The 576,716-nt window shown below is 41.9% G+C and overlaps 6 protein-coding genes, 2 long non-coding RNA genes and 1 other non-coding gene across 12 annotated transcripts; 8 read left to right on the top strand and 1 right to left on the bottom strand.

Moving 5' to 3' along the window:
- Positions 1-98,846: 98,846 nt before the first annotated feature.
- Positions 98,847-339,114, top strand: dph6 (diphthamine biosynthesis 6). The gene is made up of 15 exons (XM_078563270.1): positions 98,847-99,362; positions 101,379-101,473; positions 108,684-108,868; positions 169,288-169,361; positions 179,347-179,465; positions 203,677-203,738; positions 208,352-208,446; positions 210,509-210,602; positions 219,549-219,696; positions 230,603-230,725; positions 234,234-234,363; positions 241,553-241,727; positions 283,683-283,928; positions 316,708-317,104; positions 338,135-339,114. Exons 1-15 carry the CDS (start codon positions 99,340-99,342, stop codon positions 338,251-338,253), a joined length of 2,085 nt encoding a protein of 694 aa, XP_078419396.1. The 5' UTR covers positions 98,847-99,339; the 3' UTR covers positions 338,254-339,114.
- On the top strand, positions 231,268-231,386 carry LOC144693584 (5S ribosomal RNA). Its single transcript, XR_013579567.1, has one exon. It is a non-coding gene; the product is annotated as a 5S ribosomal RNA (ribosomal RNA).
- Positions 339,115-372,153: 33,039 nt separating the features above from the next.
- Positions 372,154-393,216, bottom strand: LOC144693520 (uncharacterized). The gene is made up of 3 exons (XM_078563366.1): positions 392,651-393,216; positions 382,925-383,110; positions 372,154-373,331 (listed from the first exon to the last, which is right to left on the bottom strand). The coding sequence occupies exons 1-3, from the start codon at positions 392,754-392,756 to the stop codon at positions 373,264-373,266; spliced, it is 360 nt and encodes a 119-aa protein (XP_078419492.1). The 5' UTR covers positions 392,757-393,216; the 3' UTR covers positions 372,154-373,263.
- Positions 393,217-408,514: 15,298 nt separating this feature from the next.
- Positions 408,515-463,882, top strand: aqr (aquarius intron-binding spliceosomal factor). Of its 3 annotated transcripts, none has more exons than XM_078563271.1 (36): positions 408,515-408,576; positions 410,802-410,968; positions 411,548-411,604; positions 412,028-412,068; positions 412,947-412,982; positions 413,103-413,223; positions 415,669-415,809; positions 418,804-418,872; positions 419,114-419,214; positions 419,480-419,556; positions 423,283-423,347; positions 423,594-423,710; positions 425,643-425,756; positions 428,619-428,722; positions 429,138-429,240; positions 429,343-429,463; positions 429,586-429,727; positions 431,315-431,493; positions 431,921-432,088; positions 432,676-432,845; positions 434,457-434,698; positions 435,213-435,356; positions 437,755-437,824; positions 438,045-438,155; positions 442,052-442,161; positions 443,523-443,658; positions 446,613-446,822; positions 449,726-449,863; positions 454,059-454,130; positions 454,563-454,750; positions 455,567-455,738; positions 455,971-456,141; positions 456,899-456,984; positions 461,044-461,218; positions 461,323-461,436; positions 463,421-463,882. In XM_078563271.1, exons 2-36 carry the CDS (start codon positions 410,894-410,896, stop codon positions 463,622-463,624), a joined length of 4,344 nt encoding a protein of 1,447 aa, XP_078419397.1. In that variant the 5' UTR covers positions 408,515-408,576; positions 410,802-410,893; the 3' UTR covers positions 463,625-463,882. The 3 variants fall into 3 exon arrangements, with proteins under 3 accessions (XP_078419397.1, XP_078419400.1, XP_078419398.1); XM_078563274.1 differs by having other exon boundaries at positions 463,424-463,882; XM_078563272.1 differs by having other exon boundaries at positions 408,517-408,588.
- A 16,495-nt stretch (positions 463,883-480,377) lies between these two features.
- LOC144693521 (uncharacterized) lies at positions 480,378-491,080 on the top strand. Of its 2 annotated transcripts, none has more exons than XR_013579558.1 (4): positions 480,378-480,447; positions 484,759-484,873; positions 489,048-489,172; positions 490,531-491,080. It is a non-coding gene; the product is annotated as an uncharacterized LOC144693521 (long non-coding RNA). The 2 variants fall into 2 exon arrangements; XR_013579559.1 differs by having other exon boundaries at positions 480,443-480,465.
- An 8,883-nt stretch (positions 491,081-499,963) lies between these two features.
- Positions 499,964-501,461, top strand: LOC144693522 (uncharacterized). The gene is made up of 2 exons (XR_013579560.1): positions 499,964-500,875; positions 500,977-501,461. It is a non-coding gene; the product is annotated as an uncharacterized LOC144693522 (long non-coding RNA).
- Positions 501,462-512,869: 11,408 nt separating this feature from the next.
- LOC144693397 (actin, alpha cardiac muscle 1) lies at positions 512,870-517,244 on the top strand. The gene is made up of 7 exons (XM_078563275.1): positions 512,870-512,929; positions 514,013-514,154; positions 514,500-514,824; positions 515,222-515,383; positions 515,476-515,667; positions 516,407-516,588; positions 516,910-517,244. The coding sequence occupies exons 2-7, from the start codon at positions 514,026-514,028 to the stop codon at positions 517,051-517,053; spliced, it is 1,134 nt and encodes a 377-aa protein (XP_078419401.1). The 5' UTR covers positions 512,870-512,929; positions 514,013-514,025; the 3' UTR covers positions 517,054-517,244.
- An 11,786-nt stretch (positions 517,245-529,030) lies between these two features.
- Positions 529,031-530,654, top strand: LOC144693523 (gap junction delta-2 protein). The gene is made up of 2 exons (XM_078563367.1): positions 529,031-529,115; positions 529,802-530,654. The coding sequence occupies exons 1-2, from the start codon at positions 529,045-529,047 to the stop codon at positions 530,637-530,639; spliced, it is 909 nt and encodes a 302-aa protein (XP_078419493.1). The 5' UTR covers positions 529,031-529,044; the 3' UTR covers positions 530,640-530,654.
- Positions 530,655-545,465: 14,811 nt separating this feature from the next.
- Positions 545,466-571,811, top strand: LOC144693426 (uncharacterized). The gene is made up of 7 exons (XM_078563303.1): positions 545,466-545,560; positions 546,170-546,278; positions 553,438-553,679; positions 566,092-566,244; positions 571,335-571,412; positions 571,528-571,698; positions 571,803-571,811. The coding sequence occupies exons 1-7, from the start codon at positions 545,510-545,512 to the stop codon at positions 571,809-571,811; spliced, it is 813 nt and encodes a 270-aa protein (XP_078419429.1). The 5' UTR covers positions 545,466-545,509.
- The last annotated feature ends 4,905 nt before the right edge of the window (positions 571,812-576,716 follow it).

Below are 576,716 nucleotides of genomic sequence, written 5' to 3' on the forward strand. Positions count from 1 at the left end.
GCAAGAGGTTTCCTTAGTAACCAGCAGTTGGACCTGTTAGAAAACAGGTGAGGGGACTGCTGATAGGAGGCAACCCAGCACACAGGGTGCACAGAACCAGAATCACTTTCTTGGATCTATTCAAGGACGGTGCATCTTGAAGATATGTAAGTTATTGTTGTGCATCTTATAGATGATACACACTGCAGCCATTGTACACCAGTAGTGGAAGGGGCAAGTTTTTAAGTTAGTGGATGGGGTGTCGATAAAGCGGGCTGCTTTGTCCTGGATGGTGTCAAACTTTTGTTGAGTGTTGTTGGAGTTGTACTCATCCTGGCAAATGGACATAATTCCATAACAGTCCTAATTTGTGCCTTGTAGATGGTGGACTGTCTTTGAGGAGTCACGGAATCACAGAATCACACAGTGCAGAAGAGGCCCTTCAGCCCATCGAGTCTGCACCGACACGTGAGAAACACCTGACCTACCTACTTAATCCCATTTACCAGCACTTGGCCCATAGCCATGAATGTTATGACATGCCAAGTGCTCATCCAGGTACTTTTTAAAGGATGTGAGGCAACCTGCCTCCACCACCCTCCCAGGCAGTGCATTCCAGACCGTCAGGACATGAGTAACTCGCAGTAGAATTCCTAGCCTCTGACCTGCTCTTGTAGACACAGTATTTATATAGCTACATATAATAGCATTGAAAGTCAAAGAGATACTCTCTTGTTGGATATGGTCAATACCTGGCACTTGTGTGGTGCAAATGTTACTTGCCATTTAACAGTTCAATCTGGATGTTGTCCAAGTCTTGGTGTATGTGGGCATGTATCTGAGGAATTATGAATGGAACTGAACATCGTGCACTCATCAACTTCTGACCTTATGAAGGAGGCAAGGTCATTGGTGAAGCAGCTAAAGATGCTTGGGCCTCAGGCTCTACCCTGAAGAACTCCTGCACTGATGTCCTGGGGCTGAGATGATTAGCCTTCAACAACCACAACCATCTTCCTTTGTACTAGGTACTACTCCAACCAGTGGAGAATTTTTCCCCTGATTCCCATTGACTTCAATTTTACTAGGGCTTCCTGATGACAAATTTGGCCAAATGCTGCCTTGGTGTCAAGGGCAGTCACTCTCACCTCACCAATGGAACTCAGCTCTTTTTTTTCCATATTTGGACCAAGGCTGCAATGAGATTAGGAGGAAGAGTCCTGGTGAAAGCTAAAATGAGCTTTGGTGAGCAGGTTATTGTTGTGTAAGTGCCACTTGATGGCACTGTCGAAGACACCTTCCATCATGTTACTAATCAATAAGCTGACTGGGCAGTAATTGGCTGGGTTGAATTTGTCCTTCTCTTTGTGGGCAGGACAATTTCCTGGGCAATTTTCTATTTTATTGGTTAGGTTCCAGTGCTGTAGCTGTGCTAGAATGACAAAACTACAGGCATGGCTAGTTCTGGAACACAAATCTTCAGCACTACACCCGGGATGTTGTCAGGCTTTGCTGTATCCAGTACCTTCAGACATTTCTTGATATCACGTGGAGTGAACTGAATTGGCTGAAGACTGGCATCCGTGATGCTGGTGGTCCTCCGGAGAAGGCTGAGATTATAATCCACTTGGCACCTCTTTTTGAAGATCGTTGCAAATGCTGCAGCCTTGTCTTGCACACTGATGTGCTGGACATTGCCATCATTGAGGATGGGGATATTTATGGAGTTTCCCCCTCCCGTTAGTTGTTCAATTGTCCAACACCTTTCACAACTGGATGTGGCAGAGTTTTGACCTGGTCTGTTGGTTGTGGGTTTGCCTAGCTGTGTATATAACATGCTCTTTTGGTATTTTGCCTGTTTGTAGTCCTGTGTTGTGGCTTCACCAGGTTGGCATTTTCAAGTATGCTTGATGCTTAGTGCATGCTGGTCTACATTCCTCATTGAACCAGAGTTAGCTCCCTAGCTTGATGACAAAATAAAGTGAGGATTATGCCAGACCATGAAGTTACAGATTGTTGTGGAATACAATTCTGCCACAGCTGATGGCCCATAGTGCTTCCTGAGCTGCTAGATCTGTTCTGAATCTATCCTTTAGCACAGTGGCAATGTCACACAACGTGATGGAGGGTGTCCTCAGTGTGAAGATGGCATGCTGCATATTGTGCATACATAGTGGCTTTCACTTGGAGAAGGCAGAGCAACTGTGACAACTCTGATCAGACAAGGAAGACCGGAGGATAGTGAGGAAGCAGCAGATAAAAGATAATCTCCAGGGGCAATGGAGGGATCAGATAATTACTCAGTACTTCCAGTGAACTGTTCATGCTGAAAACATGCACAGAGCTCCTCAGCTTGAATAGTCCTTGTTACAGCCTTCACTTTCCCTTAACCCACCATTAAAGAACATTCAACTTCTATATCAATTACATGCTGACAATGCTGGGTCAAAAATTGCTATTAAACCAGACTACAGACCAAATGCAATAAAAGTGATTAATTTAATGGAAAATATAATAATTGCCTTCCATTAATTTCTCACCCAAGCAATCAACCGTGTTTCTCATAAAAGGTTTACTAACATTGCTACTCTTATGAAGTGGTCCCCTAGTGGCCTCGGTAAAGCTATTGTTCCTCCTGTGGCAATATCGCGTTGCTCATGTGAGTGGCTCCTCAGTGCTTGTGCTGGTGCCCGTGAGGGCTCGGCTGCAAACTGCTGCCCTTCCGCTGATCTCAGGGTATTCTGGCTCTGCTGAAGACGGTGCCAAGGTATTGTTTGAGGAGTTGGTGAAACAACAGAAGTGTCGGTGTCCTGAGAGAGGGAAACACATACTGCCCCACGTCACCACTGCCACTCTCATGGGTCTGGGACTTACCACCTCCATTAATCTACAAACTGCAGAAGATGATCGACTCCTCAAATGTCCCTCTTTCCTCAAGGCTATCAATCTGTCCGAGGTGGAGACCAGAAATGCAAATGGCAGCTGTTTGAGCATTCACCAAAGCTGCAAAGCCTGCTGACACTGATTCTCTTTGAGGGAGTCGCAGTGCAGTATTCCAGAAGGTGACCACCTACACCAGAGGAGACTGCAGACTGCTGAAGACACCACACCTGTTGGAAGCAGACTCCTCCATATATTCAGTGGAAGAGCTGAAACTCTGAGGCAAGCTTTGCAATATCTCGTTAACTTCTTGTGTGAGGTGGGCAGTTTTCTTTTCATGGCTGGCCCCAGTCTCTGTCCTGATGCAAAAGTGGGTGAGAACCTGCTCTCCAGTGGTTCTATCCCAGCTACCAGTACCTACTGTTGGTCATTGGTGCTAGGTGTTTCACCATGTCCAAACTCCTCTGCCCTGCCATCTAAGCCATGTGGAGTGTCAGTGTTTGAACTGATGTCATAAAGGATAGAGCCAATAACACTGAGTAAGATTGTTCTCCTTCCAGGCGTCTTCTGTTCTTGCTGCAGAGAAGGTACCTGGAAGAGAGAGAAAAGAGACAAGATTTGGAGTGAAGCTGGACCTTACCAGGTAAAAGTCTCATGAATGCAGGTTAAACCTGTGAAACTTTCTGAATATTTGCTGAAATGAATGAAGAGTCACAAATAATACGCAGGCACCCAACTACGGTAAGCAACCAGAATCACCCTCCCTTATGCTCAAGGCTCCACATGGCTCATAGAACTTCAGGACTTGTTGCATGGATAAGTCCCCTGGACCTGATGGGTTGCATCCTAGGATATTAAAGAAAGTAGCTACAGAGATAGTGGATGCACTGGTAGTAATCTTCCAAGAATCCTTAGATTCTGGAAAAGTCCCAGAGGATTGGAAAACTGCAAATGTAACACCCTTATTCAAAAAGGGAGGGAAACAAAAAACAGGTCAGTTAGCTTAACATGTCATTGGGAAAATGTTAGAGTCTATTATAAAGGATGTAATAGCAGAGCATTTAGAAATGCATAATATAACCAAACAGAGTCAGCATGGCTTCATGAAGGGGAAATCATGCCTGATAAATTTATTAGAATTCTTTGAGGAGGTAACAAGCAGGATAGATAAAGGGGAGCCAGTAGATGTAATATATTTGGATTTCCAAAAGGTGTTTGATAAGGTACCACATGTAAGGCTATTTAATAAGAAGAGCCCATGGTGTTGGGGGTAGTATATTAGCATGGTTAGAGGATTGGCTAACAAATAGAAGATAGAGAGTTGGGATGTGGGGGGGCATTTTCAGGATGGTAATCTGTAACCAGTGGAGTTTCACAGGGATCAGTGCTGGGGCCTCAATTATTTACCAAATATTAATGACTTAGATGAGGGAAGTGAATGTACTATCACCAAATTTGCAGATTATACAAAAATAGGTGGGAAGGCAAATGGTGAGGATGATGCAAAGACTCTACAGAGGGATATAGACAGGTTAAGTGAGTGGGCAAAAAAGTGGCAGATGGAAAATAATGTGGGAAAATGTGCAGTTATGCACTTTGGCCAGAAGAATAGAGGAGCTGAATATTATTTAAATGGAGAAAGACTGCAGAAAGCTGCAGCACAGAGGGATTTGGGAGTCCTTGTGCATGAATCCCAAAAAGCTAACATACAAGTTCAGCAGGTAATAGGGAAGGCAAATGGAATGTTGGCCTTTATTCCAAAAGGAATGGAGTATAAAAATAGGGAAGTCTTGCTAAAACTATACAAGGCACAAGACCACAACTAGAATACTGTGAACAGCTTTGGTCCCCTTATCTAAGGAAAGATATATTGGCATTGGAGGCAGTCTAGTGAAGGCTCACTAGGTTGATCCTGGGTATGGAGGGATTTTCTTATGAGGAGAGGTTGAGTAGGTTGGGCCTGTACTCATTGGAATTTAGAAGAGTGAGAGGCAACCTTATTGAAACATATAAAATTCTTAGGGGGCTTGACTGGGTAGATGCTGAGAGGTTGTTTCTCCTTGTAGGAGAGTCTAGGACCAGAGGGCATAGTCTCAGAGTAAAGGGTCACCCATTTAAAACAGAGATGAGGAGGAATTTCTTCTCTCAGAGGGTAGTGAATCTGTGGAATTCTTTACTGTAGAGGGCTGTAGAGGCTGGGTCGTTAAGTATATTCAAGGCTGAGATAGACAGGTTTTTAATCACTAAAGGAATCAAGGGTTATGGGGAATAGGCAGGAAAGTGGAGTTGACGATTATCAGATCAGCCATGATCTCATTGAATGGCAGAGCAGACTCGATGGGCCAAATGGCCTACTTCTGCTCCTACATCTTCTGGTCACCATATGGTCTTATGAGAGTTTTAATTTTGAGTCCTCCTCTGCACTCCCCCCAGCTCACCCCTGTGCTAATCCTGTCCTTAGCATTATGCGGTGTCTTGCCTGCAGAAAGAGAGGGTGAGAGTCAGCAAGAGGGTGTTGAAGAGGGAAGTGGGGATCTATAGAGCTTGTGCATAAAGCCCATCAGTGAGCGATGCAGAAGAATCCAGATGGAGTGACGATAGGAAGATGATGAATGTAAAGTGATGTGAAATGAGGGAGGAGGGTGACAAGGAGATGGAGGTTGGTAAAGTGTGAGGATATGAGAACAGAATGCTTAATGTGTGGTTTAGAGAGAGTAAAGGAAATGTTGAGTACATAATATAAGGAAATAAGAATTTTTAAAATTCATTTATGGGATGTGGACATCTCTGGCTAGGCCAGTATTTATTGCCCATCCCTAATTGCCCTTGAGAAGGTGGTGGTGAGCCGCCTTCTTGAATTGCTGCAGTCTCTATGGTGTAGGTACACCCACAGTGCTGTGAGGGAGAGAGTCCAGGGTTTTGATCTAGCAACAGTGAAGGAACGGTGATATATTTCCAAGTCAGGATGGTGAGTGGCTTGGAGGGGAACTTCCAAATGGTGGTGTTCCCATCTATCTGCTCCCTTGTCCTTCTAGATGGTAGTGGTCATGGGTTTGGAAGGTGCTGCCTAAGGAGCCTTGGTGATGTTAAGCAGTGCATCTTGTAGATGGTACACACTGCTGCCATTGTGCCTTGATGGTGGAGGGAGCGAATGTTTGTGGATATGGTGCCAATTAAGTGGGCTGCTTTGGCCTAGGCGGTGTCAAGCTTCTTGAGTGTTGCTGGAGCTGTACTCATCCAGGCAAGTGGAGAGTATTCCATCACACTCCTGACTTGTGCCTTGTAGATGGTGGACATGCTAGGGGGAGTCAGGAGTTGAGTTACTCGCCTCAGGATTCCCAGCCTCTGACCTGCTCTTGTAGCCACAGTATTTATATGGCTAGTCCAGTTCAGTTCCTGGTCAATAGGAGCAGGAATAAGCCATTCGTTCCCTCAAGACTCCTCCGCCATTCAATAAGATGATGGCTGATCTGACGTGGCCTTAACTCCACTTTCCTGTCTGTCTGTCAGCCCATAACCCTTGACTCCCTTGTAGATCAACAATCTGACTAGCTCACCCTTGAATATATTCAATGACACAGCCTCCACTGCTCGCTGGGGGAGAAAATTCCAAACACTAACAACCCTCAGAAGAAATTCCTCCTCACCTCCATCGTAAATGGGAAGAGACTTTGGCCCGTAACTTCCGGTGGAGTGGAAATTGGATCAGATTGCCATGCTGCTTGTGATGACTTACCTGGAAATGCTGCCTCTCCTATCTTGCCCGACCTATCGACTCAGGCCGGGTGAGATCTGTGTGGCACAGAGGGATCCCGGGGCCTACAGTCAAGGGCAGCTCAGTTGGAGGTAAGTAAGCCACGGCCCTTTTTTACAGCACTAGCTGCCATAAAGCAGGTAAGTTTAAAGGACCAACCAATGAGAAGCCAGGGAGATGGTAAGTGTAATAGCATAAAAGCAAAATACTGCGGATGCTGGAAATCTAGAACAAAAACACCTGGAAAAACTCAGCAGGTCTGACAGCATCTGCGGAGAGGGATACAGTTGATCTTTCGAGTCCGTATGACCCTTCATCAGAACTAAAACATATAGAATGAGATGAAATATAAGCTGGTAGAAGGGGGTGGGACAGGAGAGCTGGATAGGGGGCCAGTGATAGGTGGAGGTCAAGAAGAGACTGCCAATGATGTCATAGACAAAAGGACAAAGGGGTGTTGACGGTGATGATATTATCTAAAGGATTTGCTAATGGGGACATTAAGGGTAGAAAGCAGGACAAGCTAGTGACAGATGGCCCTAGTGGGGGTGGGGTGGGGGGAAGGGATCGAAATGGGCTAAAAGGTGGAGATGAAGAAATAGATCGAAATAGATATAGATGGAAATAGAGATAGATGGTAAGTGTATAAGGTAAGCAAGCAGGATTGCGAGGGTGGTCCTGTGGGGGGCCGGGGAGTGGGGGGGGTAGTTGGGGTGGTCCAATGGGGTGGGGTAGGGGGCATCCCATGGGGAGTCGGCGGGTGTAGTGGGTGGGGTGGTGGTTGGTGGTTAGTCAGGGTAGTTGTGATGGGTCAGGGTGGGTCAGTGCTATAGTTACCCAGGAGTTGGAAGTGGTTTTAATTCTTCTAACTTTTTTGGGTAACTATAGGCAGATGGGCAATTGCCCTGCGCTGGGAACCATTGAAAAATGCGATTTAAATTGCAAACTTTGGATCTTCCGACTGTCTTGCAACAATAGTTATCCAGAAGCTAGCAGTGGTTTTAATTCTTCAAACTTTTTCTGGGTAACTATTGCAGTAAGACAGTCGGAAGATCCAAAGTTTGTGACTTAAATCACATTTTTGGATGGTTCCCAGTTCCGGGCAATTTTTAAAAATTCATTCACGGGATGTGGGCTTCGCTGGCTGGGCCAGCATTTATTGCCTAACCCTAGTTGCCCTTGAGAAGGTGGTGGTGAGCTGCCTTCTTGAACCGCTGCAGTCCATGCCCATCGGAAGTTTGCACTTCCCGGGCAATTGCCATGCAAACCTTATCTGGGGCCTTCCAGGCTGGTTGGGGGGGGGAGGATTCCCAAGCGCATCTTTAGGGTTCCCCTAGATACACTTCCCCAGAGCTTGGAAGTTCCGTGCCTTTATATTGAAACTGTCCCCACTAGTATATTTGGAAGAGCGTGTTCAATGTGTCCCTGAGGAGCTGTTCTCAGCCTTGCTGCTCTCCTGATGTGACTGAATCTCTTCCTATGTTGAAGCCAGTTACTGGGGGTGATGCTAGTGTCACTGACCCTGTCAGCCATTTCTGACCAGATCTGCAGAATCATTACCTTGTGGAGGCTCCTGCTGGGAACAGTATCTCCCTTCTTGTTCTGACCCCCTCCACCAGCGAATCATGAAACATCGAGGCAGCCCTACAACTCCAATGTGCTGCCACAGGATTCTCCACCACTGTTCAAGCAAAATAAAATTAGGGAATACAACATTGTTCAAGAGGCCCACCTGAGATTTATGCTGGGTCATGGAGATAGGCTGCCTGATGCACTGATACAGGCAGGAAGACAGTCTGTTAATCAGATGGAAATGTGGCCCCCAGGCCTCTTACTCAGTATTATAGGGGCTTCTCACACACCCTGTCCACCTAACGCACATTGTGAGTTAAAACTGGTGCTTAAGTGTCGGGATCCCTTTTACCATAAGGGATATCGTAGAAAAGTCAGATTCTGTTCTCAGGTATCTGTATTCCCACGGACTCCGCAATGGTCTCTCAATAGTTGTCAGGAAAAGGACACCTGAAGCACAGAGTCCAATTGTAATACCCTTCTCTAATCCACCTTGTCAGCCTGAATTGAGTTCAACTAAACTAGGAGATTGAGGCTGATCAACTGCTATTCACTGACTTAGCCAATTGAAACCATCAGGGAGCCAAGATAAGTAATCATACCAGAGACAAAATTAGCACAGAGACATGAAAAGAGATGGGTTATCTCCTAGGACTTACCCCAGTATTAATCAACCCTGAATGGAAGTAGGACCTTTCCTGTTGTATATTAACATCATTACTCTGAGACACCTGTTCTCTGATCTGCAATAATTCTAATTAGATGTAAACCTTTGCATTTTCATGAGAAATGTTGCCTCTGCTCAGGCAGACCGATTTATGAAAATCAGCCAAGATAGTTTTGACTGTCGCACTTTGGTTTTAGCAACTGTGGTAACACCCAAGATGTTACGATCATAAATAGATATGAAAACGTTTGGCACAGTGAGATTAAGGTGACCTTTAAGAGGTTTATTTTTACTGTTGCTTAGTGTGTCCCTTCCTGAACATCATTTTATCTGTGGTCAGTAAGTAACACAGCTACCGGGATAATTTGTTTATACTTCATTTGCTTTTGTGAAAATGTCCCAGAAGGAAAAAACAGTAAAAACTGGGAAATAAGAATACTGGTCCAAATTGGTCTTGTATACCTTAAAATGGAACACCAGTAAAAATTGGGAAATAAGAATACTGGTCTGAATTGGTCTTGTATACCTTAAAATGGAACACCAGTAAAAATTGGGGAATAAGAATACTGGTCTGAATTGGTCTTGTATACATTAAAATGGAACACAGAATACTGGTCCAAACTGTTTTTTCCTTCTGGGGTTTCAAAAAATCACCAGTAGGAACCTTTCTCACCATTATTTTTCTTTTCTTCCCACTTCTGTTCTAAATGACTAAAATCCTTGCTTTGCGTTGGAACTCCACAGGTATCACTCATCCTCTGATCCTTGCCCAAGAGGACATTTTTAGAGCAGAGAAGATTAAGGGGGAGATTTAATAAAAATGTTCCAAATCATGAGGAGTTTTAATGCGAAGATGGGGGTGACGCTGTTTCCACTGGCAGAAGGTTCGATGCAGAGATAGGAAGAGGCGAGGCCAGAGGGGGGTTTGAAAGTAAGGATGGGAATTTTAAAATGGAGGCATTGCTTAACCAGAAGGTGATGTAGGTCATGAGCAAAGGATTGATGCACGAACAGGATTTGGCTTGAGTTAGGACACGTGCAACAGAGTTTTGGATGCCCTCAAGTTTACATTGGGTAGGATGTGGGAGGCCAGCCAGGAGTGCATTGAAATAGAATTTAAGATAGTTGGCAAATCTTCCCCCAAATCCAGGGGGGGGATAAAAAGATTTTATTTGCACAATGAGTTGCAATGATCTGGGATACTCTGCCTGAAAGATTCAAAAGTAACTTTCAAAAGAGAATTGGATATCTACTTGAAAGGGGAATGTCTGTAGTGTTATGGGGAAAGAGCAGGGGATTGGGACTAATTAGATAGCTCCCAATGGAAAGAATGGCCTCCTTCTGTGCTGAATGATTGTACAATTCTATTCACATGTGAGGTTTAGTGATGAATGGTTGCAGGCTGTTGTAGGTTGTGTCATCAGTGAATCTTAAAACTTGTGTAAGGAGTATTGATAAAAGGGCACCAGTAGAATCTTGAACCGCATTGCCTTAACTCTTCCTCTTTAAGAACTGATGAGGGAGTTACTCTCAACATCTCAGCTTTATTTGGTGTTTACAATTTAGCTTGTTTGAATTAACTCACAGTAACGGTTGAAATCAGTCTTCAGCAGTTGCACAAAAGGAATTGTCATGGATCAGGTGCCTGTTTTATACCATGTCTGGGAAAGAAAGCCAGTTGGAGTGTAAAATAGACTGCCAATTCAACACCGCAGAAGTCCAATTTCACCCAATAGCTCACTGCTGAGCGAATGAATTAACCTCTTATTGACAAGTCATCCAAGAAGAAGTCTGGCAGTAAAATCACCAACTAATGTGCTTTTTATTAACACACCTGTGATAACAGGATTAACAACATTTTAAAACTAAATTTTACAGAGTATATGAGGTACTTGAGAAAATGTTATTAACTGATAGGATTCAAAATGCTAAGATTCATGTACAAAAGCAGTTTAAGTGCATTATTAAGCTTAGCCTCAGCTAGGCTTTACTTGTTACAAAATAAAATTGTGCTCACTGCCCAAAACTGACAATCAGCAAGTTTAATTCATGGTTAGTCTCCTTGTACAACTGACAAGGTAACAGCTTCAAAGATGTTTTAGGTCTAATTCAGCAGGATTGTGGACAACTCCATTTCAAGGCATCTTTAGGTTATCACTCCACATCATCAGCCAGGGAGTAATATTATCTTCATGGTGACCTCAAACTGGACCTCATTGATTGGTGACATTCCAGTGAGGGACAGCAGATTTATACAATCATTTGTAAGACATCGACTCAGCAAAAAAAAAGCTGCTTCAGCAGAATCACAAAATGATAGCAAGTCGATCACCCTCGAAATGAAAAAGGTTAATATTTTGGTGGTGACCTTTCAGAATTCGTTGATTGTACATTCTGTCTTCTTTGGCCAGGAATTTCCAGTCCCAATAGTGGTGGGTGTAATGGCGGGTGGGGTGGGGCGGGGGTGGGGAGCTGAAATGACAGTGGGAACGTGCGCTCCCGCTCATCCTGGTGGGTCGCCATTCCTGCCAGAGGAATGAAGCCATTGTGCATCCCGTTTATGAGATGCAGATGAAGCCCCTAACTGGATTTGTCGACCCCTGTCCAATTCTCCGCACTGCTGGTGGGATAGCACCTCAGTCAGGAACACATCTGGACCTACGCAGTGTGGACATGTCATGATTCACTTGGAAGAAAGCCTGGGGCAGCTTGCGGAGGGTGGAAGATGGAGGCCGCTAGCGATCGTGGACCCTGGAACACCACGTGCAGTAGTGGGTGGGGGGAGCATCAACCATGTGGACCTTCACTCCACAGGAGCCTCCAGGATGTGGATCTTCACTCCACAGGAGCCTCCAGGATGTGGATCTTCACTCTGCAGGAGATTCCAGGATGTGGATCTTGACTCTGCAGGAGATTCCAGGATGTGGATCTTCACTCTGCAGGAGATTCCAGGATGTGGATCCTCACTCTGCAGGAGATTCCAGGATGTGGATCTTCACTCTGCAGGAGATTCCAGGATGTGGATCCTCACTCTGCAGGAGATTCCAGGATGTGGATCTTCACTCTGCAGGAGATTCCAGGATGTGGATCTTTGATCTGCAGGAGATTCCAGGATGTGGATCTTCACTCCGCAGGAGATTCCAGAATGTGGATCTTCACTCTGCAGGAGATTCCAGAATGTGGATCTTTGATCTGCAGGAGATTCCAGGATGTGGATCTTCACTCCGCAGGAGATTCCAGGATGTGGATCTTCACTCTGCAGGAGATTCCAGGATGTGGATCTTCACTCTGCAGGAGATTCCAGGATGTGGATCTTCACTCTGCAGGAGATTCCAGGATGTGGATCTTTGATTTGCAGGAGATTCCAGGATGTGGATCTTCACTCTGCAGGAGATTCCAGGATGTGGATCCTCACTCCGCAGGAGATTCCAGGATGTGGATCCTCACTCCGCAGGAGATTCCAGGATGTGGATCCTCACTCCGCAGGAGATTCCAGGATGTGGATCCTCACTCCGCAGGAGATTCCAGGATGTGGATCCTCACTCTGCAGGAGATTCCAGGATGTGGATCTTTGATCTGCTGGAGATTCCAGGATGTGGATCTTCATTCTGCAGGAGATTCCAGGATGTGGATCTTCACTCTGCAGGAGATTCCAGGATGTGGATCTTCATTCTGCAGGAGATTCCAGGATGTGGATCTTCACTCTGCAGGAGATTCCAGTGTGTGGATCTTCACTCTGCAGGAGATTCCAGGATGTGGATCTTCACTCTGCAGGAGATTCCAGGATGTGGATCTTCACTCTGCAGGAGATTCCAGTGTGTGGATCTTCACTCTGCAGGAGATTCCAGGATGTGGATCTTCACTCTGCAGGAGATTCCAGGATGTGGATCTTTGATCTGCTGGAGATTCCAGGATGTGGATCTTCACTCTGCAGGAGATTCCAGGTTGTGGATCCTCACTCCACAGGAGATTCCAGGATGTGGATCTTCACTCTGCAGGAGATTCCAGGATGTGGATCTTCACTCTGCAGGAGATTCCAGGATGCGGATCTTCACTCTGCAGGAGCCTCCAGGATATGGATCTTCACTCTGCAGGAGATTCCAGGTTGTGGATCCTCACTCCACAGGAGATTCCAGGATGTGGATCTTCACTCTGCAGGAGATTCCAGGATGTGGATCTTCACTCTGCAGGAGCCTCCAGGATGTGGATCTTCACTCTGCAGGAGATTCCAGGTTGTGGATCCTCACTCCACAGGAGATTCCAGGATGTGGATCTTCACTCTGCAGGAGATTCCAGGTTGTGGATCCTCACTCCACAGGAGATTCCAGGATGTGGATCTTCACTCTGCAGGAGATTCCAGGATGTGGATCTTCACTCTGCAGGAGATTCCAGGATGCGGATCTTCACTCTGCAGGAGCCTCCAGGATGTGGATCTTCACTCTGCAGGAGATTCCAGGTTGTGGATCCTCACTCCACAGGAGATTCCAGGATGTGGATCTTCACTCTGCAGGAGATTCCAGGATGTGGATCTTCACTCTGCAGGAGCCTCCAGGATGTGGATCTTCACTCTGCAGGAGATTCCAGGATGTGGATCTTCACTCTGCAGGAGATTCCAGGATGTGGATCCTCACTCTGCAGGAGATTCCAGGATGTGGATCTTCACTCTGCAGGAGATTCCAGGTTGTGGATCCTCACTCCACAGGAGATTCCAGGATGTGGATCTTCACTCTGCAGGAGCCTCCAGCACGTGGATTGTTGCACTGCAGGTGGTTGGCTTCATGAGGTGCTGCTGGGTGGCAATGGTCTGTGTGGTGTGGGGATTAGATGGGGAGGAGAGGAATGAAGAGGTGGGGCGGGTGTGGTGGCCTGGGCCTGACGGGTGGGGGAGGTTGGGGGCGGTAGGGGAAAGAGGGGAATGGGTGAGCCAGTATGGAGCAGCAGGGTTGGAAGGGCCATGGTAGAGTGCTGCAAGGGGGCTGGGTATGCAGGTGTAAATGGGCATGGGGTGGTGAGCAGGTGTTAATGGGCAAGGGGTGGTGAGCATGTACGAACGAGCGTGATGGGACGTGCAGGTGTGAATGGGCATTGGGGAAGAGGAGAAAGGGAGGTGTCCATGGTGTCAACTGATGAGTTCATTGGGGCATACTGAGGGAATTGGTGATAGGAAGGGATGGTGAGGGTTAAAGGGGCATTGGGAGCCATTAGGGTGGATGGGTGAGTGTCCTGTGATGACAGGTGAAGGGGCGCTGAGGATTGTTTGAGGGGTCACGGAAGTAAAACTGGATTCTGTGGTTCAGCAGGATGGATCAGCATGTCTATTGTCATGGTGGGGCATTCCTCAGGATGGTAGGGCATGTGGACATTCACCTGTACAGGACGGAGGGTGATGGGGGAAGGTTGTAGGGTGACTGTGGGGAGGTCTAGGTTTCACCAGGAGGGTTAATAAATATGGGGGGTGTATATGGGTCACAGGAGGAGGTTGGAAGTCTGAAAGGTCACATGTACCACGGCCGTTCACATCTACCCAGAGCCTCGAGATGGAGTTGGGTCAGCGAGGGTGGAGATTAACTGGCCAACTGAAGGGGAACCCCAGCATGTAGTACTGACAGTGCTGGGACATTTCAACAGATGAGTGTGTGAAGGGCAAAGGCTCAGTCTGCACGAGAGGCTTCTTCCACACGGCTCACAAGGGCCCTGGCAAAGACCCTTACCTCCCTGCACATGCCTCATTCTGGGCGACATAGACCCAGCCTGGGCTGTCCCCCTGAAGATGGGGGTGGGTATGCACAGGCTTAATGAATACGAATTGCGAATAAACCACATCAGACCTTATTAAAGTGCAAGTGTAGTCTATTTACAAAAGTGTAAGAACATTAACAATTATAGAGCACCCGTGTGACCACGTGTGAAATCATAACTTCTTAACCTTGTGCTCCCTACCCCTTCTTCTCAGTGCTCCCCCGACATCCACAGCAGGGGTGGGGGCAGCCTGCTGTCCAGCTTGCCCTGTGGAATGACCTTGGCTGATGTCCTCTGGAGACCCCAGGCCTGGAGGGCCCCAGCTTACGTTCATTGTCCTGCTGTGGGGCAGCTGCTCCCTCTATGGCCACAGAGGACGATGCTGAAGGCAAGGGGCGTTCCGAAGGGCCAGACCCCCCTCAGAGAGTCCTGAATGGAGGTCCCATGGGTGTCCAAAAGCTGCTTCCACTCCTTTTGGGTGCCTGAGGGGCCCTGTCTGGCTCCTTGAGAAGAGGGGACACCTGGAGGGAAGTCGAGATGCCCCATCCCCCCTCTCGCATAGCCACAGCAAGATCTCACCGATGGCTACAGCGATAGAGTGCAGGTCTGTGCGCATCTCCAGCAGAAACTGGGCGTTCTGCTGAACAAGGTTCTATATGGCATCTGCCTCCCTCTCCATGTAGACCTCCATGTACACACAGGTCAGAACCACATTTAACAGGGAGCAGGGGGATTGAACTCCTCCACTTCATGTGCCACTCTGTTGAGGGCCTCTGATCCCTCCACCTGATGTTCCCCCGCCTCTCGCAGCCTCTCTAGCTTCTCGTGCAAGGCCGGTCCCAGAAGCTCGTCATCAGACTCGGGCATTGCAGACACCTCTTCCCCAGCAGTCCTCCGAGTGTCGGTGAGCTTGGCTGACTCTGCCTCCTCCTGCTGTGGACATGTATCCATGCGGTGACCACCAGAATGTGAGACCCTGCCTGAATGAGATCTAGTACGCACCGAGGTGTGTCTCTGCGCTGGTGGAGGGTGCAGGTGACGGCTGTGCTGCCTCTATGGGTGCACTTTCTTCCTCCTCCCCAGTGTCCTCGGCCCTCTGTGGGCTGGAGGCACTGCTGGACAGGGCTTCTTCTTCAGGCCTACCCTTCTCCCCGCTGGCACCTGTAAGTGAGAGAGGAGAGAGCGAGTGATTGCATAGGCTGTGTCCAAATTGGAGGAACACATGACCCTTAGGTTTCTATGTGACTACATTATGCATGGATCCTTGGAGGCTGCCCACCGACCTCTCCATCCACATAGGCTTGGTCTGGTTCCTTCCCTTCAAGCTGGGCTGCCCATTCCTTGAACCCAATTCAGGCAGGCCCCTGCCCTTCTTCTCTCTTTCTCTCTCCTGTTGTGCCTCAGCCTTTCCTGTGTAAAGAGAGAAGATGGGGTTGAGAGCGATTGGGTTTCAGGTATCTTTCTCATGCCTCCACTCTTACAAATAACCCATTGGACTGTGTGCTGTGTGATTGAAGCCCTGCAGGTTGCCCACAAGGGTTCTGGGGCAGCACTGTCCAGAGCGGTGAGCCCATGCAGATAGAAGGATAAAGCTCACAGAGACATGTCATTAGCGCTGCTCGCTGCTTCCCTCGATGCCTAATCCCCTTCCGCCCGACCTCCCTCCCAGACAGCATCCAAGCTCTCTGAGTGGAAGGGTCAGGGACCCACAGTGGCCTCTCCCCCTGCAGACTAGACGGGCTGCAGTGAGGCTATGAGGCATCACCTCATCACATTGACTGGCTCTTTTCTGTATGGGCCACACGGATGGTGCCCTTGCCACTGAGGCCCATGTCCCCTCTACCATTCAGTGAGGTGAGTGTGAGCAGTTGGGGGCTCACTTACCCTGGTGACACAGATGAGGTCATTCGTCCATTCCCGGCACAGCGGGGCAGTCCTCTAGTGGAGGCCGTGGGCACCGACCACCCTGGCAACTTCCTCCCATGCAGGGTTGGCCACGCGGCTTAGCCTCCCCCTTCCATCCTCTGGGTAGAGGACGCCCCTCCTGGCCTCCACTGCATTGAGCAGCACATCGAGGGGATCATCGCTGAACCTGGGGCCTGATGCCCTGGGATTGCTGGGCTGCCCTCTCCTTCCATGGCGGGTTCGGGACAAAGGAGCTGATGTCCGCATGCCTTTTAAATATGGCGCCCAGATACAACAATGGGGCACACGTCACCCAGCCCGTCCCGCCGCGCAATATGCCAGGAAACCCCCGACCGCGAAATTAATGCTCCCAGCACCGTGCAATTCGGTGCGAATTCCCACCGGGCTCTGCAATGGGAAACACTCCCAGTTCCTACCCCTGCCATGGGACTTAGAATGGAAAATCCCGGCCTTTATCTTTCCTACATTTAGATATTGGACTTGGTGCAGTGTTGGCACTGCCATCTCTAGGTCAGACTGATCATAGGTTCAAATCTCACTCCCGAAACATGAGTTCATAATCCCAGTTTATACTCCAGTGATGCGTTGAGGGAGAGGTCACTGTCCGAGATGCCCTCTTTCAGATGAGACTCCAAACCAAGGTCCCATCTACTCTGTCAGGTGGATGTAGTAGCCCCCATGGCAGTATTTGAAGAAACCAGAAGGGTTATTCCCAGTGTCCTGACCACTGTTACCTTCAAACAACACGTACCAGTTTATTTGGTCATTTTCCTAATCACAGTAGTGTTTGTAGGAGCTTGACGTGCAAAAATTGATGGCTGAATTTCTCTGTATTACAACATGGCTCCAAGTTCAAATGTGTGTCAGTGACTGTGTAACACTTTGAGATCCTGAGGTTATGAAAGGAACTATACAAACTCAGGTTCATTCTTTGATGAATAAGTTTCTTTGACATATTTAGAGGATATAACATGATATCTGACGTATAGTTTATACACCAAATTTTACATTAATTTAGATTAGAACTAGTGAAATGTAAATAGTCACTGAAATTCCTGACTAGGTATAGTCTGCCTGCTGCGAACTAACATTGTTGTTGAGGTAGCTCTACTCAGAGACCAAGCATTAGACCATTCGAGTCTAAAATAAGCTACCAGACCTCGGTGTAAATAAGTCTAAACACTAAAGATCAATGAATTATTCAAAACACACTATAAAATTACAGTGTTTGGGTTCTGTAAGCGTGCTACACAATGACTCAGAGGTTAATAGATTATGAGTTACACCAGTAGGTTGTAATAAAAAGGTGAATTTTTTTTTCCAAAATGAGTTGATGCTCAAAGGATTTTCTATTCTACTGACTGTGATTCCAAAACTGAATTAAATTTCCACGAATTGTACTACCATTACTGTGATTGTGCCAATGTACAACTTTATTACTTTCTTCAGACTTGTGTTTCTTCAACAGGATGTTGGGTCCTTTGAAAGTGCCTTAGAAGATGCACTCATGTTGTAACATTTTGGCTTCTATTGACAATGCCCACAAAGGAAATCAAATGCAGCGTTTTTGATTTAATATTAATCTGCTGACAAGGAACTTGTATGGTGACTTTCAATGATTTGAGCTACTAATTAGAATTATAGAATGGTTACAGCACAGGAGACCCTTCAGCCCATTGTGTCTGTGCTGGCTGTCTGAAAGAGCAATTCAGCTAGTCCAACTCTCCCACCTTTTCCCTACATTCCTCCAAGTGTATTCTCTTCAGATCATTATCCAATTCTCTTTTGAAAAACTTGACTGAACCTACCTCTACCGCCTTCTCAGGCAGTGCATTCCAGACCCTAACCACTCACTGGGTAAAAAAGGTTTTCCCTCATGTCACCATTGTCTTTGCCAATCATGTTAAATCAGTTTCTTCTGATTCTCGATCCTTCCACCATTGGGAATAATTTCTGCCTATCTACTCAGTCCAGATCCCACGTTATATTTGCATACCTCTATCAAATTGTCTCCTAACCTCCTCTTCTCTAAGGACAACAGCCCCAACTTCACCAATCTAGCCGTGTAACTGAAGCCCCTCATCCCTGGAGCAATTCTTGTAAATCTTTTCTGCACCCTCTCTAATGTAGCTACCTAAAGAAAGATGTACCAGTGCTCCATTTACTATGCAACCTGTACATTGCAATCTGAAGATAATGGCAGATTCCACTGGGCAATTAACTAAAATGATCATTGTCATTGAGAAACATTTAGGAGCATCAATAAAGGTGGTTTCCTTTGTTTTTGGCCAACCTTAGTGCAATATATATTAGAACCATAGAACCATAGAAAAGTTACAGCACAGAAGGAAGCCATTTGGCCCATCTTGTCCATGCCAGCCCGAGGACACCCAGGTGCCCTTTCTAATCCCACCTTCCTGCACCCGGCCCATAGCCCTGCAGCTTACAGCACTTAAGGTGCAGATCCAGGTACTTTTTAAAAGAGTTTAAAGTTTCTGCCTCTACCACCAACTTGGACAGCGAATTCCAGACACCCAAAACCCTCTGCATAAAAAAGTTCTTCCTCATGTCCCCCCTACACCTATGGGTTAATTAATTCTAAAAAGGCTCAGAAGGTGAATTTCCACTCAGCTTCTCCTCATTGTCTTCCGTAACACCATTGAGTCACAGAAACACCAGTAAAAGGAATGAACACCATCAATGCTGTTTTCTCAGGGTTGCCACGACTAGTCCTCTGATGAACCATCGCTGAATGAGTGCTGACAATCACTGTCAGGGTTCAAGTATGAAAAATGGCTATTTGGGCAAAATACTTGAATTACTTGCGAGAGGGTTACCAGAAAGGAGACAATGATGGGACAAACGCACACCCCAAAAGTGATAAAACTATTTCTTAGCTTGGTCTCAACAATTGGTTTAATTGAAGTCCAAAATAGAAACACAACCACTTTGATATGGCAGCAAACATGGCCTCTGTGACAACGCAAACATGTCACTGGGCCAGTGATGGTGTCTTCAATGGTTTGTAGGAAGCCCACTGTTCTGTCAGCTAAAGAGAAGTCCCCAGTACAATGTCAGCAGCCTTTCCTCATCTGTTCTTTCCTCCCTTTCAGCTATATTTAAACACCTTGGTTTTATAAGGGGCTAAATAACCTACTCCTGTCCCTGGAAGAGCAAACCTGGAACTTATCACAGGAAAAGCAGCCCAGAGAGAGATGGCTGACAATATTCCCTACTTTCTTTGAGGTGGGTCACCTCCACCTTTTCTCCAGGCTGCAGAAAGGTCAGTGACATGCCCTGTGGGAAATAGGAGTGAACCTCTAATGAACCTTTGCATAGGACAAGACACCACAGCAATGCATTTCACATACCTGCTCTTTTTTTAATATTTGGAAGTTGAATTCTTACATGTCCAGCTCCAAACTATGCCATTTAACCTTGAATTAAAGGAGACAATTTAAAACATAACCGTTTTATACAGTCCAGAGTTCATACCAACTTTTAATATTGGCTATAATTTGACGACATTCCAACAATTGTCCAAACCAATTCCTAGGCCACTATGGTGTAACAAAAATACGGGAGCAAGGGCTGGTGCAGATTCTCTTTTGCAAATATACCAAACAGCAAAGTTTTGTTGATCTCAGTGGGTGTAATGTTGACTGTGCATTAGCATAAAACAGGTAATGGCGAGTTGGGAGCCCCTGTTACAACTCTCCCAATTTTATATTTCTGTTGACTTCAACGTAAATTAAACTGGGAGATATATATAAAACTGGTTGCTGATTCACTATCACTCATCATTCAGTATTGCACAAAGTCAAAATGACCTCCAACTCCTCTGGATCATTATTCGAATTTTTTCCTGCAGACTGCATTTTTCATTTTGTTTCCTCAATGATTGTGATCTTGTCTTTATTTTTCCTGTATCCCAGTCAGAGGGACAATTTGTCCAAGAAAAGCAATTAAACTGTTTAGGATATTTTGCTTAATAGCAAAACCAATACAAATTTTCACCTGCCTCACACTGACATACTTCATTAACCCAATTATCTTGCAATGAGCTTTGTACTTTGAAAATTGCTGGCTTGGTGATGCCTAGTTACAACCCCATGGAGGATGCACATCTCTTCCTGTACTACATTGGTTTCGTGACCCAGTATATGTCCCAGTTTTAAAATTACTGCAGTCTGTAACTGGGTTATTAATGGCACACCAACACTCATTTGTTTGTCCGTTCACTCAGTCAGCCTCCACCTTTTCTTATTGGTAGATTATTTATTTCTCAACTTTCCCCTCCAATGTGCAACAATCTTTCTTGTAAAGTGCAGAATTTCCTGTGGGTAATGCGTCACTGCAGTCTTTCCTCCATTGTCTGAAAGCAGCAGAAAAGCCTTGCAGATCGATAGAAAATCATTTGTAAAGAATACCTGGATGGTGCAAGCAGCTTTTTCAGTAAAAAGGACAGCAAAAGATTTTTATTTCCACAAGAAGTGAAAGAAACACCCTCCATTCTTGCATGGAATGCTGAAGTTCAGGAGTATGTATTGTTTTAATATCAATTAGTCACTTAAGTCATTAACCCTTCGTTGGCACAAACACCACTGTTCATTTTCCCAATGTGGTGTACAGAAAGATCATACAAATGTTGCTGAATACTGTGCCTACTCAAGAACCAGCGAATCTCCCAGATTACCATATAAAAAGAAATAACACCATTGATCACTGACAAAGTAGTGATGTGCCCTCTTCAATTCAAATACACTATTATTGTTACTGCACATACGAATTCTTTGCATAAGTGTTGTTACACAGGGTAGTCCCTTTGTTCTCGTACCCAATTTACCAGTGAAATGGATGATATTAAATGGTCTCATACAATAACCAGGGTTATAAGTACAAATCGCAAACTATGGAAATAAGATGAAGAGGAAATAGAAAACGAAACCAGAGAGAAGCAGAAGAGACTGAGGCAGTAAAACTGAGGTAAGAATAAGCAAGAAAGTAGTGATGATATAATCAGTGGTAAGTATCCGACCAATTCACATCTAAACTGATTGTACAAAGATTTACAGCTCATTGTTTAAACCCAGGCTAAGTTGTGGCTCCTTAAGACACTGTCATCTTTCATATGGCACAATGAGATTGCTTTTTTGGATTGGACTGACTGACTGACGACAGGCTGACTTTGTGCAGCAGACCCAGAAGCATTAAAAAGCTACACCATAGATTGACCCTGAGGTTTATGCTTTAATTTTTATAATTCCAACAAAAAGCTCTGAATGCAGTTTTTCAATCTAAGAATAGATGGAGGAGCCAAAGAAATCCGCACTGGCGTATTCACAGCATAAATCTGTTGGGAGTGTAATGAAGGGCCTGGCAAATGTTCTACAAACCAGATACTCAATACCTCATCCATCACTCAAAGTTTCTGGGAAGAAGTATCTCTTCGGATTGGAACCTCTGCCTGCCCCAATTATTATCCTTGATTTCAGAGGAAGTAGGGTCAGGGGTGGATGTAGATGCTTTTTTTGCTTCTTTTTTTGGGATGTGAGTGTCACCACCACCTTCTCAAGGGGATTACCCTTTAGAGGGTGATGGTGAGCTGCCTTCTTGAACCGCTGCAGTCCATGTGATGCAGGTACGACCACACTGCTGTTAAGGAGGGAGTTTTAGGATCTAGGATTTTAGGATTCAGGACAGTGAAGGAACGATGATGTAGTTCCAAGTCAGGATGGTGCGTGGCTTAGAGAGGCTGTGGTGTTCCCATGTGCCTGCTGCCCTTGTCCTTCTAGATAGTAGAGGTTGTGGGTTTGGACAATGCTGTTCAGGAAAGCTTGGCAAGCTGTATCTTGTCAGTGGCACACACCGCTGACATTGTGTGTTGGTGGTGAAGGGAGTGAATTTTTAAGATGATGGATAGGGGCCAATCAAGCTGTGGAGCAGGAGAATGAAAACGGGGCACCCATCGACAGGCCAGCTGCTTACATTGCTGACTGGGTGGGAGCTCTAATATCACAAATGTTCACCGAGTATGAAACATAAGGAATGAAATCCTGTGGTCTGCTCCCACTGCAGTACCAACATTCTCTCCTGCTCCCCCCCCGATATGTGCTTAACAGTCCTTCAACCTTTGACCTGCCTATTGCATGGCAGTGGGTGTTGGCAATTATTGACATTCATCATGAAACAAGTGAAAGGGTGAGTTGGCCCTCAGGATGCAATAATGAGCAAGATGTGGAAAATTATTACATTTTATGTGAAAGTATAAAATAGGAAACTTAACAGTCTAACATTTTGTTAAATACCCAAATGCATACCCTTGGGGAATTACAATTTCTTCAACTTAGTGCTTCCTATTGCTTCTGCACAGTGCATCCCGTGTGGCTTCAGCAGACGGAGAGACAGCTGGATTGCTCAGACTGTCCTCTGACGGCTGAAATGCTTACAGCCTCTGACCTTATGATTTGTGCAGCCCCCGAGGGCCCTGTGAAGGATTAGTTTACCTGTCCCTGTGCAGGGCCAGTCTCAGCAGGAGGTAAGGCAGCCTATTGGGCTGAGGGTGGGGGCAACAGGCAAGATGTTGGAACACTTTCCCTGACCTGGTTAGGTCACTTAAGCTACTTTCTACATTGTATCCGTGACCTGAGCACCAGGCTCCTGCTGTTCACCTCCTCAGCTACTTCCAGCCGTGCCTTCTTGGTGAGCACAACGGTTTCCTTCCGTCCAATGCTAGGAAAAGTTACATTCCCCCTGCTACTGACTACACCCAACAGTCGTTCCAGCGAGGTGTCATGTCCTTGCCCTATGCCCAACATTCAAGCTGAACATCTTCAATTTGCATTTGTGGCATGTCCCTTTAAACACGGTTGAGATTGTGTCACGCGAGGTGCACATCAAGCCCACCGCGCCGCTTGGCGATGCAAAACCCGGAAGTCAAGAATCGAGGGGTCAATGGAGTTGAGGCTGCAAGTTCAGGCCCACTGAATTGACATCCCCGATGTCACCCACATCTCATCGGAATGCCACCTTCAGACTGATATCAGAGCCAAAGGCCGGGATTTTCCTGCCCTGCCCTGCCCCGGGTGAGGCGGGGCCCCAGCCAGAAATCCTTTGACTTGTGGCGGGACTGGACGATCCTGGTAGCGGGCGGGTCCAGAACATCCCACCCAAACTCTCTGTCCTCAGCATGTGAGAGTCTGACTGCCTTTTAACTGGATAATTAACACACTGCACATGCAGGAAACTCAGCTGATCCACAAGCCCCCCCCTATTCAACCATATTTGGAATAAGATTTGAACTTTAATGACGCTCTCGTACACCTTGTGCAAGGCAGTGCGGCCGGGCGCCTAGCTCAGGAATTTGAAGGGCAGGTCAGCAGGGAAAAAAAAGAAATAAAAACAGAAAATGCTGGAAAAGCGCAGCAGGTCTGACAGCGTCTGTGGAGAGAGGAACAGAGTTTCTGTTTTGAGTCCCGTACGATTCTTCTTCAGAGCTTTTCCAGTCACACGGACTCGAAACGTTAACCCTGTTTCTCTCTCCCACAGACGCTGCCAGACCTGCTGAGTCTTTCCAGCATTTTCTGTTTTTATTTCAGATTTCCAGTATCCGCAATATTTTGCTTTTATCAGGAAAATGGGAATTTGTTGACTTGAAGACCCCCTAATTTCCAACCCTCACATGTGGAATTTCGCTGCCATAAGTACTTTCACCAGTAAGAATGTATAGATTATTACCTTCTGTGGCAGGTCAATAATTATCCCTGTAATCTACTGTAATTATCCCAGTAATCTACTGTAATCTATTATCCCAGTAATCTACTTGTGGTAATTACGGTTTTAGCTAATGTGTAATATACCTTTAAGAAGAATGCTATTAAGGAAATGACATGATCTTGAGTAACCAATAGCACAGGCTACATCGGCAGTTAGTCGTCAGTAGTATGGCGATAGGGTTTGAAGTGAAAGCACACTTGTAGTTGCTGCTGAGTACCTTTATAAATAAACATAATGTTTTCCACCTGAGAAGTGTCTGCTGGTCAACTCTATCTATAGTACCAACTTGGCCACCACTTCCAACAAGGATCCACAGATCCGACACTACTGTAATCTATTATCCCAGTAATCTACTGTAACCTATTATCCCAGCAATTCAGGACTCATCATGTTCCACAATGCATTTGATTATTTCTCTCTGTGTTTAACTTTAATCCTGTTCCTAGTCAAATGTGCATTCAACTGGAGCTGTTAATTGGCACAGCATTTACCGCTTTACTTGAGAATCTGATAATCCACACATCCAATCTTTTGTAAGGGCGATGGAACATCTTCAACAACCTCATATCTTAAATAAAAACAGAAATTGCTGGCAAAACTCAGCAGGTCAGGCAGCATCTGTGGAGAAAGAAACAAGAGTTAACATTTTGAGTCAGCATGACTCTTCAGAAGAGGAAGAGATGCTACCCGATCTGATGAGTTTTGACAGTATTTTCTGTTTTTATTTCAGATTTCCAGCATCCAGAATATTTTGCTTTCATTTTAGATCTCGTACCTTACTTGAGGATTGTTCATTTTAAAATTCTAACCCTCAGTTCTGTGTTCGCATTTCAAGTAGTATGTGTTCCTCCATTGTTGGAAATGCTGTTAATCAGTAATGTCCAGGTGGATGCCAAAGATCCCAGAGCACTCAATAGGGAATTCTCCTAACGTCTTATACAAAACTTCCACAGCTTCTACCAAAAAGAGATTGACGGATTCGTGAGGAGGTTATCTCATTTACTGTTTATGGGATCTTACTATGCGCAAAATTAACTAACACTTTCATCTCCAGTGAGGTCGACAATTGCATGTGAAATGCTCTGAAATGGTTGAGGATATGAGAAGACACTATTTAAATGCAAGTTCTTTGTTTAAATTATCCATTAGTCTAGGCATTTTAAATTCATGTTCCCTCCATTTCCCCAGTGAAAATAGATTCTGTTCTTTGAGACTTTTTTCATAGCTTAAAGCTTTGAGAATCAGCTTTGCGATTCTCTCAGGAAACTGTCAGGTGCTTCAGTACTCCAAACCACACAATTTTCCAAATAACACCTCAACAATGGTGTACATAAGGTTAGAATTTTTATTAACTGAGACTCATTGCATTCAATAATTGGATACAAACCCATAGACCAAAGACAAACACACAGTGTGATAACCTATTGTGTATCCAGTCACAAAGGGTTTCTTCATAACATAACATAGAATAAGTGATTTGAAAAACACTAGCAAACATTTTGGAATAAACCATGATTGGTTTATGATATAAATTGATTCAATAAGAAACAGATTTCACATGGGGTTGTCAGGCAAAATGGTCAGTATATGCTTCTATAAAACACTGCAGGTTTATCATATAAATAGATAGGAATTTATGTTTTATTTCTGATAACTAGCACGTAAGCCATTTGCTGATTTATTTAGTAGTTTATAAGTAAAGCAATACAACATTTCTTTATAGATGATCTTCAAAGAAATCGGAAAAATCTAATCAAAATGTCTGACTTTTAGTAATGCGATGAGGTTCAGCTGATGGGTCTTGTCTATAAGTTATATAGCTAAAACAGATCGAAGAAAATGTCACCAGGGCCTAGATTCTAGATCATGTCTATGATCATTCTTGACATAATTATTATTCATTCCGGTCATCAGTGATTAGTTTGGCTATGACCTTATTCTGATTTCTAATTTCTGGGTTGTACTGTGGCAAGATTCCACTCAGTGCAGAAAAATTAGGCTATTTAGATTTTACTCAATGGGAAAGTGCAGAATATGAAACTTATCCCCGGAGGAAAGAAGGCCCTTATAACTTGTGAGTAGCAAAATCATGAATTATAAAGGTATCTCTTACAAATGGGATTTACTTTATATTCATGCTTTCCGACTGAACATTCTGTTTATTCTATGGATGCGGTGTGTATACTATTTTAAAACAATTCTGATATTTGTACCTCCATCTTAAAGGCGTCTTAAGGCCTGGATTTCCGCTCCCAGGTTGGGACCGCTGTGTTGGGACATTTTCCCGGCTCCGCAAACCCGGCCTGGATGAAAGTTTGGATTATCATCCCGGGGTGGCGAGGTTCTCCGGGAGTTGTGCCGGGCAACTCCGGAACAAACGCGGAGGCTGCTGGGTGTGGAGGTGGGCAGGCAGAAGGCCTGCCTTGGTGCACTGGCTGGCTCTGAAAAAGGGTCTAACGGACTCGAAACGTCAAGTCTGTTTCTCTCTCCATGGATGCTGTCAGACCTGCTGAGTTTTTCCAGCACTTTCTGTTTTTGTTTCAAATTCCCAGCATCCACTGTATTTTCCTTTTACAATAGTTTTATTGGCAGTTCAAATAGGCTATTAAAGGATTAGCATGTGTTCGATGTGGCTGCTGAGGAGAAGTGCGTTTGTTTTTATAACAGACAACCACTTGAGGAGATTTAAAAGCTTTGAATGGGTTTCTTGAATGGGAGTTTTTTTTCACTCTCAAGTGTGCATGGGTAAGAGCTGTATCAGATTGTTAGAAGCCTTTTTCACTTTGCCACGTGGCTCCTGTGGTCTCTCCATGGTGGATACTGGGGTGGTCACTATGGAGGTGCATGGGGGTCATGACAGGCATGGTGGGGACGGGGTGGTGTGGTGTGAGGAGAGGAGGGGGTGTGAGAGGTGAGGGCTGGAGGGCCTAAGAGCTAAAACAACTGAGACAAAGTCCCAGCGAACCAAGGTGGGCCTTCAGCCAGCCTGCCTCGGTACTCACCCACTCCTCGTGGCCTCCTACAATCTGCTTTGGGGTCGGCCGGCCCAACTCTATCCCACCATCGCCTCCCCAGAGTGAAAACTGGATCCAACAAAGCACTTTAAACGAAGGCGGGTCTGCTGATCGGGAAATTTACTGTAGTTCTAGGAATCCCTGGAAGCTGTCTAAAACAGGCAAACTTACCCTTTGAATACGTCAATAGAGGGCCCAATTTTTGGAAAGAGTCTATCAACCGGCCTCATTTACGTATTCAAAGTGCTTAGAAATTAAATACATTTTTCCGAAGCAGCAAAGTGCTTTCCCTTGCAGCTCTCCTGGATGGGGAAGACCAAGGGCTTCCTTCTCATGCCAAAGGCACATCAACTCAGATAAATAGTAGTCAGGCAGCTGGCCACTTCATTAACTGTGCGATGATATCTGGCATATAGAAGGAGAGAAACCCCATAAAGAAGAAAAGAAAATACAAAACAACTGCTCTTACCCGCCCCCCTCACACACACAAAAAATTTAAAAGGTGCAAAATTATAGATAAAAACAGAAAATGCTGGAAAAACTCAGCAGGTCTGGCAGCATCTGTAGAGAAAGGATCAGAGCTGACGTTTCGAGTCCGTGTGACTCTTCTTCAGTTTTTCTCTCTCCTTTGTTTTAGATTTCCAAGATCTGCAGTATTTTGCTTTTAACTTACTGCAAAATCATAGTTAATTTGTGCAAGGCTATTTCAACAACTTACCTCATGCATTCTGGAGAGCGCAGAGCATTCTAATCATGGTAACGATGTTACTTTAAGACTGTTGCATGAAATGATAACCATTTTATCCTCAATAAGCGTAGAATATTATAACGGTTTTAAACCGCATTAAACTGCGATCCAATTTCTAAAAGCCCTGCTTAAAACACTTGTGCTAAATTGATTGCTTCAATGGAAAAATGAATCTATTCTCTGGCAACAGTTGTAAGTGCTCTAATCAGCTGCATATGATTCTACAGGAACCTCTGACCAGGCTTCTTTATGTGTTGCGATGACTTCATTTCTGTATCCATACAACGGAAATTTCTATCAAAAGTTGAACACTATCGAAAATATGATGGTTCTGCTGGGTCATTTTTTTATTTAAGGAAAGTTATATTTGGTGTTTTAAATTAGAAAACGGATTTTAATCAAATGCCTCAAATAAGAAAAGATTGCCAGTGCAGAATGTTTCCAAAGGCAGGCTTCAGTAAAAGCATTGCTTCCATAGGTGAATATACACACAGTTGCTGGTCTAAGAGCTCTAACTTCAGTTCTGCTTCCAGCCAGGCAGAACCTTGTTTATGTTGTTTGGCTCCTGCCTGGCTAGAACGTTAACTGTTCAATTTAGGAGAGCTCTCTGCAATGTCTGAAGACACACAGGGGTGGGGTTGTCCTTTAAAAGCAAAAAATGTAAACATTTATAGAGAGTGCGAAATGGGGATCCTGTCTCTAAATACTTAAAGGTCAGGTAGATATAGGAAGTGAACAGAGTGTGCAGCGGGTCCCTGGGCACTTTTCAAACCAGGTATGACTTGGGGCATTGGATTTCGGCTCCGTGCATTGTCAAACTGAAGCAGTGGAAATTGTCGTCTCTAGGTTGTCTCACTCTGCTCTGAGTCAGGCTAACCCCTGACCCTGGATTTATGCTACAAGGTTAGTGTTAATACAAAGCTAAACTTCTTCAAAGCAGTAGTGCAAATGGACCCCTGGCGATGTAACTTTAGCAGAATTAATCATTTGGACTTTTTTGCTTAAGTTACTATTACTAACAATTAAACGAATCCCTTCCCATAATGTGACACTGGAGTCTGTTAAAAGATGTTGTGGTGGTTATTCAGTCAGAGAATGAACAGTGTTTGTATGTTATGCACATTGAGCAAACAAACACCTCCAGGGAGGGTGTAGCAGGGGGTCAGAGAGAGCCGTCCAGCCCTACTCTGCATGTTTCAACACAAAATCCAGAGGATGCAGTCCTGCTCTTCCTGATACATGCCAACCTACAAGACTCAAAAAAGCTGACAAACCACTTCAAAAAAAGCTAAGACAGACTCAAAAAAAAAACTGACAGCTTAAAAATCAGCATTCAGCTAAAAAAAGGAGACCTGAATAAAGGTCAACGACCAAGGGCACTACCTCAGAGTGACTTAACTCATTACCTTTTTATATTACATCGGAGTTCAGCATTATTGGTGCTTGTGGGATGACGATTTTCAATAACTGCAGCAGCAATTTCGACCCCTGCCCAGCAGAGAGTGAGCGGTAGTTAAAGTTGCATGTTTGAAATTCCCCGTGTGGCCAGGAGAAACAGGGTTTTTTTTTCCCTTTTTTCTTTCTTTCCGCTCGTACTCAAAAGGATTAATCGTACTTTGTAATTCTGCATACACCGATTCCTGTTTTCATTCTTTTAACCTGCGAAAAGTGACAGGTTCAAGTCACCCCGAGCACAGAAAAATTCTGGGCAGAATTGTCAGATTTGATCAGGTGTAAGATGAGCAGCATTGGAATTGCTGGAGGCCAAGGATACCCCAGACACCAGACCACCAGCGTGTGCCGCGGGAGGAAGACATCGTTGCTGCTGCAATGTGCACGGAGTTGACAACATCCCAGGCATCCCGCCCACAATTAAAAAATACACTAGAACCATCTGTCTTTGTGATATACAGGCTTGATTTCATGTGAAAAAAACATTGATAAGAACAATAAACTGAATTGCAATGCATCCCAAGCGAGTGGTTGAGTTTTAGGCTCCTATATTTTGCAGACATCCTTTACATGCTTGCCTCTTAACTGATTCTCTGCCCTAATACATTGGACATAAAGGCATCTGCTACCAGGCAATGGAGAGATCAGCTGAAAACCACACTGTCCAGTATAAAAGCGGACGAATGGCCAGCCTCGATTTGAAACAGTCACCCATTGTTCACCTGCCTGACTAATGGGCAGAGGTTTCAATCGGCCATTCCTGCGTCCCCTCCAAATTGCATTTTTTGGTTATTTTTTAAAATCGTAGGTCCTAAAAATTTCTCCTTGCACACCTGCATGCTAGTCATTTCCAAATTTCATTCGGACGGTTCACATTAGCACTGCGAAAACAGACCATTCTCAGGGCTGCTAAACTGGCCCCCAAAATGCACCTCTTCTGTACATGTGCACATTGCAACAGCAGAGAGAGAGAACGAGGACCTGTGGGAGAGAGAGAGGAGCGGGGGAGTGGACTGTGGGAAAGAGAGAGGGGCTGGGGAGTGGACTTTGGGAGAGAGGAACGGGGGAGTGGACTGTGGGAGAGAGAGGAGCGGGGGAGTGGACTGTGGGAGAGAGAGAGGAACGGGGGAGTGGACTGTGGGAGAGAGAGAGGGGCTGGGGAGTGGACTGTGGGAGAGAGAGAGGGGCTGGGGAGTGGACTGTGGGAGAGAGAGAGGAACGGGGGGAGTGGACTGTGGGAGAGAGAGAGGAACGGGGAAGTGGACTGTGGGAGAGAGAGAGCAGGGGAGTGTAGTGTGTGAGAGAGAGAGAGCAGGAGAGTGGACTGCGGGAGAGAGCGGGGCCAGTGGACTGTGGGAGAGAGAGAGTGGGGGAGTGGACTGTGGGAGAGAAAGTGGGTGAATGGACTGTGTGAATGAGAGAGCGAGGGAGTGAACTGCGTGTGAGAGAGAGCAGGGGAATGGACTTTGTGAGAGAAAGCGGGTGAGTGGACTGTGAGAGAGAGCGGGAGAGTGGACTGTGGGAGAGAGAGCGGGGGAGTGGACTGCGGGAGAGAGAGCGGGGGAATGGACTTTGTGAGAGAAAGCGGGTGAGCGGACTGTGGGAGAGGGAGAGCGGGAGAGTGGATTGTGGGTGAATGAGAGGAGCCGGAGCTTCAAAATCAACATAAAGAAGACGGTGATGTTCCAGGGCACAGGTTGGTGATTGACGGGTGAACATTGCAGTTTAATTTTTGCTCTAAGCTAGGGAGTTGTGTCAAACTCAGAATCTGTGACCTACAATTTTAAAACTAGGTAAATTTTTTGGTGTACATGTCTTTGATAAATCTTTAGTTTATTTATGTTAAATCTAACTAGTAACTAGAGACATGGCAGGGCAGCTCAGTGCCGTGGAATGCACAGCTTGTTCCACGTGGGAACTCCAGGGAGAGGATTTTACATTCCATGCTGGCACATTTGCGGGTGGGATGCTTGTAAAATTCCTCAGATCAGACGGCCACTGTCTCCCACCGACCCCGAACTCTCCACAATTTCATGGTGGGACAGGTGAGGCCTAGGCTGGCCCCATCACCCTTGCCCTTGCCCTGTTGAGGCCCTTATGTGGCCAATTAATAACCACTTAAGGGCTGTTTCTCACTCAGCCTCAGGCTGGCTGGAGGAGCTCAGGGGCAGAGGGGAAGCCCGGGAATTAACCCCCTTCAGGCCTCAGGTAAGAAGGGGGTCGCGCCTCTATTAACAGCCTCCTTTCATTCTCGGGCACCCCCACCACAAGGTCTGGCTCATGTTGGTGCTCCCTCGCCCCCTGGCCTCTCCACCAACACCCTCACCCCTTTATGCCCACCTCCCCCATGTCACCTCCCCTTCCCACCCTGGGTCCTGCACACAGTGACACCAGATTCCACTCAAGCTCCGAAACCTAAAATTCAAGCTCCTCTCCAGCTGACAATAATTTCTGCCCATTAACCTGGTCCTGCATCCCTGGGACTTGGACTCTGTGGTCACCTTGCAGCCGCAGGTTGGCAGCTCTGTGAGGTGGGTCCTCCTGACTGAGGGGCGGAAGTCCTATCTCCAGCCAATGAACACTTCTTGGAGTGTTAGATACAGCCAGTATCGGCCGTGAAGCATTGGCCACTGATTATTTGAGTGGCAGGAAGGGAAACACTGCCGTAATAAAAATCCTAGACCCGGAATCTTTTGTGTGTCCAGGATAAGCACATTTGCAGAAATGTGCAATCAGTATAGGCCCAACCTGCTCTAACTTTCCTCATAAGACAACCCCTTCATCCCAGGTATCAACCTCGCGAATTGCCTCCAATGTAGGTATATTTCTCCTTAATTAAGGAGATCAAAACTTTGCACAGTACTCCGGGTGCAATCTCAATAAAACCCTGTACAGTTGTAGCAAGACTTCCCTACTTTAATACTCCAACCCCCTTGCAATAAAGGGTCAACATTCCATTTGCCTTCCTAATTACTTCCTCAACCTAAACTGACATTTTGTGCAACAAAAACAAAAAATGCTGGAAAAACTCAGCAAGTCTGACAGCATCTGCGGAGAGAGAGACAGAGTTAACGTTTCGAGTCCATATGACTCTTCAGACAAGGAGAAGAAGAATACTGCATCCGCAGTATTTTGCTTTTTTCTTGACATTTTGTGATTCATCTACGAGATACCCTGAACTCTCTGTACCACAACATTCTGCAGTATCTCTCCATTTAAATAATATTTTGCTTTTCTTATTTTTCCCACCAAAGTGGATAACTTCACATTTTCCCACACAGGCAGTCCTCAGACTTACCACACAACTGGTTCCTGAAAATCACGTCATAAATCAAAACGTTGTAAATTGGAACCGATTTTCCCATAGGAACAATGTTATACTTGGGAGATTGGTTCGTGAACCCAGGCCCGATATTCTATTTACTAGTTACCCATTTCTCCTTTCCAACTTAGTCTCAGGAGTTTATGTTCGATATTTTGGTTAATGATTTCACACTTTTCAACCCATTTTCGGGATTTTTATGTGGGTCTTTTGGGGCTTAGTCTCCGAACGTGTTTATGAACGGGAATCCACGGGCTTAGTCTCCGAACGTGTTTATGAACGGGAATCCACGTCCGCGAACCTGGGGAACATCATTCCCCATAAAGAGCGATCTCCATCCCCATGTGTTTTACTGCTTTGGCCCAGTGAATTCAGGCCTCTCCCTGACGGCCGCCCAGGGTCCGGCTAACTTGGCTTTGGCAGCATTTGGACAACACTTGAGCCCGGCTAGGGCCAGTGGGTTGCACAGAACCGATCAGGTGCGATGTTCCGGGATGATTGTGTCAGGCCACAGGCGCCAGAACCCCATTGTAATCAATAGGAAATCAGGCAGAGAGCCAAGGCCACGTTTTTACTGGGAAATCGCGACATCATTTGCCATGAGTTTTAGTTTTTCATCCCAATGCATTCAGACCTCTGCCAGAAGCCGATTTGTTTTTGGGACCATTCGATATTGGCCGAGCCCAGCTAGAACCCTCCAGTTGGATGGCGTGGCATCGTTAAGTCAAAACCGACATTGTAAAGTCGTAACAGGGTGTCAATTTGTAAATGCGTAAGCGCCATTCATCGTAACTCGAACGTCGTAAAATCGCGGGCTGCCTGTACTATACCCCATCTGCCAAATGTTTGTGCATTCGCTTAACCTATCTATATCCCTTTGTACTTGTCCCTCACAACTTGCTTTCCCATTAAGACTTGGAAGTACTATGAACTGTGAGGAGGATAGCGGTAGATTTCAAGAGGATATAGACAGGCTGGTGGAATGGGTGGATGTGTGACAGGTGAAATTTAATGCAGGGAAATGTGAAGTGATACAGTTTGGTAGGAAGGACAAGGAGAGGCAATATAAAATAAGGAGTATAATTCTAAAGGGGATGCAGGAACAGAAAGACCTTGGGGTATATGTGCATAAATTGTTGAAGGTGGCAGGGCAGATTGAGAAAGTAGTTAATAAGGCATATGGGATCCCAGGCTTTATAAATAGAATAATAGAGTTTAAAAGCAGGGAAGTTATGATGAACCTTTATAAAACACTGGTTCTGCCTCAATTGGAGTATTGTGTTCAATTCTGGGCACCGCACTTTATGAGGATAAAGGCTTTGTAGAGGGTAAGAAATGTTTTATAAGAATTGTTCCAGAACCTGGGACTTGAATTATGAGGATAGATTGGGCCTGTTCTCCTTGGAGAAGGGAAGGTTGAGAGGAGATTTGATAGAGGAGGGGCCTGGACAGAGTAAATAGGGAGAAACTGTTCCTATTAACAGAGAGATCAGATCTGGTTTAAGGTGATTGGCCAAAGAACCAACGGCAACATGAGAAAACCTTTTTTTTAAACATTGCTGGGGTGGGGGTGATGTTTAGGATCTGGAATGCGCGGCCTGAGAGTGTGGTGGAGGCAGGTTCAATTGTAGCCTGCAAAAGGGAATTGGCGAGGTATTTGAAGCTAAAAAGGTGCAGGGTTATGGAGAAAGGTGGTGGAGTAGGACTAGCAGAATTGTTCTTACGGAGATCTGACACAGACTTGATGGGCCAAATAGACTTCTGCTGTGCTCTTACCATCAATGGTTCTATGATATGTTTGGGATGTTAGTCTGTTAGTTGGTGCCTGCATAGGGGCTATAAATGCTGATGTTTGCTGCAAAGGTAGATAGATGCATACCATCTATTCTAGAAACCAACATCATACCTCTTTGAGTCAGATTTTCAGTTTAGTGTCAATTATTGCCAAGAAATGGGCAGTGTTACACTCTGGACTCAAACCCATTACAAATGGAACTAAGGGCCGTCCCAAATTCATTTCACTTAAGCTATTGACAGTCATTAGAGCATTTGTGTTGGATTTTAACCCCAGTGCCAAAGGTGAAAGGACAATGTTTTAAAATGCTGTGTCACATTGTCTGACCTATTATTTCATTTCAGTGAGCCTGCCACTATTTTATGGGGAAAAATCAAAAGCCAAGACATTACAGGATAGTTATTAAACATCGCCTTTTATTGGCTACGTAACCTTTCAAATCTTACTGTTCTCCTTTCACTTCTAATGAAAGGAAAGGAGGTGAAGCTAATGTTTAAATACAGCAAGAAAGCAATTTTATGAAACAAAAGCTGCTATCAGCTGTTAGGGAATTGATTCTTTGGATCTTGACAATCTATTACAAGCATTGTACATTTAAGCCATGATGTGGTAGGGAATATCCAGTGTCCTAAGTACTGGAAATGAAAGCAATTAGGCAATGGATTATCTAGGCAACAAAATACATTATAAACACGTTTGAATTGATAACAGTAAGATGGGTAACAAATGGGGGAAAGCAAGTAGATCTCTACACTGCCAAGGTGAAGGGGGTTTTTATTTTTATTAACTGAGTTAAATAATGCCTTAACTTGAAGAGCGGTTTATAGGACAGCGATCAGGAGTTGAAATCCTGCCCAATTTTTCCCCTCCATAACCTAAGGACAGGACCAGTTGGCTCAGTTGGTTAAACAGTTAGTGTGTGGATCAGATTGATGCCAACAGCACGGGCTTCAAATCCCACTCAGGCTGAGGTAGACTCGGGTCCTACTTCCTCACCCTACCTGAAGTAAAAGATCACAGCACCCTGCTGCGATTTGGCGAATTATTGGCAAGGACCTGCCTTCGGGCAGGGATACAGGGTGTCCATTTCTGACACCCCACTGCCGGCTGCCGGGGACCCCACATCAATCCCTACCCCATCCTGACCTAATTGGAGGAGATTTTCCTGTTGCCAGCAGACTGACATGGGGCCTTCCCCATGATTAAGTGGGCCTGGTTCCCACCATGATGGGCAGCATAAAATCCAGTCCATGGTATTTAGAGACAGTTGCCTTCTTCCTAAATCATAGGCATTATATGGGAAATCACAATCCTTACTCCTGTTTCGCTTTCAACCCATCATCAGTGACAAAATGCTAACCAAGTACCAATATTTTAGGGTATGTATAACTTCAACTATTAACTTATTCATTTATGGTACTTGGTAGTTGCCACTCATTTTGTTTTACTGAGCATAATGTTGCTAATCTGTGTCTTAGAACCTCGATATTTGAGACAGTGCATGCTATGCTATTGGATTTCTCAAATACATCACAGACTTAATTATGCCAGGTCTGGGAAGTCTTGCTTTAAATTTCCTCAAGAAGCTTGTTTGCATTTGTTAAGTCACAAACTGATACCTGTAGACTGTTATCATTTTGTGGTTTTGTATGGTCAAGTCAATTAAATACCCTGTGGTCTTGTTCATGGGCAGCCCAGGGTGTTTACCATGGTCCCACAGTTTGCCCTTTGCTATAGCACAGCAAATATAATGGGGTAAGTTTACATTTCCACTGCCTGGGTGGTAACATACATTTGGACAAAACACACATTCTGTACACAGCACCTGATCTTCATTCCGTTGAAATCATTGGCTGGTTCTCTAGTGAGCTGTTCTGTCCCACCCATTTAGCACTCAAGTAGGCAACACAAACATCTTCCCCAACATGTCACATGACTAAGATGAAGCAAAAGTAGTATTTTAGTTATGGATAATGAGATAAACAGGACTCACTGATACATTTGTAATCCCAATTCCTTCTTCAAAACCTCCTCATTTTTTTTCTCAGTATGGGGATAAGGGCGTCACTGACGAGGCCTGCATTTATTGTTCATTTCCAATTGCCCTTGAGGAGCTAGTGGGCCTTCTTCCTGGATGGTGAATGTCCATATGGTAATGGTACCTCCATAATGCTGTTAGGTAGGGAGTTCCAGCACTTTGACCAATCCTGACCCAAAACCTTGCAACTGTATAACTTCTAATGGTAAGGAAAGCAAGCCACCACTATGTAGGGTACACACTTAGGCATGGCACTCCTGACTTATCAAAACAGTCAATCCTATCCTTCAGGACCTCTCTAGTTCTCTCAATGATCAATTGTATTGAAGAATAGGCCTCGTTGCGATGCTCTTTAAGTTTCTGTTCTTCCAACTCCCTAAAGGGTCATGGTCCATGGAAGCAAGGCCCAGGTTTTATTGCCCAAAAGCCATCAGGCAATTAATTCTCTTTCCTGAATAGAGAAGAGAAGCTTTAATTCCTGCAGACAAAGATGTCATGACAACTGCCTGTAAAATTTTCAGTCACGTGCGTAATTCTTCGGAAGAAAGCTGGTCGCAAACCATTTGCTAATTAAGCAAGTGGTGTCCCACACTGCTGAGAAAATTTAAGTGGCGATTGTTGAAACCCACACTACAAAACCTATTTCAATGTTAATTTTATAAAAACCAGCAACATGACAGAACTGCACTGCCCTGTTGTCCTGCTGCCCTTTAGTCATCCCAAAATGTCTGAATTCTCCTCTTCCCCTGAAGATTGGAAATGCAGGTGAACGGGCTACTGCTTGCTTGAACAGCCTGGCCCTGGTTGATGTGCAAAGTTCCCCTGTTGATGCTGCCAATGAGTCGGTGGCAAACAAAGTCCATGTTGTGTGACTTTCACAGTAACTGATAAAGCTGTTTGGCGAAACAATCTTGGTTGGAAGTCATTTGCAGCAAATGGCAGTGTGCATCTGCAGACTCTTTAGTGAAACTTACTCTTTTCATACAGAGAACCTTACTCAGATTCAGTAAGATTTGCATGATCTATTAAATCTTTGATTGGCGGATAATGTGTGAGGTTGTAGCATCTTCCTCAGATGCTGCCTCAGCATGCTATTCTAGTTCCTTTTTCCCTCTTCCATTTATATGACAAAGGAATTCCCATAGTGATGCTTGATACATAAATATCCCTTAATCTGGTGGCATGGAGGTCTTGTGCCTCTCAGCCAGAATTTTCAATTCGAATCCCACCCCAGGACCTGATGGCCAAAGAGGGTCCATTCAGAACATGGCCAAACAGGTTAACTATCAACTTGTAAATGCTCCCAGCACACGCCATTGGCAGGCGGTAAGAGAGGGAGAGATTCCAGAAAGAACATTGGAGCCTCTACCATCACTATATATAGCTCCAGGTGACAACATGCATGTAAAAGTGCATGTTACCACAGCAACGCAGACACCCTGAGTGAACTGTAACGCACCCACCATCACCAGCCCGGTGACAGGCATCAGCTCCAAGTCCTCCTCTCCCAATCACCAAAATAAAAGAGCAATGTTTACTGAATGATTTGGTAGGAAAATCGAGGGGAGGCAACATGAATATAAAGATTAAAAAAGGGGCAAGGCTTGTAGGAACAGAGACCTGGGTATATATGTGCATAAATTATTGAAGGTGGCAGGGTAGGTTAAGAAAGTGATTAATAAGGCATGTGCAATTCTGAGCTTTATAAATGGAGACATAGAGTATAAATGCAAGGAAGTTATGTTAAACCTTGGTGAAACATTAGTCAGGCCTCAACTGGAGCATTGTGTCCAATGTACACACTTTAGGAAGGATGTGAAGGCATTAGAAAGGGTGCAGAAAAGATTCACAAGAGTGGTTCCAGGGATGAGGAACTTTAGTTACGTGGAGAGAGGAAGTTAAAACAGATTTCTTAGAGGTGTTAAAGATTCATGAGGTGTCTGGACAAAGTGCGCTGAGAGAAACCATTCCCATTGGTGGAAGGGTCATGAACCAAAGGACTCTGATTAAAGGTGAATGGCAAAGGAAGCAATGACAACATGAAGAAAAACTTAAGCAGCGAGTGGTTAATGTTACAAGATGTTGGCCATAGTTTGGTAGGTCTTATTACAGTATTCGTAGTCTTAAGTGGATCAACAGTAAATATTTATTAACTGCTAGAAACTATATACAAAGGTACTGTAAAGGGTCCAAGCTAGGAACTGTCTCCATGCTTGCTTCTACACAGGGCTGTCCAGCACTACACTGACCCCCAGGTGTGGGTCATGTGGTCTCTTACAGCACTGTGTGGTTGGTATTGTACTCAGTCCCACATTAACCTTTTACGTGCCAGACCCTTACACTACACTTTCCCCCAAGGGCAGAATCTTCTGTTCGGCATGCAGGCCCTGCCCCCGCACGCCGACATGTAAGAAAATGAGCGATGACGTCGGGCTTGCTTCCCAACGTCATCGCGCGTCATTCTGATCTTCCGTTCGGCAGGCGTGCACTGGAGTCGGCTGCGCTCCCGCAAAACTGTCAAAGGCCTGTTAAGGCCATTAATCAAACAATTAAGACAATTGGGAAAGCTGCCCGTCCAACCTTAAGGTTAGCGGCAGACAAAGAGCCCAAGCGGCCTTCGCATTCTTCATGAAACCACATCCACAGATGGGAAGAGGTTTCATGAAGGGTTTATAACATTAATAAATATTTCTGGAACATTTGAGAAACATATCCCAGCTCATGTGATGCTGTCACATGAGGGGTTGAGGGGACATGTGTAAATGATTTTTTTAGGTTCTTTATTTAAAGTGCCTCAGGGAGATTTCTGCGCTCTTTCGCGTGCATGCCCCAACTCTCCCTTTTCCCCCAGCCCGCACAGGTAGCGCTGAGCGCTACCAGGCGCACGTCACGCTGGGCGGGCCTTAGTTGGCCTAGCCCACGCAAAATGGCAGTGCGCAGTCGATCTCGGTCAGCGATCGACTCTGCGCCCGCCCGCGCCCAACCGGCCAATCCGACGGGGAGAAAATTCTCCCCTAAGTCTTTATCCATTGTATTTACAAGTTATCCCAGTTTACCCTAGGTATTGCATCATTACCTCTATCCTATCTCCCCCCTCAAGCCTCTGGGTTCATAGGTTCTGGTGGTCTGGAGGTCTTATAACCCTTCCATATTGTGTTCTCATATCGATTCCCCAATTGTATTGATAGATGACGGTTGGTTTATCCCTGTCTTTCCGGGGTGGATGAACTCTGGGCTCGTCTCTATAGTGTTATTTTCTCTTCCTCCTTTTTGTGCGGCTCACCGTGATGCATGCTGGGATGGAAGATGGCTCCTCCGGTTGTGAGGATGTGACTTGGCAGTAAGCTCGCCCTCACATTTTTCTGTGTGGTGTGTTGTCATCAATGGATGGCTGCTACTCAGTTCCAGCATCGTCTGTGGCACTGTCTTGCTGGCTGGGGATTGCAGCATCTGCTCTGTGGTCTCAGGGTTTTCTCTCCAACTGGTGTTGGAGCCAGAGGTTGAGGCTCTTCTCGTTACCGGTTCCTCTCTTGACTGTCATCTACTCAAGATGTGGTAACCACCTGAGTGGTTGGCTGGTCTGACCAATGAGGGGCTTCTGGCACCTGTAATGAAAGGGGTCAAACCTGCTCTGCAAGGAGAGAAGACAGTTCAGAGCTGAAATCCCAGTTGAGAGAATCTTTCTTGTTGGAACTGTCAGGAACTTGCAGTTCTGTATAATTGACGACAGTGGTTGTCTTGTCATCATCATTTTGAGGAGATTCAGGGCTACACAGGTATCTCTGCTCAAGAGAGAAAAAGACGGGTTAAGGATGATTTGTTTGCTGCCATACCTTAGTGGTTCCAGAATCATGTCTATGACCGGAAGTCAGATTTCTCCAGACCCATAAAGTGATGTGTCTGTTGTTCGTAACCAAAGGTCTCTCAGTCACGGTTCTTTGTCCGATAGGACCATACCACTGGCTCCTGTGTCCAGTTTAAGAATTGTGAGATGGCCATTAACCAAGGTGTCCAAGTTCCAGAATGAAAATACAGGATCTTTGCCCTCATTCAAGAATCATGGTTGTGTCCTCTTGATGTGCAGTCTCAACCGTGAATCGTCTTAGGATCTTTTGGGCTTTTTGATGTTTTGTCTTTGCACAGCTTCCTGAAGTGTCTTATTCAGATATCCTGAAGTGTCTTATTCAGATACATTGAAAGCATTGGGCTGAAATTGCCGGGCAGTGATCACACCTGCGGGGGCACTTTGCTCCACAGCACTGGCATGGTGGCACAGTTACTCTACTGGTCGGTTCAGGTATTTCTTCCCCTGTCCTGGACTGTCCCTGCTTCTGTTCTCTCATGTGTTCTCTTACACCACTGTGTGGGCGGTACTGTACTCAGTCCCACATTAACTTTGTGCCAGACCCTCATACTACAGTTAGGATCTGGAACGCACTGCCCGAGAGAGTGGTGGAGGTAGATTCAATCTTGGCTTTCAGAAAGGAATTGGATAAACACCTGATGAGAAAATAATTGCAGGGCTAGGGGGAAAGGCAGCATAGTGGGACAAGCTGGCATGGATACCATGGGTTGAATGGTCTTCTGTGCTGAAGTCCCTGTGCTTTCATCATTCTCTTCACACAGGTCTGTGAAGGTCATGATGTTGCACGGTGCACCAGTGTCTATCTGACACTTCATGCTCTCCTGCGGTCATCACTCTAATAGTTACAAACCATTTCTCACCTATCGACTTGACAGAACCAACCTGTTGTATGGTGTATAGTGCTTCATCAGACTCTTCAGCTGATAGCTCTCCAGTGGCTATCTGTATAGGCTTGTTTTCTTTCTTTCTGGCAAACACCTGTGTGCAAAGTGATTCAGCTTCTTGCAGTTAAAATATTGCTTTCCCCACACTGGACAACCCTTTTTATTTTTGTTATGATGTCCTCGTATCCTGCCCTAGAGGGCACAGATTCAGAATAATTGGCAAAAGGAGCAGAAGTGATGTGAGGAAAGATTTTTTTTACCTAGAGGGTAGTTGGAGTCTGGAACAAACTGACTGAAAGAGTGAGGGAGGCAGGTTTGATCAAGGTATTCAAAGGAGAATTGGATTGCTATCTGAAAAGAGAGAATGTGCAAGGTTATGGGGATAAGGTGGGGGAGTGGGTTAGGTAGAATGCTCTTTCAGAAAGCCAGTACAGACTCAATGGGCTGAATGACCTCCTTCTGCACTGTAAAGATTCTGAGACTGTGATTCTTTGTCCACAATTATTCTGCTCTTTCGGCCTCGAATGCCTCTCAGCATAATATATCTCCTGGTCTGTCCTGCCGTACATGTGCTCACGCTGATGTTTTACAACCCTCATGTTCCTGCATACATCTATCGCTTTCTAGAAAGTAAGTTTCTCTTCTCTCAGTAGGCTTGCTTTTACTGATTGATCTCTTAGGCCTAAGACAATTCTATCTTTAATGAGACCATCTTTTAGTTGCCCAAATTCACATGATTCTGCAGTTACACACTGAGCAATGGACTCCTTTTATCTTGAGCTCTAATGTTGAACACATATCATTCATAAGTCACGTCCTGTTGGGGTTCAAAGCATGCCTTTAAGGCTTTCAAAATTTCAACAGTCCGTTTTCTCTGTTCTTTGGATAGATTTAGGATGGAATAGAATTTGTAGCAGTCTCTCCTCAGCAGTGCTAAAAGTGTTGCTACTCATATCGGCTCCTGCTTGTTAATTAGATCTGTTGCAATCTCATAGTTTTGCCATTGCAAGTGGGAAAACTGCCAGTTCTGTCACATATCTCCTTTCATTTCAACAGGAGTTGAGAGTGGAATATTTTTAGCCATTTTGTCTCACCCAGTATTTCACTTGCAGCCTTCAGCTTACATTAGCTTTTTCATGTCTGTGTTTTTTTCAGCAGCTTTGAGCAAGTTGGAACATTCTAGTATTCCTCTTTCAGTAGCAGTGACTTCCCTTCCAGCTTTTCAAAACTCAATCTCAGCTCCACTCCTGACACCATGTTACGAGCTCAAAGACCTCAGTCTTTCCAGTGTAATGTCTTTATTGAACTGAATGTAAGATGGCTGCCTGCAGGGAGTCCCTCATGGCAGAGGTCACATGACTATGACAAGCCAGATAGGATATATAGTGGTGATTGCATTTCAAAGCCCAAACACTCATAGCCAGATCCAGCATTACACTGCAAGAGGAACAGAAAAGAAACTTGGCAGTGAAGTGTCCTGTTACAGTTTGAGAGACACAAATTGCTGTTGTATTATTTTTACAATAGCACAAATAACAAATAAATTTAAGCAATTTAATTTGTAGATTATTTTAATAACAAGCTATGTGCAGCCTTTATAAAGGGTTGCATTGCCTCATCTACTTATGTGAAATCAGATATATGCTAGTTTTTTGTAGAATTGGCATAGAACAGTTATTATAATTATATTTACAATTATGCTTGCTCTTTTATCTCCAAAATATTGTTAATACAAAACATAAACTCATTCTTTCTGAGGACCTCAGGGTACAAAACTCAACACCGCTTTCTGTCTTTCCTTTCTTCTACAATCTAATAGCTTTTTAAACTTATATTTGGTATGATTTAATTACAACTCCCTCATTCCTCTCACCTTTACATTTACTTTTTTCAACCTTGGTGGTGGCTGACACCATAGCCCTGATTTCAACCTAATGTTCTGGTGGTATTGGGGTGCATTTGGATCGGAGGCCTGATTTATATCCAGATTGAGCTTTAGCTCCATTTCAACCTGAAATTTGGCCAGGTTTAATCAGCCACCCAACTCAAATGCAAGGCACATTCATTCAAAATCATGACTTGTCTGTCTTGGGATAGAAATTCGTCTGCATTGTGCCAGTTTCATGAGTCCAAAATTGGCACAATTTTGGAAGAGTATTGCCCTTTGCCCAATCAGTGTAAAGGGTACGGATGCTACCATTTTGGCAAAGGTGCCCTGGCTGCCCACAACGCCTGCCTGAAACAAATCTTAGGCCCCTGATGTAGATGGGAATGGCAAAATGCACAAAAGTGCTCGGCAACGAGTGAAGTCGGCTCTGAACCTGTCCAGCTCAGGATTCTCCAGTGCACATTTTAGCAAAGCGACAATCCCATTCTATATGTTCCTGTGAAGAATGAGAATGGTCCTTCCATCCCCTCAGCCACCCCCAGTCCACTCCATTCCCGAGGGCCTCCGCCAGCCTGTAATCAGCCCCCCTTCCATTGTCTATCTAGCCGCCTCCTACCCTAACCCTGGGACTTACCTCAGAGCAGCCGCCAGTGAGTCAGGTGGCACCAAACTGAAGTCCTTACAATTGTTGAGCTGCCTGTGGATGCCTCCAGATTCAGGCATGTGCTGTCTACTCAGAGTTGGTTATGCGCCCAAAAAACTGACCAACTTTTACCCCTCAGATATTTTCGTTTGGTTTCTCAATAAACAAAAAAGCCAATTGTACTTTACTTATTTCTAACATATCCTAAATGTAGCATCTAAAAATAAGCTACATGTGTTAGACAACAACTCGAGGTACACTATAGCTGCAATAGATTGATCAGACCGGCGACATATTTATAAAGAGCACTCAGGTTAAGTTTCCAACTTTGTACAGACGATGATGCATCATGTCACAATAACAAACCGCTTCCTTTCTGTTTTGGGGACATGATTTGTAATTAGTCTGACCCAAGTTCAGTGCCTTTATAAAAGCTGGTTCAGATAAAGTTATACACACAGGCCTCTGTTAACAGAAACAGGTGTTGGCCATGATTAGGGAGAAATTACATCATTCGAACAAAACCACAGCCAGACACAAAAACATTTGCAGATATAAAGCTGCCTTAATGAGAGCCAAATTGATCTGGCATCCAGGAGAGATTTTTTGCCAAGAAAAGCACAGAGGCCCACACTGGTCCAGATTCTGTTTACTGAGTGTCATACTTCATCATTAGTAAGACCAATAATAGCAATGAGAATACCTTTGAAGCAGGGAGTATGAGCGAAGACTGGGTGGCTACCTCTGATGTCAGATCCAATATTCTGATTGCAAACTATTTCCTGGATAAGGATCATGTTTGTCAGATGAAATGGAATTTAATCAGCACAATGCAGATCATAGAGCAGCCATCCTAATTACAACATCCACCAAATCACTGATAAAAATTTCTGATACATGTATAAGACACAATGGCATTCTTTTGCACTACAAAGGCTAATTGTAAAGTAGTATCCTATGTAAAATCATTAGTGCTAATCAGATGCTGGGATGCCATCAGATCTGGGTCTCTGTAATTCTTCAGATGCAGCAAGTCCATTTAAGTTTAAGGATGTTGAGCAGTATTAACTCCTTTGTGACTACATGGTCATTTTTTTTTTTAAGCAGAGTCTGCCTCCTGCCTGGTTCCTCTATCATCAATAACGCATCGTGTTAAATTCTGTGTACGTTATAGGAAACTCAACGTGGCAATAGAACCACGTTTCAATGTGCTTACCGGATTTGCATCCTGCAGTAGAAATTAAAATATAAAAAGTGAACTTCATTTCCGCACAATATCCAAAAATGGACTTGGAAGTTTTGTTTTTAATTGATGACAGGATCATGGACCTCAAACATTGAAACATGTCAAAGATTTCTTGCTCAAATAAATCATATTGACAAACAATAAAAGTGATGATGTATGAAGGGGGAAAAGACCTTAGATTGCTAAGAATGGTTCCATCTGATAGAGTTGCTGCTGAAAGATACAGGACTGAACTGTGCAGGAAGATACAATGTGGATGGGATGGGGGAAAGAAACAACAGATTGTAAAACACATGTAGAAATGAAATGAAATCATTTTTATTTAATCTGTGCTAACACCATTGCTGAGGTAGTCTTTCACAGTACGTTAAACATCAAGTATATGATAAAGGCCAAGGCATGACTTTTTCAATTCAACCTCAGGATGTGGCGTCACTGACAAGGCCAGCATTTCTTATCCAATCCCGACTTGCTCTTGAGAGGGTATTGATGATGCTTCTCCTTGAATCAAGCAATCGTGTTGTGAGGGAGCTCCCACAAGGCTGGTGTTCCCGGATACTTACCCAGTCATGAAGGAATGGTGGTAATTGACCAAGCCAGGATTTGTGTGACTTGGAGGGGAACTTGGTGGTAAGTCTATTACCATAAACCCACTGCCCTTGCGCTTCTTTCTACTGGAGCCATGGGTTTGGGCGATGCTGCCAAAGAAGCTTTGATGAGCTGCTGAGGTGCAGCCTGTAGGTAAAATATGTTGCACACACAATATGGCCCTGATGTTTCAGCTAGTGGATGAAGTGTTGATTAAGTGGAAAGTTTTGTCCTGAATGGTGTCAAGCATCTTCAGAGTTGTTACATAGCACATAAGAACATAAGAAATAGGAGCAGAAATAGGCCATTTGGCCCCTCGATCCTGCTCCGCCTTTCAATAAGATCATGGCTGATCTAAATGTGGCCTTAACTCCACTTTCCTGCCAGCCCACATAACCCCTTGTAGATCAAATATCTGTCGAACTCAGCCTTAAATATATTAAATAACCCAGCCTCCACTGCTCTCTGATGTCAAGAATTCCAAAGATTAACGACTCTCAGAGAAGAAATTCCTCTTCATCTAACTCATAAATGGGAAACCCTTTATTTTTAAACTGTGCCCCCTAGTTCTAGACTCCCCACGAGGGGAGACATCCTGTTGGCATCCATCCTGTGAAGCTCCCTCAGAATATGTTTCACAAGGTCACCTTTCATTCTTCTAAACTCCAATGAGTAAAGGCCCAGCCAGCTCAACTTTCCCTCTTTCATCCTAGGAATCAATCTAGTGAATCTTCTCTGAACTGCCTCCAATGCAAATATATCCTTCCTTAGACTACTGCAAGTGCGGTCTCACCAACACCCAGCGCAGTTATAACAAGACTTCCTACTTTTATATTCCATCTCCCATGCAATAAAGACCAACATTCCATTTGTCTTTCTAATTACTTGCTGTATCTGTATGCTGACCTTTTGTGGTTCATGTACAAGGACATCCAGATCCCTCTGTACTGCAGTATTCTGTAGGCTATCTCCATTTAAATATGCTGCTTTTCTATTCTTTCAATCAAAGTGGACAAGTTTACATTTTCCCACATTATTCTCCACCTGCCAAATATTTGCCCACCCAATTGTCAGCAAATTTGGCTGCAACACCCTTGGGCCAGGATTTTATGGCCCCTCTGCGGCATGTCTCCCCCTGGTGGATGCGGCGAGCCATTTAAATCTCCATTCAGTTCGGCGGGACCGTAATATAAAGTCCGGGTGGGAGGGGCCATAAAATCCTGGCCTTGGCCTCCTTATCCAAGTCATTAACATGGACTGTAAATAGTTGAAGCCCCCAGCACTGATCCCTGTGGCACCCAATTTAGGTCCAGTTTACCAACCTGAAAATGACCCATTTATCCTGACTCTCCGTTTCCTGTTAGTTAGCCAATCCGCTATCCTTGTGAATATATCATCCCAACAGCATGAGCTCTTTTCTTGTGCAGTGATTTTTTTATATGGCAGCTTATCAAATGCCTTTTGGAAACACAAAAACACTACATCCACTGGTTCCCCTTTATCCACCCTGCTTGTTACATCCTCAAAGAGCTCTAACACACCTGTCAAACATGTTTCCCTTTCAGAAACCCCAGTTGGCTTTGCCTGATTGTATTTTCTAAATATTCTGCTACTACTTAATAATGGATTCTAGCATTTTCCCAATGACAGATGTTGGACTAATTGGTCTATAGTTTGCTATTTTCTGCTCCTTCCTTTCTTGAATAAAGATGCTACATTTGTGGTTTTCCAATCCACTGGGACTTTTCCAGAATCTAAGGAATTTTGGAAGATTACAACCAATGCATCCACTATCTCACAGTCACTTCTTTTAAGATCCTAGGATACAGGCCATCAGGCCCAGGGAACTCAATTGTCAGCCTTTAGCCCCATTAGTTTTCCTAGTACTTTTTCTCTAGTAATAGTGAGTGTTTTTAAATTCCTCCCTCCCTTTTACCCCTTAATTTTCTGTTATTCCTGGGATGCCTGCTATATCTTCTACTGCGAGGACAGATACAAGCCACTGTTCAAAGTCTCTGCCATTTCCTCGTTTCGCATTATTAATTCCCCAGTCTCATCCTCTAAGGGTCTTTTGCTGCTCTCTTCCTATTCTATACTTGAATTTTTTTTTTTATAGTTCTTGCTATTTCACTCTCATATTCTAATTTCTCCCTCTGTTATTTGTTAGTCATCCTTTGCTAGTTTCTAAAGTTCTCCCAGTCTTCTGGCCTATCGCTAATCTTTGCAGCATTGTATATCTTTTCTTTCAATTTGATACCAGCCCTAACTTTCTTAGTTAGTCACAGATGGTGCATTCTTCTCATAGAGCCTTTTCTTCTTGATGGAATATATCTTTGTTGAGAGTTAGAAAATGTCTCCTTAAATATCTGCCACTGCTTATACCGACTTACCTTTTAACCTGTTTTCCCAGTCCGCTTTTGCCGACTCTGTCTTCCTACCTTTGTAATTGCTTTTATTTAAGACACAGGTTTCAGACCAGTTAGTCCTACTTCTCCACTTTTTTGCCATACAGATACAATTTTGTTTCTCCTTCAAATATTCACTCAGTTTCCTTTGGAACACTAATGTTGAATTTCTTTCCACCGCCCTATTAGCCAGCGCATTCCAAATCCTAACCACTTATTTTGTAAAAATGTTTTTCCTCATGCCACCTCTAACTCTTTTGCAAATCACCTCAAATTTGTAGCCTCTGGTTATCAACCTTTCAGCCATTGGAAACAGTTTATTTTCCTTTCCTCTACCTAAACCCTACATGGTTTTAAACATCTCTGTCAAATCTCCTCTTAGCCTTTCCTACTCCAAGGCAAACAAACGCAGCTTCTCCAATCTACACGTAACTGTCATCCTTCAACCATGGAATCATTTTACTCAACCTCTTCCGTACCCTCTCCAAAACCCTCCTATCCTTCCTAAAGATGTGTGGTTGTAAACACAATACGCCAACTGGGGCCGAACTAGTGTTTTATGTAGGTTTAGTGCAACTTCCTGGCTTTCGCATTCTGTGTCTCCATTTATAAAGCACGAGATCCTATGTGCTTTATTAATCACTTTGGTTAACCTGACTTGCCAGATTTAAAGATTTGTGCACAAACACCCCCAGCTCTCTCTGTTCTTGCACCCCCTTTAAAATGTTACCATTCAACTTTTTTTGCCCTTTGTCTTTCATGGGATGTGGGTGTCGCTGGCAAGGCCAGCATTTGTTGCCCATCCCTAATTTCCCTTGAACTGAGTGGCTTGCTAGGCCATTTCAGAGGGCAGTTAAAAATCAACTCCATTGCTTGTATTGTCTCTCCTCATTCTTCCTAACAAAATATATCGCCTCCCACTTTTCTGTGTTGAATTTCATCTGCCATGCGTCCACCCATTCCACCAATCTGTCTATGTCCTCTTAACTCTTCACTGTTTACTGCACAAGTTTCATGTCATCTGCAAATTTCAAAATTGTGTTCACGTCATTAATATATATCAAAAACATCAATGGTCCTTGTGCTGATCCCTCGAGGACACCACAGTTTACCCCTTTCCAGTTCGAAAAACAGCCATTCCCACAGCTCTGTTTTCTATTGCTAAGCCTGTAATTCTGTATCCAGGCTACTCCTATCCCTTTTATCCCATGAACTTCAAATTTCCAAAAAAGCCCATTATGAGATACTTTATCAAAATGCCTTTTGAATCTCCGTACGTATACACGATGTCAACTGCACTGCCCTAATCCTAATACCTTACCAAAAAGTCAATCAAGTTGCAAAAATAAAAACAGGAAATGTTGGAAATCTGCAGAGGATCTGTCCATAATGAGAAAAGGCAGGTTAAACTTTTCATCGGAACTGGACGTAGAGAAGTGAGACTCAAACAAAGGGAAGGAAAAGGATTGGAGATAATTCATGGAATTCCCTGACAAGGTTTTTGAGTTGTTGAAAAGAGGTTGTGGGCGGTCATCCAAGTGGAGTAATTTTAAAAAAAAGTAAAAGAACAAAAGGCAAATTTTAAAAAGGAATGAAATACAAACAGAACAACGATGGAGAGCATCTCCGTTGTCGTGGAAATGGCAGGCGAGCCCGAAAATCAGTAGCCCCGCCCCCAAACAGGGCACCTATCGTTTTCGCAGGAGCTTCAGTGGGGTCAGGTCGCGTCTCGTACATGAGTATTTTGCAGAGGCAGCTGCCCATAGAAATCAGCAGCTTTCTCCACTCGGGCATGGTTTTGGTGTGAGAGGGGCCTGAACTCCGACATATGCAGATCAGACCTGGTGTGAATGGGTGGACTTGTTTGGATAGCCACGGTACCCTTCTGGAGAGGTAAGGTACCCCTTTGGATATGGTCCCAGGACACCTTTTGGGGGGTGGGGTCATCTGCTCTTTGGGAGCAGCTAGGTGCCCTTAGGAATTTCTAAAATTAGGCACAGATGTGCATAAAAATGGCATAGGCTCATTGGAACTGTGAAGCTCGCTGGAAATGTCAAAAATAACTGTCAGGAGTGTCAAGGTGAATTGTCAAAGGGAGCTGTCAGGCTATCAAGACATATAAAACTCCTGTTCTTTAAATCTTAAAAAAAAAAACACCTTGCTGGAGTGTTTAAAAAAAATATTGCTTGCGATTTCATTCTGTCTGTTGACCTAAGCCTTAGGTCCACCGTTGGGTGTCTGCCATTTCACAATTTGATTGACAGCTCCAACTGGTTATGGGCACTTTGAAGTGGGACTATGAATTCCAATGCTTGATTTTAGAACGGATAATGCAATTGAATGAAATGTTTGTTGTTATAAGGGATAATGTAGTTGGAGGAAATAAATGTAGAAAATGCCTGTTTATAAACAAGTGTTTTTTTTCTAAAGAAAATACGTTTCTCGCCTGACCTTCCGTCCCAGGCCTGGTGAGAAATATGCAGCGTACCTGGTTCCCAAGGCATGTAGGGCAGCAGCACCAAGTAAAGTGAAGCCATGACCCCTTTTAATGCACTAGCTGCCGTAAACCAGGTAAGTTCAAAGATCCCTGTGTTTAAATCCACTTTAAGAAGCCAGGAAGAGGTAAGAGTATAAGGTAAGCGGGTGGGATAGGTGTGGGGGTGGGATGGATTGGGGGGGTGTTGTAGGATGGCCGGGGAGGGTCAGGTGGTCAGTCAGGGGGTAGTCAGGGGTTGGGGCAGTTAGTGGGGGGTATGGGAGGGTAGTCAGGGGAGTAGGAGGTATTCAGCAGGAGTTTCTGGAAGGTAGTTGAGGGGATGGGAGGGTGGACAGGGGGTGGGGGGGTTAGTTGGGGAGGTTGCGAGGGTAATCGAGGGGGTGGGGAGGGTCAGGAGCGTAGTCAAGAGGGTGAAAGGTAATCGGGAAGTTGGGGGAAGGGGGTGTCGAGGTAATCAAGGGGGTGGGGATACAGTTCTGGTGTTGTCAGGTGGTCAGGGTTGGGGTTTGCAGTGGGGGGGTCAGGGAGGGTCATTACCATAGTTACCCAGGAGAAAGAAGTGGTTTTAATTTTTCTAAATTTTCCTGGTAACTATTCTGCTAAGAGGGTCAGAATCATCTGAATTCTGGCGATTTATTCGGAGTATCGGATGGTTCCCAATGCAGGGTAATTGCCCAGTGGAAGTTTAAACTCCCTGGGCAATCCCTGTGCAGTCCTTGCATGGGATCTTCCAGGGAGGTCTCCCAGTGCATCTTCTGGCCTGCCTCTGGGGTACAACCAGAAGTTCTGGGCCATTGTTTACCCAGGTTGAGGAGAATGATGGGGAAAATATAAATAAGGTAATTGTATAACGCTGATGGAATTCCTCACGTGATATTCATTTGATTGGGATTGGTTTGAAAATTCTGTATTATAATTTTAGGATGACTATGATTAGTCTGTGGCTTTGGTTAATATTTGCTCGAAACCCTGGGATTCTAGTGCAGGCTGATATAATGAGGTCCATCAATTCACTCAGCATGGAAGCCTTTGGCACAATGAAGGATCATTTCAGCTGTCTAAATAAGCAGGTGTTCAACAATCTGCTTCCAAGTTCGCACATGCTAACCTACAAAACTTAAAAAAAAATTGATGAGCAAAGCTTCAATAAGGCAAATAATTCAAACAAAAAATATGCAACTAAAAAGAAAAAATTCACCTCCCAGCCACAGAATGATTTAGATACAGTACATTTGACACACAAGCCCCAGTTACTGGCCGGTCTTCTTGAGGCATGTCCAGTGGGAGATTTTCTGCTGGAGTTTTGGTAAGGGGTCACTGTGGAATCGGTCATGTGTGCCATGTATAACTTAGACAATTAGGCACTTGCTGGGCTGTTGCTTTCAGAATTCTTTTTTGAACACTCAGGTGACCTGAGCCTCGGGTTTACACACGCTGCTGAATGGTTCCTCTAGAACTGGCATCTTCTGACTTCCAGTTCTCCATTTCAACAGCACACACAGGAGCTGGAAAGTTAAAACCCATGCAAAAAGCAGGTGGTTGGCACTACAATGGAGAGAGCTTTACTTTACCTTTCAATGGTGTGGCAAAAGATTTTATATCTGAGGCACCTTGTGATGAGGGTTCTCCCTCCCTGTATATTCTCTCAGATTGGGTCCATGTCCGTCTCTCAAGCTCAATACTAATAGTGCCTGTGGCACCTGATCTCTCAGTAAAATTGTGTTCAAACATAACTGTTGTGCCTGAGATGCTGCCTGACTCTTCAGTGCATGAGAAGCAAACCAGCTCACCTGCTCGCTGTAGCAAATCAGAGGATTATACAAACCTCACAACTGCATGAGATTTTCACTTTCTTGTAAAACAGGCACTAGTATCTTAGAGGGTGGAATCATGTACAGTTACAGTTAGTAAAATTATTCCAATGAATATTTTATTAACACTGGATACGACTGGAAAGTTTATTAAAATCTGCTTTAACTGGTGTCCCGGACTTCAAAAATCTAAAACGGTCATCCAGACCACACTTCCCCAACTATGATAATGAAATTAATTACTTAATGGTAAAAGTAAGTAGAGTTTTTTTTTTAAATTCATTCACGGGATGTGGGTTTCACTGGCTGGGCCAGCGTTTATTGTCCAGCCCTAGCTCCCCTTGAGAAGGTGGTGGTGAGCTGCCTTCTTGAACCGCTGCAGTCCATGTGGTGTAGGCACACCCGCATTGCTGTTGGGGAGGGAGTTCCAGGATTTTGACCCAGTGGCAGTGAAGGAACGGCCGATATATTTCCAAGTCAGGATGGTGAGTGACTTGGAGGGGAGCTTCTAGGTGATGGTGTTCCCATGTATCTGCTGCCCTTGTCCTTCTAGATGGTAGTGGTCGTGGGTTTGGAAGGTGTTGTCGAAGAAGCCTTGGTGAATTCCTACAGTGCATCTTGTAGATGGTACACACTGCTGCTACTGTGCGTCAGTGGTGGAGGGAATGAATGTTTGTGGGTGTGGTGCCAATTAAGTAGGCTACTTTGTCCTAGATGGTGTCAAGCTTCTTGAGTGTTGTGGGAGCTGCACTCATCCAGGCAAGTGGAGAGTATTCCATCACACTCCTGACTTGTGCCTTGTAGATGGTGGACAAGCTTTGAGGAGTCAGGACTAATTGCTAAACTAATAATGAAATTCATGGTCTAATTGAATTAATTAAATGTGGTGACTAATTTAGTTATTATATTTAATGAATAATGTAATTAATTCTTAAACCTAGACTTCCATTGAGATAAAAACCAGCCTCCCATACATGGGTTCCACCTCACACAGATCATAATGTATACTCAAGTCAACGGACACAGAAGTCCAACACAAATCATCTAAAAAGCTGCACTCCATCCTTCAGACCCACAAAGACAAGAAACTATCTCACAATAAATCAGGAATTTACAGCATATCATGTGTTGTGGGCTCCTCTACACTGGGGAAACAGGCCGCAGCCTACACACTAGACTCAAGTAACACCAAAACTGCTTCAAACACAGTGAATGGGTCAAATCAGCTATTGCCAAACACGCTCAACTTAATAACCAGCACATCCAATGGACCAACTCAGAATTTATCTCATTTGTCTCACACTGGCACACAAGACATGTCAGGGAGACTATGGAGATTGACCAACACCACAGCAACCTTCTCATCAATGACATCTGGCTACCTTTACTCAAGAAACACACTACCATCCATCCTGCACAGTCAACCAATCAACAGCAAGAATGTTAACATGTACTGACCTATTATGAACACAATAGCCTGACCAATCAGCAGTAATATCCCACCCATATTCCAAACCGCGACTATATATAACCATCATCTGTTCCAGTCATTCCTCCAGATGACAGGCAACATATGCTGCCTGAAATATTGAGACCTAGAAGTTCTTCTAAGGAACTCTCTTCAGGTAGCAACTGCTCATTTCAGAGCAATGTTTTTGTGGGGTAGCTGTAAAATTGTCTTACTCACTGTTACCAATGAAGTATTCTGTTAGCATATTGCCTAAAATCTAACAAAATGTTATCAATAGTTCCAAGCAAAAGATGACTGGGCAGAATTTTCCCGTTGGCGTGCGGGTTGGGTCCCGTATGTCTGCGCGTACAATGACACGCGGTGACATTGGCCGAGCGTCCCGACGTCACCGCGCGCCATCGCGATATCTCATTGGGCAGGCGCATGATGATGTCCGACGCGCACCCGCCATTAATTAACAGGCCACTTAAGGCCCTTGACTCACCAACTGATGTCAATTTTTCAGGGCCCATGCAATCTTTGGGTCGGCGCATGAGCGCAACGGGCAGGACACATTTGCAATAACCTCATCCACGGGCAGGATAAGAGGTCTCAGTGTGCACAGTCAAGTATTTATTTTTGAAAGTTTTTGAAACTTGCCTGTGTGATCTACAGTACTTCAAAACGCATCCCAGCTGCTTTTTCTGGACTCTTAACCTTCAGGTCAGCACTCTGCACTGAGGAATCTTTTCTGGGCCTACATGTTTCAGGAAGCCTTCCCTTAGCCTGGCTATGGGAGCTGAACTGTCCACTAGAGGCAGCTCCTCTGAGGAGGAAGGGAGGGCTAGAAGGGGGAGGAGGCCAGGTATCCACATTCAGCCTCCAGAGGAGCCACCTTTGGGAGGACAGGCGCAGGCACAAGGGGCGCAGGGCCAAGAGGTTGTCCAAGGCGGAAGGGGCCGCAGAAGATGGCACTATCCTGCTGCCAGGGTTTACAGGCGGTGAAGCAGCTACCTCAATATGTCTGAGGTGCAGTGCCGAAGGAGGCTCCAACTCTCAAGGGAGACAGTCAACTATATCTGTCAGATGATTGGCTCTGAGATCTCAGCGAACTGTGTGGGTGGACACCCCATGCCAGTGGCTCTGAGAGTCACAGCTGCCCTCAATGTCTATGCCTCAGGCTCCTTCCAGGGCTCGGTGGGTGATCTTTGCGGTGTCTCCCAATCAGCTGTCCACACTTGTGTCAAGCAGGTTACAGACGCTCTGTTCAGACGGGCAATGACCTTCATCCACTTCCATTGGGACCAGGCCAGTCAGACACAGTGAGCCAGAGGCTTCGTGGCCATTGCTGGCTTCCCCCATGTCCAGGGTGCTATAGACTGTACACGTGTGGCCATCAAGGCACCAGCAGGTGAGCCCGGTGCCTTCACCAACAGGAAGGGCTCCCACTCCATGAACGTGCAGATAGTGTGTGATCACAGGATGCTGATTCTACAAGTCTATGCAAGGTACCCAGGCAGCTCCCACGACGCCTACATCCTCAGACACTCCCAGGTGCCGGGGCTCTTCAGTGCTCCAGCCCGGCTGGATGGATGGCTGCTGGGTGACAAGGGCTATCCCCTCAGAAGGTGGCTCATGATGCCTCTCCGCCATCCAAGAACAGAAGCTGAGCAGCAGTACAATAGGAGCCACGGCACCACAAGGGCTGTGGTGGAGAGAACCATCGGTCTTCTCAAGATGCCCTTCCGATGCCTGGACCACTCAGGTACTCCCCAGATCGTGCGTCGGTGATAATGGTTGCATGCTGCACTCTCCACAATCTTGTGCTGGAAAGGGGGGACGCTGTGGACGATGAAGATGTAGACGGAGTGGCTGCGGCTGCACACGATGAGTCCAGCAGTGAGTCCGAGGATGAGCACGCACAGGGAAATGCTGAGGGGGTAGACGCTGACCCGGGCATACTCCAGGGAGACAGGGACACCCGGGAGGCTTTAATCCAACAAACCTTCAGCTAGCCCACCACAGATGGACCTCCAGGACAAGCCTGGGCTGTAGGCTTGATACTCGACACCCAAGTGCAAAATCTGCCTGGTTAGGAACAGTCACTAAGAGCCTTGTTAATAAAGCTGAATGTCCAATAAAGCACTCATTACAGTTTTGGAATCCATATACATGCAGAAGAAAAGAGGCTCCCTCAGCCATGGTGACACATCTGAATTTAATATGTCAAGCAAACCAACTTATTCCAAAAAAAAGTCAATAGTGTTACAAATCAAAACAAATCATAAGGACCTCATCTCGGGCCAACACAAAGGCACCAATGAGACACCCGTGGGGTGCCTAAGGTGCCTTATGTTTACGTTTCCGGGTGCTACGTCTTGGTGCTGTCCCCTCGCTGGGAGTGGTATCTGAGCCAGCCTGCTCACTCTGCTGTCCTGTTGGCCTCGATGACCTTGGCGGTCGTCCTCTTGCCCGTGGAGCCTGTGCTGGACCCGCCTGGGAGGGAGCTGCCAGTTCCACAGCTGGCATCTCACCAGTCGCCACCCTCATCCGGAGTGCCCTGAGAGGTGCCCACAGAGACGCCAGGCAGCTGCTGCGCCGACGCGAGGTCGCTTCTGACCTCCCTGCTCACCGTGGATGGATGGGCACCGAGCTGGGAAAGTCGATGCCCACACCATCTCCCACACTGGCACTGACCAGCTGAGGTCAATGCCGATGTGAGGGCTTGCTGGTCAGAGCGCAACCCCAGGAAGCCCTGATGGGTCTCCTGGAGGACACTCTCCACAAGAGTCGCCACTCTCTCCATGGAGGACGCATGGCGCTCGGACATGAGGCTCATTGCTTCGGCGATTGTCCATGTAGACTCCTCCACCACGGAGACCAAGCCAAGCATAGCCTCATGTATCTCCCGCACACCCGGCCGAATTTCCTGTACCTGATCTGCTGGCCTACCCTCCGGACTGGCCTGCTGACCAACAGCCCTCTGGTGAGCCCTTCCTCCTGCCATTGTGAGCAGCCTTGCAAAGGCTGCCAGCGCTTCTGATAAACAGGCCGCCGGATTGCCGTTGGACCCGGCAGACAGTGCACTCCCGTCGCTACCTGCCCACTCCCGCTGTCCTCGGGGGTCGCGCATGACGTTGGGTGGGCCTTAATCGGCCCGCCTACGTAAAATGGCGGCGCGGACCCAATCGCGGGCGGCTATTGGGTCCTCACCCTCCCACGCCCGCTCCTGCCCCACACCCCCACCACCACCTCCCCCTCCCCCCCGCACCAACCAGAAAATTCAGCCGACTGACTTGAAATGTTGGCTAGAATTCAATGGAGCCTTTGGGGACAATCTTGGATGTGGGAAAACAGGTGAAGTTGTGTGGGTAGGTGTCGGGTTCATGCTTCTTTTCTTCTCTCTGCCATTCCATTTTGCCAATGGTGGGAAAGAAGTCAGGTGGCCTACCTGCCTGGAGCCCAATCGAGCCACTTAAGTGGCAAATTAATGGCCTCTTCCTGCTTCTGGCATTTTACTAGTGGTTGGGCAGGGGGTGGGCGTGCGGGGGTGCTCTGCCATGTGGGGATTTGGCCAGGTAAAGCCTTGCTGCTGCCCAGTAGGGTCTGGAGGGGATGGGGGGGCTCCTTTGGGCACCATTTAGCCCATGAAGTGGACCCCTGGCATCAATGGCCACAGCTGTGACATTGATACTGCTTTCCCCCAGAAACACACCAAACCCCCCACCTCACCTGGGTCTGCTTAAATGGCCCCAGTGCCCCTAAACCCCACTTACCTTATTTTGTGGACGCATGTCTGTCAATGTGCAGTCTTCCTCTAGGTGTAGCCCAAAGCAATGGCCACCATTAATGGAGGTGCTGCTGCAGTGCCAGCTCTCCGATTGGGCTGGCAGCTCTTGTTGGCTGGCACCATTAATAGAGACCACAGTCCCGCTACTTAAATGGCTACCACCAGTAAAATGCCCTTCCCTCCCTCCACCCCCTCACTACCCAAGGCCACCATGCATCTCAATAGTGAAGATACCCCTGCCTTCACTCCACCATTGAGATCTCTGCTGCCTCTGGGAAGCCTTGGCCATTTGCACTGTTTCTCTTTCCTCCAATGCTGCCTGACCTTCCGGCAATTTCTGGTTTTTAGTTCAGATTTCCAGCATCTGCAGTATCTTGCTTTTGTCTCGATTAATGAGTGACACCAAAGCTGAGAAATCGATCTTGCATCAAAAGCTGACAAAGTGGGTGGCAGGCTCACAATACAAACCCAAAGGTGAAGGCCCAACATTTGCTGTAAGTTGGGTCTTGGGCCTCATCTAGATAATAACATCGTCCCGCAAACGCCCACCAGGAGACCTGATACAGCCCTAGAAAACTCACCCAGTTTAACACAGAGCCAGCCCACAGGTAAGCCTTGGGAGAGGGGTAGCAAACGGGAGAGGGGATGTATCGAAACCTGCAGTGGCTCACAATATTCCTGTTGAACCCAAGGGGACCCTGCTGCTCCTCCTGACTCCACAGCAAAAAACTAAAAACTTATCTATTCTTCAGCAACCTCTCGCAGTTTCTTTAAGGGCCACTGATTAGGTGATTGCAGACCTGCAGTAAACACAGGAGGCCAATTACGGTGCATGTTCTGCACAGTTTTGCCAAATTGAGATCCCAGGACTGGTGTTATCAGGATTAATCTCCACACTGCACACCCGCTCCCCCTCCCCACACCAGCTCTGCTTTATATGGAGCCATGGTTTAGTGTCTAGACTACTCTCCTTGCTTAAGTGACAAACTGCTTGCAATTAATCCAAGGCATTTTTCTGGGTGTGTGTGTGTGTGTGGTCCCATTCGCACAAGTGCTGTGGTATTATAAAGATCAGCTTATAGGAACTGAGTTGGCATCATCGATGTTGCCTTTGATAGTATTTGATAATATTTTGATGTGGTTTGTGTAATCTTGATGTTGGCGTCAATTTGATTTTTGAGGCTTAGGTTTTTACAGCTGGTTGTGATATTGTAAGTTGAATAAATTATAATTGTGTATATAATTTTATTGTATGTTTTTATAATACATTAACCTGAATAGGTTGGTTTTTAGCATCTGCATCAAACTTACAACAAAGTTGAAATGTTGCATTCATTTCACCGCTATCAAAAAAATGTTGTTTCTCCCACAGTATGGGGAATCCAACATAGACTAATGGAGTATCTGTGTAAATAAGTACCATATATAGGCTATCTTGACAGGTATGTTATATTTTAATTGTCTGCGTTTTAATGGCCTTCTTACATCTTTTAAGTAGCTGACTCTCCTTTCCACTGCGTGCCTCAGGCTAAAGTTTTAAATTATGGAAAATCAAATCTTCTCGGCAAACCCCTTTACAATGCATGAAGTCCCTGAGAAAAGGGCTTTGGAAGCAGCCCATGACAACAGAAGTTGGGCATCATGCAGGCTGAGGTTGACAACTGGCAGGCACAATGGCACAAGTGCCAGCTAAGGGCCATCCTTGATCCTCAATGGCACCTCCATGACCAGACTTCCCCACCAGCAACATCTTGAGGGTCACCATTAACCAGAGGCTGAATGAAACACGGCATATCAACACTCTGGCCAAAAGAGCAGTGCAGCAAAATGGAGCTCAGCTCCTGACTCCTCAAGGCATCTCCACTATCTACAAAGCTGAAATCAGGAGTGTAATGGAATACTCACCACTAGGTTGGATTAATCCAGCCACAACAACACTCCAAACCTTGGCACCATCCTGGGCAAAGCTGACCGCTTGATTGCCATCCCTCTTCACCCCTCAAGATCCTGCCCTCCTCTACCTGAGTACTGGGGCTGTAGTAAGTAGAGTTAACAACATGCACCAAAACAACCCACCATGCTTACTTCAACAGCACCTCCCTCTCTTTGACTGCTATCATGAAGAAGGCCCAGAGCAGCAATATTGTGGGAATCCTGCAACCCTCAAGTTCTTCTCCAATTCACACACAATCCTGACTCTGGCATGCTTTCACCGTTCCAATATCTATGGTTCAAATTCCTGGAATTCTCCACCTGACACCATCATGGCAGCACCATCATAACAAGAACTGCAGCAATTAGTCACCACCACCTTCTTAGCGCAATTAGGCACGGGTAATAAATATCTCCTTATGAATGTTTCCCACACCCAAAAAATAAATTTAAAGAAAGAGAACAGATTTATGTAATTCAACTAAATTTAATTGTAGATGAAGACTAAGGTAAATCATGGAGAAGATTGTGTCAGCCTGTTTGAATTGCTAAAATCAAATCTAACATAAGTCAGGTACACTGGACTCACAAGTTATGGAGTGGGAGCAAAATTAATAACATGTCTTGTTTTTATTAATAGGTTTTTAGTACTATATGACCACTGAAGCTGATTAATTTTCTGTCACACTTCTGCATGGTGGATCAAAGAATTAGTTGGACAGAAAGTGTATCTTCCATCTGTGAATGTCCTGGAATTATGGCACTGTTTGTTGTCATGGGAAGTGCAGCTAAAATATTTGTTGAAAATATGCTAGACTGTTCCCTGACTTGACTTGTTAGTAAGAATTAAGAAGTTGAAAGCGGTTGGAGGAGTCAGGCTGGATGATAGCGTTCTGACGGTCCTCAGGGGATGGGACAGGTGCTGTATTTTTAACAGCTCACGGCACTCTGGGGTGGTTCCTGTAGACTAGAATTAAGCCAATCAAGTCCCTGCATGGAGGTCTTGTGGCACAGTGGGTAGCGTCCCTACCTCTGGGTCAGAAGCTCTGAGTTCAAGTCCCACTTGATGGCTGCGGAATGTTCATAATGTGGCCAAACAGGTCGATTACCAGAATGTAAATCCTTCCAATACACCTGATGGCAGGTGATAAGAGCTGGAGAGTTTCCTGGTCAGCCATACTGCAATAGGCAACGGCAAACCACTGCAGCACTTTGCCAAGCATAATCATGGACCAATCCAATGGAAGTCTATGATTGCCAATGCCCTCTTAGGGCATGGTACCTGAAGGAAGAGGAGGATTGCCTGTATGCTATGGCAATAGCAAGTTGCATTTATATAGCTTCTTTAAGATATAAAAATATCTTGAGATGGTTCACAGTGGTTTAATGACAAAAAATGAATGTCAAGGCAAAGGAGACATTAAGAGGGGTGACCAAAAGCTTGGTCAAAGAGGTAAGGTTAAAAGAGGAGAGGTAGAGATGCAGATGGATTTACGAAGGGGATAGCAGAATGTGGGATCTAGGCGGCTAAAGCATGGCTGCTTATTCTGAGGGGATGAGAAAGAAGCCAGAGTCAAAGGAGTTTTTGGGAGGTGAATTTGCAGCATGAGTAGGTTACAAGTAGCAACACAAGTTGTTTTATTTCAATAAGGTCAACTGAGGAAAGACTTGCTCATTTAAATAGATTGTAAAGAGAGGCATGAATGTTTTAGTTGCTTTATGGGAACAATGTGGAGTGTCAATCCTGACTGCTTCTTTTTCCCTCGTTGGCCCAAGGGCATTGAGGCCAATTGTCATGCCCTCATTGCTGCTGCGGTGCTAATCAGCTAACTCAGCACAGACCAAGGATCAAGTCTGGCCCCTTTTTTGGTCCAAAGGGACTATCAATTTATATTCAGCTTTCAGTTTCTTTAAAAATTGCTCTCAATTGTTTTTTTAAAACATTTGCCCCAAAGGACAAACATTCACTGCATTGACTGAATTTATTTATTACTTTTTTTATTTTTTTTTAAGCTCCACAATTTAAGAAATGCTCTCAATGGAACTGATATCTCTCTCCTTGTTTAACATGTCACTGGAGATCAGTCAACAACCACCCCTGATTGGATAGTAGTGCTGTAACAGTTCATAACAATGTGCGTATACTTTGCAGCTGGCTTTGTCTTTTTGAATCATTATTCCTGGTTGTATTTCAGGAACATTGTACATCCCACCTGGTTCATTTTCACAACCTTTTCCTTGCAGTAAAGACAGTTTTGGAGCCCACTAACCTTTAATTCAAAAATAATGCAAGTATTTCCCACCTCAGAAATCCAATGCAAACAAAAGGTAAGGTTAACTTTTTCAGATGCTAATTTCCAGTCGTTTTGGTTTTATCATTATCTTTTATGATAAAAACCAACCTTTTATTGCCTGGCATATTTTTGGCTTCATCTCATTGTGCCAGGTTCTGCAGTCGGCAGCAATGAGATGGCACTTGCCGCTGACCTTGAAGAGCAATCTCCATGAATGTCACCTTTCCATGCGTTACTTTCATTCAAAGACCAGCTATCGGGGATCTCTGGCTTCTAGCAACAACATAGTCATCAAGCAGGTTAAGCAACTAATCGCACTGAAGAATTCTCAGACAGTTAGCAAGGAAGTAGCAAGCAGATTTTTTATCATTCACTTTTTTTAGTTTTGCAGAAAAAGAAATAGAGTAAGACACGAACATGGAATGAAGGGAAAAACTGAAATATCATCAAATTAAATATTTTAATATTTTTAATTATTTTTCATGGAATGAAGAAATTTGACATTTTACAAATATAAAATTGCTTTTTCAAGGTCAGAGAGGTTGTTCAGCAGAAATTATGAACTTAGTACACCATTAAAAACATTTATGACTTGTTTGACAAAGTGTAACTTTTTCAGAGGTCTTACACTGGTATTACAGTTTAAAAATTAGAAGTTCAAGTCAATTCAGTGATTTCCATGTAAGAACTTCAATAGCACAGCCTGCATAAGAACAAGGATAGCAACTTCTGGATTCTGGATCACGCATGGTATGTGTGCCAGAAGTTGGTGTCCGCTTTACAGTGTAATAACAGTGAAAGCTTTAAGTTTCACCAACATTACAACTGCAAAATTAGTGCCAGTCGCACAGAGCAGACTCGAGGTGTACCATGACTCCAGAGGGAACCCAAATGAGGCCCCCTAGTAGAAGGTAGTCTTACATCAAATGGGTTTGATATCATAGAATCATACAACACAGAAGGAGAAGAGCTATCCTATTACTCTGACTGTGCTGATCTTTCCCCATAGACCTGCAATGTTTTTCTTCTCAAATGCTCTTTTGAAAGTTACCAATGAATCTGCTTCCAACACCCGTTCAGGCAGGACATTCCAGATCATAACAACTCACTTTAGAAAGAAAATTCTCCTCATCTCTTCCTTTGTTCTGTTGCCAATTGTCTTTAACCTGTGCTTCTAGCTACTGACCCTTCCACTATTGGAAACAATTTCTCCCTATCTACTCTATTTAAATGCTTTATAATTTTGAACGCTTCTACTAAATCTCCCTTTAACCTTCTCGGCTCTAAGGAGAGCAATCCTATCATCTCCAAACTCCCTACATAACTAAAACCCCTCATCCCTAGTACCATTCTAGTAAATTTCCTCTGCAACTCTCCTAAGCCTTTAATATAGTAGTGCATTGGAGCATTTGGCAGTGTAAGATCTGCTTTTTAAATAAATGTTTGTGGAGTTCAATTATTCAAACCTACCAGATAATAATAACTGATATAACAATTTAGGAAGTGAGACATTCCTGACTGCTCAATCTGAACAGTTAAATTCTAAGCAAAAACAAAAATACCTGGAAAAACTCAGCAGGTCTGGCAGCATCTGCGGAGAGGAACACAGTTAACATTTCGAGTCCGTATGACTCTTCAACAGAACTAAGGAAAAATAGGTGAAATATAAAGCTGATTTAAGGGGGGTGGGACAAGTAGAGCTGGATAGAGGGTCAGTGATAGGTGGAGATAACCAAAAGATGTCTCAGACAAAAGGACAAAGAGGTGTTGAAGGTGGTGATATTATCTAAAGGGATGTGTTAATTAAGGGTAGAAAGCAGGATGAGCAAGGTACAGATAGCCCTAGTGGGGGTGGGGTGGGGGGAAGGAATCAAAAAAGGCTAAAAAGTCGAGATAAAACAATGGATGGAAATACATTTAAAAATAATGGAAATAGGTGGGAAAAGAAAAATCTATATAAATTATTGGAAAAAACAAAAAAGGAGGGGGAAAATCGGAAAGGGGGTGAGGATGGAGGAGAGAGTTCATGATCTAAAATTGTTGTATTATTCAGTCCGGAAGGCTGTAAAGTGCCTAGTTGGAAGATGAGGTGCTGTTCCTCCAGTTTGCATTGAGCTTCACTGGAACAATGCAGCAAGCCAAGGACAGACATGTGGGCATGAGAGCAGGGTGGAGTGTTGAAATGACAAGCAACAGGGAGGTCTGGGTAATGCTTGCGGACAGACCGAAGATGTTCTGCAAAGCAGTCACCCAGTCTGCGTTTGGTCTCTCCAATGTAGAGGAAACCGCATTGGGAGCAACGAATGCAGTAGACCAAATTGAAGGAAGTGCAAGTGAAATGCTGCTTCACTTGGAAGGAGTGTTTGGGCCCTTTGATGGTGAGGAGAGGGAAAGTAAAGGGGCAGGTGTTGCACCTTCTGCGGTTGCATGGGAAGGTGCCTTGGGAGGAGGTGCCTTGGGAGGGGGTTGAGATGTAGGGGGTGATGGCGGAGTGGACCAGGGTGTCCAGGAGGGAACGATCCCTGCGGAATGCCGCCGGGGGGGGTGAAGGGAAGATGTGTTTGGTGGTGGCATCATGCTGGAGTTGGCGGAAATGGCGGAGGATGATCCTTTGAATGTGGAGGCTGGTGGGGTGATAAGTGTGGACAAGGGGGACCCTATCATGTTTCTGGGAGGGAGAAGAAGGTGTGAGGGTGGATGCGCCACCCACGGTGGTTGACAGGGCCCTCAGCCGTGTCCGGCCCATCTCCCGCATGTGAGAAGCCACCTAGCCCTCTTTTTGTTTGAAGAAACTGTTTTCTCCAGACTACAGACAGAAGAAGTTTGGGCGTGGATTATATTCAGGAGTTCCAATCTATTATTTTTGCCAGTATTTCTTCAATTAGTTGTGTAGTTAACAAACTCTTTACGTACGTTTTGTAGAAAACCACTTTTCGGAGCTTCACTTCACATTAGCTTCACACTTTTCAAGCAACTAATGAGTTATTTAAAAGAAAAGTGAGACATTTTTCAGGTTCAGCTGTTTACTCACGTGAAGGGAAGGACAAATCAGTGCTAATGATGAAAGTCAGTATATATGGGGCATGTACACTCTGCTTCATATAAATGTGTGTAACCCTCACCCAAATATTCCTATACCACTGCAGTTCAACCCAGTCCCAGCTTTGTGGCAAGACCTACTAGCAACTTTGATTTTGGTTCTACAACCAGCCCTCAACTTAACATCCTCCCATTAAAGTCCTCGATGGAACCATTCCCCCTGTGACGACTCCCAATGAGACACCAGTTGAAAACCCACAGACTGAAATGAATTATGGTTGATTTATTGGCCGTTTATTTCTGTATGCGAGTCCTTTGCTGGTTCCATTCATTCCTTTATTTCTGAAATTAGCCCTTGTAAATCAATTTGTTCTCTTCAAATTAAGAGTGATTGACTTATCAATGAGCTTGCATCTCAGAAGGCGGTCATTCTTAAATGGAGAGGACAGCCATAAATGCTTCAGATATCATAATAAACATTTCATTAGTTGTACCACCACAAGGAAAATATAGGCCCTATGTGTCAATTGAATATTTGATTTGCCAATTAAATTCTGCAGAAAGACATTATCTTTAAAGGGCAGCTGAGTCCTAATTAAAACTGTGGATGAGCTGAAAGGTCACTTACCATTACTGTCAATTTTTATTTGTGTCTAACTGAATAAAATTGCTGTCATTGGGCAGCACTATGCCCACCTCAGGTTATCCAGAGGACACCATTGTACAAAGTGCTCCTGATGTAAGCACGCGTTGTGTTGGATCTAACTGGCAACAATTTCTGGAGCTCGTGTTGCATGATTACAATCACCGATTTAGATTTTTGCATAAACAAAAAAAAATGACTTAGCGTAGAAGAATTTTCTTCCATCACTCAATAAGGTGGTGGCGACCTAATTTTCAAATATTGCCAGCACTGTAACCCCACTCCAGAGACTTGAGCACATAATCTAGGTTGACACTTCAGTGCCGTATGGAGGGAGTGCCACAATGCCAGAGGTCCTGTCTTTTGAATGAGGCATTAAACCAAGGCGCTATCTGCCCTCAGGTTTTTGTAAAAGATCCCATGGCACAATTCAAAGAAGAACCAGGGAGTTCTCCCTGGCATCCTGGTCCAATGTTCATCCCTCAACCAGCACTTAAACAAAAAAAAGCAGCTGATCATTCTTTCATTGCTGTGTGTGAGAGTTTGCTGTGTGGAAATTAGGTACTGGCATTTTCAACATTAAAACAGTGACTTCAATTCAAAAGTCTTTTATTGGCTACAAGGTGCTTTTGAATATTTTGAGATTATGAAAGATGTTTTATATATATATTTGTTTCATAGTACAGGACTTGAGTATTGCTGAAAAAAGAGACATGCTATCAAAGCTTTTCGTCTTGCACTCATCAGGACAGCTCACAAGAATTTTCTTGTGAAAAATGGAAGCTGTTTCATGCTTTTATTATGCAGTAGCAACACGAGTGGTATTCTCCACTAACAGGGTGCTGCCATCAAGCCAAAGAGGTGTTCCGCCTATCACACAAATGAGCAATATTGAATATGAATTTCAGTGCCGGTGTGGTGCCAGGTATATAGGCCACACATCCCAACAATTGGTGGATCTTATCAAACAGCATGTCCCTTTGGCTGTTCATAACAGGTAAAGTACTGACCTTACCCCACCAGCCTGTGCTTACAAAACTCAAAGCATCCAGTGTCCAACAATATTGGATGTGATTCCACGATTGGACAACGCCTGTTAAACAATCCTGATTGTGCGAAGAATTACACTGAAAACCAATTTAAGATAGTCAGTCAGGCTCACAGTGTGGCTTATTTATGCATGCTAGAAGCCACATTTTTCACACACAGGGCCCTGTGCTTTGCGGACAAAAGGAATATGTTCACACATTGTGCTTTTTTCCCTGGTTCATTCCCCATGGGCAATGCCTTGACCAATCAGAGTTGACCTGTCCAGCTTGAATTTGAATAAAGCTGGGCAGTTGACTGTTCCATGCTGCATTCTCCATGGCAATGCCTCCACCAATCAGAGTCCACTGACCAACCAATCAGTGCTCTCTTATGCAGTATAAATGGTTGTTCCCCCGTTACTGTTGGAAAAGTGCTGTGAGCTGTCCTGATGAGTGCAAGATGAAAAGCTTTGACAGCATGTCTCTTTTTTCAGCAATATATTTCAAATATAAATGTACATGTATGCAAGTATTTTCTAAGCAGTAAGGATGCAGATATTGTAGTTCATGTACAGTTATTATTCACCAAAAAGATTACTAATTTAACCCAAGCTGGTAGATTTTCCAGAGCATTCACTTCCTCATAATGTTGATTAAATGTATGAGGTGTTCAGATGCCAAGCGGACTGCCTGAGAATGCTTCACACTGCAATGGAGTTCTGTATGCAATGTCAAGCCTCGGCAGTGAGATAGGGTATCCCTCAAAGGATGTTATGCCCCTTAACCACAGTACCTTCCCAGAGTCAGGTCAGGACCTGGCCTGACTCCAGACATCAGCTGGTTTTGCATCAATGTAATGGTGATAATTTATCTTGTTGTTTAGATAATTGGGTATGTATGGCAACTTTACAAATAGCTTCATCATGAATTTTAAAAATTGTGGGAATATCAGTTGAGTTCAGTTTCTCTCCTATTACATAATCAGAGAAAAGTTTTACAATAGTTTATGAGTGAAGTGAATTCATCAAATTCTGAATCATTGGCTTTTAGAAAAGATAAACCAGGACAAAACTATCAGTCACTTGGGCAATGTGGATGAAGTAAGGAAAGCTAGCATAGATTTGTTAAGGGAAAATCATGTTTAGCTAATTCTCTTGAGTTTTTTGATGAGATAGCCATAGAGATCTACAGCACAGTGGCCTTCGGCCCATCGAGTCTGTGCCGGTCAAACAAGTACCTAACTATTCCAATCCCATTTTCCAGCATTAGGCCCATTGCCTTGTGTGCCATGGCATCGCAAGTGCACATCCAAATATTTCTTAAATGTTATGAGGGTTTCTGCCTCTACCACCCTTTCAGGCAGTGAGCTCCAGATTCCCACCACCCTCTGGGTGAAAACATTCTTCCTTACATCCCCTCCAAACCTCCTGCCCCTTACCTTAAATCTATACCCCCTGATTATTGATCCCTCCACCAAGGGGAAAAGTTCCTTCCTGTCTACACAATCTATGCCCCTCATAATTTTATACACCTCAATAAGTCCCCCCTCAATCTCCTCTGCTCCAAGGAAAATAACCCCAGTCTATCCAATCTCTCCTCATAACTAAAACTCTCCAGCCCAGGCAACATCTAGTAAATCTCCTCTGCACTGTCTCTAGTGCAATCACATCCTTCCTATAATGTGGATTCCAGGACTGCATGCAAAACTCTAGCTGTGGCCTAACCAGCGTTTTATACAGTTCCAGCATAACCTCCCTGCTCTTATATTCTATGCCTCAGCTAATAAAGGCAAGTATCCCATATGCCTTCTTAACCACCTTATCTGCCTGTCCCGCTATCTTAAGGGAGCTGCACAAAAGGTCCCCCTGATCCTCGGTACTTCCCAGGGCACTACTATTCATCGTGTATTCCCGTGCCTTGTTTGTCCTGAAGAGAGAGGGTTGATAATATTGTTGATGTGATGTACATGGACTTCCAAAAAGCATTTGATAAAGTGTCGCACAACAGGGCTGACAACAAAGTGAAAGCTCATGGAGATAAGGAACAGTGACAGCATTGGATGCAAAACTGGCAGACAGGAAAGGGAGAGAAGTGGTGAATGGTTGTTTTTCAGACTGGAGGAAGTTTTACAATGATGTTCCCAGAGGTCAGTACTAGGACCACTGCTTTTCTTGATCGACATTAATCATCTAGACTTTAATGTGCAGGGCACAATTTCAAAATCTGTTGATGACACCAAACCTGGAAGTATTGTGAACTGTGAGGAGGATAGTGATGGACTTCAAGAGGACATAGGCAGGCTGGCAGTATGTGTGGACACATGGAAGATGAAATTGAACGCAGAGAAGAATGTAGTGAGACACTTTGGTAGGTAAAATGAGCAGAGGCAATATAAAATAAAGAATACATTTCTAAAGGGTTGCAGGAACATAGGGATCTGGGGGTACATGTGCACAAATCATTGAAGGTGATAGGGAAGGTTGAAAAAGTGGTTACCAGGGCATTTGGGATCCTGGGATTTCTAGATAGAGGCAAAAAAGGTTGTGGTGAACCTTTATAAAACTCTGGTTTGGTCTCAATTGGAAGATTTTGTGCAATTCTGGGCACCGCACTTTGGGAAGGAAGTGAAGGTGTTAGAGCGGGTGCAGAAAACATTTCTGAGAATGGTTCTAGAGACCAGGAACTTCAGTTACATAGATAGATTGGAGAATCTGGGGGTTTTCTCCTTTGAGAGTAGATTTGATATATGTGTTCAAAATCATGAGGGATCTGGACAGAGTAGATAGGGCAAAACTGTTCCCGTTGGCAGGTGGGTCAAGAACCAGAGGGCCCCGATTTAAGGTGCTGGCAAAAGAACCATCAGCAACATGAAGGAAATCTTTTTCATGTATTGTGTAGTTAGGATCTGGAATGCACTGCCTGAGAGTGTGTGGAGGCAGATTCAATCATGGCTTTCAAAAGGATATTGGATAATAATCTGAAGGTGAATGATTTGCGGGGCTATGGGGAATGGGCGAGGGAGTGGAACTAGCTAAGTTGCTCTTGAGGCGAGCTGGCACAGAAACAAAGGGCTGAATGGGCTTCTGTTCTGCAGTGATTTATAATTCTATGATCAGTGTTGGTATTTAACTAATATGTGGCAATATCAAGTCCAGGAAAGGAAATACAGGCTAAAGGCAAAAAACTGCGGATGCTGGAAATCCAAAACAAAAACAAAAATACCTGGAAACACTCAGCAGGTCTGGCAGCATCTGCGGAGAGGAACACAGTTAACGTTTCGAGTCCGTATGACTCTTCAATAGAACTAAGTAAAAATAGAAGAGGTGAAATATAAGCTGGTTTAAGTGGGGGGGGGAGGGCAATACAGGCAGTTGTCCTACTCCTGGAACGCTCAAAGCTTATATTAGGGTTTAAGATTCTTGAATCCTAGACCAATCCACATTTTTCTCAGCTAGCCACTTAGATGACATAACACATGTTTGCAAATATTATTCCTACTTTTCTATCAGTCTGTTATACTGACAGCATTTTCAAACAGTGCTGCCAAGCTGCAGGCACAATGGTAATGTTTACACAAGCACTACTGTTCTAATCAGATGGGAAGGTTGGAAAGAAATCTGTGAATATCTTATCACCTGTAGCAGTTAGTTCCTTAATCTAGAGCCAGCTCACAGCTATGGGGAATGTATCGAATCCTGAAGCCTATTGTCACTTCTGCAAAGGGTGATCTCTGTGCTCTCTGTTGTCTAGCAATCGTTGCAGACTGAATCGACATTGGTTACATGCAATGGCGCTTAAATTGTTTTTCCAACAATCAGAAGATTGTGTTTTTTTTCATTAAGTTCTAATTAAAAGTGAATCACATCTTTAGTGTTACCAAAACTGCTGAGCAACTACCCTCCCGTGTAGCTGTGAATGGGAAATTATACAGATTCAGTCATCATTCCTGGAAAGCCCTGTTTACCTGTTGAGATTAGAATGCGTCTTAAGAGAATTCTTTCTATAGATCAGTGTAAATTTTTTCAGTAAAGGCCAAAAGCACTTGCTGATTAGTTGCCCCTACCTAGTTGATTAATATTTTCAACTAGCGTAGTGCATGTAAAGAACATGTAGATAATAATGAACAGTAAAACATCTATGCTGATTTTGGTGATGGTCCTGATCTCTGTCACAGATGAAAACAGGGAATAAAGTTTCTAATGAACAGAAAAGCAATTCTGTGGTCATGGCAAGGTGTAGCTATTGCTCTGGTGTCACAGTACAAGCTATTTTGCTGCACCTTGTGATGGTAAACTGACCTTAATTCTAAAATAATTGACAGCTTGGATATGACATAATAATTGACAACGATGTCAAAAAGGTGCAGCCGTTTGAGCTGGTCCTTCTCAAAGGTAGCAGCTATGGAATTGACGGTATATGTTGAATATTTCACTCTCTGCTTTGCTCTTTTTCCTCCCTTCCCCTCGCTATTTCTAGCCCTGTAGACCTGTAGACAGATGCCAATAACTTGTGAAATAATGTGGAATGGCGCAAAGGTTGTTGACACAAATTCTTTTGAAAATAATTGAAATTGAAATGACAGGGTGTGGTGAGTAAATGGGAGAATGAGATTAAATTTATGTGGCTCATGTGGGGAAAGGTAACTCATGTTGATGGGTTAAATGGTCCATTTCAGTGCCGTCATGTTCTATGGGGTGAATTTACAGATCTTGTATTTTTTTTTCTTGGGATCAGAAAGTCACTGGCAAGGCCAGCATTTATTGCCCACCCCTAATTGCCCTTGAGAAGGTCGTGGTGAGCCATTACTATAGTCCATTTATTGTAGATACATCCACAGTACCGTTAGGGAAGGAGTCCCAGGGTTTTGACTCAGTGTCAGTGATAGCCTTAGGCTATCCCCTATTTATACGTGCTCAAAGACAATTAATATCTATCACCTCTTTCTCTGAACCCAAACAATGCATTTAACAAACATTAGCAAGGCAGCACAGCTGGCATGCATGAACAGCTTTTTCCTTTTCTTTTCTTTCTCTTCTTGGTGTCCCATGACTTCTTGAACTACTCAAGAGCGTTAGACCAAAGCCACCTTTGACAGTCTTTCTCCACTGCTTAACTGAACTGAGCTCTCCCAAAATCTCTTACTTTCTACCCTTTTTCAGGGATGGACCAAGATGGATTATTGACAAGATCTTATTGCCCTATAAAGATTTCCTTTATTACAAGATTCCCAATGGTATATTGAGTTCTTTGTTTAAACCATGAGGTAACAGGCCACCCTAATGTTATCCACCTACACATATCCTCTGTCCTTGATCTCTACATCAGATTTCCTTATCTCACCTCAAGCTGTTCCCCCTAATCAGCTTCATCCTCCCAAAAAACATTCCATCTAAGGCCTTCAAATGAACTTTCAGAAGGTTCATTATTCATGTTGACCTATTAATTATTTAAACCCAAAGCTATTCCTAAGTTCTTTTAAAGAGTTGTTCATAATAGTTATTCAGCCCAGGATCCTGTACTTCTTATCGGGCTATTGAACCATGGTGATTCACTAAAATAATAGCTATTCCTTAATTTTACATGCCAGCAAACATCTTAGTCACGCAAACTTAAATGCACAGCTTTGTAGTATGAGTATCTATTTACACATTTTCACAGCTATGACCCCTTTCCAGGCTGAGTACTATTATCTAAGAATAATCATTCCATTCGTTCTTGCTTCTAGTACAAACCAATTCCAAGTAGTATCCAGGAGGATGAAACATTCAGCACTGACCTGTTCTTTTACCTATTTCAGACTGACTACTGAATATGTTTATTCAAAGTATATTTTTAATTTCTAACAAGGGGACCTGAAAAGGTCTCTCATTTACATATGTATGGGCCCTAATGCCTGTTTTAAGCAGCTGCCTGGGACGTCCAAAAAACGAGGCTGACAAATGTAGCACTGGCTGGGACACTGGCTCAGGTTGGGGATAAGGTCCTCCCACTGCTTCGTTGGTTATTGTTGGTCCCACTTTACGCCTGAAAAGCAATCGTACGAATTTCTGTTATTGTGTAAAACTGAAGGAATGAGTGGGCTGGTGAGCGGAATGCTGTGAGGACAAGGTGTGGGGATGGCGGGGCAGCAGTGGGAGAGAGAGATGAATCAGACCCATGCACGGGGAGAAATGGAGAGAGAGAGAGAGAGAGAGAAGTTCAGGCAGAACAAGGAAGAAATTTAGGTGTAAATAGAAACGGAGTCACCTAGGTTTCAGAACCTAGATTGCCAAAGATTGTTGCTTAGATGAGGGTCCACAGGCTGGAGTTTAAATACCCTTGTCACAAAAGAACCAATGCAAGTAGCCCTGCAGTATTCTACAGGGGAGCCTATAAATCCGATAGGGTTTGTGAATAATTATAGTAGTGATTAAGATCTCTCTCAATTTTCCAAACATGAAAAAAATAAATAGAATGTTTATTTATATGTAGCCGAAAAACTAGATGCCTTTTATCTCTCCTTTGCATTCATGCATGCAGTAGCTGTTGAAATGTTAATACTTGTCATCTCTTCAAGAACTCTAAGTTTGCTGTTTTTACACTGGGAAAATTGTTTATGCAACTGTGGAAATCAGCCGTGATATTCTCAGGCTCTTTTTAGAGGGGCCAAGGTTACAACTGAGATATGTTCAGCTCTGGTTTCTCAATGTTTATGTCTCTCATTCCTCGTTCATTGCCTCAGCTGCACTGTCTATCAACACCTTAATTTTTCTCTGTTGTGCTGTAAGTAGAAAAGCATTGAGTGAAATTTTGTAGGGCCACATTTTTAGTACAAATACAAACAAGCCAGACAACGTTGCTATAATCCATTACTTCGTATAAATACGCAGTGTAAACTAAACAAGAATCATCTTTCCAATGCACAACAGGAATATGTCAATGTGTCTTAAAGACACTAAAGATCTTCATTTAAATTATTTATTAGAATTTCCTAGGCAATTTTTCTCCTCTTTTTCTAATCTGAAATTGATGGTGTCTCACTGGGATACGTTATCATTGCTCTGCAATATCTCACCAAGTCTCTGCATGTTTCTCATGTTAGAGTCTCAGTGGGAAGGTTTTTTTATTCAGCTATGTGGGAGAGCACAGTGATTCTATTCCTGTTCTCACCCATCACCCCAAGGAGGGACAGACTTGCATTGGAAGCAGTTCAGAAAAGGTTCACAAGTAAGGTTGCCAACTGTGGCTGGACATATTCCGGGAGTCATTGGTGGAAGCGGTGTCATGGAAAGCCAGAGGCATGTTGGAAGCAAGTCTGGGAATGCTTGAAAATACCAACACATTCCCAGGGCATCACCTCTGTCTGAAATTCTCCCTGCCTGAAGAAGTTAAGATGAGAAGTACACATTATTCTGATGACAAGCCCCCTCCCCTTATTTTGGGCTGTAGTGTCTAAAGGAGGATCTCACCAGTAAACTCCCAGCTCCAGTTCCCACTGCCCCCCGGAGCAATTAAAACTCCCCTCCCCTGAGGTTTGTCGTAACCAATCACAGCCGCAGCACTACATCGCACTTTCCACTTGGAAACAGCCAAGCCAAACAGCGGCCATTCGGTAAACTCTGAGGGCACAGCCTCAGACCCCACACATGAGCACCTGCAGTGTCAGCTATCTGCATTAAAGATGGTGCAGACCAAACATACACAGATGAAAGAGAAAAGTTCTGCCTCGGCAAGTCCGGGTCAGCCTGCCTGTTCCCTTCGCCACTGGGGTTGCAAAATCTCCCAGGCGGCCTTCTTTGGTCATCAGGAGGTTAATGCCGATTCCTGGAGACCCTGGCCGTTCTGGGAGGGTTGGCAACCCTATTTACTGGGCTGATTGCTGGGGTGAGGGATTTGTCTCATGAGGAAAGGTTGAGCCGGTTGGGCCTATACCCATTGGAGTTCAGAAGAATGGGAGGTGATCTTACTGAAAACATACGAGATTCTCAGGGGTCTTGACAGGGTCGATGCTGAGAAAATGTCTCCCCTCATGGGGTAATCTGGAACTGAGGGCACGGTTTATAAATAAGGGGCCTTCCCTTTAAGACTGAGGTGGGGAGGAATTTATTTTCTCAGAGGGTTGTTAGTCTTTGCAATTCTCTTCCAGAGAGAGCGAAGGCTGGGTCATTGTATATATTAAAGACTGAGTTGGACAGACTTGTGATCGACAATGGAGTCAGGAGTTATGGGGATAGGCAGGAAAGTGGAGTTAAGGCCACAATCAGATCCGCTGTGACCTTATTTAATGGCAGAGCAGACTCGAGGGGCTGAATGGCCTACTCCTGCTCCTATGTTCTTATCACGGAGACTCCAAAAATGTCCCCATCCTCAATTATGTGGCTGCCCAGCAGAACAATGCATAAGACAAGGCTGAAGCAATCATCTTCAGCCAGAAGTGCCAAGTGAATGATCCACCTCAGCCTCCTTCTGACAGGCCTAACATCACAGATGTCAGTCTTCAGCCAATTTGATTCACTCTGCATGATGTAAAGAAACAGCTGAAGGCACCGGATACAGAAATGGCTATGGGCCCTGACAACATCCTGGTAGTAGTACTGAAGACTTGTGCTCCAGAACTAGCCATGCCGTTAAGCAAGTTGTTGCAGTATACCTATAACACAGACATCTACCAGAGAATGTGGATAATTGCTCAGGTATGTCCTGTACACAAAAAGTAGGGCAAATCCAATCTGGTCAATTACCAGCCCATCAGTCTACTCTCCATCATCAGCAAAGTGATGGAAGGGGTCTCAACCGTGCTATCAAGCAGCACTTACTCAGCAATAACCTACTCATGACACTCAGTTTGGTTCTGCCAGGGTCACTCAGCTCCTGACCTCATGACTTGGTTCAAACATGGAAAAAAGAGCTGAACTCCAGAGGTGAGGTGAGAGTGACTGCCCTTTTCATCAAGGCAGCATTTGACCGAGTGTGGCATCAAGGAGCCCGAGCAAAACTGGAGTCAATGGGAATCAGGGGGAAAACTCTCCACTGGTTGGAGTCACACCTAGCACAAAGGAAGATAATTGTGGTTGTTGAAAGCCAATCATCTCAGACCCAGGACATTGCTGCAGGAGTTCCTTAGGGAGTGTTCTAGGCATTGCCCTGCTTCATCAATGCCCTTCCATCCATCATCATGTCAAAGGTAGAGATTTTCATTGATGATTGCACAATGTTGAGCATAATTCACAACTTCTCAATTACTGGGGAATTCCAGGCCCTCATTCAACAAGGCCTGGACAACAGTTAGGTTTGGACCAATAAGTGGCAAGTTCCATATGAGTGCCAGGCAATGACTATCTGTAACAGGAGAGAATCTAATCATCACCCCTTGACGTTCAACAGCATTACAAATGCTGAATCACCCACCAACAACATCCTGGGGGTCATCATTTAGCAGAAACTTAACTGGACCAGCCATATAAACACTGTGGATAAAAGAGCAAGTCAGAGACATTCTGTGGTGAGTGTTTCACCTTCTGACTCTCTAAAGCCTGTCCACCATCTACAAGGCACAAGTCAGGAATGTGATGGAATATTCTCCAGTTGCCTGACTGAGTGCAACTCCAACAACACTCATGAAGCTTAACACCATCCAGGATAAAGCATGCCATTGATCACCTTGAACATTCACTCCCTCCACCACTAACAGACAGTGGCTACAAGATGCTCTGCAACAATTCACCAAGGCTCCTTCGACAGCACCTTCCAAACCCACAACCTCTACCACCGAGAAGGAGAGAGGCAGTAGATGCATGGGAACACCACCACATGCAAGTTCCCCTCCAAGCCGCATACCATCCTGATTTGGAGCTATATTGTCATTCCTTCACTATCACTGGGTCAAAATCCTGGAACTCCCTCCCTAACAGCACTGTGGGTGTATCTACACCACATGGACTGCAGTGATTCCAGAAAGTGACTCGCCAGCTTCTTCTCAAGGGCAACAAATGCTGGCACATTTGATGAATGAAAAATAATTATGGGGTACAGTGTAAGCTGCTGCACCTGGAAAGGAAGTTTCAGCAGAGCCGAGGCAAGGCATCAACCGGACAGGAATGGCCCAATGCTAAATTTGACTCCAAACATTGAGTTGCTCCTGCAGTGTCCCTGCATCTCACCAAAAGCAACATAGGCCAGGGTTTCCCGGTCGGTGAGCAGGGGGGCGGGGCCCACTCGCCGATGTGTAAAACGACGCGAGATGACACCGGGCGGAACTCCCGACGTCTCCGCGCCTCATTTCAATTTTCCGGTAGGCGGGGGCTCAGCCGAATCAGCTGTGCGCCCGCCAACCTGTCAACAGCCATTGACAAAGTAATTAACGTAATTAGTGGACCTGCCCGTCCAACCTTAAGGTTGGCGGGCAGGCCGGGAGCCCTGGCAGGAATTAGAAAAAGCATCAAACCTCATCCACGGGCGGGATGAGGCTCCATGTAGGTTTTTAAAAATTTAATAAAAGTGTAACTCAAAGTGATGGACATGTCCCAACTTGTGTGACAGTGTCACATGAGGGGACATGTCAGGGAATTTTTTTTTTTCTGTTTTTAGCATTTTTTAATGTGGATGTGTGAAAGAGCTCACTCTCAGCTCAGGGAATTCCATCCCCGCCCCCCCAGCCTGCACAGGGAGCGCATAGCACTTCCTTATGGACGTCACGCTGGGCGGGCCTTAATTGGCCTGCCCACGTAAAATGGCGGCATGCCCCCGATTTGCGCGCCCGCTCCTGAACTTCCCCCCCCCCAAACGGGGGGAATATTCTGCCCATGGAGTGTGGAATATTTTCAGGTGTCGAGGTTCTTGCTTGCCAGCTGGAGAGCCGGTGAGAGACCCGTGCTGCCACTTTTCGGGATGGCCTGCTGAACCATGCCCGCTGAACCATGCCCGCTGAACCATGCCCGCTGAACCATGCCCACTGAACCATGCCCGCTGAACAGACTGAGGATACAGGGTGGACCATTTAGGACTGAGATGAGGAGAAATTTCTTCACCCAGAGAGTGGTGAGCCTGTGGAATTCGCTACCACAGTAAGTAGTTGAGGCCAAAACATTGTATGTTTTCAAGAAGGAGTTAGATATAGCTCTTGGGGCGAAAGGGATCAAAGGATATGGGGAGAAAGTGGGAGCAGGCTATTGAGTTGGATGATCAGCCATGATCATAATGAATGGAGGAGCAGGCTCGAAGGGCCGAATGGCCTACTCCTGCTCCTAATTTCTATGTTTCTATACGTTAACCACATGCCAATCAGGCAATGGTGAGGCCAGCGTCAAGCCTTCCCTGGAAACAAGACTCCAAGGGGCAGATATCTCACCTCCAACGAGCTGCCGGCAAATCAGAGGTCGGCAGCTCCTGTGTTCAGCGGTGCCACTGGGAAGTCCATGGCTGCAGCTACAAGGATAAGCACTGGAGCTCCAGGATCATGGCGCGAGATAGGCCACAGCTAAGTAATGTTGGGGGCACAGGGGTGTCACAGGGAGAAGGGTCAGTAGTGAGGGCAGAGGGGTGGCTCTCAACTGCCCCCTACCCCACTTCCTGATGGCTTAATTGGTCCCTTGATCAGGCACAAAGTGCCTTTGTGGTGACGAGCTGGCTGCATGGTTTTTAGCTGCTGTGCCTGGTGACAAGCCCACCCACCACTGGCTTAATACCAGCAGCAGCAGGATGAGGGCCTTAAGTGGTCATTGACTGGCTGCTTAAGGGCCAGAATTGGTGGTGGGACGAGAAGGTCACCATGGGCCCTCCCATCCAGAATTTAATTCAGGGGAGGTGGGAAAGTGACAGAGTTCAGGTACGCTGCCATCCTGCCTAATTACATGCCCCCTCCAAGCTCACCACCAGCAACAGCACAAGATTCCCTGTCCTTTCTGGCTGTATATGTCTATTTCAGTTAGCGCGTGCTATAATTGTTATAAACAAACAATTTGAAAATCACTTTTTTGTCCCATTGGTGACAGTATTTATATGTGGATTCTGTATTTCTCTCATCAAGGCCACGGGTCAAATTTTCAAAGTGGGGCTGGGAATTTGACACCAGGATGAATTGCGGGTCCTGACACGGGCCTCAATTGTGTCGCTCTCGCAATAATATTTTTGAATGTTAAATGCCCTAATTTGGTAGGAGGGAGCTCGGTGCCCGATTAGTGGTGCTGAGTGCCTCCAGGAAGTGGGAGCTGCCTGCCCGGCACCAACGGCAAAAGTAGGCGGCAGCCATGTTGGGACTGCCACTGCTTTGCTGATTAGAGCAGGCAGTTCATCAGAAGGCCATCGAGGATAACTGATTGCTCAAGTGGCTGACCGGGCCAAACCAAGGTAATGCATTGGTGATTACCCAAAGGCACAATAACTTTCCTTGTCACAAATAAACTTTTCTTTTGGCCACATGGAAAACCCAACGTGCACCAGACTGCTCAGGTTCACCAAAAGAAATATTATAATTTAATTCCTGACCACGTGGACCCCTTAACAAGCTCCTAAAAGTATTAATTGACAGCGAGTGGATTTACGATACCCTAACCGCACCCACCCGCCCACCCTCACGCCCCCCACCCCATCTCCCCCCACCACCACCCCACAGCCCTTTGAAAATGACATACTGCCCCACATGCATCGGGATCACAAGACGACCTCCGGGAGGGTGATTTTCTAGTTGTGTCCAGATCGGTTCCCAATCCTGCAGCCATTTGAAAAGCCAACCCTCTAACTATTCTCTTATAACAGCCTCCCTGATTTAATGTTGTATAAAGTTGTAGATTTCTGTGACAAAAAGCATGTAAAAGAAATGGGATCCATTATAAACTGAAATGTGTCATTCTAACTTTATGTGGATCATTGGTGAGGTTGCACTAGACTATCATATGCAGTTCTCACCACCCTGCCTTCAAAGTGTTCTTGAAGATTCACGAATGAATTCAGGGCTTGACTTAAGGCTAAGAGAAACTCAACAAACTTAATTTCGTTAGGAGAATAAAAGTTTGAGATGAAACCGATCTGGGTTTTGAGAATGTAAGGAGTAATGGACAAGCAGGTTATTTAACTTGGACTATGGGTGTTGAACTCGAGGGCAAGCATAAAGTTAGCAAGCCTCTAGCAAGACTTGAAACTAGACGTATTCGTCTTTTCTCAGTGTGTAACTGATATGTAAGCTAGACCTCCAGTTTAAATAGGCAATGGAATGCTGCTTAATGTATTTAAGAAGAGTTGGTCAGGATTGGGATTGAGGGTTACACGGATAATTGCAGAGGGAGGTAATCAAATGCTGTGTAGATTATAATACTTCTTGGGCTGATGGCACCTTGAAATCATGCCAAAAAAGTAACTATGTGAGTATACAATGCAGAGTACAAGGTTCCATAGCTATTCTGGAGGTTTGCTCAACATGCCTATAAGGGAAGGGAAAGTTTGTAAAATCTTTCCCTCAGCAGATTAAAAGGATTGGGCCTGATCTGTGAGGAAGTGATCTGTGGAAGGGATGATTCTGATGACCATTTCTAATTCTGTGCTTTCTTAACCTCCTATGATGTAATTGGGACACTGGCCCTGAAATGACAAAATGACCGAACCTGGTAGGTCAAGAGAGCTGAGTAAACAGACACAATTAAAATGTTAGGTTCGTTGAAGATCCCAAAGTTGATAACTATCTCTGTTGATATCAGTTCAACCCATTCATTATGTTGGGCAGACCCAACCCAGCTTCTCCCACTGATATCAGCAGCGATAACAAGAAAAGAGAATTTTTGTCCTAATTGAAAAGTAGTATTTGAAAAGAGCACATTATTTTTTATTGAAAATAATGAAGTTGCATAAAATGCATTTATTTTCTTTTTGTTACTGCCTTAACAAGGTTCCATTGAAAATAAGTTTGACTTATGTATTGAGGGCATGTACAAGCTAATTGTAATTTCTACATACCAGACACCAGAATATTCATCATTACTTTAATTGTGATAGACTGTTGCTCACCATCCACTCATACCTTGATCTCTAAATCATATTTTTTTGTATTCTGTTTCAAAACCAAACCATATTTTGTTACGTTTGTTGAAGTAAAATTAAACAGGGAGCATTTGACGAAAAGCAAACATCTTTCAGATTCTAGGTTTTGTACACCACCTCAGATCAACTTCCAAGATCATATTCATACTCACCCATCATCTTGTGCAACCCCTCCCTCCCCCACCTATAATCTCAGGCACATTCGGCCATCTTAACACACACACATTCTCAGAATCCCATCCACTCCTGCCTATTACCCAACGTCAGCTCCAGCATACCAGGTACAAGGCTTCATTGCTTCACGCTCCATCAGCTGGCTAAACATGTTTAAATGTTTTTAAAATATTTTAGAAGCATCCTATCAGCCCCCCAGCCTGTGAAAATAAGAAAATTACAAGTGAAGTCATATGATGCCATCCACCTGCTCCAATGCGCTGTAGCAAGGACAAACTGGATGTTGGTTGATACCGGTGGTGACCCACATCTTGAGCCTTCATTCATAACTGTGTTAGCGCGGCTGGGGCTCATGTGGAACTGGGGAAATGCATCATTCTGACTGACACTAAGCTATTCTTCAACCTCCTTCCAGTGGCAGGTGAACAGCATCGTAAGCTGAGTTAACTTCTTCCTTAGATGGAAAAGGACAGCATCACAGGAACGTACCAAGAGCAATGAAAAAAGTGAAAGTAGATTGAGGAAATTAATGAATTTGTTCCTATGTCAGGGTAAAGGCCCAGAAATGAATGGCAGATTGTTTTTGTCTTTTGGTTGATTTTTAAAAAATAATTCTGTACAGATATTCAGTCTTAGCCTTTTGTTCTGCATCAGATCAGTAGTTTTCCACCAGTGTTAACTTCAACCTGAATAATGGTGAAAGTTTTGCAATGATCTGCACCCAGGGATAAAAATACTGCAATTGGGGGAAATACAATTTTTATCTGTAAAGCAATTTGCTCTATAGTTGTTTTAAGCATTGGAGCAGAATCATTTCAGTAGAAACGTTAGCTATATGTGTTTTTATTCAACATCCTTAAGATGATACTGGAAACAAGATATGAACAAACCACATATTTCCTTATTAGGCAGTTATTCTGCAAGATGTAAAACCTTGTGGGAGGCAATCTAAACCTTGTCAACCAAGCACTCACGATATACAGCTTGATCTAAGAATAATAGGCAGATTTTAAAATGAGTTGTGATTCCACGAAAGCACTTGCAACTTCTCCTTATTTGCAAGTCCTTTTGTGGGATTTGTGGTGAATGCAGCTATTTCAGTCAGGAAGAACAAAAACCTTGAGGGGGAATAAAAACGTTGTCAATCTGGAGATATTTATTAATTGGAACAAACATTACAGCTTTTCTTTTATTTGTACTGGAAAGTATTTTCTAAAACATCCTTGACTTGCAGTGTAATCACTTAAGAATGTTTACACTTTAAAAAAAACTTTCAAAAGAAGCTTTAAATTGAGAAAATAATATGAGTATTGATTAGGGACTCATTCAATATCTGCAGAACCATTCATCATAACAAACAATTATATGTATTATACACTGAATAGAATAGTTCAACCAGTGAAATACGCACTAAAATTTGGAGGAATTGTGCACAGGTGTCATATCCTATTAATGCATCCGATGACAGTATTAACCAAAGAATTAAATGTTTATCTTGATATCACAATGCGGAAAACTGAAATTTAAATACTGACAGAAAATCCCAGTTCTATATGGGGGGCCACTCAAGCTCTGGATGAAATCTTTACAGTCTGGCAATCTATATCACTCTTGTTCTAAGCACAAAATAATGCTTTCTCCAAATTAGGAATGACATTTCAAATCAAGACACGAAGGAAAGCATCCATGTCAAAACTGTCAACTCAGTGACAATGAGCATTTTTTGTGGCTTTGTAGTTTTGTTGTGCATGGGGTTGTACGTCCAACCCCCTGCAGAGATTTTACTTATTTTTTGCAATCATTTTATAAAGAAACTTTCCCCGATGGGAGACTTGGGTTCATAACCAAGGAACCCCTGTCCTTATATCAGCGTTCACTGAGTCTTAGTGACCTTAGCTTTGCTTATGGTCCACATTATTTTTCCTGACACCTTTGATAAAAACACAGGAACAGTCGTGTAGAGGTGTCTGTGCTGATAGTCAGCCTTTATTCAAATCAGATAAAAGATATATTTCCTTAGAAGCACTTACAGCGACTACACCCGCCATTAAGGAGGGCACTATTGAACATGTGGAAGACCACTTGGCACTTGTGTAATGCTTTGACTCAAGGACTTGAAAGTCAGAAACAACATCTACTTTTGAGCCACCCAATAATGTACCAATGGCCTAAAAATACAGCCCAGCAAGGAACCAAAAGATGACGATCCTTTAACCAACTTTTACCAACTTTTCTCCTTACAGAATTGAATCCTCGATGCTAATGAAGGGTTGAAAGCAGGTTTGATGGTTGTCACACTCATCTCCCTGGGAGATCTATAAACGTGTTGCAGATATCTAATGTGTCAAATGAAAGAATTTTTAACAATATCTCCTGTGCCCATATGACACTTTAGAAAAAAATGTCTCAGATTTGTAGGTAACTGCTGCCGCTATGAAAGCGAGCCATGAATACTGGACTATTTCTCATGCAAAGTATGAAAGTGGAGACCTGATTACATTATACATGAAACAACTCACAAGAGACACTGGTCTTGGCTGTGAAGTAACATTATGAATGTAAGATCAAGTAGGTTGGTGTAATGTCATTTAATCTTTGAGCAGGATTGTGTTATTGTAGTTGGCTGGCATAAATAATGATCTGTGGAAAAACAAATCCTATTAATGAAACCGACTTGGAAACTGTGCGGAATGAATATGCAAACATTTATTTACATAAACCCCCAGCAAGCTTAAATATAGCTGTTGCAATGTCAATTTTGAAAGTTCACAAAGTGTAAAATCTGATAGGTAAAAGAACCACTATGTGAACACGCCCCCACACTGACATCTGAATACCCGCGTTGCATAATTTAGTAATCTGTTTATGCATGACCTGGGACATGGATTGTTCAGTATTAATTTCCATTTGAAATTGATGGCCTTTTACCATCACTAAACCACCATCAATGTAATCTTTATAATTGTTTCACAGAATTGGCATAGTGTGAGAGCCCCGATGGATCAGTTGGTAGTTGTGCTGCCTTTATTGTACTGAACAGGACTGACTCAGAAGGTCCCAGATATAATTTCTGCTTTGTGTCGAGTCAGACAGTCTCTATCAGGGAAGTAATGAGAGTGCTTGTGTTCTCTTCAGCACCGGTGGGTTGGGGATGGATAAAAATCATCCAGGTTCCCTGCTACCGCTCACTATCTCTTTGTCTACAAAAAGCAGGACAAATCCAATCTGGCTAATTACCATCCCATCAGTCTACCCTTGATCATGAGTAAAGTGATGGTAGGTGTAGCAACAGTGTTATCAAGCAGCACTTACTCACCAACCAATAACCGGCACACCAACGCTCAGATTGGGTCCTGCCTCAGTACTTGGCTCTAGACTACATCACAACCTTGAGCCAAACATGGACAAAAGAGCTGACTTTCAGGGGTGAGGTGAGAGTGACCGTCCTTTACACCAAGGCAGCATTTGATGGAGTGTGGCATATAGGTCCCTGGGTAAAATTGAAATCAATGGAAATCAGGGCAAAATCTCTCCACTGGTTGGAGTCATACTTAGCACAAATGAAGATGGTTGTGGTTATTGGAAGCCAATCATCTCCGCCCTAGGACATCACTGCAGGAGTTCCTCAGGGTAGTGTCCTCGGCCCAACCATCTTCAACTGCTTCATCAATGACCTTCCCTCCATCACAAGGTCAGAAGTGGAGATGTCCGCTGATAATTTCACAATATTCGTACCATTCACAACTCCTCAGATACTGAAGCAGCCCGAGCTCACATGCACCACATAAGTGAAAGGCAAAGACCATCTCCAACAAGATACAGTTTAACCATCTCCCCTTGACATTCAACAGCATTACCAATCCCTCACCATCAGCACCCTGGATGTCATCATTGACCAGAAACTGAACTGGATCAGCCATATAAATAACGTGGCTACCAGAGCAAAACTGAGTACTCTGCTGAAAGTGGCTCACCTCCTGACTCCCCAAAGCACATCCAGCATCTGAAAGGCACAAGTCAGGAGTGTGATGGAATACTCTCCACTTGTCTGGATTCGTGCAGCTCCAACAATACTTGAAGCTTGACATCATCGATGACAAAGCAGCTGCTTGATTGGCACCCCATCCACCACCTTAACCAGTCACTCCTTCAACCACTGTGCACCGTGAAAGCGGTGAGTACCATGTACAAGATGCACAGCAGCAACTGCTAAGGATTCTCCGACAGGACCTGCTAGATCCTCAGCCTCCAACACCTAGAAGGACAAGGGCAGCAGACACATGGGAACACCACAACCTGGAAGTTCCCCTCCAAGTCACTCACCATCCTGACTTCGAAATGTATCGCCGTTCCTTCACTGTCGCTGGGTCAAAATCCTGGAACTCTCTTCCTAACAGCACTGTGGATGTACCTATACCACATGGACTGCAGAAGTACAATACAGTGGCTCATCACCATTTTCTCAAGGCAATTAGAGATGGGCAATAAATGCTGGCCTTGCCAATGATGCCTACATCCTGTGAATGAATTTAAAAGAAGTCTCATCAGTAGAAGTGTCTGGGATTTGATGTCAATAGTGTTTGGCTTGGTTTTGATGCTTCCACCAGTTTATAACATGGTTCACACTCATTGTCATGCCTCATACACGGGTGAGATACTTCAGACACCTGCAGAGTTCTACCCTAGAGTGAATCAACTTCTTCAGCTGAACAAAAGGGAGGAAAAATTAAAAATGTTAAAAAATTAACATAAACTGGAAAGATATGGCATGTAGAGTAGCACATCAGAATTGTTATCCCAATATGCCAATGTGCTCATAAACAACAAGCGAATCAGATTCTAGGCTAGGCTGCGCTGTTACTGTTGATGTTTTCTCTAAGAATGGGTACTTGTGTATCTTTCTCATGATGCAGGGAACGTCAGCATTATAACATCTCATTGCTTGGGTTTGACAAAACGGAGGCCATTGAAGCAAAGAAAGGCAGCGTTAAAAACCCCAAGAACAATAAATAACACCACATCAAATTTCAAATAGAGCTACGTGGATGTTGACCTATTTTCCATGGTTTGTCATTCAAAATATGCAACTTGTGCGAATAAACCATGAGAAAATGAAATTTAATGACCAAGCATCAGGAAGTCTTCAAAGGAACGGAAAGGCCCCTGCACCCACTAATTCATCCCAACGTCTCACCGACACTAACGTCAGCCAAGAAACTGCGGCTATTTGTGACTCCAATTGCTATATAAGCCAGTAAGCGAACTTGCTGATGCAAAATTCAGTGTCCCAGAAGACACAGTCTCTTCATTGGTGATGGCAGTGAAAGGGGATAGAGCATGTCTGTGCATTGATCAATGCCATTTAACAAAGGTGCCAAAGGCATTCACTATCCATCACAAATGTATTCACTTCAAATCATAGATGATGTTTTACCTCCAATAGTGAAAAGGAAACTATTCATAGCCATTGCAGATGATTTTTCAGAATCTCTACAGTTCATGTGGATTTTTCTAGAAAATGTTATTTGGCAACTTGAAAATTAGTAAGGGGCTACTGTCATGGAGGATGGCAGTGATGGGACAGATGAGCAGGGCCATCATTAGAAACAAGAAGTGCTTCGAAAGTCAGTCCAACAAAAACGGTAGCAACTGATCAAGGATAGAATGAAGAAAATTCTTCATTCGAGAGAAAGGAAGCTTATGTCTTCACTAATACAAGTTCAATTGTCTGTGCAACTGAAATAAGACATTTTTGCAGACATATGTAAAGAATTTCTACCTCACATTACTAGAAAAGTTGACAACAAGGTCAGTTGAACCATCATAGGAAAATGAAAAGGAGATCAAAACTAGCAAGAGAGTGTACACCTACCTGAAGCCGGAATGATGAAGATTTAGCAAACTATTGGATTAGATAAAGAGGTTAAGTTGTTGAGAATGGCAATTAGCAAAAGAAGGCCTGACACACAAGAGACTCCTTGTATTTCAACATTAAAGACAAACTAAGCAGATGGGATGGACTAATATTCAAGGTAGATTGAACAGTTACACAACTCCACATGACAGAAGAGATGAAGCTTAGAATTCATTCAAGCCACATCGGGACCCAAGATTGTCTTTAGAGAGCTAGAGAAGTTATTTGCTAGCCTTACATATTTAGCTATGAACAAAGACTTAAATATTTAGCTATGATATATGCAACCAGTTCTATGTCAAACAGCAAATGAAACCATTTATTAGGCACCAAGTACCAGAAGTGCCTGGGAGAAAATAGGGTAAGCTCTGTTTGAAGTTAATTGAAAAAGCAATTGATATGTTCCATTATTCTGATTTCTTTGATAAAATAAGTTATGGATAAGATTTTAAAAACTTGCACACCCTGGTATTCCACAAAGACTATTACTAATCACTATTTAACTCAAAGCAATTCCAACAATTCTGCAGCAGGGTGGGATACTTTGTACATTCGAGGTGTCAGCTGTGGCTCAGTTCATAGTACCTTCGCCTTTAAATCAGAAGGTTGTGGGTTCATGTCCCACTCCTGGAAACCAAGAACTGTGAATGTACTCGAAAGAGTTACATGCGATCTGTTGATAACTCAAAAGAGTTACTTTGTACATTCACTGATTGGGCAGTAAACTGGTGAAGTGGATCACCCACCAATTGTAGAATCTGCCCAATTTACATTGCCATTGATTTCTAAATTACCCCCTGTGAGCTCAGTCATGCCATTAGCTCAGCAATGCATCCACAGTCAAGGCTGTTATAGTTGCTAAAGCACTTCTAGAAAAAGCATAAAAGCATGCACATTTTTTGAACTGGTACATTATAGCAAGTGATATTGGAAAACTCAGTGGGTGAAAGCCTATTTGACCGATGAACCAGGACACTCTTTGCTAAAGCAAACTAACATCTGAGACCAAACTAGTAAATGATGCAAAGGAGAAGCTATGATCCAGATTTTACTTTTCATTGGGTTTAGCTCTAAGATGGTACCAAGACTGCATTTTAGCTGGTCCAAGTGACCCTACTGTGAATCCACCCACTTTTTCTGGGTCTGACCCCTTGTATGATTGTTGATGAGCTCCCATCATTATTTTCACTCTTTGTTAGTGGCTAATGTGTGGGTGGGAGGCAAATCCAGTGCAGGTGCAGCATTTAACTCACTGCAGCAGCAGGAGCAGCAGCCATGACATTCATCTTCAAAATAGAGAAGCTGAAGAAACTAAACAGGTCGTATTCCAGGGACAGAGACCCCAAGCTCATAGAATACTCTGGGAGTGGTACAGCCTGAAACAAAGGGAAGGAGCAAAGGTCTGCTTTGCACAGTGGACAGTAAACCAGCAAGGTGTACAGTACAGGCCTAGCTTATCAGGGCAGCAGAGAAAGTAAATGCCAATGACCTCACCAAGACTGAACATTAATAACTTTCCGTTAGTATGGTGAATGCATTAGAACTAGTGTCATCAAACTTTCTTTAGCCGCATATCACACCATCTTCTTTCTCTCAAGTCTCCACAAGGAAGCAAATGATTCTTCACAGCTTCTTCCTCGCAAGAAAATATTCCTCAACTCATATGCTCCATGTGCAAAGGATTTCAGTGATTTATTCAATCTCATATCTCTAATCAGTCACATTTAGGAATCTTCACTGATTCCTGGGTTTGTAATGAAAGTATAATCATTTTCATGATATTTTTCTGGTTTATTGTGAAGTGGGTTTATGGGGGTAAGTATAGTTGGGTCTGTATGTGATTTAATTATGTTTGGAGTCAAGTGGACTGCAAGTTTGAGATCATCAAAAGAAGCTAGGTGCTTGACATGCTAATGAGTAAACATGGATACTGGCTTAGCATGTAAGGTGTGAAGGGGAATTTGTATTTTTAGATAAATGAAGAGATTTGGATTTCAAAGGGATCTTAATCTGATTGCAACTAGCCAGATAAGCAAGGCTAAGAAATGTGTTTATTTTTCCCAAATGCTACTGACAATATATTGGCAACATGAAAGATTTTATATGATGAGGAAGATACACTTTCAAAGACATATGGAACAATAGAATTTACATTTTAAAAAGAGAAACATATATAAAGGAGAATGAAAGGCTATGTGTTAAAAGGCAAACTGAAGTTGGAGAAAAGCCATTTGGAATTCCACTGTCAAGTGGGTATTGTGTTAACTTGCTGAGTTGTTTTAAATCTAAAATCTATTTTGGACTGTTGCCTTAAAGGGAGTATAATTGGGGGTTCAGGTTAATTAGGAATTTTAGGAGTTATGATAGTAGTAAGTAATTGTAATCTTATATATGTACTTGAAATCATTTATATTTTGTTAATAAATATATTAATTTAATTTTTAAAAATCTTTAAAGCTCTTGGTGGACTTATTACTTCTGAAGTCAATGCACGCATCTCATAATAAATACAAATTGCAAAACCGTTGTGATAGCGCAACCAAGTTTCCCTTGTGGATTTGGTCCGCCTGGCACAGATCATCTGCCGCATCATAACAGGCTGGACTTTTAATAAATGATGCAGGCAGAGTGCTTTCCTACACTGGACCCTTCCCTTGAAGTAGCAGCATGTATACAATTTAAAAAAAAAGCATGCAGGGGGCATATGAAAGCTAACAGGGCCTTCGAGGAGAAAAACCTGCAACAACTGAACAGGCAAATGGAGGAAACTTGGAAAGATGGAGAGCTGATGAGGGAGTGGGGGGCTCAAAAGGGTTGGGGTGGAGGTGGATATGATAACCACAAATTTGTCAGGTAAAATCTTCACATCAAGTCTTATCAGAATCTGTCACTCAAATACAATCATTTGGCATAAGCATCTGTCAAGCTGTTTAGAAACTACTTTTAGCATTTTCCATTTAAGGCATCCAAGCAAGTTTCTCCACTTGAACTGGGAGCTCAGTTGGTTGCACTCTTGCCTCTCAGTCATAAGGTTTGGGGTTCAAGTCCCACAACAGGAGCTCAAAATGAAGGCTGATAATCTAGTGCAATGCTGAGGGAGTGCTGCGCTGCTGGAGTTGCTGTCTTTTGGATGAGATATTAAAACTAGTTCCCATCTGCTTGCTCAGATAGATGTGAAACAACTCATGGCACTATTTTGAAGAAGAGCAGGCAAGTTATCTGTAGTGTTCTGGCTAAAAAATTATCCCTCAATCAACACCACAAGAAAGCAGATTATCTAGTCATTACCGCAATGCTGTTTGTTAGAGTTAGCTGTGCACATATTGGCTGCTGTGTTTCCTACAGGACAACAGTAAGTACTCTTCAAAAGTATTTCATTTCCTGTAAAGTGTAATATAAAGGGTTAATAGCTATTATGCTAATAGCTAATATACATCATCAGTGATGTCAGAGCTCAAGCGAGCGATGGTCCTTGAAGGAGCCTCGGGCATTTCTATCCCTGTGCACAGTTATACATAGTTAATAAATATTTGAAAGTGCCTAGAGGCCCTGTTTCCAGCAGTCTATGTTAAACACATTCTGGGACTGTTTACGATGACACATCATGGTGGCAGCGGTAAACCTACCGAATACCATGGAGCCCCGGGGAAACTGACAATGGCGTGAAAGTGAAAGCCATGGAATACAAGACAGGCAGGGAATGACGGTGGCTGAGAATCGGAGGGAAAAGCTTCAATGGAGTTCCAAGACAGTCAACTAAAAGTAACAGATAATCATGGAGCAAGTCCCACCTCTATCCGAATCCTTTGGCCGCATGGATGGGCCCAACCAAACAGCACACTGGGAAAACTGGCATAGCAGATTCAGCGAGTATAGAACTGCTTCAGGGTTAGCACAGAAGCCTGGTAAAGAACAGGTCAGCACACTCCTCTATTTTATTGGCAGCAGCCCAGATGACATTTTAATAAGACAGGGTGTTAATGAGGACACAGCAACCTATGAAGAGATTTTTAAGACCTTCGATTTGTATTTCCATCTTTGGAAGAACACTGTTATAGACCAGGTGAGGTTTGACAGGCACACCCAGGAATCTGGAGAAAATATTGATTTTTTCATTAATGGCCTGTATCGATCAGCTGAAGGTTATGAGTATGAGACTCTAAAGGATGAACTCATCCTAGGCCACATTGTGGTGGGAGTGCTTGATGAAGCCTTATCTGATTTCCTGTAGTCCAGAGAGGATCTAGTGAGACAGACTGAGCTATGGAAGTAGAATTGAGTTTTAATGCGGGGTGATGGAGAACCTTGATGGAGTCAGAGCGCTGACTCAGTCCAGTTTGTGAGCAATAGAGACACCAGTGCACCCGCTAAAAAGCAAACCCGGAATGAAGAGGGGCGCGTCGCTGCCATTATCCAGTGCTCCTGTTATGACCCCATCAGCGAGAAAACACCATCAACGCGATGACTGTCCCGCCATAAACGCAGAGTGCCATTCCTGCAGCAGGCAGGGCCATTTTTAAGGGGTATGCCACAGCAGAAAGCTTTCAATTCCAGCTCAAGAAATTAGCGAGAGACCAGTCCGGTCAATCAGTGTCCAAGAAATACAAGATACGGACTAGCATGACGTGCCTTCCTCAGTCAATATTGCGAAGTTCAAGGGGAATTTTTGGAGGACAGTTAACATGGTTAATGGCCATGAGATGAATATTCAATTAGACACGAGAGCAGGCGTGTCAATTCTTTCTGATACCGAGCAGTGGCTGAACTCTCAGATTCTCCAGCCCTCTGCCATTGAGCTCCACGGTCCAGGGTGCATCCCACTGAAGGTGCGAGGACAGATGACTGCTATATTTCATGATACGGAAAGAGAAATTACAGAAATTCTTTATGTTATCCAAAGTCAGGAGTGCTCATTACTGAGCTGGACAGCCTGCTCAAATTTGCAAATTATTTACAAGTTGGAAGAGCTGAACAGACAGGACAAACCAGATAAATTCAACAGGGAATTCCCAAAACTATTCATAGGTCTGCTGAAGCTCCAAATGGCTTACCACATCACCTTAAATCCAAATGTCAATCCAGTGCGTTTGCTTACTTCACAAAAGGCCCCACACCCACTCTTGGAAAAGGTGACAAGAGATTGATCCAGGGGGCGATATCACCAGTAACACAACTGGTGCTCGGGCATGGTACCTGTATCCAAGTCGAATGGCGCATTGGTGTTGACCTCACACAGTTGAACAAGGCAGTTGAAAGGGAGATCCACTCTATGGCATCTGTCAACGAAAGCTTGGTCAAGCTCACGAGGAGCTCGGTTTTCACTAAACTGGATGCTAACAGCGGTTTCTAACAGCTCTTATTAGACAAGGAATCCAAATTGCTAACAACATTCATCACACCTTTCTGGAGGTATTGTCTCAATCGACTTCCATATGGAATGGCCTAAGCACCTGAGATCTTTCAACTTTCCTTGGCTGGCATTTTGGAAGGGCTGGAAGGAGTCATCTGTCATATGGATGATATTGTCATTCATGGATCCACCACTTTGGAGCATGACTCCGAGTGTGAATAGTGTTACAATGTTTACAGCCGTGGGCCTTACACTCAATCATAAATGTGCTTTCTCTAATCCACAATCAGCTTCAGAGGCCATATTGTTTGCACATCTGGCGTTAATGCAGATCCCCAGAAAAATGCAGCCATCAAGGATTTCCCATGGCACCTTAACGTCACAGAGCTTCAGTGTTTCAAGGGCATGGTCAATCAGTTGGCTAAATTCCTGCCCAATCTTGCACACATCAACAAACCATTACGACAAATCCTCAAGCAGGCCCGGTGTTGGGATGAACACCAACAGAGGGTGTTTCACACAATCAAAGACAAACTCACGTCCAGGGAAACACTGGCCCCATTATGAACCCAACCTACCCATCATACTCGCAGCTGACATATTGTCCATTGGCCTAGGGGACGTATTGTTCCAAATTCAGCCAGACGGCTCTCACAGACCGGTATATAATGTCTCGAGGCACTGACTGATACAAAGAAGCAGTAAGCTGTCATTGGAAAAAAGGCCCTGGCAGTCACCCTGGATTGCAAAAGGTTTTTGGATTACATCCTGTGACTAAGTTTACCATCCAGACAGATCATAGGCCATTAGCCACGCTGCTTAACACTAAAGAATTAGTGAAGATGCCACCTTGCATTCAAAGGTTTCGATTACCACTCATGAGGTTTGATGCTACTCCTGAATATGCCCCAGGTAAAGACCAAATCACAGCTGATGCTTTCTCCCACATTCCTGTAGGGAAGCCTTCACCAAATGATGTACACTTTGTTGAGGGCTTGGAGTCCTAACATCTCCTTGCCCACCAAGATCCTCACGGCGACCATCAGAAACGAGAAGAAATTCAAGCAGCCCAGGAAGCTGATGCCGAGTGTGAACGGATATGGGAGCAGTGCGGACTGCATATGTTCCCGGCAATTGTATACTGAAGCAATACTCCAAACAGTGACGACACCTTAGTCTTATGAATGACTTGTTGGTCTACAGTGCCCGAATTGTCATTCCCACGGTCCTCAGGCTAGACATTCTCCAACAGTTACACCCGGGACCTGGGTATCACCAAGTGCAGGGTTAGGGCTCTCAATTCGGTCTGGGGACCAAGCATCTCCAAAGCTATTGAAGCCATGATTTCCAATTGTACTACTTGTGCCATCCATAGACAAGGTCGCAAGGAACCACTGATGCAGTCCCCCCTCCCATCCTGACTATGGGAATGCTTCAGGATGGACTTTTTTGTTTTCAAGGATAAAACCTCCCTTATCATTGTGGATTATTACTCTCGGTGGATCGATGTCAAATGGCTGCACGAACCCACCTTGGCAGCCGTTAAGGTTATGCTCAAGGAATTCTTTGCATGGCATCCCTGACTTGGTTGTCTATGACAACGGTCCACTGTTTGCCAATGACTGCTTCAAAAGCTTCACTGAGACATACGGCTGTGTCCACCTTGCCCAGTTACCCACAGGCCAATGAGAAGGCTGAAAGAGGGATTGTACGGTCAAATCCTTGTTGAAGAAAAATAATGACATCAACCTGGCCTTACTGAGTTACCGGTCTACACCACTGCAAAATGGTCTGGCTCCATCAGGACTCTTAATGGTCAGGAAATTACACACACAGCTCCCGAGTCTCCTACATACCAACAGAGATAGAAAATATGCAGGAAAAAGAGGACCACTATCGTGAGAACCAGGCTGCGACAAACAACCATCGCCACAAAGCCCAGGATCTAACAGCACTCTTGCCATGGGAGTCCGTTTGGGTCTGAGGCCATGACTGGCCAAGCCAAGTTTTGAGTCATCCATTCATCCACACTCCCACCTTGTGCACAGTGACCATGGCATCTTCAGACAGAACAGACCTGCACTGGTATCCACCAATAGATGGCCTTTATAGGATTGGGTTAACTACCCAGACAACCAAGAATACTACCTGACCAACATGATGATACTTCATAATGTGCTTGAGACTTCTGGTGGTTGTGAAAAGCTCTATCTAAATGCAAGTCCTGCTTTTTATATTTCCTTCCATTTGAGCCTCGGCAACATCAAAAAGCTGCTACCATTGGAACTTGTACTTTCTTCACACGTAATTAGCTTATTTAGTGCATTATTGTTTTCCCCTCAGCCACGAATCAGTTAGTGAGCGACACCTACCCATGAGGGATTAGTTGCTGTTAGTTGACGTCGGATTTCTTAGTGAGGCACAGAGCATTGGTGTTGAGGAAGATAATCAGATTGTTGCAAAGGGATCAGCTGTAGCTCTCCAGAGGATCTGAATACATCGATCCTTGGCTGAGGAGTCATGGGACCTGAATCTCAGAAGTCCTGCAATGAAAAGAGAGTAGCTTCCAGAAAGTCCAGCCCATTGTGAGGCTGTCAGTGAAGAGTCCAGGCTTGTGTGAGTCCAAGCTTGTGTGGGGTCACATGGAGGGGTCCATTAACTACAAGCACTGCATCATGTTGGATGTCCACAGTTGAGTCAAAAGTGCTGGGAAGCTTCAGGGCATTGGCAGCAGATGGCACATAAGCAGAGGATGGGTAGTCATTGCTGCAGGCATGGCAGCATACATACTGTTGCTGAAGGTCTTGGCAGTGATCTGTGAGTTGATCATGATATCTCCAATACTTCGCAACCCATTGGGCCTGGAATCCAGACAAATCTCTCTGAGGGCTTCAGAAATCTGAGTGGTACCACTTGGTCTGCTTTCTTGTTAATCAGTGACCCAGTATTAATGGATTGGCAATTGGAGACATGCATAAATGTGCTGCCTCTAAAGACTGCTCAAGGTGTGTGCCCATTTGTCAGCTCCTCAATGCTTGAACAGTTGGTGAAAACAACCTGGGCAAGGGTGACCATGCCATTGCTGATGAAATGCAACCTTGGGCAGGTCTCTCTCTGGGACTTTGGGTGTATCAGGGAGAGAGCCATCTAAGGCCTTAAAGGCTTTTATGGCAAAAGATCAGCCTTCCACCTCTGAACCTCTCACCCTAAGGTCGCACTGAGAAGGAATAGGAGGTTCCGGGTAAAAGATAAAATTAATACAGGACATGTAATAGTAGAAAGAGTCACATTAGAAAGCACATTATACATTGTTATCCAGTTTGAACAATGTGATAGGATAGAATGATGAGATGGCAGTTCTCATCCTAAGGAGAAGTAAATAGAGAGGGTCACGTGTTAGTGTTATTGAGACTTAATTTTTATGGAAAATCCCAATGTAATATCTGTGCCTAGACTGGGTAGAGAATCATGTTACAGAATGTTGTTCCTTATTACAAGCTTCTATATTTGTCTAGCAGCTGCCATGAATTCCTTATTGTTCTCTTGGTTTTCATGGTTTTGGAAGCTTCAGGCTGCTGAGCTCTCTACTCTTGGTCCTGCTTGTCTTCCTCCACCTTTATAAGATGAAGACCCTTTCCAATGGTGAGATTGTAAAGGACACAGCAAGCCACAATGAAATTATAGTGGATCACAACTCTCAACAATTCGATTAGTCCAAATATCAAATTGAGCCTACAGAATATCACTATCCTCATGACCCGCCCTGTGCCTCACTGCATGAAGTTGTCCAGGTGTTCTGAGGTTTTGCAGTTGGGTTGTAAAGGGTAGCTGTTGTCCCTGAATATCAACCTGATCCCTGACCTCAGCCAGTGAATGGCCTGGGATACTTGACTTCCTTAAAATGAAAGCTATGTGGCAGCTATTTGGTTGGCAGGTATTGATACGCATAATGATGTGCTTGGAATCACATCAACCTGTAGGATCACTGCTTACCGGATTCTGCAAAGGAGAACAAATAATGATTTGAGTACCATAATGGCTCCTTGGAAGGGGATCTTGCCAGTTTGTAAAATTGGATCACCCTTTTCCTGCTTTTGTATGACTTCCATAGAGAACAAGATGACAGGGTAACACTACTAATGTAGCTTTTGTAACCAGCTCAATGCAGATTGACTTAAATGTTATGTCCCCTTGTATACCCTGGAAAGATCTATGGCAATGAAATTAAGTGCCATTGTCATTTTTAACTACATCACTTAGTGCCATGCCAGTATTGGGTGGAGGCTTGAAACATCTGGTAATCTCCCTGGTAAATCACAGCAGTGCTGTCTGGGCAACTTAAGATAGGAATGCTTTGATCTACAGATGTGGCGTAGCAGATAACTGTAGATTTGTGTCAGCCTTTTTGTATGGTGTGATAACCCCTCTGACCACCATCCACATCTTCTTCACCCTCTTCCAGGCAGTAGAGGGCTGCCACAGAGTAAAGGATGTTTTTGGAGGTGGAGCAATTGGCAGCTAGAACTGGAGACGATTGTAGCAAACATGGTACAAAAACAAAAATTGCTGGAAAAACTCAGCAGATCTGACAGCATCTGTGGAGAGATGGAGAGATTCTCCACAGATGCTGTCAGACCTGCCGAGTTTTTCCAGCAATTTTTGTTTTTGTTTCAGATTTCCAGCATCTGCAGTATTTTGCTTTTATCTTAGTGTAGCAAAGATGGTACCTGGAGCAGCAAATGTGTAGTCAGTAACCAATCCTCCTCCTTCAGCTACCATGCCCTAAGAGGGCATTGGTGACCATGGACCTCCATTGGATTGATCCATGGTTATGCTTGAAAAAGTACTGCAGTTGTTTGGCATTTCCTTTTGCAGTATCTGACCAGGAAACTCTCCAGCTCTTTACCACCTGCCATCTGGCACACAATTACAGGCCGATAACCAACTTGTTTGGCCACAATATGAATGCACCTTCCTTGACCATCAAGTCCTGGAGTGAGACTTGAACCCAGAGACTCCTGGCCTAGAGGTAGGAACACTACCCAATGCACCACTAGACCTTGCTGCCTGTTTAACCAATAGCACCTCAAATTATTGAATTAAACGACAGCAGTCCAAATTGGCCATTAAATACTTCATATTTTCTAGCATCTCTAACAAGCTGCAGTTTCGCTGATAGCTTGGTGTTGAATTTTGGAGTCAGTTACAATCTGTGCATGTGGATTTTAAGAGTGGGGTGTGTTTTTGAAGGGTACTGTAAGGGTTAATTCTAGTGTTATTATAGAGTTAATTAGCAATGTCATTATTTATAGGGTTATATCACAGACACATTTCTTGAAAGTCACATGTAACAATAGGATGAAATGTAATATGACTATTCCATTGCTCAGCAGCAAATGATCATTTCCCACATTGATTTGCCTCTTGTTTTTTGTTTGGCCAAACAGAAATTGATCTTGCACCTCCCCTTTAAATGTGATAGTCGGCCGCATCGTTGCCACATCGGCATTTCCTCGGGTTTTAAGCTGCCCTCAGGATCCCCTCGCCCGGGGGATTTCGCGGCTGCTCCTCCCGCTCAGGGAGTTGGCGGCGGGGTTCCCGGGGCCGCCGCCAAAATCCCGGGAGTTTCTTCCGTTCAGGCGCCGCGAGGGCAGCAAAGTCCCGGGGTCCTGGCAGCGAGGACCCGGTCAGCGGGATAGAGAGAGAGAGAGAGAGACTGGGATAGATAGAGGGAGAGACTGGGATAGAGAGAGAGAGAGACTGGGATAGAGAGAGAGAGAGAGAGACTGGGATAGAGAGAGAGAGAGAGACTGGGATAGAGAGAGAGAGACTGGGATAGAGAGAGAGAGAGAGACTGGGATAGAGAGAGAGAGACTGGGATAGATAGAGGGAGAGACTGAGAGAGAGAGAGAGAGAGAGACTGGGATAGAGAGAGAGAGAGAGAGAGAGACTGGGATAGAGAGAGAGAGAGAGACTGGGATAGAGAGAGAGAGAGAGAGAGAGACTGGGATAGAGAGAGAGAGAGAGAGACTGGGATAGAGAGAGAGAGAGAGACTGGGATAGAGAGAGAGAGAGAGACTGGGATAGAGAGAGAGAGACTGGGATAGAGAGAGAGAGAGAGAGAGACTGGGATAGAGAGAGAGAGAGAGAGAGAGACTGGGATAGAGAGAGAGAGAGAGACTGGGATAGAGAGAGAGAGAGAGACTGGGATAGAGAGAGAGAGAGAGACTGGGATAGAGAGAGAGAGAGAGACTGGGATAGAGAGAGAGAGAGAGACTGGGATAGAGAGAGAGAGAGAGACTGGGATAGAGAGAGAGAGAGAGACTGGGATAGAGAGAGAGAGAGAGAGAGACTGGGATAGAGAGAGAGAGAGAGACTGGGATAGAGAGAGAGAGAGAGACTGGGATAGAGAGAGAGAGAGAGACTGGGATAGAGAGAGAGAGAGACTGGGATAGAGAGAGAGAGAGAGAGACTGGGATAGAGAGAGAGAGAGAGAGAGACTGGGATAGAGAGAGAGAGAGAGAGACTGGGATAGAGAGAGAGAGAGAGACTGGGATAGAGAGAGAGAGAGACTGGGATAGAGAGAGAGAGAGACTGGGATAGAGAGAGAGAGAGAGAGACTGGGATAGAGAGAGAGAGAGAGAGACTGGGATAGAGAGAGAGAGAGAGAGACTGGGATAGAGAGAGAGAGAGAGAGACTGGGATAGAGAGAGAGAGAGAGAGACTGGGATAGAGAGAGAGAGAGAGAGACTGGGATAGAGAGACTGGGATAGAGAGACTGGGATAGAGAGACTGGGATAGAGAGACTGGGATAGAGAGACTGGGATAGAGAGACTGGGATAGAGAGACTGGGATAGAGAGACTGGGATAGAGAGACTGGGATAGAGAGACTGGGATAGAGAGACTGGGATAGAGAGACTGGGATAGAGAGAGAGACTGGGATAGAGAGAGAGACTGGGATAGAGAGAGAGAGAGAGACTGGGAGAGAGAGAGAGAGAGAGAGAGACTGGGATAGAGAGGGATATAGATAGAGATAGCAAAAGAGAAGATAGGGAAGGGGAGGGAGAGAGAGACTGGGGATAGAGAGTGAGGGAGACTGGGCTAGATTGAGGGACTGGAACTCGGACAGCCAGGGAGAGAGTGTGAAAGACCACTGCATCACGCAGTCCAGCAGTGCTGGAACCCCATCAGTGACCTTAACCCTGCACGATTCACTTCCTCTGCACAAAATGAAAGTAGTTGCTTTAATCAGGTAAATGAACATGTCCACAACAGAACTGGCTCTTTGTAACATCTCTCCTGTGTGAAATTAACTGTTCAGTACATCAGAAAACTACCTGCTTTAACCATTGCCAGATCTGGCTGGCTGAATTGCATCAAGCACTATTGGGCTCAACTGTTCAACCACTCACTCCAGGAGATCATCCTGGGATGCAAAGATAAGACTCCATAACTACCCCTTACCTTTACCTTGCCTCTCCACTGTCCCATCCACTTTCTCCAAATGTGAGGAGCTCATGGACTTTTTTGCTCAGAAGGTTGAGACCACTTGTTCTGCATTCCTGCCCCTTCTCTAATACCAAACCAGCATTTTAAAAAAAAATTCTCTCCCATCTTCCTTCATGGCCTCTTGAAGCTCATCTTGTTCATGAGAGCTCTGTCTTGCTCCTTTGATCCCTTTCCTATGGAAGTGCTGTTCGTTCAGCTTCCCCTCAGCCCTCGTGTGGATTGATTATTGTAATCAGTTCCCTCTCCTCAGGCACTGTCTACCTCCTTTTCAGAACTGCTGCTATCGCATCTGTCGATCAAACCCACCCTCAGTCCTTGCAAACTACCATTCCATTTCCCCGGTTCCTCTTCCGGGTGTTATTTCCTCCCCATTCCCTGAACACCTTTCCCACAGCTTCATGTTTGAATCTCTAAAAAGGCTTCCCCTGACACAGTACTGAAATGGCCATTAGTTAAAGTTAAAAATGACATCCTCTGTAGTGGATTATTCCTTCTCGTCCATCTTAACCTGTTGGTGTTTTTCGTGTAATTGACCATAACATCGTCTTCCAACTCCTCCTTCCTGCCCATCTCAGTGGAATACCCTCTTTTGGTTCCACACTTATCCAACCACAACCAGAACATCTAGCAATGGGTACCCTTCCCAGACCTGTACCGCTACCACGAGCCCTCCAAGGATCTGTTCTTGGCCCACCCTCCTCTTCCTCATCGACATGCTGGCCCTGGGTGACATTAGTAGACACAGGATCAGCCCCCGATTGCCGAAAGCACTCAACTCTCTCCAACCCTCTGGAGACTCCATTGTCAGACCGCATACATCTAATTGTCAATGAGCTTCAATTTCTCCCAGTCAAACATCGGGAAGTCTTTTCCCCATGCCACAAACTCCGTTCCCTTGGCACTAATTCCATCTCCTTTTCCAACAACTGTCTCAGGTTGAACTAAATTGTTTGTAATCCTTTTTGACCCTTAGATGAGTACTATGTAACATCATCTCTGCCTATGCTTCAGCCCATCTGCTCCTGAAACCTTCCTCAATCAATCCGTTCTGAACTCTTCATCCGTGCCTTTAGAATCTTCAGATGACAATTCCAATCCTCTTGTGCCTGCACTTCTAAGCTCCATCCTCCATAAGCATGGCCTTGCTGTGCCGATGCTGTACCAAACGTTCTACTCACCAATCATCCCTGTGCTTGCTGACTAGTGCTGCCCCTCCTGTTCAAATTAAAACTCATCCTGATGCTCAAATCCTCCAATGAGCTCGCCCCTTCCTATTTCCCTGGCCTCCTCCAGCCCTACAATCCCCTGAGAACCTTTTGTTCCTCCAACTCTGTCCTTTTATGTAACCCACATGTTTCTTTGCCCCATTGGCTAATGATTTTGCTGGCCAGACTTCTGGAATTCCCTTCCCGATTCTACCTCCCTTAAGAATCTATTTCAAACCCATCTCTTTTAATCACTCCTCCTAATGGCTACTACTTTGGTTTGGCGTTGATTTTTGTCATTCATGTTACACTTCTCTAAAGCACCTTGAAACTTTCTCAGCTGTTTAAAGGCGATGTATAAATTTAAGTTGTTGATACCGACATTTGTATCTGCTTATCATTAAAGTTTAACAAGGAACTGAGCTGACGTCCTGAATATTTCTGCAAATGAGCTGAAATACTTTAAATGTGAATGTGTAGTGATGACGGTAATAGACTGGCTTATGGGCTTTTCTTAGTGTCATGAAAGTAATTGATGTAACTTTTTTTTGCAGTGGTGGAAAGGACAGCTGTTACAATATGATGCAGTGTGTGGCAGCTGGCCATGAAGTTGTGGCATTAGCTAACTTAAGGCCCGCTAATCACAAAGGTAAGCCTTTTCCATTAATTGCGGCAGATATTCAGCCTTTTTTCAATGTTGCCTGCCCTTTTCCAGCTTGTAAAAGGAGGGAGATATATACGACACAACTTCATATGTGCTGTTCGCCAAGTAAACAGACCGGGAGAAGCACTAATCCATTGCCAGGCCTGTTATAATTTCCTTTATGGATGGAGCTAAAATACGTAGACAGTGCGGGTGGTGTGCATTGCTCACAAGTACGGTTGCTGCACTTGAAGGGGAATTATCGTGTAGCGGTCCAGCCCTGATGTTCAGAGATCCCAAGACGATCCCCTCAGCACTGCCACAACCTGGAACTCCCTTTCTGCCAATGCCGCACTGATCACCCAGACTTTCAAATCCTTCCAGGCTACTTCCATACTCCATTACCGCCATCCCAAATTTGAGCACCCCCTTCCCAATTTTCCGACATCTCAGTCCAAACAATTCAATTTACTCCACATAACATTCAAGAAGAGGCTGAATGAACTGCACGCAGTAAAGGCAATGGGCTCCCGACAACATCTTATCTGACAACAGCGCTGAAGACCTGTTCTCCAGAACTAGCTGTGCGTCTAGCCAAACTATTCCAATGCAGCTATGGTACTGGCACTTAACAATATGTGAAATTGTTCCAGTCAGTCTTATCCTCAAAAAGCAGCACAAATCTAGCATGGCCAATTACTGTTCTGTCAGACTACTTTTAGTCACAAGTAAAGGAGTCATCAATGTATCAAACAGCACTTCCTCAACAATAACCTCATTGATGCTTATTTTGGATTCTGCCAGGACCACTTGGCTCCAGGTTTCCTCGAAACCTTGGTCCAAACATAGATACAAACTGAATTCCAGAGTTGAGGTGAAATTGAGTACCCTTGGGTGACATCAAGCCAACATTTTATTGAGTGTGGCACCAAGGAGGCCTAGCAAAATTGAAGTCAGTGCAGATCAAGGGAGCACTCTTCACCGGCTGGATTCATACCTAGCACAAAGTAAGATTCTTGTGGTTGTTGGAGTTGAATCATCTTAGCCCCAGGATATCTCCCAAGAGTTTTCTCAGGACAGTATTGTAGGCCCAGCTAGCTTCATCACTGACCCTCCCTCCATCATAAGGTCATAAATTTCTCAGAATAAATCAATCCATATTCACATATGGCAAAACTTGGACATCATCCAGGCTTGGACTGGTAAGTAGCAAATGACATTGGTGCACACAGGTACTGGGCAATAATTGTGTCCAGTAAGAGAGAGCCTAACCACATCCCTTTGACAATCAATCGAATTACTGTTGCCATGTCCCCCATTATCAAAACCCTAGGGGCCTCCGTTGAGCAAAACTCAACTAGATCAGCCACATAAATGACATGGCTATTAGAGCAGGTCAGAAGCTTGATGTTCTATGGTGAATAGCACATGAACTGATTACCCAAAAGCTTCTCCATCACCTACAAGGCACAAGTCAAGAATGTGATGGAACACCGTACACTTGCCTGGATGAGTGCAGCTGAAACAAACTGAAGAAGCTCGTCACCAACTAAACAACAACCACTTGCTTGTGTATAGTGCCTTTAATGAGGCAAAAGGTTCTAAAGTGCTTAACAAGAAAAAGTCTTGGCACCAAGAGATATCAGGACTGATGATCGAAAGTTTAGCCATAGAGGTAGGTTTCAAGAAGCATCTTGAGGAGAGAGAGGCAGAGAGGTTTAGGGAGTGAACTCTCGAGCTTTGGGTCAAGGCAGGTGAAAGCATGGTCATCAATGGTTGAGCAGTTAAAGGAATTGGAGGAACACAGAAACCTGAAGGCTTGTAGCGCTGGAGGAGGTTACAGAGATATAAAGAGGTGGGTCATGGAGGATTTGGAAACAAGGATGAGAATTTTAAAATGGTCGCATTGTCACACTGGGGCCAGTGTACATACAAACGTATGAAATAGGATCAGAAGTAGGCCATTCAGCCCCTTGAGCTTGCTCCGCCATTCAATAAGATCATGGCTGATCTGTTTGTGTTTCAAACTCCACATTCCCGTCTAGCCCTGATATCCTTTGATTCCCTTGCCTAACAAGAATCTATCTACCTCTGCCTTAAAAATATTCAATGACCCCGACTCCACCACATTCTGAGGCAGAGAGTTTCAGCAGCCTGTAGATGAGCAAGCACGGGTTGAAGGGTGAACGAGGCTTGGTGCGAGTCAAGGTATGGGCAACGAGGTTTGTTTGTGCAGGTTGTTTATGTAGGTGGGAAGGCTGTCTGGAAGAGCATTGGAATAGTCAAGTCTGGGTGTAATAAAGGCACGAGTGAGGGTTTCAGTGGATGAACTGAGGCAGGATAGGAGTCACAGTATCATGTACTCCATTGAAGGAGGCCATTCAGCCCATCAAGTCAAACGCCAGCTCCCCACTGGGCAATCTGGTCAGTCCCACTTCCCTGCGATTTTACAGAGGTGGAAAGGAGGCCTTCCTAGCGATGGAGCAGATTTGTGGTCTGTAGCTCATCGTGAGGTCAAATAGATTAGTAACATTGCAAATGGCCTGGCTCAGGTTCAGCCAGTTGCTAGGGAGAGGAAAAGTCAGGGAATGAATTTGTGGCAGACACCAAAGATACTGGCTTCATTCTTCCCAATGTTTAGTTTGTGGAAATTTCTGCTCATTTAGTACTGGATGTCAGACATGCAGTGTGACAAACCAGGGACCATGGAGCGATTTAAAAAGGTGGTGGTAAGACACAGCTAATGCTGTCAGTGTAGATGTGAAACCTGCTGTGTTTTCAGTTAATAGCTCTGAGGGGCAGCATGTAGATAAGAAATAGAAGAGGGCTGAGGATAGATCCCTGGGGGACACCAGATGTCACAGTGTTGGAGTGGGGAGAAAAGTCAATGCAGGTGATTCTCTAGCTATGATTCGATAGATAAGAATGGAACCAGCCAAAGGCAGTTCCACATAATTGGAAGAAGAGGAGAATGGAGGGGAATGTTGTGGTGAGCTGTGTTGAAGTCTGCAGATAAACAAAGAAGGATGATGAGAAATAGTTTACCATGATCACAGTCACATAGAACCTCATTTGTGACTTTGAAGGTCATTTTAGTAATTCCAAAGGAGAGAGTAATTTGTTTGATTGAAAACCCATTCATTAACCATCCATTCGCTCTCCCGCGCACCGTGACTACAGTATATATTGTCTATAGGATGTCTCTGCAAAGATGTCACCAAAGCCTTTTTGACAGCATTTGTGAACCTGTGATGTCTACCAGGAGAGAGATAAAGGCAGCAGATGCATGGGAACACCATCACCTCCAGGTTCCTCTCAAAGTCAAGTCTATTCCTGGCTTGGAAATCTTATGTTTATTTTTTTCTTAAATAGTGTTTGCTCTGGTCATCACAGATGAGCTTTCGGGTGGAAGTTGCTGATCTTGACTAAGCCAAATCAATTAGCAGGAAGAGATATCTAAAGTACCCCATATTAATGCTTGAAATTACTGATAATCATTTCACTTCAAAACACTCAAGAGACCAGTGACCTGCCCGAGCTAGCTCTGAAGATGTTTCTGTATCTTGCCGTTTCTATGGAAATAAGCAAAAACAGAAGACAAAAACAGAAAGGAACTTTCATCTGAAAGCCAATCTGTAATGACCAGAGCAAACGCTGTTTAAGAAAAAAGTAAGCATTAAAAACATAAGGAAATTAAATAGGTGGTACACAGGATTAACCTGCCAGCTATCCTCTTGCCTCAGTTCAGATGTGATAGAAGTCTCTTTCTGCTGGTCATTAGGTTCTGGATTAAATTAGCTTCAGTAGACTCGAATCAGTTGACAGTGGCAAATAGTAAAGAAAGACGTGTATTTATGCAACACCTCATCATGTCGCAAAGCACTTGAATTAATTATTTTTGAAGTGTAATGACCTATGTAGAAAAATTTGACAGCTACTTTGAGGGAATTCCACCACCAGCAACATAATGAATAAGCAGTTAATCTGTTTTGGGTAGTGTTGGTTAGGGGCTGTTCTCCCAAACCCACGACCACTACCCTCTAGAAGGACAAGGGCAGCCGATACATGGGAACACCACCGCCTGGAAGATTCCCTCCAAACCACTCACCACCCTGACTTGAATATATCACCGTTCCTTCACTGTTGCCAAGCCAAAATCCTGGAACTCCCTCCCTAACAGCACTGTGGGTGTACCTACACCACATGGACTGCAGCGGCTCCAGAAGGCAGCTCACCACCACCTTCTCAAGGGCAACTAGGGATGGGCAATAAATGCTGGCCCAGCCAGCGACGCCCACATCCTGTAAAATGAATTTTAAAAACACGATCTATAAAAGCCACACAGATTGGGGTATCTCTGGAACTATTCCCTGAGTACTGAATGGGAAAGCTTGTGAGTTTTTGTACTCAAATCGTGGAGTGGGACTTGAACTTACAGCCTTTTGACTCAAAGATGTGTTTTACCAACAGAGCCAAGGTGACTGGTAACATAAAAGGTCACAGACACAACATTGCCAATCTCACTCCTAGAGTCTATCAGGATTGTTGGCCCATGAACTGAAAGTTTCATAATAGCACAGTTCAGACACCTTTCTAAGGTTAGGGCTCAAACACACTGCTAATGAAGAACACAGACAGCTATCCTCTGCTTTATTTGCTTGTGCTTTATCTGTACTGGAATGTTCAATGTTTACAGTGGGTGCTAAGAGTGGAAGTATTCTCTTCCCATCCTTGCCTGAAAGAGCTTCCAAAGTCCATTTCATAACATGGATGGGCATTAGAAGCTTTAAAAACTTCCAGTACAGTTTAGTGCTACTGCTTCAATTTCACAGTCTAATTATTTTTTCTTTTTTAATAAGATATTTTCATTCCTTTCTGTTGCTAAAATTATTCCTAAACATGCTGCTTTTCCTTTTCCCATCATTTGTGTCATTCTCTAATGCTTGTTTGTTGGTGTCTCACTGTAGCTGTCTTTATCCCTTTTTCTCTAGCTTTCTCCTTCTCTCCATTTCTCTTTTTAACCCTTGTATTTCCTTCTTTTAACTGACTTGAGTAATTTTAAGGTCACCTAGCTACTTTAAGGTCAGCTAGCTATTTCTTCCTAAAATACTTATTGGCCATGAGCAGGAATGTTATACCAGTCATTAGGAATCCTTTCATGTTTGGTGACACATCTTGCTGAATCAGGGTATGTAGAGCTTGACAGTAATAATCCTTTTTTCAAAGCTGCAACACCAAGGTCAGCTTTATTACTGCAGCAGCCACATTGTTAGCAGTATATACAATCTATATATCTATCTGGCATGACTGGCAGCTGCCTGTCTTAGAAGATGATGATATAAGTGCCAAAACAGTCTAGTTAGTTTGCTTTGCAGTAACATCATGAGTAGCTGAAGAGTCCAGTTCTCGAACAATAACCTTGTCACAGATGGTGCAGGAATAAATTACAGAGCCAGAACATGAAGCTACAGCAGCTTTCTGCTCTCCTCTTTCCTCTTTCCCAGCAGTCTCTCTCCAACCTTTTGGTTCCCCGATGTCCTTCAGTGTGGCTTGTTGTTAGCTACATCTTCCCAACTCGTGGCATTAATGTTGAAAATGTTCCGGTCTCTTTTACAAATATCTTTGAACCTGAGCCTGCCCTTTAACCATCTGCAAGTTCTCCATTCGAGAGATCCATTGCAGTTTTATCATCTTCTATCTGATATAGGTGATAAAGCCACTTGGGGCGTTCTCTGTTTGAGAAATGTTATTAGACTTGGCAACTTTGCTTCATCAAGTACTTTGGTGAAAGGAGCTTTGCTTTCAAACTAGAGTATGGCTGTGACAGAGTGTTTGGAAGGGTTCAGCTTTCTTTCATACCTATCAGAGGTGACCTCTTCTACCATATAGCAGCATGCTTAGTGTCTTGCATTTCTGACAGGTGTGATATTTGACTCTTTGGTGAAGCTGGGGCCCATATAAACATTTTTTATACTTGTTACCAATATTGTTTACCATCATCATTTAGGTATTTTTCATCCTTCATTTAGGTTCACTCCATGTCACAGTCAGTTCTTAGACAAGAGGTCTCTGCTTTGTAATTGGCTTCTAGGAATTGCCTCAGAGATGCCAGGAATTTTTCACTATGATTTGTTGGCACCCACTTCACCCTGTGGAAACTTGCATGCCCTCTGCTTAGTACGCTCCTGATCTAATCACAGATTATGAATTTGCAGTATAAATGATTCTATAATTATATGCAAAGTATATTAAAGCACCCGAACCTCTAAAACTGGGCCTTTTCTGCAGTTTATAATGTTTTGAACTGTACTCCAGGGTTGTATTTATTGTTCTAAAACATCATCATGAGCGGAGTTACATATATTTAAGGCAAAAGTAAGGAAATACTGAGAGAAAACTTTTGTGAAGCTAGTTTTCAAAAAGTTTTTAATAACTTTTATTTTTAATTTCATGGACATAACAAAAAATAGAGTAGCATTGTAAAAAAAGTCTCATGGCCAGAAATTAGGTGAGAATGATGGCCTAGTGAATTGGGAACACAGGAATGATGAGTTGAAATTCCACCATGGCAAATTCTAAAAATGTATTTTAAAAACCTGGTCATTTTTGGCCTAGCCTTAAAAGATTGCTGTGAAACTCAGCTGGCCCACTGCTTCCTTACCTGACCTCGCCTACATGTGAGTTCAATTCCACAATGCCTTGTTCACTTTTAAGATCGTCAGAGCACCAATGGATAGGCAGTAAATACTGCCTTGCCAAAGTTGCTCATGCCTCAAGAACAAATCAAAAATATAAAATAGAGTTTTTTTTAGCAGTGTAGGAAAACTAACTGTAGAATAACAAACAAGGACCTGACAAGGTAACGGCTTAAGAAGCCTCGACACAGTTTGGATCCTTGGTATAAGGCTAAATGAATTTAAAGGGACAGGCCAGTTCAGATCCCCAAAGGGATGGTCCAAGCCTCAGAGACCCGAGACAAGCACATTGCTTCCAAAACTGTGAACCGGATGAAATCCAAATGCTGCATTTTATAAAATAAGTTATTTTGTTCTCTTTAAATATTGCTTCATTCATAATTTTTAAGCAAAACATTTGCCTTGACATATCAAAATATTCTGTTTTTATTTAGAAGTAAGAGAGTACAGATGTCAACCAGGTTCACTGTCTTGGTTCTCCTCAAGCCACTGTCTTATTGACTTATTGTTTATTCCTGCAGATGAGCTTGACAGTTACATGTATCAGACAGTGGGACATGAGGCTATAGATCTGTATTCAGAAGCCATTGGCCTGCCACTCTACCGTCACACTATCCAAGGTAGCAGTCTAGCAATTGGAAGAGACTACACCAAATGTGAAGGCGATGAAGTGGAAGACCTCTACCATCTTCTGAAGCTGATTAAGGTACTGATGAGAATATTTTGAACAGTCTTGAGTTATTTTTAAAGTATTAATGAACTTTACTATTGTAGCTCTTTCTCATAAGGAATCAAATCAAAATAGTATTGTGCAAATATACATATTTTACAACCTACGGTTTGATTTTGGAATGCGTAAGTCAGAGTGCCCACATTGTAGTTTGTTACTGAAGCCCAGTACATGCTGGTTTGATACATGTTGTATTTTGTAGTACACTTGCATTTGTTCAACCTTAACAAATGTGTAGCTTCCCAATGAATCTACATTTGCATGATTTACAGACCAAAGGAGTCAAAAATCTTTATGCTGCACTTCATTTAATAATTGACTCAGCAATTCAAAGTAAACATAAAATAATTTCATAAAAGCAAAATACTGCAGATGCTGGAAATCTGAAACAAAAACAGAAAATGCTACAAAGACTCAGCAGATCTGGCAGCACCTGTGGAGAGAGAAACAGAGTTAACGATTCGAGTCCGAATGACTTAAAATAATTTCATATATTTTTCACAACACTGTTAAACAAAATAAGTGCTGCTATGCCTCGGTGACATTATCAATGGGTTGATTATATTTAGGGTGTTGTCACATTCTGAGACCAGGTTAGGGTAATTTGTGGCTGACAGACCGAATCCCACACTACCAGCAGCCTCATTGCTCTCTGAACATGTGTCTGCAGAGTTGCTCGGTAACGATCTATGTTTTAATGTTAGCAGAGAGGCAACTGGACAGTTGGATCTGTATTACAAGTGAAGTTTAAAAGATTTGCAAGATGATCAATGTTTTAAGTTTAGCTGTGCATTTAATTTAAGTTATATTGTGTGGGTGTGGGTGTGTAGCCAAAATGGTACAAGGTTGCTTTATAGAGTTGGTTTCACACTACTCATGAAGAGCACTTCACACCCAACTTGCACAATATCTTAAAACCCAAACCATTTTATGTTCATCCAGCAATATAGTATCAAGGGCTTCTTAACATGATAAAAAAACTCAACTGTTGTGGATGATTTTATAAAAGCAAAATACCGGGGATGCTGGAAATCTGAAACAAAAACAGAAAATGCTGGCAATACCCGGCAGGTCTGGCAGCATCTGCGGGGAGAGAAAAAGGGCTAACGTTCCAATTCCAATCTGATTCTCCTTTGGATGATTTTATGCTTGAATCAGAAATTCTTTATAGTAAAAGTGAAAAGGAGGTGATTTGTGAATGGGCAGCCCAAGATTAGAAGAGGTATGTATATGCCTGAGGTCGACCCTTATTAGTTGATTCACAACACTGCATAACAATTGTCACATTTTAAATAAAAATGATTCTACTTTGAGCATGAAAAATCACACAGTATTGCTGTGCACCAAGTCTTCATAATTACTTTTTCCCCCTGTGAAGCACTTTATCTTCACTTGTGCAGACTAACTAATTGCTTTCAAGTCCACAAGAAGTTGGATTGAAATTCATTGCGGATACTTCATTAGTTCAGGATCTTAATTGTCCTTAACCATTTATTCCCTATCCCTAATGTCTGGGGTGTTTGATGTATTTAATTAAATCAGCATCAAATTTTACTAAATAGTCATACCGAAAAGCTGCAAATATCCTGTAATGACATATTCCCAGTTAACAAAAAAAGGGAGAATGCTAGTTTGCCTCTCTGATTCATGGTTTGCTAATGAAATTGTATGTTTCCAAGCTGGATGGTTCTGTTAATGGTTGTTAATTACAAGCTTGCTCACTTTTTTATATTGAAAGAGGAATTTCAATTGTGCTTTTGTTTGAGAAGTTGTTTGGATAAAACTCTATCCCACTTGCTTTGCCCTAGACCTAACAGAAGAAGCTTACTTTAGGAGCAATAATCACTTATTCCCTTTTCCAAACATGTAACATTTTTGCTGTTAACTTTGGTCATTCTATTATCTGTAAAAATATCCATTTAAATTTAAAAATCATTTTTCTTTGGACCTCCGTCCTAAAGTTTCAATTATCCATGTCCTTTATTAGTCTATTCTGGCCCTAGAGATGATCCAGGCTTCTTCTGTTAATGTAGGGTAACTGGTTATCATCAATCTAGTAATGCCTAAGTTTTAAAATTCTCATTCAAAAGTTGAAATCCTATCTGTAACCTCTTGCACCCATTCGAGGACTGTGTTCCTCCAATACTGGCCTCTTGTGCATCCCCCACTCCCTTTACCCCACTATTGGCAACTGCACCTTCAGCTCTTTGACCCTTAGATACGAAGTTCTCTCCATTCCCCTCTCCTCCTTTACGACTCTTCTTAAAGTCTTCCTCTTTGATCAAGTTGTTGCTCATCTGATGTCTCTTTCTTTGGCTAGGTGTCAGTTTTTAGCTGATTGTGTTCCTTGAGATGTTTTACCATGTTAAAGGCACTATGAAAATGTGAATAATTGTTGGATGCTACATGTTAAGAGCCACTTTCCTTCTCGATTTTCTCCTCCTTGCTTGTATATGAAAGCAGAGGTCTCTGTTTTTAATCTTATCAGCAGAGGTTGTAACATTCACTAGGGGTTAATTTTCATCTTTGACATCTGAGCAGTATGTGGCTAACTGGGCAAATTATGACTGAACACATCATTTCTCCAGTTAGGAGACTTCTCCTGGACTTTGCTAGTGTTGGTCTGGAAGCAGTTCTTTGAATTGCCTATTGTTAGGCTAAGTTGACTCAGCCCTAACTTTTCTCAATGTGCATGAGGAAACTAGCTTAGCTGTCAGTGCATCTACTGGAAGTCTGGCTCAGATCAGAAAGTCATCACATGGAGAATGTAGGTTTGAACCCACGCTACAACACTCTGTGGACCACAATCAGACCCTCCGCAATTTTGATTTGTGAAATAATTTAAGTCTCACCATCTTCAAATAATATTCTGTAGCTACTGTGTGAAGTGCAATGGTGATTACTTAAATTAATGGGCCACTATAATGTGTATGAATTAGCTTTAATATAAATGCAACAGAAAACTTGTCCACCCCAGGTTGATTGGAAAAAGATTTTACTGTAAGATGACTGTAATATTACATGACTGAAGTAGATCGAGATGGCTGAAATTATGTGAACTGTATAACAATACTAAAGCTTGTAAAATATAAATCCTTTAATGTAATATAATGTCTGAAGGTGATTCACAGAGGATAATAAAACAAAATAGTGAAGAGATATTAAGGTTGATAACCAAAGGCTTGGTTAAAAGTAGGGTTTAAGGAGTGCCTTAGAGGAGAAAGTGAGGTAGAGTGTTTTAGGGATGGAAATCCAGAGCTGAGGGTCTAGGCAGCTAAATGTACGGCCTCCAGTGGTGGAGCGATTAACATCGGGGATGCTCAAAAAGCCAGAGTTAGAGGAGCGTGGATATCTTGGAGGATAGTGGGGCTGGAGGAGATTACAGAGATAGGGAAGGGTGAGGCCATGGAGGGATTTGAAAACAAGATTGAGAACTTTAAAACTAAGGAATTGTTTAACCAAGAGCCAATGTTGGTCAGCGAGAATGGCGGGGGGGATGGACGAATGGCATTTGGTGTGAGTTAGGACATGGGTCACAGAGGTTTGGATGAGCTTAAATTGTCAGAGGGTTGAAAGTGGGAGGCCAGTCAGGAGTATATTAGAATAGCCAAGTCAGGAGATAACAAAGGCATTGATTTAAGAGTGTCAGCAGGGGTGCAGATGGGTGATATTATGGAGGTAAAAGTAAGCAGGCTTAGCATAGATATATGGTTGAAATCTCATCTCAGGGTCAAGTATGATACCAAGGTTGCAGTTCAGCCTCAGATAGTTGCCAGTGAGAGAGATGGAATTGGCGGAGAGGGAGCAGAGTTTATGATGGGAACAGAAGTCTTCCCAATATTTAATTGGAGGAAATTTCTGCTCACCCAGTATTTGATGTCGGATAAGCAGTCTGACAATTTAGAGACAGTGGAGGAGTTGAGAGAGGTTGTGATGAGGTAGATCTGGGTGTCGTCAATGTACACGTGAAACCTAATGTCTTTTCGGCTGTTGTCACTGAGGGGCAGCATGCAGATGAGAAATAGGAGGGGGCCAAAGATAGATCCTGCAGCACAAAGCTATCAATGAAATGCCAGAAAAGAAGGAACTTGCCTTTCCATTTCACAGTCAATGAATTAATTGCTTTTGAAGTATCATCACCATTATTTTGTAGGAAAACATGGAATCTGAGCTGCCACATCCAGCAATGAGATAAATAACCAGTGAATATAGCCCTAGTTAAGGCACTTGTAATATGTAATTGAGTTGTTGCCATTGATGTCAAAGCTGACCAGGTAATATTGTGCAATGAATAGAGCTGCAATAAGGAAACTGCAATTATGCAAGATTCATATAAACACACTTGGTCAGAAGTTGTGAATGGGACATGAAGCAACTCCACATGTGTGTATTTCGCACATTTGCAATTAGTTACAAGTCACATTTTGCCAGCTTGACCAAAACCTACCCTTTGCTGGGGGTAAGTCAGCAGAGACCAGTAATGGTAAAAACACATTGACGGCTCGAGCTGCTCTGAGTTGTCAGCTGCTCGGGCCGAACGGTACAAGAAATAGAATATTCACAGTGGCCTGATTGGGGAAGAGTGCAGGCTTATTGTTAGGAATAGTTTAGATGGTGCATGCAACTTATTTGTTGTAGATACAACCTGTGCTTGATGGCAACACTAGGCACCCTGATGGCAAAGTGTTCATTTTCCACCATGAATATGTTACCTTAATGGTTTCACCATTTTTATAAAGTTGTGCTACAGCTCATCATTATATAAACATCAGTGTCTTGCTTCTTGTATATATATATATGTGCATCTTGCTGCCTGTAGAAGCAATGAAAATGAACATATACAAGAAAGTGTCATTAAAAGTAAGATTGTTTAGGAGAAATTACTACATTAAAAATACCCTAGAAATGCAGTTACTTCTGCTTTCAGTTAAAAATGTTCAGTACTTTGAAGAGATGGGGAGCATTTTATTTTTAAAATAATTTTATGTATTTTACGTGCTCCATTTTGATCAGTTAATTTAGGGTACAGGAGATAGTGTAACGCACTAAAACTGTTTGCTTGGATTAAGCAAGCATTTATCCTGCATTTATGGTATTGAAGAAGCTAAATTTATTCACCGTATTCAGAATACTTTAAACACAGTTTAAAAACAGTAAGAATAAGTTGGTTAAAGTGTAGGTAGGCCTTTGGGACTATATATGAATGTTTCAAAAATCTGAAATGAAGGCATCATTTAGAGAAATACAGAACATGGCAGCAAAAAGACACCGCTTGATGAGAATAGTTACTAATCCCATAGTGCTTGCTTAATAGGGATGACTTTCTAATGGAATTGTCTCACATTACCTGCTGTAAAATTGTTTTTTAATAATTTAAAATTCACTTGAATGATTGCCAGATTTCTATAAATTTGGTTACCATTTTTTATTGTGAACAAAGGCATCAGGTAATAAAGACCACTGGATAATAAAGAGCCTCGGGTAAAAAAGGTTCTTGTGACTATTTTGAAAACTAATGGAATTAATAGTCAATCTCTGAAAGGTTTTGTGTTATTCTTGCTAATATCCTTTAAAAATACTGCTCACCCATTTTGGGGAGGCAGTGGCATAGTGGCATTGTCACTGGACTAGTATTCCAGAGACCCAGGATAATGCTCTTGGGGACCCAGGTTCGAATCCCATCATGGCAGATGGTGAAATTTGAATTCAGTAAAAATTAAAATGAATTAAAAGTCTGATGATGACCATGAGACCGTTGCTGATTATCGTAAAAACCTGTCTGGTTCACTAATATCCTTTTAGGGAAGGAAATCTGCTGTCCTACATGTGACTCCAGACCCACAGCAACGTGGTTGACTTTTAAATGCCCCCTGAACAAGGTGAGTTAGGGATGGGCAATAAATGCTAGCCTAGCCAGCGATGCCCACATCCTGTGAACAAATTAGAAAAAATTGGGGTACCTATGTTGTGCGGCCCAAATGTAGGCAGGTTTAGGTTCTCTCTTTCCTCTTTTCTGGGTTATCATTACCTTGTAAAAATAATAAAACATTGCTATTGATTTCACTCCAGGTACAGTACAGATATATTAGTGGAAACTGCGAAGCAGTTTTATTTTGCTTATGAATTATGGCAATTGATATTGATGGAAGATTGTTGTTTGTGAATTCTTTGCGTAACACAAGAGTCTTTCTTCTGAAGCATGTTTGCCTTTTACACTTACTGTGCTGTGTGTCTTAAAATTAGGCAAATAATTAATCATCAAAATATTTAAAATTCTTTTTTAAATTGAAAAGACAGAAGAATTATTAATGTGTTCAGGTTTTCCGTATAATTACAGCCAACTGGGGAAAGGTTAATTAGTGTTGTAAATTTGCAGCTATTCAGGCCAGGAAATAGCTTGATCCTTTAATTTTTTAATTAATCATTTATCAGACAGTTATGTATCTAGTTAGCAACAGTTGCTTTAGAAGTTCTGCTATGTAGCCAGAAAATTTATTGAAACTTCATTTGCACACATTGTAATTTTCTCTCCAAAACGGAGTCAGAAAGATTTTTCTGTGTTCAAAGTTGAAGAGGCCATTCTGTCTCACGTGCTAAGACATTTCACCATTTGATTATGGCAGGTTTTGTAGCTGTGTTTTTTATTTACCCTCTTCTCAAACTGGTACCTGATGATGGCATCTGATTCCGGTTTTACTGGTATTCCTCTTGCACCTTGTACAAATGTGTGTTATTAGTATGTTGGTAACGAGCATCAACTCCCTATTCAACCACTGAGGGAATCCCAGCTGAGTCTCACCCTATCCGCACCTGATGACAGCAAAAACACACCCTCTCTCTCTCTCGCACACAAACATGTGCACACACACTCACTGCCAAACACAGACACTCACTGTCACACACACACACTCACTCTCTCACACACTCTCTCATACACGCACTCACTCTCTCACACACACTCTAACACAGTCTCTCGCTCACACACCACACTCTCTCTTGCACACACACACACATTCTCTCTCTCTCACACACACACATGCTCTCTCTCTCTCTCACACTCTCACAATCTCTCTTTCTCTCTCACACACATCCTCTCTCACTCACATACACACACGCCCTCTCTCTCACACACTTTCTCTCTCTCTCTCTCTTTCTCACACACACACTCTCTCTCTCTCTCAACACACTCTCTCTCAACACACTCTCTCACACTCACTCTCTCTCTCACACTCACTCTCTCACACTCACTCTCTCACACACTCACTCTCTCTCAACACACTCACTCTCTCTCACACACACTCACACTCTCTCACACACACTCTGTCTCTCTCTCTCTCACACACCACACACTGTCTCATACTCATACACACTCTCACACGCACACACTCTCTTACTCACATACTCTCTCACACACACACGCATACTTCTTTGTGCCAGGGTATCAGCTGGATTGTGATCAGATTGCAGCTGAAAATTGTGTTTATTTCTGTTGTCATCAGGTGAGGACTCTGCTTGATGTTTTAAACCTCCTGCTTAGTCCAGGATACTTAAGACTAATTGTAATTCCTGTGCAGCCTGGGCTGAAATTGACAAACTCGACACAAATCAGCATTCAAGTCTTTTCTGGCCTATATGACTGACTCAGCACTAAATCTCCTTGTAGCAAGGCATAAAGAGGGAATGCACTTAATGCTTGACTCCTCGCCCATCCAAATTTTCAAGGCCTTTCCCTTAACCTTTCCTGTTGGGAGAAGAATTATAATGCATTATAATAGAAAAGAGTTAAAGCCTTTTTTTTGTATATAATTATACCATAGACTTTGAGTAAAGAAGTTCCACAAAACTTGTTTCAAGACCATGTTATCTGCTTCTGGTATTTAGTTAGATGTGGCCACGTTTGTAAGTAGTTATTTAAATGTCCCATAAACAAATGAGGTATTGGAGTGAATATTTCAGTAATGTTAATGATGAAAGCATAGAGGCAGACATTGATACATAGCCCTAGCACAGAATATAATAAGTCTTAACTCGCAATGCACCTGATCCAAAGTTAAGAATGCAGCACAAAGACTGACCACAAATGCCCTTGAACTAGATTCAAGAGTACAGATAGTATGCAGCCTAGGCGATGCAGGGTTTTGTTTTGGCAACTTTAAGATCACTCTGATGTTAGAAGTGATTGTATTCTGAATAATTTGCAAATGCAGTTATTTATTTTGATCTATTCTCAACATTGCATGTGTTACTATAATGTGGTAGTGGGAAGTGTGTTTTATACTTTGATCTGTAACCATAAGCACAAGCTTGACGCTAGCAGTGTTAATGCTTTACCTCTTGTTATCAGCTATAAATTATGCCATAATTGTTAGGATGTTATTGCTTTGGCTGCGTTCACTGCCAGTGCGGCATTCACCGCCGTCACAGTGCCTATGATATCACTGCCAGTGACACGGCAGGTCGCTGTCTGTATCAAAGAACACCATTTTGGATGCCTGCCGATTATTGCCCCACTCCCAACCCCTTGCTGCTTCACTCAGTGCCGCCCCTGTCATTGCCCCGGCCATCACTTTGCTCGCTCTACCCCTCGCTGCTTCTTTCACCTCTCACTCGCTGCCCCTCTTGTCAATCCTCTCGCTGCTCCGCTCGCTGACCTGCCTTCAACCCTTGGGCCTCGCCACTTCGCTGACTGCCACGCACCCTGAGCAAAGTGGCCAGTGTTGCAACGAATGGGGGAGCGAGGGCAGCGGAAAACGGGATGAGGTGGTCAGCGTGGTGAAGCGGTGGGGAGGCACAAGATGGGTGGTGAGCAGGGTGAACAAGTGGGTGGTGAGCATTCAGTGGACAGTTGGCACACAGTGATGACATTAACAGCACCACACATACACCCACAGAGTGGGTGCCAATTTCCTGCTCTAGGTGCACAATGATGACGTTAGTGGCACAGATTTCCTGTTCCAATGTGGTGGCAGGATATACAATGTACTGCTTCAAGAAGATTCCATATCGCTGACTTTGTTTTGTGTACATCTTTGTACTCACTGAGGCCAAGAAGATTGCTGCTGGGAATGAGTTACTTCTGTTATAAGTATCCAGTGCTGGTAAACCTTTCCCCAACATTGTGCTTAAACCTCGCAAGGATTTATAGCACTAGTGTTATTTTTTTTCTATTTTCCACACCAATCATGGTTGGCAGGCAGGATTAAGATTGATACCCACAAGAAATTTAGTTCTGATTAAGCTGATTCCATATTGGATCCTTTCATCCATGTTGGCAGAGGAGACTTTAATTCTGACAGATGACTATGGGAATTCAGAAGCTATAAAACATTCTGCCATTATGATTGTATACTTTATTTATGGCACTGTTTTCAAATATACACCTTGATGTAAGCAGAAAGAAAGAACACAATTTTACATAGCACTGCATCAGATCCCTGAGAAAGCCCAAAGTATATCAAAAAGATTACTTTTGAAATGCTGCCATCAATTTAAGCATGGCAAGGTCCTACTAGAATTATAGGAAATGAACCTGCATTTGATGGTCTTGGTTGAGGGAGCAATGTTATTCGGGACACTAGACACTTGCTGCTCTTGTTGAAATCTTTCATGTTCAGCCAAGTAGGCAGATGGGCCCTTAGTTTATGAAAACTTATCTGAAAGACAGCACCTCTGAGAGAGTGCTGCACCAAGGTCTCAGCCTAAATCTTGTGCTTAAATCCTGGATGGGGCTTCTTTGGCAGTGGGAGTATACATTTATCTTTCCATTCCTGGTTGGGATTTCTCTACAGTCGAAATTATTGTTTTGTTAAGCAGGTGACAGAGCCTATTCCCATGCCTGAATCAGTACCATGTTTGAGATGGGTGGTTGGAGGTACTTGAACCAAATACATGTTGGCTTTGCAATTTAACTTGTATTAATACAGGCAAATGCGAATCTTCCAATGAGAACCACTTTGTAGCCTGACTGAATTCAACCACTCACAGCACTGGAAATGTCAAAGCATCTATTTTCTATTCATTGTCAGCTACTGGTTAGGTGGAACAGTAGAGTGTGTTGGGGAGATGTAAAGAGAGAGGGAAAGTGGAGTGTTAAAAACAACGTCCATTAGAAACAGATTTTCTGATCCCCAGTTCACCCTTATTGGCTGTGAGGAAGTTCCCAGCTGTAGATCCAGCCTCTCAGTTTAAAATAGTCTCACAAAAGGCTGTGAAGTGACAAACATGAAAGAAAAAATAAAAATGGGCATGTGTGACAGAGTTAACAATGAGGTTATAGTTCCTATGCACAAGAATAATTGTTTGAAATAGCACCGTTGCTTTTCCAATATACTTAATTTCCAATACATTCAATTTCCTATCAGACTGAAAACTGCATTTAATCACCCATTTCTTTGTTCCTCCTTGCATGAGAACCATCCAATATTGTGTGTTCAAAAGAGTTGATAGAGTCACAGTGCAAGATTTTCTCCCCTGCTAGGCTTTAGTAGTATTGATGTGAACAGTCAGACAGGGAGGCTGGCTGGCTAAGGATGGTGTGAGAAAGCCTTGAGGCTGTACTCATCAGTTTAAACTTGCTGATTGCCAGGTTTTCCTAATTTTGCATTTCCAGGGCACTGTTGCCATGACCTTGTCTGCAATATATGAGGGTCTGGGTCTCTGAGCATCTCACGTGGTCATGGAATGGTTAGGCATACATTGTTTACCAGACTCCAAGTGAACTGTGCACTCGCAGCCAGTTTGATAAACACACATTTCCTGCCTTTATCAGGGAGATCACAGAATGTGAAGTATGAGTTTCCAGTTTTACTTATTCCCTTCAGCTCTTTTCCTGTTTAAAGAAACTTACTAATGGGGTGTTGAACGGTTCCCATTTGGATTTTAGTTACTAGTTGTTAAATACTTGTTCTTCTAGATGTCTGGCAAATCTTCAGGGGGGAAAAAGAGAGAAAAAAACAATTTTACTTTTAATCTTTTAGCACAAAATAAACTGTGAACCTTTCCTTTGGATTTATTTCAATTGCACAGGTTGTACTTGCATTTGAAAGTTGAAAACAGAATAAGTGAGGCAAAATATTTGAGCAGATGCAAGCCTTTTGAGTAATTCTGTTAATATTGCATGTAAAAGATGGTGCTCCTTCCAATACCAAGTGAGTAATCTGATTTAATTGTTTCATTCATATAATTGGAGCTGTTGGATCCTTAATTTAAGCACTGATTAAGTAATTATGGACTCGATTTCCCATAGGCTGCTAAGTCTGTTTGCTTTGTGTTTTACCTGATGGTAATAATAGCCATCAGGTAAAACCAATTTACCTGGTGGCATCCCCTCAGTTACCAACAGTCTGGGCTTAATAAGATAATCAAAGGTCCTTCAACAAATCAGGCGTTTTCATCAATGCATGTGGCTAGGTACTGTTTAAAACAAATCAGCTTCTTTTTAGTTGGATAAGGCTGGCTGTTTTCAGCAAGCCAGATTTCCAGCTGTCTGCTTAAACAGGACTGGGGAGGGAGGCTGGCGTTGAAACAACACATTTTTAGTTTTTCCAGCTGGCTTGCACTTGGGGATGTGGGGCTGTGCCTTCTGCCCGTGCCTGGCAGTATCCATTTTTTTTGTACTTAATGACTGCTGCCCGAGAAATTTAAAATCTGTAAGAGGGAGTTTAAGGTGGCCAGTGTTATATAGCTCGTGGTAGGTGTAGCCTTTTTTTAAAAAGAAAGATCACTTTTGGTGAAAACTCCTTACCCTTAGCAATTGCAGGAATCCAGAATAAAAGAAGTAATGGTGTGTCCCTGTACAAATCATCCGAGTGGGGGCATTGCTGATCTCCAATTGATCTTTGAAAAATTCTTTCGAGTTATCAACAGTCACAGATTGCAACTCTTTCGAGTACAATCACAGTTCTTGGTTTCCGGGAGTGGGACATGAACCCACAACCCTCTGATTCAAAGGCGAGGGTGCTATGAACTGAGCCAGTCATTTCTCATTAAAATCAATGGCCAATTAAAATGCTGCCTACCATTATGATCACTTTGTGTTTGTGTTAATGGGTATAATTTTAAAGTGCCAGAAATTGCATTCAGACCACCCAGGTTTTAAGATGAGTGTGCAGACATTATTTGTTACTTCAGGTCTGCTTTAACTACCCATAAGCAAAAATTCCTGTTAGTACATTCTGGAGGTGATCATCAACTGATGCGTGTTGTAAAGCTCTTACCAGGAATTTGTCAATGCTATGTCTATAAGACAATTTTGGACGTAGTTATGTGAAAGACACATAAGCTACCAATGGTATTGGACTAAAAGAATGGTTCAGGTGGGAAGCTTACACAGAACTAGACACTGGAAAAGAAGTTGAGGTAAGTTAGTTGGAGAAAGACATGAAAGGAATAGGTCTGTATGACAGGATCAAGCATGCTGACTTGTTACAGCTGTGTTGCAACATATTTATGTTGAATAATGGAGAAGTAGAATCAACTTTTAAATATATAAGAAAAACTTTAATCTAATTGTTAGTTTCCTAATATTCTTTGAATAATGAGAAATGTTCACCCTTAATGCATGCTAATCTATATTTGAGGGACATAGGACGTAGGAGTAGGAGTTGGCCATTCAGCTCTTCGAGTCTGCGCCGCCATTCAATAAGATCATGGCTGATCTGTTTGTGGTCTCAATTCCACCTTCCTGTCTGCCCTCCACAACCCTTGACTCCATTGTTTATCAAAAAACTATCAAATTCAGCCTTGAATAAATTGACCCGGCCTCCACAGCTTCCTGGGGAAGAGAATTACACAGACTAATGACCCTTGGAGAGAAAACATTTCTCCTCATCTCCATCTTTTATTCTTAAACTGGGTCCCCTAATTCTCGTCTCCGTTGCTATTCTGTGTGGCTGCATTTTGTGATCAGTGATGAAGTAATGGTGCTCTGACCTTGCAGAAAGCTGCTCACAAAATGATCTTTATGGCGTGGGCTTCCCCTTTTCCATGTCAGTTTGTTTCTGGCACCAAGTCAAGGGGATCTTCAGGCATCCAGCAGTGGTGGTGATGTCGAATGGGGTAAAGCAGTTGGAATGTTCTTAGACAGATAGCCATGAAGTAAAAATCACTGAATTGCTTTGCTTTTAATTTTAAATTTTAGAGCTAGTGAAATAAATAAAGCACATGGGATTAAGGTAGAAAATAAAATATCATAAACTTTAAAACAAATTGAAAATATGTATTTTTTTATCATAATGGAGAGTTTTGACATTCAACAAATGTAAAACTGTTCATTCAGGGCTAGGGAGCCTGTTTAATAGTAATAATGAAGTTTTTATGCTGTTAAGAATTACACCTTATTAAAGAAGGTGCAACTTTCCAAAGGTTCTTACAGTGTGATTAAATTCTTGTCAGTTCATAGATCTCCAAGTAGTTGCAGTCTGGGGAGACCTCAACAATTCACCCTATGGAAAAGCAGCTTCTGGATTTCCATGTTTAACTCTGCAAGTGCAAATGCCAGAAGTTGCTGTCATTATCAGGAACGATAACCGCGAATGCTGACAGTTTGACTGTCATTACTACTGCAAAATCCAGGCCTTGTAGCTCTGACCAAGAATAATGGGATGAAATATTCCGCTGCCTCCTGGCTGTAAGAAACTAATGTTGTTAAAGTCTAATTCAGAATTTTACTTCAAGAAGACAAAGGCTGCCTGATGTGGCGCATTGAAAGTTGTCACACTAGTGTGGTAGTGGATACTCATCTGAGGATGAAGCAAATGCAACATAGAAAGATGGGAATAAGAGGGAAAGGCAGAAAGAGCTTTTACAACCAACAAATTCTGAAATGTTACCAAGAAATAACTTTGAAGCAGAGGATGCAAATTGGTTCAAGAGATATTTGGATGCTCTTCTCGAGAGATAAGATTTGAGTGATATGGTGAGAAGGTGGGCAGATCCAAACCTGTGACTTCTGTTACCTAGAAGGACAAGGCAGCAGATGCATGGGAACACCACCACCTGCAAGGTCCCATCTGAGCCACTCACCATCCTGACTTGGAAATACAACGCCCTCCCTTCACTGTCGCTGGGTCAAAATCCTGGAACTCCCTCTGTAACAGCATTGTGGGAGTACCTACACCACATGGGCTGCAGCAGTTCAAGAAGGCAGCTCACCACCACCTTCTCAAGGGGCAATTAAGGATGGGCAATAAATGCTGCCGATGCCCACATCCTGTGAAAGAATAAAAAGAATGGGATTAGCAAGTGGAAAACGTGTGACACGTTTGTTGGGCTGAAATCCCCTGTCCTAAAAATCCTTTCATTATGAAAATGAAACCATGATTTGAACTATAGGGTTAATTTTACTAGATATTACAATGGAATAGCCTGCCTAGTAGCTAGTACATATTTGAAGCTTGGTCTTGATATATGTCCTTCTAGGTGGTGGAGGTTACAGGTTTAGATCTACCCATAAATGTCACCAAACCTGTATTTAGGAAGTAACGTTTTGTGTAATTCATTTTTGTTTCTCCAGCCTCTTACATAATTATTTGATTCCATTGTACATGTGCTCAATAAGATCCAACTAAAGTCATGGCCACAGCACTATATTTTATTTCTAATGTTGAGTTATTGCACATTCAATTTACCGGCTGGGGACTGAGCACAGAAGTGTGAAGAGCATTGTTGTAAAAGGTTTACAGGATTTTGAAACCTGTACTGTATAAATCAACTTTGTTTTGATTTGTCCGCAGATCTACAAGTCGCACCTTACAACTTAACTATGTGTCTCTCAACTAATTAAACGGAATACAGTAGTTTTAAAATATCCATTAAACCAGGGGCAGGGAACTTTTTTATCACGGGCCATTCACACACACATAAGATCAGTCGCAGGCCACACACACAAAAATTAACTTAATTTAGTTTCTTTAGAGAGAATGCAGAAAGGTTCAACTCACCCGCTGTTTTAATGCGATGGCTGAATTTGAACATTATATTGTTAAATATTATTATGGTAGTTTAGCTGATGATAAATGCCATTTTGAAGGTGCTATTAAAGGTCTATATTTTTAGAAACCCTGCTGCAGGCCAGATGAAATTGAGCAATGGGGCAGATCCAGCCCATGGACTGTTGGTTGCCCAGCCCTGCGTTAAACACACACAATATCCCACACAGATGACAGGAGAGCAGTTAGGAAGCAATTTTATGCTTACAGTATTGGGAGTTTGGATCCACCGCAGAAGGACTGTGATATATTTAATACTTAGACTCATAGACCAACTGCGGCTCCGATATTTTATGTTAGTGGTAGTTCATGGAGGCCTGCCTCCTTGCCTTGCCTTATGCAGAGCGGTGCCCCTCAAGCTATTTAATCACTTGTCTCTCCCTGACAGAGCGATGCCTATGGTCCCTCATTGGACAAAGGCTAATTACCAGTTATTGTATATGCTGATACCTATTATTTCCTGTTTGACATATTTATGTTACTTTTTATGTGCAAACAGAATATACGTGCACAGAATTTGCACTCACATGCCAAGTCAACATCATTATCTCTAATATCCTCTGTGATTTGAAGGATTTTCTTCTGGGAAATCGAGAATATTTTTCCTACATATTTTCATTCCAAAAAAGTACTTGGCAGACCGCATACTGCATTCAACATCACCTACAGAAAAATTTCTGTTTACAGTGAAGTCAGAGTGTGGTAACTTTTAATAGATTACTTTTGAACATGCATGTCTCAGAGTTAAATATTTATAATTAATAAATTACATCATTTTAAGGGATGTCAGTGTTTTGCTTATGTTAAAAAGAAAATTAAGAACAGGTACCAGATAAAAATAGCCACGTTGAGAAATATTGCAGAATGTTAATTGTAAAATGGCTAATTCTTAGATTGGCATCACCAGGCACCTCTATTTTCGTACTAAAATTTCTAAATACTACTTGTGCATTTTATTTGCATGCAGGAATTTCTGCATTTCACTAGGCCAGTCTATTATGTATTGTGTATGTGGTATCTTTTTTCTCTCGGGTTGTTGATGTTACACCAGTGCCCTCTATGGCTCACTTCTGAATAACTGCTATAATGTGAGGTTATCAGATGCTTCAGTAACCTTTAAGTCAGTGTGGTAAACTGAGTTTTTCTCTGAACTCATTAACTATGAAAAGCCAATTTGGATTTAGAAGTAATTTCAGCTTCAGTGGGGCCTCTGAGCCAACACAGGAAACAATGGTCCGTTTCGAATCCTTACTTGTATTAATATTAGTTAGCTCTTGTTTGCAAATGTAAGATTTTTCTCTCCCTTTCATCAGGGTAATTTGAGAACGACAGAATCAAATCATACATTCAGTTAATGGAGCTTGAGTTTGAAAGTGGCCATCGAAATATATTGGTTTTGGGGTGGGAGGAGGGATGCAAACGAGTGAAAGGCCTTTTGCACGAGAGTATTCTTAAGTAAGGCTTACTTTAGGAATTCAGGGCAAAGGAGTGCAGATTATTGGTATTAATAATGTTTCTTGGAGATGAACAAGAGGCATTGGCTGCTTTATAGTTGTATAAAACATAGAGCACTTTGTTAATTAATGCAGTCATCATGCTAATCCTGTGACATTTTCGATGCTGAAAATTTTCCACATTAGGGTAGTCCTTTGAGGATCTGATTTCAGCATTACTGCATTCTCAGTTTAGTGCAGTTGCCAAAAGTTGTAAGGTTCTGTGCCAGAAGTTACATTTGCCTCTAAAATTAACAGCCAGTTACACTGGGAAATGTGTGTGCTGTCACAGTTGCACAGCATGGTGACTACAGTCAAATTATGTCTGTATTTTTCTGCTTAATATGCTCTGCTTAATCCTGTTTAATGATGATGAGAAAAGATAACATTATTGTGGTTTGCCAGAAGTAGACATGCCATCAGCATTTATGTACAATATAAGAGATTTCTTGGTGTTATTTTTTCACTGTGTCCAATGCTTCTTTTGACATTTGAATATTTTAAATTGTATTACCTGGAAAGGCTAACTTAATATTAAAGAAGAATCTACATTTTTATTGGGATTATTTCTGGAGTTCCGTTTCATAAATGCGTTGATTTAATTATATCGGTGAAAACGTCTAATTTGACGAATTAGAGTGGGGTTAAAGGTAGTCATCATAAACAATGGTTGCCTAAACCATATTGAAACTCCAGCAATGTAACAGAAATCTAGCTGTGACCAGTGGGAAATATGCCTAAAATTATGGGTTTTTATGATGTACTTTGTTAATTAGTTGCAATCTGAGCAATATCAGCCAAACCAATGCAAAAGATAGGGGTAGGTGAACTATGTCCCAGACCACTGGCACACATGTTTTCCTAGATCTTTTACACTGATTCAAGATTCAATTCACCCTGAATCAGCCTCTGCCCACATTCCAGGTCAAAATTGAGAGATTCCGCTGTTGTATTGGCTCAGGAAGCCTGTTCTAAGTGTGCTCATTTTTTTAGGCACCCAGGCACTAGCACTACTACAACAACAACTGGTGTTTATATTGCACCTTTAATGAAATGAAACATCCTGAGGCTTTTCACAGGAGCATTACAAAACAAAGTATGAAGCCAAGACACACATTAGCTCAGCTGACCAAAAGCTTGGTCAAAGAGGTAGGTGTTAGTGTCTTATAGGAGAAAAGCAAGGTGGAGTGGTTTAGGAAGGATATACCAAAGCTTGGGGCCAAGGCAACTGGGACACTTCCCAGTTACTGCCCTTGGTGTTTTCATATTAAAGCATGTTTAATTTTCAAAGGAACTGACTAGTGTACACCAGTTAAAGTATTAAATGGTTTTTAATAGTTTTCATTGATGTTAAATCAGGTTACTCAAAGGTGGACACCTCATTGAAAGAGAATATTTTTGACAAATCCAATTTCAGCTGTATTAATGAAACTGCACCATGTCACCACACTTAAATATATCAAGAAATACTTATTACTGAAAAGAAAAACAGTTAATGATTATTTTCTACTACTCTTCACGATTGCACTAGTTCATAAAAGATTATATATGATTATGTGATTATGCAAAGGGGAACTTGAAACGTAACCTGATCAGCCTGATTTCAACTGCATTTGGATGCAATTTCCCGATTGCGTCCAAAGCGGAAACTCCACCCCACTATTTCTAAAATATTGCTAGATTTGGTATCAATGTTGGTTATAATATTTTTTGTTGTGACCCTCATAGAAGACTGGTAATGCTTAAAAAGAAATCCGAACTTCCAATTAATAGCTAAAAAGGATGACACAGCAAGATTTCAGGTTTTGAAGCTTATACTGTAACAGATGACTGAAAACGCTATTAACTAAACACTATTTTCTTTTTGTAGCAACTTATACTTTAAACTATAGAAAGCAACATTCCTCTGTTATATTTATAACATATCACACTCTCCATGGAATTACAGTCCTTATAGCAAACAGTCCACAGTTGCTTCCAGCTTCTAATGAGTTAACATTTTCCCGTTTCACCCAATAGTAACTTTGAGTGACCATCTCCAGATGCTTCCCTCAGTTTTGGAGAGTTTTTCAAATTGACTATCAGCAGTAAAGCCAATGATTCTTCTTTCCCAGGGCCATGTCAGGCCGAATCTCCTGGATTCCTTAGATAGCTGTGGAATGCATCTCTTCGATGAGAGACCATCTCCCTCCCACATTGGGCTTCGGTAGCTTGCAAGGAACCTGAAGCCTCTTCTAAACTCAACCTGCTGACCACATCGACTGCTGTTCTATTCCCCTCTCTCTTCTCCTTTTGCCCCAAAAGCTTGAGGCTGGCAAATCTATTTACTGTTAGCACAGCTGTTTCCAGATGTGAGAACTTTGTACTTTGCTCAGTGGATACCTTGACTAAACCAGGCTTGGTTTTTCACACAGCGAGTGGCTTGGGACTGGAATGCACTGCCTGGAAGTGTGGTGCAGGCAGGTTTAATCGAGGCATTCGAGACGGCATTAGATGATTACTTAAATAGAAACAATGTGCAGGGTTGTGGGGAAAAGGCAGGAGAATGGCAATGAGAAAATAATGCTCGTTCGGAGAGCTGGTGCAGACACGATGGGCCGAATGGCCCCCTTCTGCACTGGAACAATTCTGAAATTCTGATGTCGGGCAGAATTTGGAATTGTCACATGACCCCCCTTCATTTTAACATAAATTTAAAGACACAGTCCAAAACAATAATCTTATAAACCTCATAATTGTAACATTCTGTAACCCAGTGCTTTTCACATTTGTGGGATATCTATGCAACATATTTCTGTATAAATATAAAAAGTGTAATGTTTTCGTTTCATCAGCTATTTCATTGCTTAAACTCTGATTCACCTTTGAATACTAATTTGCTTCAGCAATAATTGAAGGGGGTAAAATCTTCACGAGAAACGTTTGCTACACCATTTTTTACTTGTTCAGGAGGTTTCAGTCACGTTGAATGCACCATCTTGTAATTTCCTTATGACATCATTGTGATGGAAATGATGCATAATCCTGTGACTTCTTTTCCATCTGAAGCAACCTTTCAAAATAAAAATGTCAGATTTAAACGGAATTAATTATTTTGGCTGCCATACATTGAGCATTAGCTTGGTTCCTATTATATTCTTCTTTGAAGATGATCATGTGTCCATCCATAAACATAGTCATATAGAGCCATACTGCACTATACCATAGGGCAGTAGGACATGGCTTTATGCATATGACCTTCAGCATGATGAATTCATATAGGATACTTTATTAGCCGAGGCTTAGAATACAAGAGCAGGGAGGAGATTTACCAGGATGCTGCCTGGGCTGAAGAGTCTGAGCAATGAGAAAAGATTGGATAGGCTGGGGTTGTTTTCCTTGGAGCAGCGAAGGTTGAGAGGGGACCTGATAGAGGTGTGTAAGATTATGAGGGGCATAGATAGGGTGGATAGGAAGACACTTTTTCCATTATTAGAGGGGTTGAGAACCAGGGGGCATAGATTTAAGGTAAGAGGTAGAAGGCTAAGAAGGGAGTTGAGGAGTAATGTTTTCACCCTGAAGGTGGTGGCAGCAGTCTGGAACTCACTGGCTGAAAGGGTGATTGAGTCGGAAGCTCCCGTAACATTTAAGAAGTATTTATATATTCACTTGCGTTGCTATAGCCTCCAGGGCTATGGGCCAAGCGCTGGAAAATGGGATTAGTGTAGTCAGATCTTTGTTGACTGGCACAGACACGATGGGCCAAATGGCCTCCTTCTGTGCTGTAGACGTCTATGAGTCTGAGAATTCCTCTGATTGATGCACACTATATAGAACTGTAAACCCTACAGGCATGTAGGCAGTAACATGTATGTAAAATACTTATTTTTAAAAATGTCATTTCCAAAAAAAAGCAAATAAAATGATCACACATGACCTGAAACAAATTTTTTTGGTTAATAATGAAACTTAACAATTGGTGAGTTATTTAGATTGTGGTACCTTTATATCCTACACAGGTAAAGGCTGACCACTTGGCTCCTGTCCCTTAAGTGATGCAGACTGCTTCATCAGTCCACTTGTGAGGGAATGTTGTCCTAATGGGGCTGCCACCTTTAAACTGGAGCCCCATCTGCCTTATATGGGATACTTTCCTATCACCTGGCTCTGTTGGAAGACAGGCAGGGGAGTTCTCTGAATAAATTTGCTGTGTATTATAACAGTAGCTACATTCCAAAACTAATTAATTTGCTATAAAACACTTTGGAATATCTTGGGGATGTGAAAGTGCAACACTAACTTAAAGGCTTTTTTATACAATCTTCTTGTTCTCCTCAAGCATGGGCATACTTGTAGCCAAATTCCTTTTTACTGATGCATCCTCTCCTCTGCTGGTGTCTTTGTTTACTGCCCTCAATTAGTTTGTGATACCTTAATTAAAGTTATCTCTCCTTCAGAAACATCCTGTGCAGCAGCTGGCATATAAAACAAAAGACTTTGTTATCTGGCTTCAGAAATGGGACATTTCCCCTTAGTTCACCATGATAGTTCATTCTGGGTTTTGCCACCTAAAAATGTCAATTTGCAAATAGTTCAGTATCAACAGCTTGTATTTATGTAGCAGAGTATTATTCACTTACCAGTAATACACTGAACACTATATTCACTTTAAAATGCAGTTATTAGTATCCTGATTCTTTTTTTAGAAATGACACTACTTAAAAAATCTCATTTGGAAAACAGTCCATAAAATTGGCCAGCTGTCTGCAGCTAACAGACATGTATTGGAAAGTTAAGTTTTTGGCGATTTACAAGACCACTGAATTTTTTTTTCTAATCTTCGGACAATGCGACACCCTGAGACAGGGGAAAGAAAGATTTGATTTGTATACTTGTTCATGTAACTTGAGAGATTCTCTCAAATTCACCAGTTGAAACATATTTTAATGAGGTGGTGGTGGCGTGGTTAGTCACCTGAGAGTTAAAATGTGGAAACATACAAAATAAAGAAAATTTAGATTCTAACAAATGTTGAAGCACTGGCTCTTGAGTTTGGTGCACATGTACACATATGCAACTTTCATCCTATTACATTTTATTTAACTCCTAATTAAGTCATTTCCAATCATCTTTCTGGTATGGTGTGAGGGTGGCAAGGAGGATTTCTACCAGATATCATTTTCAAGTTTACTTGATCAAAAAAAAACTAGTTTTATAACAGTGGCAATCATGAATTATAGATTAAAGGCACAAAATCCCAGTACCCCACATTTTATAATTCAGAAACGTGATCCAAACATTGGAAAAAAAATCAGGATACTAATAACTGCATTTTAAAGTGAACATAACGTAGTGTTCAGTGTATTACTAATAAATGAATAATACTCTGCTACATAAATATAAGTTGTTGATACTGAACTATTTGCAAATCGACAGGTATCACTCATATTTGTTATTCACAGCAATTTTCTGTCTTGATTCAGTAACTTTGAAATGGGTGAAACATGCTGTGTTTTTTAAAGCCAAACATACCATTTGAGAAACAATTTCACTTTTCAAGCCACTGTTTCTCTTTTATTTGGTTTGTTTATTTCTCCTGTTTTCTTTATACAGCCATATTGAATACATTCTGTAATTCACCATGGTTGACCACAAGAATTCCGGTTGAAGGCTGCAGTACCTGCTAGTGAAGTGTTCCTCCTGAACACTGTACCACAGAAGGCTGTAATGCTGGTATTTGCCCTGGGTTTGAGACCCCAGTCTTGGCTGCCCAATCAAGAATAGATAGGAATGGAGAGTAGCCCTGCAAAGTGAAATTTGAAAGTTCATTAAAATGTTTTTTTTTTAATATTAGCAAATCTCTCATTGAAAATGCAACTAAGATTTGGAGACTGATGAGTGGAAGTTTATGAGCATACAGGCAAAACTTCATTTTGAATGAACAGAAAGCAGTACTGGGGCTGAGATTGTGACACTGTGCTACCAGCGTACCCTGCTTTCAACCAAAGAGCAGTGGCAAACTAGGAGCTGCAGTTGAACAGGACCAGGAAGTATTATATGGATTATTTGATAGTACACTGGTGTTTTTAGGAGGGACATGGGAAGATAACCATACTTGTTGTTCTGAATTATTTTAAAGCTTATGTGGCAGAATTAGAACTAAAGCTTTAAAATTCTTTCGAGTTATCAACAGTCACAGATTGCAACTCTTTCGAGTACAATCACAGTTCTTGGTTTCCGGGAGTGGGACATGAACCCACAACCCTCTGATTCAAAGGCGAGGGTGCTATGGACTGAGCCACAGCTGACACCTCCTTGAGGGTGGGAAACTCTTTCGAGTTATCAAGTGCACTAGTAATCTCTTCCTTCAAATAAATGTCACCTGATATTCATGGAATTTATACCACAAACAGGCTGTTGATGGCCAACCAGCCCTTATTGCTGTTAATCCTTCACATTAGCAGCCGTTTTAATTTCATGTGCCTGTCATATTCCCTATATCCCTTTATTACCCCCTCCACCCTTTTACATCCAACATCTACCTAACCTATTCTTAAATATTGCTATGGCCCCTGCTTCATTCACTACACATTGCATGGCCTCACAATCCTCTGTGTAAAAAAAGTATTTCCTGCTCTACATTTGAAACCTCTTACATTTAATGTTATATCTATGTCCCCTCATTTGAGAGACTCTTCAACCATGGGGAAGTTTGTTTTTATTTTCCTGTCCCAAACCTTCATGATTTTAACCACCTTAATCAAATCATTTGATAATCTCTTCTGTTCTAATGAAAACGTCCCTATTTTCCCAATCCTAATTTGTATTTCCTTGTTTTAGGCAGTGTTCTAGTGAATCTGTGCTGTACCCTCCACTACCTCACCATCTTTCTATAAGTGTGTTCCAACTGTGGTGTTAATAGCGAGTTGTGCAGATTCAGCATTAAGTCTCGACTTTCATATTCTACACCTCTTACCATAAAACCTAGTTATCCCATTAAGCTTTTTTATGGCCTTATTCACGTGAGATGCTGTATACAATTCTCTGAATTCTTCCCTGAATACTTCTCTGGATTATAACTTGAAAGGTATGTTTAATGAATCTGAACGCCCAAATCTCTCTGCTCTTCTACATCACTCTATCCTTCCTTGTTCAAAGTATAATTATTACATTTTTTAACCAAAAATGTACTGACTCTCACTCAGTGACACTGAAATATATATGCCGCTTTTTCGCAGATTTTTCACTACCTTCTTGCAGTTTCATTTGGTTCTCAAAGTTATTTATTATGTTTCCTACTTCAGTATCATCTGCAAATTTAAACACCACTTCGAGTCCTGTATCCAAATTGTTGAACAAAAGCCTGTGGGATATTCCTGTGAAAGAACAGACATGTTCTAATTTTAATTACGATTATGATTTCTGTAGTGTTTCACAATTTATGATGTGTCCTGTATTCAGGAATCCTGAACAGCAGGTTTGTGTGTGAGTATATGAAAAAGAGAATGATGTCCTCCCAAATTGAGGATATGCAGCACAATTGAAGAATGAGAGCTGAAGGTCACATCCATCATTCTTTCAGACAATCCTCCGAGCTACTATGCTCTACAAATAGTTGAACAGATTTTGCATAAGTACAGCAGCTGACTTAACCTCAGATTGAATTAGTTACATGTTCGAACTTCGCTTTGCGGTCTTCATTTTGATCTCGTGTGTCCTGTGTACTATTTATTGAGTCTCAGTTCTCAAAGCATTTTTTTTTCATTGCTGAAAGAAACTAATATTTCAAGACTGAGTTTGTTGAAATTTATAAATTGAGGCCCAGGTGATACAGGGAATCTTGATCTCTTGTTTTACAGAAAGTTTTGTCCACCCCCCAAACCAAATGTTTTGCCAACGTGATCTGATGTAATTTGCCTGAATTGTGCACTTGAAAATAAAATAGACTAATTTGTAGTGCACACTAATTTTATTTTAACAAGTTAGCACATGCGAAACTAGATACTTCTCTGAAATCCAGCCTGAAAGGTGTTTCTTATGTTCAAATCATTTGTACTTCTATATGCTGACAAACCTGTTTAATGAACTGATGTGTAACAGTAGCATTTTTACACCAGACTATAAAGTTGATTTTTTTTACATTTAACAAATATGACAAATTAAGACATATTTTGTACTTTTGTTCAGCTTTGATTTCTTAATGGTATTAGAAGTTTACAGAAAATAGCCTTTCCATGTCAATGGTGCTCATATTTTATGCCAAAAGAATTTAAGAGAAATATTCAAGCTTGAAATGTAGTGTTCTCGGGTTTTTCTGAATATGATTGTGATAGAGGATAGCTAAAGTTGGCACTTGTATCTGTTTTTGGAGCATTGCATGCAAAAAGCATTGGGTCCTCCTGTCCTACTTGTACTGCTTTCAGGTAGGACAATGCCAAACATTTTAATTCTGAACATAACACTGATCTGAAAAATAAATATTTCTGTTTTTTCCAGAAGTTTGGACTTAATACACACAGAAATTCTGGTTGACATTCAGGCAGTGATTCATATTCCCATCAAGCATGCAGGAATGAATGCCATTAAAATGCACTGCCCCATTGTACCTTGTAATTTTTACTACCGATATGTTAGATATTATGCATAAAGTATACTGTTAACTTAGGAATTCCCTTAACTTGCTGGAGCGAAATATTGTGTTGTCAAAATCTTGAATTTAAATATTTTGCTTCAGCTCTGTCTTAAATAGCCATGTTATTCTAGCCACATGTCAAAGGTTCTCTGTTTAAATCAGTCTTTCTAGCAATGTACTTTGTATGGACCTCAATGAATGGCCATTAAAGGGATATCTCATGTGAGGGTGTGTAGTATTGAATTTAAAAATCACTTTCTTTAACAGTAGTCCACTATATATTGCAGGATATTTTCTATTGGGGTGGTAATGTATGTTGTGAATTAGCTTCTAAACTGCAAAATATATTTTTAACTCTGGAGTAACAAATAGATTTGTTAATTTATCCTAAATGGTTCAAAACCAGTGAATTATTATTTCTGTAAAGTATGTCCATACCATCTATTCCAGTTGAATAAATGGGTAGTTATTAAACACTTGATTTGCAATTAAACAATTTTAAATACATCATATGCATCATCTGTAGGAGGATATAACTATGCTGCACAGCTGTACTCTAAACTTAACTTTACTTGCTTGCCTTTTATTGAATAATATTTGTGATGTGGAGAGCCCTATCTACATACTACATATTTGAGAACAGTGTAAAATTTAACATAGTGTTTCGCCCAAAGCTGAACTAGCTACATTTCTTTGAATGTGCTTATTAGTTTTTAAAAAATTTTAAATATTGTACATTTTTAACTACAGGCACTGTTGCATTCTTGTGTTGGTTGTGTTTAATGAAGGAGGAATTGATCTATTAAATATTTTTTACTCTGCTGTGCTGTGCTTTGCACCACAGAAGGCAGTTATCTGAGATAGATCATGTGCTGGGAGACTCTGTCAGTTTACAGTGTCCTGCTTCAGGGCACACTGTCAGTCAGCTGGAAGATTCATTAATGGGAGTTAACAGCCAAGGCACTCCGTCATGCTCTTTGGGCAAGATATACTCAAGAAAATGTTTGCTTAACTTTTTGTAAATGTAAAGTTTTGTGTGCAGTCAGTAGAACAATTTTTGCCCTTCTCAGAAAATATAATTTAAACTTAAAGAGAACTATGACTCTTTATTGAAATAATCTTTCTAGTACATTTTCCACTTCTAATTTAATATGCTGTTAATCTCTCAATTGTTGACATGTGGCCAGATCACTTTATGCTCACTTATTTCGACCAAGATATAATAGCAACACTGTGTATTTTTAATAATTAAAAATGCTTTCTGACTTATGACATAATTCCAGTTTAGTTAATGGAGTTGCTTCATGGGGGTGACTTTATACCTGGAGCAAATGGCCAACAATGGCCAAGGTTCTAGTATTTCTCAATGTTGCAAATACCAAATGTCATAGTAAATTTAGCTGTTAGCATGGTGCTTGCACTACCAGTAGCTTTGCAGTTTTCACCCCCTATCAGTTCTGACTGCCCAAACGGAATCTAGTAAATCAACTTTGGAGTTGCCTTGCTTTGCGAGCTAGCACCCTACTATAGCCAATATCAAGGAAGCTTAAAATGACAGCCGGTTAAACAGCGAAAGCTGTCTTGTCAATCCAGAGCCCAAAATGTAGTTCTCTTCCAATATGTTAGAATGTCCAGATGGAAACTTTTTTTTTAAAACTGAATTGTACTGATTCAGTTCTTGTGGTTAAATTACTGCATAGTTTTAAGTGGTTATCGCACTGCCGCATAGTTGTTTGATATTTAACAGTGCTGTAACAGTGTTATCAAACCACACAGACAACTGTGCCCTCAAATGTTCCTGCAATTAATTCTTTATGAAGAGTCAAACAATATTGTTTGCTGGAAGGATCTACTGAGGAAATTGGGCACATTTCTGTGAAAACATGAATCATTTATAATATTGTGTAATTGTATGAAAAATGTTTATAGCACTGGTTAGAGTCCAGTCTCTAATCTGAGAGCGATCTCTGTCAAGTCCATTTTTTTTTACTCCAGGTAGAAAACATGTTGCCCTATAATCATGGATCACCATCATGCATATTGATATGTGCTTTCAGCAACAAAAAAACTGAATGGGAGGGAGGAGGATATGATGATGCCAAGCTTTTCAATCTTTCAGTTGTCTCATTGGAACAAGAGGAATTTAGACCGCTAGTGTTGGAAATTAAATCTGTGGTTGGTGTTTGATAAATATCTGACATGGGTATATTTATCTTTTGTAGCTCATGTAACATTGCCTACCTAACAGTGACTCACTTAAAGTAATTCATTGGTTGTAAAGTCCTTTCAAAAGACTTGAGCAATACTAGAGGAACAATTTTTAAAAATCAGGTTGGTAAACGGGGAGTTTACACAGAATTTTCTTTAGACTATGTTAGATATACTGGGTGCAGTTCTGGTATCTACACTCCAAAAAGGAAATTGAAGTAAATGCAGAAGAGATTTACAAAGATGTTACTAAAATTAAGAGTATGCAACCATCGGGAAAGACTCAGCATACTGGGGTTCTATTCACTGGAAAGAAGAAAACTAAGAGGAAATCTGATGGAAAACAAATTGAAGCTGATATTTCCTGTGGGAAAAACAGAGGTCTAATTTCTTGCAGCGATCATTGTTGCACCAGCTCAGTGATGGGACACTGTATTTTGCCTTGATGAGGTGGGGGACAAGTTATGTGAGGCAATTACTGATTTAAGTGACAAAACTTCATGTGAAATTCTGAGTGACGTTTGAAATGCTATAGTTTGGACCTTTTAAAGGAAACGTCAACTTTGATGCAGCACATAAACTAAACTTGTCTGCTATTCAAATATAAAAAAATAAATTGGCAGCTGTTACGACTACTTACAATTAAATTACCTCTGTTGTTAAAACTTTTGTTTAAGAATTCTATGCCATTTTCCCTGGGATTTGAATGTTTCTGGTAATGCTAAGCTTGGTTTTGTTCACAATAATCAGGAGGAAGCGCTTTTTTCTAAGTGAACACTTTGCAAAAGAAATGTCTACAGTCAAGTTTTATTTTACCAGCAGAGGATTTAGACTCTGTGACTGAAGGGTAAGACAGGTCTTATTGTGAGTCTGTACCTACATAAAATGCATGTTTTTGTCCTGGGGTGATGTGTTGCATGATTACAGCTCAGTTGTTACTTTTCTGCATGTTCAGCCTGCAGGTGCCCTCCAGCATGCGACTTAGAGCTCTGAGGACTATATGTCCTCAAACCTCCAGTAGCCATTGTTAAATTAAAGTATACCTTTAGCTGAATATTGCAGTTTTTGTAAACTTTACCCCGCCTAAAATAAAGTTCTAATAGCTCATTGCTTTTCCCAGGCGCTGATGAACAACTGATAATAGTTTTTCAGCTGACTTGACTGACAGCTCTAGTTGAAAGTAGCCTTAGCCCCCCAAGCAGAGCAAGCCATTTAATTAAAGCACAAACATATTTGAATTGTCTCATATACTGGGATTAGCAATACATAAATAGAAAATTACTAGTTGAACAAGAGGCAGATTGCATCCGAATAGAATAACTTCAAAATTCAGCACCAGCTGCTTCAAGAAAAGCTAGTAACTTTTTAACAATTTCCCCTCATTAGCAGCATGTAAACTTTATGGACAGCAGTGTACAAAGATGTATTTGAGGTGTACGAGTTAATTGCTAGTCATGTGTAAACTCAGAATTGACAAGTTCCAGAAGAGAGTTTCAGTAAGATTATTGTGAAGATTAGACCAAACCGTTCCCTTTAACTTCAGCCCTCGAGCCAGTTTAGATGTTAGTGTGCAAAAAATGTCAGCTTTGTTTTTATTTAGCAATTTCTGCATTGCAAATGCCGAATGTTTGCCACACTTTTAAATGTGCTAGAGAAAATTCAGTGTAGCATCGCGCTACTGTTTGAAGCACAATCTGGTGCAGAGTCTGGAGATTTAGCTGAAAATTTTTTATGACTCTGGATAGCTTCATGGATTATTTCTGCACCTCTGCACAGTAGCTACAGTAACATGAAATCTTGTCTGAAAATTCATTATACTTAATGGACTTCCCATTAATTTAAACTCTTAATGAGTATGCACTTACTAGACTGTTGCAAAAAATGTTTATTGTTCAGCTCTGGAATTCTAATTTAGCGCAATTAATTTGGCTCAGTTTAGGCTAACACCTGGATAATGGTGATTTGGACAATTGCCTGACAATACCTGTGGAAACATGTTTTATGAGCATTTTCAGTTGGAAATTAGTAGGGAAATGGACAGCAGAATTTTTGTAGTGCAGTGAAGCATCAGACAGAATGGAGTTGTGACCCTCTGCTCCAATAACCCTTACTGTTCCAGATCACATCCATGTTGCTGCTTGGTTTGGCAGCTCTGGTTTGCTGTATTCCTGAACATTTGATCATGTAACATTTAATCACATGACATTCGACCATGTGACACTGCTCATGATGTTTAATCACATGACATTTCCCATGTGACATTTGCTCCAAATAAAGTATTTGACTTTTTGTTTTTATAAACAAAAAAAAGTATTTAAGGATGGGTAATGTTTAAACAAAAAATACTTCTGATGTTTCTACAGTATCGACTGCAATGAGAAACAGCAAATAAATGCCACTGATTCAACAAATTTGATACAAAATCTTTAAGTTAAAAGTTACTTTTGATTTATGACATTTTACAATACAGAACAAGTTATAAAAAATAATAAATAAAACCAGATCTAATGCAAGTTCACTTCCTCTCACACCCCACCATTGAAATACAGCGTCAGGGAGATGAGGCTGAGTCCTCAGAGCAAAGAGCCAAAGCTGCCTGACTTCTGGGACAAAACACATCAATATAAACAGGAACACAGCACAGGCTGACATGAACCCTCCCTCCCTCCAATTTGAATTGCTATCTCCCTCCCTCCCTCCCTCCAGTTTGAATTGCTTTCTCCCTCCCTTCCTCTCCCAGTGTATGTTGCTCTCTCTCTCTACCAGTTTGTTTTTCGTGCTCTCTCTCCTGCAGTTTATGTTCTTGTCTCCCTCCCACCAATGATCATCTCCAACAAGAGAGAGTCTAAACAACTCCCCATGTCATTCAACACCTTTCCATTGTCTTATCCCCCACCATCAACATCCTGGAGGTCATTATTGACCAGAAACTTAACTGGACCAGCTGCATAGATACTGTGGCCACAAGTGCAGATCAGATGCTGGGTATTCTACAGGAGTGATTCACCTCCTGACTCCCCAAAGCCTGTCCACCATCTACGAGACACAAGTCAGGAGTGTGATGGGATAGTCTCCACTAGCTCAGTGCAGTTCCAGCAAGACTCGGGAAGCTCAACACCCCTCAGGACAAGGCAGCCCATTTGATCGTCACCCCATCCACCATCTTAAACAGTCACTGCCTCCACCAGCGGTGGACCATGGCTGAAGTGTGTACCATCTACAAGAAGCACTGCAGCAATTAACCAAGACTTTTGCAACAGCAGCTTCCTAACCCACAGTTTCCATTACCTATAATTACAAGGGCAAGCAGGCACATAGGAACACTGCCACCTCCAAATTCCCCTCCAAGTCATGTACCATCCTCGCTTGGATCATCATGCTGGTTCATCATCACTGGGTTAAAATCCTGGAACTCTATATCTAACAGCATTGTGGAAGTATCTTCACCACACAGATTGTAACGCTTCAAGAAGCTGGCTCAACACCACCTTCTCAAGACAATTAGGGATGGGCAAAAATGTTGGCATTGGAAGTGATGGTCGCATCTCATGAGTAAATAAATATAGGTATCCCCTGGTTTGTGCTTTTGCTCTCGCTCCCTCTCCCAGTTTGTGTTTTTTTTCTCTCTGTCTCACTCATGCACTTGTTCTCTCAGGATTCATGGAGTTTTGAGGTAATTTTCATTGGCTTCAAAGACACCATCCTCACAACTGGCAATGAAGTGTTTTTCCGATAATGGGGAGAAATGCGGTTTGGGTGCAAGCCATGACAGCAAGGTTACTACGCATGTGTGAACTGTACATACAAGGTCCATTCCTCCTGACTCACCAGCAGCAACACTCTGGGACACCAATCGCCCATTCTGGTTGGGGGAGTGTTGGGAACTTGCGTTGCAGCAGGGATAAATGGTCAATGGGACAACTCTCAGCTAATATGCCATCATCAGGTTATTCCTCGCTGGTTATTTATGTGAAGCTTTAGACCTGGTCACCTAGAATATAGACCCTACACACTTTCCTGATAGTCCTTGCCGTTACTCTGGCTTTCATGTGTAAAAAGACAGACATGTTTCTGCAAAAGGGGATAGCACATCTGATTGGGAAACTTCTTTACTTCTTTCTGGCAGTCAAATTTATTTTCATGGTGAGATTACGCAATGGATAAAGGGTTCAAATTGACTGAGAACGTTGGAATATGACTTTACAAGTTGGTTAGAGCAGCTTCTGAAGTTAATAGTGTCGTCTTCAGACTCCTTTAGCAAACACCTGCCAATTCTGCAGTACATGAAGGAGAAAACAGACTTGCTCTCTGCTTGGATATTGGAAGGATATCTCTCTCTCGCTCTCTCTGTCACCCACTCTCACACACACACACGCACACTCTCTGACACACACACACACACACACACGCTCTCTCACACACACACACGCTCTCTCTCTCACACACACACACACACTCTTTCACACTCTCTTTCTCTTTCTCTCTCTCTCTCTCTGTTACGTTTGCATCAATGACAAAATTTGAATTTCTGCTGGCCCCGTGTTGTGATTTATAATTAAAAACGGGATCTCAACATTAATTTAGCTGAAGAGAATCATTGCAGTAACCATCTGTGCAGTGCAACTGAAAATCTCCCTTGTGCACAGAAACAATTGCACAGATTTCTGAAGTATGAAATTTGACTGGAAACCTCAGTATCACTGTTCAGAACTCTGCTGAGCTTGGTTCTACAGACTGTTTTTCATGCCTACTCAGCTGGGAAACAGTTCTAATGCATAGTCTTGCACAGTAGTAAACATCATGCATTGATGAAACAACATTTTTCTTTTATTGCTCTAAAGTTGTTTTGCACTTTCAACAGTGAACAGAGTCACTGTTGCATTGCTAACCTTACAGAAAAACCTCATTAAAACCACAGCCTAAAAATGAGCGTGGGAAGTATTAACAAATGGGCATTTGATGTGTTCATGTGACATTGCTTGTGCCCTATTTTAGTAGACGAATGTTATATGAACAACACTTTGCATTTATATAGTACGTTCAACATAGGGGGGAAAAATTTCCAAATCGCTTCAGAGGCATGAGGGGGGAAAAAGGATGCTAAGCCAAAGCAGGAGAAATTGGGAGATTGGTCAAAGAGGTGAGATTTAAAGGAGAAAGAGGAAGGTGGAGGGACAGATAGCATAAGGCAGGGAATTTCAGAGTGTGCGGACTAGGCTTCTGAAAGTATAGCTGCCAATAGTGGGGTGAAGGGAAGGGTTTACTCGAGCTAGATTCAGAGGGATGTGGAGTTTGGAGAAGAGGGTCTGTAAGGCTGGAGGCAGCTATAGAGATAGAGAGGCTGGGAAGGAATTTGAAGACGAGGATGAAAATTTTAAATTTGACGTGCTGAGGGACCAGAAGCCAATGTAGCCCTACAAGGGAAAGGGTGATTAGTGAGAGGACATGAAATGGGATAGGATACAGCCAGGAGAGTTTTGCATGAGCTGAAGTTTGTAAAGGTTGGAGGATTGGAGGCCAGCCACAAGAGCATTGGAATCATTGAGTCTGGAGATGATAGAGGCATGGGTGAGGTTTTCAGTCATAAATGAACTGAAGCAAGAATGTAGGCCACTGTTAGAGAGGTGGAAAGGGGCACTCTTTGTGATGGAGAAGATATGGAGTTGGAAGCTCGCTCAAGGTCACATAGGACATCTTTTGAAGGCAGAAGCATTTTGAAGGTAGAAGCAGTAGACACAACCTAATATCTGGATTCAGTCTTAGTGATAAAGTGCACAAACTCTTCACGCTTTCTGTTGGAGCTGGTGATGGAGGGGGCTGGGGAGAAGGTTTAAAGGAATGGTTACTACTGGAGAAAAGAAGTTGAAAGTTATTTTTATTCTCCAGGATACTCCTAGGGTAATGGCTAGTTTTGGCAGAGGAGAATGAGGCCTAATAGTGCTAGTAGTCCAGAATGATCTGGTACTAGATGGCCAAACCGGTGTGCAGCAGATACACTCTGCTTCCCTCTGTATGGTCCCCATCTTTCCTCTTCCAGGTTCACAACTATCAGGGAGGGAGAGAGTTAAAAATTTGGCAGGAACATGTGCATCAAAGATGGAGAGAGAGAGAGTGATTGAGCAGATCAACAGCTAAAGAAGTTGCTGAATGGGAAGCTAGGCAGGAGTTTGAAAGTGCAGTTTAAAGTGATTTTTGGAAGATTTGTCTTCCAGAGGTGGATGGATGCAGAAAGGAATTGAATTGGAATGGGATGATGCATGTGATAATGAACACATGGGAGGTGGCCGGAGTTGGCCTTGTGTGATAGAAGACCATGTAAGCAGGGAGGCAAAGTCGAAGGAACGGATGTGAAAATGGGTATGAGAGTTTATATAAAAGAGGAGATTTGTGGAGGGCAGGAGGTCAAGGGCAGCTGAAATAGAGATTGAAATCATGGAGGATGAGCGAGGAGGAAGGGAAGGTGTTGTGGAGAGAGCAATTAACAGCAAAGAGTTTTGAAGAAGCAGCAAGGGGGTGGAATGAGCCAAGCTGCTCAAAGGAGTAGAGGAATCATTTGGTGATAATGGCCATGTTGCAATCAGGGTGATTTGAGGAGGGCAAATAGTGATCAGTATAACTAGCTGGAAAGGTTTTGGGAAGGGAAGGGCCTTGCCACTTGTGGACCACATTACAACAAAGCCAATATGGCAATGCTGTTATCCACATTATGGATGTGGAAGGCAGGGGACTTTTTTCACGAGCGTACAAGTATAGAAATGGAAGCAGGCCATTAAGCCCCATGAGTCTGTTCAGCCTTCTCTTTCACGAGGTCTCTCCCACCAGATCCTTGACCTGAAAGATGAACTCTTTTTCTCTCACTTCACTGACGCTACCAGACTTGTTGAGTATTTCCAGCATTTTCTGCTTTTTATATTATAAATAATATCGTAACTAGTCATTTATTTGCTGCTTGTGAGACCTTGCAATACAAATATTGGCTGATGGGTTTACCTACAAAACAATACGCTTCAGAAGTAATTAATGGGTTATGAAATACCGTGGGACACTTCGAGGGCATGGAAGGAATTATGTAAGTGCAAGTTGTTTCCTTCATGACCATATTATATTTAACATGGGCACCCTGGATACAAAAATACCATCATGGCAGGAGAAATTAATGATGTTCAACCCTAGAAGAGATAAATTCCCCATATTTAAATACTCCTTTTTTGCGCATCCTACTACGTAACTAAATGTGCTGTCAGTTTAAAAGCAGAGTGGCTGTTCTCACTTCTGATTATCTTCTCCTCCAGCCAAACTATATTTTATTCAGCCCTGGAATATTTCATTCTTTTGCATTATAGTCATTGCAGTGAAACCATAGATGGCAACTGAAAATTCAAATGTTGTTTTGTAGGATAAACTAAAGTGCTTCTATCTATCAGTTTCAATTAATTAAATGTGTGCATTTAACTTGAGCTTCAGTACACCAGAATTTGTTCAGCACTTGGCATTGGTTTGTGCCAAAATGTCCCTGGTGTCTTAAAACCCACAATAAGCGCACACTTTCATGTTCATTATTGCCTTGTTAATCATGGATAATTGAAGTGCCTTAATGTGGAAACACTAGGATTTGGAATCCTGTGATAGTTTAATTATTGTACAAGGTGTGATAACCAGAATGTTTTGAATCAAATACATTCATTACTGATCTATTTCAGAAAGAATTATTCATTAGCTGGAGAGTCCTTTATAATATATTTTAAAATGCTAAATACTAATTAATAAATTAATTCCTAACTCCCTTCCATTCTTACCAAATATTGTCATTTCTTATATGATCAAAAAAACTGCGGAATTATTGCACCAAACTAATAAAACCGGAATCAGTCTGGTCATAAATAATAACTACTGTCTTGGAAACCAGAAACGTGCTCTTCAAACTTAACACCCAAGAACAAACTACAGAAACAACAATGTTATTAGCAGCACAAGGAGCTTTTTAAATATAAGTTTCCTAGTTCATATGCAGTGTGCTCAAGACAATGCGGGTGTAATTACAATGCTATCAAGAGTGTGTCAGATCCAGATGCCAGATTGACGCTGCTAATTTAGCGTTGGTGTAAAGCCTGAGTCATTGACACCTACGCCAAACCTTGCAGCCTACATGCACCTATATTTATAATTTAACTTCAAGTTGTTACTAGTCTGAAGCCATACAGTATTCTGCCGTTACTTTGGTGCTGAACTGTCACCCATTTGCTGCTGATGCCTGTTTGTATTGGGTCCCTGGTATCTCTCAAATATGCTCCCTGAAGTGGGTGGTTAATGGCACTATCTTTATACCCGCACCAACAGTATCATTGGAGAGCAGGTGCACAATTTGCTTTGATAATCAAGAGTTTTAGTAGGCACTGGTTCAACACTGCAAGATCGTACTCCAGTCTTAGAAGCAGGCCAGGGATCATCACATTTGAACCGACATTATATTCATGTAACTACAGTAATATAAATCTGGAAAGATTGAAAAATGTGTCCCAGATGAAATCTGGTTTGAGGCCTATTTCCCCAACTAAATCAGGGAAAAATAAAGTAACCTTTATATTACAGTTCAGTTGAGTCTCCATAATAGTTAAATATATGACATCACTGTAACTGTGGTTTATAGTTGTGCTTTGAGAAGGACTGTATTTATTAAAAAAAACAGGAGCTGAGTAATTGGGCTTGATGCCAGCTCTCGTTCCTGACGGAAACTGAAGAAAGCCTTTGCACTTTTCTGGCTGTTTAACTCTGCTTTTTGTATAGTATAACCCTAGCAACCATTTAGTAATGAATAAACAAACTTGGTAACTGAAACAGATCAGTATTGTAGTTATGAACCTCCTCTTTTATGTCTTTGATCTAAGTGGAATACATCAATCTTAAAAGGTGATCTCACCTTTTATAGCATGGTTTTATTTTGGTGTTTGTGATGCAAAGCTGATGCTTGCCTCAAAATAACTTTTTCTCTCATTTGCATTTGAAATCCTGCTGTGTTTGAACAGCGCGTGTGATCAGAATTGGAAAGCTTTGTAATTTAAAAAAAAAGTTTTTCTGTATATGCTGTATTGAATTGAATTAGTCATTTAAATATAATTTCTGTGCCTAAATTCAGGTTTTTTTTTTAACGGGATGTAATTTATTTTGCACAAAACCATTTGTTAGGATTAACAAGTTGGGATGACTGACATATGGGCTTTGGGCCCTTTGAAATGTGGATGTAGTGCTATGCCCGTTCATGTTCTCTTTTCACAGTCCCTTCCATTAGTCTCCCTGATGGAGGGCTTCAAATGTTACAGCCTTGGTCAGAAAGTGGGGCGGGATAAACCCCTGGACTGACAAACTGTTCAACATAGCAACAGTGGGGTCGGAAACTTTTAGATGCCATTAATTTGGGATGAAATTCATTTTTACTTAGAACAACACTGGTTAGTTAGTGACAGCCAACACAAGCTTGTTAAAAAACAAGTCCCAATCTGATAGACAGGATTGAGCCCTTCGATTAAGCATCAGAAGAGACTGATGAAGGAGATGAAGGAAGGTTGATGTTGTAGATATAGGACGGAATTTTCCCAGATTTGCACTAAGTATGGTCGCAGGCGGGTAAAACAACGGGATGTCCTCTGCTCCCACTCTGTCCACAGGATGGGCAGCAACAGCTCTAGCCCAGCTTGGGAGGTGTGGCAGCAGTGGTCAGCGCCCAACACCCGGCAAAAGAGGACAGCTACCCACAGTGCTGCAAGAAGATGAATGACCTCTTCTGTTCCACCAGGGTAAGTCACTCTCCTCATCACTTTCAACCCACACACTCACAAACCCAGCACACATCCACAGTGATCTCACTTGCAGCCAGTTCAAGGGACATCACCATTCACTCTCTCACATACACCGTTATTGTTCTCATCCCGTCCATGGGACCACTCACCACCCACGCATGCCAGGCATACTTATCATCTGCCAGGCAGGCGTCCTGCTTACACTTTCTCCATCTCTATTCGTGCAGGACAAGCTGACTCACAACAAGAGGGAGAGGCTATTGACTGATGGCGGAATGCCGAAATCAAGGTCCTCACAGACTTTGAAAACAGAGCCATCCTGATGTGATGTCAATGGAGGGCCTTGACTGCATCTCCATGACAGGAGCATTCTCACAGAGGGTATTTGTGCTGCCAGAGGCCAGACTGGAGTCAAACTTTCACAGATGCGATGTGAGGATCTATGGCGTCACCTCACTGCATGTTGTCATCATCCTCCACAAATCTAGCAGCTGTGAGGGCCTCCCAAGCTCACCTGCCTCATCGAGCCAGTGTGAGGGCCTCATCACCATTATCGTCACCTTCCAGGACCTCCTCACCCTCATCCCCATTGACATCCTCCTCATCAGAGGTCACCTCCAGCTCCTCCATCTCCTCCTCAGCCAGCTCCTCTCCCCGTTGCATCGCCAGGTTGTAAAGGGCGCAGCAGACGATGGCAATCCGTGACACCCTCTGGGGACTGTATTGCAGGGCCCCACCAGACCGGTCCAGGCACCGGAACCTCATCTTCAGCATCCCAATGGTTTGCTCCACCAAGTTTTGATCTGCAGCATGAGCCTCATCATACTGTCGCTCTGCTGCAGTCTGAGGCCGCCGCTCGGGTGACATCAGCCACAGCCTCTGCAGGTAGCCCTTGTCCCCGAGGAGCCAACCCTGCAGCTTCTGTGGACCCTGGAAGACTCCAGAGATCTATGACCGACTAAGATGTAGGTGTCGTGCACACTCCTTGGAAACCGTGTGCAGGCCTGCAGGATGTATTTCTGGTGGTCGCATACCAGCTGCACATTCAGCAAGTGAGACCCCTTGCAGTTGATGTTATCCACCATGTGTTGCGACGGAGATCTGAGCGCCACATGAGTGCAGTCAATTGAACCCTGCACCTGTGGGAAACCCGAGATCTGGGCGAATCCAACCGCTCTTGCATCCTGGTTGCCCTGGCTCTGGGCAAAAGGCACAAAGTTGTGTGGCCCTCGTAAAGATGGCATCTGTGACCTCATGGATGCATTTGTGGGTGGAGGCTTGTGAGCTCCCACAGAGGTCACCTGTGGAACCCTGAAAGGAGCCGCTGGTGTGGAAATTGAGTGCTGCGGCCACTGGCAGTGGATGCCCTCCATGTCCCCCTGGCACCAAATCCTGCAGCAGGGGCAGATATGACTGACCAGTTCCCTAGACATGCCCAGTCTTTGTCGACACTGGTTCTTGGTCATTTGCAGGAACGAAAGTCGGTGTCTATAGGCCCTGAGGGTGCTGCTCCTGCTTCTGTGCAGCCAGGAGCCTCAGTCGCTCTCTCGTCTGTCGTCTTCACTCTCTGTAGGTCATCAGGCATACAGCTAGTTCACCAGGCTCCGTGAAACTATGGAATCCTACTGGATGAGAGAGAGAGACAGGTGGTTAGCATGGGTGTACTAAGAACCTGTCCTGGTTAAGTGTGAAGGCCCCTTAACGTTTCCCAGAGAGTGCTGGCCACCACTTGGATGACCAGTGTGTAGTGCGTTGCATGGCTGCCCGAAACCCCTCTACTTCCACCCCACCCGACCTATTGGCGGCAGCTTTGTCCACTGGACTGCAGGCTGTGCTCTCAGCTCAGGCACAGGCGTCTCCTAACCCGCACTGCAAGGCTGCACTGTTAGCTTGAACCATGGGGGAGACTGGTCCAAACCGGGATGATGACATTGCCAAGGGGCTGTGAGCATCTCCACCAGGGACTGCACCATGACCAGCTTTAGCGAGGAGATTGTACAATATGTGCAGTCGCCCAACTGTTCTACCGCCCACTAAAATGCTCATGACTTTCAGTCTGTGCCAGGGGGTGGGGGTGGGGTGCTGAAAAGCTTTGGAGCATTTGGTAGCACTTTGATGCCTCTGCATTGCTTGAGTGGAAAGATAGGCTAGAAGCCCGACCCCAGTCATAACAATGTGGCTGTGCCTGAACTGTCTCAGTTGTAGAGGAATGGTCACTTTATACAAGTTTCCCTAAGACATGGCCACCTCAAATGCTTGAGCGCTGTATTCAACGGTAGGCCCTTGGCTCCGCCCTCCACAAGTTGCCTCAACAGCAGGATTGCCCTTGCCCCACCCCCACCCCCACCTCAGGTCGCCTCAACAGCAGGGCTGTGCAAGTTACCTCGCCCCCCCACCCCCACTTCACGAGTTGCCTCAACAGCAGAGCTGCCCTTAACCCTGACCACCCCTGACGCCCCTCAAGCTTGAAGTCCAACAGGGGCCCCGGGCGAGTGCCGCACAATGTTACTGTGCACTCACCTCCGAGTTCCCCTCAAAGTGCAGCCCGCCAAGTGCACGCCTTTTATGTGCTGTTGTGAAACACGTCAGCGTGAACGGACAATCCAGTGGGGGTGGGGTGGGGGGATGATTCGGGCGGGCTGACCTGATAATGATATGCTGATGTATTACAGTGAGGTTTCCGGCGTCTGATGGCGGGAAACGCGGCTCACCATCAGCGGGCTGAGCGGACAATCGCAAATTGGCTTCATGCCGTTGTGAAACCGATCGCACCATATTCCTGCTCACGCCATTGATCACGCCTGACACCAGCGGGCAGGGCAAATTCCACCCATAGACTTTCAAAAGGCTTTTACTAAAGTGTCACACAATAGATTTGTTAGAAAAAAATGAAGCCCACAGAATTAATAAGACAGTGGCGGCATGGATGCAAAATTGGATTAGGGACAGAAAGCAGATAGTACAATGGTGCCCCCAGGGACCACTGTTCTTTTTGATATCTATTAATGCTATGGACTTGGATATATGAGGCACAACTTGAAAGCTTGATGATGATACAAAACTTAAAAATGTTGGTAAATGGTGAGGTAACAGTCTTCAGGAGAACATTGACTGGTGAAATGGGCAGAGTGAGCAGATGAACTTTAATGCAGCAATGTGTGTGGTGATGCATTATGAGAGGGAGATTCAGGATAGACAATATGAACTTGATGGTCCAATTTCAAAGGGGCTGAAGGAACAAAGACCAGCATGTTCACATAAACAAATTTGAGAAGGCAGCAGGACAAGCTGATAAGGCCGTTTTTAAAAAATATACACCTATTGGATCCTTGGCTTTATAAATAGAGACACAAATGCAAGGAAGTTATGATAGATCTTTACAAATACGGTTTAGGCCTCAATACGAGTATTGTGTCCATTTCTTGGCAAATTTAACACAAATGTCAAGACCTTGGAGAGCAGATTTACTAGAATTATACTGGGAATGAGGGACTTCAATTATATGGAAAGACTAGAGAAATTGGGATTGTTCTCCTTAGAATAGAGAAGGTTATGGGGAGATTTAATAGACGTGTTGAAAATTATGAGGGCATTTGCTACAGTTAATGGGCAAAACTGTTTACATTCACATGTCGGTCGGTAACCGAAGAGAGAGATTTAAGATAATCGGCAAAGGAAACAGAAAGTGAAGAGAATTTTTTTTACGTAGTAAGTTGTTGAGACCTAGAACGTACTGCGTAAAAGGGTGGTGGAAACAGATTCAGTAGTAACTTTCAGAAGGAAATTGTATAAATACTTGAAAAGGAAACATTTGCAGGGCTATGGGGAAAGCGAGGATGTGAGATTAATTGGATAACTCTTCCAAAGAAGCACGAAAGACCAACTTTCACTTTGTGCAAAAAAAAAACATGGTGTTCAACCTATAAAACTCATGTAATTTCTGAAAAAGATCCTAAGAAGACCAAATGTGTATGGAATGAACACTGACCAGTTGAAAACATTAGGGCCTGTAGTTGCATTAGCCAATTACAATTAAATAAGCATTTAACCACTTTTTAGATTTAGTATAAATTTCACTCGATTTAGCACATGTTTTGTTCAGGGTTGTTTGCAATGTCTTTAGATTATCAACACAATGGATTATAGTGTTTCTTTTTCTTGGTTTTCTGATATCACTGATGAGTGTCACTGTGTTTGGTAGGTAATTCAGATCTTTGGCTGTTATTTCAAGGGCTGTTTAAGACGTGGTTAGTGATAAACTGTTAAATTATAGCCAATTCTAACTGTGTAAAATTTAACATTGACATACGGTTTAAACCATTTTATAAAGGTCATTATTGTTTGAAATTCAAAACATCCATCTCCACAAGAATGTGTTCGCTTAAAATTTATAGCAAATCACATATTAAAACATTTAATTTTAATACTACAGGGAAACGGTTTTATAACCTTGATTGCCATGACAAAATATCACCACCAGAGTTTCGCTATTCCAGATACAAGCTGAGTGACAGTTTGATGAAATAGAGAAAGCTAGAGATGCAAGGCTAAATCTGATGCATATAGTTACGGATATTATATGCAGTAACTAAAATCTACTTCCTGAACTGTCGATGAACTCTGGGAATCTTGATGAAGAGTCAAGGTGCTGGCCATCATCAGGGTGGAAAACAGAGGAGAGAGGATGAGATAAATCAAGAAGTAATGGTTAAATAACATTAATATGAGTTTTTAAACACCTGTAGATTGTATAAGGGAGGGAAGATTGGGGAAAGGATGCGTTAGTGTAGGATACTATGTGAATCTTGATTTGGAATGAGGATCCAGAGTATTGGAAGGACAGGTCTAATTTGAACTTGTTCTGTCCGTAAAGCTTCATGTTGCTTTTGTTTAATTCAATTAATGGTGCCTCAAGAGTTGCCTTTCTGTTAGTGACACTGGGGCATCCCAGCATCACCGCCTGTTATTTCTTCTAAAATAAGCTACTTAGGCACTTCCTTCTCTGCAAATTAAATCATAAGGTTGCCAATGCAACCGTAAACTTAATATAATTGTGGAAGCTTACGGTCCTCATTTCTTGAAAGGAAGAGTTTGTTAGAGGGCTAAATGAGGCAAAGGGTGATATGAAATTGAGGACCAGGTCAGCTCCGACAAGATCAATGAGGATATAGATGTAGTGTTTGGTGGAGTGGTGGACTTTCATAAAATGGCATGAGCAGTGGTTAGAAAAATGTTGACTATAACAGAGATTTTAATGATTGTGGGTAGATCTAAAAGCTGTAAATTTGAGCTGGAATCCATGAGAATGAGTTGGAGCTGGAGACAGACCCTGAGAAAAGCAATGTGACTGTGCAAATGAGTCAGAGCAAATACATGATTAAGAAAAAGAAAGGAACGGAATAACAATGAGGGTAAACAAGAGTAAAAGAAATGATCAAAATTCGGGCTGAAGAGAGGAAGAGGGCATCATTCCCAAAAGAGTAACTATATTTAACTAAACATTGGAAACAAAAAAAAATGCAGATGCTGGAAATCTGACATAAAAACAGAAAATACGGGAAACACTCAGCAGGTCACCCAGCATTTGTGGAGAGCAGTTTTTAACATTTTGTTCTTGGGATGCAGAGAATGATGCCGAGGCCGCATTATTTTTCATCCCTCATCGTTCTTAGAAGGTGATGGTGGACAGAGTTCCCTCTAAGCTGCGCGCATTCATTGCAACCCAGCAATCAGGAATGTGTGCACAGGGACAAACCGAGTGTGCACAGCCAGAGGAAATCAGAGGGAACATTGGTGATGGGCACTCTTGAATCAGCCCTTGTGCTGGTGCCCATGAATGATGTTAAGTAGGAAATTCCAGGACATTATCACTGTGATATATGTCCAAGCCAGGACAGTGTGTGACTTTAAGCAGAACCTGAAAATGGTGGACTGTTCCCGCAATGTTACAGCTTTTGTTCTTTTGGATGTGACAGGGGATGAAATAACATTGGTGAGTTGCTGCAGTTTAAGTTTCAAGTGTTAGACCCTTTTTCAGGTTATCTGCACATTGATTAGGTAAGTTGGAATATCTAAGCCTATTTCCAGTAGCCAAACTAGAATAATTGGGACATAATTTGCTTTAACAGGGCATCTTAACACAAAATCACAGAATTGTTACTGCGCAGAAGGAGGCCATTCAGCCCATCATGTCTGCACCAGCTCTCTGAATAAACATTTTGACTCAGTGCCATTCTCCTGCTTTTTCCCCATATTTCCCTGCGCATTGTTTCTATTTAAATAATCATCTAATGCCCTCTTGAGCGTCTCAATTGAACTTGCCTCCGCCACATTTCCAGACAGTGCATTTCAGATCTGAACGCTGTGTGAAAAAGTTTTCTCTCACATCATATTTGCTTTTTTGCAAGTCATTTCAAGCCTGTGCCCTCTCGTTCTTGATCCTTTTATGAGCGGGAACAGTTTCTCCCTATCTACTCTGTCCAGCCCCCTCATGATTTTGAACACCTCTATCAAACCTCCTCTTAGCCTTCTCCTCTCCAAGGAGAACAGCCCCAACTTCTCCAATCTACCTTCATAACTGAAGTTTCTCATCCCTGGAACCATTTTTGCAAACCTCTTCTGCACGCTCCCCAATGCGTTCATATCCTTCCTAATGTGTGGTGCCCAGAATTGTACACACTACTCCAGCTGAGGTCTAACTAGTGTCCGATACAAGTTCAGCATAACTTTCTTGCTCTTGTACTCTATGCCCCTGTTAATAAAGCCTAGGATACTGTATGCTTTATTAACTGCACTCTCCACCTGTACTGCCACCATTAATGACTTATGCATATACGCACCCAGGTTCCTTTGCTCCTGCACATCCTTTAGAGTTGTACCTCTTAATTTATATTGTCTTTCCATGTTCTTCCTACCAAAGTGTATCACCTCACACTTTTCTACATTGAACTTCATCTGCCACTTATCTGCCCTCTCCACCAACTTGTCTGTGTCCTTTTGAAGCTCTGCACTGTCCTCATAATTTGCAATGCTTCCAAGCCCTGCTCACCAAGACCTATATCATTAATATAGACCAGGAAAAGTAAGGGTTCTTATACTGAGCCCTGGGGAACTCCACTACAAACCTTCCTCCAGCCTGAAAAACATCTTTTAACCGTTGTTCACTGTTTCCTATTACTCGGCCAATTTTGTATGCGCATTGCTACTGTCCCTTTAACTCCATGAGCTATAACTTTTATCGCAAGTCTGTTGTGTGGCACTGTGTGGAATGCCTTTTGGTTGTCCATGTACACCACAACAACAGCATTATCCTCATCAGCCCTTTCTCTTATCTCTTCAAAAAACTCCAGCAAGTTAGTTAAACACGGCTTTCCCTTAAGAAATCCCTGCTGGCCCTTCCTAATCAACTCTCATTTGTCCATGTGACTATTATTTCTTGTCCCTAATAATTGTTTCTATAGGTTTCCCCATCGCCGAAGTTAAGTTGACTTGTCTAATTGCTGGGCTTATCCTTACAACCTTTTTTTAATAAGGGTATCATGTTTGCAATTCTCTAGCCCTCTGGCACTTCCCCTGAGTCTAGGGAAAATTATTGCCGGTGCGCCTGCAATTTCCACTCTCACTTCCTTCACTATCCTTGGATGCATCTCATCCGGTCCTGGTGCCTTGTCAACTTTAAGTACTGACAGTTTATCCAATGCCTCTTCCTTATCAATTTTGAACCCTTCTAGACTTTCTTCCTCCTGGCCTGGATAGCATTTGCTTCCTTGGTAAAGACAGGTGCAAAGTATTCATTGAATGCTTCTGCCATGCCCCCTGCCTCCATGTACAAATCCCCTATTTGGTCCCTAATCAGCCCTACTCCTCCTTTTACCACACTTTTCTACTTGCATGCCTGTAGGAGACTTTGGGATTCCCCTTTGTGTTAGCTGCCAGTCTTTTCTCATAATCCCTCTTCGCTTCTCTTATTTGCTTCTTCACCTCTCCTCTGAACCTTCTGTATTCAGCTTGGTTCTCCATTGTATTTTCTACCTGACACCTGTCATAACGTGTCTGTCGTTAGTTAAGATTTGTCCTTGCACATTTTGATTTTTAGTTTTTCTGGAATGGCAACATGCTGGACATGCAAGCTGACAACATTGCAGTGAAGGGAACAGGACACCTGGGAGCAGAGTGAATGGGACAACAAGCTATGTATCTCCTAAATCAGTCAGATTGAAGAATTATGAGATGGAAATGCAATTTAGAGTGTGTGAGTTCCAGATCAAGTCCAGGACAGAAAGAGAAATAAAGAGAAGGAAAGAAAAATTTGGGTTAACAGAAAGTAAAGAAATGAGGGAAAAGTAAATTTAAATAATATATATAAATGTTACTTTCTAAAAGCCTCCAACAATTAAAACCTGAAGAGATAAGAATCCACACTTGTGCTAATTAATTTTTAATCCCAGAAGCCGATTGGCAATAATGAACAGTGTCAGTAGACTACATGGACTGAAATGGACAAGCCTGAAATTACTGCAGCAAGTCTAACCGTGTATCTGCCCATGCCTGAAATTGCTGTACAATTTGCAGGTAAATAATAGCGAGTGCCATTAGCGTCATCATTATTTTTCCAACAAATTCTGGCCCAAAAACTTCAAAAATGTAACTAAAATATTCAGGCAGAGATTCAATTGGAAAACTTGTGCAGCTTTCAAAATAGCTCCTTTGTATTGTGGGAGGATTGAGGAATGTAAATGCAGTGCAAGTGTGGCAGGAGCATTGTGGGAGAGCCAAGGAGCATAAATAAAGCATAGTCATGGCGACAACATTGCAAAACAACTTTGGGAAGGGAAAATGACAAAGTGATGTCGCAAATGGCATGGAGGGTGCAACTCAAGGAATCACTGATGCACGTATTTAGGGTAAGTAGTTGGTGGATAGTGTTGAGTTAGCTTAAGTGTTTAATTTATTGTTTAGTGTTTTTAATGAATTAGGGTTTTGGGGGACTAAAATCGATATCCCCCAAAATAATTGCAGGCATTGCAATATGTGCCTGTTGAATGCATTGCAGACAGTATGCCAGCTTCATGTTGCCAGCTTATCTCAGTGATTTCAGCACCCAGTTTGCACTAAGCGTGCTGCTTATTGGCTGGATATATCAGCCGAGGGTCAATATCATGAGTGGCTAGTCTACTTAAAGCTAGCCTTCTTAAAGTGGTGGGATGGGGGGGTGTGCATTGTGGCTGGAGCAGGTGCTGGCAGTTGTGTAGGAGGTGACTCTGACCTGGGAAACTTTGAAAAATGGAAGAGCGTGGGCTCCAAGGTTTTCGGACGTTGCACTGCAGGCCTTGGCGGAGATTGTGGAAAGGAAGAGATCAGAGGGCCTGGAGACCCCCCGCCCAGGTACACACTCAGAAAGCAGTGGAGGTCAATGCCAGGAGTCAAGCTCCTTGGATGCAGAGCTCCAAGATGTTCAGTGATTGCACATGAGTGGTCAGGATCAGTGAATGTGTTTTCAAATGCCATATCCTAGCAACTGCACCATGAGCTTCAGACACTGCTCAATTCACTAGACCCCATCACTCACCTACCGACAATCTTGATCAAGGCTCATACCTGACACTCACATATGTCACCTCATCCTCACCCATTTAGCACTGCTGCAAACCTCACACCCACATCTCACAATTTACTCGCGCTGCCAGTTACTCAACCATGACAGCACATAATTCAGAAGATATGATGTTGTCCAAAATTGGACCTTCTAGGCCCAGAGCTGCTCAAGCTCATTCTGCATGGCCATCTGCAATCTCCTGAGCTTAGATGAGTTCTTCGTGGACGGCCTGGCCAGAAAGGGCCTGTCTTCTTACCACATCAAAACTCTGTAGATGCTGGAAATCTGAAATAAAAGCAGAAAATGCTGGAACTACTCAGCAGGTCTGGCAGCATCTGTAGAGAGAGAAATAGAGTTAACGTTCCGGGTTCTGATGAAAGGTCACAGACCTGAAACATTAACCCTGTTTCTTGCCCCACAGATGCTGCCTGACCTGCTGAGCATTTCCAGCACTTTCTTTTTATTCTATTTTTGCCTTCTACCACCACTACTATGCTCTTTCTTCTTTCTACTCCTTCCTGAATTACCAGGCTTCTCAGGATCTGGCAGCAGAAGCATTGTTTCAGCACGCCAATGATCTGTTCTATCATCTTTGCCATGCAGGCGACACTGCAGAATAAAGACATCGTGACTTCTTCCAGGATACCTGAATGCTGTGTGATCTTCAGTAAACATTTCTACTAGGAAAGGCCGTTGACGAAGCAGCTGAAAATGGCTGGGCCACAAGAACATGACCCTGAGGAACTCCTGCAGTGATGTCCTGGAACTGAGATGATTGGCTTTCTACAGCCAGAACCATCTTCCTTTGTGCTAGGTATGACACCAACCAGTGGAGAGTTTTCACCCTGATTCCCATTGACTTCAATTTTACTAGGGCTCATTGATGCCACACTCGGTCAAATGCTGCCTTGATGTCAAGGGCAGTCACTCACCTCAGGAATTCAGCTCTTTTGTCTATGTTTGGACCAAGGCTGTAATCAGTGAGCAGGTTATTACTGAGCAAATGATACTTGATAGCACTGTCAATAATACCTTTGTCGTTTTCTGATGGTTGAGAGTAGACTGATGGGATGGTATTTGGCCGGGTTGGATTTGCCCTGCTTTTTGTGGACAGGAGAAAACAGGGCAATTTTGCACATTGCCGGGTGGATGTCAGGTTGTAGCTATATGAGGACAACTTGGCTAAGGGCCCAGCTAGATCCGGAGCACGTCTTCAGTATTGCAGCCGGGATGTGGACAGTCTTTGCCAATCCAGTGCCTTCAGCTGTTTCTTTATATCATGTGAAGTAAAGTCTTCGTGACAGGATTTACTACCATTTGGAAACAAATGGGCATATTAGTGAGAGGCAGCATGGTTTTGTGAAGGGGAGGTCGTGTCTCACTAACTTGATCGAGTTTTTCGAGGAAGCGACAAAGATGATCGACGATGGAAGGGCAGTGGATGTTATATACATGGATTTCAGTAAGGCCTTTGACAAGGTCCCTCATGGCAGACTGGTACAGAAGGTAAAGTCGCACGGGATCAGAGGTGAGCTGGCAAGATGGATACAGAATTGGCTTGGTCATAGAAGACAGAGGGTAGCAATGGAAGGGTGCTTTTCTGAATGGAGAGCTGTGACTAGTGGAGTTCCGCAGGGATCAGTGCTGGGACCTTTGCTGTTTGTAGTATACATAAATGATTTGGAGGAAAATGTAACTGGGCTAATTAGTAAGTTTGCAGACGACACTAAGGTTGGAGGAGTTGCAGATAGTGAAGAGGATTGTCAAAGGATACAATGGGATATAGATCGGTTGGAGACTTGGGCGGAGAAATGGCAGATGGGGTTTAATCCGGACAAATGCGAGGTAATGTATTTTGGAAGGTCTAATACAGGCAGGAATTATACAGTAAATGGCAGAACCTTTAAGTGCATTGACGGGCAGAGGGGTCTGGATGTACAGGTCCACAGGTCACTAAAAGTGGCAACGCAGGTGGATAAGGTAGTCAGGAAGGCATATGGCATGATTGCCTTCATCGGCAGGGGTATTGAGTATAAAAGCTGGGAAGTCATGCTGCAGCTGTATAGAACCTTGGTTAGGCCACACATGGAATATTGCGTGCAATTCTGGTCGCCACATTACCAGAAGGATATGGAGGCATTGGAGAGGCTGCAGAGGAGGTTTACCAGGATGCTGCCTGGTCTGCAGGTTATTAGCCATGAGGAGAGGTTGGAGAAACTCGGATTGTTCTCACTAGAGCGACGGAGATTGAGGGGCGACTTGATAGAAGTTTACAAAATTATGAGTGGCATGGACAGAGTAGATAGTCAGAAGCTTTTTCCCAGGGTGGAAGAGTCAATTACTAGGGGACATAGATTTAAAGTGAGAGGAGAAAACTATAGAGGAGATGTGCGGGGCAAATTTTTTACGCAGAGGGTAGTGAGTGTCTGGAATTCGCTGCCAGAGGAGGTGGTGGAAGCAGGTACGATAGTGGTGTTTAAGAGGCAGCTTGACAAATACATGAATAGGATGGGAATAGAGGGATACGGACCCCGGAAGTGCAAAATCTTTTAGTTGACGGGCAATATGATCGGCGCAGGCTTGGAGGGCCGAAGGGCCTGTTCTTGTGCTGTACTTTTCTTTGTTCTAATTGTTCTAAATTGAATTGGCCACTCAACACCAGACTGAAGATGATTGCAAATGCTTCAGCCTTATCTTTTTCACTGATGCACTGGGCTCTCCATAATCGAGGATGGGGATGTTATGGAGCCCCCTCCTCCCATTAGTTATTTAATTGTCCACCGTGATTCATGTATGGATGTGACAGGGAGTGTGGCGCTTGATCTGATTTTTTGGTTGTGGGCTCACTTTGCTCTATAACATCCTGTTTCCACTGTTTAGCATGCTTGTAGTCCTTTGTTGTAGCTTCAGCAGGTTGGCACCTCATTTTTAGGTATGCCTGGTGGAACTCCTGGCATATCCTCCTATTCTCTACATTGAACCAGAGTTGGCCCCTTGGCTTGATGGAAATGGTAGAGTGATGAATATGCCAGACCATGAGGTTACAGGTTCTGGTTGCATCTCATGGGTACCCAGTTTTGAGCTGCTAGATCTGTTTGGAATCTATCCCATTTAGCACAGTGCGGTGGGGTGGGTTAAGATCTGAATGGGCGGTATAATCAGATTCCATAGAAATTTTTAAAAGTCACACTTATTTGAAGAAGACCAATTTTTAAGATTCTGGAAAAATAGAAAGCTCTTTCAAAGAGCCGGCACAATTGTGACTGTCCGAATGGCCTCCTTCTGTTCAGGAAGATTTTATGTATTGCATAACATATATTGTATATATAGCGTATTGTGACTAAATATTAGAGCAAAACAAATGTAGGTAAGTGTAAGTTTGCTAAACACTTAAAAGAAAAAGTATGTAATGTTATAATATTTTTGTGTTAGTGTTGAAATAATCCCATCACCATCAAGACATGAGCAAAAGTGGTTTACATCTTGAGCAGCAGCTGTTTGTGTAGAAGGTGCTTCCTGCAATTCTTCTTGGGTTCATTAAACAATTTTCACCGTAAGTGCGTAGCATTGTCATTTATAATAGTGCTTTTCGGCCAGTTACATGATAAGTGACATTGTGATATGATTTTACGACAGGTGGGGTTCCACTGTATGTATTTCAATTATGTGATGGGGAATAAAAATGCACGGACGACAAATGCATTTTAAAATTGCAGGTGATGTTACTTCGAACATAAAATTTATTTAAAAAAAACCACAAATTCCACGTTGTTGATCGGTGCTGTTTGTTTAAGGCATGCTTTGGTTTTCAGTGTAAACTTACATTATTGAACGAGACCTGGTTACTCTCTCGGTGATCATTTAATTCATTATAATATAAATGACTGCGCTCTCATTAATACAGTTACATTAAGTTCCTTTGATTTTAAATGAAGTGTTATTAGTGTCTCATTATAGTAGACGTGGTGTGCTTTGTCAGTTAATCAGCATGAAGAATGCTGTCAAGACAAAAAAAGTTTTATGTCTCAAAATTATTGCTTTCATTTGGTGCTGATTAGGTAGTAATTGAAATAATATTTCTGTCACTTTTAAGCCACTATTGAAATGATTAAGTGAAAAATACAGATGATATCGCAGAGCAGAATTATGAGTTTTCATTTTGCTGCTTTTATTACTTGGAAAGCATTATAGTGAGTGTAATGATTTTATTAAAGCAAAATTTGAAATATGGCAGAATTTTTTGCGAAGACCTGTATTTCTGTTTGGATTTGAAATAACTCATAAGAGGCTTATCTAAAAATTTAAAAAGTATGAATGAACTTGCATTCATATATTGCCTTTCATAACCAATTATTATATTCTCTTCCTTGTTTTCAAATCCCTCCATGGCCTCACCCCTCCCTATCACTAATCTCCTCCAGCCATACAATCCTCCAAGATATCTGTGCTCCTAATTAGGCCTCTTGAGCATTCCCAGTTATAATCATTCCACCATTGGTGGCCATGCCTTCAGCTGTCCAGGCCCTAAACTATGGAATTCCCTCCCTAAACCTGTCCACCTCTCATCCTTACTTTCCTCCTTTAGGACAGTCCTTAAAACCTACCTCTTTGACCAAGCTTTTTGCCATCTTCCTAATAGTTCCTATGAGAACTAGATGTCAAATTTTACTTAATATGCTTCGAATCACCTTGGGATGTTTTGTTGCATTAAAGGCATTATCTCAATACAAGTTGTTATACAGGCAAATACATTAGCCAGTTTGTGCACAATAAGGTGTCAAAAACAACAGCAAAATGCATGAGCAGTTGATCTATTTTGGTTATGTTAAAGGATTAATATTGGGCTGGATGGTGAGAGAACTCCCCTGCTCTTCTTTGAATAGCGCCATGGGATCTTTTACAGACTCTCAGCTGCATTACTGCCTTGGAGTTGTCTCACTGAGTGTACAGCACAGAAACAGGTCATTGGACCCAACTAGCCTGTGTTGGTAGTTATGCTCCACACAAACCTCCTCCCATCCTACTTCATATATAACCTTGACAGTATATCCTTCTATTCCTTTATTTCCTAAGTGCTTATCTAGCTTCCCCTTAAATGCTATGCTATCTATACTGTTCTGTATCTATACTGTTTGCCTCAACTACTCCTCGTGGGAGCACCTTTCACATTCTTACTACTTATTGGGTAAAGAAGGTTCTCCTGAATTGCTGATTGGATTTATGAATAACTCTCCTATATTTATGACCTCTAGTTTTAGACTGTTTTTGAAGTGGAAATATTTTCTTTATTTCTTTCTTATCAAACCCTTTCATTATCTAAAGACATCTATCACATCATCCCCTCAGCCTTCTCTTTTCTATAGAAAAGGTCCCCAGCTTGTTCAGCCTTTCTTGATAAGTGTATTACCTAAGTTCTAGTTTCATCCTTGTGAATCTTTTTTGCACCTCCATATTCTTGGTTAAGGTTAAGACCAGACCTACTCCAAGTGTAGTCCCATCAAGGTTCTGAACAAGTTTAACAGAACTCTGTTTTTCAATTCTGACCATCTGAAAACAAACCGCATGCTTTGTTTGCTTTTATTAATGGCCTTATTAATGTGCATTATTGCCATTAGTGTTTTATGCATCTGCACCCCGAGATCTCTTTGCTGCTGTACTCTATTCAGACCTTTGTTCTCCAAGCAGCATGTAGCCCCTGTATTCATCCTGCCAAAATGCACCATCTCACACTTAACTTGCAAATGAATATTAATATAGTTAACACCCATTTTGCAAGCCAACCAATGGCTTCCTGTATTTTGTCACATTCTTCCTTCTTATTAACTACCTCCAAATTTGGTGTCTTCCACATTTTTTGAAATTATACTTTTGATTCCCAAGTCTAACTCATTAATGTAAATTGTGAGCAGCAGCAGTTCCAGCACTGATCCCTGTGGAATGCCACTTTCCACCTTTTGCCAATCTGACTAGCTACCTCTAACTCCTACTATCGGATTTCCATTTTATAGCCAGCTTGCTATCCATTCATTTACCTGTCCCCTGCCTTCGCATACTCAGACCTTGGTCATGAAGTTTAATGACTTATCCAAAAGACAGCACCTCTGTCAATACAGTACTCCCTTAGTTGCTCGAAGTATCAGCCTAGATTATGTGCTGAAGTCCTGAAGTGGGGTTTACAATTGCCACTTACTGCCCTTAAGATTTGAATGCTACTAACAAAGGGTTTTGCAGCAAAGGAATTAATTTTGTAGCTGTACTAAGATCGGGCTTATTGTGTTTTGAGAAAATTACCATATTCAGTGAGACAACTTTACATCTAATTATCGTCAATGACATAATCTTATTTTATAATACTCTTCTGCTTAGCTGATGTTTGTGAGCATTTAAGGAATTTGAAAGCAAGTTTCAACTTCAAAGTAAGTGTGGATTAGGGTTTAATTATACAAGGAAGTATTTATCAAAACCAGAAATAATTCTGTATCATGTGCTCCATGCAGCAGAACCTCTTTAATGTGGGCCTTCTAGTGATGCAGCATTGAAAATTCCTGGAAATCAAATTCTGACAGTGAGCTTTGCCACATAAACTCATCTGCTTCAAAAAATATGGAAAGGTGGTCAATGAAATTTGCAGTAGCATCTTCCCAGTTTGTTGAATGTACTGCTGTAAGCTATCACGCTAATGGGTGCCTTTATCAATGGATTAAGTGACCCATTGGCTTGTTTTGAAAATGTACATGCTGGGAATTGTTTGATTTAAAAACAGATCTGTTTCCATTTCCTACCTCTGCCTGTTTTGTTTAAAATTGTACCTATTAACTTTGTAAAGAACTTCCTCACTTAAGATCCTTTCTCATGCTGAAATAGAGGAAATTTTACAGGCAGTTGCCTGTGTCCAAAAAGCTTCAATTTTTTGCTTCAAGGATGGAAGCTTACCGGTTAATCTTTGGAAAACTGGATAGATAACCTAGTTTTATTGATCTCTTCCCTTGAAATAAATGGCAAGCAAAGAAACAGGCACATTTTGTTCTGAGACTTTGGCTGCCTGTTGAAAATGAACTGAACAACTGAAATAACTTGGGCCTGAGCCCAGGATGATTTTCAAGTTACAGGAAACACTAAAGATGCTGGTTTATCTTTTGCTAAATTGAGTTGAACCTGAGACAAAAGTTGACATGTAAATTGTAACAGAGTAAGGTTTCGATCTCAGATAATGTTGTTTTTAATTTTAAATAAATCAAGTGTCTCGGAAGAGGCCTGAGGAACAGTTAGCTGGATTTTGCAGGAGTATTTGATGACGAACTATCAGTGCCTCTGAAATGGACTGCAACTTTAGGTTTAAGTACAAGCACAGATCAACAGGAGAATGCTGGAGTTGCGGACTATCATTCACTACTCTGCAACAATTCTGCGCTGTAGACCCTTCCCAGAGCCAGAATGATTGAAATCAGATAAAATCCAGCCCTATGTAAAGTTTGTAAAAAGTTATTTGACTTTTTAGTGCTTTTCATTTTCTGGTTGACTGTCCGTGAAACTTCTTTAATGTGATTGGCTGCTTGGACAGTTTGATAATATTACTCCAGGTCCATGTTGGGAAACCCCATTAATGAACTTCATAATCTGTTAGAAATATGCTTTGAATAAACATTATATTTAGTAGTCAGTTTGAAGTAGGTAGTGAATTAGAGACAGCTGATTATTCTTGGGTAATGGTACCTAGCCTAGAAAGGGGCCATGGTCAAATGAAGCCTCTGTAATAGTGGGAGAGGAACTGGACTGATACGTAAAACATCATACTGCAAAGGTGTGTTTGGGTTTTTAGTTAACCGTGCCTAATTACGATGCTTCCTGGAATTGTGAAAGGTAGCTAGTGTGCGGAAATAGAATAGGAGTTACCTTAGTGAACCACTCCATGGTTCAATAGACTGGGAAGGAATTAGAATAGTTAGACTAGGTAGCCATTATGAATGGAACGGGCGAATATGAGCAGTGAGACCTTTGACTGCAAGGAACCTTAAGGTCAGGGATGATATGTCCTAAGCTTTGAAACTAGCTATAGGGAACAGGACAAGTGGTAAGGGAAGCAGCTCTGAAGATGGTGTATGGTCAGAGGGTATATGGAAGGCCTATAGAATCTCGTGGAAGGTGAAAGATAACTTAAGGGCAGGCTTTTACCCCATGATGTAGGCAAAGAACTTGACACACCATTGGCATATTGTATTAAGAAGAGCTTTGACAGCACTTAATTGTTCTGTAAATATAACACCCTCGTCCACCTGAAAAAGGGTATAAAGGATAGGTTTTGAATGAAGCCTTTGCAGTAGGTGATGAAGAGGAGGACTGTCAAAACTAGATCCATGCTGACTTCAATCTAACCCTCTTGAGTACTTCAAGAAGTTGTGAAGATGTGAGGTACTAAGAAGAGGAAAAAGGGAAGAGCTGTTTGCACATGCTGCTTGCCCTGCCTGAGCTGGACCAGTAGTCAGTAGTAATTATTGTTTGAAATTTAAAAAACACAATGAAAAAAAAAATGCCTCTATTTTTTTTAATCTCTTTAATTCTGTTTTTCCCTTTCTTTACTTACATTCTTCCCTGATTTGACATTGAATTTACTATTCCGACTGACACTTCCAGGTTCTGACCCAGTGCATCTTGTTAACTACCCTTCAATCTGATTGGTAATGAGATACACGTTCAAAACTGCTGCGCCTCTGAACTTTCCTAAAAAAAACTTCCAAATATTTTGTATAAATACTTAGGAATAACACCTCCCAACTTTCCCAGCAAGGGAAAAAAAAAACATGCCCAGCACAATGTATTGGTTTTGGGAAATTTGGCAGCACTTGAGTTTTTCAAAGTGATGCCTCTCCCCACCCCCTCCACCACCCCTCCCAAGATGAGCTTTCAACCACATACCTGTGCTATCACTGAGACTGCCTACTTCCACCTTTGGTAACATCGTGTGAATCCACTCCTGCTTGAGTTCATTTGCTGCTTGAAGACCTCATCCATGCCTTTGTTAACTCTAGACTTGGCTATCCCAGTGCAATTCCGACCAGTCTCCCATCATCCGTCCTCCATAAACTTAAATTCATCCAAAACTCTGCTACCTGTATCCCAACTCGTACCAAATCTTGTTCACCTGCCACCCCTGCACTTGCTGACCTACACTGGCTCCCGGTTAAGCGACAGTCCCGACTTTTAAAATTCTCGTCCTTGTTTACAAATTCCTCCATGGCTCATCTCTATAATTTGCTCCAGCCCTGAGATCTCTGCACTCGTAAGAACATAAGAAATAGGAGCAGGAGCAGGAGTAGGCCTTTCGGCCCCTCAAGCCTGCCCTGCCATTCAGTAAGATCGTGGCTGATCTGCCCCAGGCCTCAACTCCTCTTTTCGGGCCAGCTCCTCGTAGCCCTCGACTCCCCGATATTTCAAAAATCTATCTAACTCCTCTTTAAATACTTCCAGTGATCTAGCCTCCACAACTCTCTGGGGTAGAGAATTCCAGACATTCACTACCCTCAGAGAAGAAATTCCTTCGCATCTCAGTTTTAAATGAGTGTCCCCTTATTCTGTAACTATGTCCCCTAGTTTGAGATCCCCCCACTCATGGAAACATCTTCTCAACATCTACCCTGTCAAGCCCCCTCAGAATCTTGTACTCCTCCAATTCTGGCCTCTGGTGCATCCCTAGTTTTAAATGCTCCACCAGTAGTGTCAGTGCCTTTAACTGCCAAAGTCCTAAATTCAGGAATTCCATCCCTCTGTCTCTACCTCTTTTCCCTTCTTTATGACATTCCTTAAAACCTACCTCTTTGACCAAACTTTTGTCAACTGCCCTAATATCTCTTTATTTGGCTCCGTGTCAAATTCTGTTTGATAATGCTTCTGTGAAGCACCTTGGGATATTTTACTATGTTAAAGGCGCTATACAAATACAAGTTATTTCCCCAGAGGAGATAGAGTAGATACCAAGAAATTATCAAATCATTGTAACATTTTAAACACTTTGATCAGATCAGCCCTCAAACTTCTATTCTCACTATGATCAGTTCATAACGCGTTGCTATGGTCTGATACAATGAAAGATACTGCTGATCCTGTGATCTACAGTATAGCTTATATTACTGACTAGTACTGTTCAGAATCTAAGCACCAGCTGTCTTGATGGTATTAATGGTGTTTAAAGCGCTAGTGAGTATTGAGCAGTACAGTCAGTGAGTCATCCTTGGGATCCTTCACAGTTAACCACTTCAGGCCAATTGAGGATAATTACCATATATATTCGTGTAAAAGTCAACCCCATGATTTTTGGCCTAAAAAACGTAATTTTTCGTACACCTCATGTAAAAGTAGGTTTTCCAGGGATGTAAGCCCAAAAATTTCAGAACCGGAGTATTATCCTGGTGATGCTAATGATTCATTTTCATTGTAAATGTATAAATACTGATGAAAATGAGTACCAGCAAATAAATGCTTGAAACCCATACATTAAGTTTTGATTTTATTTATTCAAATGATTAAAGCGATCAGATTACGAATGACAAACCGTGTTGTGAGTATTAATTACTTACTGGTGATTGCTGTGGTTCATCTTTAATTACTACAGTTCATTACAGTCCTTTTCGGATTCACTTGGGCCCAAATGAAGCAAGCATGTCAACCCCTGGACAATATTACCCACGTAAAAGTCAAGCTTATGATTTTGACCATAAAAATTTGGTTTCAAAAATTTGACATTTGCACGAGTACATATGGTAACAACTATTACCATATTGTTATAATCATATGCTGGATCATGTAAATAAAAATGTCATAACTTAAGCAGTTGTCTATAAACGATGGGGAACTTCTATTAATGTTATCACTGTCACCGAGTTAATATAAAATGTTGCAGTGAGATCATATCAGTAGATTGCGCTTTTGTAATATAGATTTTATTCATTATAAGTGATTGATTTTTTACAAATAATGAACAGCATAACAGGATTCCACCACAAGGATTTGGGCTTCTTATGTTGCCCATTGTCTTTTGATGGAGAGAATGTTTGTTTGTTTTCAAGCATAACCCACATGATCACCCTTATGTGAACTCTACTAAGTCAATGATCTGGAACATTTTAGGAAATGGATCTTCATCATAAATATGGCAAAATGTACTTTAAGGTTTTTTTTTATTGAAACTTTTACAGTAATACAGTTATGATTTTTCTACCACAGAAAGCCTTACAGTAATTCAGTGAGAATGTTCAGTACCAGTTGCAACTGCTCAGATATTGAAGCCAAACATGCTCACATGCAGCAAGACATGGGCAGCATTAAAACCTGGGCTGATAGTGGCAGGTAATATTCGTACCACACACATGCCAGACAATGCTCATCCCTAACTAGAGAGAATCTCACCATCTCTCCTTGATGTTCAATAGTCTTAATACGGCTTAATCCCCCACATCAACATCCTGGGTGGTTCCCAAAATTTACCTGGACCAACCATATAAATACCAGGACAACTAGAGCAGGCCAGAGGCTGGGAATTCTGTGGTGAGTAATTCATCTCCTGACTCCCCGAAGCCTATTCACTATCTACGAAGCACAAATCAAGAGTGTGACGGAATACTCTCCACTTGCTTGGATGAGTGCAGCTCCAACAACACTGAAGAAGCTCAACACCACCCAGGACAAAGCAGCCTGCTTGATTGGCACCCCATCCACAATCCATTCACCCACTTTAAATAGTCACTTCCTCCACCACTGGCACACAGTTGGCAGCAGTGTGCACCACATACAAGAGACACTGCAGCAACTTGCCAAGCCTCCTTCAACAGCATCTTCCAAACCCACAACCTCGACCGCCTAGAAGGACAAAGGCAGCAGGCGCTTGGGAACACCACCACCTGCAAGTTCCCCTCCAAGTCACACACCATGTTATCTTGGAACTACATCATTGTTCCATGATTGTCATTGGATCAAGATCCTGGAACTGCCTCCCTCACAGCACTGTGGGAGTACTTACAGCACATGGACTGCAGCAGTTCAAGAAAGTGTCTCACCACCACCGTCTCACGTGCAATTAGGGTTGGGCAACAAATGCTGGCCTAGGCAGTGATGCTCATGTCATATGAATGAATGAAAAAAAGGTGAGATACAGTTGAAGCATTAACCCTAGGGCTGATAGGTCATTTCCTTTTTTGTGCCCAATCTAATGATATTCATGAAAAGATAAGAGCTCAGACTTTTTCACAATGTGACCACTGGTGCAACATGAAACATGGTCATCTGAAGATAATTTATTCAGGAAACTGCTCTCCCACCTCCCAACTTATTGACCTCCTTAATGTCGTCTTAAGAGGACAAAGCACCCAATAAACGCAAGTGCAGAGAGTGATCTGTGTCATCCAGCTCCTTATATGTAGATAAAAGACTAAGCACAGAGTAGCTAGCTGGTCCTGTTTTTCTTTCAAAGGCATATATAGAAAATCATTGGTGAGGATATGAACAGAAAACACAGTGACAAATGGAAAGACATGATCCCAGCTGTCCTCTCTTGCTGGCATTCAAACCTGGCACTGGTGCCTTAATTCTGCTCAGCACGTTACTAATGTATGTGAAGTTTTTCAACAGAGATAACACCCGACCTCATGAGTGGAGCCTTAAGACTAAGGTGGCTTGTTTCATTTTTTGAGTCATCAACTTAACCAAATTTCTTGTGGTCACCTCCCAGAACAGGATAGTTACTTAGATTTCATTGTCGCTTACTTGGATAGTAGCTGTCAATCTATTTTCTGAAATAGGAAATTAGTTTATTTATTTTCCTCTTTTCCCTTCATAGCAAGCATCTTTCACATGATATGAACAGAAGAAAGCAAAGAGGTTGCATGAATGAGATGGATGTCAAATTGCCTAAAACATGCGATGTTCCTTTTTCCATTCGCAAAACTGTCCAGCCTGTGCTTTCATTCTTTTATTGACTCAGTGCAGCTTGGAAGTTGTTTTAATTTTGGTTGATCTTTCTGGAAAAGTATAGATTTCAATGCTACCATCTCTGTGGCCAAAGAACTAAGAGCATTAGTTCAGGATGAGGTTACTTGTCTTAAATGGTTGTGCAATGGTGCATATTTTGGTATTTCAAGATGATTTCCCTTTGGGACAATGGGAATCCGTTTTCATGTGGACATTTGAACCTCCTCCAAACCATGAGGAAAACCAGCAAAACGGTCGTTAACTTAAGATTTAAAAGCTCTGGTTTTCTTTTGTAGCATTTCAACTCATTTCGTAAGGTGCATCAGAACCAGAAAACATTAGTTGTACATTTGACAATCTACTATGTTTTTAAAAAAAAGTTTCAAACACAATTCGACTTACTTTACTAAACAATGCAGACAAACAAATGATTGTAAAATTCAGTTGTCCTCGGGCAGCCATGACTAAGCAGCTTGTTGTCTGGACAACTATTTAAGTTGTCTCAAAATTATTTGTGGAGCCGAAAAGATGGAAGCAATATGTTCTGAGTAGGAAAGTTTTACATACTCACAGTGCTGTGGTCCTGGAGACATAGTCAAAACAGAAATTGTTGTACTTGAGATCACTGGGCAGTTTTAAATTGCTGTTGAATTACCTCTAGCACTGTAGTCATTTCAGGCTGGATGACAAGAAGATTTTTTGTAAGCAAAATTCGCCATTAGTGATTTTCTTCCTCTCATTGTTTTGCAGGAAAAGAAAGAAGTGGAGGGAGTTTCAGTCGGTGCCATTCTTTCTGACTACCAGCGGGTCAGAGTAGAAAATGTGTAAGCCCATTGTTAATTTGTTAAACCGTATTTAGGTTACTAGATAAATGGTTTGAATTTATTGACTCCGAGCTTTACAAAAAAATAATCTGGAAAAAGCTATGCACCAACTTTAGGGATTTGGTTAATATTGCAATAATCACTGGAATAAAAACTTATAATCAATTACAAAACAATGTTTATTTTTAATGTTGCTTTTTTTTTTATTCATAACTCTTCAAATCTCTTTCACAGTTACAGGCGAAAAATGGTGATGGAAATTGTATGAAAGCCAAATACTGCACATGCTGGAGCTCTGAAATATAAAGAAAAATGCTGAGAATGCTTAGCGGGTCAGGCAACATCTGCGATGAGAGAAACGGAGTTAACGTTTAGATTGATGATACTCACGACCTGAAGCATTGGCCAGAATTTGACCTTCGGCGTGCGGGCGCGTGCTCGACATGCTGGGCGTAAAATGACGCGCGATGATGTCGGGGCGTGCGTCCCAACGTCACCGCGCACCGTCACGATATTTTGTTGAGCGGGCGCACGCCGGAGTCGGCTGCGTACCCGCCAATAATTGAAAGGCCTATTAAGGCCATTGACAAGCTAATTAAGTTGAAATTTACGCCGCCCGTCCAACCTAACGGTTGGCGGGCAGGTGAAAAGGCCTAGCCACCTTTACATTTTTTTAGGGAACCTCATCCACGAGCAGGGTGAGGTTCCCTAAAGCTATTAGAAATTAAATAAAAACCCTTTCTTGAAATTAAAAGCATGTCCCATCTCATGTGACACACTCGCATGAGGGGACATGTTTCATTGAATTTTTAATGTATTTATTAATTTTTTTCAAAAAGCGCTTCAATCTCCTTGAGGCAGCTACCGAGCCCCAGGGAGATTGAAGCGCTCTTACACGCACATGCGCAAACTGCACGCCAGGTCCACCCGCCCTCCTCCCCTACGCTTGCACAGGTAGCGCTACCGCTCATGATCCACGCAGGATTGGCCTTAATTGGCCCGCCCGATGTGGGAAAAATTCAGGCCATTAACTCCGGTTCTCTCTCCACAGACACTACCTTACCTGTGATTGAAATTGTGTCAGAAACATGAATGCAAAGTGCAGATGGGGCCAACAGTTAAAACTAGGAACCAGTTAAGTTCTCTGCTCAGTGACTTGATGGAAGCACAGCAGCAGGAAACTCTGAAGCCTTGACATTTCTTCCCTGGGTCTGTCTGTATTGGTTCTCCAATTGAGATGAAGCTGGCCATCACTCCCATCATGCGATGATGGAAAATCCAAGCCTCTTTAGCAGCAGTAGGAGCATTTGTAAAGGATGGTCTGCGAAATTGAGATTTCTGCTGTACAGCATATTCCCATTCCTCCATGCTTATTGGGGTGGGGCCTTGCCATTTTTTATTGTACAATGAGGCAAGTGGCTCCTCTGCACCATCCTGCTGCTATGTTTGCTTCAGTTTTGAAGCTGGCCGACTGTGATCTATATCACACAGCGTTCTGGACCTGCTTTCATATGGTCCATCATCACGCAGCCACTGCTCCTGTCACCAGACACTGCCCCACCCTATCGTTCATCCTGAACATCACTATCTTTTCTTGAAATCTGTGATGATTCAAGTCTAATCAGTGCTCTGGTTCATGATTCATATCAATTTTGGCAAAAGTCAATGTGTCCCTTTGCAAAGAGAGAATACAGCACATTACTGGTAGATGAGCATAACTATATATGTGCACATTACATTGTCAGTGCTCGTATCTATTCAAGCTTGTGTGTGGACGGATTCCAAGGACGTAAATTATTGAATATATGGTGCTTACCATGAATTCTTTGCTGCCCTATTGTCTTACAGACCCCTGTGCTTGCCCAAAATATGTTACAAGATATTACTCATATAGGTCAGGGAAACTCCAACTACTGTTTTGCTCTGTGGCCTCTGATTGCGTGCCAATTTTACATTGCAACATAAGAGCGGTGAAATTCAGACACTTATGATTTGGCCCATGACAATTGCTTCTTGCAGAAATTGTCTTCCTTTCATGGCATGTATGTTGTAACTTATATTTGCCATTTTAATCTCTTCTATCTTGCTGCATATTTATTACCATTCTTTTGTGTCAGTACAACTTTATACATATATATATATACACTTGTACTTCAAGCTTACCAACTTATCCATCTTACTCTGCTACTTCACGGTAATCATAGGATGGTTACAACACAGAAGGAGGCCATTTGGCCCATCAAGCCCATGTTGGCTCTCTTTGCAAGAAATATTTAGGTAGTCCCACTTCCTTGCCAAATATGTAATATTTGCACCTTGCCTTTGCTCATTTAGGTTGTGTAGCTTTTTTTTCTCTTCCTTCCATAGAGGTTTTCCCACCACTCCCAGCCTTGCATCTGCCTTTCTCAGAACTTTGCTGCCGAAAATACCTTTGTAATGCTCCATTGCAGAATGATGAGATCTTACAACACCTGGATATTAAAATAAGATTTTCTCCATTGGTGCTGAGTGATTGTAAAGTGGTAAAACGATGTGACAAACAAACTTTGCAATATTTATGTCGCTTAAGTGACTTGTTAGTTGTGTGAGAATTATTGATATATCTACTATAGTGTTGTTTTTTGATTTTCCTTTTTCCTAACACATTTAAAATTTGCCTATTCCTAATGATTTGTTCATTTCAGTGCAAAAAAGGATTTTAGAACATTTTGAATTTCAGCCCCTTTATATTAAATATTTCTGAATTCTAGGATATGAGAACTACAGCGTGTTTAAGAATGCTACAGCACCATTGTGGTCTATTTTAGATTGGTATCTCATCTGGATCTATGGACACGAGCTCTATATGAGAGAAGTAATATCCCTCTACTGGTCAGACCAGTTTGTACTGCATTAGAACTCTAAGTGTCTATTAGATAAATATATTTGTCTTTATTTAGATACAATTAAGAATTAGTGCTTTCTACCATGTATTTAGGAACGAAGGTGAAAGGTTTAGGACAAAAGTCAGCTGTACATTGATTTGAACCTCAAGCATGAATTGTTTATGTTAGGGAGTTGTGAAGGAAAATAATTATATCAAAAAAATAATGATTTGACTTGGTACTCAGTGCATTGAGTGACTGTTTTAGGACTGGGATTTTGGGTTGAATGGTTCTTTAGACCCTAGAAACATAGAAAATAGGATCAGGAGTAGGTCATTCGGCTCCTTGAGCCTGCTGCGCCATTCAATATGATCATGGCTGATCCTCTATCTCAACCCCATACTCCCGCTCTCTCCCCATATCCCTTGATGCCCTCAGAGTCTAGAAATCTATTTCCTTCTTAAATATATTCAGTGACTTGACCTCCACAGCCTTATATGGTAGAGAATTCCACAGGTTCATCACCCTCTTGAGTGAAAAAGCTTCTCCTCATCTCAGTCCAAAATGCCTTCCCCCATATCCTGATACTGTGACCCCTTGTTCTAGACCCCCCCCCCCGCCCAGAGGAAACATCATCCCTGCATCCAGTCTGTCCAGCCCTGTCAGAATTTTATACGTTTCAATGGGATCCCCTCTCATTCCTCTAAACTCCAGTGAATCCAGGCCTAGTCGACCCAATTTCTCCTCATACAACAATCCTGCCATCCCAGGAATCAGGCTGGTGAACCTTCGCTGCACTACCCTTTGGCAATTATATCCTTTCTTAGGTAAGGAGACCAAAACAGCGCACACTACTCCAGGTGTGGACTCACCCAGGCCCTGTACAGCTGCAGGAAGACACCCTTGCTCCTGTACTCAAGTCCTCTTGCAATGAAGACAAACATACCATTTGCCTCCTTAACCGCTTGCTGCACCTACATGCTTGTTTTCAGTGATTGGTGTACAAGGTCACCCAGGTGCCTTTGTATATCAATGTTTCCCGATCTATCACCATTTAAATAACACTCTGCCATTCTGCTTTTCCTACCAAAGTTATACTGCATCTGCCATGTATTTTCCCACTCACTCAATTTGTCTAAATCACCTTGAAGCCTCTTAACGTCCTCCTCACCACTCACTCCCACCAAGTTTCGTGTCATCAGCAAACTTGGAAATATTACATTTGGTTCCCCCATCCAAATTATTGATATATATTGTGAATAGCTGGGGCGCAAGCACAGATTCCTGTGGTATCCCACTAGTCATTGCCTGCCATTCTGAAAAATACCAAATTATTCCTACCCTCTGTTTCCTTTCTGCTAACCAATTCTCAATCCATACCAGTATATTACTCCCAATCCCATGTGCTTTAATTTGCACACTAACCTCTTATGTGGGATTTTATCAAAAACTTTCTGAAAATCCAAATACACCACATCCACTGGTTCTCCCTTACCTATTCTGCTAGTTACATCCTCAAAAAACTCCAGTAGGTTTGTGAAACATGATTTCCCTTTCGTAAACCCATGTTGACTTTGGCTGATCCCGTTGATATTTTCTTAAGTGTCGTGTTATCATATCCTTTATAATAGACTCTAGCATTTTCCCTACTACTGATGTTAAGCTAACTGGTCTGTAATACCCTGTTTTCTCCCTCCCTCCATTTTTAAATAGTGGGGTGACATTTGCCACCCTCCAATCTGCCAGGACGGTTCCAGGATCTACAGAATTTTGGAAGATGGACAACCAATGTATCCACTATTTCTATAGCCACCTCCTTTAGTATTCTGGGATGTAGATTATCAGGCCTTGGGGATTTATCAGCTTTCTGCCCCATTAATTTCTCCAGCACTTTTTTTTAGTAATACTAATTTCCTTCAATTCCTCCTTCTCACTAGCATTTCTGAGAATTTATTTGTGTCTCCATCCGTGAATCTGCCATTTCCTTGTTCTCTGTTATAAGTTCTCCCGTTTTGGACTGTAAGGGACCTACATTTGCCTTCACTAATCTCTTTTTACATATTTATAGAAGCTTTTACAGTCCACTTATATGCTCCTTGAAAGTTTACTCATACTCTATTTTCCCCCTCCTAATCAATCTCTTTGCTTAAATCTAAACTGCTCCCAATCCTCAGGCTTGCTACTTTTTCTAGCATCTTTATGACTCCACTTTGAATCTAATACTATCCTTAATTCCTTTTGTTAGCCATGGTTGGGCCGCTTTTCCGGTTTTTGTACCAGAAAGGAAGGTAACTGTTGCAGTGCATACATTCGTTCCGTAAATATTAGCCATTGTCTATCCACCGCCATGCCTTTTAATGAAGATCCCCAATGTAGCTTAGCCAACTCATGTCTCATACCTCCGTGCTTTCCTTTGTTTGGATTTAGGATCCTAGTTTCAGATTGGACTACTTCACTTTCCATCCTAATGAAGAATTCTATCATGTTATAGTCATGGTTCCCTAAAGGACCCCGCACAACAAGATTATTAATTAATCCCTTGTCACTGCACAATACCAAATCTAGGATAGTCTGTTCCCTAGTTGGTTCTTTGATGTACTAGCCTACAAACCATCTCGTACACACTCCTGGAATTTATCCGCCATAGTATTATTGCTAATTTGGTTTCCCCAGTCTATATGTACATTTAAGTCACCCATGATTACTGTAGCACCCTTGTTACATGCATCTCTAATTTCCTATTTAATCACAGAATCACAGTGCTAAAGAGGCCCTTTGGCCCATCAAGTCTGCACCGACACGTGAGAAACACCTGACCTACCTACCTAATCCCATTTACCAGCACTTAGCCCATAGCCTTGAATGTTATGACGTGCCAAGTGCTCATCCAGGTACTTTTTAAAGGATGTGAAGCAACTCGCCTCCACCACCCTCCCAGGCAGCACATTCCAGACCCTCACCACCCTCTGGGTGAAAGTTTTTCCTCACATCCCCCCTAAACCTCCTGCCCCTCACCTTGAACTTATGCCCCCTTGTGACTGACCCTTCAACTAAGGGGAACAGCTGCTCCCTATCCACCCTGTCCATGCCCCTCATAATCTTGTACACCTCGATCAGGTCACCCCTCAGTCTTCTCTGCTCCAACAAAAACAACCAAAATCTATCCAACCTCTCTTCATAACTTAAATGTTTCATCCCAGGCAACATCCTGGTGAATCTCCTCTGCACCCGCCCCCCAGTGCAATCACATCCTTCCTATAATGTAGCGACCAGAACTGAACACAGCACTCCAGCTGTCCTCTGCCTTTTTGCCTGCCCTTCCTAAATATTGAGTACCCTTGGATATTCAGTTCCCAGCCTTGGTCACCCTGCAGTCATGTCTCTGTAATCGCAACCATGTCATACCCATTTACATCTATTTACGCTGTTAATTCATCTACCTTATTGCGAATGCAATCCTGCAAATGCTGATTCTCTGAAGCAACATAAAACAGGACATTATTACAACTTTTTCCATCTTCACTCATATCCCCTGTACCAGATTACTCATAAGGCAGCAATTGACTGCATCCCAGGACTGCAACAGTCAAGTAAATGCATCAGCAGCACGTGGTGATAAACTGCACTTATTTTATAATGGTAGATTTTTATTCACTGAATACTGATACAGAAAATAAATTTGGTCTAAGAGTAGCTCATTGAATGCCTGTATTTGGTTCCTTTTATTGGGTAGGAAGAGTTTTCATTTGTGTGCCTGTAGAAATTGGAATAATAAACTGCACAAATAAAAGAGATGATACAAAGAGTCTGCAATGGTATATAGATAGTTTAAGTGAGAGGGCAAATATTTAGCAGATGGAGTAAAATGTGAGAAAATGTGATGCTGTCCACATTGGTGGGAAGAGTAAAAAAACAGAATGTTATTTAAATGGAGAGAAACTACAGAATGCTGCAGTGCAGTGGGATCTAGGTGTCCTTGTACATGAATCTCAAAAGGTTGGCATGCAGGTACAGCAAGTAAATAGGAAGGCACATGGAATGTTGGCCTTTATTGCAAGGGAGATAGAGTATAAAAGTAGGGAAGTCTTGCTGCAACTGTACTGGGTATTGGTGAGACTGCACCTAGGGTATTGTGTACAATTTTGGTCTCCATTTAAGGAGGGATATACTTCTGTTGGAAGCAGTTCAGAGAAGGCTCATTCAGCTGATTCCTGGGATGGAGGGATTGTTTTATGAGGAAAGGTTGAGCAGATTTGGCCTATACTCATCGGAGTTTAGAAAAATGAGAGGTGGACTTTACAGGGTAAATGCTAAAAGGATGTTTCCCCTTATGGGGGGAACTAGAACTAGGGGGCACAGTTTAAAAATAAGGGGTCTCTGATTTAAGACAGAGATGAGGAGAAATCTTTTCTCTTCTGAGATGGTTAGTCTTTGGAATTCTGTTCCCCAGAATGCTGTGGAGGCTGGCTTATTGAATATCTTCAAGGCTGAATTCAACAAATTTTTGATTCACAATGGAGTTGAGGGTTATAGGGGACAGGCAGGAAAATGGAGTTAAGGCCATAATCATATTAGTCATGGTCGCTTTGAATGGCGGAGTAGGCTCGATGGGCCAAGTGGGCTACTCCTTTCCAGATGTCCTGATGTGACCATAAGATATGCCACTTTAATGCTTTTGTAAGTTTGGCAATTTAGAACAATTGGGGAGGGGAGAGTGGGAATCATAGAATTCTTTTCATCCATTTTAAATTACAGGTGCCACCCTTCCAATGTTATATACCATTCCATGTTGCAAAACTAGAAATATTTGGAAGGGTATCTGATTTTTGTATTATATCAGGTGGACATGATATCAGAAGATGAGATTAGAAATGATATGAGCACATTTAAAACAAGGGAAGAAATATCAACTAAACTAATCAAACTCAAAGAGGATAAGATCCCTTGTCCAGATGGTTTGCATCCGTGCATTTTAAAAGAATCTAGGAAGAGATAGTGGAGGCACAGTTATGCATGTTTAATAATTGGTTAGATGAATGTGTAGTGCCAAGGTCCGGTGGTTAGCCAATGTTATATATGTACTTAAGAAGGAAAACAGAACGTGCCCAGGGATCTATAGGCCAGTCAGCTTAATGGTGGTAGTAGGAAAAATAATGGAATTCTTACTAACGGAGAAAATAGAAGGACATCTTCTAATTAAAAATATAATGATGAATGGTCAGCATGGATTTCAAAACAGCCTTTCTTGACCAAGCTTATTGAATTTCTTGAAGAGATAACAGAGAGAGTTGACAATAATAATGCAGTTGGGGCAATATATCTAAATTTCCAAAAGGCCTTTGATAAGGTAACACATAATAGACTAATGAATAAGGTCAAGGCATGCAGAGTCAGGCAAGTACCAGAAAGGATAACTAGCTGATGAGTGTTTATGATATGGCAGGTGGTATTTGCTGGGCTGACCAAATCCCAAAGGGAAACTTAGTCAAACGATCACAATGATTTTGCAATTTGTATTTATTATGAGAAGGTATGTGTACTGAAGTCAGAAGTAACGATTTCACTACCACTTTTGGAGATTTTAAATATCGAATTAAAACATTTTTTAACAAAAGAGAAGAAAACTTAAACGCACAAGATTAGAGTTGCACAGTTAAATTGAGTCTTATAACATTTTCTAAAAGATTTCTATTTAGTTAGACTCACAGATAAACACCCTTTTCCAGGCAACAGTCCCGATAGTTTCTTAATCGATGAAACATCTGGCAATATTACCACAAGGCATCCACTGTTGCTGTAAGGGAGGTATTCACAAGCTTTTCTCAACCCTCTCACTTGACAATGGAAACCCAAGGCTTGTAACAAAACCTTGCTTTCTGGAACAATCAGACATTTCTCTGGGGTGGCTAGAAGCTGCTTCCTTCATAGGACACTGTTCGCACAGCACACTCTTCAAGATCACATGGCCACACACAGCTCATACAGCTTTCAATCTTTCCTAAAATATATTTCTTGCTATTCATCTTTACCCTTTGTTCTTAACTTTCTTTTGAAAGTTAGCTTTCCCAGAATTTAAAAGTCTTTCATGTTGTCTTCATGGTCACAACTTTCGGGAAAAATAAACATAATAACTTTGCTTTACTTATTTATGATCTTTGCCAGTTGTAAAACTTCCTTTTTTCTCTGTTTGAAGTTCGATAGCTAAAAACTCACTTCTTATTTATCTCCTAAAGCAAATTTCTATTCATGCTATATCTACTGGTATTCCATTTTAGCTCATTCATCTCCACTTCAAAAATGTCTGCTTTACGCTTAACCCTTTGATGATTTAAACCTTGCTGTCTGACTGTCTTCAGTTTAATTAAATTAGTCACATACACACTCAACATACACACAGCCCCCACAAGCCTGCTTCATAGTATCCCACAGTAATGTTGGAAAAAATGATATTTTCTTTGCAGATGTATCTAAGGAGAACCTAGATAAGCATATGAGAGAGATGGGAATAAAGGATTATACTGCAAGAGTTAGGAGGGGAAGGTTGAGAGGAGGCTCAAGATTAGCACACATACCTGTCTGGACTGCAAATGGTCTGTCTCTATGTTCTATGTAATGTATCAGTATCATTTTGTAACCATTTAATAGGAGGTGAATAAGGGGACCAGGGGAACTCTCATTCCAGTTTTTCTTCCTTTGAAAAGAAGCTGCCTACTTTTGGTCGTGTCCTCAAAATTTTTAATCTGCCATGTGATAAACTCTGGGAGGGAAGCATGGCGCTAAACATTCTGTGGGATCACATCATGCACTTAGATCCATTTCAGTTGCACAATCGTTTCAAATTTTCTTGAAAGTTTGTCTACAGACTGGGAAATAAGTGAACTAATTGTATAATGTTGAAATGAATGTGACAGTCCCTGCGTGTTTCTTAGTTAACTCTCTTTTTTTAAAAATCATAAACTGATGACTTTTTTATGCCGATTTAATGATTTTAGTTCCTGGATACCGTACACAACCTGATCCATTCCTACATTGTGAAAGTAATCAGGGTTAAAAGATTTACCTGAAATTGTATCAGCACTTTTGAAATATATCCAGTTTAAACACCTTTTTTCCCCTCACAGGTGCAGGCGGCTTAATCTCCAGCCTTTGGCTTACCTCTGGCGTCGAAAGCAGGAAGATCTGCTGAGAGAAATGATATTGTCTAATGTTCAAGCCATGATAATCAAAGTCGCAGCTTTTGGTAGGTATCCAGGCTGCATGGGAGCAGTCTATTAACACAACATAATCCCAGTTCTTTGTATAACCACAACCTGCAAATGAGCAGCTGTCAAATATCAGAGAAAAAGTTCAAATCATCAATCATTTTTTTATAAAACTGTAAAGAGATCTGCCAGAGGCGAACAAATTTGAGCACAAAACAATTTGGAGAGATAAGGAAAAGGCAGGATGTTGGAAAATGACTGCCAGAGGTAGGTAATTACTTTTAAATGCCTTTAATCAAACCTGTCAATATCACATGTTATTAGACAGTTTAAGAAGCAGAAAGAGAAGAATTTTATTAGTCTGCATTCCTTTAAAAATAGTAAACAGAAAGTAGCTTGAAATCGATATGTCTACTGCACAGATTAATGAGCCTTTAAAGAAAAATGTGATCATGTTGTATTTAATAAACCCACATTGCGTTTTTTTTTATGTTAGTCGTATTTATTGAGAAGACAGCCTTTTTGCACATTGAAGTGGATAGCTTGTAGGCTGTTTCATTTCGTAGTTTGCTGTCAGTCAGTATGTTTTACATTTGCTTCAGAATGAAGATTGATGCTGTTTAAAAGGCGTTTCCACAAAATCTATTTTCTGATAAAAGGTCATGGCACATTCCTGGTCTCTGAATTCTATGCATTTCTTCCTTTCCCCAAAACCTATCTTAAAATATTTTACCAAGTCAGTGTCAGTGAAAATACATTACAAGCAATGTAGGGAATTGTATGGAGCCCATACTTAGTTGAATTTTATTCTTTAGCTTTTCCTCTTTTTGAGTGGTCTATTGTCCCAGTGGGAAAAAAAACCTTGTGATATTCTTATATTTGCTTCTGTTACTATATTCAGAATACTATTGCTGTTTCATCTCAAAATGACGACCATGTTGAATGAAGGAGGTGTTGCACTACTGTAGTTATTACTTTTTGATCTGTATCATATGATACAGTCTAGTTTATGCATTTAAAAAGACAGTATTCTAATAAGACATGGTACCTCTGCAGCTCTGCGCTCACTTGTGTCTGAGCTATCAAAGGTCATTCAGCCCTTAAGCCTAATCTGCTTCACCACTTACAGGCAATGGCTCATGAAAAAGGTTTCCTCACACAATTTACTGTTTTATTTCCTAAGTCTTGTTGCTCTAAGTCCCTATTAGTTATTTTTCACACCTGTAAAAATAAAATCATTTACACCTGATTCCTGCGTAACACTTAGTTGTTTGTGTACAACAGGAGATCCCCTCTTTCTGAGTGCCAACATTTTTAAAAGCAACAGGACCTTCTCTATCCTACCCTTAAAAAGACATTCCATGCTAAGCTTATAAGGTTTTCATGGGGTCCAGGAATGCACAATCCAAAAGGTAGTCTCACAATTTTGCAGTATGAGAGAGATTGCAAAGATGATTTCTGAATTGAACCACTACTTTTATGTTGATGCAGACCTGAAAGTACTTTTCAACACAAAGGAACAACAACAACCCAGACTTACTTCTATTATACTGAACTTTCATTTGAAGAAAGCACTATTAGCTAATGAAGCACTATCCATTAGTTGATTTATAAATCCCTTAATACTTGTCAATTTCCTTAATGATTTGCACATAAATATCCTTTATCCAATTTTCTATTTTTCTGTTAGCATCGTTTGTCTCACTCATCCATTTGTGACGCAGAGAGTGGGCAGTGATCTCCTCCCAGGTTTTGTCTTTTTATCCACTGTCTCTGTGAATAACCAAGTCAGTTAATGTTCCTTCCCCACATCTGCTTGGTGCCTCTTCAAAAAGTGGAAAGTGAGGTCTGGTCAGTTTTAAGTCTGAATCCTACCCCTCAATGATACACCACTTCATCACACTAATCTGTTGTGCCACCAGTTCATCTACCTACTGAAGATTACTCTGGTAGTGCGCAGAGCTCCATTGTGAAAGCGGTTGAGTTACTGCCCATTCTAAAAAAAAGAACGTCTGAGGTTCGAATCACAAGGGAAGTGAGATTAAATAAAAGGGATACAAAAGCTGAAGTTCACTTTATAGCCATAAATGAGATTCAGACAGTAGCAGAAATCTCTGATTGACTACATGAGCTGTGCATCAACTGCCCTTTATGTTATCTGGATTCCTAGGTTATTCAACTGCTTTGTAACTCATTCACTTATTACTGGAGCTCAAATTATAGCTTGCACTGTAAATGCTTTGAACATGCCTGTATGAACACTGAAGTAGTTTTTTGCAATTCCCTTTATTTGTTTTGGCGCAAAGTTTAATTTCGAAGTAACAGCTTTCAAAGCAGAAATGTAATCAATATAAAGAGAGCTGGCAGAAATGACATTGGTAGTGACCTGAATTATCCCTTTGGCTAGACAAACCTGTTGTCTATGACTAGCTCATACTGTGAAATACCAGAACGAGTTGGTCACAGACAAAGATTCTTTTGTTGAATAGCCACTTTGAGCCCAAATAGTTCTAGATAGTAATTAAATAGAAAATTACTACTGGTTTTGGCTTTAGGCAGAGTTAGATATTATCTGATTTGGTTTCTCACCTGTCTGGAGCTGCAGTAATTATGCAAAAGCCAACTTGGCCCTTTGAGCTGTGCTATAATTACGCAGTGGCAGAATAATTTGAACTTTCTTAAAGCAGATTTGGGACCTGAAGATCTTTGTTTAATGTATCAGATTGTGGGGGACTGATGTTAAAAAATATTTGCTTACAGCAGGATAATGTATATGTCAATGCTAAGTTATTGTGAATATATTTCAGATTGTAGTAATGATCTGCCTAAGTGCAGGTTCACTCTCATTTCTCCACGCCTCATGGTCCTTTGTTTTCCTCTTCAGTTGCTCATGAGAGCCTCCTGTTTACAATTTCAATGAGCAATATGACTGGGGAAAAGAATACATGAGGTGGTTTCCCAATGCTTTCCTCATGTCTGCTTAAAGGAAACACAAGTCCTCTTTCGATAAGCAGTCCCTCAAAGTTCTAGCTGTTTAGCCATCACCATTGAAAATTCACTGGTCCCACCACCATTGGCCATGGCTTGTAACCCTGAGCATGGGAGCCTTACCTGGGCCTGAGGTAACTCACTAAAGGGCAGGGACGTCCACCCTCTCAGGTCTCAAATTACCCTGCTACCCTAATATTGCAGATAAGCGAATAAAAAAAATTTCAGGGTCAACTTGCTGTATATTTTTACTTGATCACGTGTTAAAGAGATGGATTCGTGGATGTAAATTGAGTCTGGAATTTTGACGGTTGGTTTAAAAAAACATTGGAAACTACCGAACTACCAGCAAAGAGCAGTTGTTTATGGTAACCGTCCTGTGCCCAGGGCTTTGGAATTAAAGGAACACCCAGGGTTAAGGCCTACAGTGGCAGATGGCCTGTTGAAAATTGCACCCTGTAACTAATTAATAATTGAATTAAAAATCTTTGAAATGGAACCCACCAGAAGATAGCTGATCTCTGGATCAGAGTGGATATCTTTGTCACATTCCTGAGACCAGATGCAAAAACATGATCATTTAACTTCAGCACAAGGAAGAAATATTGATTTAAGTGAAGCTTCTTTCAGTTGGATTGGATCTTGGGTTAGATTAATTTATTCGCAGTACCCTCTTCGAGGGGCCGCTTATGGCACTGACTGGTCCAATTAAACTAGGCCCAACACATCTCACTCGTGAGGCTAAATGGTCATTTAGCTTTAAAGCTTGGGTTTAATATTCAGACAGATATTCAAATTTAAGGCTGCGGGGCCTTTTCATGGAATATTTGCATATTTTACAAGGCAAATAATTATGTACATTTAAAAGATCACTTAGAACTAATGGAATAGCAATTAAGAAGACCTTTTTGTAGATTTTACAGGGTTTTCATAGCAATTTGCACCACACAGCCACAGTTACATAATAATTGGGCAAAAAGGCAAAAATTGGAAGCTCATTGCCAAGTATAGCAGCAATACTCGTTCAATAAAGTTAGTCTTATTTCTGACAGGAGCATAAAAAATCAGCCTGTCCACTGGAAGACCAGATAAATTCATTGGAAATGTGCTGTTTCTTTCCTTAAGCGATGACAGATTTGGAAACAAATTCCGTTTTTAAAAATCTTTTGGAATCATCATGAAGTTAACTGTTGGCAGCTAATGTAATTCAATGATGAAATTAGAGATAATTGGTGCTGAAATTACCCCATTAATATTGCGTGATAAGGCGATTTTGATAGTCTTTTAAAGAGAGAAGAGGCACTGAATGAAAGTTTTGTCATGAGAACTCTTGTTTGTAATCTTCATTAAAACTAATACAATTAAATTGAAATAACCCCATAGGTGTTGTCTGAATTGAATACCCAATGAAGGAAAAGCAGAATATTTTTGCTGTCTTTGTGATGAATAGCTGCACGTGATTTTTTTTTTTAAATTGTGAAATAAACAAGCTGTTCCACTATTCTCTATTTTATAATCTTCATCTGGATAGCCAAGCAGTTGAATAGAAGTGAAGTAATAGTTACTGTGTATGTACTTTCCAACTGGTCCTGATACATACGTAGTATACAGTCCATCTGAGAGAGATGTTTTCTGGGAACAGTTTTCATCTTTGAATTGTACATCTGTTTATATCTCAGTGCTAAAAATGACTGGATTTTTACTCAGTTTGGAATATTAATTTCGTAAAGGACCATTTCATTCGCTCCCAGCTGATTTCTTGTGACAGTGCTCTTGCAGCAATTTTTTTCTCTCTGCTTGTCACTGTGGTCTGAATTTTACAAACCCTTTGGGGACTGGCTGGGAGGCCAGGAGGCTGGCAAAATGGTGAGGGAAGGCTAAGGGTAGCATGACTGTTGTTTTCCTGCCACCAAGCCATTTTTCCAGCAGCGGGGAAGGTGGCAGATATCCTGGCCACTGGAGCCCAACTGAATATTTTACTCTGAAGAAGAGTTGTACGAACTAAGAACATTAACTCTGTTTCTCTCTCGACAGCTGCTGCCAGACCTGCTGAGTTTTTTTTCCAGCATTATCTGTTTTTATTTCAGATTGCCAGCATCCGCAGTATTTTGCTTTTACTTGAGTATCCTACCAGCTGCTGGAGGGCTCTAAGCCATGTCAGGACACCGTCCAGTGAAACCTGGTGGCCTCCCCACCTGGTGACCACCCACACAGCAGCGGTACCGCCTGCCCTTAGCAACCCCACCATCCCCTTGTTGGGGGCCTACTTCACTGGTCCCAGCAGCCCCAGACCCCACTTACATGACTGTGAGGGCAAACGGCCATCAGCGTGCCATCATCTTCCTCCTGCAGCCCCAGCAATGGCCACTGCTAATAATGGCGCTGCTGAGCCGCCAGCCCTCAGATTGGCTGGCAGTTCGTGGGGGGTGGGATGCTCTTCTTAACTGGGGACAGCTACCGCTGGCAAAATGAAGCTCTGGGTCTCACCACAAGGGGCCTTGGCAGCGGGACCCCTGCCGCCTATGTAGAATCCAGCCCCCTGTCTCTGCTCATCTAATTCATTCATCCATCTTGCGCTCTCCCTTTGTGGGGCTCAGTAGTTTTCCCTCATCATCTCTCTGTCTCTTCATTTGTTCATCTCCAGCATTTTTTTTCTCCGGCATTTTTTTTTCTCCGTTCAATAGGCCCTAAGAAAGAAAAAGATAAAAGGATATGGGAAGGCCAATCATGGGATTAGACTAGGCATCTGTTGCAAAGGAGAAAACACTGGTGTAAACCTGATGGGCTGAATGGCCTGTTCTGTGTTGTAACTTTTGAATAATCTTTTTCAAACAACGGTCTAATTCCCTTAAAAAAAAAGGACTTTGTTGCAACAACTTATTGCAGTACAGAATTTCACATTCTAACATTGGTCCCTGTCTAAAACAAATTTTCCAGCTGCTCTTACAATTATTTTGTTTGTGATTTATCTTAACTTTGTTTTTTTTTATTATCCTCTTATTGACTATTGGGAAAAACCTACTGCTAATTATTTATCACTTTATCATAATCAGATTACTCATCAACCACCTCCGCCTTGATATAAAAAAGCCCTAATTTCTCAAGTCTTCATAACTTCAATCCTTCACCCCATTCAACACTATTCCACATTATACACTTTCCATTGTTTTTGTAGCTTTAACAGGGTTTTACCTTCATATTTATTTTACATTGAGCTGCATCTGCTGCCCTTCCAGTCAATTCATCTATATTTTCATACAGCCATTTATAATCCTCGTCAGGATTTGCCATAACCCTCAATTTGTGATCATCCAATTTTGAATAACAATAATCCCTGAGCCCCTAAATCCAAATCATGTATGTTTACAGTAATTAGGCGCAGTCCCATCACAGACCTCAGTGGAACAACACTCATCGCATTCTTCTAATCTGAGAAACTTCCTTTTACCCATACTCTTGAGTATAAAGTGATATTCTCTACTTTTTCACAGAATTTAGCAAACAATGGAAAATATTCTCATAGAGAATTTAAACTGCAGCCAAAAAAAAGGAGGTATTCTGACATTTTGTATAGGCTGAGATAGCTAAGTCTATGTATTTCATTCCTGGGTACACAAAGGATAAGTGAGTTCACATTTCTAAGGGATTTGACTTCTTTTTCTACACAACATTGCTAGAATATTTCATGGGGCCACTTTTTAAAATTTCAGCTGTAGTCTCAGGAAACAAATGTGAGAAATCCTTGTATTTTCAGTGTGATCAGTATGACAGATTTGAGATGAAATATCATAATGAATTTATAGCATGTTCATTGTTTTATTAATCAGAATTTTTATTGTTACTGTTTCTTAAGGTCAAAAAACTTATTATTTAAGTTGTACCCTGCTGTAACTTGTTTTATTTACAGCATTTCAGAGAGCTGCTTTCCTGACTTTGAACAGTAGCTACAGATACCATGTCCCAACTTGCCTACTGCATTTCAGTTGTTCCTACAGCTATTAGGAAATACCAATAGGTTTGCTGACAGCAGAATTAAGTACAGAAACATTTTTAAGTGTTCTTGCTTAGTGTTGCAAAATACAATGGTCTATATACAAATAAAATTTAAACATTACTTAACAATTCAACTCTATTTGTTAATTTGAGGCATAGATAATGATATGAAATACATTTAATTAAACCGTTTTTACTCTACACCTGCTATGAATTGATTACTTATTCAGAAGGAATAACACACCTGTACCTGAAAGAGAGTTTTTAAACGACACCATAGGATTTTTTATCCCTTGCATTCTACAGAGCCATTCCCAGTTATCAGCCATTCTTTACTCTTCCACAGTTGATATGCTTGCTCTGTCTAAGGAAAATATTGTATTGTCATTTTATCTCTGGTGCACTCCTCTTGAACCTGGGTTGCACTGCAGTGTTGGCTTGCACAGGACCCCTACAAGCTCCTGGAAGTTGAATGCAAAAAGACTAAGCTTTTTTATTCTTCCTGCCAAAATGGCTAATTTCACATTCACTCACATTATACTCCATTTTCCAGGTCTTTGCCCAATCACTTAACCTATCTATGTCACTTTGTAGCCTCCTTACGTCCTCTTCACAACTTACTTTCCGATAGGGCTCACTGAATTGATTAAGTCCCTTCATCAAAGACCTGGCAAATGGAGTATAATGTGGGCGAATGTGAAATTAGCCATTTTGGCAGGAAAAATAAAAAAAGAAGCTTATTACCTAAATGGTGTGAGACTGCAGAGCTCTGAGATGCAGAGAGAATCAGCAAAGTCTAGCATCTAGGTACAGCAAGTAATTACGAAAGCTAATATTATCATTTATTACGAGGGGAATTGAATACAAAAGTAGAGAGGTTATGCTTGAGTTGTACAGTGCACTGGTGAGACCACAGCTGGAGTACTGTTCAAAGTATTGGTCTCCTTATTTAAGGAAAGATGTAAATGCGTAAGAAGCAATTCAGAGAAGGTTTACTAGGCTAATATCAGCAATGGTTGGGTTGTCTTATGAGGAAATATTGGACAGGTTAGGCTTGTATCCATTGGAATTTAGAAGAGTAAGAGGTGACTTGATCGAAACCTTTAAGACAGGGTGGATGTGGAGCAGATGTTTCATCTTGTGGGAGAATCTAGAACTAGGGGTCATGGTTTAAAAATAAGGGGTTGCTCATTTAAGACAGAGATGAGACATTTTTTCTCTGAGGGCCAAGAGTCTTTGGAACTCTCTTCCTCAAAAGGCAATGGAAGCAGGACATTTGAATATTTTTAAGGCAGAGCTAGATAGATTCTTGATTAACAAGGGGATGAAAGGTTATCGGGGTAGGTGGGAAATTACAATAGGATCAGCCATGATCTTATTGAATGCCAGAGCAGTCTCCAAGGGCCAAGTGGCCTGACCCTGCTCCTAGTTCTAATGTTCGTATGGAATAAGATAAAGGTCACCATCCAGGCCTATCTAGCTTATTGTGGAACCAGAGCCCCAACAACATAGTGGCCTTACTCCCCAATTTTTAATACTAACCCTTTGTGGTTTGTGAGAGAACATTTTGAGTGTCTGCATCTCGACATGTTCTTCAAGCCCTTTCAGGCTTCCCAATCATTGGATTGAGACACTGGCATTAAAGCAATTCCCAGTTAACTCATCAAGTTTGCAAGAGATTGCTCAGACATTCGGGCTCCCATTTTAAGCACTTATACAGAAGTATTTATTAGTTAGTACACTTTGCTTGCAATGCCATGAAAAGATTCAGTGTAAAATATAGTTTCAGGTTTCTGGGAACTACACAGGTTGTGATTCCATCCATGGCTTTGCTTTAGGCCTCTGTAGTCCAGAAGATGACACTTATTTGTTACCACAAGATTGAATATATTGGCCTGGGTAGTTGTAAGGCAGATTATTTGTTTTCAAGTAGTGGATAAAGCATTAACCTTCAGTAACTCCCTGTGTCAATGTTCTTCACAAGGCTTCACAACTGCTGCATGCCCAAAGCTTTAAATGCCAAATGTATGCCTTTATCTGATTTATAAATTAGGCAAAGACCACATGTACTGGAATGAACCCACATTACATTATCTCTAACAGTGAAGATTTTCGCTTGGCTACACCTCTGTGAACTGCAAATGGTCGCAGCTGTAACTGTCATGCAACCTCATCTCAAACTTTAAACCTGAGACCTTCTAATGGAAAGGAAACATAAAATGGTTCTGCCCCCAAAAGTTCCTAGAGGTATTTACATTGTTTTTTAGAGCTGAATATGTGTCAGTATCCTGTATCGGTTGGCCCAGTGGTAGCACACTCATCTTTCAGTCAAAAGGTCATGGGTTCAATTTGAGCACATAATCAAGGCTAACACAGTGCAGCATTGTCAGAGGAACCATCCCTTAAATAAGATGTTAAACTAAAGCCCTATCTGCATCTACAGGTGGGCATTAAAGATTCCAGGGCTCTATTCGAAGATGAGCTAAGAGTTAGAGAATTACTTGCTAGCGGATGTTTTTATTGACAGCTAAAACAATTTACTTTTTAAGAGCTTCCATTTATGCAGTGCCAAGGTACTGACAGAAAAGTAATTTACATCAACTAAATTGCTTTGAATTGCAGTCACTGCTAACTTCCTATAACATTTTTTCCTACCTTGTCAACTTAAATTTTACCATATTGAGATAGCTGGGGTCAGATTTGTGAAGAGCTGTGGAGGGGAGCACAGAGGTGGGAGAGCCCGCAATCTCCCACTGCGGGCCAGTGCGCCGATTTTCTGGCATTTTTTCATCGTTGGCCATATTTGAACAGACAAGGCTTGGGGAGGGGGGAGTGGGTCTGACAGGGAAGTGGCAGGAAGCTAATTAGGTCATCTGAAAGGCTTATTAAGGCTAATCTGACGATACCGACTGGAATTTTACGGTTGGCGGACGAGCATCCTGCTGAGACTGCAACCTAGGTGAAGGATGGAAAGGTGGGAGCCTGCAGTCCACCCTACAATTTAAGTTCCCCCCCACCCCCCGCCTCCACCCCTCAACCACAATTGACAGAGGGCCATAGCTGTAGCCCCTTTGTAATTTTAAGGCTTTAATAAGTAGTCAGAGTGCACCTCCACCTTGAGACACCCTCTCTTTCATCTACCGACATCAAAAGCGCCCGCTTCTCATGGTGGGGTGTCCGATCTGTCAGTGCTATTGGCTCTCCAGACTGTAACTGGGCTGAGCCCCTGGGCAGACACTAAATTGGCCGATCTCACAAAAATCGGTTCCGGAGTCCTACCACCAGCAGTTCCCAGTTCCCAACGCGGGACTCAGCCTGGTGTCGGGATCAAGATCCCGAGAATAAAAATCCAGCCCCTGGGCTTTAATTGCAACTGCTGTTTGTGGGTTAAGAATTGTATGCTGTCGTGTAGAAATAAAAGTTTAGAATTTATTGGATTGAGTGCAGTAATGTACCAATAGAGAATAAAACTACATTTTATGAAAGAAGAGTCTATTTTTTAAAAATCCAAAATGGGTTTAACTGAAATGTTTAAAATCAATTTTTTGTAAATGAATTTATAGATTAATATGTGGCATTTGTTAAGTCATCATGCAATTTTTTTTTTCCCAGGTGCATTTCAATGTATCTGATAAGAGAAACTGTGTGATAGTTCATTGGTACAGACCTGAAGTGAGAGTAGATTTTAATAGAACTTGCAGGAGAAAATACTGTACACACTCGAGTGATGAGCATCTCATGCATAAATCGACCCCAAACTTGCACCCAAAAATCCAAACTCTTTGTACTCACCACCTGCTTGCCGCTGAAGTCAACCTACTCATTGATAGAATTATCATAGAATAGCACACCACTGAAGGTGTCTGTTCAGCTCCTCGTGTCTGCACACATCAACGCATGATGTCAAGGCTACTTTTGGGGGGTGGGATTGACAGGAACTCTGATAGTGAGACAATAGGGTTTCAACCCCTCAAAACTCTTACTCATGTAAAAGTCAACCTCCTACCTTTTGGCTAAAACATTAGTCTTAGAAACTCGATTTTTTACATGAGTATGTATGATAAGAAGAAAAAACTGCAAAGAATTCAGTGAACAAAAGAGGTGCAAGGAAAATATGAAGTAATTGAAGGCATCAGATGACAGAGTGGGCTATGAGCTTCGTTGGATTCCTAGGATTGGATTAACATATTCCCAACAGGTATTAAAATAGTGAGTTTTAGTAGTTTAGTTAGCAATTCTGTGCATTTTTCTAGCTGAGATATGAAGGCAGTTGAAAAAGAATGATGGTTTGAACTGCTTTATTGATTATTTTTAAACAACAGTGGCCATTTTATTAGTATATGCACCTACTATAATAGGCCTCAAGTAATTAAACAAAGTTTCTTTTTCTTTTTCCATGTTATTTGTGGTTTTCTCACCTCTGTTAGACCCCTCTTAATCACTTGCCATTGACCAGTCACATTTGTCTACTTAAAAAAAAGTGCCTTACACAGAGCATATTTTAGTGAATATTACAGCAACATTTCAAGCTAAATTCAGGGATACTGTCAACCTTTATGATCCTTTGATTTCATACATTAAGATTAACTCATTCTTATTTAGTTACCCACTGTTTAAGAAATGCTACTTGTTCTTTGGTACCCAGAAATATACAGGTTGACCAACTAATGTACAATATTTCAACACCAATGTTATGTGTACTTGAAGTAAATATAAAAGGCTAATTGAAACTCTTGAATACTGTACTTTAAGTTTTTTCTTCACTTTTTTTCATAAATTAGTTTTGAGTTGCTATGGATACGATGTCGGGAAGTCATAGATAAAAACCTATAATTACCATAGATGTTAATGCTAAGATTGGTTATTTAATTATCGCATAAGAATTCTTTAATTAGATTTCAATTGCATAATTTTGCCTAATTTAGTGACATTGATGTCCAGTTCCAAAACCCTAATTATTTTGGCTGTAAATTGTCAGACAAACATTTCAAACATTGTGGGCTGTTCATAGATTCTTTTGCTTATAGGGGGTGGGGTTGAGGGGAGAACAGGCACTATTTAAAAGAAGCTCTAAAATAAGCTAATTTAATAACACATCTTTCCCATAAAAGCTTCCAAACTTCAGTAACTTGATGTTTAACTTTTTACTGGCTGCTTTAATTGTGAAAGCAGGATACAGATGCTTTTTTTGCAGTAAAATATAACTGAACCAATGATTTCTGAGCCACTTTGACTCCTCTCCTTTATAGATGGCCTTTTATAATCAACTCCAAAATTAATTTCCGCAGAGAAAAAACAGGTCGCGCATAAGTAATATTCCCTTGAAGATGCGCATGTGTTCGGCCTCGTGTAAATTTTCAGGAGACTGTGCAGTGGAACAAGCCTGCTGTGGCTAGCAAACAGAATTTAGAGGAAATGTTGATCCTGGTAACATCCTTGTAAATAGCTTCTGCATCCTCTTTACCAATAAGATATTGCAGCCGCTCACTATCTTTTAAAATATATCATAGATGTTCACTACCATTTCTATAGAACAGTTCTATAGTTACCTGGTTTATCCCTTTTTCCTTTTTTGACCAGAACAGCTACATGGCAGCCCTCCCATCCTTGGGCACAACTTCCAAATCTAGCGATGTTTGAAAGATTGTGATCCTAGCTGCTGTCATTTTCTTTCTGCCTTCCCTGACCATTCTAAGATGTTCTGCCATAGGGATCCATTGACACCCATCAACTTTTACTACTAGTTCTTTATCTCTAATTATCTTTTGTCTTTCACTCTCATTTCTTTTTACAGACTCTTACACAGAAATAAATAGAAGTTACGTCTTTGTTAGAAGACTTCTGTTTTCATCTTTAATTGGCCCGGTCCTTTCTTTGACTATTCTTTTACTTCTTATATGTTTGTAAAATACTTTACTATTTCCCTTCAGGTTACCCATTTTTTTATGAATGCAGTAATAAAAATGGAAAATGCTGGGACACTCAGAAATTATGGGGGGCCGGTGGTGTAATGGTAATGCCACTGGGCTAGTAACCCAGAGGCTCAGGATAATGCTCTGAGACCAGGGGTTCAAATCCTACCATGGCAGCTGGTGGAATTTAAACTCAACTAATAAACCTGGAATTATAAAACTAGTCTCTCTGAAACTATCAATGATTGTCGTAAAACCCCATCTGCCCTTTAGGGAAGGAAATCTGCCATCCTTACTCAGTCTCACCTACATGTGACTCCAGACCCACAGCAATGTGGTAGACTCTTAAATGCCCTCTGAAATGGCCTAGCAAGTCACTGCATTCCAGGACCATTATGATGGCCAACAAATGTTGGCCTTGCCCATGACGCCCACATCCCATGAAAGAATAAAAAAAAAAGGTCGGCCAGCATCTACGGAGAAAGAAACATAGTTGACGCTTCAGGTCAATGACCTTTCCTCAGGACTCCTTCATCAGAACTTTTGATGAAAGGTCTTTGACCTGAAACATTGGGCAGAATATTGCCATCAGAGTGCGGGGCGGGCCCGACATGCCGACAAGTAAGATGACGTCGGGCATGTGTCCCAATGTTACCCCGCATCATTTTGATATATCGTTTGGAGGGCGCGCACCGGAGGTGGCTGTGCACCTGCTGAACTTTCAAATGCCTATTAAGGCCATCAGAAAAAAGTAATTTACCTTATTAACAACGCTGCCCATCCAAACTAAATGTTGGCGGCAGGCGAAGAGCCCAAGCGGCCTTTGCTTTTTTAAGGAAACCTCATCCACGGGCGGGATGAGGTTTCCTGAAGGTTTTATAAAATAATAAAATAATTTTTGCTAAATTCACAAACATGCCCCAGCTCATGTGACACTGTCACGTTTAAATAATTTTTTACTTATAAAAAAGTTTTATTATCAACTTAATCTCCCTGAGGCAGCTCCGTGCCTCAGGGAGATTGCTGCGCAAAAGAGTGCAGGCCCCGACTCTCCCTCCTCCCCCCGCCCGCACAGGCAGCGCAGAGCGTTACCGACCACGTGTTACGCTGGGCGGACCTTAAATGGTCCACCCACGTAAAATGGCGGCGCGCAGCCAATTACGGGCAGCAATCGGCCCCGTGCCTGCTCCCAAACAGCCTGTCCGCCATAGGAAAGATTTTACCCATTAACTCTGTTTCTCTCCACGGACGCTGCCAGTCCTGCTGAGTATTTCCAGCATTTTCTATTTTTAATTCAGATTTCCAGCATCTGCATTATTTTGCTTTAGCTAATGCTTTTACCTCTTCTTAGTCAGAACTAACTGTCCCAGTCTCCTGTTTTTCCTCTTTATTTTCGATATTCGCATTTATTTTCTTGTTTTATTAGCACGAAATTTGTTATACGTCTTAATTGAATTTGAATTTCTCCACTTATCCAAGGAGCTTCAGCTTTGTTGCACCACCTATGCTACTGCGAAGATACCTAGTTTGCATCCTAATAATTTCCTGTTTGAATGTTTCCATTCTTTTCGCCTTGTCTTATTTGCCAGTTGTTATTTACACTTTAGCTGTGTTAAATTCCTTTCTGTCCTGTTGAAATCATCCTTTTTATCAGTCAACTATTTTAGCTTTGACTGTTCCCTTTCCTTTTCAAGTTTAAATCACACCTCATTATGTTATGGTCACAGTTTTTGAGATGTTCCCCTGCCCTAATATTATGCACTAGCCTGCGTTATTTCCTGGGACTAAATCAAGCACTCTCTTTTTTGGACTAAATGGCCCACCACCTTTTCCATTTACATTAATCTTCCCCAACTGCATTGTTTGGTGGTCTATATTACACTCTAACCAAAAAGATTCAGCTTTTGTCCATTCTCTATATTGCCCATATGTTATTATGCTGTAATGAAATCTTTGACTGCTTTCTCTCTTCCATTTTTTCTGCTCTAAATCCCCTACTCTGGCTTATGCTATATCTCAGTTAATGTAGTATATCATTTTTCCTCCATAGCAATTTGTTCCTCCAGTGCACCAATTTTCTTCACAACATTCTGTGTGTATTAACATACATATAACTTGAGCCTTTGTCTGTTTTAAAATTGTGGTCATTTTACACAGCTCTTCTGATTTTTTTTTCCCCCACTTTATCTTTTCTATCCTCTGGGTCACTTCTGCTCTACTTATTTCCTCATCTCATGTTTACTCCTGCCATATTAATTTAAAGCCTCTTCCACAGTGCTAGCTACTCTTCCAGCAATGACTTTTGTTGCAGTCCTGTTCAGGTGAAACTTATTCATCATGTACAGATTACACCTTTCTTAGAACTGGTCCAATTGTGTGTGAAGCACTTTTGAAACGTTTCTGAGAGACGTGATAAGACAATGTATAGATGCAAGGCTTTATTTTTAGAGTGCTTGTAATTAGGAATTGTTAAAGTCCATGAATGTATATTAAATAAGTGATTAAAATGAAGAGGATACTTTGGTCTGTTATTGACAATTTGCACCATGTCTTGTTTTTGAGAAGGATTGGCTAAGGGGCGGAGGACAAATTGAAAACATGCAAAACTCCTAGATTTTCATGTCCTTCAGTCAATAGAAAGCTCCTTCACACCTGGTATCAAAAGGCTGCAGAGGGCCTTTGCAAAATAGATAGTGGCTGCTTCAAAGCTGTTTGACAAAATGTAGTTTGAATTTGTTTGCATGGCAGATGAAATAGCAAAACTGAACTTGCGCTGGAAATTTTAGAGTCGAGGAGCATGTGATAAATATGAATTATTTTGGAGTTTCGAGGTTGCTCTTAATATAATATTTATATTGACCTTTTACTTAATCCCTCAAATCTCCTTTTGTTTCCCTTTCATCGTACATGCACTAGAACCTGTAAAGGACTCTCGATGAGGCAGATCCCAAGCCTACCTCAGCAGGAATTTCTGTTGGCCTTATTCTGAACCATGCGCTGGCTATTGCTGACTGAGCCAATGGGCCTCCTGGTCTACATGCAACCTTAGCGAAATGCCGACGTCAACTAGTTGATTCGTGCATTTCCTGCAGACACTGAGCAATGTCAGAAGCTTTACATCTGTAAGGACCTTGTTTAAACTTCCTGTATTCTAACCTGCAAGAAGTATGGAGTTCCAAGCCCCAGTATGGATTTTGTGACACTTCTGGCATTTAAAATTTTATATCCATCTGCACTGGCGATTTCATGTATATTTTAACTACTGCAGTATAAGCATTAGCTTGTCTGACAGAACAGTTAGCTATACTCACCACAGTTCATGAAGATCAACCCTACTGTATTAAGGCCTTTGTAAGATTAACTCATGAAAACAAAACACTTTCTGGGCATGACATTATAACATACAGTATCAATCCTATTTCAACAAAATATTTCACTGTAAAATTGGTCCTTTTTCTTACTTTATACATCCTTAACTTTTGATGCTTATTTCTGGCTAGATGGAAATAATGCTTAGCACGTACCCCTGTACTTAACTGTAGATTTCTCAAGTATTCATTGTTAACAATTTACGTGTAGTAATTACAAAATCACAAACTACATCTCAGCACAGAAAAATTAGCCTTGCATTAACTATTTTCCTATGTATAAAATGACCTCCAGGTCGAGATAGAATGAAATGGCAGTTTTTTTGAGCGGACGCTCATTTGCACACTGTCTTTTTCTATCTGTTTATGGACTCAAATCCAATCCAAACTGCTGGAACGAAATCAGCTCTTCTGTGCTAATTATGAGTGCCTATTGTGAATTTAACTTGGGTTTTCTCCACCAGGTTCCAAGTGGGTGTGGACCCACAGAGTTCAATAGACCATACGGCTTTCCAGCTGCTTTCATTAAATGCTCAACTCCCACTATGTGTGGTTATAACCTCAAACTGGTGGAGGGCAACCTTTCTCGCGAAGAAGAAATCTTACAAAAATGCACAGTGCAAAGTTCAGATCAGGAGTACCTCTTTTATATACAGCAGTAAACTAAAAAGGCGGGAAGGGGTGAGGGGAAGTTTATAAACCTAAAGATAATTAAGGCCATCCAGCAGTGTAGTGATTTGGATGAAGACAAAGCAGAATATGACAGGAAGGGGGCGAAAATTTTAACAGTAATAGTGCACCAATGAATAAGGTCAAATCGGGAAATGGCAAAAAAAAATTAAAATTAAAGGCACTTTATTTAAATGCACAAAACATTCTTAACAAGTTGATTGAATTAATGATACAAATAGAGATGAATGGGTTTGATCTAGAGCCATTGCATAGACACGGTTGACCAAGATTGGGAGTTAAATATTCCTGGATCGTTGACGTTTTGAAAAGACAGGCAAAGTGGAAAAGGAAGGGATGATGAAGAATGGCAGGAGCACAGTCGTGAGGTGGAGCAGGAAGTAAAATCAATACAGATGGAGATAAGTAATAGCAAGGAGCAGAAAATGCTGGTGGGAGTTGTTTACAGGCCCCTTAATGGTAGCTATACTTTCGACAGTATATTAATCAAGAAATGAGAGGAACTTGAACCATTGGCAATATAACCAATTATGTGAGACTTCAATCAAATTGGCAAAAGTAGTTTGAAGGACAGGTGCATGGAAAGCATTTGTGACAGTTTCCGAGAGTGATATGTCTTGGAACCAACCAGGGAAGTGGCTATTTTAGATCTTGTCTTGTGTAATGAGCCAGGTTTAATTAATAATTTGATAGTAAAGGGATCCTCTGGGGATCATGATGCAATAGAACCTCATACTGAGTTTGAGAGTGATGTACATAAGTCTGAAACCGGCTCATTAAAATTAATAAACCCAATTACATAGGAATGGTTGTGAACTGACAAAGGTAGATTGGGAAATTTGATTGAAAGGCATGATGGCAGATAAGCGATGGCAAACATTTAAAGAAATATTTAATAATTCTCAACAAATATACTTTCCATTGAGAACTAAAAGCTCCACTGGAAAAGTGACCCCTGACTATGACTAACTAAGAGGTTAAGGACAGTAATGGATGAAATGAAGAGGCTTATTATATTGCCGAGAGGAGTAGTATGCCTGGGGATTGGGAGAGTTTTAGAAATCAACAAAGCATAAGCAAAAATTGATAGAGGGAGAAATAGAGTGAGAATAAATTGCAAGAAACATGAAAACAGATTGTAAGAGTTTTTACAAGTACCGTAGATCTCAGCCTATAAGTCGACCTTTGAAGCCTTGAAAAAATGGGGGTCAATTTATATGCTGAGTGTAAATGTGAGCTACCAGCATGGGTGTGGGTGGGCACCATTTTGAGATGTCATGGGATTCGATGCAAAGAATGGGCGACTCTTAAGCTCCCGCGCATCTTCACAACACAGCCCGTATTGCCTGCTTGATCCCTTGCGCCCAACTACAAGGTACTAGTGAATAAAACATGCATTTGTGAGGTGAAACATTGAAGCTGACAACTAATATTAGTATAGCATGTCGTGGCTGAAAAGGAGTGCCTACTTATATCTATATATGAGTATATGCAAAAACATGGGCCTGAATCTTCTGGTTGGCGTGTGGGGGTGGGCCCCACACGCTGACGCGTAAAATAATGCGCGGTGACGTCGGGCGTGTGTCCTGACATCACCGCGCGTCATTCAGATCTGCAGTTCAGCGGGCGTGCACTGGAATCGGCTGCGCACCCTCCGAACTGTCAAAGGCCTATTAAAGCCATTAATCAACTAATTGAGGCACTTGTAAGGGCTGCCCGTCCAACCTTAAGGTTGGGGGGCAGGCGAAGAGCCCAGGCGGCCTTCACATTTTTCATGGAACCTCATCCACGGGCGGGATGAGGTTTCATGAAGGCTTTATAACTTTAATAAAAAATTTTAATAAAATTCATAGACATGTCCCAGCTCATGTGACACTGTCACATGAGGGGACATATCTGGATGTTTTTTTAAATTCTTTATTTCAAGTCTACACAATCAGATTAATCTCCCTGAGGCAACTCCTCTGTGCCTCAGGGAGATTTCCGCGCGAAAGAGCACAGGCCCCAACTCTCACTCCTCCGCCCGCACAGGGAGCGCTCAGCGCTTCCAGGTGTGTGTCACGCTGGGTTAAAGACCTTAATTGGCCCGCCCATGTAAAATGGCGGCGCGCAGCCAATTGCGGGCGGCAATCGGCTACGCGCCCGCTCCCGCCCAGCCCGCATGACGGGGAAAAAATTCTCCCCATGATTTTTGGGGCTGGAAAAATGGGGTCATCTTATACGCTGGGTAAACTTATATGCTGTGATTTACGTAGATGTAAACAAGGAAGACAGTAACAAAAATAAACATAGTTCCCTTAGAGGCAGAGACAGGAGAAATTATAATGGGGAATAATGAAATGGCAGAGATGTTTAACACAGATTTTATGTCTGCCTTCAAAGTAAAAGACACAAAAAATATACCTGAAATAGTGGAGAACCGAGAGTCTAATCAGAGTGAGAAACTTGAAGTAATTAATATTAGTAAATAAAAACTACTGGAAAAATGAATTGGACATTCCTGCATTCTAAAAGAGGTGGCTGCAGAGAAAGTGGGTTCACTGGCTGTGATCTTCCAAAATTCACTAGATTTTTGGGATGATTCCAGTGGATTGAAAAGGAGGGAGAGAGAAAGTAGAGAAGTCTGAACCTGTTAGCCTGATATCAGTCATTGGGAAAATGCTGGAATCCATTCTTAAGAAAGTGGTAACAGGGCACTTAGAAAATCATAATATGATTAGGCAGAGCCAACATGATCTTATGAAAGGGGAATCGTGTTTTATTAAACTATTTAAGTTTTTTGAGGATGGGGTGGGGGTAGTTTATTAGCAATGATAGAAAGAAACTAGCAATTGTTTTCAGGTAGGGATGCCACAAGAATGGGTGCTGGACCCTCAGCTATTTGCAATCTATATTAATGACTTAAGTGAAGATATAATGTATCCAAATATGCTGACGATAGAGCGTTAGATGGGAAAGTAAGATACAGATGCAAAAAGTCTACGATATATGGATAGGTTAAGTGAGTGGGCAAGAAGGTGGCAGATGGAGTATAATGTGGTGAAATGCGAGGTTATTCACTGCAATGGGAGGAATAGATAAAGAGAATATGTTTTAAATGGTGAGAGACTAAGAAATGTTGGTGTTCAGAGGGATTTGGGTGTGGTGGTACATGAAACACAAAGTTAACATGCTTGTACCACAAGCAGTTAGGAAGGTAGCTGGCCCTAATTGCAAGAAGATTGGAGCACAAGAGTAAAGGTTTTGCTCCAATTGTCTTTGGTGAGACCACGCCTACAGTTTTGTCCACACCCAAAGAAGAATATACTTGTCTTACTTCACCCTACTGATATTGTTCATGCTTAGAGTACTGAGTGATGGTTTAATCATGGAGGACCATCACAAGATTTTTGACTAATTGACCAAGTAGACATTTCCAGTTCATTTATATTAAGTTGCTGTTTAAAAGTTAAGTTCAGCACAGTGTGTGTTAGATTTATTCAAGACACACACAATCTAGGAATGCTGGTTCAATCCAGAAGCTGGCTCTAAGTGAAGTGCTTGGTGGAACTGTGTTTTTTACATACCTTAGCAGTTTGAAACCATAGGAAATGTGATATTATAGTGACATTCACATTTGAGCATGGGGGAAGTTGTAGGGGGCTCGATCAGCTCATTTACCCTTAGTGTACGTTCTTGACTTTAGGATTTTATAAAGGACAAACTCTCAGGGATATGGGTTTAGGCTCAACCACAAACGTATTTATTGACAGAACACCTCCACTGCCCCTAATAGAAGAGCTCTAAACTAGTGTAATGACACCTCACAGCGCTCTATACCACAAACTCGTTTATAAAACTCCACTGAAAAGTGGAACCGCAGGCAAATCCCCACGTTTCTGCCCCAAAACTTACTCGGTCCAACTCAAACCCCCTTTCAGTATTTAGTTCGTACCCTTAAAGCTATCCTTAATTCTCAGCCCCAAAATCGGTGGATCTGGCTGATACTTACAACTCCCCACACGGTTGGCCGTTCCAGTGTGAGCTGTAGGTCCGAGAATCAGGTTGACCGTTCCTGACCCTCCTTGGTGACAGCAGTGCCAGACCCCACGGCCTTGGCCATTTTATTACAAATCGTGTTTATAGTATCAAAGTACATTTCCTGGAGCACATTCTGTTTGGATGGCCGGTGCTTAGCACCCCTTAATCTCTTTAGTCTGGTTCCTGCCTTGGTTCAGACAACCCATTCATTGCGACGTTGTTTCCACAACCGAAACAGTGGATCCCATCCCAAAGTGATGTCTCTGGATCTCCGGTTAATGTGCATGTGATAAGATCCATTTCTCCTTAGCTGTTGTGGATGTTTGTTTGTGTGATGGCTGTTGTCTAGGGCCATTTGCTATGATGGCCTCCCAGGTTCAGATTTCCAGCATCCGCAGTATTTTGCTTTTTTCTTTAATTGGATTGTCTGATGCTACCTGCTTTGTGTCTTTGAGATGATCACACCGTCTCCATTTGGTTTTGGTATTGACACGTTTGAAGATTAACCCCTTGCGGTACAGCCTGTCTCTGTGTTGAGGTTTGGCCTGTTTTATTTTGCAGTGTTTATGGCCATGAAGCGAGGTCTTTGGGGTTTTTATATTTAATAAAGTCCAGTTGGAGGGGATTCTGATCCTACAAAGTGGCTTCCTGTTGTGCTAGAACAAGAACAATTTAGACATTTGAGATGGAAACCGTACCGGAGAAACAAAACTCGATTCATATGGTTAGATCCAACTAGTTTGAACAATTTGCTACTCTGTGAAGTGAATTTAGCCCATTAATGTGGGTAGAGTAACATGCTCTGTTGTTCTCTATGTTACAAGAAACATAATGAAATTGAAAATTCCCTGAAAACTGTTTTCTGTTTTAATTTTACATGTAATATAAGATTTACAATTGGCAATGTCTCACTAGATCCTTGGCCAGTTCACCTTCGAGGTTTCACCTTCGAGGTTAGGAGTAACTTAGGAGTAGCAGCATGTGCAATATTACAACATCCAGCGTGCATGAGGGTTCATTGTTGTGGCTCCTGGATTATTGTATGACTAGATATTGGGCAGCAAAGGTAAACTGGAATAACTGGCGATCCTGCCCCTACCTGCTATCCACCTATTCACACTTTACTGCTGAAGACTTTGGATAGTGATCAGGAGAGAGAAGCCTGGGTATGTTCTTACTTTTATACTCCTTAGCCCAGAGCACTGAGGCAGACTGCAGTGTTGCACCAGTTAAGGCTAGGTAATGAAACATAGAGAGAGAATCGAACCAGGGAATGTATGCTGCCTGTAACATAATGAGTCAGTGGTTGGTAGCTTTTACAGAAGAGAGTATCAAGGGATCTGTGTTTTTCTATAGATGGCAGGGGCAGGTTTGGGCTTTGGTCTTTTTCCGCGATGACTTCAGGATTGCTCAACAGAAACTTGCAATTCAAGTTTGAGTTTTGTTTTAAGATGACTTAAGATGTAATTTTAACTCTTGTGTGGCAAGCCACCTGAAAATCTGGGTCAGAACAGATACATTCACTTAGCTGAGGGAACCAGTGACACTTAGAGCTTGAAACCTTTTGGGAGTCAAATGCCCAACAATTTGAACTACACGAATGCACTAATCTGAGGGGGATTTTTGAACAGGAAATGACTTAGTGAAGTGAAAATTTGACTAAGACAGAATAACAAAAAACTCTCAAAAGTAGAAGATGTAATTATTAAAAAAAGATACTGGCCAATTTTCTTGTAATATATATTTGTGTCCACTCATATTAGCTGCTCAATAATATAAATTTTACTCATTATGCTGCTGCAGTAAGAAACAAATGTTACTGAGCAACAGATAAATTTAGATGTTTGATGTGTTGTATGCTATTCTAATAAATGGATTTAATTAAGGCCATAACTCCTTTACTTTTAATGAAAGTAAACGGTTATTGTTTTTTTTCTCTACTCTGTTGTACTTTATTTCAAGGAGCCCCTTTAATATTGACACATTCCTCAAGATCCACTGTGAACATTGCACAATCTTGGGAATCCCAACATGTATTGACACTCTCCAATACCACTTCTGTTCTAATTTATGAAAGACCCCGGCAAGTAGAAAAACAGGGCTTCTGTTCTAGAAAATGCTATTTTAATGCAAACTTAAAAAATTGTCAGTGTTAGTAAATGCCACAAATTACAGAAATCTGAGTAATAAGCAAAATTGATGACCTTGGGGACCCCTTGACGTTCTCTTGTGGAACTCCAAAGATCCAGTAACCTCAGTTTGATAAACAATGGCATAAGATCCAGAAGATTAGGCCCTTGCAGTTTCTTGGAATGATAGCTCACGTTAGACAATGTTCTGTCCCTGGGAATTTAGAATGGAACAGTGGGAATGAAATTATCATCCTTTGTACACTTGAACGGTGAAAAACACCTACTGTTACAGTGAGAATGAAGTGATGAATAAAGATTGTAACAAGACAAGCATATAGAATATACGAACATACAAATTAGGAGCGGGAGTAGACCACTTGGCCCCTCGAGCCTGCTCCACCATTCAATAAGATCATGGCTGACCTGATTATAACCTTAACTCCACATTCCCGCCCACCCCCAATAACCTTTTGCCCCCGTGTTTATCATGAATCTATTAAGGCAGTGCCTTAAAAATATTCAAAGACTCTGCTTCCACCATCTTTTGAGGAAGAGAGTTCCAAACACTCACAACCCTCAGAGAGAAAAACATTTCTCCTAATCAGAGAAGAAGGCATATAGGCATAAGATTGGTGTGTTGTTGAAATGGAATGTTTTCCTTTGCATATTAGTAGCAATATGCAACATTTTATATTGAAGCAAGATATTAAAAATAAGACTAGCCATTTTATTCTTTGATTGGCCCCCTTCCTGTATCTTGGTCTTGAGGGTTTCACCACTTGAGATTATTTCAAGGTGTAGTTTCTTTGTATATCAGATAATTATCCTTGCCTCATCTTTTGCTTTCCCTGTTTAAAAAAAACCTACTAACCTGTCACTTGCTTTAACATTTCCAATTTACCTGGAATTATGTTCTGTGCTTACTGAGTATGATTCAGACTGATGACAGTCAGTGATGCTCAATATAATGACCAGACCATCTTGTTTTGCTATCTAGCTCATGAGTCCTTATTGTCCCCTTTTGTGCAGTCATTTTTTTTAAATTTGAGCTTTTCTTTTATTTGTAGAACAAAATGTTTCAGTATACGTTCATAAACTTGCCTTTTAAAAATGTTTGATTTAAGAAACTATTGTTTTATTTGGCAGGTCTAGATCCAGAGAAACATCTTGGGAAAACATTGGATCAGGTAGAACCATATCTGAAACAGGTAAATTTGTCTCCAAATTTGAAGAGAAAAGGGAGATTAATTAATTAGGGAGCCATTGTATAGTTTGTGCAAGTAAGAATGCTTTCAACTGCATAAACTAATATTAGTAATTGCTTTGAATGAACTTCTGCTGCTGAATCTTTGACAGGTTCCAACACAGTTAAGTCAACTTGCCTGAGTTCATCAGAATGTTATGAGGGGCCTATGTTTGCAGAACATGCTGATGGCAGCCAATTGCAGTGAATTATTTACTAAAGGCAGAGGGCCAGATGCTGTCTCTGAGTATTAGCTATTCCTTCGGATTCAGGCGATGGCAGGGCTTGGAATAGATGGTGCCTAAGATTTTTTCAAACTAAAAATCTGTCAACGTCTTAAATGAATCTCTATTTGGATTTGGCTGTGGCTTCCAAAGAATGTGTCCCTTTTGAAGTGGCTGTAAGATCAAATCATCAAAACCCCCCACCTTTCTGACATTATCCTAAAAGGTCAGGTGACCTACCTTTGCTGCAGTCTTCTCAGTCATCGAAAATATTTTATCATCATCATTATATATAAGTCCTAACATCTATAATTTTGTTCTTTTACTCCCTGATTTGAAGTGATTGGAGATTATCAATTTTTTTTTAATGTATTATCTAGTTAACTGTGTCATAATTGTCTACATAGCAAACTGTCTCTGTTAAAAAGAAATAGGATCTGGCCTAGAACCATGGTTCTTATGTTACATGGGATCATATGGTTTATGGGAGATGACAACACTGAAATCTCTTAAAGAGGTACACCCCCTATGATTTTTCCCTGCACTGGTCATTGGACCTATTCTAGTATATTTGTATGACTGCATTCAAAGAGTAAGCCTGCTGAAGTTAGGGACTTAAGTTTCCTTACAAATAGAAAATTTAAAATTTGCTGTTGCAGCAAAGGTGAGATTTCTAATCTTAGACTTTCATCAGCTCATGTCATGTGTCTTTCCTAGCTATAAATGAGATTTTTCCCAGATCAATGCCTTAGCCCACATCATGGAACATTGGAATTACTGTTACAAGTATCATTCAGAACAGAAAAAAAAACCAAAAGAAACAACATTTGAAGATGATGATTACGCTTGCAAAGATTACCAGTTTATTGGATAACTTAGAGCCAGCAGACTCCCTGTTGAAAATGAACTGGGTGACTATTCCCTTGAATCATTCCAAAATTTCATAATGCTCCTGTGTTTCAATAGAAAGAATGGATACTGCTACAAATAGATATCTGATAGAAAGCAGTTCAAACCTGTGGAAAAAAGTAAGGGCAATATTTAGCTGACTCAATAGTAATTTCAAAAACAATATACTGTGCCCCAAAGTTTCATTGTTGGATCATCTGTGTGCTGTTCCTCAGTGATATTATCCGTAAGCATGAGGTCATCTTTTATATGTATTCTATCAATACTCAGCTTGTTTCTCTATCACAGTTCTTGTTTCCAAGGTTATTGATACAATCTATGATTGCTTGTCCATCATGACCCTCATGATGATGAATGAGCCAAACTTTCTACAGTTAAACATTGGCAAGATCAAAGCCTAGTCCCTATCAGAGACATTGTTCTTTAGCTTTGATCCTACCCTATTCCTGGTTGCTTGTCCAAGTTTGCCACAACAGTATGTAACTTGTTTTCCCTGTTTGACTCTAAGATGAGCTTTAAATCCCACATCAGTTCACTGCCAAGTCTGTCTGCTTTCACCTCTGCAATTTGTCTATCTTTATTTCTTCTTCATTTCCATTATCATTCATTTATACCCTTTTCACCTCCTGATCTTTTTTTCCAAAGATCTCCTTGTCAGTCTTCTAAGTTCCATCCAAACAAAACCTGCCTTATTGATAACTCTGTTGCCTGTACACGATCCTATACAAGGCTCTACTCATCTACTTCTCTTGCTAATCTTCACTGGCTTCCCAACCCTTAGCACTGTAGCTTCAAAATCTTCATCCTTATCTAAAATTCCTCCTGGCCTCTTTCCTTTGCCTTGCAATTCAATCTGTCCGGTTCCTGTACCTTTTGCTTTTCCAACTCTGACTTCTTTGCTTTCTCAGCTCTACCATGATTAACAGAGCTTCCAGCCTTCTTGGCATTTACCAGGGTCAGACACATGAGAACAGATATACGTAGGTATAAAGCTTGAAGACATCAGAGCTGTGTGTTGTGCTCTGCTCAAAGCAAAAGTGAAACTAAGACTTGATTGCATGACAAATTTCCCTTCTAGTGATGTCATGCTGCTATCCCGTAAAGGCATGTTACAACACATGGTTTGTTAATTTGATTAATCAGGAGTTTGAGTGACATTGGGAGGGAGTGTGCTTGATTACATCTCTTCAGATGATAATGACTTTTCCAAGGGAATTATGAGGCATGATTCTTTTCCTTAACACTAAACCTGATGGGACACAATCATAGCAGACTTGCTTGGAAATTCTGCACTTTGAGTAGACAAGTTTTACAAAAGCTTTCAACATGAGCCAGTGCCTTGTTTGTTGGAGGCAGATTTCAATCAAGTCATAATGGCACTTAAAAGCCATTGTGTACACGTTGACTGTTAAAATGATACAATCTGACAAGGTGTGCAACAAATTTGATTCAGTGCCTCATTTGTCCAACCAGGTGATCCATTCTGGTTATGGAGAGCCAATAAGCAGATTTGTTTCTTCAACCATCAGAACATCACATTTGCTTTTGTGATGGAATCTGTGCTTTCAAATTTTGTATCTGTTTGAGGCAGACCCTAATTGAAAACAGAAACTGTAAAGGGGAACAGAGAAAAGAAACTGACCCTCCCCGTTTCTAAGGAAACAAAAATAGAAACTGAGATCTGGAAATGCAAACTTCTAGACAGACTGAAACTGGTTGAGGCTATATAAAGGGACACAAAGCCAAGCTGGGCCATAGCAGTTCACAAGTCCAGTGCTGCAGTTTGGGCGAGCTGGAGAAGACAGAATCCAGATCCAGAAGCTGAGAAGTTGCTGCACCTTTCTGTTACTTGAAGACACTTGAAGATTGTGTTACTTGTGGGCCCAGGCCATCCAGACCAAGTGGAGGAGCTTCTACAGGCGTGTGCCATTTGTGTTGAAGACTGTGCCCATGGGTTGGTTGTGCGCTGCTGGTGGCTGGGGATCAGTCTACCTCCTAGAAGGAAAGGAGCTGCAACTCTTCATAAGGAAGGCAGAGTTTTGAAGGATTTTGACTGAGTTTGTTGCCCTATATAGTGGGTGGATTGCTGAGCCAATTAGTAAGATCTGTCTTGGTTGTATCTGTCGTTTAATGTGTAATAGTTTATAATCAACTGCAATTTGCCTGTTAATTCATGTTTAACTTATGTTGATTCTGGATGTAAGTGTATAGGAGATTATTTAAGATAGTATTTACTGTTTGCTTTGTTTGACTCTTATATAGTAAAATCCTTCTATTTTTAAACCGTGGAATCCTATGGCTTCATTCTTTTAGTAAATAACTGGGATTTTAGATTTTTTTTTAAACAGTTACTGGTCTCTGTTGAGATAATAGCACTTTAATGGTGTGACTCTAACATCACATTAAAACAAATAAAAGTGTATTTAAGGAATGCATGAAGTTTTCCATCATGCTTGGTCTCTTTCTAAAGCATGCTTGGATATGCTGATTGATGCTGTCAAAGGGTCAAGGGTATGATGCGTAGATACTTGTGCATTGATTTGGCACATGAAGCCATGTTAGGCTTGATTGTCTGTTACATTACATGAGATGAAAGCCAAATACCAGCAGTTTAATCGACTAATAGGACCAGACATTAAAAGGCAGCTTCTTTCGAACCATACCTTCACCTAACTAACTACCATTCTTCCCGCATAACCTCAATTACTATCCAGAGGAGGAGGCTTTATCGTTCTAAAATGGATAAAGGAAGCTAGCAACCAAACCTTTCCACTTCAGGTTGATGACTTACTGTTAAATCGGAAAGCCTGATATTTACTGGAAGTGTCTTCAAAGACACCTTCCATCTGGCCTGTTTATAACAGTAAATGGAAAATATTTGTCCCTTGATAGCAAGAGCATCAGAACAACCCCCTACTGTTTATGGTTTTCCTGTGATTCTTAACTACTTCAGTAGTCCGATTGATTTTGAGTTGAAACCCGACTCAGTTGGAGTACATGCCGTCGCCATCTCATCTTTTCATGCTTCTATTCAAGATAACCCAGTAGATGTACATTCTATGCTGTCATGCCGTATGAGAGGATTAGACCAGATGATAGAGAATTTTGATAACAAAGAAATGTTTAATGTTGAAGTCTTATTCTTTAAAATATTCATAATTAGTAGTGTTTTGAAGACTGCATGCAGTGAAAAATGTATCGCTGTGCTGTGATGCCATTGATGTGTAGTGCTTCTTGTATTTAAAAGAAACTCTAGACTGTATATAAAAATGATAAAAAAACATGCTGATCATCAAAATTAAGGCTGCTTCACTTTTGAACAAGTATCATTAAGGGCAACAGAAACAAACTGTTTCAACAGGACAGAGCATAGTACCAGTAATATCACAGCATTGTTTCTGTTATGAGAAATTTTATTCACAAATATATGTTTTTGTTAATGTAGGTTTCTGAGAAGTATGGAGTACATGTGTGTGGAGAAGGTGGAGAGTATGAAACCTTTACACTGGATTGTCCTTTATTCAAGAAGCGAATAGTTGTGTGAGTGTTGTTTCCTCAGTTGAATAGTCTACCTCCGTACATTCATGCACTTTTACACAAAGGCAAATTGTTATCATGAAGAACAACGTTAGTTGGCTGATAGTAAGGTTTTCTTATAACTGTTACTATAATACTCAGATTTTGGCTGTCGAGACTGTTTTGATTGGTCATTTTAAGGAGAGGGAGTCAACAATCTTCATGTGGTCCTCCTGTTAAATTAAGTTTTCGAACCTGAAAATGAATGTTTGGTAAATTCATTTTTGTAAACTGCAAAATTTTAAAATGGAAACATTTGGTTCTACATTGAAATGTTCATTTGTTTCTGGTAGAACATTATTTTGCTGTCACACTGTATAAACTTACTGACAATAAAAACATATTGATAGTAATGTTTGCTTGTGACTGCAGAGACACTGATTAGCTCAATTTTAACACACTACCCAATGGTAATCTAATTGAAAATTAAACTGAGACTAAGGAAAGACTTTTGAATGTAAAAGCACATTCAAGCGTCTTCTCAATGGAAACTTCCTACCTGAGCCACTATTGGTTGGATAACCATAATATATGTGAATTAGGGTGTTTTTTGTTACAAGTAAAAGTCTTGCTGATTAATATAAAAACAGAAAATGCTGGAAGAACTCAGCAGGTCCAACAGCATCTGTGGAGAGAGAAACAGAGTTAACGTTTTGAGCCCGTATGACTCTTCAGAGCTCCAGCACTCGGTCTGTAGCCTTACAGGTTACAGCACTTCGGGTGTAGATCCAGGCACCTTTAAATAAGTTGAGGATTTCTGCCTCAACCACCAATCCATGCAGTAAATTTCAGACACCTACCACCCTCTGGGTAGAAAAGCTTTTTTCCCAATATTCCCCCTAACCCTTCTACCAATCACCTTAAATCTGTGTCCCTTGGTAATTGACCTCTCCGGTATGGGGAAACAAGTCTTTCCTGCCTACTCTTATCTAGGCCCCTCATAATTTTGTGCACCTCAATCAAGTCATCCCTCAGTCTCCTCTGTTCTAAGGAAAACAACTCCAGCCTATGTAACCTTTCCTCATAGCTGCAATTTTACAGCCCTGGCAACATCCTTAGTGAATCTCTTCTGTACTCTCTCCAGAGCAGTTATGTCCCTCCTGTAATGTGGTGACCAGAACTGTATGCAAAATTCCAGCTGTGGCCTAACCAAGGGGTTAGGCATATAGAAAGAGAAAGAGGTGCAAAATGTGAGAATGTTGGATAGTACTAGAGAAGGAATTGTACCATGTTAGATAGGAACAGATGAAGAAGAGCTGTGAGGAATACAAAGACAGGTTAAGGATGCAGATATGTAAACGCACTAAATGTAGTGGATAAGATTGTTGAGCTACAAATGCAAGTAGATGTGTGGGAATGTGGTGTAGTAGCAATAAGGGAAATACAGCTTAAAAATGATGAGCACAGGGTACTTAATATTCAAGGATAAAAAGTGTTCAGAAAAGATAGGGGATAAAAGAGGGAGATGGGGTGGCAGTACTGATTAGAGACAACATTGTCAAGTTGGAAAGAGAGGATGTCCTTGAGAAGAGAAGGACAAATTCATTTTGTCAGAGTTGAGAAGCAAAAAGAGTATGATAACACTACTGGGGGCATTCTATAGGCCTTCAAATTGTGAGAGAGAGAGAGATAGAGGAACAAATCTGCAGGGAAATCCGAGAAATGTAAGAGCTATAGTGTGGTGACACTGGGGGACTTTATCCCAATTAATTTAGGTAACTAATGCAGAGCAAAGAGAAAGGAGGGGGGAGGAATTTTGAAATGTGTTCGATCTCTACATAGAAAAACTTGTAGGCAGTAGCGAAGGTAAATAATTGGCCATTTTGGTGAGCGAATTAAACATTCAAACTAATGATGCGACCTGTGGAGTAGTGGGACTTGATAAATTACGCACTCCTCCCATCCCAGTCATAACACAATACTTGCCAGAAATATTGCATGATACCTAGTTGGAGTTGTCATTGCATTTGGTTCAGGTGATTTTACTGGTATGTTCTGCAATTATGCCCCATTATTTTTTTTACAGCGACTCCACAGAGGTGGTTGTACATTCTGCTGATGCCTTTGCACCTGTGGGCTACCTCAGATTATTGAACTTACATCTGGAGGATAAACCCAGTGTGAGTTACTATTAAGTTATTTTCACTGATGAATGTTTAAGTATCTAAACTGAAAGACGATGTACTTAGAAGAGTGTTTGATGTACTTTGACCCCAAAAAAACTTCTAAAGTTATTCAATGTTGGGATAAATGAAGCTTACTTAATTTTGATTGAATGTATAAATTCTGCAGTTGTGTTCAGAAGTGACTGCTGAGTATGATGCCAGGACAAACATTTCATTCTTAATTAAATGAAAGCACTCTGTTGCATGGATATGTAGTTATTAAATTATCAAAAAATGTTGCTTATTTTTATTTGGCACGAATAATTATTCAACATTGCGCTATAAAATATAGTTTTCTAGTTGCCCACAGCTAGCTGAGCTTAAATTGCTAATCAGTCTCCTTCTGAGGTTAACACGGGTCAGCCTTCAGCCGATTTGATTCATTCCACTTGATATTAAGAAATGGCTGAGTGCACAGAATACAGTAAAGTTATAGGCCTTGTCAACATCTCAGGGCTAGAACTGAAGACGTGTTTCAGAACGAACTGTATCTCTGACCAAATTGTTCCAGTATAGCGACATCACTGGCATCTACCCAACAAAGTGGAAAAATGCCCAGGTGTCTCCCATCCACAAAAACAGGACAAATCCATTCCAGCCAGTTGCCACCCCGTCAGTCTATTCCCAATCATCAGCAAAGTGATGGAAGCTGTCATCGTCAGTGCTACCAAGAGGCACTTAGCAATAACCGGATCACCAATGCTCAGTTTGAGTTCTGTCAGGACCACTCAGCCCCAGATCTTGGTTCAAACATAAACAAAAGAGCTGAATTCCAGAGGTGACATTAGACTGTTCTTGAAATCAGACAGCATTTGACCGAGTGTGGCATCAGGGAGCCCTGGTAAAATTGAAGTCAATGGGAATCGGGGCAAAAACTATACACAGAAGGGAGTCGTACCAAGTACAAAGGAAAAATGCTTGGAGGTCAATCATCTCAGCCCCACGATCTTTCTGCAGGAGTTCCTCGGGGTAGTGTCCTAGACCCAACCATTTTCAGTTGCTTCATCAATAACCTTCCCTTCATCCTAAGGTCAGAAGTGAGGGCGTTCACTGATGATTGCAGAATGCTCAGTTATATCCACAGTTACTCAGATAGTGAAGTAGGCCATACATGCATGCAACAAAATCTGGAATGCTTTCAGACTTGACTTCTAAATAGCGAGCAACATTTCATGCACAAGTGCGAGTCAATGACAATGTTCAAGAGAAAGTCTCATAACTTCCTTTGACACTCAATGGTACAGTATTATCATGGTTGGATCCTTACCATCAAGATCCTGGGGATCACCATTGACTAGAAACCTAACTGGACCAACTACATAAATGCTGTGACCGTAAGAGCAGGTCAAAGGCTGGAAATTCTGCCACAAGTGCCTCACCTCCTGAATTTCCAAAGCCTGTCCACTATTTATAAGGCACAAGTCAAGATTGTGATGGAATACTGTCCGCTTGTCTGGATCAGTGCAGTTCCAACAACACTTGAGAAGCTTGACACCATCCAGGCAAAGCAACTTGCCTGATTGGCACCCCATCCACTATCTCAAACGTTCACTCCCTCCATTACCGGTGCACAAGGCAGTGGTGTGCACCATCTACAAGATGCACTACAGCAACTTGCCAAGGCTTCTTTGATAGTCCCTTTCAAACCTGGGACTTCTATCCTCTAGAAGGAGAAAGGCACAACACCACTACCTCCAAGTTCCTCTTCAAGTCACCCACCATTCTGAACTATATTGCTATTCCTTCACTGTCACTAGGACTTCAAAATCCTGGAACTCCCTAACTGCACCGTGGAATATCCACACCTCAATGGTTTGGGAAGCTGTGTCACCACACCACCATCTTGAGGATATTTACCTAAGAGCAATAAATATTGGCTGTGCCAGCAACACCTACATCCCATGAATTAAAACATTCTATTTAAAAATTGACTCTGGCACCAGTTGTGCCTTGCCTTTCCCCACTGAGTGACTGGAGAAGTCCAGGACCATTTTTTAAAACCCTCATGAGGATTTTTCTTTTGGTAAGAACTCTGTAATGAGCTAGCTTATGGCTACCTGATACATCTTCCAGTATCATTTTTCAAACTAAAGAACTAGCTTCATAAGTACAATGTAATAATATGTTGGAGCAAAATTGTTTCATGGTAGATTCATCAGCCCCAATACTGCCCCCAAATTTTTTAACTTTCACCATTCTCAGCTTCGTAAGCACTTTGGGCAAGCCAATGCAGAATTGTCTAATGAAAGAACTGATGCTGTGTTATTATGTAGAGTTTACAACACAAATACAAGCCATTTGGTCCATCTGGGGGTCCTTGGCATCGTTTATGCTCTATACGATCCTCTCCACTTCATCCAACACTATCAGCTTAACCATTTATTCCTTTCTGCCTAATGTATTTATCTAACCTCACATGCTGTGTTATAGATTTCTATGGTTCCAAATTACATCCAATGCAAGTAGAGTTTTTGCAATCTGCTGTGCTAGTTATAAAAAAAACTTGCTCAGAAATTGTCCTGCCTACTTGCTGGCCACAGTTCCAGATCAAATTAATCATATCATGGTGCATTTTCACTCCATTTGCAGACCTTCAAGGAGGCTCTTAAAATTAAGCTGGGTTTTTTTAGATGCAAGGGACTAATAGGCACGTTTTAAAAGCTTTTCTTTTAATTTACTAAGGAACTGACTAGTGCACACCGATGAAACTAGCAAATGGTTCTGTGTAGTTTTTCAGTCATTTTCAGTTGTTTAAAATTGGGTTCCTCGTGTGATGGACCAGACACTCTGATTAAAAGTGCTTATTTTTGGCAGAAACCTATTTTCAGCTGTATTAATAAATTTCCATAAGGTTACCACTCTTAAATATATCAAGGAATATTATTTAATGCAATTTAAAAAAAAATAGATTTTGTTCTAAAACACTGCCCAGTTGCACTAGTTCATGGAAGATTTTATATTTGATGAAATGCAAATGAATTTCATCGGAAATTTGAGCTTAAAGCTGGTCTTAAAACTAGTGCAGTTCGCGTCCAAGGTTACCAGCTGTGCCCAAAGCAGAAATTCTTGGCTGAATAATGTAAATAATTCCAGCTATTCGATCTAGCAATTGAATTGAAAAGATTATTTTGCAGTGTAAGGGGCATATAAACTCCTGTTGTAAATAACAATTCCAACCCTGGGAGATGCATGATTGAAACCTAAAATTCCAGAGTTACAAAAAGCCATCTGAGATTGCAAATCATACATATGAGTATTAGTTCAGTTTTTTTTTTGTTGGGGTTTGCAGTTCCTTTGTTTTGAATGTTTTTGTGTATTGTCAAATATCTATTGTTGGGCTATTTCTTATATTACATTGCTTACCAGACTGCAAGAATCCATACGGTTTGCAGTAATTTTCATCCTTTGCTCCTCACCTAAAATCCATCTATTTCAGATTTCTATTGAACCCTTGAGTAACATCCAGTTCAAGGTTAAGAGGTCCATAGAAATTTGTTTGAGATTGTTTTAACCTTTCATAGAAGACGTTGCTCCTTTGGGAAAATAATTTCTTACCTTCTCCGATACAAAATTACTGCGTTTTTTTTTTAAAAGAGTGTTTTTTCCGCATCATATTAATAGGTTCTCTTAGCAGTTGTAATGATGCCATAGGTCGACATTAGTTCACAATAAAAGTGAAATCGATTGTCCAATTGTTGCAAATATTTGCCGAGGCCAAGCAGTTTTCCTGTTGTAATAACTCCATATACAGTTCAGAACACTCGATAGGTTTCTTATGAAGCAAATGATGTTGTGCTCCAGTAAATACTTCATATGGGAAAGCCTGGGTCACATACAACACATTTGAACTGCACTTTTCCAAATTAATATGTTGGAGCATTTCTTCTGAGCAAAGATGTGTAAAAAACCAAGACCGTAAGGTGCAGATATTCAAGAAGAAAAGGGAAAAAAATCTTTTTTTTAAATTGGAAGTTAAATTATCACATTTTCTGTTCGATTATTGCAGATAATTTTTGTGGAATAATCATAGGAGGGTTTAAAGGAACTGCAGTACAACTTCTTATTAGCTGACATGAGGATGGTAACTGTAATACTGAAGACAATTGGTGTGTAACATTTCTACACCAATTATAACCTTGTTTCTTCAATATTAACATTTTATTGAATGAAATGGCATGCCCTCCTCCTCACTATTAGCTCACATTAAAATGTCACAATGATAAATAATCATAAGCATTGTTCCACTAAAAATAACCTGCCAAAGTCAGGCATGAAGACTGACAAGAGTGCAAGATAAAGAACATACCAATAGATCACAGGTACTCGTCCTGGTACTCATTACTTTCACAGATTGAAACGCAAAAGCGAGAAAGATAGCATTTCTTGGAGATGGTTCCACTAGCACTCAGCCCTCTTAAATGGTACTTATTTGTTTTCAATAATTCATGCTGTCCCCTTTCGTCGGACAAGTTCAGAGATAGGACTCCCCATTTTTGTAAAACAAAATGTAAATCTGAGGTTTTTAAAAAAATTACTTTGTTCTTTGTAGCAGTAAGAAATAAAAAGCAAGAACCTTTATATAGTACCTTTCATGTTTTCCCAAAGCAATTCATTATGAATGACTTGCCCTTAAAAGTGTGATCACTTGTCATAACGTAGGCAAATTTTGCAGCCAATTTATGCACACCAAGGTTCCACAAACTGCAATGAGATAAACGATTGGTTACTTTGTTTTGATGGAATTCATTGAGGATAAATTTGGCCATGATATCAGGAGAACTCCATTGTTCTTCACATGGAGACTTGGGATCTTTTATGTCCACCTGAGAGGGCAGATGGAATCTTGGTTTAAAATCTCATACTAAGTCAACACTTCCAACCATGCAGCACTCCCTTAGCACTACTTTGCAGTAATTCATGGACCTAATTCTTCTTCTTGAAATTTTTTCATTGCCTCACGCACATCTTAGGGGCTAGCTCACCACACATAAATCCCTTTGCAAACTAAGCCTCATCCCAATTGCAAGTGTTGTGCACGGTCTAATTTAACTAGTGTCTGTCAATGCAGACAATCATATAGCACTCTGTGTATCTGTTCCTCTCTTGTGTATTTTGCTGCTAAATAAATTATCTGCTAGAGAAGCAGTAATCAGGTGTAATTTCAAAAAGGCCCAATACATTTTGCCAGTTTGGATTGGTGTTTGTTTTTACATAAAATATTACATTGTAGTGTTTGACTACAGCAACAGCTAACTACTTTCCAAAGTGTTAGACATCTTTAGTAGATTACTCAACTTTATATCAATTGAATACTAAAATATTGGATGCTCAACAGGAATTTTGGTTTGGGAGCAGCAGAATCTTAAGAACATTCTGTAAAATACATTAAATATAATGAACACATTGCGCAGTGGATGTGCTGTAGTGTAATTCCCATGCCTTGCATTAACCTACTATTCCTGCTCACTTTAAATGGATATACATATGGGCAGGGCATTATTGCTTGATGCTTTCGCCATTAAATTTGCTAAGATATCTGTAAACCTGCTAAGTTTAACTTTTAAAATTTCACTTAGGACGAAGACGGGCGACTCCTGAGACCATACCCTAACAAATATAACCCAAACTTCAAACTTGTTGAAAAGGGACAAATATCTGCTGAAGTTTGGTTGATATTAACTATTGAATATAAACTGAAAAAAAAAGACAGTAACTGCAATATTCAAGAGAGATCTGCCTCATAAGACTCCTCAGGAGCAGGTTGGCTTTATTGAAGTTTGTCTATTCTTAGATAATTCCAGTAATTTATTTCAGATAATTTGAAGGACCCACTTATTGAAGGGTCTGTCAGTGCCTGTTTCCTTGAATGAAATTAGGGTGATTGATAGAGAAGGAGGAGGACATATGCCATTTGCATTGGAAAGGTGGAACATTGGACTAGACTTTTGCAGGTGATTTAGCTTACTCCTGCATCATCTAGCACCAGCTACACCTCTTTTCTCTTTAACTAGAGAAAATGTCAGACAGGATTGTCATTTGCCACCTCCATTGATTGTTCTAGTTCTTGAGCCTTTGGCAGTAGCTATGTCATGAACAAGGCTAATATGGGAAAAGGGCTCATAAATTTTCCTATAACTAATGTCATCAGGGGAAAAATATTTGTCCATCTAGCTTACCCTTCCAAATCTCTCTTCAAGTGTATCCCCCGATTCTAGAGCCAATACCCCAGTGGATGACCTTTTCATTATGTTATAGAACCTGCATTCTTGTTTCTGTGTTGAAGGTAACTGAATATTTCATGTTGTAAGAGTTTAACCATTTAGATGGCTAGCTGGAGACATAGCAATTATATCCTCGTTCTATGCCACAGTCAGTCTAATTTTTATATTTCTGTAGTAGCATTTGACTGGGCTGAGCTGCTCTCCAGATATGTGGAGTTACAAGATTAGTTATCGGCTAGCAAAACTTTCCTTAGATATTGGAAAAAATTAATTGATCTCATTTGAGAAACTCTTAAGATTTCTTTGGGCTAGGAAAAGCCACATAATTTAGTATTTCGAAACTGTAAACTTGGAAGGGGAATTTTCTTGATCCGATAGTTTATAGGACTATGCTGAGGCCCCTTGCCAGGACTATGTCCTAGAACTGAAATTTGAGAGGCCTATATTGTTGAAACTGATATAGTTCTTTGGAGGAAATTTTCTGCACTGAAGGAAAATATATTAAGCTTCTCACTCAAGCCTTGAGACCTATTTCTGAGTATCCAAATACAGTTTTGGGTGAACCACTTAAGTTCTCCAAGAATGCAGTTGTGGAAGAATCATAAATATTTGAGGCCCTAGGTGGATTAATTGGAAGATAAGTGTGTATGGGGCTGTTTTTAAATGCTTCTAAGACTTTTCTTCTGCAAGGAATATAATTTACTGAGTTTCTCATGATAGCAAAGTTATTTTCCAGGTATCATCCAGGTGACTCTTCAGTGGACTTTCTGTACTTAAGAACATAAGAAATAGGAACAGGAGTAGACCATTTGGCCCCCTCGAGCCTGCTCGCCTTCAATAAGATCATGGCTGATCTTCTTGTGTTTCAATTTCCACATTCCATTCTAACCCTGATAATCTTTGATTCCCTTGCCTAATGAGAACCTGTCTACCTCTGCCTTAAAAATATTCAATGACCCCACCTCCACTTGAGGCAGAGAATTCCAAAGTTGCACAACCCTCTGAGAGAAAAAATTTCTCCTCATCTCTGTCCTAAAAGGGCGACCCCTAATCTTAAAACAGTGCCCCCTAGTTCTGGACTCACTCACAAGAGGAAACATCCTTTTGATGCCCGCCTTGTCAAGGCCGTTCGGGATCTTGTATACTTCAATCAAATCACCCCTCAGTCTCCTAAACTCCAATGGAAACAAGCCCAGTCTGTCCAACCTTTCCTCATAAGACAATCCACTCATTCCAGGTATCAATCTAGTAAACCTCATTTGAACCACCTCCAATGCATTTACCTCCTTCCTTAAATAGAGAGACCAAAACTGCGCACACTTTTGTCAGGCCAGTATAATGTTGGGGCATCCAGAACTGAACTCAGTAGCTCAAAGGAGCTCCAACCATTGCTCTTTGTACTGAAAGTCATGATTCTCCCACAGCAAAACCTGTAAAATTGGTTCACTAAAAGTTTCACATAAGCATTTTTTTGTACTTGGGACATAACCTTTAATGATTTATTGGCTCAAAAGTTGTTTGATGTACTATTGCTGTCCCACCCCACAATTTCTCATCTGCTAATCTTATATCCAAAGCATAAGACCTCACGTTTGTTATTCAAACCGCATCTGCTGTTGTTCTGTCTACTCATTTAATCTATGTTGAAGATGTCCAAACTCTGGTCCATGGGTTGTGGCAATTTAACTTCTCTTACTTGTTTGTTTGCATTGTTTCAATTTTGTGGACTTGAAGGTGTGGAAAGGGCTTTACTTAGTACTGCTGTCTCATTGGTAAATCTTGAATTCGAACAGTGGGATCTATTGTCATCTGCAACCTAGAGACATATGCAGGTCAATGGGAACGTGAATTTAAACTTTAAATGTAGCGATTACAGATTTGCTTTGCTTTATATCAAGAGACATTCTTTTTTAATATTTCCCAATACAGACTAAACTACATTATGTGTGAGTGAACCAATTTTTCAAACTTGCATCAACTAAACTGTGACAAGTATGTTTTTGGAATGTTTTGTTTCTGAAGCGCTATCTGTATTTAGCATTAATTCTGTATATGCCATGATGTGCATATAACACATATATATAAAATACTATAAGCAACTTTTTTATACATTATTGGCACTTCTCATGCACAGAATTTAAATAGATTTAGAAAAAACATGGTGTTGCAATCTTTGCAAAAGTTTGCAATTATGGCAATGCAACAATTTTTTAAAAAACTATTGGGAAACGTCAAAGGCACAATACATGGGGTCAGAATTGCTGCAAATTCCAGAACTCGCAGAAATGCCTCTTGCTTATAACATGATTTCAGGGTTTGAAGGGATGGGGTCAATTTTAACTGTCCTTCCAGGCAGAAACCAGGTGCAAGGGCACACTTTTTATAGTTTCCTGTGAAACGGGAGGAGAAGGAATGCCTAACTTGGAAACACTGGGCTTCCTCCCCCCTCACTCTGGAACTGGGATTCTCCTCCTGGAACACTTACCTTGGCAATTAGCATGGGTCGCTCATGGCAGCCTGCTGCTGCTGGATTCTAGTGACTCAGCCGCCATTCCCAAAGACCCATATGATGCCAGTGACGCCCTGCTGTTCAAATTGGCTTTGCTAAAACCAAGCCCTTGTAGTTGTGTGTACTTTGTGAAGAGGAAATTAATTTTTAACTGCCATTTTTTCCCTATAGCGTATACCTTCCAGCATGGCGCTTAATGAAATGAAGCCCTGTTCGTCTTGCTATCATCAGGAGATGAGCACAGAAAATGAGGATTGCAGAGAGATGTCAAAACCACAGATCACCTGGAATCTCACCTCAAGTAGTTCCTGTGAAGGTGGTGAGTTTATGACCAAAAAGTAACTTTATAACATAATTAATAAATTGACAATCAGTGAGAAACTATTTGAATGAAAAGTTATTATGTTTAATTGTGTGACTTCACATAGAATCATAGAATCTCGCGGTGCAGAAGTAGGTATTTGGCCCATCTTGCCCGTGCTGACTCTTTGAAAGAGCTGTCCAATTTAGACCCATGTCCGAACTTTTTCCCAATAGCACTGCAAATGAATCCTCTTCAGGTATAGATCCAATTGCCTTTTGAAAGTTTCTATGTAATTTGATCGCACCCGTTGTTTCAGGCAGTGAATTCCAGATCATAGCCCTACGTGTAAAGACATTGCTTATTTCCCCCGTAGTTCTCCTGACAATGATTTTAAATCTGTGACCTCTGGTCACTGACCCTTCTATCACTGGAAATAATTTCTCCTTATTTATGCTACCAATAGTGTTCATGATTTTAAACAGTGTTTTAAAGGGGTTTAGCATAACTTTCTTGTTATGTACTCCATGTCTCTATTAATCAAGCCAAGGATTTCGAATGCCTTTCTAACAACCTTCTCAACTTATCTGGCCATCTTCAAGTATTTGCATACCTAAACGTTCAGGCCTCCCTGATCTTGCACACTCAAAGTTTTATCATTCTGTTGATATTGCCTCTCCTCATTCATCTTACTGAAATGTATCCCAGGTATCATCCTCCATAACAACAAAGGAATATAAAAATGAAGAGCAGGTGTCAGCCATCTGGCTTGCTGTGCCATTTAATACGATCGTGGCTCATCTGCCTCAACTCCACTTTCCACCCCACACCCCATATCCCTTGATTCTCTCAGGGATTAAAATCTGTCTATCCAGCCTTGAAGATATTCAATGATGGAATATCCACAACCCTCTGGAATAGAGAATTCCAAAGATTCACAACTCTTTGAGTGAGGTAATTTCTCCTCCTTATCCTGAAGCTGTGCCATGATGCTCTAGGTTCTAGAAACAACCTCTCAGTGTCTACCCTGTCAAGCCCCCTCAGAATCTTGTATGTTTCAATGAGAACACTTCTAATTCTTCTAAACCAAAGAGCATAAATTAAATTTATTCAGCCTCTCATAGGACAGCCCTCTCAGTCCAGGAACCAATCCAGTGAACCTTTGCTGAACCCCCTCACATGCAAGAATATCCTTCCCTAAAAACTGGGCACAGTATTCTAGGTGTGGTCTCAACAAAGCCCTGTAGAATTGTAGCAAGACTTCCTTGTACAAGTGCATCCAAGTCTCTGAATATCATTTAAAAGTTTCACAGCTTTCAAAAAAATTTGCTTTTACTCTTATGGCCAAAGTGAATAACTTCACACTTCCCCACATGACACTTCATCTAGCACCTGGTTGTCCACTCACTTAACCTGTCTGTATTTCTTTGCAGCCTCTTAATGTCCTCTTCACAGCTTACATTTCCACCTAACCTTTCATCATCAACAAACCTGCACACATAATTCTGGTTCTCTTTGTCGAAGTCATTAATATGAATTGTAAATAGCTGAGACCTTAGCACTGATTCTTGAGACACTCCACTAGTTAGAGCCTATCAATTTGGAAGTGCCTTATTTTATCCTACTCTTTGTTTTCAGCCTGTTAACCAATCCTCTATCCATACTAATACATTTCAGCAACTCCATAAGCCCCTATCTTGCATATTAATTTTGTGTGATGCTTTATCGAATGCCTTACTTATCAAGGCCTCGACATCCTTACTGAAATGTGGTGTCAATAATTGTATAATAACTCCAGCTCTTGCCTAATCAGTGATTTGTAACAATTTAGCCCGACATCCTTGCTTTTGTTTTCAGTGCCGCTGTTTACAAATCCAAGTATCCCAGGCACACTCTTAGCCGCCTTCTCAGCTTGCCCTGCTATCTTCAAAGATTTGTGAATATGCACACCCAGGCATCTTTGCTCTTGCAGCCACCTCAAAATAGTCCCAATCTCTTCGCACTAACCCACATTAACTTGCATCTGCCACGTGTATGCACATTTCACCAGTCTGACTGTGGCCTCTTGAGTCACCAGAGAAATACATTTTAGAAATGAGCATGTATAACTAACAGGAATTCCAAGGCTGGATTTTACAATTGCCATCATTAAAGTGGCAGTAGGGTTTGTTTGAGAAGGGGTGGAAAAGCTGGTTTACTGTGTACCTGCTGAATAACAGCAGAGACTGTCAGAATAAATGCTGAGATTGGCAGCTGTTAAGGTTTAAATTCAGACTCCAGCTTCTTAATTTTTAAGCATTATCATAATGAAAGGGAATGTGTTAATTGTCAAATTTATTTTGTACATTAAACTTAGGAATGGATTTCATGAACAAAGGTGTATGGCATAATGCGTAAATATGTACAGATCTTCAACTTTTAATGAATGAATAGCTTTACAATTAGAGATATGAAGCTGTCATTGCATTATAGATTTTACTTGCACAAAAAAGGACTTTTTTTTTTAAAGAGTGCTGTGAGTAGCATTGCATGATGTGGTACTGAGCTAGGCCAGTAAAGCCTGCATTTAATTCCTGATAGGTATCAATTTAGCTGACCTCAGAGTGATAGCAATGGGTGTGTCAGCTCAGTGTGCAAATGAGGGGAAATATCAGCCAGAATTCCTGCAAGCAATCCTTGCTGCAAAGTGGGCGTGGGCGTGTGTGGGCATTGGGTGAGGGCAGGATGAGGCTTAGCTGTGATGGATCCCAAAACTCAATGGCTGGCAACCATTGATGAGCTCACACTTGACACGCAACCACATGGACAACACGGGTTTCTTGCACCCGTGGTTGGATATAGTTTAAATCCCTTATTAAGGGGTCAGTGAAGCAGCTTTTGTAAAAAAAATTATACAGAAAGCATGAAGTTGTACATTTCATAAAGAGTTAATGAATTGTCTATTTTTAAGGCTGTGATTGTTAGAAGTGTTCAGCTTAAAAAAAAAACATTGTCATAACTTTTTTGTCGGTTTCATAAGTTTAAGTTTGCATGTTAACTTTTAAACTTGTTTCAAATGTTTGGACCCAGTGAGCCATACATTGCATATTGGATACAGATTAGATTAGAAAAAAATTGTGTTTTTTATAATTTATCTCAGGATGTGGATGTGGTTGGCTAGGCTGGCATTTATTGCCCATCTGTTATGACTGATGCAGTTGGTAAAGCTGAGTTATTTTTAAAATCCCAGAGGGAAACTTTAAACAACTGCCATAACCTATAATTTTAAGTGATACGTTCAAGATGTGACTATAAATTCAGGAATCAGATCACCAGTTCTCGAGGTTATACACTAAACTAAATGAAACATTGTATTAATTTACACCGGTTAAACTAATATATATATATATACACTTGGCTACAAGTTACTACTATCATAACTTTTAACAAATTCCCAAACTAATCTCCATTAAGGCAACAGCAACCCATAGACTTAACCAGGCAGCAGGCAAAGTATTTTCACCGTATGAATTCAAAATGAGGTTCTTTTCACTTTGGTTCCTGTGGAGCCAGTTGGAGGATTACAGCTGCTGTTGATCTCACATTGCCTCTGCCCTGCACACATAAAACTGCTGAAGTTATACCTAGCACCGCTCATTGAATGTAAATTCTCATTGTATCACCAGCCTCTTTGAACTCCAACTTTTAACAATAAAACCCCTTTCATAGAACCAATTTTATTAGTAATATAAACATATTGCTTGGTATTTGCTAGCTAGGTGTCAGTTTTCACCCCACTTCTTGAATGCTGTATTCAAAAAATGCAAATGCACGCTATCTCTCTTACATATCAAAACTAGTACACATCAAAGCACCCAGACTAGCTGTCTTTAATCCAATTAAGACACACCCACAAACTAAACCTCTATTTTAAAAGAAAAATATTTTCCAATAATATGTACATTAATAACTTCTTGACATCACTCTCCTTATCAGAAACCGTCATGATTCTCAAAGACGGCTTCATTTTAATAACCCATCTCACACTATTTCCTATACTTATTACACTATTACATTACTAGATGCATGCATTAACATAATATATATGCATACACAAATCCTTAGTATCAACAGAAATCACTCCAGTTCAGTGCCCAGGTTTTTTAAAAAATGTCCCATTTTCCTTTAAGCTTCAAACCCCTGATAACGCATCTGCAAACAGATTTTCTCTTCCACCAATATGTATAATACATAGATTAAATGGTTGTAATAATAGGCTCCATTTGAAAAGCCTTGCACTTTTGTCACGAAATTTGTCCAAAAACGTCAAAGGATTAATGTCTGTATAAACAATTGTTTCTGATGAATTGTTTGCAATATAAATTTCAAAATGCTGCAATGCTGACACCAAACTCAAAGCCTCTTTTTCGATTGTAGAATATCTTCTCCGTTGTACATTCAGCTTTTGTGAAAAATACCCTATCAGTTTTTCAATTCCAGTGTCATCATCTTGTAACAGTACAGCCCCAATGCCTATATCGCTTGCATCAACAGCCAACTTGAATTGCTTGGCATAGTTGGGTACTACCAACACTGGTGTCATAGGTAATACAGTTTTCAAACTATTGAATGAGTTCTGACACTCTAGTGTTCATTAAAACTTTTGTTCTTTTTCAATAGTTCAGTCAGTCAAGCAACCACTTGGCTAAAATTTGGTACAAATTTCTGGTAAAACCCACTCGTGCCACAAAATCTCAAAACTTCTCATTGTGTTGCAGGCACTGGGAAATCCACAATAGCCTTGACTTTCACATCTCTCAGAACCACCTTACCGTGTCCAATGGTATGGCCTAGATACGTAACTTGCACTTTTGCAAATTCACTTTTAGTCAAGTTCATCACCAAATTAGCTTCTTGAGTAAATAATTTTCCAGATGCTGTAAATGCTCCTCCCATGTCTGACTAAAAACGCTTAGATCATCAATATAAATGGCACAATTGCTTTGTTTGTCAGTCTTAGAAATGTAGCAGGTACATTCTTCATACCAAATGGCATTACTTTAAACTGATATAGCCCACTTGGCGTTACAAAAGCTGATATCTCCTTTGTTCTCTCCGACAACGGTACCTGCCAATATCCTTTTAGAAAGTCAATCTTCGTGATAAATTTCGATTGCCCCAATTTCTTAATGCAATGCTCCAACTATGGTATGAGATATGAATCCGCTTTTGTCACCGCATTAACCTTTCGGTAGTCCACACACAGTCTTTGTATTCCATCCGGTTTCGGTACCAATACAATCGGCAAACTCCAGTTACAGCAACCAGGCTCAATGATATCATTTTGAAGCATGAAATCAATTTCTCTTTGTGCTTGTGATAACTTTGCCGGATTTAATCTATACGGTTGTTGCCTTATTGAAGATGATATTCCTATACATACATCATATAAAGCTAAATGTGTCTTTCCCAACTTATTTCCACAAATAGGTTTGTGTGACTGCAATAGCTTTTCCAAATGACTTTGACATTTGCTTGGAAGGTAACTCAATATTTCATTTAAATTTTCTAGCACCCCCTCATTATCCAATTTGATTAGAGGAAAATCAGATTCAGAGTCCTGCACTTCTACCTCTTTCTCATCATCCACCATCACTAATACTTCTTTTTGTTCCTCTTCCCTGTCAAAGTACCTTTTAAGCATATTTACATGACACACCCTCTGCTTCTTTCTTCTATCTGGAGTATTTATTAAATAATTTACTTTACTCAATTTCTTTTCAATCCTGTAAGGCCCACTAAATCTTGCATTTAATGAATCACCTAGTACTGGCAACAAAACTAGTACTTTCTCTCCAGAAACAAAACTGCGAATTTTAGACTTCTTACCTGCTTTTACTTTCATCACTTGTTGTAATATCTTTAAATGTTCCCTAGCCAGCTCACATGCTGTGTTCAATCTTTCCCTGAAATTTAATATGTAATCCAGGAGAGTAGTTTTTGGACTATGATCCACCAATTTCTCATGAATCAATTTCAGTGGTCCCCTTACCTCATGACCATAAACTAGTTCAGAAGGGCTCAAATCAATCGATGCATTAGGAGCGTCTCTGATAGCAAATAACAAAAATGGAATTCCTGTATCCCAATCCTGCACATAATTCTGACAGTATGCTCTTAACATAGTTTTTAAAGTTTGATGCCACCTTTCCAAAGTTCCTTGCAACTCCGGATGATAAGATGTTGACTTAAACTGTTTTATCCCCAAACTGTTCATTACTTCCTTAAACAGCTGTGACATGAAATTTGACCCCTGATCTGATTGTATTTCCTTAGGTAAATCATATCTTGTAAAAAAATTTAATTAACTCCTCCACAATCTTCTTAGTTGTAATATTTCTTAAAGATATCACTTCAGGAAACCTAGTAGACACACCCATTGTTGTCAATAAATACTGATTTCCACTTTTAGTCTTAGGGAGGGGTCCTACACAATCATGACCCTGGTAAAAGGTTCTTCAAATGCTGGTGTTGGGATTAAAGGTGCCGACTTAATCACTGCTTGTGGTTTTCCTGTTATTTGACATGTATAACAGGTTCTGCAGAATTTGACTACATCCCTATGCATTTCAGGGCAAAAAAAATACCTCTATCATTTCCTGTGTTTTCCTAATTCCTAAATGTCCCCCCATTGGAATTTCATGAGCAAGCCTCAGAATCTCATCTCTATACCCTAATGGGATAACAATCTGATGCACCTCCCTCCAGTTTTCATTTGCTGAGACATGATCCAACCGCCATTTTCTCATCAGAATACCTTCCCAAAGATAAACATTGGAATACATTTTGCTTCGGTTTCTGAATAAGCTTTCTGATACAACTGTTTTAATTGCAAATCATTTTTCTGTAACTCTACTAACCTCTTTGAGTTAAACACTTCAACTGAACTGTCCTGCATTCCTTCCTCCTGAACAATGTTATCAAATACAATGCCAGCTAATTGGATTTTGACACTTTCTTCTTGCCTTTGAACTGCCTGCTTATCTTGTTTACCTTCCCGATGAGCCTTTGATCTCATTATAACACAATCAGGAAACAATCCAGGATATTCCTTCTGTAATGCCTCTGTTGAAAACACTTCTACAGGCTGCTCAACTACCATAGGCATCACCCACATTTGTGATCCAGCTATATCATTACCCAGAATAAATTGAACCCCTGCAATGGGCAATTTTTCCACCACTCCAACTGTGGAGTCTTCCATTTGCTCTTTAAATTTACCTTCCACAATGGAATAGGTGTAGCATTTCCATGAACCCCAGCTATTATTACCTTCTCCTGCAACACTCCCTTTGAACAACAGATATCACTATTCCACAACATTAAGGATTGACTAGCCCCTGTGTCTCTTAAAATTTTAACATCTTTACCTATTCCACCCTGTACACATGAAAAGACTTCCCCTTCACATACAAAATCTTTAAACATTTTTGTAACCTGCCCTTCAGAATTCTCTTGAGTAAACTGTGAACACAATCCCACTTCTTCACCTTTCACTGATTCTCCCTGTTTCACCTGTATACAAACCACTGGTTTCTCCTGTGCCTGAACCTCAGAACTCTCAGTACTTTTACTTCCAGAGCTTTTCAGTATCCCTACAATTCCTACAGATTTTCCCTGCAATCACCAACACACTGATTTCTTGTGCCCCACTTTATTACAATGAAAACACCTCAATTTTCGAATGCCACTTCTCCCTTCAACACCTTCCTTTTTATTCTGAGATAAAACTTCCTGGGAATTTCCAGCTACTCCCCCTGACTACCTACCTTCTTTTCACCTTCCCACTTTTTACCTTTTTTCAATTTGAAAGAGTGACAGATAAAAGGTTTAGCTCTATGATCTAACTCATAATCATCAGCTATCTCTGCTGCTTGTCTTACAGAATCAACCATCTGTTCCTCCACATGAGTTCTCACTACCAAAGGGATTGAACCTTTAAATTCTTCCAAAAGAATGACTTCCCTAAGCGCTGCATAGGTTGTCTCTATTTTTAATACCTGTATCCACTGGTCAAAAGTACTTTGTTTTACTCTTTCAAACTCAATATAAGTTTGCCCAGGCTGTTTTCTCATATTCCTAAATTTCTGCCTTATGGTTCAGGAACCAACTCATAAGCATTCAAAATCATTTTTTTCACCACATCATAATTCACCGACATTTCTTCTCAAAGCAAAGCATATACCTCAAGTGCCCTACCTAACAACTTGGACTGTAATAATAACATCCAGTTTTCCTGTGGCCATTTCATCTGTATAGCTAGCTTCTCAAATGAGATAAAGAATGGTTCAATATCTTTTTTCTCAAACTTTGGAAGAGCTGTACAAATTTAAACATATCCCCACTGAGTTCTACTCTAGAGATAAATCCTTCCTCACCTACTGACATCTCTTTTCTAACTGCCAGTATTTTCATTTGGAATTCTCTCTTTTTCCTCCTTTTCCATCTTCGCAATTTCTAATTCCCTTTTAAAAGCCATTTCTCTGTCCTTTGCTTCTAATTCAAGCTTTTTTCATTTGCATCTGAAGCCTCACTACCTCCAGCTGTGACTCACTAGCGTCAGGTTTCACTTTCAATTGTAGATGCTGTGCTATATTTTTAACTATATCTGATTTCCTAGCCCCCGCAGGTAACCCCAATTTTAACTTATCTGCCAACTCTTAACTTACTTTTGGTTATTTTCTCCAACCCAATCAGAGTTATCTCTTCTACTCCCAGAGAAGTCTTAGCAATTGCCAAAGCCATCTTGCAGTCTCACCTCTTCTAAAATACGTCACCAACTCCTGAATTCAAAGTGCCCTTCACACTCGTAAGTTTTAAGATTCACCAATTCCAAACCAATTAAGGAATTAGAAATATAATTTATCCCGCTAGAGCCCCCAATTGTTAATGACCGATGCAATTGGTAAAGCTGAGTCATTTTTAAAATCCTAGAGGGAAACTTTAAACAACTGTCATAACCTATAATTTTAAGTGTTATGTTTGAGTGCGACTCTAAATTCAGGAATCAGACCACCAGTTCGCAAGGTTTTACATTAAACTAATTTAAACATTTTATTAATTTACACAGGTTAGAATATATATATACACATGACTACAAGTTACTGCTCTCATAACTTTTAACAAATACCCAAACTAATCTCCATTAAGGCAACAGCAACCCATAGACTTAACCAGACACCAGGCAAAGCATTTTCACCTTATGAATTCAAAATTAGGTTCTTTTCACTTTGGTTCCTGTGGAGGCAGTTGGAGGATTACAGCTGCTGTTGATCTCACATTGCCTCTGCCCTGCACACACACAACTGCTGAAGTTATACATACCACCGCCCATTGAATGTAAATTCTCATTGTATCACCAGCCTCTTTGAACTCCACCTTTTAACAATAAAACCCCTTTCATAGAACCAATTTTATTAGTAATATAAACATATTGCTTGGTATCTGCTAGCTAGGTGTCAGTTTTCACCCCACTTCTTGAATGCTGTATCAAAAAATGCAAATGCACGCTATCTCTCTTACATATCAAAACTAGTACACATCAAAGCACCCAGACTAGCTGGATTTTATCCAATTAAGATACACCCACAGACTAAACCTCTACTTTAAAAGAAAAATATCTTCCAGTAATATTATATACATCAATAGCTTCATGTCATCATCCCTAGTTGCCCTTGAGAAGGTGGTGGTGAGCTGCCGTCTTGAACTGTTGCAGTCGATGTGGTGTAGGTACACCCACAGTGCTGTTAGGGAGGGAGTTCCAGGATTTTGATCCAGTGACAATGAAAGAACGCTGATATATTTCTAAGTCAGGATGGTGTGTGGCTTGGAAGGGAACTTGTAGGTGGTGGTGTCCCCATGCATCTGCTGCCTTTGTCCTTCTAGGTGGTAGAGTTTGCGGGTTTAAAAGATTCTGCCGAAGAAGCCTTGATGAGTTGCTGCAGTGCATCTCATATATGGTATACACTGTGCATCAGTGGTGGAGGGAGTGAATGTGGTGGTAGATAAGGTAAGTGGGCTGCTTTGTCCTGGATGGTGTCAAGCTTCTTGAGTGCTGTTGGAGCTGCACTCATCCAGGCAAGTGGGGAGTATTCCATCACACTCCTGACTTGTGCCTTGTAGATGGTGGACAGGCTTTGGGGAGTCAGGTGGTGAGTTTCTTGCCTCAGAATTCCCAGCCTTTGACCTGCTCTTGTAGCCACTGTATTTATATGGCTGGTCTAATTCAGTTCCTGGTCAATGGTAACGCCCAGGATATAGATAGATCAGCGATGGTAATGCCATTGAATGTCAAAGGGAGATGGTTCGATTCTCTCTTGTTGGAGATGATCCTTGACTGGCACTTGTGTGGCACGAATGTTACCAAACATTGCTAAATGGCATAACCTGAAATATGGCAACTAAAGGAGCATTTTTCATACGTACTGACACCAAATACTGCTCAATATCCTTTCATCATATTCTTGCCTATTATGTTTAGTTGAGTATTAAACTGTTTTACATAAGTAGGTTAACACTAACCTTCAAGTTCAAATGCCCCATTAGAAGAAAAATGATTTTATCACAAGAGGAACATATCACACTGCAGTTAATTCTTGCTACAGTAAATTAATTGCATAGCTTCAATAACTACCTCTGTAGACCAGTCATAATTTATTTGATATCAGTATAGGTTGTCAGTGTGTGTGTGTGTGTGCATGCGTGTGTGTGCGTGTCTGTGTGTGCATACGTGTAATGCTGGGCATGTAAATAGACTTTGATCTAGCTGCTTCAAGCTGTTCCACTCTGGGATGAGGTCTTCCAGATTTCTAAATGATTTTAGATGTTGAATGACAGAAGAACTCACCATCCTGCACATATTCATTTGTGATTTGTTTTCTTTCAGAGAAGTTAAATTATTGGTCTGGGAAAACAAAAAAAGGGTACCAGTGGATTAGTGGAACGTGTTTTCCCGTGGTAGGGAAAAGCGTTAAGGATGCAGCAAAGCAGACGTTTTCCCTGCTACAAGGTATTTCCTTAATTCTTTCATTTCAGTGTGTGTTTCTTATCAGTCTCAGAAGTTGGAATAATTTCTTATTTCAGAACCCTTCTACTTGAAAAGTTTTAGAATAGCACAATCAGCAAAGTTATAGGTATAAATTTGCAAAATGCCATTGTCCTCAGCCATTAGGCTGAGATGAAAACTTGACCCTTATCTGCAGAAAATGGTGCATTTAGCCTATTTTTTCCCGATGCAATGGTATACTTGACAAAGATATATATTGGAAAACTTCAACCAAGGCATAATACGTCCTGATGGAGCTCATCCCTCTTTTATTGTGCATTGTAGAATAAAGGTTATATTAATCATATTCTGGGATTTGGGGAAAAAAATGCTGTTAACTCATAGAATCATAACAGCACAGAAGGAGGCCATTCGGCCCATCAAGGCTATGCTGGCTTTCTGTTGAGCAATCCATCAGTCCCATTTTCCCTGCAGTCCTTTAAGTTTATTTCCCTCCGGTGCCCATCCAATTACCTTTTGAAATCATTGATCATGTCTGCTTCCATGCCTACAGCCATACTAGTCTGAAAACACCCAATCTCATCTAATCTTGGAAGCTAAGCAGACTCAGGCCTGCTTAGTACTTGGCTGGGAGACTGCCTGGGAATACCAGGTGCAGTAGGCTTGACCGGGGTTCAATTCCCCGACGGGGAGGCAAGTCCTTGCTCCAAACGTCTGCCATGAAAGGAGGGTTCGTGCTTTGCCAAGTTGGCCATTAACAGGTCCAGGCAGCGGGTGATCGAGGGGGTCTTCCAACCTGACGGTCTAGACACCCCTCTTCCGTGGCTACGTTCACGGCCAGGTGTCCCTGGAGAGGGAGCACGTGGTGTCTGCCGACACCATCGAGGCCTTCTGTGTTCGGTGGGCACCGCAGGGACTGGTGTGCTTTATAGACCCTTTTGATCACATTTTGGTTTGATGTTTGTAAGTTTCCTTTGAATTTTACCTTTTGTTTTTAAGTTTCCCTTTAAGGGGCTGCTTTTACTTTGTCCCTGAGTTTGTTCATTTAGTTTAATTGTTTTGACTCAAAAGAGTTAACCTCGTAGGCAGTGTGTTCCAGGTCATTACCAGTGACTGTGTAAAAAAAAAAAGTTCTTCCTCACCTTCCACCTGTTTAACATCAGTGATGGGTAAGATTTTGCCAACAATACCCAGGGAAAGATTCAACAGGCACTTGGGGTGGTTTGAGTTAATTAAGGAGAGACAGCATGGATTTATAAAAGGTAGATTGTGCTTGACTAATATAATTGAAGTTTTTGATGAAGTAGCAGTGAAGGTTGATGAAAGGAATAGCATGGATGTTCTTTAGATAGATTTTAAGAAGACATTTGCCAAAGTACCACACAAAAGGCTGGTTAACAAAATGGTGGCTCATGGAATAGGAGGGTCATTGTAAGCTTGAATAAAAACTTGATTTAAGGACAAAAAGCAGCGAGTTGTGTAAATGGTTATTTTTCAGACTGGCCCAAGGCTCAGTGCTCAGACTACTGCTTTCTTTTTGTAATTTGTAAATAACTTGGATATTGGAATACAGAGTAAAATTTTGACATCTGCTAATGACATCACACTTGGAGAAGTGGCAAACAGTGAGGATGGCACAAATTGATTGTAACAGGATATAGATAGGCTAGCAGAATGGGGAAGCAGGTGGCAAATGGAATTTAATACAGAGAAGTGTGAGGTGATGCATTTTGGCAGAAAGGATAGGGAAAGACAATATAGACTGAATAACACTTCTAAAGAGTGTGCAGGAAGAGAGGGACTTGAGGTGAATGTGCACAGGTCTTTGGAGGCGGCAGGACATATTGAGAGAGCGATTAGCAAAGCATATGGGATTTGGGGTTCCATAAATAGAGTTATTGAATACAAAAGCAGGGAAGTTATGCTGAACCTTTAAAAAGCTCTGGTTAGGCTAGAACTAGAATATTGCATCCAGTTCTGCTCACCACACTTTAGGAAGGATGTGAGCGTCCTTGAGAGGGTGCAGAGGAAATTTAACAGAATGGTTCCAGGGATAGGAGATCATAGCTACAAGATTAGGTTGGAGAAGCTAGGGTTCTTCTCCTTGGCGCAATGAAGATTGAGGGGAGATTTAGTAGAGGTGTACAAGATTATGACAGGTTTGGATAAAGTAGACAAAGAAAGGCTGTTCCCATTGGCTGATAGTACAAGGATTATGGAACACAGATTTATGGTTTTGGGCAAGAGATGTGGGGAAGAACTTTTTTAACACAGTGATTCGCAATGCCCTGGAACTTGCTGCCCACGGGGATGGTAGAAGCTGAGACGATAAATGATTTCACAAGGAAATTTGATGGGCATTTGGAAGGAATGAACTTGGAGAGCTAAGCAGATAGAGCAGGGGAACAGGCCTGGCTGGATTGCTCCCAGGAGAGCTGGCATAGACTCAATGGACCAAATGGCCTCCTTGAGTGCTGTAAATGACTATGACTCTATGACTGATTCTTATGCTACGATGATCATACTTAAAAGTGTTCTCACACAGACACTCGGTCCACTTGGCCCACCTTATTCCCCAGCACCAGATTCAGCAATGCCTCCTTCCTAGTTGGACTGGGAACATACTGGTCAAGCAAGTTCTCTTGGATACATTTCAGAAATTTCTGCCCCTCTTCATCCTTTACTTTAACATCATCCCAATCAATATTTGGTTGCTAAAGCCCCCTGAAAGCACCAATCTGTAGTTCTTGTACATCTCTGACTTCTGCAGATTTGCTTCTCTCTCTCCTAATCACTCACGCACTCACTCAGTATTTGCAGCTCTGTGGAATAGCTCCAGTAATGTGATTATATTCTCATTGTTTCTCAATTCTAGCCAAATGGTTTCTGCCCTTGCCTCCTCAAGGACATCCCCGCTTTCCAGTGCTACAACGTCTTCCCGAATCAGTCCTGCCACCCCAGCTCCCTTTCTTCCTTCCTCTCTTCCAAAGTTTTTAAACACTTTGTATCTGTGAATATTAAGCACCCAGCCCTCACATTTTGAGCCACGTTTCTGTTTTTGTCATTATGTCATGTCTCCACATGACTGTTTGAGCTTGTAGCTCATCAAGTTATTCACCACACTTTGTGGGTTTATGTCCATGCGTTCTATTCCTATTTTTGTGTTCCTTGTAGTTCTTCTTAATCTGGAAAAAGAGAATAATAAAACCACCATGCTGTGATGGCAGGGAATCCTCTTCAAGAATTACCAAATTGACTTTTACAGTGTAATGGTTTATGTGAAATAAAGATGCATATCACCATAAATGCACTGTAAATTGGCAGCTGTTTCCTCCAATAACAGTGCTCACTTTCCTACATAAATGTTTCACATCATTGTACAATTGAGTAGCAGTCTTTTTAAATCAAAACAGAAAGAGAAAATAAATGTAATGAGTGAGAGTTCCTTCAGAATATATTTCTGTAACTTTTACTTGTTTGGTTGACAGATGATTACTTTGCTTTGTTATAGCGGAGTTGGCAGTGAAAGAGTACAAGTTATCGGATGTCATCTTGCTTCACCTGTACGTGAAGGACATGAGAGATTTTGGTATCATAAACTCAATCTATGAGACCTACTTCAATCTAAGCCCACCTGCAAGGTAATATATCAGGTACATTGTAAAAGTCCATTTTGCTGCTTAGTCTTACTATTTCACAGACTTGAATATCCTTACATTGCAAAATATTTGACAAGATGAGACTGTGAGAAAAACAACTGTAATTTTCTGAAGTGTCCTTAAAATTTACACGTTCATATGTACTGATTTCTGGGCTAACCCCTAAAAATTATGCAATAAAATATACCCTGGCTTGTAATGGTATTTAATAGTTTTTCAAGTTATCAAAAGAAAATCAAGGTTAGCATAACCTCTTGTTGCCAGAAGAGAAGAACGAGGATGATCAAAGTGCAGGTTGTAATTCTTGATCCAGTCCTACAGAAAGAAGAGCGCAATATTTCCGTTAATGATCATTATCGGACAATTTGTGTTATATTCAATCCTTACTGTTTCCATGGCACAAGCAGGAGAAATTTGGCCTTAATTCCATTTGTTTTTCACAGTTTATAAGGGGCTCAGTGATGCCTAGTGAATAATTTAACCTTCTTGTTTGTCCTTCAAGGTGAAGATGACTATGTTCACCATCTGTGGTGTTTGGTAGGGTTCTGGTGGGTATGTAGGTGAACGCTAAGGCGTTCCATTTGAACGTATTCCATTTGAACGTTGAGGCGTATCCATTTGAACCCTCTATTATTGCCATTTCAGACTTCCTGAATCTGTACAGCCCCACATATGCCTAACTGACCTTTTATGGAGATTCTCTTCTGGAAGAAGGCTCTATTTCTTCAGAAAATTATGAGTTGTCCCCAGCTTTGAATCATAGGCTTTGATAGTAGTGGAGGAGCTGTGCACTGGATTTTACTGCAAAACAGATTTGTCAGTGTATCACTTCTTGGACTAAAGGCAATGTTAACCTCTTAAGGAACAGGAAGGAAAGTTATTGAATGGTTCGGAGGTATTTTGTGCTCAAGTATTTGATTCTTTCTGGTTAATAAAGGCTGCTGTAAGGTTGAACACTTCAAAGCTTCATGGCACATGAATCAGTACAGTAAAGAGAGAAGTTAGATGCACACCTTACATTGTTGGAAACTTGTTCTGCTATAACCCAAACAGATCATAAAGCACAATTCTGTTCAATGGAATGTTAACCAGAACCTACATGCTTGATGCTTGATATTAATTTAACCCTGAACTCAGCCAATCACGTTACTTGTGTTTAAATTCATTTTCCTGATGACATCACCTATCTTAACCAAGTTGATGAACTGGGTGGAGCAGGAGGCCTCAGAATTTTGAAAAATAAGGTGATGATTGATCGTGCATTTGATCTCGCTCTTGCTCTTTCCCCATTCTACCTAATCTGTGTGATCCTCTATTTCTGATTGTCCCATGGGCCAAACCCTAACTCAGGCCCAAATTAGTAACTCTCTTAAATTAATATTTGTGATGTGAACCTTGCAATAAGCTGTTATGTGAATATGGGTCCAATTTATAATTGGAATGTGGACAACATTTCATGTAAACATTGGCTCTGTTTCCAGAAATTCGACTCTGAACCGTGATGGGAAATTCAGCTGTAATTCATGATGTAATAATACAGACTCTGATTTGTCATCAGAATATGGGATCTATTCTCTTATGAGAAGGTGACTGCGATTGGTGAACAGAACATAGTCCTTAATTTGTGATCACAATGTGGACTATGATTTCAGAACAGAATGTGGGCTGAATTTGTGACCAGACTGTGGGCTGTGATTTGGGATTAGAATCTGGGCTGTGATTTGGGATTAGAATCTGGGCTGTGATTTGGGATTAGAATCTGGGCTGTGATTTGGGGTTGGAATCTGGGCTGTGATTTGGAGTTGGAATGTGGGCTGAGATTTGGGATTGGAATCTGGGCTGTGATTTGGGATTGGAACCTGGTCTGTGAATTGTGTTTGAAATCTGAGCTGTGAATTGTGATTGGAATCTGGGCTCTGATTTGGGATTAGAATCTGGGCTGTGATTTGGGATTGGAATCTGGGCTGTGATTTGGGATTGGAATCTGGGCTGTGATTTGGGATTGGAATCTGGGCTGTGATTTGGGATTGGAATCTGGGCTGTGATTTGGGATTGGAATGTGAACTTTGATTCCTGAGTAGAATGTTAGCTTTAGTTTATTGTGAGATAGTTTCAGATTGTGATCTCTGCTTTATGAAGTGAAGGTGAGGTCTGATTTGTAATGTGGATTTGGACTCTGATTTATGTTCATACTCTGGCCACTGACTTTGTTCAGTATGTTGTCTCTGATTTGTGGTCAGAAACTGAACTGTGACATGTAATGTGAAGTTTGTCTCTGATTTGTGGTGAGAATTTGCATCAAATTTGCAATTGAAACTTGCAAGGTTTTAAGGGAAATTGATAGAGTAGATTTGGACAAACTATTTCCGTTAGTTAGAAATCCTTGGTGTAGGGGCATAGTCAAAAAATTAGAGCCAGCCTTTCAGGAGTGAAATTAGAAACTACTCCTTCATACAAAGGTTGGTTGAAGTTTGGAACTCTCTTCCACAATGACAGTTGATGCTCGATCAATTGTTAATTTTAAAACTAAGATTGATAGGGTTTTTTTTAGATAAAGCTATCAAAGGGATTAGGAGCAAAGGCGGGTGTATGGAGTTAGGACGCAGATCAGCCATGATCTCACTCAACGGTGAAACAGGCTGCAGGGGTAAAATGTCTCCTGTCCCAAAGTTCCTAAGACCAATTTGTAATGATGAAAACATACAGCATTACAACAGCCCATACATTATTCCAAAAGCAAAATACTGCAGATGCTGGAAACCTGAAATAAAAACAGAAAATGGGAAAGGTCATCGACCTGAAACGTTAACTCTAGTTTTCTCTCTACAGTTGCTGCCTGACATGTTGCGTATTTCCAGCATTTTTGTTTTATTCTCATACAGTATGTTGCTTTTGTTGACTGCAGGGATTCAGCTGGTTAAAATAAATCATAACCTGAATTTTCAGCTCATCGGGTAAGCGCAATCGGTGGGACCAGAAGCGGTTGCGAAATCTGCTCCCGCCCACAAATGGCACCAGAGAGCAATCACGTGCTGGCTGGTCTCTTAACAGCCGGCCAACGCAAAATTTGTGCTGTGAGAGGGCCAGTGCTGCCTAGGGTGGGGAGAGGGCACGGACAGGAAGAGCGCAGACGCCTGAATGTGCTCAGCTGTGGGCGGGGGGCTTAAAAGCAAATGCATGAGTGCGTGTATCTGAAGAAGAACTGTGAGAGAGAGTTTTTTTGCAACTTTAAAATGGCATTGAAAACCGAAGTCTGAAAGTGAGGAGGAAAGAAGTGTGCCCAGAGGATAGCGATGCCCTCAAGAGCCGGAAGCCGGGGCAAACAGAGTGGAACTGGCTGATGCCAATTAGCCCCCCCCACCCCACCGCTTCTCTGATGACTGCCTACAGGTTCTAATAAATGCTGTCAGTGATCTAGGGGAAATATTGCTACCACAAGTTGCCAAGAGGGGACCTCCACAACTAACGAAGAAGACTTGGTCAGAGGTGGCAACTCTAGTCAGCGGCCGGGGGATAGTCCGTGGGACCTGGATGCAGCACTGGAAGAGGATCAGTGACTTTCTCCGCTCTGCTGAGCCCCAGGCAGATGATAAACCTCTGGAGTCATCTGTTAGGTGGCAAACACTAGATGTCCAGTGGGATGTACGTGGAGATTCCTGAGGGTTTGCGTACCATGGTCTGTACAATGGAGGAGTCCATGCAGAAAGGAACACTGTGTTGACCTTCAGCTCTGAATAAGCAGCATCCTCCATAGAGAGATTGGCAACTGTCATGGAGCAGCAGCTCCAGGAACTCAGAGGTTTCTGGGGGTGTGTTCAGCCCTGTGGGCCCACACACTGACATTGACCTCAGCAGCTCACTGCCAATGGATGAGGCACCTAGTGATTCTGCTAGCTGCACGTCCATCTATGGTGAGCAGGGAGATTCAAGCAAACCTTATGTTGGCAGATGACCTGCAGCTCCGTGCATCTGAAGGCTCCTCTCAGGGCGTTTCTGATGATGGCAGCAGCTCCTCTGCTCCTCTGCCAGTGATTGTCGCTTCTGAGGAGACCATGATGACTGAGGAGTGCCCAGCCATGGCGCTGGGCTCTCCCATCTAGTCGGGGCCCACACAGGCCCCAGCGACCAGAGGACAGCCGCCAAAGTCATCAAGGCCGACGGAGTGTCCGAGTCAGCAGCCTGCCTCCAATGCAGCTGCCGGCAAGGGGGAAGCACCTAGACGCAGCACTCGCAAGCGGAAATTTATATCACTACAATCACAGAAGAGCTTTGACGGGTGAATTCTTTCTCATTGTCACTTGTTGTATATATTCTGTATAGCTGGCATGCTTCACTATTAAAATGTGATGTTAAGTCAAATGGCCTTATTGTGCTTTATGTTATAGTGAGAGGGGAAGTCTGCATCTCTGTGTAAGACATCGATTGGGCTGGATAGTGTATTTCAGGAGAAGGAACAGGGCAGAAGATGGTGCCAGGAGTGCCTCATGAGTCCTAAGCAGTAAAGTGACTATCAGTTTGCAAAGCTTTGGAGTCCTGACTTTGGAGGCCTACTGGAAACTCCTTTGAATCAAGATCTCCCTGGCTCCCAAAAGCTGCCTCATTGCTGGATCATCTTCATGATCCTGTGGCTGATCAGGCTCTTCCTCAGAGTCACCGCTAGATTCATCCTCAGCAGCAGCTTCTGGAAGGATGTCGCTTTCTTCACCCGCCATCTGACCTCCTTGACAGATCCAGATTGCGAAGGGCGCAGCACATAACCACTATAAGGGAAGCGTGTTCTGGAGTATATTGCAGAGATCCTCCCGAGCAGCCAGCCATCCATCCAAACGTGCAGGGGCTATGAACAGCCTTATCACCTGGGAGTGACGTAGAATATATGAATTACGGCAGCTCCCAGGATATCGAGCACAAACCTGCAGGATCTCCTGTTAGCGATCGCACACTAGCTGGACATTCGGAGAGCGGAACCACTTTTGACTTACGAAGGCCCCCGGCTCTACAGCAGGTGCCTTGGTGGGCACTTGTGTACAATCGATGACTCCTTGAATCCTTGGAAAGCCTGCAACTGACGCGAGTCCTTGGATCGCTCTGCCTGGCTGTCCTCACCTGTTTTGTAATGTATAGAGGTGCTGACCCTTCTGAACAATGAACCTGTCACAAGCCTTGTGCAGCTGTGCGCTGCAAATTATGAGACTCTGCAAAGTTCTCCCACAGACCCTTGGAACAAACCCGAGACATAAAAATTAACGGCAACAGTTACCTTTAGCGCCACTGGCATTGGGTACTCACCTACCCATTTGGAACCTATCTCGGGCCCTATCATCTCGCATATTCCGGTCACCCTCTACCTTGAGAGGCGGAGCCTTCTTTGGCACTGGATTCGGTCAAGGCAGCTGGATCTCAGCCTGTAGATTCTTCCAGCAGGGTATTGATGCTTTCTTCTGCCCCTTCTCCCTTGCAATGCTTGCTGGCCTTCGACCCCTTCAGGTTCCACTTCTTGGACTTGAGAGCAGACTCTATGATGCTATTTGCGGCCAACCATTCTCCTTTCCCAAGCCCTCTCATCCTCATCAGAGGAAGTCCCTCCAACAGAATAAACAATGCCCATCTCAGACCCTCTGCTTGGCGAGGTTTGACCTTAATTATGATGAGGCCTGTCTGCAAAAAGCCTCTGAAATGATTTAAGCCTCCTAAACTAATGCCAATGAACAGGATGATTCACTAAATAATCAGTAATGCACAGACTCACAACTCATTTTTAACCCCACCTCCTCACTTTTCTGTTCCTTCTGGCCCTTATATCCCACCCTGGATCCAGAAAGTTGAAAATATGGGATTCCCACCTGCCCATTGCGCCTGTGCGCCAAGCGTAAAAATGAACGGACGTCTCATAATTGGAGTCGATTGGCCCTTTAATTGATGGCGGGCATGCCTCTGACATTCACGTATACCTGCCTAGCGTAATCCCGCGATGTAGCGCAATGGCATTCGGGAGTCCCCTCCCCCCGACGTCACCGCATGCAATTTGACACTGAGTCGGGATTGCCAGGCACCCGCACGGGCCACGGAAAGTTCTGGCCCATGCCTGTGATTGGCCCGTGAAAGGTAACACTTTGCAGAAAGAATGGGGATTTTGGATTGACCTATGACAGAGGAGCAATTTGATCTGGAGTTTATATTTTACCTAACAGTCTAATATGACCTAGCTATCTCAGCAGATACTATAGGCTTAATCCAGTTATTCTGAAGGTACTGTACTAGATAGGTTATGCTTGTTTTCCAGTTATATCCAAAAACCACCCTAAACTGAATTGCCCTTTCCTCCTTTATGATCAAGAATCTTGATTGAAGCAGAGAAGGAATTTTTGACAATTTTTTTAGAATGCTACCACAAATTAATCTATTTTCATCTCAACCCAGGAGAACTGCCTCCTCTGAGGTGCTTTACTGCACTTGAATTCATGCCATTGTATGTAAACAGCTATGTAAATTGAGATGAGAGCCTCTTTCTTTCACTTTCTATCCACTGCCTCCTGTAATCCCAACCTGCAACCACCCTTGGTCTCATCATTTATTTGCTTTTAATTTTACAGCTTTCAATCATTTAGTTGTTGATGATGGGTTTTATGCTCTACGTGGTGAAGCAATTTCTTCATAATCTGAAGGCTTCTATGGTGGTCTGGTGCTGCTTGGTTTTATATTGGTGGTGAGGTGATCAAATCTTGATTTAGTCAGTATTGATTTTCTTTATTCAGCAACCTACTGGCACTTATTCCTGTAGCTATGGACTAATATAAGCTTTCTGTAACTACAGTATAGCACAGTTTTCCCTAGGCGAGCTGACACTTCCCTTCAGCAATTCAGACAGGAGCCTCAGAGTTGCCCTCTACATAGAAAAGTTTAAAAACCTCTTCTAAATAAATATGAATAACTTGGTTGCAGTTATTTGTTTATTCAAACAGCACAAACGATATGCATTTTGAAGTAACGATTAGTTCTCGAGCTTTGGTTGAATTATTACAGGTTCTAAATAAATTAGCTCTCAAGGAGGGTTGCGGGGGTGGAAATAAGAGTGAATTGTCTCAGAAAAATGTCTGGGACCAAGTGAAAGTGCTAAAGTTGAAACAATGCATCAAGTTATACTAATTTTATTCCCCTTGTGTTTTTCCAGGGTTTGTGTGGAAGCCCCACTACCAGATGGAGTACCACTTCAAATCGATTGCCTTGTGCACAAAAATGAGTTAACTTTGCAGGATACAATCAAACAGCAAAAGGAGGTCATGCATGTTCAAAGTATTTCACACTGGGCTCCTGCTAACATAGGACCTTACAGCCAGTCAATCAAGGTAAGCAAGGATGGTGGCTAAGGACTGATTAGGTAAGCAAGGAATATCCTTCCTGTACTAAATTGCAATAGTTAAGACCTGCATCATTTTTGATCTTAATAAGTACCTTCTCTCCAGAAGGTATCTGTTATGTTGTGATAGCAAACTCAGTGCATAAGGAAGCAAGATGTTTTACCAACAGAACTTCTCAACTCTGGTAGCTAATTACCATAGTAGCCTGCAGCTAATGATGTTCCTGTAGGGAGATGAGAACTACTGCTGACTATGTTAGAAACCGCTAGAGAAAATCATATGTTGTTGTAGCTGTGTGTGTTGTGCTAAGAACAAGACTGATGCATTGATGCAAAATAGCCATTTTAATCACAGCATGTTAATAACGTTTAAGTGATTTGAGTCATTAAAATTGATTCAAAACATCATATCTTTAATATGTAAAATTATATACTACAACGGCATTGGAGGTATTTATCGACAGAGCTCTAACAACTGTCGCCTCTGTTTGGTACTGTAATCTGCTGCAGGCAGCTGTAGGTACCTGGAGGCAGGAGCCTTTTAGTTCTGTTAATAAAGCCCATCCAGGTGCCAGAATCACCAGTGGGCTGATTTTCTGCTTTAAAGAATGTTGCCTCTTTTGCTTGTCCTCCCATACTGTTGTGCCTTGAGTCACAGTATGATATCAACTCAAAAGATCTTTTGAAAGAACAGCGGAAAGGAACACACGGTTTTTATTTAAGTATTAATTGTTGCTAAATGTGGAAATGGTTTTGTAATGTGGATTCGTTTCCAATATAAACTGGAATGGGACTACGAAAATCCCAATCAGGACTCTTTAAAAATAAATCTGAGAGAGACTTAAATCCAACCCACTCAAAGAGGATTCAAACCCAGAAGCTCAAGGTGTAAGAATTTCTACTGTACATCATCCAGTTTTGGAGACGTGAAGGCAATCTTTGTGGTTTACAGTGAAAATGATAAAATAATGATTTTCATACTTTAGTAATCTCTGGAGAACATTTTACCTAAAGCCATGGTCATAATTATTGTAGGGGATTATAATTTATAGCTCATTAACTTTTGGTTTGAGTATTTTAGCCAAATTGTTGATTTTTTAAATATTTGTTCCCCTTTAGTAGTCAATAAAATTGATGAGATAAATGACAAACTCTTATTGATACCAAAGCTGATGGTTGGCAAAAATCATTTTAGGTGGAATAAAATTCAGACTAAGTCAGGAAAACGATCAGCTTAATTTGCCAGCAGAAATGTCTTTCTCAGTTATCAGTAGAAGATAATTAACCAAGAATCAGCATAACAGAGTATAAGGAAGGTTATAAGGTTTTCTGCTGAAATACTGTACTGTGTGTACAGATCAATTAGGATGCTTAACTTCATTTATAGTACGAAAAAATTAATCCCATAAAAATGAGTGATCTCAGAGGAGTCAGTTGTCAGCTTCTGGCAGGATCACTTTGCCATAATCTATTAAAAAGCAGCTTTTATCAAGGCTTTGCCTTTGTCATATTTTATGGATTTTTTTTCATAAACACTGCCTATACTTCATAAATGTCTCAATTTCCTAGTCTATTAACATTACTTCAAAAGTAATTGATAAAAAGACAGTGCATGCATGAAATAATACACCAATAATTCGAGGTGCTAGAGGCAATAACAGTGGTTAACATCTTCACATGGCTGGGGAAGTAAAGCAGCACACGAATATAGCCTATTGCTGATTGACTAAAAGGATTAATCACATTAATAGGAAATTTGTAAAAAAAAAAATCTGTTCCCAGTGAACTATAAAATATTTTGTTTATTGTTACTGAAATACATTTATAAAAATAGTTTAAAACTAGCTGATCAGCATTGTGCAAACCTAATCACATCTCTTGAATTGTCAGCTATTAGAAAATGATTCTTGAAGTGTTGAAGTGGACATTTTACTCAAACGCAAATGCCATTGTGAAATAGAATGCAGTCTTTGTGGATGTGTTAGACCCTTTCTAGGGAAATGGAGAACTATTTTGCAAAAGTTCTTAAGACGTGAACAAACCACACTGTTCCTGTTTATTTTGAGCAAGTTGTGTTATTCCATTTAAAAAAGTTACATTATCCAGTTCAATGCTACAATAGAAAGCAAAAGTAAAACACGCACAATTGCTGTGAAGAGACTGTATAAGATTTTTACAGACCTTATCAACAGCAAGTGTCTAGATCTAGACTATCTAGGTCTTCCGCTCTGCTTGCCGGATGTTGCAGAGTAGTCTTGCAACATACGTCAAACCAGTGCCTAACCAATATAGAACTGATGTGATTGTTCATTTTTCAAACGATTTTGACTTTGTGTCATCTGCATCAAGTGATATAGCTGTGTGACAGACGGATACTGCATAACAAAACTGCACAGGTTGTGGCTGATATTGATTTGAGGTAGGTGTAAATCATAAACAGCCCAAAATGTAACAGATAGCTGTTGTGTCAAAGAGTTGTAACCTTTTTTAAGAAAGCTGAAATGTTGTTTGATTGTAGTTGGAGGTATTTGAAGAGAACGCGATCAGGTGTAAGAGGACAGATGGATGAATAATAAGACATTAGAAGTCATGCCTGTATTTAGCCTTGGCAATGTGCAAGAACCACAAAGACATCACAACACAAGATGGGTCATTTGTCTTCTGTTGGTGTTTACATGCCATGCAAGCGAATAATTGTTTACCTGTTCTGTTATAAATCCCTTCACACACTTTTCCCTTGTCCATCTAAATAATCTAATTGCGTATGTTGGCTTAGTTTCTGCTTCAAGCATTTTCACTTGGAGTGAATTTCATAACCTCACATAACCTCTGTGTGAAGATCTTTCTCCTGTTCCAAATCCCTTGCATTTAATTTTGTATCTATTGTCCCTCATTGAATACCCTCCAAATACTGGAAAGAATCTGTTTCTATTTACCCTGCCCCATCCTTTCATAATTAAAAACGCCTCAGTCATAATCTAAGTTGTTATACTGAAAAAATATGCTACAAATTAAAAAACTTTTTTATTGAGTCATGAAAACACTAAAACTTCGAGATAGATTCTGATTCACTTTTTGCAGGTAAGAAACAAGAATATACTGTTCACCTTGCAGCTCAATCCATGTATTACTTTCTCCCATTTCGCTCAGGTCCCTTAAGGAGCTCACTATTTCATAATTTAAGTAAATATTGTTCTCAGGGTTTAGGCAACACCAGCAAGATCACATTTATTGTATGTTCCTTTGGTATTTTGGAGAAGTGTTGGCGGGCTGCCTTCTTGTATCGCTGCAGCCGTGTGGTGATGATGCTTCGTAGAATTGCTCTTACAACTGAGTGCCTTGCTCGGCCACTTCAGGTGGCATTGTTCATCAACTGCAGAGGGTAGGACTAGAAGTACAGGGGCAGCAATATTATAGTCAGATTGCTATAGGTTAAGATTGACAAAGGGACAGTATTAGTACTTACAGTCACTAGGCTAAGTTTCAAAGTTAAACCTATTATAACCCGTTATAGGTTGTGCTCAGACTCTCTTATTTCAATCGGATGTTTAAACTGGAACTATTTGAATAGTCTCAAGCAGGAATGTTGCGATCCCAAACTGGCCTTCCTCCCACTACCTGTTGGTAGATACAGAATTTCATCCAGGCAGGTCCAAGCAGATCATGTTTAATGCTGGAGAGCATTGTATTGTATTCAAATTGCTAAATATTGGCTTTGGGCTACAGTTTGGATTTAATAAAAATGATGCTGCAGCATTAGCTCTGAAGCGGTGAATGGAAAAGATCAAACAACCAATAGGGCAAGGTTACCTTTCCCTGTGCTGAACGGCGTGGTATGTATAGACTCTATCACCCGATTGCCGGAGGACTGAGATCAGCGGCATGTTGCATAATTCTCAGACATCTAGTTCCACCCACTATCCTCATTCTTTAAAAGGATGATGCCACATGATATCCACCTGCCGGTTGTATAGGTTCCTTGAGCTAGAAATGCATTAAAAAGCAAGATCACAACACAGTTTCCATCCAAGAGTTATAAAGTACAAATAAGTTTGATTTTAACTCCCCCGCCTGGCAGAAACCAGGTTTTGTGGTGGGGGGAGTTGCTGGGAAGACTGGGGCTGGGGACTTATCTCCTCCTTTCCTGCCTGATCTGCCCAACTGCATTAAGTGCAGGTGGTAATGAATTGGTGCCAAGCTGAGGGGGGAAGGGGGTCGGGGGGGGTTTTTTTTAGGGGGGGGGGAGGTGGGGGCAGGCTTACTCGTTATTAAGTTTGCAGAATGGGCTCAATGTCCCATTCTGTTGTTTTAAACTGAGGCCTGAGCAGGGGAGCAATAATAACTTGCCCACCAAGCCTAACCTGTTGGCGACAGGAGCCAAGGAAAGAAGAGGTGAGTTTTACATTCTCTGTTTAGTTGTTTTGAGGGCCAGGAGGAGCAGGCATGCTTCTTCGAGCCCCACAGGAAAACACTGGACCTCCCCTGCTCTGGGATTCTTTATCTGAAGCACCTAGTTTGTGCCAAGGACCTCTTTTGTGGGTCCTCAGCAGTGGCCCCTTGCCACCCCATTATAATGGTAAGGCTGTTTTGTCAACAGATTGGCAAGCGGCACTCTATTGAGGCCCAGCCGATTAAAGTTGTCTGAAATTCCCCGCTGGAACTCACGGACAATTTAGCTGCTTTGCCATGTTCCTGTCAAGGAGTTCAAATCAAACCCAGTGAGTCAAATCAAGATCTGAAACCAGAAATAAGAAGATTCTCCTTCAGAAACATGGTTGTGAAGAACCAGCAATCCTAATGGTATAGCTGCTGAAGATGTTAAAGTGCTAACCAAGAAATTGGTTACCTCTGTATCTTACCTATTTCAGTTGATTAGACAGTTGATATTGTCTCATCCAAATGGAAAACATCCAACGTTCTGCCATTCACAAAAGGTTAGACCCTAGTAATTACAAATCATTATCCCTGCTGCCAATTTCATTAAACCACAGTGATTTAAAAGCTCATAACATCAAAAACCGGCTGTTTAGTCACTAATTTGGTTTCAGAGTGAAATGATTTTTGATCTCTCAATCTAATGGTGCAGAAATCGAAGAACTTTATTGTCCAACTCAATCAGAGTAACACCTCTCAACATTTCTAGAATTAAAAAATCCTCGCCGCATTTAGAAGCTGATCTCATGTCACTTATCTAATGAGTTACTCGTCTGAATATGTAACTTCTGGGACAACACAGACATTGCACCACCTTTAAGAGACAAATGCTACACAGTCACAAGACTTTTACAGGGTCCCCTCAGGGAACCATACGTAGCCCCACTCTCTTATACGTTTTGTTAGTAAACTGTTAGATGAAATGAAAAATTTGTCTACTCTGGTGGTAAGACCATTGTCTGAAGAAAGATTACCTCCCTATTGGAAAGGCAAGCATAAGTGGTGCCAGTACAAACCATTGTTGGATACTGGATGGATAAGAGATGTATTGTCTTTATTGCTGAACTGACAAGACAATGTATCTCTTTAAAGAAAGGTTTATCCTATTCCGCATACACAGGTTACAAATTGGTCAGTTACAAACCTTCAGCACCCTGGCTTAGTAATAAAATGAAATCTATAGGGGTAAAAGCACTGGCAAAGATCTCTGGAAAAGAATAATGTGAATTCTTTGAAGGCTCAACTGTAATAATAGCTCCAGTGCCTGTACGATTACATATGAAATCATGTACACCTGTTTGGAAGATAACAAAGAGAATTCATCTGTTGTTCCTGGACTCTGTCCAGCCCAAAGCCATGAACTCCTTTAAGCCTTAAGGAGAATAGTCTACAGAGATGGAAATAGGATTAACATTTCTGATCGATTATCTTTCATCAGAATGGGCTTCAACCTGAAACATTAACACTTTTTTTTTCTCTGTAATTGCTGCCTGAGTTGCTGAATGCTTCCAGCATTCTCCGTTTTTATTTTAGATTTCCAGCATTGGCAGTATTTTCCTTTTGTTCTAAGCAGTTAACAGATGAGTTAGCAACATGAGAATTGTAAGCCCTTAAGAAAGGGTTACATGTTCATGCCAGCAACATAAAAATTACAGCATGTCCACTTCTTGTTACACCCGGGATGGGAGGAGTGTGCGGTTGATCTAACCCCACTACTTCACAGAGCACACCATTAGTTTAAAAGTTTGATCCGCTCACCAATATGGCCAATCATCTATCTTCACTACTATTATGTAGAATAAAAGAGACTTTAACCAGGCTTCTTTCAATAAACAACGAACTTATTAGTTATAAAACCAGTCTTGTTGAATAGAAAGGCAAAGCTTATCAACATACAGTATGGAATATGAAAGTATACTAATTACTCTAAGTAATTGTCTGATTGGCACAGGATCGGGTTGGGGCTACCAGAAATGGCTGAGGCAGTGTTGTCCCCAGCTACTGCTGCCCCAACAAAATTCGGCTCAATGTCTCTTGTTTACAGCACTCTGTCCCGTTGACTGTGTCTGGAATTATGTCCCTTCCTTAAACAGAAAGTTAACTATCATTTACAGAGCAGGGTTTCTGGAGAATGCGTTAGACTGTAGGGCATCTGTGATCTTGCACAATTGCACCAAGTCTTTCTGTGCTCCCAATGACCACCATTAGTCTCATGAAATAGCTGCCCTAGGTGCAGCTATCTCTAGCTTCACCATGGCGTGTCACTTAAATTGTAAAATAAAAATTTCAGATCCATGCTGACGATGCCTGTAAAGGAGCTCAGCATGGAGTTATGTCCATTAGACAGTCCTGAATTTTATCAAAAAACAACAGGCATCTCTCCATTTTAGTTTTGAACCTCCCCTTGCTCGGTTTTATATTGAAGTGTGTCGTTACCTTCAGGTTCCCTTTAACAGATACTAGACATCAATAGAGTATCCTATTAAAATGTAAGTGTTTATTCATTTTATTTTGCTATCATGAGGCAATCACTTCAGAAAGTACTCTCATGAGGCATTCACAGTACTAAACTTATGATGGATTGTGGACAGAATTTAAGTTTCTATCTTTTTTAGTTTATATGTAATGCTGATGCTTCATTTGTATTTGTGTTCATGTATATACATATCAACATGTTTCACTGATGAGAGTGATATCAATTACTGCAATAGGGAGAAGGTCCCACTTATGAGAAGGTTCAGATATATTATACATTTTCTATATATCAAGATGCAGGTAACAGAACATTATTGAAGGCAGTGTTTGATATAATGTGCAGATCTACTGATCAGCATGATATAAGCAATGTTCCTTTAATGTATATTATAGCCACAAAATATTCACTGACCCTTAAAAATAAAACATACCTTTGTATGAGAGAATTGTGCAGCGTGACTAAAAGTGAAGGTACATGTAGTGAGACCAAATGAAAATCTGGTGCTATACGAGCACTGCATTGACAACAGGGCTCATGGCACATTTATTATGCAGCTGAATTCTTGTTAATGTTATTAATTTGATTTTGGTCTTTTTTTTTGCATATATGCAAGTTTTCTTGACTTGTTTAAAAAAAACCCAGGAGGATGTTAGCCAGGTATGTTCACCCACATCCTTTGGATTCCTCAGAGCAAGTGTTTCAGCTCGCAGTTATTAAGAATTTTGCATGATATTCAAAATCAACCAGAAACACAGATTGCTGATTGTGCAGGGAATAAAATTTTGTTGAGCTTATCTTCGCATTTTCTTGTGAGTCTCATCTGTAAGAAAGATAGATGAACTGGGTGTGTTAAGGACACAGTTGGTTGGAGAAGGAAGAGTATGGCAAACTGGTAATTATTAGCTGGGTAACCTTATCTGCAGTTGAAGTGAGATGGACTAGCAGTGGCAGCAGTCATTTTGCTGAATCAAAGTCCATGTTAGTTGCATTATACACTGCCACAGTGTGTTGTTAAGACTGGTATTAGCATGTACTGCTGAGGACATTGGAAGGACTCGATCTGTCACACTAAATCGCCTTCTCGCCCTCAAATGCTGAGGTCTGTGGCTCTGCTGACATGTTCCTTCATTAATGGTCCAGCCTTGACAACTGATCCTAATTGCCTCTGAACAGCACTTCATGTATTATTGGTTTCTGCCTGCCCTGGTTCATGTCAACAAGCCACAGCAAGTGTAGGGTGTGCCTAGTGCCTTTTTCTGCAATGATACTAAAATAGTCACTTACTTCTTAAGGTGCTGAACTTGCTGGAAGCAAAGTGAGAAACCCAAGATCCCTTCATCCCACAGCAATAAATATTGAATGTGCATCTGTATAATGTTGTAAAAGTGGGCCTGCATAAAGGCTATAAAACATGAATAGAGGGAACATTATGAACAGTGTTTTAAAGTGCATAGTTATGAATATCTTTCATGTGCTTTATTCCTTTGAGGACAGGGTGTTTTTTTTTCACTTTCTGAGAAATATATTTTTCATTCTGTGGTGTTCTTTTTTAAATTGTATTCTGGAGAAACCTAATAACTAATATTAATTTTTTGCAAAATATAGCAAACAACGGCAGCCTGGATTTTCCACTAAGCATTAATGGCATTGGCCAATTTTAAGACGGGCATACTTTACCCCCACCGGGTGAAAGGTTTTCCGCTGCGTTCCAAAATTCATAATACTTTAATGTGCCCAGTGGAGAATATAATAATCAGGAGTGGTTGGGGAGAGATTTCAGGCTGCTCAAAATGTTGTCTGTTATAATCATTTACTGTGATGATGAAAGAGAGCAGCTACTGTATTAGAAATGATTGCACGTTTTATGTTTTTTAAAAGAATAATTAGGGTGGAGGTGTTGCTGGACTAGGTATCCAAAGTGAGACATGTTTTCAGCCATGAATTTTCAAAGCAGTCAGTGTGGATTTTAAAGAGTCACCTGATACTGATCACTGATTTTGGTTGTAAATTCCCTTAGTTTGTGGAAGGTCAAAATGAGCAAATGGCAAGTATATTTTGATAGACATACATTGTAACGTATATCTTTTCTCCTGATTTAAAGATCAATTCAATCAATGCTGGGACTTCTACTGTTGTGATTTTTGATTGTCAAGGGTAGTTGGGGGCAGACAGGAAAGTGGAATTATGACCACAGTTAGATCAGCCATGATCTTATTGAATGGCGGAGCAGGCTTGAAGGGCTGAATGGCCTTCTCCTGTTCCTAGGTCCTACGCTTAAAAATGCTACTTCTGCCACGAATAAAATCAATATAAGAACAAACTGGTAGCACTGCCACCCTGCCCAGATTGTTCCTGAATGGACCCAGTCAAACTATTTCCTTCTATTTCCACCTGCACTGCTTGGTGCAATACCTTGCCCTCTTAGTAAACTTAATGTGCAAACAGTTTATGGTAAAGCTAAATGATTATCTTCAATAATCAGCTCTCAGACTGACATTCTCCAGAAGTTATGGAATAAGAATCAGATTAAAATATTTTTGATTCTGTATATGCGCTTGTACAGTTAGGAGCCATGATGTAAAGGCAGGTATCATTTATTCAAATAGGGAAAATAATTTTCAAAAAATTGGCCCAGTTGCTAACCTTTTTTTTCACAATTGTTCATGCGTCTTTACTAAACCACAGCTATCACGGACCTCCCTTACGTTTAAAACATGCTCCATTTTAAAGCTGAATCACAACCTCGCCCTGAAGCAAGCCTTGCCTTTGAAAGTGTAGCAGCATTATATCTTTTATTACAAAAATAAGAATAAATTAAAAGTTGATTTTCAAAAGTGTACCACCATGTGGCAGGCCATCTGATTGGAGCTGCCATTTTGCACCATTACAGAGTTCGAGGAAGGCTGGGAGCCCCGAGGCACTAAATGGCATGACAGCACGTAAGTTAAGATTCCCTGCACCCTCTGCTGTTCAATATACTATTCAGTGGAGCATCTCTCAGACAAAGACAAAAGCTCAGGCACTGACCTTAAGCCGTTTTGTTTTTATATTTAAAATGGTGACTTACTGTGTAACTTTCATGAAACCTCAAAGAGGGGAACTCCATTGGTAACACTTAAAAATACAGCTTCAGCATTCTGGTCACTGAAATTATTAAGGTGTAGCAGGAAGTATTCTTATCAGCCATAGTGATGCAGAGAATCAGTATAAGTCAGTGTTAGTTTTTAAGAGGTTGCACAGCAAGTTTTTATATACTGAGTATTGCTCATAGCATCAGACTTATCGTATTAAACATGTTGACTTACTCCAGTAAGCTTTTTTTGTTGCCAATCAGATGACTATGGAATTAAATCTATACTGTGACATCTGTAACTCTATCTGTCTTTGGTTTACAAAGATGAACTTTCAGTAGTCTGGAGGGGACATTTTATTGGGAGAGGGCTTAAACTAAGACTTTGTACCCAGTGCTGTGAGTTGAAGGTACCTACATTTAATTAAAATTGATCTAGCCTATGTATGTAAGTGTGCTGTCACAATTTTTTGAAACTTGTTAATATCTTTGTTTGTTTTTAATCTTTTTGCCAATTTAATTCATATAGACAAAATGCTGTGGCTCTTATCAGTCTCAGACACAGTCACACACTTACATAGATAGACTTAGGGCATTGTAGTAGAGTCTGTTCAGGCCTAACTAAAAATATCTTCTGTCCGAACAAGTTAATGTCCAGATATCTTTTCTCAGTGATTCAAGACAAAACCATAAAATTTGCATCAATTAAAACAGTAAAACACACATTCCATTCATCATGTCTCTTAGGAATGATTCTCATTATGTCTAAAATCACATTAAAAGTTTTTTAAAAGGAAAATTCTTCAAACTGTAACCGAGCGAATTGAAAATTGTAGGATGGAGTAGAAATGCCAGTGTTAGAGCACACCTCTTTTGTACCTGGCAGTTTGGTTTTACTGCACTGTATTTTAGAATTATTTTGCTTATTTAATGGAGAAAAAATTGACTTATTTTCTCCTGTTTTGTGTCTATATTCTATCTGTAATTTTTCTACCAATAGCATAAATATGAAGATTCACTGACAGTGCACGCACTTCATGTGCAGAATTGTTGCATCTTCAGAAGGAATTATGTTTGTGTCCAGAACTAAAATGTTCTGATGATGCTGTAGCTTTAAATCCCGCAGTTTAATAACTTGGAATCCTAATTGAGTACAAATTTGCATATATATTGGAGAATATTGAATTTGTTTGCCATGTTGTGTTGGCTGATGTTCTCGTCCATGCAGTAATACTGCCACCTTCAGAATCAGAGCAGTATTATCGCCTAAAATGAGGTTGTGAGCTGGAGACTTTTTTTTAATGTCTTCTGCAGGTTGTCCAATTGCTGAAAGCAAGCAGCGTAACCTCACAAAGTCAACTTGCTGAGATCGAGAATTGCCTGAATCCCATCTTCTAAATGATTGGTTCAGAAGCCAGTGTGGGAGAAGTCCTAGCTTCTCAGTGTGGTTGCATTCCCAATGTGACAGTCTGACAGGCCTGGGAAGTCAGCAGGAAGAGGTAGAACTCAGTTCATTAACATTTTCCATCCAAAATATACGCACATATTAGCATGGAATTAAAGCACTATTAATTTCTAGTATATTAAACATGAGAGGCTAAGTAGATGATAACTTAATTTTTGTGCAGAAGTTAAAGGAATGAGATGCGTGGTGCTTTGAGGGCAGAGGTGGGCACAGCTGGGATTAAGAGGCAAAAGCGATTGTGGATGTTTTTTCACCATCATTCAATCAGACAACATGCCCTTCAGCAGAACAACGAGCCTCCTGATTCTCTCGAATTAGGGAGATTAGCATGAAGCGCATAATGCGGGATGATGGAATTTGTCATAATTTGCATTGTTCTGGAAAGATGCGGTTTGATAGAGTGATGCATCTTGGAGCATGTCATGTCCCACGGGCAGGTCACGAAGGAAACTTGGCAGAAATGATTTTCCGATATGTGCATCAGTCGTAAATGCCTCACAACCAATTTGTCAAAAGCTGAGGTCCAGACAGTTGAAAACAGTGGGCATTTGCCCTAATACAAGGAGAAATGAAGTCAGCATATATCACCAAATAGCATATTAATTACAAAGTAATCTTGCTGTATATAAAATATATAGCCTGTTAGTCATGATCTTTGTCTGCTAAATTTAGCGAATAATTTTGTTGCATATTTTACACTCTTAGCTATTAAAGCTTTTTAAAGTAAACAACTAAAAAGAATGAAGTCCCTTAATTTCCGCTTACCATTATTCTAATAACAGATTGCCTTTGCTGAAAGGAGTCTTCTCACTGAAATCATCATTAACTATAACAGCATCAGGAGGTGTCTTCTGAGTGATTGCTTCTGACCTTGATAATGTTCACAAACTGCCAATAGAAAGGATAATCAGCATGTAGTTGACAAAACGGACATGACAGTGTTACTTATCTGCTGCGGCATTTCTGGAAATGGGCATGAGGAAAGCAGACAGGCAAGGGAACACGCTTATTTACAGTAGCGTAGCAAGAAGAAAAGGTCCAATGTCATGAAATGACCACAATCTATTTATGGACGAACTACTATGATGCCATTCTTTTGGCATTTTATATTTTTCCCTCCACTAAACTAATGCACGCACGGGTTATGCAATTTACCATATAAATATTGAGCAAGATTTGGTGATATTTTACAAGACATTCAGCCATGTCTGCCTTTTCGTTTACTACATATATTGAAATAACAAGGTTTAGAAGGCCAGTTAAGTAACACTGATCGTATGTGACAGTTGAGCATTCGCGGGTTGGGGATTTCAGAAGTGCTAAAAAATATAAGAAATAGCGTGTACATATATAGTAAGACCACATATATGCTATACCACTATCCGAGAGAGAAAGGTTACAATTTTTAATTCTTTTGGAAAGAATTTTATATAATGTTTTTGATTTGTAAGGTTCCACAAGCACTGTACTATAAAAATACTTTAATAGGATCATAGGAATATCTAAATCAAATGGAGCTCTCCCAGTCCTCCATTTTATACCAAAAAAGTGAAAGAGAAATAGCAACGTGGTCAGTTAGTTTATTTATTTGACTCCTATTACAGGTAAGCAACACATTAGAAATAATTAACACCTCCATATCTTTACCACTACATTGCAGTACGAACTCATTATCCAACCACACATCTATTTCCAGATAGACCAAAAGCAGTTGTTATGGAATTAGATGGTTGACCAGATTCTGATTGTACAGAAACCAGAAAATATCCTTTCAAGATTATCTGCGCTGTTCAAGCCATACATTATGTCATATTCTTGCCCCTTGGCCAAGTTCTTTAATTGATAGTGTGTACAAAGTATATCAAAAGTCTAAATATTTGATGAATAATCATCCCAATTGAATCAACAAACCACAAGACTTGGGAAAATCCTCAATATAGCAGGATTGAAATATTGTAGTTCCAAAAAGATAATTGTTGATAATTTACTGTCTGGGTATTTGGATCGATAGTCACTGAAGTGAATTTAAGGAGTAAAGAGATACTTATTTGGATGAATCTCCGATTATACAAATAAATACGATGGAAATTTGAAAGAAAAATGGCTGCTGACTGTCAGAAAACCTGAAAATAATGGAAACAGTGGCAGGTTAGTTAGTGTTTCTGAAGAAAAGAGATGAGTTAATGTTTCAAATGTAAACCCATTATCAGAAATGGAAGAAATCACAGAACAGCATTTAAAAAGTGGCGGAGAAAAGGGGAAAATAAATACGCAAAATCACACTCAGCAGTAATGTCATCTCTAGAAAATCTTGCTCTTTTTGCAGCCATTGATTGACTTGGTTCAAAGCTGTGAACTGGTATTCGTGCAATTGGTTATTTCTTGACGAATTTGGATGTCTGTAAGATTTTTGAGTTTTAATTCTTTTAAGGAAAGAAAAAAAGTATGTGCTTTTTGTATTAAAGTTTTACCCTGTCAGGAATTAAACATAAAAGTAAGGATGTTATGTTCCTGTTATACAAGGCATTGGTGAGACCACATCGCACATACCGTGTGCAGCTTTGGTCTCCTTATTTAAGGAAGGATGTCAATGCGTTGGAGGCGGTTCAGAAAATGCTCACTAGGTCGATACCTGGAATGAGTGGGTTGTCTGATGAGGAAAGGTTGGACAGACTGGGCTTGTTTCCACTGGAGTTTAGGAGAGTGAGGTGCTGAACTGACTCGACAAGGTGGATTTGGGCAGGACGTTACGTCTTGTGGGTGAGTCCAGAACTAGGAGGCCCTGTTTTAAAATTAGGGGTCGCCCTTTTGGGACAGATGAGGTGAATTTTTTTCTCTGAGGGTTGTGCGACTGGAACTCTGCCTCAGAAGGCGGTGGATGCGGGGTCATCGGCTATTTTTTAAGTCAGACGTAGATAGACTCTTGTTAGGCAAGAAAATCAAAGGTTATCGGGGATAGATGGGAATGTGGAATTTGAAACACAAACAGATCAGCCATGATGTTGTTGAATAGCGGAGCAGGCTCAAGTGGCCTACTTCTCCTATTTTGTATACATGTATGAGCGAAATATGCACAGAACCATAGAGAGCAGTACAGTACACGGAGATGCTCATTATACCTTGGTGTATTTCCACTAAGCTAAGAAACGGTTTATCATAAGTAAATATCATTACGTATAGAAAACAGTGAAATTAGTTGAACTCCTTAAGCACAGAGCAGGCCAGTGAGGGACAATGAGTTTTTATTATTCCTTAATGATTTAAAAAGTAAACAGAGCATGCAACTAAATGTAGAGTGTAAGATTATCTGTATGGGTATCCTCCTACTCTGTTAGGTACCGTGCCCTCAGAGAGCATTGGCGACCATGGACTTCCATTGGATTGGTCCACGACTATGCTTGGCAAAGTGCTGCAGTGGTTTCCCGTTGCCTTTTACAGTATGGCTGACCAGGAAACTCTCACACTCTTACTGCATGCCATCAGGCACATTGGAAGGATTTACAGCAGGGGTGGGCAACCTTTTTCTTATCACTGGCCATTCACACACAGACAAAACCAGTCGCAGGCCACCCACACATAAAAATCAACTTAATATTTTTTTAGAGAGAATACAGAAACCTTCAACTCACCCGCTGTTTTAATGCGATGGCTGAATTTGAATATTATATTGTTAAGTATTATTGCAGTAATTTAGCTGTCGCTTTTATCCAAAGCAAATTCGTAACGATGATGATAATGCTATTTTGAAAGCACTGCTGTCATTGGTCTATATTTTTTGAAATCCTCCTCCAGGCTGGATCCGGCCCATGGGCCCTCGCTTCCCCACCCCTGATTTACGGGCTGATAATCAGCCTGTTTGACCATCTTATGATCACACCTTTCGTGCCATCAAGTCCTCAATTGGGACTTGAACCTGTTAAAACAATACTAAGATGTTTTAGATCTTAGTCCAACCAGTGTGTACCTTGAATTGGAATGATATAATGATAGTCCTGTGTAATCCTTTTGAAAGATATGCTAATTCTATGATTAGCCTAGTTAGCTGCCTTTTATCCAAAAATTGTTTTATCTATTTCTGCCATGATGGATTTTGTTAACTGAGGAGAAATTTACCAGTTGGAGAATATTTATTGAAATTCAAATGGAAATATGTTACTCATTGCACAACATTTCCATCAATGCACTGTAGTAAAAGAGATGGAACAAATTAATTGCATAATGCATGGCGGGGGGAAAGAGATGTAACATTTGCTGAAGAATGTGACTGTATAATTGTGCTGTAAACAAAGTAAATATAATCAAGTCCAAGATGTGGGATTTGCAGTACAACTGAAGTTATTCAGATAGCAGGAAAAGGATCCACTTTTATTAACAAGGGGTCTTGATTTTCATTAATTCACAATTTTATTGGATTTTACATATCAATATGTACAAACTGTTGTAATGTGGCACACCAAACATATACATTAAAATTAACTTCAAAAGACCTCAATTAATACTGCAACAAAACCTGAATAAAAATTAAATGCAGAAAGGGGAATAGAGTCCCAAAGGACAATTTTAGCAAACTCAGGGTTTCAGTTGGGTAATTGCTACAATATAAAAGAATAGCAAATTGGAGTAAAATATGATTGTATGATGTCTAGTTTATTTTTTTTTCAATTAATCATCTCTTTAAGTCTTTATTATCTTATGCCGGGAAATTCATGGATATTTATGAATTGTAAAACTCCCAAAATTAAGGAAGAAACATACTCTTTTTGAAGAGTGCTCTTGGGAATTGGATACATACTTGAAAAGGCAAAATTTGCAGGGCTATAGGGAAACAGCTAGGAATGGGACTAATTAGAAAACTTATTCAAAGAGCAGGCACAGGCACAATGGGCCGAAAACCCTCCTACTGTTCCATATGTCCCTGCGAATTTCTGTTGAAGCAAATAAGAGTTGTATCTGATTATAACTGCCCCATAAAGTTTTTTTACTGTAATTTGTCAGCACATTTCATTGTTAAACTTTGCGTGAGGTTTTTGGGAAGAGCAGTGATTCTACTACAATGTTTAGTTTTGAATGCATATATAGAATTATCCAATTGGGCATCGGTGAGATGGGCAGAGAAGAAAGAGTCCAAGCATATTAATTTTTGAGGTATCTCTGTAAGTACCATGTGCTGGTTATCTTGCAGTAAGAATAGAGCGTACAAACATAAGAGTACACCAGCAAATAGGTCAAAGTAGGGAAAAATGGTAAAAAAGACTAAATGAAAGGCTCATTATCTGAATGTACGCAGCATTCTTAACAAGTTAGGCAAATTAATGTATAACTAGATAAAATGGTATGATCTGATATCCATTGCAGAGAAATAGTTCCAAGGTGACCCAGGCTGGGATCTGAATATTCTGGGGTACTTGACATTTTGGAAGGATAGTCAGAAAGGAAAAGGAAGTGGGTTAGCTTTGTTAATAAAGGATGAGATCAGTACAGAAGTGAGAAATGATCTTGACTCAAAAGATCAGGATGTAGAATCAGTTTGTGTAGGGAAAAGAAATAGCAAGGGAAAAAGTCTCTGGTGGAAGTAGATACACTGCAGGACAGAGTATAATTCATGAAATAATAGTGTCTTGTAAGAAAGATGCTGCAATTATCATGGTTGCCTTTTTATTTTCATATAAATTAGGCAAACCAAATTGGCAAAGATAACTATGAAGGTGAGTTCACAAGTAAGTATTCAGGACACTCCTTAGAGTAATACATTATGGAAACAACCAGGGAAACTCCGATTTTAGACTTGGTAATGTGTAATGAGGTGGGATTAATTAATGACCTCAAAGGTAAAGGATCCTCTGGGGAAGAGTGATCATAACATGATAGGATTTCACATTCAGTTTGAGGGTGAGGAACTTGAGTCTTATATTTTAAAACTTTCAAAGGTGCTAAGAGGGCACCTCAAAATTCTTTGCAGTTTAGAAGAATGAGAGGTGATCTCATTAAAACATACATGATTTGAAGGACCTTGACAGGGTAGACACTGAGAGGGTGTGTCCCCTAGCTGGGGAATCTAGAACATGGGAGCAGAGTCTCAGGATAAGGGGACGATCATTTTGGATTGAGATGATGAAAAATTTCTTCCCTCAAATTTTTTTTCAAATTCCTTCATGGGATGTGGGCATCACTGGCTAGGTCAGTATTTATTGTCTACCCCTAATTTTCCCTTGAGAAGATGGTTGTGAGCCGCCTTCTTGAACTGTTGCGGTCCATGTGGTGTAGTTACACGCATAGTGCTGTTAGGAAGGGAGTTCCAGGATTTTGACTCATGACAGAGAAAACGTTGTGAATCTTTGGAATCCTCTACCCTAGAGGGTTGTGAATGCACCATCATTGAATGTATTTAAGGCTGAGATAGGCAATTTTTTTTTTCAATCTCAGGGAATCAAGGGATATGAGGAAGGGATGGGAAAGTGGAGTTGAAGCTGACGATCAGCCATGATTGTATTGAATGGCGAAACAGGCTTGACAGGGCATATGGTCTACTCCTGTTTTTATCTCTCATATGTTTTATGCCCTCGCTCTCCCTTACCAGTAGCTGCTGGCTATAGCTCCTACCTTGCTGGAAAGCCTTCTATTGGCCCCCCAGCTTCAAGAGCCTGCCTGCTGTCCTTGGATGGCGAGCATGCCCTGTGGACACTAATTGGCTAATCCATGCAAAATCCATGTCAGAAGACTGCTCAGGGCCGACGCTGGAGTCCTGACCCAAAAAGGAAACTCCGGCTCCAGGTTATGTAGTTGAGGCTGCCAGGTTGTTTTTGGTACAGAGGGAGAGATGAGGCTATTATATTTTACTACAGCTTAACCATTGCAGTGGCATGAAATCCCATCCATTGAGGAGGCTGACACCTTGGCGAAGGGATCTTGCTGAGACATATGTGACAAAAGTAATTCTCTGGTAACATTTTGTATAAAGTATATAAAGCAGTGATTGAGTGATGTGACGCTAATAAGGCTACTGGATATTTAGCAGTGGTTATAGTTGCAGAGAAAATCACTATCAAAATGTTGGACTGTTGGATACGGAATTAATATGGATGAATTACCTACTTACTGTAAAATATTATTTTTCTTCAGTAGTGACAGCCTTGTTAGTGCACGTTATGCACCAACTGGCCAAATGCCAACAGAACAAAACCACCAACATTTCAGTGAAACTTCTGAAAAAAGGTGAAAATTGACCCTGATTTAGAAATTTATGATGCAGAATTCAAAAATTTAATCTTTTATTACTGCAAAGGAATTTCATTTATATTATTCACCTCCTTTTAAGTTACTCCCTTTTCCCTCATGGTTGTTATCTTTTTCTTCCCTCCATTCTCCTTAATGTAGCAGCACCTCACCCTGAATCAGCATTTGTGGTGTGTGAATGGGAATGGATGTTGGCGAACTAGTATATCCATCATTGCTGGGGAACACCGTAACTGAGCTTGATCCAGCCTTAACCCCAAATCTTCAAATATGCCTTTTCCAGTGGATAATTCAGTGGTTCGTGGTTAGGAGTCGGAACCCTGACTGATTTTTCTTCTCCTTCCCCCTTCCCCCAACTCAATTAGAGCACCATGTTATCCCAGATAAAATCACTTAATTCAGCACAGATTCTGAGAATCAAGCTTTCTTCATCTCCCAGACCAGCACCATCTGTGGAAATTCTGTATTACTGACATTTTAGCAGTCATTTTCAGCTAGACAACTAGGTTTTGTATTTAATAATACTGCTTTCCTTCCACTTGTCCCAAGTCTGTGAATGGAAACCTTTGATGCAGAATATTGATACAGGACTTTTTTGTATTAAAATGATTCAGTAATAAGGATCTTCAGATGGAACATTTTGTGGACTTACGACTGAAGTGTTCCTTCATTAATCTCCTGTTAAGATATGTCCGGAGCAAAGCTGTTTCATAAAATACTCCTGAGTCCTGGTTAATGTAGGCCTCAGGTATCTGTAATCACATCCTTAGAATTGCAAATTGCACCATTTTAAAAATGTAAATGATACAAAAATACCACCCAGTCAGTTAAATTACAGAAAAATATACATTAAATGGCCCTTAGATCAACCATATTAGAATAATCTTGTTTTACGTGATGGTATTAGAATGAAGCTATGATAAATGATTTAAAGTCCCTATCTGGAACGAATTGAGTGTCATTGATGCATGCGCAGTCAGTACAGTTGTGCGGATATATTTCAGGTTATTTAGCAATGTACCTGAAAATGGGACAAAAAATATTCCAAAAAGTGAGATTTAAATGGTGTTTTCAAAAAATGTCAGTATCAAGATCATTGTAATGTTTCTCAATAAACTGTTTGAAAAGAAAAAAAACACAGCAGACTCATTAATCAGTTAAAATAGTGCTGAATAAATATGAATACCTTATGCTATGCCCTAACTTGGTAGCAGTGATGGATGCATGGTGGTGGGATTGGGGGGGGGGGGGCATGGTGGGATTGAGGGGGGGCGTGGTGGGATTGGGGGGGTGCGTGGTGGGATTGGAGGGGGCGTGGTGGGATTGGGGGGGGCGTGGTGGGATTGGGGGGGGGCGTGGTGGGATTGGGGGGGGGGCGTGGTGGGATTGGGGGGGTGCGTGGTGGGATTGGGGGGGCGTGGTGGGATTGGGGGGGGCGTGGTGGGATTGGGGGGGGCGTGGTGGGATTGGGGGGGGCGTGGTGGGATTGGGGGGGGGCGTGGTGGGATTGGGGGGGTGCGTGGTGGGATTGGGGGGGCGTGGTGGGATTGGGGGGGGCGTGGTGGGATTGGGGGGGGCGTGGTGGGATTGGGGGGGGTGTGGTGGGATTGGGGGGGTGTGGTGGGATTGGGGGGCGCGGCGGGAGATTGGGGGCGCGGCGGGATTGGGGGCATGGCGGGATTTGGGGCGTGGCGGGATTGGGGGCACGGTGGGATTGGGGGCGTGGCGGGATTGGGGGCATGGCGGGATTTGGGGCGTGGCGGGATTGGGGGCACGGTGGGATTGGGGGCGTGGCGGGATTGGGGGCGCGGTGGGATTTTGGGGGCACGGCGGTTTTCATATTCAGCAGTTCAGGCAGCATCTATGAAATTTTGCAATTTTAACATCAGACCCTGCATCATTTCTTACAAGCAGGTTTCTGCCGGGATGCTAGCCTGATTGACAGGCTTGGGTCCCTGTTGGGTGGGAACAAACAAGAGGAGGTGAAAGGACGGGTTTGGGCGTCGCTCAGGAAGAGGAGGAAGGGGAGGTCAATGATTCCAGTGGTCTTTGGTCATCAGTCAGGAGAGTGAGAGAAGAGTCAATCTCTGACTGAGGTATGGTATTGGAGGGTCAGTTTCAATCTCTTAACCTGAGTGGAGGAGGGGCCGTGTGGGTGTTTGATTGCAGGCTTGGGCTGTGGGGAGCATTGCTCCTCTTGACTCACAAGCAGTGCTGTAAAAGACACATCTTTTCTACTCAATAGCCTTCACCTCTCTTTGGCTATTGGGTGAAACCTGAGGGCAGGTCAAACCTGAGACCCAGAGCGTCATCACAATATTTAAATAACCAATCCCATCCCATCTTCCGTGCTCTGTCTCCGTTAAAACGCCTGACTCAAACTCACATTTTGCCGGAGGTTAAACTATCCCCAGTAGTTTCAAATCGATGACCCGTAGTCACAACCAGAAGTGATAGATGTAACACCTTTTAAGTAAGTACAGAGGCAAGGCATTTATTCCTGTGCTGTGTCAGGTAAGAGAAAGTGATTAGGTTATCCTGTATGAAGTAAGTTTATTCTGGATGGTGCAATATATGAATTGGACGACTGCCATATATTTATTGCAACAATTGATCTTTTTGTATATTGAACCAGTGTTTTCATATTTTGATTTATTTCCGCTCCTGGTTGGATTTATTATTCCATCAGAGGAAGTTTTCTTTGGCCAGACTTGGAACATGCATTAAAATTTCAGACAGAGTGATCATAAAATATGTTAATAATTGACATCTGACAGAATTTTTATACATATAATGATGTCCTTTAAAGGACATTAGTGAACCAGATGGGTTTTTAAGATAATCAGGTTAGTTTCATGGTCACCAATACTGATGCTAGTTTTTTACATCAGTTTTATTTAGTTGAATTTAAATAGCCAGCTGTTATTGTGGGACCTGAACTCATGTCTCCTGATCATTAGTCCAATAACATAACTACAGATGCTGTCATACCCATATATGTTCAGCATGTTCTTGCTCTTGGATCTTTTATGTGAAGATTTCTGTGTGTGAAGTTATGTTGCATAATTTTTCCAGAATCCTTGTGTAATATTTTCCATTTTAAAAAAAAATGTCCTCCTTTTCATTCCAATTACCCACCGTGGGCCAGATTTTCGCTACCGAGGCAGGTCACATGAGTCTGGAAATTTCAAATCGGGACAAGCTTCAGCCTGTTTCTTTCATGTTTAAAGAGCAGGGGATTTAAAAAACATCAGATCACGACCCTTAAACAGATCTTATCCACCCTCCAAGAGTTTGGATCTACTCCATCAATTCGTAACTCCCGCAGTGCAAGTTAAGGCACTTGGACCAGCCAGATAGGTTTTGTGTGAACTCAGCGCTAAGTTTAAATGGCCTTGCTGAGTTCAGCTTTCCCTCCTGTGTGAGTAACACCCCCTCCCTTCTCCCACCAGCAAAAATTGGATCTGTCGGAAATTAAGGTGGGATTTCTGCCACTCCATCTCGTGACTAAGAGAAGCAGGGGGCTTGCCGTAAATGTATATTTGTACCCTACACAAACTGGATGCTGGGAAGGTAAGGATTGCAGCACAGACTAACTCACTATCTGACTGAAAAATTCGCCAAGCCTGCTATACCTACAAAGATCTTCGATCCTATAACATAGGCCCCTACCTCACCAGCAAGCAAGGTTTATAAACATAAGCTAGAGTAAGTTAAAATAGAGAAAGGATCTTTGCACCCATTCCATACAGTTAACTTTATGCTTACGCTGATTGGAGAAGACCACAATTTGCCAGCTGCTGAAGATATCCAGCCCTTCTAGGGTTAAATTTGTTTCAGTGAATTCACAGATGTAGTTTCAAAGTAGATGAAAATCTCTGGAGGCAACTCTGTCTTCCCTCCCCCAATCCCCACGGCAATTTTAATATTTGTAAGTTATTATCCTGCTGAGTTTCTTTTTTAAGGAGTTTCCAGAACACTTCCTATAAATTTGTATGCAGGCTGTGTTTTTTGTGTGCATGTGTTTGAGGTGGGGGTAATAAGCAGATTAGCATTTTTACAACTGAGTTCTTTTTGAAAGAAGTGGAAACATAGAAATCCTTAGTTTTAAGCAATGTGTGTGCTTAAATAAATTAATGAAACACAGTAGTTCTAGCAGAGGCAATCCTAATACCAATAATAGTTTAGGAGAATTCTGCATTTACTTTTATTGCCTAGTTGAAAAACAGCGCATATTTAAACAAATACCTAACACATTAAAAATGTACGTTATATTCTGATTGTTGATTAGTTTATGAGACTAATGCAAATGTTACTTTCTTCCTGTCAGATTTAGAGCTGTATTATGCAGTCATGTTGTATTTTTAAGGACAGATCATTGACAGTCAATTAACAAGTTTGATTGGTGTGTCATATCATTCTTTTGAACTGTTAATAGTATGTTAATAACATTCTTTCCTTTGTGCTATCCCATTTGTGGTTTCTCAGTAGCACAGCTATTTTTTTATTCCAACCAATCTAAAATAAATCCTAAATAATAGATTATTAAGCACCTGTCTGATGCAGCTTGGGGAGATTTTTTCTGCATTGGGAGTTCACAGTGAATCCCTTTGATATTGAAATTAAGGAGTGATAGCCTTTTTATTCAAATCATAACTTCTTTTGATGGTAGCTTGTTAAGAAATATTCAGTGAAAGTCTGACCTTATCTGGTTTCCTGTGGAACAGAACTCTGATGCTGTCTGAAGGTTCATAAATGGAATGCCAATGACAATTTGTTGTTGTCGTTTTGCTGCCTCAGCCCTCAGTTGCGGGTAGTTGATGTACAGCTCTCACTTTACCAAATAACCCTTCCAAGTAAATGATCTTCTGATTGATCTGATGGTTTCAAAGCACTAGGTTCTCATTTATGGTTTGCAGTCATAGTAATTTAAGCTTGTACTGTTGCTCTGAAAAATGCATCAAAGTTGACAGCCAAACTTGACAGACAGGCACAGTATCATGGGAAACGTGATATGGGAAGCAGGCTTCTTCTACACCCATTTTTTTTTAAAAGTGCGCAGTGCTCTACTACTGGAATTGCAAGGAAGTGCTGAATAGTTGCACGTAATAATAAATTTGAACATACTGCAGATTGGAAAAAACATGGTCTTCATTATTTTAGTGTGAAAAGGCTTGAAACTGTTTTAGCCTGTAATGCTTTTGTGATGTAATGTTGCTGTAATACAGTTTCCTCATCAGATTGAAAGTATGGTATTAAACTGCAGTAAATTGATAGGGACTTTCTCTTTATTCGAAGATGAATTCAGTCCTTGGCATTTCTTCTTCAGTTTAGGTTTTAATCTATTGTTGGAAATAAATGAAACCTTGCTCTATTACCCTGAAATTGTGCTTTTTGTACAGAAGGGACCATCTTTAATTTGTCAGACTAAGTTTGGTGCTTTCAAAGTTTATTGTCAAGTATTTCAGCGCTAATTATGTGCTCATAAGCCTCAATTGCTGTTTGGTACGTTGTTTTCAACAAAGTTATTTGCAAATGAACCAAAGCTGCTGCTGTTATTTTTCAAGTTGATTTAATATACCAAAAACTGCATGAAATAAAAATTTCAGAGATCCTGTTTTTCCACAAGTAATTGGCCATCATTCACAATCAAATATGATATCCTTCCTTGAGCATTCTGAAACCTGATTAATACCAACTTCACTTGAAGGGAGGGTTTCAGCTTTGTGCACTTCAGTTGCCACTTAAGTCCACTTCGTGCTTGGGGGAGAGGGAAAGCATTTGAATTTGTCACTTTCTGTATGTTTCATGTTCCCTGCACACAGTTGTCACAGCACACTTCCTGTCAAAAAAATTCAGGAATGCAGGTTACCACATGGACTGCAGTGGTTCAAGAATGCAGCTCGCCACCACCTTCTCAAAAGCAGTTCGGAATGGGCACCAGAGCACCACCCATGTCTCGTGAAAGAATAAATAACAGTTAATATCAGGATGCAAAAACAGAATTACCTGGAAAAACTCAGCAGGTCTGGCAGCATCGGCGGAGAAGGAAAAAGTTGACGTTTCGAGTCCTCATGACCCTTCAACAGAACTCAGTTCTGTTGAAGGGTCATGAGGACTCGAAACGTCAACTTTTTTCTTCTCCGCCGATGCTGCCAGACCTGCTGAGTTTTTCCAGGTAATTCTGTTTTTGTTTTGGATTTCCAGCATCCGCAGTTTTTTGTTTTTATATCAGGATACTGTTGGATTGGTGACCCCATATAACCTTTTCCCTGTTTGAATGGGCAGAATGCAAATTACATCGATCATGCTGCATTTCAGAAGTTGGGGCGGCTCCAGTATCAACCAATGTGCCATTTGGCATGGAGTATAATCCTTGTGAACCAAGGCAAATGGAGATTAATGAACCCCAAGTTGGATGGATCTTTATTTCCAGTTTGCCTGGAAACTTCCACCAATATGCAAACAACAGAGCCTTAAATTTTCCTCATTCAATTTTTCTAGAATTGGAAGCCAGACAATTCCGATTCCAAAATGGTCCCAAGATTATGTATAACTGCAACAATCTCTTTTTAACAAAAAAAAAATCATCTTTAGACCTGATGGTCCCTGTTCCGTTCATTTGAAATCTGTAATGAATGATGATTTTTCCAAAAGTTCCTAATTTTAAAATGAGCTCATTTTAGTCCCAATCATTTTTCTCTTGACAAAATGTCCCCCGCGCCCCCCCCAATCCTCTCCTGAAGTCACTGATTCTGTGCTGGTTTCACAGGAGCCAGCACTCATAAGATCCCTTGCGCAGAAGATCATTCTTATAGCCTCAGAAATCAGCCTCAGAACACCGCTGTACTGTGGGAGAACATTACATCCAAGTCCCTCCCTAATTGAGTGCTGTTGAGGCTAATTGTAGTGTCCTCTGCCTACGGCTGATATCAGTCAGCTCGGCACAGACTCAGGTATCGAAACTGGAAGCACCTTGCTGCTTTCAAACTGTGATCAATGCAAGTGATTTTTCTCAACCAAAGTCATTAGTGCCTCTCTGCGTATCATTATATACATATATGAAAAATAAATTTTACTAAAACATGTACATGCAACACTGTTGCAAGGTTTTAAGGTATTTTTGCATCTTTTTTATTTTATTTTCTGTACCTTTTTTATTTACTGTATGATAGCCAATGAAAGATCTGAAAGATGTATCAAAACTGTATGTACCTAATATACCATAGTGTGCTTTAAGTGAATGTGAATGATGCACTCCTCAGTTCATGTATACCTGACACTTGGGACTAAATCTATTTAGATGAATTGGAAAGCCGACAGTAAACTGCTTGATGGTTAAGATCAATGAATGCATTGACAAAGGTTTACCATCTTACTTTAGTGACCATTATTTCAGATTATATAACACATCAACTTTAAATTGATTAAAATGGTTTATCTCAGAAATAAATATAGCATTCCAGAGTCCGTTCTTTTCTGATTGACCTGAATTATCAATCTGTTGGTTAACAGCAATGAATCAATTTGGAAATACCAAAACAGGGAACAACCATGATCGTTCTAAGTCAGCCTCATCTGTGGTCCATGACCAGCCCGTTAAACATGAAAAATAGAAGCACGCTAAAAGGAATCACCTGTGAATTCTCATGCATCACTCATAATTCTATCTACTCAATCATACTTTCCATCTCTCGCCTCAAAACCTCTCCCTCAAGCTCAGCGTTTTTTTCATCTCCTGTTCACTTTCATATCTGTTCTTCAGTGGCTCTGCCCTCAGACCCTCCCCAGCTGCTCCTGCTGCCCAAATACCTCAAACCCGCTGCCTTCCTTGGGGCCATGGGATGATTGGTGGCAAAAGAGGTTGGAGTCATGTGAAACCCCATAACACAGAGCCCAGCTCTCCCACACTGCCTGCAAGCTTTATTGCAAGACATTCACTGAAGACTGAGACCCCATAACCAACGTCAAAAAGTAGTTTCTATTGAACATTAGAACAGTAACAGATTGTTATAAAGTGACTAATAAACTTAAAAAAAAACTTGAGTATTGCTGAAAAAAGTGGACAAATCTCCAGGTCTGGATGATTTGTGTCCCAGACTGCTGAGGGAGGCAAGAGAGGAAATCGCCGGGGCTCTGACCCAAATTTTTAATTCCTCTTTGGCCACGGGGGAGATGCCAGAGGACTGGAGAGTAGCTAATGTGGTTCCGCTATTTAAGAAGGGTTGTAGAGATAAGCCTGGGAACTACAGGCCAGTGAGTCTCACGTCAGTGGTAAGGAAACTATTGGAGAAAATTCTGAAGGAGAGAATCTACCTTCACTTGGGGAGGCAAGGTTTGATCAGGGATAGTCAGCATGGCTTTGTCAGAGGGAGGTCATGCCTAACCAATTTGATTGAATTTTTTGAGGAGGTGACCAGGTGTGTAGATGAGGGTAGTGCAGTTGATGTCGTTTATATGGATTTCAGCAAAGCCTTTGACAACGTCCCACATGGGAGACTTATAAAGAAGGTAAATGCACATGGGATACAGGGTAATTTGATAAAGTGGATTAAAAATTGGCTTAGTTGTAGGAGACAGAGGGTGATGACAGAAGGATGCTTTAGTGGCTGAAAGCCAGTGTCCAGTGGTGTACCACAGGGATCTGTGTTGGGTCCTCTATTATTCATCATTTATATAAACGACATAGATGACTATGTGGGGGTAGGATTAGTAAGTTTGCGGATGACACAAAGATTGGCCAGGTGGTTAACAGTGAGGTTGAGTGTCTTGGACTACGGGAAGGTATAGACAGGATGGTCAAATGGGCAGATAAGTGGCAGATGGAATTTAACCCTGAAAAATGTGAAGTGATACACTTTGGAAGGAGTAATTTGACAAGGAAGTATTCAATGAATGGCATGGCAATAGGAGGTTCTGAGGAACAAAGGGACCTTGGCGTGTGTGTCCATAGATCTCTGAAGGTGGAGGGGCATGTTAGTGGGGTGGTGAAAAAGGCACATGGGACACTTGTCTTTATCAATCGAGGCATAGATTACAAAAGTAGGGAGGTCATGTTGGAGTTGTATAGAACCTTGGTGAGGCCACAGCTGGAGTACTGTGTGCAGTTCTAGTCGCCATATTATAGGAAGGATGTGATTGCACTGGAGGGGGGTGCAGAGGAGATTCACCAGGATGTTGCCTAGGATGAAACATTTAAGTTATGAAGAGAGGTTGGATAGACTTGGGTTGTTTTCAATGGAGCAGAGAAGACTGAGGGGCGACCTGATCGAGGTGTACAAGATTATGAGGGGCATGGACAGGGTGGATAGGGAACAGCTGTTCCCCTTAGTTGAAGGGCCAGTCACGAGGGGACACAAGTTCAAGGTGAGGGGCAGGAGGTTTAGGGGGAATGTGAGGAAAAACCTTTTTACCCAGAGGGTGGTGACAGTCTGGAATGCGCTGCTTGGGAGGGTGGTGGAGGCGGGTTGCCTCACATCCTTTAAAAAGTACCTGGATGAGCACTTGGCACGTCATAACATTCAAGGCTATGGGCCAAGTGCTGGTAAATGGGATTAGGTAGGTAGGTCAGGTGTTTCTCACGTGTCGGTGCAGACTCGATGGGCCGAAGGGCCTCTTCTGCACTGTGTGAATCTGTGAAAAAAGGCATTATGTCGAAGCTTTTTGTCTTGCACTCATCAGGACAATCACAAGATTACCAATGTCAGAGGAAGCAACAACTTTACGCTGTATGAGAAGAAAGTGCTGATTGGTTGGCAAGTGGACTCTGACTGGTGGAGGCATTACCATGGAAAATGCACCAGTTAATGTCTCTGAAGAAGAGTCCTATGGACTTGAAACGTTAACCCTGTTTCTCTCTCCACAGATGCTGCCAGACTGCTGAGTTTTTCCAGTACTTTTTGTTTTTTTATTCTTGCGATCGTCCTGATGAGTGCAAGACGAAAAGCTTTGACAAAATGTCTTTTTTCAGCAATACTCAAGTTCTGTGCTACCAGACGACTATTAATAAAATTTAGTTATCAGAGATGCGATTAAAACCTGATCCTACTCAAGACTTCGTAAAACAACTTTTATTTGTTGATCAGTTCTAAAGCTTTCTTTCCAAAAAGAAAACCCCTCTATCTCTATACCAAAGGTGATACAGATTTGGAACTATTCTTCTTGCAACTTGAGGGAAAAATGCACCTTTGTATGGATGGAGATGAACTGTGTCATATGATTTGAACTGCAATTTAAGCAACTTATACTGAGGTATTTCTACCTTTTTTTTGTCAAATCATGTCTATCTTGTTTTGTATTACTTGCCAGCACTTTGCACTATCATCCATCTGATCCTGCACCCATTTGTTTTCCGATGCAGGAATTTGAAGTTTGCTATGAATGAGCAGCCTTGCTTTCTTGGCAATGGGGCAGCCGACTCTTGGCACAGGTTGTGCATCATGTCCCCAGGTGCTTTTACCAGCGTAACATGGGCTTGTGTCAGGAGCCAAATGATGCAAAACTTAACTGCACATTAGACCCATTTTAATTGTTTAACTTTCAATGTATTAAACTTTAAGATTACTATATATTGTTGATGGCACTAACTCTGGCTCTTATAGTGGCTAAAACTGGCCCTTCGAGCTTACCACCAAAGTAAAGAACTCCATTTAGCAGTATAAATGCTGGGAGCCCAGCTCATGCCTTCAATCTAAGCACCGATGTAAATAAACAACATCACGGCTAAAGAATGGCAACATGGGTGAGATTCTCAAGGGCACTTATGGAACTGTACTCAAACTAGGAGACACCATCTTCAACAAAGAGGAGAAATAAATGTAGAAAAATTGCTGAGGAAAAGAAATCCAAATTAATCTTAAGATTACTTTTAATTTGTTGTAAATTATTAAAAGAACAATCAGCAGCTTACACACTTAGGATATTTTTAACATGGCAAAGCATCAAAGCTCCCTCAGAGTTGCTGGGGGCTGCTGAGGTGGGTTGCAGGAATTCCGACAAATGGAGAGACATTTGAACTGAGGTGCCCAAAAGTGGGGTGGAGAGTTAGGTTTCTGGATGGCTTTTATAAGTCGTAAAAAAAAAGTAACAAGGCAGAAAGGGTTTGGAAAGAACTCTAGAGGACTGAGCCATGATACTTGAAGGTAGTGGAGTGATAGAAACACAAATCATCCAGAATCAGGACAACAGAAGTCATGTGGTGGACATATGGTTGGAGGAGATTGCAGAGACAGAGTGCAAGAGGGACAACATGCTGAAATTTGTAAAGCAATGGATTTAACATTTTAGTCTAATGGGAGCATGAAGCAAGGATAGAGATAATCGGTGAGCAGAACCTTGTGCAAGGTAGGACAGGACAATGTTCTAGATAAGTTAGAATTGGTGCAGAGCGCAGTTTGGGAATCTGGTGGTGAGAATGTTGGAAAAAGTCAGTGAACGGATGAGGGTTTCAGCAGGGTTGCTGGTCAGGTAGACAGGAATGGGTGGAGGGGAATATCTTTTTCTCAGATGTTGACATTTGTGTAGTTTGGCACTCTAACATAGTAAAGTATGGAATCTGGGGAAAAAAACATTGCTTTTGTTTGAATTCACAGGAATGAATATATTATTACTGAGGGAAAAGTAGTTCTTGGAGGGTAATGACATTTAATTTGGAGGTTCTCGTTTATATTGAATTATGCAGTCAGGATCTACTTTTCTCCTGTTCTCCAAATATTTCTTCTTGTTCATAATAATTACTTGCACTTAGCACAAATGTCCTGCTTACTGCACCCCTAAATAATTTTTCTGTAGGGACAATGCTATAATAAATCAAATTAATTTGAAGATGTTCTTTGACTGTAAACCTCTGTTTTGTAAAAACTTATTGCCCAGATTACACATTTTATGATGCTTTCAATTCACACTGTAAACATACACTTGTGTTTAATGTTCTCTTCGTCTTCTAATTGCCAGACGGTTTGTGGCAGAAAATTCTCATTAATATTTCACTGGTAATTTGTGGCAAATTAATAAAGTGTTGAACACATACAAAGATAAAACAATATCTGATAATTTCATAAATGCCTTGAAAATAGAACAATAAATTTTCTTTTCAGAATTCTCACCATCATCTTAAAATGCTAATTTATGGAGATTTTTATATATCTGTAAAATTGATGGACATTAAATTGTAATTTATATTCAGTACATTTAGACATGCTCAAGAACTTAAAAAAAAAACATACTTTTATTGTGTCTAACACTGCTTTTCACTTCTATGTTATGTCTTCTGTTTTTATTCAATTATTAACTCTTCTGTTGTGTCTCAACTTTCTTGGGTCCACATACTTGTCTGTCTCTTCTTTCTGATGTTGCATTCAGCCAGTCGCCGGGTATCCGACATGCAGTCTTTGATGTCTACACTTCCTTTATTGCTGCTTGAATGTCTGCACCAAGCTTGAGTTGTCCAGTCAGACAGTTGGAGATAATAGAATTGTCTGTTTTCAGATGGACAGTGTTTAGTGCAGCATGTTCGTACCATTGCAGGCATTTAAATGCCGAGTCTATCAGCAAGGGCTGGTACAGCACAGCCTGTGAAGGGGCACAGTAACTCTGACAGCAAGATCTGGATTTCCACGTTTAACTGCGCCTGTGCATACTTTGCTGTCAGATTTCCTTCACAATGCTGTTTAGGGATGATAACCTCACAGGTATCCTATCGCATAGGCTAAAGCTATTCATTAATTTACTAATAAGTGTTGAAGATCTATATATAAAAATGATCTCCTTCGCATGCCCCTTCTAGTTTTCCTTTCCTTACTCAAATCACTTACTGGATGCATGAAGTTTCATTCCTGAAGGTAGTAAATTGTTCTTAGAGATTTTTTACATTTACATTTTTTTCTTTATTTTCTTTTCTGTCCCTTTTCTCCCTCTTGATCCAATTTTTTCCTCTCTTTATTTCTCTCTCTCTACCTAATTTGACTCTAATTCACCCTATTTCCATCTCCATTGCTCTTCTCTATCCTTAACTCTCATTGATTAAGGAGATAGACTGTTGGTCCTGTCATTCATCAAGGTCCCAGATGGCCCGTTGACCTTGCCACACTGTTATCAGCTCGCACTTCCAGCAATAAGAAACCCTATTGTCAGTAAAGACCAGGATTTGAATTCAGGTTTTCAGTTTTATGATCCAATGTCTCTACAGCGAGAGCTACTCAGCTCTACTCAACTGTCCTAAAATAAATTATTTAATGCAATAGGTCTACAAAACAAAATGGGAAAATATAACAAGTATGAAGCTCTGATTATTCATTTTACTATAATATATTTGGTTAAAATAGATAAAGGTGCACCTTCATTGACTTGTGTAAATAGCAAACATTTAGACACTGAAGATAAAATGCTTGGTTTAGTAAAACAGTTCCCTGAAAGCTGAGTGGATGAAGGTTTTTGCAAATTGAGGCTTTTTAATGAAAAACATGATTTGATTTTCACAAGCTTCAACTACAACAGCCTAATTAAAACCATATTACCCAAGAGCTGCGGAAACTAGTTGTTTGATTATACTAATTATTAATATCTGAATTTCAAGCTATTGAATGAATATAATTATAGTTTGCTTTTCATTTGCTAAATTTAGTCTTTTGAGTGGAACACAGACATTCAAGAAATATTCAATTTATGGCTCTCTGGCTTTACGAAGGATAGACATCTTGTGAATTGTAATTTTGATCACTGTTTATTCTGGTTCTGTGATTGCCTTTATAGAATAGGAAAAATTAAAATAAATGGTCGTATTTGCAACAATTAAGACACTAATTGAACCTGAAGAGCTGGGATTATTTACCAGTGAGGCTACAAATTTAACATCCCTAATCTTGTTATGAAAAGATTTGCTATCTGCGTATATCAATGGGTTCTTAGCCCGAGGTTCTAATTGATCCAGCCATTGAGGTCTACCCTAAGGTCATAAGGTCACATGGCTTTGCAAAAGCCAGCAATTAGCACATTGTCACTTGTGATTATTTACATTGGCAGCATCTTGTAAGCAAGTATTTGACTGACAGGTCAGCAGGTCAATGGGCCTTCTCTGAACCTGTGACCTATTGGGATAGCAGGGATAACCCAAACAGCTTGCAGCATTAATAAGACAAGTTTTAATATATTACAGGTTAAACCATACCCTTCAAAAACATGTGTTTTAAGCATGTCATTCTGGAAGAGATCACTTTCTTTAAAAAAAGTCAACCAACAAAGCTTTGTTGCAAACGTCTGGAATGGTCAGTGATCACCAACGTATAGAATATCCCTTGGGTGTGATTTGTATCATTACGTTTTCCCTGTACAAAGTTCTATTTTAGAAACATCATCAAATTTCAGAGCTGCAGGAATCCAGAGGAGTTTATTTCTCTGCTCAGGTCAAATTACTGAAATCTGGGCTTCATTTTAACTTTGATCACAGGACATTGTTTACAGTATGAATGTTGAGGAAGAGAAGATGGGAGGAGAGGCCATGATGGAGAGAGGTCAGAGGGCAGAACAAGGGAACAGGAAGATATCAGAAGTGGAAAATAGGTTCTGCTCGTTAGAAGTTTGCTTACAGAAGCCAAATCAAGTAGATAATAAATTGGATGTTTAATTTTTTTTCTTTCAAAGAATGTGGGTATTGCTGGCAAGACCAGCATTTGCTTCCCATCCCCAATCGTCCTTGAACTGAGTGGCTTGCTAGACCACTTCTAAGGGCAGTTACGAGTCAACCACATTGCTGTGACCAGGAAAGAGTGGCAGATTTCCTTCCCTAAGGGACATTTGTGAACCAGATGGGTTTTACGACAATCGATGATTGTTTCATGGTCACCATTACTGAGACTAGCTTTCAATTCCAGATTTATTAATTTAATTTAAATTCCACCAGCTGTCTTGGTGGGATTTGAACCAGTGGCCCCAGAGCATTAGCCTGGGCCTCTGGATTACTAGTCCCGAGACATTACCATGACAACACCATCTCCCTGTAGTTAATTCACAATAAGCAAAACCTACTTTCACGTTCAACATCATTTATTTCAAACTCAAAGCTGTTGCCACTCCAGGTATATTGCATATTTGTACAGTCCTATTAACATTGGTAGGCTCCAGAGTAGAAATTATAGTAGGTAAAAATGTGCAGCCACTGCCCATGACCTGTGTCCCTCTTAACAGCTTTAGTAGCACCAATCTATACTGAACCATTTCTCAAAGCACAATTCAGTTTTCAAAAGATCAGTGCTGTATATCACAAGACAATGAGGCAATTAGTGAGGTTTGTGTTCCTAAAACAGCTAATAGGAAAAGCAGGTTAGCAGCAACAATATTTCTTTAATTGCAGCAGCTAGTGTTTATCACTCCTGTTTGTGAAACTGTTCGTTGATGTAAACACTAATATTTCACATTGGCATTGCTTCTGGATACTCAGAACTCCAGGTCCAGAATTAGACATAGCACACAATTGCATGTTGTGAGAGGCAAAAAAAATAAAGTTAAAGGAGACAGGAAGGAGAGAAAAGGGATTTAACAGCAACTTTGTGGTAAAGGACCCTTTCGACATAAAAAGAGCAAAATACGGCAGATACTGGAAAACTGAAATAAAACTGGAGGAAGGTTTTTAGACCAGAATTGTCTACAGACATGGTTTTTTTTGAAGAATGCTGCTGCCAGTCTCCAATGTTTTCTGTTTTTTATCGTGTAAAGCTGCAGTGTCAGCAAGCTCAAACTCCTGCATTTAGATCCAGTGCTCTCTACTCCACCCCGATTATGTTGTGAAATAATAGGCTCAGAAAAGCACCACCTGCTGCACGTGTAATATTTCCAACTTGCTGCACCAACTATCTTGTGGCTTCTCTGAGTGAGATTGCTAGTTTTATATTGTGAAGCCAAGCTCACTCGGGACTAGATTGAAATTGCCCAAACGTATCAGACAGGGAAGATGTGCATCCAGATGTGCATCTGGATTTGAACCCAGACCATTTCATGAAAAGTCTGTATCTATTACAAAGTATTCTCAGCCCAGACACAGGCCATTCGGCCTCAGGCGTCCATGACGCTGTTGATGCTTCACCTGAGTCTCCTCCCACACTACTTCATTTAACCCTATCAGCATATCTTTCTATTCCTTTCTCCCTCATTTGCTCATCTAGTATCTCAATGAATGCATCAATGCTATTCATCTCGGCTGCTAACGGGAACCACGTTCTAACCACACTCTTGTCCCCTGAATTCCCTTTTGGATTTATTAGTGACAATCTTATATTTATGGCTTCTAGTTCTACATCTATGCTATCTGCCAAACCTTTTCATAATCTTGGAGATATTTATTTGGTTACCCTTCAGTCTCTTTTCTAGAGAAAAGGTCCCCTAGCCTGTTCAATCTCTCATGGTAGGTGTGACCTCTCAGTTCTTGTATCATACTGGCGAATCTTCCCACTTTTTCCAGTGCCTCTGTATCCTTTATATAATATGGAGACCAGAACTGTACACCGTGCTCCAAAATTGAGGCCCAGCAAGTTTAACGTGACTTCTCTACTATTAATGCTATCCCTCTAAATTAACCCCAACACTTTGCTTTTTTTCACATGGAGCCACCGATTCTGTAGCTAACGTAATTAAAACCTCACTTCATGTAATCTGTGCATTCACCTCCTGCTCCTTTCATAATTTGTGCAACTTATTTCAGTTTAATCAACAGAGTGCAGTGATAAATTTAAACAAACCACTGCAAATGGAGCGGATGAAAACCGTTACTTCCTATTATCTAAAATAAGCCTAAAGCATGAAGTTTTAAGAATTTAGATTTTTCTTTTATACAGATATAACTGTCAGTAACACATTAGTTAATTTAAAAAGTTGTTGAGAAATGTCTGTAGCACTCTCTTTCTTAACTCATGATGCTCATTTTATCTTCCTGAGTTCTTTCTCAGGCTGTCGTTGTTGGGGTTTATACATTTACTCCGCAACATTTAGGGTTTTTTTTTAACTTGCACCTAAGTAGGAAAGGGAAATTATTGAAAAAAATTAATGTGGAAGAATTTATTTCATATATTCTTACATTCCAGAGGGTTCATCTTCCCAAGTCTTAGGAACTAAATAAAATTATGCTTTTATCTCAATCTAACTGTTCCTACTTTCTTTACCTATGTTAAAGTGTTTTTCCTAAAATGGTATAAATATTTTTATTTTTTCAATGGAATAAAGTTGATGTACTTCCATCTTAGACATCTACCACATATCACCTTGTCCTTGAGATGTACCTCCTGCTGCCTTGACCTATTCCTAACAAACAGCAAAATACACAACATCCTTTCCTGGCCCTTATATTAGCTGATATTGTTAATGGTTCTCTCTGCTCTGGTACTGTTCCCACCCTTGACCCCTTTGCTCTTGCAAATTACCACCCTGTCTTCAAACTCCCTTTTCTCTCCAGTCTTTGAACGTATTGTCAACTCCCAAATCCACACCCACAACTTTCTCACAACTCCATGTTTGAATCCTGCCAATCAGGTTGCTGCCTATGGCAAAGCATTGAAACAGCCCTTGTCAAAGTCACAAACAACATCCATGGTAAACAATCCCTCTTCATCATCCTTGACCTTTATACAACCTTTGCTATGGTTTGCCACACCATCCTCAACCGATGCCTGTCCTCCTTCATCCGGTTGGGTAGAACTGTCCTCACCTGGTTCCATTCTTACTAATCAAGTCGTAACCACAGAATCATCTGCAGTAGCTTCTCTTCCCACTCCCACACCGTTATCTCTGCTCTACCAAGGATTTATCCTTGGCCCTCCCCACTATTTCTCATCTGCATGCTTCCCTTAGCGAAATCACCTAAAAACATGTCAGGATCCACACACATGCTGATGACATCCAGATCTACCTCATCCCTTCTGATTTGTCACATTTTCCGACATCACTATCCATAGCTAACTAAGGAAGATAAGGATAGTATCAAATTTAAATAAAAAATGTATAATACTACGAAGATTAGTGGTAGGGCAGATTATTGGACAGATATTAAAAACCAGCAAAGAATGGCTAAAAAAAATGAGGAGGGAGAAATTATAGTATGAGAGCTAGAAATATAAAAACATAGTAAGAGTTTCTATCAATATTTAAAAAGGAGTAGAGTAACTAAAGTGAGCGTTGGTCCCTTAGATTGGGGAACCAATAATGGAAAATAAGGAAATGGCAGAAGCGTTGAACAGGTTGTTGTGTCTGTGTTCACTGTAGAAGGCACAAAAATCATCCCAAGAATACTTGAAAATCAAGAGATAAAAGAGAGGGAGCAACTTAAAACAATCATACTCGCTAGGGAAAGGTTACTGGGAAAATAATTAAATCTAAAAGCTGACAAGTTACAGGATCTAATGGTCGCCATCCTAAGATCTTAAAAGAGGTAACTACAGAGATAGTCGATGCATTGGTTGTGATCTCCCAGAATTCCCTAGATTTGCGAAAAGTCCTAGTGCACTGGAAAATTGCAAATGTAACACCACTGTTCAAGAAAGGAAGGAGACATAAAGCAGGAAACTAAAGGCCAGTTAGTCTACCATCTGTCACAGGGAAAATGCTAGAATCCATTATTAAGGAGGTTATAGTAGGACATTTTAGAAAACCATGATGCAATCAGGCAGGGTCAACATGGTTTTTTGAAAGGGCAGGCATGTCTGACTTATTAGAGTCCTTAGAGAAAGTGACAAGCAAAGTGGATAAAGGGAACCTGTGGATGTGGTGTACTTAGATTTCCAAAAGGCATGAAAGAGGTGGCTGACAAGGTATGGGAAGTGCTCAACATAATCCAGTGTCTCTCCTTCAACATATATAGAAGGTAATATATATATATAATATATATATTATATATATGTATATATATGTGTGTGTATATATATATATGTGTGTGTGTGTATATGTGTGTATGTATATACATATATAAATATATATGAGTTTTGTTTTGGCAACATTCAAGGACAGGATCAATGACACATAAGAGGAAGAGAGCCCATCAGCAATGCCTCTGTTGCATCCTCCAGATTCAATGGGAGACCCGTCGAACAAATGCTAGTGTCTTCTTTGAGGCCAGGCCCTTAAGATTCGGGCAAAATTCCTGTAAAATCAACTTTAATGGACTGGCCACTGTGTCCCGATGGTGGAAAACTGGTTCTCGTGTTCTCGGCTCTCAAATGGCGAACATTCCAAGGAAGGGCAAAGAAAACGCTTCAAAGACAGCCTGAAGCCCTCAGTGCTTGAAGCTCAGCAGCATTGACATCAATGGCTGGGAGGAGCTTGGTACCAATCATTCAGAATGGTGACAACTTGTCCATCAAGCTGCATCACACTTTGAGTCCCATCACCTTAATGGTGAGACAGAGCGCGGGCAGAGAAGGAAAGGAAGCAAATCCTGCACTCTGACCCCACTACCTCCTAGGACATCCAGCCCCATGTGTCCATAGCTCAGTGGTCTGTTCAGTCTCATGGAGACACATGGGTGAAACCCGTGACCCTGAGTAGATGTGATCCTCGAATTGAGGGACAGCTGAAAACCATGAACCTCTAAGCTCTGGAATTCTCTCCTGAAACCCCTCTATCTCTTTTTTTTCTCTCCTTTTTTAAGATGCTCTTTAAAACTTACCCTTTGACCAAGTTTTTGGTCATCTGTTCTACTATCTCCTTCTGTGGCTCGATATCAGATTCTGTTTGATTGGGCAGAATTTAGCCCTTGGTTGACAGGTGGGTCCCACCGGCTCGGCGGCGGGCGGGCAGCCGAACCCTGCCGCCGAAACGGGGCCCGCTGCCATTTTGAGTGGGCGGGCCAATTAAGGCCCATCCAGTGGCCTGCCTGACAGGAAGTGCGCTTCCTGTTCCGGGGGGGAGGGAATCCCCATCTGTCAAAGTGCGCTCTTTCGCACATGCGCACGAAAGAGCGCACTGCTCCCTGAAGCAAAGTCCTGTCTCAGGGAGTTTAGTGAAAGGTAAGTAAACTCTAAAAATAGAGACATTTTAAAATGATTAACATGTCCCCCTCATGTGACAATGTCACACGAGATGGGGCATGTTGATAACAAACTCATAAAATTTATTACATTTTTACAAAACGGTAATGAAACTTCATCCCGCCAGTGGATGAAGTTTCATTAATAATCTACAGGCCGCTGGGGCTCCTGGCCTGCCCACCAGCCTTAAAGTTGTCCCGGGCAGGGCCTTTAACTATCTTAATGAGCCTGTCAATGGCCTTAATTGGCCATTGACAGATCTGCGGGCGGACAGCTGATTTCGCTGTCCGCCCGCCTTCCTTAAGATTTAAATGGACCGGGATGACATCAGGGATTCCTCCAGAAGTCATCCCGCGTCATTTTCCCCTCGGTGACCGGATCCCGCCCCCAAATCGTCGAGGGGAAAATCCTGACCATAATACTACTGTGAAGCACCTTAGGACATTTTGCTATGTTAAAGGTGCTATATAAATGCAAATGGTTATGTCTAGAGTTCTCAGAATATGACACTTGCACAGTGTGACTAGTACATGGTTTTTATATCAATACAATATCAGAACATATTGAAAGCCGATAAGTCCCCTGGACCAAATGGCCTATACTATAGGATTTTAAACGAGATAGCTACAGAGGTGGTAGATGGATTGGTTTGATCTTCCAGAATTTCAATTTTAGAACAGTTCCCACAGATTGGAAGGTAGCAACTGTAATCCTGCTATTCATAAAAAGCAGAGAGAAAACACGGAACTACAGGCCAGTTAGCCAGACATTAATAGTAGGCAAATTACTAGAAAGTATTATTAGGGACTTGGAAACAGGGCACTTAGAAAACCATAACCATGATAATGTTGAGCCAGCGCAGGTTTATGAAAGGGAAGTCATATTTGACAAATCTGTTACAGTTCTTTCAGGTTGTGGCTAGCAGGTTAGGTAAGCAGAACTAGTGTATCTAGTGTATTTGGGTTTTGATAATGTTCACTAGACTGATTCCTGGGGTGAGTTTGTGCAATTCATCTGAAAGAATGCGGAGACATAAGGGCTCGGATTTTCATGTTGTAATGATAGTGAGCCTGCCATAATTACTCTGCAAAAGTGCCACCAACACCCGTCATCCACACTGGTTTAACGTGAAAACCCAGAGGCTGCAGTTAGTGTTTCCCATTCCTCCTCGGGGTACACTGATGAAGCCCTCACCGATGGAAATCATCTAGAAATCATCGAATTGATGCGAACTTCCACATTTTAGGCTAATATCCTCACCATAAAATCCCTTGGAAAAAGTTGCACTTTATTGAATGAAGTGTGATTTTTATTTCATGGAGTACAAAGTCATAATTATTGCTGCACAACTTCTCAGGCCCTGAAAAACTAATTTTCTACGTGATGAATGTCAAATTTTTTTACTCCATGATAAAAGGAGAATTCCATAGCTTTTTAAAGTAAAATTATTTTTATCTCAAAAATAGTTTGATATTTCAGCTTCTAACACTATCTAATATATATGCCTCAATCTTTAATGATTTTACAGAAAGTGAAATAAAAATGAATGATAAAAACTGCTGGTCGCTTTCTGGTTTGCAGTTTGTGAGAATCCTTCAGTGTGATTGGCTGCTTAACCTGCATCACTATTTCTAGAATGCAGAGATCCCCTACAGCTGACACTGGTATGAAATTAATTCCAGGAAAGGTGAAATCCACGTCATGGAGCACATTAGATCTTTGAGGGCAGCTTTGTTCAAAGTCAGTGACAAGTGTCATCACTTTGCCACGAACTACAAAATCTGGGCCAACACGGTATTGTCCTCAATTTTGCACACTTACTCAAGGCCCAGATGCTGGTGGAAGCTCTTTGAGCTTTAGGTCCACTCACAGGGGAAGAGGAACAGAAGCTTCAGTTTGCAGCCAACCTTACTATAGATAGGCCAGTATTTTTCAGTTGGCGTGTAGGCTCGGCGAGGGCGATCGTGAAGTCGATCGCCGCCATTTTATGTGGGTGGACCTTAATCGGCCCGCCCGGCGTAAGGCGCGAGCTGTAGCGCTCAGTGCTACCTGTACGGGCAGGGGAAGGAGGGAGAGTCGGGGCCAGCGCTCTTTCGTGCATGCCTGCGAAAGAGCGCTTCAGTCTCCCTGAGGCACGAAGCTGTCTCAGGGAGATTGAATCACTATTGTAATTAATGAATAAATGGCTTAAAAATTTATTTAAACATGTCCCATCTCATGTGACTGTTCCACATGAGATGGGACATGTTTTTATACTTAGGAAATTTTATTTATTTAATTAATAAAAGCTTTAGGAAACCTCATCCCGCTCGTGGATGAGGTTTCCTAAACAACGTGAAGGCCGCTTGGCCTTTTTGCCTGCCCGGCAACCATTAGGTTGGACAAGCAGCGTTAACAATGACATTAATTCTCCCTCAATGGCCTTAATAGGCCGTTTATATATCAGCGGGTGCACAACTGACTCTGGCACGCGCCCGCCAAATTAGATATTGTGGGACTGTGCGATGACGTTGGGATGCAGGCCCAACGTCATTTTACTCGTGGGCGTGTTGGGCCCACCACCTAACGGCAACTGAAAAGTCCTGCCCATAATCTCAGACCTCACCCTTGATGCTGATTACCAAGATCATAACAATTCCTCGTCTCAACACCATTCACACCTCATCCTCATAAACAAAATTCACCTGTTATGTTCTTTAAATAAAAAAATGAGGAACTTTGCACAAACTAGTTGATATTGTTAAGCCAAGCTGTCAAAGAAAATTGCTAATGTTTAGAAATAAGGTGGATATCTCAGTTAATTGGGTTCATATTTTAGTGCAAATGCCAAAAGCATTTACAGCCCAAGGGGTATGTAGGGAAAAAGTTTTCTTCACTTAGTTTGAACTTATTTCTCTGCCTGTATATATTTTTGAATAGAAAACTTGGGTGCAGTTAAATTAATTAAGTTAGAATAAATGATGCTTCATGCTTATTACCACACAGCTGCCATTGATAATGTGGCTGGATGTGCTCATTTTCTTTGCAATCTTCATCTAGATTGTTGGACATAGATTTCTAAGCAGCATTAATTATCTAGCCCTTTTTGATCTGCACTACAGTTAAATGTTTATTTGATACATGTATATATATATATGTATATTTAGAATTCATGTACCTAGACACATCGTTCTTAATATAAATTTGTTTGATCTATTTGCTATTTTGAAATATCTAATTTTGGTAGAGATCACATTATTATTGCCTATTATTTATCCTCTTAGGTTGGAGATGAAATATTTTGTGCTGGTCAAATTGGATTGGTCCCATGCACCATGCAACTTAGCAAAGGAGGTGTCAAATCTGAAGCTGCACTTTCTCTGAGACATATCCAGAGAGTTCTTGAAGCTATGAAAAGTGGAACAAATTTAAGCAATATCCTACTGGCAAACTGTTATGTCACAGACAAGAAATATATCTCTGTTGTTCAAAACCTCTGGCAAAAGAGTCTAAAGGAACACATACAAGAGGTAAGCAATAGTGTCCTGTGATAATTGCACTTGCTCAGCAAAGATGTTGAAAATATTATGTTATTTGTATTGCATGTCATTAATCCAAGTCTAACGTCATTAAAAATTGCATTTACTTAACTATTTATCTGCATTATTAATAGTAATAGATCCCCAAGCTAAGGTATGCAAGCTAAAACAACTCATTGATGCCAACGTCCATCCAGGACCCTCCATCCATTCACCTCCCCCTGACCCCCATCCTGCCTTCCAATCCCAGCCCTTGCCGTGTATTCACCATACCCTCTGACCTTCCCCTTTCTGATGCTGAACGTTCTGTACTCAGCAAAGGTCTCAGTTTCATACCCTTGCGCCCTCACCTCAATGAATTTCAGGCTCGGCACGATGCTGAGCTCTTCTTCTGCCACCTTCGTCTCCGTGCTCACTTCTTTGGGCAGGAGTCCTCCCTCCGTTCCTCGGACCCTTTCACCCTCCTCCAGTATTCTCCCTCCACCTGGACCCCTCCCTCTGGCCTCTTACCTGCTCCTGATCTTTTCATTGAGAACTGTCAGTGTGACATCGGCCATCTTAATTTCTCTGCTCCTCTCACCCACTCTAACCTGTCACCTTCTGAACTTGCTGCACTCTGTTCTCTCAGGTCCAACCCTGACTTTGTTATCAAACCTGCTGACAAGGGTGGTGCTGTTGTTGCCTGGCATACTGACCTCTACCTCGCAGAGGCTGAGCGCCAACTCGCAGACACTTCCTCCTAGCTCTCCCTGGACCATGACCCCACCACTGAAAATCCTCCCCCACGGAACTCATTTCTTCCTATTTTGACTCCATTCTGTCTCCCCTTGCCCAGTCTGTTCCCATGTACATCCGTGATTCCTCTGATGCCCTACGTCATATCAACAATTTCCAGTTGCCTGGCCCTAACCGCCTCCTCTTCACTATGGACATCCAATCCCCCTACACCTCCATCCCCCACCAGGATGGACTGAGGCCCCTTCGTGTCTTCCTTGAACAGAGGCCCGAACAATCCCCATCCACCACCACTCTCCTTCGTCTGGCTGAACTAGTTCTCTCACTGTACAACTTCTCCTTCAACTTAACTCACTTGCTCCAAATAAAAGGTGTGGCTATGGGTACCCGCATAGGCGCCAGTTATGCCTCTCTATGGGGTATGGGGAACATTCCTTGTTCCAGTCCTTCTCAGGCCCTCTCCCACAACTCTCTTTATCGGTACATTGATGACTGTTTTGGTGCTGCTTCATGCTCTCGTCTGGACCTGGAAAAATTTTATCATTTTTGGTTCCAAATTCCACCCCTCCATCACTTTCACATGGCCCATCTCTGACACTTCCCTCCCCTTCCTTGACCTCTCTGTCTCCATTTCTGGTGATAGACTGTCCACCAATATTCATTACAAGCCCATTGACTCCCACAGCTACCTCGACTACAGCTCCTCACACCCTGCTTCCTGTAAGGACTCCATCCCATTCTCTCAGTTCCTTCGCCTCCATCGCATCTGTTCCGATGATGCCACTTTCCAAAACGGCGCTTCTGACATGTCTTCCTTCTTCCTTAACCAAGGTTTCCCACCCACGGTGGTTGACAGGGACCTTAACTGTGTCTGACCCATCTCCCGCGCCTCTGCCCTCGCACCTTCCCCTCCCTCCCAGAACAATGATAGGGTCCCCCTTGTCCTCACTTTTCACCCCACCAGCCTCCGCATTCAAAGGATCATCCTCGGCCATTTCCGCCAACTCCAGCATGATGCCACCACCAAACACATCTTCCCCTCACCCCTCCGGCGGCATTCCGCAGGGATCGTTCCCTCTGGGAAACCTTGGTCCACTCCTCCATCACCTCCAACACCTCATCCCCTTCCCATGCAATCGCAGAAGGTGCAACACCTGCCCCTTTACCTCCTCACCATCCAAGGTCCAAACACTCCTTCCAGGTGAAGCAGTGCTTCACTTGCACCTCCTATAATTTAGTCTACTGCATTCGCTGCTCCCAATGCGGCCTCCTCTACATCGGAGAGACCAAACGCAGACTGGGTGACCGCTTTGTGGAACACCTTCGTTCTGTCCGCAAGCATGACCCAGACCTCCCTGTCGCTTGGCATTTCAACACTCCACCCTGCTCTCATGCCCACATGTCCGTCCTTGGCCTGCTGCAATGTTCCAGTGAACTCAACACAAACTGGAGGAACAGCACCTCATCTTCCGATTAGGCACTTTACAGCCTTCCGGACTGAATATTGAGTTCAACAACTTCAGATCATGAACTCTCTCCTCCATCCTCACCCCTTTTTTCAAAATTCATTTTTTTATCCACTTATTTTTATTTTTATTCATTTTTATTTTTATTCATTTATTAATTGTTTTATCCCCCCCTTTTTGCCCCATTTTCGATCCTTTCTTTCCCCTCCACCGCCCCCTCCCCCAGTCTACCCCAGCTACGGCTATCTGTTACTTGTTCATGTTGTTCTTTCCAGAGTGCTTACCCTTGTTCTGCTATTATCACATTCTGCTTTCTTACCTTTATGCCACTATCAGCACTTTTTATTTAGCCCTTACCACTACTATTAACACTCCCTTTGTCCTTTTATTCATGACATCTTTCTCACTCTATCCTTTGCCCCCACCGATCACTGGCCTTCTAACCTGCTGCATCTACTCCACCCACCTCAAGCAATATAAATTTCATCACATTTCTACTTCCCTGTAGCTCTGAAGAAGGGTCATACGGACTTGAAACATCAATTCTGTTTTTCTCTCCACAGATGCTGTCAGACCTGCTGAGTTTTTCCAGCATTTTCTGTTTTCCTTCTTTTATACTCCCTCAACTTTTTTTCTGTGTCAAACCAAACTTTACCCTGTCCGTCAAAATGTATCCAACATGGACTTCAGGCTCGTTTCTCAATGTAAACTTGTGTGGCTCACAGATGCAAAAAAAACTTTGAATTTCTTTGTGGTAAATGTTCAAGTGTAACAGATATTTGCATGTAACTTTTCCTCCAGGAGAAAATACTTCAGAGAGATGAGCAGGAGTCTGCCAAACTGTTAAAACACTCTATACAATGAAATGTTATTTTATGTCCTTAAAGGGTACTTTTTGTTGCAACTTGAGAACTGTGATGCAACAGAAAAAGATCTGGTATCGTTCTATGAAATTGCAATTGCCTGACTCCAAAGGGGAGTATGTTAAGAGTGTGTTAATACTTTTCATTATTGGAAAAAATATCTTGTGCATTCCCTGTATAGTTGTACTGGGAATGATGTTAGATAGATGTTGAGATGTTGTCCATGACTCAGTGCTAATTTTTGAAGTGCTTAGCTGAAAATCAATTTTTAAGATTGTTTCCTGATCTTCCCATCATATTTTTTGTGCTGCTTTCCTATCCCTACTTTATCCTCTTTCAACCAAAAGTATTTGATGCTCAGCACTAAAATCTTCCGTAAATGCTGGTTCACATTGACTGGCTTGACTTCTTCCTCTTCCCCAGTATGATGCATGGTGCTTCCACACAATACTGTCATTAGCCTGACCCAGGGTCTATGAATTTTCATCTCTGATGCCGACTGGGTTCAAAAAAACATTCAAGGCTGAGAACCTAGCTTGAGTCTTGAACACTAAAGTCTAATGTTCTACAACGAATGTGATGCCTTGGGGTAATTTTTAAAAGCATTCTACATTTAAGCTACATATCCAAATCACTTCTCATCTGCTAAAGTGGAAGCTAAATTCCAATATTGACCTACGCTAGCAGATCATTGAAAACTATCAACACCGCATATGCTTAGGTTTCGGTGTGAGAATGGTTCCTCGGTATGAAACTTAGTCTCAATTGGGTTTGTACTTCAAGTGAATAAATGTTTAGATAGTTGTTTTTTGCCCTTTATTTAACCACAAATATCTTGTCTGTTTCAAAAGTCTTCTCTGATGGAAAGTAATGCATAATTTGAAAAACCATTCCTCATTTTAGTCAAGTTTTGCTTAGTCCAAGGGATAGGAGTTGCTGATTGCTGCTGTATGAGGCCCTTTGTGTGTTTCTGGAGTTGACAAATGCGACATTTTTCTTTTTCTCATATGGAACTCTTGCCCAAGTAATTAATTTACATCAGCTACCGTTAGCACATTAGAAACATTCAACGTTTTATGCACCTGAAGATTAAATTCCACAGTTTGGGGTTTGATATTCCCCAAAGTAGATACAATTCCAAACTAGAATGAACAAAGCTTTTTAAAATGTAGCTTTGCCTCGCCCCCTAAAACCCAAAGGAGCTAAATTTAATTCTTTGTTTGGTAACAAGGATTAACAGTAGGTAAAAGATGAAGCTAAAGAAAAAAATCAGAGGTATGTGTGATATATTAATCCATTTGGAATTCGTGTGACTTCTATGTCAGATGGCACAGAACGGCGCCCTCAAATGACGCTCTTCAGTTTTTCATTGCTTCGCTTGTGCAACAACTATAGTTGTGCTGTCGCAGCAGTGGAACAATATTATTGTATTTATTCCCATGTCTGCTTTAGCTGCAGATTTCAGGATTATCCCTGCTATTTTTCTTGCTGTGTTACGTATTGGAAAATTATTGAGTCCATTTCCTAACGTCTACACCCCTGTGCAAGGAGAAGGGCCTTTGCAAAGCCTTCTGTTACTACCCCCACCCCCTCCCCACTACCACCCCACCAATTTCACTTCAAACATTGTTAGCAGTTGAACAGGCTGCTCTCTTTGGAAGGAGCAGAGTCTGCTTGCAGTGCTGATGCTTTCAAGCCACAGAAATAGAAGACTGCCAGGGCTTTGTATCCCAAAATGAATGAAGGGATCAAGAAGGCATGTGGAGCAGTATTCCAGGCAAAACTCTAAGGCCTGAATTTTCAGCTCGGCGGGCGGGCGCGATTGGCGGGCCCGGGAGCGGTCGGGAAACGGACCGCCAACAGCGATTGGCTTCCGACCACGACTTAACACTGGCTGACCAATGAACGGCCAGCCACCGTGAAGCGCACACTGACACAATCAGTGCTGCCTGGGTTGGGGGGCGGGAGGAGGGCGAGCGCTGAAGTCAGCGTGGGTGCAGTGGGGGGAGTGCGTAAGGAAAGCCCCCTGAAGGCAGAGAGCTGCCTCAAGGAGCTGAAGAAATTAAATACAAAATGTAAAGATTTTTAAAATCGGGGGAAAAATGCCCAGGCATCAGAAACAGTCACCTGAACATATACAACATGAAAATTCTGTCCAAACATTTTTTTTTTTTTAAATTTAATGACGAAAACCTCATCCCGCCCTTGGATGAGGTTTCCTGAAAAATGCAAAGGCCGCCTGGCTGATTCGCCCACCATAAGGTTGGACGGGCAGCGAAAAATCCCAGTTAATTGCGCCATTAATGGGCTTAATAGCCCTCTTAATTGTCGGTGGGCACATGCCCCTCCCTCCCCCCGACCAAAATATCGCACTCGCCCAACACCATCGCGTGGTATTTTATGCTCGAGCATGTTGGGCCCACGCCTGCACACCGAGTGAAAAATTCTGCCCTAAGTGTGCATTTATATCCAAACAGAGCCGGCTGTGAGCGAATTTAACCCTAGTTTGCTGCAGATTTGAAGTATCAATTTACACCACCTGTTTCAAACCAGATATCTTCTTCCTGACATTGAAATTAGTTTTCACTCTTTCCGTGTCCTGACATCATGATGTTTCTTTCGCCTGACTACTGAAGTACACAAAAAATACAAGCAAGATTGTTAACTTGCCATTATTCTAAATTGCAAATTGGTTTGATGTTGGATCAGTGAAACTTGGGCCACAAGTACCATGAGAAATGTAAACCCACCTACAACTCTGCACCTCTGACCAGGGCTGCAGAAATCTGTGTTTACACTCTGATCTGAGATGGTCAGTTTGGGTGTGAAATCCTCAGCTGCTGGGATTTCTAGTTCCACTGTTGCAGTAGGATCCAGAAGGGGGGCTTTTGGACAGCTCCCTGTTTACACACCAATGTTAGCATAAGAGCAGACTAAACGTTACTTCACTGTGATGCTAGAGTTGATGAGTATATTCACCTCATGGAAACGTGGGTGCTACAACATAGTGTAATTATGAAAAATGGTGAATCAGACATGTTCCAAGACCAGACACTTTCCTCAATAGCAGAAAACCATAGCCACTTGAGTGATAATTGACCTTTCAGCTAATTAGGATGGACTTGCACTTTAAAGACTCAATCATTATTTCCCAATTAACAACACATTTCAAAATCAATGAATCTCAAACAAATGTAATCAATTCTAATGCTTGTGCAATACACAGCTCAGTGACTGATATGACTTTCATCACTCCCTGAAACTCGCCTGGAAACTGAAATGCAATAACTTGGGGACCCAAACACGTTTACAAAGCACCAAACGTGCAAGGCGATCTCTTCACTGTTACCTATACAATGAGAAAACAAAAATATGTTTCATTTTGCAATCATGAAAATAACTCGAGCTTAATCCCAACTCTCAACATTTTAAATTAAATGTTTTATTCTAATTGCAGTGTAAAATTAATAGTTTTAACCACTTTTGCTGTTCTGCCATTTCATATTTTTTGAGTTTCTACAGACAGACTATTTCTTCTGGAAAACTAAAAATTGCCGTGGACCAGATCAAAAGGTCAACCGTGCCTCTTTCAGCTTTTATGTTGTGCATCCCTCTTGTATAATTTTGTAACTTAGCTTGTTAGCTTTTGATAATTTGGTTAAAGAAAACCAAAAACCCTCCGATAGAAATGGAGAGTGCCTTTTGCGTGTTTATGCAAAACTTCATTCACCTCCGAGGGTGGTTGAATCTGCAAAAATGTTTAAATTATTTGATAACGGTTCACTTTTAGGAGATTTTTAAAAAGTCTTTCACGGGATGTGGACTTTGCTGGTTGGGCCAGCATTTATTGTTATTTGTTATTCATTATTGTTCATGACAGCATTTCGGGACTGAAGATAGACCTCTATTCTAAAGACCAGGTCCTGATGCTACACTGAAATTTCAGTCATGCTATTTTGAACAATATTAGAAGCATCATCCAAATCAAGTAGTTGCAGTGAAAGCAATAGCTGTTCAAAAAAAAATTACATGCATGATTTACCTGTGCCTGTTGCTTCCAATGCAGGCAGCGCACAAACTTTGTGCTGTTTGCTCATTAATTTGATTACGTTATGCAGCCAGTGTTAAGTTTGCTGTTGAGGGGCTGCATGCCTGAGCAGAGAACTCAAAATGGTGTGAGGTTAGCACGTATTCAAGTTAGCCTGTGCTATTTGAAGCTAGCATGCACCTCTTAAAAGGACAGTGTATTTTGGCTGGGGCAGGCGTTGCAAGTGGCTGGAAAGAGTCTGGCCTGCAAAAAGAGTGACTATGGCACAACAGGAGAGAGCGTGAGTTACGAGGTTCCCCGGCGCAGCACTGGAGACTTGATGCAGTAGTTGGACAGGCGGAGAGTGACGGGTTCTCTACAGGCAACCAAATGGCCCTCCCAACAGACACTGTGAAGACAGTGGGGGAAGAAAGCCATCGCGGTCAATGCCCAAGGACCTGGATGCAGTGCCACAAGAAGCGGTATGAACATCTGACTTGTATGTGTGACTCAAACTGCCTTCCATCTAGTTGTAAGATGGTGTACCAGGGAAGTAATAGGAATACCTTGCCAGTTAACTCAGGTGGTTAGATAGCTAGAACTCAAAGGATTTGCAATTTTTTTTCTCCTTAAACTTCTGAAGCAAACATTTCCAAGAAAGATATTTAAACGAACAGGATTTTTTTTTTCGCAAGGAAGAAGTTGAAGCCTGAGTTGCTCATTTTTATGAAGAAAAGACCCATTTCTTGACTCAGTAAGCTGATTTAAATTGTGGAGCTTTACATTGGGTGAGGCACAGACGCCATTTTAAAGTCTGTGAGAGAGAGGCACAGCATTTGTTACTGTACAATGCACATGTAAAATTGCTTTCCTTGTCTCTGGGTTTTTTTGAGTGAAGAATGCAGAACGCAATACTTACCCTGTAGGAGGCTGACTCTGCAATTCTCTGATTAGTTTTGGAGCCTGCAATTTGGCTCTTGTTCAGCTGTGAGGCAGAGGGGCCATTTTAAAGCCAGTGAGAGAGCCCAGCATTAAGGCACTAATCACACAAAGCCACCTCCACTGAAATGCTTTCGGGATGCCCTCAGAGGATCCCTGAAGAGGTCAAACATCTACAACAACTCATATGAGTGACCAAAATGGGAGAAGGTTCATTTGGGAAGGCACCAAACACAGAGAGACTTTGTCGGGAACGTGCAGTGACGAAGTCAGTGTGGCGGAGAGAGCGCAAAAACCTCCAAACGGCTTATCTACCTGACCCTCCAAGCACCACCTTCCCTGCATTTGACAGCGCCTGGAGATCGTGCTTTGGACTTAGCAGCCATCTCAGAACCCATTGAAGCAGAGTGGAAACAGGTCATCCTCAACCCCGAGCACTTCCTAAGAAGAGAGACTGGTGAGCGTTGTCTAATTTAAATTATGCAATTTTTAAAAATATTTTGTGGTCTATTTTAGTTTGCATGTTACTTCAGCTAGGAATGCACTGCACTGCACACGTACGGTACAGTATTTCCACTTGTACATTGGTTTCTCCAGGTGAGAAATGTCCAAAGGAACCTAACTCTGGTTTTAACATTGATCCCTATGGGAACCTATGATTCAATTAAAGTTGTGATTTTCAGGAACACAGGTATCGCGTTGTGAGGATTTATTATATGGTTTAAAATACGATGAGTGAGAAATGACCTTGTGTAATGTCACTTATGGAGGATTTATGCTGCCCTCCATGTGTTTCCTGTGCTGCTAGCCATTTCCTGCAGCCATTCTGTGAGAGTAAGGGCGTACACAGATGTATTCCCAGAAGGCTTTGATTCAGCGCTATCCTGACGTCACATTGCCCAACCAGCTGATGAGGCCAGGATCACAAATTGGGCAGTGAAGGTCCAGGAAGCCGCTTTGTTGTTTATTTGCGGAAAAACAAACATCAAACTACAAGATGAACCCTGCAGGAGCAGGGTACCCCGATTGCAAGCAAGATCGTTTTCTGGAACTTTTTATTTTGCTATGTGTCAGGTAATACTCTGGGGTGTTCTGGTGAATCCCTGGATTTGTCAGAGTGTTGCCGTATCCTCGCAGTGGGGTGGGGGCAGAAGAGTCAGTTACTTGTACACACAAAGGCTGCAGCAGGGATGGGGGCAGCAGTGTCAGTGTGTTTGGGTCAGCAACCCCACGGGGAGGTGAAGCAGAGACTGCAAAGCGGGAAAGCTCCACACGTACCCTCTGCCAAGTTGTATCTGAATTGCACCATGCTCCTCGACAGCAGACTGTCTGGCAGCTCAGCCAATGCACCCAGCACCTTGATGTGCATTCCCATTCAGTGTCCTCTCATACACTGCCCCATTGAGGTTTTCATCCCACTCTCCTGTGGCACAACTTGTCTACGACTCACCCTTAGATGGACTGGAAAATCAACCACCCTTTATTCTACCTGGGATGGGCGGGCTTGTCTTGTGACGAAGGTTGGAAAGGCTAGGCTTGCAGTTTAGAAGAATAAGAGGTGACTTGATTGAAACATAAAAGATCCAGATGGGTCTTGACAGGGTGGACGTGGAGAGGATCTTTCTGCTAGTGGGAGAATCTAGAACTCGGGGGCCACTCTTTAAAAATAAGGAGGTGAGGCAAATTTTTTTTCTCTGAGGGTTGAGAGTTTTTGGAACTCTCTTCCTGAAAAGGTGGTGGAAGCAGAGTCTTTGATTATATTTAAGGCAGAGGTGGATAGATTCTTGGTAAGCAAGGGGATGATAGGTTATACAGTAAATCCTCACAACTTTGGATGGTTCCCTGAGCAGACAAAGTCATTTGGCAGGATCCCTCAGAGTGCTTACCAAACAACTTTTTTTTCACAAAAATATACTTTATTCATCAAATATCTGAAAGAATATTACAAACATTTCAAAATGGTGTTTGGTAAGCTTCCGGCTTGAAACACTTCTTGCTGAGTTTTGCTTAAAAAAGAGACATGTCTAAGCTTTTCGTCTTGCACTCACCAGGACACATGCAAGAATACCAATATAAGGGGGAAACAACAATTTATACTGTATGTGAAGAGAGTGTTGATTGGTTGGCAAGTGGCATTGCCATGGAGAATGCACCACTGATGGTGACTGACAGTTAACTGCCAAGCATTGTTTGAAATTTAAACCAGGCAGCTGTATCTTGATTTGTCAAGACATTGCCCTGAGGAATGAGTCAGTGAATGGCTGTCACTTATTTTGTTTAGCTGTAACAGATGCGATGTATGTACGTGTTCTTTCTGTCTGCAAAGAACAGAGCCCTGTGTATTATATGTAGCATCAAGTACACACACATGAGCCACACTGTAAACCTGACTGACAATCTTAAATTGATTGTCAGCGTAATTCTTAGCACAGTGAGGATTATTTAGCAAATGTTGTCCAATAACACAATCACATCTAATGTTGGACACAGTGTTTTGGGCTGGTCGGGTATGGTCTGTACCCTGCCCGTTGCAAACAGCAGCTGGGACATGCTGTTTGATATGATCTGCCAATCTTTGGGATGTACGGCCCACATACCTAGCGTCACACTGGCACTGAAATTCATATACCACATTACTCATTTGTGTGATAGGCAGAATGTGTTTTGGCTTAACAGCAGCATCCTGTTAGTGCTGAATACCACTTGTATTGCTACTGTATAGTAGCAACGTGAAACAGCTAGCTTCACCTGTTGCTCAGATTTTTGAGATGCCTTGCCCTTCCAGGGGAATCTGAGGTAGACTGGGCACTTTTCAGGGCCGAAAGTGATTCCCTTAGGCTCGTTTATGAGTTTGCGTGATATACAGCATGAAATGACCTTATCAGGGTAGCCATTATCCTGCAGGATGCCTTTGATGCACCCTATTTTAGAATCAAGCTTGCATGGGTGAACAAATGGCTCAGGCCCTATTTACACTTGCAAGTGTCCTGATGAGTGCAAGATGAAAAGCTTCGACATGTCTCTTTATTCAGCAAAAAAAAATCTCGGGATGAGGTTGAGGAGGGAGTTGAAAAGGAGCATAAGGCTGCCATTTACTTCCATCCTGGAAACCCTCTGCTGTGCCTAATGCCACCTCTGGCTGCAATACTTTGGTAGAGTATACTATCTCCTCCAGGAGAGGATAATTAAGGAAAGCCAGCATGAATTCAGTAAGAGAAAATCATGTTTAACTAACTTTCTGGGATGTTTTGAGGAGCTAACAGAGAAGGTTGATAAAGGCAACACTATTGATGCGTTGTGTATGGATTTTCAAAAGACATTTGAGACAGTGCCACACAACAGACTTGCTAGCAAAATTCCAGCTCATGAAATAAGGAGAGTAGGCACTTTGATAAGAAATTGGCTGAATGAGAGGAAACAAAGAATAGTGGTTAATGAATGCCTTTCAGATTGGAGGAAGGTTTGTAGTGGAGTTCCCCAGAGTTCTCCATGCTCTTCCTGATATATATTAATGACCTAGACTGTGGTGCTCAGGGCAAATATTTCAAAATTTGCAGATGATACGAAGCGTCAAGGAAACGTCAAGTGTGATGAGGATAGTGTTGAACTTCAAAAGGACATAGACATGTGGTGGATTGGGCAGACAAGTGGCAGATCAAGTTCAATGCAGAGAAATGTGAGGTGATTCATTTTGGCAGTAAGGATATGGAGAGACAGTATAAAATAAAGGCAGTTAGCATAAAAAAAAGGGAGAGACTCTAAAGGAGGTGCAGGAACAGAGGGACCTCATTGTTTATGTACACAAGCCATTGAAGATGGCAGGGCATGTTGAGAGAGCAGTTAATAAAGCATATCGTATCTTAGGCTTTATTGAAAGGGGCATTGAGTACAAGAGTAAGGAGGTCATGTTGAACTTGTGTAAGACACTAATTAGGTCTCATCTGAAGTACTGCGTCTAGATCTGGGCGCTATACTTAAGGAAGGATGTGAAGGCATTGGAAAGAGCACAGAGGAGATTGATAAGAATGATTCCAAGATGAAGGATTGTAGCTATGAGGATAGACTGGAGAGGTTGGGACTGTTTTCCTTGTAGAAAAGAAGGTTTAGAGGACATTTGATAGAGGTATTCAAGATCCTGAAGGGTAAGAGGAGGGTAATTAGTGAGAAACTGTTCCCACTCAAGAGAGCATCAAGAACTAGAGGGCACAGATTCAAAATAATTGGCAAAAGGAGTAAATGTGATGAGAGGAAAGATTATCTCACCCAGAGGGTGATTGGAGTCTGGAACGAACTTCCTGAGAGGGTCATGGAGGCAGGTTCGATCGAGGTATTCAAAAAGGAATTGGATTGCTATCTGAGAAGAGAGAATGTGCAAGGTTATAGGGATTAGGCAGGAAATTGGGACTAGGTGGAATGGTCTTTCAGAGAGCCAGTGCAGAGTTGATGGGCTGAATGGCCTCCTTCTACACTGTAAAGATTCTGTGATTCTTGACTCTGGCGGTGTAGTCTTGGAGCCTCCTCTCTTCTCTCCCCCCACCCCTCTCCAAAGACCACCTGAAATGTTACAGTAAATAAAAAGAATGAATTTGAGAATAAGCTTGTGCAGGAGTATTATTTTCAAATATTGATCTTAGAAACACACCCAATATCATGTTTTAACAACTAGTTAATGTAGCCGCTCTCGTGATTAAGGATGCAACAGCTGATCGCAGAAACATGCTGTGTCTTTTCTGAACTTGCTTCCTCGTATCTCACTCCATTGAAACCATAGAGCAAAAGACGGGACAGGTAGCTAAGGCCAAGGAGAAATGTGTTTCATCGCTTCTTGTCCCAAATGCATAATCGGTGTTGGGCTTAATAGAGAGGCCAAGATGCCTTTTCAGATTCACTTCGAATTTTTTTGTAATCATATAATGGGCTACATTTTCAGTAGAATGTCCAATGATGTGCCAGTGGGGGAGATTTACTGTGGATTATCCCTTTTATCTAAACATCTGGCATCTCCCTTTGTGCTGGTGGTTCTCCATGTGTGTGTGTGTCTTGAATTTATACAATACAGGTTGAGTGATCCCAAGTGTTAAAGTAAATTCCAGGCCACAATTGTAAACACCAAACTTTTAAAATTCTGACAGTAATAGAGATCCTATATTAATTCCATAATTATTTCATGAAGCCATAACGATTCTACATCTTGGATATGTATTCAGTGCTATCAAATTCATGTGGCTGCTGTGTTTTCAGTGGACTGTTATTTCTCAAAATGCTTTTCAACTCATTTCCATCCAGTGGAACGGACATAACTTTAGAAAAGAAAGAAACAACATAATTTGGTGAACGGTGTCCATTTGTCAATGACAAAGCATTTAAGACACAGAAGCAGGCCATTCAGCCCAACAGGTCTGCACAAACCTCTCCCACCTTGTTACACCACACCCTGTCAACATGTCCTTCTACACCTTCCTCCTTCATGTCCTTATCTAGGTTGTTCTTAAATATGTCAAAGCTGTCTGCTTCAACCATTCCACATGGGTAAAGAATTTATCCTTAGTTTCCAATTCCTTATTGGAATTATTAGCGACTGTTTTATATTTATGGCCTCCCTAGTTTGGACTATGCACAAGTGGAAACATTTTCTGTGCATCTACTCTATCAGACTGCTCATTTTAAAGACCTCCATCACCTCTTAGTCTTCTCTTTTCCAGAGAAACGAGCTCCAGACTTTCTCAGCCTTTCCTAATGATTGTATCTTCTTACTTCACGTATCACTCTACTTTCCCCAGTGTTCCTATGCTTTTCATAATATGGAGATCACAACTGTGCACAGTCCTCTAAGTGTCATCTAACCAAGGTTCTATGCAAGTTTAACATAACTTCTCTGCTTCTCAATTCTGTACCTCTAGAAATGAACCCTCGGGGCTTTGTTTACACTTTTTGATGGCTTTGCTAATCCGCATTGCTAATTTTGGTGAGCTGTGAATATGTACCCCTAGATCCTGTGTTGCTAATAAAGACCACAAACCTGAGACATTAACTGCTTCTCTCTCCACAGATGCTGCCTGACCTGCTGAGTATTTCTAGCATTTTCTGTTTTTGTTACCTGTAGTTTCCTTTGTAACTCTACCCCATGCAGCAGACTCTTATTCAGGATTTTGAATTTTTTTTGTTACTTTTTTCATACATTAAGGAACACTTAAGATGCCGAAATATTCTACGGATATTTTGAGATCTGGAATTCCCCTTAAACTTTATATCCTAACCAGCATGCACTGTTCTCATTAATTAAGATTCTATTTTGTCGATAAACATGAATTTCCATTGTTGTAATAATTAGGCAGAATGGAGGGGTGTGACAAAAATCAAGTATTAGCCATTCTTTTGAATTCAGAATAATTGCAGAGGGTTTTGTTTTGTTGCACTGCAGAAAAAATGTCTGCAACCAATTGAAGAGCATGGACAAGCAAACCTGCAAACAGTTGTGTGTGCAGCCAGCCCTTGGTGGCCCAAAGTTACATGCCCTCAATTTTTGCCCCCTCTTCATGGGGAAGTGCTCTAACTGCAGAGGATTCCCTTGGACAGTGTGGTGACCTTCAATGTGGCCAAGCACCTTGCCACATGGTTAAATATGCAGACATAATCATATTTCACATCAAAATACTGTACCTCTAAAAAAAAATGTTGATGCCTCTTTTTTTTACAATTGAACAAAAAGGAACAGCCATTTAAATTATTAAGTGTTCTTTTAAGTCATCCCAGGTCCGTAGTTGAAATGAGAATCTCAGTCATATTGTTTTTCCTGTCAGGTGATTGACCTAGTTTATACTGTTACGATGCAACTCATTATAACATACAAAATGCTTGGCTCTCAAAGACCACTTTTAAAAGGTTGGCATACTTAAATGTGTAAATGATGACTTTGTTTCGCAGTTTTGACCAGGTATCATTTCAGTGCCGCTTATCAAATAGTCATAACATAACACAGGGTGAGATCAGTATTCATCTGAAATAGTGTGTGATAGATCCTTTCACACTTTTGCTTACTGACTCTTACCAAATCTATTACTATTGTTAGTTACCACACTTTTCAGTATCACAGACACATAGAGGAAAGTAGTTTAGACCTCTGTACATTATTACAGTGCTACCTTTGATTTTGCAATGTTTTTAACCACTGAAGGCTCTGGCAGCTTTCCCATGGGGCATCCCATCTATTTTTTGTTTGCTCTTGTGTAAATTGTCTCGAGAGCTTCCAATAAGTTAATCCTTCCTCCAGTTGCAACCAGTCACCAAGATTCTAATGAAATCTCACCAGAGAAAGGTGGCAGCAACTGAGAGCTACCCAGGAGAGAAATGAACCTTAGGCATTAACCTAATGAGCATGAAATCAGGCCTTAGTCCTGAGTGCATATATACAGAAGTGTTTAACAAATGGTAATAACCTTGGCTGGAAACGCAGCTTTTTGAGAAATTATGTTAGTTTGCTTTTTTATAAAAAAAAAACTGCCAATTAGCCACTGCTGTGCTGTGTCTGGCACAAAAACTGCTAGATATAATTTATGTCTTTTTTCACTCTCGTGCCCTTACTGATGTAGCTTCTCTGGTCATTGTCATTTCTAAAGGTCTTTTTATAATCCATGTGAAGTATGAACAATGAATTCAAAAGGCGTAAGAGTACTTGGCTTTTATCTGTTGTGCGGTATATTTGATTTCCCTGGGGTCCAGATTAAACCAAAGTTTTGTATTCTTTTGAAGCAATTGTAATGAAGATATTTAGTAGAGGTCAAATGCAGAACTCTCACATCTAGTATTTTTCCTTGACTTTCTTGCATTTGAGTCATGGTCGGTCATTTTTTTTTAAAGCAAGGACTAGAATGAGATAAACTATATTAAACATGCTGTGTGTTATTATTTCTAATCATGGCTACAGCAATATTATTAATCATTTTGAGTTCTTGTTTTTGTTTCAAGAAAATAAATGACTGCAATCAGTTTGTCATTCAGCTGGATGGCCTTTTTTTGTTTAGGATTTGGGAAAAATATGTTTTTTTTGTCCTGTCGTATGCTTTATCACATCAACTGCCCCGATATTTACAGGGGTGAATTGTTGGGGGTGGGGGGGTTGTATTAAGCAGTGATTGGGCAGCTCAGAGGCCCTGCTGACTTTTACAGCACACACCACAGCCAGGGAACAAAGAGGAGAAGGTGGAGATATGGCAAGGACCTTGGAGAGAAAGAGGTCGGGGTAAGGGGAGGTCGGAGATCGGGGGCCATAGAGGTTAGGGTGGAGGCAATCAGGGGTTGCGAAGAAGCTAGCGAGGCAGATTGGTGGGATATTGGGCCTGGTGGAGGCGAGATCAAATCATGCGGGGATTGGCCCACGTGGTGAGGGAAGCAGGTCACCTTAGTGGCCCAGGGGGAAACACTGCAGCTTGTCCTGGCCCACAAGCAACACTGGACAGCTGCTTACTTTATTTGGTCTAACAGCATCTGTGGAGAAAAAAAAACAGAGTTAACGTTTCGAATCCTTATGACTCTTCTTCAGAGCTAAAGAGAAGTAAAATGTAATGGGGTGGAGCAGGTGAAGCTGGATAGAAGGCCAGTGATAGGTGAAGGCAAAGGAGAGATTGCCAGAGATTAACTTACTTGATTTGTTTGGCTTTTTTGCCTCCCTCCAGCTGCTGGGTATCCTGAGCTCTGGATTAAAAGTAAAACACAGCTCAAATCTGAGGCAAGCAACCATGCTAAAATATTTGACTTACTGACCCACCTCATCAGGTTAATCACCTACACCCACAACCCATCTCCCTTCTCCCTTATATGCTGAGATAACTTCCGGTTAAATGCATGTGTACTATTTGACTCAACAACTCTCTCTGATAGCGAGTTCCTCGTTCTCACCAATCACTTGGAAAAGGAGTTTCTTCTGAATGCCCTATTTGGGTTTCTTGATGACTATCTTATATTAATGGCCTCTAATTTTGCATTCTCTGTCTCTTACTCTTTTTCAAAACCTTTCATTAATTTAATGACCTCTATCAGGACATCCTTCAGCCCTCTCTTTTCAAGAGAACAGAAGCATAACCTGATCATCCTTTCCTGATAGGTATAACTTTGCAATCCTGGCATCATCCTTGTAAATCTTTATTGCACTCTCCAGTATCTTTGCATTTTTTATAACATGGTAACCAGAACTATACACAGTCCGCCAAGTGTGGTTGAACCAAGGCTTAATTCAAGTTGAGCACAATTTCTCTACTTTTAAATTCTTTCCCCTCTCGAAATAAACCGTAGTGTCCGGTTGCTTTTTTATGACCTTATTGACCTGCGTTACAACTTTTATTGATTTGTGTGTTTGCGCTTTGTGATCCCTTTGCTCTTCTGTCACATTTGGATTTCTGTTTTCCAAGTAGCATGTGACCTTCTTATTTCTGTTACTGAAAGGTAATACTTTACACTTAGCTATGTTGAAATTAACTTGATTTATTCATTCATTCACGGGGTGTGGCCATCACTGACAAGGCTGGCATTTATTGCCCATCCTCAATTGCCTCTTAGGAAGATTGTGGTGAGCTACCTTCTAGAGTTCATGAGTGGCTTGCTAGGCCTTTTCAGAGAGCAGTTAAGAGTCAACCGCATTGGTGTGCATCTAGAGTCATATATAGATGAGAAACATAAGCAATGTATGGGACAGAACAATGCCATTCAGGCCCTCCAGGAACAGGTAACAGCAACAGATTTCCTTCCCTAAAGGACATTAGTGAACCTGATGGGTTTTTACGATATTGGATAATAATATTCACAGTGACCATCACTGAATATAGCTTTTTATTCAAGTCTTGTTTCAAATTTAATTAATTGAAATTAAATTTCCCAGTTTAAACTTGAACCCATATCGCCAGAATATTAGTCCAGGCCTCTGGATTGCTAACCCAGTAATATAACCACAATCTGATCTCTCCTTACTCTGACCTCTGGCTTCAAGGTCCTTCCTATCTCTCCATCCAGCATTATTTATAATTTACTAATTGCATACCCATTTGCATTAAGTGTGTCAGTGTTTTTTTACCTTGACTATCGGTTTTTAAGTATAATTACAAAGCTCCCCAGTAGAACTGTGTATCTCCCTTTTAGCTCAGTGAGCCTACCAGGCTGGCACAGACCACAGATCTGCTTGTAGCATTGTCAGGTTCGCACCACTGAGAGTCCGGAAATAAAAGCGGGAAAAGCTGTAAAACACTCAGCAGGTCGGGCAGTATCTAAGGAGAGAAATGAAGAGTTAACATTTCAGGTCAATGATCTTTCAGCGGAAGATGTTTATAGATTTAAAGCTTCTAAGCAAGTACAAGCTGGGAAAAGTGTTTGGGGTGGTGGGGGAGGGCAACAAAGAGAAATGTCTGCGACAGGTTGGAAGGCAGAAGTAATGAAGTGATAAACGGGATATAGGTGCAAGTGAGCATGCAGAATCAATGTTTCTTGGCAGTAATGCTGATTTAATGCTAATTTGCTTATTCCTGCTAAATATTTGCTCATTTTAAGGTGCTGGTGTATTTTATTCATTCTTGTTTGAAGCAACCATTCTCAATCCATCCCAAAAACAGTCTGTCCAATGTAGAACATGCAATTACTCACTGTATTTCTTTTGCACATTCCAGACAATAGCCTCACTGTATTTCTCTTGTATATTCCAAACAATAACCAGACAAAGAAAGTCATTAATCCAATTAAATGACTTTTTTTATCTCCTAATGAGAATATTCATCAATGGAATGTCCCCATTAGGAGCAATTTGCACCTTGTTGCTAATACAGGTGGGTCAACGAGCTTCTCACTTCAACCCCAGACTTGGCATTGTTCATTTGTCATTGTTCTAAATGATGGGAGTGTTATTTACTTTGGAATCATGTTGTACAGAGGAGGCCATTCAGCCCATTGCACCTATTTGTACAATTTCTTTGGGAACTGAATAATTCAGTTATGGAAATAGTTTCATTTCATGTAGCATCTGTGGCATCTGCAGAAACCACTTTCCGTGCAATTCTAATGCTGAGAACAATAAAGTCAAATTGAGCGACTCTGCAAAACTATGAAGTGCTTTTCAGCATTCTCAGACTGAAGTTAGGTATTGATGTCATAGTTTTGATCTTGAGTGCAGATCTCAAAGGGTTAAGTGGACAATAAGATTAGCAGAGTTCAACAGAAAGTTAAGAATTTGGAACTCGAGCATTATTTTTGTTCAGCTAGGTAATCAAAACAGGTAAAACCAAATTAATGTTCAGCAAATCATAAGTGTGCCTTTACAGAAAGGTGGTTGTCAGGTGATGGATTAATGTTAATATGCTCATCAATATTTATTATACTAATGAGTCCAATTCATGGTCTTAAGTACTATAATTAAGAAGCTATTAAACACTGCCTTTATATGATAATGTATCAAATGCTCTTTATTTATATTCTCAGTCATGAATGTCAAGGTGTGAAAATATTAAAATATGCTCCCTCTGCTGAATGCAGATAATCTATTTTTGGGGGGGTTTAAAGATGAAAATAATAACGCCACTTATGATCTAGATCATGGCAACAAATTGCTCAAATTATATTCATATCAAAAATTGGTGTTTTGAGTGCCATCATTAGCATATTGATACTCAGTGGTGTAGTAATGTGAAATAAATTTTCTCCCAAATTTGCTTCTATAAGATCAGTATTTCCATAAAGCAAATAAAATTCAAACAAAGAAGACTTCAAAATGACAATGTCACAAACTACTTTTGTTAGATTTGTGTACACAAATCACAAATTATTTAATGTACTAAAATGCTGAACGTATTTCCTGTTGCATTTCTTTCAGATATTGAAACATTGTCAGTGCGTCCCTTTACTTGTTGCATTCAGATAGTCCTGTAGCACATGTAGAGCAATCTGAAGTTTATAAAAGTAAACCGTTTACTTAATTCTGCAGTGAAGCATCAAAGCGAAGGAAATGGGACTTGCCGTTGCTTAAACAACAGCCTTGCAGTGTGCTGAGGAACTATTTCACGATGTGATTAGAAACCCTGCTGCGTAGGAAATGTAGGGGGATCTCACATACTTTGTCGACATATGCTCCCTGCTGCTAATAGGCTTTAACCTGTTTCCTGATTATTACATTTACCATGCAAATATTACCGTTGTGAGACTAGGCCGCTATCCATGAGCGAACATGAAAGAAAGAGTTTCATGTTTCATGATTTAAAAATTAAAAACTATCATCCAGGGAGATTAAAAAAGATAATGAGCAAGGATTCTGCTTTTCAATATGGTGGCAAGGGCTCCTGGGGATTAAAGTCCAGATGCTGGGTTGAAAAATGTTTTGGCAGAATAAAAAGAGTAAGAGCTGGATGGAACAAACCCAAATGTCAGGTTTTTAATCTAGGGTGAAACAAGTTTCAGAGTTATCATGTATACTCTTCACCTAACCACTCCTGTACTTTATATAGCCAAAAATATTTGGTCACCTTCATCATGCAAATGCCACTTTTTACACGAAGAAACTCTTGCGTTTTAACTAGTAAACTCTGGACTAGGCACACTAATAACTGTGGAGAATTGAGTTAATTTTTTTAAGGTCCAGAGTTCAACAAAAGTGCCTCTCTTTTATTTAAGTATTTTATTGTATTTTTTATGGTCAGGCCCCCTCAGAAATTGATCTGATGCCAATTGGCATCCTATGAGCAGGTAAGATTAATAAACAACTTCCTTTTCATCACATAGAAGAGAAGAGCAACTAACATGTTGAGTGTTCTGTAGGTGAATTTATTGGTCGCACTCTGCTGATTTGCTTTGACAAATTTTCTTTTAGGTCTGGTAACTTGGTTTTGATTTGCTTTTTTCCCCCCATATTAGTTAGCTTTTTGCATTTTTATGCAAAGTCCCGATAACCCCTGAATGGAGAGACAGTTTAAGTTGCATGTATACTGGTGCTACCAGTGTAAGGCTGGTAGCTACATCAGCATTACCGATTCACAGCTGGCAGTACCTAATTCATATCGTAAATTAAACTCTTGGGACTGGGAAACGTGTGTGCTGACAGGCATGGGTGGAGCTTTGCTCCTACTCTGCAAATTTTAAATGTTTCAAGAGGATGTAAGCTCGAACTCGCGTTCACTCAAAACATTTTTTTTGAAACTCTAGTTAAGTTTACAAAGTGCCCTGATTGAATTGAGGCCAGTTCCCCCCTAACATTCCAGCGGAATTAGATTCCATGTGCTCAAGGGGTTTCATCCTCAGGCTCTCCATGCTCAGGTGAGACCCTCCTTCAGAGTTAATCTGTCACTTTTTATCACTGAGAAAGTGCAAACTACCTTCTCACCAGGAATAGAAATTGTCCATTTACTCTCTCATCCTGTAATAGTAAATGTTCTTTATGAATTTTTTAATTCTTATTTCCTAGCCTTTGACACAATCTGTCACACTTATAGATTGTTCAATCTTAGCTGAGCACCCTCAGCGGAAGACACGTACTTCACCACCTTCAAACGCAAAGGGCATGAACTTCAGAGATCCACCAGTATTGAAGCCCCGCTTTTTCATGTTGGTTTCGTAAGTTTAGAAGATTGAAAAGTGACCTGATCCAAGTGTTTAAAATGTTAAAAGGATTCAATCGGGTAGACGGGAGAAACTATTTCTTCTGATGGGGGAATCAAGAGTGAGGAGACATGATCTTAAAATTAGATATAAGCCATTAAAGAGAAGAATCAGAAAGCACTTTTCCACACAAAGGATAATAGAAACCTATTTATCCCAAAGCGAAAAGGCTGTGGATGCTGGGACAGTTAGAGAATTGAAGTTTGTGATCCATATAGTTTTTGACAGCTAAGGACAGGAACTAAGGTGGTTAAATAAAATGGCCAATATCAGATAGATAGAGTGGTATGTATACATTCAGCCTGATTTTAAGTCTAGTAAAGTGAATGGTTTTGATGGGTCAAAATTAAGTCTATCGTTACCACGCACCAGTAAAGGAGGGATTATAGTGATATCTTTATTTATCATCAACTAGAATTACCTTATTTCTAAAAAGCAAATTGGTAGTGATAGAATGACAAATTCACACAGATTAATGTGAATTGCAGAAAGAATGGAAGATGATATTGTCCTCTGGGTGATGAAACAGAAACCATGTTCCAAGATACATTTTTATTTGTAGAAGGAGGTTTATGTGTAATTTGTTTTTTAGTTCTCTTTGGCAAATGAAGGGGGAAAGGGAGTGAATATATTAAAATAAATACTAGACTGTAATGGACAATATAGCAAAAACATGGAGGAGATATTTATACAAGAAACAAATTGAGCCAGCATTTGTATGCAAGGCAATAAACTTCAAAACTACATTGTGAAAACAAATCCATATCCCAGTCAAGGAAAGAAAAGAATTGTCACAATCGAGCAGGTCATGCAACAACATTGTCCTATTTATAGGTAAACACTTGATCCAAATAGAGAAACTGGGGCAAATTGTTGAAAAACTGGATAGCAGTTGGAGTGGTTAACTGAAACTCAAAGAATGTGATTCTCCTATGAAGGTATTTTCCCCTGGCAGTGTCCTCATTTTGGAACCTAGAGAACTTAACTGCAGCCAATCTCAGATCACCGGATCAAAGTGTTTTTACGGCAGCCAACATTTTTACTCTTCTATGGAGACAGATAAATATTTCATGAACATGGTTTCTGCCTTTTCTTATTTTCTAATAGCTCTTTTATTTTGTGCAGGTTGGGAATTAAAAATTTACCCTGGATCCCATACTGCACATAATCTTGAATGATGTAACCATTGGCCAAGAACTTTACAAACTATTGCCAACTGTTGGGACTGTGATGAGTATACCACTAAAATAACAGCAAGTTTTACTTATACAGTCTTCCACATGAAATAAATGTTTCACATCCCATAGTAAGGTAGAAAGCTTTATGTGCAGGAAAAATTAAATGGGGGCTAGTTGGGAGAGACAGGGTCCAAGAGAAAGGAAACTGTTGAAGGCAGATACGGAGGCAATAGGATAAAGTGGTTTTAAGAGACAATTCCAGTAGGAAGGGTATAATGAGTAAAAGATTGGTCTCCTCTTAAGCAGTCTCTTGGGATCAAGGATGACTTGCTTCCACTTTGGTCCAATGAGTTCTGAGATGGCTGATAAGTCCAATGCACAGCCACATGTGGAGCAGGTGGTGTTTGAAGGGTTGGTAATGAGTTATTTGGGGGTTTGTGCGTTCCCTCTTACACCTCGACTTCGCCTCTGCACGTTCCCAACGAAGTCTGTCAATGTGCTTGGTGCCTTCCTGAATGAACCTTCTCTGTTTTGGTCAGTTGGAAGCCAGACACTCCCTTGAGTTGGCAGGCATGTTTGACCTCTTCAGGGATGCTCTGAGGTCATCCCTTAAGTGTTTCCGGTGTCCTTCTGGGAGTCTCCTGCCACAACCAAGTTCCGAGTAGAGCAGTTAATTTGGGAGTCTGATATCAGGCATACGAGCTAAATGCCCTGCTCCGTGGAGCTGGTTTTGAGTGATTAGCACTTTGATGCTGGGCATGTTGGCTTAAGAGAGGATGCTGCAGTTGGACCATCTTTCTTGAAACCAGATTTGGAGGATCTTGCGAAGGCACTGCTAGTGGTACTTCTCCAGTACTTTGAAGTGCCTGCTGTAGATTGTGCAAGTCTCTGAAGCATACAGGAGCGTATAGATTGGTATGGCCAATGTGTGTTTCCACTATCTTTCCTTATGCCTCCCAATATGATGTGTCTTCTCAAGTAAGTTAGCTTCTTGGCAAAGTAAATTTATTGAATGCAGTTGCATAGAGTAACCTAGGTCAAGGAACAATCTAAGACAGTGTCAGTTTCTTACTCCCATGATTTCAGGTGAACATTGTACAAGGTTCAATGCAGGAGCAGCTTTGGTTTGCCATCTTCAAAACAAAACTAAGAGGTGCTTTCTGATGTTAACTGATATCTTTAATTTGCAATGGAGGGCAGTGGTCTGGGGGAGAATAATCTGTTATTCCTTTTCCTGAGAGAAAGAACAATTCTGTAAGATTCAGTCTCTGGAGGGCAAATGCAAATGACTTGAGTGAGAACACAGTATGAAAGCATCAAAGGTGTGCACAAAGCTGGTCAGTGGCCTTTCAAGTCTTGTCAGATTCAATGATCATTAATGCTGACTTTTTCAAATGTTACAAAAATTTGCTTAATCGGAAGTGTGCACCAGAAGACATAAAATTGGACTCCATAGCACCCATTTCTGTGCTCTGGTCTGTTTTGGTACCAAAATACCAGTCATGTTCCATGTGCACACTTCTGACATGGCACATGCTGCACTCTATCTTGGTGAGGGTAATATTAGCGCAAGCAATGGGAGTATGCACCAGAATTATGCAGAGTAGGCAGACCGAGACATCATTCAGTGTGTAACACTGATTTGATATCAGCACTACCCAAGTCACCACTTGTTAAAATTACAATCCCCCTTGGGTTGCAGCATGAGAGGGACATGAAGCAGAGGCAGCAAAGAAAAAAGCACACAGCTTGTCGAGGGATGAGTGAGGAGAAGGGCTTTCAGCAGGAGGCCATATCTTTCCAGAGCCTTCCAGAAGCACTTACTTCTCTGACCTCCACCTAATCCAGAAGAAGTGTGCATTGTCCTTCCTTAACAAAGGAGGTACTCACAGTACTCTGCCGCCTCTTGCCACCACACCTCCAACCTCAGAGTAGGGCAAGGGCAGCAATGGCTGTGAAGGGGACCATAGTCCTGAATTTCTTCCCTTTGGGATCCTTTAGACTGAAGCAGTCTAAACATCTGTCACATCTCCCTGTTTGTCATTCGCTGATGCATCAGAGAGATGGCCGATGCTCTTGATGTGAGGAGAGGGAAGGTTATTGCTTTCTTCCTAAACAGAAGCAGGCAGGGGTGTACGTGGCTTCCCCATGGTGCAGAGTCCTATCGACTGCATATGAGCTGAGATGTACCACAACCACAAAGGCTACCACTGGCTGAGTGCGCAGTTGATGTGCAACATAGCTCAGATATCATGCTGCTGAATGCCTGTTATCCAGGCAACAATCATGATGCTTTTATTCTGTGCCAGTCTGCTGTGCCTTAAGTATTTAAGCCACCACATCAAACCAGAAGTTGGCTGCTGGGCGTAAGGGCAGGAGTAGGCTGTTCAGCCTGTGGAGTCTGCTCCATCATTCAGTTAGATCATGGCTGATGATCTACCTCAATGCCACTTTCCCATGCTATCCCCATACCCCTTGATGTCGTTAGTATCCAGAAATCTATTGATTTCCGTCTGGAGCATGCTCAATGATTGAGCTTTCGCAACCCTCTGGATAGAGATTCCAAAGATTCACCACCTTCTGAGTGAAGAAATTCCTCCTCATCTTAGCCTTAAGTGAATTGACCCATATACTGAGACTGTGTCCCCCTGTTTCTAGATTCACCAGCCAGGGAAAACATCCTCTCTACACCTACCCCGTTCATGCCCTGTAAGAATTTTGTATGTTTCGATGAGATTACCTCTAAAGATTACTTCTAAAGCCTAGAGAATACAGGCCAAGTTTCCTCAACCCCTCCCCATAAGACAATCTCGCCATCCCAGGGCTTAGTTTAGTGAACCTCCGTTGCACTCCCTCTATGGCAAGTATATCATTCCTTAGATAAAGAGGCCAAAGCTATACACAGTACTCCAGGTGCAGTCTCACTAAGGCGCTATACAATTGCAGCAAAACATCTTTACTCCTGTACTTAAAAATCCCCATGTGATGAAGACCAACATACCATTTGCTTTCCTAATTGCTTGCTGCACCTGCATGCTAGCTTTTAGTGCCTCATGAACAAGGACATCCAGGTCCCTTTGGACATCAACACTTCCTAACCTCTTACCAATTTCTGGTTTTTTTTTACCAAAGTGGAGAACTTCACGCTTATTCATATTATATTCCATCTGCCATTTTCTTGCTCATTCTCTTGGCCTGTTCAGTTCCCTTGAAGCCTCCTTGCATCCTCCTCACATTTTTATGAGTAGGAAAAAGGAAACCCTTAAATTAAATAGAAATAGACTTTTTCTCTTAACCACATTTCCCGCCTGGTCTTACACTTCCTCTTTTCAAAGTTGCTGCTGGGGGAAAATTAATCAAAAATGGACTTGGCCAAGTTAGTAATAAGGGATGTTAGGAATTCCTGAGCATATATTAAACTGCATAGCATTCCAAGGTAGGACACTAAGCTATTGATTTGTGTCATAGTCCCTGAACTGATTCATTTCTCCATATAACCCCTGGATAAAACCCAATAATTCCACCCTCAGGAAATTCCACCCTCAGGAATAACTTAGAAAATTCTTAGCCTTAACTTTTCAAAGATATATTCTATGAAATTTCACCATCAGCAGAAGCTTGATTAAAAGATCTTATTAATATCAAAGCCCTGTCTTTAATGCCAGAAAACAGAATGTTGTTTGATTTCTGTTCCATTTAGAACAGCTGATGACAGTATCAGATGGTTTCCTCAAGCAAACTCCAGCATCTGCACAGCATTTATTCTTTTTACTTTCTTGGGCAATAACCCACTAACTATATATCTTGTAAAGTATGGTTTTCTTGCTGATTATTGAAATGAGGCATCTGGGAAGTTTTTATCTGCTTCATATTCGCGGTGATGTAGGGCTGCGCTGACGGGCTACAATGTGAAATACCGAACACTTAGTCCTAGAGCCTTCCACTAGGTAATCTTTCAGGAGGGTAGATAGATCAATCATTTAAACCTTTCATGAAGGTTAGGCAGTGCATTAGCCCATCAAGCCAGGCCAAATAGCCCATCAGTGTTGAAGTCTTAAGAGTAATGCCTTCTCATGGAAAAAATTCACACTTTATTGGTCAAAAATAAATGCCATCTTACTGTCTTCAGATAGAATGGCATTTGTCAGATACTGGGGCACATTTTCTGCTTTACCACCTGCCAAGTGACCTGGCCAAAGGTGTTGGGCAGAATTACAACAAGTAGGTGATCCACTCTGTCAGGTTATTGCCCAGATGGCAGTATCAAAAATGACCCCCTTTGTCTTGAAATGATAGATATACTTTCAGTTGTGATAAAATAACTTTGATCAATTTTGATAAATTAGAGAGTCATAGAGTCATTTACAACACAGAAGGAGGCTATTCAGCCCATCAAGTCTATACCAGCTCTCTGTGGAGCAATGCAGTCAGTCCTATTCCCCCATCCTATCCCCGTAGCCCTGCAAGTATATTTCCTTCAAGTGCCCATCCAATCTCCTTTTGAAATCATTGATTGGCTGTGCGATTGGCTGTGCTTCCATCACCCTCATAAGCAGTGAGGTGCAGGTCATTACCACTTGCTGCATAAAGAAGATCTTCCTTAGCTGTTGTGAGATGCTAATTAAACGTGTGCCTGACTTTGCATCGCATTCTATCCTGGCCTCACATTGTGTTTGGTGATAAGAACGTATGAATTAGAAGCAGAAGCAGGCCACTCAGCCCCTCAAGCCTGCTCTACTGTACAGTATGGCTGATCTTCAACCTCAGTCACACCTTCCTATGTTATCCCCATGTCACTTGATTCCCTTAAACAGCTGGACATTGGTCATGTTGTCCCCGTTTGTAACCTTGACCAATGTAGGCAATACCAGGTGAATCTTAGTAGCTGCCAAGCCGAGATTGAAAAATTGTATTCATTTGGACTTTGAAAAATAATCTGATGCAAGGTTGTGCTTTATTGGCAGCCACCGTTGTCAAGTTTGAGTCCGCAGGCTACCTGTCATCGTAATTGGTTTGCTGCATTTTCATCAATTCTCAGTCAGATGGCAACATCATAACCTGAGAAAGCGGACACTTTCACTTGAATCCTGCCTCCTGCTGGCTAGCCTTTGAACAGCATGAGTGGAGATATCCCTGACTCTGTCTGCCAAGTTCATTTAGCTGGAGGACAATCGTGGTGTAGTTTGACTTGCCCAGGGGAGAAGCAATTGCTGAATTGCAAAACATTAAAATTGATGGAAAACATCAGAAACCGTCCCTGACTTTTGTTAGACATTTTTCCGAAAAAGGACATTTTGAAAAACTTTTTAAAACCGCATTAGTTTACTTTCTTATTAACGTTGGTCTTTCCCACAGAAATCCACTTTTTAAAATAAAACGGTTTCGAAAAAATTTCACTCGGGGCGGGGGCTGCACCGTGTTTTAAAATATTTTCTCCAGTCTATAGAATACGGTTAATGCTGGCAGAGGACCAGTCTGTTTAAGTGGAAGGATATTGACATTAAAACCTGTGACAGGTTGAATAAAAAAAAATAGAAAAGTTTACAGTGTATGAATGGGTTGACCTGGAAGTTGTGGAAATGTTTTCGAGCTGCACCTCAGCACCTTGGGCCAGTCGAATGGCCTTTAAGCTTGAGCGAGCTTGGTTCTTTCCAGCACATAGCTCTAATTTTCATCTTTTCAAACTGTTTTCTACCACTTGGAGTAAAATTAGTATTGACAAGGATAGAATTTGTCTCCTGAAGGAGAAGTGCCTGCCCGTGTAAGTGCTAATGCAACATTTGTCTGTCGGTAACTTTACACTTTACACCGCTTCCATGCCATACCTAATATACCAAGAGCAAACTGCTCTCTGTGAAATGTTATTGTGTCTGAAGTGCTAGCAATTTGAGACAAAATTATTTCTATTTTTTTTTGCCATCCCTCACACAAGGATACTTGTGTGATTGTTTGCTGTTGATATACAATTAGTCTCTCCTAACGTTTAATCCACAAGTGATGGTGATTTTCATTTAAACAGTACACTACAATCAAGCCGCAATGTATTTCACTGTGGAAAAATGCTGTGGGCGTTCTTTGCAGTAATTTAGTAGCTGAGTTGCGAAATGGAGTATGTGTAACCTATTATTATGCACCACTCACAAAGTGCAAGTGGATGAAAATTGATCCTGTCAGTTGAAAGAGGGATAAGTGTTGTGCCCTTACTGATGGGTATGCAGCTTTCTCTTTGCTTGGTAATTTGTTGATTTCGTTCTTGCCCCATTTTAAGACAGCAAGTGGGAAAGCGATTTTCAAAGGCTGGTCCAATTTTTGTTGAGGGTCACATTTAGGTCCCTTGCTGCGATGTCACTGTAGTTAACACTTGTTTTAAAATGCTCGACTATTAGATTAAAGCTTTTACAAGGAAAGATTGCATGTGAAGTGGTTTGAGATGAAAAATTTAATGAAATTTACCGTGGTGAGATGTGAAGTCCTTTTCGTGATTCGAGAGATCCAAATGTGAACATTCTTCATTAGTGTTGCAGTATTGGTGCTATATGATATACAATTCTGGTTACTTCCATTATGCTGAAATAAACTTAAAGAGTATTAAACATGGCTTAGACTTTTGTGTTTGCCTGTCAGTTTAATGGTAATTTTTTAAAAAACCCAGATTAAATCCATTCCCCTACATGTAAAGAAAATATTAATATGTGACCTTTTACCACCTCATGATATTGCTTTTCATCTGAAGAGAAAAAGGCTTGGCAAACAACAATAGTTAACTTTTAAGACAGGACATGTAAGAAAAGCTCACACCTGTTTCACATTGGTTCAAATGTTATAGAATTAAAGAATACCTCCAACGAAGGTTGAACAAACCATAAATAAAGCTGTAAGAAAGGCACCAATGAACATGCGGAAGTGAGAATTAAGAACTGACGAGCTGCAATTTCAAAATTACTCCAGTTAAAGATAAACAGCTTGGAGCTTGCACAGCTTTGCCAGACCTTTTTCTATTCCTCTTTCGCAGCCAGGCCAGCATTTAATACCCTTCAGAAGGTGGCCGTGAGCCGTTCTTATGAACCAGTGCAGTCCGTGTGGTGGAGGTGCTCCCGCAGTGCTGTTAGGTAGGCAATTTCAGACTTTTGGCCCCGCGGTGATGAAGTGTCAAAAGTTGAGAAGACCCTGGAAGAGGCCACTGGAGGTCTCTCCAAAAAGTTAAGTTTTGCTGTGTTGTTTTTCAGACTTTTGTGCAACCAGGAGGAATACGCCTGGTCCTCTGGACCCCGCAAAAGCTTCCTGTTCACCCTGCCCTTTCTCGTGCTGTCTGGCATCTCTGCCCTCCCCCTCCTGCCCCTCCCCACCCCCGCCAACTCCTCTCCCTCCCCCACCTTATGTAGAAGTGGAGGTAGGACCAGATGTTACTGTTACTGTCTTGCCTAATTGCCCTTCATAAGATCATAAGAAATAGGAGCAGGAGTAGGCCATTCAGCCCATCGAGCCTGCTCTGCCATTCAGTGAGATCATGGCCGTTCTGACTAGAGCCTTAACTCCACTTTCCTGCCTCCCTCTCCATTATCTTTGTCTCCCCTGTCAATCAAAAATCTGTCTAACTCAGCCTTGAATATATTCAATGACCCAGCCTCCACTGCTCTCTAGGGAAGAGAATTCCAAACGCTGGTGACTCTGAGAGAAGAAATTCCTCCTCACCTCCATCTTAAATGGGAGACCTTTGTTTTAAACTGTCTTCCCTAGTTCTGGACTCCCCTTTGAGGGGAAACATCCTCTCAGCGTCGACCCTGTCAAGTCCCCTCAGAATCTTATATGTTTCAATAAGATCACTTCTCATTCTTCTAAACTCCAATGTGTATAGGCCCAACTTACTCAACCTTTCAGCCTAGTGAACTTTCTCTGAACTGCTTCCAATGCAAGTATATCCCTCCTTAAGTAAGGAAACCAGTGCTATCCTTGGAAGCCAGAGAGGAATTTCCCAGCTTTTATTTTCCTAAATTGGTTGAAGTTTTTGTTTCTTCTGCCTCTCTCAGGAGATTATATGACTGATGGAGAGGCAGGCGGAGTCGATTTTAAACTCTACTTTTTTCTTAAAGGTGACGAGAAAGATCTCTTTGTAGCTGGAAGAACAGTAGTGTCAGCGGTGGAGGGTATATTTGGTGGTGCTAATCTAGATTGTTTTCTTTGAAAAATCCAGAAATGTCTTCAGTAGTTTGTGGTCGTTCATTCCAAATGACATCATTGGTTTGGCAATGCATCAATCGGTACATTCATTGTGTGACCCTCCTGTTAACATACCCAGCAGTAACATCCAAGGGTTCAACTCCCAAAGCAGTTCTACTGGTAAATTAACTTTGCTTCAGCCCTTGTATTTATCAGTAGACCCGATGATTGATACAAGATTAAGTTTATTACACAAAGAAGCTTCTGTATTTTAATAAAGTTTCATGTTCAGAGCTGAGGTAGTGGAACTCAGCCAGGTTGGCAGCAGAGCATTAGAATTGCCTTTGCTTTCCTGGGTTAGGGAAGGGAAAGTTGGCCAGCATTTCTGCTCCTCAGTCCCCGTCGTCAATCCCTGTGGCCATGGATGTGTGATAACCAAATGAGGGCAAGACTGTCGGGCTCAGTTTCAGTACCTCCCACAGTTGAATAGCATGCAGACACCCTGTCAATGCTGGCAAGTGGATAATGGTCACTTGAATGAGGTAGCAAAGACGCCTTTTATCTATAGAAGCATGCTCAATGTGATTTTATTTTTGTTTTAACCCTCAAAAATTAGATTCCATAGACTAAAATTAGCAGAGTGAGATCTGCTAAGGATTCTCAATGTGGGCAATTGGGTGTGTAACATGGGAAATTGGAGCCGCTACAAAGTGAAGGAAACACTCAAGTAACATTGGATTGTGGGAACTCCGCATTTGGTGTGGCTGTGGCTGGACCCAGGAATGTTTGTCACAGTCAAACCGTAAGATACTTCTGCCTCCATTTCTGCTGCTGCGCATCAGTTTGTCTGAACATCAACAAGATTGCATTGAGGTAAATGGCTCGAGGACAACAGGAGGTTGGAAACAATTAAATACTGGCAGCTATTTATTGATACTGCTACAATTATGAAATTCATGTTTAGATTATAAACCTAGAAAATAAAATTTAAATATGCAATCCTCACGTTTGTTTCTCATGAAAAAAGAGATGTTCTGATGCAATGTTATTTTCGCTTTTAAGAGCGATGATTGCACTTAGTGCATTTGTTTGCATTTTAATGATGGTTGGGAGACGTGCAAATGGTATTCCTCAAATGAACTTTCAGTTATCTTCGGAGATGAACCCGGCCCCATCACTATACTCCCCTGAATTAGAATTGATGTATTAAGTTCACATGGCTGCATTTGCCACAGGTAACTGCTACTTCTGTCATTGAGTCATGCTGATTTCTTAATTTTTTGACTTCTGCAAGCAGGACATATGTTTTAAGATTTGCTATATGGAAATGATGAGGGCAAGCATGGTACCGCAGAAACGATTGTGGGTCATATGTTGTACATTGCTCAGCTACTTGTCCAGTCCACCTCGATGGACCCATACACTGATTGAAAAGTAAACAACCTTGGGAATGAAAACAAAAAGCTAAAAGCTACTGCGGATGCTGGAAATCCAAAACAAAATAAAAACAGAATTACCTGGAAAAACTCAGCAAGTCTGGCAGCATCGGCGGAGAAGAAATCAGTCAACGTTTCGAGGGCTCGAAACGTTGACTGATTTCTTCTCCGCCGATGCTGCCAGACTTGCTGAGTTTTTCCAGGTAATTCTGTTTTTAACCTTGGGAATGGTTTGATTTCTAGTTTACAGATTGCAAGAGCCTTATAAAAATTCACAGTGATGCCCCAAACTTGTCAATTTATGTGGCATTCACTCATTTTCCTAATATATTTTCATTATGAATCACAGGATGAAGTTTATGGAGAGACGGAGGCTATTTCTGGCCTACTCATAGTAGCTGTGTTCCCTCATCTGCCGAAAGATGCTGCAGTGGAATGGCATGTCATTGCCCTAACAGATGATCCCTGTGAGAGAAAATCCTTCATCATAAATAAGAAGTCCGAAGATTATGTAATTGACTGTGAAGTGGTTATGTCAAGTTCGCTGTTAAGTGCTGCTATCTCATTGGCTGTAAGTCTTCTCTCACCATCAGTGACATCTTTAGATCTGAAGGACATACTGCAAGAACTAGCTGCTGTATTCCGGCAAGCAATGGACAAACTCCCTCAAGAAGTTAACCAGCTTCCTCTATGCTTCAAAACCTTCTATTGTGAAGACACCTTTGATCCCAGCTTTGTGCAAAGAGGTAAGGCTGTCTCATTGATAGAAGTTATAGTTTAGTTGAAAATATGTAAAACAATGTGATATTGTTGAACCATTGACTTTGAGACAAGAGTTCGAATCACAGGGTTGACTGACATTTTTGGATGGATATTTCCAAAAGGTGAATGCCATAACTAATGGCCAGATCACCATCATGGCCTCGCCTTTTTAAAACTCTGTAACCTCATCCATCCCTCCCAAACTGTCTTTTCATTTGACTCTGGCTCCTTGTGCATCCTTCCCCTCCTTTTGCCCCACTATTGGAAGCTGTACCTTCAGCTGCCTACACTCCACTTCCCTGGACTTCCCTTCCTAAACCTGTCTAAATCCTTCTCATTCTTTAACAAACTCCTTAAAACCCACCTCTCAGATAGAAGCTTTAAATCACTGCTTCTAATATCCCATCCCTTTCATTAACTTCATGTCCATTTATTTGACTTTGCCTCTACAAGGTGTTTTACGCCGTTTTTCTGTGTTTAGTGTACTATGTAACAGCGAGTTGTTAATGTATAAGGCGAGGGAAGGAAATTGGATTCCATATCGCTCAGGTATACACTCTGGATAGTCAAATCACCACATCAATGGCAACATCTAAGCTGGAATTTTTTATTTTCCTATCTTGAGGAATGTGATTTGGATGCAGTGGTAAAGTGGAAGTGGTGTCTTTGTTTTTTTTAAAGTTCAAGAGACATCAATCAATCAATAGACTTTTATTGTCCCAGCAGAAACATAAAAGAGAATGACATCAGCATAACAGCAACCAGTGTCACTGTATGCAGCGCCAACATCACAGCCAAGAAATAGAATAAAGAGATGGGAAAATAGAGCAAGAGTCTTAGGCCTTCTAGCTTCTTCCCCGGCACAGATACAGCCAATGGATACAAATGTGGCAATGTCCTCCAAAATGTCCCTGTATCAGGCATTGGTAGGTAATTGGGAATGGAGATGAGACAAAACGCAGAGTTTTGGGAAGCTCTCCAATCCCGAGTAGGTAAAGTCCATCAGCAGACACTTGAAATCCTGCTATTCCTCTGCTCCGGAAAGCTCCAGGCTGAGGAGATTGCTCGTTTTTGCTGAACTTTTTGTGAATATGCATTTGTTCAGCTGCTCGGGTGCCTTATAATCTAATGCTGAATTTGCACCTTTACGCAGAGTTCTATAATCTTTGAAACAATGAGACTGGTATATTAACCTAAGCAAATTTGCTACATGGTGTAGAGAAAACTCAGCTGGGAGCATTAAACAAGTTTTTTATGATGATATGGATGGGGAAACCCCATCCACAAAATTGACTCGGCATGTTCATAATCTGAGATTCAGTAATTCCTCAGGGCAAAAGTAGTCTTATGATGTCACCTTAATTCCAGGTCTTGTTGCAATATTTGGTGGGATGATAACAAGTAGCACGGCATCAAGTGGTTGCACCAGTGGTGGAGCTTGGGTTGGCCTGTACAGGGTGGGGGAGGGGCGGTGTTGTAATCAAGATTTGGCCAACATGGCAGTGAGGAGACTGAGTTGGGATATGCCAGTTTATCTCATTGGAAGGCAGAGCAGAGAACTGCATAGATTTGATGGCCAAACCTGGAGGAGAAGATGGGTGGCAGAAGAACCCGGGAACAAATTGGAGGTGGTTCGCCAAAGTTGGATTGGCTGACCTCAAAATGATTGGGGAACGGATCATGACCCCCAACTGCTCAGTTACTCAGAAAGTAGCCTCAAGTTTTCCCTTTCACCCATTTCCAACCAACAAACTATTGTGATTTGAAATGAAAAGCATATTGGATAACATGTTGAACATTTAGGTTTACTGAATGCCTCGCATTATTTTAATGTAGCACCTTTTACAACCTCAGGATGTCCCAAAATATTTTTCTTAATTTTGAAACGCATCCAAGCAGCAAGTTTCAGTAGAGATGGCATGAAATAACAACATTGGTCAAGACGTACAAGGCCCTTTGGCACTTCTGCTTTCATCCTTCTAGAATACCAACCCTTCCATCTCCCCATTACAACACCTTAAATAAGTTCAGTAACTCTTTCGAGTACGTTCACAGTTCTTGACTTTTTTTTTTCCGGGAGTGGGACATGAACCCACAACCTTCTGACTTAAAGGCGAGGGTGCTATGAACTGAGCCACAGCTGACACCTCATAAGTTCAGTAATGATGCCCTTGGCCGCACTTACTGGCAACCAATTCCAGCTGTTGTTCATTCCATACGTTAATTAGGAGAAAAGGTATTGTACCTGAAGCTTCTGATAGTGTGCAATTAGTACTATATTATGACCGGATACTCCCGTTGCCAAAACTGGACTAATAAGACCCACTGGTTCTTCTAACCTGCCCTGTAAAGTTATGCTGCTTTTGCATCACAGTAAACATTCCCAACCCACCCAGAGCCATTCCACAAGTCCACTTCCTTGAGGATAAGAAGAACTACATAAAATACATCTCAGTTTGAGGTGTATGGTACACATAAAAACAACCTAGCCCCTTAATTTTATAAAACATAATCAAATCACCCAAGTCTATTCTTATTTGTACCAATCTAGTGATCCACCTCTGAACTCTTTCCAAATTCTCAATATTCCCCACCATGTGAGGAGACCAAAAACATAATAAATAGTTGCAAGAGTAGGCCATTTGGCCCTTCAAAGCTACGCTCCCATTCAATAAGATAGCTGATCTTCTCCCTCAACTCCACCCTTCTGCACAATCCCCATATTCTTAATTTGTTTAGTACCCAAAAGGCAAACACCCTCTGTCTTTATGCTCAACTACTGAGCATAAGCTCTCTGCAGCAGAGAATTCCTAAAATTCACAACCATTTGAGCAAAGAACTTTATCTTCATCCGTGTCCTAAATTGCCAGCCCCTTATGCTGAGACCTAGGCTCCATGTTCTAGATTTCCCAGCCAGGGTAACATTTGCTCAGCATCTACCCTGCCAAACCCCTGAAGAATTTTATGTTCCGATTTGATCACTTCTCATTCTTCTAAACTGTAGGAAGTATAGTCCTAGTCTACTCGATCTCTCCTGATAGGACATGGGGAGATGTGTCCAGAGTGGTAATGTCACTGGGCTAGTAATCTAAAGGCCCGGGCTAATGCTTCAAATTCCATCATGGCAGCTGGTGGAAATTTAAATCCAATTAATTAATTCAAAAAATCTGGAATTGAAAGCTGGTCTCAGTAATGGTGACCATGAAATTATCATTGATTGTCATAAAAACCCACCTGGCTCACTAATGTCTTTTTAGGGAAGGAAATCTGCCAAATTTACCTGGTCTGGCCCTCATGGGGTTCCAGATCCACACCAACTCTTGGTTGACTCTTAACTGCCCCTTGAAATGTCCTAGCAAGTCACAGTTCAAGGGCAATTCGGAATGGGTAACAAATACTGACCTTGCCAGCGACACTCACACCCCACGAAACAATGAAGAAAAAAAATCCCAGCGTCCCAGGAGTCAGCCTAGTGAACGTTTGTGACACTCCCTCAAGGGGAAGTATATCCTTTCTTAGGTAAAAAGGCCAAAACTACACAAACTACTCCAGGTGTGGCCTCACCAATGCTCGGTATAATTGTAATAAAGCTTCTTTACTTTTATAGTCCAATCCCTTTGTAACAAAAGCTAAAATACCAATTGTCTTCCTTATTATTTGCTGTCCCTTCATGTTAACTTTCTGTGATTCATGTACAAGGACATCCAGGTCCCTCTGAATGCAAGCATTTCCTATTCTCTCGCCATTCCATTTTTTTTTGTTTTTCCTCCCAAAGTGGATAACTTCACACTTTTTCACATTGTATACTATCTGCCAAGTTCTTGCCCAATCACCCAACTTGTATGTATCCCTGTGCAGCCTCTTTGTGTCCTCTTTACCATTTACTTTCCCAGTAAACTTTGTATCATCAGCAAACTTCAATATGTTACACTCAGTCTCCTCATTTAAGTCATAAACATGGAATGGAAATAGCTGAGGGCCAAGTACTGATCCTTGCGATACCCTGCTAGTTACAGCCTGCCAACCTAACCTGTTCATTCCTACCCTGTTTTCTGTCCATTAACCAATCATCAATCCATTCCAATAAATTATCTCCAACCTCATGAGTCCTAATTTTGTGTGGCACCTTATCAAATGCTTTTTGAAAATCCAAAAACCACCGCATTCACTGGTTTCCTCTTATCCGTCTGACTAGTTACATCCTCAAAAACAATAACAGATTTGACACAATTTTCTTATCATAAATCTGTGTTGACACTCAGTGCCCTATTATATGCCCCTAATGATAGATTCTCGCTAACTGGCCTATAGTTCCCCATTTTCTCTCTTCCTCCTTTATTAAATTGCGGGGTTATGTTTTCTACCTTCCGACCCTTGAGAAACTGTTCTAGAGTCTAAAATATTCAGGAAGAGAAAACCCAATACATCTTCTGTTAAAACCCCAGGATGCAGGTCGCCAGATCCAGGGGATTTGGCACCACTTAGTCCCATTAATTTCTCCAGTACTATTTCTTTACTTATACTGATTTCTTTAAGCTCCCTGTTCTCACTAGACCCTTGATTCCACATTATTCCAGAATGTTTTTTCACTCTGTAGACATGAAGTTGTGAACAAACTGGACACATTATTTCAGCAGTGGCCTAACCAGGTTCCACACTCTAGAATCCTGTTTGCTTTAGCTGTGCCTTCCTCATAGCACCCAGATCTTTCTTTTGCTGCTGGCTTCAATTCGATTTCCCCTGCCCACAATGCTACCAATCACACATAATACACATTGTAACTCAGTATCAACTTTGAATTAAACCGCTTACAATTTAACTTTTAAGTGCCTTTGGATGTTTTACTAAGTTAAAGGCTCTAAATAAATGCAAGTTGTGATTTTATATAATTGCTTCTAATTTTTTTAGGCAGTGTAATATGGATAGACGGAAGGAGGATTAGAGTTTGAGGAAGCTTCTGTAGAAAAAACCATCAGCATAGAACCATTGGACCAAGTAGCCAGTCTCTGTGCTGCAGATTACGTGTAATTCAACATGTGCTCATGGGCAGAACAGTCACATGAAAGAATAAAACAATAGTGCAGAAATGCAGTGAATTTCTGTTATCACTGTTCTTGGTTTGTCAGCCAGCAAGATGACTGACAGAACTTGAAAACTGCACGTTCTTCCTCTTCTTCCTCATGCAATCACTTCAGGATTGTTTGCATTAAAATCATTCAAAAATACTGGGACGTCTTGTAGCGAATATAGTTGCAACTTTGTTAAAATTCTGATTATATCAGTCATTTTAGAATGAGTTGCAAACCTTGCAATCTTGACAAGTGTGATAAAAATCTTCCAAAATGTGCATAAATACAATGCTGTACAAAATGTGACGGAGAACTATGGATTAAATATGACATAAGTTTTTTTTTTAAACCGGAATGTCAAATTTATTCACGAGGGCTAAACTTCAGTGTGCAGGGATTTAGTAGATGAGAGATGGGATGGACCATATTGTCTGATGTATTTTAGAAAATCATCAGTACTATGACACGTGTTTTTTCAAAGGAATCTGCTTCACGATTCTGCAATGCTAGTCTGTAGGCACGGGGAGCAATCAATTTGATAATGATATTCAAAAGCACCTGTTAAAAGAATCCTCTCAAGGAAGCTGCTTTCAGACTCAGACTAAGTCGATATTAGGACTTAATAGCTTTGCTGCTTTGTTTTATTTTACTTTTGTGAAAATGATACTCATGGGCTTTCCCAAGGTTTGAAATAAGAACAGGAAATGCTGGAAGTACAGAACAGCTCTATTAGCAGATTTTAAAAAACAGTTTCACTTTGTAGATGCTAACAGAACTGCCGTGTGTATCCAATGTTTTTATTTCAGGTTTCCATTTGTTTTTAAAATAAGGTGATGGTGAAAGGCTGTATTGAGCAAGCCAGGTCAGCTATTTTTCCTAAATCCACAACATGGCCCTTACATAGCAGCGTCCCAATAGCTGCTGCCTCCACTGAACAAAACAGTTTACAGAGGTTCCTTCAGTAATTCTTATGACATTACCATAGTGCTGTTGTGGCATGATAAATCATATAATTCATCAGCCTGAGGTGTCATCTACCACAGTCAAATGTCCACTGTTGCAACTCACTTAGGATTATTGGTCATCCGCTCTAATTAGAATATAGTTCAAAAGTCTGCCGCGTTCAAATCTGACTCCATCCCCTGGGCTGAAGCAAATTGCAGTTTTAAGTTCGATATAGTCAAATTTCAGTTACGATTTCAACTGTGATTTTAACCCATTATCACTTAAGTCAAATGCCCAGGCAGCTTCATTAATGTATTGTCACAAGGACTTGTTGATTTGATAATTGTGTGATGAACAAGGTCCTGCATAGAATTTTTGTCTTTAACCCTTTTTTAAGAAAAAAAAAAGCAAGTGCATTTTTTTGTGAAGTAACCGTATAGTTTGCAACAGGGTCCTTGCAGAAGGGTGTATTAGGTTATTAAATACACTGTACAGATGTTGGGAACAGCATGTTTTTTTGGGAAGGGGTCACAATATTCGAACAGGGTTCCTTTGGTCTTGCTTCGTTCATGAGGGTATTGAGGATCTTGCAAATTTAGCGATGGACTTCATAGGGTTATAGAATTGCTTTTTGAGAAGCACAAGGAGTGAGTAGTTGGTGTATATTTCATTCTGACTTTCATGGGAATGTATATCCGTGTGGGAAGTAGCTGGTTTTGTGGGCTTCCTGGAATGGAATCCAGACTGTGTTTGCTGAATTCCAAACGGTTTGTATACATCACTTTTTCTGTATGCTCCACAAATGTCCTACCACATTTCTGTTGCATGGAGGGTTGTACTTTACCACAATGCAGAGTGGTCTCTTACAGATGGGAACAACAGCGGCATTGACCTGCATAGTGCAGGGAAAATGTCCTCCCAATAATGGATAGGCTGAATGGATTCAAATCTTCAGGCATTGTGGGGCCAGTTGATACTTTGGCTTCTTGTATGCTATACAGAATGGTTGAATGAGGGAGGAAGACTGGAATGTATGCAGTAATGCACCTCTCGGACTCTCTCAGACAGCTCTTTCAGCTTCTCTCTCCCAGAGAGGTGTGAAATTTGTCGATCAGTTGTGGAATGCTGTGTATTCTGTCCTCTAGCATTCTATTGCAGATAGTGGCTGTGATGGTCTCCTTCCATCCTTTCCTTCATTCCCTAGTCTCTTTAAGTGTTTATACGCTGCTTTTAGATTTGGAAGCAAATATAACCAGAAGATGGGAGATCTGTTGCAGGAATACAAGAATCCGGAAGTCCAGATATGGTTCCCTGGCGGAATGGCTCGTTTTGGAGTTCTTTGAGCACAGCAGAGTCCTAATAACTTAGTGAGGTCAGTTGTTCAATCTGATTTCTTTTCTGTTGTCCTAGCCTAGTGATGCTTTTCTCGTACAAAGTTCAGAATTGAACCTAAGGAAATGTCTGTGATGGTTCCTCTGTGAGCCAGGTTAGAAAAGAGAGCTTATAAAGTCTGCGAGATTTTCATTGGGATCCAGCAATCGCTCCAGAAAGATAGTTATTATTGGGTGTTTCTGGGCCTTTGTCAGACTTTTCTAGGGGTTGTGAAGGGGAAACAATGCAAGTAGTTGCTAAAAGTTTCAGCACTCTGTGGTCAGGCAAGCATTGTCGGGGGGCAGCCTATCATTCCTGATATAAAAACAGAAAATGCTGGAAAAACTCAGCAGGTCTGACAGCATCTGTGGGGAGAGAAACAGAGTTAACGTTTCGAGTCCGTATTACCCTTCTTCAGACCGGCTGAGTTTTTCCAGCATTTTCTGTTTTTATTTCAGATTCCAGCATCTGCAGTATTTTGCTTTATCATTCCTTGTGCTGGCCAAGAATAGTTCCTGAAGTTGGGAAGGTTAAACCTGTCTTAATGCCTTAATTCCACTGGTGCACACAAGTCAGCACTTATGGTATTGGCAATTTGTAACAAATTTCATTGACAGCATTGTCACCTGTGCTAATGCAATGTAGTTCTGATTATCGATTAACACAGTATAGAAGGTTTAAACGAGCTTGTAATGTTTCCACCTCCTCTACTGCATTTGTCAGATACAGCTCTATCTTTTCATAGAGATACTTTTTCAGCACAGGCCTTATAAGGCATCATTGTACACGCAGTATTGTTCTAACTTAGTAAACCCATGTCATCGTGTTGTGTATATAGCACTTCCTTTGGAAGCCTGGAGAACTTGCTTGTTAAATTGTTTTCTTGTCAAATTGTTTTTTTTAGTCATTCTGACTTGCATTTAGGCACCCTGATCTCCGTTGCACACAGAAGCAAGCCCTGATGTTGATGACTGTTTGTTTCTTTTCCCCTTTCCGTATTTCAGTGGGTGAAAAAGGAAGCCCCTCTGTGTAGTGGATCACAGGTGGGAGTCCACTGCTCATTCAGCCACCGCACCATCCCCTACAGTTCTTCTCTTTCTTGGCATTTGTAGGGTAGAAAACCTGTGCAGACCTTTTAAAAGAAGATTTGATATAAGATCAATATTTTCTCTAACAGTCTTTGTTTCATTGTACCATTTCCCTGGTTCTGCACTGAATACCAATTTTACAGCCTAAGGCAAAATAGTATTAAGTGAGTAATGCATGTATAAAAACAAACACATTCAGCAGTATCTCATTACTGTAATTTCTCTGTATTAGGAGTGCACTGATATGTGCTATAAATTAATATGTTTTATATTGCAAAGATTTACATTGCCTGCTGTGGATTAGTCACGCATTATGCTACATTCTTTAGCCTTGGGAATTGTCCCAAACTATAGTAAAAACAAGCCAGTTGTACACTAAGTGTTATGGGTAAATGGAAAGCAGCTGTCAAAAATACAGCATCAAAAACAAATCAAACCTTTGGGTGGCCCTGCTGGTACATTGATATACTGTACCACAGAGTGGTAAGAGTGGTTCTTTTCCTTCCATGGTTAGGTTTTGATCTCAGTTGGGCATTTCTGCGGTAAATGCCAAGCAGTGCTTGCTCAAGGGAAGTGAAGAACATCGGGAAATGGATTCGCCCACTTGTCACTCTCCCGTACCTCTTTCGGAGCTGTTACACAGCGATGGTGGCGAAGACGTGGGCCATCTAATTCTCCTCTCAATCACAGTGGGTGTGGATAAGTTAAGGACCAGGAGAAATTAAATGATTTAAATTTTTAAAAATTAAAATCTGAAGGTTTGGCTTTTCACTTCAGATTTCTAATTTCGTGTGATACGTTTTAAAAAAACTAAGTGCTGTCATCATGCCTTATACACTCTGATTTTATTTGGGGCCCATGATTTGCATTTTATTCAGACGAGGTGCAATACAGATTTTAACACAATCGGTGCGGCTTATATTGTCACATGCAATAGTCAACAGCTAAAAATTCTAATGGTACTATAAATTGCCTCAAATGTATTAATTTAAAAGAGTGTACATTTGTGATTACTTTTGCCGTTAATTTTAGTGTGGATCACTGAAAATGGAGAGGATGCTGCAGTTGGCATTAGAAGAATAAGTGAGCTTACATTTATGTCCTGACTTCTCAGGATGCCCCAACTCATTACCAATCCATTAGATTAGAAGTGCAGTCAAGTGCACTCACAAAGGCCCCACAAACAGCAAATTAAATGAGTGACCAATTAATCAGCCTTGGTGATGTTTGCTGAGGGAGGAATGTTGGCCGTGAGGAACCTTTGAATATTGGCATGAGGATCTTTAGCCGCCCCATGAAGCAACAGAATAGGAAGACAATAGGTCTCAATCTTCAAGCCACAGCTCCCAACAATGTATTACTCCTTTCACACTGTAGTGAAGTGTCAGCGTAGATTACATGCTCAAGCCCTGGAATGGGATTTGAACTCAGAGGGAGATGCATTTGAGTGCTAGCAATTGAGTGAAGCTAAAACTTAGTTGGTACGATTTGGAATTTTACATCAATTGTGTTATTGTAAAATGCCTTTGTGTCTATATTGAGAGAGCGCAGGCGTCCAAATTACGACGTATACTTTATCACTTTGTTGTGGAACTAGTTTAAATTTCTGTAACACTTTAGAGTTGCAAATATTTGTAAAAAATAAATAGACACTTTGACCTCACCGCTGCAGATAAATGGTAGCAGTCACTCCCCATCTGCAGATTGTAGAAACTATTCCTGTCACACTTGTTCATTTTTTTCCCCTAACACTTGGAGTCCAGCGAGCCACCAAAACTGAACCTTGTTCCGTGACAGTTTATTAAATATGTGCACCTGGAAATTTAGCCATTTATGCAGTTTCTCTGGGATCTCTTTAGATCTTCCTCCAAAGTTTTGGCAGGGTTTCGGAGAGCTTCTACCCCACAGGTTTTGGTGAACTAAGTGAATCAGGAAGACCTGCATTTTATCCTGGTCAATGCATGGCGAGAAGATGGAATTGGGTTCAGATGTGATGGTCTTTACAGTCAAACAGCTTGCCAGCACCTACAACTGAGCCTCACTTGTGCGGATTAGTCATCTGACCACCTCTATTGAAGACAGATGTGTGACATAGATATGTTAAATTCAAATATTACATTCCCTACTTCTGTTATATTTGATTTTTTGGACACAGCTAGTTTAATTCTTTGAGTTGTCCCCCACCAGTGTGAAACTTTTGCTGATCTCCAGTCAGGCAACATCATGAAAGCCAAAAGAGTAACATTTAAGATGACACTTCCAGCACCTTTTCAGTAAAAAATGATTAAGTGTAGGACAGCTGTCAAGAAAGGATATTGAGGTTTATAAAGATACTGGATCAGAATTTGCTGAAAAAAATAACAGCGTTTGAACAACACATGCCATTATTAATGTCAAATTGGGCAGAAACTTGTGATAATGAAGAGTTGCCCCATGACTTGCAAATTGCTACTAGTTATTTGCCAATTTGTGTTGCTCCATTTGAAAACATCATTTGATGATTAACCTCCCCATGAATTCCATGAACATGCTGCATTTGCAGATTAATTATTGGTTAAACTCATCACAGAGAATTAAATTTAGCAGTTAATTACATAAGTACTCTTATAAGGGTATAATGATTATTAATGACTGTCAATCAGCCTCTCTGACTCAGAAAGTGAACAATGGATTCTGATTCATTCAAGTAGTGAATTGGTTTTGGAGATTTTAAAAATATCACATTTTTTAAAATTACCTTTCCTTTCTGTTTCCTTTTTCCCTCTCTGTCATTCAAATCTTTCTTTCCCTGACTCTATTTCTTTTGGTACTTGATTTGACATTTAATTGATCTACTCTAGTTCACCCCCCTCCTCAGTCCATCCTCTGTTTATTTCTCAATCTCTAAATCTCAATGGTTAAAGAGTCACACATTGTGCTTCCCAACATTCATCAGGGTCCCAGATGTTCCATGGTCCTTGCTGTGCTTTCATGTTTGCAGATCTTGTTTATCTTTGATGTGCTAAGTCAGGCTTTGTGCACAAAATTTTCTAATTTCTGGAAAAGTTTTAATTCTTTTTCAACTTTTTTTTTTTGGTGTGCTCTAAGGCCTGTCTGATCCTCTTAACTGAATGGTCCTGTTGGTATTGTGTCTCCATTGAATTAGAATTTTGTTACCTTTCTATGCAGTGTGTCACCATACCCTTTGATTGACGTCACTTGGTATATTTATGGTGCAGAGCATTGACTACAATGCAGTGTAAAGCTGCATGAAATGAAGAACAATATGGCAACTTTGGTTAAAAATAAGAAACTGAACTGGACCAGCCTTATAAATACTGTGGCTACAAGAGCAGGCCAGAGGCTGGGAATTCTGCGGGGAGTAACTCACCTAATTCTCCAAAGTCTGGCCACCATCTACGAGGCATAAGTCAGGAGTGTGGTAGAATATTCTCCACTAATGGAGCAGCCAAATGAGCTCCCTTTTGGTGACATGTTAGTTGAGAAACCTGCCAGTGGGTTCTCTGCTGCTGTCTAAAGCAAACCTACCTTCACTGGTCAGTATAAATGTTGAGATTCCTACAGTTTTACACGCTATAAGTTTGGCCTTATTGACAACCTTGTAAAATGGGCCTGAGCCATTTGCTCACCATGCCAGCTTGATGCTGAAATAGGTGCATCTAAGGCATCTTGCAGGATAATGGCTACCCTGGTCAGATCATTTCACACTGTATATCACACAAACTCAGGAATAGACCTAAGGCTGCCCCTTTCAGTCCTGAAAAGTGCCCAGTCTACCTCAGGTTGCCCTGAAGGGTAAGGTGTCTCCAAAATTTGAGCAACAGGTGAAGCTGACTTTTCCATACCTACTAAGCAATAGCAACATGAGTGGTATTTGCCACTAGCAGGATGCTGCCGTCAAGCCAAAAAGACCTTCTGCCCATCACACAAAAGAGTAATGAACTTCAGTGCTGGTGTGATGCCAGATATGTAGGTCGTATGTCCCGATAACTGGCAGATCATATCAGCCAGCATGACCATTCAGCTGTTCACAACAGGCAAAGTACTGACCATACCCAACCAGCCCATGCTTGCAAAACTCAAAACATAGTGTCAACATTAGATGTGTTCCACGATTGGACAACGCTTGTTAAACAATCCTCATTGTACTGAGAATTGCACTGACAACCAATTTAAGATTATCAGTTGGGCTCATAGTGTGGCTTATTTATGCATACCAGAAGCTATATATATTCACACACACGGCCCTGTCCCTTGTAGACAAAAGGAGCAAGTACACACATTGTGCTTTATTCAACTAATTGAAGGCTTAGGGGACAGTCATTCCATGGTTCATTCGCCATGGCAAGGCCTTGACCAATCAGAGTTGACCTGCCTGGTTTGAATTTAAACAAAGCTTGGCAGTGAACTATCATTTGTCATATACTGGTGCATTCCCCATAGCAATGCTCCTACCAATCTGAGTCTACTTGCCAACCAATGAGTATTCTCTTCTCATGTAGCATAAATTGTTGCTCCCTTTACAATTTGGTGTTCTTGTGAATTGTCCTGATGAGTGCAAGACAAAAAGCATCGACAACATGTCTCTTTTTTCAACAATGTATCATTTTTATGTGATGCCTGAGAATGGATAGTTTTACTATAAATTTTGCACAGCAATATATTTTTGATGGGAAATAGTTCCTTGCATAGTATAATTAAGGCTAACTCATTTAATAAATAGAAATGTTAATGGCTATTTTATTGTTTTTGGTTGTAAGTATCGAGACGTACAAAGCAGGAGAATTAACACATTAATCAGTTTGGTGAATTCGCCACACAAGAGTATTACGTTTGATGCTTGATGAGCACTTCTTAAACCATTCACTGTAAAATATTAAGAATAATTGTATATAATAGCTGCTGTGCTGCACACCGAGATCCAAAGGCTTTATAAGAACTGTGGCATTATGCCAATTAGTATTACCAGGGGCACTGATCCATCAGCATTGAAGATGGAACTGGGATTTGAGAGCATTGAAAGGTGTGCATTGGGAGCACAGCCAAGAGTTTTCCAAAGGGAAAACGTCTTGGATGAGAGCTGAGGCAACTTAGATTACAAAGGTGAGGATGATAACTGGCAATACTGTGGCATAAAAATGTTCTTCGTAATATCTCCCCCTGAATCTCTTGTGTTAAATCTGTGCCCCCCTAGCCCTTGTACCATCAAGCTAATGGGAACAGCTTTTCTTTGACTACCTCATCTAAACCTGTCATATTCTTGTACACCTCTGTCAAATCTAAACCTGTCATATTCTTGTACACCTCTGTCAAATCTAAACCTGTCATATTCTTGTACACCTCTGTCAAATCTAAATCTGTCATATTCTTGTACACCTCTGTCAAATCTCCCCTCAAACTCCTTTGCTCCAAGGAGAGCAACCGCAGCTTCTCCAACCTAATGTCATAGCTTCAATCCCTCATCCCTGGAACCGCTCTAGTAAATTTCTTCTGCGCCCTCTCAAGAACCCTCACATCCTTCCTAAAATATGGCGACCAGCACTGGGCGCAATACTGTCGATAAAAGCAAAATACTGCGGATGCTAGAAATTTGAAACAAAAACAGAAAATGCTGGAAAAACGTTTTGAGCTCGAATGACTCTCCTTCAAAGCAATACTGTAGATGTTGGCCTAATCAGAATTGTATAAAGATTCAACAAAACTTCCCTGTTTTTGTACCCAGTAGCTGTATTTATGTGCCTAAGTCAATCACACTTCGGTGTTGCTTCAACTTATTATCAATCTTTGTCTTGCACATGCATCTGATTAGCTTATAATTCATATTCATAAGCTCATAGCAATCACAACCAGGCGGGTAAGGATGAGTAAGCAAAATTAGAACAAAACTCTCAGAGAAAAGCTACTAACGATAAAAAAAAATAAACAGAAAGCTAGCTGCAAACTGGACAGGAATGGAAAGTTAGCATATCACAATATAATATTCAGGTAAGAAAGATTAGATAAGGTGCAGTTAAAGAGGGAATATATGCTTTGAGGGGAGGGGGTTTATTTAGATAAGGAAGCTGAAACGGGCTTTTTACTCCTTGAAGGTTTATTCAGACCTCGAAATAATTTCAAGGAAAGCTTGTAGTTAGCTTTGTAAGAATCATAAAATTATTGTTCTGAGAGTTTTAATCTTGGACTGGGACAGAGAGGGAAAAGGATTTCTAAAATATGTGCAGGACTCCATCCTTGAGCAGCCCATCAATCAGTTGGACAAGGGGTGGAGATGTTGCTGGATCTGGTTATGAATAAGGAAATGGATCAGGAAAACGAGCTAAATGTCGGTGAGTGCCTTGGGAGGAGTAATCACAATATGATACGATTTAAGATCCAACTACAAAGGAAATAATGTCAATATAGAAAGGAGCAGCAGCTTGGATTAGGGCAGGTTCTGGAAGGTTATGAGGCTGGCTAGCTGAGGTGGGTTTGGAGAGATTGGCACACAGGACTGTAGAGCAACAATGAAATGTTTATTACAAAAAAAGAGATTGCAAAAGTACAGAATTAATATATTTCATTTTTAAAAAAAACCAGCAGTTGACCATAAAAATAATAATGAATATACGGAAAAAATGAGAAAATAGAAAAAAAAAAGAGGTTAAGGTGGGAATAGGAAAGCTGAGAAGAAATAAGAAGAAAAATATTTTAAAACCATCAAAAGGTGCAGTTTTACAGATGAAAGGGGATTGTTAAAATTGAAGTGGAACCTTTGAGAGGGGAGAATTGTCAATTTATTAAAAAAATAATCAAAAAGTAGCAGAGTAAGTATTTCTAACAGCCTTTTCTAAAGTATAAAGGATATCAGAGAGAAGGTGAATCCTGAGAACAAGATGAGCAACATTATGATGGACAAAAGTAAAATTTTGGTTAAGTTCATTAAGCTAGAGGAAGATAAGAGCACACATTTCGGACAACCCTCGCAATTATGCATAAGTCCTCTCGAGAGTGTGGATGTATGTCGGAGGCTGATCCAGGTAACTGCAGGCCAGCTCAACTTCTATGGCAGGGAAAGTTTTAGGATCTTTATTTACGGACAAAATTGCCATATATCCTGATAAAGGGAGAAGCCAGCACAGTTTCCTAAAGGGACAATCATGCTCAACAAGTCTCATAGAATTCTTTGAAGAAGTAATGGATAGGGCCGTTAGGGGAAACGCGTTGGATGCAGTGTGCGTGGACTTTAGGAAGGACTTTTGCAAGGTAGCACATGGGCAACTTTAGAGAATGGAATAGGTTTGGAGGATAGCAAACTGGATTAATAATTAGTTAAGGAAGGATGAAGCAGGTTAAGAGTTGAGGAAGATGGAAGTTTGTAGTGCTGTCCGCAGGGTTCACTTTTGGGTCTACTTCTGTTCACTGTGTGCTTTGATGATTTAGATATTGGCCCAGAAGGAATGGTATCAAAATTTGCAGAAGATACGAAAATACGAGTTGTAGTTAATTAGGAGATCAAGGAACCTGCCAAGAGATAAAACAAAGGGGGATGGGGTAAAAAGCGACAGATGGAATTCAACGTCAGTAAGTGTCAGGTAATAAATAGATCATGGTAAAAAAGTAATAGCTGTAATCATACTGACTGCAATAAGGATAATACTTCTGTAAGAGGAATCAGCACTCAGCTAAGCTGAAATTTTACACAATCATACTGGCAAAGTTATTGACAAATCAGGGGAGAGAATTTAAAATAAAAAATTGTGCTTGCTGGAAATCTGCATATTTTAACATTTAAAGTTGATGACCTTTCAACAGAACTGCAAGAAGTTGGAGATGATTTATAGCAAATACAGAGGCAAGGAGAGAAGCGGGAGAGGAGGAGGAAAGAACGAGAGGGCAGACCTGTGACAGTGGAAGGCAAGAATGATTCAAAGACAAAGATGGTGGTGCAAGGGGTGATAATGAGACCAGTAAAGAAGCAAAAGATGGGTCAAGAAAAGCTGTAAATACCAACAGCAAAACCATTGCTATCAGTAAAAATAAGAATAGTAGTTATTGAAATTGATGTTAAGACAAAGAAGCTTTAAAGTTCATAATAAAATATAGAATATTTAAAACAAAAACAGAAAGTGCTGGAAAAACTCAGCAGGTCTGACAGCATCTGTGGAGAGAGAAACAGAGTCCGTATGACTCTCCAGAATATTTAATGTTGGTGTTGCAGTGACAGACTGGTAAGTTTTTTTTTTAGTTTAGGTCAGAATGTTATGAGTTTTAACGCCACCCCTTTATCTAAGCGCATAATCTAAGTTGACATTTCAATGCTGTACTGACCAAGGTGACATCTTTCAGATGTGGCATTAAAACAATGTCGCGGTGAATGTGGACGACTCTCTGGTACTATTCAAAAAATAACGGTATTCTCTCTGTTCCCTTTGCCATCATTTCTACGTTAACCAAAACGAAAAAAAATAGATGAGTAGTTTATTCATCTCATTGCTGTTGGTTGAATCTTGCACGCAAATTGGTTGCTGCATTTGTCTATATAACAATAACTTCACTTCAAAAGTGTGGACGTGGAGCACTTTGGGATGTCCTGAGGATGTGATAAAGTGCCAATGAAGTTAAATCCTCTCTCCTTTTCTTCTTCTAAACCAACAGTTGCTGGGATGTAACTGGCCATTAAGTTATTAAAGGTTTAGCAGTTGTGCCAGGCATACCACGCCTTTCAATTTCCCTGAAAAACATGATAGTGACCTTTCACATATCCTGTTTGGTGCAATTGTGATTTTAAAAGAGAGTTAAGACAGTGGAAAACTTCTGAAGTGAAAGGCAGACAGCTAAAAGTGGAAAGCTCCAAATCTTTTAGACGGCATCTTCGTGGTTCTCGTTGAGATTCGGAGGAGGACATTGATGACCATCCATGCTGGGGAGTGCTGAGTCTGCAATTTTGTGATATTTTGTCCCTAGGCATTGATAGGCCTAGTCCTGGCAATCAACACTTTTTCATGCAGTATAAATTGTTGCTCCCTTTGAAATTTAGTATTCTTGCATCTGTCCTGATGAGTGCAAGATGAAAAGCTTCTCTCTTTTTTCAGCAACACTCGAATTCTGTACTACCAAATCACTGTTTCAACACTTGTGTACGGATGGCCTGTGTCATGCAGAATCATGCAAGAAATTGGGCCATGCTTAAACTAGAAGCTGGGGGAGTTTCTTCAATGCTGTGTGGACTCATTATTGCTTTAGCACCTGAGGCAGGAAGATGGGCTTTAACCAAGTAGATTTCCCATTGTTTTAAAAAGAAAATTGAGCTTTGTCTCGAGCTGAATGTATATAAATTGTTATTTGGGATTACATAGTCCAGAATAAATGCAGTGCTGTGCAATCTGTCAAATTTAATATTGATGGGTCCGAGAGGAATTAATTAGAAGTTTATAGGAAGTGCATCTCTTTTCAGTTAAAGGATTAAACCATACATTCTGTAATGTGTAGTTTCATTGTTGTTGTTTCAGGCCTCTAAACATGTGTAAGTAGTGTCTGTTTTCATTTGTTTGCCCCCAGCTGCCAGAAATCAGCTATTCAGTGCTGAAATTCAGTCAAATTGTATTAAAACTGATGCTGCCTGCTATAGCACAAAGTTCAGACATATGCTGGTTATTTCTCCCTTGGCACCATCAGCAATGAAGTCATTTGTGGCCTTTCATCATTTGAGTTTGCTACATTGGGAGTTTCAAAAGTAAACTTTTGGCGGAGAGCAATTAAAGTTGATTCAGGGGCTCAGCAATAATGCTACACGCCGATTGCTGTGGCCTTGTGACTCCATGCACAATAAGATTAGTTTTATTCCAACTGTTCAACCATGAGAGAACAGCACAAATCATGCTTTCCACACCCCAAATGTAGGTTGGCTCAATATGTTAGCTGTTTAAAAGTAATTAATACCTTCCATGCAGAGAAAATCCTGCACTCCCTTCATGGTCTGAGTACGAAGGTAAATAGGAAGCAAACCAAAACAAACCACTCAGGCTTCTTCAGCCTCAATAAAGACAGAATTGGCTCACTTTTTACTTCTTTGTGAGGGCTTTGTGTCTCCTGTGACATTGTGCCATGCTGCATTGCCTTTACCCGTGTTCAGCTTGTGCCACCTTTATTTCCATTTTCTAATCTAGTGGAACCAAAAGAGAGAACAGTTCTTTTCAGTTTATAGCCATGATGTCAGCAAGATGTCGTTATGTATCCATTTCTTAAATGGCTGGGCCCATCATTATAATATGTTAACACTGGCATAAGTAATAATATATTATAAGCCATTATGGAATAAAAACAAAAAAATGACCTTTTAGAATAACCTGCATAAATCATCGCTGCCAAGAAGGAAAACTTAATTACATTTATAATATATTTTTTAAATACCCCATGGAGACAAGTGCATAATTAAAAGTTTAATAATTTAAGCATTCAGCCCCCAAAAGATTTGTATTATTCTGCTAGTTTTAGTTAATTAATTAGCCACAAATCCACGGTAGAAGACAAAATTCCAAATGTGCCCTCCGGCCGGCAAAATGAACAACAAAATGAATGCTTCCGTGCAGTATCTTCTTACCTAATACACATTAATACCAGCTGTGCAGTAACAAATAAGAGAAGAATAAGTCACCTATTGCGAAAGATGAGCCACCCCTTTTTTTTTGGATTATTGCAGACTGATTTAATTCCATTACTTCAGATATCACCGGCCTGAAGTTATTCTTCAGTTGGAGTTTCAGAGTTGTCAGTACGAGCAAACCAAAGTTCTCCAGCTCAAGTACACATTGACAAAGGGCATTACAGTAAAGCCATGTGTCCCCACTCGCCCTACAGGCCTGACAAAACTTCACTTTATGATGGTGAAAGTCCCGACATGTTTAGATCTGAGCTTCAGATTTTGACAGTCGATAATTCCAGCAAGCAATTCCGCAATTCGAGATCTAACCTGAATCATGTTGACGCTCCGAACTCCACCTACCTGAGCTCGGGCCTCTTATTCACATTAACCACCTGTGCTCGCCGCAGTTGATGTGGGATTTTTGGTCAGGATGAGTGTTCCGAACTAAAGATCGCCCCCTCCCCCAGATTGTTTGGCAAGAGCCTTTTTTCCCTTAGGAACTGGGTCCCTTCTGCCAAATTCGGCACAAAACCAGTTTGCGCTTGAACCAAGCACAAATATTGCACTACTTGCCGCAAGGGAGCAACAAATTTGCGGCAGACGATAGATACAAAAATTCAAGTCACTAAGGTCCTGGTCAGAAGTGAGTTCAGTTTTCGGTTGTGTACCACTGTAGCAGAAAATGATATTTGATATTGTTAGCGCACTTTATACTGTCTAATAATCACCAGGCTTCAGTACTTTCTAAAGGCAGCCAGGAATTACTGTAATTATTTTTCTTCATTACAGCAAAACTAGAGTTTGCTAAGATCAACTTTTCTTATGTCAAATAAAAATGAAAGAGTTGCATGGTGGTATATAAGCATCCCTTTAACCATTCAGAGTGAACAATTTATACCTTGATTTAATAACAATAGGATCCTATGATTCATACATTATAAAAGATCAGATAGTCCCAAGAGTGCAGAAGAATTAATATTAAAACCATGTTCTCATAGCTCTGTTTACAGGACAGTTTTTGCATTGCAAATAGAGCAACCACAACCATTTCTCTGCATTTAAATCTCACTGTTCAAAGAAGTATGCATTGTATATGTAATCATATTGTGCTCTGGTCGGTGTTTATTGTTTTAGTGCTCAGAAACAAATTTCCTCAAAAGGCACTGGTTGTAGATGCTTTTAATCAAACTTTTCAAAAAAAGGAGGAACTAATTAATGATCACTCAGCAAGAAAGCACATCATGCATTAAAAACAATCAGTCTTGGGTCATTCACCGTAGGTCTTTAGTTTGGCATCAATGAAGCCAAAACTACTGTCTTTCTAATGCATCCAATTAGTGGCCATATGCTTTGACAGTGAGGAGATGTGAATATTCCACAATCTGCTAGGGACCAAGAGACATCAATAACTTCTGAATAATTATATAGGGCCTGGTCAATGGGTTAAGTGCTCCACTGACCATAGGGCACATCTTTAGGGACAACACGTCTTGCCCTAGTACCAGGAATCCAATCCCCGATGGGACCCCTCTTCACAGCACAAGCCATGTATGGAATTTATACTCCGAGGGGTAGTCCTTGGGTAGTTTCAGATGTTTGATGTGAGGTTTGTGAAATCCAGCTTGCCATATGCTGCAAACAAAGTGCAGCACAGCTTTCCGGCCAATATAGATTTTTTTTTTTGTAAAGGCAGCTGAGACAAAGAGCTTTCTTGTTCTATTAAGTTCTTTTTCATCATGCATAAATATAACTATCAGAAATTGTATTTTAAGCAAATGTGATTTTTTTTCGAACACGTGCGTCCTTTGGCGTTATATATTTTTAGAACGGTACCCATTGTTTTAAGTAATGATTCATGAACGTCTATGTGATTAAGTTATAAGAAAGTGTATTTTTTTTTAACACTCTTGTTATTTTTAGATTTGGAGAGATCCCTAGAAAATTTACTGGGTTCACGTGTTCCACTTCTGATCTTGGTGCCTGCAGCAGATTTGCCTGCCCTAGAAATTCTGCACGTTGCTTGTTGGCTGAGCAGTTAAGGATTAAAGACAGGACGGAGAACGATGACTTCTCCAGCTACTGTAGATCCATTTCCTCCCTTTTTTTTTGAAAGAAGGAAAACAAAAGCAGAACTCCACCTATGTTTATAGTAGCAGATCCAAGAGCGCTCAGAATAAAGAACTTCAAACAACACTTCGGTCAACACTCTGTTTGGATGGTAACAAAAGGCTTCTTGTTCGTGGCCAAGTTTACTACTACGTTTATTGGCGACGGATAAAGGTGATGGGGGAGAAAGGTGTTGCACATTACTGGATTTACCGCTAACTTTGGTCGATAAAGTCATCCAAGGGAAAGTCAATCAGATTCCTACTCTGTGCAGATAACACGAACTATAATGTGTCTGAATTCTGATCGTAAGGTTATGATGTACAAAAATATGAAGTCATTTTAATTTTATAACAATTATTAATCTTCTCTCACCTTTATAGACGTTTCTGTTTTTATTGTATCACTGGTGAGTGGAGACAGCGCCCTCATATTTGCGGGCACTGCAATTTGATGCCTAAGTCCTGACTTTTTTTGAACTAAGCCTTGATTTTTGTAACCCTCACTTTCCTTTTGAAAACGATCTTACATCTTGTAGGAGTGTGTGTCTCCCCAAGTATTGCACACAATGTCCCGTGGTAATTCTTCAAGCATGTGCCTTGACTGTGTGTGTGTGTGAGGCATCATAACCAAGCCCGAGCCCACCATCACCAATGTCAGGTATGTGTGCGCACACTCTCGGGTAGTCCTGAGGGATGGAAACCCTAGCTGACTCTGCTGTCCTCGACCCCGAAGACATGACAGCACCGCTACCACCATTCCAGCCAAAATCAGCTGACTCAGCTCAGTCCAGGGATCAAACATGGGAGGAGGATTCCTGGTTTTTGCATCGGAGTTACTCGCTGGGTGAATTCACTGAGCCATCAGAGAGCCAGTGCTGAGATTAATACATAAAGCCTGTAGCTCAGCAGCAGACAATCAGAAAAATGTTGAGAACAACCTTTGCTTTCGACTTAATTCAGCATTTGTACAAAAATAGAAAGGCAGTTGCCTATTAAAGCTCAGTCTCCCTGGTGAGTCATTTTGATCTAGGACTTGAAAGTGTTACGAAGCAATGCTTTAGAAGCTGTTAGAAAAGCGATTCATTTTTACTGACTTTATATATTATACAATAAATCCACACGAGTTACTGCACAGGTTGAGCAACTTGAGATTTCCGAGGTAACTGAATATATCTCGCTGATGAAGATGAATTATAGATGTTCTGTTTTTGTGTGTGAAATACCCATATGATGCTTCTTTGAAACAATATGAGAATGGATGAAGTTCACTGTCATCATTAGCAAAGGTATGGTGTTGTAGAGGTTACGATACCAAACTAGCAACCCAGAGGTATGTCAAATTGAACTCAATAAATCTGGTCATTTGTGCACTGGGATCAGAAAATATGACTGTGAAAGTTGCCATTTTGACATAAAAGTCCAAATGATTCATTCATGCATTTTGGAGAAGGAAATTTGCGCCTCCTACCCAGTCTAATCTATAAATGACTCTGTTTGACTCAAAATGCCATCTAATGTGATTCAGCATGCCAACAATTGTCAAATTCACTCTTAACCAGCGATGCCAACATCCTGAGAACAGTCTTTTTAAATGTTACTGGTTTTGTGGATATGCATTCAATCCAGACTCTCTCTTCTCCACATATATACTTTTTTTGTTTCAGTTTTCTTATGCACATCAGTTAATAGTTCCTATGTGAAACTGTCAACTGATAGGTCCACGTGGGCAAGACTGTCAACTTTTACACCACACTGCCCTGTTTCATACTGACACTAGTGTTTTCACAATTACAAAAATATCTGTTCCCATTAGCAGCTTTTATTGTGTCTTGGGGATAAATCTACTTGCCCATAATTGAAGTCCACAGCCAGTGATGTCAGTCCTTTAATAGTTACGTGGGGCAGAATATTGCCATCAGTGTGCGGGGGCGGGCCCGACACAACAACGTGTAAAACGACACGAGATGACGTCAGGCGTGCGTCCCGAAGTCATCACGCGTCAGTTCAATGTTGCATTCGGCGGGCGCGCGCCCACCGAATTGTTAAGGCCACTAAGAAAGCAATTTACCTAATTAACAACGCAAAGAGCCCAAGCGACCTTCACATTTTCCAGGAAATCTCATCCACGGGCAGGATGAGGTTTCCTGAAGGTTTTATAAAATTAATAAATACATTTTGTACATTTCACAAACATGTCCCAGCTCATGTGACACATGAGAGACATGTTTAAATAATTTTTTACTTTAGTTTTTACAAACTTTTATTGTCTACTTAATCTCCCTGAGGCAGCTCCGTGCCCCAGGGAGATTGCTGCGCTCTTTCGTGCACACACCTAAAAGAGTGCAGGCCCCGACTCTCCCCCCCCCCCACCCCCCCGCCCGCACAGGTAGCACTGAGCGTTACCGGCCACGCATTACGCTGGGTGGGCCTTAATTGGTCCGCCCACATAAAATGGCGGCGCACAGCTGATCGCGGGTGGCAATTGGCTTCGTGCCCTGTTCCGCCCAGCTCACCTGCCAAAGGTAAGACTCTACCCATGATGTCAGAAAACCAGAGTCATTATTGACAACAAATTTACCTATGCAAGAATATTGCTATCTGGATAGAACATAGAAACTAGGAGCAGGAGTAGGCCATTTGACCCTTCAAGCCTGCTCCACCATTCATTATGATCATGGTTGACCATCCAACTCAATAGCCTGCTCCCACTTTCTCCCCATATCCTTTGATCCCTTTTGCCCCAAGAACTTTATCTAACTCCTTGAAAACATACAATGTTTTGGCCTCAACTACTTTCTGTGGTAACGAATTCCACAGGCTCACCACTCTCTGGGTGAAGAAATTTGCCTCATCTCAGTCCTAAATGGTCTACCCTGTAAACCTCAGACTGTGACCCCTGGTTCTGGACTCCCCCACCATCGGGAACATCCTTCCTGCATCTACCCTGTCTAGTCCTGTTAGAATTTTATAGGTTTCTATGAGATCCCCCTCATTCTTCTGAACTCCAGCGAATATAATCCTAACCGACTCAATCTCTCCTCATATGTCAGTCCCGCCATCCCAGGAATCAGTCTGGTAAACCTTCGCTGCACTCCCTCTATAGCAAGAACATCCTTCTTCAGATAAGGAGACCAAAACTGCATGCAATATTCCAGGTGTGGTCTCACCAAGGCCCTGTACAATTGCAGCAAGACATCCCTGTTCCTGTACTCGAATCCTCTCGCTATGAAGGCCAACACACTATGTGCCTTCTTTACTGCCTGCTGCACCTGCATGCTTACCTTCAGCGACTGGTGTACGAGGACACCCAGGTCTTGTTGCACATACCCCTCTCTCAATTTATAGCCGTACGAGGATATGAAGCTAAGTGACAACTAATGTGACTGAATTTTATTATTTGGGCTTACATAGTTCTTCATTATACCATATTTAACAATGTAGACTTTTCTATATAGCAAGTTAATCCAAGCTCTTGTCCTAAATTAAAATGTTAACACAGAATATGTAGAAATGCACCTGAAAACAGCATTAAAGATTCATGTCTTAAGCCTAACATTCCTGCTTTGAGAAGAAAATGCAGGCTGATTAAATTATAAATTACCCTGGCCGAGGATTAACTGGGCAATAAAATTAAAATACCAAAAGACATTAGTATAGGAAATAATGGAGATGATTTCACACAATAATCAAAGCAAAATACTGCGGATGCTGGAAATCTGAAATAAAAGCAAAATGCTGGAAATACTTCACAGGTCTGGCAGTATCTGTGGAGAGAGAAACAGAGTTAATGTTTAAGTCGAATATGACTCTTCGGAACTGAAATGTGATGGGTTTTATGCTGTTGAAAAGGGGAAAGAAGGAAGGACAAAAGAGAAGGTCTGGTAGAGGCCGAGAGAGATTAAATGCCAAAGATGTCATGAAACGAAAGGCAAAGGAAGTGACGCTGTTTGTAGTTTTTAAAAAAAGGCTTTATCAAAGAGATTATTTCACAATCCGGTCAGAATGAAATAAATGCTTATCTGCTATGTATATTATATATACATAATACATTTGTAAATAATAAGTCTGCAAGCAGTTGCAGAAGCAGAACACTTTAAAAAAAATATATATATAGACTGAAAAAATATTTCTTCAACCCCAGTAGGGACAAGTGTTATTCTTATCATTAAACTGGCCCAAAAACTAAGGCCCTAAGTGATGTCTGTGATTGTGGAGATATAAATGAGGCTACATTCAAAAGCTGGTCTTGTGCCAATTTCTCTTTTTACTAGCTGCAGTATAACTATAGCCCGTATAAAGTACATTTAATTTATCTCTCTTTTTGAATGCATGCCATTTCCTGCAAGGATTTCCAGCCTTAAGAAACAAAAAGGTAATGTAAGAGGTAGCATAAATCACAGTTTCTCTGTGCACCAGAACACATTTGCTCCAAGTTTGAAGTGGGGCGAGTTCATTGCACAGTAGCCTTGCAAATACCTAGTACATTGTGGCATTCACGACTTGGACAATGATTCCAATAGACCTAGTACAGGATGGCTTGGGTATTAAGTAATACAATACAATAATTACTTTAATAACACACTGCCTGCCACATCAACTTAATTTCCCTTCATCCTTACAGCTCTCTTTAATCTTTTGTTTTTCCAGCTCTTAGTCATTGAACAGCCCTGAATTTATATGTAAGAATATCATTTATTGCACAGAATTTTGAAAACACTGGGAAAGTAACTGAATTGTATTCTTTATATGAGTGCTCAGTGTTTTAACAGGTTTGGGATCTGAAATAAGAGACCTTGAACCCTGAGAGATCTCTGGCATTGCGAAGCCGTTATAAATGGGCTATATAAGAATGCTCAGGTCGCTTTAAAGGGCTATTATCTTAATCGTTCTACACATTTTTTTTGGAATTATGACCCTGGATTAGGCCTGACACAGCACAGAGAAAGTAGTGCTTATCCTGTGCTGCAAACTGTGAGAGGACAACAGCAGTGGACTGTCTCCTGGGTAAGGGAGCAGTGAACTGAAGCAGCCATTCAAGGACATCCTGTTCCAATGTGCAGTTTTGCCTTAAAATTAGCCTTTGAAATGACACTGCTGAAAATGTTCTACATTTTATTCCAGGTAAAAGTCTTGTATGAAAACATATTTAAGTAATTGTGGTGAAATTAAGTATACGTTCAGTGTGAGACGGCAAGAAAGCCACAATGTTACCATTTAGTTTGATGTGGCTATAATGGTCTTCAAGCAGAGCATGAGTCAAACCAGCAGCTGATTGCATAATGGGCTTTGAAATTGCTTAACTGTCTGCAAGACACTTAACCATGGATCATACAATTACATTTATGAATTCTATTTCATTCAAAAATAGTAACCTAAGAAAGGATGGATATTGTTTGGAGCAACAACATTGTTGCACTTGTGTAAATAAATACATGCAATGAGGAGGACATTTTTCTTTAATCTTGTCACTTCTAATTGACATTTTCGCCTTCATATTTTGGCAAATCAAGTTTGTGTGTGTTTCAAATGGCCTTGGTTGAGATAATCTGCTGAGATACAGGAGGTGAAATTGGTCTGTGCAGCACAAAATGGACACACAGTGAATTGGCAGCCAAATTTTCACTGCATCTGATCTTCTACCACTGAAGTTCACAGAACGCCTGTTAAAACTCTTTTTGGAGACCTGTTTCCTGGTCTCACAGTCGCTTCGACTTGGTTTGAAGTGAAAAGTCTTGTTAATGTCAAGTTAAAACTGGTGAATTGTAGAATTGCTACTGGTTTGCTACAAGCTTGTTTCACACTCTTGTCCCCAAACTGTTTAAACAAATGTGTTTGATATGGAAAATATACAAAAGTGATCTGGAAAATATATGCATGCACGCTAAGCATAAACTGCTGACAACTGACATGATTTGACTGTATTCAGGTGTTTTGGGGCAGGGTTGTCTTCGTTTCCAGCCTCCTGCATTCAGATGAAACCTAAGCAACTTTTCATAAGTTGACTAACAGCAAACCTGTAAAAACAATTATGTCTTTTATTGGATTATAGAGTCAAACATGCATACTTATCTCCATGATAAAAGAAATAAGAGCATGCATTCAAAACAGCTTCGTGGTTTTCCCTTCATTTCATTTTGGAGGGTTTTTTTTTAGGGTAACCGTCTGGAGAGAGTTGAGAAGCAATTCATGTGATGTACTGGGAGCACTAATATGCCCATAAAAATCTTGAACAATGAGATGATAAAACTTAAGCAATGTTTCAAAAAGAAAGTCATGAATCGCACATGCATTGAATGAATAAAATGGAAAATGTTGGGAGCCCCAAGTTATTCCATTGATAAGAAAGATTTTCATTATGGGCTTGTGCAGTGTCTGCCTTAAGTAAATGTTACCTATTTGTATTACTACAGAAGCCCATATAGATTAAGAAAGGTTTGCATTTATATAGTGCTTTTCATAATCAGAGGTCATCTCAAAGCATTTTACAGCGAATTAAGCACTTTTGAAATAGTCACTGTTGTATCGCAGGAAAAGTGGCAGCCAATTTCTATACAGTAAGGTCTCACAAACAGTAATGAAATAAGTGACCAGATGATCTGTTTTTGGAGTTGGCCGAGGGATAGATATTGACCAGGAAAACTCCACTGCCCTTGTTTGAATTGTGCCATGGGACATTTTATGTGCACCCGAGAGTGTAGAGTAGGCTTCAGTTCAACGTTTCACCTGAAAGGCAGGTCATCCAACATTGCAGATCTCCCTCAGTACTGCCCTGTTGCTTAGTATATGTGCTCAAGCTTCAAGTGGAATTCAAACTGACACCTTCTGACTGAAACAAGAGCCACTACTGAGCTACAGCTGACAGAAAATGAACTGACTCCATGCAATGAAATCAACTTAGAAACCGACAGAACATGCAGCTGAAGTAGCTTGATTCAAGTGATCATATTCAAAATATGAATCACAGCTGAAGACAGTTTGAGTTGTAAGTATGGCTTCAATGTGGACTAACCATTGCTGGAGAGGACTAAACACCAAGCATGAATTTCCAATCAATTTGGGAAAATCCTGCTGTTAATAATAGTTTAACAATATCAATGCATATCACGGTATCTTTACATTGCAGAAGGAGGCCATTCAGCCCATCAAGTCTACACTGGCTCTCTGAAAGAGCATTCCACCTAGTCCCATTCCCCTGCCTTATCCCCTTAACATTCTCTCTTGCACATTCTCTCTTTTCAGGTAGCAATCCAATTCCATTTTGAATATTTCGATCAAACCTGCCTCCACCACCCTTTCAGGAAGTTTGTTCCAGACTCCAATCACCCTCTGGATGAAAAAGTTTTTCCTCACATCACATTTACTCCTTTTGCCAATTATTTTGAACCTGTGCCCTCTGGTTCTTGATGTTCCCTTGAGTGGGAGCAGTTTCTCACTATTTATCCTATCCATACCCCTCAGGATCTTGAATACCTCTATCAAGTCTCCTCTCAACCTTCTTATCTCCAAGGAAAACAGTCCCAACCTCTCCAATCTATCCTCATAGCTACAGTTCTTCATCCCGGGAATTATTTTTGTGAATCTCTTCTGTACTCTCTCCAATGCCTTCACATCCTTCCTCAAGTATGGTGCTCAGAACTGGATGCAGTACTCCAGATGAGGCCTAACTAGTGTCTTATACAAGTTTAACATGACCTTACTCTTGTACTCAATGCCCCTATTAATAAAGCCTCTAAGATACTATGTGCTTTATTAACTGCACTCTCAGCATGCCCTGCCATCTTCAATAACCTATGTACGTATACACAGAGGTCCCTCTGTTCCTGCACCTCCTTTAGAGTCTCTCCCTTTATTTTATACTGTCTCACCATTTCTTTGCTACCAAAACAAATCATCTTGCACTTCTCTGCATTGAACTTCATCTGCCACTTGGCTGCCCAATCCACCAACATGTCTATGTCCTTTTGAAGTTCAAGACTATCCTCAACACAGTTGACAACATTTCCAATCTTTGTATCATCGGCAAATTTTGAAATCATGCCCTGCACACCACAGTCTAGGTCATTAATATATATCAGGAAGAGCAAGGGTCCCAACACTGACCCCTGGGGAACTCCACTACAAACCTTCCTTCAATCTGAAAAACAACCATTTATCACTACTCTCTGTTTCCTGTCACTCAGCCAATTTCTTATCCAAGTGCCTACTTTCTCTTTTATCCCATGACCAAGAATTTTGTTCACAAGTCTGTTGTGTGGCACTGTATCAAATGCCTTTTGAAAATCCAAATACACCACATCAACAGTGTTTCCTTTAGCATCCTTCTCTGTTACTTACTCAAGAAACTCCAGCAAGTTGGTTAAACATGATTTTCCCTTGACGTATAGTATAGCACAAGTAGTGTTTAAATGGCTTATAGCTCTACTTTTTCATTTAAAATTGTGTATCCTTCAGTACTTCAATACCTGTTCCGAATTTTTGAAAATCTTGGAGAACTACATGTGAAACTGTATTTGCCAATTAAGATTGAATGGAACCCAAGATATGGAGCCTTGCAAAGAGACTGAATATACACCACAGCGTGTATTTTACAATATGTAGCCACAGTGAGCAGGTTTCCTTACCACCAGCATGCATTTGAAAAATTGCTGCTTACAAGTTAAACCAGTGGTTTGTAAATTTGGAGTTGAAACTCAGTCTCATTCTGCAACTAAGTGAGATTCCTTTCTTCCAGGGAGCCTCACTTTGCTTCACTCTGGTGTCAGCTGAGGACCTAACTCTGGATTCGAGCTGCAGCTACATTATAACTGTAATGTCGGTGAACCCATTTTGCATCAACACTACAGTTGCAGAGTAAGTGCATCCCTAGTGAGATTTATGGTACAACGTTGGTGCGTCTGTTGGTTTTGCGATCAGTAAAACTGATTGAATGTAGTTTGCCGATGCAGCCAACTCCTCTTCACTCAAAAATGGCTAAATTCGGATTTTCATATTTTTATACTAAACTCCCAGCTACTGCATTATTTACATTTCTGAATCAGGTTAATTGGATAATGCGACGTTTTAGTGCAAACAAAAACTTATCAAATAGCCTATTATAAGAAAGGGTAATCATCAAAACCGAAGCTGATGTGGTGGGTTAAATAATTAGCAAGATACTTGATAAATGACGTAAACTATGAGATTTACGTACACCATATAATTCAATGCAACAATTAGGATTATTAAATTTTAAATCAACCAGCTTGACATTGCATCAAATCTGAGTCCCAACTGCGTGGGGAGAGCTAAGCTGCTTCCCCACTGAGCCGAGAACAAATCACATTCTTTCACTCTTAAAACATTCCACTATTTAGTCAACACAATTTTTAGATTGATAAATGCAATATCTCAGCTTGCACTCCATTTGAGATGCATTTCTTTCAATGTTGTCTTTCAGTTGTTTATGTGATATTTTTTATTTCTACCTTAGATTTTTATGTGAAATAAACAACCTGCAGCATCTACATCAATATTTAAAAAGCAAATGTACCATTTCATCTTACAAGCCACTAAAATCGAGGCAGCTTTATAATCAGCACAGGATTTGGGAGTTTTCGCTGCATTCAGTGGATATTGCTGCCACCTGGTGCTAGAGACATGGAGTAACACCTTGCCAGGCAATTCACTGCAGTTTCTAATTTAAAAGGAAATTCTTCCATGAATTTAAACAGCATTGAAAAGTGAATGTGGAGGTGAAAATTTATTTTAAGTAGGGTATTTAAGAAAAAGAACAAAATAATAGTGTCGACCTATGAGATTATAGTTTTATTATAAATGCTCTGAAGACTTTGATAGCCACTAATGTGAAAATTATAATTCAGTAAATATACCAGTTGTGCAAATTATGTAACTCTATTCATTGTTAACTGCAGCCTGGGTACATTAACTAAGTTTTCAAAACATACTGTCTGCAATACTAATTATTACACACAAAGATAAGATGACTGAACTTGAGATAAGTGCATTGTTGGTATAAATGTAAATAGAATATTATCTTATAGAATATGTCAGCATTCATTATTGGTTAGATGATTGTTTATGGTTTCTTTTCAAGACATGCAATTCATAATTATGTTCTCTCTGCCTTTGTTTGCATTATAATCATGGTAATTTTGTATCTGTAAATATGCTTGAGCAGAAACTGAAGTTCACAGCTCGGGGCTACAGATAGATTTGCAGACTAACAGTGCACTTGAGAATGGTGTATGTGTTTAATTCAACTAATTTGAGGATTCCCAGAAGGTTAATCTCAATTCAAAGGAAATCTAATTGCAGCTTTTCGGTTGCTAATTCATTTGATCTTTGAGCCGACAATGTGCAATAACTGACAGCTTCATATTTGTTGAAAGATCATCTGTCACCTAATGCATTCCTGTAACTACTATCAGCCAAGGAATAGCATGTGACCTTTGAACTTTGCCAGGTCACTATCGCTGCTTCTTTCCAGACCCCAGTGGAACATCTGGGGCCTAAAATCGCCATCACAGCACTTTAGCAGATTCTGAGAGATTTTACTGCCTTATAACTTTCTGCCTCATTCCTTTCCCTTAATCACTTGGTAGTTCTGATGTGTCCGTAAGAAACCTCACTAAAAAGCCCTTTTCTGACGTGTCAGGCCGCAAAGTTTAAACAGGAGAAGCCTAAGCATAAGAAATACGAGCGTAAATAGACCAGAGTTGTTAGGATTTCAAAAACTGCATGACCGAGGAGTGCATATGGCCTGCTGGCCGCAGTTTGGAAGCACCAGGCATGAGGCTGATGAATCACTTGTTCTTGGTTTATTTTAACTTTTCCATCATAACCGGTGCTGAGAGTTTTATTGCCATCCCTGCCTTGCAAAGGCTTGTGGTTGTCACGAGGGAAAAAATGCATTTAAATTCACAAGGCATGTAATTTTTTTTTACAAATCCCAGAACAACTGCGCAGTGAATGAAGCAGGAAAATAGCTTAAAAACATTAAACCCTTTCACCTTGCTGCACATCTCCACACCTTCAAAAGTCTCCTCAACGTAAGTTCACAAGACAGTAAGATTTTTTGATTTTAGTCTGACCCCAAAGTGATACCTGCTCCACATCTCTTATCCTCACCAAAATGTATTAACTCCTCATCGCCCAACTCATTGAAAAGGAGGCCATTAAGCCCCTCAAACCTGTCCCGCTGTTCGATTGGATCACAGCTGACTGGTTCTCCACTTCATTTACCTACATTGGTTCCAATTGGTTTCATATCCTTACCTAATAACAATCTCAGAGTTGAAATTATCAATTGACCAGCCTCAACAGCTTTTAGGTACTGCCCTGGATTTACACTTCTCTCTTTGTGTTAAGAAGTGCTTCCTGACATCGCCCCTGAATGGTCTGAATGTCATTTTAAGATTATATGCCCTTACTTTGAATTCTCCAGCCACAGGAAATAGTTTCTTTTTATGTATCCTATCAAATTCTTTTACAATCTAAAAGACCTCAATTAGATCACCTTTTAATCTTTTATAGTAAAGGGAATGCAAGCCTGGTCTCTGGAACCTGTCCTCTTAATTTTAACCCTTTTAACCTCGGCATCATTCTACTCAATCTGTCCAACTCAGTGACTTCAATATCCTTGCTTTGTCCTACCCAACATCTGCAACCTGATCCAGCCATGAAGTGTCTCCGGGCAATCACTATATTTGAGGCCCTAAATAATGCAGGGTGTTGGAACCTGTCCCTGATTTAAAAGTAAAAAAATTATAATGTAAAGTTTAATTTTAAACAATGGCAGAATCTTTATGCCAGGGCCTGAAGTGATCTCTGTTGTAAAACCAACAAGTAGCTATGCAATACTAATGCATGGTCTCAGTGTTACTCTTTCTACAGGGATCTTATGGGTTTAACTTAGTCAAAAATAAATATATCTACATAGGTGAATTCATTTTTTAGAGTTAAATCCAAAACATTGTTAAGTACTGTTCTTAGGAATAGCTGCATTATGAGAGATGTGGCATATATAAATTCAATAACTGAAAGTTTGTAACATTCAAGTTGGTAGCCTCCAGAATAACTACCTTCCTGCATTAAATTATAGATGAGCAATGTTCAGATGATTCTGTAGATAAAGAAAGTAGAACTTGAATAACTGGTATTAAACAAATTCTTCACTTCCGATGAATTATTCTGTTGTGCTGAAAGCTCACTAACCTGAAACATTAACTCCATTTCTCTCGCCACAGATGCTGCCTGACTTACAGAGTATTTCCAGCATTTTCTCTTATTTTAAACTATTGTCTTTCAACTGTTGTCAGCCCCAGCTTGAGAAAATACACCGTGTTGGGCAGTACTTAAGAAGTGCCGGACTATCAAAAATGGCACCCTTCAGCATGTCCTGGCGATGCAAGAGAATACTGAACACCCCATTCAAAGCAGAGCAAGGAGTTCTCCCAGTGTCTTTGCCCATGTTTCTCCCTCAACCGCTCAAAACCGATTAACTTGTCTTTTAGCTTATTGCATTTGTAGAATATTGCTGTGTGCATGACAACATTCAACATGCGAAGTACCTTTATGCATTTCAACTTGAGATGTGCTATGCAGGTGTAGATATTACCTGTTTATTGTAAGTAGAAATGGCAATTTAATCCTATAGATCACTCAGTGACTAACATGCTTTTTTTTTTCTGCATCACAAGCATATTAAACATGAATGTGATAAATTCTGACATCTGCCTTATCTGAGCCTGGGTCTAAAGGTGACACTTACACTAAATGATCACAAAGCCAATCTCAGTTCCTCGTTTCAGCCAGGAGAAACAGAAAGGGGAATCCAGCACAAAAGCTGTAACTTGTTAAAAGCTTTTGTGCAACAGAAGACATTAAGGAAAATTATTACTTGAATTCATCACTAGGTAGCAACTGAGAAACTCAGGGAGAAGTCTACATGATAGTAGGGCTGCATCCTCAGAGCCTGTGTGAGAAGGGACAGATCTTTAACCCAGAGCTAGCAGGTCAGACAATTAATGACCCTTCCAAAATGCTTTTCTGAACTTGCCCACCACCTCACCATGCTCTTTTTTCAGTAACGCAGTCATGTTGCAGGAAACTCAGGGGGAGCTCATATCATGGTCATCTCTTTTTTTCGTTTACAACTTTTCCTGTGTATACCAGTTAGAAAACACAGGGGAAAATGTGTAGAAACAATTAAACTTTTAAGATATTTTCACTGGTGCCTCTATAACAGTTGTAAATTTCCTGTGCTTTTTACACTCCTTAATTCTGCTTTCAGTTACTGTAGTTCATCTTCGAGCCCCCGAGTTTATAGAGATCACAATCAGTACTGATCTGGAGGCTGAGTGGCCAACAGGTCTTATCAGTTCTTCTTGTCCTCCTGTTTGCTTCAATTTCTGCTAATCCCTCTCTTGCTCTGAGCTCACCCGATTCTTTTTCAGTTTCTATCTCTTTAACTCTATCCCTCCACACGCTCTTCTGTTATTTTCCATTTTTAGTGCCATTATCGGTGCCAACCTAATTGATAAATCGGCGAATAGTTAATTTCTGCATTATCTTTCGGGAGTTTTCAGATGCCGATTACAAAGTATTTACAGCACAGAAACAGGCCATTTGGCTCAGCAGCCCTTGATGAGACTCTTGTCAATAACCCTCTGGTGTGTGTTTTTGTAGATTTGACGTGTTTTCTATGGGCAGAATTTTTAGGTCAGGTGAGAATCCCGACCCCATCCCGCGCTGGCGCGATATTTCATTCGGCGAGTGCGCGTAAGTGTCGGGAGCGCGCCCACCAACAATTAGGTCCCCGATTTTTTTTTGTGGCCTGTCCAACCTTACAGTTGGCGGATGGGTGAATCTGCCAGGCAGACTTCGCATTTTGATGAAACCTCAACCAAGGGTGGATGAGATTTCCGTTATTAAATTTTTTAAAAATAAAAATGTCTGGGCAGAATTTTCATCACCTGCGCATTCAGGTGACTGATTGTGACGTGCGGATATTTTTTTCTAGATGTTAAAATCTTTGTTTAATTGTTTTGAAGTCTTCAGCTCCCTCAGGCAGCTCTCTGCCTTCAGGGAGCTTTCATTCAGCGCTCGCCCACGCCCCTGCTTACAACAGCTCCCGCCCCCACCCCGGCAGCGCTGAGCAGTTTAGCGCGCACCTCACGCTGGCTGGCCGTTAATTGGCGACCCAGAGTGAAATCGCGGTCAGGGGCCAATCGTGGGTGGTGGTCCTGGGCCCACCATTCACGCCCTCACACCAACCTAAAAATCTTGCCCTATGCTTTCTTTATATATCATAATTCTCAAAATGTACTCAAGGTGAAGAAACATTGCAGTTGTCGCTGTGACCATGCCTCACACTATGGAGCAATTCTATTACCTCCACCAGCTGGAGTTAGACATTGAGCTTTATGGAACCTGAATATGATGAAAATTCAATAAACTGTTTATAGTTGCTCATCAATCACTTTTTCCTGTTGTTCTATCTAATAGACTTCTTTCAATGAAGTCCATATTACCTTAGGTTTGTTTTTGCTCCTGCGTTTCCTGTGCATACATCTTAATCTCATATTTTTTTCATTTTTATCCTTTGTATCTTTATTTTTTAATTTTCCTCTTTTTTTATTCCTCTCCCCAATTTGTTTGTTTGCTTTGTTCTGTTATTATTTATACCTGTTCCTTGTGAACAGCACATTTTAGTTCTCTTGAAGTCGTACAATTATACTGTCCCTGAACAGGCAGGGCATAGTTTCTTCATTCTTAAATGAATGCAGAGATCTGCACACCTCCAATTGTCAATCATTAAACTCAGAAAAGAATTGACTTTCTCTTTATCTCTCTTTGTATTGTAATACTCATCGTCTTCGTTATACTCATTATTTTCATGAACAATGTTGCCTTTGAAATTCTGAATTGGCGACTGATCTGTGTTTAGCCTAGTCAGCTAAAGCAGTTCTCTTCTGTTTTAACACAGGCACCAATCCACTTATTTTAAATTAACACCTGCGCTCAAATATCAAGAGTGTAATTTTAGTTAAACGTGTTAAGCAGTTGTTTACTGGTATCCATAGCATAATTTCAAGGCCTTAAAGTTAAATACAATTGAATAATGGGAGTCTGAGCTTCATTGGCTTCAACTAATCTAGAATCTTACTGAAAGATATAATATTAAATGGTATAGATGACGTAAAGCTGGAGCAGTACTTAAAGGTAAAAGTGAACTGGCTAAAATTGGTACAAGATTAACTAGTTTGATATCAGAACAAAGTTCTTCGCGTGACCAGTGATGAAGGTTTGGAGTTGTCTTTGGGAATGAGGGTAAAAATATTTGTTTCATGCAAAATCCATTTTGATCGTGTGATGGCATCTCAGGTAAATGAGCCAGGTGGACCGTCTCATCCAGGTTTACTTTGACCATGGGATGATGACAGCTGGTGGATCAGCTGTAAAGCTTCACAATAGGAATGTGGACCAGTTGTTGTGGTCATATAGGTATCAGGGCGACACTACCACACCAAAGAAGTTCCCCATAACTGGTGCCTTTCTTTTTAATGAGCACAAACTTAGAAGTTTTTTTAAGTAGCCCTTCACACACTGGTAATATTTAATACTCCAAATGGATCGCCTATGATGCTGGCCATGGGTGAGTTTGCTGGCCGGTATTTCCCTTCCCTGTCTATCTCACAGTTGTGTTGCTGTTTATCTTTATTTCCTCCTTTTCTTGGCTCTGTCATCTTTTCTTCTTATTTGGACAGGAAGTGACAGGTGGTGAGGAATAAAGCACTCATAAACCAAAAGAAGCAGCAGCTGAAGTGCCTTCACCTGAAACCAAGGCCATACGAGGGAAAGAAAACTTTACACTGAACTGAAACTGGAGGGTCAAGATTTGACCTGGGGAAGGAGCAACAGTCACTGAGAATCTGGAGAAATAGAAACAGAAGGAGGAATTTTAACTTCCTCCACTAAGGGGAATAAGCGTTCAAATTCAAACAGTGCATCTAGCATTCTTCTAGCACCCGTGACTGTTAATGCCATGGTTTTCTTGAGTAGTGGACTGGGTTGGGAGCTTTGTGGCTGTATGTAAATGAGGCTTCAATGGTGTATTTGAGACCTTGAACCAATATTAAGGGTCTACCAGGTGGCGTGGCTGCCAGTGATGTCCCACTCAGTAAAGTCTGATGGGCCAGAATCAGAAGCCTTTACAGGTAACTGTAAAATGTAGCTATGGGGCCAAAGGAAGGACAAAATCACCAATGTGGCAGTCCTTTCAAAGGCAAACCTCTCAAGTATGCTAGCACTCAGCAAGCAGAGATGACTCCGCTGGCTTGGGCACATTTCAGGATGGAAGACAGACGCATTCCCAAAAGTTTTCTTTAGGGCCAGGTAGCCGGAACCAGGAGGACACCCACTGTTCCACTTCAAGGATGCTCACGAGCGCGACATGAAGATGCTAAACACCGATTCTCACAATGGGAGGCACTGTGAATGGCAGAGGGCTGGTGTGTGCCACCATGGCAGTGGCTACAGCTGTTTGACAACAGGCGCCAGCACTGAAAACAACAAATCACAATGACACCTGACAACCACCTCATGCGCAGCACTTGTGGCAGAAGCTGGTTCTGACGGTTTGGCCTCTTCAGCCATCACCATGTGCACCATATGAAGCTACCCCACCCCCAGTGGATCTGCTGCATGTCCATCATCTCTCATAGATGTAAATATGGTGACAACAACACTTATTTGTAGGGTTACAAATGCTCCTACAAGCCTCTCTCAGAAAGCTTGGAAAGCTGCTGCTTCAGACTTGCCCATTGAAGAACAGAGGAGCTCATGTTTTATCAGAACTACAGGAGGTCACATGTGAACAGCACTTAAAAAAAAAAAGTACCAAACAAGGAAAACTAAGAGGATAAAGTACACCCACGCACACACATGAAAATAAATAAAATATGGCCTATAATATGCTTAACTGGAAAAAAGGAGATGGTTCAAAGTGATACTAACGTAAGAGTATTGCTGAAAAAAGACATGTTGTCAAAGCTTTTCATCTTGCACTCAACAGGACAATCGCAAGAATACCAATGTCAGGCGAAGCAACAACTTTATACTGTATGAGAAGAGGGTGCTGATTGGTTAGCAAATGGGCTCTGATTGGTAAAGGCATTGCCATGGATTGTCCTGATGAGTGCAAGATGCAAAGTTTCAACAAAATCTTTTTTCAGCTACACTCAAGTTCTGTACTACCAAATGACTAACGTAAGACGAAACAAAGGTATAATTAAAGACATTTACCAGACACCGCAAATGTTTCTATCTGAGATGATAAGGGATGAGACAACTAGATGAGGAAGCACAAAAAAGCTGCAGCTCAGGAGATTGGGACACAAGAAAAGGGCGCAGACCAGCTCACAGGCATGGTATTCCACCAGAGGCTCCCTACCCATCTTCCCATACATATTGGCACAGCCATTCCTCATCACCAGTACCTGAAAACAGAAGCTCCAGCTAAGTTCTGAAGTTAATTCATTCACTGTGCTTTGCATTTTGCAATATGCAAGTTTGGGGATAGGGTACAATGAGACACATGAGCCTCATTTACGTGGTGTAATAAATTAATTGAGGTCCAACACTGAACCACATGACTTTTTGAAAGTCTTCACCAGAGTGCACATTTTGTCCATATTAAATTGCTACATTGGGTAACCGTGGGTCCTGATGCACAAGTCAGCTTCTTAAAATACACTTTGAGTTGCCCACAAAAGTTTGTTTGATTTAAATTTTACCCCATGAAGATCAAGAGGAGTGTGAAGCAGGGTCAGGATCACTGTGAAGCAGACCGGGAGGTCTGTGAAGCAGGTTGAGGTCACTAAAGTGAGATAGAGAAAAAAAATCCAACTGTGACATTACAGGAAGACCAGGAGCTGATTGGCTGGTGAGTATTGTAGTTTTGTTTCCCTATCTGCAAAATTAGGAAGTTGGTCTATGAAGCTGGGAAATTAAAAATAAATATTTTATTGCTAAGTAAGGCACTTCAATTAACCTCCCTATATTTAAGTGACAAAAGAAGAAGAGTGAGTATATTTTTAAGTAGTAATTTTATTATCTGATAGAGGAATGGCAGGGCAGCCCCAACTCCTGGAGTGCACATCTTGTTCCACGTGAGAACTTCAGGGCATTTCCTGTGTTCTGTATAACTGTATGTACGGGAAGTGTCATCAGCTGCAGCAGCTCGAGCTCTGGTTTTCGGAGTTTGAGCAGCAGCTGGCGTCACGGTGGTGTACCTGTGAGGTTGATAGCTTTGTGGATCACAGGTTTATAGATGTGGCCCCCCTGCAGCTTAATAGTATTCAGGAGGAGGGGGGATGTGTGACCACCAGACAATCAGGAAGAAACAGGCAGATAGTGCAGGAGTCCCCTGTGTGCATCCAACCAGTAGTCAGTTCTGAAGACTGAGGAACGCAGCCAGAGTCAGATCCGTGGCACCACAGCGAGATCAACTATACATGGGTGGCCACGAAGAAGACTGGAAGAGCAATAGTGATAGGAATTTTGACAGGGGAACAGACAGGCATTTCTGTGGCCACAGATGTGAATACAGAATGGTGTGATGCCTCACCAGTGCCAGGGTCAAGGATGTCAGTGAACTGCTGCAGAGCACCCTGAGGGGAGAAGAGTGAACAGCTAATGGTTGTGGTCCACGTCGGTGCCAACGACATCGGTAGACAGACGGATGTGGTCCATCAGTCAGAATTTAGGGAGCTAGGTAGGAAATTAGCAACTAGGAGTTCAAAAGTAGTAATCTCTGGATTACTCCCAGTGCTATGTATAGAAATAGGAGGATAAAGCCGATGAATTTGTAGCTGGAGAGATGGAGTAGGGAGGAGGACTTTAGATTCTTGGGACATTGGGATCAGTCCTTGGGGAAATGGGGGCTGTACAGGCCGGACTTAAACAGAGCCGAAGACCAATTTCCTTATGGGCCAGTGCTATGGGTTTAAACTAACTTGGCAGGGGAACCAGGAGGTTATATCAGAGAGGGATACCAAGGTGCATAGAATATTAGGGGAGACAAATTGGAAATAGTAAGGTATTAGGTAGATTCAGCATAAGAGGGAAAGTAATAAAAGTCTAAATTAGAGTTAATGTGCATGTATGTGAATGTATGGAGTGTGGTAAGTGGTTTGGGGAGTTGCAGGCGTGGGTAGACGTGGAACTATGATGTGACTGACTGGTGAGAGGGGCAAGAATTATAGAGCAGCTATAATGGGGGACTTTAATTATCCCAATATAGACTGGGATAGTAATGGTACAAAGGGCGAGGGGGGCAACAGTTTCTAGAGCATGTTCAGGAGAATTTTCTACAGCAGCGTGTCTCCAGTCCAACGAGAAGGAAGGCACTGCCAGACCTGGTTCTTGGGAAGGGTTGGGCCAAGTGGATCAAGTGTCAGTGGGGTAACATTCAGGGGACAGTGATCATTGTATCATAACGTTTCGGTTGGCTATGGAAAAGGACAAAGAACAATCCAGAGTAAGAATAATTAACTGGGGAAAGCCAGCTTCAATGGGGTAAGATCAGATCTAGCCCAGGTAAATTGGAATCAAAGATTAGCCGGCAAAAACTAACTGAACAATGAGCTGCCTTTAAGGGAGAAATAGATCAAGTCCAGTCAAGGTATATATCCACGAAGGAGAAAGGTAGGGCAAACAAACCCAGGGCTCCCTGAATGACATAAGAGATGGAGATTAAGATGAAGGAACCAGGCCAAATGTAGAAGATTCAGAGGAAAAGTGAAAAAGTAAATAAGAGAATCACAAAGAGGGAGTATGAAAAGAGACTGGTAGCTAACATAAAAGGGAATCCAAAAACTTTCTAAATAGTAGAAGGGTCACAAGAGAAGGAATGGGGCTGATTAGGGTCCAAAAAAGGAGATTTCCGTATGGAGGCAGAGGGCATATCGGAGATCGTAAATAAATACCTTGCATCAGTCTTTACTAAGAAAGAAGATGCTGCCCAGATCATTGTGAAAAAGGAGTTCGTTCAGAGGTTAGAAGGGTTTAAAATTGATAAGGAGGTATTGGATAGGCTGTCTGTACTTAGTTAATAAGGTACCAGGACTGGATGGGATGTATCCAAAGGTACTGAAGAAAATGAGAGTAGAAATTGTGGAGGCACTGACCATAATTTTCCAATCTCCCTTAGACTCAGGGGTGGTGCCAGAGGACTGGAGAATTGCAAATGTTACACCCTTGCTCAAAATAGGATGTAAAGATAAGCCCAGCAACTACAGACCAGCCAGTTTAACCTTAATGATGGAGAAGCTTCTAGTAATGATAATTCAGAACAAAATTAATAGTAAATGGGGGAAATGCGGGTTAATTAAGGAAAGCCAGCATCGTGTCTAACTAACTAACTAACCTGAGTTTTTTGATGAGGTAACAGAGAGGGCTGATGAGGGTAATGTTGTTGATGTGGTGTACATGGGCTCCCAAAAGGCATTTAATAAAGTGCCGCACAAAAGACTTGTGAGCAAAGTTACAGCTCATGAAATAAAAGGGACTGTGGCAGCAGGGATATGAAATTGGCTGAGTGACAGGAAACAGAGAGTAGTGGTGAACAGTTATTTTTTGGACTGGCGGGGAGTTTATAGTGGAGTTTCCCAGGGATCGATGTCAGGAATCCTGTTCTTCCTGATGTTTATTAATGACCTAGACCTCGGTGTACCAGGGACAATTAAAAAATTTGTGAATGATGTGGAGGATAATATAGAAGTTCTAAAGGACATAGAGAGGTTAGTGGAATGGGTGGACAAATGGGTTGACAAATGGTTACTGAAATTTAATGAACTGTGAAGTGATTCATTTTGGTAGGAAGAACACAGAGAGACAATATAAAAGAAAGGGTACAATTCTAAAGAGAATGCAGAAGCAGAGGGGCCTGGGTGTATATGTGCATGTCATTGAAGGTGGAAGGACAGGTTGAGAGCACAGTTAATAAAGCATACACTGTCCTTTATAAATAGGGGCATAGAGTGCAAGGGCAAGGAAGTTACGTTAAACCTGTATAAAACACTGGTTAGGCCTGAATTGAAATATTGCATTCAGTTCTGGGCACCACACTTTAGGAAGGATGTGAAGGCATTAGAGAGGATGCAGAAAAGATTCTAGAGATAAGGAATTTCAGTTACACAGGTTCGAGGAGTTGGGATTGTTTTTCTTGGAGAACAGAAGGCTGAGAGAAGATTTGATAGAGGCATTCAAAATTATGAGGGGTCTGCCAGAGTAGATAGGGAGAAACTGTTCCGATTGATGGAAGGATCAAGAACCAGAGAGTGCAGATTGAAGGTAACTGGCAAAAGAAGCAATGGTGACAGAAGGAGACACATTTTCATGCAGTGAGTGGTTAAACATAGAAAATAAGGGCAGGAATAGGTCATTCAGCCCTTCAAGCCTGCTCTGCCATTGAATATGATCATGGCTGATCCTCTAACTCAACGCCATATTCCTACTTTCTCTCCATACCCCTCGATGGTGTGTCTAGAAATCTATCTCCTTCTGAAATATATTCAGTGACTTGGCCTCCACAGCCTCTTTGGTAGAGAATTCCACAGGTTCATCACCCTCTGAGTGAAGAGCCTACCCCATATCCTGAGACTGTGACCCCTTGTTCTAGATCCCCCCAGCCAGAGGAAACATAATCCCTGCATCCAGTCTGTCCAGCCCTGCCAGAATGTTGTACGTTTCAATGAGATCCCCTCTTGTTCTTCTAAACTCCAGTGAATACAGGCCTAGTCGACTTATCTCTCCTCATACGACAATCCTGCCATCCCAGGAATCAGTCTGATGAAACTTCACTGCACTCCCTCTAGGGCAAATATATCCTTTCTTAGGTAAGGAGACTAAAACAGCGCACACCACTCCAGGTGCGGTCTTACCCAGGCCCTGTACAGCTGCAGTAAGACATCCCTGCTCCTGTACTCAAGTCCTCTTGCAATGAAGGTCAACATACCATTTGCCTTCCTAACTGCTTGCTGCACCTGCATGTTTGCTTTCAGTAATTGGTGTACAAGGTCACCCAGGTCCCTTTGTACATCAACATTTCCCAATCTATCACCATTTAAATAATACTCTGCCATTCTGTTTTTCCTACTGAGATGGATAGCTTCACACTTATCCACGTTATACTGCATCTGCCATGTATTTGCCCACCCACTCAACCTGTCTAAATCACCTTGAAGCCTCTTAACATCCTCCTCATCGCTCACATTCCCACCAAGTTTCGTGTCATCAGCAACCTTGGAAATATTACATTTGGTTTCCTTATCCCAATCATGGATATACATTGTGAATAAGTGGGGACCAAGCATTGATCCCTGCAGTATCCGACTAGTCACTGCGTGCCACTCTCTGTTTCTTGTCTGCTAACCAATTCTTAATCTATGCCAATATATTACCCCCAATCCCAAGTGCTTTAATTTTACACACTAACCTCTTATGTGGGCCTTTATTAAAAGCTTTCTGAAAATTCAAGTACACCACATCCACTGGTTCTCCCTTATCTATTCTGCGAGTTATGTCCTCAAAAAAACTCCAGTAGGTTTGTCAAACATAATTTCCCTTTCATAAACCCATGTTGACTTTGTCTAATCTGATATTTTCTAAGTGTCCTGTTATCATATCCTTTATAATAGACTCTAGCATTTTAGTTAGGATTTGGAATGCACTGCCTGAGAGTGTGGTGGAGACAGGGTCAATTGAGGCTTTCAAAAGGGAATTGGATTCTTATTTGCAATGGAAAAAATTGCAGGGCTACAGGGAAAAGGTGAGGCAGTGGCACTAGGAAAATTGCTCTATTGGACAACCAACACCAACACAAATGGCCTCCTTCGGTGCTGCTACTATTCTATGATTCTATGAATTATGTTTGCTGTTTATAAGGGTAAGGCTGCTATGATTGCATAAAGAGGCACCAAATACATAGACAACACATGATAATAAGCCAAGAGTTGAGTTAGAAGCTAAGTCCACACATCCCTGTACATGTATGATATCTTATGGTCATAGTACTGGAATGGCATCCCAGAAGCAGCGAGTTCAAATCTCAGCATAGGAAGCTGTGAAATTCAATTCAAAAACAAAACATAATATATAATAACCATAGAAGCTGTTGGATAATCATAGAAACCTGGCCCCAAGGGAAGGAATCTGACACCTTACTAACCTGGTCTATGTGTGATTCCAGTTCCACTAAATGCTTGACCTAAATGCCTTCACAGTACCTGAGAAGCAACAATAAATGCTGTCTTGCCAACATCACCCACATCCCAAAAATCAGATTTGTAAAATGTCAGAGAGATGCCTTCACTTCTCAGGGCGATCTTCTGCAGTACAGCACAGCAGTCAACCTATAGAACAGATGAAGTTTTCTACCAACGAAAATGAACTTTACCACAGTGTGAAACTGTTGTGACTGGATCTTCCCAAGATCCCCACAAAGAATGTTTGCCACATCAGGCTGTCTGCCCTGCACACCATGGATCAAGCAAGTGACAGGTACAAAGTGTATAATGGAAAACCCTCCCAGTTTCCCATGTGGAAAGAATACACCAGCTGGACAAGACATAGCTTTTCACCAGGTGGCAAGGTTCTTTCCAGTACAAGGCATCAAAGGTGGCAATCGAGTGGGCATCAGAACTTCCCATACCAATTAAACAAAAACAGAATTACCTGGAAAAGCTCAGCAGGTCTGGCAGCATTGGCGGAGAAGAAAAGAGTTGACGTTTCAAGTCGTCATACCAATTATGTTGCCTGCATGAATAGCCGCGGTTAGTATTCAACATTCAGGCGGCCCTGGCTGGAGTTTTGAGTTCGGCAGGCGCAGTCGGTTGTGCCCAGGATTGGCCGGGAAATGGCCACCACCCGAGATCAGCCCCCCGATTGCGATTTCACGCAGGCGAGCCAAGCATGAAACGTGGCTCCCCACTGGTCGGGAAGGGCCGAGTGGGGATGGGGTCCTGTCCAATGGTGACCCAGCAGCCGGTTTAAAAATGGCACAGGCAGCCCCGGGAGGCTGCCATGGAATAACCTCTCTTCTATGTCAGCAAACTCAAGTGATGGAGTCGAGTGTGGATGGAGACGCCAGGCAGGAGGGCAGGTCGGGTGGGCGCTCAGCCCCCTGGTTTTATGATGAGCGCCTCATGGTGCTCCTGGAGGAAGTGGCTGCCAGAGGGACACCCTTGTCCCCAGAGATGGGAGGAGGAGGCCACCACACCTCACAAAGAGGGCATGTGAGGAGGTGACAGCAGTGCTTAGCTGCCATGATGTGTTGCAGCGCACAAAGGTGCAGAGCTGGAAGCGGTTCAATGACCTTCTGCGCTCAGGAAGGGTGAGTATCGTGTTGGTATGGGTCAGTGTGCAGAAGCGTTATGATGTGGTCGTCCCCTCGTGGACCTCAGGGGTGTTAGAGTCTGAGTGCCAACTGACAATCACAACGGAGCTGGCCAAGGAGGTGAGCCCAGGCTGCTTGGACCGAGTGACTAGCGGCTCAAAGGCCGTGATTCGGATGTGCCCTGCGAGGTGTTCCTCAGCTGGGGCTGGCCAGGCTGCAATGACGCTGCAGGTAGAGAGTGGACTCATCAATGCCTCTCTGTCCTTTCAGGGGAAGACAAGCCATAACCAATCAGAGAGGTCACATACAGGTGGAAGCCTGCCCAACCTGCTGCTGCTCACCAGGTTCGAGCAGGGCACCCTTAAGCTGGAGAACTGGCACACTCCCCATGCAACCGGGCGTGGAGAGGCGGGGGTGCCAGACGAAGGTAAGAGCGCACTGCACAAGGGTGAGACTTTCGGATTTTGCAACCATTCTAGTGTAGTCTCTACATTGATGGGATCCTCGAACCTGGAGTCCCCATGGATCATTGAAAGCTGATGGCACCATGATGCAGATCTCCATTGTCTCTCCAGGGTGCCTGGCCTGCACAGTGACAGTGTGATGGATTTAACTAATGACATGTCCTCGTTCTCCCTTTTAGATTCACCAGCACGTGCCATTCGCTGGACCCCAAAGGGCCTCCTCTGACATCAGAGGACCACCAGGCTTCATTTGCATCTGTGTCACAGCTGCCCTCTGAACCAGGCACCAGCGCAGATACCAGCACCTCGGTGGGCATTAGAAATGCAGCTAGAATGTCAGTACACATTGGTGATGGCACTTCACAATCGCTTGAGTGCAGGCGGAGGCAGAGAGTGCCCAGGGTGCCGGACATTACTCGATATGGTGAGATAACCCAGTACTTTATAATGGAATAAGAACAGAGAATGTTGGAAAAACTCAGCAGGTCCAGCAAAGGTCCATATGACTCTTCTTCAGAGCTAAAGAGAAGTAGAAACGTGTTATGAAACTATAATAATTTTTTATGATATTAGTGTGGGTTATTGTAAAGTAGGTTTATAGGGCTGAATATGGATGACTCTGTCTGTGTGATTTAATTAACTTGAAATTATCAAAAGAAGTTAGGGGTAAAAGGCTTTTGAAATGCTAATGAATAAACATGGTGAGGAATTATCATGTAGGGTGTGAAGGAAATTTGCATTGTTAGATAAGTGAAGGAGTAGTTTGGGTATCAAAGGGATGGAAGGCTGTTTACAGCTGGTAAGATAAGCAAGGCCAAGCAGTGTATTTATTTTTCCCAAATGGAAAGAGGTCATATTGGCAACATGGAAGATTTTTATATTATGGGAAAAGTAAATTTGCAAAGACATATGGAACAATGGAATTTACAGATTAAAGAGGGAGAAACATATGAAAGGGAATGGAAGACTATGTTGGAGGCCATGTAAGATCTAACAGGCGTATGTGAGCCTTGAAGAAGCCTTTAGCCATTTTTGCTAAAGTCTGCTGTGTCCAGTAACTAAAGTTATAGAAGAGCTTTTGGAATTCCACTGTTGAGCGGGTGCTGTGATAAATTGCTGGCTTGATTTTAAATTTAAAATCTATTTTGGATCGTTGCCTTAAAGCAGTGTGTATTTGGGAGTTAGGTTAAGTAAGAATTTTAGGATTTGTTATAATAATTAACTGTAACCTTTTGTATGTGCTTGAAATCTTTTATTTCATTAATAAATGTTTTAATTTAGTTTTTAAAACCTCTGAAGGTGTTAGTGGACTCATTACTTCTGAATTCAGTGCCCAAATCTTCTCGTAATAAACACAAATTGCAAAACTGTTGCGATAGTGCGGCCAAGTTTCCCTTGTGGATTTTGTCCGCCTGGCACACATCACCTGGCGCGTCATAACATATGTGATGGATTTTATACTGTTTATGAAGGGAGGGAGCAGGTGAAGCAAGACAGAAGGTCAGGGATAAGTGGGAGCTAAGGAGAAATTTGATAAAGATGTCATGGACACAAGACAAAGGGAGCGTTAATGGTAGTGTTACAGATTTATAATGGAAACCTGATCTCAGTAGCTGACTCTTTGACCAGAAGGGTGGGAGCAGGAACTGTTATTACAGATATAAAAGGCAACAAAGGTATCAAAGAACAATTTCCCTTCTCAAGGGGAGGTATTGCTGACTCAGGGAATAGGCAGGAAGATGTTCTGATCAAAGGTCATGATGTGAAACGTTAACTCTGTTTCCCTCTCCACAGATGCTGCCAGACTTGCTGAGTAGTTGCAGCATTTTCAGTTCTTATTAAAAGTAGGAGGAACATGTGTCGGATTACCTGAGCTGTGCAATGGAATGACAAAAATGATGCTTTTGATGGGAATTTGAACAGGCAAGGGATAGTGATACCCATGCTAAAGCAACTCTTGCCAGTATGCTGCCTGACTTTCCCTGAGTAATGTTGTAAATAACCGTTCTCCATTAATGTTGAGAAGGAATGATTAGATCCTGGAGATCAAGCACAAACGGCAACACTTTATCTCTGTATGGGAGATTGTGTTTCCTGGTGCTTACTCAAACCTCCCTGTTCCTCTGGATTGTGCAGTTAGTCCATATTATAGAAAGAAAGAAAGACTTGCATCTATATAGCACTTTTCATGACCACTGGACTTCTCAAAGTGCTTTACAGCCAATGAAGCACTTTTGAAGTGTAGTCACATTGTAATGTGAGAAATGCAGCTGCCAATTTACACATAGCAAGATCCCACAAACAGCAACATGGTAATGACCAAATAACCTGTATTTTTTGTGATGTTGACTGAGAGATAAATATTGGCGAGAACACCAGGGATAACTCCCCTACTCTTCTTCGAAATAGTGCCACGGGATCTTTTACATCCACCCGAGCAGACAGACAGCCCCAGGGTTTAATGTCTCATCGGAAGGACAGCACCTCCAACAGTGCAGCACTCCCTCAGTACTGCACTGGAATAACAGCCTTGATTTTTGTCCTCAAGCCCCAGAGTGGGACTGGAAACCAGAGCCTTGTGATTCAGAGGTAAATGCACTACCAACTGAACAACAGCTGACACTCCAAAAAGATGGTACAGATTTCTCTAGAAAGACCCAGCAATGTGACTTGAATTGAAACTCCAAAGAAATCCACTACTGCATGAGTGTCATAGTGATTTCTGACACCAATTATCTTGCTCTGCACTGATTGAGACTGATAATTTAATGGCAGGTAATGGTATTGGCAATTTGGGACAGTGGGTTTAAGCACAATTGAGGTTGCTTGAACAAGTTTCACATAGACTCCTCAGAGCAATCCTAAAGAGACTTTCCTTTCTATATGTCTATTTTCACTCCAAGGACATAGAAGTGGCACAAAATATTTTCTATCACTTCATTACCTAGTTCCTTACCTACCAATAGTTGAATTAGCATTTATGTTAATGAGGGTCATGTCATAACCTTGGAATAACATTGGAAAGATCGAAGCCATTGGATTTGGCTCACTGAAGATCCTCTCTTTAAATCCACCTGCCTAGCTACTGGTTTCTTACTCCTTGACCAATTGCTCATGTTGTATTACATGCTGCACAATCTGAGTGTCCTGTGCAATGCAGTTTGAACTTCAAACTCATATACTATTGTTATGCCCAGTGAAGGCATGTCCGAGTCATCACTTTAAACATGGACTGTGCTCATATGGAAACTTCTGGAACTCTTGTTTTACAACTAACTAGGTGGCTATAGGTGGCTGCCAAGAGTCAGGTAAGTTTACAAATTCAACATAGACTGCATGAAGCTTCCAAAAAGCTCCTAATTGAATCACGCTGGGTGGGAGCTGCCCATTGAATGGACATGCCCAGACAGAATCCCTCTGTGGAATTCATACCTGTAATTGTTTGTAGTTTACTCTAAACTCAGAATCAATGAACTTCTAGGTTTGTAATTCAAAGAAAGAACTGCAGAAAACTTGTTATCCACAAGTGGATATGAAGAGCCATCATCTATCTCCATTGTATAGCAATGGCTTTCAGCTTTAAGCCATTCTGGATGGACAATAGCAGTTAATCAAGTGACAGAAACTGGCTTCTGACACCAATTTGTTTTAATATCCGAAGACCCAGAAAGACCTTGGTAGTCTGCAGAAAAGCCCACAGCAGCTACAGAAAAGGCAGTGTCACCTTTTCTTTCAAGGACAGGAGGCTGTAAAAATCTTAAAAGCTTCCCAGCCTGATTCCTAAATCCAAGTCCACCTGTAAAGAAACTGAACCTCCTGATACAAAAGCCACAAGTGCCTAGCTTTTTTAAAGGAGTCCTGCAATAACCCTGATATCCAAGTTCAGATATTTGAACTTATCTAAACTACATTTCAGAAGTGGAGAAGACTCATCTCTTTATTGGGCCTGCAATGGCTGTTCTCCTAAATTGAGGCAGACACATGAATGATGAACTATTCTTTTGTTTACAACTTATAAAACTACACTATTCTCTCTAACTATTTTTTCTCAAGCATGTGTGTGAGTACTGAGTGATTGATTACTGATTATGGACAGTAAGGCACATGGTGCAAGGATTTCAGTTCACTCCTGACCCTGTCCATAGCAATATTCTTCACCAAGGTCATTTATGTCTTACCTTTGCAAATAGACCACACTCTATAACTTTCTGCAGCTTTTTGTCCAAGCCCTTAAAAATTCTGCCTTTGGTCCCACCATGCCTCTGTTCCAATTAGCTTCAGCCATCATCATCCTGTCCCTGCAAAGTCTACCTGAAACTCCTCTGTCTTACTACTTCCCTCACTTTTAAAAGACTCGTGAAAACATTTCACTCATTTCTCTTAGCTACTCCAGACTTTTCCGCTATTTAAAGCACGTTAGGATTTTTTCTATATTAAGTGCGTGATATAGTTAAAATGCAAATAATTTTCTTAATTCTTCATTACAATATAGCACCCCTCAATTTTTCTTCTGAAAACTGTTTTGTCCATTGATTCTACATGTTTATCTATATATTGAACTCTATCTGCACAGTATTAATTTTAAACTGCTATAACACTGCAGGTCCTTTGAGATTGGTATCTGTCAGTGTGATATGTCTGTCAGTTCTAAGTCATACTGTTGATTCCACTTTACTCTCTGATGAAGCAAGAGTTGTGTGGATCTGATAACATCTTTAATGTTAGCCAAGAGCCTGTCTGTTTTTGCTAGTGTTAAAATGTTTGGAAATTAGTGTTTAAAAAGGTCCTGGAAATTCCAATGAATTATCTGAGAAATGTTTAATATTTCCCTTGCCACAGTTTGCTGGTGTAGAGCCACAAAATGTTGTGATAATATCTCCTTCAGGTGTCCTTGCACCACTTGCCAATGTATGAAGCACCATCAGTTCAGCAATTCTGTACGTATATCACAGTTATGTTGACATAAAAGCTGCAATATAACTGGGTCACTGGATTCCTTAGGGAGGTTTAGTTTAGGTTTCTTACATACTTTACCTCTGAACATTTTAAATTTCCTCTCCTATAAGGACATGGGTTGTCACGGATTGTTTTGTTCCATCTAAAATTAATCCTTCACTCTTTTGCAAGTTTTCCCTGTCTGCCAAAGTGAAACTGACAGTGTCCCAAGTGCATCATTAGTGTCTAAGTATTCTTGAAATTCCTTAAATATCTTTTCTCCCCAGTGAAGGTCCATAAGAAGCAACTCATTAAGCTTCCATCTCTGTGACCGGATAACCTCTGGATGAAGTCCAAGGGAGTTCCATGAGCCATGATCAGAGACGGAAGTAAAACAAATAGCCACGTTTAAAGGTTCTGACATCAGGAAACTAGAGACCATTGTAGAATCAAGATGAAAATAAATTAACTAGAGAAATAAATAGAGAAAAAGAAATAAGATCCCCAAATCCTCATTCACAAAAATAGGAAACCATAAAGGAACAGAATAGAGAGCTAGCCTAAGTTTTCTGATATCAACATAGAACAAATCTCCCTGTTGGAATTGCCCTGGGGTGGTTTGCCAGAGAGAAGAGAAAGGACCATTTGCCTTTGGAAAGCATCCACTTGTAAAATCTATCCCATGTTAGTCTAAAATCAAATCAAATAATTGGGTAACTGCCTCATTTTATGAAGGGCATTAGTGGTAGGTGGCAGCCTATGGCTCAGTGGGAGCCCCCTCACCTCTGAGTAAGAAAGTTTTAAAAAAAAAGTCTCCAAGATTAGTACATAAATTCGAGTCGAGTTCAATGCTGAAGGAGAGTTACACTGTCAGAAATGTTTTCAGATGTGGCATTAAACCAGGTGGATGTAAAAGATCCCATATGGCACTATCTCGAAGAAGAGAAGAGGAGTTATCGGTGTCGTGGCCAATATTTATCCCTCAAGCAGCATTACTAAATCTTGTTCATTATCACATTGTTGTTTGTAGGACTTTCCAATGTGCAAATTGACCACCATGTTTTCAACATTATGCTTCAAAAATATTTACTTGACGGTAAAGTGCTTTGGAACATCCAGTGGTTGTGAAAGACAATTTATAAATATGAATTCTTTAATTCTTTTTCTCCTTCCTTCCCTTCCTCTCTTTCTAGCGATCTCAATATATAATCATTCATGGACATGTAATTACTTTGGTATTCCTGACCCAATGTCTAATGAACATTTTTATGATATAGCAGGTGGTATTTACCAGGCTGACCAAATCCACAAGGGAAACTTGGCCACACTATCACAATGGTTTAGCAATTTGTATTTATTACAAGAAGATTTGTACACTGAATAGTGAAGTAATTCGGAGTCCACTAACACTTTTGGAGATTTTAAAAATTAAATTAAAGCCTTTATTAAAAAAAAGGATAAAACACACGTAAGATTACAATTACACCATTGCCCAATATTATAACAAGTCCCAAAATTCCTAATTAACCTGACTCCCAACTACAAACCCACTTTAAGGCAAATAGATTTTAAATTTATAGCGACAATCCAGCAAGGTTACCACAAGCACCCACTCGCCAGTGGAATTCCAAAGGCTTTTAACACAACTTTGGTTACTCGAACAGCAGACTTCTATAAAGTGGCTAGAGGCTTTTCCCAAGTCTGTTTCACATGGTGTACCTTTCAGATATTACATGGCCACACCCACACAGCCTTCCATCCTTCTTTAAATATATCTCTTCCTCTTTAATCTTTAAATTCCATTGTTCCCACGTGTCTTTGGAATTTACTTTTCCCATAATATAAAAATCTTTTATGTTGTCATTATGGTCAGCACTTTTGGGAGAAATCAACGTAATATCCTGTCTTATTTATCTTCTTAGTTGTAAACACCCTACCATGTCTCTTTGAAAACCAAACACCTCTCCACTTGTCTTAAAATGCAAATTTCTTTCACACCCTATCTGCTGAGGCTTTACCATAGTTCACTCATTAGCATTTCACATGCCCTTTTACACCTAACCCCTTTGATAATTTCAACCTTGCTGTCTATCTGTCTCTAATTTAATTAAATCAACCACACAGACAGAACCATCCACACACACACAAACCTAAGCCTACTTTACAATGCCCCACAATAATAATATGAAAAATATGATAGTTTTGTGACAACATGCCACATCATAAAGTTCCCCATAATTAAGCAAAACTTGCCACCAGGTTTAGAGATTGTCGACATGAATCTCAATACGTTATTCACTGTGATTGAATTGTCAGACTGGGACACACTAAGCTGTAAATAGTGCTGATTTAAGAGTCAGGTTTTGGTTGATAGAGATATGGTACATTTACGCAAATTGACATCTAGATTTGAACAGGTGATTTTTTTTTTTAAATGCCAAATAGCAACACTCTTAATATTCAAGCCAGTTGAAATCAACCTAGAATTGTATTCATTCCGAATTGATAGCATACCAATTTTACAAGACCTTGGAGACAAGACAAATGACAAAAACCCTTTGACTTTTGAATACACTTTGAAGTTTTAACAATGCAAGTACTTTCATAACATTTTAATTGTGTTGGAAACATGACTTTTATGGGGATTTTGTGTTTGAATTTGGCTGCAATTATTGGAAATGTGAAAACAAATCAAATTCTCTCCACGAGAAAGGATGAGAAAATTAATTGAGATAAAATACAGTTTCAGATTCAGGCAAAGAAGATAATAGAGTGTAAATTCCATTATACTGCCCTTCCAGATGGAGTGCAGATTCAAGATAGGGCTGCAATAATGGAACACTGAATCTTTGGCCCACACCCCTGTGCAAGGCTCCTCTTGGAACACAGGAACACTGATCTTACCCATAGAGATGAGAATTACGATGAATTCAGCTGTCATTTCTCAGTGCCAACATTTTGGTTCCTCGTAATACAGATAAAAGACCTAACGCTTGTGTTTGACCCAGCCCTTCTTTAACAGCCCCATCAGAGCTGGAATCATAGAGTCATAAAGGTTCATAGCACAGAAAAAGGCCCTTCGGCCCATCAAGTCTGTGCCGGTCAAACAAGTGCCTAACTATTCTAATCCCATTTTCCAGCTCTAGGCCCATAGCCTTGTATGCCATGGCATCGCAAGTGCACATCCAAATACTTCTTAAATGTTATGAGGGTTTCTGCCTCTACCACCCTTTCAGGCAGTGAGTTCCAGATTCCCACCACCCTCTGGGTGAAAAAATTCTTCCTCACATCCCCTCTAAACCGCCTGCCCCTTACCTTAAATCTATGCCCCCTGGTTATTGATCCCTCCACCAAGGGGAAAAGTTCCTTCCTGTCTACCCTATCTATGCCCCTCATAATTTTATACACATCAATCATGTCCCCCCTCAATCTCCTCTGCTCCAGGGAATCAGTAATTTTCTTGGCCATGGTCGACTTTCATCTGTTACACATGTCGATGGGACAATCTTCCGCTATGACATTGAAAATAGTATCATGAATGCCACTATTTTATGCCGGGGAGCCGTCTACCTACAAATCTGAACTGATCTAAACGGGCAGTATTGAAATTTTCAAACCTTTTCAGATTGAACCTTTAGATTAGGTGTGCTCACATTTCCAATATTTACAGCCAGATTCAGGTTTAAAATTCAAAACTAAATCATTCTCCGAGCACAATGAGCTTATATTTCGAAGGTGACTTACATTGTGAAAACTTCAAAGTGTATTCAGAACTCAGAGGCCTTAGACATTTGCGTCATGTTCAGGGCCTAGTAGAAATTCAAGTTTTCTTTGTTCTTTCCAAAATTTTGGGACTGAGCCAGAAAGGTCCCTTATCTATTGATTTCTCATGGTTTGAACCTGCTTTGAGATTTGATGGGAGGGATCAGCTCAGATTAAATTAAACTGAATGTTTGATCTTAATAACCACAGAAAGCAACATTATGATAAAGTCTGAAAAAAGTAAATCTTGCAAACTGAGCAGTTTATGGTTTTGAATACTTTTTTATTATTCATCAGCTTAAAATATAATCATACTACTGGTGAAGTTCATGTACACATACTTACCCTAAGGTGCAGACATTGTCAAATAGATTCTTGATTCCCAGGCAATAGAAGAACGACTTAAAGAACCATTCTTCCACAATGTATTTTCTGAATTTGATTTTTATTTGCTTTTTGAAAGCACTTGTGTAAAAAGCATGCAAAATTCAAAACCTATAAAGTCATTGCTAAATTAATTTATTTAGACCATATCTAGATCATTCTTGAGTTGATCATGGGGAAGGGCACAAGTTGCTATTGTTAACTCCTCTTTCCACTTTCCTTGATCCCCTATACTCAACTGGTCACCAACAGCACAACAAAGATCAGCTATGTACATGAGCCCTCATCTACAAGACAGAAAAATGAAGGTGTACTTTTTAAAAATTAAATACCCTGCGCCTTTAGACCAATATATTATCGCAACAAATAAAAAGATGTTCTTACGATTCTTTCTATTGATTTATAAGCAGTATGCCCATGTCTAATCTTTTATTTTATTATAGATTTGTTGCCCATCCCTAGTTGCATTTGAGAAGGTGGTGATAAGCCACCTCCTTGAACTGCTTCTTTCTGTGAGATATCCCCGTGCGCTGTTGGATAGGAAGTTCCAAGATTTTGAACCAGCGACAAAGGAATGGTGGGATTCCTCTGAGTCAAGCCGGTGTGTGACTTGGAGGGGAAATTGGATGTGGTAGTGTTCGCATGTGCCTGCTGCCCTTGTCCTTCTAGGTGGCAGAGATTGTGGGCCTGGCTTAACTTGCTCTAGACACCTGACCCAGACAAAAGGATGTTCTTGCAAAAGCATGATCATTGTTTTATACATATCTTGGCATACTGTTACCTACCAATCTAAATGGAATTTTAACTCATTCCTTTGAATTACGTTCATTTGCGTTCTATTATTCTTTAGCTTTAATAATTTTCCAACCTCATTTAAATAAACCTTGGAGCAAGATTCGAGCGCTATGGTCACATATAGAAATTCCCAGGGTCCTGGTCTTTCTCAATGCCATATATTTTCTGATGAGAAACAGTCGCAACAGTTGCTGGCGCTGGGCTTCATTTCCGTAAGGAGTCGCACAATCCCAGGAAAGTCCCATACGTCCCTAATGTCTGTGGCTTTTTTCCTGTTTCATACAAACAACAAAGGCATTTTACTTCTCAAAGAGCACCAGTAACGAGTAAAAATGTTACTAATTCAAAACATTTCCCTACATTGGAGAGCTTTGGTCATAAATTATCTACTTATGTAAGTTGGGGGCTCTTTACAGTTCACTGATATTATTGAGCTGCCATAAAACTTGCTTATCTTCCTGTCTTGACATTCTTCTTGGACGTTCGGTGTATTAACAGGGAATAGCATTTGCTTTTTTGAAACGTCAACAAATGAAGGTTAACAATTTATTATAATGCAGTTAGCAATTTGTCTAACGATTATGATCAAATGCTTCCATTGTTTCAGATAAAAAGCAGGTTGCTGAAATTCTGGAGCAAAGATGGAAAATGTTCAAAATACAGAGCAGGCCAACTGTGGAGGGAACAATGTCTTGGGCTCAAACTCTCTGGAATTGCAAAGTAAAAGAGGTAAAAACCATTTTAACACTGCTAACAAGGAGGGGAGGGGGTGGAAAAACAAACAGGGAAAAGAAGTGTCAGCGGAATGGGTGTAACAGCTTAATCAATAAGAGTGGGGCAAAGAATTAATGAAATTAAGAAGTTAAAGGGAAAAAGGATGTGTGAATAGTTGAAGCAGTAAGAGGTTGAAGAAAAATCTGAGAAGCTGTCAGATAAATAACCCCGATCATACTTAAAATTAAAACAAGAAGGTGCTAGCAAAGTACGCTGGGCCCAGTAGCTCAAGAATGGGTTATCAAAGACCACTGTCCCTCCCCTGCCACCAACACCACTATTCTACCTGCACTGCGTTCTGTCAAAGGACGCTCGATGTTGAAAAATCAAACCATAGCCCCTTCCCTTCGATGCCCAGCCTATCATCAACAATACTAAGAGGTTGAAGCCTGTGACCGAAATCTGAAGTTACTAAATCTGATATTCATACCATAGGTTTGTAAACTTGAGAGAAAATTGAAATATTGTTTCTGAAGTTTACATTGAGCTTCACTGGAGTATTGTAAAATAGACCAAGGACAGAGAGGCCAGAGTGCAAGTGGAAGAGGAAGTTAACATGGTGAGCTCAGGGTCACAATCATGGACAGAACTGTAATATTGTGGTCAGCTAATGGGTGTTTAATTTTCCCAAAGTAAAGACTGCATTGTCAGCAGCCATACAGTGCACTAGACTAAAGGAAGCATACATAATTCAGTGCCTCACACAGAAGGGCCCTGGGCAATGGTCTAGGACGAGATGAATGGACAGGAGATTGCATCTCCTGTGGTTGCAAGGGAAGGTGCTAGGAACTGGGCAGCTGAAATTTGGGGTGGTAGAAGAGTGAATCAGGGTATCATAAAGAGAGACAGCCTCTCTGAAGAACAGAGAGGACAAGATGCATTTAGTTGTGGGATTGTATTGCAGGTGGTAGACATGGAGGAGGAGAATTCAGAAACCTGTGAGGTGGAAGATGAGAAACAGGAACTCTTAGGGTTGTGGAAGGAGGAACATAGGCACAGGAATTGGGAAGTATCCATTCTAAGGCCCTGTTGCTAAGGAAAACAGGGGTTTCAGATGCCCTGGGCTGGATTTTCCCTTGGCCTTCAGGAACCCAGTGTCAGGACCAAATAGGGGGTGCCAAGCCCATGTTTATCACAGCAAGACCAGCTCAACAATCTTCCCAGAGATGGCCAACTAATTGGCTGGATCCATTAACGTCAGTGAGTGGGCACTCGATGCTGCTGGCTCAATCAGAGGGCTGGACAGCCCCGTCTGGAAAGGTGGGCACTACTAAGGCAGGTCGGGGACATGGAGACGCCCTTACTGGGCTGCACAGCAGTGAAGAAATGAACAAAATCTAGACTAGCAGTTCCACTGGAATGGAGGGTAGACCACCCTGCTGGATTGAGACTAGGGCTTTACAAGCTGTGGCCCTGTCAATGGGTAATAAACACCCTCACAGCCTGCTGCGAGGAGACCGCCTGCATTGAGTTGGTGGCCTCCCCACCCGATGGTGGGGCTGCAAAATTGCCCCTAATTGGGACCATAACCAGCATCATTACCCGCCTGCCTCTGTGCAGCAGGCTGCTGATCCAATACCAGATCCCCACAGGGAAGTTCCCCAGGATTTGAAATGTTCTATCTTGATGCAGCTCCCCCTTATCTTCCAGGGCCCTGGTTAACAGGCAGGAAGCAGACAGTAGGGATAAATGGGGCATTTTCAAGCTGACAGACTGTGAATAGTGGAGTGCCGCAGGGATCGGTGCTGGGGCCTCAGCTATTTACAATCTACATTAATGATTTTGACAAAGAGACAACCTAGGTGGGAAATTCTGTGCCCGCTGACATCAGGCGTGTTCGGTAGAGTGAACAGATAATATGGTGAAAAGGCCAAAAATCGGTCTCATGGCATTGTGAAACCAGTTTGCGATCGTCCACTGAAGCCCGCCGATAGCGGGCCATGTTTCCCCCTTCAGACATCAGGAGCCTCATTGTAATACATCTGCATATCATTATAAGGTCAGCCCGCCGAAATCATTACTCCCCCCACCCCCTCTGGATCGTCTGAGCTGACGTGTTTCATGACAGCATTTATAAAGCATGCACTTGGCAGGCTGCACCTCGAGGGGAAATGGGAGGTGAGTGCACAGAAACGTTGCACAGCGCTCGCCCGGGTTGCCTGTCAGATTTGAAGGTTGAGGCGCGTTGGGGGAGGGGAAGGGGTGGTGGTGGGGGTGGGGGGAGGCCATGCATTAGGGAAACCTTGTATAAAGTGACCATTCCACCGCAGCTGAGACAGTTCAGGCACAGCCACATTGACATGTGTGGAGTCAGGTCTCTAGCTTCTCTGTCCACTCAAGCAACACAGATGCATGAAAGTGCCACCAAATGCTCCAGAGCTTTTCACCCCTTGGGCACAGGCTGCAAACTAATGAGCATTTTACTGGACTGCAGAACAGTTGGACGACTGGGCACATTGTACAATCTCCTCGCTAAAGCTGGTCCTGGAGCAGTCCCTGGTGGAGGTGCTCACAGCCCCTTACAATGTCACCATCCCGGTTTGGACCAGTCTCCCCCATGGTTCAAGCTAACAGTGCAGCCTTGCAGTGCGGGTTAGGAGAATGCCTGTGCCTGAGCTGAGAGCACAGCATGCAGTCCAGTGGGCAAAGCTGCTGCCAATCGGTCAGGTGGAGTGGGGCGGAAGTGGGTGAGATTTCAGGCAGCCATGCAGCGCAATAAACTCTGGCCATCCAAGTGGTGGCCAACACTCTCCAGGATGCGTTAAGGGGCCTTCAGACTGAACCAAGAGAGGTTCTTAGTATATCCCATGTTAACCCACATGTCACTCTCTCTCATCCTGCAGGAGGAGTACATGGAGACTGGTGAACTAGCTGTATGCCTCATGGCTTACAGAGACCAAAGAAGATGGAGAAGAGAACGAAGAAGATGGAGGAGAGAACGAAGAAGATGGAGAAGAGAGCGACAGAGGTGCCTGGCTGCACCCTTTACAACCTGGCGCTGCAACAGGGAGACGGGCTGGCTGAGGAGGAGATGAAGGAGCTGGAGATCTGCTCCGATGAGGAGGATGTCGATGGGAATGAGGGTGAGGAGGTCCTCTAGGGTAACGATGACAATGATAAGGACCTCGTACTAGCCAGACGAGGCAGGCACACTCGGAAAGTCTTATAGCTGCTAGATTTGTGGAGGCTGATTATGACATGCAGTGAGGAGACACTATAGATCCTCATATTGCATCTATGAATGTTTGAATCCAGTCTGGCTATGGCAGCGCACGTACCCTCTGTGAGAATGCTCCTGTCATGGAGACACAGCGGAGGCCCTAAAAGTCGCTTGATTGCAGAAGGATGATGACGACATGCAGTGAAGACACTCCATAGATCTTCACACAGCCCCTGTGAATGTCTGACTCCTGTCTGGCTGAGGACAGCTCGCTTGCGCACTGTGATCAGGGTGATATCATGGAGACACAGTCGTGAAACTTTAAAAGCACCTGATCCTTTGTCTGCCTTCAGCATCTGAGCCCTTCAGGAGCACAGCATCACTGGTCACAGATGCTGAGGAGATGGGGGCCAGCCCCACCTTAAAGGTGCTGAGAGCACACAGAGAGTATGATGGAACTCTGTGACACCTGCCCACAACACTCTGATAGCAACGACAAGCACCATCGAGGTGCAGGCATTAGTAATGTGTCCAGGGAGTGTGAGGCCGGACCATCACTTTGGTCTGAAGGCTGCACAAAGCACAGGGAAGAGGCCCTGGACTGAGACACCTGCCTTTATCTTGTGCAGAAAGGTTTCACATCTGAGTGACAAGAACACTGCTCATCAGAACAAGGAGCCATAGGCAGGGAGACATTCTTAGGAGTTTATTGACAATAGTGAACAGTATGTGCAAGTGATCAACACCCATGCCCCAGGCTGTGCTACTACATCTTCTTGACCTTCCTAACCCTGCCGCTATGACTTGGTGCTCCCTGGACATCCACAGCAGAGGTGGAGGCAGCCTGCTGACTGTGATGGGCATCCTCTGGAGGGCTGAGACCTGAAGGGCCCCGGCCTGCTGTGGGGGTCCTGCTGTGTGGCAGTGGCACCCTCCTCGACCTGTGGAGCTGCAGCTGCTGAGGTCACAGGAAGAGGGGAGTCAGATGGGCCGACCCACCTGGGTGGATGGCCCCGGAGTGTTCAACTGCTGATCCTCCTCCCTGTGGGTGCCCGAGGGCCCCTGGCTGACTCCATGAGGAGAAGGGGCAGCTGGAGTGAGATCGAACTGCTATGCGCCCCTCTCGCATACACACTGTTGGAGGTCAGCTATGGCATCAGCGATAGAGTTCAGTCCGCGCAAGTGTGCAGGAGCAACATCTGGATCAAGGCCTCCATAGCGGCCGCCATCCTACCAGTGTTGACCTTGGTGCGTTGCAATGCCAGTGCTATCACCTCCGCCTGAGGGCGGACGGACTCCTTCATTGTGCCTTGCAATCTGAGGAGTGCAGCAGACATCCCTTCCTGATGTTCCCGAGCTTGCCTTTGCAGTTCCAGCAACTGAGATGTTACCGAGTCCAGAGGCTCCTCAACTGACCCAGACTCAGCAAACCTCTGGCCTCCAGCAGTCCTCCGAGTGCTGGGGACCTGGGAAGTCCCTGCCTCCGCCTGCTCTGGATCAGACAGTGCGATGTGCTCACCAGATTGTGATCCTGAGGCTACTCTAAAGCTAGGTCCCACCGAGGTGTGTGTCTCTGTGCTGGTGGAGGGTGTGGGTGAGGCTGTGATGGGAATTCAGGGAGGGAGCCTCCAGATTCCTCTTCAGAGGTTTCTTCGGGGCTTGATTGGAGGCCCTGGGTCATGGTCTCTGTCGGCTGTTTGGCAGATGTGCCTGTGAAAGCAAGGGGAGAGAATTAATGCATGGCAGTGGCCTGTGAAACAGGACACATCACTCACGGCATGGTTGTCTGATGGATGTTGCACTGCTGGACCCTCACTTGGTAGAGTAGCACCAACCTCACCATCAGCACAGGACCGGTCCCGGTCATCGCCGGCCAGCTGGATGGCTCTGTTTTCAAAGTCTGTGAGGACCTTGATTTTAGGCATTCCTCCACCAGTCTGCGACCTCTCCCTGTTGTTGTGTGGCAGCTTGTCCTGCATGAATACAGAAGGAGACAGTGTAAGCAGGATGCTTGCCAGGCCAGATGATAAGTATGCCTGGCATGTGTGGGCCATGAGTGGTCCCATGGACGGGATGAGGACAATTAAGATGTGTATGAGGCAGTGAATAGTGATGTCCCTTGAACTGACAGTGAATGAGGGCTCTGTGGATGTGTGATGGGTTTGTGAGTGTGTGAGTTGAGAGTGATGAGAAGAGTGACTTACCCTGGCGGAACAGAAAAGATCATTCATCATTTTTCGGCACTGGGTGACTGTCCTCTTTTGCAGGGCATTGGCGCTGACCACCCCTGCCACCGCCTCCCAGGCCGGATTGGGATGTTGCTGCCCATCTTGCAGCCAGAGTGGGGATAGAGGATGTCACAGCGAGCCTCCTTGGCGTCCAAAAGCTGCTTGAGGGACATGTCATTAAACCTGGGAGCTGCAGTCATCTTGTCTTTCGGGGCCATGTCTTTCATGCAGCAGTCCTGGGCTGGAAGCACTGCGAGGTGTGTGCACGGCTGTACTTTAAATATGGTGCCCAGCGTGATGAGGTGGTGAGGTGATAGTGTGGTGGGCGAATGAGAGCCCGCCTGCCATCGGAACGGCGTGTTTCCCGGGAATGCATATTTGATGCGGTGGGATTGGGATGATACGGTGTGAGAAGACACCATTGCGGCTGACGGGTAAAACATCGTTTTTGCCGCCTGTTACCGCACTTAGTGCAATTCTGGGATAATTTCACCCAGAGCGTAAGGTATTTAAATTTGCCGATGATACAAAGCTAAGCGGAAAGATAAGCTGTGAGGAGGATATAGAGATATAGACAGGTTAAGTGAGTGGGCAACAAGGTGACAGATGGTGTATAAGTGCAAGGTTATTCACTTTGATCGTAAGAATAGAAATGCAGAATATTTTTTAAAAGGGGAAAACCTTGTAAATGGGTGGATTCATACCAGGAACACAAAAAGTTAACATACAAGGACACCAAGCAATAATGAAAACAAATTGAATGTTGGCTTTATTGCAAGGGAATTGGAATAGAGAAATAAAGAAGTCTTGCTACAGCTGTATGGTGCTTTGGTGAGACCACATCTAGAATACAGTGTGCAGTTTTGGTCTCCATATTTAAGGAAGGATATATTTGCACTGGGGGCGGGATAGCAAAGGTTCATTAGATTGATCCCTGCGATTAGGGGGTTGTCCTATGATGACAGGCTGAGTAAATTGGGTCTATATTCTCTGGAGTTGAGAAGAATGAGAGGTGATCTCATTGAAACATTCAAGATTCTGAAAGGGTTTGACAGGGTAAACAGCTCAGAGGTTGTTTCCCCTGACTGGGGAATCTGGAACGCGGGGGCGCAGTCTCAGGACAAGGGGCCGATCATTTAGGATTGAGATGAGGAGAAATTTCTTCACTCAAAGGGTTGTGAATCTTTGGAATTCTCTACCCCAGAGAGTTGTGGATGCTCCATCATTGAATACATTTAAGGCTGGGATAGACAGATTTTTGGTCTCTCAGGGAATCAAGGGATATGGGGGAGTGGGCAGGAAAATGGAGTTGATGCCCAAGATCAATCACGATCATATTAAATGGCACAGCAGGCCTATGTATGGTTTACTCCTGCTTCTATTTCTTATACCATAATAGGGCTGGGAAAATTCAGCCCTCTGATGTAGATGATTGAGTTATCAGAGTAAATGAGCCAGAGATGGAGAAAATAAGAAGTATGGACACCTTGTAAAAGCAGCAAGAAAGAAAAATACTTGAGATATTTGTGGAAGCTGGGCCTGTCCAACATGTCTATGGAAAATCATCGACAGAGATAGACAAGTAAAAAAAAAATCAGGAAGGATAGGAAAAGTCAGAGATGGATCACGTGACAGTGAGAAATGGGTGGACATTGAAAATGTAGTAAATGAAAGTCAGAGAAGCAGCAAAAAACAACACCAACCCAATTGTTGTATACAATAGGATGTATCCCAACATAGTATGAAGCAGCAGAGGAAGTCAGGGAAGGGCAGACATGAAGAATGTTTCTACAGAAAACGCAACAAAGCTGGAACCTGGGCAAGTTCACGTAACAACACCTTTTATCTGGAGGAAATGGGTGGAGTTAAAAGAGAAATTGTTCAAGGCGAGATCAAATTAAGGCAGGCAGACAAGGGTTTGAATAGGGTAAATTGGGCTATTGTTCAAGAAAGAACTTTGTAGCATTGCCCGAGGAAAGACCCATTGTTAATCAATGTCATCATTAATTCAGTCCTACAACTACAAAAGCTAATTCCAGTCCATAATTAAAACACTACAAAAACCGGCGAGAGTTTGTGGTTGACTCTTTTTTGTTGGCAACTAACGATTTCCTTCTCTGGAAAAATGCTTAACTCGTGCAAAAGATAAACCAAACAGCAGAATGTCAACATATAACAGCAGCTCTTATTAAAAACAACCCGTCACTTAAGGAGCTGGATTCTCATGCCCCGCCTCACCCCCACCCCAGTGTTAGACCTCTGGACACGGCTGAAGACCTGACTCAGTTGTGGTTCGATACCCGTGCATGGAAAGCTTCTTAGGGGAATTATATGGAAGCCAGCAAGTGCTTGCTCCAAAATCCCACTGGCTGGTTGATTAAAGGAGATAGGCCTGCATTTAGGAGGGTGGAAAAGCCCTGAGGATTAGAGAATTTACAGCCTTGTGGGACACTAGAGGGATCGAGTCCCACAAAGGTAGGTGGGTTGGGGCAAGATTAAGGAGACCGAAGAAATCTTACTGCCATCTCCAGAGCTGAACCTCCACCTAGCAGTCCCAGGAAGTGAAATAAAAACAGAAAATGCTGGAAAAGCTCAGCAGGTCTGGCAGCATCTGTGGAGAGAGAAACAGAGTCAACGTTTTGAATACATATGACTTCTTAGTCATATGGATTCGGCTACTCAACTATCACCCCTACTGTTTTCAGAGTGATTTATTCACAGCTCCTAGAAATGTGCCGAATGAAGCCTGCATTCTTTACTTTATTCTTTCATGATATGTGGGCATCACTGGCAAGTGATCAGTTGCAGATGGCAGATTTCCTAAAGAACATTAGTGAACCAGATGATTTTTTAGGACAATTTTTCATTGTCACCATTGCTGAGACTAGCTTTATATTCCAGATTTATTAACTGAATACAAATTCCACCAGCTGCCATAGTAGAATTTAAACCCATGTCCCCAGAGGATTAGCCTGGGTCTCTGGGTTACTAGGTTAGCAATGTTACCACTACACCACTGTCTCCCCACAGAAGTTTGGATTCAGTTCAAACAGAAGTAGTAAATACCCTCTTCCACCATTCTGATAATTATCAAGAGTCACAAGGAAATACATTCTGACATTCTTGGTGCAGCATTGAGTAGGAATATTCAATGCTGGAACTTGATGCAAAAAGGGGCAAAAATATTTACCTGAGTCCAACAGAAAGGATTATTTTGTTTTCAGTTTATGGGTTTAGTAATCCAGGAGCCTGGGCTAATGATCTGGGGACGCAGATTCAAATCCCACCATGTTGGAATTTACATTCAATCAGTAAAATCTGGGAATTGAGAGCTAGCCTCAGTGATGGTGACCATGAAACTATCATCAATTGTTGTAGAAACCCAACTGGTTCACTAATGTTCTTTATCGAAGGAAATCTGCTGTTCATAACTGGTCTGGCCTACACGAGACTCCAGATCCACAGCAATGTGGTTGACTCTTAATTGCCCTCTGAAATAGCCTAGCGAGCCACTCAGTTCAAGGACAATCAGGGATGGGCAACAAACGCTGGCCTTGGCAGCAACACCCACATTCCATGAAAGAAAAAATAAGTTGATGACTGGGGTGATGTTGTATTCTCTCTGTGAATCCATCTTCAATGGAATTTCGCACCAACACAGCTAAATGAGATAACCTGGTAATGATAATGACGCATCACTTACTCGTCCCAACAGCTGGCTCCTCATACCAGTACTTCACATCATGCTTCCTGTTGACATGGTACAGAGGAGCCTTTTTCACATAGCGAATTCTTCGAAGATTCTTTTGCTCCGGGCTGCCGTTAGTAATGTGTGTGCGGAGGGCAGATTTGGATTTTGCCCACATTTCATTGTTGCCTTTATTGTTCCCTGAAGGAAGTTAGGAATTGAAAAAAGAGAAATTAAAGCAGGAAATGAGCATGGATAAATATCAGAATAGGTACAACTGATGCAGAATGCTCAAAAATCGTCTTCAAACATGCTTCACCTGTTACTCTGTAAGGTTAATCTGGAGGGAGAGTCTAGTGGGAAAACACACCTCACTCCATCCAGGAGAGATAAAGCAATCAGAAAACAGGAACAAAATGTTCCTGATTATTAGAGAAAATCATATCTAAGGTTCTTTTCTGAAGGAAGGTGGATTGAAATACTGATTAGCTCATGGACAAACAAGACACCAAAGTTCCATATAGTTGGCCAAGCACCCAGAAAGAGAGAACAGGATCATAGGCTAACATGTAGCATGTCTGATGGAAGCCAGCGTTGAGTTGCAGAAATATCTGGCTCCATCCATGACCTGGTGTTGAACATGTAATTAGACAGCTCTGAAATCAAAGACGATGATTGAGAGGGGAAGTTGGGTATTATTAGGCGTAAGTATGAAAGCTGTTCTCATGCATAATGCTACTGAGTGGGGAACGTATCGTTATTTAATAGGAGAGGGTCCAAGGCAGGAATCTTGCAGTTCAGTGGAGGCGACCATTGAGGTCTGGGGTGGAGAATGTGCCAGTCTTATTAACAATAGGAATGTAATCATGGAAGGGGATATCACGGTTTTCCACACAGATAAGCTATGAAGGATTTGAGGTTAACTTTGTTGAAAACTGCAGAGCAGAAGCATTAACTCGTTTTAGTCATAGTACCACAGAAATCCATTGTCTGTTTCACTAAAAGAATTCCCTCTGTGCGTGTATATATTATATATATATATATATATATATATACATACACATATAAAACTGCAGAGTTTGTTCTTTTTCTTTACTGCTCCAGACTTGTACAAGCTGATGTTCAGCTCTTAGTTTGAACTTGATGAGTTGTCTGTTAACCTGTACTCCAGAAGCTCAGTTGCCTCTTGTGGTGGCAGTCCAACGCATCCTGTTTAGAGTTCAATAGAAATCATACTTCAAAATACTAGCCTTCACAGCTGTATACCAAAGACAGCAGCAGTGATTGTGTCATCGTACTGACATTTCTTGTCTCCATTTCCTTGTTGCACATTAGTCTTTGTACAAGTCTTTGTTCACTCTCCAACGCCTACAGAAGACTCCCATTTTTGATCCAAAGCTGAAGTCTGAGCCAGAGTTTTCAGTGTGGGAATTAGGTATTTTGGCCAGTTTTCCTGAAACTATTCCATTACTTTGAACTGGGACAGCTGTGGGAACGCCACCTCTTTGTTTCAATTACTGACTCACTCACAAGCTAAAAGGTTCATCCGAGTTGTTTAGGTGACATCCATTACACTGTAGCACCTCCACCACGTCAACTCCAGCACTGGTCATTTTGGTGATGATCATAGTACATTATAGGTGTCAATGCTGGTATGAAGCATCTTATATAGACTAGAACCAGATGCGTATCATAGCTAAAATGCATGTCTCCAAACAATATTGCTCCTTCTAACATTCCTTCAGTTCACTTCAGTTCAATTCCAGTGTATATTAACATCGTCCAGGTACTCTGTGGCACCAATGGCTGCTTCTAATAAAGGTAACATTGAGACAGATTTAACTTGAATCAATGTCATAAAAATGATAATAATGTAACAGTTTTCAATCAAGCATTGGTGGTTAATGAAGATAATAAGTGTATTATTCTCCAAAGTGGATTAATTTGTCAAAAATGCCTCCATAGTAACTCTAACCACTGGTCTGTTTTTGTTACCTACTTAATTTATAAATAGGGTCGTGACATTCACCCCTTGAAAGCTATCAAGACCAATTTATTTGTCCTCTGCCAGGCAGGAATAGTATGCTTGAAGTGTGATCTGACTATGAGCGCATGAGCCTGCAGTATGCTGAGTTCAAGTCATTTACTTGGGTTACATGCTTCCTGGGCACATGCCCATACCCTGGCAGCGCCTAGCACCTCCGAGTAGGCAAGGCAAGGCAAGATTAGTGCTGCTGCAGTCCTGTTTATGACTGAAAAGTGGAAAATAGAAGAGCAAAAATATCCCACTATGAAGGCATCATGACTGGTGCCAGTGGAACATGCATTCACTTCGCATTATCATACGCAGATGGTCGCTGTTGAGCTGCACACGGATTAACCGGTAGACCTTCCGGCTCCGACCATCCTGTACAATCCAATATGCCTTTGAAAGGCATCAAAGCTTTCTGGCTATTGCCAAAAATTGTGACCAGAGAGCCCACGGCACTGCCTCCCTGGCCCTGCCAAAATAAAAAGGACTTGCTTTGAATCATGTTGCTTTTACTGTCTGCCCTTTTTATATCGGTATCTTTCCAGCGCTAAGGGGAGAAAAATGCAGTGGGAGGGTCAGGAAAGTATCCTTGTACCTCTAATATGTCAGCCCTCAGCTAGAGCCTACTGTAGATTGAAGACATGTCACATTTTTGATATCATTTGAAAACACTTGAGTTGCAGTGAATTCAGTTTCATATGTATACCTCTGGAAATCCACGTCCATTCGAGAGGAATGTTGTGCCTGTCAGATTATAAGGTTTGCTGTGCAAATGGAAAGCATGGTGATTTATTCCAGGGCATGGGAAAGCTGGAGGGAGTAAATGCCGTGATTAACTGATAGTGTCATTTGAGACATTGCCAAATGGCAAAGGTCTTTGTGCAGCTGGATCCTCCAGTTCCTAGAACTTTTTAATGACCTTTCCCTGGTGATGTTGTGTGGCCCCCTTGCTCCAGCTGATCCATATGGGCTCCTCACTGAAGATCAAAGTTATGAAGCAATGCAGCACACAGAATGATTCATGAAACTGTACCAGAGGATCTGTCAAAGCAATAGAATCAGTGACAACTCCTGAAGAACACATGCAGCTCATTAAATGTGTGTCGCTGCCCTCCATGAATGGCGCAGAGAGATCACAAGCCACAGCTGTATGAGATATTTCTGCTCTTCTACTTTTCACTTTTCGGTCACGAGGAGGCTGGACTGTCTCATAATTTCTTTTTTTATTCATTCACGGGATGTGGGCCTCGCTGGCTGGGCCAGCATTTATTGCCCTGGAGAAGGTGGTGGTGAGCTGCCATCTTGAACCGCTGCAGTCCATGTGGTGTAGGTAAAAAAAAAATGATAAGACAGTCCTGCATCCATAATTTGTTTGTGACTGAACAGTGGAAAATAGAAGAGCAGAAATATCCCGTTGTAAAGGCATCGTGACTGGTGCCAGTGGAACATGCATTCACTTCGCATTATCATGCGCAGATGGTCGCTGATGAGCTGCACACGGGTTAACTGGTAGACCTTCCGGCTCCGACCCTCCTCTTGTACAATCCAGTATCTTGTGCAACAACAACTTGCATTTATACATCACCTTGAATGCAGTAAAACGGTCCTCAGGAGCATTATAAAATAGAAGTTGACTACAGAACCACATAAGGCGATCAAAGAGGTTAAGTTTGAAATATATAAACAGAAAGTGCTGGCAGACATTCAGCAGGTCTGGCACCATCTGTGGAGAGAGAAACAGAACTAATGTCTCAAGTCGAGTGTGAATCTTCTTCAGAACCCTGGAGTTCTGTTTCTCTCCACACAGATGCTGTCAGACCTGCTGAGTATTTCCAGCACTTCCTGTTTTTATTTCAGATTTCCAGCATCTGCAGTATTTTGCTTTTAATTTAGGTTAAGTTTTAAGTTGTGTCTTAAAGGAGGAAAGAAAGTGAAGGGAGGGAATTCCAAAGCTTAAAGCCCAGGCAACTGAAGGTGTGGCCACTAATGGTACGGTGATTAAAATCAAGGATGCGCAAGAAGCCATATTTGATGGAATGCAGGGACCTCTGAGGGTTGGCGGGGCTGGAGGGGATTACAGAGCTATGGAGGGGTCAGACTGCAGAGGGGTTTGAAAACAAAGTTCAGAAGTTTAAAATTGAAGCATTGCCAGGCCAGTGATCAGTGTAGGTTAGTGAGCACAGGGGCGATGGGTGAAAGAGATTTGGTGTGAGTTAAGATATGGACAGCAGAGTTTTGGATGAGCTCAAGTTAATGTAGATTGGAAGTTGGGAGGCCGGCCAGGAGAGCAGCGGAATTGTCAAGTCCAGAGGCAACAAAAACACGGATGAGGGTTTCACAGCTGACGAGCTAAGACAGGGGTGGAGTGAGCCATTGTTACAGGGGTGTATGTAGATAGCTTGTTGAATGAGTCGATATATGGTTGGAATCTCATCTTCAGGTCAAATATGACACCAGGATTGTGAACAGTATGGTTCAGTCACAGTCAGTGATTGGGGGTGGACTTGGGGTTGCCAACCCTCCAGGATTGGCCTGGAGTGTCCAGGAATTGAAGATCAATCTCCACGACACTGCTGTGTGCAATCCTGGAGAATAATCATCGGGACGTTTTAAAAGATTGTTTTTTTGTCATTTTCTTTGAGCATTTCCCTTTTCCAGATATAAAAATATTGAAAATGGGGGAAAAAAGGCTGTTTGCCTGACAGTCAATCATCATCCAACTGGGTAATCAGTCTTTTTGCTTTCCAATTGGCGTAGGAAAGCAGTACATCTCAAGGATGGATGTGTTGGCTGATTAATGGCTAGAGCACGGGGACAAGTCATGTGCTGAAACCTCCAAGAATATGTTTTATTGCAGTTGGCAACCCTAAGTGGAATGGAGTCACTGGCAAAGGAGTGAAGTTTGTTGGAGCAAACCAAAGGCTTTGACCTTCCTAATATTTAGCTAGAAGAAATTTACACTCACCGAAGACTGGATGTCAGATAAACAATGGGACAAATCCAAGTTGGAGATAGAGGTGGTGGTGAGGTAAAGCTGGGTGTCATCAGTGTACATGTGAAAACTGACATTTTATTTACAGATGATGCTACCATGGGACAGCATGTGGATGAGAAAAAGGAGAGGGGGCCAATGAATGATCCTTGGGGTACACTAAAGGTAAATGTGTGGGATGGAGAAGCGATGCAGGTAATACTCTGGCTGTACCTGGATAGATTAGAATGGAATCAGGTGAGTGTAGCTGGATGGCGGAGAAGAGGCATTGGAGGAGGATGGTGTGGTCAACAGTGTCAAAGACTGCAGACAGCTCAAGAAGGATGGGAAGTCTTAACTTACCACAGTCACAGTCAACATAGGATGTCATTTGTGACTTTGATAGGAACCCTTTTGGCTCAGCGACTGGATCAAAACCTGATTGGTGGGATTCAAACATGAAGTTCTGGAAAAGCTGAGCATGAGTTTAGAAGGCAGAAGCACGTTCGTGGACTTTGGAGAGGAAAGGGAGGTTGGAGACGGGACAGCAGTTTGAAAAGGGTGGTTCAGAGTTATTTTTTTGAGGAGATTGTGATGACAATAGATTTGAAGGGAAGGGTGACAGTCAGTACCTGATGATAGAGGAACATGTGTGGGTCAGAGAATTGGGATGATAAGGACATAAGAACTAGGAGCAGGATTAGGCAATTCAGCCCCTCGAGCCTACCCTGCCATTCATTACGATCATGGCTGATCTCATTTCGGCCTCAACTCCAATTTCCCGCCCTCTCCCCATAACCTTTCAACCCATTACTAATTAAAAATCTGTCTATCTCTTCCTTAAATTTATTCAGCGTCCCGGCATCCACTGCGCTCTGAGGTAGTGAATTCCACAGATTCACGATCCTTTGAGAAAAGTAATTCCTCCTCATTTCTGATTTAAATCTACCACCATTTAGCCTAAAACCATGGCCTCTCATTCTAGAATGCCCCACAAGGGGAAACATCCTCCACGTCTACTTTGCCTATCCCCTTTAGCATCTTATATAACTCAATTAGATCTCCTCTCATCCTACTAAACTCTAGCGAATATAGGCCTAAACTGCTCAATCTCTCCTCATAAGACAAGCCCCGCATCTCTGGAATCAATCTAGTGAACCTCCTCTGAACCACCTCCAGTGCAACTACATCCTTCCTCAAACAAGGGGCCCAAAACTCTGCACAGTACTCCAGGTGCGGTCTCACCAGTGCCTTGTACAGTTGCAACAACACTTCCCTATTTTTAGACTCTATTCCTTTAGCAATAAATGCCAAAATTCCATTTGCTTTCCTTATTACCTGCTGTACCTGCATACTAGCTTTCAGCGATTCATGCACGAGGACACCCAGATCCCTCTGCACTGAAGCATTCTGAAGTTCCTCTCCATTTAAATAATAAGTCGCCTTTTTATTCTTCCGACCAAAATGCATAACCTCACACTAATCCACGTTAAACTCCATCTGCCAAATTTTGGCCCATTCACCTAACCTGTCCATATCCATTTGTAAATTTCTTATTTCTTCATTGCAACTTACTTTTCCACCTATTTTGATGTCATATGCAAATTTAGCTATAGTACCTTCTATCCCTGAATCCAAGTCATTAATATAGATTGTAAATAGTTGGGGCCCAGCTATTGATAATCTTATAGCCCACATTATCTGCCACTTGTGCACTTGCTTAGCAAGGCTTTCTTTCTGTAGTGCAGTTTTACTGAGTTTATCTTGTATTAATAGGAAACGGACCTGAATTGAAGAAGTTCCCAGGGAGTACAAGTCTTTAAGGACACTACCCTGGACATCATTACCTTTAAGTCACCTACAAGTTAAATTTTCCTCAAATTGAAACATCCAAAAATAATCAAAGCCACTATTTTCTGTCATTATCATACATTCCACTCATTTGTCACTGATTACAACTGCATCCCTGGCCGCTTGCTTAGGCTAAATCAGGCCATGTAAAACCTCAGCACACAGCCGGGTATCAAATCCTACCCAAAACTGCTAGCTTCCACCTTTAGAACACTCACCGCTTCTGCCTCTGCCTTACCCCCATCACAACAAAACATTTATCCACTGCTTTGTCATCTCTACACTCAATTTCGACAAATATTCTTTACCATCCTTCACTGTTCAATTTGTCCAAAACTCAGCTTATTCCACATCAAGTCCCACTTGTCTCACTTCAATATTCACTGACCTACATTAACTCCCTGTCTCCAGCGCTGTGAATTAAAAATCCTCATTATTTTCATTAAATCCATCTATGGCTTCACTCTAACCTGCCTCTGCAACCTCCTGCAACTTTACTTTCTGGAGCTTTACATCCTCTTACCCTGGACTTCGGTGCATCCTTCTCAAGAGCACCAAGACATAAGTAATAGGAGCAGGAGTAGACCATACGACCTATGACTACGACTCAGTTTGATCATGGCTGATCTTGGGCTTCAACTCCATTATCCTGTCCGTTCCCCACATCCCTTAACTCACTGAGAGACCAAAGATCTGTCTATCCCAGCCTTAAATGCACTCAACGATGGGGCATCCATCATTGGTGACAGAGCTTTCAAGTGCTTTGGTTTAACTTTTTAGAATTCTCTCATTAAACTCCTCTATCTCTCTCAACCTTTATAAGCCTATGAACATATGAATTAGGAGCAGGAGTAGGCCATTCAACCCCTCGAACCTGTTCTACCATTCAATAAGATCATGGCTGATCTGATTGTGGCCTGAACTCCTCATTCCCACCTACCCTTCGACTTCCTTGTTAGTCAAAAATCTATCTACCTCTACCATAAAAATATTCAATGATCCTGCCTGCACTGCTGTTAAAATGCATTTTTCAGCCAAGCTTTCAATCCTATCTCTTAACACCACCCCCCACCACCCCCCCAACCCCCTGCTACTGCCCTCCCATGGCTCAGTGTCCATTTCTTTTTATATTTTCTCTCCATAAACTGCTTTGTGAAGCTTGTCTACATCAAAGGCACTATATAAATACAAGCTGTTGTTGACAGAGAATATCAAGTGTATTGAGCACAGTGAAGAAGCTAAAGGTCTCCCATCGCTTATGACTAGTACCATCCTGCTCTTATGATTGGTTCTTTCTCTCTCTCTCTCAGACACACATACTCATAAAACCCATGATGTTTTGCAATGGGAATTTGTGGGAAGCTTTCTTTAGGAGCCAGAATTGTATTAGAAGATCCTGTTCCAGAATTGTAGGCTGGAAAGAGCAGCTGGTCTGTGGCCCAGAGCAAGACAGCACCTCATTGTTACCCAAGTCATCTCACCAAAATTTACAAACATTGGCATAGGTGAGAGGAATGAAGGATACTGTGAGAGCTGCTGGCTTGTTGTGAGTCTGTAGCAGGCTGCTTGCAGGGTAGTGTTAGTGAGCTTAGGGTGAATACGGTGCAAGAATGTGGAAGACCAAGTGGGGCTGGAATATGCAATCCAGATGACCACATAGATGCTATCAGCTACTCCCTGTACACTGTAAAATCCAATAACATGGTGGAATATGCCATGTTGTCCTTGGTCTTCAGTGGAAAAAGGTATGGCACTACTTCCCTGCTCAGCATTGGATCTGGCACCTGTTTGTTATCTCTGTGATTGATACTGCAGATAACTCCTATGACAGTCTGGAAGGAGATAGAGGCGGAACAGTAGAGGGAGGTAGGTCATCTTGGCTGCCATTGGCAGGACAATCCCAAGGCAGGAGTGCTGATCTCGTTCTGCAGCTGCCCTTTGCTGATCTAGAGCTTGCAGAGGTAATTGCACTTGACCATTGCCAGGTAGGAGTGCCAGGGCCTGCAGACTCAACTGATCATGTAATGGTAGGTTGCCTCTGGTGCCAGCTGATCTCCTCTGTGTATTTTTCATCGTCTTTTTATGAAATAATTTGAAAATGTGATCATGCAGTTGAATGTCTGGTGAGGAGACAAAGTCACAATGTCTCTTTGAGAGATCTCTTCCCAGCTGGTCTTTAACTCCTGTTTCAGAGAAACGGACTGAGCATTGGGTAGGAATCTGAGAGCAAAGGAGGAAAATCACAGTGTTCAGCTCTGAAGAAGTCATACGGACTCGAAACGTTAACTCTGTCTTTCCCTCCACAGATGCTGTCAGACCTGCTGAGTTTTTCCAGCATTTTTTGTTTGGGTTGAGGAAAATCATGAGCTGCCTCATTTTGCGCTATTTGCCTTGAGTTTCACTATCTAGGGAAGTTCTGGCACGTTCTATGCAAAAAGGTATTGAGTTGTACAGGGCACAAATCATCCAGGGATTCCAGAATGGGCGAACTGGCACCAGTCATGCAGTCCCCGCCAACGGAAGTGCTGCGTGCCCTGTAAAAGCCCACATAACACCTGGCTGGTTGGCCAGTGATCATTGGGCTGCCACACAGTTTGTTGGGCAACTGGCGGAACTTACATGACAAATGTGGAAATGAAACAAACCTCAGCCCAGGTAAAAGCAAAATACTGCGGACGCTGGAAATCTGAAACAAAAAAACGGAAAATGCTGGAAAAGCTCAGCAGGTCTGGCAGCGTCTGTGGAGAGAGAGAAACAGAGTTAACGTTTCGAATCCGTATGACCCTCCTTCGGAGCTAACCCTAACCCTAAACTTTAGCCCAGGTTGCACAGTCCTGTGCCTTTCATTTTAAAGCATGTATCGACTAAAGAGTTAAAAGTTGTTTACCTATTTTTTCAGACTGGAGTTGCTGGCTGCTGCTGATGTATCTTTGAAGCCTCTCCCAGCCCAATCGTGCGTGCTCCTTCCAGCCCCTTTCCATTTCTCGATCCATGTTTGTATCTAAGATGGGCTCATACCACAGGGCAGTTAGTCAGTCTGATTAAGAACGAGACATGTGCAAATATTAAACTAACATTTCCCACGAATTGTTGCATCGGGTTTCCTCCTCCAGCTCCAGCTTTCAGATATTATGGGGATTGCTCCTGGCAGATTAATGCACCCTCTGGTCTGTTTAACCCGGCCCCAGCTGAAGGTGCAGCTTTGTCCCTAATTCTGTGTTCAGCTGTTGCCGGGACAACAGCAGACGCACAGGCAGGGTGGAGGCTGGAAAAGCGAGAATGATCGCCCAAGGACACAGTCACCAATTCGTCACCGCTGCCCCGACACCTTCAGTGTTGCTAGGAATGGGTGACCGGTTCTGGGCACCTCTACATGGGGGGTGCCCTCAAATGGCAACACCTTGGGGAGCCCCTGCTCGAGCAGCTCTTCGTATCACAGCCTTTTCTTTCTACAGACCGCAACACAATAAATAAAGTCTCACAACAATGAACAATGACAGGGAAGTTTAAACTATCGGAGGTCAGATGGCACCACACCCAACAAACATGGATCGAGAAATGGAAAGGGGCTGGAAGGAGCACGTACGAATGGGCTGGGAGAGACTTCAAAGATACATCAGCAGCAGCCAGCGACTCAAGTCTGAAAAAATAGGTTACCATTGACCCAGGGACAGGGCCTTGGAAAAGGAAAGCTTTGCAATAAATCAGTGACTGAGCTGTGCCATCTGCTACAGGAAGACCTCCAGCCGATCGGAATGGCATTGCCCCATATTGATCACCAGCAACCTCAATTTCTCCTTTCAGGTCGGCACTGGGGACATCTGCCAGTCAGCTAGTTTCCCACCAGCTGCATCAAGGGTGCGAGGGATGCGTTATTCTAGAAGACCAATAGTTCCACTGGCCTGGAATTTTCCAGCCCCTCACGCCGGTGGGATCTTCCGGTCCCGCCGATGTGGACGGAGATTTCAATGGATCGCCAGCCCCCGCCATGTGGAAACCCACCACTCAGTGAGGGGTAGGGGGGTTGCTGGAAAATTCCAGTCATTGTTTTCTTCAAGTCAGTCTATGTTCCTTCCTGTTCCTTCACTGTCACTGGGTCAAAATCCTGGAGCTCCCTCCCTAACAGCACTGTGGGTGTACCTACATCACATGGACTGCAGCAGTTCAAGAAGGCAGCTCACCACCACCTTCTCAAGGGGCAATTAGGGATGGGCAATAAAAATACTGGCCCAGCCAGCGAAGCCTACATCCCGTGAAAGAATTAAAAATTCAAAAATATACCAGTCCATTTACATCTCTTAAAAGCGGACTATTCTCTTCAATAGCAGTTTCAAAAGAGACATTTATATGTTGCCAATTTAACAAATTTGATACCTGTTGCCTTGAAATATTTCAGGAAAGACCTGTTCTGACAGGTGAAAGCTTCTAAATAAAAACATTTGAAACTTTGGAGATGTTCATACCTGAAAATTCTGTAAGAATGTAATGAAATGATATTTTCCCTGCAGCTGCATGGAGAGCAGGACAAATGCTAAATAAGGTGAGTGTCTTTGGAGCCCTCACATAAATATCTATCAGCTGTCACTATTTTAATTAGGCCACCCTGACTCTGAACACACAGCCAGTGAGAAAAATAACAGCAGTGCGCAAAACTCCTCAGCTGAACCTGCTGGTTCTACAGAAAATTGTACTGCACCCCCCCCCCCCCCCCCCGCCCCCACCCCCCACCCCCCACCAAATGCTGACCTGAATTCCACTCTTTCAACACACTGCAAGTTTAAAAAGTTTGCCTTTACTACTGTTGACAATCACAGCAAATCTATGAAGCTATTGAGATGGTCAGCACAATTTTTAGCACTATGCTTAGTTCTTTTCCTTCTCCTTACACATACAATTTACAAAATATGGACAGGCAAATGGAAATGACACAAAAAAAACCACATTGGGCAGAATTTTTGCCCTTGGCAGGGCTGCTCAGCAGGGGCGGGCGGGAAGCTGACCACCGCCCGCTATCGGCAGCACTCTGTCATTTCAAGCGGGCGGTCCAATTAAGGCCCATCCTGCGTGAAATGCAAGCGGCGGCGCTGAGCGCTGCCTGTGCGCGGCGGGGGAGGGGGAGGGGGAGGGGAGTGCTAGCCAGCCGAGCACGAACTCGGCGCATGCGCGGGAGTGAGCGCTTCCCAATCTCCCCGAGGCACGGGGCTGCCTCAGCCAGATGAAGAGACATGAACAAAGATGTAATAAAACATGTCTCCTCATGCGAGTCTGTCACATGAGAAGGGACATCGTGTTAATGAAAAATTAAAGTTTTTATTTTATTTTTGGAAACCTCATCCCACCCATGGATGAGGTTTCCAGAACAATGCAAAGGCCGCTTGGCCTCTTCATCTGCCCGCCAACCATTAGGTTGCTCGGGCAGTGAAAACTTTATGTTAATTGACAACTTAATGGCCTTAACAGACCTTGTAATTGTCGGCGGGCGCACTGCCTGTTCCGGTGCGTGCCTACTGACTGAACTATCGCGCAATTGTGTGTTGATGTCGGCACACCCACCGCACGAAAATTTCTGCCCATTTGGTGTGATCTTGATTTCTTTAATTCTGTCACCAAGAGCGAAACTTTCCCAGAATCGCACTAAGTGCGGTAGCGGGTGGGTAAAATGGAGTCCTCCCCTCCGATGAAAATGACGGATTTTCCCGCAGTCAATCACACCCTGCACCTGTGGGAATCCCGAGATCAGGGTGAATCAAATGGCTCTTGCATCCTGGCTGTCCCAGTCCTGGGTGAAATGCACTAAGTTGTGTTACCATGGAGAAGATGGCATCCGTGACCTCATGGATGCATTTGTGGGTGGCGGATTGTGAAATCCCACAGAGGTCGCCTGTGGAGCCCTGAAAGGAGCCACTGGCATAGAAATTGAGCACCGCAGTCACTTTCACAGCCACTGGCAGTGGATGCCCTCCATGTCCCTGTGGCGCCAAGTCCTGCAGTAAGTGGCAGATGTGAGCCACCAGGTCCCTAGACATGTGCAGTCATCGGCGACACTGGTTCTCAGTCATCTGCAGGAATGGCAGGTGGCGTCTATAGACCCTGGGTGTCGCTAGGCGCTGACCAGCCACGGCTCACTGTCACTCCTGGGCAGTGTGTGCGGGATCTCCTGCTGCCCATTCTTCATGAGGTTGCTGCTCCTGCCTTTGCACGGCCAGGAGCCTCAGTCACTCTCTCCTCCATCTTCTACGGTCTCTGTAATCTATCAGGCATACAGCTAGGTCACCAGGATCCACGATCCTGACATGGTCCTCCTGCAGCATGAAAGAGAGAGACATGGTTATCATGGCTGTACTTAGCACCATTCCTAGCCCTGTGTGACTGCCCCTTAATGCTTCCCGGAGAGAGCTGGTCACTCCTCGGTTGGCCAGAGATGAGTGCGCTGCATGGCTGCCCTGTCAACCTGCAACATGGAGGACACTGGTCCAAACCAGGATGCTGAGATTGCAAAGGGCTGTGAGCACCTCCAGCAGTGACTGTTACACGGGCAGTGTTGGCGAGGAGATTGTACAACGTGTGCAGTCCAACTGCTCCACAGCCTGATAAAGTGGTGGCGGATTCGAAGTCTGTGCCTGGGGGGTTGGGGGGATGGGTAAGTTATGGAGCGCTTGAGGACCCTTTGGCGCCTCTGCGATGCTTGCATGGGGGGGCAGGCTAGGAGCCCGACCCCAATCATATCACTGTGGCTGCGCCTGATCTGTCTCAGTTACAGAGGCCTGGTCAGTTTATACAGGGTGTCCCTAATGCGCGGCCACTTCCCTCACTTACCCTGCCCCCACCTCGATTACCTGTGCGTGGGCAGCACTTGACCCCCCACCCCACCACCCACCCCTGGCCAGCACTTGCCCCAAGACACCCCCCACCCCTCAGTAGTCGCCTGCGGGGCAGGAATCAGTTCCCCCCCCACTGACCTGGTGCCCCTGGGGCCTATAAACAGCGGGCGAGCTGTGGAGAAGCTGCTGCTCACTCAACTCAGTTCCCCCAAAGTGAAGCCGCCAAGTGCACGTCGCCTGTGTTGTTGTTGTGAAACACATCGATGTGCTTTCCCACTGATGTGGACGGGCAATACGACAGGGTTCCAATAGCCTGGCGGGATGGCCTTTTAATTATATGCTAACGTATTACAATTAGCTCCTCACCGACCAATGGCGGGAAACGCGGCCCGCCTTCGGTGGGCTGAGCGGAAGGTCGCGACCTGCCTTCATACCATCGTGAAGCAGGTCCCGTTATATTTTCCGCCCATCACTCCCGCCACCAGCGGGCTGGGAAAATTCCACCCTAAGAAGTTAAAAACCATCTTCACTCACAGTAAAAAAATGCCCTAGTTTATTTGACATAGAATTGGCACAGAATTCTTAAAACGCATTCAGGAGAAACATTTTTAGCCAGTTTATAGCAAGCAAGGGAAGAGGCAACACTTAATGTTAGGTAATGAAGCGGGGCAGGTGGAAGGTGTAACAGTGGGAGAACTTTTTAGTGATAGTAATCATAATTCAGTTAGATTTAGCTTTGTTATCGGAAAGGACACAGTTAGATACATGTGTAAATTTTCAAGTGGGCTAAGACCAGTTTCACTAAACTGAGACGTGATTTTGAAAAAGTGAACTGGAAACAGCTACTTGGAGGTAGATTAGTGTCAGAGCAATGGGATGCATTCAAGGAGGGGATAGAGAGGGTTCACAACAAATATGTTCTCGCAAAGAGAAAGGTAGGACTCCCAAAGCTACAGTCCCTGGATGTCAAGAAGCACACAGGGTAAGATAAGGGAAAAAGGGAATCATACAGCAGATTTCAAAAGCTCAATACTGCAGAAAGCCTTGAGGAATGTAGAAAGTAAAAGGAAATTAGGAAAGCAAAGAGAGAGCATGAAAAAATATTGGCAAGTGAAATCAAGAAAACTCAAAGATGTTTTATAATTACATAAAGAGAACAGGATTGCTAGGCCAATTGGAGACCAAAAAAGAAAAGCTGTGAGTGAAGGCAGAAGATTGTGGGCTTTGTTCTGAGTGAATACTTTGTGTCTGTCTTCACACAAGAGGTGGGTGCTGCAGACATCACAGTTAAGGAGAAAGAGTGTGTAATATTAGAGGAGGTAAACGTAGTGAAAGAGAAAACATTAAGAGTTGTAGCATCTTTGAAAGTAGACAAATTGGCAGAGCCGGGTGAAATGTATCCCAGGGTCTTAAGAGAAGCAAGGAAAGAAATAGCAGAGGCTCTGACCATCATTTTCCAATTTCTTCTGGCAACAGGAGGACGGCTAGTGTTGTATCATTGTTTAAAAAGGAAGGAAGAGGTAGACTGAGTAATGACAGGTCAGTGGGCCTAACCTCAGTGGTGGACAAATAATTGGAAAAAATTCTGAGGAACGGTATTAACCATCATTTAGAAAGGCAAGAGTTAATCCGGGTAACATTTCAGGTCGATGACCTTTCATCTTATAAGGTCATTAACCTGAAACGTTAACTCTGTTTCTCTCCACAGATGCTGCCAGGCCTGCTGCATATTTCCAGCATTTTCTGTTTTTATTTCAGATTCGCAGAATCCATAGTTGCTTTTGTGAGGATTAGTCAAGGACAGTCAATGTGGATTTCTTAAGGGAAGGTTGTGCCTGACTAACTGGATTGAATTTTTTGAGGAGGTAACAAGAAGGATTGATGAGGGTAGCATGACTGATGTAGCCTACATGGATTTTCACAAGGCTTTTGACCAGGTTCCATATGACAGACTGATCAGAAAATTAAAAACCCATGGAATCCGAGGGCAAGTGGCAAGTTGGATCCAAAATTGGCTCAGTGACAGAAAGCGAATGATAATGGTCGACAGGTATTTTGTGACTGGAAGGTTGTTCCCAGTGGGCTTCACAGTGTTCAGTGCTAGATCCATTGATTTTCATGGTATACATCAATGATATAGGGGGCATGATTAAGAAATTTGCAGATGACATGAAAATTGGTTGTATGGTTGATAGAGAGGAAGAAAGCTGTAGACTGCAGGAAGATATCAATGAACTTCTCAAGCGGGTAGAAAGGTGGCAAACGGAACTCAATCTGAAAAAGTGTGAGGTGATGCATTTAGAGATGGCAAACAAGGCAAGGGAATACACAATAAATGGTAGGATACCAAGAAGTGTAGAGGAACAAAGGGACCTTGGAGTGTATGTCCACAGATTCCTGAAAGATAGGTAAGGTGATTAAGAATCAAAACGGAATACTTCCCTTGATTAGCTGAGGCATAGAATATAAGAGCAGGGAGGTTATGCCAGAACTGCATAAGGCATTAGACATAACAAGAGTACAGTGTGCAGTTCTGGCCACTGCATTACAGGAAGATGTAATTGTAATGGAGTTGGTACAAAGGAGATTTAAGAAGGACAGACTGCCTTTAAGAACAGGAGGTTGGCTGCACCACATGCTATCAATGAACGCTACTCGTCTCACTGCTGACCACAGTCAGCCAGCAGTGTGGCAGACACTTGGCGCTATGCTACAATCGGGTAAATCAGGTGGCAGTACCAGATTTGGGTGCTGCCTACCTCCACCGGAACTGGCATAGGCAAGCTGTGAATTACAACCCTGTGCCCAAGAAATGTTGCATACCAATTTTTAGCTCATAATTTTTTGTAAAAAGGTTTTATATTTTTTTCTGTCCCTCTTAATCCAATTTTCCTTTCCCTCTCTTCCTCTACCTGATTTGACACTGAATTCACCCACTCTACAAGTCCTTGCACTGTTTATTTCCCAATCTTTCAATCTGATTTGTTAGGGAGATACACAGAATTTGCCCTGCTGACACGGGTCCCGGATGCCCTATTTCCTTCGCTGCGACATAATTAACTTGGACTTCCAGCATCTCATGGCATGAAATATCATTGAACATAAATAGACAATGACGAGTCCAATAAAGGTGGATAGCATTAGATTCACTCTTGCAGCAAATTATGGCCCATTAATGAAAATAGGTGAGCCATAGTACATTTTAAGTTAAACAAAAATGTAAACAGAGACTTGAAGGGTTAGAAGGGGAAGAACTAAATATTTGAAATAGTAACTATGAAAATAAATGCTGAACTAACTTGCATTGATAGTAACACAAGAGGGCTGAATAGGAAGAGTCCTGAAAGCTGTGTAACTACAACAAGGAACACTTGTAATATATGGATCTTCCTCTTATCCCCCCAAATACTAGAATATATTTGAAGAGAACTACCAGGACACGCACACAACTGCATCAAAAATCCTGTACAATCATCCCTCTTGTAAAAGTGGCCCCCCAAACGTTAGAGCAACATACTTATTCCGTACACAGTGTGCGCTTAATTTTATGAGGGATTTTACGTTAGAATTTCCTTCTTTTGTGCATATTTTTAATTGTGAATGAATTTTGCCGAGCTTTGAAATACAGATGGTATTTCAAAAAGTCTCTTTACAAAATGAAATAAATTAACCGTTGACCATTAATCTGTATTCAACATAAAACGTGAATGCCACATACTGTGAATCTACAGGATGCTTACCATGGACACCCTGCATGGAAAATTATTGTACAATTAAAAACAACTTAGATTTATTGGAGATGACTTATATAGTGGGGAGGGGAGGAAATTGTTAATACCTTTTACATTTACTATCTATTTTACTCTCCCAGCTAGGAATTGTGTGTTAATTCTTAAATATAACAGATGTGAGATTTACTGAAGTTGAATTTTCTGTTGTCTGCTCAAACCCATGGCTCCCAAAATTGTTCTATGTGAAGCGAAGCCATAGTCAGAGCTGGAGAAGGTTCATTAACATCTATTTGTGCAGTCTCAAAGGGAATTAAAAATAAAATTATATCTAGTTCTTGATATTGTGAACTTTGGCCTTTTGTTTCTAATTTAAAGGATAAATTCAATTCCCAAGAATGACACCGACCTTTGTGAAGGAATTACAATGTTTTGTGTTGGTAAGGAGAGGTGTAAATTAATAGCAGACATGAAAGTATTCAGTAGATAAGATTTGAAGCCAGTTCAGCTGAAACGATAAGGCCAAAGGTACAGTCCTCAATTACAACTTACTGTACAGCTATTACTAATATAAACAGAAATAGAATAGAAACATTCAGCAGGTCATGTAGCAGCTGTGGAGAGGGAAACAGCATCCGCAGTATTTTGCCTTGTGTTATTTATTATTATTAAGCTTTCTTTTGTTAAAAAATATATAAATTATTTAAGACCATTTTGAAAAGAACCTTTACTTTAGCTCATGTGTTGCAGTCTGAGGAAATATATCGAAGTGAAAGGAGAGCATGTGAGCTGGTGGTTTTGTTAATGCTAACAGTAGCGATGTAAGCTTCCATTTCACATTCGTGCCTCTGACCCTGCAGAGGTACCTCAGACATCACTTCCTAAGAGGCGGTAAAAGTTAGGTGGCCCCAAGTTGCCACGAGTGTCCCAAATGACCAATCAGGAGTCAGGAAATGCACTTAAGTGTGTTCAGACTTTATTTATGGACACGGGTAAGAGTAGTGGCCCCTCAGGGGTTCTGGCCTGTAGTGCAGCTCGAAGGAGCTGTGGAGAGTGATATTTGTGAGGAGTCAAATTGCAACTCACAGCAAAATCTCAGCACAAAACACCCATTCATGACAACTGTAATATTTCTTTTACTCTCAACGTTTTAACGATAATTTAAATTTTACATTATACCAAATATAGACAAGGGGACAAGATTCTGTCAAGAAAATAAGGCACTGGTCCCTCTGATGATTGTTAATTGGCCTCTTTTCAGTGCATTAAAAGGTGGTTAGCAGTGAAGAGATTTGTTCTGCTTCAATCCAAAAGACTGCTTACTCCAGTGACGATAACTGGAATGTTCAGCCAAGGTTCTAGTGCTTCTTTTGCAAGAGGAAGATTGAGGTGGGTGCTGCTTTTGATAGAGGGGAGAAGGAACATCCTCAGAAGCAAAGAAGCAAGATCAATTTAATCCTCATCAGGACTATAGGGTAGATTTTTGTAAAATCAAAGCAAAATACTGCAGATTGTTGGAAATCTGAAACAAAACCAAAAATGCTGGAAAAACTCAGCAGGTCTAACAGCATCTGTGGAGAGAAAAACAGACTTAACGTTTCAAGTCTATATGACTTCTTCAGAGCTAAAGAGAAGTAAAAATGTGATTAAATTTATACTGCTTAAGGGGGCTGGATAGAAGGCCAGCGATAGTTGGAGGCAAAGGAGAGATTGGCAAAGATGTTATAAACAAAAGGACAAAGGGTGTTAATGGTAGAGATACTGGCTAAAGGAGGTGCTGATGGTGGCATTAAGGTCAGAAAGCAGAATGTGGTAATAGCAGGACAAGGGTAAGCACTCTTGAAAGAACAATATGAACAAGTGATAGGTGGCCCTTCTGGGGGTGGGGTGGGGGGAGGGGACAGTGGTGGGAAAAAAGATTGAAAATAGGATGAAAGGTGGTGATAAAACAATGAATAAAAAAAATTTAAAAATAAAAATGAATATTGAAAAAAGGGGATAAAAAGGGGTAAATTTTTGTCTTTGCTTAGATGTGTATCGGGTGAAGAGCATCATTGTTCTTTATAGAATTAGCATAAACCCAGTCTCAAGTTACCACCCAAGTAATGAGGATGAGAATCTGCCCACCCCCACCTCCATATTTTACTTATTTTACTTATTTTACTTATTTTAAAGTCATGAAGAAAGCAATTTTACACCTTTCTGAAGAGTTTAAAGTAATGCTCGTTCGAAGAAGACATTGTGCTAGCATCAGTGAGGCTTTTATATCTGTAAGATGGAGACCAAGACTGAATACAGCACTCTGGACGTAGCCTAACCAAGGCCAGATGGTATTCCAATGTCACTTCCTTGGATTCATAAGTCACACCCTTAGCTAGAAATACCACAATTGGTTTGCAACACTTGCAAGTTTTGAACCAATAGTTTTAATCGCCTATCTAACCAAAGCCTCCTGATCCCTCTCCTCTATTGTTAAGACGAGAATGCTGCACGGCACATTAATGCCTTTTTGTTTTATAAACCTAATTCCATAGCTTTATCCTTATTCATGTTGAATTCCATCTGCTACTTCTTTGCTCGTTGATGTGGTCAGTCTAGGTCTCATTAGATTATTGCACATTGGTTAACATCAATGACCACTACACCCAGTTTAGCACCGCTGGTAAAGTTAGATATTTCAGACAATATTCCTCATGCCAAGGCATTTACAATAATCATGATAAACTACAAAGACCATTTGTTTCGAAGACAGTGCATCAGCAATCTTTCTTCCCAAGGACAATCCCACAATGGAACAAGCTGCCAAGGGAAATAGTCACAGCACCATCACTGGAAATCCTCAAGACCCATTTTAGATTATTTCCATTTAAAATTTTTCATTGCCAGGACTACCATCTCAGCAGGTCATGCCTGGTTTAGTTAGTGCTACCCAGGCAAATGTTGGCGGAATATGGATATTAGTCTATGATGCCAACACAACTGAGGCAAAAGCAGAGGAGGAAAGGTGCACATGCATATTGGAAACCCCAAAGGAGAGATGGTGCTGACCATTATGGGAAGAGTCATTGGTAAGGCCATGGCTGAAACATTGAAGACGACAGTATTTTCACACCAAATCCCCCTTACCACATCCCATTTCGCTCTCATCCCTCAATCTCTTCAGACTTATAAGCTGCAGATGGTGTAAGATTCACTTCTTATTCCTGACCCCTACACACACCACAACCTTGGTTCCTTTTCATTTCAGATGCCCAAGAACTACAACCTACTCAAGCAGCAAAGAATGAGCAAGAAGAAACTGAAGGTGAAGACATATCCTCACACAGCCAGCACCAGCTCATATACTGACACTGCTTAAATTAGGGAATAGCATAAAGGCGAGGTCTACACTTGCTGAGACTTGGTGGGAAACTGGACCCAAAATTATATTCAAACTGTGCTGGTTAGGTTACTGTTCAATTTCCAATACAAGTCATTTGCATAATCACAAATGTAAAATCTTTCATGAATCAGTTCAATCGGCCAGTGTAATAGAAGAGAATTATGGGCTGAGTCTTACCTACGTTGGGCTGGCTGGGTGGGAGCAGGCGTGGAACCGATCGCCGCCCGTGGTTGGCTGTGCGCCACCATTTTACACGGGTGGGCCAACTAAGGCCCGCTCAGTGTAATATGCGTTGCGTAGCGCTCAGCACTACCTGTGCGGGCGGGTAGAGGAGGGAGAGTCCGGGCATGGAGCTGCCTCAGGGAGATTAAGTTCATAATAAAAGTTTTTAATAAAGGAAGTAAAAAATTATTTAAACATGTCCCATCATGTGACAGTGTCACATGAGCTGGGACATGTTTGTGAATTTTGCAAAATTTGATCAATTATTTTATAAAACCTTCAGGAAACCTCATCCCGCCCTTAAGGTTGGGCGGGCAGCGTTATCAGCAACTTTAATTGCTTTTTTAATGGCCTTAACAGTTTGGCGGGCGCACAGCCACCTCCGACGCGCCCCCACCGATTGAAATATTGAAACGACGCACGATGACATCGGGATGCATGCCCGAAGTCATCGCGCGTCATTTTACGCATCGGCGTGTCTGGCCCACCCCCACACACCGACGGCAATATTCTGCCTTATGTATTTTTTCCCCCATTAAAAGGTTTTCCTTGTCTAACCACTCTTCCAGATCAATTTGGGCTTATACAAGGCCCAGGTCAATCACACAATTGGGGACATTGCAGAAAAAGAATCCTCAGGTACACGAATGCCTCAGGTCCGGGTAAACAGGCAGAAGCTGAACAAGTTCACACACTGCTTTAGTGGGTCAGCCTAATATCGATCGGGTGACATTGTTGCTAGACAAGGAATCAATTAATCATCTGCTAAATTTGAAGAAGTATTAAAATCATCCAATGTTTATTTTAACCCAAGGAGCAACAAAATCCTCGAAAGACTGAATTTAATAAGCGTGCCCAGCAGCCTGGAGAACCTGTCGACTTGCTCATTAATGATCTGCACAGGAGGGCTGAAGGCTGCGAATACAGAGATCTAAAATCTGAACTTATCAGGGATAGAACATGCTGCAAGCAAAGGAAGATCTAACCCTTAAGAAAGCTAACCAGATTGTTAGGCAGTCTGAACTCTGTGTTTAGCCTAGGTCCATTTTAAGAGGAGAAAGCAAACCCTGGTGGAAAGGAAACCTCACAGTCCAGTTAGTTAACCAGCACCAAGCAGGGACACCCCAGGCCAAGGGAAGCAATGCCCTAACTGACAATAGCGACCGTATCAGCACTGAGGAGCAAAGCGCCCCCACACAGGCTTGATCAATGCCCTGCAATTTCAGCTGAATGCTTTCAATGTAATAGGACTGGACATTCCGGCAAACTGTGCAAGGCCAAAACATCCAAACACACAGAAGACCCAAAGGTGATTCATGAGGTCAAGACTGCACATCAAGTGGACACACAGCCATGCTTATTGGGTGAGGTCAAAAGACCCTTAATTTTCGTACTGGAACGCAGACATTTTGGTTAATGACCATCCCACAAACTTTAAATTGGACCCGGGAGCCAGTGTTACGGTCCTATCCGACAAAGTGGCTGAGAGACCTCTGACTTCGAACAACAGACACACCAGTCTATGGGCCTGGAGGAATCTGACTTCCGGTCAAAGGCATGATTCTGGAACCACTAAGGTACGGCGGCAAACAAATCTTTGAGTTGGTGTACATCATCCTTAACCAGTCTTTTTCTCCCTTGAGCAGAGATGCCTGTGTAGCCCTCAAAACGGCAGATGATGTCAAGAAAACCACTATCGTCAATTATACAGAACTGCAAGTTCCCGAGAGCTCAAACAAGAAAGAGTATCCTGACTGGGACTTCAGCTCTGAACTGTCTTCTCTCTTTGCAGAACAGGTTTGTCCATTTTTGTTAGAGGTGCCAGAAAGCCCTCATTGGTCAGACCAGCCAACCACTCAGATGGTTACCATGACGCCTCCAGTGAAGGACAGACAAGAGAGCAACCAACAACCAGAAGAGCCTCAACCTTCGGCTCCGACGACTGTTGATGAGGTCAACACTGCGACTGCAGAGCAAACGCTGCAACTCCTGGCCAGCACGACAGTGCCACAGACGATGCTGGAACCTAGTAGCAGCCGTCCATTGCCGACAGAACACCACAAGGCCAAATACAAAGGTGAGCTTACTAAATAACAACACCCTCATTACAGGAATGATCATTCTCCATCACTGAGGACATTGTGACAACCCACAAAACAAAAGAAGATGAAAAAAAGGACGTGGATTCAAGTACAATGTTCATCCACCCTGCAAGAAATGGGATGGAACAACAACCACCTATCACCACAATTGCTCAATCAAATAAGGGCAGTTCAATACCAAGGAATGGAAAACAGGATAAAAAGATACCCAGATTCCAGAACAGCCTCCAAATCAGAGTTTACTTGCAACGACAGAGCCTACCACTCCTCCAAAAATTGTGTGAATGAGATATGGTCAGGGTTAAAAGGCCTCCTGACCGTCTGAACCTATGAACTCAGAGACTTGAAGGTGGGGATATGGGGTAGTAATAACGATGTAAATACATGGACTAAACTGCAGTAACTTGAAATACATTGAATAAAGTCTTGGGATGAGGTGTCGTATAAGTGTTTGGCACATATAGGGTTAACATGGGACTGAGTATAGTACCGCCCACACAGAGCCATGTGCACAAGCCAGATGAAGACAGCTCCTAGATTGAACCTTTTACTGTAGATATGTACACAGTTCTTGTCGTTAAAAAATACATACAGCTAACCTATTTAACATTATGAAGATAAAAGCAAAATACTGCGGATGCTGGAAATCTAGAACAAAAACAAAAATACCTGGAAAAACTCAGCAGGTCTAACAGCATCTGTGGGCAATGGGCGGCTGCTACTAGGTTCCAGCCTATTTCGATTTCCCCCCCACCCCCACTAGGGCTATCTGTCCCTTGCTCGTCCTGCTTTCTACTCTTAAGGTCCCCATTAGCACATTTCTTAGCTAATATCACCACTGTCAACACCTCTTTGTCCTTTTGTCTATGACATCTTTTGGCTATCTCCACCTATCACTGGCCCTCCATCCAGCTCTACCTGTCCCACCCCCCTTAAACCAGCTTATATTTCACCTCTTTTCTATTTTTCCTTAGTTCTGATGAAGAGTCATTCAGACTCGAAACGTTAACTGTATCCCTCTCCGCAGATGCTGTCAGACCTGCTGAGTTTTTCCAGGTATTTTTGTTTTAACATTATGAAGACTTCATTAAGACTCATTCATTAAAAGTGACTCAATAAAACTAACGTCTTTTTCAAGCTCCTTCCACTTGCCAAGGGTTGGATTCAATGTTGCACCAGTCACTTCTACTTTAAGCAGCAGTATTTTTGTGACTAGGTTTCACTGCTCACTAAAAGATAACACTGGCCACAAGTCTGTTTTGCCATGTGTGCCCTGGATGTGTCACACACCTCACTGGTATCCATCTTCAGAGCCGTTGTCCTCTTGCTATCATCTGCTTCTTCCATCATTCCAGACTTCATGCATTTAGAGGGATGATATCCCACACCAGGCCTGGCTGATGATAGGTCACTTAGTTTAGGTACCAGGGCAAGCCCACTGGTGTGCATTACCAGCTGCTTGGAGGCATATGTGAGAACATTGGGGACACCAATGGGCCTTACCCACAACTTGGGGTGTGTGGCTGGTAGGGTTGCCAACTGCGATAAAATGTATTCCTGGAGGTTTCATCACATGACTTGCCCCACGCTGCTGCCATTAGTCGGCCAACACGTCCATCCTCGTGACGTACGGCCTTCCTACGCCAGTCGGGAAGCAAGAAGACTCATTTCCCAAGCGAAAACAGAATTACCTGGAAAAACGCAGCAGGTCCGGCAGCATCGGTGGAGAAGAAAAGAGTCGACGTTTCGAGTCCTCACGACCCTCGGGCAGAACAGAATTACTTCTGCTGAAGGGTCGTGAGGACTCGAAACATCGACTCTTTTCTTCTCCGCCGGCGCTGCCGGACCTGCTGCGTTTTTCCAGGTAATTCTGTTCATGTTTTGGATTTTCAGCCTCTGCAGTAGTTTTTTTTTGTTTTTAGACTCATTTTCCATCTGGATGATGCTCGAAAGTCGTCCAAACGGCCTTTTTTTTTCTCCTCCATTTTCAGTATTTTTTTTATATCCGATAAAAGTGAAATGTTCAAAATTAATGGGAAAAAAACCCCAATTTTTTTTTAAGGACGGTCCTGATGGTTTTTTTCTCGGGGTTGCACACAGCAAATGTCCTGGAGACTGAGCTTCAGAAGTTTACAGTTTCCCAGTGAGGTAAATATTTTCTGAGGCAGAAAAAAAATCTTTCAAAATTCCTGAGGCTGAAGAAAATGAGGAGAATTTTGGAGAAATTTGTCGCTGCTTCAAATCCTCAGCACATTGGCCTGAGGGGGCGGCCAAGGTTTAGGGGTGAATTGAATTTTAAGCCAGCCTGGGGGAGACAGGGATGTTTGGGAACAGCACGAGATCCGATGTTCCAGAAAAGTCTTTGACCTTGAAGAATGTGACTCGCCCCTGGTGGCGCCGGTGAGTTTGTCAATGGCCCCTCCCCTCCCAGAGCAGCGCCCCCTGCGGCCGGGCCGGGCCGGGCCGGAACTGAGCGACCGCCCGGTTGTTCCGGGGACAGGATTAGCGGCGGGAACGGATATGAATGGGGCCCGCGGCGCAGCGGCGACGGACTGAGGGCGAGTGAGAGGGTGAGTGGGAGAGCGGGTATCGGGGGGGCGGAGGCGGCAGGGAGGGGGCGAGGGAGGAGAGGGGACGGGGACAGAGGGAGGGAACGGGGAGACAGAGGGAGGGAACGGAGGGACAGAGGTGACGGAGGGAGGGGAGGAGGGGACAGAGGGAGGAGGGAGGCAGGGTGTGGAGGGGGGAGGATTGATGGAGGGGACAGGGAGGGGGGAAGGAGGGGACAGACGGAGGGGGGGACAGAGGTGTTGGAGGGAGGGGAAGGGGAGGAGGGGACAGAGGGAGGGGGAAGGAGAGAATGCAGGGTGTGGAGGGAGGAGGAGGGGACAGGGGGAGGGAGGAGGAGGGGACAGGGGGAGGGGGGAGGAGGGAACGGGGGGGAGTGGGACGGGGGAGGGGGAGGGGGGAGGAGGGAACGGGGGGGAGTGGGACGGGGGAGGGGGAGGGGGGAGGAGGGAACGGGGGGAGTGGGACGGGGGAGGGAACGGGGGGAGTGGGACGGGGGAGGGGGAGGAGGAGGGGACAGGGGGGGAGGGGGGAACACAGGGTGTGGAGGGGGGAGGATTGATGGAGGGGAGGGGTAGGAGGGGACCGAGGGTGGGCAGGGGGAGGTGGGGACGAGGGAGGCGAGAGAGGTTGACACCTTGCATGTTCTTCCCAGTAAAATAACCTGGGTCCACCTTAGTCTCTAATAATCAAATCTTGACAGGGTGGATAACGGGCGGCTGTTTCCTCTTGTTGGGGGAGACTAGAACCAGGAGGCACAGTTTTAAGAATAAAAGGTCTCCCTTTTAAGATGTAGATGAGGAGAATTTTTTTCTGAGGGTCATTAGTCCGTGGAATTCTCTTCTCCAGACAGCAGTGGAGATTCAAAACAAAAACAGAATTACCTGGAAAAACTCAGCAGGTCTGGCAGCATCAGCGGAGAAGAAAAAAGTTGACGTTTCGAGTCCTCATGACCCTTCAACAGAACTGAGTAATATTAGGAGAGGGGTGAAATATAAGCTGGTTTAAGGTGGGGGATGTGGTTGTAGGGACAAGCAAGCAGTGATAGGAGCAGATAATCAAAAGATGTCACAGACAAAAGAACAAAGAGGTGTTGAAGGTGGTGATATTATCTAAACGAATGTGCTAATTAAGAATGGATGGCAGGGACACGCAAGGTACAGATAGCTTTAGTGGGGGTGGGGTGGAAAGACTAACAGGGCATAAAAGGTATAGATTTAAAAATAATGGAAATAGGTGGGAAAAGAAAAATCTATATAAATTATTGGAAAAAACAAGAAGGAGGGGGAAGAAACGGAAAGGGGGTGGGGATGGAGGAGGGAGTTCAAGATCTAAAGTTGTTGAATTCAATATTCAGTCCGGAAGGCTGTAAAGTGCCTAGTCGGAAGATGAGGTGCTGTTCCTCCAGTTTGCGTTGGGCTTCACTGGAACAATGCAGTAAGCCAAGGACAGACATGTGGGCAAGAGAGCAGGGAGGAGTGTTAAAATGGCAAGCAACAGGGAGGTTTGGGTCTTTCTTGTGGACAGACCGCAGGTGTTCTGCAAAGCGGTCGCCCAGTTTGTGTTTGGCCATTGAATTTATTCAAGGCTGAGTTAGACAGATTTTTGATAAGATGAGGGAGTCGAGGGTTATAGAGGGGGACAGACAGGACAGTGGAGCAATTGAATGGTGGAGCAGTCTTAAAGGGCTGAATAGCTTACTCCTCCTCCAAAGGCCTATGTTTCTAAATATACTTTCCTGTGTTTGTACTGTAATGCCTGTCTTTCGACTTTACCTGCTCATTCTTGTAGCAACTAAACTGTTGTGAATGAGCAGTGAGTCTACTTGTTAGTTAAAGTGCGAATGGTGGTCTTCAGCAGCATGTCAGAAATGGTCCGTACTCAGTAAATAATCAGCCTCTAATGTGAAAGTCATAAAGAAATTGAATGCATATAAGTTTTAAAAAACTTAAATTAATTTCTCTCAACTAATCCACTGTGAATTTTTAATAAAAAGGGAGTTGAAACATATTTCCAAATGTTTACAGTAGTTTTTGAAACAGTTATCCTTTATTTTGTAAAATTGTACCAACCAGAAAAAATTGAATTTAAACATTCTTTTCACATATCAGCAATGCTGATACACTAGATAATTTCTTAAGTTCTGAAAAGCAGAAATGGGAAATTATTTTACCTTTTTTAACCTAATCCACTATATATTCTCTTCATTTTCCAGGTTCTCTCTTAAATTGAAGATAAAACAAATTCTTATAGTCTATATTACCTTCCCAGTTCTGACTCTCAAGCAGCTAGCAGATTGACCAGAAAATGGAGCCTGTGCCTCAAGGAAAGAAAATGATGGCACCCACTGTATCTCAGATAAATGCTGAATACGTTACTCAGGTAAGGTGTGTGTTAGTTTGCAAATGATGCATCAGTATTTCTGTCTCTTTTTTTTTGTGTTTCGTACTGAAAAAAATAATTCAGATCTTTTTCGTTGGGGTTTTATTTACACCCTTTGTGACCATAAACTTTTCAAACAAGAAGTTGTGTGCTGGCTGTATCAGATTCTTTCGTGCGTGATACCTGTAGAATTTCTAAACCACATGTGGGAGGTACTCTTACTTTTAAGATATAAAAGAGGATTGATCACACAAATGATATGCCGATTTATGTTACGTGGGCTAAAACAATACATTTAATATCAAGTGCCCCTGTTGATGTTTAATTTGTCCAAAAATAAAGAGGTAAAGAGTTTCCTGGAGGGTGAGTGACTGAGGCCATGCTTATTCCATTGCCAGCACCACATTTAATATGGAGAGAACATCTATTTTTAATCCAGTGGATTTTGTGTCTGGTTAAATTATATCATCTGACTATGCAGTAGAAGTTGTAGTAGAGACTTGCACAGATCTGCCATGTCAGTTTGCACTGAAGTCTTACTTTTGGAAGTGTTCACCATTCCTATCTCCATGTTTTCAGCTATCAAATAGATATTGGGCACCTCACGTAAAGAAAAAAATGACGTTTGATTCCAAGGTAAATTATGCTTTGTTTTCTTATGCTCAAATCACATGCACTGTAAAGAACTTTTTTGAAATGTGGAAGCGCCAACAAGATACTGGATTCGTCATCACAAATAGTATCTGGCCATTAGAATATAGAAGTCTTAATGTTTACGTTCATGATATGGGAAAATATTTCTCAACTGCAGATTTAGATAACTCAAGGTTATTATAACTAAAGCTTGCAATGTAGATTAAGTGGACCATCCAAAACACAATTCCTTCCCATTGCTCTGAATGTAGTCTAGCTGTACGATATGTTAACTGAACTGTTCAATAAATCTGTTTTCCTGCCCTGACCCCGTGCAAAAAAATGATCAGCCTTTATGTTGAGGCATTGGAAATAAATTGACACATTCCAGTATGATGTATTCCTTTTCTTTCTATGTTGCAACAGGTCATTGAAGATGTGTATCAGAAAGAGATTGTAAAGACGAAGTGAGTTGCACCATTTCTGTATGATCCTGTTTTAAGGCATGACTTTTTCTAAAGTGAATGCACTGTCTTGTACTAAAGGATCCCTGAGTTCTAAAAATGCTCTGCATCACGTCACATGGTCATTATGTTGGTCTTACCAGGGGAGGAATATTTTTGACACCTGAAGGTTTTCCACTGTAAATTCTATTTATTGCTACACATTGCCAGTTCCCTCCACGAAAGATCTGGAATTAGGAAATTGAAACAAATTTTACACTGTTATTGAACAGACAAAGTTGGAGGTGAGGGAAGAATAGATGTTCCAAGGTAGACGTGAGATGAGAGTAATAGCATTGCAATTCACCATAAGAATCTGAGATACCACATGCCCTTTCAGTATAATCAAGGATATAAACATTGGAATAAACATATTTATCTCCATAGAATCCAGTTTTGTGTATTGAAAGGCCTAATTTAAACATCAGATTTGTTTTCTAACCGAATATAAACTTTAAATTAAGACCTCGTTCTAAACTATATAAAGTGTTGGTCTTGAAAATGAGCTTCAGTTCAGTATCATTGTTTGAATTTGGAGAGGCCAAGAAACCATGGATTTTAATGAGTTAAATTCTCACCAACTTTCCTGAGTTTTTTTTTTAAATAAAAGGAAGAGAAGCTTGTCTAAGTTAACTTCTTAAAATAATTTTAGTGCTGAACAAAGTTCTTTTTCTGGCAAGTATATCCTCTGTGTTTCAATGTCAATTTTGGTGCTTGGGGAATTTGAGCCTGAGACTTTGTGCACCATCTCTTTAATCTTGATGGCAGGGCTAAGGCAACATTGTGTTAATGTGGTATTTTGTCATAAATATATACAAACAGTAAATATTTCTACTTTTCAGATTTGCAATTAGAAAAATTATGCTGCTTGAATTCAGGTAAATTTTTCTTGGCTTGGGATATATCTTAAAGAAACAGCATTTTTAAAATGATTTATGAGACAATATTTTAATGAATGTTAAGCCTCCAATTTACTTTGTGTTCCTTTGTAACGATAGCCAGTATCTGGAGAATTATCTCTGGCCAAACTATTCCCCTGAAGTATCCAGCAATGCCTATCTGATGTCCATTTGCTGTATGGTGAATGAAAAATTTCGAGAAAATGTTCCTGCTTGGGAGGTAAGAGACAATTGGCTATCTGTTTGTAGAGCTCGCTGTAGCTTCCTAATCTTTTATGAAAAGATATGTTCAGCGTTGAAGTCCAAGGATGTTCCATAGGAATGCTGCAGCAAGAAGTAATGAGGTGCAAGTCTGAGCCTGTGATTTCCATGAACTCCTGTTTTCATTGTGAATAGTTGCAAAGTGGCACTCCTCGCCCCAGGCATACAACATAAGAAATTAAGAGCAGGAATAGATCATTTGGCCCCTCGAGCCTGCTCCACCATTCAATGAGATCATGGTTGATCTGATGTGGTCTTAACACCACTTTCCTGACTGTTCCCCATAACCCTTGACTCCCTTGTCAATCAAACATCTGTCTAACTCAGTCTTGAATATATTCGATGACCCAGCCTCCAGTGCTTGCTGGGAGAGTGAATTCCAAAGACTAACGACCCTCTGAGAGAAGAAACTCCTCATTTTCTCAGTCTTATATGGGAAACACCTTATTTTTAAACCGTGTCCCCTAGTTCCAGATTCCCTCACAAGGGGAAACGACCTCTCAACATCTATCCTGTCAAGCCCCCTCAGATCTTATATGTTTCAATAAGATCACCTCTCATTCTTCTAAATTCCAATGAGTATAGGCCCAAACTGCTCAACCTTTCCTCATAAGAAAACCTTAATGAAGTCATCACAACCTGAAACATTAACTCTGTTCCTCTGCACAAATGCTTTCTGACCTGCCCATTAATTGCAGCATTTTCTGTTTTTATTTCAGATTTCCAGTATTTTCAGTGTTTTACTTGCGTACTATTTGCTCAATTTAATCAGCACATAAACTTAATGTGGACTCAATGGTTTTTTTTCCAACAAATACTGCACACACGCAATATGTTTGATTTATTGTTGCAAACGTGGGATAATTCTTCTCATGTTGAGTTTTAGTTAGTTCCTAAATGCTATCCTGGAATGATTTGATATTCAAATTGAAAATTGCACCTTCCCATTTGTCCATGCACGTCATAAGATTAGGAACTAAAGGAGGAAGAAAAAACAAAACTTGCTGGAAATACCCAGCAGGTTCGGCAGTGTCTGTGGAGAGAGAAACAGAGTTAACTTTTCAAGGCTGTGACCTTTTTTCCTGTGACTGTTAAAGGAGGAAGTTCCTTTTAGATCACACTGCCATAAACAATGTGTTTGAATGGAATGGCCACTGTAGCCAATGACAATAATACTTAGAATTGCAGCCATGTCACTCTTTACATTTGGTACAAATCACTTGAATACTGCACAGCCAAAACATATATATTTTTGATGGATTTAGATCGAGTCACTTATCTTCTACTGACATTACCTGCATTTGTCCTCATTTTGCTAACTATATTTAGCCTAAAGTTTCTGTTTTCACACACGACGCATGTTTCTGACCCATGGAGCACGATATTTCTTCAAAGTGGTTTTATGCAGTGTATGTGCATTATGCAGTGTATCTCTTTTCATTGTTTCACAACTGGCATTGAGTCAGGAAGTTGTGACCCTCGTTTTGATGTTACCATCTTGATTCCGCTTAATATGGGTAACTGAATTTGTAAGATTAAAACACACATTTAAAAAAAAAACAGGTCAAGTCCCCTACCTGGAATTCATTGTTGCTATTGATCACTGTCTTAGCTGACAGCAGCAAACTGGCAACTTTTGAGAAGCAGTAATCATGGAAATGTGATACAGCGTATCTCCATTGGTCACTTTTATCTGCTGCACAGAAGTCTTCTCGTATAACTGTACCTTGGTGATTTACAAAATGGCCAAATTTAAACACAACATTTTTGCCAGTAACATGTAATGTATTGTAGAATACGTTAAATTGACTATTGAAATGGTGTGTCTCACAGCATTTAGTCTCAATGTTAAAATGGTTGAGAGTATCCTTGCAGTGATCAGGCATAGTCCATTTTGATTATTTTCCCTAGATTCTCCTTTTGGAGTCTAGGGATGAATTTCAGAATATAGTGTAAGGACATTCGACAATTTTCTCTGTCTCAACCTATACAAACGAATGGTAGTCTGACACTTAGTTTCTTTGTATCTCATATATTTTCATGCAAAAAGTGAAGCAGGTACATGTGAACTGAATGCTAGCAGCATACGCAAAAGATAAAGACGAAACAAAAATCCCGGAACTGCAGATACAGCTCCTGAAATTTCAGCCCTACAGATTGAAAATGGCAGACATTTAGAAAATAATTCTGGCAACCATCACAAACGGCACCTTTGAAAGCTGCATGTGATCAAAACCATGAAATCTGGAATAATAGTTGCTCTGGGCAGCTTCGTATGATTTGCAAGCATGATAGAAAATGTTTTACTCAAGTTAATGTTCTTCTCTGCAGTAGACACTGCTTTCCGTGGCTTTTTCCATTTTCACTTTGGTCTAAGGAAATGTCTTGTGACTTTTCATTTTAGACATTTACACAGAAACCCGAACACTTTCCCCATTTCTTCAAGTGTATTTTGACTGCGTCTCTTGCTGAGGAAAATAAAAACCTTACTTTGCGAGAACAGACTGTCCTCTTGGTCTTTCTTGATCATTGCTTCAACAGCTTGGTAAGTATGAAATTACAAAATCGAATGTATTCAGATCATCATCATTACAGTACTTTATCAGGCAAACTCCTCCCTCCTTTGTTCATAACACATTTTGAGTGAGCACGAGGCACATTGTAATGTAGTGTACAGAGCAGACTTTATGGATATGAACATAGGAACAGGAGTCGGCCATTTAATCCCTCAAGCCTGTTGTAATTGAAGCCTCAGACGCTCTCTTGAATTCACCACACCCAATCACTCACTCTCAAATAATTATTTTCTGTCAGGATTCATAACTAATATTTATAGCAACATAGGAACACGAGTAGGCCACTTAGAACACGAGTAGGCCACTTAGCTCCCCAAGCCTGTTCTGTCACTCAATAAGCTCATGGCTGATCCACAACCTAACTCCAAAACCTGTGTTTGCCCCATATACTGTAATACCATTGAATAACAAAAACTTTTGCTATTATTAAAGATGTTACAGCAAATTCAAGGTAATCAGGCAGAGTCAACTTGGTTTTGCGAAAGGGAAATCATGTTTAACCAACTTTATTGGAGTTCTTTGAAGGAGTCACATGTGCTGTGGATAAAGGGGAACCGCTGGGTGTACTGTACTTAGATTTCCAGAAGGCTTTTGATAAGGTGCCACAAAAAAGGTTATTGTGGAAAATAAAAGCTCATGGTATAGTGGTTAACATATTTGGCATGGATACAAGATTGGCTAGCTAACAGAAAACAGAGAGCGGGCACAAATGGATCATTTTCTAGTTGGCAAGATTGTAACGAGTGGTTTGCCACAGGGATCAATGCTGGGACCTTAACTTTTTACAATTTATATAAATGATTTGGATGAAGGGACTGAAGGTATGGTCGCTAAATTTGCTGATGACACAAAGGTAGGAAAGTAAGTTGTGAAGAGGATATAAGGAGGCTACAAGGAGACATAGGCCAAGCAAGTGGGCAAAGACCTGGCAAATGAAGTTTAATGTGAGAAAATGTGAAGTTGTCCATTTTGGCAGGAAGAATAAAAAAGAAGCATATTATCTAAATGGTGAGAGATTGTGGAGCTTTGAGATTCAGAGGGATCTGGGTGTCCTAGTGCATGAATTGCAAAAGGTTAGTATGCAGGTGCAGCAAATAATGTTATCGTTTATTGTGAGAGGAATTGAATACAAAAGTAGGGTGGTTATGCTTCAGTTGTACAGAGCATTGATGAGACCACACCTGGAGTACTGTGTACAGCATTAGTCTCCTTATTTAAGGAAGAATGTGAATGCGTTGTAAGCAGTTCGGAGAAGGTTTACTAGATTAATACCTGGAGCGGGCAGATTGTCCAGTGGGGAAAGGTTGGACAGGTTAGGCTTGTATCTGCTGGAGTTTAGAAGAAGAAGAGGTGACTTGAAACATAAAAGATCCTGAGGGGTCTTGACAGGGTGGATGTGGAGAGGATGCCTCCTGTTGTGGGAGAACCTAGAACTAGGGGTCACTGTTTAAAACATAAGGGGTCGTTCATTTAAGACAGATGAGGAGAAATATTTTCTCTTGAGGGTTGTGAGTCTTTGGAACTCTCTCCCTCAAAAAGTGCTGGCAGCAGAGTCTTTGAATGTTTTTAAGGCAGAGTTAAAGAGATTCTTGATTAACAAGGAGGTGAATGGTTATTGGGGGTAGGTGGGAGTGTGGAGTTGAGGTTACAATCAGATCAGCCATGGTCTTATTAAATGGCAGAGAAGACTCGAGGGGCCAAGTCGCTTACTCCTGCTCCTTATTTGTGTTGGTATGTATCAATCTCAGATTTGAAATCTACAATTGACCTAGCATCAATTGCTATTTACAGAAGAAAGTTCCAAACTTCTGCACCCTTTGTTTGGAAGAAGTGTTTCCTATTTTTAGTTCTGAAAGACTTGGCTCTAATTTTTAGGTGATGGTCTCTAATCCTTGACTCCTAGGCAGGAAAGTGGAGTTGAGACCACAACCAGATCAGCCATGATCATATTGAATGGCAGAGCAGGCTCGAATGGCCGACTCCTCCTATATCCTAAGTTCCTGTGTTCCTATGTTGAGTTACACCGTTCCTGTAATTTGTCCCCTTGCACAAGCGCTTCTCAAATCAGAAGATAAGTTACACGTTCCACTCACGACACTTCAGAACAATCTTGTTTCTCTTGGAAAACCTGTTGCTCCAAGATGTTCAAAGAAGTTCAACTATCCTTAACTTGCTAAGATGCCCAACAGACAGCAGTCCAGGAATTTGCATTCGGGTTTACAGTTGGTTTTACTTCTGGATTATATAAATCAAGAGCACAGATGACCCAGTTGTCTTTTGAAAGATTGGATCATTTGGTTCGGAATGGACTAGTTTGTTGTTTCTTATCCTGCCCTTTGTGTACTAAGACACTGGTTCCAAACTACTTTAATTATAGTTTCACTTCTGTTTTAAGTACGTCTGATCTTTATTTTGCCTTTGAGAAAAGTTTTTAAATCTGTGATTGTTATCAATATGGCAAATGTAACACTGCAAAAAACACTACTTTCAGAGTAAAGATCCTGTTGTGGAGCTTTGAAGTTTTGAGTGTGGTTGATACTATACTGTGCCACAAGAGGGCTCAGCTGAGCATGTTATAACTAAACATCTTTCCTATGATGGTCTAATGTTTGGGTGATAGGAATCGAGAGCACCCTTTTAACCAATTTGACTATTGTTAAATAATGTGAAAAGCTTTAGTGAAATTTGTGAAGATTTTCATTCTCTAATATCCACTAAACTTGTATTTTTCTTGGACAAAATCTTATTTTGTAATAGAACTGAGTTTTAAAGGCAGCTTTGCAATAATGGGTTAAAGTGGCCTTGTTCACCATTCATATTTCCAAATGTTAATATTTTTGGAGTCAGAGCGTGCGTTACTGCTGTAAAATTAGTGTGTATTTGTCTTTTAAAGCGTTGATTCCATCAGGGTGAATGGAATTGTTTGTGAACGCGATTTCAGCCTGTGAAATACTTTGTTTCAGGAAGTGGATCTAATTCGAGAACAGGTGCAGCGGCTTATCTCTCTGCCGATGTGGACAGGTCTGCTTTCAGTAAGTTCAGCGATCATTCAAAGCCTACATAAAAGAATTAAAACAGATTAATGACATAAACTTTTGCTGAGAAGCCTCTTTGAAATTCGTTTGTTGTCCATCGTCAGATAGTCCATTGCCTGAAATACCTAGTTATGTATCTGGCATAATTACAGGCATCACGCATTAAAATATGGGACTAGGACAAGATTCCTGATTAGGGTGTCACTGATTGTTAACACTAAACCTGTATTTTTATTAGTCACGACTTGAACATGAGCTGAAAAAAACACCAAAGCTGAGAAAATTCTGGAATCTAATTAAAAAGAAGGAAGAGAAAATGGATGAAAAATCTGCAGAGCAGTAAGTCTATTTTGGTATCCGCCTGAGAATTCGGCACCATCTGTTCTATCATATTGGGATCGGCATAGTCTTTGTGCTTTTCTCTTTATTTATGCTGCTTAGTAAAACTTCGCTGTCTCCTCAGATGTTGCATATTCTTCATTGGAGTTTGCTTTGAGTTACTTAATGGCAGGGCAGAGTTTCAGAAAATACTACTTAATGTGAAGTCGCTTTGTTTTGCCCTGAAAACGATCTACCAACTTTATCTTTGTTTCTTAACTTAAAGAGCGAATCAAGAGAAGCGGTTCCTTTCTTGTCTGATCAGCAAGTTCCTCGGTGTATTAAAAAGTATTCCTCTTTCAGGTAACTGCTCAATCACCTTTTCGTTATTGTCTCTCTTGGCTTTTCCCCAATAAAATGTTTAAGATTGGGGCCAAAATACTGATTTTCTTTGTTGTAAGAAGTGATGTAGTTCTGGTGTACTGGACTGAAATTTGGCTTGCAAGTCTGCTACACAAATTTTGGCAGAATTGGTTGCTGGCAGGTGAAGTACCTGTCTCCAGAGTGGTGTTGATGTCAATAATGGGAGCATCAGATTAAAACCAGCTATCCCTGAAACTTGCTCATTTACTACACACACACACACACACATAGACACAGACACACAGAGACAAACACACACACACACATAGACACAGACAGACAGACACACACACACACATAGACACAGACACACAGAGACAGACACACACACACATAGACACAGACAGACAGACACACACACACACACATAGACACAGACAGACAGACACACACATAGATACAGACACACTGAGACAGACAGACACACACACACACACACACATAGACAGACAGACACACACACACACACACACACACACACACATAGACACAGACACACACAGACAGACACACACACACACACACACACACACACAGACAGACACACACACACATAGACAGAGACAGACAGACACACACACACACACATAGACACAAGGACAGACAGACACACACACACACACACACATAGACACAGACACACAGAGACAGACAGACACACACACACACACAGAGACACACACATAGACACAGACACACAGAGACAGACAGACACGCACAGAGACACACACACACACACATAGACACACAGAGACAGACACACACACACACACAGACACAGACACACAAAGACAGACAGACACATACACACACCCCCCCTCCCCCGACCCCGGCCTTCCAGCAGTTCCAGGCTGGGAAATCTTTTGCTTCCCATCTTTCTGTCATGTAGCTTTAACTGTCAGATTGACATGAGCATTCCCATATGCCTCCTTAAAAAGGAGGAAAAGAAAGAAACTTTTAACATAAGGCTGCACTCAACAAGAAGATACAGCTAAGAAGTGCCTTTCCAACAAAGACTACAGGACTCCCTTACTGAGCCAGAAGAAATCTCTTTAAGCAAGCATAATAGAAACTCTTATCTCCCATTGCAAACTGACCTCTAAATACCCTCTCAAACACACAATTAAGAACACTGAATTTCGTATCTCAAAGTGGACTGTGCACGTGTAGCTTGCTTCTTATAACCAGTGTGTCTATCCTTAGTTGCCCTTTGTGCAGTTCTTAAATCTATCCTGATGCTGCTGGTGCAGATGTGACAGATGAGGGCCATGGACCCTAGTGGTGCTTGGCTGCAAGATGCTATTGTGAACTTCTTCAGGATAAGGTAGTTCCCTTCTCAATGGCTTCTGAGTTATGGGAAAATCCAGGTTGTGACACCTGCTGCAGGTGAATGAGTCACCTGGTTCTGCATCCTGTCATCATCGTGAGCAGGGAACCGACTGGATGGGTCACATGAACAGAAGAGAGGACAGTGTCATGAAGGTGAACTCTTAGCTGCTTGTACTGGGTCCTGGATCTGAATGCTCACTGATCCCAGGGAGCACAAGCCTAAGAGTATCAGTTAAATACTGCAGCCCCTGAGGGTGCTGTCTATCTGACAGTTTGCACAGTTCACAGTGGTGTCAGTCCCCTACCTGAAGGTGGGGGGTGGGGAGGGAAGTCTCACTCCACCTAAGTTCTGGTGACACCATTAGAATTTCGGGCTTTATACAATATTTAACATTTCATTGTAGTTTCCATTTTATGATGATGGCTCGCTTGTTATTTTTTTGCTCATGTAAGTATTTGATGGACTTGCTGAATCCCAATTGCTAACATCCATGTATTCAGTGCCTCATATTTTTTTCGAGCATTGCTGCCTTAACCTGTTACTGTATGTTTTACAAATGAAACTTGGGAAAATATTAATCTGTAATCATTCTAGTTTTGTGTGTTTCTCTTTGCTGAGTTATGTATTTGTTGTGTATATTAGATTGAATTTAATTTTCAGCCCTCCCTCCTCTGAAGCTTCAAAATTCAGCTTTAAAAGTAATAGATATTAAAATGCAGACAATTATGTTTGACAACACTTTATGCAAACCTTCAATTGCCCCGATTCATTTTTCTTGCCCATTAACTCTTCCACTAAATCAACTGCTTTAATTCTATCTCTAGTAAAACATTCATTTTTAATTTGGATACTGGGTAGTAAAGCTCAAAATAAAACTGATTTGCATTGAAACTGTTTAGTTTAACCTAATAATAGTTCTACCCTGCTTCAATCAAAAGTTGGCCTGCAGCAAATATTTTTGCTGATATATCAGCCTTATCAGGTGAAGGAGAAATATGATGACACGTATCGGTGATAATAGTTTGAAACTCCTGAGGTTATGTCACCCTTTTTTGCCACTAGAGTGTGCTGTGCTGCTGTGGCCTTTGGGTGATAGGAAATTATATTTTAGCCTTTAGCAAAGGATGAAGGTTTTATTAACGGTTTGCCCCATGCAAACTTGGAGATATCATTTATAGCTTCACTTTAAGAAATCAAATTTATTATTTCATAGCAATCAACACTCAAGTTCTGAAGGTGAACAGCCCTGTAATGGTGCGGTGTTAGAAATCTTAGAACTTACAACACACAGGAAAGTCCTTTGGCCCTTTTATACCTGTGCCAACGCTAGTTCATTAACTGCATCGGCCTGCAATAATTCCTTTTCCTTGCCCCTTTTACGCACCCTTTGTATTCATCTTTTCCAAGTACTTCTCCAATTCCTTTTGCAGTGATATTATAATCTAAGTCCTCTCCCATGCTCAAACTTTCAATGGTCTAATAAACCTCTCCGTGAGAACAGGTGTCTTCTAAATTCCTCCTTTTGTTCTTGTGACGATCCTCATTCATCAACCAGTGGAAACAATCTCACATTTACCCCTTCAAAGCCCATCATTGTTTTGGAACTGTAGTGACCGGTAGACCAGCTTCTCTCCATTACTGGAGCCTCTCATTTCTGGTATCTTTCTGGTGAACCTTCACTCTATTCTTTACTTAGTTCTAATAACATTTCCATAACGGAATGCCAGAACTGCAAATTATATTCCAACTGTGATCTACCCAAAGGGTGGGATTTTCTGGCCCCACCCGCTGCCGGGATGGTCCAGTCCCGCTGAAAGCCAATGGACTTTTGGCTGGGCCACCGAATCTCCCACGGCGGGGTATGCTTAGATGGGGCCGGAAAATCCCAGCCAATGTCTTGTACAAATTCAGCACCTCCTCCTTGCTTTTATATTTAGTATTCTCTCATATGTAAAACTGAAATCCCAATTATCTTTTTATGACTTTCTGCCTGCACACCCACATTTAAATATCTATTATTTTATTGAGTGAGTGAGCGTTTATTGCCACTTAGACTTCTCATAGCTCTCCTTTCCAAACTCAGGAAATAATCTTGTACAAAAGACCTTCACAATATATCTTTCAATTGCTGTAATTTTTCTTTTGTTTTTACTCCTCTGTACCTCATACCCCTTTGAGCCCTCAATTAAATACGTTCACACGAGGTTTATCCTAGGTTTCTAACTACTCTTATAGTTCTCGCTTTTTGCAGAAAATTTGCTTGCATGAACATATGAAGTAATTGATGCAGATCCACATTTTGCATTATTACATTAACTTATTTATTTATAATCTAGAAATGAACAGCATGGATATGATTCATTATTGTGAGAGATTTATCGAACTAATGATAGACTTGGAGGTAAGTAGCTCCTATATTCACAGGCTGTGTATATAAATTCTAAAATGGTCTTGGTTAACAAGTTGAAGTAACCTGCTCTGTTTGCTCTGAGTCTAACAGGCTGACACTGAACTGAAAATTTGATTAAATATTTTTCAATGTGTACAGTTCATTTTCATAATTACAAAATGGGCTCTTTTTATTGATGGTTAGTTGAAAAGAAGCAAGATCCGTTGTTCAATTTGTATCCTATGCATTTTCTTAAAGGCACTCCTTCCAACACGACGGTGGTTCAACACCGTACTGGATGATTCTCATCTAGTCACTCGCTGCTACCTATCTAACCTGGTCCAGAAAGAGAAGGAGGGGCGACTTTTCTGCCAGGTGAGATGTGGCAATAACTAAATACAGCCAGTTTTACTGACGGGAGGAGGTAAATATCTGCTGACCGCATCCTATTAAGCCTTTTGAAATCTAGACAGCAGATGGGGATGCAGGGCATTCATGCTCCAGTCTGCTGAGCTGTAAAGAAGTAAGTTGTCAGATTTTTGTGATGACCATAGATGGAGAATTCCCGCTGTGTCCTGCCCTCCTGAAGGGAAATGTTAAGTTAAGGCTCTGTTTACCATTTCTTCGTGGAGACTAACATTAGCAGAGGTATTGCTGGCCATTGGTTGAGCTGTGATATGTGGAATGCTGATACGTAGCTGAAGAATAGATTCTTCAGAGCTGTGGTTTATGTTTTTTGTTGAATGTTTTCCCACCCTTCTATTGCTGTTGCACCTGCACCCTCCAGGGCTTAGTCTCTTCTGATACCTTTTCTAAATGGCCATTATTCATGGGTGAGTTTAGGCTAAGATTGCCCAACTTACCGTCCATGGATCACATGCATCTCTTGAAGCCCAGGAAACTGAACCCTGTTGTACTTTTATTACACGTTGGTTGTTTTGGCCTTTTTGTATTTTGTGAGCCTGGAGATTTGGAAAGAGTTCTCCTTGGTGTTATTGACACATTGGGTATTCAACTCTGAATCAGAAATTCAAAAGCGGGATCTTGAGGTGAATACAAATTATGCAGGGATTTAAACTTTAAATCCCACCCCCCCACACCAACCCCCTCCTCAGGCCTATGGTGCACAACTATCTGGCCCACAAAGATAAAAGCTTGGGCACATCTGACTTAGGCACCGAGTGTTTGCAGGCATCTTCGACCAATTAATATTCACAGGTCCGGTTTTATTTAGACGGCCAGCTGCTCCTGCTTTCCCCAAAGGTGCAAGGGCCCGAATGTATTATGCATCTTTTAGTATGACGAGTTTAGAATGAATGAAATTTCTAATTAGAGAATCAAGTTATGTTACGTTGAAGGACAAAGCTCCATAATTTCCAAATATAAAGTGAGCACTTTAACAGTTATTGTCCTGGGTAACTGGAACTTACATAAGTATTTCAAAATAGTGACCTATTACAGAAAGTGCTTCAGTGAAAACTGCCTGTGGTTTAGTTAATTGGTAATTCATTAACGCCTCAAGGCTGGACGACAATGCAGGGTGGAATTTTACGGCCCTGTTGCGGTGGGGAACGGGCCAGAAAATGTGGCGAGCCATTCAAAAGCCCGTTGACTTCGGCGGGACCGGAAATTCCTGTCGGTGGGAGGGGCCGGAAAATTCCTCCCCTTGGAAACAAAGTTTATGTGCTCAACCTTAAAAATTTCCGAATGTGTGGCTTTTGTGCGGATCACCTTGGGTTGGACACATAACTGACCTGTTTTTTGGCCTTTGCACTTTGGTCTGTGGTCATGCATTTGGTCCCAGTTAAAACCGACTTGGCTGCTGCACTAATTTTACAATTTTACAACTGGGGAGGCGATGGCAGAGTGGTATTTATTATCGCTGGGCTAGTAATCCGGAGACCCAGGATAATGCTCTGGGGACCCGGGTTTGAATGGTGGAATTTGAATTCAATAAAAATCTGGAATTAAAAGTCTAATGATGACAATGAAACCATTTGATTGTTGTAAAAACCCATCTGGTTCACTAATGTCCTTTAGGGAAGGAAATCTGCTGTCCTTACCTGGTCTGGCCTACATGTGACTCCAGACCCACAGCAATGTGGTTGACTGTTAAATACCCTCTGAACTAAGGGCAACTAGGGATGGGTGATAAATGCTGGCCTGGCCAGTGGCACCCATATCCCACAAACAAATTTTCATTGCGTTTTACCTCTTTGAAGTTGAACCTTGTGAGCAGCTGCTTCTAGGTTTGCTAATATATTGTAAGGCATTTGACTTATCCAGAACCTATCTGCTTATTTATAGCTGTTAGAAATGTTGAAGTTCTACACCGGTTTTGAAATTAATGATCAGACGGGAAATGCTCTGACTGAGAATGAGATGACTACAATCCATTATGATCGCATCACCTCTCTCCAAGTAAGGAACAGCAAAGTTCTCTTTCATATGGTCTTCATCATAAGATAGAATTTGCTTACAAAGTGTTATTTTTATACTCATTTAAGCATTGCGCATCACGCGATGGTAAGATGTTAATCATCTGTTTATCCTATTATGTAAGCTGGAAACAGAAACGGGGGAATGGGTGGTGTGGTTGAGCAGATCAGTAGCTGCAGAAATGTGGTGAAAACTGAGCCAAAAGACGTGTTTCTAGGTATAAACACAAAGGGAGTAGGGTTGTGAGGGGGAGGATGGAGCAGTACAGAGAGCGATGTCAGCTTACATTCTGAGCAGATGCAACACTCTGCCTATTAGATATTTCTATAAGGAAAAGCTGAATTAAGTTTTTCACAAGGAAGCTTTAGAGTGGCATTGTAATTCTTACTATTTTTACTTAAAACACTATTTTATACCTTTATACTATGAAGGAAATATGGAACTATTTGCAAGTCAGAATATTAAATTGGTGCTTAAGATTTAAAGAAGCACTGCTGGCTAAAACAGGGACCAATCATCTTATTGATGGGCTTTTTTTAACCTTACAGGACAGATAAATATATATCTGTGACTTTTGATTTGCTCAATAATGCTCAGTAAGGCCTGACCTCAATGAAAACATCAGTTAATGAATAAAAGTAGACGGCTGATACTTGTAAATGTAGAGGAGAGAGCCTTGTTCACTTAACAAAAATGCTACAGGGACAACACAGTGTATGACGCAGCTTCATGGTGACATGACACATGCACAAATTTATTTATGCAACAAGCCTATCTCACCACCACCTCTGCCAACTCCTCCACCGACTCTAATTTGTTAGTCTGCTCACCCAACGTCCATTACTTGATGGGGTAGAGATTTCCTCGAAATATTGGAAAAAAACAAAGCTATTGCCTTTGGTCCTTGCCACAAAATCTGTTCTCTAGCTACCAGGCTCTATCCCTCCCCCGGTAACTGTCTGAACTGTCCCAAGATGACCTTCCAAACATGTATTCATGCTGTCACTAAGACACCTATTCTCAGCACTATTATCACCCAACTCTGCATCACCTCAGTTCATCAGTTGCTGAAACCCTCATCAATGCCTCTGGACTTCACTATTCTAGCACACTCCTGGGCAGCCTCCCACATTCCATCCTCTGTAAAACTGAGGTTATCCCAAATTCTGTTGCCCATATCCTCTGGCTTGCAGACCTACACTGGCTCACAATTAAGCAAATTTTAAAATTCTTATCCTTGTTTTCAGATCTCTCCATGACCTTGCCCTTCCCTATCTCTGTAATCAAGTCCAGCCCATAACCCCCCTGAGATACTTGCGTCCCCCAGTTCTGGCTGCCTGAGCATCCTGGATTTTAATCGCTCCTGCATTGGTGGCCGTGCCTCCAGCTGCCAAGGCCCTAAATTTCTGAAGAATCATACGGATTCGAAACATTTACTCTGTTTCTGTCTCCACAGATGCTGTCAGACCTGCTGAGTTTTTCCAGCATTTTCTGTTTTTGTTATAGCCCTAAATTTCTACCTCCCTTTCTTCTTTTAAGACACTCCTTAAAACCTACCTCATTGCTGCCCTGCTATCTATGTGGCTCAGTGTCAAATTATGTTTGATAACATTCTTGTGACGTGCCTTGGAACACTTTACTACATTAAAGGTACTATAATAAGTTGTAGGAGGAACTGTAAAACCGAAGACTTAAGCCTGGTTCCATTTTACCAAATATTTCTGTAACAGTACTTATTTAGACTGAATGTTTTGTATCATTAAGCATGTTTAAATTCAGGACCTTATTTAGAATCTCCTGCGATAGAATCAGAGTTCCATTGTGCTTCAAGTAGGCAAAATTCTGTGGTATTTATTTTTGACGTGACTAGATGTCATAATGTTGGATTTAAAATTAACTTCAGTTAGCTGTGGTTGGAACATCAAGCATCAGCAAACAAACAGTATATGAAACTATCCAGAAATGTTCATATTTTTAACTTAACATACGAATTAGGAGCAGGAGTAGGCCACTTGGCCCTTCAAGCTTGCTCTGCCATTCAATAAGATCATGGCTGATCTGATTTTAACCTCAACCCCACATTCCTGCATACCTCCGATAACCTTTCACCTCCTTGCTTATCAAGAATCTATCTAGTTCTGCTTTAAAAACATTCAAAGATTCTGCTTCCACTACCTTTTGAGGAAGAGAGTTCCAAAGACTCACCACCTTCCGAGAGAAAATTTCTTCTCATTTCTATCTTAAATGGGCGACCCCTTATTTATAAACAGTAACCCCTAGTTCTAGATTCTCCCAAAAGAGGAAATATCCTTTCCACATTCACCCTGTCAAGACCCCTCAGGATTCTATGTTTCAATCAAGTCGCCTCTTCTAAACTCCAGCGGATACAAGCCAAGCCTTTCCTTATAAGACAACCCAGGTATCATTCTGCTAAACCTTCTCTGAACTGCTTCCAACACATTTACATCTTTCCCTAAATAAGGAGACCAATACTGTATTGGACTCCAGATGTGGTCTCACCAATGCCCTGTATAACTGAAGCATAACCTCCCTACATTTGTATTCCGTTCCTCTCGCAATAATTGATAGCACTCTGTTAGCTTTTCTAATTATGTGCTGTACCTGCAAGTTAGCTTTATTACAAATTTCCTCATCTTAAAATGTTAATGTTTTCAAGTCTGAACTGGAGGTCACTTCAAAAGAAGACAGTTGTCTCAAGTTTAATATGACTGGACTTGTGAAGAATTTTGCTTCTCGTTGCTGCTTAATCAATGGTATTTTAGATAGTCAGTAGATATTCTGATTGCATAAATCTGATGAGACTGTTACTGGTTTTCATTGCAGAGGGCAGCGTTTGCTCACTTTCCAGAACTACATGATTTTGCTTTGTCTAATGTCGCCGCTGTTGATACTCGAGAGTCTCTAGTGAAACACTTTGGATCACTTAGGTAAATGTTTTCTTTTTTCGATCACGTATCTAGTACTGTTTCTGCACAAGCTGAGTTCACATAGTATTTACGACACAGAAATGGGCCCAGCCAGTTTATGTCGATGTTTATGCTCCACATAAGCTTCCTCACACCTTACTTCATCTCGTACTATAAAACATATCCTCCTGTTTCTTTCTTCCACAATTTGCTTCCGCTTTAATGCATCTAAGCCATTTGCCTCAATTACTCCACGTGGTAGCAAAATTCTAACCACTGCTCAATTCAGCTACCGTGCCCCGAAAGGGTTAATTGAGACTCAACGTTTCCATCATATTTTTAATTTATTTTTCCTTCTGACAATTTGGAAGGATGACTTATGTGAAGAGTCTCACACCCAAGGAAAATGCTAAATAGTCTTGCTTTCCATTTACAGCCCCAACATACTCCACAAAGTGGCATCATACCTTTGTCTTTTGCCATCCCTACCTGAAGTAGAGAATACCTGCCATGAAAAGGAATTTCTCTTAGAGATGTTGGTAGGTATTGGAATGAAAAGACAATTAGTTAATATAATATTGGAGCATTTTCAAGGAAGGACATCGTTATTCATTTTAAGTTGCCTTTCTTTATTTTAAAAGGTGTCCCGACATGAACGCCGAATATCCCAAATTCAGCAATTAAACGAGATGCCACTTTACCCTACAGAAAGAATCATTTGGGATGAAAATATTGTGCCAACAGAATACTACTCTGGAGAGGGTATGATATCTATTTAGGCTTGTGGATTTTTTTTTTTCTTGGGCGATGCTGCAGCCTGTTTGATATAAAAACCTATGCTTTGTAGGACGGGTTTTGCATTGTATATTCTTTTGTTATGCCAGGTTGCCTTGCGTTACCTAAACTGAATTTGCAGTTCTTGACACTTCACGACTACCTACTGAGGAATTTTAATCTGTTTCGCCTGGAGTCTACATACGAGATTAGACAGGATGTGGAGGATGTGATCAGCAGACTTAAGCCATGGTGGGTAGCAACGTGCATGATTGCACCATTCTCTTTATGCATAAGTTTTTTCTCTCTCTAGGAATTTACCTCAAATGTAGGTTTCATGTTTGTTCCAAATTAAGATGCAGGAAATTCAAATATATTTTAAAGTTTGATTAGAACTTTCCATTTTAAGCCTTTGGGTTATATTCCTTTTTAATTTAAATATGCATACATATCCTTCCAACAAAATTTGTCTATTTAATATTTTCCATACATTCAACCATAATAATGAAGTGATACTCCCCTCATTAACTGATGACACAGTGCGCTGCCCAGCGCGCTCTCTGGCAGGAGCGGGTGTTAGATTTTCCATTGTGGTTCCAGTGGAAGGGCTGTTGCCGTGCCCAGCCCACTGCAGAGTGGAAACAACCACAGTTTCACTTTAAAACATTCACAAGCAGTTGAGTCTTTTCTCTATGTTTCTAAAACTTATTTTGAAATTCATCTGATTAATATTTTACCTTTTGGAAACATCACTCTGGCAGGAGTGCAGTGAAAGTATATTTTTACCTTTCCTTCTACAGCTGTTCCAGTGTTTAAAAGTAGATGGAAATAAGCCATCTGTACTAGTATATACTGTTTGTTTAGAAAATGATTTTTGATGCAGGTATTATCTTCTCATTGGATCACAATTTTAAAAAATGCGTTCAAATCTTTTACTCCTGTCACCCTTTTAAAGCATATTTTGCATAAATACTCTAAAATCAATCTGGGTTCACAACATTTTCTTAAGATACTTTTGTTGCCCACTGTTATTGAAAACAATTTATTAAAACCATTTTGAGTTGTATAATATTTTTATGGGACTATTTTCTCATAATTCATGCCAGACCATTGTCTTTACTGTGGGCAGGATTTTTCAGTTGGCGTGCAGGGGCGGGCCCGACAAGCCAACGTGTAAAATGATGCCTGATAACTTTGGGCGTGTGTCCCAACGTGATCGCGCTGAGTTGCGATGTTTTGTTTGGCGGGTGTGCGCCAAGGTTGGCTGCGCGCCCAGTGATATGTAAACAGCCTATTAAGGCCGTTAATAAAGTAATCAAAGTGATCGTTAACGCTGCCCGTCCAACCTTAAGTTTGGGGGGGTGCAGGCGAAAAGGCCAAGCGGCCTTCACGTTTTTTAGGAAACCTTATCCATGAGCTGGATGAGGTTTCCTAAAGCTTTTATTCAATAAATAAAAATGTTTTCACGACTATAAAAACATGTCCCATCTCATGTGATACAATCACATGAGGGGACATGTTTAAATATATTTTTGAACCTTTTACTTAATTATTTGAACATTGATTCAATCCCCCCTGAGGCAGCTCTGTGCCCAACTCTCCCTCCTCCCCCACCCCACCCCACCCCACCTGCACAGGTAGCGCTGAGCGCTACCGCTCGCGTATTACGCTGGGCAGGCCTTAATTAGCCCGTCTGCGTAAAATGGTGGTATGGAACCCATCGCGGGCGGTGACCAGCTCCACGACCGCCCCCACCCACTCCTGCCGAGCCTGCCCACCATATGAAAACTTCTGCCCTGTATTTTGGTTGGACCGTTGATTTGTTTAATAATTTCACAGGCAGGGGGAGTATGGAGGAGTTGTATTTGGTGGCTGGGCTCGAATGGCACAGCCTATTGTCACGTTCTCCATTGTCGAAGTAGCAAAACCAAACATTGGTGAGAACTGGCCGGCTAGAGTCCGTGCAGATGTAACCATCAACTTGAACGTTCGATATCAAATCAGAGAGGAATGGGAAGGTAACTCCAAACACTTTGAATTATTTTGCAGTGGGAATGAAGAATATTATGTTCTGTTTTGCAGAGGGTACAAAAGGATATTGTAAGTTTTCTTTTCCAAACATCAAGTGGAAAGGTAATCAGGAATCAGAAGGCAATTCCAGATACTGAATTGCCCACAGAAATAGAAAATCTGGAATTAAGTTGTGCTGAATAGATCAAAGATTACTTGTACTTGTTTAACTAGATGTATCTTGCTTGAATACGTGAAAATATATCAAACGTGATTTTGGGCAGAGTTGTAATATTAAACTGTCGAGCAAAGTAAATCGTCTCATTGTTCCAAGTAGTCAGTGTTTGTGTTGCTTGTTTGACCAATTCAAATAGCAGGGCTGTCTGTACTCATCTTGTTTTCTGTGGTTATTTGATGCATTTTCAATTCCTGTAGCACTTCGCAAACACGATGTGTGCTTCCTGATAACTGTTCGACCAGTGTTGGCTTACGGCACAAAGTTTGATCGAAAGCAACCATTTGCAGAGCAGTATGGACTCTTCTTTGTGCGAGGATGTGAAATTCAAGGCATGCTGGATGAGAAAGGACGGGTCATTGAAGAAGGTATAGTTTCATGTTTTCGATTACAAAATTAAATTTCTCTTTAAAAAAAAAAGAATGAGCAAATGTGTAACTTGAGCACTAATACGCTTTATGTTATTTTAGTTTTGTTCAGTTGGGCACGCTCACCTCAGAATCAAGAGTAAAAATCCCATTCCAGAACTCGCACACAGAACCCAGCTTGAAATTTCATTGTTGGAGACGTCAGTCGGATGAGATGTTAAACCAACGCAGTCTGTCTGTTCAGATAGATCTAAAAGATCCCATAGCGCTCTTCAAAGTAGAGAAAGGAGTTTCTCCAGTGTACTAATCAACAGTCAACTGTCCAATACCATTAAGAGAGATTACCTAATTATTTGTAACCTGTTTGTCGGAGCTTCCTGCTTGCAAATTGTATCCCGTGTTTGTCTTTAAAAAATGGCAACGCTTCAAAAGTACTTATTGGCCTTGAAACACTTTCAGAAGCCCTGAGGATGCGAAAGGAGCTATTGAGGCAGTTGGTCTCAGTTGTGCAAGTGTGTATTTAAGGCCGAGTATATCACTGTGTTCCTAATGTAACTCACACTGGTTACTTTTATTTCCTTTCACAGGTCCTGAGCCTAAACCAAAGCTGAAGGGAGACTCACGAACCTACAGAGTGTGGCTGGATCCCAACCAGTATCAGCAGGACATGAGCTTCTCGATTCAAAATGGGGCGGAAGATGTCTATGAGACCTTCAATATTATCATGAGAAGAAAACCCAAGGAAAATAATTTTAAGGTGAACATAATGCAATTTATAGAAATGCAGCATTCTGTTTTACACAATTATCAAACTAATAGTCATTGCAAGCAGAAAGAATGTTGCTGGACTAGTAATCCAGAGAATGAGAGTTTAAATCTCACCATGGCAGTTTGAGAATTTGAACACGTTTCTATCAGCCCAGTTCTTACAATGATTCTATCATATTACTGTCAAAACATGGTTAGTCACTAATATCCTTAAGGGGAGGTCTGTCCTCACTCATCCTGGCCTTTATATGGCTCCAGTCTCATACCATTGTGGTTGACTCATAATTGGTTTGGGAAGCCACTTATTTGTATCAAACCACTAGCAGCTCAAGACGTCAGCCGGATGAGATGTTAAACCAACGCAGTCTGTCTGTTCAGATAGATCTAAAAGGTCAATCGCAAAAAGGTTTCTTGGGCAACTAGAGATGGCCAATAATTGATTGTCTTGCCACATCCTAAAAATGAATTTACATCATTTCCTACCTGAAAACACCAATTCACATTCAAAGCCTCTTAATTTCACAATGGAATACACTGTAATTTTGAATAAATTAGCAGTATGTTTTAAGTAAATTAGCACTACAGTTGTGTATGTTTAGGAAAACACACCCCTCCAAGCCACTCACCATCCTGACTTGGAAATATATTGTCGTTCCTTCACTGTCACTGGGTCAAAATCCTGGAACTCCCTTCCTAACAGCACTGTGGGTGTACCTACACCACATGGACTGCAGCGGTTCAAGAAGGCAGCTCACCACCACCTTCTCAAGGTCAAATGGGATGGGCAATAAATGCTGGCCCAGCCAGAGAAGTCCACATCCCGTGAATGAATTAAAAAAAAAAGTAACCCTTATGTATTGGACCTTAAATTTAAAGCTATGATGTACCTGTTCAGAGTTCTTAACAAAGTTATTGATATTTAATGGTCACAAATGGCCAAATATTGTCTGCTATAACACTGATGCAGTCTCAATGTTGATTAAGTTTAGCAGTGACATTACATATGTATGTCTTAATATTTCAAATATTCACCCTCAATCGGATCAGAGACTAATGGTCTTTGGAATCTTGATTCTGCTGCTTATTTTCAAAACACATTACATGAAAGACTTAGTCTGAAATAATCATCAGGACATCCACTTCAGTTTAACACAGAAACAAAATACTGCACTGCTGGAAACCTGAAATAAAAACAGAAATACTTCATCAAAGTTCCATTGAAAGGTCATTGACCTGAAGCATTAACTCTGTTTCTTGCTCCACAAATGCTACCAGACTTGCTGAGTATTTCCAGCATTTTGTGTGTTCATTCTATTTTAGCCAACCAACAGTGTTCTCTGCAACGATTGAGCACAACTATGTGCCTGTTAAAGTAAGCACGGTCTGTGGGATTGCTTCATAATTCCTAAATGTTTTATGGATATCTGCACTTGCAAAGGGCAATTGTGAAATGTAAGTAAGTTGAATTGATGGTTAGAGACAACAAAGATTTTGTATATAATTCACCTTTTGAGTCTGAATTGTTTTGTATTTCACAACAATACTTCACTGCTGCAGCTTTCATTTGGAGCAACTGGTTTCAAATTAATTTCCTCCTCAGGCAGTGCTAGAGACCATCCGAAATCTAATGAACACAGAGTGTGTAGTCCCTGACTGGCTCCACGATATCATCCTTGGATATGGTGACCCAGGAAGTGCTCATTATTCTAAGATGCCGAATCAGATCGTCACACTGGACTTTAATGACACTTTCCTCTCTATTGCACATCTGAATGCTAGTTTTCCTGGGTGTGCTATTAAAACAACAGATGAGAACCCTGCCCTACAGAAACCTCCCTTCAGGTAAGAATACTGTGATATAAAAACAAAAAACTACTGCGGATGCTGGAAATCCAAAACAAAAACAGAATTACCTGGAAAAACGCAGCAGGTCTGGCAGCATCGGCGGAGAAGAAAAGAGTTGACGTTTCGAGTCCTTTGAGGACTCGAAACGTCAACTCTTTTCTTCTCCGCCGATGCTGCCAGACCTGCTGAGTTTTTCCAGGTAATTCTGTTTTTATACTGTGATATAAACTGACATGTGCAACATTTACATAAAGTAAAATTCTTTCTCATTTCATACCTGAAAATATTAATATCTTTGAGCATTGTGACAAATTATTTATTGCAGATTATCACCTTCCTTTACAGTGTGACCTTGTATGTGGTGTTGTACAGCATAAAGACACCATAATGCTGAACGTTTTAAGTAGAATAATGTTAATTGCAGAAAGATAATTGTTCCAGTTAATGAGAAAAATATGAAATATTATTGTCATGACCAAAATGAGCATTCCCGCCCTGCTCTCAACTTTAGGATCACATTCCCCGTACAGTATGGAAAAGGCAAAAAACGAAAAGAGGAGAATGACGACGGAGGGAAGGAAGAGACTCAAACTTTAATTGTTGAACCTCATGTGATTCCAAACAGAGGACCGTACCCATACAACCAGCCCAAAAGGTAAGGGTAGAGCATCTCCCCGTATAATTTAGTTATATGTTTGTTGACACAATTGGACTATTTTAGCTTCTAACCAGTTAAATTTAGTGGACCCTGCTGTCCATGTTCAATAATTTGCATATGCCAGTTGACTCAGGACCCTGTCATCAGGGTCAAATGGAGGTCAGAAGCTTGCACTATGTGTTACTATTAAGTTTGTAAATTCAGCCATTATTTTGTAGTTCTTTTGATGTGAAGGGTTTGGGACATTTTTGAGAGACTTCATACGGCAATGTGTAAATGCAAGTTCCCACTTTTCTATTACTTTCTTCTACTTTAATCAAAGCATCCTCCTTATACCAATGTATTCTTTCCCTTGAAAAATTATTTCCCTACCAACTCCAAGCATGCGCTGCGTCAGAGCAGGAAGTTTAAGCAGTTTCAAGATGTGCTGAGTGAGCATGTCCCCAATGAAAGTACTGCTCTGATGTGCCTTCCTCATTGTGACTCAAATTCAGACACTGACAGCTCTCCCTTGACCAACCCCTCGAACAGGGTGAAATAGGGGGCTGAATTCTTTGGCCCGAGTAGTGGTGGGCGTGGAATCTGGAGGTCCCTCCTCCAGAGTGGTGGCCCGGCTGCTAATGCCTTCTTTTTAAATTAAAGATTTATATAAGTTAGAGAAAGGTCATATCTATCGTGGGGGCATCCTCTCCTTCATTTACCTGTAAGGGTATCCTGCTGCTGCTTCCAAGTTGAATGGCCTCCTGTTGGCCTCCAGCTTTGAGAAACAGCCCAGGGATCCTTCATTGGATGGTGAGCCCACCTTTTGGTCATTAATTGGCCACAATGGAGATTCTGTAGGTTCTGCAAACAGCAATCAGGTGAATGACTAGTTGATCTATTTTTAATTATGGTGTTGGAATTTAACCCTGAAAAGTGTGAGGTGATACACTTTGGAAAGAGTAATTTGACAAGGAAGTATTCAATGAACGCATGACCCTAGGAAGTTCTGAGGAACAAAGGGACCTTGGCGTGTGTGTCCATAGATCTCTGAAGGCAGAGGGGCATGTTAGTAGGGTGGTGAAAAAGGCATATGGGACACTTGCCTTTATCAATCGAGACATAGATTACAAAAGTAGGGAGGTCATGTTGGAGTTGTATAGAACCCTGGTGCCACAGCTGGAGTACTGTGTGCAGTTCTGGTCGCCACATTATAGGAAGGATGTGATTGCGCTGGAGGGGGTTCAGAGGAGATTCACCAGGATGTGGCCTGGGATGAAACATTTAAGTTATGAAGAGAGGTTGGATAGACTTGGGTTGTTTTCATTGGAGCAGAGAAGACTGAGGGGCGACCTGATTGAGGTGTACAAGATTATGAGGGGCATGGGACAGGGTGGATAGGGAGCAGCTGTTCCCCTTAGTTGAAGGGTCAGTCACACTGGGACATAAGTTCAACGTGAGGGTTAGCAGGTTTAGGGGGAATGTGAGGAAAAACTTTTTTACCCAGAGGGTAGTGACAGTCTGGAATGTGCTGCCTAGGAGGGTGGTGGAGGCAGGTTGCCTCACATCCTTTAAAAAGTACCTGGATGAGCACTTGGCACGTCATAACATTCAAGGCTATGAGCCAAGTGCTGGTAAATGGGATTAGGTAGGTAGGTCGAGTGTTTCTCACATGTCGGTGCAGACTCGATGGGCCGAAGGGCCTCTTCTGCACTCTCTGATTCTGGTTAATGGTAAAACTTTGGACAGAGTACTGAGAATTTCTTGTTTTTAAATGAACGTTTCAGAATATTATGATTGTTATTGTTATCTTGGGCACGTTTTCATAAGCTTGTTGCTTGACACTTTGTCAAGAAAATGCTGTGTCCCACTTTAATTTGAAGAGGTCTTTAGTCCTGGTAATGGGTTCCAACTGGGCTAAATGTTACTGGAACTATGATGGTATACAGCCTATGCCAGATAGTCAGTAAACTTCTAGTAAACACCCCAACAGCTCCCAGGACAAGATCACATCCCTGCTTAAGGTCACCTACTACTTTGAACAAGTGGAATTTATCTTATCAGCAGCCAACTGTTTGAAGAAGTCTTAAGCTATCAGAGGGTGGAAGGAAACATTTCAGACAGTTAGGTTTTAAAAATAGGTTTTATTAATAACAGTGATAGCATTAGCAAAGAAACAGCAACATGATAGCCAAGGAGTGGCTGTGGGAGACAGGCAAGAGTATATTTTATGATGTAAAGTTATCTTGAAATATGGGAGGTATTGAAATGTAGATGATGAGATAATCAAGAGTTATGAGCCAGTGGTCAGCCATCAGTTAGTAAATCAAAATAATCGCTTTTTCTCTTGACATAAGTATGCATGTTGCTAATAAAGTTATTCTCATGTATGTCTACACTTGGGTTTTAATTGCAGAAACACAATTCAATTCACACCTACACAGATAGAAGCAATTCGGGCTGGAATGCAACCAGGCCTAACAATGGTAAGAAAATTTTGAAAATTTTAGCTTTTACTTCCTAATGTTTCTTCTAGTTTTAGCTAGTGTTACAGAAGCAAAACACTGTGGATGCTGGAACTTTGAAATAAAAACGAAAAATGCTGGAAATACTCAGGTCAGGCAGCATCTGTGGGAAATGTTTCATGTTACTCTGGTTGTTTCTTTTATTACTGTTGTTCTTTAAAACTGTGTTTCTGCGTTATAGGTGGTAGGGCCACCGGGTACAGGAAAAACTGATGTGGCTGTACAGATCATTTCTAATCTGTATCACAACTTTCCAGAGCAGAGGACTCTCATTGTGACCCATTCCAACCAGGTACATCAACAATAAGTATCTTCAACAATCCACTAGTTTGGATCTCATTCTGTCAGGCTGAGATACCTTAATGTTCATATTATATGTAGTATAGGCCTCAGTAAAACTGTAGTTGTTGATGACAAGTTGTGTGCAGTGCCCTGAGGAGGTGAATGATCCCTTGGGAAGAGAATTTTTTATTTGTCGTTTACCTTGGATTTGACTGGATGGCCCAGCATTGACTGACTTTTATGTATTAAAAATCAATATTAACATTATAAGCGGGGGGCAGGGGCATCTTTATGAATGCACATGATATTTTTTTCACTTTGACCATCAAGTATCAACATTGACAACCCCGTGGTCAGGAAAAACAACCAGGCATAGCAAAGTGCATTCTATTGTCCATAACCAACATGCCTAATTCTAATCCCCAGCAGAGAACCCTCAGCTATTTAAGTGTGATAATTACTTTTAAAAAAGCATCAACCATCCTTATGGCTTTAGTAAGTGAGGTTGTCAGCTTGCCAAATCTGAACTGTTTCTGTGGATCAGACAAATTCCAGAGGAGGCCTGTATTTATGTGTGACCTATGTGGCCAACAATGCAAAGAGGCTGTCATCAGTCTGAACTAGATTCAAAAATAGTTTTCAAACAGTACGTGACAATACTCAACACAGTTTGCTACATTTAATATTTTTAACTTCTTGAAGTCTCACTGGTTTAGAAATGCAGTTTGGATGTTAGTAGCTAAGATTTTGAGCAGCGCTGAGTGCTGTAAAATATTTTTGTTTAATCAATATGACCTTTCCTGATCATATACTGAACAGTTCTTTGAAATGAGTGCCCAACCAATGCTGATGACACTTCTGTTATACCTGTTTTAGTTTTGCACTGCAGAACTTGCTGCTTAATAATGACTTTCTAAAGATTCACTGTCGCCACTAAACTCATTCTTTCCCAAGATGGCATAGCTTGTGTTCTCCATGATGTCCATTTTAATAATGTCAGGGTTTAAGAACCCAAGATTTGGCATCTCCTCTCCACTGTTTAATATACTTTATTTTATATTCCTTTTAGCCTTGGTGTTGTCTTACACTGTTGATTTTTTGACTCTTCTTTGAAGTTTCTCAGTTTTTAAAAAAATAGATATTTGGTAAAGCTGCCATTTTATATTACAGTGATTAATCAGTCCTGGCTGTACATGTGAAATGCACCAGCAGCCTGAATGTTAATTGATCAAAGAGGCTAATTTTAGTTGCATACCGTACATACTCGCCAGCCATACTGCTCACTGCATACTTACATACATACTTACACACATACTTACACACATACTTACCTCACTGGTAAGCTCAAATGCAGCAGCCACATCATTGGCAGCAAGACATTTAAGAATGCAGGAAGTGCTGCTGTTCATTTGAATAAATTTACATTGGCAGTGATATTTCGGAACAAATTCTAAATCATGCAGCCATGTTTCTAGAGTAAAGAACATGTAAGTGGGAAATAATATTAATGATCCCGGTTGCCATTACTTGTTATCCACTGATTATATAGCTACCTTTGATAGAGCATAAAATAACTCCTGTCATTCCGAGAAGCGAAATGTGGTTGAGACTAACGGCTTGGATTTCATTTTGTTTTGGCTGATTAGCATTCTACAGACTGGGTACTTTAGAAATGGGTTATTTGCAATGAAGAACTTACTGCTGCAATCATTAGTAATCAAAAATGAAAAGACAATGCACAATAGAACCATTTTAATTGGAGTTCAAAAAGACATTCACACTGTGACTCTTGACATTTGAGGTTCTCTTCTAATGCTATTTTTTGCAGATATTTTCACTTACCATTGAAGTACAGCCTTGTCCATAGGGAGTACAATGAATTTGTAGCATATAGCTTCTCCATTATGACCTGCTCCCACTTACATTGGCTTCAGGGTTTTACATTTTTCCACCATTCCCAGCCCTTGCCTTCTAAACAAACCAATTCCTAAGCTGTTTGATAATTGAAAGATCGTAAGTGTTTCATGACAGTAGCATTTCAGCATTAAAATTAAATATAAACCAAGATTGTTTCCCCTCGTATGGTTTAAACAATGTTTGGTTTCTCAACATTTGTGACTAATTTTTAAGTTTTTTAAGTTTAGGGATTTGTAATTGTTTTTGAGGAGAAATGCATATTTTTGAAAGAGTTCTTTAGCGCTAAATGGATGTGATCAGTGCCCATTGGCAATGTAAAATTAACTTTAATTCCAGGGAGATGCAACAATTACTACACTTATAGTTACATTTTAGCAGATGATTGCATAAGAAACAGTGCTAGGATTGCGTGCCTTCATATCAACACATGCATTTTGTGTTACACTTGCTCTGGTTTGTGACCTTTCCACAAATGACACAGCGTAAAACCTTTCAAAGCCTTTTAGTATACTTTCAGCTCAGAATTGACTTGTGCAAGTAGCTGATGAAAGACATAGGGCGAAATTTTACGACAGCGGGATTTTACATTCCCGCTGAAGCCGATGAGGTTTAGAGTGTCTCGCCGCATTTTATGGCCCCGCCCCCACCAAAACGGGGCCGTAAAATTCTGCCCATTGTATAGTTCATTTTAGACAGAGTGACACTTCATCTAAAGACTGTTATAATCCTTGAGGTTCATTTATTGAGTGCTGAAGTATGTTGGGGATGAATGGCAAAGCCATGTTGTATGACTCTAAATAGGTCAGAGTTGAGTTTCTAAATTGGTAACTAAACAGTTGGATTTCTGCAATTATTTCTTAAGCTCATCGCTATTTGACTAACCTTTAAACTATGCCAAGCAGATCAGCTACTAAAATAAGATGTTGTGAGGAATTTTTAAGTCCTTAGCAAAATGAACTTGGCTCAACCAAGCATGATAGCCCAGGCAGAGGAACTAAAAAAAGAATTTTGGACAGTCAAGGAAATAATGTGATAGAACCCCGTCAAAATGTTTTTGCCAAGGATTCAACAAATGCTAGTTTTTTTGTCACTTTTATTTTACAAACATTAGCATGGTATAGTCATACTTCCAATGATGCATAAAAGATTTTGTAAACAGAAGTATTTTTATAAAATCATATTGCCTGAAGGGGGAATGTGTAAAAAAAAAACTTTGAACGTACGTGCACAAGGGACTATTTTAAGTGAACTTTGGAAGTGGAAGTTGATTGCGCACCATCAGTTGAGCACCAAATCAGAGTCAGGTGAAGCGTCCAAATATAGTTTAAATAGCTGTTAAGTTATAGCTCAGGGTATTTTTAGCAATACCTCTCTGAAGTCTCTAGCTTCATCTGAAACTTGAGAAAACCTGACAATTGCTGAGAATCAACCAATCCAAAATCAAAGAGGGGGAAAAGAAATTGGCAACTCCAAAAACAGCAAAAAGAAAATTCCAACAAAGAGACTTCCCAAAAAGAAAAAAAGAATGAACTGAGAGAGTGACTTTAAAAGATCTTATTAATTTTTAACACGACAGATATTGAGGAAGAAGTCGTCTATTTGAAAGGAGAAACCTACATGCAATTGCTTGAACCTTTTCTGATGCCAGTTAAATAATGCAGAAGAAAGTTGATTAACTTTGAGAATGAACTTGGACATCTGTTGAAACATTGCTTATCCTAAACTTCATTGTACAAAATACATACTTTTTGAATTTTGACCTAGTAGTGAATTGATACATAACATTTGAGGGATTGTCTCCTGACTAATACCTAGAAGTGTTCAATTCAAAGTAGGCATAATTATCCTTGAACCAGGCTAACATTATATGGTGGATAGAAGCACTATAAAAATGGTGTTTCTTTTTACTCACTGCGGCAAGTGTTTAATAATTTTCAAAAATTGTTCTGGTTTTTAAATACTGAGTTGTCAGTCACTGTCAATCTACAGGCATTGAATCAGCTGTTTGAGAAGATCATGGCTCTGGACATTGATGAGCGTCACCTGCTACGTCTGGGTCATGGAGAGGAGGAACTGGAGACTGAGAAGGATTTTAGCAGGTGAGAAACTGGAAGAAGTGTGTACTATTAGGATGGAGAAAAGAAAACTGAAAAAAATTATAATCTGAAATTAATATTGCATATTTATGGTGTTCATTAATTTAGAATATAAAGGGCCTGAAACAAAACACTTATGTGTATACTTGCAAAACCATGGAATAAAGGCTGCACAAAATGTTTTTTTGAAATCAATGTCTAATTTTAGAAAAATGGCCATCAAAGTTATTTTGTGTAAATGGGAAGAGAAATTTAGTGTTGCAGCTTTTACTGAAACCCGTTTTAGATTAAAACTTTTAATTGCACTCACGAGAGTTTAATTTGTTTTATGGAGCCAACTTTTGACGCTTGCTGTTTTGGTTTTCATTTTCATTTTTATAAAAACTTATTTTAAAAATGCCTGTTTATTATTTCCATCATGTCTGTTCCGTTATAAAAACAGGACAAGATGACATTTAGTTACACTTATCTAGCAGGTATTGTTTGCCCCGTTAAGAAATGGTGTTTCTGAGGCATTCATTGGAAGTCATTCATAATTAGCATCTGTTTCTTGTGTTCCTTGCTAAATTGCTGCAACTCTTGCTGATTCATCATTTGCATTTTCAGCCTTTTACCCCTGTATGGCTTTGCCATTCCGATCATTGTTTCAGCCTGTTTCAAGGGTGAAATTATGCTGTGTGCTGAGGCTGATAATTATTCTGAAACTTGTACTGTAAGATTGCCAACAATCTTAAGCCTAACTTGTGAAGCACTGCTTCCAAGATACCAATGATGTGTTTAATACTTCTGGTTGTGGAGCTTTGTTGCAGCTGTGCTCTACTGCCCATGATTGGTGAATGGGTGTCATGAGCTATCCCTGTGAAAGAGAGCGAGCGAGACCACACACACACAATACCTACAGAAATATGTAGTGATGTAGTTCAACTTTTCAATCATTGTAATTCAATGGCCCTGATAGCACATTGAGGTTTGCAAATTTCCCTCTTTTCATAAATTAAACTGTTCTTATTTAACAATTAGACTTTGTGTCTTTAAATGGCCCTGGCTCCCTTTTAGCAGAATAATATATTGTGCACTTATGGTTTGGTAATCCTCTCCTTATGAAACTGGTACAAGTAGTTCCACATGTATGTACTTGATTGTAAATATAAGTGTTTTAATTTGTGTGTGGACCAAATAATACCTAGTTCTACCATAATATAAAGGCAGAAGTCTTCAGATCTGAAGAAGAGTCATACGGACTCGAAACGTTATCTCTGCCTCTCTCTCTCTCTACAGATGCTGTCAGACCTGCTAAGTATTTCCAGCATTTTTTGTTTTCGTTCTAGTTCTACCATCTGATTTCCTTGCGATTTGCTTCATAGGTATGGTCGGGTAAATTATGTGCTGGCTAGGAGGCTAGAGTTATTGCGTGAAGTAGGACGATTGCAAGAGAGTCTGGGGGTACCTGGAGATGTGTCATATACTTGTGAAACAGCTGGACATTTTTACCTGTATCAGGTAAGACATTTGCAACGCGGTAAATTAACTGTATCCAAGTTCAGTGTTGGTAGGCATGGGAACATTTGGTCATTGTTCTCATTTTGATTCTGTTTAACAACATAGTTACATGCCCCACAAGTTTGTTTTGGTAACTTGTGGTAGCAACGATAAATTCCATTTGGCTCTGAGTGTCTTATTTTAAATGGTCTGTCTTCAAGATACTGTTTTTTTTTCCTGAAAAATCTTTCTTTTTAACCTGAAAATTCTTGTATCTGAAGATGTGGATTATTTTTCTGTAATTGCAGCATGGTCTAACATTGCACATTGCAGATATATGACTTACCTCTTCAGCCTCTGCAAACCCGTTCACCCTCACACATAGCCATCTGCTTTCATAAATGGGAACCTTTTGTGTGCAAATCATAAATGGTCAAAGAACAAATTAGAATTAAATAAAGAATCCTGTTTTTAAAGTTTACCTGTAAATCTGTATTAATTCGTAACAAACTCCGGGCATATGAACTTTCTTTATATTAATATATTTCTCTTCTCCTGGGAAATATCTCCATCATTGCTGATGCCTTGCCTATCTGTCCACTCTTCATGTGTAAGCCTAATCATTGAATAATATCAGGCTAACAACCCATGGAAAGCATCATATTCGATCTTGGTTCTGTCCTCGCTCAGTCTCCATGTTGGTGCCTTTTTAAGTTGAGAACCTATGGTAATAATGAGAACTAGAAAGATACATCACCTTACAGCTCAGTAAAACGGAGGCCAGTTGTTACCCCACCACCACTGCTGTTGCTACCAAGATTGGCTAGCTGAGGACAAATGTGTAATCTTTTGTTTTTTGCTCATCTGAAGATGGCAAGGGGGCATTCTAAAGATGAAGGGGCACCATTGAAGTTTTGCAATATACCTTGTTCACTTCAGTTCTTATTAAGAAACCAAAGAGAACAGGGTCCTTATCAATGCATCAAGGATTTTTGTGCACCTGATTTGAAGAGACCCAAGTCTGAAAACCAGCAGTAAGTCAAACAGCAGCCCCAAGCTCTGTTACTAATTCTGCCATTGGTATGTTTGGCAGTGATTTATATATTAAAATATATGGTTCCAAAGATTCAATAATCAATAATGAGAGATTATATTTTTGCTTTAAATTTGCTGTTGGGAAAATATTAACAAAATGTTCTAGTTTAGGGAATAAATTTTTATAGAAGGTCAGAGAGTCTGTGTTGAAGTGGCTTGATCTCAAAAGTAAATAATTTTCTCTCAATGATCATAAAATTGGTTTCGATGGACCAGGGTTTTATTCTTGTTTCTTCATTCTCTATAAAAGACTAATAATTTGGCCCCTTCATAGGGAAAAAAAATTCAAAAAGATAGCAAGCATCAGCTTATCCCAGGAAATTCTTTCATGGCTATGGACCTCAAAGACCTTCACAAAAGGTACTTGGTTCAACCCAGTAAAAAAAAACTATCAGGACAAAGTACTGTCTTCATATCCACCCGTAAACAAATAGCTTGTCCAATCTCCCATTGAAAATGCTGTAAGATTTTAAGAGAGACCTGGATACTTGAGAAGGAGGAAGAAGGCACAGGATCCTTAAACTCTCAGTTCCAATAATATTCACGTTAGTTAACAAGTTCAAGCCTGCACAGGCCAGTAAACTGACACTGCAGATTAATTTATTTTGTCTTTTTGAAGTCGGTCCAGCTTTTGTAAAAAATGTATTGTTGTGTAACGTTTTTAAGAATTAGCATTTCGATTAGTCAATTAATGTCTACAGGGTAATTTCATTCAAGGTGATACACACGAAAAATGAATCCAAGGAAAAAACAAACTGAACTTATTGAGCGTTACATTTGTATATGGCTTGTGTGTTGAATATGTTTCTGATTACACATTAACCAATTTACACAGACTTATGCTTACACCATGTTTAGTAGTGCATTTCAACCCTGACCACTGACCCCAGGATCCTATAAGACTCCGCAGCGTAGCAGAGAACGAGCATGTTGCAAACAAATTGTGTGGCACCAGAAACTAAAAGTTTTTGCACAATTGACTTGTCCATATGCCCTGCAAAATTTGTGCCTTCCTGCAAAGTGGTAAACAGAGTTTGACTCAGCACAGTTGAGTAAGCACAAACAAAATCTCCTTTTATAGTGCTCTTTGGAGAGTATCAGCTGCTGTGGTACAACTGGATTAGTAAATGCAAATTTTCTCCCCCTTAAGACAGCATGACGACCAGTGCAAAAGGAATGCTGCAACTGATGTGTACTGATAAGAATTTAGTCTATATACATATCTCCATTCATCCTTTCCCTTTGATGCTCATGGTCTTATCATCGATCTCCCCCATTCCCACCCGCTCTGTGCCCCTCCCCCTCTCAATTTCCTCCCCCCTCTCAACTTCGTCCCTCCCTCTCAACCTACTCCACCCTCAACTTCCTCCCGCCTCAATTTCCCCCCTCCCAACTTCCTGTCCTCAACTCTCCACCCCCCCTGCCTCAACTCTTCGCCCCCCCCCGCCCCCCCCCCCCCCCCCCCTCCCCCCCGCCTCACATTTACATCCCTCTCTCCTTCTATCCACTCCCCCTCCCCGTCCTTCACTGAGTTTAGGCACACAGCAAAGTGCAGGTTTTATGTCAAGAGTTATCTTGCTGTCATCCAATATGACCCTGCTAGGTTTTCTTTCTTTCACTCATTTGGCCTCCTTGCCTCCCTTTTAAATTCCACTGGTTAAGGCTGAGATAAATATAGTTACATACCAGCTTCTCAGTAGCACACTGCCCAACTGCACCATAATCTTAAATCGTAAATTTACCAATTAATATTCAAAATAAAAATTTTACTCGTGACATTTGACTGAAAATTAACATGTAAATGATATAAGGCTGAGGCTTGTTGTGACTGAGCTACACAGCATGTGCATTTGTACATTTGTTTTCTTTTTTTCTTTCAGGTGATGTCACGTTGGGAAGAATATCTCAGTAAAGTGAAGGCCAAAAGTGGAAAGTCTGGTGATGTTACAACAGTGTCTGAGCATTTTCCATTCCATAAATACTTTGCAAATGCTCCCCAGCCTATTTTTAAAGGTCAATCGTATGAAGAAGATATGGAAATAGCTGAAGGTTGTTTCAGGCACATCAATAAGATATTTACGCAGCTGGAGGTAGGCTATACTTACAGGACTAGCAAGATTGTGCCATTTTCAAGCTGCTAAATAAGTACGATACCAAGACTTATTGTCTAATTTACCACAAACAAAACAATGGTAAGAATGTTTTGTTTCCTGTCTCCAACCTCAACTCGGTGACATTAGTTACAGCAGGGACCAGAAATTTTGAAAATGGGCTCCCCTCACCTATATAATAAAAAAAGAATCATCTCTATGTTTACTGTCTGATTTTCAGTTGTGCCAATCGTTTGTTGCTGATTATTTCTTAAAAGCTCCATAATTTACGGGTAAAATCACATTTGCAGTCCATTAAATCACAACTATACTCCTGTTGATAGTTTATGTTTAGTATGCTGAGCTTGTTCTTTTGAAAGATTATTTATTAATTACGTACCATTATAAACCCTGAACAGATTAAAATATGGAAACCTTCTATAAAGAGACAGCATTCACAATGATTAAGGTGGAAAGAGAGGAGAAACACACAGCCTTATTTCTTTAGTACTAAAGTGCCGTTCATTTATTTTAAAACAGTTATTTGGGGGATATATTTTTGAATTTAAGCCGTGCTTTAAACAGTAGTAAGGCAGAACTAAACATTCCCTGATATAACATTTTCAGGAGAGGTAGGGGAATATAAAATGAGGAAGAATGCTCATTAATTTGAATATGATTAGAGCCAAAGAAAGGAAAACCTTTGTTGATGGTGATGCTTGGATCTTCCGTGTGCTAAGAAATCAGGAACCTGATGCCGTTTTGGTGAGTGCATTATTGGCTACCAGATAGGGGAGGAAGTAATGATCAATGATGATATTTGTAGGCAGTTTAAAGAGATAAGACTTATCTTTACTTATGGGGAACTTCAACTATCCTAAAGTAGCTTGAGATAAGATAGTGTTTTCTGGTCAAAACTGGAAGGGATTCTCTGAATGCATCCAGAATTGTTTCCATGATCAATATGTTGGGGGTCAATAAGGCAAGATGCTGTATGAGACCTGATTCTGAGTAACAAAGCAGAACAAGTAAGTAGTGGGTTGGTGGGACAGTACTTGGGGAAGTTATGAGTGAAAGCCTAATCAGGTTTACATTGAGGAAAGAGAGGAATCAAAGGGTATTGGACTAGGAATTCTCACATTCTGTTGTAGTGGATGGAAATCAAGCCCTATGTTAATTGGTTAGGAAAATGGCAGATTAAACAGCAGACCAATGGAAGATATTTAAATGTGATATGGATTAAATGTGTTCCTGTTTAATGTCAACGGGATGCATCAAAGAAAAGGCTTCATGAAAGAAGAGAGAGAATAGAAAAAAGGAATGTATAAAGTACCTTTTCATGACTTCAGGATTTCCCAAAGCACCTCACAGCCATTGGATTACTTTTGAATTGCAGTTAATGTGCAGTAGGCAAACATAGCAACCACTTTACACACCGCAAGGTCCCACAAACATCAGTTGAGATGAATGACCACATAATCAATTCTGCTTATGCTTGAATGAAGATTGTTGAACATGACGACAGAAGACCTCTAACAATGCAATGGCATCTTTAATATTTAACTGATCGAGCAGTCACCAGCTTAACATATCATTCAAAGATGGCAGCTTCAACAATGGAGCATTGAATTGTCAAATGTTCCAAAGTCCGAGACAAACAGATTGCTAAAAAGGACACTTTATTTTATTCCCTATATTTACACAGAGGGAAAGCGCGCAATATAGAATCTCCATTGCATACATTAGAAGATTAAAGGGCATGAAAGCAAACTGGTGGTTTACATCAAGGAAAATAGCAAAAGCTGTTGTAAGAGCTTAGGTCAAAGGATAGTGATAGAAAGCGTAAGATCACTGAGAGTGGAGAGAGCATCTCTTAGCTGACTCAGAATGGTAGAAGTGCTCGAGTATTTTGCGTCAGTTTTTACAGAGGAATCTGAACAAAGGTTATCTTGAGGAAGGTATGTAAGAACATATTCGAACATAAATTTCCCAAACAGCACAGTACTAATACAAAGCAAAATCCTGTGGATGCTGGAGATCTGAAGTAAAAACTGAAAGTGCTGAAAGATCTCAGCAGGCCTAACAGCATCTGTGGAGAGAGAAACAGAGTTAATGTCTCAAGTTCAATATGACTCTTCAGAACTTCTTCAGTTCCAAATTAGCCGTATTGGACTCGAAACGTTAACTCTGTTTCTCTCTCCACAAATGCTGCCAGACTTGCTGAGATCTTCCAGCACTTTCAGTTTTTATTACAGTACTAAGAAGGTTATTAGGAAATGCTTTATCACAGGTGGCTATTGAGGCAAAGACCAAAGCATCATTTAATGTGTAAGGGTAGTAAATTGTGGAAAGGAAGAAAATAAAAAGGGAATCTAGACAAGGCAAGGAAATGGGCTTAGAGTAGGTAGTTTCAGCTGGGCTGCCTTCTGCTACAATGATTGTAACCATTTTCTGGGTTAAACGTTGTGTGCTGCAAAGCTTCAAAAAGGGTTTAGTTTGCTTAATTGGGCCAAAGGGTGCTAATATTCCCCCCCGCCCCCCATCTAGAAATTGGATATTGTATAAGTCCATCCTGCTTTGTTCTTTTCAGGAGATGCTAAATGATGCATAGGTGATCTCACTCTGCTTATTTTAAATGTAAATCCTTCTAAGTTTTTAGAATGAGCTTACTTTCTAATGTCAGATAGAAATGAATTTTCTGTGCAGTTTGAGCTTGATGGTATCGAGAAGTACAGTGTGTTGAACATAAACAGTTTCATTCATTAATATCTAGATGAGCTTCCAAGCCTATGATCTTTTATTTTTTAATAGTCAAAGTTTTGCTTCGGTACAGAAGCAGGATCAAAGGCAAATATTTGTGAATTTGTTTCTTTAAACTTGCTTTCTTGGTGATTTTTCTGCAGGAGTTTCGTGCCTTTGAGCTGCTGCGCAGTGGGCTGGACAGATCAAAATATTTATTAGTGAAAGAAGCAAAGATCATTGCCATGACATGTACTCATGCTGCTTTAAAACGACATGACCTAGTGGAGCTGGGGTTCAAGGTAAAAGCAATTCAACCCTTTAGTACAGTAATTCTTGGAAGGGACTCAAATATTTCAAAACAGCTTAACTCCTGATGAATTGAAATTTGGTATGTTTCAGGCCTGGTCCTTTCTTTGTACAAAACACATTGTGCGCTTGAAAAGAACAAAAGTGAAAACTCTTGTCCAAGTATATAGGAAAGACCTGTACTTTAGATTGGATTCAATAAATTTATGAAGATGATTTTTTAAAATTTAAAGTATTTTATATTTTAAAAATTGTCCTGCAATTATAATTTTTATTTAAACACAAAGCAAATGATGTAGTGTAGAATTTTGCCTTTTAATCTGAAATGACACACTATTTAGTTTCACATTTGTAGTGCCAGCTATCCTTCCTGGCCCTCATGTTAACTGATATTGCTAATGTTATCTCCCCTCCTACTATTTTGCAGCCACCATCCCTCTGCTCCAAAAAGTACCTTGATCCCTCCATCCTTGCAAATTATTGCCACATCTCCAATCTCCTTTTCCTCCTCATAAGTCTTGAATGTGGTGTCATCTTCCAAATGCTTGCCCATATTTCCTGGAGCCCCCTGTTTCAATCCCACCGATCAGTTTTCTGTGTCCTGTCACATTACTAAGTTACAAATGATATCCTAAGTGACTGTGATCATTCTTCCTATATCTGTCTGATGCCTTTGACAAAGTTGATGACACCATCCTGTAACAAAGCCTCTCCACCGTAATCCCGCTGGGACTGCACATGCCTGGTTACATTTTTATTCTAATCATAGCCAAGAGAATCACATGACTGTGGCATTTCTTTCTGTTGCTATATCCTTACCTTAGATGTCTCCAAAGAAATCCAACCCTCCTATTTCTCATCAGCATGTTGCCCCTGTGCAACACCATCTGAAAATAATGTGTCAGGTTATATAATATATAATGTTGTTCACACCCAGATCTACCACACCACTACCTCTCTTGACCCCTCTGTGTTCTCTAAGTTGTCAGACTGCTTGTCCAATGTCTAGTATTGGATGAGCAGAAATTTCCACCACCTAAATATTGGGAAGACCAATGGCATTATCTTTGATGTCTGCCACAAACTCTGTTCCCAGGGCACATCCCTCACCCTGGAAAGGGACTGAGGCTAAACTAAACTTTTTGTAACCTTGACATCATATTTGACTCCAAGCTAGGTGTCCAACCACATACCTGTACTATCACTTAGGCTGCCCATTTCCACCTCTGGAACAGCAACCTGCGCCGTCCTGCCTTAGCTTATCCGCTGCAGAAACCCTCATCCACATTCTTACCTCTAGACTTGGTGACGTAATTGCAAGTTGTTTTTGTCATGGTGTCACAATATATGCTGAAAATTTTTGAATTAGTTAGCAACAGCTGTAGATCAGCAAGCAAGATTGATTTGGAAATTAATTGTAGTTATTTTTAATATTTTTATAAGATTTGAAAAGTTGATTTTTCAACTAATTTGGAACAGTTATAATTCCCTCAGTTACATGCACTATGCCAGACTGGACATCTGCCTCAGAAGAAAGTCAGTGGGCCAAAGTAGCCAGTGAAATTTCAGCCTTTGCGAGGCCAGCAACATTCATAACTCTTAGTGCCACATTATCTGACCAGCCATTACTTGAGTAGTTTAGGAACCATGTAACTTCTATCATTGTGTGATCTAAGTCCTAGGATTGTGAATTTACAGCACCAGATTCAGTACTGTTAACAGTCATTCCTGTTCCACCACACCCTCTGCACTTAGAAATGTAGCCATTGTGAATGTTCACTTCACCATACTTAGTTCTAGATAAGTATTGTAAAATGATGGAAATTTGTATTTATGATTTTGTCATTTTGATGTACCTAGAATAAAGAATATAGCTAGCACCAAAAACTGATTGTCAGTTTTGACAAACTCTTATTTATATACTAACAAAATAAACTTAATACTTCATGCTTCCAAGAAATTATTCATGTTCAGGGACTGAGTCGCACAGTACATTAACATAATGTCTTTTTACCTGAGGGGTGATTTGATTCTGGATTGACAAGATGGATGTGTCTTTTTGAGTTGGCTATAATGATATATAAAATTAGTTTGGGCAGTTTCAAAGAATTAAGAAAATTACAACTCAGATTGAGACCATTTGACCCATGTCACTTTACCAATGCTAACCTAATTTTCCCTATATCATTTTATATTCTTCCTTTTCATCTTGTCCTATTTAAATGATGCATAGTGTTTGTCTTATTTCTATTGAAATCCTTGATTTATCTTCCCCTTAACCTTCCCTGTTGCACTGAAATAGGGCCAATTTTATGAACCTTACTTTCTAGGTTATAATGTCTTTTTCCTGGTATTCTAGTGAATCTACGCAGTACTATTTTCATGGCTGTGATATCCTTTTTCCTGTGGCATCCAACCTCCAATTGGCCTAACCAATGATTGTTTACAATTCCAACATTATGTGTTCACTGGTTTATTCATTACCTTTAAATATAACACCCAGAATCTTATTCTTCATTATGGCCTTTTCTGCTTGAATTCCCACCTTTTAAAGTTCTATGTCTATATATCCCTAGATCTTGCTGTTCTTTCACTTAAGAATCTTAGTATTTAGGATGTACATCCTTTCATTAGTCACATGGCATTCCTCTGCATTTGAACTGTGTTTGCCATTTATCTGCCCACTCTCTAAACCTGTCTGTGCCCTGCTACAATCTTCTGTTTTCTTCCTTATTCTTTGATATCATGAGCAAATGGAAAATGAAGCTATTTCCAATCCATTTCTGGTGACCTTACCCAAACAAGGGGTAAGAATCTCGTGCCAGTAGTAGGGGTTGTTGTTTTCTCAGGCAAGGGCTCAATCTCTGAGAAATATGCTTTCCTGGGAGCATGAATTTTCTTAGTTGTGAAATAATATTATGTCAGAAACAGCATTTAACATCACATTTAAGAAACCAATGCTGTACATCTAAATAAAAATTCTGGAACATTGAAATCATGTATATATAAAGCGGTCACCATTGGGTGGAGTAGAGGAATGTTTTACGCTGTATCTGATTGTTCTATGTGATCTGAGCATGCTTGGGACTGTTATGACGTGGCAGGTGATCTGTGCCAAGCGGACCAAATCCACAAGGGAAACTTGGCCATGCTATCACAACGGTTTTGCAATTTATATTTATTACGAGAAGGCTTATGCACTGAATTCAGAAGAATTGAGTCCACTAACACCTTTAGAGATTTTGAAAAGTAAATTAAAATATTTATTAACAAAAAAAACCACTCACAAGATTACAATTACAGTTATTTAGTCTTAACAGTTCCCAAAATTCTTAATTAAACAGGCTCTCAACTACGCACCCTCTTTAAGGCAGTAGTCCAAAATAGATTTTAAATTTAAGTAAGCAATACAGCAAGGTTACCACAGCACCCACTTGACAGTGGAATTCCAAAGGCTTTTCCCAACTTTGGTAACTGGACACAAAAGTGGCTCGAGGCTATTTCCCCACATCTGTTTCACACAGTGTATCTTTTAGATCTTACATGGCCACACACTACATAGCCTTCCATCCTTCTTTATATACGTTTCTTCCTCTTTAACTTGTAAATTCCATTGTTCTACATGTCTTTGAAAGTGTACTTTTCCCATAATATGAAAATCTTTCATGTTGTCAATATGGCCAGTACTTTTGGGAAAAATCAACTTGTCCTTTTTATCTTATTGTAAACATCCTACCATCCTTTTGAAAATCAAACAACCCCTTCACTTAACTAAAAATGCAAATTTCATTCACACCTCATCTGTGGAACCCTCATCCTAGCTTGTCCCTCTCCATTTCAGAAGTCTGCTTTATACCTAACTCTTGATAATTTCAACCTTGCAGTCTATCTGACTCTAATTCAATTAAATCAGTCACACGGACAGAAGCATCCACACCTACACCCATACCTGCCTTACAATATCCTACAATACTATTATGAAAAATATGATAGTTTTGTAACAATACTAATACTGGCTGCTTGACTCGCAGAATCTCCCATTCCCTGGATTGCTCTATTATTTTAACACTTGTATTCACTGACACATGTATGACTGGAGTTAATCGCTTGTTCAGTGGGAGGGGGGCAGGATTGGTCTTTGACATTTGAGGTTATGAAAAAGAAAATTAAAAATTTTTTTTTTGACAGTATGACAACATCCTGATGGAGGAAGCTGCACAGATTCTTGAGATTGAAACCTTCATTCCACTCCTACTACAAGTAAGGTTTCTATGAGAAGTAGACTATAACCATTAGAGCCTTGATTGCTGGGTTTGGTGTAACAATGATAATTAATATGGTCTATGATTATGTAGGTTACTTTTTATCCCCAAGTTATAACAAAATAAATGATGTACCTCCTGCTGAAATTTTGCCTGAGGTCCTTAAATTGAATTTACTGATATGGGATTAATATGTAAACCTGACTGCAAATTCATGGGTGACAATCATCAGTAAGTTGCTTAAACTTCGCAAATGAGAATGAACTTATTTCAAGCGAGGCATTAACTGTTCAATCTCTCACTCTTTTAATTAAATTAATTAATGGGATAAAGAACAAACCCTCGTCACTGAAATTGTTGAAATTGCTTCCGTTTTCTAGCAGCACCTTTGAGATCGGGAAGTTGTTTACATGTTGTTCATTCTCCATAGAACCCTGAAGATGGCTTCAGCAGACTGAAGCGTTGGATAATGATTGGTGATCACCACCAGCTCCCTCCTGTCATTAAGAACATGGCCTTCCAAAAATATTCCAACATGGAACAGTCTCTGTTTACACGATTTGTTCGTTTGGGTGTTCCAACAGTGGATCTTGATGCCCAAGGCAGAGCAAGAGCAAGGTAAAGAAAAGGAACTTAAAGAAAAGACTTGCATTTATAGATTGTTTATTCTTTCATGGGATGTGGGTGCCGCTGGTGAGGCCAGTGTTTGTTGCCCATCCCTAATTGCCCTTGAATTGAGTGGTTTGCTAGGCCATCACAGAGGGTAGTTAAGAGTCAACCACATTGCTGTGTAGGCCAGACCAGGTAAGAACAGCAAATTTCCTTCCCTAGCGGACATTAACAACAACCGATGGTCACTATTACTGAGACTAGCTTTTCAATTCCAGATTTAACTGAGTTTAAATTCTCCCAGCTGGTGGGATTTGAACCAGTGTCCCCCAGAGCACTGGCCTGGGCTGCTGGATTACTAGTCCACTGGTATTACCACTATGCTATCGGCTCCCCCATTACATCAGATTTCAATAACTTAAGGACAGTGAGATAAGTGACCAGCTTCTCTCTCTCTTGGGTGTTGTTGGCCAGGACACGAGAACTGCCCCATTGTCCCTTGAATGCTGCCACGGGATCTTTTATATTCACTTGAGGTCTTAGTTCAATGTTCCATTCAAAAGACAACATATCTGGCACTGCAGTACTCCTCAGTATTGCACTGAGTTGTCAGCCTAGATACTGTACCCAAGTCTCTTTGGTGGGCTTGAACCCATGACTTTTGATTTGGAAGCAAAAGTGCTGTCACTGAGCCAAGAATGTTTAAGGCTTTTGGAAAAACAGGAAGCAACATTGAAAAAGCATTTGTTCATTTAAACATGTCCACAATTTAACACGATGTACATCGCATTGTTAACCTTTGCTGCACTTTTACCTTCCATTAAGTTTGTGCAACCTCTATAACTGGCGTTACAAGAAACTTGGCAACCTTCCCCATGTCCAGATCTTACCTGAGTTTTGCACTGCAAATGCCGGCTTGGTGTACGAATTCCAACTTATCAATGTGGAGGATTTCAATGGAATTGGTGAATCTGAGCCCAATCCATATTTTTACCAGGTAAATAATTGTCTTAAGATCCTCATAGTTTCAAATGTCTATAAACTTATTTGACAGATATTGAAGACTGAGTATTGAGGTATTTTGCATCCTGATGATTTTTGGTACTAAAGCCATTTTGGCATTCTTTTAAGTAATATTCAAGAATTTGAAGAATGTTTGAGTCTTTAATGCTTTTACTTTGCATTGTCTGCTTTTCTGAAAATGAAACTGTTACTCAACCACCTGACAGAATCTTGCTGAGGCTGAATATGCAGTGGCCCTTTTTATGTACATGCGCTTGCTGGGGTACCCTGCAGAGAGAATCAGCATCTTGACAACATACAATGGTCAGAAGCATTTGATACGTGATGTTATCAATCAGCGTTGTGGTGGTAATCCTCTTATTGGACGACCAAGCAAGGTAACTAACGTTTCTCTTCAAATCTTGTTACACGGTTAACCTGATATAAAGTAGGGTAGTGAACTATAGTGACATATTGCAAACATTTTATTATTTTTTTTAAATGACTGGATGGATACTATATGATGCGGTACATAAAATGTTCACATATATCAATTTCTCATTGCTACTAATTTCGCAATCCCAACCACATTATACAGAGAAGAACTGAGTGGAGGTGAAGCATCTCCTTTGGTAGTGGTGGGGGAAGATATTGGAGTGCGGCCAGGTGTTGTCAAGCACCTCTCTTGGTGCCTGGTTAAGATTGACACTGGAAGAGCTCAGGTGAGAGCTGTGCAAAAGAAGGAAGGTTTTTTTCTTAAAAGCAACTGATGAAGGTAACCTGTCCTCCCCAAAATAATTTCTGCAAATTCAGGGCCAGATTATTTTGTTATTGAAAACTGTACCAAATTGCAGTTTATGCAGCATGCAGACATGGAATGATGCCGGTCCAATCTGCTCCTTTGAACAGATCACATTGATTTTGTTCTTTCATAGTCATAATGTGATCCAGAACTGCCAAACTCCAAAGAGTATTTCATTATCTATGCGTATACTTATTTTTATAATCAACTTTCACAGGAATTTATTTCACGTACCTCTTCCAAAGCTTGTGTACATTAAAGAGCATTTAAATGACCAGGGAATTGTTTTTTCCCTCACTCTTGCTACCTTCCCCCAAGTTTTCAGTTCAAAAGTACCAACTTTTATTTTCTAGGTGACCACAGTGGACAGATTCCAGGGACAACAGAATGATTATATTATCCTCTCTTTAGTACGAACTAAAGCTGTTGGACATCTCAGGTATGGTGTGTGTCATGATTTTAGATCATTAATGAGCTATAAGATGAGACTAAAGAATGATACCATTATAAGATTCATGCAAGCCTGAACAAACGAGGTGTTTTAAATCTTTCAAATGATCACACTTTTGAATCTTGAAAGTCTTCAGTGAATTTACTTTAAACCTTTCATTTCTTTATCATTCTGTATCATATATAGTCTTTATCATATAGTCCATATCATCTGTAACCTATATAGTATTTAACAGTGGTCCAGGGTCTGACCAATTTCTTTTACATCAGTTTCCAAAACATGCCTGATGAAGACAGTTCATGATGTCACTGAAATCAGCTGGACACAATTCCTGCGGTTCTCTGTGTCAAAGGAAATTAGATATTCTTGTCACTGGTTTGAAAAAATATTTTAATAACTGCTGAAACTGGAGCAGAGATGTACTGAAGTATTGTAAATTGTTGGGATGTTCAGTTTTCTTAAAGTCATTTCTAGAGAATAGATTAAATGCTAAAAATCTGGAATGAAATCAAAATATGATAGCAATGTTAGCCTATCTTTTCCTTTCCGTTGCTGACCTGTCCTCTATTTTTAGCATTTTTAATTTATTCAAACATTTTTTTGTGCTGTTTAAAATAACTGGAAACTTTCTTTCCAAGAATAGTTAATCTTCCCCCAACAGAGCAGTGGTAATTCTATTAGCAGTACTGATTAGGGCCAAAGATGTTTGTCTCTGCCAGTAATCTTTGTAGATGACTGGAGATTAAATTTGTTTAAAACAGATGTGTATCTCTGGTAGGAGGATAGTACTTCAGTAGCGAGTTGTAAAACTATATGAACACATTTCTTCATAATACATTGCTGCTAAAGGACTCTGGGTCAATTCTATATCCAATTCCTGGATATAATTTAGAAAAGTCTCATTGAGGCATCTGAAAATTGAAAATTGCAAGTCTAAATGATAAGATTGGTGTGAGAAACGGGAGCTGCTGAATTAAAATTAAACAAGCTGTTCTCTTTGTTGGTTATTAGTGCTAGTCAAGATATAGCTAATGACTGATACTTAAAATGGAAACAGTGTCTCTAATTTTAATTTTATTTGCCATAAACAATATTATTTAAATGACTCATGCATCTTTAGAAATGCAGATAGAGTGAAATGGACACTCCAGTATATTTCATGTTAAGGGATTGGGAACCTGCTGAAGTAGTAGCAGTATGTTATAAACTTTCTCATTACAGTGGTTCCCAGCTTTAAAAATTGGTGCCATTTTAATGTTATTTTAAACTAAACCCATCATTCCCCAACTTGACTAGAAAATCTGGGTCCTATTTTTGTTTAAAACTGGAAGGAATGTTTTGAGTTATATATTAGAATTCACATGTTGTTGAAAAGAATAGGTTTGAGGGGGAAAAAAGATCCATTTCTTCCTTTTTGGAAAGTTTCATTATCATACAAGTATGCTTCCCACTACACTGTGTAGAAACCCTCCAATCAGATTTGTAGCTTATTTACAGCACAATAGTCAAAGTCAACAGTGGTATCCTGTGTGGCCGTGACCTCAGTGTGCTCTGCTTCCTCATTACACATCTTCATTCCAGCTGTCCACTGTCTGATCTCTCTTCCGCATTCCCCACTGTGGCATTGTTCCCACATGGCCCACTTTTACCTGTTCCATTACTACTTAACTGTTTCTACCTTCCTGTGCTCACACAGCCATTTCTGCTGTAACCCACTCTCTACCTGACCATCTCGATGATGCCACCTACAATATGGGGTCAGCTTACTCATATAAAGCAGTGACAGTCAGCTCTGCCTAAACATTTCCTCTGTTAATCCCCATGTCTTTCCACACTCTGTCTAATTGCCTATCTGACACTAAGACTTAGATGAGCAAAATTCCTCCAACTAGATGTTGACAAAACCTCTTCTACTCCCACAAACACTGACATGTCTCTAGGCTCGGCTCCATCAGCCTTCTCAGCTGTCACCTCAGAAAAAGTCTCGAGGTACGTATTCTTGGCGTCCTCCTCAACTCTAAAGCCACTTCCTCCCCACACCTGATCAATTATGGAAACTGTTTTATTTCACCTCCCAACCATTGCCTGCCTTTCCCTCCACCCGTCACTGAAGCTCTGATCCGCACCCTTGAGGATCTCCAGTGTTCTCCTTGTTAACCTTTCCGCTTCTGTCCAACACAAACTACAACTCATCCGAGATCTCAAATTCACCAAGTCCCATATTCCCAGCCTTGCTGAATTCCTGTGGCTTCCAGTGCCACAGAGAACTGACTTGTTTGTACATTCTGGTCTCTCCATAACCTCGCTGTTGTCTACCTCCCTGATCTTGTTCATCGAACCCTCTGGTGCCAGACTATTGTTTGCTTCAGTAGCCAGTATTTGAGTCAGTAATCTCCCAACACTCTTTAATTCCCTCTTCCAACAGCTCCAATTTGCCACAACTCTCTCTGCTTTCAGAAGTTTTCCAATCCCTTTTATCTTTAACTGCATTTCAGTGCCAGGAAATCTTTATCCCTTCTCACTCATATCTCATGTCTATTTGCCTAATTTCTTGGAAAGTGCTGTGAGACATCTTTTCATGTGATGAGCAATATAGAAATGTAAATGACTGTAAGTTGCATGTGTTGTATTTTATATTGATTAACCTGGGTGGCCTTACCCACAGGATTCATATAGTTTTGGGAGGGGTAGTATCAAGGTTCTTCATTTAGGCAATGTGGCTGAAGATACGAGTCTGGCTGGCTAACATCAGCTGTTTTTCATGGGAATCTTGATGTTGACTACCACATACTAAAAGCTTCTAGCAACTCATTGCTTTTTTTGACAGTCGGTTTTTTTGAATCAGCAATATGATTAGAGGACTGTTGCAAAATGGCGATATTGAAAGCGGGAGTGCCATGGGGTAGAAATATAGGGCAGAATCTTCGGTTCGGTGAGCGGGCCCTGCCCCCGCTTGCTGAGGCGTAAAATGACATGGGGTGACACGGACGTGCGTCATTCTGATCCTCAGTTCGGCGGGCGTGCAGCTGAGTTGGCTGTGCGCCCGCCGAACTGTCAAAGGCCTATTAAGGCCATTTAACTAATAACTAAAATAATTAACAAAGCTGCCTGTCCAACCCTTAAGGTTAGCGGCAGGCGAAGAGCCCAGGCGGCCTTCGCATTTTTCATGGAACCTCGTCCACAGGCGGGATGAGGTTTCACGAATGATTTCAAATTTTCTCAAAAATATTTGTTGAAATTAATGCACATGTCCCAGCTCATGTGATAGTTTCACATGAGAGGACTTGTCATAATTTTTTCAACACTTTATTGAACTGTTAAAACTTAAAACCAATCTCCCTGAGGCACCTCTGTGACTCAGGGGACCCCCGCCCCGTCCACACACAGGGAGCGCTCAGCGCTTCCGGGCGTGCGTCACGCTGGGCTGGTCTTAATTGGCCCGCCCACGTAAAATGGCAGCGCGGACCCAATTGGGGGCGCTGATCAGATCCGTGCCCACCCCCGCACAACCCCCCCCCCCCTCCCCCCAATGGGGGGAAATTCTCCCCATAGTGTCTGGTGTCTGAAATATTGATTGCTGACGGTGGAGCTAGAAGCAAGAAACAGTCTGGCACCGGAGGAGTCAATGAACGAAAAGAACTTGGAGATCAGGGAGGTAGAGAAGGGTGAGATTACAGAGCGCCCTAAAGGCAAGAGAAGTTCAGGAGCATAGTAAATTAAAATAGAAATTCAATTTGTAATGAAAACCCATATTGTCCAATTTAAAAATTAAATTAAGTTGTAAAACATTATATCGGACAGTGTACTACATAACTCTTTCTGTGACTGACCTAATTGAGCATGACTGTATGGCCATTTGCTATCAGCTTGAAACTTTAGGTTTATTGATTGCTGAACTGGTGACAGCATTGGGCTCAGGCCACCTTTGCCGAAATGACATTTATTAAATGCAATTTTTAAATTTTCTTTAGGCTGAATAGTTTTTCTACAACAGTAAGCCTTGTTGCAATAACCAGGATATTAACCATCATCTTCCTTTTTATGCAGAGATGTTCGGCGATTAGTTGTTGCCATGTCAAGAGCCAGGCTTGGGCTGTACATATTTGCAAGAGTATCACTGTTCCAGAACTGTTTTGAACTTACTCCAGCCTTTAATCAGCTAACTGCTCGACCACTCCAGCTGCACATTGTGCCATCTGAGTATCACCCGACAGACAGAAGGGTAACTAATATTAAATGACAGATGATTATCCTTTCTGACCGGGCTTTTATCAGTGGTTTTGCAAATGTCCTGTTATAACCCTCGGGAACGTTTGTTTTTTCCAGAATGATAAAATTCCAACTCATTTAAAGCGAGTTATCAGAAACATGCCTGAGATGGCAAACTTTGTTTACAATATGTACATGCAGACGATTCAGAATATGCACCAATACAGAAAGGTAAAGAACTGTTTTTATTTCCCCCTCGGTTCAGTGTTCTTGCAGTTAAAGCCTGTGTTTCAGATGAGCATTAGATTCTCGACTAGATGATGAGCCTCAGGTAAAGGGATTATTGCTAATAGCTTATGAAATGAAAACAAAACTAATTTACCTGTTCATTTCTTTTGTGGGTCTGCCCTTCTTTATTCATATTTGTATATAAAAATATAAACCTTCAAAATCCTATTAGTTTTAATAAGTATCATATTCACTTTTATGAATGCTCAGTTATATCTGAAATGGGTGTTCCTCTATCATATTCTTGACATGTAGAAAGTGTTATTAATATGGAAGGAGCACTATTTAGGACTCTTCAAGCCTACAGTGTCCATGAAATAATTAACTTGATCTATATATGTATGACAATAACTGCCTTAAGTGCACCTTGTTGGATAGAGGCCAAATTTTTCTAATTAACTGTCAAATTCTGTTGGTTAACACTCCTGTGAAGCACTTTGGGGTATTTTACTGTTAAAAGCACTTGAAAAAAATTCAAGTTGTTAAGTATTTTGACTCGAAGTGGTTTTGAGACACTGCAACATTAAATGTGAGTTAAAATGATAAAATAACGTCAATAGTTTGTCGTTTATGCAGCATTTTTACTGCACTGTTTGTCCCATGAAGCTGAGAGGCATTTAAACTTGGCAATTTGTAATTACATGCTTTCAGCATTGATGTTAATTTCTCCATTTAATGAAATGAAAACAAAATCTGATATCTTGACATCATCTACGTCCTGAGGGGGGGTTACCATTGATCAGAAACTGAATTGAACTAGCCATGTAAATACTGTGGCTACAAGAGCAGGTCAGAGGTTGGGAATTCTATGGTGAGTAACTCACCACCTGACTCCTCAAAGCCTGTCCACCATCTATAAATCACAGGTCAGGAGTGTGATGGAATACTCCCCACTTGCCTGGATGAGTGCAGCTGGACACTATCCAGGACAAAGCAGCCTAGCCACCACCTTCAACATTCACTCCCTCCACCACTGATGCATTGTAGCAGCAGTGTACCATCGGCAAGATGCACTGCAGCAATTCACCAAGGCTGTTTAGACAGCGACTTCCAAGCCCACGACTGCTACCATCTAGAGGGACAAGGGCAGCAGACGTATGGGAACGCCACCACATGCCACCTCCTCCAAGCCACTCACCATCCTGACTTGGAAATATATCGCCGTTCCTTCACTGTCGCTGGGTCAAAATCCTGGAGCTCCCTAACAGCACTGTGGGTGCACCTACACCGCATGGACTGCAGCGGTTCAAGAAGGCAGCTCACCACCACCTTCTCAAGGGGCAATTAGGGGTTGGCAATAAACGCTAACCCAGTCATGTCCAAATTCCGTGAACAAATAAATTAAGAAAAGGTTTTTCAATAAAATTTACATATATTTGACTTGTTTAAACGATGATGATTTTGACATTCTTATTTGCTTTGACAAGTTGCAGGTTATCAAGCTTGCCTCATCTGTATTTTAATATAAAAATGAAAACGATGGAAAATAATTGTGCCAGGAACCTGAAGCTTAGATTTTCAGATACTGACTACTGTAACTGTTAGAAGCTCAGTATGTGCTGATTTGTGATTGATTTGAGTGGGAAAATTTGCTTTTGTTTTCTCCTTTCTCATCACATCATCTCTGTTTTCAGGAACAGTTAAGAAACAACAGGACAAATTTGAAAAGTTGGGTCCACATAATGAATGTTGGACTACAGGGTGAAAGTTGGAATATCTCGATAATGATAACATTGCCAAATTTGGATTTGTACGTTTCTAAGCTTGGGGAATTGCTGGTTGTCACAATGGCTGCTGCATTAGTTATGTTTCCACAGTTGCTTCAGGTTCCTGTGATATTAACAGAGCCATTGTCTCAGTACAGTGTACCAACACCAGTTGGTTTTTTTGCTACATTTATTAAATATGCTTAAATTTTTCTCTGCAGCAGTTACTTCCGCCCCCAGTCCCTCAGTCAATTCAAGAGCCAACTCCAGTGCCAGGTACTGAGAATGTGGAAGAAACTGAAGAGGTGATTCCTGAGAATAAGGATGAAGAGACAACAAAGGAAGAATATAAACCAATGCCTGAACATCCTGGCAGGGACAGTGATAGCGAGGGCAGTGGACCAGAAGAAGACAAAGACAGCTAATGGTTCTTCATTCCAAAAATCACGCCTGTAATGTGAAAGAAAAGTTTCTAGTGGACGAACATATGAAAGCTATAATAGTAACCTCAAATCTTATTGTACAACTGCCCAGATTATTTATGTAGAGCATCAGCCAGTATTCACAAGTGTTGTCATGTGAGTTGCAGGAAATAGTTTCATTTGTAATTAGATGGGGTTGAACAATCTATTTTGTATTGTCAGACGCATTTTAATAAATTTTTGTAAAAATGTTTCTCACTATGTGCTTTTGTCTATAATAGCCACTTTTTGTGTCCTGACTGTCTTTATTGGTCAGTTTAATGAGCATGTGACTGCTGACCCATCAGTGTGGGGTAGGGGTGCAGGGGGGCAGACTGGGTGCAGTTGGTAGAGAATAGAAACAGTGAAAGATTAGACCCCAACAACAAAGTTATCCTGGCTAGAGAGATTGTTTCCAGTTCAGTTTCTGATCAATGGTAAACCCCAGGATGTTTATAGTGGGGGGATTCAGTGATGGTAATACCATTAATGTTTATAGTGGGGGATTCAGTGATGGTAATACCGTTGATGTTTATAGTGGGGGATTCAGTGATGGTAATACCGTTGATGTTTATAGTGGGGGATTCAGTGATGGTAATACCATTGATGTTTATAGTGGGGGATTCAGTGATGGTAATACCGTTGATGTTTATAGTGGGGGATTCAGTGATGGTAATACCGTTGATGTTTATAGTGGGGGATTCAGTGATGGTAATACCGTTGATGTTTATAGTGGGGGGATTCAGTGATGGTAATACCGTTGATGTTTATAGTGGGGGATTCAGTGATGGTAATACCGTTGATGTTTATAGTGGGGGATTCAGTGATGGTAATACCATTGATGTTTATAGTGGGGGGATTCAGTGATGGTAATACCATTGATGTTTATAGTGGGGGATTCAGTGATGGTAATACCATTGATGTTTATAGTGGGGGATTCAGTGATGGTAATACCATTGATGTTTATAGTGGGGGATTCAGTGATGGTAATACCATTGATGTTTATAGTGGGGGATTCAGTGATGGTAATACCATTGATGTTTATAGTGGGGGATTCAGTGATGGTAATACCATTGAATGTCAAGTGGAGATGGTTAGATTCTCTCTTGTTGGAGACAGTCATTGGCCGTTGTGTGGGGAAAATGTTAATTGCAGTGAATTCTGCAGCAAGTAAATCACCATCTGACTCCCCCAAAGCCTGTCCATCTACAAGGCACAAGTCAAGATTGCGATTCATGAACAAGGAGCAGAGTAGGCCATTCAGCCCTTCGAGCCTGTTCCACCCTTTAATAAGGTCACGGCTGATCTGATAGTAACCTCCAATCTGCATCCCATTTACCCCCAATAACCTATTATCCCCTTGCTTATCAAGAATCTATCCACCTCTACCTTAAAAATATTCAAAGACTCTGCTTCCACCATCTTTTCAGGAAGAGAGTTCCAAAGACTTATGACCCTCAGTGTGAAAAAATTTCACCTCATCTCTGTTTTAAACAGGTGAACCCTTATTTTTAAACAGTGACCCCTAGTTCTAGATTCTCCCACAAGAGGAAACAGCCTCTCCACATTCACCCTGTCAAGACCCCTCAGGATCTTTTATGTTTCAATCAAGGTCGCCTCTTACTCTTCTAAGCTCCAGCGGATACAAGCCTAGTCTGTCCAAAGTTTCCTCAAAAGACAACCCACCCATTCCAGGTATTAGTCTGGTAAAACTCTAAACTGTTTCCAACACATTTACATCCTCCTTAAACACGGTACACAGTACTCCAAATGTGGTCTCACTAGTGTGCTGTACAACTGAAGCATAACCTCCCTACTTTTGTACTCAATTCCTCTCGCAATAAATTATAACATTCTATTACTTGCTGTACCTGCCTACCAGCCTTTTGTGATGCATGCAGTAGGATACCCAGATCACTCTGCACCTCAGAGCTCTGCAATCTCCCACCTTTTAGATAACATGCCTAGATGAGTGCAGCTCCAACAACACTGAAGAAGCTCCAGAACAAAGCAGCTTACTTGATCAACACCCCATCCGCCACCTTAAACAATCACTCCCTCCACCACCGACACACACTGGCAACAATGTGTACCATCTACAAGATGCACTGCAGCGATTCACCAAGGCTCATTCGACAGTACCTTCCAAACCTGTGACCTCTTACCACCTAGAAGGACAAGAGCAGCAGAATCATGGAAACACTGCAATCTGCAAATTCATCCTGACTTGGAACTGTATCGCTGTTCCTCCATTGCTATTGGTCAAAATCCTGGAGCTCCCTCCCTAACAGCACTGTGAGCGTACCTACACCACATGGACTGCAGCTGTTCAAGAAAGTGGCGCACCACCTTCTCGAGGGCAGTTAGGATGGGCAATAAATGCTGACTTTGCTCGTGACATCGCATCCTTTGAATAAATAAAAAAAGACATAGATGAGTCCTACAGTGTATTCCAGTGGAGGTGTAGCCTTGATGTGTGGAGATGTCCAGGAATCTGGAAGGCAAATTATAGTTCCAGTGCGCACTGATGAAAACAAAGTGCAGGTACAGTTGGGGATTGGCAGTGAGCCCAGGTAACAAACTAGCATTTAACATGTAGTTCGGGCTAAAAATACCCATTAGAGCCAGTGTAACAGAAGAGGTTGGGCAAAAAAGGTTAAAGGGCGGTGTACGGTTCTGTGTCTCACCGGGAAGTCTGGAGGTTTGTGTGGTTGGACATAAACTGTCTATTGTTAACATACAGCCATATATAGCTCCAAAGTACAGTCCTAACTAGGTGGTGTCCTCTTGCTGGCTTCTACCAGACTCTGCCCACAGTCTACCATCCTGTGACTCTACATCATAATGTGGACGGTACTGTTTATCCGGTCCCACATTTACCCTGACTAACCCAAACACCCGTACACTACAGATGGCAACAAATTGTCAAGGATAGAGGTGCATAACAAAGGAGCTGCCAGCCCAGGAGCCATCTGAGTACTGTCCTACACATGACACAGGGCCTCTCTTTCAATGCCATCAGGTGCAGCGACAGTCCTGGGCTAGAAGGAACGTGCTGCTGATGAGAAGGAAAGCAACAGTTCCCAAGGCCACCTCCTTTAGCCCCCAGGCTTTGTGCCTGACATGTCTGAAATGGCTCACTCCCCCAAAGATGCAGCCAGCAATAGCTGCCCTATCACTGGAGTCACCTATTTCCTATGACCTTAGGAGCGACAGCCAGAACCTAGCTCCAAACTCCCCTGATTCTTATCCGTGTATGAGTCACAGAGGCCATGCCTTGGGCCTGAAAGGTTTTTACACAGACAAGGCAAGGCTGCCCCTTCAATATAGAATCATCCCCTCCTCACACTCAGGCTGCAGTTGTAAATAATTTCAACATTTTTATAGTTATTCCTGTTATGTTGTTGCTATTGCAATGGTCTTGTTCTATTATTCATCATTCTTGATATTGTTCTCTTGGTAATTTTAAATTGTTTGAAACATTTTTCTGATTTCAATAGATTGACGATGAATTTGTATTTAAAAGTGAAGTGACAGGGAAAATTTGGAACTACTTCTGTAACTAACCATTACTTTTCAATTTACTACCTCAATACAGTTACCACTGCTGCATAATTCACAGGCAGTGATGTATATAGGTTCATGGTAGGATATTTTCTTACCACTGAAAACTAAGTTCTGTAACATAAAAAAAATGCACTATTTATAAAATTTTACACTACTACTTTGTTGATTCCTGATGGGAGTCCAGAGATTCTTTGCTCTTATTTGCATTTACCTTGTTGCTGGTTGACTATTGACTTTGCACAGAAGATAGGTTTCATTGTTATTCAATCCTGCCTGTCCTCTTTCATGCTCCTGTAATCACATGGAACCATCCCATGGCGAAATTGCAGACTTTCTGTTCCATTTCCATTTTGCTGGTGAAACTGGAGGAAGGACGTGCAGAGGTGGTTATTATTGTCCAAACACCTGAGTCACCAGCTGCTAATCTCTGGCCACCCTGTCCACTGCCGATGATTATAGGGGTGCTCTCGAATCCAAGGGGCCCAGGGACATCCAGGTCAGAATCCTTCAATTCACAGGCACCTCATCTGCCAAGTTAGGCGATACTTCTCCCTGCAGAGTAGAATTGTACAGGGTGTAGCAGGCATTAGAGTCTTTGCCACTTAGCTTGGGGATAGAACATTCCCCCCCAATGTCACTCCAAGCACTAGAAGAATGATATGAGCACCCCAATTGTCCCCTCCATCATTTGCCGGGTGACACCTGTGTACGGTTGTTGAACTGCTCCTGTGGTGCAATATAGGTGATGTGGAAACATGTCGTTAGCCCTGGCTTTGAGGGTAAGCTTTGTTCCCTATGACCTATCCATCTCTTAGTTGTTGGCTGTGGCTTCGTGGATAACATTCTTGTCTCTGATCAGAGGGTTGTGGGCTGTAGTTCCACTCGAGACTTGAGCACAAAATCGGATCTCAGGGAGTGTTTACACTGTCCTCTCAGGTAGAAGTAAATATGGAACTATTCTGAAGAGGAGGGTGTTCCCTACTTCTCCCTCAATAAATATTACTAAAAAAACAGGTTATTTGGTCATTATTACATTGCTGTGTGTGGGAGCTTTATTTTTTACACTAAAACAGTGACTGCATTTCAAAAATACTTAATTGTCTGCCCAGTGCTTTGTCCTGAGGTTCTATATAAATGCAAGTCTTTTTTTTTGTCTCTTCCAGCTGAACAAGTCATGGATGTTGGGAGTGTCAGAGGGCAAAAGCATTGTTTGCATTTCCCTGCTACTGTGTTAACCTGCAGTGTGAGCAATAAAAACAGAAAATGCTGTAAATACTCAGGTCAAAAAAGTTCTAGGGAAACTAATGGGGCTAAAGGCCGATAAGTCCCCTGGACCTGATGGGTTGCATCCTGGATATTAATGAAGTAGCTACAGAGATAGTGGGATGCACTGGTAGTAATCTTCCAAGAATCCTTAGATTCTGGAAAAGTCCCAGAGGATTGGAAAACTGCCAATGTAACACCCTTATTCAAAAAGGGAGACAAAAAACAGGTAACTATAGGCCAATTAGCTTACCATCTGTCATTGGGAAAATGTTAGAGTCTATTATAAAGGATGTAATAGCAGAGCATTTAGAATCACATAATCTAATCAAGCAGAGTCAGCATGGCTTCATGAAGGGGAAACCATGCCTGACAAATTTATTAGAATTCTTTGAGGAGGTAGCTAGCAGGATAGATAAAGGGGAACCAGAAGATGTAATATATTTGGATTTCCAAAAGGTGTTGAATAAGCTACTACCCATAAGGCTACTTAATAAGATGAGCCCATCGTGTTGGGTGAAGTTTATTAGCATGGATAGAGAATTGGCCAACTAATAGTAGACAGAAAGTTGGGATAAGGGGGGCATTTTCAGGATGGCAACCTGTAACTAGTGGAGTGCCATAGGGATCAGTTCTGGGGCCTCAATTACTTACAATTTATATTAATGACTTAGATGAGGGAAATGAATGTACTATCACCAAGTTTGCGGATGACACAAAAATAGGTGGGAAGGCAAGTGGTGAGGATGACCCAAAGAGTCTACAGATGGATATAGACAGGTTACGTGAGTGGGCAAAAAAGTGGCAGATGGAATATAATGTGGGAAAACGTGAGGTTATGCGCTTTGGCAGGAAGAATAGAGGGGCTGAATATTATTTAAATGGAGAAAGACTGCAGAAAGCTGCAGCACAGAGGGATTTGGGGGCCCTCATTCATGAATCACAAAAAGCTAACATACAAGTTCAGCAGGTAATAGGGAAGGCAAATGGAATGTTGGCCTTTATTTCAAAGGGAATGGAGTATAAAAATAGGGAAGTCTTGCTAAAACTATACACTAGTTAGTTATAACACTAGTTAGACCACACGGAGAATACTGTAAACACTTTTGATCCCCTTATTTAAGAAAAGATATACTGGCATTGGAGGCAGAGCAGACAAGGTTCACTAGGTTGATCCCGGGGATGGAGGGATTTTCTTATGAGGAAAGGTTGAGTAAGTTGGGCCTGTACTCATTGGAGTTTAGAAGAATGAGAGGTGACCTTATTGAAACATATAAGATTCTTAGGGGGCTTGACAGGGTAGGTGCTGAGAGGCTGTTTCCCCTTGTGGGAGAGTCTAGGACCAGAGGGCATAATCTCAGAGTAAGGGGTCACCAATTTAAAACAGAGGTGGGAGGAATTTCTTCTGTCAGAGGGTAGTGAATCTGTGGAATTCTTTACTGCAGAGGGCTGTAGGGGCTGGGTCGTTAAATCGTTATATTCAAGGCTGAGATAGACAGATTTTTAATCAGTAAGGGGATCAAGGGTTACAGGGAAAAGGCATGAAAGTAGAGTTGAGGATTATCAGATCAGCCATGATCTCATTGAATGGTGGAGCAGACTAGATGGGCCGAATGGCCTACTTCTGCTCCTACATCTTCTGGTCTTATAGTCAGTAGCATGAACTCAGTAGATCTGGCAATATCAGTGAAGCGAGAAACACAGTATTTCCAGCAGTTTCTGTTTTTCTAAGATTTTCAGCATCTGCAACATTTTGCTGCAGGCGTGCAATTGGACAGTTCATACAATTAAGCCATTTAGGGAAGGGTAGCCTTGCCTGTTGAGGAAAGTGACAGCTTCAACAGCATGTGGGTCTCACCGATGGTTTTTGAACACTGGGGAAAGTGCTGTCCTATGGAAATTGGTGAACCTGTCTCTTTGCTGTGCCCAGGTACATGTTGAACTTAATGAGGTCAGATGCCCTGTAGAATATCTAATATGTGACCTGTTGAATGTAGGTTCTCAGTCCCTTGGCTAATGTTACAGAGGTGTCTAATGGTTATCTCTGTAGAGATTGAGGGCTATTGTCACCTTCTGATAAGTTCAGGCTCTAACACTGCATCTCGTACAGATAGTGGTTTGCTTTCTTGTTAAAGTCCAGTCTGTACATCTCCAACATTGCCTCAAAAGACACTTCTTCCTTCACAACTCTGGTGAGGAAGTGTAGCAATGTTGTCTTCATTGACGTGTCTGCTCCCACTGCTCCCCTTCTAGGTTCTCCATAATAATCAAAAACAGTGACTATGCCAGTGGATAGATCATTGCAGCACATTAGCCCTCTTCTGAGTGTAGAAAGAGTTTTGGGTCCTGAAAATGATTTCCTTTCAACACTAACAGGGCTTTGAATGGCTGGACAGGTATGAAAAGGCTGCCAAAACAGTTTTTTAAAAAAAATAAAACTCTTAATAATTTCCAGGCTTGCTAGAGTAAGATTCCATGGTTGAAATGCTTTCTTTGTTGGCCTTCCAGGTTGAGTCATGTGAGGACCATGAATGACATCTTTGACAGGTCACCCACACCACTGATGATTTTTAGCTCAATGCTGATGTGGTGCCATTAATAGTGATGGCACATATCCAGCAAATCCGGCATCCCCGGTGATTTCAGAGGGGCCCGGGCGATGTGAGAGAAATGCTAATGGCCACAGTAAGCAATGTGAATAGTCCAGAAATGGAATAAGATACAGATAAGCCATGATGTAATTGAATGGTGGAATAGTATTGAGGGCCTGAATGGCCTCCTGTCCCTAGGTTCTTAAATTGTAGAGGAGAACTCATGGCATATCTCAGATGTTCCACAAATTGCGGACTTATCCATGGAAATGATGTTAAAACCCAACATTATTTAAAAACAGCTTTCCAAGTTTTCAGGTTAACTCTCACCCAGCACCTGGTTTTCTGAGTGACCTCTATAATATGATATTCTGCACGTAAATTTGAATGAGAATATTCTACTTGACAATACTCTAAGCTCGTTGCTAATATCTGTACTCAGCTGCGTGAACTTTTTTACTGCAGTTTTCAGAGAATGTTTAAAATAGAAGACATTCCACTTTTAGCAGGAGAGTCACAGCCTTGATTTCAATATGCAAATTCCACAGTGGGTCTGGGGTAAACAGAAACGCTTACCAGGTGAGCGAGCAAACATTTCACAATCAAGGTATGTGGACCGTTCTAGGTGTCTGACACTCTATTGAGTTCCCCAGGTTAGCATTAATTTAATTTCGGCTCCACGACTTTTCTTTACAACACGTCGCTGTAAAACTGCCTCCATTCCATCAGGTGAGCTCAGATTTAACCCCCTCCCCACTGCCCAGCTTCCCTGAGGGAGAGGTGTCAGGTGTGGCTCAGTTCATAGCACCCTCGCCTTTGAATCAGAGGGTTGTGGGTTCATGTCCCACTCCCGGAAAACCAAGAACTGTGATTGTACTCGAAAGAGTTGCAATCTGTGACTGTTGATAACTCGAAAGAGTTCCCCGAGGGATGTGAGAGGGGGCAGGTGAGACTTTGATCTATTTGAAGTGAATTATTTTTTCTCTCTGCCGGGGCTGGGGGCGGGGGGTATTTCTGCTCGCCTCTTCGCCTCTGGCGATAGAGGGGAAGTTCTCCCCTCACTCCGCTTGGTCAAGTGGCTGTAGGTGGCCGACACAAGACTTCTACTTTTACCGCAGTTTCTGATCAGAGCCTTGCTCTGGCTCCGGAATAAATCCCTGGTGGTCCTGTAACCTGTCCCATACCTTTCACTCCCTGCCTCTGGCTGCAGTATGTGACCACCACCTGGGACTGTGTGTGACTTGTTCACAGTAACTGTGGTGCCCACTTTAAAGGTAACAGAGAGAGTGTGTGTGTGTGTGGCGACTTTAAACCATTTTTTTCCCTCACCTATGCCATTCCTTGGAGTTAATTAATCCAGAGTGACCGTGTCACTTTCCAGCTCAAATCGAGATGGTCAGAATGAAGGATCTCCTTTTGGTCCATTTTCTGGTTCTTGGGGCTCAGCCACCTGGCCTGGCTGGACACTGTGTTCTTGGGCCCTGCTTCTCCTCTGACCACTTGTGTGCGACTCGCCAAAATCACCGAATTTCTCCTGAAAGGTGCCAGCTCTAGCGCCGAGAATTGCTCTAATGTTACTGCCCATTTAGATGGACCGGACAATCCATTTCATGTTTCTAGAACCATTTGCAAAGTATTAAATGGGCAGTTACAAATAGTTTTTTTTAGTGCTTCATAGACATGGTTAAAACAAGTAGCAGTTTACAGCAAAGTTACAACGCGCTGTAATCTGCCCATGTTCCTCTTCAATAGCTATGGAATGGCATTGAAATTAATCGATGAAATTAATCGATAAGGAAATCAGTTAAACAAAAGCAAAATACTGCGGATGCGGGAAATACTCGGCAGCATCTGCGGAGAGAGGAACAGAGTTAATGTTTCAGGTTAAATGAGCTTTCATCAGAGATCTATCACCCAGCGGAAGGTGTGTTTATTGTCAGCCTTTACTCGCAGCAATGCTTTATCCCAGCAGTGTATGAGCATACCTAATATACCTGCGAGGGCAACTGAATCTAAACTGTGCTCACGTTGCTATGTGTGTGTGTGTGTGTGTGTGTGTTTGAGTTTCAGCAAGCCATCCATAGGAACAGGGTTTTAAACATTGAGCCAGACTATGCGTTTAGAATGCCCGCAAAATTATCAGTGCTCTTCGTAATATTACTCTGTAAAACTGATTACTTCTGGTGTCGTACATGCGTTTAGTTAAATGCTGAAATCCGGGAATTGCCGTCAATGATAATCTGCTCCAGTGTAGACTGCGCTTTCAGTTTTTGCAGGTGCAATGAAAACTGGATCAGGAATTTGATTTGAGTTTCAACCTTTTCTGCACTATTCTCACTGTGAAAAAACATTGAGAAAGTTATGCCTTGTTGAATGTGGTGTAACTGAGGATTTTTTTGGTAGCATACTAATTCTGATCACTAAAATGATGACCTCTCTGTCCCTGAAAATCTAATTTTAAAAGTGTGGAGTGTCATTCCCTCCATTTCATGATTTTTTTTTTAAAAAAAAGTTTGCTTATATTATTTCATCTTCTATCTCAATCCCATTTGTATGTCCCAATCTTTTATTTTGCTTTCTGTAAAATGATGAAAAGTGAATGATAACCCTTGCTTTTTAATTTCCCAAGAATACTTCAATCTGATTGGTTGCTCAGACTGTTTGATATCTAACTCTTGTGGGGAAGCTGGAGATTCCTTACAGATGGTTCCAGAATAAAATTGATGTTGTAATGGGAGACAATGATGCCGCAGGACCAGCTAAATCGTTTATAGCTGCTTTCCTTAAGATCAGTAGCGAAGCAAACACCATCTCTTCGCCGCTGCCCTTAAAATCCGGGCCTGGTTCGAATTTCATCATGTTCGACATGTTCTGCATTCACTGGTACTAAATGTTGGAGAGGGCTGACAACTTTCAGTGTGCACACATGTGCCCTGTAGCACACAAATCCAAACATTGCAGTGGGCCAAACTACCTCCTAGTCACAGAATCACACAGTGCAGAAGAGGCCCTTCAGTCCATCGAGTCTGCACCGACACATGAGAAACACCCGACCTACCTACCTAATCCCATTTACCAGCACTTGGCCCATAGCCTTGAATGTTATGACGTGCCAAGTGCTCATCCAGGTACTTTTTAAAGGATGTGAGGCAACCTGCCTCCACCACCCTCCCAGGCAGCGCATTCCAGACCATCACCACCCTCTGCGTAAAAAAGCTTTTCCTCACATCTCCCCTAAACCTCCTGCCCCTCACCTTGAACTTATGTCCCCTCGTGACTGACCCGTCAACTAAGGGGAACAGCTGCTCCCTATCCACCCTGTCCATGCCCCTCATAATCTTGTACACCTCGATCAGGTCGCCCCTCAGTCTCCTCTGCTCCAACGAAAACAACCCAAGTCTATCCAACCTCTCTTCACAGCTCAGCTGACCTGAGGAGGAAGCGTTGCATCCATGTCCAGTCAGTGGCTTGGATTGGCCAATGGATCAGCCAATGGCGGGGAAGCTTGGTGGCAGCTGGTCATCTGATGAAACCTTTGCCAACCTGACCCCCATTGCTGCAATTTGACATCACCAGCACCAGGAAGCAGCAACGGTCCCTCACCCTTACCCGCTGCAGGATGTCCCAGCCACAAACAGCACTCCAGACATTTCAGCTTAAAAAGGGCCAGGGGGTGTGGAACATACATCCCGCTAACTAGGTCTGGAGTACATCAGGATGGAAGACAGAGAGAGACAGAGAGAGAGAGGGGCGACAGAGAGAGGGAGGGGAGACAGAGAGAGAGAGAGAGAGGGAGACAGAGAGAGGGAGATTTAGCAAGAGAGAGGGAGACAGACTGACAGGCAGAGGGAGGCTGAGACAGACAGAGAGAATGATTTAGAGAGAGAGGGAGGCAGACAGACAGAGGGAGGCTGAGACAGAGAGAGAGAGAGAGACAGATTGTCTACATCAAGCTGGATATATATATATATATAAATGTAATGCAGCATAGCGTGAACAGTTGCATGTTCTCTGGATTGACGAGCCAGACTGGAGATATTTGCAGTGATTTCCAGATGTATTCAGGGAGGGGCTGAGTGTTCCTGACGTAGGCTGTATGGGAATCCTGTTGATGGGTGTAGTGTTGACACACGTCTGTATATCCCACGGTGCTACCGGCCAGTCACAGCAGGGGAACCCACACCAACGCAGTAAAGACCCAGCAAGCAGACCCAACCACTACTCAGTTAACCTGTTCTCACCCTCCTTCTCCCTTCCTCAGCCTCCAAACTGTGCAACTCCCTCCCTCACTCTCCAAACTGTGAGACTCCCTCAATCTCCAAACTGTGAGACTCCCTCACTCTCCAAACTGTGAGACTCCCTCAATCTCCAAACTGTGAGACTCCCTCACTCTCCAAACTATGAGACTCCCTCACTCTCCAAACTATGAGACTCCCTCACTCTCCAAACTGTGGGACTCCCTCCCTCACTCTCCAAACTTTGGGACCCCCTCCCTCACTCTCCAAACTGTGAGACTCCCTCACTCTCCAAACTGTGAGACTCCCTCAATCTCCAAACTATGAGACTCCCTCACTCTCCAAACTATGAGACTCCCTCAATCTCCAAACTGTGGGACTCCCTCCCTCACTCTCCAAACTGTGGGACTCCCTCCCTCAGTCCCCAAACTGTGGGACTCCCTCCCTCAGTCTCCAAACTGTGAGACTCCCTCAATCTCCAAACTGAGCGACACCCTCACTCTCCAAACTGAGGGACTCCCTCACTCTCCAAACTGAGGGACTCCCTCACTCTCCAAACTGTGAGACTCCCTCCCTCTCCAAACTGTGAGACTCCCTCCCTCCCTCAGTCCCCAAACTGTGAGACTCCCTCACTCTCCAAACTGTGAGACTCCCTCACTCTCCAAACTGAGGGACTCCCTCACTCTCCAAACTGAGCGACACCCTCACTCTCCAAACTGAGGGACTCCCTCACTCTCCAAACTGTGAGACTCCCTCACTCTCCAAACTGTGAGACTCCCTCACTCTCCAAACTGAGGGACTCCCTCACTCTCCAAACTGAGCGACACCCTCACTCTCCAAACTGAGGGACTCCCTCACTCTCCAAACTATGAGACTCCCTCCCTCCCTCACTCTCCAAACTGTGAGACTCCCTCACTCTCCAAACTATGAGACTCCCTCACTCTCCAAACTATGAGACTCCCTCAATCTCCAAACTGTGGGACTCCCTCCCTCACTCTCCAAACTGTGGGACTCCCTCCCTCAGTCCCCAAACTGTGGGACTCCCTCCCTCAGTCTCCAAACTGTGAGACTCCCTCACTCTCCAAACTGTGGGACTCCCTCCCTCAGTCCCCAAACTGTGGGACTCCCTCCCTCAGTCTCCAAACTGTGGGACTCCCTCACTCTCCAAACTGAGGGACTCCCTCACTCTCCAAACTGAGCGACACCCTCACTCTCCAAACTGAGGGACTCCCTCACTCTCCAAACTGTGAGACTCCCTCCCTCCCTCTCCAAACTGTGAGACTCCCTCATAGGGGGACCGGGACCCCCTTCGCCCTGAGGGGCGCCCTCTCCATGAACGTGTCCTCGGAGTTCTAGCTCCTCCTACCCCGCAGCGGGGCTCCCGCTCTGTTCCCCGGCGAACAGCCATTATTCCACACGCCGGGGCATCTCTCCCGCCCGCCCCCAGCCCCGCCACTTCCTCATTCCCAACCCCGCCCGCCCCCAGCCCCGCCACTTCCTCATTCCCAACCCCGCCCGCCTCCAGCCCCTTCCTCATCCCCAACCCCCCCAGCCCCTTCCTCATTCCCAACCCCCCAGCCCCTTCCTCATCCCCAACCCCGCCCGCCTCCAGCCCCGCCACTTCCTCATTCCCAACCCTGCCCGCCCCCAGCCCCGCCACTTCCTCATTCCCAACCCCGCCCGCCTCCAGCCCCTTCCTCATCCCCAACCCCCCAGCCCCTTCCTCATTCCCAACCCCCCAGCCCCTTCCTCATCCCCAACCCCGCCCGCCTCCAGCCCCGCCACTTCCTCATTCCCAACCCCGCCCGCCTCCAGCCCCGCCCCTTCCTCATCCCCAACCCCGCCCGCCTCCAGCCCCGCCACTTCCTCATCCCCAACCCCCCAGCCCCTTCCTCATTCCCAACCCCCCAGCCCCTTCCTCATTCCCAACCCCGCCCGCCTCCAGCCCCGCCCCTTCCTCATCCCCAACCCCGCCCGCCTCCAGCCCCGCCACTTCCTCATCCCCAACCCCCCAGCCCCTTCCTCATTCCCAACCCCCCAGCCCCTTCCTCATCCCCAACCCCGCCCGCCTCCAGCCCCAGCCCCTTCCTCATTCCCAACCCCGCCCGCCCCTTCCTCATTCCCAACCCCGCCCGCCACTTCCTCATTCCCAACCCCGCCCGCCCCTTCCTCATTCCCAACCCCGTCCGCCTCCAGCCCCTTCCTCATCCCCAACCCCGCCCGCCTCCAGCCCCTTCCTCATCCCCAACCCCGCCCGCCTCCAGCCCCTTCCTCATCCCCAACCCCGCCTGCCTCCAGCCCCGCCACTTCCTCATCCCCAACCCCGCCCGCCTCCAGCCCCTTCCTCATCCCCAACCCCGCCCGCCTCCAGCCCCGCCCCTTCCTCATCCCCAACCCCGCCCGCCTCCAGCCCCTTCCTCATCCCCAACCCCGCCCGCCTCCAGCCCCGCCCCTTCCTCATCCCCAACCCCGCCCGCCTCCAGCCCCTTCCTCATCCCCAACCCCGCCCGCCTCCAGCCCCGCCACTTCCTCATTCCCAACCCCGCCCGCCTCCAGCCCCGCCACTATCTCATTCCCAACCCCGCCCGCCTCCAGCCCCTTCCTCATCCCCAACCCCGCCCGCCTCCAGCCCCGCCCCTTCCTCATCCCCAACCCCGCCCGCCTCCAGCCCCTTCCTCATCCCCAACCCCGCCCGCCTCCAGCCCCGCCACTTCCTCATTCCCAACCCCGCCCGCCTCCAGCCCCGCCACTATCTCATTCCCAACCCCGCCCGCCTCCAGCCCCAGCCCCTTCCTCATCCCCAACCCCGCCCGCCTCCAGCCCCTTCCTCATCCCCAACCCCGCCCGCCTCCAGCCCCGCCACTTCCTCATTCCCAACCCCGCCCGACCCCAGAGCTGCCACTTCCTCATCCTCAGTATTTTGCTTTTTATTCTCTTCACTTCTGACTGCATCTCAGCGTCGAAAAACCCGAAAGTTCGCTACTTCAAACAGCAAGTAAGGAGCCAACACAAAGTTGGACTAATAGTTTATTACTTGTGAATTGTTTGCACTTTCAAATGTTACACCTGTATTTACAAACATACAGAGCCCTCCTCCCAATTTGCAAATCTTAGCGAGAAAGGATGATTTAAATGTTAAAATGGTTGATTCTTTTTAACATGAAACCTTTTAAAAATCTGCTCATTCTTGTTTAAAAAGTAAACCCTGTAACTTTTTAACCTGATTTATCAGACTTTGCAAATGCCATTTTTTTAAAGTTCTTGTACTCTTATCTGATCAAAAAAAACTTTTTAAAAAAAGATTAATTTTTCAATTCTACAAAAATGTGTTTCCATTTTTAACCCTGCAAAATTAATCATGTTTACTAAATCTGATTGTCCAACACCTTTTTTTTGCTGCAGTTACCTGCTTTATAGAATTTTTGCGATGCATTAACTGTAAACCACATCCAGAGCTGCCTGCTATTTGCACCCTCACTGTACAGGGCTGTTGGGCTTCACTGCCGACAACATTGGGAGGAAACCCTCCCTCCAAGGCAACCAAAATTCTTCAAATAATCAAATCAAGTAAATTCTGATTTATTGGTGTCAGTAGCAAGTGCCATCACCCTTCCGCTCAGCACCAATCCTAGCCAAGGCATAGGTTCCAGTGCCATGGGGATGCCAATATTTGAAAAATTACACACACTACAAGCTAGTTCACAGTAAACTTTTGTCACTTGAGGCATCCATCTCACCATTCCAAAGATCTGCCTACTTAGGGAAGAGATGGTTTACTAGGATATACTCTTTGGGTGGAATTGTCCGTCTCTGTTTGCGGTGGGTGTCATAGAGGGCAGGAGCGGAGAATATCTGCCCCCAACCCCCAGTCCTACCCCCCTCGCCCTCAGCCCCCGCCCCCAGCCCCGCCACTTCCTCATTCCCAACCCCCCAGCCACTTCCTCATCCCCAGTATTTTGCTTTTTATTCTCTTCACTTCTGGCTGCATCTCAGCGTCGAAAAACCCGAAAGTTCGCTACTTCAAACAGCAAGTAAGGAGCCAACACAAAGTTAGACTAATAGTTTATTACTTGTGAATTGTTTGCACTTTCAAATGTTACACCTGTATTTACAAACATACAGAGCCCTCCTCCCAATTTGCAAATCTTAGCGAGGAGGCTCACACCAGAAAGGATGATTTAAACGTTAAAATGGTTGATTCTTTTTAACATGAAACCTTTTAAAAATCGGATCATTCTTGTTTAAAAAGTAAACTCTGTAACTTTTTAACATGATTTATCAGACTTTGCAAATGCCATTTTTAAAAAGTTCTTGTACTCTTATCTGATCAAAAAAACTTTAAAAAATAGATTAATTTTTAACTTCTGCAAAAATGTGTTTCCATTTTTAACTGTGCAAAATTAATCATGTTTACTAAATCTGATTGTCCAACACCTTTTTTTTGCTGCAGTTACCTGCTTTATAGAATTTTTGCGATACATTAACTGTAAACCACATCCAGAGCTGCCTGTTATTTGCACCCTCACTGTACAGGGCTGCTGGGTTTCACTGCCGACAACATTGGGAGGAAACCCTCCCTCCAAGGCAACCAAAATTCTTCAAATAATCAAATCAAGTAAATTCAGATTTATTGGTGTCTGTAGCAAGTGCCATCACCCTTCCGCTCAGCACCAATCCTAGCCAAGGCATAGGTTCCAGTGCCATGGGGATGCCAATATTTGAAAAATTACACACACTACAAGCTAGTTCACAGTAAACTTTTGTCACTTGAGGCATCCATCTCACCATTCCAAAGATCTGCCTACTTAGGGAAGAGATGGTTTACTAGGATATACTCTTTGGGTTGAATTGTCCGTCTCTGTTTGCGGCGGGTGTCATAGAGGGCAGGAGCGGAGAATATCTGCCCCCAACCCCCAGTCCTGTCCCCCTCGCCCTCAGCCCCCGCCCCCAGTCCCGCCACTTCCTCATCCCCAACCCCGCCCGACCCCAGAGCTGCCACTTCCTCATTCCCAACCCCGCCCGACCCCAGAGCTGCCACTTCCTCATCCCCAGTATTTTGCTTTTTATTCTCTTCACTTCTGACTGCATCTCAGCGTCGAAAAACCCGAAAGTTCGCTACTTCAAACAGCAAGTAAGGAGCCAACACAAAGTTGGACTAATAATTTATTACTTGTGAATTGTTTGCACTTTCAAATGTTACACCTGTATTTACAAACATACAGAGCCCTCCTCCCAATTTGCAAATCTTAGCGAGAAAGGATGATTTAAATGTTAAAATGGTTGAATCTTTTTAACATGAAATCTTTTAAAAATCTGCTCATTCTTGTTTAAAAAGTAAACCCTGTAACTTTTTAACCTGATTTATCAGACTTTGCAAATGCCATTTTTTTAAAGTTCTTGTACTCTTATCTGATCAAAAAAAACTTTTTAAAAAAAGATTAATTTTTCAATTCTACAAAAATGTGTTTCCATTTTTAACCCTGCAAAATTAATCATGTTTACTAAATCTGATTGTCCAACACCTTTTTTTTGCTGCAGTTACCTGCTTTATAGAATTTTTGCGATGCATTAACTGTAAACCACATCCAGAGCTGCCTGCTATTTGCACCCTCACTGTACAGGGCTGCTGGGCTTCACTGCCGACAACATTGGGAGGAAACCCTCCCTCCAAGGCAACCAAAATTCTTCAAATAATCAAATCGAAGGATGTCAGTAGCAAGTGCCATCACCCTTCCGCTCAGCACCAATCCTAGCCAAGGCATAGGTTCCAGTGCCATGGGGATGCCAATATTTGAAAAATTACACACACTACAAGCTAGTTCACAGTAAACTTTTGTCACTTGAGGCATCCATCTCACCATTCCAAAGATCTGCCTACTTAGCGAAGAGATGGTTTACTAGGATATACTCTTTGGGTTGAATTGTCCGTTTCTGTTTGAGGCGGGTGTCATAGAGGGCAGGAGCGGAGAATATCGGGAGATCACAAACATCGGTTTCACATCATCGTAAAACCAGTTTGCAATCGTCCGTGCCACCCATCAATGGATGGCTGTGTTTCCTGCCATTGCACATTGGGAACCTAATTTCAATACTTTACCATCTCGCTATAACCCCTGCTCTCCAGAATCATCCCCCCCACGCTGTATCATGCGGACATGTTGGTGTGATTGCACACCGACATGTTCCACAACCGTACATAAACCATGTGCACCTGGCCAGCTGCACTACGCTCAGGACTTCGAGGTTTGTTTCCCTCCCTTGCTTCGGGCAGCACTCGCAGTCACCAGTGCCAGGCTTCACAGGCAGAACCACATCACTTTTAGGGGGGCTCAGGGGCAGGTCTCTACCTACCAGACCAGCCGTAAGGTAAGGGGTGGCTTTTCAATGGCTGCAGGGCTAGGGTTTGGGGAAGAGGGAGAAGTGGCCTCAGGCAAGGGAAGAGGCTGCAGGGTGAGGGCTGTCCTGGGGAAGGAGGGTATCCCAGGGTGTGTGTGGAAGCACATGTTGACCTGTGCAAGTGGCCTCAGGATGGTGAGGGCTGAGGAGGCAGTCTCCAGAGGAAATGAGGCCAGTGGAGATGTGAGGGTGTGTGAGTGAGAGACTAGGTGGTGATGTCCCTTGAGTTGGCAGTGAGTGAGATGCCAGTGAAAGTGTGATGGCCGCGTGAGTGGGTGAGTTTAGAGCAATGAGATGGTTGCCTTACCCTGGCAGCATGGATGAGATCATTCATCCTCTTTCTGCACTGGGTGGCCGACCTCTTCTGTGCAGCATTGGCGCTGACCACCACTGCCATCGCCTACCAAGCCGGAGTGGTGAGTTTGCTGGACCTCCTGTGGCCAGAGCAGGGGTGGAGGACAAGACAACAGACCTCTGAAAGGCATTCCAGAGATGGGTCACTGAACTGTTCCTGGCTTTCAGGGCCATGTTTTCACTGGAGCAGTCCTGGGCTGCCAGCATTGAGAACAGTGGGTGCGGCTGCAGTTTAGATATGGCCCGGAGTGAGGAAACAGTGAGGTAAAGGTGTGGCGGGTGATTCAGACGCTGCCCGCCAGCGAGATGGTGTGTTTCCCGTGTGAGGCAGGAAACGGACAAAGTGTGATGCAGCCTGATGGGCAAGTTGTCCCCATTCTGAGCGATTGTTAGCAAGCTCCTCCCAATCATTGATGTCAATGTGGTCGTGATTCAAGGAGAGCTTCAGAGTGTCTGTGAAGTGTTTTATTTGTCCTCCCCTGGAACATTGGCCTACATCCCATGAAAGAATAAAGGGAAAAAAAAATCAGCAATGTATCACCGTACCTTCCAGGGTATTGGCTGTGAGCATGTTCCTTTAACCCTTAATAAAGATGTAAGTGTTTGAGTCCTGCGTCTAGAATTCTAATTTCTGTTGCAGGAATTGCTGCTTCTGACTATTCTTGCACTTTGCTTGGCCCAGTTATGTTAACAAACCAGAAATCCTTTAATATCCCATTGACCATGTTTACTTGGTGCTGGACTTGTTTCTGCATTTTGAACCTGGTGTGCCGTGATTAATATTTGGTCTGTTAATGCATTGAGTGGTGAATTTACTACAACGAGAAGAAGAGAGAGATTTTTTATTATGAGCAGCATCTGCATCGTTATGGTAACAGTAGCCAAGCTGCTGTGGGAAAATATTGGCATCACATATCTTGACTGATTTCCTAGGTGACGATTGGTATAAGTAGGAAGTCCAGCCATGAGAAGGAATGTTTTTGTGTTGATTTTATTTCAGTGCCAGCCATCAATATCTATAGTCTATTGGCATCTCACTCACTGCCAGCTCAAGGGACATCACCACTCACTCTCTCACACACACCCTCACATCTTCATCTGGCCTCATCTCCTCTGGAGACTGCCTCCTCAGCCCTCACCAGCTTGAGGCCACTTGCACAAGTCAACGTGCCCACACACACTCTGGGATACCCCCTTTCCCCAGTACAGCCCTCGCCCTGCAGCATCTTCCCTTGCCTGAGGCCACTTCTCCCTCTTCCCCAAGCAAGACCTAGCCCTGCAGCCATTGAAAAACTTTATGTTTACTCCACCTTTTTAATCAGATGAAGCTTGATCACTCAAACAATGTGTTGAGTATCTGGGCTACTTTTAACCAAAGAGAACTTTTGAAAGAAAAACATTTCTTTTGCTATTCATTATTGAAGTAATTTTATATATTTTTAAATGTTCTGTTAACCTTCGCCTTTTATAAGCAAAAATATTTCACAGCATTCCGAGATTTACAGATGTACCAAATGGTAGACTTATACTTTATTCATAATGTTCTTTGCACATGATTCTCAAAAGAAAATTAATAGATCTGGCACTCGATTTCATTCTATTCATTATTTTAATGATTCCAGTTAACTTCAATATAGTTCATGTCTCTTCCTTAAACTTCAAGAGAACTTTTATTTTAGCCATTCCATTTAGGAATGTCGCTGCAATAGAAATGGGATTCCAATTATGTGTGAGGTAGTCAGAGTTTCAAGAATATTAACATTATTATAAATAAATGTACAAAATATATCAAAAATAAAATCCCCTGCATTGGCTTTGCACAGCTCTCTGTGGTTGGAATAATAAGACATCAGTCACCAAATGTCCACTTTATAGATTCAGCTCCAGACTGAACGCCACTTGCTTTATCCATTCTTGTCTCATTTGGTTTGCATCCTGCTTTTCCAATTTTTGCCTCACTACCCATGTCATGTTTAGCCACAGCTTATTTTATGCCAAATATTCAGGTGCCAAAAGTTTCAGAGACTTAGCACAAGAAATATTCAAAACCTTACATTGTGCTAAAGTAGTTCAATAACAATAAGTTTTTAAAAATAGTTGTGTTTCTAGTGTTCTTGCTAAGGAATGTTCTTGTTCAGTAATCATTAATCGGCTCATTGCATTAACACTTTATAGAATTTTCCATCTCCAATTTCAATTTTTGAAACTGAAGCCAGCTCTCTCCATTACTTACCACAACTCACAAGCGATGGTGTGAGAATCGAAGAAGTACAAGAGTCCACTGCAGAGCATAGGATGAAGAAGTATGCAAAGAAATGCTTAAATACGTTAGCAGAGAAACCGAGAGTGAGGACAAAGATGGTGAACAAGAAAGCCAATGTGTTACTTTCTTTGATGCAGAAAATGTTTCAAATACTTGTGGAATATTTCACAACAATGTTAAGTATAGTGTTGTAAATACTTCACAACACTTGTAGGAGTGCACTATGGTGGTAAGAAATTGTCCAATTCAAGATAGTTAACTAAGGCAGATATTTTATTCAAAAGATATTTTCATTTTGGTAACAAATTATTTACGTTGCCCTGGCACATTGTAAGCAAAAGTATTTCACAGAATTCTGAGCTTTACAGATCTACCAAAAGGTAAACTTGTAATTCACTCATAATGTTCTTTGCACATGATTTTCAACAGGAAATTCACATCAAAAATCAAGGAATGATGAGCCTCGGACATGGATTATCAGGCTGGGAGAGAGACTAAGAGAACTCATTCTATTCCCATTGGACGGTGTGGGAGGGCACGGGGGGTTGGTGGGGTGGTTGAAGGTGGTGAAAATGGCCATGCAAATGTGCCTGTCCTTGTGAATTTAGGAGAATAACCTCCTCTAGAGAGGAGAAATGGAGACTGAGGGTCTCCGCACACTTTTGAATGAAGCCTCCTAGCCCCTCTCACAACTTAATGTTCTATGGCATGAATTTCACTATTTGAATATACTCCAACACCTCTATGTATTTGCATTACCATGGTGACAGAAACTAGCTACAACTCTCATTATTTAAAATGGAAAACATATTCCAGAACGGTATTTGCAAAACCATCTTTGCTTAACAATTTACAGAACGTTTCTGACCTGCTTTAACCAATGGCAATTATTCCCAAATATTTATGGACAGCTGATACAATCTCCATGGATTTATAGGCCTAGTCTTTCTGCCTCCTTCCCACTTGAATCAGCTTAAGTTTGGACAGGCTGAAGTCCGATCCTGCCAGAGATATGCCCCAGGCAAAGGAGCCCAGAAAGCCTGGACCATACTCTAGGAATTTATTTGAACACCTGGATGTGCTGACTTTTGACAATGGGTTCAACATTTTTCTTCTGCCATCATACCCAGATACGAATACACTTTGGAATTATAAAAATGTGTTGGAACTTATGTGTGTTTAAAAAAGTTTTTTATTTCTTGAAGCTTATTTCACTGCAAATCGTTAGACTGGTTTTTTCTTCTGGGGATTAACAAATATCCACTTCCCCTTTCTTATGCAATGAGCTGGAGGATTTCAATGAATTTCTTCACAGTGTCTTTTGTGGTGTCACAGCCATCCTGATGTCATTGCAGTGTAAGCAGAGTTTTATTCCAACAGTTGCTTATTCACATTGTTTTTTTTTATATATAATGGGGAAGTTATTGAGGCACAGCACAGGACTCCACTGAACCTTTTGTGTCTGTCCTAACTGCAGGAGAAATCCAAAACAAGTCACTGCACCCTTCTTTCTCCACAGAGCCTTGTATCTTCCTTTACTTCCCCGGCAGGAAATAGAAAAAACATGAAACCTCATCCACCGGCATAAAATGGCGACGGGGCCCACTTCTCCGGTGGGGATTGGCTCCCCGCCCGCCGGAGATTGGGTCGGGCCCGCCCACCCAGAAGGCAGAAAATTCTGCCCCCAATTTTTTTCCTCCTTGAATAGAGGGACTGCATTGACTTCCATCTGGTCCCATGACCTTCTTTGCATTATGTAAGGAGGATTGAAAAGTTGTGGCCAGCATCTCTGCTGACTCCCCTCTGCTTCCGACAGCCTCAGATACATCAACTCCACTAATGTTTCAGAATGAACATTGTTTCTACAGTTACTCCTAACAATTGCTCTGTACCTTTCTCTATTAGATCTTATATTCTCATCCCGCCTTCATTTGTAAAAGCTGTTATAAAATGTTTACTTGGTGTCACTTCCATATCTTCATTCAGCACAACTGAATTCCTTGCTCACCCCTGAGTGATCCAACATGCTAACAAAAAAAAACCCCTTACTGTTTCTTTTTAAATGATCTGCTGGCATCTTTGTAAAGTTCCCTTTGGCCTTTCTAACCACCCTTTTCACCTCACACTACAGTTTCAACAGTTGTGATTAGTACTGATGAACCTCGCTCAAGTCTCTCCTTAGTTTTCATCTCTATTTATACCTGGAAATTTATCCTCTTGCCTCTTAGGAACATATCTTTTCACAACTCACATTTGAAGATTTCTCCACTGCTGATCTGTCATTTCTATTTGTTGATTTGGGCCAGATCTTTCGTTATTGCAATGAAACTTGGCCCTTTTCCAGTCTCACACCCTCCGGTTTTATATTTTATTGTCTTGTCCAATTTTCACATTGAACTGAACTGTCTTGTGAGCTTTATTCCCAATTGTTCTCCCGCTCTCTAATCAGTCCTTTGTCCTACTTCATTTCCCAACATTAAAGTAAGCAACAAAAACAAAAATACCTGGAAAAACTCAGCAGGTCTGACAGCATCTGCGGAGAGGGATACAGTTGATGTTTCGAGTCCGTATGACCCTTCATCAGAACTAAGACATGTAGAAATGAGATGAAATATAAGCTGGTAGAAGGGGGTGGGACAGGAGAGCTCGATAGGGGGCCAGTGATAGGTGGATGCCAAGAAGAGACTGTCAAAGATGTCATAGACGAAAGGACAAACGTGTGTTGACGGTGGTGATATTATCTAAAGGATGTGCTAATGGGGACATTAAGGGAAGTAAGCTAGTGGCAGATGGCCCTAGTGAGGGTGGGGTGGGGGGAAGGAATCGAAAAGGGCTAAAAGGTGGAGATGAAACAATAGATTGAAATAAATTTAAAAATAGGAGGGAAAAGAAAAAAATATAGTTGTAAAAAAAAGTTATAAATTATTGGAAAAAGGGGGATCAGAAAGGGGGTGGGGATGGAGGAGAGAGTTCATGATCTGAAATTGTTGAACTCAATATTCAGTCCGGAAGGCTGTAAAGTGCCTAGTCGGAAGATGAGGTGCTGCTCCTCCAGTTTGCGTTGAGCTTCACTGGAACAATGCAGCAGGCCAAGGACGGACATGTGGGCATTTTTAAAAATTAAAATAAGCAATGTCATGTGACATATTAAGTCATCCACCTGACTGTTCTAGCACTGATTCTCGTGGCAGTCTGCACATCACACATTGGACTTATCAGCCATTTCAGAACCCATTGAACTGGAGTGGAAGCATGCCCTCCTCGATCCTGAGGGATTGCAACTAAATATTGGGAAGACCAAAGTCACTGGGCAGGATTCTCCGGCCCTTCCCACTGGTGGCATCTTCCGGTCCTGCCGAAGTCAACAGACATTTGACTAGCTCGCCATACCTGCCATTGCAGAGACCAGCTGCAGCGGGGCCGAAAATCCAAGCCATTGTCTTTGGTCCCAGCCACAAATTTCACTCCCCAGACCCCAGACACTGACTCCATCCTTCCCTGGCAATTAACCTGAGGCTGAACCAGGCTTTTCACAACTTTGGTTTCACATTTGACCCTGGGATGAGCTTCTGACCGCACATCCGTGCCGTCATAAAGTCTGCCTAATTCCATCTCTGTGACACCGCCCAACTCCGCCCTGCCTCAGCTCTTCTGCTGCTGAAACCCTCATCCGTGTCTTTTGCGACCTCAGGATGTGACTGTTCCATCACACTCCTGATCAGTCTCCCACACTCCACTCTTGAGGTCACCGAAAACTCTGTTGCCTTTATCTTAACTTCCACCAAGTTCTGTTCACCTATCAGCCCTGAGTTCAAAGACCTCCACTGGCCTGCATGACTTGATTTTAAAATTCTCATCCTTGCTTTCAACGCCCTCCCCCACTTTGCAATCTCTGTAAGCCCCTCCAGTCCTACAACCCTACGACATATCTGTGATAATCTAATTCTGGCCTCCTGGGAATTCGCGATTTTAATTGCAGTATCATTGGCAACTGTGCCTTCAGCTCTCTAGGCCCTAAGCTCTGGAATTCTCTCCCCACAGCTCTCTGCCTCACTCCCTCTCTTTCTTAAGGTGATCCTTAAAACCTACCTTTTGGTCATCTGTCCTAATATCTCCTTTTAGGGCTTGGGCTTGGTGTCAAATATGGTTTGATAATGCTCCTGGGATGTTTTTGCTGCATTAAGATGCTATAGAAATACAAGTAGTCATTATTATTGTAGTCAAGCACCCTGGGACATCTCTTTGATGGTCGAGCCACTTTAGAAATGAAGTTATAGTTGTTGATTATGAAGTATTTAAAAATATTTTTCATCACTCAACCCACTTCTAGAGGATAAACTACATGGCTTAGATATTTTGAAAGGAGATCCTCTGCTGAGACCTTTTGTTGAGAGCAATTGCTGTTTGGTCACCAGGCATTTTAAAAGCTGTCAAAAGATGCATTGTTTAAAATGCAAATTGCACTCTGTTAATAACATGTGTTCATATGTCAGCTAAAAAAGTGTTGGTGAGGGTGTTTGTAGTTGAAAAAGTCGCTTTGTGATGTCACTTTGTCATGTCACTTTGTCACTGTGACATCCTTACCTGTGGAAAAATTATTTCTTGTGCCATTTGTAAATTGTCACATGAGGGTTAGCAGTAAATTCGCCTGCTCTTTCAGTGAATTTTTTTTAAAAATTGACGTTTCTGAACTTTTAATTACTCACTTTTCCAAACAGTGTCCAGCTTTGCGTGCTGCTAAATTACCGGAAAGGAAGTGACCCCAAAGTTTCAACAAAGGAACACTGCAGGCATCGCGGCCTTTGATACTTATTACTTAAACACGTTATTTAGTCCGTCAAAGGTAACGTTATATTTTTTTTATTAAATTGGAAACCTTACCGTAAGACGTATCAATGTTGGTGGATGTTTCATTGTCAATAATGTAGGGTTTTTAAAAAGCTAGTTTACACAGTTTAGTTGAGTCGTGTGTTAAAGCTTATAGCTTCTTGCTTGAGAAGTTTTAGGTGGCAATGGAGGTTCAAATTTACAACAACGTGTGGGTGGGGGCAGATTTAATCATGGCTTTTAATAGGGAGCTGGATAAGCCTCTTAAGAGAGAGGAAATCTGCAGGGCCACAAGGGGAAAGGGGAAAGGGCAGCAGAGTGGAACTGGCTGATTTGTTCTTGCAGGGAGCTGATACAAGCCTGATGGGCTGAATGGCTTCCTTCTGTGCTGTAACCATTCTATGATTCTAGAATGTGCTCAGTGGATTCTACGCCAGTCAGTGAAGTAACACAGGTTGGTCAAATATTGCTGACCTGACAATAGGGCAGCAAAATAATTGAACAAAAATTAGAGGAGGGGAGAGTGATGCAGCAAGAGTTTATTTAAAAATTCTAAACCTTTCCTATTAATTAATAAGCATTCTCTCCTTTGATCGTTTAACTACAGGGCCTCAGCAGGAAAAAACAGAGGAGTGAAGGCTTTGGTAGAAAACATTTTTAAAATAAGCACTGGTTGGAAGAACCTTTTCCCAGTGTTTTTAACATTCAAAAAACTGTTCTTAGTTGCAGTCCCATTTAAATAGAGTAATGCACAGCTATGAATGACGCAGCATTAATTACTAGAAATGTGCACAGGACCAGCAACAAAATATTTTAGCTTCCATTTTTAAAATTGCAATTTTAAATAATGTTTTGAAAATAAACACAGGATTTATGTGAGGAGTGACTTCATTACCTTGCATTATGATGTCACATGGCACCATTGAACTTGAATTTTGCCTTGAAAACTTGTAAAAAGACATTTTTATTTGCTTTAACACAAAAATGCATACTAAGTAGCTGATGGTGAATGGAAAATATATCAATAATAATACAAAATGATTTCCCCAAATACCTTTCCTAATTAGTCATAAGGACTATATATAAACATTGTATCACCACTGAATTATCACTTCAAATATTACTTTTTTGATGTTCTGCAATGTGCTGGCATAATGCTGAATAGTGAAATCACTGGAATTGATGGCAGTGAGTGTTTATGGGATATTGAGTCACTCGCATCTATGTTGTCCATCCACCATAATTATTTAGTATGTACCATAAATTATAGAGTATTTGTATAAGGAACAATGTTTGTGTAATTGTTTAATGCATCATGCATTGCATGGTAACTGTAGTGTACTCTTTAAACAATTTCTGTTTTCCTCACTCCAGTATTTGGAATTCACCCAGATCCAGTCTATCAATCTTCAGAGCAACATGGCTAGCTGTGCGGAACTTATGTGGTCCCTTTTCTGGCTTATTGTGCTGTTCTTTATAGGCTGGCCACTCAGTATATTCTTTGGGGGAATCTACGGGTTTTTATCACCTCTGACTACCTGTGTTGGACTGGATCAGGTCACCGATGTCCTTCTACAAGGTGCAAATCTGGGCCGAACCTGTGCTGAGAATATGAGATCAAGCAAAGCTCTCTGCTAAAAATCAAATGGATGGCTGCTACCCTTTCAGCAACAAAGAAACATTACCACAACTGTGAGCTTTCCACTTCACCACAACTGTGAGCTTTCCACTTCACCACTTAGATTCCTGCCGATCACTCCATTTAAAACAAATAGTCACAGAACTTTTCATTTCCTTTCTAACCTTAACCAGTGGCTACAGATTTGTTTTAGCCCTTTTACAGCAGCTCTAGTGGAATTATACCTTTAGAATGAAAACAAATATATTTTAAATGACTTGCAATTAAAATGCTGCAATAAATGACCATCCTCTCACATTTTTCAAAACATAGTTTCAATATTTATTTAAAATTCTAATTTATAGAAATACCCCAACTTACTGTTTACAAGAATCTATGGTCAGAATCTGCAGAAAGAAAATCTCATGTGCCCTAGATTCACACAACGCTGAAGGTACACAGGGACTATGTACTGTGGTGGTGAATTATCAGAAAATAAATGTCTAGTAATATCAGCAAGGAGAGCATGAAATAAACCATATGAGGAGTGCTTCACTTACTGTAATGCAACACTTCTTGATGTATTCTGCTTATTGTACATGTTATGTTTTTCTAAGTGGGCATTTGTTAAATGTAAAATCAAGTTATCAGCATTTCTTTCCTTTAGACAGAGATTGTGGCTTAATATATTTACTATAAGTGACAATGCAACGTCATAGGTGCTCACACTGTCCTTTTACCCTGGGGATGAGTTTTCAGGCCAGGCCTACCCGGATGGATGGAATGAGACATTTCCTTGTGTTTTTTAGTTGTATGGTCCTACAGGAAGTGAGATTAGACAGTCTATGCAGCTCCTGGTGCTTTTCAATCCTCATTGTAAAACTATACACAGATGTCCACCTAATCGGCACTTTCTCTTAGAGAGGTCATAACATTTGCTAGTTTTGATAAGAGTAAAATTTACACTGGTGTAGAAAGGAGAGCCAGGAAACAGTTGTGTGGAGTTTACTCTGTACTACAAATGTTCAAAGTTTTCAAATGGGTTGCATGGGTACAAATCGCAAGGGTTGCATAGTGGGCAGGAAATTGGGCTCGTTAGTGCAAGTTTATAGAGCTTCAAATGGCAAGCACTGTGCGTGTGCACACTTGTGGGATGAATTGCACTGGATACCATATTGATGAGGTGCACACAGTGAATGTCCACCACAAGTACGCAGAGCAGGCAGACCGTGACATCCATCAGTGTGCCATTTTGGAGCTCGACACTCTAACTAATGCCCTCACTTAATCTTGCAAAGCTGAACATGTGATCAGCATCAGGAAGGATCATATCAATGCTGGTTAACAACTTCATCAACTAGTTGCTGGGTGATTTCTTCTGGCTGTTGCTATGGTTCTACAGGTGCCTGTTACTTGTTACTGTTTAAAGGTGCAAAAGCTTACAAGGGGTGGTGTGTGAGTTGCTGAAGGACTTTTTGTTGACTTCAAGGCTTCTGCACAAACTAGCTGCTCTGAGACATGGGAGCAGTAGTCTAAATCCTCCTTGGACTACAGCATGATGGGCAGAATAAGCAGAGGTGACACAGAGCAGGACAAACTGCTGGAAGAGGGAGGAGGAGGAGCCATATCCACCCAGCCTCACTAGGAGGCCATATCCACCCAGCCTCACTAGGAGGCCATATCCACCCAGCCTCACTAGGAGGCCATATCCACCCAGCCTCACTAGGAGGCCATATCCACCCAGCCTCACTAGGAGGCCATATCCACCCAGCCTCACTAGGAGGCCATATCCACCCAGCCTCACTAGGAGGCCATATCCACCCAGCCTCACTAGGAGGCCATATCCACCCAGCCTCACTAGGAGGCCATATCCACCCAGCCTCACTAGGAGGCCATATCCACCCAGCCTCACTAGGAGGCCATATCCACCCAGCCTCACTAGGAGGCCATATCCACCTAGAGTATTCGGCGAGCTGTTCCTCTACCTGAACCTCAGTGCGAAACAAGGTGTGAGACACCTAATCTTCAGTAAGGATATCCTCATTGACATTACCATCTCCTCCAATCACAACTGCGACCTCAGAGCAGGGCAAAGACTGTATTACCAGTGGTTGTGAAAGGTGATTGTGGTGATGAACTTTCATGCACCTGATTCCTTCCAGGTTGGAGCTGGAGATATTAGCAACATCTCGCAGTTTACATTATTGCAAAGGGAGGTCACTGAGACTCTCTATTCAAAGTGAGCTAATTACATTCCATTCTTTCTTACCAGAGTGAAGCAAGGGAATCGAGCACATGGCTTCACTAATATTACTGGCTTCTCCACAGTGCCGGGTGCCATTGACTGCACTCACATCACTTTAGCAGGCACTGCATGCCAATGCTGCCCTGTACCAGAAGAAAGGGATTCCACTCCCTCAGTATCCAGCTGGTGTTTAACTATGGACAGAGAATCATGCAGGTCAGTGTCCGATATCCTGGCAGCAGCCATGACGTCTTCGTTCTGTGGCAGTCCGCTGTGCCAGATGCAAATGAGCCACCATGGCAAACCAAAGGGTAGCAACTGGACAACAAGGGCTATCCACTGGCAATCTGGCTCATGACTCTGCTTTGCAACCCACACACACACGTGGGCGCAATATGGAAACAATGAAAGCCATGCTGCCATATGAAATGTGATAAAGCAGTGGTTGTCAGCTGAGGATCCACTGACCCCTAGGGGTCTGCAAGAAGATTTCAAGGGGTCAGTCATAAATAAACCCTGGAATGAAAAAAAAATCAGATTTTAACCAAGGGGAAAAAACACCATCGTTGGAAGGTGGGATCGCGCTGAGCAGACAGGTGGCTCTGATCCTGACTCAGACCTTTCCTGTTTCCTGAACATTTGTGAAGTGACATTGACAACAGCTGCTGAGCTGCAGGCTTCCCGCTCACTGAGAAGGGAGAGAATTGGTGCTCACTGGTCACCAGGTGCAGACCCCTGGCTCAAACCTCTTGTCCGCTGGTTTCACTGTATATTTTGTCGCCCCGCCCCCCCCCACGACATTCACTCCCACCCCAGGCTTAACTGGAACAATTGCTCTTCTACCTTTACTCCCCTGAATCCTCTCACTGCCATTCGTCACCAACAGGGACTGTAGCCCATTCAGCTCATGTATTCTGTCACGTTTGAAATCAGCCAATGGTGGCTCTGGGCACCCTGTGTACGTTGGTTCTATTTCAGGTTTGAATTTACCTTGTCCTGTTTTTGTTAATCTCAGTCTCAACTGTCAACCAAATAGAGCAGGGCCAAAGAGGCGTGGTGACCACTGCAAGTAGGAAAAGAGCTGCTGAGGTCAACAGTGAGTTGATGTATTTGTGGAGGAAGTACATTGAAATATGTTAACATCAGGAAACTATTAGGATAGGTATGACCAGCAAAACTGACCGATTGTAAACTTACTTAAATATTCTAAATATTTACATTTTTCCTGCCATGTTCTCTTCTGTTGCTGTCAGTGTTGAGGCAGGCGGCAGTATAGCTACAGGGCCAGGAAGTTTTGGCAGTAGCAGGAATCCTGCCACAGGGGCCAAAAGCAGGAGGTGGGGTAACACTGCTTCGGAGGGCAATGATACCTAGGCAAGAACAAACTAAGGGGCAGCCACCAGACCTGCCATCCAATTCATCCAACTGAGGACAGTGCCTCCCCCACCCCACCACGGCACCCCACCTCTGCACCCCACCCCCATACCCCACCACCGCACACCACCACCGCACCCCACCACCGCATCCCACCTCCGCACCCCACCTCCGCACCCCACCCCCATACCCCACCACCGCACCCCACCACCGTACCCCACCTCCGCACCCCACCTCCGCACCCCACCCCCATACCCCACCACCGCACCCCACCACTGCACCCCACCACCGTACCCCACCTCCGCACCCCACCTCCGCACCCCACCCCCATACCCCACCACCGCACCCCACCACCGCACCCCACCACCGCACCCCACCTCCGCACCCCACCTCCGCACCCCACCCCCATACCCCACCTCCGCACCCCACCCCCATACCCCACACCGCACCCCACACCGCACCCCACCACCGTACCCCACCACCGCACCCCACCTCCGCACCCCACCACCGCACCCCACCACCGCACCCCACCTCCCTCGGAGCTGCAGACCTAATGAGAGGCCCAGCAGCGCCACTGGTGCCAGTGGCCATTACAGGAGCTGCACCCACAGGATGAGTGTGCATTAACGAATGTGTGCAGTCACAGTCAGGTCTGGGGGCCCCCAGGGATGATCAGGCAGCCTCAAGCAAGGTGGGGGTTTGGGTTGCTGAGGGAAGACAGCTCTGATGCTGTAGAAGCAGCCATTGCCACCAGGGGTCAATGTGGGTCCAAGAGTGCCCAAAAAAGGTGGGCTCCCCCTCCCACCTCACCGCCAACCCTGGGAATCTGCTGGGAGGCAGCCAGCATTTACTTGTCCCAAATGGCGGAAGAACTTCTACTGATGGTAAAATATCAGCAGAACAGAGATGGGGAGAGACCCTTAATTGGCCACTTGAGGGTAAAGAGGGAGACTGGGAGTCAGGTCTTCTGTGGTAGGAAACAGGGAGCAGGGTGGATGTGAGGATCAGGATTTACTGCGGTGCTGGGACAGCAGCAGCAGCGACAGTAACTATGGTGACCGGGAGAAACTCTGACAGAATTCTATGCAGAAAGTACACTTGTTACAGAGGGCCTGAGGGATTTGTATAACATGCAAGGGAACCTCAGAAGCAAAAATGTTGAGAACCCCTGTGACGGAGCAGACCATTGGTGTAATTAAACAACATTACCCCTGTCCCACTGATCTGGCAGAGCCCTGTGGTATTTGGCAGGATAGGTGTCAATATCGTGGTGGTCTGCTACATACCCACAACCACATCCTCCTGAGGGGACAGCACTTGCCACCAGCTGTACAGTGAGTAGCCAAGGAGAGGAGCGTGAGGTAGGAGAGGAGGAGGAGAAGGTAGGGAGGAGGCAACCCAGGCAGTTCCTTTCTGCCCTGGCTGTCTGTGAAGAGCACATTAGACCAGGATGCCCATAACCGCATTCACAACTCCTCAATCACCAAACCTTACTGTCCCTCTGTCACTGACCATCACAGGCTCCACAATGTAAAATACAAGCTGGAAGAAAATAAAAATTCCAAACCAAATTTACAAATGTGACCTTTCCATATTGCATACAAAAGTCAAACGTTTACCCGTGTGCACTCCCTTAGTGCCTGTCTCCCCTGTGCCTTTGCCTGTCCCAGTGCTTCTACACTGTGCTATCCCAGTGACTGCAGCATAGCCGATGGAAGGCTGCTGACCTTCACTGGGGAGACTGCCCTAGAAGGCAAAGATCTGCAACATCTCCGCATGGGCAGCTGTCTGGGATTGTTAGGTGACACACAAGGACACTGGCAATAGTGGGAGAATGAACACTGTGTCCAAACTGGAGAGCAGGACCCTGCTCCACAGAGCCAGTGATGCTCCCCTGGAGCTGAGCCTGCCCTCCTGCTGGAGCACAGATTGTTGGCACAGCTGTGACACATTCAAAGGCCTTTTGCACACTGTAATCCACAGCCATGATAGTAGTAAGCTGACCTTGCATGAGAGCCCTCAGAGTTGGTACTTACAGCACTCAGATGCTGGGTGGCTGTTGCTAATGTGCAATGGAATTTGCAACATTGGCCATCAGACACTGTATCATGGTTGGATTCACAAGTGTTCGAAGAGTTGGCTGCCACAACACTGGAAAGGATGGGCTCCATGTTCTGCGCAAAGCCAGTGCCAACTTGGTGTTGGACTCCTCCAAGCTCCTTGGCAATGACCGCAGGCTCTCTGACAGGTTTCCCAACGCACCAAGAGTTTTGTCCTGCATAACCATTAGCGTTCTTCTGTAGGTTTCCCCATTGAAGTGCTCATCTGAGTCCACTGTAACACAACCCGTGTACAGCCTCACCCTCTGGCGAGCTGGCACCTTAGCTATCCTTGTCCCCTGCCTTCAGCCCACTTGTGCCCGGTATCTTAACACGTGTTGGTTCCACCTCTACCCTCCAAGGTAGATGTGGATCAATCAGTGTCAGTGCTTGAGCTGGTGGCTGTGGGTGTGATATCAAGTAACAGCACTGTGTCTTCATCATCTGTCTTCTTGCTGTTCCTCCACTTCCTGGTTAGGCTACACCTCTTGGTTTTCTGAAAGGTAAAAGGCAGTACAGGTTGTACTGAGGGGAAGGAAGGAAGTAAAAGGTGTATGCTTACACCATCTACAGCTTATAAATCAGGAGAGGGTGCAGGATGAAGGAGAGGTGGGTGTGAGAAGGAGGATTAGGTATGAGGATAGCATTATCTTCAAGGCAGTATGGCCACATCCTCAGCAATGGGTCTCCCAATAATGGCCAGTACATCTCCCCCATGGAGGTTAGGACATGCAGGTGCACCTGTCCTCCTCCGGTTAGCTCCTCTTGGCTCTGGCTGTGTGACACCTTGTCCGGCAAGAGACAGGGAAGCGAGTCAGTGAGTAATCTGTTTGACTGATGTGGCTATCATGGTTGAATAGTTGGCAAAGTGTGCAAGCTGGGAGATATGGGTGTGAGGCTTGCATTGGTGCTAACTATGAGGGTGAAGTGAAGAAAATGGATGTTAGATATGAGTCCTGATTGATGGAGATTGTTGGTAGTTGAGTGATGGGGGATATGGTGAATTGGGCAGTTTCTGAGGCTGGTAGTGTAGTTGTTAGGATATGGCATTTGAAGATGCATCCACTGACCTTGACCACTCATGTGAGGTCACTGAACTCTTTGTGACACTATATCCAGGTCCTCAGGGCTTATCCCCGAGCATTGACCCCACCGCTATCTGCCCCCGCTGCTTTTTTTACTGTGTGTCCGGAGGACCTCTTGACCCTCTGGAGATACAGAACATCTCTCCTTCCTCCCACCGTGGCAACATCTGCAGACCTTGGAACCTGCTCTTTCCCATGTTGTACCATTCGTCACTGTTACCTAGATCAGAGTCACTTCCTGTATGACTGCCAGCACCTGCTCCAGCCGCAATGCACCTCCCCTTTAAGAGATGCCGGCTAACTTTAAATAGTGTAGGCTAGCTTTAAGTGGTGCTAGTGAGTCATGATTTTGCAGCCCTGCTGATGTGTGCAGCCAATGAACAGTGTGGTTAGCACCCACCTACACCCAGCAACCATTCAAATGAGCAGGCAGATCTTGTTACGTACGAACATATAAACGTACGAATTAGGAGCAGGAGTAGGCCACTCGGCCCCTCGAGCCTGCTCTACCATTCAATAAGATCGTGGCTGATCTGAATGTAACCTCAACCCCACATTCCTGCCTGCCCCCAATAACCTTTCACCCCCTTGTCTATCAAGAATCTATCTAGCTCCGCCTTAAAAATATTCAAAGACTCTGCTTCCACCGCCTTTTGAGGAAGAGAGTTCCAAAGACTCAACCCTCTGAGAGAAAAAATTTCTCCTCATCTCTGTCTTCAATGAGCGACCCCTTATTTTTAAACAGTGACCCCCCTAGTTCTAGATTCTCCCACAGGTACTTGGTGAAGTATTCTCATAGTGGTACCATTGGGACTTCTTTTCCAATCTCCTTTCAGAATAGGGACCTCTCATCAGTTAAATGCAGGTACTGGTGGCTTGCCAGAGGCTTCTTGCTCCAGACATATCAGATGGAGGATTCTCATTGGTGGAGGAAAATGGCCCTGAGGCCAAAAAAAATGAAGAGAAATGAAGAGGATTGCCACAGGGCCTCATGAAAATCTAAGCACCATCAGAAAATAATGAAGAAAAGTAATCAAGATGTGGCTTTAAAACTGCCCAATCCTATTGTGCCCTTTGGGCTAACCGTTCATAACTCTTCCTCAGCAATCCAATGTGCCAATTTCATGTGGGCATCACTTGACCCCCATGTCCTACATGCCAGAAGGTCAGGAAATTACATGCCGGATCCCCTTGCCAGAAATTAATTCTTAATGAATGCTTAATTAACGAATGCTTAATTAATTAATGCTCAATTAAGCTCCTGCATGCTTGAGGTTGAAAGTTCCAAAGAAGAGTCATTTGACCTGAAATATTAACTCTGTTTCTCTCTCCACAGACCCTGCCAGACCTGCTGAATTTTTCTAGCACTTCCTGTTTTTATCCTGGGATTTCCACTCCTGATATCCCCTGTATTGGGAGGTTATGTGTGCCCCAGTGAGTGTGAACCAGTGGGATGAAATTTGCCCAATTTTACAGTCAGGTCCGCCCAATCTATGCTTACCCAAAGGGCAAAATTATTTGAAAAATCTAAGTACCTAAAGTTGCTATCTTATTATATTATATATTATATATTATTGCAAAGAAAGTCACTGATAGTTTATCGTCACAGGTTGTCACCATTTCTAGTGAACCAAAAGAGAATGAATAGTGGTATCCACATAAATAAAACATCTGTACCTGACCAGCTCATGTTTAGCCATGGTTGAAAGCTGGGATTTGTTGCTTATCCATCCTTCAAATATATCAACATCTGCAGGATTGGAACTGATGGATAATTTATCAGTTCTCATCTCAAATAATGTGACCAACTGGGGCAAAGAAAAGAATCCATACACATCTTTCAAAGCTACTGTACAACTTTGTCATCAGGTTCTTATAGGAGAAAGCTGTGATCAGTACCATTGTGCACATTGCAGAGTCATAATGTAAACTGTGCTAACCAGGCAGGCACAGCATAAAGAACAACTGCTTTACAACTGCCTCCTAGACAGCACACTAGCCTAAGTCAAGATATGAAGATGCTCTATGTCTGACTCTATAAAAGAAAGCAAATAGTACTAGACAAGTCCAAAATTACATTCAAAGGTGCCATTACAAAATGGTAGTGGATGGAGCTGTCTTTACAGAGGGCAGCCTGTTACTTTGAATCAAGTTGTGGTGCCCAGAGATATACAAGGAAAAAGCTCTGATCAACTCACAATCTTTTGATGTACAGATGAATTTGAAGAGTAGCTCCAAAGTCTTGGTGCTAATAGGGAGCAGATCCCACAGGAGCACCTGGATCAGTCAAACTTTGTGGACTATTGAATTGACCCATTAACATCATTCTGCCACCCAGGTGTGTCTGCATTGGTTGATTTTTGTCATGCTTTTCCAGTCCACTTGTGTAGTCTAACAGCTGAATGTTTTGTGAAATATATATAACTTTAAATAATTTAACATTTTTATTAATTTGTCTTGTGTGAGAAGAAACATTCATTGATGATCAAACATTTTAGCTTCTTTTGAAGATGATATAAGTCGTGCGGAATAGTGAGATCACTGCATATGGTAATCACTAGACTGAGTGTGTCTCTGAGGCACAAGGCCACTCAGTCCTACATTTTCTAATGTACCTTTCCACTATATTTTTAATCCTAACATAAGGGCATCGACCTGAAACATTAATTCTATTTCTTTCTTTGCAGATGCTGCCTGACCTGCTGAGTGTTTCTAACAATTTCTGTTTTAATTTCAAGTTTCCAACATCCACAATATATTGTTGCTGTATTTCCATCTACTGGTTAATTATTATGTATTCACAACATCAATGTAAATTCAGGAGCATAATCACATCGCTACACCTCCGGGTGTAAGGTTATGACGTTGTCCTTCATTCTCTACCTCAAGTCTGGGAATCGGATCAGATCTGCGCTGCCAGTGTTAGCCTTGACTCTGAGAATCCCATTTTCAACAGCCTCAACTCCAGCTCAGATCTGGCTATGCTGCTGCTCGATCCCCAGCCATGGATTCCATGATTTTTCCATAGAAGCAGTGATAGCCACGCTGCTACCCATCCACAAGCCATGGATCCTACACCATCCTGTTCTGAGAACCTGCCCCTGGATCTGCACGGAGATTTGCCCCATCCCGTGTGCAACACAATGGCAGCTGCGCGTGAACGTGGAGAAGAAGAATCTCCTCCCGAAGCTCTACCTGAAGACAATGTGAACTGAAGCAAGCCCCAAGGCAAAATACATTGTGGACTGGCAAATATGCAAGCCTGCTTTCTAAAATACTGGCTATGTTGTACTCCTGGGTAATTGTTTTGTGTGAAAATTACATTCATACTGTATCTGCACACGATTCTCATGATGACTGTAGAGTTCTTTTTAATTTGATTCATTTTTTTCATTCCAGCATTTGGGATTGACTCAGACCCGGTTCGTCAACTTTTCCAGGCTACAGAACAACATGGCTAAAGACAAAAATCGTCTCTGGTCCCTTTTCTGGTTAATTGTGTTTGTTTTCTTTGGTTGGCCGCTTGGTATTTTTCTAGGTGGATTGTATGGCTTTCTCTCTCCTCTGGATGATTTCCTTGGACTCAATGAAATAACTGATGCCCTTCTGAAAGGTGCAAACCTGGGCAGACTCTGTGCTAAAAACATGATAAAAGGTAAACCTGCCTGTTGAAAAGCACCATCGCTACCATTTCAACTACTTCACTACAACCGGCACAAAGTTTTACTTTACCACAAAAATGACGGCGGATTTAATGTATTTTAAAATCTACTGAGGGGCATCACCTTGCTGAACTCTGTGGGTGGCTGTTGATAATTTAATTTTTATTAATACCGTTGTACGCCCTTTTCAAACAAAGACAAATAAACTCACTTTGCATCATTCGCTGTCGTCACCTTCATAAATTTCTTACTTTATTTAGAAGCTCTCAGTTTATATAAATAGCACAATTTTCTACCCTGTGCACAAGTAGGTGAACGGATTCTGTGAAATGTTCTAGTCCCCCACATAAGGCTTTGCTTGTGTGGCAGAGAGATCCCCTCCCAGGCTCTTGGAATACAATTCCATCTCTTGCTATATTTGTACTTTGTTCAGTAATGTATGCAATCCATTTTTAAAATTTAAGTTTAATTAGTTTTACATTTGTAAGCAGCTAAGATTTCTCTTACCTCCAGTCGGTCAGCCCTCATATCCTGCTCCAGCCAAGATGTCGATAGGTCTAAGTTTATATTTACTTCATTTATTCCTCCACTTTATTTAAGTTCCTGCAGCAGGTGAGAGTTCTGGAGGTAGAACACGAGCAGATCCAGTTGAAGTGTTTTCACCCATCGATTCTGGCCTCTGATCCCCAAACATTCTGCCACTTCCAGCCCCAGGAGGTCTTATCTGGCCCAACTTTGGCCCCCAAATCTAGAAACATCCTTGAGCCTCCAATCCCGCGACTGTGAAAAATCTTCTCTGTACAAAAACCATAGGTTATTTAATTCTACTCCTGACTCTGGCCTCCAGACATTAGATGTCATGAGCCAAGCTGTTTTCTATATCCCCAGATGTGGCTGACAATCTACCTGAAAGTGGTTATTCACCTCATCAATAAAATCGATAAAAAACAGGAGCAGGAATAGGCCATTTGGCCCATCAAACCTGCTCCATTATTCAATAAGATCATGTCTAATCTGATGAACTCCACTTTCCTTCCTGTCCCTCATAACCCTTGACTCTCTTGAGATCAAAAATGTCAAAGATCAACTGTCCTCTGGTGTCAGTATTAAGTACTGCCCAGATGAAAAGCTCTTTAATCTCAGTCGTCTCCATGCCAAAACTAAACTGATCACCATAGACATTCATGATCTACACTTTGCAGATGACGGCAGTGTCATTGCCCACTCTGCACCAGACTTGTAAGCCACTCACGATCTCTTCAATTCTGCAAACATCTATCACCCACACTTGGTCAGCTAAGTATTCCACCTCCTACGTATGTTGAAGGAGAGACTCTGGAATATGTTGAGCACTTCCCATACCTTGGCTGCCACCTCTCTCAAAAGACCACAATTGACGGGGAGATCCAACACTGAATCAGCTGTTCAAATTGAGCCTTCTACAAACTACAGCAGTGAGTGTTTGACAACAAAGACCTCCATAAGTCAACCAAAGTCCTCGTGTACAGAGCAGTTGCTGTCACCACACTCCTGTATTGCAGTGAGACCAGGACTGTGTATCAGTGACACGGAAGAGCACTAGAGAAATTGCCTCCATCACATCCTCTAGATTCAATGAGGAAGTCCGTTGAGTGAATGTTAGTGTTCTTCTTGAAGCCAGCTCTATGAGCATTCAAACAAAGCTCCTGCAAAATCAGCTTTGATGGACTGGACACCGTGTCCGGAAGCATCTCCCCTGCCAGGTCCTGTTTTCTCAGCTCTCAAATGGCCAACATTCCAGGGGAGAGCAAAGAAAGCACTTCAAAGACACTCTGAAGCTCTCCTTGAAGCACGACCACATTGACGTTAATGACTGGGAGGCACTTGCTAACAATCATTGAGAATGGTGACAATTTGTCCATCAAGCTGCATCACATTTTGAGTCCCAGCGGTTTAATGATGAGGCAGAGTGTCAACAGAGGAGGAAAGAAAAGGAAGCAAATCCCGCACTCCAGATCCCACTACTCCCTGGGATGTCTTTTCCCACGTGCCCAAAGATCTGTGTGTCGAGTCCCAGCCTCTTCAGTCACATGCAAATCCATGGCAGGAACTCAAGACCCTGACTAGATGTCATCCTGGAGTTGAGGGACAGCCGACGGTGACTCCCAACCTGGGAATAACCTGAGGGTATAAGGTTCATATTCATGGCACTGCTAGGGGGGCCTGCCTGGCTTTCCCAGGGGCAGACTGTGCCACTGGCTGCTACCTGCACAGCCTTGGTGGCGTCCTTCAAGGGAATGATCGCACAAAGGTGCGTCCCCTGGGTGCAGCTGAATATGTTGAATTTGTGCTATCCTCACATCACAGCGCCCAACTGATATGCCACCAGGATTCCAAATTTCGACAGTTCAGGTCCTAGCAATGCCTCCATTGTCCACTCCAGAAAAAGGGAGAGTGAAGCAGCAAGGTGGACCCTGCAGTCACGTTTCCTCTAAGCTGCATGGGTACATAGCCAGACAGTTTTTGGAAGTGTACTGAACAGGAAACAAGCAGGCCATGCACACGCAACGCTCCCTGTAAGATGCGCATGTACATGACTGTGCCTCAACCTTAAATGGCCGGCACTGTGCAACAAGAGGGAACATTACCCTGCAGCAATATTTTTAAGGGGCCAGGCACAGGTAACTTACATTTTCAGAATGTTTTCTGATGCAGTGTCTGGAAGTATTCTGGAGTGATTTTGGAAGTGCTTTGGTGAGTTCCTGTATTTGCCAAAGAGTGTTGCCACATTCTCGCAGGGAGGGCAGGGCAGTGGGCGACCTGTGTACACAAAGGCAGCAACAGGTTTGGGGGCAGTAGTGGCAGTGTCTCTGAGCCTGCAGCACGATAGGGAGATGGAGCAGAGAGGGATCGCTCAAGAAGATACCCTCCACCAACTTAGTGCTGGGCTTCTCCATGCTCCTTGACAGTGACAGGAGGCTGTCTGGCAGACCAGGGATGGCGCTTTATGAGTTGCTCTTGCAGAGACTGGCATGGATGCAATGGGCTGAATGGCCTCCCTCTGCACTGTAACCATTCTATGGTTCTATTCAATGAAAACCACCAATTTAATTCGATTACCCAGAGTGTACACGTCATGGTTAGATGACAGGCTAATTCCAGGGTTAGAAATTTAACAGTGGTATGTTACAAGTAATTCCGTGAAATGTAGGTCAGAACTCCTGCGTTAAAATAGTTTTGAATTTCCAAGCATGATCACCAGTATAAGAGCTTTCCTACTTCTGTAGGAGGTTGAAGCTTTTTCTTCAGCTGTGACTTGCAAGACGTTTTGGATTAACTGTTCAACAACTGCACCAAATGCTTTCCTGACTGAATTGCCTGTTTTCACTGGCTACTGTGTTGGGCAATGACAGGTGGTCAGGACAGCTGGTGTGCATCAGAGACTATGTCTGGTAAGAGGCTTGGGTCTCACATGAAGACGCTACTGCTCAAAGGCTGAAATTGCACCACAATTGTTTGTACGGTTAGCTGGAAAGTGGTTTGTAACATGGCGAGCTAAACTAGAATAACATCATTTCAATGACAAAACCAAGAAGTTGATCACTTTTAATATTCATTCTCGGGATGTGGTCATTCCTGGCAAGGCTGGCATTAATTGCCCTTGAGAAAGTGGCAGTGGATCTCTTTCTTGTGTGGCTGCAGGGCCACATGGTGAACACACTCCCACAATATTGTTAGGTAGAGAATTCTGGGATTTTGACCCAATGCCCAATATATGCCCATGTCAGGAGGAATCTTCCTTGCAGCAGAGCTCAGAGGTGGTGGTGTTCCCATGAACCTGCTGCCCTTGTTCATTCTAGATGGTGGAGGAAATGGATTCAGGAAACGCTACTGAAGAAACCTTGGCAAGTTGCTGCTGTGCATCCTGTAGATACTACACTGCAGGCATGGTACGCTGGTGGAGGAGGGAAAGAATATTTAAACCACTGGATGAGATGCCAATCAAGCAGACTGATTTGTCCTGTGTTGAACTTTTTGAACATTGATGGAGCTGCACCCATCTAGGCAAGTGGAGAGTATCCCTTCACATTGCTAACTTATATCTGGTAGTAAAGAGGCTCTGGAGGGTCAAGAGGTGAGCCACTCAGCTCAGAATACCCAACCTCTGACGTGGTTATAAGCCACAGTATTTATGCCACTGGTCCAGTTCAGTTTATGGATAATGGTCATCTCCAGGATGTTGATGGTCAGGAATGAGGGTGATGATATCTTTAACATACATTAAAGGAAGATGGGCATTGACTGACACTTGAGTGGCACTAAAGCTACTTCCATTTACCAGCCTAAGCCTGGATGATGTCCAGGTTTGCTGCGCGATTGGCAAGGATTGGAGCTTTCTCTCAAAATTAACAATCTTTGCACCTACAATACATTGAAGATCCTTTACTATAAACTGAGAATCAATATTTTTAGTGTGAAAAGATCATGGCTGGATAAAACCGAGCTCCGTTGTTAAAACCACAAAAATCCGAGATTGGATCAGGCCCCAAGTGGCTTTACCAAGTGTACACTTTGGAAACTGCCACTTAATGTTCATTTCTGAAAAAAATATGCAAACATTTTGAAGTGTAGGTCTAAAGGCATTCTTCTGAATATGAGTGAATTCAATGAAATCCTGAATAACGAGATGAAACAGGACCACATTTATAACGACCCTTTCAAACAGTTGACTCTTCTGCTGTGCAGAAGTCTGATAACATAGCGAATGTCACAATCCTTGCAGGTTGCAAAGGCTGCAAATAACATTTTTAAAATTTATTCTGGGGATAAGGGTGTCATGAGCAAGACTAGCAGTTATTACTCACCCCCTGGTAGTTCTTGAAAAGGTGGTGGTGAGCTGTTTTCTTGAACCATTGAAGATAATGTTAGGTAGCGAGTTCCAGGATTTTAAAACAGCAACTTTGAAGGAAGCACAATATATGTCCAAGTTAGGCCGGTGTTTGACTTGAAGGGGAACTTGCCGATGATACCTCTCCCATGCCCCTGATACCTTCATCCTTATCATCAGAGGTCACAAGTTTGCCATGTGGGTGTGGAAGAAGCCTTGTGAATTGGCAGTACTACACACTGCAGCTACGGTACACTGATAATGGAGAGAGTGAACGTTTGATGGACTAACAATGAAGCAGATTGCTTTGTCATGGATAGTGTTGAGCTTCTGGTGTGTTGTTGGAGCTGCAGTCAGCCAGGCACGTGGAGATTATTCCATCACACTCCTGATTTATGCCTTGGAGGTGGTAAAAAGTGTCAGGAAGATATAATAATTTCCATAATGTTATTGGAATTTATTGTAAAACAGAGTAATAGTGGGATGTGTTTATGTGTCTGCGTGTGTATGTTTAAGACTTAATTGAATTAGAGGCAGCTAGTCTGGGTGCTTTGATGTAAGAAGAGAAGTTAGGTTGAAATGTTAATTAGGTAAACATGGGGAAATTTAGAAACATTGGTGTCAAGGGAACATTTGCATTTTTAAATAAACCAGACTAAATTGTTTTCAAAAGAGGGAGTGAAAGGGGTCTCCTAGCCAGGCGAAGTTTAGAAAGAGTGTGTTTATTTTTCCTAAAGATTACTGGTAAAACTTAGTGCTAGGCGAGGTTTTTATTATCAGGAAGATAAAGTCCAAAGACATAGTGCATTCAAAGGGAAAATATGTATAAAGGAGTGAAAGCTGTGTGTAAGGGAAGGTATTTTAAGATCTTACAAGTGTGAAAAGTCTTCAGCATCTATGCCTCAAGCTGCTGTCTTCAAAGGACTGAAGTTAAGAAAACTCACTTTATATTTGACTTGTTCAGGGTATTGTGTTTCTTTGCCCGGGTCTTTTAAAATTTGTGTCTTACTGTTGCCTTAACGAAGGTGTAACTGGGAGTTAGATTGATTAGGGGAATTAGAAGTTATCATAGTAGTAATTTGTAGATTTATGTATGTATTTAAAATCATTTCTCATATTAATAAATGTTTAAATTAGTTTTATAAAAACCTATAAGACTTGGTGGTCTTATCGATGGGCTGAAGGGCCTCTTCTGCACTGTGATTCTGTGATTCTTATTATTACTGAATTCAAGGCACACCTTTCAAAATTTATAAAAACTGCAAAACAAGTTGTGTCACTTGTTTCAAGTTTTCCTTTGGGATTTGAACAGCTCAGCATTTACTATTGGCTGTGCCATAACAAAAGGCTTTGGGGAGTCAGGAGGCATTGCAGGAATGGGTATCTAAGCCAGCGAATGGCCAATGAATGTTACACTAAAATCTATTCTCAAGGCAGTGCTAGTTATTGCTAGGTTCAGAGGTGATAAATCATGTTGTTTCGTTTTCTCTGAGGTAAGTATTTTAGTACTTGGCACAGCTAGTTTACACTTCCAGTTCAGATCATTTGAGCTGGAATTTGCTGTGGAAATAATGATAAGACGAACAATGTTTGCCATTTTTGATGTGGACATCAGGCAGCAATTTTTGGCAGCCACACTTGTGCAGTTCAACACAGAAATCCAGAAGTTGTTGTGGAAGTGTGATGCTCCTCCAAAAGCTCCCTGAAAACAGCATCTTGCCATCTGGCTCCCATTTCAAATACATTCCATGACATGGAGTTGTTGTACTTAGCTCATAGATATGAACTAAATATGAGGGTTTGTCCATTCCAGTCTTGACAGGGTAACTAACTCTTAATTACTGCCAAGCAACCCCTCTGGCACTGAAAATTAACTTTTATAAATGTGGAGTCTTCTTTTAGGTTTTAATTACATAGGGAATAAGAGTAGGAGTAGGCCATTCACCCCATTGAGCCTGTTCCACCATTTAAAAAGATTATGGCTGATCTACCTCTTATGCCATTTTCCCCCACAATCCCCAAATTCCTTGATGTCATTACTATTCAAAAATCTATCAACTTCTGTCTTGGGCTTGCTCAATGATTGACCTTACACAATCATCTGGGTTAAAGAATTCCAAAGATTCTCCATCAAGTTAGTTTAGAAAAATAATCATTTTTTTTTTTGTTTTCCTTTTAGTCTCCTTTTTGTCTCTCTCTTAATCCAGTCTTTCTTTCCATTACTATAGAGGATACAAAAACATTCCAGTAATAGCTGCAAATCAGGAGGTGAACAGGGGAAAGGAACTTGGCGAAACTGAAATCACTAGGGAAATGGTACTGAGCAAACTGACGGAGATGCGGGCTGGCAAGTCTCCGGGTCCTGATGGACTATATCCTAGGGTCTTAAAAGAGGTGGCGAATGAGGTAGTTGATGTGCTGGTGTTCATTTTCCAAAATTCACTAGGTTCTGGAAAGGTTCCACTAGATTGGAAAGTAGCAAATACAACCCCTGTATTCAAGAAGGGAGGGAGGAAGGAAACTACCGGCCAATTAGCTTGATGTCTGTCGTGGGGAAGTTATTAGAATCGGTCATTAAGGAGGTTATAGCTGGGGATTTAGGAGAGCTCAAGACAATAGAGAAGAGTCAGCATGGTTTTGTGAAAGGAAAATCATGTTTAATCAATTTATTGGAGTTTTTTGAAAGAGTAACATGCACTGTGGATAAAGGGGAGCCAGTAGACGTACTGTGCTTGGATTTCCAGAAGGCATTTGATAAGTTGCCCCATCAAAGATTATTATGGATAATAAAAGCGCATGGTGTAGTGGGTAATGTATTAGCATGGATAGAAGATTGGCTGTCTGGCAGAAAGCAGAGAGTATGCATAAATGGGTTTTTTTCAGATTGGCAGGATTAGACGAGTGGAGTCCCACAGGGCCTCAACTTTTTACAATTCACATCAATGACTTAGATGAGGGGAGTGAAGACATGGTATTTAAATTTGCAGATGACACAAAGATAGGTAGGAAAGTATGTTGTGAAGAGGATATGAAGAGGTTGCAGATGGATATAGATAGGTTGAGTGAGTGGGCAAAGATCTGACAAATGGAGTTTGATATGGGAAAATGTGAAGTTGGCAGGAAGAACAAAAACGCAGAGTATTACTTAAATGGAGAAAGGCTGCACAATTCTGAGGTGCAGAGGGATCTAGGTGTTCTAGTACATGAATCACAAAAAATTAGTATGCAGGTACAGCAAGTAATTAAGAAGGCAAATTGAATGCTTCCTTTATTATGAGAGGAATTGAACATAACAATATGGATGTTATGTTTCAGTTATACAGGGCATTGGTGAAACTGCACCTTGAATACTGTGTGCAGTTTTGGTCTCCTTATTTAAGGAAGGATGTAAATACATTGGAGGCAATTCAAAGCAGGTTTGTTAGATTGATACCTGGAATGAGTGGGTTGTCTTCTGAGGAAAGGTTAGACAGACTGGGCTTGTTTCCACTGGAGTTTAGAAGGGTGAGGGGTGATTTGATTGAAGTATACAAGATCCTGAATGGCCTTGACAAGGTGGATGTGGAAAGAATATTTCCTCTTATGGGTGAGTCCAGAGCTAGGGGGCAGTGTTTTAAAATTAGGGATCGCCTTTTTAGGACAGAGATGAGGAGAATTTTTTTTCTCTCAGAGGGTTGTGCGACTTTGGAATTCTCTGCCTCAGAAGGTGGTGGAGGTGGGGTCATAGAATATTTTTAAGGCAGAGGTAGATAGATTCTTGTTAGGCAAGGGAATCAAAGGTTATCAGGGTTAGACAGGAATGTGGAAATCGACACACAAGAAGATCGGCTATGATCTAATTGAATGGTGGAGCAGGCTCGAGGGGCCAAATGGTCTACTCCTGTTCCTATTTCTTATGTTCTTATAAAATAAAAACAAAATACTGCAGATGCAGGAAATCTGAAACAAAAAAACCATAAAAATGCTGGCAGCTTCTGTGGAGAGAGAAACAGAGTTAACATTTCATGTCTGTGTGACTCTTCTCCAGAGTTAAAGAGAAGTAGAAATGTGAAGGAATTTACACTGTTTAAGAGGGGGCGGAACAGGTGCAGCAACATAGGTCAGGGATAGATGGGAGTTAGGGGGAAATTTGACAAAGATTAAGACAAAGGGAGTTTTAATGGTAGTGTTAAAGACTAAAGGAGGTGCTGATAGTGACATAAAGGTAAGATAGCAGGATGTGTTTATAGCAGAACAAGGGTGAGCGCTCTTCTACCTGAAGATAGAAACAAATGGGCCGTCTTTCTTTCCCTCACTTTATTTTGCTCTTTGTAAGTGAATTGTGAATTCAATATTGAATTAAATATTCTAATTGACACTCCCTGGTTCAAACGATTACACTGCTTCAGTCTGATCGGTTAAGGAGAAAGATACAGCTGCTCCCCGGATGCCGCTGCTCTTTTTGCCTCTCTAATTACAGTTAGCTCCAGAGCCAAACTCTACTCAAAGTCTTTGGACAAGTGGCTCCCAGAGCAAATAACTGCACCGATTTCCCTGCTCTTGTGGTAACTGTTTTCAGCGATCTGCAGAGGCGGGGCCCAAGTTATTAGTTGCATTCCATCGAGACTTTATCACACAAATAGCAACTTTGCTGTACAGGCGGTCTGGGCAACAGCTGAAACAACACATTAGATCGAATTCAGCGCTTCAGCTGAACTGTTCCAAATATCCAAATATCTGGCGTCCGCAGCATCTCGCTTTACAGTCTGACTGTTAAAACCTCTTGCTTTCGGTGATCTCTGACGTTCTTAAATTAGTTTTGAACAGGAAACTTAAAATTTATTTTTTTAGGCAACCTTGAGATGCTGAAATGTTCTGAGGGACCCCTATGTCTCCTGCCCTTTAACTGTGTCACCCTGCACTTGGGATTTAGTCTTTTTTTTGACTGGAGAATTCCGCGTCTTTGGAACTCAGAGAACACGTTTTTATCTGCCAATGAACAGAATATGGTCGGTGCCACTTTATGTACCATTGGTCCTCCCACAGTTCCAGGCTCAGGACATTCCTATCAATTGCTCATCCACCTTCATGTTTTAAAAGACAAGGGAAAAATCCAGGAAGGAATCTGTCCATTTTTGTTCGGTCCAGAAGCAAAATAGGCCCTGGAGCGATACGACTGTTACAGCACATAGCTTGATATTTCTCAATCTATAATAGTGATAGAAATGGAAATATAATTACTTAAATTGCTCCCACTTAATGTCATTTGTTAGAGGCAAACTCGGAATCAGTTGATATCAATAATTCCATGGATCACTCTAGTCATTCCTTCAAGAAAATTCAAGATTGCCTCGGTGAAACCATCTGGGATCCCCAATCCTCTCGGAGCCTTTCCTCGGTGTGTCGGGAATCGCGTAACCTAGGAAATTCCTCTTATACTTTTCTATTTTTAGTTACTGAACAGTTCAGTCAACACGTCTGTAGCTTTGAGGCGTTTCAGAACAGACCACCCCACACACACACACACACAATCTCCCACTAAGAACCGAAGGCACTTACAGTGCATTGCCATGCAGATGCCTATAGACCAGTTTATTAAAGCAGTGATATGACTATTATTTGCCATTATGTCTGTTACAAACTCCTACATTGTCTCAGAGGTGGGGCTGTTCATAGTTTCTTTCTGGTGTTCCCGATAGTTTCATCTTCCTGAGCTAATATGTTGTTAACATCACGTGGCAATCAATGCAGCATAGTTTAAATGGAGATTACTACTACATAAGTGATGTATTGTATGTGTGTGTGTGCACATACATGTATTATATATGTACACGCGTAATACGTGTATGTATGTGCACACAGATGTGTACATACATAATACATGTATGTACATATAATACATGTATGTACGTACATAATACGTGCATGTACACATATTATTTGTACATACATGTATAATGTATGTACACATATTATATATGTCCACATGTATTATTTGTACATACATGTATAATGTATGTACACATATTATATATGTCCACACATGTATCATTTGTACATACATGTATAATGTATGTACACATATATTATATATATGTCCATGCATGTATTATATATGTCCATACATGTATTATATGTACATACATAAACTTACACAATGTAATACATCAAATATACACTTGTACAATGTACATGGCATTTTTATATGTTGCTACAGTGGCTGGTACAATAAACGCGCCAAATCAGAATTTGAAAAGTGTTAGAATCAGAGTCACCCCAAGGTCCTGAGCTGAACACTGTCTAGGGAAATGTTGTATTTGTGCCATTCACATGAACATCCGATTGTAAAATGTAATGTAAATCGCGGGGAACATGCGGTAACACCCGCTGTGGCGCTATTCCTAGCCCACGAGTAATTGACTTTACGGCGCTGGCTTTTTGGGGGCGAGACTCCGGTCTGGCCCTCGCATTCCCACCTTTCGGCATTTACGGATGTTTTTTTCGTTGCAATTCCCTATTTGGCCACCCCTTTGATGTTTCTGTGCGGGCCGCTGCAGATTTGCAGGCTGCGGAAGACGCTGTCCTTACATGGGCTCGGTTTGGAGCTGCCGGGTCTGTGCACACACTGTGTGGTCTGTCTTCCTCTCCGCAGCCGCTCTCTCCATTAATGGTTTCACCGAGACTCAGTGGCGTGAAGGCGACCAAATAAGGACAAGGTCTCGGGCTGTACCTGGGCGGGGTCTATGTTTCAGCAACACATCAGGGAATATAAGTTCTTGTCTCCCTCTCAATGAATCTCCGACCCAGCATCGCAGAGGAACGGGTGACTGAAGGTGCTGCTCTGGTAAGTCCCCTAAAGCCTTTCTAAATCAGGGAGGTGAGGCAAGAGAGTAGAGCGGTCTGCTATTGAAACGCTTCAAACTTGTACAGCCGCATTAGTTTTAAACCGAACTGGTTTAAGTGGAATTTCAGAGTAAAAAACGAATAACTTAAACTGATGAAGCGGGTGAACGGTTCTTGGACATACCGCAGCTATTCTGCAAAATTTACCCCATTAAAAAAAAGGAAAATTACAGTTCTCAATGTATTTTCACCAAATATAATTGAAGTGTTTTAGAAATATTCTCTATGAATCTCGGCATTGCTTGTTTTTTTCCCCCCAAGCCTTGCTATTATTTCATCAGGTGTCACAAGTGGACCATTCCAACTAAGATTTTAATATTTTTGATAAAGAAACTAAGAGCTTAGTTGTAGCTGTATCCCAGTGTTATAGTGACAGACCTGTCCCCACCAGTACTGTACCCCAGTGTTATACAGTGACAGACCTGTCCCCACCAGTACTGCACCCCAGTGTTATACAGTGACAGACCTGTCCCCACCAGTACTGCACCCCAGTGTTATAACAGAGTAACAGGGGAAAGGTTATTGGTTGTACCAGCACGCCGGAGCAATGTGAATCTAAGTCGAGTTGAACCTGGGATCACTATTTTCTGAGTGTAATTTGTGAAGAAGTGAATCCAACGGGAAGTATTGAAGCACAACTTAGCCCGAACTTCATACTTTGTTTGCTCTGCAGTCAGAGATATCTGACACCTGGTGTTATCGACAAATAAATGCAACCCAAACTGGCCTTTATGGAAACAACTCAAAAGATAATTACAAACCAAGTGTCAATATAGCTTTAGAACTTACAGCTTTATTTATTTTTAACTACAGTTTAACGGCACCTAGTGCTAGGAAAATGACTTTGCAGTTAAACCATTCGAATAGCTAAATGTCAGGAAAATAGGAATTATTCATTTAGAGATTATCGGTGGTAGCACCGCTGCTTTGAAGTCCATAAGACGCTCCAGGAATGTGGCACCTGTCCTACAGTGCAGTCCCTTGTCTCTGGTGCTTGTTTCATCACTCTTGGCTCTTTTTGTAGATTCCAAATCACCATGTGTGACGACGAGGAAACCACCGCCTTAGTGTGTGACAACGGCTCCGGGCTGGTGAAGGCTGGATTCGCTGGAGATGATGCCCCCCGAGCCGTCTTTCCCTCCATCGTCGGCCGCCCACGCCACCAGGTACCCACGTTCTTTCACCCTCCACTAGACGCCATTATGAGTAGGTAGCCTCATCTTTAGTGAAATGTAAAACTCGCCAGGATTTTGTACAGTTGTTTGCTCAACTTTAGAAGCTTTCCCAACTTGAGACACTCAAACTTTACCATTTCTAGGGTCTCCGACGTTGTACTCTTAAACTTTTTAATCAAGTAGTAAAATTTGCTCTTTAAGTTATTGACTAAATGCTTATGCGTTTGGTCTGTGCCAAAAATTTATTCATTATCACCTTATAGTACAGACTGAACAATATGAAGGTAGAAGCTGGTTAATGTTCAAACAGTTAATGTATCTTTTTATACATCATAGGGTGTCATGGTAGGTATGGGTCAGAAGGATTCCTATGTAGGTGATGAGGCCCAAAGCAAAAGAGGTATCTTGACCCTGAAGTACCCCATCGAACATGGTATCATCACCAACTGGGATGATATGGAGAAGATCTGGCACCACACCTTCTACAACGAGCTCCGTGTGGCACCTGAAGAACACCCTACACTTCTTACTGAGGCTCCTCTAAACCCCAAAGCTAACCGTGAGAAGATGACACAAATCATGTTTGAGACTTTCAATGTTCCAGCCATGTACGTCGCTATCCAGGCTGTCCTATCCCTGTACGCCTCCGGCCGCACCACAGGTAGGCACAGAAATCGCAGATGTTGATGCTTACTGACATGACAGATACTTCAGACAGTCCCCTGAAATTACAGGACTTACTTTCAAATGTAAAATCCCAGGAACCAGTAGAATTTAAAGAATATTGATTTCACATTTTTTAAAATTATCATCCAAAATATTACTGCATATTAATTTTATTTAACAAACATTGATAAGCCTTATCAGTAATTCATCCATAATGAATATAATGCTTCTGAATTTTGTATTACATTGATGGAGATACTGAAATGTAAAATTGACCTATAATCATTACCTGAGAAATGCTGAATCTGTGATGTGAAAGGTGAGGTCATCAATGAACTTTTGGAAATGTGATTGGAGAATAGCAGTTCATAATATCCATTCGGTTACTCTAGGTATTGTCCTGGACTCTGGAGATGGTGTCACTCACAATGTCCCAATCTATGAGGGTTATGCTCTACCTCATGCCATCATGCGGCTGGACCTAGCTGGCAGGGATCTCACTGACTACCTCATGAAGATCCTTACCGAACGTGGCTATTCCTTTGTGACAACTGGTATGCAGCTACTAGTTTACTTAGCACACCACATTATCTGTGTTCTGAAATTCAACAAGGGATGTCTGAATGATTTCCTTGTCTGTCCACAGCTGAGCGTGAGATTGTCCGTGACATTAAGGAGAAGCTGTGTTATGTCGCCCTGGACTTTGAGAATGAAATGGCTACTGCAGCCTCTTCATCTTCTCTGGAAAAGAGCTATGAATTACCCGATGGTCAGGTCATCACCATTGGTAATGAACGTTTCCGTTGCCCTGAGACCCTCTTCCAGCCATCTTTCATCGGTAAGTATTCAGGTTTATTCATATTGAATACACCATTTATGGATTTTGTATGACTTTGATAGGCACTCTGAAATATAAATATTACTGTCCAGAAAGTCTGGTTGTGAAGGATAAAACAGGAGTCGATCTTTACATACTTTTATAAACATTTATTCACAGAGATGTACATTATAAACATATACTTCCTAAGCTCAGGCTCCAATTCTCATCTGTTCCTATTTATAGGAGACTAAGCGAATCCCTAGTGAATACCCACCACCTGTAACCAGTTCAGTGCAATTAATATACAACTAACAACCTATACCCAATACCTAAAAATGTTCAATCATTCCAGTCAAACTTCTCTAATGAATTAAAACCTGCAGGTAATACATGTAAATCTATGATAAGAACCTACTGATGGAAACTCTTTCGAGTTATCAACAGTCACAGATTGCAACTCTTTTGAGTACAATCACAGTTCTTGGTTTCCGGGAGTGGGACATGAACCCACAACCCTCTGATTCAAAGGTGAGGGTGCTATGAACTGAGCCACAGCTGACATGAGCAATTGGAGGTCAGGTATCAATTGGTTGGATGGCCATCTGCCAACAGGTGTCTCATTCTGACTTGATGTGTATTAAACCTGAACAGGTGTGGCCTGTTGTTTTCTCTCCAATTGTATGGCATCATTTTTATCTTGCCTGCTTGACAGTTTTCATTCATAATAATTGTATGACTTGGTCTATTCTTAAACCAGGCATGGAATCTGCTGGTATTCATGAAACTACATATAACAGCATCATGAAGTGCGATATTGACATCCGTAAGGATCTCTATGCTAACAATGTCCTGTCTGGTGGTACCACCATGTACCCTGGTATTGCTGACCGTATGCAAAAGGAAATCACTGCCCTGGCCCCCAGCACCATGAAGATCAAGGTAACATATCTAAAACTGTAATAAAAGAAGTGGAATTAAATTTTAGCGCAATTCCAGAAATGTTATAGGCAAAACTATTGTGCATTCTGCTAGTACTATATATAATTGTAAAAGATACTCTGTTCTTACAACAGATGCTAATTTAAGCAAATTTATTCCTTAATCATCTAATTTTGATAATTCTCTGTTATTTTATAACATACTATTACCGTACAATTTTAAGATTTCTAAAATATTCCTGTGCTGCAATGTGTGAAGATAGATTTCAGGTAGAATTGCTTCAGTGCATACCAGTGCTAATGACCTTTCTTCATGCTTCAGATCATTGCTCCACCTGAACGTAAATATTCCGTCTGGATTGGAGGCTCCATCCTGGCCTCCCTATCCACCTTCCAGCAGATGTGGATCAGCAAGCAGGAGTACGATGAAGCAGGTCCATCCATTGTCCACCGCAAATGCTTCTAAACATCATGATTTTAACTTACTTGGAACTCAGGTTGATAAGATTGTGCCTCTGGTTACTTTGAATCAACAGGCCACTGGGAAATACAAAATAGTTTCAAAACTATTTTCATTGTACAGTTTGTTTACACATGTGCAATTTATTTGTGACAATAATATTTATTGATCTATGAATAAAACAAGACTGCAAATTATGAATAGCGTCTAAATTGGGGTGGTGCGGAGGGGGAGGAATTGGCAGTACATGGAGGTGACAACATGAGAGATATTTGATGGGGTCTATTTACACCTCAACTTTGGTGTCACCACCCAACTGTTGAATTTACAGGTAGCCTATAAACAGGGGGGGAGATCTCTAATTGACTGCAGCGATCCTATTCCAACTGGCTTCAGGGAGAGATTTGAATCTGGTTTCAGGCTGCATTCACTCTATAGCTGTAACATCTGTGTGAAGGAAACAACTTGAATCATAACTATATAATTCCACCCTTGCACTTCAGGTTTAATCCACATAAGCAATTTTAACTCAGCACCAACACTAATCTAGCTCTGTAAATCTAGAGTAAGGGCCTGTGCTGACTCCACAAACAAGTGTAGTGGGATGCCCAGGAGATGGTAGACTCACACCAACTACTTTGACAGGAGGCAGAGATGAACTCCAGTGATTTTATATTTGGGTTACAAAGGGTTCAAGGGGTCGGTTTGAATATGTACAGTGCAGGAATTCTTCACCCCGTTAATTCCCTACACACACACTTCTAAAACATTTGAATGTTTAACTGTTGGGGTAGGGAGTCCTGCTCACCCACATATCCAGCCACACACAAAACAATTCCAGTTCCAAGCAGGCAATGGAAACCCCAATCTCTGATATTGTTGAACACCACTAAATGAGCAATTTGACCAACAATGTTGATGTGAATCAAACACTGAAAAATATGAAATAAAAACAAAAATGCTGGAAAATCTCAGCAGGTCTGGCAGCAGTCTGTGGAAGGAGAAACAGAGTTAATGTTTCGAGACTAATATGACTCTTCTTCGGAACTGGAGAGAGGTAAAAATGTGATGGGTTTTTATGCTGTTGTAAAATGGTGGAGCAAAATGGAAGGCAGGGATAGGTTAGAGGCAGGAGAGATTAAATAACAAAGATGTCATGGAACACAAGACAGAGGGAGTGATAATGGTAGCATTAAAGTCTAAAGCTTTGGTCCAGAGTATGTGTTAACAGCAGAATAAAGGTCAGCACTATCTGAAAGCAACATGAAAGCAGTGAAATATGGATGTACTCCTGTTAACTCTTTACAAATGGACATTGACATACTGTGGGTAGAGCTTCGATATATATTGTGATCATTTTTAATACTTCAGATTTGAAGCCATTGAGCAGAAGCAAAAACGACGCACTAAAGAAATACCATATATGAATAAGGAATGTGAAATGGCGCTCCTCCTGAAGGTTAATATCGAGACCAATATTGACTAAAAGAGAAAATCAAGTGCTAGGGGCAAATTAAATTGAACAAGAAGACATCCATCGAATACTCTGAGTCTGTCTGTTCAAAGTAAATATGGGATCACCAAACAAATGACAAGGAAGGCAAATATTAAAGTTGCCATTGTCTTTTGGGGGATTCAACTTTGACCTTAGATAAGTTTCACACTGATTCATTTGTAAAATGGATAACTTTAGTCATGGTGAAACTTGTAATGAGGTTACCAACTTCCCCAATAATTTCAATCCTTCTTTATGCCTGTTAGACAAAATATATTTTAGATCCATGAAGCTATTCCTAAAATTTATAACAGCCTTAGATAAAAGAATTGTTGGTTAGCTCAGTTGGCTAGATGGCTAGAGTATGGTGTTGAATGACGTCAACGGTTTGGGTTTGATTCCCTTACTGGCTGTGGTAGTTCATGGAGGTCTGCCTCCTTGCCTATGCTTGAAATGGAGTGATGCCTCTCAAGCTATATAACCACATTGCTGTCTAACAGAGAGAGATGCCTTTGGTCCCTTGTGGACTATGGTTCATTACAAATAAAACAGTATGAGTACCATTCATATTGCATCAGTTCAACGAGATGAGCAGAAATAGAAGCTGACGTTTCATCATGTAATACATGCTAATCCTGGGCTTTTCATTTCCATTGATAAAACATGGCTTCTCACAGGAATAATCTCAAGTATACACTGTGATCCCTAATAACTTTCTAATCCCTGGAAAATGTGTGATAAGTCACGCCTGTCTTTTCAGAAAGGTCCATTTGGCAGTGTTACAATAAATACCAGCTGCACCAGGATCTAGAGTGGTGCGGGCATGTTCCAGCAACAACAAAAAGAGTGCCCTGAAAATCAACTGGTGCCTTTTAAGCCATATCAATTGAGCATTGCACTTCTCTTTTTCAAATAATTTAGGATGAACTTTTCTCATCATTGTATTTCCTCTTTAGTTTTAATATTCCAGTTATGTTAGAGTGAAGTTTACATGTAAAAGCATTCAAACCAGATGCAATGTCAGGTTGTATAGATTGGAGGAAATGCAGACAGCAGTGAGGGATTATAAAGCAGGAACTGATGGAAATTACAGTGTAAAAGTAAATTCAAGCTTAATGTTGAGGACTGGAATTATATCCAAAGTAAAGGCATTTGTTTAATATAAATAGTTATTAACCTATATAGTCTGTTAGAATTGAGGACAAATCATACAATAATCTGTTGTGTTTTAGATCATTCTTTTCTTCATGGAGAGGGTTTTGGGTTTGAGTTATCTGTAAGGATTCTGTTTTAAAACAAAACAGGTTCAAAAAGAAAGTCCACAGGCTACAAGAATTCAGTATGTGAACTGAAGGCAAATGGGTCAGGTTTGTAGAAATCACAATTGATAATATGGAAATTAATTATCACATTTCAGGCCTATTAGCTATTCATCTTGAGAATAGCCCCCATATCTGAATCAAATAGCGGAGGTTGTTTTATTGATTAACCTCGATGGGGAGGAAATCACCATCTTAACCCTTTCACCTGGCTGGGGGCATGGAGGGACTAAAAGGAACAGCTAGGTAATAGGGTTGCCAACCCTCTGGTATTGTCCTTCAGTCTCCATAAATTAAAGATTAATCTCCAGTCTCCTGCGCCAAACAACCCAGGAGAAAATTCATAAGGCATTAAAAATGATGAGTTTTAAAAGAAATTCTTTTGAACAGTTTTTTGTTTACCAGCTATATAACTAAATATAAGATTGATAAAAGGCTTAACTGACAGTGAAAAATCATTCAATCAAGCAAGAAAGAACCTTTTCACTTTCCAGTTGATGTGGGAAGAAGATGCCCCACGTTCTGGACATGTCAAGGCACGCAATGGTGGGAGTGTAGGGTGGGATGTTTGAAGGAAGGAGGTCATGTGATTAAATCTCTCAGAATATGTCCAGCCAAAGTTGGCAACCTTACTAGGCAGTGAGCTTTGAATCTATGGAACAAGATGTTGGTTGTGTGATGAGTGCAGGTTCATTGGGCAAGATTCTATCTCAGTCATAACCAACCCACTTGCAGAGAATTAAAATCAGGCCCATATCATCAAGAAAGAACTGGCTGGGGAGGAGATTGCGTCAACAAGATGTAGGTACCGAATAACATGTCACACTCAGTGCAGCCACCTGGATTAGTTTGAATAACCTAAAAGAATCGGAACAGTGTTTTCCAAATTTTTTTCCTTGAATTGGCCTTATGTTTTTCACCTCACTCAGGAGAGTAAAAAGAAATCTCTTGACTTGATCTCTTGTTGGCATCACAACAGTATGGAAAAATGGACTGGCTGATCCTTATCTGAAGCTAAAACAGAAAATGCTGGAAAAACTCAGCAGGTCTGACAGCGTCTGTGGAGATGGAAACAGAGTTAACGTTTTGAATCTGTATGACCCTTCTTCAGAGCTAAAGAGAAGTAGAAATGTGATCAAATTTACATTGCCATTAACACTCCCTTTGTCCTTTTGTTCATGACATCTTTGTCAATCTTTCCTTTGCCCCCACCTATCGCTGGCCTTCTATCCAGCTTCACCTACTCCACCCCCTCTTAAACAGTATAAATTTCATCACATTTTTACTTCTCTTTGGCTCTGAAGAAGTCATACAGAATCAAAATGTCAACCCTGTTTATCTCTCCACAGATGCTATTAAACCTGCTGAGTTTTTGCAGCATTTTCTGTTTTTGTGTCAGATTTCCAGAATCTGCAGTATTTTGCTTTGATGTTTATCTGGTTTCAAATGTTTATATATGCCCGTGAGCTCTGGAGGATGACACTCTGGAGGGGCATTAGAAGAGATGAGTTGAAGTAGGAAGTTCACCTGGCCAAGAAGAGGGCTCAGAGAAAACAGAGGCCAGCACATTTTGCACCTTCTTAGCTCACTGTCATGTTGCCAAGCCAGAGTGGGGCTCCTGAGCTGCACAGACGATGTTTAATACAGGATTGGCAACCAGGGTGCAAACCATTGTCTCCCAAGATGGAAGGCTGCCAAAGAATGTTTCAAAGAAATAAGATCCTTCAAGGTATAGGCCTGAGGCCCATAACTGGAAGCAAAAATACAGGATGGCAATGCTGCTTGCAGCTAGATTTTGCCAAAAAGAAAGCAAGCTATCCAACAAAAGGGATAAGCTGCAGTTTATTTGAATCAATCAGCACATACAGTATAAATTGTTGTATTCCCCTAATATTGGTCTGCTTGCGAGTGTCCTGATGAGTGCAAGATGAAAAGCTTAGACGTGTCTCTTTTTTCAGCAAACTCAAGCAGTTTGCTTTTTCTGTTAATCTATATTTCGCTTACCTATGAAATAAAGTAGCTAATTTTTCATATCTGGCCTCATTTCATGTCTCCAGGACTGTTTGTTTCCAGGACTGTCACTGACCTCATCTCCTCTGGAGATCTTCCTCCCACAGCTTCCAACCTGATAGTCGCCCAACCTCGGACGGCCCGCTCTATCTCCTACCCAAAATCCACAAACAGAACTGTCCCGGCAGACCGATCGTGTCAGCCTGTTCCTGCCCCACGGAACTCATTTCTCGTTATCTTGACTCCCTTCTCTCTCCCCTTGTCCAGTCCCTTCCCACCTACATCCATGATTCCTCTGACACCTTACGTCACATCAACAATTTCCAGTTCCCTGGCCCCAACCGCTTCCTCTTCACCATGGACGTCCAATCCCTCTACACCTCCATCCCCCACCAGGATGGTCTTAGCTTCTTCCTTGAACAGAGGCCCGAACAATCCCCATCCACCACTACTCTCCTCCGTCTGGCTGAACTTGTTCTTACACTGAACAATTTCTCCTTTAACTCCCCTCACTTCCTCCAAATAAAAGGTGTGGCTATGGGTACCCGCATGGGCCCCAGCTATGCCTGTCTCTTTATGGGGTATGTGGAACATTCCTTGTTCCAGTCCTACTCCGGCCCCCTCCCACAACTCTTTCTCCGGTACATCGATGATTACTTCGGTGCTGCTTCATGCTCTCGTCGGGACCTGGAAAAATTTATTAATTTTGCTTTCAATCTCCACCCCTCCATCATTTTCACATGGTCCATCTCTGACACTTCCCTTCCCTTCCTTGACCGCTCTGTCTCAATTTCTGGTGATAGACTGTCCACCAATATCCATTACAAGCCTACCGGCTCCCACAGCTACCTCGACTACAGCTCCTCACACCCCGCTTCCTGTAAGGACTCCATCCCATTCTTTCAGTTCATTCGCCTCCGTCGCATCTGTTCTGATGATGCTACCTTCAAAAACAGTTCCTCTGACATGTCCTCCTTCTTCCTTAACCGAAGTTTTCCACCCACGGTCGTTGACAGGGCCCTCAACCGTGTCCGGCCCATCTCCCGCGCATCCGCCCTCACGCCTTCTCCTCCCTCCCAGAAACATGATAGGGTCCCCCTTATCACCCCACCAGCCTCTGCATTCGAAGGATCATCCTCCGCCATTTCCGCCAACTCCAGCATGATGCCACCACCAAACACATCTTCCCTTCACCCCACCTGGTGGCATTCCGTAGGGATCGTTCCCTCCGGGACACCCTGGTCCACTCCTCCATCACCCCCTACTCCTCAACCCCCACCTATGGCACCTCCCCATGCCCACGCAGAAGATGCAACACCTGCCCCTTCACTTCCTCTCTCCTCACCGTCCAAGGGCCCAAACACTCCTTTCAAGTGAAGCAGCATTTCACTTGCATTTCCCCTAACTTAGTCTACTGCATTCGTTGCTCCCAATGCGGTCTCCTCTACATTGGAGAGACCAAACGTAAACTGGGCGACCGCTTTGCAGAACACCTGCGGTCTGTCCGCAAGAAAGACCCAAACCTCCCTGTCGCTTGCCATTTTAACACTCCACCCTGCTCTCTTGCCCACATGTCTGTCCTTGGCTTACTGCATTGTTCCAGTGAAGCCCAACGCAAACTGGAGGAACAGCACCTCATCTTCCAACTAAGCACTTTACAGCCTTCTGGACTGAATATTGAATTCAACAACTTTAGATCTTGAACTCCCTCCTCCATCCCCACCCCCTTTCTGTTTCTTCCCCCTCCCTTTTGTTTTTTCCAATAATTTATACAGATTTTTCTTTTCCCACCTATTTCCATTATTTCCAAATCTACCTTGAGTGTCCTGCCATCCATTCTTAATTAGCACATTCGTTTAGATAATATCACCACCTTCAACACCTCTTTGTTCCTTTGTCTGTGACATCTTTTGATTAACTGCTCCTATCACTGCTTGCTTGTCCCTACAACCACCTCCCCCCCAACTTCTCTCCCCCCACCCCCCCCACCTTAAATCACCTTATATTTCACCCCTCTCCTAATATTACTCAGTTCTGTTGAAGGGTCATGAAGACTCGAAACGTCAACTCTTTTCTTCTCCGCCGATGCTGCCAGACCTGCTGAGTTTTTCCAGGTAATTCTGTTTTTGTTTTCTCATTTCATGTCCTGTTTTACCCACTTACCTTTGGAGAAGCACCTAAGGACACATGTCAAAGACAAGAATATCCAGTTCTGATCACAAGGCGGGTGAGGGGTGTGGGTGGGTGTCTTATTGTTACTCTCCTGTTCCAAAGTTAGATATTGGACAATGTGGTCACATCATTAAAATGTAAGATGCTCAAAACATTATTGGAATGACCAGCAACACTGCATTTGAGAGAATATCTAAGGCAGATCCAAAAGTTGTAAGAATCACCAAATGCACGTCTACGTGTAATACACTCAGAACTTTGTATCATCATACATTGTTATTGTTAAAATACTCCTGCTGACACAGCAGTGAAATGTTATATGGTACAGATACAGGACCATATGGAAAGGAGATGAAGCACAGTATAATACCCCCGGGAAAGGGTTGGGTTTTGACAAACTCTTAAAGCTGCTATCTAAACTGATGGATGAGACAATTTATTTATATTCTTATGTTTGATATAATCCAGTTACACAGGAGGCTCAGTCACTATTTTAATGCAATCAGAGATTTCTGTAGTGTAACACTACTGATGGGGGAATTGGCCCATTTTTCAGCCCTATAATCATTTCTAATCAATCATGAGGCAATAAAAAGATTTTTATTTCTTGTTGTACAATTGTGATTGAACCAATTTTTTTGCAAGAGCATCACTCAAGAATATCAGTTGTCAGGCAATATAACAACCAGTTAGAATCTAACTGATACTGGGATTATTTTTGGTTTCAGTGCAGAGAGATCAAAACAATTGATTGATTTAAATGGTAAAAGTGACAGTGTTTTAAAAGTGAAACAATGTTTTAAAGATGATCCCATAAGAAGAAAGAAAGAACTTGCATTAATTTAACATCTTTCATAATCTCAGCACATCCCAAAATGCTTCATACAAACATAAACATATGAAATAGGAGCAGAAGAAGGCTACTCAGCCCATCGAGCTTGCTCTGCCATTCAATAAGATAATGGCTGATCTGTTTGTGTTTCGAGATCCACTTTCCCATCTACCCTTGATGACCTTCGATTCCCTTACCTAACAAGCATTACTGATTTTTGACATGCATGCTAAAGGCATTAGTGTCTGATAAAAAGGTCCAGTGCTGTAATTGTCTCCAAAATCTGGAAAACACTTAGAAACTGACCTGACATGAAAAGCAAAATTATAACAATTTAATTTGTGTATTTTAGGAATTCTTCAGCATTAAAGAAATTAACAAACACCAGTTTCATTTTTTTTATGGGGGTATAATGGTAATCAGATTTTATTAGTTTAAAGCCTGTGACAGATACTAATCTCAAACCTGTATGTTTTACTCAATTTATTCTGCAGAGCTCAGTTTCAGGAGGTCGTATCCCTTTTAAACTGGTTGCAGTTGCAAATCTGCTGCACAGAAGAAAGCTCTGGCTCTGTGTGATTGCACAAGTACAGGGTTCCTATCCTGCTTAAATCTAAATACTTTGGTGGGTGGAGGGTGGGGGTGGGGCGGGGGCCAGTAGGAGGTGATACAGAGGCTGGGTCATCTCATTCTAAACATTTAACTCAGCTCTAGGTATATTTATCAGGTATAGCGGATGCACTTTTCAAATCTAGTTTGACACAGTATTGCAATAAAATACCATGTGGCATCAAATCCTAATGTCCTGAGGATACCTGACCCAGAGGATGTCTCATAGTTCCCTCTGTGTAATTAGATTCAGGTTAATTCCGGATTTATAAAGCAACATTCCCATTGCAGCCTAAGTCGCATCAGAAATGTTCAATAACATTTAAAACATTGCTTAGTAAACTGAAAAAGTTTTCACAAGGTCTATTGGACATTCTGGGCACTTTGACATTGTCACCTTGTATCAGACTGTAATAATACCATGTTTAATACACAGCCTGGCCAGTGTGAGACTGCCTGTTAGAGGTGGTCTTGTATCTTGAAAAGAGATTTTTATGCAGTGAGTTGTTATAATGTAGGATGTACTACCACCTGAAAGGATGGTGGGAGCAGATTCAATCACTTTGAAAAGGGAATTAAATTTACACTTGAAAAGAAAATATTTGTAGGGTTGTGGGGCAAGAGGAGGGGAGTGGGACCAATCGGATAGCTCTTTCAAGGAGTTGGCATAGCAATGATGGGCCAAATGGCCTTGTTCTGTACTGCGTGATTTGATGTACACTATCTTCAGAAAATGAATGTATACACCTAACAGCTTCAGAAAATGTGCTTTCATACATACCCAGTAAAAACAAATTGCAAATAGACAAGGCAGTTAAGTACTATCAAAGGACATATAACATCACACCACTGTATGTTAATAAACACATGGGTGTTTTTGTTGATACTGTACCAGTTGTACTATGTAAAAGCAATCAAAATTTGGAAGAGCCAAAAGAGAAATACAAATAATTAAAACACATGACACATCATCCCCCAATAATCAGAAATGGGGTTTGAAATGCCAACATTTATTTAGTTCTCTATCAGATTGTCTTCACACATGAATCTTTTCAGATTATTGTTGACAAGACATGTTTTATTTAATTGCATTAAATTAGATTATTTGCTTAATATGTTCCTTGCTTTACAAGCATGGTCCATTGAGAATGTTTAGCCAATAATTTGGAATTAATTTTGTTTGGGGATTTCTAATACTGTCTGATTGTTCCTGAGGAAGATGCTTTATAACTTTATGTAATTTTCACATTTGTGCCGACCTGTTTCAATCTTTCCCCCAAACTTGGTGGAGATGGAAAGTGCACAGTAAAGTTTCTTTTAGTGTTTCTGTATCTTGGACTGAGTGAAATTCAGCTTAATGTTTTTGAAGCAATGGGATGTTAAATTTTACTCCGTTCAGCATTTTAAAACTAAAATCAATAGGCAGTAACACCAACATTGGATGAAATGTCTTACATGGTTTATAAAGATGGAATTGCCTTCGTTTCTCTATTCGGATACCCATGCCATTGCTTCATAAGGTAACAGATGCCCATGGACACCTGTGGGCATGCAGAAACTTCCAGTGGGAGAGTCTTGATCAGGAATCAAATAGCACTAAATAGACCAAGAAGAAAATCAGTTTCGATAGATTGTCAAGCTTATTTTGCCACTTGTTCTGGAAATTTAACCAATATAAATGGAACCAAGTAAATAAAAACTGCAGGTGCTGAATATCTGAAATAAAAACATGTTGGAAACACTCAGCATGTTGGGCAGCATCTGTGAAAAGAATTGACAGATGTAATCCTTCATCCAGGAAGAAGTAACACCGAAAAGGTTAACTTGTTTGCTCTCTCCATTGACGCTGGCTTGAAAAGAAATCACTCCTGGTATGTGGACTTCACTGACAAGGTGTAATATTTATTACCCATCTCTAATAGCCCTTGAAAAGGTGGTGAGCCTTCATCTTGAACCATTGCCATCCGTATGGTGAAGGTGCTCCCCATAACACTGTTAAGCAGGGAGTTACTGACCCAGGGGTGGTGAGGGAGCGCACTATCTATCCAAATCTGCATAGTGGGCTATTTGGATGGGAACTTGGAGAGGAACCGAACTGCTAAGCATTTGCAGCATTTTCTATAAGTGAAACCAATCCGTAAAAATCTTATAGTTAAATAAAAGTGTGGTTGCTGGAAATCTGAAACAAACACAGGAAATGCTGGAAATACTCTGGCAGTATCTGTGGAGAGAAAGACGGAGGGTAACGTTTCGAGTCCGTATGACTCTTCTTCAGAGTTAACTTCCCCCCCACCTCTCCCATAAACCAGCTTATATTTCACCCCTTTCCTATTTCTGCTTAGTTCTGTTGAAGGGTCATGAGGACTCGAAACGTCAACTTTGTTCTTCTCCGCCGATGCTGCCAGACTTGCTGAGTTTTTCCAGGTATTTCTGTTTTTGTTAGCAAGAAACTTTGTCTCTTCCGTAAGGATCTTAGCCTGATGTATATTTGATAGCAGGAGGATGTTAAATAGCCCACTGTCTTTAAGGGTTGTGGTCGTGTTCTGGTAGAATCCAGAAAAATGGCAATATTCGATCAAAGTTCATGTGGTGGCGATTGGTGGTTAACTGCTGTGTAGAGTGGTATCCAACATAACCACTCGCCCACTGCCCCGCTAAACTGTCAGGTCCGCGGGTTACGCTGTTTATTTTACAGTTTTACCTGGCCTCCCCTGTTTAACTTAGGGCAACAAACCGCCGGAGCTGAAAACCTGCGACCAAATTTAGAAAACAGTGGGCAGATGGAGCAGAGAAATGTGTGGAGAACACAAGTGATAGCTCCTCCAAACAGACCCTTCATTCCTCAGAACCGAAACTGGGAGAACGCTGACTTTTTCTTTAAAGAACAGCAGCTCCTTAAGGTTTTAATATCGATTAAAAAAAAAACAAAAATCAAATTCCAACCACTGTTGCTGAAGGAATCGCTGGTTCCACGGACAGATGCTGTCTGATCCGCAGAGTTGTCTCCAAGGTTTTACTGTGTTGGATTTGGCTTTGACGATTTATATTTCTAACCTCCCACAGTTGCACGGCAGATATTTCAACGCTCTGAGATTACGATGGAAATTTTGCTGCGAATTAATCCTCCCTGGGATATTTCAAAATAATGAAAACGAGAAAATCCTTCTTCATTTAGCTGATGTCTATATATATATATAAAAAACCTGCCTGTGCGTGACGCAGGAGGTAAGTATTTAAAGGAAGATTAGAGCCCTCATGACTCTAAGTACCATCTTCTCCCATTCGGACCACTGCAGTCTCCCTGTCAAAAGCGAGCGAGGATTATGTTAATCGGCAGGGCTGGAGGAGAGGGAGAGAGGCGCTGTGTGGAGGTACCGTTGCGTATTGGCGTTTCTCCCGGGCCGTGTCGAGTTCAGAGCTAAAGCGACTGTTTGGGCAGGTTCTGTGTCGTCCCGTTGACAAGCGGGAGGGAGAACCGCCTCCCCGCCCCCCCACCCCTCCCAAAGCAGAACGGCCGACTGTCTTTGCCGTGGTTGTGCCCCTGTCGCCGATGCACAGAGATGGGAGAATGGACAATTCTAGAGAGGCTGCTGGAGGCAGCTGTGCAGCAGCACTCCACAATGATAGGAAGGTAAGAGGATTGCCAAGATCTGCAAAATCAGCAAAACGAACCCTTAACGCGGCCAAGTCAGTTCGGGCGTAGCATTCATCCCGAAGAGTTTAATCCATTATTATGTATCCATAATGACTGTTAGCTTTGCTAGCATTTCAATCCAGGTCGCGGAGCATCTCAGATCCAGGAAATTTCAAAGGTACCTTGGAAACAGGGAGGGTAAAAGTAAATGTGCGTTTGGAAGCGGATGGTTGGTTCGCCTGTGGGCGAATGGCCTTCCCCGAGTCTCTGCTAGCAATGTGAACGTGTACAGAGTTGCATAAAAATGAGCCTCTCCTCGGAGTTGTGTGGGTGGATGGTTTGCAACTTGGGAGGGACCCGGGGTAGAGAATGTGTTTGGGGGGGTGGGGGGGTGGGGGGTAAAAAGCAGGCGGCCCCTTTAGGGGCAGGAACCTTGATCCATGTTCTCCCCCAAGTTGTCACTACGAAGTGACAGTGAGTCCACATGCAATGATCCTATCACTGGTCTGGTGGAGATCAGTTTGCACAACCTGGATCATATCTTTTATTTTTAATGGTTCATTAAAGAATGCACTTTGTCTACTTTAAAAAAAACAAACAGGCGGGTCTCCCAGAAGGACCTTTACAGTTACCAAACGGGCTGAAGCACTTCCACCTTCTATTTATTCTATCTCCTCTCTTAGGATTTTGCTGACGGTGGTGGTTATCTTCCGTATCCTGGTCGTGGCTATTGTCGGGGAGACGGTGTATGATGACGAGCAGACTATGTTTGTCTGCAACACTCTTCAGCCCGGCTGTAACCAAGCCTGTTACGACAAAGCTTTCCCAATCTCCCACATACGTTACTGGGTGTTCCAGATCATCATGGTGTGCACCCCCAGCCTCTGCTTCATAACCTACTCGGTCCACCAGTCCTCCAAGCAGAGGGAGAGGCAGTATGCCAGCGTCTTCATCACAATGGACAAAGACAAGAAGAGGGAAGACAACAAGATTAAAAATACAATTGTGAACGGCATTCTCCAGAACTCGGAAAATCCGATGAAGGGGACCCAGGCAGACTTTCTGGAAGTCAAAGAAATGCAAAACTCGGCTGCCAGGAACAGCAAAATGTCGAAAATACGGCGGCAAGAAGGGATTTCCCGTTTCTACATCATCCAGGTGGTTTTCAGAAATGCCCTGGAGATCGGGTTCCTGATGGGACAGTATTTCCTGTACGGATTCAATGTCCCGTCCATGTATGTGTGTGACCGCTACCCCTGCATTAAAGAGGTCGAGTGCTATGTGTCCAGACCCACCGAGAAGACGGTGTTCCTGGTCTTCATGTTCGCGGTGAGTGGACTCTGTGTCGTCCTGAACTTGGCGGAACTGAATCACCTGGGCTGGAGGAAGATCAAAACGGCGGTGAGAGGGGCGCAGGAACGGCGGAAATCCATCTATGAGATCAGAAACAAGGATTCGCCGCACAGAATGGGGGTGCCCAACTTCGGCCGGACTCAATCCAGTGACTCGGCTTATGTGTGAGGTTAACCCTTACCATTCCCTTCGCCATGGTCACATTCTATGGACAGAGTTTACCAGGGGTGACCCTTTTGGCTCCAGTCTTATTATCTCGTCCCGGCTGCCAAATGGAATCGATTCACTTCGTCCGGAATATCAAGTTGAACACGGTACTTTTCCGCCTTGTCAAGAGATAGCAACAAGTAACTGCGATTGCTCGCTCTCACTTATGTTGTTGTGCATTTTAAAACGTGTAAATAACTCTTTCCAAAGTGCAGGTTTTAATTAACACAGGTTAAAAAACAAACAAACCTGCGCAATATCGATGATGGAGGATTCGGATGAAATGAGTTATTATTAAATGACTTGCAGGCATCGCACTCTCTCGTTATTTGCACCATCGCTATTACTCTCAGCAACACAATTGATACTCTATAGAACTGGCATCGCATTAATGACAAAACTGGCCGACTGCTGTCTCAGAGCACAGCGGACCCTCCCTGGCTGTTACTCAGTGGTTGCCTTTGGTAAATGGTGTGTAATGTACATGTGCGATCTTATTTCAAGATAGCGGGCAACTTCTGCTTGGAGGTGTGCGTTTTAGCACTGGTTACTTCACCCTGGGCATTGATGCTGGTACAGAGAGCTGGAGTGGACGACAATTGTATATTTTCTTTTAAACCATGGTCACTGTATACATTTCGTTCCTTTAAATGTAGTTGCATACGGTTGAAATGAAGTCCCTTTGACAATCCATTTTGTACTAACAGTCTTTGCCGTGACTAGGGATTGTTGGCCCGAACTCGCCTGCCTGTCCCCACCGTCAACCTTAACTTATGTCATTCTGTGTATCCGAGTTTATTTTAAATACCGTTTGCGACATGTTTGTATTTTCAACGGCTATAAGACAATGCACCGGTCAGAGCTGTGTGTGTATATATATATTATATATATATGTCGATATTTATTTCCTATGTTCTGATTAGTACGAGATGTACATAGCTGGTAGGACCAAGGCACCTGTCGATCAGTCCATAAATTATTTTCCTATTATAGACTGTTTCGGAGAGAAGACGGGGTCTCTCTCCCAGGTCCCCCGGCGAATATTTATCCCTCAGCCAATATCTCTAAGATAGATCGGGAGTGAAATTGGATGGACGCAGGATCGGGAAAAAAAAGGCTAAATTGTGCTTTTCCACCATTCCTGGATACACGACATATTCGGTTATATTCCATTATATGGAAAGTCAATTGAACTGAATATCGGGCCCCTGATAACAATGATATAATAATGATATAATAGGCCACTGATGCAGTAAAGTCAGTTTTATGTCTGCCACCAAAGCCCAATTTTGCCATCATTAACTGGTCGTTATTTCATTGCTATTTGCGATTTTGCTGTGGGCAAATTGGCTGCTATGATTGCCACATTATAACAGTAACTATACTTTCAAAGTGTGCTTAATTGGATGTAAAGCGCTTTGGAATACGCTGAGGTCATGAAAGGTTCTATCTAAACGCAAATCTTTTATTCTTTTAACTTCAGCAATGTCATCTTATTAGTGTTGTTTCTTGAGTGCCATACCTTAAATGAAAACAAACTTCAAGTTAACATAAAACTAAGATGAACAAGACTGAGTACTTTCTCTCATGTCACCTTGCTATCGTTTATTTCCAACCTCTTGTTAGTTCACCTGTACCAATTGTTATACAAAAATAAAGTTTTGTTAGTGAACTGTTTGGTCTGCTTATTCAGGTCCACTTACTCAGTAAGAAAAAAAAAATACTTGGACCCATCAGCTGTCATTGAACTAATTTTAATATTCAGTGTTTTGGAAAAAAAAATTGCATTGAGAACTAAAATCAAAAATATTTTGAACATTCATAGATAGGAAAGTACAATCTGCAGAAAGGTCGATTATAATACCTTAAACCATCATAATGATAAAAAACACTGATGTTCAGTGTTAAAGCAACCATTGTGTGAGATGGGAAAATGCAGAGGGAAACAAAGTAATTCCTAGTGTGGGCTAAACACTTCAGCTACAAACATACAAAGCGGTGTCAGCTGTGGCTCAGTCCATAGCACCCTCACCTTTGAATCAGAAGGTTGTGGGTTCATGTCCCACTCCTGGAAACCAAGAACTGTGAATATACTTGAAAGAGTTACAATCTGTGACTGTTGATAACTTGAAAGAGTTACAAATATACAAACCAGCTGGTGAGGTTTGTTAAATTTATAATGCAAATTTTACTACAGTGAATAACATGAGGCTGTATATATTATTTTAGAAATTATTGTTTGCATACAAATGTTGTTACCTGTTTTTGTTAAATATACCAAAATCAATATAACAATATTTATAGGAGAAAAGTAAGTGTAAATCCTGTTGAAATAAACATACTATAACAAAAACAAATTTCAGCCTTGGGCTGCATGTGACTTTTAAGTTAATGTCTTGCTGTAGGAGTGTATAGCTGTAGGTCCTGTACCTGCATTTCAACTGCTTTGTGTGAAAGCAGATTTCAGTCACCGTCCAATTGAGAAATTCTTTACATTTTGATATCTATTTATAGGAAAATGTCAGTCACATTAAATGCTGTTTACTATAAACCCATGGTTAAATTGGGAGTAATGTTAGATTTCCTTCATGTGTGATTACAAATTGATATCAGGAGTTCAGACAGTTTGGTGGAATTAAAGTGTCTTTAATAAGTTAATGCAGTTTTGCAGTGAAGACATTTTGGTTGATAAGAACTTATCAGTAAATTAAACCAAAAACAGAAAACTGCAGAACAGTTTGATGAAAGATCACCGACCTGAAACATTAACTTTGTTGTACTCTCCACAGACTTGCTGAATGTATTCATTATTTTCTGTTTCTTTTTCCTATTAATTAATTGTTCACTTTGCTTACTAGGTGACCAATTAAGTTGAACAGACCTTTGAAACTAATTGGCAAATGGATTTGTATGAAACACCTATGAGCAGGATTCCCCTGACATACCAGGAGAGACACTGGGTCTGCAGGAATTCATTTTTGTCTTGAATTATATTTATAACTGTCAACTTCACTTGATTTTTTGAAAAACACATTTTATTGTCTTTGTTTCTTAAGTTCAAAAAGTACCAGGGGTAAATCTCAGGGAGGGTGCTCCAAGTCCTTCTGAAGCCATTAAGAAGAAGATGGTAGACTCTGTAGGGAATAATCAAACAGCACCATGTAGGAGCAATGTTAATGTGTGGAGGATGAGATTTTGAGAGCTTCTTTCTGGGTAGAAAAGGAACAGAGGTGGCCTCAAAAATGCTGGGTAATAATTTACCACTCCATTCCCACTGTCATGGTAGCTGTTGCAATCTTCCTCTGGATCTATTGCTGAACAGCTGGACTGTTTGCCTGATCAGAGAGTGAGCCTTTTTAAAATGCAGATCGAGGTCCAACAATGTACCTAGGAGCCCACTTGCCAGTTTTGGACTGCACTGGGTAGATTATGTGTTGCATGTGCTATGCACAGCATCAGTGCAGCTGGAGACGAGTCCAAAGGTCAGGCTTTGATGAAAATTTGTGGGGCTGAGAGGTGGAGAGTGCTCCTCCAGGCTCCACAATATCAGCCTGGGCCACTGACAGACACATCTCACTCTCCACCAAGATTGACCCCCACATCGGCAACCCTCTGTCCCCACCCCCCACCACAGTCTTCCTTCTTCCACCCTTAAGGCTGGCTGGACCACCTGATATTACTCTGGTCCAGAGCCAGCGGGCTGACCCACTCAGTTGCTACAGTTCAGTTTACTTCAAATTGAAATAAATATATTTCAGTTGACAGTGACAAAGGATTCTACTTGACCCCAGGCTCACTACAATACCAGTTATTGGCGTATAATGGTTTGGTCCACTTTATAGAATGAGGTTTTGGCATGTAACATGAGTGAAATATCTGAGCATAAAGCTGAAAAAAGTAACAATGGTGATAACAAGTTGTTATCAATTATAGACCAAAAAACAGGCTATTGAAAACTTTTATGTTTGAAGTAAACTGAGCTTTAGCAAAGAGCAGTGTAAAGAATGAATACAAGAGGTGCTGATCAAGAGTTGGCATGGGCGCAAGGGATTGAAGAGGAAAAAGACAATGAGCATGCATGCCAGTTGGAAGAGCTTAAACTCAGGGTTGAAGAAAGGAAATGTTTACATAGTCTTGATGTTGAAAGTGAAGGAAATTCAGAGTGAATTTCAGGCTAAGGAGAAAAATAGATCAGTGAAGTATAAGGAAAATGAGGGAAGCGACCTGATGAGAAGAAGCTGCACACAAATTCAAAACATGGGAACAGGAGAAACAGTGACAACACAGAGGCTTTCTACAAATAAAAGCAGAGGAAAAGTATTGATGTGCTCTTGAACTGGACAAGTGAGGCATATTGATGACAATCAAATCGATAATATGATATAGAATAACTTCACTAAATCCAGATTATACCAGATTTCAAAGACTGGGACAATATGTGTGGATTCTTAAAGGTTTTTAAATTGTTGGCAAACTACCATATGCAAATCAAAGGAATTTGAAAAGTGTGCTGTCATTCTGTATTACAGTTCATGTGCGAATCCAATAAGAAATATAGATTTATGAAATTGTAAAACATACTATTCTTATTTGTATTGAGAACAAAGATCAAAAATAGAAAGCAGATTCAGTGGTAATTTTCAAAAGGGAATTAGATATATATTTGCAAAAGAAAATGTTGCAGGGCTATGGGGAATGAGCAGGGAATTGGGACTTATTGGATAGGTCTTTCAAGGAGCTACATAGACACAATGGCTGAATGCTTGAATCAGCTGAGCAAATGCTTTAAATGTTACAGGAAGTTTTGTCTATATTTATAGAGAGTTGGTCATAAAGTTGAAGAACATTTGGAAATTGTGGCTAGAGGTCAAGAATGTAAGTGATTATAAGTTAATTGATGTTAAATGGTCTAAAAAAATTCTGGAAGTGGGTCCAGATGATTTAAGCATGGCTCATCCAGTTGTATGACCGGCAGTGCAAGGGCCTGAAGCAATTGGGTGACTTAGCTGATCATTTTGCGCCTCATGAGAATCAAGAGAGTGTCATGTGGTGGGAAATCATGAGCTTCATGTGGAATCTCCAGTAAGCAGCTTACTGACCCAGCTGAAGAACAACAGCAGAACAACTTATATTTATATACTACCTTAAAAATAGTAAAACGTCCCAAAGCAGATCAAAGGAGCATTATCAAACTAAGTTTGACACTGAGCCACATAAGGAGACATTAGAACAAAGGAGCAAAAGCTTGGTCAAAGGGGGGAGGTTTTAAGGAGAATTTTAAAGCAGGAAAGAAAGGTAGTGAGCCTTGGCAGCTGATAGCTGGAGTGATTAAAATCGGTGATTCTCGAGAGGAACAAGAAAAAGCCATTTAGCCTCTCGAGCCTGTTCCAATGACCACAGGAGCATAGATATCTTGGAGGGCGGGGGGACATTACAGAGATAGGGGCGAGGCCACAGAAGGATTTGAAAACAAATCTGAGAATTTTAAAATCAAAGCATTGCTTAGGCGGAAGCCAGTGCAGGTCAGCGAGCAACTGGGGTGATAGGTGCATGGGAATTAGTATGAGCTAGGATAAGGGCAGCAGAGCTTTGGATGACTTCAACTTTATCGAGGTGGGAGGTCAACCAAGAGAGCATTGGAATAGTCAAGTCAAAATGTAACAAAGGGATGAATGAGGGTTTCAGCAATAGGGCTGGAAAAGGTGATGTTACAGAGATGAAAATCAATGGTCATTGTGAAGATGCAGATATGGTGGTCAGAAGATCATCCTGGGGTCAAGTATGACATCAAGATTGCAGAAGTTCTGGTTCAACCTCAGGCAGGTTCCTGGGAGAGGGGTGGTGTCAGTAGGTAAGGACCAGAATTTGAAGACAACGATCGAATGACAATGCCTATGTACTGTGAGCTTCTGTCAGTGGATCCCAGCAGATCACAGAAGGATGGCAGGAGTGCGAAACACAAAACAATCAATTGCTGGTCTATAAGTGAGTATTTGACAATTGTGAGCCTGAATGCGACTATAAAATATATGATCTGCTGTGACCGTGAATATTGAACAGATATCATAATTCTTAAACCCAGTCATGCTAAAGATGAGTTGTACTAACATGACATCTGGTACAGTGGGATGATTCATTCATGAGGATGTGGGCATCATTGGCTAGGTCAGCATTTATTGGCCATCCCCAATTGCCCTTGTTTAGAGGGCATTTTAAAGAGTCAACCACTTTTGGGTCTGGAATCACATAGGCCAGACCAGGTGAGAACAGCAGATTCCTTCCCCAAAGGGCATTGGTGAACCAGATGGGTTTTTAAAAAAAAAAATGACAATCAACAATGGTTTCACAGGCACCAATAGACTTCTATTCCTGATCTCTGTTGAATTCAAATTGCACCATCTACCATGGTGGGATTTGAACCTAGGTCCCTAGAGTATTATCCTGGGTCTCTGGATTACTAGTCCAACAACAATACCACTACACCATCACCTCCCCCAATCTGAGCATAGATTGGGCCAGATTCATCAAGGAACATTAAGTAAAATACTGCAGATGCTGAAAATATGAAATAAAAACAGGAAATGCTGGAAAAATCATCAGGTCGGAAGCATCTGTGGAGGATACAAAACCTTTCAGATTTTATGAGTCCCTGAAAAATAGGAAAATATTATGGATGCACTGCTTAGGAGGATGAACAGAGCCAGGGAAGACAGGGAAAGTGAGAAAGTGACCACAGCACAGGAAAAGGAAAAGAATGAGCTGTAGAGTGATTACGTGAAAAAGAGAAACTAGCTGGGAGCCATGTTGCCTTGCATAGTGGTACGTTTTATCAGAAAGAAGTGAGTGGACTTAGAGGAAATGTTCAATGTGCTACAAGTTTACAGGAAGATGGATTAGAGTGAGTAAGGGGGTAGAGAAGCTGACAGAGCTGGTGTCTTATCACCAGCTTTAAGTTTAAAAATCTGTAGAGAGTAAGGAAACCAGTGGGAGGATCCTGGGTGGAATGCAAATTCTGAAAAATAAAGTCTGCTTTGTAGGGGGAGCCTTATGACCAAAAAGGTTTTTTTTAAATTAATTTATGAGATGTGGGCATCACTGCCTAGGCCAGCATTTATTGCCCATCCCTAATTGCCCTTGAGAAGGTGGTGGGGAGCTGCCTTCTTCAGCCACTGCAGTCCCTGTGGTGTAGGTACACCCACAGTGCTGTTAGGGAGGGCGTTCCAGGATTTTGACCCAGTGACTGTGAAGGAATGGCGATATATTTCCAAGTCAGGATGGTGAGTGACTTGGAGGGGAACTTCCAGGTGGTGGTGTTCCCATGTGTCTGCTGCCCTTCTAGATGGTAGAGATCACGAGTTTGGAAGGTGCTGTCTAAGAAGCCTTGGTGAATTCCTGCAGTGCATCTTGTAGATGGTGCACACTGCTGCTACTGTGCGTCGGTGGTGGGGGGAGTGAATGTTTGTGGATGGGGTACCGATCAAGCGGGCTGCATTGTCCTGGACGGTGTCAAGCTTCCTGAGTGTTGTGGGAGCTGCACTCATCCAGGCAAGTGGGGAGTATTCCATCACACTCCTGACTTGTGCCTTGTAGATACCTTGGGGCGTCAGGAAGTGAGTTACTCGCCGCAGGATTCCCAGCCTCTGACCTGCTCTTTTAGCCACAGTATTTATATGGTTGGTCCAGTTCAGTTTCTGGTCAATAGTAACCCCAGGATGTTGATAAAGGTGGCAGGAGATAAGTTGAGCACCATGTTTATTTTGAAATCTGTAAAGTGGGGGTAAGGATTAAGCTGAAAGTCTTTGCTCAGGACAGATCTCTGAAAGGTGAAAGTACCTGAGCCATCCCTTCCAGTGGGGAAATGCTTTTTAAACTATATTCTGCTGTGTATATCCAGAATGTTGTCTTTCCGTTTTACATTTCCAGCACTTTAACCTGTTTTTGGGCTGTGTTGAGCCTCTTGCAGAGGGTTTTTGCCATTTCAAAGTGATCCAGGTTTTGCAATTAAAATCTGCGCTGGTCACCTAATTGCATTGGTGATGAAGGAATTCAGTTGATATGCATTAACCGAACGGAAAGTGAACTCAGGCATGACCAAGCGGGACCGATTTTGGATTATCTGGGGAGGTGGGGGGGGAGTCAGAGGGGAATTTTGCAGGTGTTTCCCGCTTTTTAGTGGCTCTGAGTGTTTCTGTCCTTTTTATGCCTCTCTGCGGGAGTGTGGGGTAAGGCTAGATGCTCTGTCCCTGCCTGTCATTCTCCAATGAACCTATCTCGGGGACACTAATTTACCCGGATTGCATCCTCCCCAGCCCCCCTGGTACCAAGAGCTTCATCCACCCCGGCTGCAAAGAGGGATTTCCTGTTACTGGACTGACGAGCAGGCGCCTGGAGCGTCCTCGGTCTCCTGGTTACAGAGTGAAACTCCCATTCTGTGTGTGTCCCATTGTCAGGAGGTGGAACCGCCCGGAGTTTGGCCCCGGGGGGTGGGGAGGCTTTGCTCTGAGCCGGTAACAGGCGACCCACGGGTGTCCAGCTCTCCGCCCCCCGACTCCTCTTGGATCTGTAACTCCTGCCCGTGCGGCTACAGCAGGTTAGACTCGCCTTTAACCCTAATCGTCTCACTCCCGCTGCATTACAAACTCCTGTCGCTCGCAGCTCTGCTCTGTTGCAAAATATCCCTCGAAAGTTGCGCCCGATTTGCGGGAAATGGTACTGTTTCCTACACCTGTGAATTTAAACCTGGTTTTGTTGTCAGATTATGATCCTAAGGGAGAATTGAATGGATGTTTGGGGGAGTGGGTGATTGTCAGGCTGAGTAGATGCTTCCTGTTCTGCCGTGTTTCTATCCACCTCCCATCAATGTTTCACTTGTTCTATTGCATTCTCATTGCTGATGTTGGGTATAAACCTTGAGTCACCATCAATGTGTGTGTTTAGGGGAGCTGTACCAGTTGTAGTCTCAGACTGCTGATTTAAAACCAAAACTATGTTCGCCCTGGTAAATTGAAGAATATAACTTTTAAAAAAATACAGAAAACTCTGGAAACCCGATTGCTGCCAGACTTGCTGAGTTTTTCCAGGTATTTCTGTTTCTGTTTTTGTACTGGAAACTCCCAGCCGGTCAGGCAGCATCTGTGGAGAGAGAAAAACCGAGCAAAGTTTCAGGCTGATCACCTTTCATCAGGACAGTCTGTATTTAAAAAACAAAAAAAAAATGTAATGCAAAGTGTGACCAAAATGTGTGACATTGGGGAGGGACTGAGATTTATAGACAGGACGTGTGTGCCCAATGCAAGATTTTTCTTACTGCACTGATGTATAGAAATTGTTAACTTAAATGAATATATATTTAACCATTGTAAGGAGTTCGGGTCTTGGTGTTCCACTCAACACTTCACATGGTTTCCTTACATCAAGGATAACTAGCCCACCCCAATTCCAATGAAAGTTCATAGTACCTGAAGGAGGAGGAACTAGCCCACCAAGAAATAGGCAGTGATCAGAAAGAAATGGATCTTTCAATTTTGAAATGATGCTCCATAGTAAGTTTTGGTAATGATAAGACCCTCATGTGTTTACCTCCTCCTGTAGCAGCACTGGTACTGTTTATGTGTGACTTTGATTTTCATGATTGTCATTTTCTTTAGATATATTAATGATCAGGACTTGGGAATACATAATTTCAAAGTTTGTGGATGGCATGAAACTTAAACAATGAGGAAGATAATAACAGGAGGACATCAAACAACTAGAAAATGGGCTGGCGTGACAGGTGGAATTTAATGCAGAGACGTGTGAAGTGATACATTTTAGTAGAAAGAATGGTGAGAGGTAATATGAACTAAATGATATAATTTTAAAGGGGGTGCAGAGTCAGACCTGGGGATTATATGCACATAAATCTTTGAAATTAGCAGGACATGTTGAGAAGGCTGTTAAAAAGACATGGGATACTTGGCTTTATTAACAGAGATATAGGATGGAACTTAATGCCCTCTGCGCCCCCACCCTGTGGTGAGTTTGGCAGGGGGAATTCATCAGATGGCAGGGTGGCAAGTGAGTACACGCTTCCTTCCCACCTTTGTTTAAGTCCGTGACAGGAAAGCTCATGGACAGCCTTCCCACTCCCATGCCAATTCACCCAGCAATGGGCTGGGGTGGACTCACCATATGGGAAGTCTGAAAAGCAAACTTTGTTGGGGTTGCTTGTGGACTCCCGGGGGATCTCTTGTTCAAAGACGCTGGGGCATTCGGGGCATTCAAGAGGGCATTAGATGATTGTTTCTATTCAAATAATGTGCAGGGGCATGGAGAAAAGACATGGCAATGACACTAAGTCATAATGCTCATTTGGAGAGCCAGTGCAGACACGATGGGCCAAATGGTCTCTTTCTGTGCCATTAAAATTCTGTGATTCTGTGATCATAATGTTTATCTGGGCATCCTAATCATTCTAAATGGCTTGTGTAGCTCTCGGAGATAACTCTTTCTTTATAAGCCAAATCAAACTTCACACTAATATTATAATAGTGTTACTGAACATAAAAGTAAAAGCCGGAAGATTTGACAGTATCCTTTTTTTTTGGATAATCCCCAGTTGCCTGGTATCCATTTTACTATATTTAGCATTTATAGCTGTTTAGTTTTCCCTGCTGTTTAGCAGTCAGCCACATCTACCACACGTACCTCTATTGTTACACTTCTTTTTGTGCTGGAAATCTGATCGTCTACACCACTACTGTCTCTAATGTCAGATTTGTATCTAATTACTGGAATACACTCAAACCTTCATCTAGTGTTTCCATTAAAGTTTGTCCCTAATTCTTTGGATACAACTCACATCATTATAGTGAAGCTTACTTATTAATAATTCTACTTTTTTTCTTCTATGGAAATTTAGTTCTTCATTAGTCATGCTTTTCATGATTGTGAAAAGCTACTGTAATTTCCCATCATTGTATACAGTTTTTTATTTTTGTCATCTGTAAAATTGAACGATTGACAAAAATTGTCTGCTTTATTATGCATGCAATAAATTAATGTCCCAAGTGTTGTGGTCAGTGGTGAGGGAACATCATTGTCATTCATTAAGCTGAAAGTTGCCCACAAAGTTTTTGCAGACTTTTCAGTGGTGACATGCAATACTGATGTCCGATCCAGCACTGTGCTCACTACAGGGCATCTGTCGGATGTGCGAACAGGGTGAGGAAAGATGAGGCTCTTCAATGCAAAGGATTGAAGAACCTTCACTGAAGTCCGCAAAGTCTAAACCAGGAAGTGTATATGACACCTAAATCATGCAGAGAAGTGTAAAGAAAGTTGGATTAAGAGAGGAGATAAAGGAGACACACACAAAAAATAAAATGGGAAAAACATTCTCCAACACTGATTAACATCTGAAGGAAGGGACCCCACACTTGTAAAATTAAATTTTCATGACCAGAAACATTGTTTGGCAGTTTCTGCCAATTATCACAGTGTTAAAAAATTCACTTACCCCTGAATGCATTTTGTCCTGGATATCTTGTTTGTGATTACTGCAACTTTATGCATGTATTTCAGTGCTGAGTCTATGGTGAGGTTCTGTTACAGGGCAGTCTGTGAAGGAGCAGGATAACTCAGACTGTATCTTCTCGATTTCTGTGTTAAACTGTGCAACTACGTACTCCAGAAGTTACTGTCCAATTGAGGCTTGATAACTTCACCATAATTATTAATGCAGAATGTGGACCATTCTGTTTACTATTTTTTCTCTTCAGCTTCCGGTTTTAACAGGTTTAGTGATTCTACAAACCTGGAAAAATGACATTTAATCTGTGGGGCTTTTGAGCTCTCAGCTTCTGTCATAGATTTGTTTGAGTGTTACATTTTTACTATTTTCTCACTCTTGGGGTACATGGTTTTGACTTTCCTGTTTGATGTTGAGTGGTCTTCTCCATTTCTTGATTATTGAGAATGGTTCAGCAACTTTGGTTACTTGTTTACTTTTGTGTTCAGTGAATACGATCCAGTCTCTGATGTAACGTATTCAAGTTTCAGTAATCCCGGCCCAGCTCATGGCAGCTCTGGGGATTCCATGTGAAATTGTTTGCTTTTTAATTCTGGCCTCCATTTGTGCTACATGTATGGTGCTCCAAATGCTTTTAAAGTTGTCCCATTGTGTACAATCCCATGTATAAATGGGTGTCTATGTAGATGATTGTCAGTAATTGCTGAGAACGCTTCTGTATCTCACAGCTGCAATTCACATATAGCTTGAGCCTGTGGGTTAATGATGCTACAATGCATTTTGATTTATTCCCTTTAGATAGGATTTTCTCTAGTTGTAAGACCACTTATGCAGCATATGTAGATAAATGCCATCATAGGCCAGCCTTGGCTTAGTGGGAACACTATAGCTTCTGGTTCAGAAAGTCATCTGCTGAAGTCCCATTCAGGTACTGGAGCATATATATTGTTTATTATTCATTCATTGGATGTGGGCCAGCCCATCCCTAATTATCCTTGTTCAGAGGGCATTTAAGAGTCAACCACATTGGTTGGAGGATGACAGCTTTCCTTCCCTAAAGGGACATTAGTGAACTAGATGGATTTTTAACAACAACGGTTTCATGATTCCAGAGTTTTATTAAGTTCAAATTCCACATCTGCCATGGTAGGGTTCAAACCCAGGTCCCCAGAGGATTACTAGTCCAGTGATAATACCACTATGCCATCACCTCCCCTGATTATAATCTAGGTTAACACTTTAGTGCAGTGCTGAGGAGTGCTGAAATGTCAGAGGTATCTGTCAGATACCATCATGGCTTGCTAAATTGTACACAAAAGGTCCCATGGCACTATTTGGAGAGGATCAAAGGATGTGCAGTATCCTGACAATCATTGTATTGATTATAATCATTTTCAATATTTCTTTTAAAAGAAAATGATCCGGGCATTATCTCATTGCTGTTTATGAGATTTTGCAGTGTTAACCTGCCACATTTCCTACATCGCAATATTGAACACAGTTCAGAAGTACCTCATTGGCTGTGAAACATCTGAGATCTGAAAGGTTCCAAACAAATGCAGATCTTCCTTCCCTGTTCTTTTCAACGAAAATGTCCTTGGTTAGTTTTCCCGACCCTGTTCTGTTAGCAAACAGCCTGTGATGTGGCAAATAATTCATGTATTTTTTTTTTAGTTTATTTCTGGGATAATGCTGGCAAAGTACTATTCATAGCTTATCTCTAATTGCCCTGAAGAGGTGGTGATGGCCCTTTTCCTCCAGCCAGCCCTGGTACTGATGTTGCTCCCAGAGTGGTGGTTGGTAGAAATTTCCCAAAAATTGGGCGGTGATGATGAAGAAACAACAAATAGATGTCTAAGTCAGCATACCCTGTGACTTGGGGAACTTGGATATGGTGATGTTCCTACAATATTGCTGCTGTTGTCCAGCTAAGGAAAACCTTAGGAAAAATTCTGAAATATAAGGATATTTTTCTCCTGTCCTCTCGAGCATGAATATAGTCTAGTGAGCGGATGGTCCCTCTGGGATCAGGAGCAGGAAGACTCAGCCAATTTTACCAGCTTGCTGTTTTTTTCCCCCAACCAAAATGTGGGGCAATAAAAATAAGTTAACTTACTTAGTTGCCTTAAAGTAGTGATCTTTGTCATAGGCCTTTATTCTGGGCTTGTTTTCCGATGTATAAATTATTTTTGAACTCAACTTTTTTGGGGCTTTGTCATGTTTTCTGGGTTTTGTAGGTTGGCAATTGGAGATACCAAGCTTTATTTGTGTAACTAATTTCTTAACCGAATGGCGAATTTAATCAATCACAGACACGGGATTCATATCGATAGATCAAATGCACTTTGTTTGATCTTTTGAAAAATTGTTTATTTCTGAAGTAACAATATAAGCAGAAATTCTACTTACAATCTGAAAAGCCATGTGGGCTTCAGCAATTTCAAGAAGATGGTCCACCAATTAGGGATGGGCAATAAATGCTGACCTTGCCACATCCCATGAATGATTAAAAAACACCTTCATTTACAAAGAATTAGAGCTGCTGAAATATGTATTCATTGGAAATGACCGATCAAAGTACTATTTAAAAAAAAAACCCTAACGAAGTCTTTTAGCCATTTCTCCTCTTTCTCCATTGCAGGTGCTTCTCTTCTACTCTCCTCCCTTCAACCTACAGCTTGTGAATAGCATTTTCTGATTGACGTTCCTATAGATATAATTTAAATAAGGCCAAGGAGAACTCCACAAATCCAAGTTTGGCAAATTTGATTGGTTAACCCTCAAAGATCAGTTCTTTAAGTCCCGTAGCTTTCAAGTCAATCAGCCGCCTGAACTTCTTACTCCATTGTGCATTTGAGAATTGTATGTGTTGAAAAGCTTAATGTTATGCTTGGTAAGTTTAAAAAAAATAGATTAGAACACACCTAATCTGTTAATTGGTTTTACATGAACTTAACTGAAACTTGGGAATAACATGTCACTTTCCAATATGAGGTAAAATTTAAAAATCAATACTTCTATACTTAAAGCTCAATTTTTTCTCTCTCTCTGTTTGTGACTGAGTTATTGTAAACGTGGAATGCAAAATGGTGTTAGGTTGACTGGATTAGAATGAAGGTGTCAATACTAAATGTATTACAAATTATTTGCATGCTTTCAAGTAATCATTATGTTGTAATATGATGCTTTGGGTTTTCCTCATCCCAGGCAAAGCAAGTATTTTTTTAAAGTTTGTGTATTATGTATTATTGACAATTAATAACGCCATCCACTGGAGCTGCCCAGAAAATACTACATTATTAAACTTAAATGTCTTCAAGAAATGGATAAAGTGATGGTAGATGGAATACCAATATTTCATTGGACCTCTGTAGTAAGTCCCTTAACTTGCAATATTACAGCTCATGTTTGTGTTTCACACATCGCTACCACTGTTTCTTATCTTCTTCAGTGCTAACTGACATGACTGCCCGTTACGAATATAAGATTCTTCGTGCAGTCAAATTATCTCAAAAAATACTTTATGTTTTAGAATATTTAGATTAGTTACAAGGCTCATGAAGTACAGTTTATTGAATATTCGATAATCATGTTTCTTCACGAGGTGATTTAATCTGTTCCCCTCTAACGCACACTGTTGTCACATTTCAAATGGGGTAACTATTTTAACATAAAAGTGAAGCCTTCCTATACATTATTGGTTACATAGTAACTTCAGTTTAAAGTATATCTGTCTTTAATGCAATCTCTTGGTTGCACGTCAATGCAGGGACAATATCATGAGATATTAACTAATTAATTTTAATAATTACTATGTTGAGATGGCATTTCCATAAAAGTACTCTTAAAATAAATGATTTTAGTTAGCAGAGAATGCAATCTATTTCTTCTGTATGTTTCATAGCTGATGGAATTAGAAGTGCATTAGAATATGATTTCATTGCTGTTTAGTTTTTTTTATTACATTGCCTTATTTTTCAAGAATGACATTATACACAAGAGGTGGTCATTGAATGATACCAAACAATCACTACTACAGCGTGAATGGAAGACCTCAAATCGATCACAACATTTGGAAGAAATAAAATCAGGTACACTCTAAATCTTACTTTTAAAGGATAGGTTACACAGAAGGACGAATCATTATCCTTTGTGTTATGATACACCTCATAAACTTACAATCATTGATTAAGATGACATTAAACACATGTTGTAATAAATATTTGGACTTTTAGCGCATCATCTCAATTTCAATCATTTTCTAAAAACTGCATTTCAGTCAATGAGTGGGACCTAAGGTGATGATCTTCCTTTTCTGCTAGCTGTTAGGATTGCTGAATAAAACAAGTTGGACATTTTCAGTTTAATTCTTCTGAATGTGGCAAAGTGAAGAGGTGAATGGGTTAGTGAAGGATTGCATGAGGCCTGGGCACAGCCACCTGGCTATTGCTGTGTATGAGATCTTGTTGTGCACAAATTGGCTGCCATGTTTTCCTACACTTCGAAAGTTCTTAATTAGCAGTGAAGTACTTTGGGATGTCCTGAGGCCAGGAAAGGTGCTATATAAAGCAAGTTATTTATTGCCTTTTCTTTTTCTCTCCCTTTTGTGATTTTCAAATTATACACCTGTGGTTTGTTGGATACTTAAAAAAAAAGTTGTTTGGTAGTACGGAATTTGAGTATTGCTGAAAAAAAGACATTTTGTCAAAGCTTTTCATCTTGCACTCATCAGGACAATTGCAAGAATACCAATGTCAAGGGAAGCAACAACTTTATACTGTATGAGAAGAGGGTGCTGATTGGTTGGCAAGTTTTCTCTGATTGATAGAGGCGTTGCCGTGGAGAATGCACCAGTTAATGGCGACTGACAGTTAACTGCCAAGCATTATTTGAAATTTAAACCAGGCAGCTTGACTCTGATTGATCAAGGCATTGCCCTGAGGAATGAACCAGCGAATGGCTATCACTTATTTTGTTTAACTGAAACAAGCACAATGTGTGTACACGTTCCTCTGCCTGCAAAAAACAGGGCCCTGTATATTAATATATGTAGCTTCCAGTACACACAAATGCACCACACTGCGAGCCCAAATGACAATGGCCGGAATTGTCCGCTCCCATTGGTGGCAGGCATCATGGTGGATGGGAGGGGGGCATAGAATTTGACGGGAGGGGCAGCAATTGGTTTCACACTGGCGTGAAATCACAGTAGGATCATCGATGGTGTCTGCCCACGCCTGACTTACTGTTACACCAGCAGGAAACCACACGGGCTCAGAACACGTCTAGACAAGTGTGACGTGCAGAAGCCGGGACTTACCTTTAGGGCCTTGCTCAGATTGCGGACACCTGAGGGGAAGAAGATGCTGGAGCCCTTTGGCTATTGGAGCCTGGAGGAACACCTGCATTGCATGCTGGGTGGATCCTCATGGACATGGCTGTACTGCAAAGCAGTTCACGGAAGGTGGGAGGTCTCCACGCTGCAGCTTCACCTCCACTGAAGCTTTGGAACTTCTCGGACTTCATGGGCTGGCATGGATGATCGGAGTGGGGGGGGCGGGGGACGGGACGGAGGGGAAGGTGTAGGTGTGAGTGGGGGGTGGTGGGGGAAAATGAAGGGGTCGGGGAGTTGAGGCTGGGGGTTGGGGGGGACAAAGGTATCAGGGACATGACATTGGGAGGGGGTTGAGGGGATCCAGGGAAGGAGGCAGTATGAGGGGGTGGAAGTTGTAGCAGGGAAGAATGCTACAAGTGGGGAGGTGGGTTTAAGGGGGAGTTAGACCTCAGCGGGAGTATTGTGTACAGTTCTGGGTGCCACACTATAGGAAGGATGTGAACACATTGGAGAGAGTGCAGGAGAGGTTTACGAGAATGGTTCCAGGGATGAGAAACTTCAGTTACGGAGGTAGACTGGAGAGGTTGGGACTGTTCTCCTTGGAGAGGAGAAGGCTGAGAGGAGATTTGATAGAGATGTTCAAAATCATGAGGGGGCTGGATAGAGTTGATAGGAAAAAACTGTTCCTGCTCGTAAAAGAATCGAGAAGGCACAGATTTAAAGTGATTTGCAAAAGAAACAAATGCGATGTGAAAAAAAACTTTCAATCTGGAATGTGCGGCCTGGAATTGCAGTGGCCGTAGGTTCAATCGAGGCCTATCAAGAAGGAGGGCATTAGATAATTGTTTCCATTTAAATAATGTGCAAGGGTACGGGGAAAAGGCGGGAGAATAGCACTAACTCATAATTCTCATTTGGAGAGCTGGTGCAGACACAATGGGCTGAATGGCCTCCTTCTGCACCATAACAACCCTGTGTCTGGGGGTGGGAGGGGGTCTGGGGGTGGGAGGAGGGAGTTTGGGGTTGGAGGGAGGTGTGCAGGGGGAGGAGTGAGTTCAGAGGAGGGAAAGGGTCAGGGGGAGGAGGGAGTCATGGTGGAGGAAGGAGTAAGGAAGGGTTGGAATGTCCAGGTAAACGTGCGAGGGAGGGGTCTCTGGAGTTAGTGACTGCCTCCTGGAAAGCGAACTCCGGGTCGGCATGGTAAGAGGGAATGGTGAGTGTGAGAGGGGCTAGAGGGAGCTGAGAGGCTGAGCGTGTGTCGGTACCAGTAGAACGGGTGGCGAGGGTGGTTGGTGGGGACACTGAAGCGACACGGACCCTCGGGGGGTGGGAAGTAGGAGACCAGGGAGGTCAATGTGGACAGGGGGTGGGATTTTCAGGAGGGTGGGGTATGTGAGCCGTCACCTGGGCATCCTGGAAAGAAAAGGATTCTGGCTGTAGGGTAACGGTGGGGAGGTGGAAGGTGACGCTGGGGAGTGGAATGTGATTGGGGAAAGGACATGGATGACTGAGGGAGGGGAAAGGACAGGGGAGCTAATCAAAAACTTGACAACGACCATGTTTTTCAAATTGAAAATGAGTGGATCCTCGTGTTGGACGGGCACAGGTGCTGCCTGGGAGTGAGATCAGTGGGTGGACGGAGAAGCGGATAGGCTCAGACAGACAACTGAAAGGGAACCCCAGCAGGCAGCATTGAAAATGCTCAGGACACTGAGATGAACATAGTGGATGAAGGCTCCGCATGGGTGGGAGAGTGTGCGTGCGTGGGAGAGTGCGCGTGCGTGGGGGAGTGCGCGTGCGTGGGAGAGTGAGCGTGCGTGGGAGAGTGCGCGTGCGTGGGAGAGTGCGTGTGCGTGGGAGAGTGAGCGTGCGTGGGAGAGTGCGCGTGCGTGGGAGAGTGCGCGTGCGTGGGAGAGTGCGCGTGCGTGGGAGAGTGCTTGCATGAGGCTCCGATAGGCCCTGCCACACGTCCATTTCTCCCTCCAGAATCACCCGTGGGCTGGCTGTGTGCAGCTGAACTGCTAGTGGGGAGCTGGATGCAGGGGGAGGACTCGCGAAGCCTGTAAATGAAGCTGAAAGACATTACACATTATTCAGTTAAAGTGAATATATTTTCAGATTATAAAGTGACAAAATGTGTTCACCCGTACAACCACTTGTGATCAGAATTTCTTAACTTTCCTAGGCCTACCGCTTCTAGGTGCTGCCCTGACATCCGCAGCAGGGGTGGAGACAGCCTGGGCAATGGTTGGCCCTGTTGCCTCTGATGGCTTCAGTGTGCGTTCTTTGGAGAGCTGAGGGTTTGAGGGTCCCAGCTTGCTTTGGCTGTCCTCCTGTGGGCCAGCTGCTCCCTCTGCAGTGACAGATGGTGAGGTTGAGGGGGTCACAGGCAAAGGGGACTCGGAAGGAGGGGACAGTCTCTGAGATTCCTGAGTGGATGACCCAGGGGCATCCGGCTGCCACTCCTCCTTCCTTCGGGTGCCTGAGGGCCCCGGCCTGACTCCTTGAGGGGAAGGAGCACCTGGAGGGACATCAAGGTGCCCTGTTGGCCCCTCACATTACTACTGCAAGAACTCGCCCATGGCTACCATGATGGGAGTGCAGGTCTGTGCACATCTCCGCATTCTTCAGGACCAGGGTCTCCATGGCATCTGCCATCCTTCTTATGGAGACCTCCATATGCACACATGTGGACACCAGTTCATCAGAGACTGGGTGTATGCACTCCTCTGACTTTCCTGCCACTCTGTTGAGGACTTCCAACAGCTCTGCATCATGTTTCTCCACCTTCTGCTGACTCTCCACCATAAGTTCGAAGGCCAAATCCAGAGGCTCGTCATCTGACTTGGACCTCACAGGTACCTTTTTCCCAGCAGCCCTCCGAGTGCCAGGGAGCTCGGCTGAACCTGCCTCCTCCTGCTGTGGACACGTGTCCGTGCGGTGACCACCAGATTGTGAACCCGAGCCTGCTCTAGATCTAGGTCCCTCTGAGGTGTGTGCCTTTGCGCTGGTGGAGGGTGTGGGTAAGCGCTGTGATGGGTTTCCAGGCTTCTTATTTCCAACTCTTCAATGGAGGAGGTGACCTCTTGGCTGGAGGTGAGGACCTGGATGGAGCTGAGGGACTGGCTGGCTGAGGGTGTCGGTCGCTTGGCAGAGCTCCCTGTGAAAAGTAGAGATAATTAGTGAATGGCAGCAGAGTCAAAAGCAGGAGAGAGGCACTCACAGTTACATTGAGAGAGGGATGATGTGGTGCAGGATCCTCACATGGGTGTTCGCCGCTGACATCACCCTCACTGCAGGCATGGTCCACATCCTCACCGATAGTATCTGTGAGAGTTAGTGGTGTTGTCCCTTGAGGTGTGAGATCTCTGTGGGTGTGTGATGGGTTTGGGAGTGGGTGAACTGAGTGATGAGGTGGTTGACTTACCTTGGTGGAATGGATGAGATCATTCATCCTCTTCCTTCACTGGATGGCTGACCTCCTCTGTGTTCTGGTGGCGCTGACTGCAGCTGCCACCGCCTCCCAGGCCAGATTAGTGAGTCTGGCGGACCTCCTGAGGCCATAGCGGGGGTAGGGGTCAATGCCCTTCCACTGTAGCCAGCAGGCACACCAGGGAGGCATCACAAAATTTGGGTGCTGCCGTCTTCTTTGCTTTCGGGGCCATCTATCATCTGGAGCAGTCCCGGTCTAAAGATGTGAAGCAGGCTGCGCTCTGATGCACTTTAAGTATGGCTACTGGAGTGAGGAAGCACTGAGGTCATAGTGTGGTGGGCAAAACCCCCTGGCCACTTTGTCAACCAATTGGCATCTCTTCTCATGCAGTATAAAGTTGTTGCTTCTGTGACTCTGCTATTAAGTGTGGCGAAGATATAATAATTTTCATAATATTTTTCTGGTTTATTGTGAATGCATTTTTAATGAGGTAGGACATTCAGATAAGGTGTGAAAATCCGCCATTGCGACTGGAGGGTAAAATGTCTTTTTTCACACCCGCTACTGCACTTAGTGAAAATCTGGGATCATCCCACCCAATCTTAAATTGATTGTCTGCGTAATTCTTAGCACACTGAGGATTATTTAGCAAACGTTGTCCAATCACAGAATCACATCTAATGTTGGACAGGGTGTTTTGAGTTTTTCAAGCACAGGCTGGTCGGGTATGGTCTGTACCTTGCCCATTGTGAACAGTGGCTGGGACATGCTGTTTGATACGATCTGCCAGTCTTTGGGATGTACGGCCTACATACCTAGCGTCACACTGGCACTGAAATTCATATATCGCATTACTATTTTGGGTGATAGGACATTTTTTGGCTTGATGGCAGCATCCTGTTAGTGGTGAATACCACTCGTTTTGCTACTGCATAGTAGCAACGTGAAACAGCTAGCTTCACCTGTTGCTCAAATGTTTGAGATACCTTGCCCTTCCAGGGTAATCTGAGGTAGACTGGGCACTTTTCAGGGCTGAAAGTGATGGCCTTAGGCCTGTTCATGAGTTTGCGCGATGTACAGAGTGAAATGATCTGATCAAGGTCGCCATTATCCTGCAGAATGTATTTTTGCCCTATTTCAAGCTTGCATGGTGAGCAAATGGCCTGGGCCCTATTTATAAGGTTGCCAATAAGGCCAATCTAGTAGCGTGTAGAACTATAAGAATCTCAATGCATACATTGACCAGTGAAGTTTGGCTTGCGGTAGATCGTGGTAGAGAACCCCCCGGCCACTTGCCCACCAATTGGCGCTCTCTTCTCATACAGAGTCAAGTCGTTGCTTCCCCTGACACTGGTATCTTGTGTGTGACGAAGGTATAATAATTTTCATAATATTTTTCTGGTTTATTGTAAAGTAGGTTTTTGGAGTAAGTCTAGTTGTGCCTATCTGTGTGCTTTGATTATGTTTGGAGTCAAGTGGACTGCAAGCTTGAAATCATCAAAAGAAGCTAAGTGCTTGACATGCTAATGAGTAAACATGGATACTGGCTTAGCATGTAAGGTGTGAAGGGGAATTTGCATTTTTAGTTAAATGAAGGGATTTGGATTTCAAAGGGAACTTAGTCTGTTTGCAACTAGCCAGATAAGCAAGACTAAGGAGTGTGTTTATTTTTCCCAAAAGCTACTGACAATATCGGCAACATGAAAGTTTTTATATCATGAGCAAGATAAGTTTCAAAGACAAATGGAACAATATAATTTACATATTAAAAAGAGAGAAGTGTATATAAAGGATAATGAATGGCTATGTGGAAGAAGGCCAAATAAGATCTAACAGGAGTGTGTGAAATAGCCTTAATAAAGTCTCCAGCCATTTGTGCATAAGTCTGCTATCTAACAAAACTGAAGTTGGGGAAAAGCCATTTGGAATTCCACTGTCAAGTGGATATTGTGTTAACTTGCTGGTTCCGTTTTAAATCTAAAATCTATTGGACTGTTGCCTTAAATGGGGTGTATGTGGGAGTCAGGTCAATTAGGAATTTTAGGATTTGTTATAGCGGTAAGCAATTGTAGTCTCATGTATAAGCTTGAAATATTTTCTTTTGTTAATAAATATCTTAATTAAATTTTTTAAACCTCTAAAGGTCTTGGTGGCCTTATTACTACCGAATTCAGTGCACACATCTTCTTGTAATAAAGGCAAATTGCAAAATTGTTGTGATAGCATGACTAAGTTCCACTTGTGGATTTGGTCTGCCTGGCACACATCATCTGCCACATCACACCGTCATCACATAACATGTGACTGTCCTGATGAGTGCAAGATGAAAAGCTTCAACATAATGTCTTTTTTCAGCAATACTTAAAATACTTAAGTCACTACAGAAAAACTAAATAGCATGCTTTTCAATGGGGATTATGTATTAAGTAATGTGCCACAGGAGTTCAGATAATATCCTTCAATATGCTTTTGCCTCCGGTAGGTTCAGAGACGGTCATTAGGACACCTCGTCCTGGTTCTATTGTGAGCCAAAGGAAGGCATTCTTTGAATCACATCTAAAGTTGCCAGCCTCAGTTACGAAGGACCCAACAGAACACGGTAAAATCCCAGCGACAATGAAGCTCTGCAATCCAGATCTAGCTGGCAGTGGCATTGTGGATCGTGGTCATAGACCATGCCAATTTTTAAAGGATGACGATAATGTAAATATCATAGAAGCTAAGGTAATTTCTTCTATGTATGACGAGGCCACTTGTATAAAATTGTGTTTTTTAAATATTTCTCTTCACAGACTTGATATTAGAGGTTGAGAATCTGGCTTCTATTGTGTCTTCACGCTGCTTCAGAATTAGCGTAAATGTTTTCATTGTGACTTGGGATGCATCTTTAGACAGTCAAAAATATAATTTACTCCAAGAAATCTCAAACCTTCACAAAATGACTCCCTATTGTCAAGAAACTATCATATTTGTCCTAATATTATTGTGGGATATTTGAAAGCAGATTTGTGTGTGTGGTTCTGTGTGTGTGTGGCTGATTTAATTGGACTGGAGATGGATAGGCTGCGAGGTTTAAATTATCAAAGAAGTGAGGTGTAAAACAGGCATTGAAACAAAGACGAGTGAAACCCAGGCGAGGTTAACAGATATGATGTGAATGAAATTTGAATTTTTATATAAGTGGGAAAGGTGTTTGATTTTCAAAGGATATAAGATTTTTTGCAACTGGCAAGAATAATAAGGCAGGGTTATTGCATTGATTTTTCCCAGAAGTGCTGGCCATAATGAGAACACGAAAGGTTTTTATATTCTGAGAAAAGTAACTGCTAAAGACAAGTGGAAACAATGGGATTTACAGATCAAGAAGGGAGAAATATATTGAAGAAGGTTGGAAGGCTGTGTGAGGTGTGGCTGTGTGAGATCTTGAAAGGTGACTGTGTGAAACAGACTTGGGGGGAAAAAGCCTTTAACCATCCTGAAGAAGTTTGCTGTTCCAGTAACCAAAGTTGTGTTAAAAGCTTTTGGAAGTCTACTGTCCAGTGGATGTATGTGGTAAAATTGCTGGATGACTTTATAAATTTGGAATCCATTTGGACTGTTGCCTTAAAGGGATGTGTAGTTAGAAGTCTGGTTAAGTAGGAATTTTGGGAACTACTATAACTGTGTAACTATAATCTTGTGTGTGTGTTTAAGTATTTTTTTCTTCTTTTGTTAATAGACATTTTAATTTAATCTTTAAAATCTTTAAAGGTGGTAGTGGACTCGTTACTTCTGACTTCAGTGCACATGCCTTCTCATAATAAATACAAATTGCAAAACCATTGTGATAGTGTGGCCAAGTTCCCCTTGTGGATTTGGTCAGCCTGGTAAATACCACCTGCCATATCATAACAGTACAGATTTAGGTGAAATACAATTGGTGGTTTGTCGTAAACCTATGAATGTGAAAAGCTGGTGATTCTTGTGGTAAAGAAAACATGAGCACATTAGAGCTTTGGATCTTTGCTAAATTGTTCAATTGTAGACCAGCTGGATTTGAGGAACAATTTGTCATGAGTTGTTGCTATGCGAGATATAAATAATAGATTACATTGCGGTTAATCCATTATTAGATTAGCAGGTGCAAATTAACATTTTGGTACATTAATTCATCAAGTAGAATGATTCATTATGATGAACTCCAATTAAGACTTTGAAAATAGCACAAGTTTAGCATACGTAGGTATTATGTAAACTGTTGTTACAGCTCTACAATAGACCAAATCCTAAGGAACACAATGGGGAAAAAAATACTTAAGGATGTTTTATTCTCTAAGTTTGGGAGTCTGTGAGCATGGAAGTAGATGTGAAGCAAGGGAGAAAGAACCCTATTTATGAAGAAATGATTTATAATTTTCTATGTAAATGAAACATTTTTTTCCATTGCCACGATCAAAAATGCACCTGTTAGAACAGTGGCTGTAAAACTTGATGAATCTTTGATACTAACAGTTCACGATTTAACGTAGAATTCAAAATGTTCTTTGACAAGTTTCTAGTTGTTACTTAAGTGCAAGTTTTATTATCTGTAATGATACAGTCATGCTGCTGTGCAAGCGACCCAGAGGTTGAGTTCAGGTCTGGTTATTGATGGGCAGTCACAAGGAAAGATTATTACGTTAAGCTCATGCAGCTCTGTAACCCGCCCAGTCCGGCCTATATGTGAAAACTACTGCACACTGTGCGGTTGTCATTTTAGTGCTTTCTTAGCTGTGCAAACTATTGCTATGAAGCACAATTCAGGGCAATTAAGGATGGGCATCAGCCCACACCGTGAGGTCAAAAAGTGAACAAATTGTCCAAAAGGAGTTTTTATTGAAGTACCAACTAGCAATGGATGAAAACCATCCAAATGTTAAATGCAAATCATACTTTGACAATGACTAGAATTTGATTATTTATTTTTCTGGATGTATAAATCTTCTCTTCAAGTGTAAATTCTCTAGAATTAGACAGAGTGGGTAGAATTTTAACCTGATGTTCATGTACTAATTCCTGCCGAGTTTAAATTGAGGCCTTTGAACTAAAATTTGAGTTCTAGCTGGTTCCTTGCCCTTGTCCAAGAACATGTTGCTCCTGTATCCCATTCATACTGGCCCCATTATTTCATTTCTAATTTTTGTCTTTTTATAGTATGCTCAGTTAACCTTTAAAACCTCAAGTACAACTCCAGATACTTTAATTGCGTATGTATTTGTTACTTTTTAACAATAGTTTTAATAATCAGTTGAAGAAAGTTTGCTTTTCATTCCATTTTTAATAAGGGAAGGATAGGAATAGAAAGAATTGAGAAATGTTGACAAGTAGTCATTTGGTAAAACGGAGTATTGCTGAAAAAAGAGACATGCTATCCAAGCTTTTCATCTTACACTCATCAGGACAGCTTGCAAGATAACCCAACAGTAAAGGGAACAACAATTTATACTGCATTAGAAGAGAGTGCTGATTGGTTGGCAACTATGTTGACAACTTTGATTTGTATAAAACTGAGACTATATATCCAATATGGTAATTTTTTCCTTCATTCATGGGCTGTGGGTGTCACTGGCAAGACCAGTGTTTATTTCTCATCCCTAATTTCCCTTGAGAAGGTGGGGGTGAGCTGCCTTCTTGAACCACTGCAGTCCATGTGGTGTAGGTACGCCCACAGTGCTGCTAGGGAGGGAGTTCTAGGATTTTGACACAGTGACAGTGCAGGAACAGTGATATATTTCCAAGTCATGTGTGGCGTGAAGGGGGACTTGCAGGTGATTGTGTTCCCATGCGTTGCTGCCCTTGTTATTCCAGATGGTAAAGGCTGCAGGTTTGGAAGGTGCTGTCAAAGGAGCCTTGGTGAGTTGCAGTGCATCTTGTAGGTGGTACACACTGCTGCCACTGCATAGGTGGTGGAGGGAGTGAATATTTAAATTGGTAGATGGGGTGTCAGACGTGTGGGTTGCTTTGTCCCGGATGATGTCGAGCTATTTGAGTGTTGTTGGAGCTGCACTCATCCAGGCAAGTGGAAAATATAATCAGACTCCTGAGTTGCACCTTGTAGATAATCTTCTTCTTAAGTAGTCCCGTGGGATCGAGGATCACTTGCTCCTGTGGCTCAATGGATTTATCAGCCATCCGAGAACCCAATGTGCGATGTGCAGACTCTGGCACATGTGGAGCAGGTGGTGCTTGCAGGGTTGGGTAGAAAGGTTGTAGATAATGGAAAGGCTTTGGAGAGTGAGGAGGTGAGTTCCTCACCACAAAATACCCAGCCTCTGACCTACTCTTGTAATCACAGCGTTTCTGGTCAATGCTGACCCCCTGATTGTTGATGGTGGGGGATTCAGTGATGGCGATACTGTTGAATATCAAAGTGTGGTTCGATTTTCTTATTGCAGATGTTCATTACTTGGCACTTTTGTGGTGAGAATGTTACTGACTGGGTCTAGTTGCATGCAGGTATGAATTGATTCATTGTTTGAAAATGGAACTGAACACTGTACAGTCATCAGTGAACAAGGTCAATGTGCAAAGCAGCTGAAGATGATTGCATCTAGGTGGTGCCCTGAGGAACCCTGGGGCTGAAATGATTGGCCTCTATCAACTACAGTCATCTTCCTATGAGCTAGGTATCACTCCAGCCACTGGGGAGATTCCTATTGACTTCAATTTTATGAGGGTTCCTTAATGCCATACTCGGTCGAAAGCTGCCTTAAGACCAAGGGCAGCAACTTTCACCTCAGCTCTGGAATTCTACTCTTTTGTCCATGTTTGAACTAAGGCTGCAATGAGATCTGGAGTCAAGTGGTCCTGGCGGAACCCAAATTCAGCATTGGTGAACAGGTTATTGGTGAATAAGTGCTGCATGATGGCACTGTTGATGACTCCTTCAGTTAGTTTGTTGATGGTTGAGAGTAGACTGGTGGGCTGGAAATTGACCTGATTGGATTTGTCCTGCTTTTTGTGGACTGGATATACCGGCACAATTTGCTACACCTTAATATACATGTCAGTGCTGTAGCTGTTTTAGAACAGCTTAGCTAGTTGTTTTGGTGCTTGTTCTGTACCTAAGTATTAAACACTACATTTGGGATGCTGTTGGGACCTATAGCCTTGGGCATATCCGGTATGCTCAGCTGTTTCTTGATATCACAAGGACTGAATGGGATTGGCTGAAGACTGGCATCTGTGATGCTGGGGACCTCAGGGAGAGGCGAACTGGACCAGAGACTAAGCATTTCAGACTGATAATGGTTCTGAATGCTTCAACCTTGTCTTTTGCACTCACACACCCATCTCTGCAATCCTCCTCCAGTTAGTTGCTTCATTGTCCAACACTATTCACAACTGGATGTGGTGGGACTACAGAGTTTTGATCTGATCTGTTGATCACAGGATTGCCTAGCTCTGTCTATCGCTTGCTGCTTACACTGTTTGGCATGCATGTAGTCTTGTGTTGTAGCTTCACCAGGTTGGCATCTCATTTTTAGGTATGCCTGATGCTGCTTCTGACACTCCTCTTTGAAGCAGGGTTGACCCCTGGTAGATATACTGGGCCATGAGGCTACTGATTGTGGTGGAATACAATTCTGCTGCTGCTGATGGACAGAACCTCATGGGCGCTCAGTTTTAAGCTGCTATATCTTTTTTGAATCTATCCCATTTAACATGGTGGTAGTGCAACATAACATGATGGAGGGTGTCCTCATAGTGAAGGCGGGACCTTGGCCCCACAAGTTCTGTGTGCCTGCCAATACTGTCATGGATCAATGCATGTGCTACAGGTAGATTGGTGGAGGACAAGGTCAAGTAGGTTTTTCCCTTGATGGTTCTCTCACCACCTGCCACAGGTCAGTCTGGTCAGTGATATTTCAATTAAGTTAATTATTACCTGCCCAGGAAGTAACAAAAATAATTAAAGATTAACTCGAGCACATTTTGAGAAACACCTTTAAACAAGGTGAGTTAAATATATGGAAAATGTTGATCCAAGTGCAATGCTTGGGACTTGCCCAATTTTAGTGTAAACACAAGTGCAGCATTTAGGTATGAGATTACTAATGGTTTGTTGTTTATGTTGTTGAAGTTACACAAGCGATGGGTATTGTTTAAGGACTAGGATTACATATAAAAAAAGTTAGCTGAGAGACTGGGTTATTGTTAGGAGGCAGAGCTCTGTAAGGCTGCATCCTGTAAATAAACCTACTATCAAGGAGAAGATTGATGCCTTATTTTGTACTTCGCCATCTGGCTTAGATCCATTTAACAGAGATCAACGATGAAAAAAAAACCTATTATTTAGATGAAGTGGAAAAACCTATGAGATTAGCCCAAAAATTGTACCAACTTTTAGGATCCAGTGTCACATTTGGTTGATGTCTACACCTACTAATGAATTAATGGTAGGAGAAGCCATGTGTTGGCCATGGCTCATTTGGTAGCACACTCCCCTCTGAGTCAGAAGGTTGTGGGTTCAGGCCCCGTTCCAGAACATGAACACAAAATCCAGTGCAGTAATGAAGGAGTGCTGCACTTTGGATGCGATGTTATGCAGAGGGCCCATCTGCTCTCTGGGTGGTGAATGTAAAAGATCCCATGCCATTATTTTGAAGAAAAGTCAGGGAGTTACCCCTAGTGCCTTTGGCAATATTTCTTCTTCAATCAATATCAAAACACAAATTATCTGGTCATATCACATTGCTATTTGTGGGAGCTTGCTGTGTGAAAATTGATTGCTCTGTTTCCCACATTACAACAGTGACTGCACCTCAAGAATTACCACATTGGCTGTAAAATGCTTTAGGATGTCCTGAGGTTGTGAAGGAGGCTACATAAATGCAAGTTTGTTTTTCTTTTTAAGACTTAAAAGGCATATCTGGGCTGTTTATTGCATAGAAAGTTTTATAGTCCTCAAAAAGAGTATGCAAAATGCTATAGGCACGTTAGATGTTAAAGATGTTACTATATTGCTCTAAAATAAGCAGCAAAATCAGCTATCAAAATGATTATTGCAATTGTGTATTACTATTTTAGTGTGTAAGCTGTCCGATATAGATTGTATTCCATGTCTTTTATGGAAGACCAGACAGTTCACCAAGGAACGAAACACACATACACTGATCTAGTTGTTTCCTTTTATTAACATCCTTTGCTAATTTAAAAAAAAAAGTTATTTTTTTTCTTTTAGATTCCCACACCATTCCAACATTCTCTGACTGACCAACTAACACAATCTCAAATGGATCGTTTTTTAATAACAGCTACTAATCTGTGTGTCTGTCCAGTACATCTCCTGTACCATGTTATTGACCAATTCACTGCATCACCCTTCTGCTTTGGCACTTATGTAAAATTCTTACACACTTGTTCCCTAAATTGACAATTATTTCTCTTTGGTATAGCAGAAAAAAATAGTTTTTTTTCTTCTGCAGATGTACAAAAACTGCTAAACTTCCTGTAAAATTCCATAAGCATATTGCTGCTTTATGATCATTTATAAGTCACACCAATCAAATGCTTGTACGATATTGCAGTTTGAGCTGGTTGTTTGTTTATACCTAGCGAGTGATTTGAAAGGTAGAGTTTAACTTATATTCAATTGCCGCAAACAATTTGAATCAAATGATTGTTGCCAACTGACAACTAACAGCAGTAGTCTAGGAAACAATTAGCTTGGGAGAGACTGAAGACTTTGGACATTTGGTTTCCAAAGCTCACACTTACTGAGGTGTTCCTCAAGTTGTGCCTGGTTACGTTGGAGACTACTTGATAAAGATTGATTACTATTATGAGTCAACAACTCTCTTATCATCGTATCATGCGACTACCAGGGTGGTAGAGAATGAGCTGGATGGACCTTGGTCGTTTCTCACCTAGCAACTCTAATGTTCCCATGATGTAATTTTTGAATTTAACTTCTTTACTTGGATACTTTTGCTTGTCTCAGAGATCTCTTCAGCGGTTGATGTTTGGCTGACCAGGAAATCGATGTGACCCTGGCTGGACCTGTGCAAAAATAGAACCCTAGCAATTTGTGAAATGAGGACTCGGGGAAGCAGCATTTTTTTAAAGTTTTGGATGATGCTGAGACATTGGCTTCATCAGGACAATCCAAGTTCAAGATCCGTTGTCATTGGATAAGTGTGAGCCCCAGAATTGGGCTCTGCTGCTGGTGGAGTATAATCCTCATCAATGGGCTGGATGCCCCATTTCAAACCCTGGGGACAGGGTCATTTGTATGGCCGGGCCGGACACTTCACACCTGTAAAGACACGTCAGTGGCAGCACTCTGCTTTGTCAGTAAGAATATTGGAGCAGCACGGTGCTGTTGTGAGAACTGAGAGAACGTTTGCTGGTGAGGCCCCCCACCAAAGAAAATCTGGGGTTTTTTTTGGATCTTCTTATCCTAATGGAACAAAAAACTTTTTTTTTTTGGTTTGATGACCTTTCCCTGAGAAAGGAGAACTGAGTCTCTCCGAGGCCTATCAGCATTCATCCTATCCTCCAGCTCCTTTTTGGCCCTACAATAATCTCCCCTTATCAGCAAATAGCCCCCTCTCCCTCCGCCGCTGCCCCACCCCCGCCCGTACTGGGATTCAATGGTCGGAATTGAGTGGAATCCTGGTGGAAATAAAGCCCCCCCTCTCTCCCTGGCACCCCCTCCTGGGACAGGAATCGTACTTTCTGCCTTCATGATCCCTGGAATTTCAAGTTCATCATGTTTATCATGGATAAATGGACATTGTCATTTTGTAACCAATAAGGCTTAGAAGTAGCAGCCATTTGCTTGTGTTGCCTGAAATAGAAATCCTACAGTGATGAGTTAATCTTCTTTCGGTTCTGACACTGAGTAGATTAGTGATTCAGGCTAAATACAAAGGAATGCAGTTCACTGAGCTTCCACTTTGTCACCAGTATTTCTAAGTTCTCCTTTATTATTTATTATTTGCAGTAAGGGGACTCTCGTCTCCAAGGTAAAAAGTTCTTTGTTGCTTAATATAAATGCAAAATACTGGTGGATGCTGAAACTGGAAATAGAAACAGGAAATGCTGGGAACACTCAGCGTCCGTGGACAGAGTTAACGTTTCAGGTCCGTGACCTTTCAGCAGAAGTGAGAAAAGTTGGGAATGTGATAGGTTTTGAGCAAGAGGGAGGCTGGGAAGAAGAACAAAAGGGTGGAGGGCAGGAGAGATTAAATGACAAAAGGTTTCACGGTCAAAGCCAAAAGAGTGGTAATGGGACAAGTAAAGAATCAAATGATGTGTGTAGGTGTGGCGTGAATGGCAGGGTAGCAGCCGTCCGAATGTAAAGCAAAGGGATTGAGGAAGCAACGAGAGAGAGGAAGAAAAAATAACAAAACACAAATTGGGGGCCGAGGTTAAGATCTAGACTCGTTGAACTCCGTGTTCTCAGTGTTGAGTCCAGAAGGCTGTAAAGCGCCTGGTCGAAAGAGGAGTTGCTGTTCCTTGAGCTGTGTTGAGCTTCATTGGAACACTGCCCTAGGCCAGGAGAGAGAGGTCAGAGTGGGAACAAGCTAGAAAATTAAAATGACAGGCGACTAAAAGCTCAGGGTCATGCTTGCAGACTGCACAAGGTGTTCTGCTAGGCACTGACCCAGTGTGCATCCGGCCTCTCTAATAATGCCACTGTCTGGCACTATAGGTTGCTACTCTTTGCACTGTTGAGGGATGTAGTAAAGATCTTGTGTTACAAGGCCAATACTGCATATAAACAGGCTACGGAGGGTATATTTGTCAACTGTCACAGCTGGTCCTGGTGCAGAATGTTGTGGTTGGTTTTGAAAAATTGCGCAGGTCAATCTGATCAATAGATTTACTCCCATAATACAGGAGCCAAGCTTTTTTTGTGTGGAGGTGTTTGGGGAAGAGTTTCATTACAGAAGATCATTGTTAATGTGAAGCTCTTGAGCACATATGCATTTTCTCAGGGTTCCTGCCAGTCAGGCACTAATTTTACTTACATGAATCTGCCAAGCTAAGAGGTGTATCAATGCTGAATTAAGTCAGCTTTTAAAGGGGGACCCATGATCTCTGAGTGCTGAAATTTGAAACTGCAATTTGAGTGAGAATGATGGTTGGATACTTTTACATTTTTTGTGTAGAGCAATGTTTCCAGGTTTAGGATGAAAGTTTGGACTGAATTATTTTAGCTACATCATCTATAAGCTACAGCTGGAATTCTAATGAGAATCCCTTTACTTTTTTGCCTCATTTGGAGGATAAAGGACAGGCACTCAGTAAAGTTATTCCTAAGTTGACTGCCTCCCCCTCGCAAAGCGCACCATATAGGTATATACAGGCAGAAACACACCTACCTTCCCATCTCTGAGGGAAAATTGTCTTCATATATGTGCTATACTCAAGACCATGATGTGAGTTATACTGTCTCTCAGAAATTAGTTTCCAGTCAACCTGCATCACTAGGAAAGCACTGCCAATGGCTGTCCAAGGTCACCACAGCTCTGAAATCTGTGTTTCTGTCTCATTTCCAGTTGCCGTGGGCAACATCAGTCAATCAGTAATTCTCAGGTAAATCCATCAGATGATTACTGCATTGTTCATCAGGCAACAATTTCTTAATCTTCCCGAGGGCAACTGGCAGAAAAATGGGGAACACTTCATCTTTTCCAGTGTAATATTGGAAGCACCAAAATGGACCTACATTCTACGCAAAATTCATCGCGAATCATGAAGGATTCCATTTCATTAATTGGCTGCCACCATCAAAATAGGATCATACAATCATTGCCCAATTCTCAGGCAGCGGTCAGGATACCTTCAATCTAAAGCATTTCACAGTGCTAGGAATATTTGAGGTACAAAGAAAAATGTGGTCTCCTCCTGGAAGAACAATGCTATACCCCTGAGTCCTGGTTCATGGCACCGCTTGAGATGATAAAGAAGAGCAGCAGGACACAGGTTAGAGGCCCATTCAGTAACCAACATCACCCTTAAACAAACGATAATGGAGTGGAGCCTAGATGGATTTAGGTTTTCGACGATTATTGTGCAATGCACATTGCACAATTTTTACATTTTCTCCACCTTTTTGAATGGCAAAGATGGAGAATTAAACCAACCACAAGAGTCAAATAAGATAATGTTGAGGGGAACTAATTTGATGGTAACTGGAGCTTATAGGCAGTCTCTCATTTTAATTCCTTTTTAAGAAAATATGTTCATTCACAAACTGTGGATGACACTGGCAGGGTCAGCAATTATTACACATCCCTAATTGGCCTTCAGAAGGTGTACATGGTGGAGCCACCTTCTCACTCTGTTGCAGTCCAAGTGTTGTTAGGTCAGGAAGTCCATGATTTTGACCCAGCGATGATGGAGGAATGCAACATACTTCCAAGACAGGGTGGGGTGTGGCTTTGAGGGGGGCTTGGAGGTGGTGCAGCTCCCATGTGCCTGCAGCCTTTGTCCTGGTTGGTGGACAGACTCCATTTTTCAATAGATTAGTAATCATGCTGCCCCTCCCACCGGCCCCATCTAAAGTGTAATATTATATAATGCTCATACGATGAAAGTGCTGCATGTAAAGGGTGTTTTAATATTGCTTCACAGAATCACAGAATCGCGGTGCAGAAGAGGCCCTTCAGCCCATTGAGTCTGCACCGACATGTGAGAAACACCTGACCTACCTACCTAACCCCATTTACCAGCACTTGGCCCATAGCCTTGAATGCTATGACATGCCAAGTGCCCATCCAGGTACTTTTTAAAGGATGTGAGGCAACCCGCCTCCACCACCCTCCCAGGCAGCGCATTCCAGGCAGTCACCACCCTCTGGGTAAAAAAAGATTTTCCTCACATCCCCCCTAAACCTCCTGCCCCTCACCTTGAACTTGTGTCCCCTCGTGACTGACCCTTCAACTAAGGGGAACAGCTACTCCCTATCCACCCCTGTCCATACCCCTCATAATCTTGTACACCTCGATCAGGCCACCCCTCAGTCTTCTCTGCTCCAACGAAAACAACCCAAGTCTATCCAACCTCTCTTCATACCTTAAATGTTTCATCCCAGGCAACATCCTGGTGAATCTCCTCTGCACCCCCTCCAGTGCAATCACATCCTTCCTATAATGTGGTGACCAGAACTGCACACAGTACTCCAGCTGTGGCCTCACCAAGGTTCTATACAACTCCAACATGACCTCCCTACTTTTGTAATCTCTGCCTCGATTGATAAAGGCAAGTGTCCCATATGCCTTTTCCACCACACCACTAACATGCCCCTCCGCCTTCAGAGATCTATGGACACACATGCCAAGGTCCCATTGTTCCTCAGAACTTCCTAGTGTCATGCCGTTCATTGAATACTTCCTTGTCAAATTACTCCTTCCAAAGTGTATCACTTCACACTTTTCAGGGTTAAATTCCATCTGCCACTTATCTGCCCATTTGACCATCCCGTCTATATCTTCCTGTAGCTCAAGACACTCAACCTCACTGTTAACCACCTGGCCAATCTTTGCGTCATCTGCAAACTTACTAATCCTACCCCCCACATGTAAATAAACATCTATTTATTTACAGATATAGAGATATTCATGCTGCTATCAGAGATCTTTCATTCCCACTCCTAGATGAGATAGTCAAACCACTCTACGCAGTGGCAGCCACAGCCTGCTTCTGCCTCCTGACTCACACTAACCCTGCCTCTGGCCACTCAAGTCAGCACTTTGACATTATTTCACAGGCCCTTGGTAAAGTCTGCACAGATCTCCAGGAGTCTGTCAACCCCAGTTTGAGAATCACTGCATCAGAACTCCCGATGACCATAAATTACTGCTTGAAAGGCCACAAAAAAGTCCCTGGGCTGCTGTAGGTACAATGAAAGGTGAGCACTATTTGTTCACTGCTAACTGCAAAATCCAGGTCAATTGTTGTGGAGCAGAAGTTTTATTGCCTGTAAATTACTTAAATTAAAGCCTGAAGCTTTACATTGAGTTAAGTTTGAAGGAGAAAAGTAGATAATAGCTTTTGCAGGCTGGTCTTATTCTGACTAATAGAATTTATGGAAATTTGTATTTTGTCAGTCATCTACTTAAAGCTTTAAAATAGAATAAAGTTTGTAATTTATTTCTACTTTTAGTCAGGAAAGGAGGGCACCGTTCTGAAACACTCTGCCGTTGAGAAAGGGAGGCAGCTAGTTGGTCTGTACCAGGCCATTTGTGAGAAGGTTAAGCAGTCATCACATGATTCAAAGCAAGAAATGGGTGTGGAAGAAGTAGTTGTGCCTCACAAGGTAAGGCATTTAGAAAATAATTCACTTTTTTTTTGTGGATGTGCTGTATAAAGGATATTGGCAATTTAATTATGTAGCAAATTAAACAGACTCCAAAAGGTGTTTTGATTTTTTAGAATGTTATCAGCTCCATTTTTGTGTACTAGCATAAGTCAGTTCCAAATGGTTAAGAATGAAAATAATTCTTCCAGAATGGCAAAGTGCAACTACTGCTTAAATTTCGTGGATCAAGTTATTTTTTTATTTATTCACGGGATGTGGGCTTCGCTGGCTAGGCCAGCATTTATTGCCCATCCCTAGTTGCCCTTGAGAAGGTGGTGGTGAGCTGCCTTCTTGAACCACTGCAGCCCATGTGGTGTTGGGACACCCACAGTGCTGTTAGGGAGGGAGTTCCAGGATTTTGACCCAATGACAGTGAAGGAACAGCAATATATTTCCAAGTAAGGATGGTGAGTGACTTGGAGGGGAACTTGCAGGTGGTGGTATTCCCATGCATCTGCTGCCCTTCTAGATGGGAGAGGTTGCAGGTTTAAACGGTGCTGTCGAAGGCATCTCAGCAAGTTGCTGCAGTGAACTTTGTGCATGGTACACACTGCTGCTACCATGTACTGGTGGTGGAGGGAGTCATTGTTTAAGGCTGTGGACCAATCAAGTGAGCTGCTTTGTCCTTGATGGTGTCGAGCATCTTGAACATTGATAGATATTGTTATTTCTCTGCTCTCTGATTTTGTTATCTGAAACTTAATGATTTCACCTACCCCCAACTTGCCATTTAATAATTTTGCTTTGTTTTGGATTGAATTTAAACAATCAAGGAAAAAGCAGGACTCTTTGGAGAGTATGGGCTGAATTTTCTGCTTGGCGGGAGCGTGTTGGACATCATCGTGCGCCCGCCCAGTGAAGTATTGCGATGGCGCGTGGTGATGTCGGGGTGCTCACCTGACGTCACCGCGTGTCATTTTATGCGCGGACGTGTGGTGCCCATCTCCGCACGCCAAAGGGAAAATTCTGCCCTGTGTTTTAAAGAAGTTAATTAAAGGGAAAAGGTATACTTAGCAACTTTAAGACAATGGCTTTTTACACCTTAATCCAGGTGACCAGTCTATTCAAGAGTAACCCTCTCGGAACTCTCAGAATCACAGAATTTTAACAGCAAAGAAGGAGGCTATTTGGCCCATTGTGTCTGCACCAGCTCTCCAAATGAGCATTATGACCTAGTACCATTGCCCTGCTTTTTCCCCTTGCCCCTGCACATTGTTTCTATTCAAATAATCATCCAATGCCTCCTTGAATGCCTCGATTTGAACCTGCCTCCACCACACTTCCGGGCAGTGCATTCCAGACTCGAACCACTTGTGTGAAAAAGTTTTTTCTCACTTCACATCTGCTTCTTTTGCAAATCACTTTAAACCTATGCCCTCTTGCTCTTGATCCTTTTTACGAAGGGGAACAGCTTCTCCCCTTCTACTCTGTCCAGCCCCCTAATGATTTTGAACATCTCTATCAAATCTCCTCTTAGTCTTTTTCTCTCCAAGGAGAACAGTCCCAACCTCTCCAATCTATCCTCATAGCTGAAGTTTCTTATCCATAGACCATTCTTGTAAACCTCTTCAACGCTTTCTCCAATGTGTTCACATCCTTCCTATAGTGTGGCACCCAGGACTACACACAATACTCCAGCTGAGGTCTAATGAATGTCTTATATAAATTCAGCATAACCTCCCTTGTACTCTTGTACTTGTACTCTATGCCTCTGCTAATAAAGCCCAGAATACTATATACTTTATTAACTGCTCTTTCCACCTGTCCTGCCACCTTCAATGATCTATGCACTATACACCCAGGTCTTTCTGCTCCTGCACCCCCTTCAAAATTTCACCCCTTATTTTATGTTGTCTGTCCATGTTCTTCCTACCGAAATGCATCACCTCACACTTCGCCGCACTGAACTTCATCACCTATCTGCCCACTCCACCAACTTATCCATTTCCTTTTGAAACTCCACACCATCCTCCTCACAGTTCACAACACTCCCAAGCTTTGTATTGTCTGCAAACTTTGAAATTGACCCCTGCACACCAAGATCTAGATCATTAATATATATCAGGAAAAGCAAGGGTCCCAATACTGACCCCTGGGGAACTCCACTACAAACTTTCCTCCAGCCTGAAAAATATCCGTTGACCATTACTCTCTGCTTCCTATTTTTCAGCCAGTTTTGTATCCACATTGCTACTGTCCCTTTTATTCCATGAGCAATAACTTTTCTCACAAGTCTGTTGTGTGGCACTGTATCAAATGCCTTTTGAAAGTCCATGTACACCACATCAACAGCATTACCCTCAACGACCTTTTCTGTTACCTCTTCAAAAAACTTCGGCAAATGAGTTAAACATGTTTTCCCCTTTAGAAATCCATGCTCCTTCTTTAACATGACTTCACTTGAATTCTTGCATCAGGAGTCTTCAATACTTGACTAACAAAGAAGCCCTGCAGAACCCCTGCTTTTAACCCCCAGTGACCATCACTTTATATCAGAGATAGACTTCTTCCAACTTAATACTTGGTCCAGGCCTTTGCTAAATTTACTTAATTTAATTGGTTTCCAATTACTTACACCACCTGGCTGTTTTAGCTTGGGCAAGAATGCACTAGGACTGTTTCACACTCTGATCTTGTATAATTTCACTATTCATAAAGTTTCAATTAACGTCTCTTAACACCAAATTCTTTTCAAGGCTGTGGTACTCTTTTCAAGGCTTACCTGAGTTTGAAGGTTTCGCTGCTAGCACATCCTATCTGAGCTACGCATTCTTTCATAGCTCCTTGCAATTAACTAGTAACTTTAACAAGCTTAGAATGAAAAGTTTTAAATAAAATACGATCTTTCTGATACAATTATTGATTCAGTAAATATAACTCAGCACAGGCCTACTGCTCGTTCAATCATGGGGCAGAATTTTACGGCCCTGTCCTGATGGGGACGGGGCTGTAAAATGTGGTGAGCTGTTCAAACGTCCATCGCCTTCGGCAGGACAGGAAAGTCCCGCTGGCAGGAGGGGCTGTAAAATTCAGCCCCATCTGTTTCTGACTGATGACCGTCTCAATACAGTAACTTTGATTAATACATTCCATTAATGTAAAATACAGAATACAAAATGGCTTCTTAAGCTCTATGGAAAGAATTTTTCCTGTCGGCGAGTGGGGGCGGGGCCCGCTCGCCAACGTGTAAAATGACGCGGGATGACGTTGGGCGGAACTCCCGACATCGCCCTGCCCCATTTCAATTTTCAGGTTGGCGGGGGGTCAGCCGAATCCGTGTCTTGAGGCCATTGAGAAACTAATTAAAATCATTAACGGAGCTGCCCGTCCAACCTTAAGGCTGACGGGCAGGCAGGGAGCCCTGGCGGGCTTCAGAAAAAGCATCAAACCTCGTCCACGGGCGGGAGGAGGTTTCATGAGGGTATTTAAATTTTTAATAATTTCAAAAAAAGTTATGGACATGTCCCAGTTCATGTGAAGTTTTTCTATCATTCGTATTACAATTTTTAATTTGGAGCCGATCTCCCTGAGGCAGCACTTAGCTTCAGGGAGATCAGTGCGCTCTTTCACATGCATGCCACTGCATGCCCCCCCACCCACTGCCTGCGCTTCCTGGCAGACTTCACGCTGGATGGGCCTTAATTGGCCCACCCATGTAAAATGGCAGCCCGCTCTGAATCGGGGCGCCAATTGGAGGCATGCCCACCCGCGCCCACCTGCGTCCACTGCCCCCCCAATGGGGGGAAAGTTTTCCCCTATGTTAGTATCAAAATGAATTCCTTGACATTGTCAGTTTGTTGTAATGGAGACATTATGAAAATAGTCTAAAAATGGTCAAGTTAAACTCAAATCCAACTACCCAGACCTACTTACGTAGGGCTGTGCTCATCCAGGCCAGTGAAGAGTATTCCATTGCACTCCTGACTTATGCCTTGTGGTTGATAAACAGGCTTTGGGGAGTCACCCGCTGCAGAATTCCCAGCCCCTGGCCTGCTCTTGTAGCCACAGTATTTATATGACTGGTCCAGTTTCTGGTCAATGGTAACCCCCAGAAAGTTGATGGTAGGGGTAGCGATGGTGAATGTCAAGGGGAGATGGTTGTATTCTCTCTTGTTGGAGAAAGGTCACTGCCTGGCACTTGTGTGGCATAAATGTTACTTGCTACTTATCAGCCTAAGCCTGAATGTTATCCAGGCCTTGCTGCATGCAGACACGGGCTGCTTCATTATCTAAGGAGTTGTGAATGGTACAGAATACTGTGCAATCGCTAGTGAACATCCCCATTTCTGAGCTTATGGAGGGAAGGTCATTGATGAAGCAGCTGAAGATGGTTGGGCTGAGGGCACTACCCTGAGGAACTCCTGCAGTGATGTCCTGGGATTGAGACGACTGACCTCCAACAGCCACAACCATCTTCTTTTTTTTCCAGGTATGACTCCAACTAGTGGAGAACTTCCCCGTGATAGTCACAGACTTCAGTTTTGCTAGGGCTCCTTGATGCTGCTTTGATATGAAGGGCAGTTATTCTCTCCTTATCTCTGGAATTCAGCTCTTTTGTCCGTGTTTGGACAAGCACTGTGAAAAGGTTGGGAGCCAAGTGGCCCTGGAGGATTTGTATAAACACTCACAAACTGAGGAACAGATTTGGGACACAAGTGGCGGGAGCAGAAAATTGCATATAAGCGAAATCAACAGAGGTGAGAAATTGAAACGAAAACTCATAATTTAAGTTACAAAAATTCTGAAAGTTGTGAGCAAAACTGAAAAAGAATCTCAAACCATTAGCTGCCTTTTGCAAGTCTGAAGGAGTAGGAGAAGTGCCAGGCAAGTGTGAAATGAAAGGAATCAGGGCATCTCAGTACTAACCCTCTGTTTGGCTGTTAAAGTGATGGGGTTATTGATGGAGGTAATTATACCATGCCAGGTACCGTTCCACGTTGTAGCATGCCTGAAAGGAGCGGGAATGCCAGTACTAACTCTGGCCATGCCACTCCTGTGAAATTCCTGTGATTTCCTATTTCTTTGTTTGTTTTCCCTTCTGGTTTAAGGAAAAACCACCCCAGACACTTCAGGACAGGCTACAACATTTGCTGAGTGAAGATTCAGATCATCAGGAAGAAAGGGAAGTATGTGTCAAAGGCTTTTATATCATTTAACCAAAGAATGTAATTATCATTCCTCTTAGCACAATCAATGCAAATTTTAAATTCTATTTGGCTAATGTATCATGTTTTATTCTAGGGGAAAATAGTTCAATTTTCATCTCTACAGACAAACCCACACCGTGTTCAAATGTCAGCGTTTGGTGATGAAAATCCTGGTAAATATCTACAAATATCACACCAAATTGTATCTGATGAAGCATCTGGAAATATTCAGAAACCTCCCTATCAAAATATGGCACCAACAAAGGTATAAGTTGCAGCAAAGACTTGCAAGTTCAGTTCACTTGTATGTGATCATGATGAACAAATTATTGATGATGTTTAGCATATAATGATTTTTGCTTGTTGCAGGATGAGTAATTTTAAAGCTAACATAATCTGTCCTGGTCTTATTCCATATTGTTAGCATGAACTGAAACAGCCAGACCAATGGGGGCAGCATGGATGTGGTGATGAAAGCAACCATTATAACAATGGAGAGGGGGTGATAAAATTTGAGAGGGGGTGTCAAAGACAGAGTCTATTTAGTTAGAATTAAGCATCAACAGAGTTTTAATCATGCTGTCAGGTGTATAGTATACACCACCAAATATTGGAAAGGAGATATCCCTGCTGTGAGGGGGCTGCAAAATATTGGCCTTGGAATCTAATCAAACTTGTGAAATGAACGCAATGAAATTCTGATTAGGCCAATTTGAAATAATATGCTTTTCACTTCTGGTCCTTCTGGGGTATGTAGATTTTGCAAGAAACTAATGTTCTGGGAGCATTAGGAATGTCATCAAAGGACACTGTAAATAATGCTGGAATGGAGGATCTTTGACATGTGTACATTGCATACAGCCTTTTTGCTTTGGATGAATACGCATTTCATACCAGTGATTACACTTACTTAACGACACTTAAATGGATTTTACCCTTTCACCTGTTAAAAGCCTGAAAAATAATTTGAAAGCACAGCAGAAATACATAAGCAAAAGTTTAATGGTTAATGTACACATTACACTTCATAGTCTACAAATTGTTTCTCAGTATTTTTGATGATCATTGATTTTGAGACCTTAATTTAAAGTCTCCTGACGGCAATTGATGCTGTCTCGTGTAGCATCAGGAAAATGAATGTTGCCATGGATTACTTTAATGAAAAATAGAATCAGGACAATCCGTTAAACATATCTGGGTTACACTGTCTAAGCTTGATTTCCCTTTAGCCTAGAATAAATATGAAACTAATGAACTATAACAATGATAATAGAATTCCTCTATTATGCTTGAAAAAAGTAACTTTGCCAAATGAAAATGAAGGAGGGCTGCATTGTTAAATTTTTCATTTTTGAGTGCATGTATCTGTAATGAAAGCTTTCCATTTAACAGCCGTAATATTGCTGTTAGCAACAAAGTGATGGCGCCTGCCACTGACCAATTGGAAATAGCAGTTCGGACCATTCTTATTTCCCAATTTTTACTGGCGTTCCCTTTTAAGATACACAAGACCAGTTCGGACCAGTAATAAAAACAGAAAATGCTGGGAAAACTCAGCAGGTCTGACAGCATCAGCGGAGAGAAAAACAGAGTTAATGTTTCGAGTCCAACATGATTCTTCTTCAGAAAGATAGTTTTGGCGTCATTATAATAGCAAATTCTGGACCATTATGTTTAAGCAAAACTAAAAAATTTTAAAATCTGAAAGTTGTGAATCTTAAAATTTAACCAGTTATGCATTTTATCAAGATGTATTTTCCTTAGGTTAAAGAAAACTCACTCTTGGCAAATGACTTGCAGCCCTCATACCGTAGACTGCGGTGTATAATTCAATCTTTGAAACCTCAAAACAAAACATTTCCAATGGGATCGACTTATACACCGAGTATAAAATGTGAACTATTAGTGTAGGTGGCTGTCATTTTGAAATGCGAATAAAACATAGCATCAGTAATTAATACTAAATTAATGTGGCATGGTTTATTGAATGAATTAATTGTACAAAGACACCTTTAACCACAATCAAAGCATTTTAAAATTGTCAAATCCATTGTCTTTGACATCTTTGGCATCTGAAGCAAAAGTTCATCAGATTCGTTCTGACTCACTTTTGCTATCCCATCGTGATAAGGATCCCATCTCTGGATCAGATTTGGCACTTTTGCTTTCAGAATCATCCCGCCACAACACACCATCTTCCTCTCCGTCCATTGAATTGGATATTCTGCATTTTTTTGAACAATCTGATGACACTTTGTGCATGTAGCATCCCACAATTTGATAATGAAATCGTATGAAACATCAAGCGAGGCAGCACACATATTTCCACTCTCTTTGAAGCTTTTTTTCCCTCCATTGACCATCCACCTGTTCTGTTCAGCATGCACATGATCCTTGAATGGCTCACACATCCAAAAGTTGAACTACAGTGTTAGATCCCCTGGTATGACTGTGGCATGGGTGTTATTTCGTTACATAGGCTGGTCCCACACATTATTGATCCATAACTTCACCCCATCCTCATTCATCCAAACATTGTCATGGACATGCATTCCTGCAGGGAGTTTGCTCTTTGGCACGGTTTTCCATTTCAAAATTACCAGAGGCTTTAATTTCATTCTGTTGGCCATGCAGGGCTGGTACCACTGGGAATCTTGTCTTCTCATGTTCTGTTGTTTTCACTAAAACTATTTGCGAACCTTTCCACTCCACAGTTTGGTTGCTGGGCATATTGAAATTCATGGGCGTTTCACCCATGTTGCCAATCTGACATCATGTCTGATGATGAATTACTGGAAACTGGTCATTTTGGCATCGAGATCTCTGGGTAGTCTTTGAGCGACCTTGCTCTTCTGTCGCATAAAGCGGCTTCAGCAACTAGCTGCTGCTCTGAAATCTTTGCTGGATGCAGTGTTTGATTGGGCCTATGTAAGTGCTTATATACCTATTGCATTTCTGGCGGCGTTGTAATCATTCTGACGATTCTTGAGGACCCGTTCCAATACACGCTGCTTAAGGTCAGGCCAGTGGCTGGCCCCTGTTCTCACGGTGCATTTGGCCTTAGGCATCTTCTTCAGGGGGGATTCCTCCCTCTTCCATTCTCGCACCATTCTTCTTTCACTATCGCCAAATTCCCTTGCTGCAGCAGTTATTGACGAGTCAGCAAATGTCTCGACTTTTAGCATGAAAGCAGCTTCAGACTTCACTATTTTTGCTGGAGGACCCATTCCTGTTTGTCACTCACCGTGCCATGCACAGTCTGCTCTGCCTGGGCCTGTCTTAAACTCCCCCGTATCACCGTCGCAACACAGACTGTATCGCCTGCTTGATTCCTGCACCAACTTACAGTATATGGTAAGTAAAACATGCATTTCTGGAGTGAAAAATTGAGACTGACCACTCATGCGAGTATAGCATTTCGTAGTTGAAAAGGGTGGGTCAACTTATACAGCAAGCATATGCAAAGGTATGATTTTTGGCACCAAAATATGGGGTCATCTTATATGCCAGATCGACTTGTACACTGTGTTCTGTGGTAATGATTTGATCAACGAAACAATTGAATTAGATCAAATATTAAAAACCACATTAAAACAAAATTTTAATATACTGTTTGTTTGAGGAAATACTAATAATGTGTCAGATTTAGCTCTAACAGGGCGTTTTACAGTGCCTGCCATTAGTTAGACTTGCTCCTGTGACTTTCAACTCGAAACAGATTTTCCCAATGGACTATTTCAAGTATAAACTGTTAACATTGCAGCGAGGGAAACAAGACCTGGATGGACACAGGGGGCAACTAACTCTGTGGCCCGAATTTTCCAGCTGCTCAGACCGACGGGATCTTCCGGTTCAGCTAATGTGAACGGAGGTTTGAAAGACTCTCCAGCCTCACTGTGGTGGGGCTGGAAGATTCCGGCCTGTAGTTCCTTAACCAATCAGACTGACAGGTTAAAAAACGATTAGTGGACTGATTGAGAAAGAAGTGTAAATTAGAGTAGGTGAATTCAATGTCAACTCAGGCACAGGAAGAGAAATAGAGAGGGATTCAGAGAGAGAACAGGCAGGAAAAGTTTTTCTAAAATATTTAAATTTGAGAGGGGAGAATTTTGTTTGCTACTTGCTGGGGTGCGCTGTGCCACCAGTTACTTTCGGTGTGGCCCACATGCCGAGCCCTCTTAAAGGCAATCATAAACAGTGCTCCAGTGTGCACTGGAAGCCTGTGAATGCAGCTACCCTGACCTCACACAGCCCAACTGGCTCATGTAACACCAGGGTACCCAGACTGTACTACAAAGATTCAGGCAGCTAACTCGTGCACCACTGTTGAAACCACAAGTGCTGAGTTGTAAGAAGAGCCCTGCAATAGCTTTCCAGAAAGGGCCAAGCAATCAAATTGCAGGCAAGGTAATTATTAAGAACTTCCCGTTGCAAATAGTCCAGAAGTGCTCACTTCATTTTAACTCAGTTTCTGTACTTGTGTTTAATTCCAGTGCTGCTTCTATCTCTCATCTACTTCTAAATGTATCTCCAACTGCATTTTATTTCTATTTCTTATTAGCTTCTTATTTAATTTCTATTCGTTTTTATTTGTTTTGACTTGTTTTCACTTTCTTCAAGTCTTTCAATTTATCATCGTCTGAATTCTCTAGCGTCAAAGTAAATGAATTGAACTGAGAATCATTAAGGTGGGAGCTCTTTTTATTTCAGGGTAAGTTGAAATTTTCATATGACATTTTAAAAAATCCTTAGCATAAGAATTCCAGAGTTTCATCCTCAGGAACCTAAATTGGGAGTAACTCTGCTCTTTAAAAAAAAGTGTGCTATTAGCTGAAACCACATTAACACAGTATTTCTATTTGTACAACAGAGCAGCTGAGCTTTCTTCAACAGTTACTCTGTTGTTGTAGACTGCAAGTCCTCTAATCAGACTTTTTTGAATTGGGTCTGTGTATCCTTTCAATACATTATTATCCAAACTGGGCTGCAGTGTGCATAATCCATCTTCGAGCTATTAGTCTAGCTCTTTGCTTTTTATTTTTCTCAAAACAGGTATGCCCCAACTGATTCTTTAATATAAATTCACACAATTAAGCCGCTTTGGAGCACTGGTCAAAGCTATTGCAAATAGGGGTATGTTGATATTTTAAAATTCTCATCCTTGATTTCAAATCTCTCTCCTTCCTCTCACTGTGACTTCCGACAACCCACTGAGCTACCTCTGCTTCTCCCAATTCTGACCTCTTGAGTGTGCCCGATTTTTTAATCACTTTACCACTGGTG

The sequence above is a fragment of the Cetorhinus maximus genome, chromosome 18, assembly GCF_964194155.1.
Source record: "Cetorhinus maximus chromosome 18, sCetMax3.hap1.1, whole genome shotgun sequence".
Taxonomy (NCBI): Eukaryota; Metazoa; Chordata; class Chondrichthyes; order Lamniformes; family Cetorhinidae; genus Cetorhinus; species Cetorhinus maximus.

What these genes read in the sequence shown, in the direction of transcription:
- dph6 (XM_078563270.1), top strand. Translation starts at nt 99,340, where the DNA reads ATGAAAGTAGTTGCTTTAATCAG. An exon ending in AAAGTAGTTGCTTTAATCAG is followed by an intron (nt 99,363 to 101,378) that starts GTAAATGAACAT and finishes TTTTTTTTGCAG; the next exon opens with TGGTGGAAAGGACAGCTGTT. An exon ending in AAGTAGTTCCTGTGAAGGTG is followed by an intron (nt 219,697 to 230,602) that starts GTGAGTTTATGA and finishes GTTTTCTTTCAG; the next exon opens with AGAAGTTAAATTATTGGTCT.
- LOC144693520 (XM_078563366.1), bottom strand. Translation starts at nt 392,756, where the DNA reads ATGGATCGAGAAATGGAAAGGGGCTGGAAGGAGCACGCACGATTGGGC. An exon ending in ACTCCAGTCTGAAAAAATAG is followed by an intron (nt 383,111 to 392,650) that starts GTAAACAACTTT and finishes AACTTCCTTCAG; the next exon opens with GGAACAATAAAGGCAACAAT. An exon ending in GGAGCCAGCTGTTGGGACGA is followed by an intron (nt 373,332 to 382,924) that starts GTAAGTGATGCG and finishes TGTATGAAACAG; the next exon opens with GAAAAAAGCCACAGACATTA.
- aqr (XM_078563271.1), top strand. Translation starts at nt 410,894, where the DNA reads ATGGAGCCTGTGCCTCAAGGAAAGAAAATGATGGCACCCACTGTATCT. An exon ending in AATCAGAGAGGAATGGGAAG is followed by an intron (nt 431,494 to 431,920) that starts GTAACTCCAAAC and finishes CAATTCCTGTAG; the next exon opens with CACTTCGCAAACACGATGTG. An exon ending in CCAATCCATATTTTTACCAG is followed by an intron (nt 455,739 to 455,970) that starts GTAAATAATTGT and finishes ACCACCTGACAG; the next exon opens with AATCTTGCTGAGGCTGAATA.
- LOC144693397 (XM_078563275.1), top strand. Translation starts at nt 514,026, where the DNA reads ATGTGTGACGACGAGGAAACCACCGCCTTAGTGTGTGACAACGGCTCC. An exon ending in CTTCCAGCCATCTTTCATCG is followed by an intron (nt 515,668 to 516,406) that starts GTAAGTATTCAG and finishes TTCTTAAACCAG; the next exon opens with GCATGGAATCTGCTGGTATT. An exon ending in CCAGCACCATGAAGATCAAG is followed by an intron (nt 516,589 to 516,909) that starts GTAACATATCTA and finishes TTCATGCTTCAG; the next exon opens with ATCATTGCTCCACCTGAACG.
- LOC144693523 (XM_078563367.1), top strand. Translation starts at nt 529,045, where the DNA reads ATGGGAGAATGGACAATTCTAGAGAGGCTGCTGGAGGCAGCTGTGCAG. An exon ending in CACTCCACAATGATAGGAAG is followed by an intron (nt 529,116 to 529,801) that starts GTAAGAGGATTG and finishes CTCCTCTCTTAG; the next exon opens with GATTTTGCTGACGGTGGTGG.
- LOC144693426 (XM_078563303.1), top strand. Translation starts at nt 545,510, where the DNA reads ATGGATAAAGTGATGGTAGATGGAATACCAATATTTCATTGGACCTCT. An exon ending in TTTGGAAGAAATAAAATCAG is followed by an intron (nt 546,279 to 553,437) that starts GTACACTCTAAA and finishes TGCCTCCGGTAG; the next exon opens with GTTCAGAGACGGTCATTAGG. An exon ending in AAGTAGTTGTGCCTCACAAG is followed by an intron (nt 566,245 to 571,334) that starts GTAAGGCATTTA and finishes TTCTGGTTTAAG; the next exon opens with GAAAAACCACCCCAGACACT.